Below are 576,716 nucleotides of genomic sequence, written 5' to 3' on the forward strand. Positions count from 1 at the left end.
CCTTCAGATCCCCTTAATTACTCTGCACCTCTTTTCAAGGAGGCTTGCACATAGAAATTTACAAAATGGGCTTCAGGAACCTGGAGCTTTACAAGCAGGTGATATTTTAAGCAATCACTTGATGGATACATTCATTCATCTAAATTTACCTGGTTGTAATGGTGGCTGCCCACTCAATTTCCCTTTAAAAATTCACAAATGCATGTGGCAATAATAGTAAGTCCACTGGCAGCTGATCTGTTTTTACAAAGTGAAGGAGTCGCCATCTAAAACCTATAAACTGTCACAGTCTGTCACCATTGCAAAGATGCGGCCATTACTTAAATTAGACTGTGAATGATTTTTTTTTTTCTCTGTGATGGCTTTTCGGATGGTGACAAGCCATAAGCCAGCCACGATAAACTGGCATTAAGTGTTCTCAACCCATTAGTCCTGCTCATAATTTGGTGCTTTTGGAAAGCATACAGATGATATGAAAAAGATTTTGTCTCTGCTTATGCCTCCCAGAAAAGAAATCCAAGGAGGGGGGAGGTATATCTCAGTGGTAGAGTGTATGCCTAGCATGCACAAGGTCCCAGGTTCAATCCCCAGTACCTCCATTAAAAATAAATTTTAAAAAAACCTAATTACTTCTTCCCCACCAATAAATGAATTAATTAAATTTTTTTTAAAAATCCAAGGAAATGTTTTGGACGCAACTACCTGAATATGAGCTGGGCATTATGGCTATTGCAGGTGGAAAAAAAATAAAAAGCCTTGCTCGTTGCCAGCTAGGGTACATCCTTGGGGAGAAATCTCTCTTTGAATCAAGCGAAAGTAATCTCTCACCTTTGTTTAATACTTGAGAGTTCATAAAGCCTTAAAGAGAAATCATTTCACTTAATTATTACAATACTATGCACAGATAGAGCACGTGGCCTCATCATTATTCTCACTTTACATATGAGGAAACTGAGGCTTCAGAAATTTTGGGCGACTCACGCAAGGTTACAACAGAGTCAGTAAATAACAGAACAGCCTGAACCTGATTTCTATCTTCAGAGCTCTTCTCCACTAAAGCCTGCTATTGAGCTCTTTTCATTTTATCTTCTCTTTTGCATAATGAATTCATTTTCGAGTGTTTCAAAGAGATGAGCAGTCAAGTTCAAGAGACAGAATCTTACTGCAATGGTTCTCACACTCCACAGGCTGCACATTAGAATTACCTGGGGAGCTTCTGAAAATCCCAAGCCACATCCCAACCCAAATAAATCAGAATGCCTGGGGGTGGGTCCAGATGTCAGCATTTTTTTTTTAAACTTCCAAGAGATTACAATGTGCAGCCAAGTGCACTGTTTCCAAAAATCACTGGGCTTTAGAATCTCCTGAGAAGCTTGCCAAACAACAAATAGTCCATCCTACCCTGGAAGGTGTGATTCATTAGACAGAAGTAGAATTCAAGTACCTGAATTTTTTTAAAAGCTCCTCCAGTGATGCTGATGCAGGTAAAGTTTGAGTATACTGCTTTAGGGGTTAAGATCATCTTTTGAGTTGGAAGGACCTGCACTTGACAGCTCTTGCCATTTACCAATTGTGTGACTCTAGATGAGTCAGTGAACCTCTCAAAGCTTCAGTTCCCTCATCTACAAAGAGGAGGTAATAGTACTACTTTCCTTTAACAGTTGTTTTGGTGAGTAAATTGAAATAATGCAGTGGTTGTCAAAGTGTGGTCCCCAGACCAACAGCATCAGCATCACCTGGGATACTGTCAGAAACAAAAAAGTTATCATCCCACCCACACCTGTTGAATCAGAAACTAAGAGTAGAGCTTTATCAGTATTTAACAAGAAGCCGCCAGGTGATTGTTATGCATGCTCAAGTCTGATCATTGACAGAACACATATAAAATGGCTAGCCCAGTGCCTAGTACACAGGAAGTGCTAAAAAAATATTAGATATTATCTTGTTATTGTTGTCAACCACATTTGCGTGAAAGGCTTCCAAACCATGGCAAAATAACTTCCAACATAACAGCTGGAAATGAGATTACAGCCAGCCAGAAACAGCAAGCTCAATGTCAAGATTACTACTACAATTATCAGGACAAATGGGCTTTGTCCTCATGAACCATTCAACATTTCCGGTGAATTGCGACTATTTGACTGTTTCATTTCTCTCTTTAAAAACCCATCAATTGTTTTAATTGCCATAGAACAGAGTTTAAAACTTGGCCTTTCCTTCCTCACCAAACTGTTGTGCCTAGCTCTCTCCCTCCATGTTCCTGACTTTTTGTCAGATTTTTAAGTCATGCTCCTGTCTACCTCCTGATTCCTGATAATTGCCCTACTAAGAATCGTTCTATCTCTAGAAAAGGAACGAATGAAAAATAAGTCAGAAATTAGTCCATTAATCAAAATAGGCCTACTGAGTTTCTACTGTGTGCCAACTGTATCCCCCATAAAGTGCTGGGGCTATGTGTGTTAGGAAAAAAGACCTTGTCTTTAACTGGAGTCTAATGAGGGGAAAGACAAGACAGCAAACAAATGGTCACAAATAATTAGATTGCTGTGTGGATAAAAAATCCTACAAAAAAGAAGTGCCAGGTGCTAAGGGACACAGGGATACATGACTGACATGGTCTACAGGGGCAGCAGATGCTGGTGGTGCACAGAAAGACCCCTGAAAAATGATGTTTAACTCAAGATTGAAGATATGACAAGAGCGTGGGGTGGGGACATTGCAGTCATCTCAGGTAGAGGGAATAACAAGGTCCAAAGGTGGAAAAGAGTATGGCCAGGACAAGTCAGAGCTGATAAGCACCTGAGAACTCTAGCCTCTGTCATCAACAGGTAACTGAGCATGACCCTATCGGCCTTCCCAGGACAGATCCTCCACCATACCCTCTGCTTTAGCTCCTCTAAGATGGACTTAGATCATAGTACCTGACAAATGTTTCCTGACTTTCTCAGATGCTAAAACCACCACCAAATGGAAGAAATTCACTGCCTGATGATCCTTAGCAAGTAGCCCCCAGACCTTCTGGTGCCTAAGGACTGATCACAAACAACCAATCAGAGAATTGTGCACAGATGATCACATAGCCTGGACGCCCCTCCCTCACTTTGACTTTTAAAATGTTTTGCTGAAACCCTTCGAGAAGTTGAGGGTTTGAACATCTGTTCTCCTTGCTTGGCCCTGCAATAAACATTTTTCTGCTCCAAACTCTGACATTTCAGTTTGTCTGGCCTCACTTTGTGTCGGGCACATGAACTTGAGTTCAGTAACAAACAGAATAAAATGTGGTGACTTAAATCAATAATAGCTTTATTCTCTTTATCTAAGAACCCAAGAAACTATTGTTAGCTGATATTGCTGACACATTGGGAAACAAGTGAATCAGCCAGGAATACAAATCTGAAGTCCTTGGAGTATTTTGGATTCCATTTAGACTCCAGCTCTCATCAAAAATTAGGCAGAATGTATGGTAAAGAAATGTGATGAAAACTTAAAAGAAATTATGTTACTTTTGCCTTCAGGAAAGAAAGATGAAAACCAATTCTATACTGGTCTTCTTTATTTGAAAGGCTTTTATATGTAAGATGATGATCCGCTTTTCTTCATCTCCACTAATAACAGAGGAAGAAGAAATGTGTTTAAAGAGCAGCGTTAAAAATACAGGTCTAATATATAAAACAATTTTTGTCAATAAAGAGAACTAGGTTCTTTAGCTCTCTTTACGAAGACTTAAGAAGTTTCCCTGAAGGCACTTCTAAATAGGCTAGATTTTCCTATGCCAGAGGTATTTCACCTAGAAGCAGAAGACTGAACTATGTAATTTCTTCAAGCAGCTTGCCATCCTATGAACTTCATTCCAAAGAAAGCAAAGATCAATGCAAAGAAATTGGAACAACAGCATCACCTAGCGGAAAGTGCAGTAATAACACTTAATATACCAATCTGCGATTGAGAAAATCCCTATGTACTTTGAACTTTAAAACTAATTAATTTTTTTAAACCTAGATGCAAACCTGTTTCAAGATTGTATTTTCCCATTCATTCTTCAGCTACATTTAACGGAAAAACAAGCCCCAAATCATCAGGCCAGCTGATGACTAAACCCTCCAGAGGGACTTAGATGATAACGTAAGTAGTTCGACAGTCACAGTTTAAAGGCTAAACCCAATGGAATGGGAATGTTTTAATTAAATTCTTAACAACCACACTCCTCATGCATGTCTTACATTTCCCAGATTTGAAGCCAAGCACAAACCTCTGTTGCTGAGATAAAGGGTGACTGCCAAGAAGTATCAGAAAGCTAAAGTGACAGGATATTTTTGGCTGCCTCCTACTAGTCCCTTTTGGTGATCCCTCTCAGACAACTTTTGGGAAACATACCTTTGTTTTAGGTCATCCTTTTCTCTCCAGCTTTGTCATTAATTAGAAAAAAACTCAGGTGCACAAGCTGCTATAGACTGAATATTTGTGTCCTGCCAAAATTCTTAGATTGAAACCTAATCCCCAATGTGATGGTATCTGGAGATAAAGCCGTTGGGATGTGATTAGGTCATGAGGGTGGAGCCCTCATTAATAAGATTAGTGGCTTATCACAGAGACCCCAGAGTTCCCTTGTCCCTTCTGCCAGGTGAGGACACAGGACTACTCATCTATGGGCCAGGAAGTGGGCACTCACCCGACAATGAACCTGCCAGCACCTTGATCTTGGGCCTCCCAGCCTCCACAACTGTGAGCAATAAACTTCTTTCCCCCCCCCAACATTTTCTAATGATACTGTTTAATTACCTTATCAAACACCAGTGCTACAAAATGTTAACATTTCTTCCATGTCATCCAGCCAGTCAGCCAACAGAGCACAATGCTAACCAAGCATGGTCTAATCTCAGGAATCCCACATCCAGAGCAAATTGGTCTTCTCTTTCTCTACATTGTTTCTCAAAGTAAAGCAAAACTTTTTTTCTACTTTACACTTACCTGTCCCTAGAAATCCCTAAACAGATTCAGGTTCCGTCAATTCACACAGCTTTCTTTTCAGTCACAAACATCTGGAATCAGGACAGATAAACCCGATTAATGGTCCATCTTGAATGTATGTACTCAGAATGTTTCCACAATTCCATTTCTCATCTGTAAGCTCATTAGAACATAATGCTGTAGCTCTGGCTCCTTCCTACAATGATCATCTTCTCTAGTCACAGCCAGAGGGTAAAGCTAGAGAAACAGATGAGGAGCAGAGCTGGAGAACATTAAGTCACTTCCTCTTCTTGACTCCTCCTAAGCCTCAGGACTGGACCACCGAGTGGTGGGGATGGCACGTGGGGGATACAGATCCCCATCCACGGCTGTTCTTAGCCTTTAATAGAAATCCATTAGAATGGAAGCTGATATTTCCATAATTCATTGTGCAGCTCCAAGGAAAAAAAAATTGCTAAGGACAATAAGACAGTTTAGATATGGGAATCCAGCAAGAAGTCAAGAGGAGCTCACGGTCACTCTCTGGCTTTATTTCAGGCTCTCCTCACATAGCTTTTGAACATTACAGATCATCAGAGACCAGGAGAATTACGTCTCTCTTCTTTCCTTATTCATCCCCCACACTTTTGACTCCCCATCTTTAAATATTCTTTGCTTTATGACTCATTCCTAAATTGCTTATCTCAGTAAATCCAGCGTGCGAAGCATTCTCAACATGAACAAATGCGCAAGACACCACACTGCAAGATTTTCCGAGACTCAGAGCTGACGTAATACAGACAAACCTGCGGATACTACTCGCTGACCCAAGCAAGTCTGCAGTAGCCTGGTAAAGTCACTGACAGGACAAGTTCTGCAGTCAGAATATGCAGCATATTCACCACTTACTAGCTGTGTAATTTTGTTTTCATTTGTAAAATTAAAGATAAAATTGCACTTTAGAAATAGTATAAAAATTAAATGAGATAATGTATATAAAATGCATTAACAGAGTTATCAATAGTGACGGTTGTTAGTAGTTATTATGGTTGTTATGTCAGAAACCTTTTATTCACTCTTTCAATTTTCATATCATTTAGAACTGATGAATTTATGCCATTTTCAAGAGGCCAGGTTGGCAAAACAGAAAGCTTTGCAGGGAGATGCTCTTAGTTAATCTCACTTATGATTTTTCTTATTTTCATGTTACTTTTTAATGTTTAATTGTTCATTGATCAGAGCATCCTTTGGTGTCTTCTCCTGGTTGTACAGTGGTCAGCCCCTACAAGGGCCGACTGTCACAACAGTGGAAGGGGCAGCCATTTGTAGAGACGGAACAAACTAGAAACATCCCATGTTTTACACCTGCATTTGATAAAGCTGCATTTACAGCTCATGGATTTCTTCACTTTCTATGATTTAGGGTATAAGATATATTTTCAAATTTTATTTCTGTGGCTGTCGATGTTAATTATCTGAGACAGCACAGTGGGTGGTGACGGGGCTGGGGACTGGGGAGGAAGGCATCCAGGGTGGAAAACACAGCTTTATAATTAGGAGGGGACACGACTACTTAGGCACAAATATCTCATGGTCTCTGTTATGCCCTCTTAATGTATGACAGTCAGTTTATAGACAATTTTAACCAAATCTGCATAACCTTTTATGTCTTTTCTGCCTTATGGCATGGGCAATTGAAGTAGTTGACTGTCAAGTATTCTCATAAACGCCATTGGCTGAAAGACAGGCAGAATTAAGAACAGCATCAAACTTCCTGAGAACATTGGGCATGCTGACTCAGCCCTTTGAACAGTGTCCTATCATATTCTTTAACCTGAATAAAGTGAGGATCTCACCAATTATCCATGAGCCAATAGTTAGTAACAGAACCATCCAAACTAAAAGAATCCTCCTTTCTTCTCCTTGGGCTTCTGGAGAGGATTCTTGCTTACTGGGTGGGGATGGGAAAAAACTAAAAGCAGCAGAGAAGCTGACGTGATCTATAAAATAAGAGAACTGAGAAGCTTCTCAGGATGAGTACTGGGGAAAGTTTTGGTAGACAGCTGAGCGTGACAGATTCCAGTTGTGACAATTAAAGAGGAGAGTCAAGAGAAGTTAAGAAGTGGAGCTGTGGTTTATAAACTGGATCTCTTTTTTTTTTCCCCTTGACATTTCGTTTACTTTGACGTGGAATCTGAAAGCTACAGGAAGGTTAGATTGGATTACACAGGGTTCTGGCTAATATTTGGGTTATACTGCCCAAAGTAGAAAATTATTACAATTTGAATGGAAGAATGACTTTGTATATATGAAACAAATTTTATCATTTTATCCATAGGACATATATTCTCTACTCTTTCCATGGAGGCAATGAACTAAATTAAAAAATTATTTTTCAGAGGCTGTAGGATTCAGGGGCTAAAACACATCTGAAATGCATGGAGCACAGAACTTCTGTAAAAAATAAATATATTTAATTTACATTGCTTGCCTACATAATTACAGGTATGTTTAATTTACTATATACTAGGAGATGTAGTCTAAGCATTATTTTACTGAATAATGAAGGAAATCCCAAATACAATATAATCTTTTAGGGCACAGATTTTAGGTAATAAAAAACAGTTGATTATTTTAAAATTCATTTTTCGTAGGTAGTTGATTGACTCAGAGCTTGAAACTTTCCACCAACCTTCCATCCCCTGGGGAGGGGGGCAGGGACTGGAGAATGAGTTAATGATCCTTCATGCCTATGCAATGAAGCCTCCATAAAAATCCCAAAGTTCAGAATTCAGAGAGCTTCTGGGTTTGGTGACACATGGAGGTTCTGGGTGGGTGGTGCTCTCCCCTCCACGTCCATTCCCACATACCTTGCCCTACAAGTCTCTTCTACCTGCCTGCTCATCTGTATCCTTTATCATATCCTTTTATAATAAACTGGGAAACACAAGTGTTTGCTTGAGTTCTATGAGCCATCCTAGCAAATTGTCGAGCCCACGGTCATGAAAGTCCCAGTTTACAGCCAGTCAGTGCAGATGACAGACTGGGACTTGCAACTGTAGTTGCAATTGAAGGGGAAGCAGTCTTGTAGGACTGAACCCTTAGCCCATGGGATCTGATGCTAATTCCAGGTAAGCAGTGCCAGAATGGAATTCAATTGCAGGATGCCCAGCTGGTTGTCACAGAATTGCCTGATGTGTGGAAAACCCACAAATCTGGCGTCAGAAGAGCTGGGGGTGTGGTAGTATCCTGAGAGTAAAGGAGGCACACAGGAGTGTTTTTCTTGCACAATTACACAGGGCCCTTTCTCTTTTTGCCAACTTTCATTCATTCATAAAATGGTAATATCACCCATGTGGCAGAAGTTGAGTAGACTCACAGGGCAACATTTAAATAAGTATTTATAGAAGTACCTTGGATGATATAAAAAATCTTATCTTAAAAGATGGAGATTTTTGAACAACTAGAATTTTAAAATGAAATTTTGTTAAATTAGAGGAAAGAATGTATCATTCTTCTACTTTCACCACTCCAACAAAGAAAGGCAATGCTGTAGAGAAAATGCAAGTCACTGTGTGCCAACTCCAAGAGTTAAGAGGGGGAAGATGATTTATTCATCGATTTTTTTTAAACAAGTCCTAACCATACAGTTTCGATTTGACTTGTACTACTTAGCAAAAAAAAAAAAAAAAAGACTGATTAAAAAAATATTTACTTGAGTCACTGGTTATGCGGTATTTTTTTAAAGCCAACTATGATATAAAGATAGATTATAGCAGTTAGACTAAAAAGCAAAACTAGAGTTCTCTTTCCATGTGCCTTAATTTATTTGAATTTTTGGAAAATCAGTTACCCCAGAAATCATACAGCTGAATGATGCCTTAGAGGCCTAGTTGAAGTCCATCATTTTACAGGTGAGAAAATTTAGCTCTAATGAACTTGCTCACTGGCCTCAGGTCAACAAGTACTAAGTGAAGGAGTCAGAGCTCAGCCTGATCCACATGTTGACAAACCCGTACACCCAACACTGGGTGATATATCCTCCTTGTCCACTCCACGCTCCCCTTGAAAAGCCACAGCAGGTTAAAGGTTCTGAGAAGCCCCACAGTGAAGAATCCCGTGTAATGTTGTGTAGTTTACTGTCTCCCAAACTTCTCTGGCCATAGAACCTCTTTACCCTTGAGCAGTTATAAATATTCTCCAGGAACAAATTTCAGAGAATCCTGAGATAGCCCAAATATCCCAGTACAGAGCCAAGAAAACTACATCTCACAGATGCCAGCAGCAATGCATGTGGTTATCCAGCCCCAAATCCAGTTCTTCTACATAACTTGCCACGGACACAAACACACTTGGGCTGGTGGTGACAACTCAGCTCAGTAAAGCGCCTACAAAAGCACAAAAGTTGATTCATGCTATCTGACTGTGCCTGTCACAGGAAAGGTAACGTGCACAGGGAAACAGTGCACAGCTGTCATGCCTTCAAACAGTCCTTCAAAAGAGGATCGGTGTGGTCTCTCAGGAAGTAGCGGTTTTTGTTTGTGACAGGGACTCTGACTTCAAGGCAGAGAACTCTGCTCTTAATAAGTCTTGCTGACTTCCTCCGGGCTCAGGAAGAGCAGAGGAACAGAAAAATACAACGGTAAGCAAGTTTATTTTCCAAATTTGCACTTGTATTCTGTCTTGCAATCCTTTCACAGGAACAGCATGCAACATGTATTCACTTGATGCTTTCCATGTCTGGGACAGTTTATCCAAAGGCATACATGGCTGATAACAAACTTAGCTTCAGGAGAAATGGAAGGAGATCAAGCAAATTAACTCATTCGGGTCACTGGTACATCCCTTCCTGTCTTGCTCTGTGACTTTAAATAAAAACTATTATAGTACTAATGAATGTTCTAATTACATAGCTTATTAACTTAGTAACTTATTAAACAGATGTATTAAACAGTGAACCGTGATTTCTCCCTTTAAGTACCAACTTACTACAGAAAGGCTAAATTTTATTTTATTTATTTATTATTGTATTATTTAATTACGGGGGGGAGGTAATTAGGTTTATTTTTAGAGGAGGTACTGGGGACTGAACCCAGGATCTCATGCATGCTAAGCATATACTCTACCACTTGAGCTATACCCTCCCTCCATGGCTAAATTTTAGACTAGAGGACTCTAAGTAATCGTTAGCTAGGCTAAATAAAACAAAGATGTATAAGGAAAAGTGAATATGCCCAAGTAATACCCTCATTTCATTCTGTAAAGCCCCCTGTGATGTCCCTGAACAAAGCATAAGATGTATGTTTAACTGAAATGATTATTTCTGAATAATATTATGTTCTATTGAAAATATCATTTGTGAGTGTACAAATCAACTCAGTTTGAGGAAGGAAGAAATATCAGACTACGTAAGAATTTTACTTTGCAAAAGAAAACTTGAATATTAGCAATGTCTGAGTATCTCTCAGGAAGAAAACAAAAAACAACAACAAAAAACCTTCCTTCTGTTCTCAAAAGCAGTAGTTATTACTAAGAAAATCAATCTGCCTAACATCAGATCTACACATTCTAGGGTTCTCTTCATATAATCAAAAAAAAAAAATCATCCAAAAGATGTCCCTTGCCTTAGTGAATTTCCCCTAGTTCAGGGTCTTGAAGGCTCAACAACTTGATTCTATCAGCACACAAATCCACAGATTCATTTCTCATGGGTGGACTCCCAAAAACTGAGTCCTGAGACTGATGTTTAAAAGTCAGAGAATTCCGAAGAGATATTTGTCCACCCGTGTTCCTAGCAGCACTGTAGCCAAAGGCAGAAGCAACCCAGGTAACCATTAACAGTTGAATGGGTAAACAAAGCACACATACATATAATGCAACGTTAGTCAACCTTAGAAAGGAAAGAAATTTTGGTTATGCTACAATATGGAAGATCCTCGAAGACATTATGCTACATGAAATAAGCCAGTTATAAAAACAAATACTGTCTGATTCCGCCTATATTGAAGTACTAAAGGAGTCAAATTCAGTAGAAAGGCAGTTGCCAGTGGCTGGGAAGAGGGAGAATGTGGAATCACTGTTTAAAAGGTACAGAGCTTCAGTTTTGCAAGATGAGAGGAGTTCCATGGATGGATGGTAGTGAGGGTTGCACAAGGAGAATACTTCGTGCTACTGAACTGTAAACTTAATGATTACAATGGTAAATGTTATGTGTATTTTACAATTTAAAAAACTCAGAATCGCTTTTTCAGCTTAATAGAAAAAACAGACTCGTAGAGACTTGAATATTTGCGCTTTTATAACTAGCCTAGCCCCCAGGACAGAAACGATAAATCATAAATGGAAGGCTGCTCTTAGAACATACATTCAAACAAGGGGAGTACAATGAACTGGATGTGCGGGGCCTCTGTCCAACATAGACACATCAGTCTCACAATAGAGACTGACTTGTCAGAGGAGCAAGAAAGCTTGGACTTGGAGGCCTCCCTGAATCTGTTTGAACAATGAGAACAACCTTGCCAGGGGTCTTGGCTAAGGTTCCCTTTGCTGGACTGCCAAAACCTGCCTGGTTTTCTCTCTTCTGTCTTTCCAAGGCCAATCAATCCTCTTCTGATTAATCATTCTTTTGCTATGCAAACATATTCAATTAGATCACAGTTGAGGCTTTCAGACCCAGAGGCTATTCTATCAAAAGTAACCTTACAGATGAGAGCAAAGTTGCTGATTTCACTTTAAAGAATTTTGTATTGCCTTTATATGAGGTTTTCAGAGATACCTCCTTGAAATGCCCAGGTATTGACATTTACAGACCTTACCCATGATAGTAAATAAAACAGTTCAAACCAAACTTTTTTTTTTTTTTGGCTTTATATTGTTATCTAGGAAGGCCAACACTTACTTTATTCTTCGGAATCACAAATTATGGTATGACGTGTTGATTGGAATTAGAGACACCTGAGACAAAACACGGCTTAGGGAAAAGGGGACCAGAGTAAGAAAACAGAAATTCAGCGTGAGATAACAGAAGGAAAAAGAGAAAATAACAGCATGTGTGCTATGAAGTACATGTGTATAGAACAGACAGTACTACTGAATGCCCAGTAGCTCCCAAATGTCACCAAAACAACCTGTTGATAAAACAGAACTGAGTTTATTATCACAATAAGGGAGACCAGCACTGCATAGATTTGGTTGTATCTCAGAAGCCAAGTTTAGTTTAAGGTGAGTATTTCGAAGTGAAGCTTGAGTCTGGGTCAAGATCATGATGTAATAGTTTAAGACTGGTGAAAGAGCAAGTGAGAATTTTGAGGTGAGAGATCCAAAGAGTCTCGGGGTGTAAATTGTCTATTGAAGTGTTTAAGAGCCTTTTGTGATGTTCCTGTAATGAACAATCATTTGTCTGGATAAGAGTCTCCCAGAATAGTAACATTATGCCAATAAAACACAATGCAATAGTAAAATCATGTTAATGTAGACCATAAGCTGTGTGGGATATGTGGTCTCAGTTCTCAGTATAATATGTACATGTATAATGTTTAATATGTAATATATTTTATCAACTGTTGTATTACACAGCTCCCAGGGAGCACCATTCATACTGTAGTCTTGTAAATAATGTTCCTGAATTAGGCAATGTAATAGCCCTATTACATTTGTAGCATATATTGTAATATATTTAAGGTGGAATGTAATATACTGTATATGATATAAATCATATATAGCACATAGTACATATTTATGTTAAAAGGTAAAGCACTAGAGTTCTTTGACAATTTACAAAGTGTCACTCTGTAATCACATTCTGATTTTTTTTTTTTTAATAAGAACTGTGAATTTGTCAGGTAAGAACTTACTCAAAGAAGCCACTAGGAGAGACATTTCTGAGGTCTCAACATCTGGCAAAGTACCTGACCCACATACTAAGCCACCAAGAAACATATGATGCTGAATCAAATTACACCTACCTCTCAATTTACCTAAAATCCATAAGCATGGATTTTTTTTTAAACAGGGTAATGGATGTTAGCTTTTTTAATATGCATAATCCCATCTGGCGGTGCTGAGATATCTGAAGTGTCAGCAGTGAAGTGTCACCTGGGATGACGAATGCTGTGACACTACACCCTGGCTTATAGTTGGGGTGTTCATCCCACAACACAGACCTCGTTGTGTCCTGAAGAGGACCAGACGAAGAGCAGGAAGAAAGGAGGGCTCCCAGACCACCCCCACCCCAGCCTCCAGGACAAGCAGCAGCCAGTGCAAAGCAGGATGGCTGGTTCAGGAAACAAGATGGAGCTTAACAATTTGAGCCGAGCAGAGGACAAGGCAGGAGCCCAAGCTAGACAGGTTACCAGGGATGCATTCAAGAAAGGCTGAATGTATCATCACAAAGACTGGAAAATTCTGGGAAGAAAGGAGAGCCTTTAAAGAGTTTTAAACTGAGGATAAACTTGGTGAGGTTTATGTTTCAGGAAGGTCGCTCTGCCTGAAGGGAGAGCAGTCCAGGCAAAAGATGGTAAAGCATATTTGGGCAGGTTCCCTTTGGCCCTCTGGTGCTTGCTGCACTCACCTTGAAGCAGGTGCAAAGCAAACCCGGTTCCATCATGCGGAGCACCAGGAAACTGACATAATACTGAAAGTCATGGGTAAATTGGAGGGAGACTAGGCTGCTGGAGCCACCAGCATTGGTCCCCAAAACCTCCACTCAACACCTCTTCTGTCTCTCTTTTCCTGGGCTTCCAGCTTTTCGCCTCTCCCAGGTCCTTCCCCTCTTTGACTCGCTCCACCCCATCTGGCTTGCAGTTCTCATTCAACAAAACAAACACCAAGCAGCTCAGTAACTGTGGCTTAGGAGCCCCTAGAAAAGGGGGCCGGTCTCAGTTTAACCCACCAGAGCAAAGAAATAAACTAAGGTACCTGCAATAGCGGTGGGGGCGTCGCTTCACGGAACCAGGTTCATTTGCCAGATGCGCAGCAAGCCAAACACTGAGACGCCGAGGTTTGCAGCAGACAAGGGGTTTTTCCACGAGATGGGAAAGCGAGATGTCAAAGCAGCCTCAAATCCACCTCCCAGAACCCGAGAAGCCAGAGGTACTTACGGGATAAAGCTGAGGCGTGGGGATCCTGGTGATTGGAAGATGAGGAAAAGATGGCGAACTCCTCATACTGCGCAGGCGCAGCTAAGCTACACGGAACACAGGGCGCACGCCCTGGGGGTGGAGTTTTGGGCCCTCTGACGTCAAAAGGTCATGGGTCATACACTTGGATTTACCCAATAGGAGGTTTGTTGGTCCCAGCCAGTCTTAACCAGCTGGAGCTCTAACCAGGCACAGCTGACTCCAAGTTCCTGAACAACCACTTGGGCAAAGGTCTTACTACTTGCTTGGAGGACAGGCAAGTTTTTGTATAAAAACAATTGAAGTGAGCTTGATCAGCGAGGGCAGGTTAAGTTCATTATTTATTAAACAAGTTACAGGTTAATGACTACCCTTGATTTCAGGTGGGAATGGACAATTATTTAGCAAACGAAACTAGCAGGTTTCAGTGACCAACTGTATCAGTCTAGGCTGACTTGCTTTTTCCCAAGGCCACAGCCATATACTAGGATTTTCTCTCTCTCTTTTTTTTTTTTTTGGTTTGGGGGATTGGCTGGGCCGACTAGATTTTGATGGCATTCACCTAACTGCAGTCTCTCAGTCCTTAATTTCTGTCCAGATGTATTAAATGGATTAGAGAAAAAAGCTTACTGGCCTTTAATGGCTCCCTTTTCTCTCTAGCAGAGTTGAAACTCCTTCACAAAGTCTACTACGAACTTCATGATACAGCCTGGGTTTGTCAGATGTCTCCCACCGCTCTCCTGTGGGAATACTAACTATACTTCGGGACTAGGAGTGAGCTATGATTTCAGAAATACACTATCCTCTCTCATTCATCTACTGCCGAGCACAAGCGGGCTCCACTTCTGCTGGCTCTTCTAGGCTCGGGGCAAGCCTCACTTCTCTGGTACTTGCCACACACTCCAAAGTGCTGCTCGCCCCTCCTGTCAGCTTGATGTGATGAGCCTGGTCTGGATTACTTCGCATACCTGTTAAAATAAACTCTCCCGTTTTCTAATTATCCCCTTGCCACTACACCACAAGCTCACTGAGGACAAGGACTGTATCTTCTCCACTTCTGAATACCTGGCATCTAGCTTGGCTTACAAAAACTATTTGTTGAATGAATAAATAAAAGTGGTGGAACCAAAACCTCCTACCTTAAATCCAGTACTTTTTTCAAAACATCATGGCTAGTAAGAGCGACACATCATGGTAGAAGACTAAATAATTCAGATGGCAGATTTCCTACTGGTAATCTAGCACAGGGAGGAGAGATGGTGATAAAATGGATAAATTAGCATTGATATTAAGAGACTACGCTACTTAAGCCTACACTGATTCCTCAGAATGTTTAACTACTACATGTTGGGCAAAATATTTAAAAGTTTTAGTCTTAAAGTTAGCAAGAAGATACAATATCCTTTTATTGAATTACAAACATGCTTGAAAATATTCTGAACATATGTATTTCATGTAAATACATTCACATCATATCCATCAATAAGTGCCCTTAATCCTTTAAAAACCGGGAGCTAACACGATTTTTAAACTTCGTATTTTCTTATCCTCTTTTTCTCCCTTGCTATCTATTACAGGGCATAAAAAAAACAAGAAGGGTATAATGCAAATCTGTCAGTGTGGTTGTCTTTTTCTATTTATCAGCAAAAGGCTCCACTGGGAAAGAAGTTGAAAACTGGTAACCGATGATGTATAAATTTTCTAAAAGTTATCTTTGTTGTCTCTGATTCAAAGAATTATCAGTGAGCAAATTTTAAGCAGCAACAATCCAACCCATGCATGCAGATTTTGTAAAGGACTCTAACCAAGACTTTCTTCTGTTTTACTACAAACAAAAGTAAAACCAGTAAGCCAAGGAAATTGTAGCAATGTATTTACTGGAAATGAACTAGACATTACATTAATCTGATGAAGATGTAACAATATATGAAGCATAATTGGTGCAACATTTAAAAGATCACAAAAGAAAAAGAAAAATCATTTTCAAAAGAAACACTGTATCCAAGACTACTTAAGCTCTGAACACCATAGTACAATTCATAACATTGACTTTGAACATCCAGAATAAAATTTACTTTAAACCGTACAACTGAAAGGAAACATTTCTTTTCCCAACTTGAAGAGTCCCTAGCTACCACCTGTGTATGACACACAGGTAATTTTCATCACCAAGCAGTAACCAGATAATATCTGCCATATTCCTCATAAAAAAAGAAACCTCCCCTACAAAAAAAAAAGAAATTGGAGGGAAATTCAAGCAACAAAACAGTTGGTAGCCCCAACTGAGCGGGGTAATTAGAATCAGCATTTTCTAGAACCTAGAAACTACATGGACTTTACTAATAAGACATTGTTTTCTTTTGAGAAACTGCCTGGATTCGAGGGTATGATGATTGGTAACGAGTCATTACAATTACACTAATGATGTAGAGGGGGTTTCAGATGTTTCTCATCTGCTAATCAAGGTTTTCGGAAACCTTCAGAGCTTTATTCCTCTACTGTATCATAAAACATTGTAGCTTGTGTATAACAAACTCCCTTTGAAGAAAAGTATCCCAGATAATCCATCTGCGATAATATGAGTCCTGCAAAATCCATCTGCGATAATATGAGTCCTGCAAAAAAGCAGTGATGAGAACTATTGTTTGGAAAGGCAAAAACGCTGCATTGACTTTCCAAGGCACTATCATACCGTCATCTCTGACATGGAGAAATTCCTTGTGTTCTTTAAAAATTTCCTGCCTTCCATACACCCAGCATGCATGATGTCCTCTAATAATCTATCTGCAGGCTGAGAAAGTTGGGGGTTCATAGGCAGAATTGTAGGCTTTAGAAGGGCTTTCCCCTTCCCTTCCAGTGAACTTCAACAGTTCGTTATAAACATTCCACAGTTCTCAGGAATTGTCACATGGGAGGGGAAGATGATTATGAGTTTATCAGACCTGCCAATTGGCAAAAAAAAAAAAAAAAGCTCAACACAGTACATCATCTTTCGAAAACCAATCATAATTGTATTTCCTTATCCATCATTTAAGGTAGAGAGAACTACAGTAAGAGCTCCCACATTTTGAAAGCAAATGGCAAATCCTTGTCACCGACTGAGGCACTAAGTCAAGGGATGTTCGTTCACAACTGTAGGAGTAATTTAAATGAAAAGGTAGAAAGTTGATCTAGACAATTTAGGTCCTAAATTATATTTTTTAGGACTGATATTTTTAGTTAAGTAACCCTGCTGGTCAAATTTGCTAGAAAATTAGTAACATTCTCTCGAGCTGGGTGGGCAGACTCTGCCACAATGTCTTGCCTTCTTACACACACCTAAAGTAATGCCTGTCCAGACTCAAAATGCATGTAGATGCAACATGCTAGTTGGCACAAAGCAGGCAGCAGGGGAAAGGCCCCTGCTTTCCTGAAAAACCCTGGAGCTTGACTGGCAGTCATTTTCCTCAAATCTATAATGTCAGTAGATTTTAAGACAGATACACATAAAGCTACACAAATGTTTCCACCTCCCCACCACTGAGTGAAACATGCTTTTCTTTGGAGAAAAAAATACATTCATTTTTTTCAAGTATATTTCAATATACAAAGATGTTCTAGCTTTGTTTCACTACAAAGACAAAATGATTTCACATGTGTCCAAGGGGAAATTCACTTTAAATTCCCTTTGGAGTGGATTTCATGAAGTTTTTGATTAAAAAAAAAATTGCTCTAAATATACACCTACTCCTTTTATCTGAAAGCATGAACTCTTTCTGTCCATTTTTATATATATGTACATAGCCAACAAGGACAGCAAAGAAAAAAAAGCCAGTCTACATATGTACAATGGTTAAGAACTGGCATGCTCTAAGGAGAGCAAGGACCCCCAGCTCTGACTGGGCTGAGAACCAACTCAGTGGTTCTGCCAGCTCTGGCGTCCATCGCTGGACCAGCAGCACGCAGGCTCCTCCCATCTGAAGCACCCTCAGAGCACTTCCTGCTGGGATGGTACATCTTCCGTTATGGCTTGTTTCCTGTCTTGGCTTTGTTGTTAGGGTTGCAGTTTAAGTCTCTCAGCAGTGGTTCACAATTGGCCAGAGCATCTGCTGGCAGCAGCCTCCGGATCTGCTCCACTGCCTTTTGATAAGCTGTTTTCTCCTGTTCCAGGGTCCGGATCAAAGACTTCATTTTGGTCTCTCTGGTTAAAAGATTTTCCAGGTTGGATTCCAAGGTCTGGATTTTAGCATGGGCTATCTGTTTGAGGCAAAAAACAAAATCCTCCAAATCAAAAATTTGAAGATTTTGGTTCTTCATCACAACAGCAGCCAGATCTTACATATATTAACTAATCATGTCTTATTACTTAATAAAATAGTATATGAAGCAAATACTTTGAAACCTTCCATGAAATGGGTATTTTTTTAGGTTTCTCAAAAATATAACTAGGGTACTAACAAAATACATCTCATTTCACTGAATACACCAAAAATGCAATATTAAATCAAATCCCACAGTGGTTGTGGGTCCTCACTCCATACACGGAGTATTCTCCTGTGGTGAACAGGATCTGACACAGAGAAAGAAGATTCCTGACACTGCCCTGAGATACTAAAAGAGGCTTTTTGCCCTCTGACTGGACATGAAAGGTTTTCTCTACACATACTTGGGATCCTGTCAGTTTTTAAGGGTGTAACGTGTGCCCACATAGAACCCAGAGATGATGACCACATTGAACTGCTAATGAAAAATTTGTAACCATTAATAAAAATCATTATAATATAAACCAGGTGCAAACCCACTTTCCCTAGTAAGGAAGTACTCTATTAATCACCACTGAAACATCCTGGTAGTAAGGGACAATACCCCAACTGTTTATTTTTCTTTCTGAAAATAGACAATGTTAGCTTTTTTTTTTTTTTTTGAATAGGAAAAGGCATAAAATTTTCTATGGGCCAGAGCCCATACAATGGAGAAAAGATAATCTCTTCAATAAGTGGTGCTGGGAAAACTGGACAGCTACAAGTAAAACAATGAAATTAGAACATTCTCTAACATCATATACAAAGATAAACTTAAAATGGATTAAAGACCTAAATCTAAGACCAGATACTCTAAAACTCTTAGGGGAAAACACAGGCAGAACACTCTTTGACATAAGTCTCAGCAATATTTTTTTGGATCCATCTTCTAACATAATGGAAATAAAAATAAAAATAAACAAATGGGACCTAATTAAACATAAAAGCTTTTGCACAGCAAAGGAGACCATGAACAAAATGAAAAGGCAACATACAAACTCGGAGAAAATATTTGCAAATGATGCTACAGACAACGGATTAATTTCCAAAATAAACAGACAGCTTATACAGCCTAATATTAAAAACAAACAAACAAGCAAACAACCCAATCAAAAAGTGGGCAAAAAGGCCTAAACAGACATTTCTCCAAAGAAGACATACAAATGGCCAACAGGCACATGAAAAGCTGTTCGATATCACTATTAGAGCAATGCAAAGTCTCCTTTTCTTTTCATTTCTGTGAGTTTTACTCTAGATGGTCACTGTCATCCGCAGTCAGGTTTCCACAAACAATTGCTAGCTGGTCTCCCTATCTTCTCTCCCCATCCTCATCTGTCCTCATCAAGGTTTCCAGATTGATCCAAAGTACAGTTCAAAACATGGAGAGATTTCCTTCTCAACATGATTAAAGCCATGTTCTGCTTGATGCTGAAAGTTATCTACAGTTCTTCTCCATCATGTTTGTCCTACCTCTCCCCAACATAAAGCTTCAACTGATGTTCAATTAAGCCTCCTCTGCTGCTCTGCCACAGCCTCCTTATTTATACAGCCCCCTCCTCCTCACTCATTTTTCCCACCACCCACTGGGAGTCCAGCTCAAGCCCCAAGTCCCCCAGAGTTTTCCCTATCTCCTATAGTCAATCCCTCCACCCTTGAAATTAAACCAAACATGTGCAATACTCAGTAAGTATTGAACTAGATTCTGTTTTTTCCCCCTGTAGTTTTCTTTCTCTTTTTTTTTTAAAGTGGGGGCAGGTAATTAGGCTTACTTATTTATTTATTTTTCGAGGAAGTACTGGGGATTGAACCCAGGACCTCATGCATGCTAAGCATGCATCCTACCACTTGAACTATACCCTCCCCTCTCCAGATTCTGCTTTGAATGGTCATTTCACTGTTTTTTGAGAGTACATTGTATCTCCCAACTGATATTTAAATTGACACGTGTATTTGCAGCCCCCAGAGCACTTGGATACCGTCTGATATCCAGGACCGCAGTCAGCAATGGTTCAATCCACGTCACAGCTCTTTCCTTCCTTCTGTGCAGGCAGGAGGCATCCAAGCATTTTTGGTTTTTTGTTTTGTTTTTGTCACATCGTTATCTCTTTACCTGTAATTTTTCTAGAAGGTCCATGTTTTGTCTTTTCAGCTGGCTATTGGCCCTCTCCAATTTCTCCAGAGGCTCACTATCCTCATATGAAGATTCCTGGAGCTCATCCTGCAGCACGTGATACTCCACCTCATAGGCGTGTAACTGTTTAGAAATATCCATCTCAAAAACCTGCCGCGAAAACACCAATGGTTAGTCTGACCTTCAGTATGTGAACCAAAATACAGTCTGTGTGTCTAGCATACTTCATGTGAATTTCCAAATACTCATCAGTGAGGAACGGTGGGACATACTGAAAGGCAGAATAATAAGGGTGATTATCAAAGGATAACAGATGATTTCTATACAACTGACGCATTCTCATGATGAGGCCAAGACACTAGAAAAAGTTAATGTTCAAAGGCATTTTGCAACCAAAATATTCATAATCTAGAAACGATCTCCCAAAACGTAGCATACCAAATAAACAACACTAGTTACTGAGTAACTCTTATCTGAGTTAGAGATAATCTTTGCTGATTAGTAAGAAAAGTTGCATAGGGTATTTCTATAATAATGAGACCAAAAGCCCTTCTAATTATTTGTCAGTGGGACAGGAAGGTCTTATACTAAGTATTTCCATCCATTTGCTCATCCATGTGAGCCTCTCAGGAGTCACTGATGTAGCCTACCATAGAGAGAATCTTCAAAATTGTATGCCCAGAGCACTGTGCAGAGATGGAGGGTTTAATCAGGGCTGCCTGTGCTCTTCCATATTGCCACCAAGTAAGAAGACAGCTTTCTTAGAAGTTAGAGGACAGGTAACCCCCTCCTTAGTCTAAACATGCGAGGGAACACGAGGCAGCCGCTATCACTTAAGCAATGGTACCTACACTAACACGGTAGGAAGAGAAGACGTCACAAAAAATCTCACTTGCTTATTTATCTTACTACTGTTAGATACCCAAACTTAAGAATTTACATGATATTTCGAGACAACCTGGCTATCCCACTCAAACTAGCATCATTTTTTCCCTACCTAGTGGATATGAACACAATGGACTACTACAGAAGCATTAAAAATGATGACATAGATCTGTATTTATTGGCATAGAAAAATGTCCAATACTCTACAAATATTCTAATACAAAACCATTACACAATAGCACATACAGTATGACTTCACTTAAGTAAAACTGTATCCATATTTATGTGTATATAATTAAAGAGAGATTGTAAAGGATGTTTAGAAGGTTTTAAATCTCAATGTGTTGAGATCTGTAGTTACTTTTACCTTCTTCTTTGTGCTGTTCTGCATTATTTGCATTTTTTACAGTGACCATAAATAAAACTCATCAAAGTCTCCTTTAATATCAACAGTCCATCCTTAGTTAATGGACTCTGTTTGTTAGAAAATTCTCTCTAATATCAAATCCAAATCTATCAGCCTATAAATTCTACCCATTAATCCTAGTAATAATCTCTAAAGCTAGTAAACTCCCCCAATAATTGTAGGAGAGAGGTGACTGGATTTCAAATCAGGTATCATTTCTCTCTAAACATATAATCTCTGACTGCTTGCCAGTCCAAAAAGATATTTCTAAAGAACTAGTAAACAAGTGAATATATAAGTAAAAGTTATATGTTTCAGTTTCCAGAGCATTGTAACAAATAAAAACTATACATAGATACTTACAGAATAATCTGCTTGTGATTTTGAATCCATGTACTGGAAAGAAAGTTTCTCATGTAACAATATCATTAATCTTCTTGTTATAGAGTGAATTTTAGTCTACAAATTCCTCAACTGAATTTGATTACATTTGGCCCTAAAAACAATATGTTATTCTCATTTTGTACAAGAGGAAGCTGTGACTCAGAGAGGTTGTGACTTGCCCAAAAAGTCACACAGCTAATAGACAGCTGGACACCAGCACAAATCTCAAACTGCCTTTCTCTTGCTCTAAACTCTGTCTTTTATCTGCTATCCCAAATGCCTCTAGGAAAGTGGTAAATTTTGTCAAATACTCATAAGACCTGACTGCTTTATCTGCAAATTTGGTCTTGTTTATTCATGTCATCTGAATAACAATATATACCTGCTACTTACCTGGTCCCGATGAAGAGCAAGGGACTAGATATATGATGTACTGATTACTCTTCATTTGCTTCCCAACTCCACTCTCTGCCCTCATCCATTCCACTCTTTCCTGGAAGGCAGACCCTGTGACCTGCATTCCCCACACCTTCCTTCCTGCTGGCTTCTGGTTGGGTATGGCTAGTGGGAAAGGTCATCAGGAGATCAAAAGGGGCAGGAGAAAGAGGCTGGGCACTTCTTCCCTGCTCCTTCCCTGTCTGGCTCACCAAGAGCACAAGGACCTCCAGAGAGCGTTCCTCCAGAGTCCCGGCACTCACTGGGCCTGGTACACCATCATATCCTCCTCCTCCTGACGCAGCTCCACCAGTATGAACAGTTTCCCTCTGTTACTAGTTCCTGGGCACCTGGACATCTGTGTCTGGTTCTCTTAACCCTGCCCACATCCCTACAAGTAGTACCTTCACTTGAAATCATTGCAGGTAGATTCTGTTCCTGCAAGGGACCTGGACTGCTACATCAATTCTCATTTAAACCTCACAAAACCTCTTGGATCAGTACTGTCCCATTTTGGAGGTGAGAATCCTGGGGTTCAGAAGACTAGGGTGATGTGTGCAAGCCAACGACTAATAAAAGAGCTAGAAGACTAATTCCAAACTCTAGACTCTTGTCACACATACTGCTTACATATTTGAAGACAGAATTAACAATATTACAAAGGTAAGCAAGGCTCATCTTATTTATTTATTAGATCTTTCTAACTCTGTCAGTTCTTTCTTCAGTCCTACTATTGGTCCTGAAAAACTCATATAGCACTGAACCACTCTGCCTGTGCAGAGCCACACAGATTGTGCTGTCATGATGAAGAAACTGCACAGTTGTCTCACTTCTAAATAAAATATATCGATCCAATAAAAAGAAAAACTTGTCAAGCAAAACTACATCTTTATGTTAAAACACTTAAAATTAGTAGAGAAACTATTGTATAATCTTGTATCTTATTATTACCATTTGACTCATACCTGGGTGATAATTTTTTCCATTTCAGATGTATTCATATCAGGTAGCATGTTTTTAAGGAATTCGACAATATTTTCAAAGTTTTCACATTCCATTATGAGTGATTCTTGGTTGCTCAGCAGGCTGAGGGCAACCTTAAATATAACTTCGGTTCCCTGGAGAAAAATAATATCTGGAAGAAGAGAGATAATTTTCATGATCAAAATTATGTATCTACTATGTAAAAAGCGTCCTCTTTGTGCTAGTGGTTTTTGTGTGTGTGTGGCTTTGTGTGTGTGTGTAGTTGTTGTTTTAATTACTGGACCATAACTACAGAATATTTTGTAAAAGAAAACTGGTCAAAATCACCTAGATTTGAAATTAATAATAATATGACTTAAAGAAATAAACAGACGCTTAAATATTCTTCTTACTTTTTCAGGAATCTCAGAAAAGACCAGGGTAAAAAGAAAAATAAAAGTATATCCGTTTGTCTATGTATTTATAATTTTTAATGGCAAATTTAATAGAAAGTAGGTATACTTCAAAAACACTTATTCAATTGATATTTAGATTTTTCTTCACAAGGGGAAAACAAAAACAAATCAATGTAACCATTTAGGACAATTTAAACTCTCATTACCATCATAAAAAAGTAAATGAACCAGTTAATATGTAATTAAACCTGTACTAAGGCAGGGAATTAAAAAAAAAAGTCTAAAAGAAAAGGACAATATATAACCTAAAACAGAGGTAAAGAAAAGCTACTCTAACTCTGAACTCTGCATCCTAAGAAATACCAACATGCAATAGTTTCGAAAAGTACTAAGCACTTTTGTATGAGAGTTCCTCTCAATGCATGCCACTCTGCAATCAACAATAAACAAAAGGGAGTTGTTAAAAATGGGGGAACTGTCAGTCACTTCAAACGTGGTCATTCTTGCTCCTGCATCTTTCCCCTTTCCTGACAGTCTCTGTTCTTCACTAAATACAAAGGAAAGGATGGAGCAGCTATCGTAGAGCTGACAGCATCATTCCTATCCCCCAGAGCAAAATACAGACGACTGTGGAGACTTTTCTGAATTCTGAGGTCACTGAGGTCTAAATGTTAGAACGAGCCTCCAGTAAAGTGCTGTTTAAAAAAACAAAACAGAACTGCTTTTTAAATTATGGATTTAGACAAACCTAACTAAAGACTTGGGAATAGATTTAGGGGCCCCCCCAAAGGGAGCATAAACCACGTCATACTCTCTTTTTATTCCTGGCGCCTAACACTGTGCACCAAGGCTGCAACTCAGCACCTTGCCCCGGGCCCAACCCCCCGCACCTCACGCTTTTCCCTGAGTCACCCTGTCTCAGAGATGGGGACCGCCACAGCACCAGCATGAAAGAGGGGTCACTTAAGCATTGAAACAGGGCTTTCAGTTACCTTATTAACAACAAGAAGTCACATTAAGAAATGCCATTAGAAATAACATTAAATATCAGGACTTCCTTTGACCCAGTCAGAGCACATGTTTCTCTGTGTTTTGAGTCCAGGTGGAGGAGGACAATAGGGAAGGAAGAAAACAACAAAAAAAGAAAAGACAGGGGTAGGAAAGATATGTATAAAAATCTGAAAAATTATAAAGTCCTTCATTCAGATTTTTTACAAATTATACTCTGAGTTTTAGGTGTAAGTGAAAATAAGATTACTCAAACACAGAGGCTCAGTTCTGCTCCTTTCCCTTTTAATTTCAATTTTAAGACCAATATGGTTTCAAATCACTCTCAGAAGAGAGCCAGGTGTATTTATCAAATTCCACCAGCAATCTGCTCTTCTGTGCAACGCCTGATAAAACAACGGGCGCCCCACCTGGCTAGAAGCACATCTCTTGGAATCAGTAACACTGTTCCACTTGGCCATTGCCATCTCTTACCAAAAACTCTGGCTACAAATCCTAGTGGAAACTGAGAGGCAAACAATGTGAGGAACCAGGGGGCAGCATAGAGACTGGGGCTGATTTCATTTTCTTCCAGATGATTGTAGAGATCTCTGTGGTAGTCATGAAGGAGCCTGGACAGCTGGTACATCTGAATCTAAAGTTAATTCAAAGAAGAAAAATAAAATATTGTGCATTTATCTGAGTGGACATAAAATATACTAACTTTCATTTTATTACTCTAATATTTAATAACAAATTCACATATATTCAGTAAATCAAAGTAGTAGTGTTTTATTTTTATTATTATGTTAAAGTTGATCCTGAAATCCAAGTTCATTTAACTGAAGGCAAGTCACTGTAAGTCTGTCTATGACAACTGAGCAAGATTCTCTCTCGTGGGTGTTTTGGTGTCACATATAACCCATGGAAATGGTCACTTTTCCTCGTGTAGGAAGGCCTTGCTTTTGGAATTTAATCAGAACTGTCCTGCCTGAGGACGCTCATGGAAAAGTCCATTCTGATTTCAGACCAATTCCAGAGAAGCTTCCATGCTAAAGAATCTACCACATTCAGTTCAGAAGCACAGCGCGTCTTCCCCCTGCTGGGCCCAGCAGCTGTTGGTGATGGAAGCCTCTGGCTTAGACCGGCAGGATACCTGCACTGCCGGGACACTGCTAGGACACTGCTAGGCTCAGCAGGTTATGGAGCCAGAAGCTTGAGCTGTGACGTCTAACATCCAAAGTAGTCCTGCAGCATATTTTTCTTGACAAAGGAGATTAAAGCAAAAAATACAGCTGGAATGCTTCTAGGATTGAAAGAAGGAATTATTTCACTTGGCTACTGAGTTGATTGCTCATATTTCAAAAAAAAAAAGAACAATATAGAGACAGCTTGTAACAACTTTGAAACTCTTACATCAGTGGTAGCTAAAAGTAAAGCAGTAGCAAATAATAAGCAAATTTGTGAATTGTGGATTAATTTAAATGTTTATCTTCACAGTCATGGATTGAGTATTGAGTCCTCGATCAGTTCTGTAAGCTTAATATTTTGGTGTAAAATATATACAATATTTTATAAAATCTAGCAAAACTTCTTTCTCTAGAAGATATCATCAAAATATCATCCTTAAATAGCTCTATAAAAATACATTAAAATAACCAATTATATTGGCAATTCAACAACTATTGTTTTCAGAACACAAAACTAAAAATCTAAGAACTAGACATAAACACAGCAAATTATTTGACCCTTACAGCACGTATCCGTGGAAACCAAGGTTCCATACAAATTGTAAAAGGAAAGAATTAAGGAGCCACAGAAGTCATAGCTATAAAACAAAGAAGCTTAGCTACAGTCAAACAAAGACGTTTAAAAAAATGAGATTATAACCTCATTAAGTCCTGTTGAAAAAAAATCATGTATTTCCCTTAGGCCATTTACAACTTAGAAACTGGACACACTGGGCCCTATCAATAAAATTGGTATTTTGCACAAAAATCAAAAAAGTCTAATTAGCAAAATAAAAAGAAAGTGGGGTAGGAAGGGACTGGGATTTCAAAATGTAGAACAGATAAACAAGATTGTACTCTGTGGCACAGGGAAATATATACAGGGTCTTCTGGTGGTTCACAGCAAAAGAGAATGTGACAATAAATGTATGTATGTTCATGTATAACTGAAAAATTGTGCTCTACACTGGATTTTGACATTGAACATTGTAAAATGACTATAACTCAATAAAAGAAATAAATAAATAAAATAGAAAAAAAAAAGTCTATCATCAAAAGCATCCTGTTCTTGCTAAGCTCTGATCGTAACACAAAGCAATACCTCAATGTTTAATTTTTTTAAAAGGACCTTACTTTTTCCTACATTCTAAACTAAGGGTTAAGAACACGTCTTCCTTCAAGGTATATTTACATTAAATTTCTTTTGAAAAGGACAAATGAAAACGCAATTCAGTCTCCCTTCAAAGAAAACTTTAATAATATGATACTTTTTGCTAGGACTAAATCATTCTCCCCTTCTACCTCATGGATAACATGGCAAATCCTCAGATGGAAGAGACAGAACTGGGAAAGGGAGACGCAGCGGGAGGGGAAGAGAAGATGGAAAAAAGCAGAGACCAGAGGCTTCAGACAAAAAAGATTTAATGCTTTACACTTTACACGGAGAACAGCAGACAAAAAACATGATGAGATGGAGTTAAAAGAGACTTCAATCCTCTCACTTTACAGATAAGGTAACTGAGGAAGATAGCCAGAAAGGCCCAAGCTGACACAGGCAGGTAATCAGAAATCCTATCACGTGATTGCAAGCCCACTGTTGCTTCCACTTTTGAAGGTCATACTGATTGGATAATAAATACTATCTGCTCCAGAAAGTAGTGTTGCATCTCACTTTATGGATCAAAAAGTTCTGCTCTCCCAGAATAAGGTCCCCAGTCTCGTGGCCTTTAAGAATGCTGCCACCAAAGATTTTAAAACATCTTCATTTTCATAATTATGGACATAAACTATTTCTTGGTAATTGCAAGATATATTAAATTAATGTATAAATCCAATTTAAATGAATTTTTATAAGGTTAAATTGATGAGGAATTTTTAAATTGAAAAATCACTGCATTTTCAAAGCCATAGCTGTATCTAAACTTTTTAATTACGAACCAAGGCCGTGTGCTACTCAGATACTCTCCGTTCTTTGAATTTTTAATGATAGCTCCCAAAGTGTTACTTCTGAAAATCAGAGCTATTTAATTCTTTACAAAGGCACCAAATGCTTCTGAACTAATATGCTACAGTAAACTGCTTAGAAATAAAGTAAAAAATAAAAACCTTCTATAGTCATTATTATTTCACTTGTGGAATGTTTATAGACCTATGAACAGTTATCAACTAGGAATCACTGTATTTGATACATGTATCCTGGTGAACACCCCCTCTTATGAACTCACAGCTGAAATCCAACACTGACGGCAAAGCCCTATCTCCCTGCCAAGAATTTCACCTTGAAGAAGTAATGAAAAAAATCCCTCTCCACTCATCCTCTCAAGAAAATACCATTTACTATAATATTCAGAAAGCGAAACAAAGTCTTTTTTTGCCCATGGGTTGTTAACTGAAGTATTAAATGTAAAAACTGATCACTGGGAACCAGGAAAAAGTATATTAGAAGTGTATTTTAAAATCATTTTAAAAATATTTTTGTTCTTATCTAAAGCATAATATTATGACTAACTGGGCACCATGCCTACCTCGTTTCAAAGGAGGAGAATCCTGACATTTTTCTCTTTAAAGTCTTCCTTTATATTTTTACAACTAAAAGCTTTAAATTGTAAGGTAGTGGTTGTTTATCATATCTACAGATAAACTTTAAACTTCTCATTAGAAACCAATACTTTAAGGAAAGTGAAGTTTAAACTAGAAACGAAATGTGTAAACAGAGAATCTGAAATAGGCTGAAGATGGCAAGGGTGGTGAATACTCCCTAGTTAACTAAAAAATCTTAACATTGCTTCTTCGAGCACACTAAGAAAAGTCAACTGAAAAAGCACCGCTGACTCTGAACACTTGTTTTTATAAGGGGCTGTCTGACAGTGATGGAAAGTTCAAGAAGAAGCATGATCAAGATATCTGCCATTTACGCACTCACAGTAAAAGAATAAAACATTTTATTTTCAGATTTCAAACAAAAGATCTACAATTCTTTTCAACTGACAAAATGAGGAATGTGAATAAAGATAACTTGATACTTTCTCTGGTAACTAGCATACTTAGGAAATACAGACCTGAGGACCCCCTAGAATTGCTTATTTATTTACGTGAGAAACTATGGAAAAGTTACCCTGCGTATGAATGTCATGCGCTTTAAGGTTTAGCAAAGTCGCAAATCCCACACTAAAACCATGAACTATAACAGGCCTCTACATCTATCCATGCTCAAAGACTTTCTTTTGATCTGAACTGTAATCTAGAAGCAGGCTCCTGCTAGGATCTCTGGGAAAATCTCCGTGTAGCGACATCATCTCACCTGTAGTGACATCATGTCGGGTCTGTACTGCTTGCGGAAGCCTAGGTCATACATGAGGAATTTCAGCATTTCAAAGGCTTGCTCTTCACTCATGTGTAGGAGCAGGACTCCGGCCACAAAGCTGATCCCTTGACAGTAACCCACTTCTTTGTCCAATAACGAGTAGGCTTTCAAGAGGTTAAAGAGGGACAGCTGCCCTGCCCCAAGCTGTGCTGAAAAGTAAGGATGAGTAGGAAAAGTCCTCCCTGCAGAGGAAAAGAAAAATATTTTTGAGATGCCCTGATGCTTTGGAGACCAGAGTGAAATTCCAAGTCAGTGATTTCCAGGAATAAACAAATGCTCTTTCCCGCACCGGTCAGAGTTGCCTGGAGTGCTCCTTTGACTGACAATCTCTCTCCCTCTCGTCAATCCCAAGCTACCTGCCAGACTACCGCCCCTTCTCCACATATATGACAGGGGAGCAAACATTTGGCGTTAACCAGCACTTCTTTTTAGAAAAAAAATATTCCACAAACAAATCAAAGACACATTCAGGAGTGATCCCAGGAAAATAGAATATAAAACTTACCCTGACTATAAGTCAAGGCAAATTCTAAGTTCACATAAAACCACCCTCTAACTGAAATCAGAATTCTACAAGAGGTATCATGTAACTTGAAAAGAAACCTTAGTGGTTCTTAGCAGATGTCTTCCTGCTTTTCTTGCAATATGACGTTGGAGGGACTTTGAGGGTTATTTTGTTTTACATTCAGCCTATCATTTAGAAAATGCTTCTTTTTCAAATATTCTTAGCTCTCTGTTTCTTTTTTTAATGGAGGTCCTGGAGATTGAACCCAGGACCTCATGCATGCTGTGCATGCTAAGCATGTGCTCTACTGCTGAGCTATACCCACCCCCCCCAGCTCCCTGTTTCTTAAACCACCTCCGTGAGCCACGTAGACCTTTTTTTTTTCAATAAATTCAAAAAGGACAAGGATAGTAAAGGGTCAAGATGATTTTAAATAAAGTTGCCACTGGGTATAAAATTGCCACAGAGACACTTAAGCAGGCAGACAAAATTAGTCCTGGATTATTAAAATGTTGGTACTAAACAATGAAATAAACCCATCTTCACCACCAAGGCTCCAGACAGTGATTCGGGACTTTCCTTGTGCCGTGAAAATGAAGGGGGTGTTAGCTTCCTTGTGAAATGATTACTCATGTCAGTTAGAATTTGTAAGAATGCCAGATTTTTAAATGTTTTCCACCACATATGCTTAAAAGTGGTTTTTTTTTTCCCCCAGAACTGATAAGATTAATTCTGCAGAGCCAGTAAGAGGAAGATAGAAGAAAATAAGAACACGCTGGGGAAACACAGATGGCCACAAGAAAAGTCAAATAAGCAGTTTTTTAAATGATCATTTTACTTTCTCCCTTAAAATGTTTGCTAAAGAAAACTATAAATATACTGTCCATCCAAGATGTTAATTCTGTCTAGCTCTATTTTTTCCTGACCAGCCTTTTCCGAAAATGTGAACTCCTCATCTCCTTCTCTTCACTAAGATATCTTGACTGGCCCTAACAGCAACACCCCAACTTCTCCCGTCACCCCTTCCAGTCACAGACCCACAGATCTGCGGGGATCCACGGGGGGTGCCAGTTCATTGTCCATTTAAGAGACAGCACTGAAATTCAGCAGCAAAGTCAGTTGTCTAAAACTACAGTTTAGTGGTAGAATCAGGACAAGAACTGGAGTTTTCAGTTTCTCTGTAAAATTACCCTTTGCAATTCTAGTTGGCTCAAGAAATACTGAGTGGGGCTCTTTCCCAACAAAAGCTGTTTGTCACCCAAACAGCACAGAGGTCAAAACTAGATCTTGGCCAGTGATTTTTATATGCCCTATATAATATAATGTGACCCTCAAGTACAAGGTAATCCCTTGTTCTCCCAGATGGGCTCAAATAATGTATCTGACCACCTTAAATATACCAACTTTTAGGACTACGGATGAAATAGTCAAATGTCAATGTATAATATTTAATCCAATAAATTAGTTATTTTAAACTAATAAAACATGATAGGCTGATTTAGAGAAAAATTAGAGACAATACAATTTTTAAAATCATAACCATTTTTATTTTCCTTATTTGAATCAAATTCAGTATTTAAAAAGATAGCAGATGGAGCCACTAGAAATCCATACAGCATTAGGACAGCTAGTTGTTCTTCTATCCTATAAGGACATGTTCATGATTTCCACAACATAATACCTGCTGTATTGTTTTTTAAAAGTGATATTAAAGCCTTGTTTTCAGCTGTATGTCCAAGAATACTTGGCAGACTTCTGTTAACTTTTCTGCTGCCCCTTTTAACCTATCCTAACCTATTTTAAGACCAGCATTGATTGAGATAATAATTGTCTATCACAAATAAAAGTCGGTTGTTCAAAAAAACAGGAACTAAGAACACTCGATAATATGACCTTTAAAATGATTCAAATACAAGATGACTGCCTTGGCAGAGGTCAAGTTTCAGGATGAAGACATCTTTTTATACTCAGGCATTTAGGGTATGCTCAATCAGATGTAAGGCCAATAACTCGCCCCTAGGAAAGGACAAAGTCAGCAACTCTGCAGACCAACAGATCTTCTTTATCAACACCAAAAACAAATTAAAAAAAAACTCCAAACGCAACAAAAGGACCTACTTGTTGACTTTTGTAAATTATAATCACTCATACCTAAATCCACGAGAATAGCGTGCTGCTGAGCGGTGAGCTGCTTTAAAAGCTCTTTATAGGAAACATCAGGGGGTTGCTGTTTATTTGGCAATCTGTGTCGAAGACGGTATTGTAAAGCTAGGAATTGCCAGATTTCTCCTCGTCGGCTTTTAGGAACACCTACCATCAAAGAGAGGAAAAAGCAAGGTCTTGAACACTGCAATGAAGTTGCGAGATCACAGCTGATTAGTCTTGTAATGCTTGAAAACGGGGGGCTACACTGCCCTGCGTGACATCCTACAATCACACAGTATGATGTGGTCCCAGAAGCCTATTTTGACAAGTTTAACCCTAGTGAAAGAAAACCCTCAAATAACAAGGATAACAGTGGCAATATTAACAACAGTAGCAGTCACTGGCTGAGAAGCGAATACAACATTTACTGAGGATGGCTAGCTTCTCGGCATCGTTATTATAGAAATTGCACCAGAACTGTTCCCATGTGCTCAAAAAACAACCTAATGAACCAGGCAATTACTATTATCTACACTTTGCAGATGGCGAAGCTGAGCCCAAGTCCTCACAGCTACTAAGTTGCAGGTTAGAATTAGAACTCCCACTTCTGAGGCCAAATTCTGAAATAATGAAACGTATTACTGCCTGTTTTCACCTTTTATTTGGTTGAAGCTGGTAACAAACGTTAAGGTTCATGCTCTAAAGATTTGTCACTAAAAAGTAACTTTGTAGAGAGAATTAATTAACATTCTTATATGATCCACAAAAGAATGCAATAATAATGAAAAAGAATATATATAACTGTATTACTATGCTGTACACCAGAAATTAACATGACATTGTAAATGGACTATACTTCAATTTAAAAAAATGAAATAATAAGAATGGTAAACACAAAAATGAAGGCAGAGCTCTAGAATATCATTCAGCTTTTGAGAAGAAAACATCTAAAATGCATAATGCTATATTCATATATAATGAGTCACTGACTCCAGCGTGCTTGAAAACCAAATGGTATTACAAGCAATTCAACGTATGCTAAAATTACGCTTTTTATGCCAAAGGACGTGAAGTAAAGCACCGGAAGGGACAGAATTCAATTCTATATAGTGCAGGCAATTTTGTTTCACTGTTACCAGTCCAAAAAGACTAGCTATGGAACAGGTTTCCGAGCTCTAGCTGGTTAGAGGAAGGTTTAATAGCACAAGTCTTTTTGGAATGCAATGCCACAGTTTGCATAAGATGAAAGTGTTATTGTCCAAAAGGTATAACTCAGGCTCAGTAACATGAATAATAAGGCCCTCCACAGGGAACACCTCCAAACTACCTGTTTTTTCAGTCCCATTACCTCCCATTCCCTGCCATACTAAGTATAACTTAAGTATCTACATATATTTAGTGTATAACCATAAGGGCTTATGGTTATTTTCACACGTCAGGGTTTCTTGTTTCAACTGTTGCCTTTATGGAATTGCAGGCTCTTCCAGTTGACTGGCTAGTGGATCTCCATTTGTCTTTTATGGATTAGTCCGAATGCCAGTCTTCTGCTGATATTCCCCGTAATATCTCTAGGAGTAAGTACTCCCTCTTCACATACTATGTGATTCATACTCCAAGATAACCATAGTGGATTACAGTTAGCACAATACTATATGTTTGTCTAGTTCCCCCACTTAGATGGTGAGCTTCTTTTTAACAGTAAGCATACTTTCATCTCTGTATGATGAAATCCAAGAATATACCTCGCTACTTACACATTTGTTGAATGAATGAATGATCTCAAATAAAATGTAATTTTTAGAGGGTAACTTTCATTAGCCCATTAAATGAGTCACTGACAACAGGAGTGGGCTATTTTATTACCCATCCAATAATAATTTTACAAAAAGTAATTCACTTCAGTTAAATCTTTACTGAGTATCCAACATGGAATAGAGCATAGAGGATGGCATTGAGGATGCCTCATCATAAACAAATAAACCCATTCTCAGGAACATTAGTCTCATCCATTCATTTATTCATTCAGTAAAAAACCTGTATAACATGCTACCTTATGGTGGTGGGGTGAGAAAAGCTAGACACATATACACATAAATACAAAATTACAAATTGCAATAAGTACCATTAAAGGGAAAGAATCATGAAAAAGAATAATAAGGGAAAACTAATTTATTTTGGGGGTGGGTGGATGCTAAGGAAACAGTATTTGTACTGAGAGCTGAGGGATAATAGGACTCTCCAGACTGGGAGTGCAGGCTGCAATCATCTAGGGAAGAGGGATGTATGAAAACCCTGAGGAGGACAGAGAAAGGCAGACAAAGGAAGAGCAGAAAAAAGATGAGGCAGAAATAAAGTGACGTGGGAAACGAGGAGAAGGTAGTGGGGATGGAAAAAGGAGGGTAGGGCGAGCTGCAGCAGCCATACAAGGTACAGTCTGTGCCACACTGCGACCTGGAGAAGTTCAGCATCCCAGGAGCACAGGCTACAAGGTAGGGAGAGAGAGGAAGGGGGATGAGAGATGCAAGAAGGAGAGATCACGGAGGGCCTTGGGCACAGTGCTAAGGAGTTTAAACTGTTCTATACAAAATGGGAAGATGAGTACCCCTAAAACATCTTTAAAAATCATACCAAAGAATGGAGTGATCTACATCTGACACACATTCTATTAGTCACTATTTTGTTTCCCAAATAATGCATTCAGTGTAAATCTTTGGGATTTCCATCTCTTTCAAGGAAAAAAGAACATGTATTAGGTTTGTAAATGGAGCATCTTACAGAATTAATCTTAATTTAAACTTAACTATGGAATAGTTTCACATTATCATAGGCTTTTATTTATTTATTTATTTATTTATTTATTTATTTATTATTTATTTATTTATTTATTTTAATTGAAGTTTAGTTGATTTACAATGCTGTGTTAGTTTCTTGTGTACAGCATAGTGAGTCAGTAACACACATATATATTCTTTTTCACTATAGGCTATTAAAAGATACTGAATGTAGTTCCCTGTGCTATACAGGACCTTGTTATTTATCTATTTGATGTATAGTAGTTTGTATCTGCAAACCCCAAACATCTAATTTATCCTTCTCCTACTCTTTCCCCTTTGGTAAACAAGTTTGTTTTGTAAGTCTGTGAGTCTGTTTCTGTTTTGTAAATAAGTTCATTTGTGTCATTTTTTAGATTCCACACATAAAATAATATCATATGATACCTGTCTCTGTCTGACTTACTTCATTTAGTATGATAATTTCTAGGTCCATTCATGTTGCTGAAAATGACATATCATAAGTTTTTTTTCTTTTTTTTAATTGAAGTATAGTCAGTTTACAATGTTGTGTCAATTTCTGGTGTACAGCATAATGTTTCAGTCATACATATACAGAAATATATTTGTTTTCATAATCTTCTTCATTATAGGTTAGTGCAAGATATTGAATAGTTTCCTGTGCTGTACAGTACAGACTTATTGTTTATCTATTTTATATATAGTAGTATCTGCAAATCTTGAACTCCTGCTTTATCCCTTCCCACTCCCTTTCCCCTCTGATAACTGTAAGTTTGTTTTGATTCATGATCAGGTTACTTTGGGTACTTTGGGATTTTTATTTTACACTCTGTTTATGCAAGTCATAGAGATTCTCATTTTAATGTATTTAATCTGAGTCACAGATATTGTATCTAAATAATTCACATATTAGTTTCAATTTTAAACTTAAGATATTTAAATCTCAGTCATTTTATGACAGAGCAGCAATGCAATAATATAAGGCTAAACAAAAGCAATTTTTCCAAAATAAATAAAAGAATAAATGGATGGTAAGAAAACTGATGGCTAATAATATAAATCTGTATAAACACATACATGTAGGTGAATATACATATATATATACATATACACATATATGTAAATAAACACTTCTGAGCAAGTGATGGCAATGAGTCAAGTTTAAAAGTCTGAGATATTTTTATGCATGCGATCAAAGATTTGTACTAATGCACATGCTGTTTTCTTGTTAAACGATAACACTGCTGATTGAAGAGGCAGGATACTGTAAGAAAGGTGCCTGCCATCTCCTCAGGGACAATATCTCCAACGAAGTCACTAAGTGAGGGCAGAAACAAATTACTTTCCTTTTTTTAAATAGGCAAAGCACAAAGAGAAAATTATGCCTGAGCTGCATGAATCAAAACATTTCTCAAGTTTTTCTAATAAAAAAGATCCAGAATACCTTCTCTAAGAGAAGTATGAATATCTTCCATATCGCATCTGATCTTGGCTCTGCAGTTTAATAACTTCTTATCCCAAGTGATTAAGACATCCTTCTGACAGACACCAACTTCTTCATAATCCAATTTAACTTTTCTGGACTGGAGTTCGTCTCTGCTTGCTAAGGAAGACAGAATTTACACAAGATCAGTATGTTTTTAAAACAGTGCTTTATTGCTTTTCTAAAATCATACCAGATGACTTTTAAGAATCAACCACTAACATTTTCTCAAAAAGAAACTTAAAAAAAAAACTGACAACATATGAAAGGTTCTCAAACTCAGAGTCATTTCATGTTAAAAAATAAACACACATACACAGAGAAATAACTTCTTAAGGAAGTTTTTACTCTATCTTACAGATAAAAAGTCGGCTAAGCATAAAAAACAAACCCCATGTTTTCTAGGCTAGAAATTTCAATTGTTTGGCAAATGTGATAGATAACCTCAGAAGTAACGGCTTGCATCATTTTAAACACCGTTAAAATGTTAGCATTTTATATGTGACATATGTGTGAAAACAATGCCTCATGCTAACCTTGATTTGAGAAATAGCTAATCATGATAACTTGATACATTTTATAATTATTTCCAGAGTTACCAACTCTGCCCTTAACAACACTAGGTTATATATACCTGCGTCCATTTTAAATAATCTTTAAGAGGAAAGTTCATTTTACTGAAGCTAACACTACTTTCATTTTTTAGAATAATACAGAACTCTCTCTCATTTGATGGTCTAAAATCTAAGCCCAGAGATCATTAAAAGAAATGCCTACAAATGCAAAAAAGCACTATCTACCCTTGGTCTTTATCTCAAAGAATTGATTCCAAATGGGGAGAAGGGAGGAAAAAAAAACATGTACGTGTATTTCTTCTCTTTCTTTAGGACTGCATTGAACAGGAGCCTCTCAGGGTAATCTATATCCATTCAAGCTCCGGTGCTCAAACACCTTACCTGCTGCAATACAAATCTTTGTCATGCATCCAAAGTCCTCGACAGCACAAAAACAACAGCAGAATGAGTATTACTCTTTACCTAGTGCTTGAAACCATTTCAAAAGAATTAAAATATCAGGGGTTGGGGAAGGGATAAATCGGGAGCTCGGATTTGCAGATACTAACTGCTATATATGTACTAGATAAACAACAAGGTCCTACTGCATAGCACAAGAAACTATATTCAGTACCTTGTAATGGCCTATAATAAAAAAGAATATGAAAAGGAATAGATACATAAATGTATAACTGAATCACTATGGTGTACACCAGAAATTAGCACAACATTGTAAATCGACTATATTTCAATCTAAGAACTTTGAAAATAATTAAAATGTCTATACTAGACTGCCATTACAGAAGAGCGATAAAAATTTCTACTTCAAAGTCCACATATAATCAAAAAATAAATCGCATTACAAAAAATTCCCCCGGATACCACTAGGTGGCTTTCTAACACAGTTCAGCTTTGCTTCTTGATATTTGCTTTATATTTCTCTATGATAATCAAATAATTTTTTAAAAAGGAGCTGTTTCATTAAAGCTAATAATAAATGCAATAATAAATGCAATCCTACATAAAATGATATTTTTCACAATGACAAGACTAGGCAAGAGCTTAAGCAATGGATAAGCACAAAGAAATGCTTATTCACTGGCTAAAATTTTTAATGGATTAAACTATTTTTTTGTCTTTGTTATTTAAGTACCAAAATAAATACAGAACTGATGAAGGTTTCTGATCATATTTTCTAAATGTCACCTCCTCTCTTATTCTGTCTTTCTATACAGTATAACTGACCCCAGAATGTACAGAATCATTTGTATTAAACACTCCATTTCCTTATACTAATACATATAGTTGAGAAATACTACAGAGTACTGGGAAAAAGCCCAAGAACTATGACAAATAAACTGGAGTTTTAATACTTGTTCTGCCAGTACATCACTGTTCGACCTTAGGTTAATTCCTTAGCCTCCCCAAGCCAGTCACTAAGTCCACCGCAGAACGAAGACTGGAGCAAAATAATCTCTAAGACCATTTCCAGTTCAAACAGTCTATGATTCTAAAGTTATCCCTTAATATTTAATATGATACTCTACTGTAATACTCCCAACTGTTAAAATAAATACATCTTAAATGTAATTTCATGCTTTAAATTAGTTTTTAGGAAATGATAACCAACTTTTTTCAACCTCTTTTTCTGTTTCTGAGTTAGTCCATGATGTAAGCAACTACATAAAAATATAAATTCAACTCTTTTCAAAATCTATGGATGCTTCAGTGGACATACCATTTATCACACCAAACTTTCAAAAGCTATGTCAATAATAATTCCATTTCAATTTAAAAGAAAAGATGATTTATTTCCTAGAGATATTTAAAAATCTCATGTAATTTTCATTATGCTAAGAATATAGGAAAAAAAGAAAGTAAACTGTGACCTTGAAATCTAAATATATCTTGTTAAGATTAAAAACTGAATTGAACAATAGATATAGTAACAGGAATCTTAAGATAGGTGATGAACATGGAAATGTGAATACGGTACTAAAAAAGCTCTTCTGGAAGACAACATAATAAAAGCAAGTGAGAGAAAAACCCAGATTATACAGTTGCCAATAATCTTAAAAGTCAAAGGGCCAACTCAAGCCAAATCATTTGTTTTATAAATGTGAAAAACAAGGCCCTTTTATGTTAAAGGATTTGCCCAAGGTAGTGGCATTAATACATTTTTTGGATTTGGGTACTGTCTGTACACCTCCCTGTGTGTGATTCTGTCAGTACTGGGGTAAATAACATCATTATTTCAAAGTCTGGAAAACACATTCTAAAGAATTTGGTATTCATTAACTTAGCAATAAAGCACTACAAATATAGCACAATAGTTATTATAAATTATCCACTTATGAATTTACTTTCAATATGATTATTTACATAGAAAATTTGTAAAACAGTGACAAAAGATAAAAACTTTGATTTGATAACCGGTAATTAGATTGTTGAATCAGATATGATATAATGTATTTGAAATAGGCATATTTCTCATACTATGAATACAACTAGCTGGAAATTTGAGAATCATATTCAAAAAGAAGAGAATCTGCTTTTTCATATTTAAGGTTTTTTTTAAAGTAATGCACAATGATATTAAATTTTCAGTCATATTAAACACATTAACTTCACATTACATATATTCTGTTACCTTCTATTATTCTATTATTCTATTATTCAATCACCCAAACATACTCTAAGGGCATCTGAGGTTTTAAATTATTAAACAGGAATGCAGATTTCTTAAGCTGACCTTTTCCATGTCATAACCACCTCACAAAATAGAAAGAAACAATTTTAATCAGTAGATATTCTAGTAAATATACATACAGTCCAAAAATGAATGAGTATGAGTGTGTGGAGGGGTAGGGAGTAGTTTTAACAAACTACACCTTTAGAGGATCATATCATATCTCATATCATATCATATCATATCATGTATCATATCATATCACTTAGCCCTGTTTGAATGGCTAACCTTCAAGTTTCTGGTTTTCTTTCTCCATTCGAAGTAACAGGATTTGTTGGTGTATAGCCTTTCTCCACAAACTCCTCAGTTCCTCCGACTTGTTTCTTTCTTCAACTTTTTCTAGGTCCTCCTCCCCAGACATAAATATCACCAGCGGGTCCTCCTCCATGGTTGGAGCCAGAGGGGACAGTGGCAGCAGCTCGCTCCTGTCCAGCCCATCTGCAGAGAAGAAAACAGTGAGAGGCATTCCGAAGCAGTAACCCAGGCCACAGACGTGCTCTCGAGGACTGACGTGCTTATCCTGTATTCCACCTTTAAAGCTTTTCACAAAGCTGCTCACCCAGGAACTGTGACTTTCTGGAACCGATGATTTAAGTAAATACTCAGGACTGAATTCCCCTTCCAGATTTCCCTCTCCGTGTAAAATGAAAGCATCTGTCATTTCGCCACTTCTTCTTTCTGCACAAAATGACCTACAAGATTGGTGTTCCAAAATGACCTGGCCTTTCCCCAGAGTTCGACACTTCTGCAACTGGTCTGTGTGTATCTTCTGATTGTGCAAAACAAAAAGATTACGTCGGTAGGTGTTAGTGATCGCCTCAGGTCTATGCCAACCATTAGAATCTGTCAAGAGCAAAGCAGCTGCGAGACTCTGGGCATGGCTTGGTTCACTTCTGTTCACTCCTGCAACACTATGACCCAGTGTCTGGAGCTCACTCGCTCTCTCTCTCCATTCCAGACCATCTTCTACACTGTGGCCAGTTATTTTCCTATTAACAAATATGGTTTTGTGTCTTAAAACACTTTAATGGTTGCATATATCCCAAAGAACAAAGCCAGACTCCTGGGAATAGCGTACAGATTGCTTCAGACTTTGGCCTCCAGTAACCTGTCCAACCTCTTGGCTCCATCTCCCATCCTCTGGTCGCCATCAGGTGAACTTCTCCTGACTCTCTGACCCACAGAGTTTCCTCCAATAACTCTAGAGCTTTTCTAGTCCCCCTTTCTGAAAGATGTTTCTCCCAGCAATGAGTTTAAATAAATATCTTATGTTTTTGGTAAAGCTTTCTCTGACCACTCCAGGCAGAGTTCATTTTATTTCTAGAAATGTTTTCTTGTTTCTCATTTCCCTTTATTCACTGGCCTCTGCCCTTATCCTTATCATTTACTTCCTTAATAAATAATTTTAAAAAATTCTACTCCACGGAGTTGAATACTTAGTACATTTAAGTTTTGGCTTCCTTGGTTTTAGAGTTGCCCTCTAAACACCACTCAGTTTTGATACGTAGGGCTCTGGTCATGTTTTCTTCCTTTGAGTTTCCAGGAATAGTTTTCAGTCTTCTAACTGAAATTTTTCATTTGTCCTCTAATTCTTCCTCCTTCCCTCCCTTCCTCTTGTCCTTCCTCCTGCCTTTCTTTCCTTCTTTCCTTTCTTTTTGCAGTGTAATCAGAGAACAATAGTATAAATAACCATGATTATCCGGAATTCATTTAAAAATTTTCATAACCAAGTACATAATTAATTTTTATGACTGGTCCATGTGTGTTAAAATCGAATGAATTTTCTCGATAGGTGGCAAGGTCCTGTGTAAGTATCAGATCAAGCTTGCTTTTAATTGTGCTTCTCAACGATTATTTATATTTGATTTCTCGATATTTAATTTTCAGAGAGGAATTATGTTAAAATCTCCCATGAGGACTATTTATTTGTTTGTTACTTCTCCCCTAAATTCTGTGTAGTGTTATTTTCTAGCTCTCAAAACTGTGTAATTCTGAGTGTTCTCATCATTATTAAATCTTTTTTATTTATTGTTACACTTACTTTGCCCCTTTGGGCATTTTGCTTAAATTTCTTACAGGTCTAATCTGTGAAGAGAACAGCCAGAGCTCTCTTTTGGTGGAAGTTTGCATAGTGTTATCTGTATCTGTTCCTTTATTGTTCAATATTTCTATGCTACTTTGTTTTATGTGTAACATTTGTAAAAAGATGTTGCTTTTCTAGTAAAGATCTATGTTCCTTTCTAGCACTACAGCTAGTTCCCAGTGCATTATGCTATAGGCCCCAAAACAGGTTTTAGAAACTCACTCACTCATTCATTCATTCATTCAACAAGCATTTATCTAATGTCCTGAATGTCTAATATGCGGAATGTCTAGTATGTTCTAATGATATCTAAGATGTGAACCACTATATCGAATATAAAAAGGGAAGTTATTTCTCTACTGTAATCACTTAAATCTCTCTGTACACAAAGCATCGCCCTCCATTCTCTAATTTATGACACTAGGAAGGGGCAATTGTTTAGTGAGTACCACACGGACCTTGCTGCTGCATTGCCGAGGGAGATTTGTTCATGGGAGAGGCAACCCTGAGGAAGATGCGCTGCCGCCAGGAAATTCGGCGAGGAGTCACAGGGGTTCCTCCAACGTTTAGGGACTCATTGCTGCAGGTAGATGAGGTCCTTTTTCTCCCCTCTCCATCACTGTAGAAAGCAAATAAATAGATGACTTGAAAGGGGAACTGTGCAACATGGTCCTTCACAACAAAATGGTAGCACAAGCCATTCACAAGTTCCACCACAGGCAAGCACAAGCCACAGGCAACATGGAGCGATGCATCAGGGGCACACTGGTTACCCAGGACACCACATCATGGCACAGATGCAGCCCAGTCATCAGAAGCTCACCTGTTTCTACTCATTCCATAGTAGCCAATCATTCCAAGTTCTAACCTGAGCAATACAAGTACTTCTACAGAGAAGCAAAGGTTGCTTAACTAATGAACTAACTCATGCTTTGCTTAAAGAAAACCTAAAATCAGCAGTATATTCTAAACCATGTAATTATTTCATAAAAGGCTCATTAAGAGCTTTTCTTGCAGCTTTTATAGGATGGGCTGACAAGACAGCATCTAGTTGCCTATAACTGTTACAATCTGTCTGCAAATCGTTAGCTACCAGTAACTGGGTCATGGCAGAAAGTAATCTGAACAAAAGCAGAACAGTCAACCTTGGGATTATTACTGGGTGATACATTAAGGAAAAAAGTGTGGCCAAGTAAGATTGGATACGTTACATTTAAAAATATTAAACAGATGTCTTTATAGCAGGACTTCTTAGAGAGTGTAATATGCTGGCACGCACTGTGACTCTCCAAAGAGAAAATATGTACAGTAAATTCCCTAACTTATATGATTTGACCCCAAAATCACCTTCCTTAACTTTTTCCTTGGTGGGGGGTGGGGGGGTTGGGAATGTCACATCTTTCTACATTAGTGCTTGTGAAACAACCATGCAGAAATGCCAGTCTGCTGTAAAAATTTCACCTTCTAGGAAAAAGCACTCTAAAGCATGCTGCAGCTTTCTGCAGTAACAGATCACTGTGACTTAAACTCACTTTGGAAACCAATTCTGTTAGCAACCAAAATAGCATGCAATAACTGTGACTGGTCATGGTGGGACTATTCTACTCTGTTAAGCTTTAAAGTCTCTGAGCTTTTCTGAGAAGATGATGACGATGACAATATTTACACGTGGTGATGATACTGACAAGTGAAGGTGCGGAACTTCTGATGTTGTCAAGAAGTGTTGGTAGTTAGGGCAGAAATGAAACTCAGCTAGAAAAGCCACAACCCTGCGCAGATACTCAGAGGAACTTACTAGTGCCGAGGCCATCACAAGTCAGAAGAGCAATTCAGCCCTCGTCTGCCATGTTTTTATTCACTTTGTGTATCCTTACCCACAGTTATCAGGTAACTCGGTTATTTCTCATCTTGATCTATCTTTCTGGAACTATTCCTTCTAGATTAGCTACATTAAGGTTAAGAAAAAGACATACCTTTGAGCTGCACCAAAGACAGCAAATGTCATGCTGTATTACGATACTTTACAAAGTAGCTGATACACACATCCTGAGATAGTCAAATCCACTTCGTTAACGAATCTTGGATAAAGTGATGACCCTCATATGTGTCCACAGTTCAAAACTCTCTGCAGTACTGAATGAATATGTCCCCCTTTACTTATACTTTGGAAAGCATTAACTCCAGCATTTCCCTTTCGGAAACTATGATCCAAATGTTCTACATATAATAGTTATATTGAAATAAACACTCTCAAAGTATCTTGCACCCTCATGTGTGTGACACTATCTCACTGGCAGTTACGGGCTAAATGCCCAGCTCCTGGGTGTATTTCTAGCTCCTAGTGTAGAACTGGCAAATAATAGTAAGCACTTAACAAATATCCACAGAATAAATTAATATTGTAAAAACATTAACTCAGAAGGTTAAATAAAATGGACAAAAAAATATTCACCAGGCTCACATGTCAGGAGTAAATAAAAGATCTACCTTCTTAAAACCCTTTCTTGGTAGTCAGGACTTTTTGAGTTTTTCTGGCAAAAGTTCTAATAGCTCCATTTCCCAAAAGCACAGACGAAGGGGTTGATGGCACAGGAAGATGCTGACAATGACAATACTGGTAAAAAACAACATAAGGCATCTTTTTTCCATATTAGTAACACACTTACATAAGGGCATCTAACAACTTAAGCCTAGAAAGCTAAATGAAATACTTACTTAAAAGTAATTATTTCAATGTCTTACCAGGTAAGTGCTCAATAAATAGTAGTTTCTCTTGACTTTTTCAGTAGCTCTAACAACAAAACTAGAATAAACCAAACCAAAGGGTTCTGAAACTTTTATATTTTAGTGCTGGAATTAAAATAGCTTTTCCAATTCCTTATTAATGACACATCAAATGTTTGGACAGTACTAAAAATAAAACTGAGAAGGACCCATATCATTTTCATTATTACCTGTAAGATACACAGTTTCTGGGGGAATAGGTTATAAAATTGGCGTGTAATGTACCCTTACGTTAGCCCACTTTTAGAGATTTGAAATTTTCATAACATCTAAAACCTGTAATCTAAATAAATTCCCAAATAACACAATTTTCCTCATATGTCTGGAATTTAATGGCCAGCTACAAGCCAAAAATTAGCCACCAAAATGTACGGTAATACTATACTAAAGGGAAGAACTTACATAACACCATTGATCCTTTACCATGTACTAGAAAACGACATCCTGAAAAAGCAGTTTGGTGGCCGAGATAAGGCAAAAGTTGCCCTTCTCCATTGAGTAAGAAAAGCATGTATTCAGAAGGCAGATAAGGGTTTCCACAGTGAGTGCATGTGTGCAGCTTAGAGCAGTTTTTTATTTACATTTAATTGGCAATCTGACAAGCCTAAGGCAGTAATTTTAAGAATCAAAACCATGTGCATCAAAATCCTTGCATCTCACTTTGGAAACTTCACTGGGATGAGGGGGGAAAGCTTTTGTTTTGACGTTTTGTCTTGTTTTGATTTTTGTTTTTCTTACCACAAACCTAGTTTTCACATTAACTTCTCCTTTAATTCATCTTACCAGGTAGACAAGCATAATGTCCACCTTTTGAGTAAAAGTAAAAACAAAACAGCATGGAGTATTTAACATAGAAATAATAAAGTTAACACAAGAAGATGTACTATGAGCCAGGCACTGTTTCAAGCATTTTACAAGTATGAACTTATTTCAACCTCACAGCAAACTTATGGGGTAAGTAGTGTTACTATTCTCATGTTTAATGAGAAAACCGTAGTAGAAAGAAACTAAGAGTAACTTGCCTACAGTCTCATGAGTAAGAGGAGGAGTCAGGATTCAAACTCAATCAGTCCAGAATCCAGACACTTTGGCACTTCAGTTTACCATGCCAATGTAAATACTCTGCATTCGTTCAGACAAAGCTCTATTGGTTCATAAAAATAAAGCTCTCAGGACTCCCAGCATCCCCTGTATTTCTGGTGAAAGAAAAATCAGTCTCTAATTAACATTAAATCTTCTGGTCAGTAATTATCTTCTCATTTTTTAATGGAGCAAGGTCATTTATTTCAGTAGAGAAATAACTTCAGAATAATATTACATTAGGTGTTCATTTACGTAAATGCCTCACTTTCTTTTCTTTGCTTTTGAAGTCATTGCATTCCAAAATATAAATACTTTACGTTTTTAAATAGGAGGATCAAATCAAAAACATTAACGTGGTGGAATATATACCAACATATACTGGTATATTAATTATCTTTACTTTTTTTAATGATGAAGCAAATAAGAGCCATTCCCTTATTTTTTCAAATAACCTTTTTTTCTCCTTCTTTTGTATTCTGGAATATCAATATGTGCATTATAAAACTGCTTCCCCAGAAGCAAACTGAGGAAAAGTATTCTGTGCCAGCATTACCTCTATCAAGAATTTTATTAAATTAAAAATCAATAACTAGGAAGGAAACACAATGTGGAAATGACCATCTCTTTTTGTATTGGTATATTCTCTATATACTTTCTATTAGCCTTTCAATTAATTAATACTTTCAATTAATCAAGAACCACAAACCATGAACACAAATGAGAGCTTTTTAAGAAGATAAAAAAAATCCTATTCTGTGTGTATCACAGTGTAAGCTGAGAGGCATTTCCAAGTTCTTCTGAACACAGAATAGATCAAAAGCCATGGATATGACATGAACCCTCCCACAGAGCTTCAAAATAACTTCTAAATACGTCCCTGAACAAGCAATTATAGCCTTCACCATATCAACTATTAAATTAACATTATACCTTCTTCTATTAACATGAATTTTTAATGCATACTTGCCTGCTTTAGTAACAATTAATTCCATTCAAAATAACACCAGATATGGTAGAGAATGAGGTGTTTTAGGGGCCATTCACAGGGACTCAACTTGAAGAAGGATGCAGTCATGTTTTATTTCCCACCAGGGCAACACACAGATATGCTTTTCACAAAGATAAACTCTGAGGCCAGGATCAGTTTTACCAGGTGTTGTTCAGCTGGGCAGCAAACTAACCCCCATCCTCCAACCCCTTTGCCCCCATCTAAAACTACCAGCATTGGGGGTTGGGGGCATAGCTGAGTGGTAGAGCTCCTGCTTGGCATGCAGGTGCAGGAGGGCCTGGGTTCAATCCCCAGTGCCTCCATTAAGGAGAAAAAAAAAGAATACTTATAAATAAATATATAAAGCTACCAGCATCATAAAGTCCAAATAAATGACTACACTGATTAAATCTATATCTAAACCTCAATGTATTACAACTCAAGATAGAAACAAAACTTGATTAATGTCATTGCAACATTTAACAGAAACGTGAAAAGGCTTTCTCTTTGTAAATGCCTCAAGAAAGGCTGCATGGACCAACCCAGTGGTGAAACCTGAGGGTTTTTCCAATGGGACCCATAGGACAATTTAACTCATAACTGTTTTAGGGGCACTAATAGTTTATCTAAGTCCTGGCTTCAGCTGGTACACATCTGTCATCTTATGGAAAATCTTTACTAGTTCAATAAAATTGAGAATGCACTATTCTAGTGGAAATCAATCTGTAGCATCTGAGCTGGGTCAAAAGAGAGTAATCAGTGGAACAATGTGTAAAACAAGAAAAGAATGAGAAGAACAAAGAATTTTATTCCCTACATTTCATACCGAAAGAAAAATGTTTTTAATTAAGTTCTCCACATTGCAATTTAAAATTTCTCTGGGTAGCTCATTTGTTTATTCACATACTTTTATAAGCTAAGATTATGAAAATGATACCAAGCAAGACATTAAACCTCCCTGGGGCTCAATCTCAAGCTAACCTATGTGTAAAATAAGGAAATGACAGGCCAGATGACCCCTACGGTAATACACAGACCTAATTCTATGCCTGTAGTAGAACCCAGAAGGACATACAGTACAGCCTAATGTTTCTGTTGGGTGTTTAAAAGCAGATAAGAAATACTATTGAAATGGTCTTACAGCAAGCCATAAAAAAAAAATAGGTCAATTTCAAGTCTCAGAAAAGTCACATTTTTATCTTACCAATGTTGCCAAAATAATTTTTTCTCTTTGAACATCTCCTTCTAGCCCAATCTTTAATACTGTGTTTTACCACACTAGAAAGAAATCTAAATGTCAGTGGTCCCAAACAGGAAGATGGAGATGTGTGTTTTCCATTGAGCTTGTGATGTGAGCAAAGCACAGAAACTAGAACAAAGAATAATCCTTCTCAATGAAGTTGTTCAGTAGTGCTTCTGGATATCTACCACAGAAAGCATGTGGGTCAAGAGGAAGAGATGTCCTCACAGAGGCGGTCAGACTTCCATAATAAGGAAGTAGGTGTTTTCCTGTGTCCAGCCCAGTGGGAGGTCTGAAAAGCCTCAGCAACGTCTCAAATTAACCGATGTGTCAGAAATTAACACGAACAGAAATAGACCAATAAGCCTTTTCAGCGAAAACCAGATTTGATTTTATGAGTATGTTTCTTTTAGGATTCTCATCTCTGCATTTCCTTGGGATTTGAAATAAACTCCTTAAATATACATATGTATCTTCAAACTAACAAATTCAGTTCTATTAGTTCAATTTTTACATTAGGCTTTGATCGAAGGCCACAGCATAGTTCTAAGGAAATGTCAACATGGAATAGAGTAGAAACAGGATTTCTGTTTGCAATCAATGTTTTATATGATCATTCATGACCTTCAGTTACACCAGGCTTCACATCTCCCTCACAGCACTGGAAGGATGGCATGCATTCAGGAGACAGCCAAAACTGACTTCTAAATTAATGGTGATAATCAGTTGGAGGAATTAATAAAATTTGTATATGAAAACATTCAGACCTCTAATCACCTTGATTCTGAAGCAGTGTCCTGTCTAGTACCACAGGGAAACAAGGATAGGCATTAGCACAGAGAAAGAGAGATGTTCCAAACCAGGATTTAGAATAAAAAGATATTCCCATAAGACATCAATTAAGCACAGATAATTTTGATAATGTCCCATAATGAGTCATTATACTATTTTTATCAGCAAATATGAGAGAACTAGAGAACCAAAACTGAACCACAAAGTTCTTCATCAGCAAAAATCTTATTCTCTCATTGAAAAGTCTTATAAGTAGAAGTAATGACTATAATTTACTTTTGACCAACAAATTTCAACATAAATAATTTTTTAAATGGCTTAAAAACTGAGAAGCAATAAGGAGGAAGAAAGATGTTTGTTTATAGAAGGATATATAATATTTGATAAATGGATGCTATATAAATATACATTCTTATCATACACAATTATATTTTAGTTACTAATCAGTGAAATAACATTAAATTTTTAAGAATTAATTTGAAATAAGGTAAAACAAAACAAATGCACATTCTCTTTCCTTTACTATGTCAATATTGTGCAAATGAACCCACTAATCAATAAACCATGATATTAAAAAGACCTTACTTTCTTTTCTCAGCTTGCTTACAAACAATAATATACATGTTTTTAATAATTCAGAATAGTGGTCCTGGAGAAGGATATCTAATCTGAATTTAAAATTTAAAATTAACATGCTTATTATATAATATTCATTAGCATACGTACTAACCTACCCTACACCTTACTTGACTATTAATATTTAGAGATCCACTGTATGCATCTAATAAGATACAAGGTACTCAAGTGACAAGAAAGTATATTTCATAGTATTATGGACCTCCTCTCATTATTCTGAATAGTTCCAGATATCATGGTAATTGTGTGTATATGATGTTTTCTCTGAAACCAGTGATAAGGAGAGATGTACAGTTCAGAAATTACTGGCTTAAAATCATACTCTTGAATAACCTCATTCTCAGGAAACACACACTAAAGTATTTAAAATAAAGATAGACATGGTGTCTGCAACCTGCTCACAATGGCTTAGAATAAAGAAATATATATGCATATGTATGCATGTATATAAATATAAACAGACAGAATGATAAAGCAAATGTGGTAAATATTAAAAACTGATGAATCTGGATAAAGGGTTAGCAGTTCTCCATAATATTTTTGCAACTTTCCTGTAAATTTGAAATTAGTACCAATTAAAAAAAAAATCCAAGATGGTAGCAAGTTTATGCCTAAGTGGCTTACTAATTGAAATAAATCCACTGAGTGAATTTTGTCCAACAATTTTACTACTGTGTAGATACTCATTAATAATGCACAGGTAGGTACCACTAAAGACATCTACAATAACATTCAGGGAGAGTACTCTTTCACAGCCAAAAAACTAGGAATGACCCACCCACATGTCCACCGGCAAATGAATGGATTGCGATAGATAAAATGGGATACTCTTCAACAATAAACACGAATGAACTGAAGAGCACATAAAAATAGAAATGAATCTCATAGACCTTAAGATTCAGTGAAAGAAGCCAGATATAAAAGAATTTATGATGTATCATTCCATTTGCAGAAAGTTCAAAATGAGGCAAAACTAAACTATGGTTATTTGAGGTCAGGATGAAGGGTACAGACTGGGCAGGAAAAGGAGAGGAGCTGCAGGGGTGCTGGTAGCATCCCATTTATTGACTGGGCGGGGGCAACGTGAGGGTGTTCACTCTGTGATAACCCACTGAGCTGTATGCCTATGATCAAGGTATTTTTTAATGAAAAAAAATTGTATCCTTTTGGCCTATTAGTTCTATGCTGTCAAATTACAAAACAGTGTAGAAAAAGTAAACACAAACATAGCACAAATTGCTCTCTGATTTTTAGAATTTCTCAGAGCCAAGAAAATATTATAAAGCACAGAAAACAGGATGGTGGTAAGAAGCCTACAAATGTAGAAGTTCTCCATATGTTTAAATATAGCATTTCAAATAAGAACTACAAAAAAGCTATTTTTTTTCCATGCAGAACTAAATATTTGTCCTCTGACTTCAATGTCCTTCCATTAGAATGAGGTATGAAGGGCTAAGAGAAGCTAAGTGTAAGAATAACTCATACAGCTAAGCAGAAACTACTGAAGATGAATTAAAACCTTCCATTAAAATCTGTAAATAATCTTTCTAAAAAGTCGCTGCTTTTTTACATGATAACCTATTCACAGCTAATCATTGCCCTTCTTAGTGGCTGTCCCTAATTGTCACCTTCAGGCATGGTTCTGTTCCTGGAAGGAAACAGGGATGCTCACTTTAACATACCAGCAAGAAAATGCACATGGATGTCACTGAAAGTGTTGAATTCTCATTGACAGATAGTACGACAGGCTAAGGCAAACTGACAGTTTTATATGTGTACCTTCTTGGTTCCCTAAATTCACTGCATATTTCAAATACATGATGTTATTTTCACAGCTAACTTCTTTTAAATCTTCTCCCATAAGGTTATCCCTGAAAAACTTATGAAAATTAATTCTTCATCAACTTTCTTCACCAGAAATTCAATGTTTCAACATAACTTTGCACTAATTCAGAGGAAAGTTCAGATTCGAAATTTTATTAATCCAATATTAATTAATCTTTCTTGGGGTGAAAAAAATTGACACACATGAACAAAAGATATTCAAAGATAATTCAAGGGTTATTCTAACTTAACTGGTTATTGCAGGTTACACCTAGATTTATATGTTAACTTTTTGGATTTCCTAAGTCTACAAGAAAAGAGGTCAGAAGAATATCCAAAAAGATTTTAGTGGCACACAGGCTAATTGATAGCAAGTATTACTTTCCTTGACTATAAGAATTGGCAATTACCAAACAAGAGAAACAACCCATATATTCATCAGCAAGAGAGTGAATAAACTGTGGTGTAGTAAATGGAATACTAGTGTGGGAGAGAAACAGCTCAGTGGTAGAGCACATGCTTAGCATGCATGAGGTCCTGGGTTCAATCCCCAGTTCCTCCAATAAATAAATAAATAAATAATTTTTTAGTTTAATGGAATACTATACAGCAATAAAAATGAGTGGCTCAAGCTACACATAAAAATAGGAATGAATCTCAAAAATTTCTAAGCCAACAACCCCTTTAGAAGAATTCTCAATTTAATCCACCACTTTCCAAAGGCTATAACATCTCTCTTAGAATTTGCATGATCAGTAAGATTTCATGACCTCAAAAAAAAAAACTTTAAAGGAAATTCTCAAAAAATTACTACATTCAATTTTGTGGAGCTGTAAGAGTAAAGAGCAAGACTTAAGAGGCTACGCATTTCCAATACTGGGGACAAAAACAAAGCAAAATCGAATGTCTACAAGAGTCAACAGATCCCTCATGCTGTCTGAAAGAGTTGCTGTCAACTTGTTCCTGTACCCACTATGCGACTTAATACTGAGATTCACAAAAGTCAGTCACTGAAAAATCAGAGAAATGTCTCGGAAATATTCTATACACTTAAAAATAAAGATATCATATCCACCACTTTACCACAGTTGTTTAAATTAGTGGCTTTTGGGTTCCATAAGACATGTTCAGAGAGGCTAAGAATAAAAGGCACGATCAAGGAGGTTTGCTTAGTACCTGTTAGCACTAGGTCTTGTTCCAAACAAAACAAGCTTAAGACGCTGGAGCCCAAGGCAAAGAAACACACAAACAGTACAAACAATACACTCCAAAAACATAATCATGTCATCAAAAAGCTTTGAAACACTGGTTTTAAAAAATTATCTTCAAATTAATCAGAACTGAAACCAATATATTAGAAACAGAAGAACAAGCACAACATACGGATGCATTATCGTCACTCTAAAATTAATTAGCCTTTTTTTTTTAGTAACATCATCAGTATATCACTGCAGAAAATGTTGCTTTGCAAACAGAGGACACTGATCTCACCTGATTTCATTTTCATACTGTGGGGACAGTCTACCTGAATTCTGGTAAAAGCTTTTCAGGAAAGAGGGGGCAGTGAAGGAAGGGGCAGAGAAGGAAGTGTGAAGACTTGGAAGACTGGAGGAAGAATTACTCTCCTTGTGCATGCGCCGAACTGAAGGAACAGTGCTGAGTACAGAAAATACAGCAAATTTGTCTTAATTTATATTTTGGCAGCATCTTCACTCACTATGCAATAGCATATACACAGGTTCTTGCTATTCATGTCATCAGGGCTGAATTTATATGGAAAAAAAATTTATATGCATGCAGTTCTCTATTAGACGACTAAGACTTGGTTCATTTTTAACACAAATGGAATTCTTCATCAATGCAGTGTTTCTAAGCATGTGTGTTTGTCTCTAAAAAGCACTTAACAATTCTAGGACAAAAAGTGTTTGCTTTTACATGCAAAAGATACTTCAAGGGGGAAAAGTAGGAAAGCACAAATAATCACAGGAAACAAGTTCCAGGAGGAAAAATTGATTGTCAGTAGTTCAAAGACTTCATAACTTTCAAGATATAAACCCTTCTAAAAATTTAAGAACAACAAGCTTGGTTGTTGGAAGTCATCGTAATACCTTTGGCTTAACAGATGTTAATGTCCGTGTTCTTTCCCGCAGCCTATAAAATTGTGCAGCCATAGTTTTAACTGAATCCCTAAATCTCCTACAAAGATTTTTTTTTCCAGAAGATTCTTTTCATAGTAAATTTTTACCATGATATAAATAGCATCTTTTCATACTGACAAAAATTCTTTGAGATATACGTTACAAAATGTGGAAAACAAAGGAAAAAAATAGAAGCACCATTTATAGTTTAAAATAATTAATGTTTTAAGTTCTTGAAAATAATTTTTCCTTGAAAAAAAGGAACTTAATGCCTTGGGTAAATATAAATGATCATTAAAAACCTTGATATATACATGGGTAATTAATCCTTTTTCATAAAAAAATTGAGGATAATTGGTTCTATTAATTTACTTTATTTTTATATATCCTAAATATCTTATTTTTTAATATCAAACCACTCAAAAAAACAATAAGGATTCAACTGTATCCTTAAAAGAAATGCTGGGAAATCTGGCAACAACTAATATAAAAATCAAACTTCTTTGTACTTAGAGTACTGTTTTTTTTTTTTTCTTCCCTCCTCTGACCAGGATTCCTAGCAGACTATTTCCTGTACCAAACTCATAGGTAAAGAAGAGAAACAAAACTAGCTCTAGGATATAAATTCCGATTTATGTTACACAGGAAGATGGATAATCATTTCTACAATTCCAAATTTACCCCTTTATTATCTCTTACCAAAGGCCAAATAAACTTGTTAAATTATTTTTAAAATACCATATAAGCTAGTGTCTAATGGACACTTCCTATCAATTATGGTATATGTATTCTTCTTTATAGATACCACTTTATTTTAGATAAAATTTTTAGCAATTTTCATATTTGGCTTTAATTTATTATGAAGTAAAATACAGCCAAATTGTATGTCATGTAGAAGGGCAAGTCACGTGATTTTTTCAACCCTTGTGTGTCACTGAAGGCTAACAGGAAGTTCTACTATGTTAGTTTCAAATTTTTAAACTGTTTCATCAAAGCCATCATCCAGGCCACATTGAGTAACATGCACTGTTGGCAGGTTTTTCAGACAAAACAACTGCCTGATACTTTGTTTTCTCCATTTTTCCAGAAAAAAAAAGTTTCCATCCAAAATGCATTAACTCTTCTCTTTGGGTGGGCCTTAAAAAGCTTTCCTGTTTCCCTTAGTGAACGAAGGTGCTTATCATTCAATTTATTTGTATGGTCTTTTTGAAAACTAAAGGTTGGCTACAGCATGAAGTCATGATAAACCTTGCCTCCACAGTGGTCAGAACAGAGTGACAGGAGAAGTCTGCCCCGCAGTCTGGAGAGAGGTCTGGACTCACCTGCACTGCTCGCTGGAGCTCTGTCTCAGAAGAGGGGAGCGGACCCCGTGAGCCTTCCCATCCTGCAGGTTCAGCTTTCTCTTTGTGCTTGAAGGTGGGTGGCTGAATGTGTGCGCCCGTCTTCGAAACTGCGGGGAGTCGGAGTCCACTTCAGGGAACGTGTGCCAAGCTGAAGACAGTGGGGAAGCCGGTGGGGTCCCCGGCGGAGAGTCTCCTGGTGAGTAGTCCTGAAACGCAAGAAGGGGGGCCTTTCTCTCCTACATGGACCATGGCAGACCTGCTCAAACACAGTGCTCAGAAGTGACAGGGTGCCTCTTCTTCCTGAGTCATGACAAACTGTCTTGGGGTTTTTAAAATTTTTACTCAATCCGTGCTGAAGGCTAATGAGTATCACCACAACCCATTTCTTCTGATAAGCAGCTGTAAGACAGCATCCGTAAAGACAGGCCAGAAAGTGAAAGGGACGATAAGAAAAGGTATTCCTTCCCCTAACCCGCTGCGGTAAAATGCTACAGAGCTACTGTACTTGTCTCACTGTTGCCAGAAAGATGAAAAGAGATCACGACCAAAGGTGGGTGGAGTCTGTAGTTACATATCTCCTGATTTCCGTGACATATCGCTTGCATGTTTCCTGTACTGTCAAAACAATATCACAGCGCTCCAGTGTCCAAGGCTCATGGCAAAGACTTCAGGAAAATAAAATAAAGCCTGTTAAGTGTCTGCCTTCACCGTGGATGTTTCTATCTAACTCCGTGTTCCCTGAGGTAAAAAAATTTTAACAGACATGAAAAACAGGAAATGAATGAAAAGTGAGCTATGCTGGAATGCCTCTCCTACTGCATGGGTAGGCATCATAAATCTTTCAATTTGGACAAGTATGCTGTTTATACTTTCCAGGACGGGCTTCACTCTTGAAAATGTTTAGCTTGATAAACACAGGGGAGGGCTGATGGCCTCAAAACTGGACGAAGTCCTCAATTCTACCAATAGAAAGTTTAGGGAAAATATTTGAATATTTTTCCATTAAAAACAAATAGGTTGCATTTGCCTCGGGTTACATGTTACAGGAAACAGGAAACCAAGCCTGCTGAGAATTGTCTATGAGATAAAGAAGAGACTAATATTGCAGTTAAAAGGGTTAAAAATGGTGGGGGTGGGGGTGGCGGGCAGGGGGAGGAGTAAGAGGAGGAAAGAACAAAAGGTAAAAAGATTGCTGTACAAGTGCAGCAATTACATGGCTCATTTTTCTATGACTTTGGATCAACAGTTGCTCAAATACTGTCCTCCAAAGTACACTCTCTACAAACAGTAAAAGGCCCGATGGAGCAGTTAGCCAGCAAGGGAGGTGTTCTGTCCCACCGAGAGAAAGCTTCAGTTCAATGAAGAACAACACGCTAATATCTAGAATTTTCTTTAAAATAATAAAGCCTCAAATATTTATTTTTTTCAAAGTCATAAAGGACTCATAACAAAATAACGAAGCACACCTGTTATCATCTTAGTGTTGGTTTTTGCCAAGTTGCAATTAGCAGTAAAAAAGGGAGCTGTGCTTAGTTACCTTCTCTGAAGCAAGACTGTTAGACCGTTCAAAGCTGTCCACACTTCCAAGCCGACCTCTCATTCTGTTCGCTCCCTGAGGGAAGAAAATAAAATTAAATCATTCATCCAGCTTGAAGTTTTACTTTCACACTATAAAATGCAGTTGCCTCTTTAGGTTAGCATTAAATCCACCCTCTTGGGGTTCATTCAGATTTCAAATTTATTGACAGCATTAACATGCCAGCACAGCAAACAGAACTATTCACACTCTATTCCGTTATTTCTAAACCAGCCGTTTGGTAACCAGATATTCAGACCAAGTTTTTTGAAGTGATTTATATTTCAAGGTTAAACATTATTCACCCGTAAGATCAGTGAGAGCCCCACGAACTTGATGTCGCCTACAGATAAACACAAACGTGGAAGGGGACAGCACAATGAAGCACAGCAGTTATAATGAAAATGGTTTAATCGACACAACCTCCCTACAGCCAAGATCACAACCGAGACCATAATTTATATGATAGGATCATATGAAATGCAGGTTAAAAAAAGAAAACTATATCCTAGAATGTATGGATTTAGCTGCATTCATTATTCCATAATGTAAAATTACTTCAATAAAGCACTTTTCTCCAGAAGACTAGATATCAGTCTGCTTCAATATTAGGAATTGGTTCTTAGTTTTCTTTTCACACAGTCCTTCGACATGGATTCCACAGATGATCTAAGAAAGAAACCAAGGAGATCATCTCAATCAGTTTCCTTCACTATAGGAAGAAACTGAAGTCAAGTGTTGAAGGAAAGCGTATGGAAAGGCAAGTTGGGGACCACATCACTTAGAAGGTCTTAAGAGACTAAATACAGACTAAGACATTCTACACAGCTCTTAAAGACATGGGAGAGACCTAAAAAGAATAACTAGAAATACAAGTCATGTCAGTGTGACAGTGACACTACACAATGAAAAACATACAGTATTTGTGTAGCCCTGTGAGGTTTTGAAGTGTCTCCTCAAACATCCTTGGGTTTAATTTTGGCAAAGGGGGAAAGAGGTTAAGTTTCATCTTCTTTTTTTTTAAATCAACTTCATTTTTAGTCAAAGTAATACCTACACAAAGTTTCAGAAGTCAAATTGTGCTACCAAGCTTATAATGATAAGTGGTACTCACCAGCCCCCTCTCTCACACACGGAATCCCATTTCCCAAAAGCAAACACTTGAAACTATGTCAATGCTTCTGCTACTCAGCTTGCATTACTATTCCTTAATCTTTCCATTTTAGGCATTATCTATTGACTTTACTCTGGATGACGACACTTTAGGATTCTTATTTCATTACCTACCCCCATACACACTTCTCTCCTCCCTCTTTTCTCAGCACAGTTATATCACAAGTTTCAGTTAAATCAATATTTTATGCTTAGATTTTTATGACCTTATAAATGCTGTTTGCACCTGAGCTACATTTTACAATTAATACAACTCATATCTGGTACAGTTTGTTTTTCATGAAGTTAACGGCTGTCCCAGCAATCACTAATTTGTTACAACTAATTTACTTATTTATCACCAATTTATTGCCAATAAATTTCAATATGATCAAACATCACATAATCCATCAATTACATTTCTTTCTTTTTGCTCTGAGCTGCCCATTTGGCAGACCTCTCTCTTCCTGTCCCAGTCTGGACTGGCAGCAATTTAGGCTTGCTAAACAGATGTTTCCAGTATTTTCCTTCACTATCGACCAATAAATTTTCTTTGATGCTATTTTATATTGGAATTTCTGTTTCCTTGAGGTCATGTCTTCCTCTTTTTTAGTGTACTTCCTTACTTTGGTGTAACATATGCTCCAGGTGTTTTCTGAGAAAGGAAGACTGGGAAGTAAGGTTTTTTTTTTAATTTACATTTCTGTCAATGTAATTGTTCCATCGCTTATATTTCATTAATAGTTTGGCTGAATATACAATTCTGGCTGGAAACTTTCCTTCAGAATACATTAGCATTGCTCAAGTGTCTTCTGGTTCAGAAGTCTAGTGTCATTGTGATCCTTGAACTGTACGTGTGACCTGATGTTTCTCTCTGGGGCAGAATCTAAGTGTACCCTTGGGTGCTCTGAAATTTCACAACCAAGTGCCTTGGCACGGCTTTCCTCAGTTCTCCTATTGAGCCCATGAAGTCTTGAAACCTGTCCTATCAGCTCTGAGAAACTTTGTAAATGATTTCTTTGAAAATTTCTGCATGCATTTTCTTTCTAGAACTCCTACCATTTGGCTTTTGGATCTCCAGACGGATCCTTTAACTTTTTACCTCATTCCCCTATTTTCCATTTCTTTGTCATTTTGCTTTACTTTCTGGAAGATTTTTTTCAACTCCAGTTTCCTAGCCTTTCTTCTTATGTCCACTATCAGAAAGTGTTAAGAGTTCTTTCCTGTCCTCATTTGGCTCTGTTATATTTATGCCATCCTATCTCATTACACAGAAGCAATATTTATTCTTATCTATGTGTATCAATTACAGTTTTCTATCTTTGGTTGCTCCCTAAATAACAACTATATCAATAATAAAATGAATAGCTGCATCTAACATTCCTGAATGCTTGCCACTGACAGAGACTACGTTGAGTATTTTACAGCGCATAACCTCATTTAATCCCCACAACAACGCTAATGAAGTAGGGGTCGTTATTTAGCTCAACTTTACAGAGAAGGAGACTGAAGCTCTGATAGATGAGGTTGCCAACGTTTATACAGTTTAAGGGCAGAGCAGCCATTTGAATTCAGGGAGCACAACTTTCAACTGAAGCTCTTGAGCTCTTACTCAGTACTCTCTCCTGAAGACAGAGCTCTCTGAAAAGTGGAATTACAAATAAAGCCAATTAGCCTACGATGGTTAAGTGTTATTTTGCAAATGCCCTAGAACTTGATGAAGGCTCTTTCAAGATCTTCAGCTCTACACTAAAACATGACCTACTTCCAACAATAAACCATACACATGGCTGATAAATTATTGGGTGAGTATGTGTGGACAAGAAAAAAAGGCCACGTTGCTTCCTGCTATTTTTTAACTGCTATTGACATGCCACCCTCACTGGTTATCTCAAACAGGTTATTTGGTCACAATAGAGAAAGTAGCTGGATGGGTATCAAACCATTTCCATCGTTAGAAAAGCAACATAAATCACACATTTTACTCATAGGCGTATTTTATCCATGAGTGTTTCTTACACACAAAGAAAAACAAACTTACTTTAAAATTATACTCTACCACAGTCATTAATTCACACATTTCAACAAGTGAGGACAATGGATATTATTCTGAAAAATATGTGAAATATGTGAAATGAGGACTGTTTCCCAATGATTCATCCTTTGTATTAGTAAATATTTCTCTTTTAGAAATATATACATATATTAATAAATATATTAGTAAATCATTCTCTTTTAGAAATGTATAAATATATTAATAAATATATTAGTAAATATTTCTCTTTTGGAAAACTTTAAGAAAAACAACAACCAACCAGAACACAAAACTCTTTCTTCCCGTCTTTGAACAGAGTTTTTTCTATATTTTTTGCTATATTATGATTTGGTAACGCATGTGTTGAGCCTTTTCCCTTGGACCCACTTTTTAATTGTTATTGAGCTGAGCTTTAAAGCATTTTAGAGATGTATCCTATTACATAAACAACTATAGTTACTTAAATAAAATATTTTGACATTTAAAAATAGCAGCAATTATAGCACCAAACTCTATGGCTGGAGTGTCAATTTTCTACTCTATCACTCAGGAAAAAAAAAAAACCTGGCAAGTTTTAGAAGGACACAAAACCCCTTTCCTATGTAACCTTTGATACAACATGGATAGCTGCCGACCTTCCCAACAAGTCCATTCTGCTGCATATGACGCAAGCAAGACCTGGTTAGGTCACATAATTTATGACCCTTGGCAGCACCCTGGGACACAAAAGCTACAGTATCCACCTTGACCAAAATAGATTGGCTGCAGCCTTGCTGAAAAGTCATCACAGCCATTCAAGGCTAATGTGAGCAGTACTTCAAAGCCGTGCAAGCACTGCACGATGCCAAGGTCCTAAGTGGGGACAAAGAGCGAACGACTCTGGAAGAACCCCTGCGTTCTTTTGTAAATGACAGAGCTTTCAGAGCTTACGGCTCTTATCGCCGTACATACCACCTCCTATCTACAGTGTGAAAGCTTCCTAACCTCCAGATATTTCATCTGCGCAGTAATGTGACGTAAGCAGGTATGAGGATGCCCGTTTCACAAAGGGGTAAATTGTGGCTTTAAAAAGGCAAATAATTTGTCCAAGATCATAAGTATAAAACCTGCTAGGGCCAGGTCTTGAATTCAGATCCCCTGACCACCTACTTAAATAATCCCTCTACTCAAATTCTCATTAAACACAATGAGATAGACAGAGAAAAGGAGGGAGAGAGGGAATAAGGGAGAAAGAATGAACATAACTAAGCTATAAATTTTGAAGAAAAAGAGTCAGGGAATTTTTATGAAAAGTTGCATTAACACACTTCTGAGAATATTAAAACAAATATATGTATGTATATGCATGACTGGGACATTGTGCTGTACACCAGAAACTGACACATTGTAATTGACTGTACTTCAATTAAAAAAAACACACACACACACACTTCTGACAGATCTTCCAAATGCTCTTTTCCTAGATTCTATTTTTAAGAAAATAATAGCACTGTCATATGACCATGCTTGCTGTAAGGCATTTGTTAGAATTAGAAGAATCTCAGTCACTAACAGAAATACCCATAAAAGTATTTTGAGTTACTACTTTATATAAAATAGATATACTGTCCTATTGTACAGCACAAGAAACTATACTCAGTATCTTGTAATAACTTATAATGAAAAAGATGAAAAGGAATAAATATATTTGTACAACTGACTCACTGTACACCAGAAACTAACACAACACTGTCAATCAACTATACTATAATAATTTCTTCTAGCACAGAAATAAAAATAAGAACACCAGACATCAGAAGTTACTACTGCCCAATGCACTACTACATTTGACTTTGTAATTAATAAGTATTAATTATATCCAGTCAATTTCCTGATCATGATCAAATTTTCAATGTATTAATTTATTTTTCATACCCAAATAGACTCATAGTTTCCTATTTTACGCAACAGGTTACAATCTATTGCTGTCATTTATTTTGATGCTCATCTTGTTTCAGATGGCACCCGTGGGAGCCCTTCAAGGTTTTTATGGCTTTATGACATGTTGCCATCTCTCTTTGAGCACTTCCTATTTAGAACACCAAGGTGCTCTGGACTTAACTTGTACTTTCCCTCTAGTCCTAAAACTAGCCATTTCTCCAAGAATCCTGGTTCCTTCTTGGAGAATGTATGTAGAAACCAAAATCTGAGTGCTAGTCACAAAATATGGGTCACCCAACCAGGCTTAGTTTATTATTTGATACACATAGAAAAGCTATCCCAGTTTCTATCAGTGGACCCAGTCAGGGAACATATGTATGTATTTACACACACAAAAGTATATCAATACATATATATACATGTATGTGTAACATTATATACCTAATTCTATTGCTTGAAAAAAATATATAATAAAACCAAGATTCCATGCTGCTATCTCTGAGCTGAATCCAACAACACAGAATGCATTCTAATTTCCTCTCTTTCCATATTTGAAATTTCCTTCTCCCAAAATCCCACTATCCTAAAACATTTACATATTCAATCACTTCCCTGTGTGTAACCCATCTCCAGGATTGCCACCTTCCACTCTCCTCACCTGACTCGGACTCCAACACCCACACCCATGGGTGCCATCCTCACCCTGCTCAGACTCGAACTCCTTGTACTGGGCACCCTGAATGCTTTCTCCCCTCTACCCCGACTCTGACACCCTGCACCGGGCCCATCCCTCTGCAGGATGCCCTTTTCACTCACTCACGCTCCACTTCCAGAAACCAGGCTGCCCCCAGAGGCTGACACCCTGCTTACTGCACTCTGGTTTCTACACACTGCACTGGGCCAACCATACTTGCAGCACCCATATGGGATGTCTCCCTGCACTAAGCTACCATGGCTCCCTTGCCTTACAGACCCAAGACATCTACCTTACTGTGTCTTGTCTAACAACAGCTTTAGAAGTGAACTGGACACGAAGAGGAAAATGAAGAGTTTGCTTACTTTTAAACAGAACACATAAATTCACTAAATGGAATATACACATTTCTGTTAACATATACTTACTATTTTCAGCACTCCCTATCAGCTCCTAAGAACAAGCAAAAGAAGGGCTTCTTTATAACTTTACGGGGCAAATGATAAAACGTTCTTACAGGATTGGGCATCAATATTGTTTCCCCTTTTCTATACAAATATCTCAACTATTAAATCTTTACTGCTCAAATTCAGGTATCAGAGGCACCAGAATAAATCTAGATCTGAGGATGAAGCTTATTTTCAGAGATTATTTTAAGTAAGTGTTAACTAACTTATTATAACTAACTAGTCATCTTAGTAGATTTTTTAAAGGAAATCTGGGATCCAGTTGAGAATGAAGCAAAATAGTAAAAAGACATAGACAAAAATACCTTAAAGAGCCTCAGTTTAATCTTACCCTTGAGAAGATATTTTCCAGGGAGCTAGTTAAGGATCTCTTAGCTTTATTTTTCAGAATGTCAAGTTTGAACCTTCCACTGCTTGTTGTATTTTCCGGGATTGTACTATTTGAAATAGTCTATAGAAAGAAAAACATAAATTTTAGTTTGGAAATACTCAAGGTTAAATGAGCCTTTAAAGACAGGCTTATGACTAAGCCATTAAAAAGCACAAGAACTCTTCTATAGCACTATTAAGAAGCAATAATTTAGGTTCCACATTGTGAACACACCGATTATAAGGAAAAGAGTTTAATTTTTAATATTATAAGTAATAAAAAAGACAGAGAAGAGCCTTTCCTTTCTGCTAATACATTCCTGCTACATTTAACAAAAATTAAACTTGAGATGTCAATTTTCACTGCTGTTATTTTGATTAACAATTATAACTAGCCCTTTCCAAGTTGCATATTTTACCCAAATTACCAAGAAAAACACAAGAAATAGGTTTCAAATAATAAAGTAGCTTTTGGATTCTGCTAATGCCTTTGTTACAATTCCAGTTTCACTTGTGAGTGGTTCATTTATCTTTTCAATCAACAAGTATTCCCTGAGAGTACTAAACTGTATGAGACCCGACAATGTGTGTACTGCATTAGGTTCTCTAAATATTTTATCCTGTATAGAGATAAAAAGCCACTGTGTATATGACATGGTTCTTAGTGCCAGAAAACTTCCAGAAGAGACCTTACCTTTTGCCTGGGGAGGAAACATATTCACATGTAGCAGTGACGCAAAGCAGCACATTAAGTATCAAAGATGGAACCATGTTTTTGTGGTTCTCTACGGTCAGGAAGAAAAGGATATACAGGATTCAGGCAGAAGAAAGGGGGTGAAGACTTTCCCAACACTGAGGAAAATTATAAAGACTGGAATGCTCACAGGACAGGGTGTCAGTGCAGGCATTTGACTAAAATAGAGGGAAGTAGTAGAAGGTAACCTGGGAAAGTGAAGCTGGAGATGAAACCTTGAATGGTCTTAAGTGCTGGGTAATTAGTAAGAACCACTGATCAGAATTGACAAGCAGAGGGGCATTACTGTGAAATTCATATTTGGAGAAGATTTATCTGAAAGGAATGTTCAAAAATCACCTGAAGGACTGGGAAATCAGAGACTGGAAGGCCAGACTGGAGGCTCTGGGACAGTCTACATAGGAGGCAATAAAGGTCTGTCCTTGAGCTGGCCCCATGGGATCATCTAAGGAGTTATGACGCCCATCAAAAAGGAAACAAAAGAATGGGTAGGGATGTAAGCTGGCCTGAGTTCAGGATGTGTATAAGGACTGGAGTGACTCATTATTCTAAGGCTTCAGGCTGAATGATGTGACTGAAAGAGGGAAACTGCACTGGCACTTAGCAGTTGACACAGCTGCCCAGTAAATACCGGGGGAATAATCAGAAGGAAGAAAGGAAAAGAGAAAGGGAAGGAAGAAGAGAGGGACAGGGAGGAAGTTAAGTACACTGGCAGGAAAGCAAACACAATTTGTTAAAATCTCCTCCTCTACAATCCTGAGTGACCTCCATAATATAGAAAATGCATATCACTACTCACATACCTCCTTTGGCCTTCTGGGCAACATCGCTACCATCATCAATGACTGATACAAGCAAACCCATTGACAGATCTTAGTCTTTATGTTTCTGGACCTTCCAATGTCACTGAACATTGTTGATCTTCTTTGAACTTTTCTCCTAACTTGGTCATCCACCATAAGAAGTCTTCCTACCTCATGATTCCCTTTCTGACTTTATCACTGGCTCTGTTTTAATTCACTCATTGCCTGAATTGTAGGTATTCCTCAGAATATCCCCCTCTGACTTCAAATCTGTGCCAAAGCTCATTGTCTTCCATATTTATGAGGTCAGGTCAAATTTTTCTATGAGCACCAAATTCATTTTTCTAATTAAATCTCACACACACTTCAAAAACTGAACTCATTTCTTATTTCCATCCCATGTCCCACTTTTGCCTTCTTTCTGTATTTCCTAGCTATTTCATCCTGTTTCCCCAAGTCTGAAACCTTGAAGTCTCTCCCAGCAAGTCCCTCTCCCTTCCTTTACGTACCTATCCTGTCAGTCACTGAGTCCTAAGCATCATGCCTCCCAAATGGCTCCTGACTCAGTCCCTTGCTCACATCTCCAGGGCTCCAGTTCAGCCTCTCTCTGAGCAAAATAAATTTTTCAGGGCAGAATCATTGAATCTATTTATGTACCAATACTATCTCTGTCTGGTACGTATTTATATCATTCTACCAATCACATCATATTTCCATATTTTAATTTATTTGATTACATGTTGGTTTCTCCTTCTAAACAGTTAGATGGCAGAAAAACACTGTTATCATTCATCACCATGCCTAGTACATAGTATGCACTTGATAAATGAATCACTTTTCAAATTTTCTATTCCAAAATTCTCTTAATTCAAGATTGTGACTTTCATCTTAGACACTGTCAACTCTCTCACCCACCAACCTGACCCACAAACTGACCATCACTGTGACAGCAGAATTCTCTTTTTTTAAAAATTGTTATTATATATATATGCTTTCTTTTCTTTTTTGTTTTTTTGTTGTTGTTGTTTTGTTTTGTTTTGTTTGTCAGGGGGAGGTAATTATGTTTATTCATTTACTTATTTTAAGGGAGGTTGTGGGGACTGAACCTAGGACTTCATGCATGCTAAGCACACACTCTACCACTGAACTATACCCTCCCCACTACTGAATTCTCTCCTTAAAGTACAAATCTGATTCTCTCACACTCTTACTTGAAATCCTTCAATGACAAAGTCAGGCCTAGCCCTTAAGTATCTTCATCATCTCACCACTGCCCAGCCTTCCAGCTTTATTTCCCCATCAATTCCTAAGTGAACCCTAAAAAACCAGTATGCCCTTGGAGGGCCTGCATGGACTATTTTTTCACTCACAATCACAAAGTTTAACTCTGCACTCAAGGTTCCTGTCTTAAAACATACTTCCTCAACTGTTCTGATTAGCAAACTTTATCTCCCCTAAAACTCCAGCCCCACCCCCGCCAAATCTCTTCCTCTTGAATTCTTTCATTCTTCCCTCTACCTTACTTTCCAATCCAGCTCCAAAGCAAACACGGAGCTACTTCTGTGTTCATACCACATTCTTTTAAAAAGCCATCCTGTTGCCTCTATTATATGAATCTATTTATGTATGCATTCCCTTTTGGGTTATTTCAGCTCTTCTCTGGGGACTGAACCACGCATGTCTCTTTTGTCACCATTATCACATAGCTTGCCTCATAGGAGGTCCTCTAAAGGTGCTTGTGAAACAAATAATTAAGGAATCACTAATTGCATGAAATGTGATTTGTCCTAAATAGAGTAAAACAAAGACACAACCTGAACTAGTGTAATTAAGAAGTAAATAGGTCATGATCTCCTTATATGTTGTTGCCACGGTCTTGCTCTATCTGCATGCAGCTGGGAACACATTCTAAATCACATGTACAAGAATATCATCCCTTAGTTGGCAGACAGGGTAGCCATTTCCATGACATTACTGCTTCTTTGCATGCTTGCTCTTTAATATTTGAGGCTGTGTAAGCTTTTAATGAAATAAGATGTTCATAAAAACTGAAATAAAATAATGAATATAACTAAAAATGTATGCTCATGCTAAATCATAAACATTTGATATTACTGTTTTTATACCAAAACCCACATATGTTTGTACATTTTAAAACCATCATTACTTTCTCCCAATGTGCAAACACTTGCTAAAATTCCCTTTAAGACTTCTAAAATGCTGGAGAGGAAAAAAAAAGACAATGAGGGCTTAGCCCTAACAGTGAGAACACGAAGGAAAGAAACTCCTTTCACACCTTCTGTGATATTTTCACTGAATATATATTTTTAAAGTAGATCAAGGAGAAAACATCTCACCGATTGGCCTTCCCCGATGTGAATGTGTGTCCTCTGCTTGGCTTCACACAGCTGCCTCAGATGCAAAATCACAAGTTCATTTTCCTCCTGGTCATTGATTGGCTTCATTTTCTGTTGAACAGATAAACCAAGAACACATCATGGCAAGACAGCTTCTACTGCTTTATTTTATTTGCAGTTTTATCTGTCTGGTAGACACACATAAATAAAGCTAGGCATTTAGCTGGTCTTGGAAGCACAAGTTACAGTGGCATTCAAGTTCCTATCAAATAGTACAACAGGATACATATCTTTAACTGCAGAGAGAGAAATGAAAAAGGAAACTCACAAAAACAGGAGCCACTTCTCACTCCTTAGATCTTGTTTGTGAGGACTACAAACAATGTTACCTGAACTCGTTCAAAGATGTCAGCTTGCTCATTATCTGTCAGTGATGACAGATGCCTCTGTATCACCAGCTTGGCTCTTGGCGGGTAGAGACCTAGGGGAGATGATGGGGAGTGGCATTAAACAGATTCAGCCCTGGAGATCAAGATGTATATATAGAGTGCACTGTGGCTTGTCCCTTCACCAGCAGGCTCCGAAGTTAAGTCTTCTCAAGGAGACGTTTTCCTGCCTACAACAAACCTTGAAACACTGCAAGGAAATGATTAAAACAAAATGGAAAACCTCCTCACCAAAATCAGTTGCCCTGGTCAGTGGTCCTGAGGTCAGACTTAACAAAAACTGTCTAGATCTTAAAAAAAAAAATCTAAAAAATTAAAACTTGATATATAAAAAAGAATAACTAATAATATTAAAAAGCATGAATATATGTATGTTACTATATGACTGAAGTATTGTGCTGTACACCAGAAATTGACACATTGTAAACTGACTATATTTCAATAACAATATTTTTTAAATAATAATAATAATAATTTTTAAAAAGCAGAGCTAGAGGTTAGACAGGAAGCTCTCCCCCTTCTGCAGGCCTTGGTAATAAAATTTCAAGCACAGCATGAGTATTTAGGGACATTTTTTAGTCCTATTATTTTACCAAGAAATTGTTTACCTCTTTGTATCATATTATTTATATATCTACTGCACTTCTACACATAATTTATAGTTAAGTCCTTGGGCAAATATTTTTTTCCAAGAAAACATTTTTGTTTTTATAAAATTTTTAAAAAGGGGAAATGTAATTCATATTTACAATAATTCACCTGACCATCCATTTTTCAGGAACAGATCTCCTTTACACAGTTAAGTGCCACTTGTAGTATTGCTACTGTAAGTGGATTAGAAAGAGGATATCTGGCTACATATAGTATTTAATGAATCTTATCGGTAGATCACTTTAAAATCCCTAGGAGAGATTCACCACAAAATATGTATTGTTTTAAAAGAACTCAAATTCATTTCTTGGTGGTTAGAGCATACACAGTGCCATCATGGGACCTGTTTTAAACCACTGTGCAGTAGACAATGGGAATTAGAAAGAAGAAAATCTTCTAAAAACTTCTCAGCTTTTCCTTTCTTTGTGCAATGTACAACAAAATGTTGTGAAAAATCTGTGATCATGTACAGGAATAGTGAGTGCTAAAATTCATTTTGATGGTGTGATGCCACTCAGCACCACAGCTTATTATTCACTGGCAAAGTCTCCTTCAGGGGCTCTTTAGGCAATACATTAGGAAACTGATTCATGTAATTGTTTTTGTTTTATGTTGTTTACTATTCCAGTATGTTACTGGCACGTGAAGGAGGATAAAAGATTAAAAAGGAGAGAAGTAATTTTATAATGAAAAATTCCTGAGACCACCTTGACCAGGTGACAAGCCAACAAGATGAGTAATAAAATCCTTATCGACACCACCAGCCCCATGAGGTGCACTGAAGCAGCACCATTTCTATGGAGCTTCTGCCTGGGAGGAGTGATGTCAGTCCAAATATGAGAAGACATCAGACAGGCCAAACTGCGGGACATTCAGCAAAATAACCAAGCAATTACTCATTGGGGACATCAAGGTCATGAAGGACAAGGAAAGACAGAGGAAGAGCTGCAGACTTCAGGGGCCAGATGACAACTACATACAACGGAGGATCCCGACTGGGGTCCTGGAACAAAAAAAGTATATGGGCAAAAAAAACTGATGAAGATCAAAAGAAGTATTTCGTTTGGATAATAATACTGTACCAACGCTAATTTCTGTTCTGATCATTGTACTGGGCTGTCTGAGATATTGACAGTGGAGGAGGGTTGGGGAAGGATATTTGGAAACCCCTTGCAACTTTTTTATAAGTCTTTAGACCAAATGAAAAAGTTTTTTTAAGAGAACTACAAGGTATTATTTTATATATTTTTCCAGATACAGCATCAAAGAATATGTGTTATTCAGCAAGTTATTTTTCAATCAATAACCTAATTTTAAGGTGTATCCATGTTGATTTACAGTTGAAATTCATTCCTATTCATTCCAATATATGAGCATACTCCAATTATGCTACGGATACATATTTAGGTTGTTTCCAACTTTCCATTATTTACAAATAATACAACCTTGAAAATGTCACCTTCTGAACCTATATGAGTTCCTCTTGTCAAAACATGGAACTTCCGGTTAACAATGTACGTGCAATTTTAAGTTAATGAGTTACTATTCATTGTCCCCCAGATGGTTATACCAATTTATACTCCCATCAGTGTCACATAAATGTATCAGTACCCCTACAATTTCTCCAAGAATTAATCTGATGAGTATCTTGATGTTGTTTTTATCTTCATGTCTCTGACATCTGGTGAGATTGAGTATCATCTCATTTTTATTATTTGATCTTTTAACTTTTTTTTCCAGAGGAGTGTTTTTAAATATGATTTATATTAAAATATATAACTTTCTACTGTTGGTTTTATCTTTTTCTTATAACAGTCCTGACAAATTCTAAACGGCAATCTGCTATCTCCTTTGCTGCTTATCACTTAACTTCCAAGTAAGCAGTTGTTGTTACGTAAAAATATTACTAAGTTTGTATGAAGTCAAATATGTCGGTGCTTTCTTTTGATAGTTTCTGCCTTTTTGTGTCCTAATAAAGGCTTTCTCGTTTAAGGACAAAATAACATTTTTATTTTCTTTTAATGATTTTAACTTCCAAGTAAGCAGTTGTTGTTACATAAAAATGTTACTAAGTTTGTATGAAGTCAAATATGTCGGTGCTTTCTTTTGATAGTTTCTGCCTTTTTGTGTCCTAATAAAGGCTTTCTCGTTTAAGGACAAAATAACATTTTTATTTTCTTTTAATGATTTTAGTATTTTGTTTGTTCACACTGAAGACTTTGCTCCATCTATAAGTAGAAGGAATCTCTGTCTCTTTGGATAGCAAACTGACACAATGCCATTTCCTGAGTCATTCAGCCTTTCCTCTACAGATTTTATATATATAAATCCTTTACTGTTCACCAAAGAATGTTCTATTTTCGTAAAGGTTTTATATATATATGTTTGAAAATAATGTGCATTCTGTAAAATGGTGATTATAAATTTTAAAATTTGAAAGTTACATTTAAACAGTCCTTGATCACACAGTTGAGTGGATATTCAACAAACACTGCTGTTCATCATCAATTTTCCCATGTGACTATGATGTGCCTGCCAATTGAACAACTTGGATTTGCAATGACTGGTCCATTTTCTGCTTTGTTCTGGAGTCTGCACCCTCCCCATCAACCAGAACACCTATGGTACTGAACTGCATTTACGTGCTCACTAGCCTGTCTTCCCCTCTAGACTATGAGCTTCCTGAAGGCACAGACCTCATCTCAATCATCTCTGTTTCCCACGTGTCCAGCAGACCCAGCCCATGGGAGACACTTAACAAATGCTTATTAAATTGTCTTCTCTGGCACTTTAAACCCTTTTCAACCTTTTTGGTTAATAAGAGACAAGGAGAAGAAAGAGAAAGTGAGTCAGTCACTGTCCCCTCATGCCCCTCCCCCTCCTCAAAACATATTTTCATAAAAACTTGCTTTATGATACCAGGCCTATGATCTGTGTGATTTTCAAATGTCCCTCAAAAGCAATGAAGTTTCATTTCTGTTGTAAATTTTAAGGGGGGAGAAAAGAAAAAGAACATATCCTCAAGTGAGAAGGTAATAAAAAGAAAGACTTAAATAAACAGTCAACGCTCTGGGATGGTTTTGCCTCTCTTCATTCACTCGACAAATATTTGGCCAGTTCCCACTGTGCACACAGCAGAGTCTGAAGAACTGTGGGAAATGTAAGTTCCTCCCTTGAGTCTGCCTTCAGAAAAAAAAAGTAAAAAACAAAAATAAAAAAGAGAGAAAGAGGGGGAAAAAGCCAAGCACCTTGGAGACACTGAGTACAAATTTGACTGGACATGAGAAATGATTTCGGGGGGCTCCTGTTTCACCTCGAAACAAAGAACCATTCAACGAGAGTAGCGACTTTCTCACTCAGCAAATGCCAAAGCAAACTCCTCTCTGCCAAGGCCAACTTATACTGTACCTTCGATCCTTTCACAGAGCTTATGCAAAGAGTGCATAGGGCAGGCCTCGCACAGCTTAATCTGGGTCTTGGCGTTCTGCAGGGCAGCGGCCGTACTGAAGGCCTGTTTCAGAGTCAGCATTACCTCATCAACCTGCAAGAAGAAACAGAATCCAGGTCTAGAGAAGTCTGCTTTCATAGTAACACACTAAAAACCCAACGGCAATGTGAGACTTTGTTGATGCTGACAAAATACTAAATAATATGTTGATGCCCACGGAGCTGGAAGAGAGAAAATATTATCTTGAAGTTAGATCTACAATTAGTTATACATAACACTGAGAATTAGATGAAATAAGACTCTCTGAATATATGTAATGCAATAATACTGATCTGTTACTTGAAGGCTATTTTTGAATTGCACGGAGTGCTATGCTATCACAGGTAAGTGAGAATCAGGTCCTTGTTTAATTAAAGTAGTATATCAGACAGACATCTCTTAGGAAGCTTTGTCTGCAAAACACAGGGGGCAACAAAATAAGTTTAACATTCACTTGTGTTAACAGGTATCCTGTTTACTTTATCCTTTTGGACCCTTTTTAGTGCAAAAACAAGCGAACACTTGTTTAACCAAAGTTCTAGGGGGAAATGAGTTCAGCAAATGAAATTGGAAGAATTCTATGCATTGGTCTTTTCTCTATGGCTTCTGCTTATCATCAGTTTGCATCTGATTTGTGACACTAAGAAGTTCTGACATGGTGCTGGCTAATAGCTGGGTCTCACCTCTGGGCCAGCATCTGGAAAACGGCCAGCTAGTTTCTTTCCTGCCCTTCCAATGAACTTAGTCAAGAAGTTGGAATCGAGCATTCTGGCTTCCTGGTTGCTTCTTTGAGGTCAACTAACAGCTCATCCTCCAAGCATTGCTAAGTCGACTTCAGGCCAGGTCTCCTTCTCTGTGATACAATCATCTGTGTAAAGAGTGGTTTTCCCAACCACTTGTGGACCTGAGATAAAAGTCCAAGGCCTGCATGGGGAGTTGTGCAGTACCAGGGCTGCATCCAAACTAGATTTCCTATTTCAAATCATTTACCATGCTTTGTAAATGATGTTTTATTTTGTTTTGTTGTGTTTTTATTAAGGTAACATTGGTTTAAAACTTCATATAAGTGTCATGTGTACAACATTCGATTCAACTTCTGTGTACATTAGAATGTGCTCAACACCAAAGTCTCCTTTTCATCCGTCACCATACAATTGACCCCCTTTACCCATTTTGCTCTCCCTCCCATCCCCCTCCCCTCTGGTAACCACCAATCTGTTCTCTGAATCTATGTGTTTGTTTTTGTTTTTTTATACTCTGCATATGAGTGAAATCATATGGTATTTGTCTTCCCCGTCTGACTTATCTCACTTAGCATAATACCCTCAAGGTCCATCCACGTTGTCACAAATGGCAAGATTTTATCTTTTTGTGGCTGAATAATATTCCAGTGTGTGTTTTTGTGGGTGTGTGTGTACGTACATACATCACATCTTTATCCATTCATCCGTCAACAGGCACTTATGCTGTTACTATATCTTGACTATTGTAAATAATGCTGCAGTGAACACTGGGAGTGCATTTATCTTTTCAAATTAGTATTTTTATTTTCTTTGGATTAAAAGGGGGGTTGCTGGATCATATGGGAGTTCTTTATTCTTAATTTTTTGAGGAATCTGCCTACTGTTTTCCATGGTGGCTGCACCAATTTACATTTCCATCAACATACATGGCCAACAGGCTCGTGAAAAGATGTTCAACATCACTAATAAGTAGGGAAATGTATATCAAAACTGTATCACCTCACACCTGTCTTACCAAAAAGACAAGAAATAACAAGTGTTGGAGAGGGTGTGGAGAAAAAAGAACCCTCGTACACATAAACCATGTTTTCAAAGACTCTTTCCCCTTCCCCTTTGGTCAGATTTAAGAAAAAAGATATTATTTAAAGGATTTTATCTACTTCTGCATTTGTGCCAATGAGAAGCCTGGAATAAAAAGAAACTTTATTCCACTGATATTACTAAAAGGAGAGCTCAAACACGAAGCAGCCAGTCACTACTCAGTCATGTTTTACTAAAATATTACCAACTGTTTAAAAGGCTTTTGAATAATTTCACATCACTCTATGAACAAAAAATAAATTATTCATAAAATAGTCTGTTCTTTCATAATAATTAAAAAATAAAGATTTCGAATTCATGGAAATGAAAGCGCTCCCTGTTTTAATGCCTTTGCATTTGCTTTTCATTTGCCTGTGATGTATTCAGAAGCAATTTCAATTACTTGTACAGATGTTTATTTCTGTTTTCTTGTTTCTCATTTACTGAAGGCACTGAAGGGGTTAGTCATCTGCTTCGCATCCATGTAGGCTTATTATTTGTTATTTAGTAATACCGTGCCATAAAAGGCCTCCAATGGAAATACTGAATTTTCATGTTTTCTCATCTACTTCCAGGTGAAACAGAGGCCATTTCAACGATGGCTGAAATGTGGTTACCAATTTCTCCCGGTGATAAATATTACTAAACACTTCATTTGCCTTCTAAAATGTTAAATGTTGTATTCTTTTAATCTATCATCTTTTTCTCCAGATGGCCTATACATTCTATGGTGGGATCAGAGCAACTAAAAGTTAAATTAGTGTACTATGAATAACTTAATTTTTTTAGTCTAGATAAAACAACAACAAAAAAATCCTAAGCAGTGTAACAGGTTAAAAGTAAAGGAATGGGCAAACATAAATCAATAATGTGGAAACAAAAAGAAAGTATTCTTAGCATGACCATCAGGCAAAATTAAATTTCCAGAGAGAAATACAAGATGGAACAAAGAAAGCTGATTTATGATGTTAAAGTGAAAATCCACCATGAAGATAATGCTCATGATCATTGATACACCAAACTTAGGTGGTTTTATAGCATTTTAGAATAAGAATCAATCAGAATAAGAATCTGAATGTGTAAGGACTTCAAAAGATTATCTAGTCTAATTCTCTGGGAAAATCTACCCTTGTTAAACCCATATAAATCCTAAGTCTTATTACCTAGATTTTTGGAGGGGTTTTTTGTTTCATTTTTTTGGTAATACTTTCCCTGGATACTACTGTCTGTATCTGAGGATCTGTGGAGTTCTATATTTTCTTTGTCGATGAACATTAGTCACTTCCATTTTTTCCCACACCTTTTAAACCAATTGTGGAGAAAGCAGAAATGGTACATTCCAGAAATCTCAAGGGTGGGTTAAACAGGGTTAAGCACCTGCCTCAGGCTGTTTTACAAAAGAAGGAAGGAAGAAGGATTGAGCATCCAAACTTCCAGTATCACCTTCCTGGGCTCATCTGAACTCTGCACTGTTCATCAATCCATAGCAATTGCTTCAGAGAAGCAACAGAAAATGCTAGTTGTGTATTCTTTGTACTCAGAGAAGATAAGTCATCAGGTGCGGTTTTGCAATATTTTGTCTTTCACAACTGCCAAGCCACATCAATCGTACCACTGCTTAGACCTATAACATTTGACTGTTCGTTTTATTCCATATGTCAGCTGCTTGAAACATCCTCCTTTAGACAGGAAATTGACATTTAATTTTTCCTCTGGCTTGCAGTTCTGATGTCTCACTAATCTGCTGAGATGCTTACTGATGAATTAGCGTAAACAGGATTTCAAAGAGTCTAGCACAGGCCCCGTTCTGAAGAATAATGGTGCAAAACTGATTCTGATACAGCTTCCATGTACTATGAAGACATCCTCAGCCAGTCTGCTCTGCTGCCTTAGTCACAGAGCTTCTGAAGCTGGAAAAATGCAGCATGTTCCCACAGTCTCTACTCTGACTCCTTGCTTCAAAACCTCATTCTACATGCATGAGGGTGAAATGAAAATACTGAAAACTACAAACAGAACAAAACTTGTAAAAGAGTTTGGAAATAAGAAGGTTTTACAGTTTTCCTTTTGGTGTAGGTTATCCAGTAATCAGAGATTAACCAGCACCTAGAAAATGATTGCCTGAAGCTAAGAGTAATGCAGTCCATCCCTCAGAATACACTAAGCAGGCACCTGCTATCCTAAAAAGGACTGGGGGGTATGACTACAGTAAGAATGGTCCTAACCTTGTAGGATTCACAACCCAGTGGAGTAGAAAGTTATATGAACAGATAAATAAGAGAAACGATTTGCAGGAACTGTTTAGAGACCTGTGGACAAGGTGGAGCAAGAGAACTGACAAGAAAGCTGCTAAAGGAGTCAATTCCGGGGGAGAGAAGCAAGATGGTGGAATAGAAGGACTCTTGTAGCTCACCCTCTCCCACAAATGCACCAAAACTCACATCTACAGACCCACTCAGTCAACCAGAGCAGCTGGCAAACTCTGAAAGAACATCACCCTCTTCAAAAGACAAAGACACCAAAAATCTGGTAGAAGAAAAGGAAAACAGAAAGGAGAAAAAACAAAACAGTGTGGGACCGGTCCCGCGGGGAGGGAGCGGCAAAGGAGGACTGACGCTCGTTTGCTGGGTCTCCCCCTCTCCAACCAAGAGGCCAGCGGGACAGAGGGGGAGCCTCTGAGGCTCAGATCTGCCCCGAGCACCCTTTGACTGACAGAACTAGATTAAATGGGCACAAAGGGTCACTGCAACAACCAAGCCAAGACGTGAGCCGGCAGCTGGGGCCGGGACAGGCTGCCCAAGCCAGGTGGAGGACTGGGGTGGCTGCACTGAGGCAGCCCCGGGGGACTGCAGGAGGCTGCGTGCTGTGGCTGGGAGGGGATACGGAGCAGAACCACCTCGGTCCCCCATATATTACAAAAAAAGCAAAGCAACACGGCTCATGTGCCCTGGGGGGAGGGGTGCCATAGCCTTTAACTCCTCAGACCCATGGCACCATTACTGGAGCTTCTTGTGAGAAGAGAGGCGGGGCTCAGCCACAGCAGCCATCTCCTCCTGTGTGCAGCACCCAGGCGGGAGCGGGGACGAGACCTGAATCCGCACCCAGGGGCTCTGCAACCTCCTAGGCAGGACTGACACTTGTTTACAGCCCGATGCAGATAGTATCTTTCTGCCCTGGCACTTCAGAGAACTCACGCCTCCAGGACAAGCAAGGAGCTAAGATTTGGCACAGAGCAGGGGCGGGGCTGTTCCATGGTCGTCCCCGAGCCTGCCTACAGAGCTCTGACCCGAGGCGGAGAGGGCAGCTGCACAGAACAGCCAAGCGACCGGCGCCGGGAGAGGGCTGGCAGCCACCCGCCTTCCTGGCAGGAATGCAGCACCTGACCACAGTGCTTGGAGGGGGCGCGATCCACCCACCTGCCTCACCGGAGTGTAGCATCTGACTGCAGCACTGGGAGGAGGAGTGACCCGCCTGCCCACCCATCACAGTGCCAGAGAGATATGAGCAATATGAAGAAGCAGAGGAACCAATCCCAGTTAAAAGATCAAGAGAAATACCCTGAAAGCACAGTCAAGGAAATAGACATTGATGGCCTACTAGATCAAGATTTCAAAAAAGGAGTCATCAAAATACTGAAGAAACTAAAAAAAATACTGTTTAGAGATATAAAATATGTCAAAAATGAAATAGAAGCTATAAAGAAGAGCCAGGTAGAATTAGTAAACTCATTTGCTGAGATGAGAGCTGACCTAAAGGCTAGGCAAAGCAGACTAGATAATACAGAGGGACGAATAAGTGACCTAGAAGACAGGACAACAGAAAGCACCCAATCAGAACAGCTGAGAGAAAAACAAATAAAAACCAATGAAACAATATAAGGGACTTATGGGATAATATAAAGAATGTCAATCTAAACATAATAGGGGTTCCAGAGGGAAGAAAGAACAAAGGGGATTGAAAAGGTCTTTGAAGAAATTATGACTGAAAACTTCCCAAACCTAAAGAAGGAATCAGATATCCACGTACAGGAGGCTCAGAGGGTCCCAAACAGGAAGAACCCAAACAGACCCACACCAAGACATATCATCATCAAGATGGCCAGAATCAAGGATAAAGAAATGATCCTAAAGGCAGCAAGAGAAAAACACAGAGTGAGTTACAAGGAAACCCCCATAAGGCTTTCAGCTGATTTCTCTACACAAACACTACAGGCCAGAAGAGAGTGGCAAGACATATTCAAAGTCCTGAATGAAAAAAGATGCGCCTAGGATACTCTATCCGGCAAGGCTATCCTTTAGAATAGAAGGAGAGATAAAGAACTTCACAGACAAGCAAAAACTAAAAGAGTTTAGCAACAGTAAACCCATGCTAAAAGAAATATCGACAGGTATACTCTAAATAGAAAAGAAGCAGGATGCTACAAAAATGAGAAACTTTTAACTGGAAAGGTGATAACTACCATTAATTACAAATAGAATAAACACAAAATTGTAAAAGAAGACATCTAAATCATTAAGAGTGGGAGAGGGAAGCAAGGAGAGCCACTTTGGAAAACAGTATGGAGATTCCTCAAAAGACTAGGAATAGACTTACCATAGGACCCAGGAATCCCACTCCTGGGCATATATCCAGAAGGAACCCTACTTCAAAATGACACCAGCACTTCCATGTTCATAGCAGCACTATTTACAATAGCCAAGACATGGAAACAGCCTAAATGTCCATTGACAGATGATTGGATAAAAAAGATGTGGTATATTTATACAATGGAATACTATTCAGCCACAAAAACCAACAACATAACGCCATTTGCAGCAACATGGATGTTCCTGGAGAATGTCATTCTAAGTGAAGTAGGCCATAAAGAGAAAGAACAATACCATATGAGATCACTCATATGAGGAATCTAAAAACAAAACAAAACATAAATACAAAACAGAAACAGACTCATAGACATAGAATACGAACTTGTGGTTGCCAAGGGGGCAGGGGGTGGGAAGGGACAGAATGGGATTTGAAAATGTAGAATAGATAAACAAAATTATACTGTATAGCACAGGGAAATATATACAAGATCTTTTGGTAGCTCACAGCGAAAAAAAAAAGTGATGATGAAGATACGTATGTTCATGTATAACTAAAAAATTGTGCTCTACACTGGAATTTGACACAACATTGTAAAATGAATATTACTCAATTAAAAAAAAAAGTTTAAAAAAAAAAGAGTCAATTCCTGCAAAAGAGCTTCAGAAAAGGCTTCACTAGGATAGGATCTTAAAGCACGGTCCTAAAAAAATACACTGTAAAAAGAAGGGATTTCAAGTCATAGCAGAGCAAAGCTGGACTTGCATCAAGGCCAATGAAGCAGCAGGAAAGATGTGAAAATAGATAAAGAGATACATGCAATCTTCTTGCACAGTCATTGGGTGGACCCTTGAGGTTGACACAGTTGCCTTCCCCACCTGACGGTGTAAGAGCAGTGAGTGCTGGCCTCCTCTGACAGGCGGCCAACAGTGACTTCAGAACTTCAGATGCACTTCTGTGAGCCCCGCCACTCACATCTCAGATCCTTGACCTCCTGTGTCCACTACACAAACCATTTGTGGCTTCAGCTGCAAGCCAAATAAAAGCAGCATCACACTAATCTTCACAGCAGCCTCTGCAGTCTGGCCTAGAGACGGCTTAGGACACAGAACAGCATATCACTTGTGAGGACGCAAAAGGATGAGCTTTTCCGTGGGGATGGAGAATGAGGAAGACTCTTCTGCCAAGCTAGACAATTGAGATTTTGCCCCTTAACAAGAAGGCATAAACTGTCTTTTAGTGAGAAATAAAACTAGAGCATAATGTAAAAAGTGGATAAGTGACAGATTAAACCAGTGGCAGGGAGACTGGTTAGGACATTAATGCAACAGTCTAACTAATGCAACAGTCCCAGTAAAGAAGATAAATGCCCAGAATTAGGTACCAGACAGAGATGGAAAAAGGAGAGATGGATTTAAGGACATTTCTTTTTCTTTGTCTTTTCTTTCTTTCTTTTTTTTTTTTTTTTTTGATTTATGGCAGGGTGTTTATTGTGGCAGGGTTTATGATAGCTCAAACATGAAAAGAATCTAAACAGCCAGCAACAGGAGATTTGGTGAAATAATGATGTAGCAGCTCTGTGAGGGAACTGTATAGGGCCGTTAAAATGGGGGCCCTCCTGATTGAATTACATCCCCTTTCCCCGACCTCTCCGTGGTAGCGTATGTGATCACTGCAGTTTCACATATACTTGCGTATTTCTTGGATGGCTTTCTGCATTTCCCACCTGATGCTAAGCCTCACGAGGGCCAGGATTCTGTCTCTTATTTTCAGTATCAAATGTAAGGGACCTTTCCATCTTTACGTTTATAGGATTCGGTGAACAACTGGATGTAAGTGGTACAAGAAAATGCATTACGGTGTCTAAAGTGGGAAGTTGGGTAAATGGAGCTGCCAAAACAAACTATGAAATATATGACAGGTTCTGGAAAGGTAGGAGAGTGGGGGATCTAGAACGTGGTGGAAGAATCAGCCTTAGACAGGAGGAGGAGGGGCAAGCCAGGCAGGGGATGGGTGTGGAGTGAGGCAAGGGTGGCAGATAACCCTATGCTATCATTTTCTACCTAACTCTTCCTTGGCTGGCATTTTCCAGGGTGGTATCTTTGGTTCTCTTTGGCTTTCTCTCTTTTTCTTCCCTCAGGTGCTCATTCACACCCATGCCTTCAACTATCCTTTACATAACAACTCTCCAATGTCTATCTCAACTTCTGAACTGAACTTATCATACAGAGGTCACCGGGACATCAACACGTGGATTTTTCACAGGTATGGCTAACTACCAAGAGTGAAAACAAAACTCAAATGGAACTCTCTCGAGTAAGAAACTGTTAGTGGTGGGCATGCTCTATTCCCTAGAAGAAAGGGCTGAGAAGCAGAGGGCACAGGTCAGAAAGCGTCTTTGCAGCAATCCATTCCCTTTCTTCTTTATTCCTCGACTCAGAGACCACACTAGGAATACAAAAGGAAAGAGTTAGCGGAAGGATGCCACGTGCATCGAGGCAACAATGAGCATGCTGCCTGGCTTATTCTGTACCGTCTAAGTGGTGTGTGTTTCCCTGGGGGAAATGGAAAGGAAGAAACAAAATCATTCTCTACCCTGTTAATATAAGCATGATCTACTTTGAGATGTTAGAGCAACTGAGAGCATAAGAGGTCTTCCTTATCTTCTTACGTGAGCAATGGACAAAGTAACAGTTCTTCTGTTATTAGTCTTTTCCCACCTTTTAAAAATATTCCTGGTAACATGACTTGTTAAACTCAAGAAAGTTAAAGGCTTAAAAATGACCATGACCACTTGTTTCTGTTTTTCTATTGAGGTGCTGCTTCAAAGGGTAGAGACGTATTTCTAGATGCGCTCTTCTCTTTCCACTGTTGGCTGTTCGGTGAGGCTTGGGTTCATCAGAAACACGTCTCCCAATAGCAGGAGGTGTGGGCTGGCGCTCGCAGACAGCAGTCACACCACTTACCAGAGATTCACTGGCACACTGGAACACGTAACAGATATACTGGCTCAGCCCAGGCTCCGGCGACTCCCGGCAGATAAAACCGAAGTGATCGACATGCTTTATACCCTAGAGAAGGAAGAAGAGCAGTGCTGATGGGATTACGTCCTTTTAACCAACACTGTGGAACCAGTACTGTGCTTTCACACTTGCATGAATTTCTCCTTCACTGCACTGTCACAGGGGACATCGTGTCAGGGCAGACTTCTACAGTGGCCTTCTGATACATAAAATAAAGAGTGAGACCAGCTCAGATTGTTTTGTTTCTGGCAAACACTCTGTGACTCAGAGCCACAGGAGGAAAAAAAATGATGGCATGAGCCACTGTCTTTTGTAATAAAACTGTGTTTGCAAGCCATGGAGTTTGCAATTTATTGGTCTTTAAACAGGCAGTCAGATGACTCATCATAAACCTTGTTCTTGTTTATATGAGGCTGAGAATCATAAAAAATGACACTGTTCTGATTAAATGGCATGCAATTCCCTACTGTGTGCATTAAAAGTACTAGAATATTTGTACTTCTATTTATAGACATTCGAGGAGCCACAATTGTTCGAAGACTAATGCATTAAAGAAATTACTGCAGGTGTCAACTATCCAAATTCACAAATCTACTTCCTGAATACAGGCTAAAAAACCTCAGCTGTACTTAATAAAACATTCTGAATCATCTAAGAATTTTAAGCAGCCTGAATACATACATATCATTTAGTAGACAGCACCTTGATATTTTAATAGCAAGCTCAGTACCTTGAAAAGCCAGGAAGATAAAAAATTTACAGTTGTTCTGCACTCACCTAAATCCCAGTGAAAAGAAAACTTTGGAGTCAGACAGATTTGTGCTTCAGTCTGGGTTCAACCAATCTATGGGGTATGAGAGACTGTGCTGCGTTGCTAAAAATTATCTCTGAGGCTCCATTTCTCGTTATAAAGTAATAGTCATGGCACCTCAGCTCAGAAATGTTTGAGATTTTTAGAATAGAAATATCTATTATAGTTCTTGGTATGTTTGATAAACAGAAACCACTATTCTTTGTAATAATAAGCTCAACCTGTCCAATGGATATGGAAAAAGGAAATTAACTCTGATAAAAAGAAAGAAGTCAATAAAGAGGAATGAGGTTACAATTCAGAAAGTGAAAAGTAAGCTCCATCTGACATAACTCATTCGGGATTAAAGAATTTCTTTTACTGGCTTAGTACTAAATGGGGAAAATCAATAGGACCTTGTTAGCTCAGTGAATTTTCAGGCAGTGGTAATGTTTCCAGTAAAAAGGACCACTCCTTTACTCCTCATGCTTGCCAGGGACACAGTCTTACTGATTTTGAAGAAAGAAACATTTGTCAGTGGAGGTGTGCAGTGTTAAGAGGTGCACCTGTTCCCAAATGCAGCCACCCTCTAGCAGCTCAACTCTGTGGAGGGAAGTCAAAAGAACAGAGCCACTTGGTGGGGAGCAGAGATAAACCCGGCAATTATTCTGACCAAAGGCCTCTGCACAAAATTTCCTCATATTTTTGTTTAATTCTTTTTCTGAACCAGAATGTGAGAAATACAAGCTTGCTGAAGGAAGGAAGGAAGGAAGGAAGGAAGGAAGGAAGGAAGGAAAGAAGGAAGGAAGGAAGGAAAGAAGGAAGGAAAGAAAGAAACAAACAAACAAGCAAAGAGAGAGAAACAAAGAAAAAGAAAGAAAGAAACAAGCAAAGAGAGAGAAACATAAGGAAGGAAGGAAGGAAGGAAGGAAGGAAGGAAGGAAGGAAGAAAGAAAGAAAGAAAGAAAGAAAGAAAGAAAGAGAAAGAAAGAGAGAAAGAAAGAGAAAGGAAGAGAGAAAGAAAGAAAGGAAAGAAAAGAAAAGAAAAGAAAAGAAAAGAAAAGGAAAGGAAAGGAAAGGAAAGAAAAGAAAGAAAAGAAAAGAAAAACCTCATTTGAACTGTCGGTTTTATATATTTGGTTTGGTTGGGATTTTTGGTTTGTTTTTGGGGTTTTTTCTCTTTTTCTTTTTTTTTCCCCATCCTTTTTTTTCCCCTTTGGATGTTCAATGGGCATTGTGAATTTCCTTACTGGGAAGCTCAGGGAGAGAGGGAGGGAGAGGTACAGCCTTTTCAGATGACACCTCTTCCTCTGAGGAACAGGAACTACGCTGGTTTGTACACCACTCTCTCCTCAGCACTTAGCAAAAGACCCAACTTGCAGAAATATTCATTCAACATTTACTGAACACCTGAGTGTTAAGCTCTGTCTTAACCCAGCTTATTCTGATGCCCTATAGAATAAGACAGCACAGAATAAGACACCTGCCCTCACAGAGCTTTTATGATCATACAAAGACACCCCCCCCGCAGGGAAACACGTAATTAAAAGAATGCTTAATAAATACCTTTTCAGTTAAATTGAGTAATCTTTCTACCAAATTTTTTGTCTTTTAAACAGGAATTTAGAAATTTTCAATATATTTTCCTATACTCAGATGCTGCCTCTCTAAAATTAGAGTATAAAAATTTTATCTTTACAACATAACTTTATGTCTCCATATAAAAGAACAAATATTAAAAAAAGTATTAGAAGTGAAACCACATTAGCTGAGGCCAAGGAGAATAAAGATACCTTGTAACAGCCTACAAATTAAAAAGAATATGCAAAGGAATATATATGTATAACTGAGTCACTATGCTGTACACCAGAAATCAACACAACATTGTAAACCAACTATACTTAAAAAATAAAGACATACAAAAGCTTGTCATTTTTGAAGGGAAGAATGTCTTAATATAATACTTATGGCATTGGTAACTTCAAAACTAAAAAAAAAAAAAAAAAAAAAAAAAAAAAAAGAAAGAAAAGGCAGTCTTGTTTTTTTCAACATTAAAACATAGGAAGGGGCCTTGGCAAGGTCCAGGTCCCTGACGGTACATCTAAGGCGCATCTGCTGGGAAAGAAGTTAATGCCTCTCTATTCCAGGGACCTCTCAGAGGCACCTCTGCCGTTCTAACCTCACTACATTCAGCTTTACATGCTCCCTCTATTCCAACATCTTCAGAAATTCTTGCTATGTTTACTCCACGTAACTAAAGTAGCTCTAACTTTGGGCTAGATATTTTAAATTATTATGATGGTGCTTAGGACATTACTTAACGTCTAGTGCCCTTGGACATATTGTACAGATTATTTTTAAAACTTTCAAACACACAATTTGACAATTAAAAATTTAAAAAAGGGGCAAAGATAGATATCAAAAACTTCTTTTCAAAATTTACATGAATAAACTTGAAAGTACTAGTTCTCCTTTTACTACCTACTAGGGTACAAAGAGCCAACATGACTCAGTGATACCCACAAGACACAGCGCCCAAGATTCTGAGAAACATCAACTAGGGAGATAATTTCAAAGGAACTCATCACCACGAAAATTCCTTCCACCTCTTTGATGAAGTGACGCTGTGAGACAGGATTGATGAAAACAGGACAAAGTAAATGATACCTGAGGGACCTGGACAGGATTTGGTTAACACCACAGACCCACATATATGAACACTCTTAGTTTAAGATAAATCTACTTTAAAAAAAAATGGTTTAAAGACTAAAACCTGTGGTTATTCTGTGGTTAATTCAGGAACAAGACTTAGTTGGTTTCTTCAAATACTATGATCTACTACAATACATACCTGGGAACAAGAAGAGATATCTTTAAAATTCTTCTCTAGCACAACTGATTTAGTGTCTGGACTGATAAGGTTAATCTCAAACCGCCCGACCTTCAAAATAAAAACAGTCCAAGTAATTTCAACTTACAAGAACCAAACACCCATCTTACTTTACAATTAAATACTTGACCAATAATATAGATTCAAATGCTGTCTCCCAGATACACATATTCACTTGTGTGCCAACATCCAATCCAATCAAAATTTCAACCCCAATTGACAGCTGTCTAAAAATATTCCTTCGTTTCATCTAGAAATCATGAAAATTAAGTTGCTCTCAATTTATAAGAAACCATTTTTTTCCAGATTAGAAATTACTCTTTCCCACCCCAAAAAGCAACCTTTCCTCATTTTGTGATTTCTATAAATATCAATTAACCAGTTACAATTTATAATCATATTTTCTCACAAATGATCAACAGAAAAGATATACTTGCAATTAAGCAGATAAATTTTTTAAATTTTTAAATAAATAACCATTTAGAAAAATTTAACAACATGGACTCTGGCTGGCTAAGAAAGAGAACAAATCAAAGCAAGAGAGGAAACTCAGTTATTACCAAAGAAAAGAGTACAGACACGTTAGATACATGCCTGGAGATATCAAGAACAAAACAAACAAAACAAAACAAAACAAAACCACCCATGAATTTCTGATAAAGCAACTATTACCCACTGGAACTGTCTATCATGGTACACTGTGGAATTTCCTTCTCAGGGACTCCTTGCAATAGGATAAAAGAACAGTTACTTCTTTTCTCAAGAAAACTCAAATCTGGGAGAACTCCAATTAATCCTCAAAGCTGAGGATTAATTAAAGAAACTACAGGTATTGTTAAGAATTAGGTTCTTTTAAGTGAAACTTGACATTTTCTATACCCTGTACAACTTCAAAAGCTACCTTTTAGAATTAAGAATTACCTTTTACACCTATAATATAGCTTGCACCCCAATTAATACCTGATTTAATTTAGTAACTGATCCAGTGAATTATGAAGCCGGTGATGTTTCTTTAACCTCTCTTCTGTGTGACAGAGAAAATAGGTCTATTCTCATCTGAAAATACAATTATGAGTCTCTGGACTTTTTTTTCCTCTCTAGAAAACTCTTTCTCCTCCATGACGATTCACACTCTCCTAGATTCACATCTCCAAACCCTTATAAAACTGGCTTTCTGCAGTCATTAAAAAAAAAAAAACCCAAAAACATAGATTTAAGAATCAGCCTAAGACAGATGCTGGTGATGCTAAGATGCGAGCCTTATTCTCCCCACGAATCTTCCATGACGTTCCTTTAAGTGCTTCTCTTCCTCTCCCTTCACTGCTCCCTTTTTTCTTACATTCCATGTCTGCCTCTCATCCCCCCACTACTTTCTTTTGTTTGCTCCCTCCTCCATCTGCCTTCTCTGTCTCCCAGAAGGTAAGACCTAAAAGTTGGATGCTTGGGAACTGAGGAACAAGGATGGGCCGGTAGCTTCCGTTTAGCAAAGGACGGCGAAACACCCCGCGAGCCCGCGGCCAGCGCAGCACCTGGAACAGCATGGTTCTGTTCTTCTCCGAGTCGGACGGCTGGACGTGGCTGGGCGCGCTGGCGTGCCGCCTCCGCGGCTGTGGTTTCTGGCTGTTCTCGTGAACTTTCCTTTGCAGGACGCCGGTGACGCTGCTGCACCGAGACCGGAACTCCTGCTGTTCATCAAAGCCGGAATCTTCCAAAATCCGCTCGGGGAAGCAGACTCGAGAGCTGGACGGCCCAGGCTGGCTGGGCGTGGGGGATAAGGCGGCGTGGGTGTCGGCGGCGCCATCCTCTTCCTCGGCCAGAACGTCCGCGGGGGACGGGGGCGCGCTGGCCTCCTCCGACAGCGCCGGCTCCTCGCCCTGGGCCTTCAGGCGCTGCTGCTCGTGCAGGCTGAACTGCTCGATGCAGTCGTCGATGAGGCTGGACGGCGCCTTCTTGTGGGTCACGGTCACCTTGCCGCAGTACAAGACTTCGAACTTCTGAGAGTTGTAAAAGGCGTCTTCGTTGTCTTTGCCAGGCTTGGCATCTTCCTTCATGGCAGCTTTCGATAACTGCCTTATGCTGCTGATAACATCGGGAACCTGGGAAAGAATTAAAAATCCTCACTTCAGTCAAGTATTTAGAGATAATTTATGTTTACCTAGATCTGTTATTATCACAGGGAATGCATGCTTATCCTAAATGATAAATTATATCATATCCTTTGAGTACTTTTAAAAGTTGACATCATAAATTTAAATTCCATCTTTAAGTCATTTATGTCCGATAGTGTAATTTAAGTTTATGCTTTATCTTATGTAGGGTCTGACAGCCAGTCTCTACTTTTTATACTTTTCCCATTTAAATCTATTCGTTTCCCAAAATCAAGAGGCCACTGCCAATCGTAGCATCTCCTTTAAGTACTTTAAAAAGTTATGAGTAAAAAGGCAAAAAAAAAGTTATTAAAATGAGTAAATAAAAGTAACACACCAATACCAACCATAACTGAAAAAAATAAAGTTATTATAAGACTCAGCTAACAACCAAAGTTCCAACAATGAGAATAAAATAAACTTTCTGGATAAAGAGATTAAAATCCAGACACCCCTCATCAGTAATAGTCATCATGGAAAATGTACACTAAAATCAGGGAGGCAGTGGGAGGAGGGTGTAGCTCAACGGTAGAGGGCATGCTTAGCATGCAGGAGGTCCTGGGTTCAAGCCCCACTACCTCCATTAAGACAATTTTTTTTTTAATTTTTAAAATAAAACTTCGAGAAGACACCATTACACACCTATTAGAATGGCTAACATGGAAAAGATCAAGTGCCTCCTGCGATGTGGAGCAACTGGAATGCTCAGACATTGTATGCAGAAATGTAAAATGGCACAGCCACTTTAGGAGTTTGGCAGCGGCTGAGGAGTTAAACATAGATCTTTCTCACGACCACAGACAGTCCACTCCTGGAGATTTAGCTAAAAGCCCTGAAAACATATGTCCACAGAAAGGCTTCTACATAAATATTCATAGATACCTTAGTCACAATACCCCAAAACTGGAAACAACCCAAATGTTCATCAACAAGTCAACACTCACTAATTACCAGGGAAATGCAAAGCAAAACCACAATGAGACATCTCCTTACACCTGCTGGAATGATTCTCATCAAAAAGACATCATCAAAAAGTACTGGGGAGGATATGGAGAAAAAGGAAACCCTTGTGCACTGTTAGTGGGTATGTAAATCAGTGCAGTCATTATGGAAAACAGTATGGAGGTTCCTAAAATAGTAAATTTAAAAAAAAAAAAAGAATTACCATATGATCCAGCAATTCCACTTCTGGGTCACTCTCTTGAAAAGATATCTGCACCCCTGTGTTCATTACAGCATTATTCACAATAGCCAAGACATGGAAACAACCTAAGTCAACCTAAGTGTCCGTGAAAAACTAAATGCAGACAGAAAATGTGATAAATGAAGTATATGGCCCTCTTCAATCTACTCTCCAAAGTGAAAATGATCCTCTTTAAACTTGTCATGTTGCTCACCTGCAAATCCTCCAAGCTCCCTTAAGACTAAAAGACAAAATCCCTACAATATTATACAGGGCCCTCACCCTCTCCATATGTCCTACGTATAGACTAAATGCACGCTGTAGCCACACATCCTCCACACAAACTTTAGACAGTCCACCGGGATTCACATCTTTTTGTCCTCAGCACATTTCCTCTGACCTTAGTCCTACCACCCTCCCTCTCTCACTCACTCTGCTCCAGCCATACTGGCCTCTGAGCTGTTCTCTGAACATGCTAGGTACACTCCTCCCCCAAGGTCTCTGAACTCCATGCTCCTTCCCCAGATAACTGCATGTTTCACTCGTCATTGCATTTAAATCCATGCTCTGATGTCCCCTTGTGAGGCAGCATCCATCCCCTATCCCAAAACCCCAAAACACACACACACACACAGAGTCAGAGCCAGCATTCCCCTGGAATTTTCCCCCATTTTATTACTCTCTGTAGCACTAATCTTTTAACATTCTGTATAATTTATTTGCTAGAATGTAAGCCCCAAAAGGTGGTGATACTGATATATTTCCCCCCATTTTTTCTTGTATCCCCAGAGTCTCGAATAAGACCTGGTACAAAGTGGAGCCTCAATATGTGTTATTGGGGAAAAAAATTTTTTGGGGGGTAACTTTTACCTTTGTGAAAGAGAGAGCATCTTATACACAAGGTTGCTTCACATTCAGACATATATATGGTATTTCTTCTTATCTTCTAGCATCAGTTCTAAAACCAGAATTCCTTCTCTTTCACATAATTATTTGGGATACACTGCCAGAGCATTCACAGTTAAAAGTCACAAGATTTTCAGCTTGCTAGTTGAGTATTTCCTATGAAAGAATAAAGTCCAAATGCTATAGTTTCACTGACTCACCCTGAACACTTGACATATCTCCAGGGAAGTCAGATGTTTTGTACTAACACATGATCAGCAACCTTAGTCCCCTGTCATTTGCTTTTTGCCTTCAGTTCTGACAAGGGCCAAAATTACAGAGCGTGAACTAGACCTTCAACCCAAAAAAAAGTACAGTGATTCTAGTGGGTGAGGAAAAGCCCTAAGACAGATGACTCCCTCCTTCTGCACTTAGTGTATTTCATTAAATACTTTTCATCTCATTTTGCAACCCTGGTGCTCCTAAATCTCCAAAGTGTCTCTCTGGAGTGTAGAATAAGACATATTATCTGCAGGATTTTTTTTTTGAACCTGCAGAATTTTGATGTGATCAGAAATATTTTAATGATTATTAGAGTTATATTCTATCAGACACCACAAATAAAGTCAATTTGACCTTAGTTGTATCATGTTTGTACTTTTTCTCTAACATTCTATTGAGAGCTGTTATGTGAAGAACGGATTAGTGGCTAAATTTCTATAGTCTCACAGGACACTTTCTTGTGGCCACAGGGAAAAGCTCAACACGTAAATATAATTCCTTTAATGACCCAGTTTATATAAGCAAAGCTCATCATCTTGACTAAACTGAGTCAGTAATTTAATCTTCCAATAATCTGAATTCTTAACTGTACCATAAAACACAGATTCTTTAATATCTTCTCTCAAATCATGACTAAATGCAGCTTTCAATGACCTCCGCTGGAAAGAGGCTTTAACCATGAAACTGATCTAACAAAACTTGGCTGTTTTTGCTTATCATTATTGTGAAAGATGCATATAAAAGTTAACATTATACAGCCCCTGCCTACACTTAGAGCCCATACCAGCAGGTACATACTGATAAAGAAAGGACAGGAAAAGATCCATAGTGTGGAAATGATTTATCAGAGAACCATTAAAATCTTCTATTGAGACATGTATTTAAGGGATTAATCAGAAGCAGCACAAGAGAAACACAAAATCTCCATCCAGTACTCACACATACACAGGATATTTTGGGGAAACAGTATTTTCCTATAGGACAGTGTTAACTAACATATTTATATGTGTATTTATACATGTTTTTGAGTGAACTTGATTCCTTGTATTTGTTGCATCTTTCAACATCTCTTTTTCTCCTCTGCCATGACACTATAAGCTCTTAAGTAAAGAACTGAGTTGGGGTGATTTTATGTCTGCTAGAGTTCTTCCATGTGACTACTGGGAAAGAATTCTGTGCTTGGAAGAAATTGAGTGACAGCTGTCAGCAAACAGAAGTATACAAATAGTGAACAATTACCTAGAACCCTGAGGAAAGTTCTCCAGGACTGAGATAGGTTTAGTGAATTCCTGTTGAAAACTCAAGAGATCTGGTACCCCCCAAAACAGACACTGTGGCTTTCCACTCTGCTCAGTGCTCACCTCAACTAGGCAGTAATGTGCGTGGCTGCAATGTCTCCAGATGCTACGAGATACCTCAAGCTACACACTCTGGGTGCTTCCTCTAGTTTTTCATACTCTCATTATCAGTAACACTGTTGCTCAGAATTTGCCTACATCTCAGAGTCTGATGAAGATTCGATACCAAGTCAAGGCAAAGGTTTTATAGTATGGCAGCACATGATTTTAACACAAAATAACAATAATGAAAAGGGAATTAATAATCCTTCTACCTAGGGATTAAGAGGCATATACTCTATGCCCAGATCTGTCAGGAATTTTTGCTCTTCTGCATCCAAGAGTTTCCTCACCAGTTAAGCAGGGGGCTAGATAGATAGTCAATAAGTCCTCACCTAAATCCAAATTTCTATGGGCTTATTTTTTGCAACAATGTCAATATAGGAGCAAGATAAAGTACATCAAAAGGAGATGGAAAGCATCACTATTATTAAGCCAGAAATATTGTAAGTCATTGACATTATTCATTGCCATTAACACATGGTAATCAATTCAACAAATGATAAAATGAATGGGGCCTTTTCCAAATGCCTTACATTTAGAAAAAGCACAGTGCCACCTTTAGCTAGTATTTTGTTTTTACACCATCAGTGGTCTCACTAAAAGAATTTGACTTCAAGGATCCAAATTCAGCCATTAAAGCAATTCCTCAGTCTAGAGAATAAAAAAAAAAAAAGCCACTAAATCTCTGGATGTCAGGCTGTTGTTTTTCATTCATTAAGTATCACAGTAAGTTATCATACTCCAAGAAATCCAGTGGTATTGTAAAAATCACACTTCACCTAACTTCAAAAGAAAACAAATTCTACAACTATCACACACTGATGTTTAAAGACCTAAGCAAACACAGGAGAAAAATCTGGATACTGAATAGCAGAAAGGAAAGATACCTTTGGTCAGGAAGCCAGCTGAAAATTGGAGTCGTTCTCCGAGAACACTGAATATGCCAAACTGATGTAATCCTTAGCAATAGCGCTTTGTCGCACTTAAGAAGTTCTCTTTCTTTCTAGATAAACCAGCAGTAATTTCGTTGTATTCATTCAAGTCCACATTATCACCATGCAGCCAATTATAAAACTTCCCGGGAATAACCGTTATTGCTTCAAAAGTAAAGTATTTCCTGACTCTGCAATCAGGAAACGCACTGATTGTTCAGGGCTAAAGGACAGACTTCAGCTTTCTTTAAAAAGAAGCGTTTTAAATTTGAGTACCAACTGTCTTTCTTATGCTGTTTAAATAATCACAAGGGTCCAAGGCTTATTAATTATGAAGGTAGGTGAAATTTAATCTATAATACAATGTCTTCCTTCCTCAAAGAGTTCACTGATAAACAGATGAACTTCAGCAAACACTTAAAAATGAACACAAGAATGAATGTGCAAATAAGCTTCTTAAAACATATTTAAAGCAAAAAAAGAAAACTGAGTAAATTCTTTCACAACTGATACGAGCTTAGCTGCCTGATTCATTATCAATCTTTTAATAATAACTACAGTAGGCACAGCAAGATTTCAAAGCACAAAAAAGAGGGAAAAGGTGTAAAAAGAAAAAAGTTGAGGAAAAATGCTAGGAAACATTTCAAGTAAACGGAAAAAAACCTGCCAAATGAGAAGAACTAATAATTTAAACTAGTCTCAATCAAAGAGAGACAGTAAAGAAATGTATTTGCTTTGGAAGTAATACATGCCATTAGGGGACAGGTAGATTTCCTTTTTAATTCTGTTCTACTTAAGAAGCTACTGAAATCAGTTTAGCATTTTGAGAAAAGACTAATTTGGTTATTAAATGTTATAAATTTCTGTTTGGCTTTTAAAACCTCATCTTCAACCGATGGAAAGTGATTTTGGAAGATATACACGAGCCATGAAGTAGTTCATTTACATCAAGGAAACACTAACCATTACCAGGCAACCCATGAAGATGTTCCAGCTCCAGTTACTCTAGAAGTTCGTTCAGCCTGGGTTGTCATTTTTAAGGTGAGGCTGTCTGACAATCTTAATAAGAAAGAAAACTGATTTTTAAACCATTTTAACTTTTATCCAAAAGAACTTCCGTGATTCTTGGCATTTGGTGGAATACATAAATTATTATTTTAAGTTAAGTTTTGCACAGTAGAAAAGAGGTCTAATTGTCACTAGGTCTAGAGTCACAATCTACTAGAGTAATGCAGTGGTTTTAAAATCACAGAATTTTAAAACTAAAGGCACTTGTATGGAATCACTCGTCCCCACTATCTTGTTTCACAGATGTGGAAACAAACAGTTTCCATCAAAAGTTAAACCAAGAAAGAAGAAAATAATGAGATTACAAGAAACGAGACTATTTGGAGCCAAAGAAAGCAAGAATATCTCTACGCCTTACACTGCAGTCTTACAAGTCACCCGGGTTTCAGTCTTGGGCTTCAGCCAAGACAGCTTCCTCTCAGACTAGGCTTTGGTTCTTAGATATTCTTAGCCACTTTGCTCCATACTCATTTTTGGCTCAGCGTTTCTCTAACTGCTGCTTTCCTGATGGCCTCTGAGTTCACTCAAACATCAGAGAGAGAAATTCCTCAGACTTTCTACCAAGATGCCCCCGGGCCCCCAATTCTGTCTCACTGCTCATGTCTTTGAATTCCTTCTCTTGAAAATATGACTTGTGCCTTTATGACTGTTCCAAATTTGAAAAAGTGATCAGATTTAAATATATGAGGGTAACACACAGGAAAATATCCAGGGGATCATGTGATTTTGATTGATTAAGAGAATGGAAGATACTCAATACTGGCTGAGTTTCATGCTACAAGGAAATAAGACAGAAAATGGGGTGGGTGAGAAGTTAGATGGCAAAGGATAGGCAAGGACAGTCCTTTTCAAATTCCCTTTCAAAAGGGAAATCATTATTTTGAAAGTGGGTTAGTCCACAGTGTGACCTATCAGAAAAGTACATAATATGCAGTCAGAGGTCTAGAGTTTAAAGCCCCTTTCTTGTATCTATGATTGTCTGTAGAAAAGACACCATATCCTTCTCAGCCTCTGGTTTTTCATTAATAAAATAGGAATTACAATGTTTATTTCAGAGGTAATCTGGGAAAATTCAATTAAATGTGCAAATGTGCCTGACATGGAGCTAGGACAGTGAAAGCATTCAACAACGTTTAATTAAATCTAAACTGTAAGTCTGATTTACAATAGCCAAGACATGGAAGCAGCCTAAATGTCCATCAGCAGATGACTGGATAAAGATGTGGTGTTATATATAATGGAATACTACTCAGCCATATAAAGAATGAAATAATGTCATTTGCAGCAACACAGATGAACCTAGAGACTATCACACCCAGTGAAGTAAGTCAGACAAAGGAAAATATCACATGATATAACTTATATATAGAATCTAAAAAAATGACACAAATGAATTTATTTACAAAATAGAAACAGACGCACAGACATAGAAAACAAACTTATGGTTATCAAAAGGGAGAGTGGGTGGGGGAGGGATAAATTAGGAGTTTGGGATTAGCAGATACAAACTATTAAATATAAAATAGATAAACAACAAGGACCTACTGTATAGCACAGGGATCTATACTCAATATCTTATAATAATCTATAATGAAAAAGATATACATATGTTTAAATGAATCACTATGCTGTGCACCAGAAACTAACACAATGTTGCAAATCAACTATACTTCAATAAAAAATTAATTAATTAATTAATTAATTAATTAAATGTAAGTCTGATCTGTAAGGAGATGGAGGAAGTGAGAAGTTGCTGCTAAACAAAAAATGTTGCCTTTGTGAAATTTAAATTGTAGTCGGGGGTATAGAATACATAAGTGAAATACAGATGATTGTAGATAATGAAAATTGCCAGTAAGAAAAATAATTCAGGGAGGGGGACAGGAAATTTGGAAGGGGTGTGGAATAGTTGCATTGTTAGAAAAAGGAGTCTCTATAAAATATTTGAGTAAAAACCTGAAGTCAGCAAGAAGGCGAGCCATACAGATATGGAGGGGAGGAACATTCCAGGCAGATAAAACACCAAGTATGATGGAGCAGAAATCTGCCTGGTGTGGTCAGGGAACAGTGAGGAGCCAGTGTGGCTGGATGTGAGAGAGTGAGCAGGAAGAGATGACTGAAGAGGCCACTGAGGGGAACAGAGGGCATCTAAATCATGCAGGGCCTTGAAAGGACTTTGGCTTTTACTCTTGGTGAGACAGAAAGCCACTGTAGAGTGCTGAGTCACTTGTTTGAAAGATCTCTTTGCCTGCTGCATGGAGAAGAGACGGCAAGGGTGAGGGGGCAGGAGTCTATTGCACCCAGGATGAGCCACTAGTGGTTCACACAAGAGCAACAGCAACGGAAGTGGTAAGAAGCTACAGGCTTCTGGATACAATTTTAAAGGGACAGTCAGCATGATCTGTTGATGGCTTGAAAAGTGGGCTATAAGGGAAGGAGAGGAGGCATGGATGAAGTTTATGGGTTTTGGCCAGAGCAACAAGAAAACTGGAGCTGCAGTCAAACAGGATGAGGCGAGGGGAGGGAGGTGGCTTAAGAGAGTAGGAGCTTAGTTTTGGACTCAATTTTAAGAAGCTTACAGACTTCCAAGGGGTGGTGTCAGCAGGCAGTTGAGTATATGTATCTAGAGTTCAGGGAATAGAAAAGAACTGAGAAAGAAAAGTTGGAAAGTATTAGCATATAAATGGCATTTAAAGCCATGAGATTAGAACAGTGCATTAAAAAAATGTGAGAACAGATGACATAGAGAGACAGAACAAGAAAGAGAGAAAGAGAGACAGCCAGAGAGAGAAACAGCTCCAGGAACCAAACCCTAGGCATACAAATGCCTACAGTCTGAGTGATGGAGAGATGTGAGCAAAAGAAATTAAACAAGAGCCAGGGGTAAAAACCAGAACAGAATAGTATCCGGAAGCCAAGTAGGAAAGGTTTCTAAGGAGGAGGAAGTAAGCACTATGAGGTCATGGGTGACTTTAACAAGAAAAGTTTTAGTGAGGCTTAGGGCAGAAGCCTTACTGGAGTAGGTTGAAAAGAAAATTTCAGGAAAAAGCCAAAACGTTAGGTCCAGACAACTCTATAGGGCCGAAGTTGGAGGTACAAATGAGTCACAAGTGGGTTATTTCATTTATGGGAAAAATGACAGCTTCCGATAGAGGATATCCAACAGTGAAGGGGAAGTTTATGGTGGAGAGAAAGAGAGTAGAATTGCTAGCAATGTCTTTAAGGAGGCAAGAGGGGACAGAATCAAGGGCATGATGGAAGAATTTGAACTGACCGGAGGCATGGACAGTTTATCTCAAAAGGTGCAGATGCAGGAAGACATAGTGGTGGGGGGGTTGGAGAATTTCTCCTCCGCCTGCTTTAATTGCCCAGTAAAATACAAAGCATGATCATCAGTTGAGGTGAGGATGGAGAAGAAGATCAAATCCAGTATCCATCAGAAAACATTAAATTTAATTCAAAGCTGACTGTTGGCAAAATTGTGAGGTGAAGTTGTCTTTAGAACCCTCAGGCTATCCTTTCTGCGCTCTAATGATGTGGAAATGTGACTGCCTACAACCTCTTCAGGGGGAAATTTGCATTTTAACCTAAGGTTAACTTAAAAACTCAAGTATCTTAGGCATCAACCAGTAATTAGAAGAGTGGCTTTGCACCCTGAAATGAAACAGTCTAAAAAAGAAAAATCACATGACACAGCAATAGAAAAATATAGGAAAAGCATTTGATAAAATCCAACACCCATTCATGATTAAAAACTCTCAGCAAACCAGGTATAGAGGATAATTTCTTTAACTATCTAGAAAAATCTATAGCTAACATCATACTTAATGATGAGAAACTCAAAGCTGTCCCACTAAGGTCAAGTACATGACAAGGATGTCTTCTCTCACCATTCTTTTTCAACAGCACACTAGAAGTTCTTGCTAATGCAATAAGGCAAGAAAAGGAAACAAAAAGTACACAAACTGGAAAGGAAGAAATAATACTGTCTTTGTTCTGAGATGACACAATTGTCTGTAAAAAATCTGAAATAACTGACAAAAGAAAACTCCTGAAATCAGTACGTGATTATAGCAAAGTTGCACAATGTAAGGTTAACAATACAAAAGTCATTAGCACTCCCCAAAAATGAAACACTTAGGTATAAATCTAGCAAAATAGGTACAAAATCTCTATGAGAAAAACTACAAAAACTAAATAAATGGAGAGACATTCCATGTTCATGAGACTTGATAATGTCCAGACATCAACTTGATCTATAAATTCAATACAACCTCAATTAAATCCCAGCAGGTTATTTTACAGATATTGACAAACATTCTAAGTTTATATGGAGAGGCAAACAACCCAGAATACTCAACACAATATTGAAGGAGAAGAACAAAGTGGGAGAACATAGTACTATAAAGCTATGGAAATCAAAACAGTGTGGTACTGGCCTTTAACGATTAATGAAACAGAATAGCCAGCCAAGAAATAGACCCCCATAAATAGTCAACTGGTCTTTGACAAAGGAGGATAGACAATACAATGGAGGAAGGATGGTCTCTTCAAATGGTTTCAGAACAACTTGACATCCACATGCAAAAAAAAAAAAAAAAATCTTGACACAGACCTTACACTTCTTATAAAAATTAACTCAAAATCTAGAAAACCCAGATGACCTTGGGTATGGTTATGCCTTTGTAGACAGAATGCCAAAGACATGATCTATGAAAGAAATAATTGATAAGCTGGACTTCATTCAAATTAAAAACTTCTGCCTACAAAAGACAATATCAAGAGAATTAGAGGACAAGGCACAGGCTGGGAGAAACATTTGCCAAAGACACATCTGGTAAAGGCTTGTTATCCAAAATATACAAAGGACTCTTAAAACCCAACAATAACAAAAAATCTGATTTAAACTTGTGCCAAAGACATTAACGGACACCTCCTGAAAGAAGACATTCAGATAGCAAAGAATCATATGAAAAGATGCTTCACATCACATGTCATCAGGGAAATGCAAATGAAAACGAGATACCACTACACGCCTATTAGAATGGCCAAAATCTGGAACACTGACAACACCAAATGGTGATGAGGATGTGGAACCACAGGAACTTTTTCATACATTGCTGGTGGGAATGCAAAATGGTTCAGTCACTTTGGAAGACAGTTTGGTGATCTCTTACAAAGCTGAACATACTCTTACCGTATGATCCAGCAATCTCGCTCCTAGGTATTTACACAAAGGAGTTGAAAACTTAACCCACACAAAAACTAGCACATGGATATTTTAAGCAGCTTTATTTATAATTACCAAAACTTGGAAGGAACCAAGATGTCCTTCAGTAGTGAACGAATAAACAGTCATACATCCAGACAATAGAATATTAAGCAAGTGCTAAAAAAGACATAAGCTATCAAGCCATGAAAAGACATGCAGGAGACTTAAATGCATATGACAAGTGAAAGAAGCCAATCTGAAAAGTCTACATATTCCATGATTCCAATTATAGGACACCTGGAAAAGGCAAAATTATGGGGATAATAAAAAGTTCAGTGGTTGCTGGGATGGGGATAATGGAGACACGGCACAGAGAATTTTAGGACAACGAAAATACTCTGCATAATATTATAATGATGTATATATCATTATAAATTGTGTCCAAATCCAAAATGTACAAACCAAAAAAAAAAAAAAATCCCTAAGTTAAACTAGAGATTTTAGCTGATGTGTCAATATAGGCTCATCCTTGGTAACAAATGCACAATTCCGGTGAGCGATGCTGATGACAGAGGAGTCTAAGCATGTGGTAAGGCAGAGGGCAAATCTCTGTACCATCCTCTCTACTTTGTTGTGGACCTCAAACCACTAAAAAAACAAAATCTTTTAAAAGTATAGTTCAATGCCGCTTGTATTTACTCCCACAAACACTAGAGGGAGCCTTCCCACATCAACCAGTTTACCTAAGCAAAAATAAAATATAAGTTACTGAAAAAATGCCATTGCTTATAAAATATCATTACCATTACTCCCATTTTAGTCTTATGACGTTTACCACTCTCAAGTAAATTAACTGGCATTTTAACTGATCAGACAAGTTTGGCAATAAAATGAGTAAGTTAATAAAATAGTTCGATTGAAAAAAAATTTATATTAACATCAGCACCTGATCACAATTAATCGTTAGATATTTTCAAACAGGACATAATAAACACCATAAGAAACATATGTCTTGGTCCTTTATTGTGATACAGTTAGTATAAACTCATCTAAACAAAATTCTAGGACTGGGCACTTCAGTAAGGAGTTTTAACTTTAGAAATGTCTCAACTCTTGAGAGGAGAACTTTTTGAGCAACGCTCGGTTGTGAAACGGCCCGGGCCTCGGGAAAAGAGGAAAGGGAGCGCAGGCTAAGCCCAGGGTGGGAGGTGATAAGCTCAAGCTGAGATCTGGCGATAAGGCTGTAATGTTACCAAAAAGAAAAGAAAAAAAAAATGCCCCAGGGTTTCTCAGAAACCTATTTTCGTCCTGGCCTTCCATATCACTTCAGATATTTATACCACCACAGCAGTGGTGAATGAGCACCTTGCCAATGAGAATAATCTGACATTCTTGAACTTTTATTCAGAGTCATCAGTTACTTGTAAACGTTATCATTAACCCCTCAATGAGCGAAAGTCTCCCCTTTCCAAAGAAAAATAGTCCTAACCGCCTGCTACCCTAGGATATATATATAAATATGTATATTTACGTATCTCTCCAAAATTAAAGCTGTAAGGAAAGTCAGTCACAAGTAACTAGATGCCTGATCTCTGACCTGACTTGCTTGTCCCACAGGCACAGGGAACGCGGGGACCCGGCATGGTGACTGCCCACACTGGTGCGCACTTCCACGCTGCCACCGCGCGCACAGTGGGGCAAACTCCGGAAAACAACACGACTCATACTGCAGTGTTGCTCCCAATGAAATGAAAAACTTATACAATGAAATTTTGCATCAGGACCTGCCTTTTGGACCCTTGTTCCTTCCTTTTGTTTGGGACTAGGGTGACCATTACCTAGAACAGTTTCTGATCAGAAAAGACTTTTTTTCAGAGCTGATACTGGCTGTTTAAAGATATTCTTCTTTGTTCATTAAATATCAAAGAAATCCCCCCTTCGCCGCCCCACTCCTTTTCTCTTAGGTGGTCTGGCTGAATGGAACCAAGGGAGAGTATGTTATGATTTAGATGATTCAAACAGTCCTATTTTCCTGAAATCTTGGATGGCACAAACCAATGAAAAGCTTGAGCCTTTCTCAGTCCTGGAGAAAGAACACATTTTGACCATGCACCTTGCAGACGTCTGACTGGAAACCAGATTAACAAATATTCCCACTCCCAAAGCAATAAAACTGCACCTTTTACGTTTCTGAAATGTCACCAGATTGCTTGAAAGCCACCTGTATGAGTGTACTGTGTCATTGCTAGCTTTTGCCCAGCACAAACCTAGCCCCATTCACCCTTGGACATGACCTGTGGACAGAGATCTCCTCTCTCCATCAATAGAACCCAGTCACATGACAACTTACCTTTCAAAATTTGTTAAGACTTCAAGTAAACTTTGGTAACTCAAAGCCTCACCCCCCAAAACATATTTTTACTCATCAAATTTCACATATGTCAAACATTTAACTACCAAATTTTAATTCCTTGAAGGAAACTCTCACTTTAGAATTTTTAAAAGAATGTGTGGCACTGAAATATTTTTCATAATAGAGTAGCCTTAATTTTCTAATACCCAATTGCTTCCTCACAGCTATATTAAAAGGATTAATAATTACAGCTATGCTTCAAGGCTGACATTATAATCAACTTGACTGAAGATAAACGAAATGAAGGAAATCTGTTCAGTGGCAAATAATAACTAGCCTGTACAGTGTGATAATGTGGCCAGAATTATTTTCATTAAAATTTTCCACGAGATCTAGCTGAGCTGCATCTTGCAAAAATTCACAACTTCAAAGTCAGAGAGCAAATTCGAAGCAAACTAGCAGCCCTTGTATGTTTCATACATGAACAGCTTTCAAGGAAGAATAAGATGATTCTTATCATAAATCATTTATGAAGGACTTATCAGCTGAAACAGGCAGTGTTTTATCTAAACAGCACCCACCTTAATTTGGAACAAATGGTTCGAGTGGACACTGCCCATTTTTGCACCCTCCTCCAGTTCCAATCTCTCTACCGCCCACAAAGTAGGCCACAATGGAGGTCATACCATCTCGATGGGACCTGTGACAGATATAGCCATGGACCTGGGACCCAAGTCAGGTCAACCTGAGTAGCTCCCTAATACTTTTCAAACTGAAGGCGAGACCCAGCTGTTTCCTGTTGGAGGTCTCAAGCTGTTGAGGAAGTCAGTCGGGTACAACAGATGGCCACATCCCTTCGCTGGAAAAAGCTAGTCTAGAGAAACACAAAATGAAACCTAGATGAAAATCAAAACTTGGAGAGAAAGAGTCCTGGGGTCTCCGGCTGAAAACATCCTTGAAGGTGTGACTAATGTGCTCTTGGTCTTCCTCTGTTCTGGGGGGAGTCATTCAGGATTCTTTCATAGGGGTGGGGGTTTTTACCCTTGCCTCTAAGAGTCCTGACTAGCATAAGTCTATGAGAATATATATTAATATAGATGTCAAAAGTCTGTTAATATTACATAGAACCTGTTGAACCCAGTTGTCGGGAGTGAGTTCATTTGCTATGACTGAAACCCAAAACAGTAACAGTGATTACACAAAATAGAAGTTTATTTCCCTCTCACACAAAAGTCCAGTTGGCAGTATAGGTCTGTGTTGGTGCTCCACTGTGTCATTAAATATCAAAGACTCTTGCTCCTTCTGTCTCCTATTTATGCCTGGGAGTCTCCACCCCATTGTCCAAAACAGTGGCAACTGTATTCCAGGCAGCAGGATGTGAAGAAAGAGTAAATAAGAGAATAAAAGAGCAAGAGGTATCCACACACACACACATATAAATAATGGGCTCTCTCTTTCTTGAGGAAGTTGCCCCCTTCAAAAGATCTATTTACACCCCACTGGCCAGAACTAGAGGAATTTCTAGCAGCAAGAGAAGCTAAGAAATGCAGTTCTGACTCTGGATGGCCCGCATACCTAGTTTAAAATTATATTACTAAAGAAGAAGGGAGAACAGAAATCGGGAACAATTTGCATTCTTGTAATTGTCAATGATTCATCAGGAAAAAAAGGCATCAGTCAGAGCTCTTCAAAAAAGAAAAGCTGAGGATAGGTATGTCGGGGTATTTATATCATGTTAATGGTTGTAAAAAGAAAGAACTTGTGTCAAAGCTGCAGAAATTTTTTTTTCAATTTTTTTTTTTGGTGGGGGGAGGTAATTAGGTTTATTTATTATTTACTCTTAGAGGAGGTACTGGGGATTGAACCCAGGACCTCATGTATGCTAAGCATGCACCCTACCACTTGAGCTATCCCCTCCCGTCTAAAAATACGTTCTTAAGATAAGACTGGACTCAGTGTTCCAAAAACTTTCCCAAACTGAAGAAGCAGAAAACCTTCGGACCGGCCCTTAACGTCAGTCACGGGATCACAGCTTCTCACTCAAAGATAACAAAGCAGTTGGGACGGCAATGCTGGCAAGCTACATCTACAGTTATCACTGAAATTTCTAAAATTTTTTTTCAAATAGAACTATGTTAGCTGTTGGTCCTTAAGTAAACTCTTACAGTTCTTAAGAGAGAGCAATGGAGCAGCAACCCACAAATAGCCACCTAAAATTTATTTCAACCTGTGATATGCCCCTGCTTGTATTATTCTGCTGTGGTCACAAAGCAATGAGACAAAAACAATTAATATAAAGTAAACTCTTAATTATGTTTCATCATGGGAAATACAGATTCAATTCATTCCAATGGGCCAAGCACAGAGAACACTGTCACCTTCTAAACCAGCACTTACCTCACTACAGGAATTTACTGAGCAGCTGAGAGTTAACTGTAGTTGTTTGTAAATTTTGATTTTAATCATTTGGGGTATGTTTTATATATATATATGTCTTTATATATAGTATATACTAGGGGCAATATAAATGTTTCTGTCTGATTTTTTTTATTGAAATTTAGTTGATTTACAATGCTGTGTTAGTTTCAGGGGTACAGCATAGTGATTCAGTGATTCAGAATATATATATATTCATATATATATATACACATTCTTTTCCATATTTTTTTTCACTACAGGCTATTACAAGATATTGAACATAGTTCCCTGTGCTCTACAGTAGGACCTTGTTGTTTATGTTATATATAGTAGTTTGTACCTGCTAATCCCAAACTCCTAGTTTATCCCTCCCCACTTCTCCCTTTCTGTCTGATTTAAGGTGTGAACGTCATACCTTCAATGTAACACGGGGGATCCCTGCTCCTAGCCAGCTGCCAAATAAACATCAAAAACGTTGCAGATAGAGTAAGAACCTTCAACTTCGAACAGAGTGACGCAGTGAAATGTCAAATCTGGGAAATCTGTTCATGAGTGCTGGAGTCCTGCAAGAAGAACCCCTGTACCCATCCGCTTACTTTTGTAGACTTTGTTCTTCAAAACCATGGAAGGAAAGGTCTGCTGTACAAATTACTCTGATTCTTTATTACAACCATGCTTGTTTCTAGAAGAAAATGTCTCAGCAGTTCTCTTTAATGTACTTTTCAAAAAGGCCCTTAAAGCCAATGGGAACAAAAAGGCCCAGTTTCAACAATTACATGATACAAATAAGTGTTATCCTATGGGCACCGCAACTGTAACCTCAAACTCGAATGAACAAAAACATTCACTTACTTTTGTACTATTTAAGTATGATTTCACTGATAAAGATCATTCAGAATTTGCAAAAATTTGAATTATAAAACTGTTTTAATGATATTCTATTATATCAAAAATATCTAAAGGTATCTATTAAACCACGCCTAAGAGAATTCTCTTGGGAACTTGTTAAAATGAATATATAAAGTAGCATGCAAAAATATGTTAATGATATGCAAATATACTTCTAATTGCTGGAAACTATTCAGTGCCTTAAGTTTCCCTTTTGAAATAAAAAAAATCTTGTGATTTGAGATTTTCATATTTTAAAGGTTCTAAGCTATCAGTCACGATTATGCTAATATGTTAAGGATACATTAATACTATGGTTAAATCTAGTATTTTGTTAGTGAAAATTCCATCCAAATGATTTTGCTCCTTATCTTTTGTTCAGCCTTAGGGTTGTTTTCCATATAATTCAACTTGTATCATAAACATTCATCAATAAATTGGCACAACATTGTAAACTGACTATAACTCAATAAAAAAATAAAAAATTAACATCCATCAATGTATTTTAAATTTTTATTTTACTGAAAATTGGTTAAATTACCAAAAATTCTTCAAATGCATATAAAGTCTATATTAATGATTAGAAACTGTTGTCAAATGATTAACACATGAAAAATGTTACAAAAATCACCTAGTCATTCTTACACTGCTTCCTCTCAATCCCTACAGTTTCATAAAACTCTGTATTTTGAAACAGGAAACAAATAAACAAACAAAAATCATAGAACTAATTACCACCACTGTACACCCCATGTCTGCCACAGTACCTAACAAAAGTTTAGTACTCATGAAATATTTGATAACTGAATGAATGCTTTCAGAATTCAACAGCCTCTTAGGTAATATGGAACCTCATATACCAAAATGTCTATTTGATGTACATCTATTACAAACATGATACCAAGATGTTGAGCAAAGAGTAAACACAAAAGCAATTTGATGGTTAACAGATAACAGAAGTCCTTGGGACCTTATATAGTCTCATTTCATAAAGTAACTCATCAGCTTCCAAGAGGGCTCTTTTATTCTCCTGGGTCAGACAGAATTCCCAGGTCTAGTTGATCCAGTAAACTAGATACACATTGACCATCATTGACAAAATTAATATATTTACATGAAACCTGGCGTTTAAGTGTTTCAGTTTTGTTTATCTGACTCTTCTATTAAAAGAAAGACCCTTTTTAACCTGAGATGTCTTTCTCTAAAATGGTAATGAACAAGATTCCTTAAGATTACATTTTTTGAGTCTTTAAAAAGATCGACTGAATTTATAAACAATCAATCCCTCATTTTCTTCACTCCACTTCCTCAGCATTTTATGTTCTTATACTTTATTCTTTTGAAGAAGGAAAAAAGCAAGTAAGCTCACACCTTCTTATTCTATATCATGGTTTCCATAACACCACCTCCTATAGGATTCCTGACAAAGTAAGCCTGGTGTAGTCAGTCTCCAAAGTTTCTGGTGTTACACCACTGGGAGAGTTTTCATTATCACCCTCTAAATAAATAGAAGAGAGTTTCTGTTTTGCAAAGAGGCCCTTACCTTTCCACTTTCTTTTACTTCAAAATACCTTCCCCGTAACACCAACTCTGCCTAATTGTGACTGGGTCACAAACTTTCCAATAAGCAGATGTGGGTTTTATTCTCGGCTCCATCACTGAATAGCTATGTGATTTTAGACACATTATTTAGCCTCTCTTAGCTTCAGTATCAACATCTATAAAAGAGATAGTATTCACAATCTATAAAAACTGTGAGAATAAAATGTATATAAAGTACTTAACATTGTGTCTGATGCAATAAGTTCTTAATAAATAGCAACTTTTCATCCTCTCCTCATCATCACATGAACCATTTGATGTATACTATGCGTCCAAGTCATTATGAGAAAATCATCACTTTCCCACAAACACTAGTCCTTCCTCATGAAGCCTATCGTCCAGTGGGTGAATGGGCTATAACTGCTACTTAATCATTTATTCTACCGTCTATAAATGACTGAACCCAATATTCACTTTCAGCCCCAGGATTCCTGGTTTGAAACAACTTGCAAAAGATAATACATGTTGCCTCTATCAGGTTGCAGGATTCCTCTAATTATTTAAATTTTCTATGTATTCTTAAAGAGTAATATACAAGTATTAGAATGTGCCCCATATTTTTGCTTCAACTTTGCCCAAATAAAAATCTGACTTGAAACCTCTGGTGATTCATGAAAATGAACTCTACAGCCCCCAGCTCTCTCCTCATTGCCCAAGTACTTTAAGGCTTTTGGCATCCCCAAATCTTTACCTTCTCTGCAAACTATCATCGTTTTAAGGCCAAGTCAAAAAACACTTATCAAATTCTTTCTCAGTGCAGCAAGAACATGAGAGCACCATGAGTTAGGAGTATTGCATGCAAACATGAAAAAGAAATGGTCCTTCTCTTCTGATAGCTCAAACTCTAAAATGAATACAAATACATACACACAAGGTAAAGCATAATAACACAATGATATCAGAGCTGTACAGCTGTATGTTTACAGTGTCAGTCTATCAATATGGATATGAAATTGATAGATAAAATACTAGCAAATGATACACTAGTATACTAACAGAATGTGGGGCCAAAGAATATTTGTAACAGAATAGAAAGACAATTGAACATTAGGAAACCTACAGATAGGTCAGTGAAGAAAAGTCATAGATCCTTGATAGATACAAAAAAGGTAAAAGTCAACATTTTATTCCTGTGTAAGACAGTTGAGTAGCTTGGAGTAAAAGGATATTTCCTTAAATAAAAAATACATAAATACTGAAATATGAGATATATTTCCATTAAAGTCAATAACAGAGAAGCATGTCCATTATCACCCTTAATTTTACATTGTTCAAAAAGTAGATATTGCAGTGAGTTAAGTGACAGAAATATATCAACACTGTACTCAAAATTAGGTGATGACCAGAAGATCCTTTTATGGAAACCATTTTTTTAAAAAGAGAATGTACTCAAATCCACAGAGGACCGTGGCTGAACATTCATCTAAGTAAATTTGTATACACACACAAAAAAATACTGAAAATTAGATGAAATTATCATTATTTACATATGATATGACTATCTAGGGACCTCCCCCAAAATTATCAAGTAAAAACTATTAGAACTATTAAAGTGCAAAGCACCTTAATAAATATACTCTAATTAATACTTTCTCCATACACTTCAACAAGCAGTTCCAAAATATAATGAAAGTCAAAATCTCATTTATAATTTCCTTTTTTTAAATGTGCAGAGTCTATGTGAAGAGCAGTAAAAAAAATTCTACCAAAAGACATAAGAAAAAATTTGAATAATTAAAAAGCTATGCATGATTTTTACTGGAAAGACTCATTGTTATTCTTCTCAAGTAAGTATTTGGAGATGATATATGAGAACCTAAGAAGCCATGGAAGGATCCCAATGTGTTTCTAAAAGATTTCCTGACAGTAGGCAGCCACTGCCGCAGTTCATGTAAAAATGAATCTTAAGAACAAGCCTACAGTACACTGCTGTCATTCACATTTTACAGAGGAGACACAGAGAGATTGAACACTTGTCTCAAACCATACAGTTAGTAAATACCAAACTAGAATATGACAAGTCATCAGTTATGAGAAATCTTCCAATCAGTGGGAAAAGATGAGATTAGTCAGCTCCTGAGTTGAGATGTGTTGGATGTGTTACAATACATAGCAGAGTTCAAGGAGTTAGTACAAAAACATAATATATCTCATTAACAAGTTTTATACTGATAACATGCTGAAATTACAGTATTTGGATACACTAGGTTAATTAAAGTATACTATTAAAGTTATTCACGTATTTCTTTTTTTTAAATTCCTTGTATCAGCAAATTTTTATTGAACAAATGTAATAAGCAAGGAACTACTCTTTTTTTAGATATATTAACATATAACGTTATGTTAGTTTCAGGCGTACCACATAGGATTTGGTATTTGTATATATTGTGAAATGATCACGACAATAAGTCTAGCTACCATCCATCACTGTACAAAAGTTACAAAATGTTTTTATCTTGTGATGTAAACTTTCAAGTTCTACCCTTTTAGCAACTTTCAATAATACAATACAGTATTATTAACTACAGTGTCCAAGCTAGACATTACATCCATATGACAGTTATTTTATAGCTGGAAGTTTGTAGTTTTTAACTTCCTTTTTATTTCTTTTAATGTGGTTACTAGCACTTTCTAAATGGCACACGTGGCTCACATTATATTTCAACTGGACAACCCTGCTTCAGAATTCCGTTCTCTATATACTCTTCAAGGGCAAGTTAATACTATGAACTCTATCAAAAGCCTATCCTGAATTCTTTAAATAGAAATTATCTCCCTCCCACCTGTGGCATACAGAAGGCACTCAATAAATATTTACTGAGTAAACTGCTGAAACATTTTGTTTTTAACCTCATGGTACTTACATTCTGACTTGCAAGTAATTTGTTCTCTTGCTTGTGTCTCCAACAAGCTTCTCAAATTCCTTGCTTAATACTCTCTCATCTCATCTGTCTCCTGGACACACAGTCTGCCAGCTTCCCTGAACTATTCTTTCTCATCTCTTGCTCTCCGGCTCTTAAACCATTTCTAAACTTACCTCCCGTGAGCTGACAGAATCCTCCCTGGATATCCCTGCAGCACTGCTTCAAATCAACTTGGCAGTAACTCCCCAGTTTCCTGAAAATTCTACTTCAATTTGGCAATATGAAAAGATGGAGTGGGGGACACTTAAAAAGACATGCTACTGTAAAAGATAAGATGAGCCCACATTTTTGAAATTCACTTATAATAAAATATTTCCTTACACAAATACCAGCTAAGTGATTTTCTTGATTGATCTATGAGTTTATGGGCTGAGTCAGGAAAAAAAAAATTTTGAGAGAGTTTATTCCTTCAACATTTCTGAAATAAACAAAAGTAATCATTAAGTTGTATTTTTTAAAAAAATCTCTCAAGTTATGGTATGATTCCTAGAACCTAAGGGAAAACATCTTTCAGAAACCTCCTTGCCTTTCTTAAATACGCCTAAAATCTTTGATGACCTGTAACTATTGGATAAACACATGTGCTCTCTTTTATTTTAGCCTAGCGAACAGAACGCGAAGTACACGAGAGCATCACTAATAAATCTGCCACGTGAACTGCCTCTTGGGCATAACGACCTCTCGGGCATATCAGCAGAGATAAGATGTCCTCAGAGAAGGGGAACCAGGGAGGTGAAGAACAAAGCCTTACTGCTCCTCAGCCTGGGAGGTCCTTTTGTCCACATTCTCCTCTGACAACACAATTCCATGTAGGAAAATTGTCCTCCAGAGCCTCTTCCAACTGGTACCTGACCCAAGAGCCCAGTAGCCTTCACACACCCCTCCAAATCGCCCACAGCACCCAGTGCTTCCCCCGAAGGGCACTTACACTATTTTTAGTTCCCAAAGGCATCTGCTCCACCGCTGCGTCTCATGCCTTCATCCCTCTCCCCAGCACAAGACCTAGCACACATGGCTCACACTCAGTACATGTTTGCAAAATAACTGAAAGAATGAATGAGCAAGCAAATAATCCAAGAGAAAATGGTGGTTCTGCTCGCCTCCCCAGATCAGAATACTAAACAGGTTCTTGCCTGAACCCAGAGTGTTTTCCTTTGGGAAAATAGTATTAATCAAAGTATGAATGCCACCTGAAAAGCAGGTGCCAGCTCTTAAAAAAAAAAAAGCAAAAAAAAAAGCTGATAAGAGGCTTTGCATGGCCGTCGCTAATGTAAATATAGAAACAGCGTGTAAATGAATAGTGGGGAAAGTTAGTTCTTTGTAAGTAATATTTGCTGTGGACTTATTTTGTGCACTTTCTAGAAAATAATAGCTGACACTTATCAGGTAATTGTTATGTGCCAGGCACTGTTCTAAATATTTTATATATTGCTTCTCCTTTAATCCTCACAATCATCCTTTGAGTTAATTCTATAATTATCCTCATTTTACTGATAAGAAACTGTCCTAGATTCTGCAGATTTACATAACCCACACGCTAAATCATGTTAACTGAATCAAGGGAATGAAGATGACAATTTCCAATCTTGAGAAAAGGATAAGACCAAAGATTGCTTGACTGTAACAGTAAGTAGACGTCAAACACTGGGTTTCTGTGACAGTGTCTGCTGATGACTGTGTACACCACAAAGTCACCGTGGCCTGCTATGATTTTAAACAATGCACAGCATTTTTATAAACATCATCAGTCTCATTCTCTCTTACAAGGCTTATTCACAAACAGTAGACAGGAAAGAAAAAGCACAGCAGAGTTGTTAATGTACAGCTGCATTATCAGATACCTCGGATCAGTATCTTCTGGCTCAAGCTACCAATAACGCCGTCTTAAACATGTAGATTCAAACTGCTTCATTAAAGTTTTGGGCAATAAACTTGGGCGACAAATCATAACTATGATTTAGAATGCCTGCAAAGAATGCATTACAATAACAGTTTTTATGAACATATGGCTTTTACTTTTTATATGGTTTCATGTTTTTATAAAAATGACACCTGCTGTAAAAATACAAAATATGGGTTTATAGAGCTTTGTTGTTTTTTTAAATGATACATGCTCATTGTGAACTAATAAAATAATAAAACATAAATAAGAAAATACTCATCCAGAGATTACCACTACTGAAATTTTAGTGAACACCCTCCAGATATATCTTATGCACATTATGTTTGTAAAGGAATAAAATTTTGAACAAATGAGGTCATCCTAAACACAAAATTTTGTGACCCTTTGTGCTTGAAAATGTAGCTTGCGCACTTTTCCATCTCAATAATCATGGATCTTTATCGTTTTTAAAGTGCTTTCTAGAACAGCAATTCTCATTCTTTAGATTGTTGAGAGACTTCAAAGAGCTTTTGTGTGTGTGGTTATGTCAATGAATATTTATCATTTTAGAAATTACAACTGAGAAAATGTTAAACATTTATTAATTTATTCATTTAAAATAGCAACAAATCATTGTGTATTAACATAAATAATACATTTTCATTAAAACTAATTTAATTTTTCAAAACAAAAATTAAGTGATAAGACTGATATTGTTTTACATTTTGCAAGTCTCGTTAACGTCTGACTTGATAGAAGGGAGCTGGATTCTTTTATCTGTGTCTGTATTCAATCTGCTGCGATATGTTGCCTGAGTTAAAGCATAGGAAGAGAGTCCAGCCTTCCAAAGCTATTCAAACAGGCTCCGATACCAGCTGTACAATTTATTGGCTGTGTGAACTTATACAAATGTATTATTAGCGTCTCTAAAACTTTTATCTTTTTTCATGTATAAAAAGGTTTAGTGAGACCTACTTCAAATGATTATTGTTAAGATTAAATGAGAGAATTCATATGCTTGGCATATAAATGCTCACTACATGGTAGCCATTGTTGCTCACCATCTATTCTGGGTTCAGATATTTTGAATTTTTTTTTAATCAACAGACAGATTACAATATTCCAGACTCTTCTTCTCATACTTAAGACAGGGAAACAATATGCTTATTTGAATCCTATCTTTACTACAACTAGAACCATATGACGTATGGCCAGAGTTAGAGATATTCCTCAAGGATGTACTGATGTGTTTTTCTTTTTTTTTTTTTAATTTTGGGGATTCATAACAACTTTATTGTCACTACCGCATTTGAGGTTACATAGGATAGCAGACATATGAACATTATCACTACTGCATGTTGTTCTGAGAGGATAAAAGGATTTTTTTCAATAAAGTATTATCAAAACTTTAGGTAAACATTAAATATCAGGAAACATTTTAATTCTAAGAGGCAATAATTTTCACTCCAATGTAAGCCTACTAACTCAAGCAAAATTCCATTTCTTGCTATCAAATGTCTATTTTCAGTTATTAAAAATTCATTATTAAATTAATCCAGAATTGCAATGGGAAGAGTCTGTGTACAGCATTAATTCATGGCTATTTGTCAATTACTGAGACTCTTCAGGATGTTTAGTGAACACTGAAACTTCTTGTTTTTTTTTTTTTAACATGTGAGTTCTTTTTTTTTAACATTTTTTATTGATTTATAATCATTTTACAATGTTGTGTCAAATTCCAGAGTTCAGCACAATTTTTCAGTCATTCATGGACATATACACACTCATTGTCACATTTTTTTCTCTGTGATTTATCATAACATTTTGTGTACATTTCCCTGTGCTATATAGTGTAATCTTGTTTATCTATTCTACAACTTTGAAATCCCAGTCTATCCCTTCCCACCCTGATGTGTTTTTCAAGGGATGAAGTGAAAGTTTAGGGATGCTGCACGTGAACTTCTAAGAGGTTAACAAAAAGACCAGAAAATTACAGCAGACCTCAAGGTATATGAGTCAGCAACTGTCAAAAGAGAAAATCTCATCTTTCTCTATTATTTGGTTTGTCAGAAGCATTGCATATGTACATGTATGTGTGTAGGTGGATAGATAGATAGATAGATAGATAGATAGACAGATAGATAGATAGATAGACAGATAGATAAAATACATATTATTTTTGGATAATATCCCCAAAAAAAGCTTTCAGATTCCTCTTTCCACATCTAATCACCTATCTGCATCTGTGCCTTTATTTCTGCCTTGTTTACTATACTGTAAATGCAAACATTACCCTACACACACACACACACACACACCTTGGACATCAGATGCCACCGTCTCTTGCTTACTGCTGAAAACCTTGTCTTTGACCCTCATCCTACTAACCTGGTCTCTGGACTGCTGCACTTACCTACCTTTTTCCTACAGCAATTAATATTTTCTTGATTTTTAATATTTATATAATAAAAAGTAAATAGGGCTTATTGCGTACTAGGCCCTGTTCCGTTCATTTTGACAAGAGCCTTTGCTGTACTCGATCCACCAGACGTTATACTACTCACCACCACCCACTTGGCTTGCTATGAACAGTTCAAGTCTACACAATATGGACTTTCCAATACTTTACAAAGTGCTTTTCAACGAATTTCAAGTTGACTTATAAAATTACCTTATGAAGACATCAAGACAAGTTTAATTAACTTAGAGAAGTAAATCCAAGTTCACTATCATCTCAGAGCTCAAATTCATATTGCCATATTATTTTCTTATTTATTAACCCAGATTAGCAGAACCACAGTTTAGATGCCATAGATTTTAGATCTTGCCAGGGCTCTTGTGAATTCTGGAAAATAAGTAACAGTATTAAACACAAGAGGTCATCCAAAGCTTTGAGATTCATGAAAAGAACAATGGTAATGTGGCTGTTTATTAAATCAATTTGTCAGATGTTTCAGCTGTGCTCGTTTAAAAAAATAAGAAAAACACAGAAAAGAATAAGAGAGCTCAGCAAGAACCACCTATACGCCAAATACTTGCTAGAATATACACCTTATTATTAAATAACATGAATAATTATATTTCATATTTCAAGTATAACAGAAGCCAGATTTGCCAGCCAATCTTTAAAAAAATTAAAAAGAATGTAGCTAGCTGTTTTGTTTGGTCCGTGTTTTATTTCTCAGGATAAGTCAAATCATATATGATCCTGCTGGTGACACTGAACCCTGGAAGCAATGCTACTTTCAATACACTAACATAGTGCAGACCCCTAGTTAAAGAGAAACAACAGTAGGAACGGGTCTGTATCTAATTTCATTCAACAAACAGCACTGAGCAGTTAATATGTGCTTGCTAGATTCGGCTAAGTGTACAGAGGGAAAAAAATCACCACATTCATAAAGATTGCATTCAAAAGGAAAAAGCTTTAAAAAAAATTTAGTACCTTTACTGGCAATGTCTTCCTGCTTTACAAGGACCTGCATCTTACCTTTCAATGAGCCCCACAAATTGTTGGCTGGTCCTGAACCTGGGGATTTTCCTGAGTTTCAAATACAATTTGTGTATTTTATTTTTAAAAATTGCATTCAGTTACAAACCAATGTTACCTCAACTTTTAAAAATAAATTTAAAAAGATGATCATCTTAGGAGAAAAAAAAAAGACTGCATTCAGTACAGAGGTTTCCAAGGACATAAGAAACCATTTACAGAGGAGAGGCAGTAAATACAGAGATTTTGCACATACACGTGTATGAATTAAAAAATGAATTTACCAAATTTTAATGTACTTTCTGCAAAAAATATTGCTGTTCTTTTAAGTATTAAAGTAATCCTATGAGGGAAGTTTAAAGACAAAGTAGAAGTTCTCTAAAATCCAAAGGGATGGGAACCTGGCAGGTACTTGAACTGGTTTGTGTCTACCTCGCAATGGGTAAGGTTAGGCTGTCTCTCCCCAGTGACTCCTCGCCAAAGAGGATGCAGCTCTTAACTCTGTGGAGTTTCTAAGGAATGATGTGTAAAAAGTTGACTCTGCACTAACGACCTCTTTCACATAATTTAAGTGAGTAGTGAAGTTCGCAAGTCATAATATAAAATGCATTCCTCCAACACTATAATAAGATATCTATGTACTGTCAAAGAATATTTATATAAAGAGTCCTTACATTATTTGATGAGTTACTAGAAACAGCAAATTTACAAACAGTTTATGAAGCTCACAATCCACTAGAGAAAAAAAAGGCACCTTGGTATGTACCATGTCTCTGGAACCAGTTAACTTATGCGTTCCTTCCACTTTAATTAGTTGCTCTGTTAAGCTTCCTCATTTATATACAGGATCAGATTGTTTTTGCAAACCCACTGGCTCCGGACTTTCCAACAGAGCACCTTGTTTGTCTCATGACCTGCTATGAATGTAGTTCCTGCTTTCAAGCAATGTTTTCCACAGTCATTTCACATGCTGCTAAGTTATGTAAAGGGTAAATGCTTAACCCAGTTTGCTTCATTAACAGTCACAAGCTTCAAATCTCACACCTCCACAGGTGTAGAAAAATTCGGTACAGACTCAGACAGTTCCATTCATTATACTAAAACAATAAAGTACATTTTTCTTCTGGGCATGAATGCTGTTAATGGAGTTTATATCTCAACCTTTTACCATCTCAACAGCTATGTTCAAACGGGAGATAACAGAATTGACCTGAGATTAGCACCACCACTCAGAGGTCTAAAATCTTTTCAGATCTTGTTGACAGTGTTTTTTAAAAAAAAGAAGCTCAAGTTCATCAGCAGAGACAGATTGTCTTGGAACAAGTTTTTAACAGTTTGACCTTATCTTACTAGGGAAAAAAGCAAAAAGAGCCTTAAATAAAAACTAAAAGGGGATACTTCAAACATTTTTGCATTTTTTACACATTTGTCATCAAATGTAATTAATTATCAATAAATAAACACAACAACTGCAGTCTGACTGCAGGCTCTACAATTCAAAAATATGAATATGAGAAAGAAAAAAATTAAACAATGATGAAATGGACAATCATAACAGAGATTTGGGGGTAAAAACAAAAACAAGTAATTACATCCCTTACATTATATTACAGCATAATTAGGAGACAATGTTCTGAATACTCAGGTATTTCTTTTCCTCCGATGCTTGAAAACAATATTCTGGTCACAGAATAGACATATTTTCAGATGAAAAAAGATTCAGAAGGTTGACATACACTCATTTTGGAGAAGTTATTTAAAAATATGCTTGAACAAGACAAAAGAGTACAATAAGAAACAGGAAGTCATGGCACCAAGGAAATAGTGAACCCAGTTTTGAAGGCTGGTCCACAGGCTTCAGTGCCATCCCTCCCAACTGAAACAGGGTAACAGAGGGCTCTAGCTGAGGAGTATCTAGTAAAGGAAGGGTTTCCAGATTGGGTAGACTGCTTAAGATGCTAGAAGAATTTAAGGATATGACTAAACAGAGAAGGCAAGAAAAAATTGGTAGAGACTCCAGGAAAAAAAAAAAAGCTGTAAAAACAAAAGACATGTAATAAGGGCACACTGACTCTGGTGAATATTCACAGTTACAACAGCATGAGTCATTACTAATGATCAAATTTTAAAACCAATCTAAAAATAAAGCATGAAATTAGGTATGGGCACATCATGATATAATAATATCAATTTTATCAACATAAAAAAAATACAGATACCAGAAACTAAAAAAATGAAAGTGGAAGAAAAGAGATTTAAAAAGGTGGTAGAATTGGCATAGAAAACTTAAGAAATACTGTTTAAAGAACACTAATTTGAAAAGACACATGCACCCTAATGTTCACAGCAGCACTATTTACAATAGCCAAGACATGGAAGCAACTTAAGTGCCCATCAACAGGTGACAAGATGAAGAAGATGTGGTATATACATACAATAGAATACTACTCAGCCATAAAAACAAACAAAATTTTGTCATTTGCAGCAACATGGATTGACTTGGAGGCTATTATATTATAAATGAAACAAGTCAGACAGAGAAAGACAAATACTGTATGTTATCACTGATATGTAGAATCTAAAAAATAACAACAAACTAGTGAATGTAATAAAAAAAGAAGCAGAGTCACAGATATAGAGGACAAACTAGTGGTTATCAGTGGGAGAGACGGGGAGGGGCAATATTGGGGTGAGGGAGTGGGAGGCACAAACTATTGGGTATAAGATAGGCTCAAGGATGTACTGTACAAAAACATGGGGAATGGAACTAATATTCTGTAATAACTATAAATGGAAAGTAACCTTTAAAAAGACTTAAATTTTTTTTTAATTTTGAAAAGAAGAAATGCTGTTTATGGCTGATAGAAGAGGAAATTGAAATAATGGGTAGAAAATCTGACAATAGCAAAAGAACAATTTTATTATGAGAAGAGGGCAGGGAGAGGTAGAGTGAGTCAGTCTACAGCTTTGACAAGACCACTTTCTTTTCCTTTTTTCTTTTTCTTTTGTTTTATTTTGGACCTGTTTTCTTTGAAATGTATCCATAAGTAAACCATGACCTTTCCCAGAAAACTCAGGCCAAGTGAATAATATTATGGTCTACCAAAGATACCTAAAGCAAAACCTAGGAACTATCCTAGTGCAGTGGATTTCAGATAGCTTCAAATTCTCTTGTCATTCTCCCACTGAAAAGTGAGGGCTATGCACCCCTCCTTGAATCAGGGCTTGCCCTTGACAAATAGAGTGTAACTGAAGTAACAGTCTGGGATTTCCAAGCCCCAGTACCAAGAAGGCCTGGCTGCCTCTGCTTTCTCTGCAAAAGAGCCAGCAGGTGTGTAAGAAGTCAGACCACCCTAAGATCACCACGCTGTGAGGAAGCCCAAACCAGCTGAGTAAAGAGGCCACAGGAGAAAAAGAGATACTGAACCAGGCTCCAGATGTTTGAAGCCACCATGACACTCCAGTCCCAACAGATACCATATAGAGTAGAAATAAACTATTCTCAGCATGGAGAAACCAAAATTGCAGGGCGGTGAGTAAAGAAATGTTGTTGTCATTTGAAGCCCCTAAGTGTGGGAGTCGTTTGTTATGCAATAAGCAGTGCAAAAGTCAGTATCTACAAACGAGGTGGTGCTGTAACAAAAACCTAAACAATGTGCGTTGGCTTTGGGAGTGGGCCCTGTGTGGAGACCTTGAGGAGACAGTTCATGGGAGCCAAAAGGGCACTGATGAAACTGCTACTGAAGGCTGGAGAAAAGGGAACAAGAGTTGTGGATGGGGAAAAGCAACAGTAAAACTGTTATCTACAGTAATGTGCACAACAGAAAGAGTATCCAATGAACCTGTGAACCAGGTTAAGGAGATTCTAGGCAAAAAGTTAAATGTGCAACTGGCTTTTTTTTTTTTTAAGCTGTCAGTGATAACGTACAAGAGAGGCAAGATAAGCTAAGAAGAAACTATTCAGTTTTCAAAGCAGAAATTAGAGGAAACATAAAGGATCCAGGACTTCACAGGTCCAACTGTAAAACTGCTTCGCATCTGCAGTCCTTCTCAGCAAAAGACTCTCAGAGTAAAAAAAAATAGCCTCACAGTCTCTGGGCAAAGCTCAAAATAGGGCTCTGCCAGTAAAAATGGTGGTAAGATAAATATCAAGAAAGTAAAGACTCTCTTTTAAAACCTCAAAGATCTGGGGCTCTGCTGCCTAGACTCTCTAAGCTAAACAATGGGGCTTCTAAGACTCTTAAAGTGTTGTCCCACAGCAACCTGACACCCAGCCCAAAGTAGAGAAGGGCCAACCCATCTGAAAAATATTTCAGGGTGTGACTTTTGTCCAACAGAGTAGACTATAATTTGATACACAGGAAGTCCTTAAAATGTTGGGAGCTACATACACCAGGTTGGACTGAAATGAAATGAGACATTCCAAAATGAAAAGAGGCTTCCTGACCCCAAACGTCTGCAGGCAGGAAGCAGACTGAAAAAGCTATTCAGTGCAAACACAGTTATTTCTCATTGGAAAGAAGGGATGGCACAGGGAGTGGAGCCAGGAACTACAGAAAACCGTTCCCAGAGAGAAACGGGCCCTAATGAAGGTATTCCCTGCCCCTAGGACAGGGGGAATTGGTTGGATTTCAGAACTGCTGTGGACCAGTTCCTAACAGACAGCTCCATAACCCACTCCCACACATTCACAGAGTATCTACTGTATTTATCTTGTCCCTATATTCCCATTTTATCTTGGAGGAGGAGACCAGATAACTTCTTAGTTCCCAGGTCTCTGCATCTGAGAAATCATACCCAACACATTTCAGCTGCAGCTAGACATGATTTTAACAAGTAAGATTCTGGTGTTTGAGTCTGAGCCTGATGCTGTGATAGAATGAGACTGACAGGCATCTCGGGAATGGATGAGGGAATTTTTCCTGTGACAGAACATAAATAATTTGTGGCCAGAAGGTAGCGTGTGGTAGATTAACTGTATGTTCATAAATTACCTGATGGGAGCTATTTCCCCATGTCTTAAATCTCGTCTGGAATTGTGACTGCTCTTACCAATAGAAGGCAGCAAAAATAATGTTCTAGGACTTCTGTACCCATGCAGCAAGAAGGCCCTCTGCTGCTGTTTTTGTACTCTGAGGAAAAATCAGTCACCATATAAGAAGTCAGACTCTTACGGACTGATGCATTCACGGCGAGGAAACTAAACCACAGAGAGGGACTCCTGGCCAGCCCCTAGATGACACAGCGATCCCACCAGACAGGGAAGAGCCATCTCGGAAATTCCAACTGTCAAGACACCACAGGGAGCAGGAAGCTGTCTTTACCAAGCCCTGCCCGAACTGCAGAATAGTGACCAATTAAACAAGAGCTATTGGTTTACACCATTAATTTGTAAGATAATCTGTTATGCACCCAAGAAAGTCAAAACACCTAATTTCTCCCTCTCCTTTCACTCCCATCTACCATGAATGTACCCCAAAAAAATCATTCATTTCTCTCTCTCTCCTTCCTTCGTACTGTTCTAACAAGTCCACCCTTCTGGTCACTCCACTTTTCAATTCAGTCTTGGTACTTTTTAAATGAACTACTCCAGCAACTTCCTAATATCCCTTCACCACTCACCACACCCCAGACATTAATCATTCTCCAAATTACAGTCAAACTTTCCTTTCTAGATGCAAATCTAATGTCATGCCCATGTTTAAATTCATCACGAGCTCTCCAGCACACACAGGAAATCCCTCAGCATGGCATACAAAGCCTTCCACAATTTGGCTTCTGATCCTCTTCAGCTCCACCCCCCGTCACCTTGGTAGTGCTGGACAAGAACTAGATGATCTCTCCTTCCTTATTCATCTGTACTCTGCTGTAATTCTCAAAATGCTTTTTAGAAATTAGAAAAGAAAGAAAACATGTTTCAAAGAGGAAGTTAACACGTACCATTCTTTCCCTGGCCCCAAGCCCTACCCTCTTGTCTCCTGGAGAGCTTGTTTCTAGGATCAGCTCTCCTTATCTGTTTTTAATTCCTCGCCTTTACTTTCTCTTCAGTCATTTTATCTTCACAAACCCCAAGCTTCCTCCTTGTGGCGGCTCCCATGATGGTGGGGTGAGCAGAGTCAGGGAGGGTGCCCGTGACTGTGGGTGAGTCACGTACTTCACCGGCGAGAACCACCTCTATAAATACTTTCAGTCATACATAATACTAAATGATCTTGGGATTAGGTAATTTTTCAATAGGTAAAAGTGACGTATAAACACAAAGAAGACAATAGTTTAACTTCAGAGGTGTAATCAATTCTTTTCTATCAAGAGTCACACATAAAATTTAAAAATACATTACTCTAGCAATAAGAAACTCTCTCCTAGGTGTAGGTAACAGCATTTGCAGATTAATCTACATTGTCTCACCCAGAAAATTCAGCACATTTTTCTTCCAGATTAAGGAAGATGTTTTTGGTTTGAATTTTTTATGGGTTTTTTTTTTAGCTCCTGTAAAATAAAGGCAACAAATTCAAACAAGTTTTAGAATGTGTCTGTCAAACTGGAAATCATAAGAAAACTACACTGTAAACTCCTTGAAGACAAAAACTTTTTCAGTCCTGGAGACTGGACTCCTTGTCAAATTAATGAGAAAAACCTGTCAACTTTTGCTCAAATGGACACTTCCAATAAAAATTCTATTTGTACCTCCTAAAACATGTAGATCTTGAGTGGTTCATCCTCCACCTATTATAAAGCTATTTAAATGAAGCTAATGTATATTGGTAGGATGTACAACAGTTGGCCAAGGGTGTCCCAAAGTCAAGGATGTGCATTACAGCAGAATCAAATATTCTTACTTACAACTTGGAGGGAAGAGATTAAATTTTAATAGAAAGCAATTTAAAACATTTCAATATTAAAATAAACAAGATATATTATGTAGTAGACTAAAATCTGCATTAATTCTTAATATATAGCAAGGCTCAGAATAATTTAGAGCTTGTGGCAGACAGAAGAGGTGTCAGACACCGTTCTCTCCGGATGTACTGCTTCAGTTGTGCTCTGCCCTTCAACTTGGGTTGAAAAATTCAAAAAGATTGACTAGATCATTTCACAGAGCATTTCACCATTCTCTCAATATAAGAAAGAGCCAGTTACATAATAATGACTCTGCTATATACTAAATACTTCCATTCTCAGGTAACAGCTTCAGAGAAGAGGATTAAATATTTAAAGGTGAACTTTCTAATCACATTCCCCATTTAAAAGGTCATTTGCCCACCTGTCTCCATATATTTAATTTGGTACTTAAAACTTTTACTTAAAAAACCATTTTCCATGTGATCTTCCACTCCTTAGCAAATACACACAAAGTATCATGAAACGATATTTTCATCTGAGATGAAAACATTTCTGATGAATTGTTTCATATATGCATTTTAATCCAGGTGAGCACAGAATAAAGAGTAAAGTTTACAAAGAATGTACAAGTGAGAGAGAGATAGGAAGCTTTTATATCTAAAAACATGCACTATGTTAGCACAAAAGCACAGAACTCACAGAGAGGTAAAGTTACACACACATAAGACATCTGAATTTCTGTCCCCAGCCAAAAATCAGGCCCCAAGTGAATCAGGTCCACAGTCCATTTTCACAGAATGTCTGGCATTTGCAGTCATGGGCAAAGAACATGCAGCCCCCACGCTCCAGGGCCCCCTCTCTTAAAGGCTGCTCCAGGCATTGCAGGTCCAAAATAAACCAAACCAGGAGACTGAACTGCCTTTCACACATGGGTGACGGACCTACTCCTGTAAGCGGCCAGGAACCACAGATCCAGGGTCAACGCATTTTTAATTCCTCCTCTTACACCATATCCTCAGCTTCACATCATCATACTATTTTTCAGGGAAAAGTTTGTGGGTTTTTTGGTGGGGAGAGAGTATTAAGATAGTCACTGGTTCTAATTTCATAGGTAGTAATAAAATCATTTGCTAACAACTGGTGTTCCATCATTACTAAATAAAATGTTTTTATTATAATCTCTATTATTTATATTGCTTAAAATACATTCTAAAATTTTTTGTGGAGAGAAGAGGCAAGATGGCGGAGTAAAAGGATGCTCGTAAGTCACCCTCTCCCACAAATACACCAAGACCCACATCTACAGACCCACTCAGCCAACCAGAGCACCTGCGGAACTCCAACAGATCATCGCCCTCTTCAAAAGATAAAGACGCCAAAAATCTGGTAGGAGAAAAGGAAAAAAGAAAGAACAAAAGGCAAAGCAGCGCAGGACGGGTCCCGCGGGGAGGGAGCGGCAAAGGAGGACTGGCGCTCGCTCGCTGGGTCTCCCCTCTCCAACTGAGAGGCCAGCGGGACGGAGGGGGAGCCGCCAAGGCTCGGATCTGTACAGAGCAGCCCTTGTCTGACAGAACTAAGTTAAACGGGCACAGAGCGTCCCACCCCCCCCCCCCCCCCCCGACGCCCAGCCTGAGACGCAGGCCGACAGCGGCGGGCAGGGCCAGGCTGCACAAGCCGGGCGGAGGACGGGGGCGGCTGCACAGAGGCAGCCCCGGGGGACTGCAAGGGGCTGGGCACGGTGGCTGTGGGTGTACAGGACAGAACAACCTGGGCCCTCCATAAAACAGCAAGGTTGATGTGCTCTCGGGGGAAGGGTGCATACCCCCATCTCTGAAAACCCGCGGAAACTTTTCAGGGGAAGAGGGGCGGGGCCCAGGCAGAGCCGCCATATTCTCCGGCGCTTAGCACCCAGGCGGGGGCGAAACCTGCATCCGAACCGAAGGGCTTAGCCTCAAAGGCCAGACTGAGACTCGCCTACAGCCCGGGGCAGATAGAATCCTTCCATTGTAGTCACTCAGAGAACTTGCTCCACAAAGACACACAAGGAGCTCGGTTTTGGCTCGGAGCAGGGACGAGGCTGCCCCTCGGTCTTTCCCAAGCCCACCCGCGGAGCGCGGGCGGAGCGCCGACCAGGGCGGAGCGCACAGCCGCACAGAGCAGCGGCGCTACCGGCAGCGCAGGCAGAGGGAGAGCGGCCCCCCGCCTTTCAGGCAGGAACACAGCCCCTGACCGAGGTGCTGGGAGGGGGCACGACCCGCCCTCCTGCCTGGCCAGTCTGCAACATTGACTGTGGCATCCGGAGGGGCAGTGACCCACCCGCCCACAGCAGAGGAGTGCTGCACGTGACCCCCTGTTAGTAGGAGGCGCGATCTGCTTGCCGACAGGTGCTGGGAGCAGCACAGAAGAGGGCACCAACTGAGGGCCTCTGAAAACAAGCTGAGCTTCCAAAACAGGACGAAGACAGAAGGACTTCACATTAAAAGCACACAGACTCCAGGAGAACACCGACAACCCTTTTTTTTAAATCTGTTTTTACCTGTTCTATTTTCAATTACTCTCTTAATTTTTACTTCTTAATTCATTTCTATTTCTCTTGGGTTTGGATGTCCTGTTATTGATTAGACACAGGTTTCAAATACATCTATTCATCTCTCCACCCCTTTTTTTTCCCAAAGGTTTTAAAAGGACGTCTCAACCCAATTAATACTCTGCTTCAACTCGCTCTTCTATTATTCATTATACACTGTTTTCAAACCCTCTTTCTCCCTTCTTTTAAAAATCTTTCTCTCTCTCTCTCTTATTTTTTTCTTTTTTTTTCCTAAGTTCTATTCCTGAATAGGCATTAGATAGATAAAATCCTTAAGATCCAAAATAGACAACTGATACTCCATAAACCCAGTGCCAGAGAGGTATGAGCAAGATGAAGAAGCAGAGAAACCTTTCCCAATTAAAAGAACAAGAGGAATCCCCTGAAAGAAAGATCAATGAAATAGACATCGATAGCCTACTAGATCAAGATTTCAAAAAGCAGTGATCAAATTGCTGAAGGAATTAAAAGAGATAGTGTTTAGAGATATAAAATATGTCAAAAATGAACTTGTAGCTATAAAGAAGAGCCAAGTAGAATGGGTAAACTCATTGACAGAGATGAGGAATGATCTAATAGCTGTGCAAAGCCGACTAGTTAATGCAGAGGAACGAATTAGCGATCTAGAAGACAGGGCAATAGAAAGCACCCATTCAGAAGAACTACAAGATAAGCAAATAAAAAAGAATGATAATAGCATAAGGGACCTATGGGATAATATAAAGCGTCCCAATCTTCGCATAATAGGGGTCCCAGAAGGGGAAGAAGGATCAAAGGGGATTGAAAAGGTTTTTGAAGAAATCATGACTGAAAACTTCCCAAACTTAAAGTAGGAATCAGATATCCAACTACAGGAAGCTCGGAGGGTCCCAAACAGGAAAAATCCAAATAGACTCACACCAAGACATATCATAATCAAGATGGCCAGAGTCAAGGATAAAGAAATGATTCTAAAGGCAGCAAGAGAAAAGCAAAGAGTAAGTTACAAGGGAACCCCCATAAGGCTCTCAGCTGATTTCTCTACACAAACACTACAGGCCAGAAGGGAGTGGGAAGATATATTCAAAGCCCTGAATGAAAAAAAGATGCAGCCTAGGATACTTTATCCAGCAAGGCTATCCTTTAGGATAGAAGGAGAAATAAAGAGTTTCACAGACAAAAAAAAGCTGCAGGAGTTTAGCAACACTAAACCCACGCTAAAAGAAATATTGAAAGGGCTATTCTAAATAGAAAAGCAGCAGGATGCTACAGAAATGAGAAACTCACAACTGGAAAGGTGATAACTCATGAATTACAAATAAAGAAAACATACAAATCACTGAGAGTGGGAGAGAGAGGCAGGGAAATATAGAATTTTTTTTCTTTCTTTTTTTAAATTTTTTTAACAATAGGATGGGTTTGATATCATGTTACTATCAGTTTAATAAAAACAGTTATACTAATGGGTTAATAGATTTACAAAAAAGGGTAACCACAAGTCAAAAATTTACAAGGGAGTCACAAAAATTGGATAAAATCCATGATAATACAAAGGAAAATTACCAAACCACAAAAGGAAGAAGAAAGGAACAAAGAGGATATACCAATTCAACTGCAAAGATAAGTTCAAAATGGCAAGAAACACACATCTATCATTAATTACTGTAAATGTTAATGGACTAAATGCTCCAGTCAAAAGACACAGAGTGGCAGACTGGATAATACAGCAAGAACCTTCAATATGCTGCATACAAGAGACCCACTTTAGGGAGAAGGACACATATAGATTGAGAGTGAAAGGATGGAAAAGGATATTCCATGCAAATGGAAAAGCCAAAAAAGCAGGTGTTGCAGTACTGATTTCAGACAAAATAGACTTTAAAACAAAGGCCATAAAGAAAGATAAAGAAGGACATTTTATAATGATTAAAGGAGTGATACAAGATGAAGATATTACACTCATTAATATATATGCACCCAATATAGGAGCACCTAAGTACATACAAGAATTACTAACAGAGGGGGATATTGATGGGAATACAATCATAGTTGGAGATTTTAACACTGCATTAACATCACTAGACAGATCTTCCAGACAGAAAATAAACAAGGCAACAGAGAAATTAAATACTACAATAGAAAAACTAGATTTGGTGGATATTTTCAGAGCATTACACCCCCCAAAATTAGGATATACATTCTTTTCAAGTGCACATGGAACATTTTCCAGGATCGATCATGTACTTGGGCACAGAAGAAACTTCAACAATTTTAAGAAGATAGAAATTATCTCAAGCATCTTTACTGACCACAATGCCATGAAACTGGACATCAACAACAGAGAAACAAAGGAGAAAAAAAGGAAAGCATGGAGATTAAGCAATATGTTATTGAACAAACAATGGATCAATGAGGAAATCAAAGCTGAAATTTAAAAATGCCTTGAGACAAATGATAATGAAAGCACAACCACTCAAAACCTATGGGACACAGCAAAGGCAGTGCTAAGAGGGAAGTTTATAGCGATACAGGCCTTCCTCAAAAAAGAAGAACAATCTCAAATAAACAAGTTAACCCACCACCTGAATCAATTAGAAAAAGAAGAACAAAAAGCCCCAAAAAGCAGCAGAAGGAAGGAAATAATAAAGATCAGAGAGGAATTAAATACAATAGAGATTAACAAGACCATAGAAAAAATCAACCGAACCAAAAGCTGGCTTTTTGAAAAAGTAAATAAAGTCAACAAACCTCTGGCCAAACTCACAAAGAAGAAAAAAGAGAGAGCACAAATTAGCAAAATAAGAAAGGAAAATGGAGAAATTACAACAAACAAAATAGAAACACAGAATATCATACGAGAATATTATGAAAAACTATATGGAACCAAACTGGATAACTTAGAGGAGATGGCAAGTTTCAGGAAACATACTGTCCACCAAAACTGAGTCAAGAAGAAACTGAACACTTGAACAATCCGATCACTAGAAAGGAAATAGAAATAGCAATTAAAACCCTCCCTACAAATAAAAGTCCAGGACCGGATGGCTTCCCCGGGGAATTCTACCAAACATACAAAGAAGAACTCATACCAGTCCTTCTCAAACTCTTCCAGACGATTGAAAAGGAGGGATTACTCCCAAACTCATTTTATGAAGCCACCATCACCCTGATACCAAAACCAGGCTAAGACACTACAAAAAAAGAGAATTATAGGCCAATATCACTGATGAACATAGACGCCAAAATCCTCACCAAAATTTTAGCAAATAGACTCCAACAACACATAAAAAAGATTATACATCATGACCAAGTGGGGTTCATCCCAGGGACACAAGGCTGTTCAACATATGCAAATCAATCAATGTAATACATCACATCAACAAGAGAAAGGACAAAAACCATATGATCATCTCAATCGATGCAGAAAAAGCATTTGATAAAATTCAACACCCATTTATGATAAAAACTCTCGCCAAAGTGGGTATAGAGGGAACATATCTCAACATCATAAAAGCTATATATGACAAACCTACAGCCAGCATAGTTCTCAACGGTGAAAAACTCAAAAGCTTCCCACTAAAATCTGGGACAAGACAAGGATGCCCACTATCACCACTCCTATTCAACATAGTCCTGGAAGTCCTAGCCACAGCAATCAGGCAAGAGAAAGAAATAAAAGGGATCCAAATTGGAAAAGAAGAGGTAAAAGTGTCATTATATGCTGATGACATGTTACTATATATAGAAAACCCTAAAAGGTCCACACAAAAGCTACTAGAGCTGATTGAAGAATTCAGCAAGGTAGCAGGTTACAAAATTAATGTTCAAAAATCAGTTGCATTTCTTTACACTAATGATAAATCAACAGAAAAAGAAAGTAAAGAAATAATCCCCTTTAAAATAGCACCCAATAATAAAATATCTGGGAGTAAATCTAACGAAGGAGGTGAAAGAATTATACACAGAAAACTATAAACCATTGATGAAGGAAATTAAAGAAGACTTTAAAAAATGGAAAGATATTCCATGCTCTTGGATTGGAAGAATCAATATTGTTAAAATGGTCACACTGCCCAAGGCAATCTACAGATATAACGCAACCCCTATCCAATTACCCAGGACATATTTCACAGAACTAGAACAAATCATAATAAAATTTATATGGAACCATCAAAGACCTAGAATTGCCAAAGCATTACTGAAGAGAAAGAAAGAGGCTGGAGGAATAACTCTCCCAGACTTCAGACAATACTATAGAGTTACAGTCATCAAGACAGCATGGTATTGGTACCAAAACAGACATATGGACCAATGGAACAGAATAGAGAGCCCAGAAATGAACCCACAAACTTTTGGTTAACTCATCTTCGACAAAGGAAGCGAGAATATACAATGGAATAAAGACAGTCTCTTCAGCAAATGTTGCTGGGAAAACTGGACAGCAGCATGTAAAACAATGAAGCTAGAACACTCCCTTACACCATGTACAAAAATCAACTCAAAATGGACTAAAGACTTAAACATAAGACAAGATACAATAAACCTCCTAGAGGAAAACATAGGCAAAACATTATCTGACATACATCTCAAAAATTTTCTCCTAGAAGAAATAAAAGCAAGAATAAACAAATGGGACCTAATGAAACTTACAAGCTTCTGCACAGCAAAGGAAACCAGAAGTAAAACAAGAAGAAAACCTACGGAATGGGAGAAAATTTTTGCAAGTGAAATCGACAAAGGCTTGATCTCCAAAATATATAAGCAGCCCATACGACTCAATAAGAAAAAAATAAACAACCCAATCCAAAAATGGGCAGAAGACCTAAACAAGGAATTCTCCAAGGAAGACATACAAATGATCAAAAAGCACATGAAAAAATGCTCAATATCACTAATTATCAGAGAAATGCAAATCAAAACTACAATGAGGTATCACCTCACACCAGTCAGAATGGCCGTCATTCAAAAATCCACAAATGACAAATGCTGGAGAGGCTGTGGAGAAAGGGGAACCCTCCTACACTGCTGGTGGGAATGCAGTTTGGTGCAGCCACTATGGAAACAGAGTGGAGAGTCCTCAAAAGGCTAGGAATAGACTTACCATATGACCCAGGAATCCCACTCCTGGGCTTGTATCCAGAAGGAAATCTACTTCAGGATGACACCTGCACCCCAATGTTCATAGCAGTACTATTTACAATAGCCAAAACATGGAAACAGCCTAAATGTCCATCAACAGGTGACTGGATAAAGAAGAGGTGGTATATTTATACAATGGGATACTACTCAGCCATAAAAACCGACAACATAATGCCATTTGCAGCAACATGGATGCTCCTGGAGAATGTCATTCTAAGTGAAGTAAGCCAGAAAGAGAAAGAAAAATACCATATGAGATCGCTCATATGTGGAATCTAAAAAACAAAAACAAAACAAACAAACAAACAAAAACAAAGCATAAATACAGGACAGAAATAGACTCATGGACAGAGAATACAGACTTGTGGTTACCAGGGGGGTAGAGGGTGGGAAGGGATAGACTGGGATTTCAAGATTTTAGAATAGATAAACAAGATTACACTGTATAGTACAGGGAAATATACACAAAATGTTATGATAAATCACAGAGAAAAAAATGTGACAATGAGTGTGTATATGTCCATGAATGACTGAAAAATTGTGCTGAACACTGGAATTTGACACAACATTGTAAAATGATTATAAATCAATAAAAAATGTTAAAAAAAACTTACTAATTTTGATCTGATAGATACCTTGATGAATAAAGACAAGTGTAAATAATTTTGTTAAACACTTCAACCCTTTCAAAATTCACATGCTGCTACAAAATAATGTATATACAAAGAAAATGTTACTACTTGATATTATTTGTTTTTCCTCTAGTTATATTGCAATATAATTGATATAAAATACTGTATTAGTTTTAGGTTTACCATATGGTGATTTGATTACTACTATTATTTCTAGATGTCTTAGGATATAAATTTCAATTACTTTTAAGTTTTATCATTAATACATATACTTTTTCCTCTTTCTCGGTGTACTATAGCATCATTATAAAAGAGTACTTATAAGGCCCAATATTTCATCTTTTTTTGTGCTTACTATTCAAGATTTTGGGTTTACTATTTAAACAGCTCAAACAAATTGATTAAAAAAAACACAGATTCAAATGGGACAAAGGATATGAATAGACAATTCTTTATCATTGAAGTATAGTTGATTTGCTGTATTAGTTTCAGGTATACAACACTGTGATTCAACATTTTTATATATTATACTCCATGTAAACTTATCATAAAATAATGGCTATATTTCCCTGTGCTGTGCCTATATCCTTATAGCTTATTTATTTTATACATAGTAGTTTATACCTCTTTATCCCCTACCCCTATCTTGCCTCTCGCCACCTTCTCTCTTCCACCTTCTCTCTTCCCACTGGTAACCACTAGTTTGTTCCCTCCATCTGTGAGTCTGTTTCTATTTTGTTATATTCATTCCTTTGCTTTATTTTTTAGATTCCACATGTAAGTGATATCATACAGTATTTGTCTTTCTCTGTCTGACTTATTTCATTTAGCATAATGCCTTCTAGGTCCATCCGTGTTGTCACAAATTGCAGGATTTTATTCTCTTTTATGAGTAGTATTCCACTGCATATACATATAATACAATAATACAACTTTATCCAGTCATCTGTGGATGGACACTGAGGTTGCTTCCATATCTAGGTGACTGTAAATAACGCTGCTATTAAGACTGAGGTGCATGTGTCTTTTTGAGTTAGTACTTTCGTTTTCCCCAGATATATACCCAACAGTGGAGTTGCTACATAATATGGTGATTTTATTTTTAGTTTTTTGAGAGACCTCCATAATGCTTCCCGTAGTGGCTGCACCAGTCTACATTCCAACCAACAGTGTACTAGGGTTCCCTTTTCTCCACATCCTTGCCAACATATGTTATTTGTAGACTTTTTGATGATAGCCATTCTGATAGAAGTGAGGTATCTCACTGTGGTGCTGATTTGCATTTCTCTGATGATTAGTGATGTTGAGCATCTTTTCATGTGCCTGTTGGCCATCTGTATGTCTTCTTTGGAGAACTGTCTATTCAAGTCTTCTGTCCACTTTTAATCATGAACAGATAATTCTTAAAAGAAGTAGTAAAACAAAGGTAAGGGAGAGATATTTAAATTGAAAAATAAAGAAATACAGATTAAATCAATAAGGTGCTAGTTTAGGAAAATATTATAAAATAAAAGATTAAACACAGTGCTGGAGAAGATCCACTGAAATAATGCATTGGTGGTATAACTGTAAATTAGAATAGACTTTCAGTAAAACAGCTGGGCAAAATATTTAGTACCTTCATACAACTTGACTTTTTAACTTTTTAACTCCACTTTAGGAGTCTATCACCACCACCCTAAATTAAATATAGAAATATTTCAGAAAATTATTAAATTCTTCTTAAAACATAAATTCTTTAAATATTTCTTTTTTAAAGATCCTTTTAAAACAGGGGTATAAATAAATGATATAGCTATTCATCAGAGTATTACTAATTATTAGAAATAATTTATGATACATATATCCCACATAACAGAAATTGATGAATTATAGCATGTTCATTCTGAAAAGTAATAAACAATCAATGTTTAGAAGACAACACAGTAAGAAAAAGCAGAATACAAAACTGTATACATGGTATTATTACAACATAAAAAAATTTGTTTTACTTTAGAATAGTTTTAGGCTTACAAAAAAGATTTCAAGGTATTATAAAGAGTTTCCATATAATTCAAACCCAGTTTCTCCCATGGTTAACATTTTCCTTTAGCATGGTGCACTTATCACAATTAACGAACCCACGATAATACATTATTATTAACTAAAGTCCACGCTTTATTCACGTCTTTAACTCTTTCCAAATGTCCTTTTCTGTTCCAGGATATCATCCATGACATTTAGTCATCATGTCTCCTTCAGCTCCCCTGGGCTGGGACAATATCCCAAACTTTTCTTGTTATTGAGGACTTTGATAGTTTTGAGGCATACTTAGGAAGGATTTTTGTAGAATGTTCCTTAATTAGGACTTTTATGATGCTCTCCTTATGATTCCGCATGGACTGATGGGTTTAGGGGGAAAGATCACAGAAGTAAAGTGCTATTTCTATCAATACATTTAATAGAAGGCATGGGAAAAAGAAATAGAGCAAAATGTTAGCAATAATTAACTTGAGTACTGAGGGTCTATGGGTAATTTTTTTATTTTCTCATTTACTTAAATAACATTTATTTCACTAAAACCATTTTTATGACTATAAAAAGGAAACACCTAAAGGGAAACCACGTAGTTAAAAATGGAACAATAGCAGAAATATGTCATCTGCTGCCCCTCCTCCCGTCCTCAAAAATGGGGTGGCTACACGTGTCTACCAGCTGCTGCTTCTCCTCCATGCCACCAGCAGCCGTGTAATTGATTTGACAGCTGTTGAATGACTTCTAGGTTCTGATGCATCTATTTAGGCTAAAGACAGAGAAGGGCAAACTATCTAGGGAGGATTGTCATTCTTCCTGACATCTTTCTTACCTACAGGCCAACATGTAATACCCTTGTGAACATGAAAAGGGAAAATTCAGCTCTCTAAATTTTCATCTATGTGGAGAGAAGATCATAAAGTATTAGGTGCAAATAATCAAGCTGCAGAACAGTATAAATAGTATGATACAATTTTTATAAAAAGATACAATATATACATCTCTAATCAATCATATATATACATTTTTTTAAGTCTAGAAGGATGTGTACCAGGCTTTAATTTCCTGAAGGAAAAGAGAATTAAAAGGGATGTTGCTTTTTGGTGTTTTTTTTTAACTTTTTATACATTTATATATTAAATAAACTTTACCATAAACATCTTTTATCATTATTTTAGAACACTTTAAAACATAGAAAAGCTTTGAGCCAAAAATTCACTTATTTAAAGAGCTAATTAACCACCATATACAAGATTAGGCACAGTTCCAAAGAGTAAACCAAAAGAAGGAAGTCCCAGTAAATTTTAAACATGACATACCAATTCTTCATATGACTTTTAAGAATCTAAATGTCATTTTTGTGTGTTTTATTCCTTTTTCAAACTGAAATTAACTGTAGCTGTCTAGATTCCTTGCACATCTCTGTCTCCCTCCAAATCCCAGTATTTTAAGAAGGATGTTCATGACAAGCAGTAACATCAGAGAGACAAGTTTCTCAGCCATAACTGAATTAGTTCACTTAGGCCATTCAAACAGCTGCAGTGTCTAAAAGCATCCAACTGAGGGGATATGCCCAACATGTTCCTTCACTCTTTAACAAGCTGATTTGATACACATATTTCAAGAAAATCCATGAAGAAACCTATTCAAGAGTCCAACTCAGAAATGTCACACTAATCATTTTCATAGCCACTCAGAGAGTGAATACTGTGTTCCTTATAATTTTATTATTTACATACCTTATTATTAAGTCCAAGATCATCGGACATCACCTGGATTTGAAAAATGGCAAAGGTATTCAAGTTTCTACCCAGCTTAACTTCGTTTGAGTAAAAGCATTGCAGGCCTTTGTTAAAACACAAATAAATATACTATCTTGAACAGATCTCATTTTATACCTTTATCCTTCACTTCTATCTCAACATAATTTTATTGAACTAAATCTAGCAAAACACAGAGTACTATGAAAATGAAACACTGGAAGGGAAGTACTGCCGAGGATGAGAGGACCAGAAAGGACTTGGCACATGACAGTGGCTGGCCCAAGACAACCCAGAAGCGTTTCAGGAGAGTGAAGGGCTGAGTAATATTCTGATATATATGAGAATATTATACACACACACACACACACACACCACAACTTCTTTATCCATTCACCTATCGATGGACATTTAAGTTGCTTCCATGTCTTAGCTATTGTAAATAGTGCTGCTATGAAAATTTTAGTGAATCTATCTTAGAATCAGAGTTTTCTCCAGATATATGCCCAGGAGTGGGACTGTGGAATCATATGGTAGCTCTATTCTTGGTTTTTCAAGGAACCTCCATACTAATCTCTATAGTGGCTGCACGAATTTACATTCCTGCCAACAGTGCAGGAGGGTTTCTTTTTCTCCATACCTTCTCCAGCATTTACTATCTGTAGACTTTTTAATGATGGCCATTCTGACTGGTGTGAGGTGATACCTCATTAGAGTTTTGATTTGCATTTCACTAATAATTAGCAATACTAAGCAACTTTTCTTGCACCTGTTGGCCATCTCTATGTCTTCCTGGGAGAAACATCTATTTAGGTCTTTTGCCCATTTTTTGATCAGGTTGTTTGTTTTGTTGTTGTTGTTGTTGTTGTTGCTGTCGTTGTTGTGTGTTAAGCTGTATGAACTGTTTGTTTATTTTGGAAATTAATCCTTTGTTGGCAGCATGGTTTGCAATATTTCCTCCCAGTCTGTGGATTGTCTTTTTGTTTTGTTTATGGTTTCCTTTGCTATGCAAAAGCATTTAAGTTTAATTAGGTCCCATTTGTTTATTTTTATTTTTATTTCCATTACTTTAGGAGACAGATCCAAAAAAAATGCTGCAGTTTTTGTCAAAGAGTGTTCTGCCTGTGTTTTCCTCTATGAGTTTTATAGTATCCAGACTTACATTTACTCTTTAATCTATTTGGAGTTTATTTTTGTATATTGCGTTAGAGAATGTTTAATTTCATTCTTTTACAAGTACCTGTCCAGATTTCTCAGCACCATTTATTGAAGAGACTGTCTCTTCTCCATTGTATATTCTTGCCTCCTTTGTCACAGGTTAATTATTCATAAGTGCATGCGTTTATTTCTGGACTTTCTATCCTGTTCCATTGATCTGTATGTTTGTTTTTGCACCACTCTCATACTGTTTTGATTACTATCTCTTTGTAGTATAATCTGAAATTAGGGAGTGTAATTCCTCCAGCTCTGTTCTTGTATCTCAAGATTGTTTTGGCTACTCATGGTCTTTTGTGTTTCCACACAAATTTAAAAAAATTTTGTTCTAGTTCAATGAAAAATGTCATTGGTAATTTGATAAGAGATTATACTGAATCTGTCTTCTCTTTTGACCTTTAATATTTAAGAGGTCATATCCAAAAACCATTGACTAATTCAAGGTCATGAAGATTTGTGCCCACATTTTCTTCAAAGGATTTTATAGGTTTAACTCTTCCATTTGATCTATGATCCACTTTATGTTGATTTGTGGAAATGGTGTGAAATAAGGTGCAAGTTCATCCTTTTCCTTATGGACATACCATCTTCCTAGCTCCATTTGCTGGAAAGATAATTACTTCCCCATTGAATTGTCTGGGAACCCTAGTCAAAAGTCAATTGACAATAAATGTAAGGGTTTATTTCTTAATTCCATAGAGCCACATGTCTATCTTTATGTGAGTACCATATTGATTATTGCAGTTTTGTGGTAAATTTTGAATTTGATAAGTGTGAGTCCTTCAACTTTGTGTGTGGACTTTTTTTTTAATGTTTTGAGTACTGTAGTCTCCTGAATTTTAGATCAGCTTGTCAATTTCTACTAAAAAAGCCAACTGGGATTCCAGTAGAGGTTGCACTGAATATGTAGGTCAACTTGAGGATACATTTTAACAATACGAATTCTTCCAATCCATGAACATAGATGGCTTGCTATTTATTAGACCTTCTTTATTGTTTTTCTAAGATATTTTGTAGTTTTTACTTCCCTCTCTCTCTCCCTCCCCTCCTCTCTCACATTCAAATGTATTAAAATACTACGTTTTCAGAGTTACTGATTGGTTATCAGTCTTAGCCTCAAGAAAACTTTTATTGAAGGTGATACTTTGAATACATAAATGTGTGTGCATATAATTATACCCATATGTGTGTTTTTTTAAGGCCAGAAGTGTACATACAGAATCTTGCCAATGTTCACAGCACAGTGATGGCTAGTTAGGAGCAATTTTTTTCCTCTTTGCTCAACTTGTTTTTAAATTTTTTTCTGTAATTAATGTGTACAATTTTTTTTCTAATTTTAATTTTTATTCATGTTTAAACAGTGTGTTTTCACTTCTGTCCAGGAAATTTGTCAACTGCCCCAACTTAAGACTAAAAAAATAATGACTAGGCTTACAATTATTTTGTGATTCCATTTCAGTAGTCTTAGCAAACATCTGATTCTTTTCCAGTGTGGATTTATTAAAAAATACTTATTAGGCCTTTTTTTTTCCTTCAAAATACTCTGGTTGATAGATTTCAAAGTATTTGGGGTCTTCTTGAATGAGTGTAGGTTACTCCCATTTGAAGTGCACATTTTGATTTAGGTTGATCCCTGGAAAGATTTCATAGTAAAATAAACAAAATCCTAAATACAACTTTAAGGAACAAAACTATAAATCTCTTTCATAAATTAATGTTCTGCTGCCTATGAGGACCTTCAAAGAGTTAAGAGTTCACGAATGTTCTCTGTAATCCCAGCTTCTCTTTAGCCATTTGTATAACTTCAATGAAAAAAATTTGCAGCCTCTTTTCTATTTATCTATAAAAGTTCTTTCTAATCTCAGGATGTTAAGACACTAGTGTCACGTTATTCTTATCCTGTTATTCCACCTCTGGCGGAAATAAATCTGAATGTAAAACTTTTAAATGTTCTGATCCACTTCACAGAAAGTACAAGAATTTACTCAGCTTCAGGATTTTAAAATTTGCTCACCAAATTCATGCTCATTTACTTTATCCAGATCTGCCACAGACCTAAAATTCAGTTGCCTATTTCTGTACAAAGGAAATAACAGCCCTCTCAGAAAACTGTTGTGAGGTTTAAACAAGCTGGTATACACAAAGTTCTCAACACAGTGCATACTCATGATATAATCACTCAGTAAATGGTAGCTCCAATTAGTACCATTTAATAATTTTCAAAGCTTTCTATGTGATCTCTCCCATTCATACGAAAAACTCCCTTTGCTTTCAGTCTGTCCTCCTCTATGGTCTGCCTAAGCCACACCCACCACAGTGTGTACAGTAATTCAGGTTTGGGCACACCTCAGTGTTATACACATCCTGGAACAAGGTGTCTTCTGTCTCCTTCTCCTCAGCTGACCCTTAACAACTGCAACCCATAACCCTAGTGAATTATGCCCCAAATAAACTAAGAGCCAATAAAGTCTAGATGTCAGAACTATAAATAAACTCCACACGTTCTACATTCGCTTAAGAAGATGGGTCATGGCACAGAGAAAAGAAGAACGCCACTGCATGAGGTGCAGATCTGTATTTGGTTATCAAAATATTAAACACCTCTTTTGTTTTTTTTTTCAAAGCTACCACGTGGAAATGAATAGTGAAATTAACTACCTCAGAAATACCGAAAGGGGAAATTCATAACCTACATTCTAAGCATAGACACAAAATATTTTAACCAATCTCAAATGCCAGACACTTCACAGAGACTGTGAATCCAAGTGTCAAAGGCTCTATCAGGCCAGAGAGATAAAGAAGACAAAAGTACCCTAGCCCCGAGCCACATATTGTACAACAGATGATTTAAATTTTCTTCTTCACAACTGTTCCTTTGCTTTACTGAGCCTACAAGGAAAGCATGTGGTAAATATGAAAATAATTCAAATTCCAACGCACATAATTAGAGTGAAGGATCACACACCATACCATTCTTTCCACTTTTACAATGTAATATAACAAAATGGAACTAGTTACCGCTTAGTATGAAATAGGACCCAATTAATATTATCAATGTTATAACTGATATAATCATATATCAATATGTGATTTATCAAGAGAATTCTCTGCCTCATGAGGCCTCTAAGACCCCTTACAAACCCCCAAACATCTAGGGGAAAGGACTTTTCCCAAAATGCTTCAGAGGCGGAGACTTCTGACCAAAGTGTTTTGAAAGAACATTCCTGGAATTGTTGTATAAACCTGTAGTGACAGCCCAACCACGGGATGCTTACAGTGTCTCCTAAGACCATTAGGGCTCAAAAAGCACCATTTCTATTTGCAGTATTAACTTTCCTTAATCCTATACATTTTCAGAAGGCTAAGGAGGAATCAGACAGCTTGCCTGGGTATATGCTCAGTTTTGGTGGGGTTTTTTTGTTGTTGTTGTTGTTGTTTTACATCAGATAGGGAGGATTCTACACCTAGATCAGTGGACAATGCAGATTAAGTTTTGGATGATGCCACTAAAATAGCTGACTTTATTAAAAAGAGACTAGTTCATTCTAGAAAGTTTCAATAAAGAACACCTAACTCTCCTTCGACATACATGCCCAGGGGCATGGCAGAAAAGAGTTCTCAATAAAGTGAACTAAGAGGTGAACGGCCTACAACGTCAGACTGCGAAGCCCAGACCAGACTACAGCCCATAAGCAGGAAGAGCCATCCACTGGAAGATTTTTAGATGTTGAAATGATGGATATACTTTCGAAATAGTCCTCTGACCAGGAGCTAGATCAATCAAAGACAGAGCATGTGTGTGTGTGTGTGTGTGTGTGTGTGTGTGTGTGTGTGTGAGAGAGAGAGAGAGAGAGAGAGAGAGAGTGTGTGTTGGGGAAGAGAAAATAGAGGAAGGTAAACTAGTTAAGATGCTATGTCAATAATGCAGATTTCGACTGGCTGATCCAACTTTGGACCGAGGATTTGTAAGTGGAAAGGAAGAAATGCATACAAAGACCATTCAGAGTCAAAATGTGAAGAATGTCTGAATACAGGGGTGCAAGGAAAGAAAATCAACAGTAAAGTATGAGGCTTGAGGAAAGGTCACCAAATTACTACCATTGATTTAAAGGGGGATGTCAGGAGAAATAATCATGACTTTAAGAGATGAACTGGCTTTAGACATACTGCATTTGGAGTAACATCAGACATCCAATCATAGACATTCACCGGCACCGGTAGCAGATATGTTACAGGGTCCCAATGACTACAGCATTGGTGAGAATGGGTAAGACTAGAAAAGGTATTAGGTTGATGGACTTTCCACTACAGGTGAGTAAGCTGTCTGCAAAAACAAGCCTATCAAGCCATTTTCACATAAGCATACCATTTGAGAGTACTTCTAACCTCACCATCGTTTACCTTAATGCTTTAAACTGTGTTTATGAACACATAATTACTAAGTAACAGACCACCAAGAGTGACTGGCAAACGGTGATGAAGTGTGTATCACATAAACACAAAAGTGGTTCTGCTGCTTGAATTTATTCTAGGCTTTGGCTTTTCAAATATTTTTGTTACATGGACTGACTTTTTCTTTCTGGTTATTTGTTGAGGAAGACCACACAATTTGTTTGGATCAAGGATATAAAGGCTGGGCTGTGTAGGGAGGAAAATTTCTTAGATTAAAAAGCTTTACTTGATCACCTCCTGATATGTTATGCTTTGGTACAAAAACCACCTGAACCAAAAAAATAATCTTAACTTCCATCCGTGTTGTTTCTGGCAACAACATGAAGCACTCCACCAGGGAATTAAAGAGAATGACAACTCACATAAATATCAAGTTCCTCCTCAACCAAGAAAAGCATAACTACTTTGTGAAATTCAAGGGTCAAGGGACTTAGTGATATGACTCACTAGGAATTCTGCAATATACTCTGATTTATAACTCAAATTAGGAAGCAACATTACTGGCAGGAGGCGAACTCATGAAGCAGCTTAACAAATATTTACTGAAAAACCTTGACCCACAAATCAAAGTGGCTACTCTTGGAAATAAATACTGTGGCATGTTCTCCCTCATTATCTCCTACAGTAAGAAGTAGAATTAGTACAGATAAAAGGGAACCACTGGTTCATGAGAAGTGACAAATACACAACACTAAAGAAAAATGTTAACAGTAAGGGAAGCTGGGCATGAGGTAGGTAGCAACTCTACACCATTTCTGCAACTTTTCTGTCAATCTAAAACTACTCTCAAATTTAAAATTTCTTTTTAAAAAAATCACTGTACTTTTTTTTTTGCTTTGTTATAAAGGGTCACATTTTGTTTACTCTCATAATCAAATATTCATTCGATACATATGTATTGAACAAATGCGTGCTCAGCTCTGTACAATTCACAAAGATGACTACGACCGGAGGACCAAGACATCATCTCCCTCTAATTTTCAAACTTTCAAGGAGCTTAATATCTAGGAAAGAAGAGTAAGACACAGGACACAGAGAGTGCAACACACAAAAGTCATTAAAGCAAAATTGTTCCCCTTCCCAAGCATCCCTGTAAACTATTCTGCCAGGTTGAATCTTCCCCCAGATTTAAAGCTAAGACAGGCCACACAGTTGTGTGCCAGGTGTTTTTGGATAATAAAAAGTCCCTAAAATAGTCTCAACTCAGTAATTAAATACCCAGTTCAGGTAAAAACCAAACTGGACTCCATACAAAAGTAGAGTGTCGCCCTCCCCTGGCTCAGGCGGGCTGCTTCTCTGTTCACTTAACCAGAGGTCTCCCTAGCACCTCCTACTGGCTGATGAGCAGTTGCTCTTGACCCCCTAGGGGGAGGTAACAGCCTTAACTGCTCTGCCAAATATCTGCCTGGGTTTGCCATTCATATGCCCAAAGCTGACAGCTCCACCCACAGGTCCTCTACTCTCTGCCCTTGGCTACATCAGCCGCCAGCTCCTTCCCCTTTAGATTTCTCTGGCATGGCTGATACATGGTCCCCTCTGTTCCCCAAGCTCCAGAGCACACTTTTCAGGCTGTCTTCTTTTTCTTTCCCTCCCTCCCTCTCTCTCACCTTTGTTCTCTCACAAGCACAAATGGACATGATAACTACAAATAACTCAAGGTACTTTCAAGTTTGAATGATCTTTACTGAAGGAAGTCCTTTACTATGCAACTGCTTTTACAATTCCCTCAGATCATTGCTTAAGAAAGTTTTGCTGGAGCTTATTTTGCTAGTTAAGTTCTGTCGCAATCTAAGAGGTGTTTTTAAGCAATCGTCTGGCCTCTTGACAATGCTGCCCTCTTCCCTCCCATTCCAGTGCTGGAGGAGAAAAAAAAGCTGTGGTAGTTTTTTGCAACATTCTTACACCCCAGTCCTTAAATCGCTACCTAAAAATGCATGTATCTAGTTAAAAGCACAGATTTTGTCAACATTTTCATCTCAGTAGAATATTACCAGCTTTCACAAAATACAGACTAAAAGAAGGCAAATATGTTAGTTCAGAGTAAGCAGACTCCGAAGTTCTACGGGAAAAGTTATTAAAAATAATATTAAATTGTTGCAGGAAAATGGGGCTCGAGAGGATAGCTGTGTCCCAGGTTTCAGGCAAGTCCTGGGGATGTGCCCCACCATGTGAGGGTCCTTGGCTTTGCATAGGAAAGAGTTCAAGAGCGAGCCAAAGTTAAGCGAAAGTAGACTTACTCAGGAAGATACACACTCCATTGACAGAGTGTGCACAGGCCATCTCAGAAGGCCGGAGAGAGAGAGAGAGGCCACGGGGTGTAGATTTATGGGTTCAGTAATTTCATATGTTAATCAATGGAAGGATTATTCCAGCTATCTTGGGGAAGGGGCTGGGATTTTCAGGAATTGGGCCACTGCCCACTTCTGACCTTTTATGATCATCCGTGGCACCTGTGGGAGTGCCATTCAGCATGCTAATATATTTCGATGAGCATATAATGAGGCTCAAGGTCTACTGGGAGTTGAATCTTTCGCCCTCTTGGACCTCAGGGTCTACTGAAAGTTGAATTTTCTACCATCTTGGGCTCAGTCGAGTTTTAACCAGTTTTTGTCCTATCTTCAATTGCTGTATCATTTCTTTAATGGTTGTGCCCTGCCCCCTTCCTTCCTGTCTCAAAATGAGGAAAAATGTTCTTCCAAATAGTCTAGTAGCTGTGTTTCTTACACTGCAACAGGAAATGAATGAGAACCACACGACAGTAAAAGGATTTATAACATTTACAGTCTGCGGAAAGAGGAGGCTGAAGTGGGCATCATACATTGATTGTGGTCTCTGAGCCATCACCACCTTATGTGTGGTGGTACATTTGGGACTCACAAATTTCATTAAATCCAAAAATGTTTCCTGAGTACTTCCCATGTACATGAAACCAGGCTACATGCTGTAGGGAATACAAAGATAAATTATAGGATATAGTGGCTCTCCTCAGGCGTGATGAGATACATACAAATAATCACAAAATACCAAATATGATAAGCATTAAAAGACCACTATGCCACTGGCGGAGATGACATTTTCTGGAAGGATCAGAAGATCTTATGCAGAAAGAGGCATTTGATCAGATTTTAAAGGGAAGAGCAGGATGTCACAGGGCAGACATGGGAAGAAAACTGCATTAACAAACACAAAGAAAGAGAAGAGGGGAAACTATATATGAAGAATGGCAAGCAACAAATTTTAGCAGAAAGAGGATTGAGACAGAGAAGGTCAAAGAGCCTGGATCTGGAAAATTCCTCAGGAAGGAGTGGGAGATGAGTGCTGGGCAGAGAAGCAGAAAACAACATGGGAAAGTGTCTTCTCGTATTTGAAAGATGCTTGAGCCCAGAGAAGTTCCAGTGATGAAGGCTGCCACTCCTCACCAGCCGTGGCTAGCCTTCTAACTCCATGGCCCTTGCACATTCAGAGAGTGGCAGAAGTAGTCGAATATATGGTATGTAAATCCTAAGTATGGAGTCAGCTTAAGTTTCCGATTTTAAAAGGTCTGAATTTCTTTTTAGGGTGCTGCTTTACTACAAAATACAAAATCTACACGTGTAGCCTTCCTTCTGTAGTTTGAAATGCCCCAAGTCTCAATGGGGATTTGGTGAGGCGAATAAGCAAGAAATGTGTAAGTGTCAAAAGCAACCTGCTATGCAGGTACTTCTGTTTTCAAGGTGAGCAGGAATCCTAACCAGACTGCTATTAAAGCTTCCTAGAACATAATCAGAAACAACAAAGGTTTCCAAATAACCCTACACAATTGGGCCGGTGAGATCCTTGTGAATCCTACCCAATAATAAGGTAGCAAGTTACATCCAACAGAGGATAAAGTAAGCAGAGGCCACGGGGACAAGGAAGAGAACCAGGAAACATAAAAGCAGGAAATCGTTCAGGAAGAAGGAGTGAACAACTCCCAGAGAAGAAACGCGGCACGTGTAAGAGTTGAACGAGGCCTCTGGAACATGGAACTTGAGTGAATCCAAAACTGCAAAGCAGTCATTAAAAGTAGGAAAGACTAAAGCAGATCTTAAATCGGGCTCAAGCAAAAGCCTGACCTTTGACATTCTGACAGTCAACAAATAAAATCCTCTCTCTTCATTCAAAATTTAGATGTTTACTTATTAACAGAAATCCGACCCACATGAAGAAGCCCATATCCCAAACGGAGCACCAAAGAAACCCTGGCAGCCCTGCCACACTGGCTTTCCAAGTTTCTTTCAGAGGAGTGATGAACCAGGGAACAACTGGGCGGCGCCACCACAGCATCCAAGATGCTTCTGCAAGTCTCACGATGGCGCAAAAGATGCCTCAGCACAGTGACCGTGAAACAAACCAACTGCCTCACAAAGTCTCTTCTGACCCCTTTTTTGGGCCACATATGGTCTCGCCGTTGGAATCACCGCTGTAATTGGTTGTGGTCTCTCTGACCCCACTTCCAGTCTCCCTAACTGTGGGATCTTATCCCCCAACTGAGTTCACAAAAGTCCTTGAGGAGGAGTTGGGTCCCACTCACCTTTGCAACCCCTGAGGGCCTGGTACAGAGTCCTCAGAATTTCTTGTTGAACTGGAAACCCGTTACTAAACTTTTCTTTGGAGCATATTTATACATGGTTTCCTGTTACAAAATGTTCAATAACAAAGACTGCAGAATAATTATTTTTGCTAGGAACAATTACACTTCAAAGACGCACTAATGGTTATTCCACTGGTTGTGTGTAGAGTCTTGGAAGAAAAACATGGTATGAATCAGCGTATCAGAGGCTAGACAAAGAGAACTTCTCTACTAAACCTTGTTTTCAATTAAACTATTTGGGGCTTTAAAAAGTATGCCTAATTTCTTTTAATATTAAAAGCAAGTAAAAAATTAAAAAAAACAAGTGAAAAAGGAAGTACTTTGAAAGTGACATTTTTAGCCAAAGAGAACCATATTCTAAATCTTAAATGATATGTTTGTTCTAAAGTTAATTATTGTGACTTAGCTTAATCACCGACATTGCGATGAATCAATCACTTACGTTCTTTGTTCTTCCATTTCATCAAATGTTCCACAAAGACATTTTCTACACCACCCCGACCCCCATCAACAGTTACACAGGGAATAAAGACCGTGCACTAAAATGCACATTTAGTGAACTAAACACTGTTTTCAGGCCACCTACTGTAATACACACAGACTTTATTTTAGGGAGTGAATAGGGGTTAATATTGCTGATCCACATTGTGAACTACTGAGCAAAGATGAGTCCATCTGTCCCCTGACCTCACGAAGGCCCCTGGGATGCTGTTTGAAAAACATAGTGCTAAGGAAAAAAATCAAAATAATTCAGGCCAGAACTCAGAAAGCCACTGCTTCTGGGACAGATACAGGATGATATTAGAGTGTCCTTTCTTTCCAAAATGAGAAATGTAACAAACAACCCCAGATACCATTTCATTTATCTCCATCTTAAAATATCCTTTGGTAAGCACATTACCTTTTTGTCAAGCAAAGATTCGTTAGTCATTTCAAATCAATTAATTTTGGATCAGAAAAAATCAGATGTTCATTTTAAAATATTGAGAATTTCTGAGTTTTTCATTATCACAAAAAGTCCTTTCAAAAATTCTTCTCAATATTTAAACCCATCTTTCTTAAAAACTGCTATACGTCTGTTACACATTTAAAGACTGTGAAAAGGACCTTTTCTGGCATTTATGTTAAAGGTAACATCAATGTAATGTCTTCTAATAAAAATAGTCACAAAAATACTTTTTTGTCTAATAAAAATAAGGATAGGGTATCCAGTGCATTTCTAAATGTCACAGAATAGGGGATCTTTACCTTGATAATTTGTCTATTCAAGCAAAATAGAAAATTAATCAAGTATCAGCTATTTGGGGATTTGAAAATGGATTTTTGCTTTAGTTTTCCACTAGTTTGTATGTTTAGCCACCATCTGCTTACCAGTTTTCCTTCAATTAACCTTGTAGATTTTATTCAAATTACACTTCAAATAATCAGGCCAATTTTAGAGCTGCATTTTCTACTAGTTAAGCTAAAAGACCCAGGTGAGCTGCATTCTCTACTAGTTAAGCTACAAGACCCAGTTGACAGAGAAAACATATTATAATGACATTATACCAGAGCTAATTTTGGAGGTGAAAGTTTCAAAAAGCAACAGCACTCCAAATTGGAAACCATGAACATTAGTCCAAAGTAATCATCACAAACTAGATCTAAATAAAGAGCTGGCACTTGTCCTCAGTCAAAAGAAATTTGCTGTAATTTTATTGTAGTATATCTATATTAATGTTTAATTTATATAGATATCTGTATGGTTTAATGTTTCTTCTCTTTTTAAAGCTAACTGGTAAGTTTCAGGGAAACAGCTCAGTAAATTTCCATATAATTGATTTCTAAAAGAAAGTTGCATAATACCATGTATATTTGCCCCCTGGCTATTACAGCAGTGAAAATACAGAGAAGCACTGTTTATAACAAGAGGTGGTTTGTTGCGACTAACAACCTGCCACAGAAGTTATAATATGAGAAAGAGAGAGAGTTTTCTTTTAAAACTGAAAATAAATAAATAAAAAAGGCAGTAAAAAAGCTGTAAAAGGAAAGCAGATTGGATAACCAAGTTGGAGGGGAAGCAAACACAAGCAGGTGAAGACATCAATCAATTCCAGACACTATTTACTCTACTGATTCTAGGTACTGATGGCTGGGGAAGGAAGACTTCTCTACACGACTGTAAAACTTTCATGATTAGAAACTTCACAGCTACTTCTTCTGTTTGGTCCCCATTCTAAGGCCTTTGTAATATAATTCCTTTTGGGGGTTTCTGTACTTTATTTTTATACCACAGGTTTTATCCTCTTTCAATAAAAATTAACTTTTAAAAATTATGTATGAGAATCGCTCCAAGAAAATAGTCACTTAACAAATTTTAAATCTTTTAATTATATTGGCTTTTTTGTAACTGCTTTTTAAAAATCATTTAAATGCTTAAGGCAAGTCATTTTTTCAAAACTAAGACAGTGACTGATCCCTATTTCTAAATGATTTCACAGGAAGCATGCATACAACCACTAACTGATGGGAGGCTAAACGTTTGTTACAATTGGCTACTTCCAACCTTATGTTTCTAGACATATTAGGCTACATGCATATAAGTCAAATAATTCTTTTCTTATTTACTTCAAGTTTAAATTCATTTCCCAGGAACACTGGTATGAGATTCCAGGAACTACTCAGCCACTGGCTCAACTTCGTACCTGATGGGCAAACGCCTACACAGTCTTGGAAACAGTCTTGCTCAATCCAAAGTCTGGTCATAACCAGAAAACTACATGAAAGGTTGAACATTCCAGAATCAAATATCTTTACACAAAAGTAGAAAAGGATGAATATCTGCAAGGCACTAACTTGGAGGTACTATGACTATCAACATTATTAAAATGGAATTTTCAGAGCAGCCCTTTAGCCTCACACTACTGTCACCCTACCTTGAAGCTTGTGGCTGGCTTCCGCTGTATTTTGACCGCACGAGGCACTTCCTCTTAGTCCTATATTCACTCTGTCGAATTCTTCATGAACATTGCTCTCCCTCTCTAGACTTGAGGATCTCATAGGGCTGGGATCACAGGTCCCACTCATCCTTGCATCCACTACAGCATTTACAACTGTGCTCTGTGTACTATGTAAGTGAAAAACCTTTGCATTTCTGTTCTCCTTTCTTCTGTGTTGCTTAGGGGAGCAAGAAGAAAATGCTTATTTTTCCCATAATAATTGACTTTGTGAACTATTAATCAGTGCACTTTGGGAAACATGCCCCGAACAGGTTAGCAACAGGAAGAAGGGCTGAAATAAGGAATAAACCACAAAAGCATGAACCATAAAAATAAAGCCAGGAAGCATGCATTTGATACTTGGTATCAAATAAAATAGAAGTTGGTTTTTAATACCTGGTATTTTCTATATGTATAAACACAGGGGATGTTAAAATGCAGGCTTTACTAATGGAGTGCTTCAGTATTGTGGAGTTTGTTTATTATAGTTTGGGAGGGCTTTTGGGGTGGGAAAGAAGGCAAGGAATAAAGCAAACAAAGGTCATACATTACAGTATAAATGTGTCATCTTGAGAGACAGAATTCAAACACATATCCATTTTGTACCATTCTGCACTAAGGCCTGATGTTAACTACCAAATCAGACTTTTACAGAGAAAAATGTGAAAATTTACCTGGGAAACTGTCATATGTTTTGCATACCCTTCCAGCACGTTTCTGCTCTAACCTTAATTTTTAAAATTGTATCTGTAATAATAAGTGTTGGAAAACTGATACAGTGTTTGCTGATCTGAATCTATGCTAGATTTTTCTAGAAAAAGAAGTCAAGAATTAATGTATAATAGCCTTGTTTGGCTCTTACAGATAAAAACAATACTTAGAAGTTAAATCACTCTATGTATAGAATCAGGGGCTGAACACAACAGAAGCAAAAATATAATAGACAAATGAGAAACAACTTTCTTCCAAAATAGTTTTGGAGACATAGTTCCCTGGATTAGCTCATTGGTCCATTTTGAAATGGAATCACACTGCATCTGAGGCAGTATTACCTCAGTCTCTGCCTTCTTGGAGCAAGGCTTGCCACAGGCATCCTCAGGGCAGATGGAGGGAGAGGTATTTAGAAGAAAAGAAGTTGTCACGAGACCCCCTTTATCACACATTTCCTATGGCTCTCATATTTCCAACCATTACAGGGTTGGTCTTCAGTGGCTAACTTTCAGAGAAGTAATGATGATGGGAGCCCCACTGCCTTAAACCCATGCATCCTGGAGATAAGAATAAATTAACTGTGGAAACTGCCACTGCTTAATCACTCGACTATCACAAAATCTCTCACACCACATGTCCAGATTACCATTACAGGGAGGCACAAGTGTTGACAAGCCTAGTTTGGTGTAAGAAGTTTTTTACTTTTTCATTCTTAAGCATCAGTGAGAAAGTAAAACCATCACACTATGTTTTTATACCATAAAATCACCTGTTAGAAAAAGAACGAAGCCTATAATGGACATCAGGACCCTAGTCATAGTTTGTGAGTCTCAAGAAATATCACAACAGCAATTTGCTCAAACTAGGCATTTTGTGCATTTGCATGTGTGTGGATGGCTGCTTAGATACAGGCATGACTATATAAATGCCTAAACATGGAGGAAAACAATGCAAAGAGGCATAAGACATGTGCTCATATTGACAGCCATGTCCACTATCAAAGGTCATGGATGGAAAAGAGCAGATATGCATGCATCTTTATATTATTTCACAGGTTTACCATTTGCCATCACAAAGAACAAAGAACACAAATAACAAATATTGGTGAGGATATGGAGAAAAGGGAACCCTGGTACACTGTTGGTGGGAATGTAAATTGGTGCAGCCACTATAAGAAACAGTATGGAGGTTTCTCAAAAAACTAAAAATAGAATGACCATATGAGGTAGCAATTCCACTCCTGGGTATATATCTGAAAAAAAAACAAAAGCACTAATTCAAAAAGATACATGTACCCCCAATGTTCATAGCAGCATTGTTTACAATAGCCAAGATATGGAAGCAATCTAAGTGTCCATCAACAGATGAATGGATAAAGAAGATGTGGTAACTATGTATTTTGCCATTTGCAGCAACATAGATGGAGTTGGTGAGCATTATGCTAAGTGAAATAAGTCAGACAGAGAAAGACAAATACCGTACGATACCACCCATGCGTGGAATCTAAAAACTACAACAAACTAGTGAATATAACAAAAAAGAAGCAGGTACAGAGAACAAACTAGTGATCACCAGTTGGGAGAGGGAAGGGAGGAGGGGCAAGATAGGGGTAAGGGATTAAGAGGTACAAGCTATTATGTATAAAACAAGCTACAAGGATCACAGGAAATATAGTCAATGTTTTATAATAACTATAAGTGGACTATAACCTTTAAAAATTGTGAATCACTATATTATACACCTGAAACTTATATGATATTGTACATCAACTATACTTCAATAAAAAAATTTAAAACAAAAAAGACAAATACCCTTGACTATCTAAATCCGTTCAGTTCCCGAGTGTGGATAAAGTATGTTAACTAGGGATACCTGTATTCCAGACTGCTGCAAAAAGACCCGTCCTCCACAAATGCCAGCTCTCCACTGGTAGGCTCCCTCTTACTACGGGCTGTAAATTTTGTTTTGTTTTTTCACCTTATGACCAATGAAGAATTGGTTCCACTTCACTGTGCCCAAGAATGTAGGCTGGTTTCTACAAAAACTGTACACAAAACATAAAATCTAGTATTTCTTTTTCTATTTCATGGCCAGTGCTCATTTTCCAATCCCATTTTTCATCTTAATAAGAAAAATATCATACATAATATATCAGAAGCTATAATAATGCAAAAATCAAGCAAACTGAAAAGTCTGGGGACAATTAAATTTTGATACATAATCTTAAGTATTACTTTTACTTAAATTATTTGCCTGGTGATTAAAAAATTCAGATCTCAAAACTGAGGTATTATGTGACTTTTCCAGGAGGGCCCACTAGCCATAATGATATTCATGGTTGTAAATTTTAATTAATAGTAACCTAACAGTATTATGAGCAACCTATAACATGAATTACTGTTTTATATCCTGAAGAGGAACTATTTGATAACCGGAAAGGATGGTCTCCAGAGAAGATATTCACCCCAAATGAGAAACTGAGAAAGTCTATTTTTTTTTTTTACAAACAAGCCTAAGAGAAAATACTAAATTGACTGGAGGAGTTACCAGATTTTTAAAAATTGAGTGCTTTTTAAAGGGATCAATAAATTAATGAATGAAGTGATCAAGGGACAGATTTCAGGAACAATACTTTTAAGGTGGAATAATGCAATTCTAAAGCTACAGCACAATTACAGATGCCACATCCTTCACCAGCTTATGACCACTATATCCTGGTCACTTCTTTCATTAGGTGACAATCTTAAAAGCCAGATGGAGGGGGGAGGTACTACATTACAGAGGGAAAACATTTTCACTACAAACCTCAAGACTGATGATGCCATCAACACTGCCCTCTAAAATTCCAATGTAAAAATGATTATACCATCCTTTTAAACAAAAGTCAATAAATCAAATTATCAATATTTATAGAAATTGGTTATTTAAAGAAGTCCTTTGTTACAATTCATTATGAAGTTTCAATTTCCTTCTATAAAATTAATCGCCTCCATTGTAGAGGGAACATCATTTATTGAAAGAAAAAACTCAAGCCAAGCAAGAATCCTGTGTTCTAATCTCGTCTATCACTAAAGCTGCTGTGTGATTTTCAGAATGATATTTAACTCTCAGACAAAAGCTATTTTCATATCTGTAAAATTGAGATAAAGACATTTGTCTTGACTATTTACCAGGCAGTTGTGATATTCACAACTCACAATGTGACATGATTTATACAAAAGTGCTTTAAAAATCATATCCAAATATATTAGCTACTACTTTAATTTTGTTCTAGAATTAAAGCAGATAAAGACAGGCTGTCAAAAAGAAATATTCCAATTTTAATGATGACTGGGTAAGCACTAAATTGTTAGCCCATGTCCATCCCCAAAGAAAATGGTGTAAGGATAGAGCAAACAAATTCAGGAATATCACATTGCACAGTAAGAATTCATACAGTCAGTAAAGTATCATGATCAGAAAGAATCAATACCTCATAACATTTTACATTGGATGTTTTAAGTCATCATTAATATTTCATATCTATGATATCCTTATGCTAAATAATTTTTTTCTTTTGGGTAACATACCAAATAGAGTTAAATGTTTTTAAATGTCTTCTCCTACTCTATAAAGGAAGTCCCTATGGAAATCAACAGTCCAGACAAGATAAAGCTAACTTCCTACTTCATAATCTCCATCACTGAAAGTAAATCTTATTTTCATCTAATCACAAGGAAGAGTCCAGTTCCATAGCTCAGTTAATACACCCAAGGTCCTAATGTTGAACAGAACCTCTGGAGTGTGTTTATAAAACAGAATGATCCAGCGCTGATCCAGCGCTGACCCAGCACCTTTGGAATCTTCTGGTCTGATCTTGCACATCTAATGCTTCAGGGACTGACAAATGTGGGGCTACCTACCAGGACTTCCATGCCTGTGCTTTTATATTTCTGTCAGATAATAAAATCCATACAATTTATTTTTTCCAAAAGAAATCCCTGGTACAATAAAATTAAAGGTAATAATGTAAAGGACCCCAAAATGCTTTTTAAATGTATTTATGGATAACTGCTCCCAAAAAGGAAAAAAGAAAATATCTGGAGCAAATTAGGAAAAATGGGGGTGGGGGGACCTTAAAACACTTTCTATAGACTGATATTGGTGCCCCCTCCAAATTCCTATGTTGAAACTTAATCCCGTATATGATGGTATTTGGGAGGTGATTAGGTCATGAGGGTGGAGCCCTCATGAATGCAATTAGTGCCCTTGGAGCCCCCAGAGAGGTCCCTCACCCCTTCTGACATGGGAAGTCATAGTAAGAAGACAGCCACCTACAAACCAGGAAACTGGCAGACAATGAATCTGCCACCACCTTGATCTTGGACTTACCAGCCTCCAGACTTCAAGAAAAAGATTTCTGTTGTTCATAAGCCACCTAGTCTATGGTGTGTTTGTTACAGCAGCTGAATGGACTAAGACAACTGTGCAATGCAAAGAGGAACTCAGACAAACCTTAGTCTGAGAACCCATAGGACTTCAGAGCATAGAGTACTCCTGAAGAACTCGAATAGAATGAGTAGATTTTTAGATTAATTTTGTAATTTATAAATATTCCCTGAAATACCCATATGGAAAAGGAAGAAAACTAAAGTTAATCCATGTAGAATGAGCAATACTGGTTAAAGGTGTCTCATGCTCAATCTCCAGACAAATTATTCACTATCATATTCAGTGAGCACCCTGGTGAACATGATAAAAGAAAATTATGACAAATGCACATGACAGTGGAGAATCCAAGTTTACAGGAAATGTTCTCACAGTATCTGCAGCTGTATCTCATCACAGATTTACTCTGTAACTGGAAATTACAAAATTTACTCTATAATCTGGATAAAAAGATGAAAAAAACCCACATCAAGTTGGATAGCATTCCTTTCTCACTGTGAAACACGTATGTCTTTAAAGGCTGAACATTCTCTCTTCTGTAAAATGGAGTTTAATTTAGCATTGTTTCATTGCTTTAAAATTTAAATATATGGGATTTTGTGCATTCTGAATTAAATAAACCATTTTTCAAAAGTCTGTATTGCTCCCTCACCTCACCCTAAGCACACGATCTAAAACCTCTTTTCTTTCTTAGAGCCCCAACTTCTTTCCAGATATAACCAAAGGGTCACCACCTTACTTTAGAAAGTAGAATGGGAAAACGGCATAGCTGGGAGAGAGGTCATCACAAGGGCTTCTCTTGTTAAGTACTGTTGTCTTACACTAGTTTATTGCCCCAGCTCATCATGAGACAGATGGAGAAATCACAACCTACCAAATGTTTCTTATACATACAGATGGCTGTTTCTGTTTTAGATCTTCCACCCCTTCATTTCCCATTTGATCTGCGTGGATGTGAACACATGCTCCCCTTGGGCTTTTTCCTGTGCAATGAGGGCCGCTCTGGCATAGCATCTCCCTCTCTCTCCACCCACATCACTCTCTCTGACTGCCTTTAATATGGCCAATGCAGCTCCATCCCTGGGTGTGTTTACTCCAACTCGCCTTCCCACACTACTCCCCACAATCCTGCCGCCATAACTGAGCAAATCCTTACTGATACTGATACTTATTCCAAAACAAGGTGAACCAAAACCTTGTGGCTTAAAATGAGCTGGACTCAAACTCAGCTCCTGGAGAACCCAAAAAGATGAACACCCACATCAAGTTTAAGCTAAGCTAATTCTGGGGGAGTTCCAGAGAGAATAAAAGGGAAATGAAGCCGTAATGGGCTCTACAGCAGATTTCCTAAATACTTCTTAATAATCAATGATAGAAGATGGCCTAGAAATTATGACTGATGGAATTTGCTAGTTGCTTTGTAGAAGCTAGTAATAATACGTACAAACTACTATGAGCAATCTGAGTGCTGGCTTAGTTTCCATGCAATTTTCAGTCTCAAGAACTTCGAGGAAACAGATGTCATAAGTCTATCAAGCATATGGGTTGTAGAATTATAGGAAGATTTTTGGTACGTTTTCTAAATTTTCTAAATGATCATCATTACTCTGATGTTCAAAGTTAGGCAACAACTGTAATGATAAAATTAAAGGAATTTTATGTTACATTTTTGTTATCAAAGATCTTTCCACAGATCTATTTGCATACAGTTAACAGTAAGCAAATCCTTGCCTTGTCATTCAGTGAATTAAACAAACAATTATGGAGTCTCTACAACGTGCCTGAATCTGTATTGGTACTAAGCATTCAGATTACTTATATTCTAGGAACAGAGTATAATAGAAAACACAGATCTGTGAAAATAGAAATTTCAAAATAATGTGTTAAGTATTAAGAAAGCAGTATTGAAAGGAACTCTGAAAAGAGAAAGGCAATTCAGTTCAGTCTAAGGGTTAAAAATGGACTTTTTAGAACTTAACTTGCTTGAAGCGAGCCTATTACATGAGTAAAATGCAGTGAACTAGAGTGGGAGAGAGAAAGATTCTAGGCAAATCCCATATTCCCTGGTGAAAAGTGGCAGAAACCCAACTCAAACTAGCAATAAGCAAACAGAGAAAATTGATTTTCTTTGTACAACCAGAAAGGGCCCGTGCGGAGTCGGCCTTAAGGACAGCTGAAACCGGGGAAACCTCCATCTCTCAGCACCCTTGGCTTCATTCCCTCTTGGCTACAGGGGCTCCTTCCAGCGCTGTCACAGAAGAGGATGGGCTCATGTGCGGAATATCCAGGGAAGAGCTCCACCTGGTCTGGCCCATCCCCACAGCAAGCACTGTGGCAGAGGTGTAAATATGCTCACCACCCAGAGAGGTTCCACTGCCCTGGGGCCGAGAGGGCAACCTCCACTAAGACCACGTGTTCCGAGGCATCGGTTTCCTGTAGCTGACCGCAGCCCTGAACAGACACAATAATGCCCCTGACACACTGGGAATGTCAACAACCACCCAGAGAAATGAAGCATCGTGAAGGAGGCAGAGAAGAGGATGACAGATGACAGAGGACAGAGTTATCAGCAATCTGCTAGCACCGTGTGGGAAGCTGAAGTCTGGCTGGGGAGGTGCAGGCCTTTATAGACACTTTTAGATAAAAATGAAAATGGCACTAAGGAAGCAATTCAAAAAGTGTTATTAATATATAAACTAACTATTTACAAGGAAAAAGGCAGAAAAAGGTGACTAATATATTTGAGTCTGATCTAATTTCTATATGCTCATAAACATACCATCTGGTTGGTCTTATCATCTTCCTTTTACAGATGAGTAAACCAAGAATGAAGACTTAGCCTGTAAAGGGGACACACAGAAAGGAGTGGAGGAAACAGTAAAAATCATGCCTGACTTACCAGAATGCATATAGTCTTTGCACACTGCCTTTCACAAGGATCAGCACAAATAACTGAAAAAAATACAGGACACTTAACACTTAACTGTCTCAAGTCTCATTTGCCATTCCATGCGTTCAGTAAATGTGAGCACCTTCTATGCGTGAGCTGCTCTCCCTTCATGCACAGTGACCCCCGTTTTGCCACCATTCACTGCGCCTGCGTCAGGGCTCAGTGGCATTCCTCAGCCTGTTCTCTCACACACGGTGAGCAACAGGAAGCTCCTCCTGTCCCCTTACCCAGGACACTCTCTGAACCATACTGCCCTATATCTAGTGCATTTAAGTATATGTGGAAGTGGGAATTTTCAAAAGAACTTGTAGATTCTTTGCACAATCTGTTCCCCTTTTGTCCAAGTATTTTCATCAAAGCATGAAGACAAAGACAGAATAAGTTGTAAACAAAAACAATCTACTTTCCCTTGTTAAGAAACAAAAATGCAAGATTTTTTCCCCTTTTACAAACATTGAGGTGGACAAGTGTAAGATAAAAGCAGTGAATGTTCTTTAATCCAGTAAATAAATTATCTGCAGGAGACATAAATCTTTCCTAATGTATTTGACTCACATAGTATACCATATATAAACAACATGCATATTATACTATATTGCATTGATTCATGCTACAAGGTAAAAAAGGCCTGCAAATTTGAAAAGTTTCAAACAGATCATTAAAATATTTCATATATAAGATTTTAAAACATTTTAATAATGCAGATTCAATCTAAGAAAGAATATAAGTTGTATATTTTTAAATTGATGGAATGAAAAAGTTCAGAGAATTTCACAGACCTAAAAATGGTTATTTTAATTAATTCTAGTTACATTTACCACATAAAGAGAAGGAGGGGAGAAAAGACACACACAATTACAACATCTAAAAAATATTCTGGTATCAGTGATATAATCAAAACACCTTCAAACAGAGACATAATGTGATTCCCTCATGATAACTTCAAAAGAAGATTTCATCAATAATAACTCTAACAGGGGTTTCTAATTTGATCTCTACAGCCTTTAAATCTAAGATTAAAATGCTAACACAAGCAGTAATCTCTATCACAAGGACATCATGCTGTTTCTATTGCTTACTTTAAAAAGTGTGAGATTAAATTAAGTATCTCAATGCAACTAGTTTAAACATGCCACAGAAAACAGTGATCATATCTTATTCCTTATGCATTTACCCATCTCTGTAGAGTGCCAGGATGATCTTCTACTTGGTTGGCATATCTGACATGCTCACTGGGGCTGACGCTTTGGTCAGACTGGTTGGGGCCAAAGAGGTATCACGTGTGATCAGGAGTCTACATGGCAAGGACTAAGAAAGCAGCCAACTCAATCATAAGGTTTTACATACAGGAAGATTGAGCAATTATGTAAATATTTGAGAACATGAACAGTTGAGGATAAGGAAAGACAGGTTTTTCACTGATGGGAGTAACAAAATGAGAGTCTAGAATAATCTATGCTGTTGGGTTGGAACTGGAAGTATCAGTGTTAACTCTATGGTTTTAATATCAATAAATATTTTAAATAATATTAAAAACTCATGGTTTTTAAGAAACAAGAGAAATATATAGGCACAGAAATAGATGTAGGTAAGTGTCTATGTCATGGTGTCCTCTCAAAATTCATATGTTGAATCCCTAACCCTCAAAGTGATGGTATTGGAAGATACGGCCTTTGGTAGGTGATTACGTTTAGATAAGATCATGATGGTGGAGACTTCATGATGGGATTAGTGCCCTTCTTTCTTTTTTTAAATTTGGGGGGGGTAGTTAGACTTACTTATTTATTTTTAGAGGAATTGAACCCAGGACCTCACGCATGCTAAGCACACACTCTACCACTTGAGTTATACCCTCCCCTCTTTCTCTCTTCCTCTCTTCCTCTCTCTCTCTCTTTCTCTCTCTCTCTCTCTCCCCTCTTTCTCTCTTTCTCTCTCTGTCTCTCTCTCTCTCTCTCCATCTACCACATGAGAATATAGCAAACCAGGAGGAGGGCTCTCACCAGATACTAAATTAACCAGCACCTTGATCTTAGATTTCCCAGTCTCCAGAACCCTGAGAAATAAATGTTTGTCATTTAAGCCATCTAGTCGGTGATATTTTTGTCAGAACAGGCCAAATGGACTATGACAACACTCATATGCATATATTTTATAGGACTATCTGCTGAGAGATCCGAGAAGCTATGATACCCAGGAGCAATAAGCACAATAAATGTCCAGGTCCTAGTTTCTAAACACCATTCTCCACCACAAGAATCTGGGGTTCCTTAAAGAAATGGCTGATTCCCAGGCTGGGGGAAGGTAAGTCAGCCTGAAACATGTTTTTATGTGAGAATGAAGTGCTCAAAGAATGATGGGGAGATGCAAAACGACACAGAAGCCAATGTGAAGGAGGCTGTAAAGACCAAATCTGAGACAAGCTGATGTCCAAAATACTAATACCAGTAAAGGATTATAGCCCACTGACCAAAACAGGAATCCATGAATTCACACTGGTAGAAAAATAGAAAAAAATTATAGCTAGCTAGCTAGCTCTCCTTTATATAGAATGCCAACTAATTACTGAAGATAAAATGGTGGAATAAAAAAATTACCATTTCACAACCATCACAATAGTAATGGATTCAGGTAAGAATCATCAATGAATGCTAATGGGTAAAAGTCTGAAAACTATCTCCTCACAAAACACTTATGATTAATTGTCAAGTACAAAATCCTTATTAACTTTACACTGGAAAATGTGGCAGACACCATCTCAACCAAGTGATAAAATTATCACCAACAATGGGACAAATCAGTATCTTGTGCCTCTGGATAGGATGAAGGACACACATCTGTGGTGTTCCTTCCAAAAATGCATAAATTGAATCTAATTATGAGGAAATACCAATCAAACTCAAATTCAAAGACATCCTACAGAGTAACTGGCCTCTTCAAAAAGTAAGTAACGCTCTTCAAAAATGTCAGCTTAATGAAAGAAAAGAAAAGACTAAGGAACTATTCCAATCGAAGGAGACTAGAGACACACTGAACATGGGTCCTGGACCAATGAAGGGTATTATGGAGATTACTGATGAAATTCGAATGAAGTCTGCAGATTAGATGGTAATAATAGATCAATGCTAATTCCCTGATTTTGATGGTAGCACTATTTAGGAAAAACACACAAGTATTAATTGGGAATTGGGGGATTACATTTGTAACATGCTCTCAAAAAGTTAAAAAAAAAACTCATATATTTAAAAATGTTTAAAGAGGGCATTATAAGGCAAATATGAGAAAATATTAACAAATGGGAAATCTCAGCAAAAGGAATACAAAAGTGGTTTTGTAATATTTTTCAATGATGCTGTAAGTCTCAAATTATTATTTCAAAACAAGTAAGTTTCTTTAAAAGTAGTTTTTTAAGAAATCTACTTCAGTTGGCTACAGGATACACATTCCTCAAGTCCAGCAAGAAAATTATTCCCTTGGGATAAATTTCTTGAAATTACATTCTCATTATAGACAATAAAAAAGTGGGGCTATTTCTAAACTTTCCACAAAACACCAACATAACAACTTTTCAGATTTGCTACATAAAATACAGCTAATGTCTTAAAATGTTCTCCAGTGGATGACAGACTCTCAGAGAACAGCTAACTCACCAGTAGCAGCTGATTCCTCTATAAAACTGAGCAGGCTGTTAGGTGTCCTGACCTCAGTGAGCAGTCGCTGCTGTTTGCTTTTGTGAACTATTTGAAGATAACCTTCACTCTTTCTGGTTGCCGGTAGAGGGCTGCCTAAAAGTCTCTACTTATATTAGAAATCATTAATAAACCTGTTTTTAAAAATCTTTTCTAGACAATTTTAGAGAAAATATTCCTGCAGTTATTGCAATTTGGGGAAAATGTTATTAGCCTAGAAGATACTTTTTAAAAAAAAGGTAAACTAATATGGCAAAAAGAAAGTCACACCCCAATTTTCCAATGTCATAAACTTCTTTTTGTCACTCTGCTTTATCCAGTAATTAAAACGATAGTGAATTGCTCTTTCAAAAGACAACTTCCACCTTCTGAATTTTCAGTCAGGCTTTTCTCTTGAGGTTGTGAATATTCCATTAATTAAAATTTCCCTAGGAACTACTGGAAACTTACAAATGGTAAAGAAAAGAGCAAATAAGCATCTCTATTAATCTGATCATGTTAAAAAAAATTCCAAGTAATATATTTCAACAATGCTTATGTTCAGTTTTCTCTAGAAACATGCCTTTGAATATTAGCTGCTCCTGAAATATTCACTTTAACAAAAGCTTTATAACTGCCTAAGATGGAAAAAAATGGAAGCATTTCATCCTAGATGTACAAAATAGGGAAAATCCAGTCAATGTCCTTCAAGGCACCTGTTGTTTTAGTAAGCATAGCCATCAAACGTGCAGCTGAATTCTGTAACAATGGTAGCCCTAAAAAGCAAGAACACAGAAGGGCATGTAACACTGACAATTCAAGTTACACCATTGGAAACTTTTACAATGTTAAGACTTCCATCCAGAAACATGGCTCCTCTCTTCACTCATTTTTTTGTAGCAGTTTAATATCAACCTCACCCACTACAAATACACAGTGGCTAATCCAATTCCCTTAGACTTTTATTTTAGAAAATGGAGAAATAGTTTCCTACAGCTATATGCCTAGAGAGTAAAAAGGGCATATGATGTAAGATAAAAATATTTATGGTTTGAGGTAATTTAAGTGGAAAATTCCATTTTTTTAGTACCAAAAGTTTAATACTCTGCAGCATTTTGTGCACCATATATTTTGAGAGCAGAGAGTTTTGCTGCTGCAGCAGTAGATAAGCTCAAGCAATATAACCATTAAGGCTTCTCTTTGAAAGTTCTATAAATATATTTCCCACAGGGAAAATCTCCAGAAAAATTGCCTTGTTCCTCACCCACGAGGTAATTCCAATTTCTTAATGGAAACTTTAAGTGAAATTTGCCGTATCTTAACATCTTTATGCTAAACTTTATATATAAATTTTAGTTCTTACAGTATCTTATGCTGATTTTTATTCATTTAAGGCCAAGTGTTGTGATAAAATTGATATTTTTTACTTCTAACAGTTCATATTTCATACTTCGTATCAGACTGAAGATGCTACTCATCACTGTATAAGTCTAATAGGTTTGACCTTTTAACCTTGTGTTCTTTCTCCAATGCAAATCATACTGCTCACGCAAAGATAATGCATTAATTATACAAAATAATAAGGTTGTCTAGTATGAAGAGTGGTTGGCAAAAATTAACCCACTGACTAAGTCTAAACTTTGGTATAAATAGACACATACTTCACTTGTGGTTGCATCCCTTAATCTATTCTTCTTTCTGTCAATTACTGTTTCTGCTTTGTTTCCTGTTGAAGAAAACAAGTAAGTCTTTAAGAGTTTAATCAGTATGGCAGGCAGAATAATTCCCCAACTCAAGGGTGTCTGTGTCCTATCCCCTAACACCTTAAGGTGGCAAAGGAACTTTGCAGGTATGCTAAGCTAAGAATCTTGAGATAGGGAGATTATCCTAGATTATCCCAGTGAACAATGCCATCACAAGGGTCCTTATAAGGGAAGGAGAGATGCAAAGGAGTCAGAGAAGGAGACAGAAGGGCGGAAACAGATGTCAGAGTGATGCAATTCCTGGAAGAGAGCCACAAGCCAAGGAATGCAGGCAGCCTCCAGAAGCTGGAAACGGCAAGGAACAGATCCTCCCCTCAAGAAAGAAAGCCGCCCTGCCAACACTTTAGTCTCTTAGACTTATTTCAGACTTCTGACTCCCAGAACTGTAAAAGAATCAATTTGTGTTGTTTTAAGGCTTTAAGTTTGTGATACTTCATAACAGCAACAATAGGAAAAGAGTACAGTCATTTTTATTAATTACTAGTATAAACTGTGCCTATGAAAATAAACTGGAGTATATGCAACAGTCAAAACTACTTGGAAAATAGTGTACTAAATATTAAAATTCATGTCTGACTTTAAATCATGTGGGACTCTGAGGACAGCACACAATCATTAGACAAGGATTTCTGGATCTACTATGTGTCAAACTCTGGTATTTAAAAGATGAGTAATATAAATATATCACAGCAGAAATCCTCATCTTCAAGTAGTTCCAAAGAGTCATACAAGCGAATGAACACCTACAATAAAGTGATAGGCACTTTAATTGGGAACAAGAGAAGGGCATTTCCATTGAGCGTGGAGGGCACACAAATGAAATGGCTGAGTCTTGAAGGAGGGATGGGTCCCTTGAGAAGTCTGAGGTCACATCACAAAGTGGGCAGCAAGCCATGCATAAAATTGGACTTCACCTTTCAAGTAATGAGAAACTAGACGGGGGCTTTAAGTAGTGGAGTGACTGACACAATAAAATTTTAGAAGAGAAAAAACACTGCATGTGTGTTTGAAGCCTGGCCTGAAAGCAAAGAAATATAAAGTGAAGCCTGAACCTATGTTTGTACCACCACATTTTAATACGAATTCACAAACATTCAGAGATCAGACAATCACCTTCTACCAACCAGGTGCTTTGCTAAATGCTAGATAATAAAGAAGAGAATGTCGTGATTTGTGCCTTGGAGATGTAAAAAAACTACGGCTTTGCACATACAAGATACAAAATGGATACAATGGAAGCAGCTATCTCTACTTTGGATCCTCATCTAGAAACCACACTTTCAAGGGTAGACATCAAATTAATAACACAAGAAACCACCAATTAATATGAAGAAACAATTATTACATGCATACTTTTCAAAAATGCAATCTAATTTATCTCAAAAATAAAAATACAGGTAACTGCATTCTTACTAAAAAAAAAAAAATTCAATAGCTCCCCCCTCTCCCACACACATCTTAAAAGCATTATATTTTTAATCTCCCTATTTCTTCTTTGTCACAGCTTAGGAAGGCCTATGTACCACATGCACAGACAGCATTCAACACTGACTTTGTTGGAAAATTACATAGTCATGACAATTTGAACTAATTTAAAATTGCAAACTTTAACAAGTTCAGTCCAAGAACAGGATGACAACTCTATGGGCTTCTCCAATCCTGCCAGTAAATGTTAATCACCGCATTCTCTCTGTTCCCACTGCAGGTTCCCCCTTGAATTACAGCAACCATCACAATCTGATCTGTGTTAAAGTTTATGTGTCTGTTCCACCCACAAGAAGACAAAGAGACTCTCTTACACATCTTTGAGTCTCACGATGTGGTACAGCAATACTCAATATTTAAGCTCAATCAATATGTCAAAGAGAACTGAGCTAAATGTAGTTGATGATTATTTGTATAATTTCCATTTGGGGGCTACTCAAATAATGATTTCAGAAAATACTCAGTGGAGGTGGGATAAATATAGCTCAGTTGTAGAGCGCAAGCTTAGTATGAATGAGGTCCTGGGTTCAATCCTCAGTACCTCCATCAAAAAAAAAAAAAAAAGAAAAAAAACCACTCAGATAATTTATAAACTTCATAATATATATACTGTATGTGCACATTTTTGTACTTCCTCAATTATATAATGAGTAACCTCAAAACAAAAATGGCAAGTCTCAAGGAGGAAGAAGTGGTATTTAGTTTTTGCCAAGTGCTATTTCACATTTAACCTGTTAAAACCTCAGTTTTTTCATCTGTGAAACAGGGCGAATAATAAAACTCATCCACAGAATCATCTCAGAACTAAATAAGATAAAATGCTCAGTAGAGAATCTAGGACATAATCAATGTTAATAAACATCAGTCATTGTGTTCATTATAATCAGTGCTATTATTATTAAGATCTTAATGACCATCAGCGATAAAATGCAGCGATGCTAGAATGTCCCAAAACAGCAGTGTAAAACCACTTATACTTGGTCCTGGAATATAATCTAAAATTAACATTTACATTTGAGTATGACTGATTTGGGGGGAAAAACAAAGAAAGGATAGTGAAAGGTGATGGAGGGGGAAAAAAAAGAAAAAGAAAACAGCACAGGCCCACTTTCCTGACAGTGCTGAGAACTGTTTTCTGGGCCCTGGTCTAGGCTAAAAACAGCACCCCCACCCAGCCTGATGAAGAACCACTGCAGATGAACTGCTATGAGTATCATTGCTCTGCTTATTTTATGAAGTTTATCATAGCTCCTCTGGGCTTATGTAAGTATCTAGTTACTTCAGCTTAGAGGCTCCTGGTTGAATGTGGGCGGATGGAAAAGGAATACAGCGGCCAGGGTATGTCACTGACAAATAACTATGTAACTATTTTGTTCCCTGTTGAGTTTAACCATCAAGAAATCAAAAGGCAAGGGTTATCATTAAAAGAACAGAAAAATTAGTACTGTAGACACAAAATCTGCTAGATTTGCCAGATGTCTGGTCTTTAACAAGGCGATGTTTGCACTTTGCAGATAAATTAATAAAATGTTTCAGTATTTTGGTTAGAATCATCTGAAAGTACTAAAGACAGCATTACACAAAACAAAAACATAATTATAGATAAGTCAAAGCACACTGCCAAGTGTGGGCAAGACCAGGTAAACGGTTGGAAAAGTTCTCACCACGTGTCCAGAGTACAGCTGGGTGTCCCTATCAGAGGACAAGAAAGCACCTAACAGACACTGCCTTCCAGCCACCTTTCTAAAGCTGAAGCCACAGGAGTTGTTCCACCTTCCCTGTTATTACATCAGTGATTCTCCACGGGAAGAATGCTCATCAGAACCCCACAGGAGGTTTTGTCCCTCAGCCAAGCAGAGATAAGATAAGCCCTCTTCTACCCTGTATCTGAGCACTGTTTTGCACTCACCAGGAAGCCCTGTCCTGACTCAGAATCATAGCCATCAGCAATCACAAAGACCAGGAAAAATGAAGCTAAAGGTACGACCCGTCTTCACCTGCCTCACCAAGCACTTCAGACCACCAACCACTCTGAAATCCAGGTAGTGGGAATTAGAAGAACGTAAAGACATGATAATGGATGGGGCAACTTTCGAAGTTTGCTTAAAGCATTTTATAAGCAGATAAACTAGGCAAAAAACAAACACCTGAAAAAAGCAGTAGCTGTTACAATAACAGAAAATAAAGGTGAAGTAACCACTGCTATTAGGGATTCATAAATGCTCAAGAAAACAAAATAACATTTAGTCATGGGGGAGAGGTGGGAAAATGTGGAGGCATAAATCAAATGGTGCTCCTTAGTAAGAAAAAAAATACTGGGATCATCAATTTACATAAGAGAATAATAAAGTGCTAAAGAACAGGGGGGAAAGTGCATCAAAAGTTAAATAATTTCACATTGTAAATAAAGAATCAATTTTGTTCATGTTTCATTTCTTTATTCTATTAAATACTTCGATGAAACATGGAATCTTGGGTTTAAATCAACTATGGTGTATACCTGAAACTAACATTGTAAATAAACTACACTTCAATAAAAATAAAAATAAAAATTTAAAAATAAAACAACTATGGTGTACTCCTCAGCTTTTCTATAAGCCACCTAAAGACTTATAACACAACTCAAAGGAGAAAAAAATAAATAAAATAAAATGCCCTTGGCTCTAGGGTTGATCATTTATCCCTGCAGTCTGTATGTTTGTTTATAAACTTAATCTCAAGTTTTCTGTTAGCACTGTTAATTATGGCTTACAGATTTTCACTTTATATTTCAGTATTGGAAGCAAATTATGTTAATGACAACCATTTATTAATTGCTTCCTATGAACCAGGAAATTTTCTAGGCCTTTTATGTACATGATCTCATTTAATTCTCACAAAATCTCTGTGAATAGATACAATCTTCTCTATTTTCCAAACAATACTTAAAAAGAAGTCACTTGCTCAAGGTCACTGACACTTAACCAGTGGAAGAGCTAAGTCCTGGCATCAAAGCTATGTGACCCCCAACGTCCATGCTTCTTCCTCATACTATATCAAAACTAGAATTTTCTAATGCTATTATGCAGACATCAAAGAATAGATAATGCTATTTCTCAATTTTACATCTTTACAGAATTTGATGAATCTACAGGTATATATTGTACGTCTCTGTGTCTCATCCAGCATACAGAACAATGTACGGCACTGTTCTGGAAAATGCTCGAGTTGTTACTGAATAATTAACATCTTCAAATGTACAGAACAGAACATTTCCTTGTCCACATGGTCCAATGGACTTCTTGTGGAAATCTGAATCTGAACTAGCCATGGACCTTGAGCACATTATTTCCTCATTTGTACCAAAAGGCATAATAACCTCTGTTGTATTTTTCTCAGAAACAACTGTAAGGATCCAATGAGACAATATATGCAGAACACTTTTGAAATTGTAAAGTCCTCTCTGAACATAAGCACTAAAACCAGCAGCCTCACAAGAGTCATTCACCCACTAATGATAGCGGGATAACTAATATTAGCACTACAGGATAGCACTACTATCCTGTAGTGCTAATATTCATTTCATATAATTTGTGATTTACAATTGGTACAAAAGCAAAGAAAGAAATTCTGGGTTGGCACCAACATGCAACATAGAAGGGCATACTAACTGATGATACAAAATTTTTCAGGCTTAAGTGGAATTTACCACTACCTCCCAGAAAGTATGACCAGATAAAAAGTTGACAAATATTGCTGCCTATCATATTTGTTTACTATCATATTTATAATCTAGTTCAATGACTGATAATTCAATAAGCCTAACTGAAAGCCTAGACACTTTTGTTTTTGAAAAGTTATTTCAGGTAATTCTGAGTCACACCTGCTTTGAGAACCACTTCAGTAGTCTCTCCTTTATAGAATTACTGTCCTTAATCAAGTCTAAGATGCCACAGTTTGTAAGACACATCCAGATTGCAGAAATATTAAAGTGGGGAGAACTTATGTATCTTAGAATTAATGAAATGTACTTAAATTGAAGACTGGTGCTTTATTTTAGGATAACCCAGAACACCAGAGGGCACTCATCTTAGTAGCACTGTGGCTATATTTATATAATCTGACTAGTCCATAGGTTTAAAAAAATCGCAAATACTCTTATTTTATTGTATTATCATAATCAGATTATGTTTATGTTGCTGTAACTATTTTTGCAGAAACACACTACAATACATTGATTGCACTGATACTAATTGTTGTCAAAATAAATTATCCTTTATAATATCAGGACCAGTTAGTTGGTCTCTGAAAGATTTTTCAATACTCAAATTGTTCTCGATTATGTAAACTTGAGTTACTTCAAACAATCACCTCAGTGATTGTTGCTTCATCTGTGAAGAGGAAGAATTGGGGTAGATTATTTCTAAAATTTCTTCTAGATTTAGAGTTCTATGTCTATGTCACTGTTCTTCAATTGTTTCTTACATGTAAACATGCCTCCAAACAATCAATTTTTCAAGGATGAAGACCTTACATAACTTTCTCCAGGGTGTACACACACACACACACACACACACACACACACACAAGTGCCTGGTACAATGTCAGGCTGGGTCCCTACCAGGCAAGCACTGCCCTTTTCTTCTCACACTATCTGCTCTGCCACTTGGGATCCTCTCCTCATGGGACATGGAAGTGCTTGTTCCTTCCTTCCTTTCCCAACCAGAATTTTCCAGAACTCTTGCTCACAGCCTCAGTGTTAAGACAACAAATGCAAACATCTGGTGCTAGTCCCTGATTCCTACTCTTCTAGCTCTTCCTACAATTTCATAATTTCCTGTAGTAAATCTCTTTTTCAATTCTGATTGAAGAAACCGGAGTGGTATCTGTTCCCTGCACTGACACCTAACTAATACAATATTCAATGTACATTATTTATGTATGCAAACAAAACAATGTGGAATGCATCAGAGTTGGTTTACTTGGAACCATCACAACGTCAGGACACCACTATATCACCCGGCATTTAGGAATATGCTATGTTAAAACTACACATGATTTATGACATGAATACACATGTTAATATTATATATGTGTTAATACTCCATAATATCAATGAACTGATGTCTAATTATAATCAGATAGTACAGAAAATTATATATATTTAGTTCAAATGTGTAAATACATATGCAGAACTCTTATCAAAGTTAGGAATTTCACAAGCTGTGGATATGAGTGTTATTTTCACATTTTAGGAGTCATAACTGAAGCAACTTGGACAAAAGTTCTCATAACCTGTTATATTTTCAAAGACTGGTTTAGTTTGTGTTTAAAGGGAAGGTAGTTTGATAAAGTTTATTAGTTACTAATCATGACCGGGGGAAGTGTTTTAGAGCCACTGGAGAAAACTGCCTGTTTATATTACCTGATTTTCTCATTACCAAAATATTTTGTTTCTTCTGGAAAAAGTGTACTCATTCCACATGCTTTGTGGTTTACATTTTAGCACTTCATTTATTCAGCCAAGAACCATAAATAAAATATTTATTTTAATTAATATGTTCTATATAAAGTATAAACTGCTTTTTAAAAGCTAGGAAATTGACCTAATAAATGAATTCAGTAAAGTTGCAGGAAACACAATGAGTTGCATTTATATACACTAACAGCAAACTTTCTGAGGGAGAAATGTTCACTCCACGCCAGGCCCTGTACTAGGTAGTGAGAATACAATGATTCAAATAGTCTCTGTAGAGGACATTCACATACTCTTAAAGCAACACCCCACAGCTCCTTCGATAATTGCAAAGGAGAGAAATTACCTGCAGATGGAAGGATCTGACAATACCACCTTAACCTAGTTATCAAGTGCAGCCTCATCGAAAACAGAACAAAAAACATTAAGTTCCTCTTGGTGCGATGAAATGGGAAGAACACAATCTCGTTCGTACAACATTCTTGTCATAATATTTAACCTGAGTCTAACAGGAAATACAATCAGATAAAACCAGACTGGGGGCATTGTACACGCTCCAAAATTATCAATATTGGGAAAGATAAAAGGCAGCAGGGGCTTTTCTAGATTAAAGGAGACGAAAAGGGCATGACAACCAATTGCAAGGAATGTTCCTTAATTGAAAAAAGGAAAACACCTATGAAGGACATTTCTGAGACAACTGGAAAAATGTGAATGTAGACTGTATACAGATGTCTTACTATGTCAACGTTACATGTCTTGGCTGTAATAATAATATGGTGGTTGTGGAATAATGAACAAAAATACCCTTACCTTTAAAAGATACATGCTGATGTACCATGTCTACAACTTACTTTCAAGTGGGTCAGCATTTAATAAAGGAGATAATACAAATGTCCCAAAATGTTAACCACCTGAGTCTACTCGAAGGGAATATTGTGTGCATGGTACTGTTTTTTCCCACATTTTATACACTTAAATTTTTTGAAATAAAGTTTGGGTAAAAAATACATAGAACTATATAGAACTATGTCCATCAATTTACAGCCTAATGTTACTATGTTATTATGGCCCTCAATTTCCTCTTCTAAAAAAATAAAGTTAACAATAAGAATTTTTTTTGTATTATATCAGAAAAAAAAGTGTGAATGATTATACATAGTGCTTACAAATATGCAATGAAACTGGAGCTCTCTTAAACTGCCAGTTGCACTGTAAATTAGTAAAACTTTAGCAAAAGCAACGTAAAAGTAGGTGTATAGAACCAATAAAATCTACCTCCATCCTTCCATACTTCCACTGCTGGTAATAAATTTAAATTTACCAAATATAAACAAGGAAATTTTTGCCTGTAAATATCCCCCAGTTAATTCCAGGTTTGCCACCCACCAAGTCCATTGGCTAAAAAAAGTAAGCTCTGTAACCATGTGCAATAGTTATGTAGTTCTGTGCACAATGAGATTTATACTTTGTATCATCTATGCCTCATTACATAAACATGTAAAAAATGACTTTAACCTTGAAACTATATTTTACTATTAACTGAAAACATACCCCTGGCCCAACCAGGCTCCCAATCCCTCCAGACCTGCTGACAGAGGTCTTAAGATCTGCTGCCAACCTCATGTTCTGCCTTTTTCTAGAAGAAAGAGAAAGGAAGGAAGGGAGGGAAGGAGGAAAGAAGGGAAGGAAGAAAGAGAAGAAGTATCTGGACTAATCTGACATCAAGCAAGTAAGGTCAACTGTGTGTGATTCTGCTATACCTAAAATTCCTATCATCACCTTATAGAATAATAGTGTGCCCTGAAGGTTATTTTATTTTATTGAAGGTTATTTCACAGAGTCATATTAAAAATGCTTTAGTATCCAACATAAAAATGTAGTTACACGATGTCATATCAAGCTCCAAATAAGAAATTTCATCCAGAACTGAATGTTATGAAAAACTACTTTCACTGAGAAGCTGGTATTCTCTGATTTTAGAGTACTTATCAGGTGTACCTTACTGCTCCGATGCAGGGAAGCACAAGAGTCAACGCTGACACTGAGTAAAAAGGACATTAGCACGTGTAGATTACATATTAGCTTACTTCTCCTTTCCTTGGTTCCAATCTTCCATTTCCATTTTATTAGTACTCTTTATTAGATGCTTCTTCCTAGCCCTTTTTAGGAAGAAGCCCAGTATGAATATATTCAGTAAATAAAACTGCAAAGTACAACAGCACGATGAAAATGTTTTGGAGACAGAGGTGATGTTTGCAAAACATTATGAATGTATGAAATTCTACTGAATTGTACATTCTATTTAAAATAGTTGACTTCATTTTCTATAAATTTTATCTCAGTAAAACGAGAGTACAGCGTGATCCCAGTAAGTAGCATACGGTTAGCAGCCAAATAATCATATTATATTCTTCCTGTTTTCACTGTGGTGTGTGGAGAGAAAACTAATCTGTCCTCTGCCATCTGTATTGCTTCTCCCTTCCTTCTAATCCTCTATGTTCTGGTATAAATTTCAACTGCTCAGTTTATGTTAAAAATCCTTAAACATTCTCTTACATCAGCAGTTTCTGAACCAGCCTGGTTTTTGGACTTAAGAGAATTATTTTTTTCCAAAGGGTATCTTTCATAGAATCCTGGTATGTAAATCAAATAAAATCAGCTCCCCTAATTGAAGGCATCTATTGAGGGTCGAAGAACTCCAGACACTAAAGCCCTGGGGGTCCTCCTCAGGTGTCCCCATCACCATCACAGGCCACAGAAAAAGCTGGAAGTAGACACTCACAAGGAGAAAAAAGACTTTCATATGACATTTCTAGATAACCACAACAAAAATGTTATCTATCTCCTGCCATCCAGATAATTATATCACGCCTCCGCTTCACCCACATAGGAGGGGCTGAAGTGTTTTAAGATACGATACAGTTTAACCTCCACCAGCTTCTCTGGTGAAAACTGCTTGTGGCAATTTGTAACAACTTTTATGGAATAGTTAGGCAATGGAATGTGGGTTAATATTTAACCATAAAAACTAATTGACAGGTTCTTAGAACACTATGAAACAAAGATGATTTTTCTATAAACCACTTAGTCATTTTTGCTGTTTTTACTGCTACAGTTAACAAAAGTTCCAACTGGAATTTCCTTATTTTTTAATTGTCATTTTAATTCAGCTTTGTCAGCTAGTGTGACAAGGTTTAGAAAAGTATGCTCATAGTTTTATCAAGATACGCTCATTTCAGATGTTCATAGTTTCTGAATACATGGAGCTTTCATATATCAATTAGGTTATTTTGGTCATAAACTCCAATGCAGTATCTTTGTCTTCTATGAAGGAAATACAAAAGCTAATCTGATTTCCCATTTCTGAGCAGACAATACCAAATTCTGAGAAACCCCAGACATTCTAAACTGATTACACAACACCTGTAATAAACAGTGAGTTTACATGGAAGAAAGGATAAACACAAACAGGTGCATGACTATTGTAAGCAATTTAAAAAAAATACAGTCAAATCTCAAGTAGTTTGTGCAGCAACAGCAATCAGGCGGAAAGCTACACAAACCTGGTCAAAATGTGGCATGGTACAGAAGAGATTTATTTAGTTAAAATGACATCCTGTATTTAAGAATTAATTTACAGATATCATCTAAAAATATAAAGCTAATTGAAGTAGAATAGTTTAAAACATCAGTCATAATTGATTTGCTTCACCGGAAATGGCCAAATGTCAAAACAGTTATATTATCAGTTTCTTGCCTAAACACTCCTTTCAAAATATACTACACATATGTAATACATGCTTTAGATATGCATTAAATATAATATGTATTATATTTCTATTTAATGTTATTTTTAAATTATATAAATATTAGCATATTCATATTTATTACAAATATATTTTTTATATTTTATGTATTATAAATATATTAAATTATAATACAATAACATTTATATAAGTATTAATATGTTTACATATTTAATATAACATATAAAACATATTACAATATAGATTTAATATATACATTACAAATAGGGAACAAGTTGGCAAAGACAGTCCTAGCTGTAGGCTTCTAAGTAGCAGGAAGAAATTATCTACTGATTCTTAAATATAGCACTTGATTAAAGGGCAAATGTGCACATTATAATCGTTATTATTTTACAGAGCACCTTTTATATGCAGACACTCTGTAAGGCACGTTGCTTTTTCTCTAATATATAGGTTCTATTAGCTCTATTATACAGACAAGAAAACTGAGGCTCAAACAAGTTAAGTGATTTGCTCAAGGCCACATAACTCATGACAGAGTAAAGTTCTGAAAATATGTTAAAGGAATGATATACAGTTCAGTTTTGCATATGCCTTATAAAATAAGACACACTATACTTTTCAGGGGGAATAGAAGGGTCTATAATAAGAATTTGGCTGGCTTCTAAACCCTTGGAATTTCCCAAGTGACAGGAGTATCCTTGTTATTCACAGTGGCCCCTCAGACCACACTTAATAGCATATGTTTCTAAGGTGACTCATGGCAAACCCCTTAGATAGTTCGCTATAAGAAGACTCACCAGAAGGATCAACCATGTAATTAGAGGGCGGGGCTTTGTGATAACAACCAGGAACAGGAGGAGACTGGAGACTGAGTTCAATGACATGCTCAATGATTCAATCATTCATGCCTATGCAGTGAAGAGTCAAGGAAATCTCTTGAGGCTGAGGTTTGATTAAGCTTCCCTGGTTGGCAATATTCTTTGTGTACTGTCACATATTGATGTTCCAGGAGGTAAACCAGAGCACTGAACACACATCAGAAAAAGGTAAAGTTACCAATTTTATCCTTTCCTTTTGTAATTTCCCGGGTCGGGGGCAGGGGGACAGATACACATGTATCTGTTAAAAACTCAAGAAATATCAAAGGTGCTATCAAAAGGCTGAGCACTAAAGGGCTTGACAATTCTTTCTGACATTATAAACTAAAGGCAGGGGCAGTATTAAAATTGGATATATGCATGGTCTCAGGAATTTTGGTATTACATTAAATGAAGTACCCCTCTAGAGGAAAGGTGGCAATTCTGACAGTACATAATAATGAAAAACAAGAGGAAAAAGGCATAAGAAACAAATGGCAACTATAGGCACTATGACATAGAGCAGCGGCTCAATACATACAGGTTTAATGAACCCATAAAATGACAATCATGAAAATATTGGCATTAGTAATTTGCAGTCTTCTCTACCAAAAAAAAAAAAAAGCAAAATTTCAGGAAAACTATCTTCAGATGCATTAAAACTCATCAGCTTATGCAAATTTTACTCTTCATATCGCCAATGTACCCAGCACAAATTAGCCACAGTAAATGACTTCCAAATTAATTAAATCTGATACGGTATTGCTTTATGAATAGTGTCAATCAGATCTTTGGGTAGAATGTTTTGTTTCCAAGCATCATTAAGCACTGAGATGCATACTTCGGCTTAAGCTGGTTACAAGATTTTCTTGGCTGAATATTCAAATCCAAATTCCCTAAAGATCTCTAACAGGCAATACATTTCATATATCATAGATCTATGTTTCAACACAATAATTAAATTTTGCAATTAAAACCCAAATTTGGATTTTTCACCAATTCATATCCCCCCAAATACTGCCAAATAATTGAGTTCCACTTAAACATATTTAAACCAAGTCATTCAATTTTGTTCCAAAATTATTACAAGTATAGTAATACATATGCTTATAATGGGGGGAAATTTTTCTATTTTAAAAGATGTTTATTTAATATTGTTGAACAAGAAAAATCACATGTGAATTCTGGTACTTGGAACTGCCAGCAATAAATAATGCAAAAATGAAAACAAAAGGAATATATTTTGTGAAATACAATTATTTCTACCAATGCATTGTAAAATAAATCTCAATTGTGATTTTTTTTTTAAAAAAAGCATATAGTCTACCATTCCAAAATGTACTTAAACTATTCATTTTATAGGGTCCTTTTCAGTTTTCTTTTAAATAAAAGGATTGATACACATGTTAGGACAGATGTTCTGTTTTAAATTCTTCTAAGACTTCTACAGCATATAAAAATATTATTTATGTGGAATTAAGGCTGCATGCAAAAATTGCTTCCAACTTTTAACTCAAAGATTTTAGGCAAAAGATACTATCATTTCCAAAATTAAACACAGATTTTATCTTGCTATATTTATTCAGCTTCTGCAGAAAACACAGAAGCTGCTAGACTTTATTAAGCAATAGGCAGTTTCAAGTTGGCAGACTGCATTTTACCAGAATTTATGGGGTGGAATCTGGCGTGTTAGTACAAGGCTGACTCCAGGTTCACACAGGCAAGACCTGACAAGAGCCTGCAAGTCCTCACTCCTTTTCCCAGGGTTTACAATGATTTGATCTAAAGATACATACATTTAAAAGATATATTTTGCTTTTGAAATACATTCTGTGAAGTATAATTACATTGAAAATGTACTCAAATATAACCTTTTACAGTTGTCAGAGTCCTCTATTTAATCTCAATATCACTTCCAAGTTGAAAATTAAGTACTCTCTAGGGAAAACGCAAACAAGAACACGTTTTTTTCCTAATTCAACGGATGGCTACTCAATCTACTTCTTGTTCTTTTCAGAAAATATAAATTGGTGAAAAATCCGAATGTAAGGGTTAAGCGTCTAATTTAGGGAAGTTAGAGAGAGTAAAGACTGTTTCTATGTCACTAATCAAAACGATCAAAATAAATGGTTTTCCTTCCTTCCTGTCCTAGCTTTCAAACTACATGGCTCACTGGAAACGGGAGAAGCTTTCTTAATCAACCTTCCTGTAAATGAGCTGATGAAGTAACTTGCTCTCACTGCCTGTGTAACACCCCCGTGTCCTGTGAGCCCATGGCTGCCTGCCTAGTAGGAGTTAGGGGCCCTCCCTCCACACAGGAAAGCTTACCCGGCCCTCTGGTTGAATCTTACCTGTTTGTCCCCAGTCCTGTTTGTCCTCACTCTACATAATTAAAAATAATGTAGACTGATAAAACATGAGCTCCACATTAGAAAAAAAATGCCTTACAGGAATATCACAAGTCACTAAAACAAAAAAAACTGTCGTCAAATCAAGTATAGAGGAAACAGCCATAAAGGAGAAACAAGAAAAACTGAAAAAATTTTAGGATGACTTGGCACTTAGACCAATTCACATGTATTTTTACATTGACTCCATGTTAAAGGAATCTTTAAAGTGTGATTTAGTCAAAATATAGAAGAGACTCCACTCCCACTAACATACCCATCTGCAGAGAAAGGGCCTCGGCCCTCAAAAGACTAGCAAATGGTTGACTTGACTTTTACTTGACAAGTTAAAAAAAAATACATATATATATATATATACACACATACACATATATGTACATATATTTTTTGCATGGAGAAATTTTCTACATCTTCATATGGATAGTAATCACATGAGATACATATTATACCTCCAATTAAGACTTAATTAACTGATTATTAATGAATACAGACAGACCTCAAGGGTTAACCAGTTTTTCAATCTTGGCACTATTGATATTTTGGACCTGATAATTCTTTGCTTGTGGGAGGAGGTCCTGTTCAGTGCAGAAGAGATGCCTGTAACACCCACAGTCCCAGTGTGACAAGCAAAAATGTCTCCAGATGTTGTCAAATATCCCCTGACGGGTGAAACCCACCCCCTTCCCCAGTTGGGAACCCCTAGGTTTAACTCCTGAACTAACTAGGAGAATATAGTAAACCTTTCTCATGACTTTTCAAAGTCTGGATCAGAGTGCAATCAGACGATGTCTTAGAAATTAAAACTAGAATCCTGGACCTACAAGGATAGAAGAATTTAAAAATCTTTCATTTGGCACAAGCAATATTCATCCAGGTCGCCTGACCGTAAGGTGTACTTGGGATGCTTATAAATACGAATTGCAAGGCGATTTCCCTAGAGAATAACAGTAGTTCTGAGGTGAGGCCTAAATTGTCTAACAAGCACCTCAGGTGATTTTTATAAACATACAAATAGGAAAACTGCGACCTAAGACCACAATACTTAACGTACACACCTTAGGTAGAAAATGTTTTGGCTATATTGCACGACAAAAATCCTGAACATTCTCACAAGCATAAAAAACAAAGCATTCTCTTTTTTAATCTCATGCTTAGAAAAAGAAAATAAAAGTAAAAGTCTACTAAAGTTGATACACTGGGCAGAGGTACTGGCTAATATTTTTAGAAAGACAGGCCAAACAAGTGGCCGTGGACTCCCCTGGGGGGCTGAGAAGACAGACACCACCTCTGGATTTTCAGACCTTGCCTTTTAAATCTAGGGCAGCAGAAAGAGAAAGCTCTAGGTACATTTAAACTAAGATCCTGTTTCCGATAAACCCTGTAGCCATACTTTTGCCTCAGGAGCCTCCCTACTTACCACCACCACTGCTCTGTCCCTTGTCAGAATCTGCCCCCACCGCAATTCCCCACTTTGCACACCACCTGCCCTAATTACAGCTCACTCATTCAGGACAACTGCTCCCATCAGCAGGCCCTTGGGCTGGTCACGCTCGCTCGGAGATGGGCTCCAGTCCCAGCAGGAAGTAGATCATTTTTTTTTCACCAGCCTGGGGCAAGCCTTGCTGAGCTTCAAGGTCGTCTTCTTCTCACTAGTTCCCTGTGTTCAGTTCTCAACTGTTCTTCCAAATTCTCTGCCTCTCTCTTCCCCCAACACTGACCTGTTCATTCCCAATTTCACCTGACCGCTAACCTAGCCCCTTGGCCTTTATTTCTCCAACTGGGTTTCTGATACATTGTCTGGCTTTGCTTTCTATGGTTCCCCCATAAAAGTGTGGGCTTTTTTCACTTCTTATTTTTAGCGAAGTATAGTTGATTTACAATAATGTGTTAGTTTCAGGTGTACAGGAAAGTGATTCAGCTTTACAAATACACATTTTTAAATTTTTTTCCATTATAGGTTATTGCAAGATATTGAATATAGTTCCCTGTGCTATACAGTAGGTCCTTGTTGTTTATCTATTTTATATAAGGTAGTATGTATCTGTTAACCCCATACTCCTAATTTATATCCCTCCCCTGGCTTTCATAACCATGTTTGTTTTCTATGTCTGTGAGTCTGTTTCTGTTTTATAAATACGTTCATTTGTACCATTTTTTAGATTTCACACATAAGTGAGATCATATAATATTTGTCCTTCTCTGCCTGACTTATTTCACTTAGTAAGTTATCATCACCTGATCATCTCTAGGTCCATCCACGTTGCTGCAAATGGCAGTATATCACCTTTTTATGTCCATAAAGGTGTGTTTTTATGCCTGGCCACTACAATTAAATCACAACTATAATAACAATCATCAGAATGGATTGCTATCATGTAACTGCTTCCTCTGTTGCAGGCATTATGCTAATGCTTTTTATGAATTATCTCACTTCTTTTTCATAATTCTATGAGACAGAGGCAAATATTATTCGCACTTTTACTTTGATGAAGCAGTTTGCTAGTTCTCCCAATTCCATGCATTCTCTGTGCTCTGGCACTGCCTTTTCCCTTGCTTTTCCTTCCCCAAAGTCCATGCATACAATCGATCGCACTTCCCTATGCCTCTCCTCTTCTGTATAAACGTAATATCTTTCACCCACTTCTTTATCGAGGACCAATATAACTTCTCTGTGTTCTTTTGCTTAAAGCAGTGGCAGTACCACCCACAGTCTTTGATTAGTTAACACTTTTCCTCTGTGTCTTTTCTCTTCCGAAAGCAATATAAACCTCTAAGGCCCTGGTCAACTGTCACACTTCTTACACTCCTGGACATACCACACAGTCCTACTCAGAAAGGAAACACTCAGAAATAACAACAAAAATATATTTTGCTGAAGTCATTTCAACAATACATATAATGAATGCTGAATACATATGAGTCATTGTACTGGACACTAAAGGCAGAATGATGGCGTTGTCTCTACCTTCAATGAGTTTGCAAACTAGCATTGGAGACAGGCTTGCAATGAACACTAAGAAAACGAGGCTGCTTCTGTAATAAAGGAGTATGCGAGCCAGAGAGGGCTTCCCCTGGGGGCTGCGGGTTGACATCAAAGATTTTACAGAGGAAATGACTTGAGCACACCACCAGGCAGGCGGGTAAGAGGACATTTCCAACAAAAAGACCAGCGTGTGAACACAAAGATGTGAAAGGCCAGGCAGGCATGAGGACTGGTGAGGAGCTCAGAGAGGCTGGGAGGCAGAGTGGGAGTACAGGGTGGGGGCAGGAGGAAGGGGCAGAACTGAAGGCATGTTAAGGAGTCTGGGTGTTTCTTGGAGTAACCGGATTGGGCATGAAAATGGAGAGAAACAAGAAGTGAAGTAAATGGATGAACCAAATTTACCCCATCAATGACTACGGTCTTACAGACTGGACATGAGGATTATGCAAGATTAAGCTGCACACATTCATAATGTGTTTCCAAGAGTAGTCAGTGTGATCTTTCATCATCATCTTCAATACCATCACGATGACTTAAGCCACTCGCTGACGAAAGAGCGCACCTAGAATTCCACCGTGTGTTTGGGGACCAGTGAGTGTCTGTCACACAAAAAGCAAACAGCAAGCAATCAGGAGGTCTTCATCAGTTTCCTGCTACTTTTTAAAAACTGTTTTACATCTCTTAGAATCTGTAATATATAACGGCCTAAAAGAAATGCGCGTGGTTGCTTAAAAGAAAAAAGGTGTAATAGTTCCTCACTACATTCCAGAAAGGACTCCTAGTGAAAGGCTGCCTGTGGATTTCAATTCATAGGCTCTCGAGCTCCCATTCCCACATGTAATGGGACTATGAATTTCTTTAATACTACAGCTCGAAAACATATACTATAATAAAATACATAAACAACAAGGACCTACTGTATATAGCACAGGGAACTATACTCAACTTCTTGTAATAACATATAATGGAAAAGAATCTAAAATATATATATATGTACGTATATGTACACCTGAATCACTTCACCGTACACCTGAAACTAACATTGCAAATCAACTACACTTAAATAGAAAATAAAATTTTTAAAAAATATAGCATATACTAGGTACTATAAATCTTGTAGCTCTACCAAGATATTCTTTCAATGTGGCATGAATACATTTGGGGGCAACTTGGAAATCACCAGAAGCCACTAAAAGACAAACTTGATTAAATCCATAAATGCCACATTGTTTACAGACATTTAAGAATGAGGGGAAAACAGCCATTAAAATTTCCTAATCACTGAGTCCTTCACTTGCTACTTCCAGATAGATGCATTGACTTGAAAAAGTCTCAAACGAATTAAGAGTCATATTTCGTTAAAGAACAAACATCTTAATTATTTGCTATTTCTCTCTAAACTCTAGGCCCAGGCCCTGAAATTTCTGCATTCCTGGAGACTAATGCAGATGTCACATCAGGGGATACAGAGTGGCCCAACAAATGTGTATTCTCAAAAGTGCTTCCCCACGTAATGAACACAAGCTTATGCTGCCATCCCTGCTTATCTGTTTCTGCAGAAATCACTTAAGCCTCGTATTCCCAGCAGCTAACTTGCTAATCTCACACTTGATTAGCCTCAACCAATATTTGTTAATGGCCACGGTGGAGCTGGTAGCAATGGTGGTGACAAGGAAATTAAAACACTCTTGACAACTACAAGATTTTCATGGCTTCCACTGTCTAACACGTAACCAAAAATCATTCTTTAAAAATCCTACACTGACACCATTACTGGTTTTGTTTTCCTCCAATGGACTAATGTTTAAATATGAAAACCAGGTCAATTACTGATAGCAAACTGAACCAAAGGAGCAAAGGCAAACATATCCAATGTTCTAAAGCTTAATAGGATACCTAAGATAACTACCTAAGTGTATATTACCCCAAAAATAAATAAGCAAAGAGAAAAGTGCTCTATTTACTTCTTGCTTTCCTCCTGGGGAAGCTAAAGCATGAATCTATCTCTTAGGAGGTAGAAGAGTTAACATGCTGCTTCCTTTCAGGACTAAATGTTCTCCTTCCACCACTTATAAACCTATTTAAGCAGAGGTTAGAGGGAAAGAAAATACGTAGCAAAGCAGAGCTAAAATTTCCCCCAAAATGCCTGGAGCATCATTTTCCAAAGCCAAGACAATCATTACCATCTTGGGCAAATTGCCTGGCTGCCAATGCAGCCCCAAATGACCACAAATAAAGCCTTGATTACATTAATTAGAGTAACTGCTTCCTGCAGAGCATCTCTTTATTTGGGGGCCCTGTCTCTGCCCTGGAGCTCATTCCCTCCCTGGCTCACCCCCATCCCAGACATCTCACTGCACCACCACTTATAACACAGCCCCAGTGTGTCCTTGACTCATGTCTTCTCCAAGCCCCTTCTCACCACCATCTGACAACAGATGTCATCTCCTGCCATTCTCCAGCTAGGCAGAGCATGGGTGATAATGTCCATACAATGACTAGAGAAAATCTCAGATTGGGGGCTGATCTGCCAGCTGACTTCTCAAGGAATTGCCCAGCTATTGCTATGTAAAGTGATACTGTTACTGCTGTTCAAGTAACAGATGTTCTAATACCCATCAATCAAACATCTAAGCATTTGGTAACTGTTAGTATACTCACAATTTTGCTAATATGCCAGCAGTCAGACATAGTATTTTGACTATCTCTATAGAGAGAAAGCATGCCATGATAATTTGACCAGAGGTAGTATCGAGAAGCAGTAGTGTCATGACAGCAACTGAGGACTTTTTTTCCTTCCCTTTCTTTTTTATTGACATACAGTCAATTGACAATGGTGTGTCAATTTCTGATTAGTAGCTGAGGTACTTTAGTAAGACTGTGCTGTGGCCACTCCTAAGATTCATGCTGTTTCCTGGGCTAAAGGTAACTGAAATTGGCTCCTGGAGCTGTAATCATAAACCCTGTACAGTTTTTTTTTAGATTCCACATAGAGGTGATATTATACGATATTTGTCGTTCTCTGCCTGGCTTACTTCACTTAGTATAATAATCTCTAGGTCCTTCCATGTTGCTGCAAATGGCATTATTTTATTTTTTTTATTGCTCAGTAATAAAAAGTGAGACAAATAAACTTATTTACAAAACAGAAACAGATTCATAGACAGAGAAAAAAAACTTATATTACCAAAGGGGAAAGAAGTGGAAAGGGATAAATTAGAAGTTTAGGATTAACAGATACAAACTACTATACATAAAATAGATAAACAAGGTCCTACTGTACAGCACAGGGAACTATATCCAATATCTTTAATAGCCTATAATGGAAAAGAACCTGAAGAATATATATATATGCGTATGCATAACTGAATCACTAGGCTGTACACCAGAAACTAACACATTGTAAATCAACTATGCTTCAATTAAAAAAAAAAAAAGGGACCTTGCATCCCCCTAGTGCAGTGGTTCCCCAAAGCCAGGCTGCATATAAGTGCCAAGCTGGCTGCATCCCAGCTCCCAGTTTTTAAATAGATTTCCAGGTCTTACCCTAGAGATTCTGTTGCACCATGCCTGGGGAGGGGCTCAAGAATCTAGTAGACCTGGTTCTTATGTGCAACTGGGTTGAAAACACCCACATATCACCCTCCCTACCCCTTGCTGAGATTCTGATTTTATTTGCCCCAATGTTGGTGAAAACGGTTGCCAGTGCTCTAGAACTCATAATTCCTGATGGAAGGATGTTATCTTCAGTCAGAAAAAGAAAAAGTGTGCAAATCACTGCTAATATCCAGCTGTCTCATTTTACAGATGAGAACTTCTTGATTTTGCCCCTAAAGCCTATTTCTCCCCTACTCTTCCAGCCAGCCTTCCTCTTATCTGTAAATGGTAACAAACTCACCAATTAGTTACACACACACACACACACACAAATCAGCAAACTTGGGAATCATCCTCAATTGTCTTCTCCACAATAAGCCTTCCTTGACTTACCTTACTTTTGACTACAAGTAGCAGAAAACTCAACAGCTCACAGAAGCTGAAAAAGCCTGCTGGGAGGTGGTAAGCAGGCTTGTCCCTCTCAGAGTTCCCGGACAGTTTTTCTCCAGAGTGCCCTCCTGTGTTTCATCATCACTCTGGTAGTGAAATAACTGTAACAGTTCCAGGCTTTAAATCTACACACAATAACCAAAGAGAAAACTTTCTTAGGAGCCCCAGGAAATTTCTCTCATCTTCCTTGGCCCAAACAGATACATTCCCTGGGACCACTGGATCTCCAGGCACAAATTGATAAACTGGCTTGGGCTTAGATTCCTGGACCAATCAAGGGCATTTCCCACCTGGGAGCTGGGGATGGGGGCCAGCCTTCTATATCATGTGGGCAGAGCGGCAGAGGAAGAGACAACTGAAGAACATTTTAAGATTTTATTAGGAAAAGAGAGTTGGAGAGTCTTCTCCACAACCCAATCTAGAAAGAGTTTCCTCCTTTTATTCTCTCATGGCGCCACATTCTTTTCCTTCATAGTTCCTCTCACCTCTGAAATCGGACACTTGCGGACATGCGCTAACTTGCGTGGCTAACATTTAGAGTACTTGTAGACGGCACCGTTCTAAATACACTCACTTAATCCTCACACAATGCTGTCATCCCCATATTACAGATGAGGAGACCAAGGCACAGAGAGATGCAGGAATTTCCCCAGGGCATCCGTAGTGGGGCTCTGAGTCCCAGTGATCAGAATCCCGAGCCCAGGCACTCAGCCACTACAATATACTATCCTTTTTACTCAGTTTTGTCCGGCTCCTTCACAAAACTCTAAGACACACGAAGCAGGGAATGTGTTTGTTTTATACATCTGAGACAGGTTGGGACCTGGGACCCTGGGCTGAATTGCTTACACTGGGATGGAACAACAGAATACAAAGAAACTATAAAGGACTAAAAATAACTGTGTGCATTGGCAGTTGGGGCCAGTTCTGAGCAATAAGATACAAAAAGACCAAAAACTCAACTGCCACTTCTGGGGTGTTGGGAGCAATGGCAGGGTGCCAGGAGCAGAAGCAGGATACTGCACATGATCCCAGCACATGGCACCAGCAAGGGGGTGGGCAGACCACCTAAGCCACCCCTCCAGCCCAACTTCTGGACCCACCCCTACCCTCACCCTTTTAAGGGACCAGCTCACCCCATCAGGAAGTGAGCAAGAAAACCTGTTACTTGTTTTCGCTAGCTCCTGCTGCAGCATGAGTCCCAGTGAAGCCTTGCGTGAATTTCTCGTCTGGCCTCTTAACAATTTCTATTGATTAAGGAGGCCAAGAACCCTGGTTGGTAACAGTATCAGGGCCCAGTATAGTGCCAAGCACCAAGGCCAAGCACAGTCAATTCACCTGATAACTGGACAAATGAACAGAGGGTTGAAAGAATGAGTGATGAATGAGCGAGGTAATGAACAAAGGAACAACTTGTAAAAACATGATCCAGATGAACAGTGTTCTAATTATGTATATAATTATACAATTAATTATATTACTTAATTAATTCATGGAAGAGTAGGCTCCAGAGCTTCAATTTCCTGTGTCCAGTCTGGCTTCTCTCACTGAAGGTCTGTTATCTCCAGTCCACACAGTCACCCCTGCAGTTTGACTTTCCTCCTTTGCAAAGCCATGAAACAGCAAATGAAAACTCCATCAGGGAACAGTCACTTCTTTTGAAACAGATCATAAGTGAACATGTCCAAAACAGAGAATACTAGGAGTGAAGGATGAGATCTTCCTGCATTATAAAAGCCTATCTGCATTAGACAAACAGACATATGTTCATTAAGAGTAAGACCCAAACTCTGAAAACACATACAAAGCCCTATGGAGTATTAGTTACTGAGGAAATTTAAACTTTTTTTTGAAATCAACAATTTTAGTAAACTAATCAAGGTCTCCACTCGATGTATGGAGAGCTAACTATCTGCAGAGCATTGGTTGCAATTCTCTTTCATGGTGGCAGCATGACTTAAAAATAAATCATCTAGAAAATGTAAGCAGCTAAGAAAAAATTACAGGGCATACATATGTCGGTTCCCACGGTCAATGTCTAGAATTCTGCTCTCAGAAGAAAATCATAGCAAAATCACAGCAAACAGTGTCTCCAGAGAAACCACTCGTTGGTGAATCACATACACACAACAGCTGTTAAGCTGCCTGGTTTCTACGTAAATGGGGTGATGTGAACAGGGTAACTCAAGCCCCCTGCTAACAAAGGCCAACTCTCGTATTCAGTAGGTACGTTACAGCTTGTCCTTCTACAGAAGAGACTTAAAAGTTTATCTCCCACTCCAGGAGCAAAAGAAAACAACCTCAGTAAAAGGCAAACTTGCTATTAAACTATTCGTATGTTTGCTTTTTGCGTTAATTAATATGCAGCCATATTAGCTGTTTTGAACAATGCACCATCAGCATTGTCTTCAAGCCAACCTTACCAATGGAAAGCAGATTTACAACGATCATTTCAATCATTAATAAAGGTAGATTATGAAACAGAGACGCTCATTAGAAAACACACACTGCTTCAACAGTGGAGCAAGAGGGAATCTGCTACCCCCACACAAGGGACCAAATGTTGAAGAAAATGTGGAGATGCTGTAGACATTATGCCTGAAGGCAATGAGAGAATAAGGAGAAGAGACAAGGGGCCTGTACTTATAAAGGCAAATGATTGTGGCACTGTTTAATTTGTCCTGGAAAAATAAGGTCATCTCTTTCCTTGCGTGATTTTTTTTCTTTAAAGTAGAACCCCAACCCATGGGAATACTGGTGAGCATGAATACTATCTTATGTATAGCATGGTACCTGCCCCAGTGGCCGCTGAAAACTAAAACTAATGTATCAACTGCTCTTATGATAGACATCAGATAAAAAGAATGTAAGGGAAGTAATTACTCTGTCACAACGGCATGCTATTTAAGCAAACAAAGAAACCCAGAATACAAATCGTACATCTTATTATCGGTCAACTGTTCACTGTGGACACTGACCATAGTTTTTTCTTTCCCATCCCTGGTCTCACCCTGGGGGATCTCCTCTCCATGCATTCATTTCCCTTTTTGATTAAAAAAAAAAACTGAAACACATCTTAGGCCTTCCCTGCTTTTTTTTTTTTTTTTTTTAGGATAGGCTTAAAAATCAGTGCCAAAAAAAAAAGGTCCATCTTAGATTTGGGAGTAAAAACTTACAGAAGCTATTCAAAGGATAGGCTTAAAAATCAGTGCCAAAAAAAAAAAGGTCCATCTTAGATTTGGGAGTAAAAACTTACAGAAGCTATTCAAAGGATTTTGTAAATCAACAGCCTTCCAAATGAGGTCATAGTTCCACAGAGAAGCCTAAGTAACAACTGAATTGAAACTAAAAAATATCCAGTTCTTGCAAGGATGTAGTCACAACACCACTCTTGCTGATCATCTTCCAGATGCCTGAATGCTTGATTCATATCATTCAAAGAAAAGGCCACGGAAACGCCTGTTCTTGGGTTGGCAGCTTCACTAAACTTCCTGTGTTTTGATTGGGAGGGAGGGGGAGTCAGTCTCAAATTAGTCTACAAAGTTTTTTTCAGAAACTACTTAATTCACATATTTTTAAATGTCTGCCTTATAACCCTTGTTAATACTGTAAGCATTTATGGTGTCTCTAAAATTATAAACATTTCTAACAGAAAGTAATATTGTGCAACCAGTATAATCAACACTTGTTAAAGTAAACAAAAGGTAACAAGAGAGCCTATGTATGTCATTGCCAGTAGACTTGAAACTCTCACCAGTGGACTTCAGTTCCTTGATGGCAGAGACCAATTCTTACTCCATTTACTTTGTTGGCAAGAACCCTTACTACAGAACTAGGTCCTTGGCATACAACCATGACCCGACAAGATCACTCGCCCTTTAGAGCTTACACTCTAGAGGTGGTGACAGCACCCACAGAAAGTGCTTAAAATATTAATTTTAAATGTGTAAGTGCCAAAAGGAAAACAAATAAATGGCTGAGACAGAAGTGAAAAATTGGGGTTCCTACCTGCTTTACTTTAGAGCATCACTGGAGGCCAATCTGAGGAAGAGACAGACGTGAGTTAAGCAAAGAACTGAAACCTGAGAAAATACTAATCTAGCAAAGGATAGGAACCACACATGCAAAGGTTTTGAAGTGCTCTGAGTCCGGCTTGGTTACAGATGGCTGAAACGTAGGGAGCATGCTGGAGGGAGCAGTCTACGATGAGACTGGGGAGACCTATGGGGCAGAGTCACACAGGATCACTTGAGAAGGAATTTGCATATTATTCTGACACTAAAAGAACATGCACCACTCCTACTGCTCCACTGAAGAAGTGATCACTAGGCAAACATCAGTAAAACAAGGAAAACAGCTAGGAGGAGTCTAGTAGTCCTAGCAAGAATGAGGGGAGTTAGACACAGGTGGTGGTAGTGTCTTGGAGAGACAGGAACATATTAAAAGCTAAGTTTTGGAGGCAGAATCAACCTGATGACTTCCTTCAAAGACAGCAATTAGGTAGTGAAAAGTAGGACTCAAATGTAATTCCTAGGTTATAAGCATCAGCAACTACATATTCAAGTACAGATGTCAAGTATGCATTTAGAGAATCTGAAAAAAAGCCGGTGCTCAGAGGGGACGGCTGACCTATAGAGATAAATCTGGGAGCCATCAGCAAAAATTTACAAAATGGGTTTTAGAAAGTGCGTGAGGTTTGGAAACCCAGAGCTGTTGCTACTTGCTGGCTTGTGTCCTAAGGAAAATTACAGACTTAGTTTTCTCATCTATAAAATGGGGATAAAGATACCTATTTGTAATAAGATTGTTTAGATCAGAGATCAGCGAACATTTTCTATGTAAGGCTAGAGAATAAAGATTGGAGGCTTGGTAGCCATAGGATCTCTGTCGAAAATACTCAACACCGCCACTGTAGCTTGAAAGCAGCCACAGACCACTGCATAGAATATGTAAACAGATGACTGGGGTCGTGTTCAAATAAAACTGCATTTACAAAACTAACAGCTATAGTTTGCCAGCCCCTGATCTAGAGCAGTGGTTGTCAAAGTGTTGTTCTGGACCAGCAGCATCAGCACCACCTGGTAGTTGTTAGACATGTAAGGTCTGGACCTCACCCCAGTCTTACTGAATCAGGAACTCTGGGGGTAGGGGTCCAGCAATCAGTATTAAAACAAACCCTCCAGGTGATGCATGCTAAAGTGTGAGACTCTCTGGTCAAAAAAATAAATAAATATGTATTGCTTAGAGCTATTACTATTAGGTAGAATCAAATACTGGATAATTGTGGTGGATCAAGCCAAAAAGATTAACAAACTCTGTTAAACTACAAAGTGGGCTTAGGTAAGAATAGTTAACAAACTAAAGATTGTTTTTATACACTCTTTACGCCAAAGAATGCCTGTACTTTCTCATATATTGAGATAGATTTTATTTACTCATGTTCACACCCCCCTTATTAAAATGAACAGCACAATTTCAAATATGTATCTTCAACCTAACTTCCAAAAGGAAGAAAGGTTTAATAGCATTAACTTCCAGATCCCTAATGACATATTAACTATTAGTTAATAGTCTATTGCTATAACTAACACACTTTGTTTACATGAACACAGAACAAGTAAATTTATCAAATGTCATTCATTATTTTAACAAAATAATTTGACCACTTGAATTTAGGATCAATGGGGGAAGTTAATATAAAGGCCTGTCAAGAAATAAGATATAATACCACCCACTTTCATATTGCTTTAACATTGTTATTAGAAACTAGACTTGTGTGCTTAGTATGCATGAGGTCCTGGGTTCAATCCCCAGTATCTCCATTAAACAAACAAACCAACCTAATTACCTCCACCCCACCAAAAAAATTAAATTAAAAATGAAAAGAAACTAGACAGAAATCCAGTTTCCAAGATCCAGCCTATTGAACCTACCTCAAGTTAGATAAAAGAATTATGGATGAATACAGAGGAGCCGTGCCCTCTACCAGCACTACCACCACTAGGCTATGCTCACATCAAAAAGCCTTTGCAGAATTCCATATGAAAACTAAAATAAAATCAGTACACAATGGTTAACAGCTTTGGAAGGAGCCAACAGGAAGTGGCAAGGACCAGACACCTGATCATCCCTCAGAAGAGAGAAGACCAGCTTCCAAAACTGGAAATAAATTCAATCAAGCAGGCAGTGTACAATATTTACAGAGTCAGGCAGTAGACACCAGGTGGTCTCAAAGTGAGCAACAGGATTAGGGAGATCCAACACAGAGAAATGGGGTCTCCCAACAGGTACAAGGAACATGTTGCTGGAAATCTAAGGAGAAGAAATATTTGAAGAACGAAGCAGTAAGGCCATCAGTTTAATTTCAAATAAACTCAGTAGAATCTCTGGACTGCCCAGCTAATGAGAATTAAATGGCCAAAACCAGGGCAAGAGGTAAATTGAAAAAGCGAGGAGCCATCTGAGACCTGAAAAAAGATTTGTTTATTGGTTCAAGCCCAAGTCATAAATGTATTTGTCCATATTATATAACCTATTACTGAAAATGTATAAGAAGATACAATTGTGAGACAGCATAGGAAACCATAAACAAAACAAAAAGACAACCTATAGACTGGGAGAGAATATTTGCAAATGATGCAACCAATAAGGAATTAATTTCCAAAATATACATACAGCTTATACAACTCAATAACAACAACAACAAAAAACCCAACCCAATTAAAAAATGAGCAGAAGGCCTACATAGGCATTTCTCCAAAGAAAACATATAAATGACCAACAGGCACATAAAAAGATGCTCAGCATCGGTCATTATTAGAGAAATGCAAATCAAAATGACAATAAGGTATCACCTCACACCTGTCAGAATGGTCATCATTTCAAAGTCTACAAATAATAAACGCTGGAGAGGGTGTGGAGAAAAGGGAATCATGCTAAATAGTTGGTGGGAATGTAAACTGATGCAGCCACTATGGAAAACAGTATGGAGGTTCCTTAAAAAACTAAAACTAGAGTTGCCATATGATTCAGTAATCCCACTCCTGGACGTATATCCAGAGAAAACTCTAACTTGAAAGGATACATGCACCACAGTGTTCATAGCAGCAGCATTTACAATAGCCAAGATATGGAAGCAACCTAAATGTCCATCAACAGATGATTGGATAAAGAAGACATGGTATACAAATATATATACAGTGGAATAGTACTCAGTAATAAAAAAAGAATGAAATAATTCCATTTGCAGCAACAGGGATGGACCTAGAGATTATCATTCTAAGTGAAGTAAGCCAGAAAAAGAAATACAAATACAATACAAATACAAGTATGATATCACTTATATGTGGAATCTAAAATATAATAAAAATGAGCTTATTTACAAAACAGAAACAGACTCACAGACATAAAAAACAAACTTATGAATACCAAAGGAGAAGATGGAAGAGAGATAAATTAGGACTTTGGGATTAGCAGATACAAACTACTATATATAAAATAAACAAGGTCCCACTGTATAGCATAGGGAACTATATTATATTAAATATCCTGTAATAAACCATAATGGGAAAGAATATGAAAAAGAATATATATGTGTGTATAACTGAATCATTTTGCTGCACACCAGAAACTAATACAACATTGTAAATAAACCATACTTCAATTTTTTAAAAAAAGATACAATTGTGAGATACAAAAGACTACTTGATTTGCTCAACAAGAAGCACTGTTTGACTTGGAATCTGAAACTGATGATGAACTACTCACAAGTTATATAATATTGATACCAAAAAATTCCATGCTTCCAATTTTAAGAATTTTAGAAATTCCTGCAAAAATTCACAACAGTTCCAAAGTGAAGACTATCCAACTAGTTAAGGGCATCTATAATATGAAAGAACTGAAGCAGCAAATTTAGGCTTCTATATTTAACCAGGAAGATCCCATTACTTGGAGATACTCTTTGCAACCCAACCTCTTACAAGAAATGAAACTTGAAAGGGATCAGTAACTTGAAAATGAATAACTCGAATATCATTTTCATGGGTCTGAAAAAACCTGTGCTAAGATTATCTGAAATTAAATCAACAAAAATTTTAATCTCATATTTTATTCCCTTTCTGTCATACAATCAGATGACTGGGGCCATATTAACACCTGAAAATTTAAGCCCAGAGTTTTCCAAATTTATGGTGGTTCAAAATACTTTTAAAGGCAAATTAACAGAGAAAACTATTAATTCGAAAAGACACATGCACTCCTATGTTCATAGCAGCACTATTTACAATAGCCAAGACATGGAAGCAACCTAAATGTCCATCGACAGATGAATGGATAAAGAAGATATGGGATGTGTGTGTGTGTGTGTGTGTGAGAGATAGAATACTACTCAGTCGTTAAAAAAGAATGAAATAATGTCATTTGCAGCAACATGGATGGACCTAGAGATTTTCATACTAAGTGAAGTAAGCCAGAAAGAGACATACAAATACTGTATGATATCACTTATATGTGGAATCTAAAATATGGTAAAAATGAGCTTATTTACAAAAGATAAACAGACTCACAGACATAGAAAACAAACTATAGTTACCAAAGGAAAAGGGGGACAGGGATAAATTAGCAGTTTGGGATTAGCAGATACAAACTACTATATGTAAAATAGATAAACAACAAGATCCAACACTGTAGCACAGGGAAACTACATTCAATATCTTGTAATAAACCATAATGGGAAAGAATGTGAAAAGGGGTATAACTGAATCACTTTGCAGTGCACCAGAAACTAACACAACATTGTAAATCAACTATACCACAATAAAAAATATTTTTAAGGTAAATTAAGATGTTAACATAATATTTTACTGTTGCTCTATTTAAATATGTTCCCAAAAATCTAAATATAAATGTAAATATTTATATCTCTAGCTTTTAAACAACTCTAAAACCAAAACCAATTTACAAAATAGCTACAAAGTATAAAACCAGCAACTGCCACACTGACAACCTAAATTCAGTGTGATGAAAGACACTATGACTATGGCACTGGATGCTTCAGCACAGGTGCAGCAGGCCAGTGTCACTGTGGACCCTGTCATTACTATATTTTTGAACCCTTTTTCCCTGTTTGAACTCCTGCAAAATTATACATCAGTCCATCAGGTCAGTGGGCTTTATCTAACCTTAAAATTGACATATTGTTTTCTCTACAGTATTTATATACTTCACAATTCAATAAAATATATTCAAATGCATGGTTGTACCTATTCATAAAAACATATCCTAGAGATTTCTTATTCTAAAGTAGTTATAAAGGTTGCAAACACTCTCATAGTTTACTTCCCCACCATTCCTAAGAACACTGTGTAAAAGATACACCAGAGTTCAGCTTCAACAGCCTAACAAATCATACAGACTTTTTACTTTCCATTAAAACAAAAATATATACTGGCAAACGTGCATTCAGCATTTCATTATTATTTTACAAATTTAATAAGTGTATTTAACTGTGGAGATTTTTAATATAAAAGTGGGGGGAAAGTGGACAAATACTGTATGATCTCACTTATACATGGAATCTAAAAAGTCAAACTAATAAATGTGGTGAGTATAATAGTGATCGCCAGGGCTGAGGGATGGGCGACATGGGGTGATGTTGGTCAAAGGGTACCAACTTTCAGTTACGCAGGATGAGGAAGTTCTGAAGATCTAACATACACAGAGCATGGTGACTATTGTTAATAATACAATAGTGTACACTTGAAATTTGCTAAAAGACTAGATCTTAAGTTTTCTCACTGTACACACACACAAACGACAACCACATGAGGTGATAGATACATTAATTAGCTTGATTGTGGTGATCCTTTCATTTGATATATATATCAAAACATCACATTGTACCTGTAAAAATATACATTTTTTGCTTGTTAATTATACCTCAATAAAACTGGAAAACAAAATAAAATAACTGTATTTTTTAAAGAATAGGAAAAAGTGATCGTATAAAACTTTATGACACTAACAACTGATCATTTCTCAACAACTGCATTCCAGAGTAGCAGATAAGAGAACTGCACAGACTAGACCTGCTTCTACTATTTCAAGACTTGTGTCCTTAGGAAAATAATTTAACCTTTCTATACCTCAGCTTTTTCATCTGTAAAATGAGAGGAAGACTGGTATAGATTTTACACAGTTACTGTGAAGATAAAATGTAATAACCTAAGAAAAGAGCAAAAGGCAGTACCATCACCTAACAAGAGCTCAATAAATGTTAGCTCTCAAGGAAAAGAATTAAAATGCTACTCAGACAGACATACTATGATGAACAGTAACACATTACAACCTTAAAGTAACAGGCTAATGTCATGAGTAGTTGTTATCTCCCAGTGAGTTATTAAATTTGTATTAATATTTTATGTAGATCATATTTCAAGCAAAATCCTTTTCCTAGACAATAATTCTGAATATACTACTAAATTAAATTATATCTGAATATACTACTAAATTAAATTTTATGTGTCCCTCATTTTACAAGAGGATACATCTAAGTAACAAAATATCTCAGTGGCTTTTGGGAGTCTTTTAGACTCCCCAAAGAAATGAGAGTCTAAAACCACCATCCAGGTGATTTTAACAAAACAAAGACTCTGAGATTTAGAAGGCAGACAGGGAGGGAAGGAGGGAAGGAAAGAAAGAAGGAAGAAATGTTTCCAATAAATATTCAAAGTGGCCAAAAATCTTACCAAACTGTCAACTCTCTATTTCTTTTTGCCTGTTTTCTTAATAGCCAATATATCAAACATGCTGAACGCAGTTATTTCTCTGGACGCAAATAACTAAAGCTGTAATTTTTGCAAAAACTTATCATAATTTAACATTAGACTATATTCCTAAAAAAACTGTTTATTCCACCTGCAGAACTTAAAACTTTGGCTTGAAAGGTAAAGTTGTCATTCAACTCATGGCTAGTCTTTTCATGCCTGGCAGAATAATGTCTAACTCGAGAAGATACGCAAAGCTATTAAGCTAGGAAATGAAAAGTTTTTAAAAATTCTTCTGTAGTCAGATATTATTCTTCCTCACACTTAACCCTGAACTTTAAGTCTGAGAAGGATGACAAAAATAACCAACGGAACTGGGGGGGAGGGTATAGCTCAGTGGCAGAGTGCCTGCTTAGTGTGCACAAGGTCCTGGGTTCAATCCCCAGTACCTCCATCAACAAATATATAAATAAATAAATAAACCTAATTACCTGCCCCCCCCAATAAAAATAAATTAAAAAAAAAAACCTAACAGAACAGAAGTGGTCATATACCCAACAAGATGAACAAAATATTGACAGCAGTGGTTCTCAAACTATGGTCCCCCAGGCCAATAGTCTTGAGCATCATCAGGAAACTTGACAGCATCAGCAACCGAGGATGGGACCCAGCGGTCTGTTCTAAAAAGCCCACCAGGTAATTCTGACACACACTGAAGTCTGAAAACCTCCGACTTATGATAAACAAACCCTCATACTGAACACCCTCATCTTTTTTATAATACTCCCTTCACAAGTGGGAGGCTCTGGACACACATTTTTACCTTTTCCCCAGATATTATAGTCAAGATTCTACCTCAGAGCCAGGGCAAATTAATCTCCACCTTAGATCAGGAAGGGAGAGAACTGAAAAAAACGACCACGGAAAACTGGAGAAGAGAGAGAGAGATGCACCTGTCCAGAACAGCACAAAGTACTAGGAAAGCAGAGAAATGCAAACACTTCCAGATTCAATTTCTCTAGTTTCTTTATTAGTATACTCTCAAAGCCACTGACCCTCAACTATGAAGATGAACTAAAAAGTGACCTTCTTGAAATATATCAACAAAAATTAAGTTGAAAATCGGTTATCTGAATAAAGTTCAGAAAATACTAAATATTTTAAGAGGAACAAAAAACCAGACTTAGAGAACTTGGAGCTGCAAAAAACTGGTGTAACGTCTCTTTGAAAGTACATTCTTGCAAGCTTCAAGAAATACATACATAAACAAAACCAGTGAAAATGACAACAATCATATTTTTGTGTTTTACATGATTACTCTTATAATTATGAAATAAAACTTTCATGCTGTTAAAAGTCTCATGCAAATGATAGTTAACACCTTTAATCTCTAACAATATTTATAAACATTAGCTTTTTATATATGGTAAAGTATACATAACATAGAACAATCTCTGCTTTTTAATAGGGAAATGGAGATAATAATGTACATATATAGCCTCTTTCTGAAAGTAAATAAAGATAAGAATTTGAAGAATATTAGCAACTTATCCAAGATCTTAGGTGGAGAATCAGATATTCTTGGGTCTCCAACCAGTTTTAAGTCTAGAATTCCATTTATGCCAGTGTGATTTTTTTAAAGGGTGTATATTTAAGCACTTTTACTATATTGTTCAAATATCCAAGTCTGGCTGAAATGTGCTAAGGCTGACATTCCTCCTGTGTAAGACTACACAGGCTTGGATAAATGGGTACCCATCTGTATTGGCCTATATTCGACCTGGAACTAGTTCATTTGCTCCCAACCCCCACCTCTCTTTGTACCTGGGAGAAACAGCTCTGCATCAGACCATTCTGGCTGAGCGCTCCTCCAGGTTGACTCAGGTTAACAGCCTTAGGTTGTCTCTCACCCACCAAGAAGGTGTGGAGCCAGAGGGCATATCACTATGGCAACCCCCACAACAGACCCGAGCTACTCAGACAGCAGTTCCCATCTCTGATGTCACATGTAGATCCACCGCCCAAAAGATGTCTAAGAAGATATTCTGCAAAACATTATCATTATATATATACATATATATAGAAACCACAATCCTCCACCTCGATGGTTGGCATGAACACAAACTCTGCCATTTAGCGATGGTCACTTATGTCCTGGTTTGCCCTAAAGGGTCCAGGTGTATACTTGTTATGCTTGTGATGCTTGTGTGATGTTAATGATGTTAAAAGGGGCGCCCCTTTCTCAATAAAAATTGTCCCTAGATTAAACAGTAAATTATATGCTCATCCTACTGACAGGCCTGTTTCGGAAAAGGGACAGGCATGAGAGACAAAGCAGGGGCAAGTTTACTTTGGGACCTTTGCAGGCCTTGGGCTCTAGGCTACCTCCATACTTTGTTCAGCGACTGTGGACAACACTGAGGAGACACTCAACAATAATCTTAAAGTCCAACTAAACAATTCTCTACTTCACATATAGAACTCAGGGGCAAAGCAAAGAGCAGGTCTTCCTTTTGAAGTCAAAGGTGCTCAGAACCATGCAGGGGTTCTGCTCTGCAAGAGGCATACTGCTGGATGGTAACAATGTGGTGAATTCCTCCCTTTAACAAGTTCAACTGCAGAATCATCACCTCTGGGAGTTTTACTTATAAATTTTTCCCCCCAGATCATCCTAACTCTCCCCACCATTTCAAAAGGAAATGTGACAAACAGCACACAGTATCTGATGACTACACGTGTCCACTGAACAAAAATTTATGCCCCAGATCAAAAGTGGCAGCCCTTAGATCTCTGAAGCCAACTCTCAGGTGTGTTTTGTTTAGCCCAGATACGATTCTTGAATGTTTAAGAGTTTTGTGAATACTTGAAAACGTGGACTCATACATAAAAATCCAGATTTCCATTTTCTCTTGAGAAACCAGAAGCTCCGACAAGCAGCACCTTGAGAAAGGACACCGCTGTCTAGTCCTCCTCCATCCTTACTCAACCCTCTTCCCAGCCCTTTGAGTTTGTAACCCCTGATTTATGGCTGGAGATAATCCTCAGGCAGACAACATCTGGCCTTTCAAACTAATGATCCTCTGCCAGGAACTCTCTAGGTTTGGAGCAAATAGAAGTCCATATCTTTAGATCAAAGACTCAACTGGGAAATGGCAATAAACAGGAAAAGTTTTTTTTTTCTTTTATCAAAAAGCCATATGGCTTCTACCGCTCCTATAGGACCAAAGAGGGGAAATAGGCCCAAGTGTGTTATTATTTGTAAAGTAATAGCACATTCAGCCTCTAAAGGCTAAACACAAAATGAAGGGAAATAACAGGGGATATTTTAATTGACCTTCCAATGAGTCCAGGAAAGACTCAACAACTACTGTTGAGAATTTAAGGTGCCATAACCCATAAACAAACTTTGACCATCACTGAAATTATCAACGATGGGTCATGTATCAAATCTGAAGAAAATGACCACCAAGTACCATGAAACTTTTCTTAAAGTCCTGGAAAAATGCAACTACTTCCATCTCACTGACAGAACCCCAAAAGCTTAATACAGTAAAGATGACGAAAACTTTCAGAAATAAAGAACATGTTGCACTCCAATTTCAACATAACTGAAAGCTAAAAATAAATTTTGAACAACTAAGTATAAAGTGAAACTCATCTGAATCATGGTTAGGATCCTGAGGCAATCTGTAACAAGGTTCTTTTTTTACCATAATGTAACAGCGGTCACATGTATTAAAATTGCTCTCTTCACACTGGGAATTCTGAGCCTTAGGATGTTAAACCAGTTTAAAAAGTAACTGATGAAATCTAAGACAATGAGCTTTTATTTTCTTCAACTCAGCTACAGAACCTTTGTGAAAAACTACTGGACAAACAGAAAGTCAATTACAGACACAAGAATTAATGAATGTTTTTAAATTAAAGCATTACTTACAGGATGTTTTTCTCATCTGACTATTTATTTCCCAGCTACTAAAGAAATCACCACAAAGTACAACTGAGACTTTATTTATATTTAGACAACACAATTTTCCCAAAGAATCCAAAGCACTTAACTCAAACCTTAAATATCTGTATCAAAAGCAGCATTTGAGGGCTTCTGATACGGTAAAAAAAAAAAAAAAAAAACTCCTTAAACATTTTGTTAAAGAGCGGGGGAAGAAGCTGTTTTCCAAGACACAATCACTGTGGTAAAGATTGTTTAGATCCCTCTCTCCGGAAGATTAAAGGGCCTCGTCCGTTTTGTTTTTTTTTTAAGGAAGTAAAAATACACTGTTTGGTAAGTGGTACCTCGATTTAGTAAACTCTGGAGAAACGATATTAGAAAAGAGATTTTTCACCTCTTCTATGACACTGATTTTAAAATCACTCAAGTAGGCATTGATTCTGTATCCAATTGTTTTAAAAAAGTGTTAAAAAAAAGTGCAAAAAAAAGTCTTCTTTCCTCTCAACATCTAAATGCAGATTCGTATTTTGCTGACAGTCTGACAACGTCTACGAACTTCTCCCTAAACCAGGCTCCGAAACAGCTTCCCAGATCCGAGACCTGTAGGTGCTGCTGTGACGGTCCAAATGGGCTAAGGTGCAGAACTCACCAAGACCGGGAGTGAGTGCGGGGCCTTTAGCAACCCACCCCTCTCCTGCGTTCCCTCTTAAACACACACAAGCACGCACGCACACACCCTGCCAAGGTTGGGCACGCCATCTCCAGTTACACCCCAGACATCGCCGTCCTCCGGGATGCGCGCTGCTCCCCGCATCCTCCTAGGGCGCACCAGCGACTCCACCATCCCGAAACCCCTCTCCCCCTGCCTCCCTCTCTCCCCGTCCCTGCGGCTCGTCAGCTCTTGCCGCCGCCCGGTCCGCCCCTGAAAGCAAGCTTGCAGACCCGGAGTCCGAGGAGAGAGGCCAGCTTGCGCTCAAGCACACCACGGGAAGGGTGCGCGCCAGCAGCCGGACCAGAGTCAGTCGGTCCATAACGTGGGGCCCCAGCGCCTGCAGCCCTGCCACTCCTCCAGGTTGCCTCGGAACCGCCCCACCCCGCGCCTCGGAACCGCGGTCTTGCCTGATTGGGGTCTGTGGCGCGGAAAACGTGGCAGGCCATCTGCGACTCGGGGTCGTCGGGCTGAGCCTTGATCAGGTAGGCAAAGTAGGTGAGGTCGTGGCTGTTGTGGATGAAGCGCGAGATGTGCTGAGCCTTGTGCTCGAAGATGAACACGGCCGGGTTGGGCTGCGCGGCCCCGTGGCCAAAGCCCCCAGCAGTCCCGGCGCCGGGCGCGGGGACACAGCGCAGGACGGGCGCGCTGAGCACCAGGAGCACCTCACGGGCCGCCGGCGCCCCGCAGCCGCCTGCCTCGGGCTTCTGGCTGCGCCGGCGGATCTCGGCCATGAGCCAGGGTAGCATGGGCAGCGTGGTCCTGCGGTCCAGGCACGAGCTCCCCACGTACCACAGCCGGAACCGCTTGTCGCCCGGCTTCCCTGGGCCGTGCTGCGCAGAGGCACTCTGCTCGGGCTCCAGGGGGTGCGGGAACGGCTCATCCTGAATGCAGCTGGGGGGCTCCATAACTCGCGCCTCACCAGGGCACGGAGGCGGCGAGGTAGGCGCGGCGCGCCCCCAGCTCCTGCGTTGAAGGCGCCGCGGAAACTGTGCCAACTGCCGCGCGGAACCCCTGCGCCCTCCTCGGCGCGACCCCGCACTCCGCGCTTCAGCGGCCCTGCCCCATGCGGCACTTCTCCGGGAGCGACGCGGAGGCTCGGGCAGCGGGCACGGGGGGAGCGCACGGTAGCCCGACTGGGAGGAGAGGGCGGGTTAAATCGTCATCCCCCTTGCTCCGGCTCGCGCCTGGGGCCGGGCTTCCCCCTTCCAAGGCCGCGGCTCCGCGGGTCAGAGCACAACGCCGAGGGCCGCCCGCTCAGGCGCTGCAGGACCGCTGCGGCCGCGGCGCTCGCCACGGGCGGGCGTTGGGAGGCTGGGCGGGGAATGGGCTGTGGGCGGGAGGGGGTGACTTGGGGAGGAGCCGACTCCTACCAGGGTGACCAGCTGTCACCTGGAAGGTCGGGGCCGCCGGGCTTCGGCGCAGTCAGTCCTCGGGGAAGGCCTGCGAGAACTATTCCGATGGAAAATGCAAAAACAAAACGTGGCCTCGTGGCGGCCGCTCCCCTCCCAGGTCGCCGCAGCCCAGCTCGCTGCTCCTCCTCCAACTGTTCCCGTCCCTCCCTCGCTCCTTCCTTCCTTCCAGGCTGCTTCTTCAATCGGCTGCCACCCCGCCTCCCGTCCGGCGGGCGGAGAGCGTCGCCTATAAAAGCTTATCTGTGAAGTCACCTCTTCGCCTTTCTCCGGCCCGGATACCAGACCGCCCATCCAATCAGCCCCTAGGACAGCAGTCCTGCTCCTGCTGCCGGTACTGCCCGGACCAACTCGGCCCCTGTCGAGCCGCCAAGATCTCCGTCTTCTTCTGGGCGTCTCTGCTGCCCCCTGGAGAGGTGGCCACTCTCAGTGGGGCGCTGGGATTTTTTTAAATTAATCATACTTAATTGGTTTCAGTTCCTTCTAAAGCCTGCATAATAATTTCTGAATCTTGTTTCCTAGCAATCTCAAAAAATACTCGAATTTTGAACCACGATATTACGATGAAAAATTTTTCCCATTTCAAAAGGAATATATAATATATTATGATTCTTTTATTAACACACATAGGGGCTTTGGTCATCTGAACAAAAAAATTTTTAAGGCTTTTTAGTATTTTGTTTTTCAAGGCATGCGAATACTTGTTACATGTTTGGTTTTGACCTCAAATCCTGGTCAGGTCTACTACCCTAGAAGGGATTTAATGGGCCCTCAGGATGCATTTTCCTTTTTCCAGTCTCAGGGACTTTTGGTAGATTGTCTCTTAGATGCCATACTCTTAAACCCCTGTAATGTGTGAGGATATTGCAGTATAAAGTATGATCCATCACTCCCTATTCAAACTTCTTTGTTGTTTAGGGCCAGGTAAATTGTCGAAATAAACTCCCCTACAGGTTATAGAGTATACACAAAACATGTCACAAAACATAGCTCTCCTCCTTGGTCTTGCAGAGGTATTCAAGTTCCAAAACATGTGCCCAACCATCTTCCATATCCAATTGTCCCTTAGTTTTTCCCAGTCTTCATCCAAAGCAGTCTCATGCCTACATTCTTCAGCAGCTACATCCAAGCAGTGCCTTCCACTGCCCCTCTAAAGTTGGAAGATTCTGACCCCAAGTCTTCACGTGGGTGCTCCAAAGTTCCAGAGAACAATCAGGTCACATAGGTAACAGCAAAATAGAAGGCCATGCTCAACATTTCAAAAACACCTGCAAAGTAACAAAAATAAATATGACCACTGAAACAACTTTTGATGAAGCCCATTTCCCTTATGAGAGTATTTCTCAAGTTATTTTTCAGGAACCAAATACATTTGGCAATCTAAACCCTTATCAAGGTCACCAACCACTGACCCTGAGGCTATTACATGGGTGAAAAAAACATACAAGAACAGAGTAGAGAAAATGACAAGCTGTTTCAGTTTTCCCCAGGTGTCAGCCCATCCTCACCAGCTGACCAGAATCCATCAGTGGCGAATGTCAACCCTCCTTTAGAACGATTTCCTTTCCTAGATCTGCCAATCCAGCTCCACCAACACCTCTGACATCTCCTAAATCTCCCTGGCCTTCTACTCCCCTTCAGGCACCACTCTGGCACTCTCTCATCAGCTTCCCCACTAGGATGCTGAAGATGATTCCAGGCTTTCTTCTCCGGGGTCTCTACCTGCGTTTTCATTTGGATGAGCATATTGTCCATCTTCCACAACTTGCTCTTGGTCCTCAGATAGGCTGCCCAGTGCTCTTCGTGCTCTCAAGTGAGAGTCACAATCTCTGCTTGCATCTCCTTATGCCTGGAAGCAGGAACTGCTCTAAATCTTCCTTGGACTCCAGCACTTCCACTTCCTCCAGTGCTAACACCTGGTCCAGGTCTAAGGGGGCATCTTTCCCGCCTCATCTTCAGAACCACAGTCACCTACCCCTGCCCCGGGACTGCTGATCAACAGTTACTGCTTGAGTCAGAGCGATCCACACCCTTGTCAGTAGTACTCCCAAACTGTCTTTTAAAATTTTTCCCTTTAAGCCTTTTTGCTTCACAACTGCTCTGGGAAGAGACGGCCTCACACGCAAACTGTGGAGCAACAAACAAGATCACAATAAAGTATTTTTAACTCCAATTGCACTTTGAAATAGAACATTGTATGAATCTTCCTAGCTTTTAGTGTCGCCAAATTCTTAAAATATGGAAAAATCACATTTTATTCATTGTATAAACTCAGTTCGGAGCTCGTGTAGGGATTTCTCACCATTTTATATGTAGTAATATATATTTACAAAGAACTCAAAAAACATTAGGGATAATTCAATCATTCTAATTTTAAAACAGAGAGGTATACTTTTTTTTTTTAGCAAATTAGATTTTCATTCTTTTTACTCTTCCTGAATTATAATTAAGAGTTAGATAAAAGGTAAGCAAAATAAATGGAAAATACATTGAAAGTTCCCAATTTTCTCCAAGGGCTTGCAGGAAAAGTGAAAACCAGGTTTCTCTCTCTTTGTCTCTTTTTTTCTTGTTGTTGTTTTTTGTTTGTTCTTTTGTTTATTTTAATGGTATTCTTACTTGTCACTTTCTATAAAGCCCTGGTCTAAGTAAGATTTTTTTTATGCTTTATGTAAGATCACTATGATCTATAGCCATTATTAATATGTTGAATTTTTGGTTGCACCCCCCTGGCTCTCTTGTAAATAGAATTTAAGCTCCAAGAGAAAGACATTATGAATTGGTTAGATTTACTTATTTGGTTTACTCACACCACCACACCTTTGTGCAAAGTAGAACCACGTCTTCAAGAAGCAGTGAAAAGTTCTTGGACTGTGACTGAAACCTCATAGAATCTTACCAGCATCTCTCTTATACAGATCCCATTTCCCTAGGCCATATCATCTGAGATCTACAAAAAAGAAAGAACAGAGGCCTGGGGAAAGTATGGAGCCTTGTGGGTTCTACCAAAGCAATCAGTTTGGGAGCTGGGATTCAACTGGAGCCCTAGCAGGCCATTTTCTACTGGTAAAGCAAAGCGAAGCAACAGACAACTTTCACTTACTGACAGAAAAACAGGAGCATGATCTTTAATTACATGACATTGTACGTGTGATTGCTTCCTGCCATGGAACGCCCTTAGCCCTCTCTTTTTTGTGGTGTTTATCTTACTATGCATTAGTGAACGTTATTACTCTTTACCAGTATCTGATCCTCTCCACTCAGAAGCTAGCTCTTCCCTGCTCCCTTAAAGTTAGACATGTCATCAGACTAGTTTTGGCAGTGACAAGTGAGCAGAAGTGACTTGGGTCACATTTTGAGTAGAAGCATTTAATTGCCAGCCCACTCTGGCTGTCCAGTCCCACTCTTCCCCTTCCGTGGTCACCATGGAAACATGTCTATATGGAGGTTCCTCATGATCAAAGCAGCCAGGAATGCTAAGCCAACACACAGAGGGCAGCTGTCCTGGAAGAATCCCACAGGCGCACAGCACACCTCTTATGAGTGGGAAATAAGCTTGTTTACTTTGTTAAGCCACTGAGATGTAATATATTTCATCTTACATAACTTGATTTGTTATCATTTATATAATTTGACTTATTACATGCATGAACTAAGTGATAAGCTAGTCGTTTCTTACCACCATTGTATCCCTTGAAGAACTTTAGAGAATTGCATGCATATAAAAAGTGTTCAATTATGTATTTGATCACTTGAATTTAGAAAAAGATGATAAAATATAATTAGAAATGTTTGGTGGCTATTACACAAAATATGAAGGTCTATGTGTTTCCTAAATGACTGGGCAATAAATCAACTTCTGACCCCTAGCCCTTCCACACGCAATACCAACCCCCACCACCAAAAAAGCCAAAGAATATGCTTATGAAAAATATTTCCAACAATCTATAAGAAGTATCTCCTGAATGGAAGCATTGTAGATACCACTACCTATGATATCCAAAAGTTATCTTTGGATATCTATATGAAAATATATGTATATAAATATATATATATTTTTTAAAGTGCTCTACTAATATCACAATCTAAATGAATAGTGTCAGCATTAATAGCAGTTGTAACATTCAGTCAAATCCTAGCTTAAAATTTTATACTATATGAGAAATACAAGGGCCTGAGGGAGTGTGGCGTCGTGAGACTGGAAGGGTTTGCTACAATCTCTTAGTTTCCTTGCTTCTAAGCCGAAGAGTGTGCTCTTTTTCTCTCTCTCTTTCTTGTGCTTCTCTCTCTCTCTTTTCTCTCTCTTCCATTCTGTGCCCTCTCCTAATGTCTACTTTTCTTCCCTCCTTAAAAATTTCTAAATGAATATATATTTCCTAAAGCTCAAAGCACAAATCTTTCTAGTCTTATGTTTGCTGCTCCTCCTTTCCCCACTCCCTCACCCAGACCACCTCTCCATTCCCAGATGTGTTACATGCTCATGTCTTTATGGAGCTTTGTAGGATTCCCTCCGCCCTTGCTCTTCTTCCGACTGCCCACAACTTGAATTTCCCCCATCCTTCACTACCGGAATCCTCATCCACAGTTCAAGAGCCAACTCAAGAGTCTTATCTTCTGTGAGATATTTCTTACTTCCCAGTCAGAGTCAGTGGCCCTCTCTTCACTGCTCTTTTTAAAAAAAAATACATTTCACTATGATAGCCCTTACTACATTTATAATTATTGAGTGGTTTGTCTGTGTCCCCCACCCCAAAGAGAGTATCTTGAGAGAAGGAATTATTTGTTTTGCACTGTATTTTTCTCCAGTAGAAAGCACAGTAGCTGACCTGAATAGGGTCTTAATAAATATTGAGTGAATGAATGAATTGAACTGAGTAAATGGCAAATGAGAATTTAAGAAACTAAAGATTAAGAGGAGATTTTAATACCACAGAGGTGATATACCAAATGATTTAACTAGCTAATTTCAGGTAAACATACTAAATATGTCCATAAGCTAATTATAAAAGACTAGAAAATAACAGAATACCTCTCCAACATCCAGATGGAGTTCTGACTGGAGATAGTAAACAGAACACAAGTGTTTGTGACTGAATAAAATTTGGAGATAACATCAGAGTTTATCTCTTATTGTTTCTTGTTCCCTGTGACCTTCCCCTAGCCCAGGCAGCAGGGCATTGCATCTTCACTGTTTCAGGGACGTGATGACACAGCAGAACACAGATAACAAAAGAGTCCATTCTTAGCTTTCGGGTTTCAAAAGGTAAGAACCTGGCAAAGGCAAAAGATCTGGAATGCTACATGCTCACAGTTTCTCTTGCTCTCAATACTAAAAAAAATTTCCCAAATTTGAGAAATAGAGATGAAGAGAGAGGGAATAAATAAAAGATAAGTACTAGAAAACCAAATATACAACATATGATTTTTAAACCAGTAGAATATTTATCTAGGAAGGAAAAGGGAATAAAAAGAAAAAAGATAAGAAAGGAAACAAAAATAAAGTGTGATAAATAGAAAACTTAAAACAGTATGGCTAAAGTATCTCCATACAGTAACTATAATAAATGTAAATTGGTCAATCTAACAGACCAAAAGATAAAGACTTAACAATCCAGGAATATGCTATTTACAGAATCATTTTTAAAATAAAATGATATAATAGAAACATTGAAAATAAATAGAAGAAACTATTTAAAGCATATATAAATGTAAAGAATTAGGGTCATGGTTTCAGTATCAGATTAAATAGAATTTAAGTGTAATGAAGGGAATCATGAAGAAATATTTGCCAGTATAAATATTAAGAAGATGATACTATTTTAAAATACATACACACTAGATAAACTGTCCCCAAATACATAAAACAGCAACTAAAAGATTGACAGGAAAGATAAATATTTGAGGACTTCAACAAATCATTCTCTGATACTATAAGATTAAATAAACTAAATAAAATCAAATTAATACATTTTGATAACCTGATTTACATGTTAAATATATAGAATGAATAAATGAATAGAGAATACAAAATTTTTATGGAGCACCTGTGAAGGAAGCTAAAAATGACTACACACTAGGTCATCCAGGAAACTCACAAATTCCAAAAAACTGCTATCATATAGAATATGTTTTCTGATTATTATTCAAGGTAAATTAGAAATCAAAAACATAGGTTTAAAAGTCCACATATCTGAAAAGTAAAAAACATATTGAATACTCCTAATTAAAAAGAAAATTGTAAAATTTTAAATATATGGAATTAAATTTAAAAAGGAATTGTACGTCAAAACTTGTGGAATACAGATAAATATGTGGATTAAAATACACTTATCAAAATGAAAAAGAAAGAATGAATGAACTAAGAATTCAACAAAAAAATAGAAAAAAAGTCATGGAAAACACTCAAAGAAATAGTAAGAAGTAATATAGTAAGTCTAGAAATCAGGAAAATAAAGAATGAGAAAACAAAGAAAGGAATAACAAGAATCTTTTCATATTTATTGATTTCTTTCTAAAGGATTTGGTGCTCATATTTTTTGCCTGTGTTTTTTAACAAGGATCAAATTACAGAATCTCTTATATTAAGAATTGTAACATTTTGTTCAACATACATTTTTCTATATTTTTCCTAGTCTACCATTATTGGTCATTAAAAAAGAAAGAATACAGATTTTTTCAAACATTCATGGAATATTCAAAGAAATTAACAACACTTTGTCTTTGACATTGTCTAACCTGTCATCACAAAAAGTGAAGTAACTCTTCACTTACTTCAGCCCACACTGCAAACACAGGTGCTAGTTCTTAACACTCTTGACAGATAAATGTATGGCAAGAATTATTAAAGTGTCTTATTTTTTAATTAGGAAACTGAGGCACAAAATAAGCAGGTTATGAAAGCAATGTTGTAGAAAAAGAATGGAATACATAGCAACTGATTGCTAATCAAATGCAAGGTGCTTGGCACACAAAAGGTGATTAATAAAAGTCTGGTGAATGAATGAGTTTCGAGCTCTCTTGAATGTCGAACAATAGAATCAGTTAGTTTCAGAAGTAAAACTTTTCTGCAGAGGGAACAAATTTTTTTCTACCATAAGGCTAATTGTACAATACCCATTTTCCTCCTACTGCAAAATTCAGAAGTGCCTCGAGTGGTCTGAGAAACTGTTGTCTATTTGAGGGGTGAAAGGAAACACAGGGTTAAAATGAGCATTTATTTAATGCACGCTTTTAGGCCAGACAGCTCCACATCAGCCAAGCATGTGAAGTCAACCACAAGTTATGGAATACTGTATGTTTGAATGAGGATATTAGTAGGGAAAGATTAAACATTTCCTGCACTGAACACTCCTTTATCATTTAGTGAAATTTCACATTTATGCTCTTCAGAATTATATGGATTTACATGGATACTATTAATTATTTTCTCTTGAACCTAATGAAAATCTTTGCAGCTGTAAGCAGTATTGATGCTGCAATAAAACTTTCCCCCTGCAAAAATGCTTCCTGTTTAATTACTATTTCTAATGGGCCCTAAAAAGCTTAAAAATAAATCTATTTTAAATCTGCCATGGACGAATTATTTCAACGTTTCCTTTCTGGTTTTAAAATGTACCATTCAATCCACTGACATAATAGAAATTAAAATGAACAAATATACATGTAGTATTTTTTAAACCAATAATTATTTCAAATAGGTAATACAAATAGAGAAGAGAGAGTTTAAAAGTTACAAAAAAGATAAATAAAGCAAACTAAGTCTCCCTTCCACTCCTTTCCCTAGATACCTATTTTCCTTCTGGAAACTGACACTTTTACAAGTTTATTATGCATGGATCTAAAAATGAAATAATAATAATGATAGCCACCATTTGTTGGATACTTACTCTGCACCAAGGATCCTCACAAAAACCATATGAGATCACACTATCATTACCCTCATTTTACAAATGAGAAAACTGAGTCATGCAAACAGTAAAAATCTTTTTTAGGATCACACTTTGTAGGTGGAAGAATTTTGGTTCAAACAAGGGCCTCTACTCATATTTGTACAGATTGCAGTCAGAGAGATACTAAGAAAATAGTTAAGAAGAAACATAGCTGGACTAGAGTAATAGTTACTAGCATAGCTGAGATTTGATAACACTTAACAATGATCCCTTTAAAGGGTCTTTAGCAATTAAGAATTACTTTATTTACTTATTAAATAATATTCACTGAAAAAACCTACTATGGTCCAGGCACTGGAAACATACTTACCATCCTCATGTGAGGAATACAGACAAGTGAAAAGCAGCTGCAATATGACACAGTATCCAGGACTGGGATGGTGCCTTAACAAAACTCTAAAATATGTGACATTGATTCCAGGACCATGTGGCAGATGAGAAGGAAACCGTTCATAGAGGCAGGAAGAAGAGCAAGAAAATGATTGCAAAAGACTGGGAAAACAGTGAGGAAACTGCTATAGAAGCTTAAAAAATAGTGAGCCATGTTATGGATGATAAAAGTATCACCTGCAGTAACTTGAAAGATGGTCCACCCTGTAACCTGATGGACTTTTGCATTTGAGCAGATTTCCAAGAAGAAAATTGAGAGTGTCAGCTAATTTATAGTAGCTGTAGTATAAGGAGCTTCCAAAACAAGATGGGCTCAGAAAATGACTAGCCAACTTGTAAGTAAAATTTAAAGAGATTACAGAGGAGCTAGAATTTGCTAGTCTGGCTTATAAAGTACCTCTTATTTCCAGTTTCTCAAGCAAATAAAAGATTCTCAAATTAAGACATGGCCTAAGGATAAAGGTCAAATCAAATTTATGGCTGTAAGACAATTTTCTAAGGCTTCTAAGGAATTTGAATTGGTGCTTTCTCAGCTGAAGAAAATGGCTTCTCAAAAGCTTAAAGATGTAGTTCTGCAGGAACCTGACCCCAAAGTAGCAGTAAATCAGTCTAAAAAGAGAAGACTGTCTTAAAACAACTGTGGCTTTGGCTTCAAGGGCATAGAGTGAACTTTTATCTGATACAGAGAAAGTCCTCAAAGTTCTTAAGGGAATTGTACTAGCAAAAGCTCTGCCAGCATGGACTAACAGGGACCATGGCCATTCAGATCGTAAAGAAGTTTCCGGGTTCCCAACTTTATACAGACAGGAACAGGTTAAGAAAGTTGCTCAAAGGGCATAAAGGGAGATGAATTAGAAGTAGGCATTTGGAATTTTAAGTGCCTGTGGGAAATCATAGAAATCAAACATGGTTCTGAAACTCAGGAGACAGATCTGGGCTAGAGATATAAATCTGAGAATCATTAGTGCACATGAAATACAAAATTATAAATCCAAATGTCCAGCTTTGGTTGAAATACAGGCAAGATCTTGAGACCCCACATCACAATGTTTGTTATTCAATGAGAATCCTTAATAGAAGTAGAAAATCATTGACACAAGTGTTTTTGAGGATGCAGAGCACTGGCTAGTTTCCAACACTATCATTTCAGTCCACTTCCCGGAAAGAAAAAAAAAATCACCCGAGATGGATTCAAATAAGACTTTAACGCAAAGAGTAACAAGGTGTGGGTGGAACTGAGGAGGATAGGGAATACTGAGGCATTGAAAGACTAGCAACAGTGGGGAACCATTATTACACCTAGGACTTAAAAATCAAGAGTAGAAAACAGTGTGAACAGAACCTAGTGGGAGGCAGTGCCCGGCAGTACCTACAGTTGGGGAGGAACACAGCTAGTGCCAGAGATACAGCACAGAGCAAAAGGGACAGGGGAGAAATGCCCTGACCTTGCCGTCCTCTTGTGGTACATCTCCTGCTGGTATACCTCCCACTGGACAAAACAAAGGAGCACAGGTGATGCAGTCCTTAGAGGACAGTTTTCCAGGGCATAAGACAAGGGAGAGAAGGGCAGAGAGTGTATGTATCTGGACAAGCAAATGGAGAATAACTAACAAGTTTTAGGTGAAGGAGAAGATTTAATATTTATAATTCAGATATCAAAAGAGCAGAAAGAAAAATGACTATAACAACAAAAAATGTTAAAAGAATGCCTAAAGAATATATAGCACTAGCCCAGTGGGGAGAAGGCCATGCTCAATTTATACATGCAGGTCCTATATCATAAACATGAACCACTGGGCAGTTTGCTGAGAAGGACAAACAGAACCTTTTCTGTGATATTCTACTTTTAATTACAAAAGTATTATCATCATCATCGCCGTTGTTGTCATCATCATCATCTCCTTTGAAACGTAACCTTAACTCAAGAAAATAGATAGTACAAAGTTTGTTTTTCATATTTGTTATGATACTTTATGAACTAAATTAGTATTGCATGAAATTGTATCTGTTAGAATGTTTTAAAAATTGACTTTACACATCTGCATTGTAATATATACCCAGCATTGTGTTGACTAAGATACTAACTACAAACCTAATAACTGTTCTGTCATTCCCCTGGTATTTAATTGGCATGAAATAGATTACTAACCAGGATTCATTAACACATTATTTTGGCTTTCTCCCTATAGATCTATTTAAACAAGACAGTCTTTGTGATCCCAACAACTTCAAGTCTAAACACAATGTCAAAGCATTTTTCTTACATGATAAAGATGATAATTTCAGTCTTAAGAGCTGATAACACCAACCACAGAGGGCTGACAATGAGAAGGAAAGGTGCCTAGGAAACCCTGAGGAATATCAAAATTTAAGGGAAACACAGACCAAAATAATGCAGGTGAAAAGATTGAGAAGGATGAACCAGAGGTATAGGAAGAATGTGGTGTCATGGAAACCCAGTGAAAAGAAAAGTGGCCCACATTTTAAAATGCTGCATTCAGATCAGATAAGCTGAGGACTGAAATGGTTCCATTCTGTATAGCCACATGCAGGTTATTGGCGACGATAGAGAAAGCATTTTTAGTAAGAGCAAAACCTAGAATGGGAGATGGAGACAAGAAAATACTAAGGATAAACAACATTTTAGAGATGCTTAGCTTTGAAGAAAAGAATAAAGGCTAAGAGCTGAAGAAGGGAATAGGGGCATGGGGGATTTTTTTTTCCGGTTGATTTGAGTTAGTTGGTTTTTAACTGGGAGAGACTATTGCGCAAGGTTAAATGCTATTGAGAAGAAACCAATGGAGTGAGAGAAGTTGAATCTACAAAAGAAAAAAGGGTTAAGCAATGAACAGAACATGGCATCTGTTACAAAGTAGACGCTTAGTATCTGTTAAATAAAGGTGAATTCCTTGAGAAGGCAGGTTTTTCAACGCAGAAACCAAGTGAAGGAATTGTCTGTAAACAGGAGGTGTGATATCTCTTCCATCACAAAGGCAATAAAGGAGGAAATGAGTGTGGACGCAGGTCATTTGGTAGACATGGAACTTGAGAAAGTTCCATCAGGTGATTTCTATTTTTTCTGTGAAATGAAAAATGAGATTACCTGAGAAAAATAAAAGAGGAGTAGTAGATTGGAAGGACTGAGAAGAATGAAAAAGGTTTATGATTTAGTTTCTTGTATACTGAAAGGATGCTCCAGAGAGAAGCCGCTTTAAGCAGCTGCCAGCTTCTGCAGTACTTGTGGTGGCTTGTGAAAGGGGTTCCCCAGCGTGCACTCCCTGTTCTGGGCCTCCGTGCTGAATCAGATGAATCAGATGAACACATCGTCACCTGGCACCTTTTCCTGCTCCTCCCTCCCTTGAAATTCTCAGTCACACTCTTCAATACTTGTTCTCTCCTTTGTTTTCCTGGCATTGTTCCACCAGATCTGATACATACTGATAGCTCCCTGGGAGTCCATGACCTTGGACAGTTCTGCCTCCTAACCTGGAAAATGTTCCATGGTTCCACTTGAAGACTTTTTTTTTTTTTGTAGCTTATTACAATTCTGAAATCTGCCTACCAAGATACTGACCTATCATCAAGGCATCTGCTAATCTTCAAAGGAGTAAACTGGGCATGAGGTCGAAGAAGGGGGTTAAGCCTAACTCATTATCTGCTCAGTCCCTTCACACAAAGGTTGAGTCATTTTTGGGCAGAGAAGCCAGGGCCATGGAATCTTCCCCTTAAGCCCCTTCTCTAGCCTGCCCAAGGGCTTAAGTTCCTCTACTTGCCCAGGTACCAGACAGTGGAAATGACTTCTCCCTTTGAGAGGAGATCTTGCTTAAAATCTTATCAATATGAACTTAGCCCATGGCCTCAACAAGGAAACTCTATTAGAATATAATACAGAAAGACTATCAGCCCTCAAAAGAGAAAATAGTCATAAGATAGGTGGTTTTGTTACAACCAGAGGAATCCCAAACACTGAACAGGATAAATAGAACAATCCAATGTAAAAATCGAACTGAAGAATGAGTAAACTACATGTTGATTGTTGTCATTACCTAACCAATAAGCAATGTGTATATAAAGTATTTCTGACAAACTCTAGGGAATTTAAGTCAGTTCTCAACAAAATTTCGGAGGATGCAACACAGATTCTTGAATAACATGTAGCTTCATAGAAAACTTAACCAAATAATTGACTATCTAGTAGTGAGATTATTTAATAGAAAACACTGAAAAAGGTGGTCTAGGAAATTTATTTTAAGCAAATGTGGATGGGGTAATGGAAGAAGCAAAAAATGATGGCTGAGAAGTTAACACTCTGAGAAGGAGTGGGACTACCTCTGGATTATTTAGTTACTAAATTTTCTCATCACTTTGCTCTAATGTATGTGAAAAAAGTTATTTAGACAAGGCAGTATTTTTTATTGTTATGCCTATAACTCTAGAGAAGAATTATTCATCTGTTTTGGATCATTAAACTCAGTCTATACCTTTGATTAAAATTCCACTCCTCTCTCAGCTACTCATTATGATATTCCCTGTTTTAAAGTAATTCTTCCTTGTTAAGTGATCCATTGCTTTCCTATTTATTAAAAAAAGAAAAGGCAGTGAGAGGCAGATCTCTGAAAGGGGCTTTTTTTTTTCTTTTTCTTGATACTTTGCAAAAACAACAGAAGTCCTGAAACAGGGAAGCTAGAATATCTATCTTCTTGGACCTCCCCTCTAATTAAAAGTGAAGGAAAATTTATTCCATTTTCAAAATAAGCAATAAAAAAATTTAGCCAAATTCATGCAAAAATTATTATCAGAAAAAAGAGGATAGGGGGCAGAATAAAATCTCCATAAACCATGAGAAAAAAACTTCAAAAAGACACATCAACAAAATGTGAAACTGAAAAATCAAGTATTTGAAAATAAGCTAAAAGAAATTAAGAAAAGTATAGAAGCTATGAAAGAATAACATAAATCATCATTAGAGAGACTCAAAAATAACAAAACCAGAATCTGGACTTATAAAGCAAGGAAGCCAAGGCCATCGCTGAGTTTCTCTCTGCCATTTCTGTCATCTGTCCGTTCAAACAACAACTTGAGCCTATTATTTTCCATCCTAACTCTGCCTTTGCCATGGCCCTCCACAATGCTGACATGTAGTAGCAGATTAAGCACATGATAGGTTTCATTGAACAAGAAGCCAATGAGAAAGCACAAGAAATAGAGGCAAAGGCAAGGAAAGGGTAAAGGTTAAGAAAAGTTATCTAGTGCAAACAAGACTGAAGATTATAGAATACTATGAAAAGAAAGAAATGCAGTTTGTGCAGCAGAAGAGAATGTTCAACTTGACAAATCAAGCAAATTCAAAAGTCCTCTGAGCCACGGAAAGATCATATTATAGACCTAAATGAAGCAAACAGATGGTAAAAGATACAAGCAGACACTGAGTGCTGCTGGAAGCACTGGTCCTCCAGGGTTCTTACTCAGGTTTGCTATCACCCCTATTACAGTAATCAAGACCTCCTCCTGGTAAAAACTGAAGTGCAGAAAGTGGTCCCTATATACAAAATTGCCTCCAAAAAAGATGCTGATGTTTAAATGGATCTGAAAGCCCACTTGTCTGAGTAAATAGCTGGAAGTGTTGAAATTCATGATGGAGATCAAAAAATAAAGGTTTACAACACCCTAAAAAAGCCAGCTAGATCTCACAGTTCAGGAATGATGCCAGAAGTACTGTGAGTCTTATTTGGTGTGGACACCAACAGAAAGGTTTTGGATTAAGCCTTTGGGAGGTGGAGCTTACTCCACTGCTCTACAACAATAGCATGAAAGCATCTGATATTTGAAAAAACAAAACTTTTTCAATATCACCTCCTCTTTGATGTTCTGGTATAGTTCTACATTTTTCAAGGGAATGCCTCTTTTATGGCTCTTGCCTTTGTTCTAATCATTAACATCAGGAGAAAGATTCACTTGAACAAATGGGAACATGCCTCTTAATTCTAGAACTTACACAATCTTCAGTGGTTTTGAGCATGAGGTAGAGGACATCAGATAATGGTTGTATGACCTTCCCCAGTCTTCTGTTCTCTCCACACCTCTAGATACCTAGCTTAGAGTTAAGTCTAGTTATCCAGTTAAACCTCTGCTCTTTTGATTTAATATTCATGTGGCGAGCATTCATTGTAGCAGTAGTAACTTCACTGTTCCCTATTTAGACCTAGGAGTATTCCTCGTAAGTATACATGCTTTATTTAGTAAACAGGAACAAAAAGTTTATGTGGAGGAAAAATAAGAGAACTTGGGAAATCATTTTTAAAATGTTAAGGAAGCATAAACAAGAAGAAACACAAGAACGAATAAAAACAACAAATAATGTCTTGACAGAAATAGAAGATTAAAAGGAGGAAACTGTTAAAATTCAAAAAGAAGTGAAGAAAGAGGTGAAAAGGATTTGACAGAAAGTGACAGGTAGAGAATTTAGTCAGAGAAGTTCCTACAGATATGTATTAGATGTATGCAAAGAAGAGAACCAAATCAATGGAACAGAACAAAAATGAAGAGCTATAATTCAAGAAAATTTTTCTGAAGTAAAAAACAAAACAAAACAACACAACTTGAGTACACCTATTGAAAAGCACACTATGTACCTGGAAAAACTGACCAAAATAACACCAAGACTCTTTCAGTAAAACTAATGAATTTTAAAGAAAAACTTTAAGTACTCATTTTGTACCTAGACCAAAAACCACAAATCATTTATAAGGGAAACGATATCAGGAAATTGTCATCAGATCTTTCCACAGCAACCCTTTATGGTTGAAGACAATGGAATAACACATGTAACACACTCAAGGCAAGATAATGTGACCTCAGGATTTTATACTCATGCAAACTGACATTTAAGTATAAAGACCACACAAAACCTTGAGATGTACAGAACCTCATGCATGCGCCCATACATGTATAGAATTCAAACTCCAACTCAAAGGGGATAATTACTACTCAATCATTGGTACTGGAGAATGTACACATAGTATTTTGGAGTCTTTCAATTTTTCAACAGACTATCAAAAAAGAAAATTTTGTGGAGACCAAAAGAGCACTTTGGCTGAACAATTAGATGTATGATCTCTTAGACTAAAGAAAACCACCTATTTATTTATTCAATATTCAGTTTTATTGTTTGAAGTTTTAACAATAAGCATATAATTCATAATAAGGCATTTTAAAAATATGATCACTTGATTTTATTATTTTGCAATTTTATTCATGTTTCACACATACTACAGCATAATTTCTGACCTCAGATGTACACCATTACTTGGGAGAGTTTCTTATTTATGTCTAGATTATTCATTCTGTTCATCTTAGCATATCTCTCTGTCTTACTGTCTATTTCTTTGCAAATATTTTAAATATTTCAGTCAAACTAATTTTTCCAAATGATTGCATGTGAAACTACTTGCGGAAATTTATTAACATTGAACAAGCATATTTTACTGCCTATTATGGAACAAGCTGCTTACCAGTTCATGTATCGCTCATCAAAATCTAAACAGCCCATCATCTGGCTCAAAGTGTACTTTAATTATGGTAGTATGTATGATTAGGTCAGCTGCTCTATGGTGTATCTTGGTCTATCTTGAAGTAAGAACAAATATATTTGTAAACTGAAAATGCTAATGTCTTTAGAGTTTTTAATAGAACATAGTAAATTGTCAGGATATAAAAAGCTATATGGAAACTTTCACTCAAATAAAAAAGACAATAGTATAATGAACCCAAATATACATATCACCCAACCCCAAAGACTATTAATAAATGACTAATCTTTCATCTACACCCCTAACCAATAATGATATTTCTTTAATAACACATCTTAAATGTTTATGAGTAGGAACAAACTCCCCAGCTGATTTATACTCACCCTATAGTTTGCAAACTACTCCCACAGAAGTTTATGCCCTCAAGGGCATGATCAGTTTCATCCACCTGTGTCCTTGGCTTTTGGTATATTCTTGCTACAGAGGAGACCCAAGTACATAAACAATGAATGATTAGATACCTACACTAGAAAGCAAGAGGTTTCTTTTCAGGCCCATTCGTGGGTGGCATTTTAAGCAAGCAACAAAAAATACCCTCTCCTTGTCCCCCAAACTAAGCTGCTGCTTCTATAGCGTGAAGGGGCTTGCACATGCTAGAAGGAGACATAAACTGTCTGCTTTTCTAGGATTTCCCATTTGCCCTACCGTTCCTTTGGAAACTCCTGTGGGCCAGAAAGTTATTATCTGTCTGAATTCCTCAAACTTGTTGCCTAAGTTTGACTCAGTATGGTTTAGAATCTGAAATCTGCCTACATCCTGCAGTTACGTTCCTGATAATAACAGTTCTTTAATAACACATCTTAAATATTCCTTTGCCCTTTCCCTTGGCACAGAAATGTGAAACACAGTAAGATACGTAAGTGCTTTTCTTTAACAAATGGTCTTCATATGCTGAAATAGTAACTAGCTAAAGATTAATAGCTACTTTTTCCTAGGGTACTTGTAATTCAAACGAGCATAAATCAGAGCGAAGTCAATCAAGCTGTGCAATCCATTATAGTCAGTATTTCTATGCGCTATGAAGTGGTGGTTAAATCAACAGCTTGAATATCCCCCTTATCAAATATCAGCTTAGTAAAATCAGCACACTCATTGGAGAATGATATGTGAAATAGTAAAATTCCATTTAATTGATGGCACACATGAGTTTTTTTATTCAAATGTGAAAACTTTTAATACTTAAATTCTTGATCAGTGACTTCTTGATCAGCATAGTAGAGTATAGGCTAAATTTATACTAGCATCATTCATTTCATGAGAATTAATACTAATATTAATAAACCAGCACAAAAGCAGGTAAATTATTTCCTTCAGAATTTTTAGATGTGCTTAGTTATCCCTGTGCAGAAAAGAGTTAACACAGCACCCCTGACTGCTTAGACGTAAAAAGGCCAGCTGACAAGGCAGGTCCTTGGTTGGCATCTGGGAACTTGGGTGTCAGGAGGGTTCCCACCATTGACTGAGAGGAGTGGTTCACTGTATCTAACTGTTTGTACAAGCAATGTAATTAATGCAACCCCTTGCATTCCTTCTGAAAGTTTGATATTCGGGTACATGCCAGGCAGGGATGCCTGTATGATAAGCTCCCAGTAAAAACCCAGGGTGTTGAGTCTCTAGGGAGCTTCCCTGGTTGGCAACATCTCACACGATTTGTCACAACTCGCTGGCTGAGGAATTCAGCACATCCTGAGTAGTGACTCCACTGGGAGAAGAATCTTGCAAGTCTGCATATGTTTACCCCAGATTTAGCCCCATGCGGCTTTTCTCTTTGCTGGTTATTGCTTTGTATCCTTTCCCTGTAATAAACTGTAGCCGTGAATATAACGATATGCTAAGTCCTATGAGCGCTCCTAATGAATTCCCAAAACTAAGGGTGGTCTTGAAAACCCCCAACACAATCCCCTAATCTACTTTTAAAAGAATCATTTAATTTGAGGATTAGTAATTTGCACCCCAACATAAGAAACTCCTTCACAATCCTTACTAATGAAAATGTAGGGATTTTCTAAGCACTGTAAATCAAGAAATCTGTAACATTTAATTGTAATTATAACTTATTATGCTTTGGGTTACAATGTAGGAATTAATGTTACGAACCAATGATGAGGAATTCTTTTCTAGTTGTCAGGATGTTGACCAAGATCACATCTGACCTACTGCAGAGCGCCCTTTGTATCATCAGGTACGACATGCAGGCAAAATTCAAATCTCTTTTGACTAAATTAGGCTTATCTTGAGCTATACATTTTACTTTTATCTTATCATGACTCTCATGAGTGGTTGAGGGTTTGTTGTTTTTTTTTTAACTTTAGAAAACTAACGGTCAATTGCAACCCAACCTAAATCACTGTACAGGATAGTATCCTATGTATATTTCTCTGCACTGAACTCACCTAGCTATACTATTTTCTTACTCATATTTTAATGTATCCTAATTTCCAGTTTTTTTCTAACTCCCTTATTGTATGAATTATTTCCAGACATTTCAAAACTTTTCAGCTAAGCCATACAGGAAGAAAAGGAATACTGAATCTGTAATGTATCCAAAGGAAGAACAGTGAAAAAAGGGCAAAAAAGGTTAATACTGGAAAACGAGAATTAATCACTGGGTCATCGAAGCACCTATAAGGGGGAGAGACTAGACTGACCATCTGGCAGATATACCTGGGCCTCCTGGACAGACAGACTTTACCGGTGAAGATGGGTGCACTGGGCTTGCATAATTCCCCTTTCTCTGATTTCATGTCTCAGCAACCTTTTGATTTTCATTTTTCAAGGGGTGTTAACGCTTTCAGTGTTCACTATGTTTTACGAATGGTGTTCAATTTTCACAGCCACCCCAGGAGTTGTTACCCCTATTTTACAGCTGAGAAAACAGCTGGCCATTTCTGCCTGGGGCTGCCCCTCTGGACTCCAAATACACAGGAACTCTTATTCCCACACATAGGAAACACTACACATTTGTTTTGAAGTTGTAATGTCTGAACTATGCGATGAACATGGGAGTAAAGATACCTCTTTGAATGAATTAATAGCAATGTATAAAACTGCTCACATCCCTTATTAAGTATTTAATTTGGAACAAGAAAACACAACCTTCGGTCAGTTGAAAATTTCATTGTAAAAAAGTTGTCTTACAATAAGTATCACCTACCTCTAGCATTTCAGAGTTTTAAAAACATTTGTTTTTCATTGCTTATTTAGTTCAATATAAATTTTAAAACCAATTTATATTGTAACAATCAATCAGTCTGTAATTATAAGCATTATAATATTACTAAAGTTTGTGGTATGAAAAATAACAATGAGATAGGTTAACACATAACGTTTTTATGTTTGGGAGATTCTTAAAGAATTTATATTATCAATTAAAAATGGTATTTTGTTTCATTTCAAATGTTATATTAGTATCTAATTTTAAAAGCCAGCAATTTTAATTGTGAAATAGTAAATTCTGCTCCTTAATGCCCATATAAGGACAAATAAAACAGAAAATTGACGAATTTTTAAAAATCTTTATCAAAGTGCAGGATCTCCATTTGATGCACAGTTGTCTCCATCATATCCAAATATAGATCCACGTAGTACAGCAACCTAGGAACCCAAAGTCAAAACACCTGCCCCCTGCACACCCAACACACACTGGTGGATCAGAGACAGGATAACACAGTAAGAATTCCATTTGGAAAAAGATGAATGGGAGACACAGCTGTCACTGGTCCACAGCAGTGATGAAATCCCAGGAAGGCATTGTGAAGACATCCTGCCCAAGGTCACATAACTGACTCAACGTGTTCGGTCTTCAAAATGGATAATAAATCCTCCACTCTATCACACAGTGCGATAGGCTGAGTAGCTGGTTTTTATTGTTATTAACTATTAAATATCTGACTTCTCCAATAGATTATAAGTCCTGTGAAAACTGTCTGTTCACAACCATATCCCAAGTGTTTATCAAAGTCTGACACATCAGAGATGTTTAATAAATATTTGTTGAATGAATGAATGATACAACAATTACAGTCCACTTAGCCACTCTATTTTCTAGTGTAAATTAGTAAGTAAGAATTCTGAGTTACATCCCAGTCTTCACTGAATTTGGTCAGCATGAATCATTCCTCCTGAGGCAAGATCACTGGACTGATTCAGTTTCTTGACCAACAAAAGTTAAGCCCTAAATGCTGGACTAGCAGACCCACCTACATCATCTAGCAAAATGCTGTGTGCCTTAGGCTGACTGCTTGTTTGTTTGCTTATTATTACTTCAGAAGCACAGAGTTGAATACCAGATTAATTGTTTAATAATAGTCCTTGGTTTGTGGCACATTTTCATCATTAGTCTAAAGTTTTTTGTTTGTTTTTTGGTTAATTGAGTATGGGGGATTGAACTCAGGACCTCGTGCATGCTAAGCATGTGCTCTAACACTGAGCTATACCCACCCTGCTCATCACTGGTCTAAACATAGGTCTCTTTTAATTTATTTTACATATTTATTTAATGACATAATACATACTATGGACTTATTTCCCAACCTGAAGAATTGGAACATTACCAGTAATTTACATCTACTATGGGGTCTACTTTTATCCTGCCTCTAACTTCTCCCTACCTTGTAGCCTAGAGGTAACCACTCATCTCAGTTTTGCTTTTCATTCCCTTTATTTTTACATTTTTACATACATATACATATATTCAACATTATGTTAATAAGATTAATTTATGGTGTTGTTTGAATTTTTAGCTTATTAATTTTCTATCAGCACAATAATCCACTGTGAAAACATACCACTATTTATTTATCAGTTCTCTTGTCCACGGCCATTTGGGTTATTGTCAGTTTTTTGCTATTGTGAATAGTTCACAAAGATAAAGAGTCCTAGCACTGGTAGTGCTGAGTCACAGATCCATAATTAACTTTACAAAGTAATCAAAATCATTTTCAAAAGTGACTGGATCAGTATATACTCCCTTCAGCAATATGTTAGTTCCCATTGGTATTATCTAACTTCTCGTTTTCCTCAAAATTATATTTTGACTTGCCTGAAAAATGCCGATTCTCTAAGGCAATGCCAAAATCTCTATGTTTGGATATATTTATCACATCACTTTGGAATGACCTGACAAAAAGGGAAAATGAGAAAGACTGCAATGCCAAATCATTTATTTCAGGTTTGTAGTAATGGATTTTACATTCACATTGGACTGTGTATAACATTTTTTAAATAAAATTATCACTGAGAGTTAAAGGAATCTTAGTGTATAATTTCTTCTTTTCCTAATTTTTTTTTCTTCTTTCTTAGGCTTGACTGGAGCCTCCAGGAAGTCTTTAGCAACCCATTTAGCATAACAATAGAACATTTAACTGGGGCACGAGGTGTCTTCTATACTCTTACGATGCTCCCTACATACCTTTATCTTAACACTTAGACCAGAAACTATCTGTCCGCCCAATATCTGTCCTTTCTTTCTTACAGTTATGGGATCTTTATTTAGGCAGAGGGTTTCTAAGCTAAAGAGTGGAAGTCCCAGCTTTCCTTGCAGGCAATTGTGGCCATATTATTGAGTATGGCCAACGGGAAGTGAACAGAAGTAATGAGAGCAACTATGGGTCCTGTCGTTAAAACATTGCTTCCAGTGGAATTTCAACGTGAAGACAGAAATTGGTGCAACCACCTTGAACTCATTAAGGAAGCTGTAATTACCAGCAGAGTTACAAGACAGACGTGCAGGCCCTTGATTTCTTCAAACAGAACTGCCAGCTTGGACATGATAAATAAATTTGTCTAATCTAAACCATTGTCCTTTTGAAATTCCGACTACAGCAGCTGGACTGACATCCCAATACATAATTTGTACCTAAAAGTGAGGTGCTACTGGAATAAAACCCATAACAGGAGGCACTGGCAGTCAGGAAATGGGTGGTGAGGATACTGTGGACTGGAACACTGGTGACTCTTATGCTGTGGCAAAACATTTGATAAAATTATCACCATATGATACTTAAGTTGCAGACCGCTTGCTTATAGAATCTATAGCTCTATGGCAGAGTTTCCCAACATATGTCCTACTGGTATTTTGGGTAGAACAATTTTTTGTTGCTCATGAATACCCTAGGCATTATAGGATGTACAGCTCCCCACCCATGAAATGCCTGTAATATGAACTGAAAATGATTTGGATTATCCTATATACTAGCCCCAGGCAGTATAACAATCAAGAACTTCTTTACACACTCTCTGATGCCCCTCATCGGAGCTGCTGCCTCCAGGTAAGAACCACTGCATTAGAGGAAGCAGCTAGAAAACAACATCAGAACATTCATGTGTTGGCTCCTTCTTGCCACTTTTGGCAAAGTTCTGCAAGAGAGAGAAACTCAGGCTAGGTTTACCTGCAGAGACGGAGAGAACTTCTCTTTGGAGGGGAGGTTCTGTCTGGCTGGATGCAGAAACTGGACGGGACTTTGGCGCTGTCTTGCTTGGGAAGGTTAAACACGTTCTGCAAGTAGAAAGAAGGATGTCTGCAGTTGGTGGATAAGGAGGAAGGAAGAAGACTAGCAGCGATGGCTGGTTTGCTTTAGAATTCCTTTTTTCCCTGTAGTATAGCAACAGAACTTTCAATTGGGCACATGGCTACTCTGCTACAGACATTTTTTAATCTTCTTTGGAGTTAGACATGGCCACATGAATAGGGCCTTCCAGTGGAATGTGAATAGAATGAGGTGTGTAATACCCAGGATCTAAGTTTATATGGAAAAGTATGCCCTTACTTCACCCTCCCTCTCCTCTGCTGGCTGATACGTAGGTGTGATGACAGAAACTGGAACAGCCATGTTGTCCACAAGATGGAAGCCACACGTGGAGGGTGGCTGGTCAACTACATAGGAGGAGCCTGAAGCCCTTGATGACTTACAGACAGCCACCAAATTAACTACCTTACTTAGTCCTCCTTATCAGGAAGACACAGGCACTCTCTTGCATCCAGGATCTCACATATATTATCTTGCCCTGTTTGTTAGCTGGTTCAATTGTAAACTGAAGTGATAATACACCATTAACTGAGTTCACATCAACATTCTCATTCATCCTAAGACATGAGCTGGGCTTTGCGGTCTGAACTGTCTCAGCAGCAGAACCTTTTCTTTTCCTTGATTTTTCGTCAGTTTTATTGAGATATAATTGACATATAACATTGTATTAGTTTAATGTGCACAACATAATGATTTGATTTATGTGTATAGTGGGGAATGATTACTGCAATAGTTAACATTCACTGCCTCACATAGTTACATTTTTTTTTCTTGTGGTAAGAATTTCTAAGATCTACTCTCAGTAACTTTCAAATATACAATACAGTATTGTTAACTATAGTTGCTGTGTTGTGCATCAGACTTCTAAGGGTTTTCTAAAAATTTTTTTTTCTTCCAGTTGATTGAGATGAAACTAACATACAGCACTGTATCAGTTTAAGGTATACAGCATAATGATTTGACTTACATATAGCATGAAAGACTTCTAAGTTTTTCATGATCTCAAAATCTACAATACAGAACACTCCTAGCTCCCAGATCTTGGTTTCTCATACTATTGTCTAATGAAAAGAATGAGGGCTCCTGGGAGAAATGACTGATTATAGGACTCAGGCTGGAAGCATACAAGATGAGCCTGGAGCATCTTGTAGTGTCCAGTGTCAGGAAGTTGTGCTCAAAAAAATTTTTTTTAAGGTAGGGGTGTCAAAGGGGCACAGGAGCCAAATGAAAGACCTCTCAAGTCAAAGTTGGAATGACTTGAGGAAAAACAGTAATCAATTGTAACCTCAAGTTTAAAATAAATATCCATGAGTTAATACTGATACAAATAAATAATTGAATAAATCAATAATGGGGAGAAGAGACGAATCTCTCTCACGGAAGAATTCCAAATAAAATATGTAGATGCTTCAACATAAAAGTCGGGGCACGTACTCCCACACTCCTTAAGTATGGGCTGCAGGTAGTGACTTCCTTCCAAAGAGTAAAGTATGGGAAGAAGGGAGAAATGAGTGAGTTTACAGTGGAGAATCCTGACAAACACTGCTTCTGCCAGCTGATCAACATCAGCAGTCAAACCATGTTGCTGGTATGCACCCTCGATAGGATGCAAAGAAAACGCACTTTCCATATGTGATACCCAAACTCCAGTTCAGAAAAAAATCAGACAGATCCCTATTAAAACATGTCCTACAACTTGCCTGACCAGTTTGAGTACTCCTCAAAACTGCCAAGGTCAACAAAGACAAGGGGAGTCTGAGAAACTGTTGCAGACAAGAGAAGCTTAAGGAGACATGATGACTAAATGTAGTATCACGTCCTAGATGGGATCCTGGAACAGAAGAAGGGTATTAGCTATAGACCAAGGAAACCTAATGTATCAGTATTGGCTCATCAGTTACAACAAATGCACCATAAGATGTTAATAGGGGAAACAGTGCAGAGTATATGGTAACTGTGTACTATCTTTGCAATTTTTCTATAAATCTAAAACTTTAAAAATCTCTCTAAATTAATGTGACTAACTTGCCTTCTTTACACATAAATCTGATATGTATATTGCCCTGTTTCAGTAATGAAATATATGAAAATATTTGGGTTTTGCTTGATGAGCTCAGGGGCAATCTATTTTTTTCAGAAACAAAACACTCATTAATATGTTTTCCAACTTGAAAATAAGTTATTTTCCAAAAGTTTACTTTTAAGTCAAATGTTTGAAACTTGAAACACTTTCCCACAGAAATGTTGTTACAGTGGTTTATTCCCAGGCCAGCCCAGTGAAGCTCATTAAATTCATAAGCAAAATAGACATTTTCAATGAAAATAATGTAAACTATACTGTGAAAAAAAAATCTGGCCTTTTAATTCAAAAGATAAATTTAAACATGCAATTTAAATTTATTCTAATCATATCTGTCACCCAGCATTTGAGCCAGGGGCTTGCTTTGGGCCTCTCCACATATCACCTTAAACCTTAAAATGAGGAGGGGGAGGAAGGTGGAGGGTGTTACACTCAGGTGGGTGGGAGATGGAGGGACCCTAAGCACAGTTCGGGAAGCCAAGTATGTAGTTTTAACCCAGATTGAGTGGGCAGGTGTCTACTCTGATTCTTGGTACACTGAAGTCGATACCCCACAAGACAAAGGAAGGATAGAAAGGGGACTTCGCCTTCTCAAAATCCTAGAATCTTGAATGTGCTACTATCTAGAGTGGGCAATCAAGTACGTCTATGGGCAGTTGATATGCATGAATCAGCTGATGAATTCTTTAGGCTGGTGGGATCTGAGGACACGGGTGCGCAGCAGCAGGCAGTGGACCTGGGGTCCTCACAGCAGTGTGCTACCCAGCAGGGGACACAGAGAGGAAGCTGATTCACACTGGAGACCTGTGGAAATGCTGACAGGGTGTGAAGAGGACATAAATTCCCAACATGGAGGATCTGAAGAGGAACCTTGCAGTGGTGCCAGCCAAAATGTTAGACCTAGCTGGGCTCAGGCACATTTCTATAGCACAGCGAGGCCTACGTCTGATGTAGTTCAGGTCTGTCTATTCTGGTTTTAGAAGGCACTTTGTAAATAATCCTGTTTCTGTACACTACACATTTGTTAAAATAGAAAACATTACACCATAAAAAGAACTGTAAGAACTTTTCAAAAGCATACTTAAAAACAAATATCTTTATCAAGTATTTTTAAAACCATGATACATATTTTTATAATGCATTATGGAGTTAAAAGAATTGTTTTTAACTGACACCCTCTTCAATGCTTATAACCTGGTAGACATCATCCCTTAATTTTCTTAATTTTCCATTGAGAATTCAAATATATATGACTGCATTTTTACAGTTTTGTAAAAGAACAAGATGTATTAATAATATATATTTTAATACATATTGATAACAGCAAGTGTATGACATGCTATAGCATAGACATGATGAATTTTATTCAACCATTTCTTTATTGACAAATATTCACTGCTTCCTTGATTTTGCTTTTTGCCACTGGAAATGCTACAACAAAAATCTTCATACGTTTTATCTTGTGTTACTCAAGTTTATGTTCACTTGCTGTTGTAACTAACACTCTAAAAATCTCACCAGCTTACCACAGTAAGTTTGTTTCTAGCTCACATCACTGACTGGTGCAAGTCAGGCTGTTATAGTAAAGAGTTTGCTTCCAACCGTGATTCAGGGATCCATCTTACGGTTTCACTCTTAGATTCCTTCATTTCCAGCAGCAAGGATAGGAGAGCTTGGAAGGCAAGGAAAGATTTATGACAAACTCCGGATGTGGCTTAGGACACCTTTGCCCAGATTCCACTGGCTACATACAACCCAATCAGGAGGTCCCAGCCTAACTGCAAAGGAGGCTGGGAAATGCAGTCTTCCTGAGTGCCCTAACAGGAAATTGGTGAACATTTAGCCAATTTTACAAAATATTTTTACATTTTGGTGGCTTTACTCCAAAGGTTCTATTTCTGGATTGAAATTTCTGGACTATGAAATTTCTGTATGACGTCTGTGTGTCTATTACTTTGCAAAAGGACCATAACTCCTACTTCTGTCAGCAGAGTAGGAATACTCAGCCCCATTCCTGCTTTCCTAAATCTCCCCTCCATAGGTGCTAAAAGACTAGAAACTCAATTGCCCAGATTCCTGTGTCAACAGGGTCCTGCTTTAACTTCCACCAATGATAAGAGGCACTCCTACTGAAATTAAGAAGGGTGAAGAAAGCAAGCAGCCTTTATTTCATTACACATGTTGACATAAGGCAGAAGTAGCATGGATAGTTGCTTCCAGGTGACAGTCTGCATTGTGCAGAGATGATTAGCAGGGGCTTCCCCTGAAATTCCTGGATTTTCTAAAAGCTAGCAATGGTTTCTCCTGATTTGTTCTCAGTCTGACGTTCAGTGAGCATCTCATTTCTTGCAAAAAATCTCTTCCTACTTGGAATATTTAAAGCAATTTGTTTTCCAGACCAAGAACTAATTTACACAACAACCTAGCATTTCTCTTTTGTTTTGGTTCATGGCCCATTTTTTTTCCGACATATAATTAAAAATTTTTTGTATTTCAGTTATATTTATGTTTCTTATTATAGCTATGGAGTTGCTGTCTTCCCAAGCCCGAGTTAACATAAATATTCTGTAAAACTTCAATTTTTATCTTTTATATTTAGGTCATTAGTCCGACTGGAATTTACCTTTGCATATGTTGTGAGTACTAGCATCATTTATTAAATCAATCCTGTTTTCTCACCCAACTAAAATACCATCTTTGTCTCAAACGTCTTGATCTATTTCTAGGCCACCTAGTCTATTCAGTGATCTGTCTGCTTACTCCTAACCAATGCCAAACAGTGTTGATTGTTGTGGCTTTATAAAATATTTTAATAACTAGTTTGTAAATCTAAATTTAACAGAGATCATCTAACACAGTATCTTGTGCTACCAGGTTAACTCAGTTGTACATAAACTCAGAATAAAACCTATTTTTCTGTCTTCGTGCATGCACTTGAACTTTCTACAAATATTAGTAAGAGAAATAGCTGAATTCTTGGCTAATATAAGGGAGCAATAGTCAATCCTAACCTGATTCCAAATGTTTGAGAAGCTGCCTCACTCTTCTCACTGATTGTTTTTACAACAAAAGACTGAATTTGTAAAGTCATGTTATCCTAATCAAATATTACTTTTGTCATTTATATATAAGACTATGTATAAAGAACTCAGTATAAGATTTTATTTATAAAATGGGTAACATTACCAGTAATTTTTAAAACTATTGATCTAATACTTAAACTTTTGTTGCTTTCTATATCATTCGTTTGCCTAATTTATTCTTTTATTAAGATATAATTCACATACCAGAGTTCACCCTTTGAAGTGTTCAATTCAGTGGCTCTTAGTACATTCACAAAGTTGTGTATCGATCACCACTTTGCAATACCTGTTTTTCTGATTTTTTATTATTAAAAAAATGAAAAACCAAAAGTATAATTTTCAGTCAATAAATATCATTGGATCCTTAGGTAGTTTTGGTGCAGAAAGTGAAGTCCATAATTTTAGAATGATGATAGCAATTCATCAATCAAGTAATCAGTTTTCACACAGTTTCAATAACTGCAGCAATTTCCTTGAACTGTCTGTAGAAATTCTGGAGAAAAAGGGGAAAAACAATATTAATTTTGTTTTAATGGAGAATATTTAGGTAGTTCTTTTAATTACATCTGACCAGCAGAGGCTCTAAAACATATTAAGTTTGCATTTTAAGGTCAGATCCTCAACTACTATTATTGGAAGGTTACCATAAGAAACAAACAAGTACAATTTGGAGCAAGCAAAAATACTATTGTAGAGTCGGACAATTAGTTCACAACTAAACTTTTTAAAAGCATACAACAAAGTTCTTTGAGATCACATCAGAAAGATTTCTTAAATACCCAGCACTGTCCTAGACAATGAAGTTTTTTTTTAACAGATTGGTTCCCAGGCTTCAAATCGTTTTTAATTTAGTGAAAATTCAGACTGTGTTTCAGAGTGACAGGGGCTGTGTTATCAGTTACAAGAGAGACTCAACACTGACAATAGCTTACATGGTAGAAGTTTATATCTCTTTCAATTAAAAAATTAGCTGGTATGGTGGTTCTCCTGTAGAAGTCATCTCGTTTTTTTAAGCCTCAGATAAAAGAGGGATAAAACAAATTCTGTTTTCCTTTCTTCTCTTTTACCTGCCGAGAAGTAGGAGACAAATTTGATACCCTCTTATAATTCACATCCTGGTATTTTCCTTTTTATTTGGATTTAATTCTCTATTTCACTACTTAGAAGAGTATCTGTATTTTGTTTTAATTTATATGTAAATCTGTTATAGAATAAAGCAGGAAGTAACTATTTCTATATAAAACATATACTGAGGGTCAAAACTGCAGCTACAAGATAGATATAAATTAGAAGCTCAAAGAATGTTCCTTGGCTCTCAGTCCTGTAATGTGACTAACAGACTCTGCCTGGTTAGCTTTAAGCTGTGTAAAAACTATATTTAAAAGAGTTGCCCCTCTTGTGATTTTTAGAGGTGAAATCAAGGAGCACAAATGCTACAAAGAAAAGTAAGAATTAGGCCAGGATTATGAATTTTAAAAGCCTGAAACTTACATCCTTTTTTGAAGTGTATTTGGTTTGTATATTCTGTTGAAAGCTATTCACATATCATAATATACTACATTTATTTCCTTTCAACCAAGTCCTAATTTCTCCCAAGACACTAATTAGCATTAATAATGTTAAATCTGTGACCCTTTCTTGTTCGAAAGCAGAAATACCTGCTTCAAAGGAAAGAAATCAAAAGAAAATCCTTAGAATATAATTTGTAAAATAAAACTATATTACAACCCATGAGTCCTACTTCTAGATATATATTCAAAGGAAACAAAATCACCACCTCAAAAAGGTATCTGCACTCCCATGTTCAACGGAGCATTACTCATAGTAGCCAAGGTATGGAAACAACCCAAGTGTCTGCTGACAAGAAGAGAGAAAGAAAATGTGGTGTGTATATATGCACAACAGAATACCATTCATCCTTAAAAAGGAAGGAAATCCTGTTATTTTTGACAATATTGATGAACCTGGAGGACATTATGTTAATTGAATAAGTCAGACACAAAACACAAATACTGCATGATCTCACTTACATGCAGAATCTAAAAAGTGGAATTCATGGCAATAGAGAGTAGATAGTGGCTACTAGGGCTGGGGGGTGGGGGAAATGAGGAGATGCTGGTCAAGAGGTACAAACTTTCAGTTTAAGATGAGTAAGTTCTGGAGACCTAATGTACAGTATGGTGACTAATAATAATGTAATAATGCAATACTTGAAATTTGCTAGAGAGATCTCAGGTGTTCTCAACACACACACTATGTGAAGTGATGGATATATTAATTAGCTTGACTGGTAATCCTTTCAGGTATACCGAAACAACACATCATATGCCTTGAATTTTAAACAATTTTTATTTGTCAATATACCTCAATAAAGCTGGGGGGGAAATGAAGTTTGTAAAAGAGATAAAAAACATCCGAAAGTGATATATGAGAGGCTTTCCTTAAAAAAGAAGCCTGGGACCAATGTATTTTTAGTTCTATAAGGAATTCTCATTATATTTCCATTTCATTCACTATGGTTGCTTTTTTTTTTTTTTTTTAAGAGTACTTGACTTTTCTTAAAGTAGTAACTGCTGTAAGGAAGGATTCCTATCCATTCACTCACCAAAGGGATCAAAGCAAACAAAAACTCTAGGTCAGTTAAATCAGCCCATGACAAAGAATTTCCCTGTATGTACATTTAAAAGAAAATCTGCAGAGAAAAAAATGTGACAATGAATATATATATGTTCATGTATAACTGAAAAATTGTGCTCTACACTGGAATTTGACACAACATTGCAAAATGATTATAAATCAATAAAAAATGTTTAAAAAAATAAATAAAATTAAAAAATAAAAGAAAATCTGATTTCTCATCTACCTCCTTTAATTCTTCCTTGCTTACAGAAGACGTAGAATGGTAATATATATATAACATGATTCTAAATATAAACTATTAAGTTACTCACATTCCTTACATATAAAATTAGTCATCAAATGGTCTGATTTGCATTCTATAAACATTATTAGTCAGAAAATTCAGGGTCAATACAATTCAAACGCAAGATTCATTTAGCTTAATCATTCTTGAATATTAAGCCTAAGAAGAATAAAAGAGTTAAATGCAAAGTAAATATCCTGCTAGAAAAGATACAGATTTCCTAAATATACTAAAGATGAGCACTGAGAAAGTGATCTAATATCACAGTATACAAATTCAGATTATACTGAAAATATTGAAAATAACTTATCAAATTCCCAAAGAAAACAAATCCGTATCTTTTGTATGTATTAACAAATGAAAAGCACATCAAAATACTTGCAAATAAAAAGTTAAGTTTTTCTCTGAAAAGAGATTTTATACATATATTTTTTAAGCAGCAATTACAGAGCAATGAACTAAAACTGAATGAGTTAAATTACAAACCTGAAACTGTGGAATTGTCATTTCAAAGGACTTTTTCTTTACTTGGCCTGACTCATCGGCCACTTTGAGCATCACTGCAACGTAAGGATATTTAAGTGACCTGCAACTGTCCGAGCTCACAGCCATACCCAGCTTCCACTGAAAGTCTAGAAGCTGTAATGAAACAATACAAAGCATCAGTTATAATATTTCCCTGAATGCAGATATTTATTCAATTTTACTGCTCTCATATTCAACTTTTAATTTCAATGCCAATCATAATAAAAGAAAATATCTTCATTTTAATATTGCTAGGGGGATACTCATCAAAGGAACACGGAGAGAGGTAATAAGGGCTATAAATAGAGTTGGAAAACAATATTGTCATAGTTACAAAAGGGGAAAACAAAACACCAAATCTCCACTGGATGTGTAACAGATAAGCATGGCAGTACTGGTTTTCCTTTCCTTTTGCTCCTGTACTTAAGGGGGTTCCAAATGTTTTGGACCATCTCTTATTTCACTTTTCTGTTCCTCTATTTCACAGCCCAAAAGTCCTAAAAAGGAAGATGAGTTATATACCGTCTTCATATTTGATTGCGGCACACATGGGAACCATTCCAGTTTCTTTCCTCACCACAGTCCTTGACCTGAAACCTCACACTAGCATAAATCCTGGTGATAGGTGGTTTTAGATTTCATCACAGTTGATGATGGCTACCTGTCAGGTGATGTGCTATGCAGTTTACATGTATTAAATGCCTCACTGAATCATCATAATATTATAGGCTATTATTTCCCATTTTGCAGATGACAAAACTGAATTTCAGAGCATTTATATAATACACACAGGGTCACACATTTCTGGACTCCTAACTGAAACCACAGTCTGTTTGACTCCAAAGATGACATGCTTATTGATTACTGGCTGCCTCAATACTTTTTAGCTAATTCTTTGCAATGACTGTTCAGTGTTGCTATGGCATAACAGGGCCGGATAAATGCAGCTCTTAATACTGACTTTAAAACATAAAAGACAATGAATGGAGGAATTTTGATTCTTGTTCCCAAAGCTTAGGTGGGTACAGAGTACATAGCAAGCACTCACAAAAAAGGACTTGTTTATTGACTAATATCTTTTGCTACCAAATTAATGCTTAGTGGGCAAATGGCTTTATTTATTAATAAAAAAATTTTAATGAATTGTCAGATCAGCATAAGGACTAAAACTTCCTCCTGTCTTCAGACTGGCTTTAGGCCAATCAGCTACAGCATGAAGGCTAGGCTGGTGCTAAAAAAAGCTTATCATCTTTAATAAGTAAAAAATCGCATAGATGCATTTTAAATGTTTCCCATACAAAGAAAAAAATCATACGCATACAATAAAAGAACTACAAATGGCTAATAAACATATGAAAGGGAAACAGGGAAATGCGAATCCAAACCACAATGAGATACTGCTATACACCTATCAAAATGTCAAAATTTTATTAGAATTCTTTTTTTTTTAATTTGTTGGTGAGGGGAGGTAACTAGGTTATTTTATTTTTAGAGGAGGTACTGAGGATTGAACCCAGGACCCTGTGCATGCTAAGCATGCACTCTACCACTGAGCTACACCCTCCCCACAAAATATCAAAATTTTAAATCTGAAAATTCCAAAACTGGCATGAAGGATGTGTCACAGTGCTGTTGATGGAAGTATACATTGGGCCAATCTTTTGGAAAATCGGCTTTACTTAGTAAAACTGAAGTTATGAATATCCTGTGATCCAGAGATTTAATTACTAGGGATAACTTAGAAAAACTTGTGCATATGTACACAGGATACTTATAGCAGAATGTGCCTAGCAGCTATATTCATAATAGCCCTAAACTGTAAACAGCCCAGATGTTCATCAGTAATAAAATGGATAAATGAGATTCTGTACAGCAATGAAAATGAATGAACTTCAGGTACACTTAAAACCAAAACTCTTGAAAGAAACAAGTTCAAAACTTATGAGTCCATTCACTTAAACTTGAGAAACAGGAAATACAATATTGTTTAGGGATGCATACACACATGCCAAACTATAAAGAATATGATTATTACAAAAGGATAATGGTTACCTCTAGGGAGGAGGGGAAGCAGAGGTTTGACTGGGGAGAGGCATGAGGTGGGCTTCTGGGGTACGGGTAATGCTCCGTTTCTTGAGTTTTGGTTGCAGTTACACAGATGTTCACTTATAAATTACTCTTTTTTGGGGGGGATAAGTATTTGAGGAGATGGAGGTTAACTAAATATATTGTGGTGACCATTCTGAAGTATATGTATGTCAAGTCATTATGCAGTTACATGTCAATTGTATCTCACCAAAATGGGAAAAAACTATTCATTATGCAGTCCATATGTTATACACATTTTGGTACATACGCTGTCTCGTATATAAAGCAGGTGAGGGGAGGATATAAATCCGTGAGTTCCATATTTCTGGTTGAAAGGAAACATTTACTACAGGGTAGTTGATCAAGAGAAAGTGTTAGAGGGAATAGAGCTCAGTTCTGAGGAATAACAGAACTGAAATTGACAGGGAAAAATGTGTCTTCTTTACATATTCCATACACACCTAGCAAAGAATAAAATGCTTAATAAATATTAAGCTGAACCAACTTGAGATGAAAACAGTCAATATCTGGCTAAGGGACAGAACATCTATCTGTCTTAAAGAGAAAGGCTCTTACAAGGAAGTATGGAAAATAAAGCTGACAAGAGGTCAAGAATCAAGAGGCTAATAATTTTTTTGCAAATTGTATGAGTCTTTCAGAGGTTTTCAATATACTCTCATTTACCGTTGACTCTTGAGCAATGTGTGTTTAAACTGCAGGGATCCACTTACACAAGGACACTTTTCAATAGTAAACACTACAGTACTACACAGTCTGCAGTTGGTTGAATCCATGTATGTGAGGAACCTAAAATAGGGAGAGTCAACTATGAATTATACATGGATAAATCCCTGTGTTGTTCAAGGGTCAACTGTACTTCATATTATTATGGAAAACACTAAGTCATTTAAACTTTTCCCTATAGCCAGTGGGTACTCCCTGAAAGTTTTGGAGTTCAGAGAATGGTATGATTTTTACCAATTTAAAAACATTCATCTGGTGGCAGAACATAACAATCCAGGAATGAGGTTTTAAGTGCCAGAACAAAGGTGGTGAAAGGCAAGATTAAGCCGATCCTCTAAAGAATGAATCATCAGGCTTTGACAATTGTCTTCAGAGTTAAGGTTGTTAACAAAGACAACTGTAAAATTTTGAGCCCAGATGACTGGGAAAATACTGATATCATCTATCAATCGGGACTTTATATATTTTAAGTCTAAAGGTATTAGCAAGCAGTGATAAGGAGTATCTAAATAGGAATGTTTACTAAGTGATTAAAAATCCAAGAACAGAGTTCAGAGATTTCATGACTAGAGATAAGTTTTTGTATCAGTTCAGTGAAAATATTCAAAAATTTAACTGAAAACTTCTTAAAACATATTAGCCTGTACAATTCCTTGATGCAGGAAGTTCCATTTTCAATGTCCACAGTAAAATGGTAGAGTAAAACATTGCTTATTTGATACTCAAAGTCTGAAATAAAACTCTGGATTACCTAGAACATTTCAAGCAGAAAAGCAAAGAAGGAACACAGTATGCTGGAATTCATTATATTCATTATGCCATTATAGTGGTGAAACTGGCAGTGGGGCAGTTAAGGAGAGTTGTCACTTACTGTGCAAAGTTAGTATTCATGGGGAAAAGAGAGCTGGGATTAGCTTTATGGGATGAGAATTTTTCCCAAATTCTAAGCTGAACATTTAAATGCAAATTAAAAGAAAATCTTCTAATAAGTGTGGTTGAGTCTGAAATAGGAATTAAATGAAATGAGTCTGAAACAGGAATTTTTTAAAAGAAAAAAACAACTACAAAAAATCAGAATAGAGCACACATCACTATGGAGAATATTAAGAATGAAGTAATGGAGCCTAAAAATTGTTGTTGGATGAAAATGATTTAAAAAGGTAAACATACAGAGAAAAAAAAAGCTAGTAGCAAAAAGAATATGAAAACTCCCAGAAGAAAAACGAATACAAAGGAGAAAAATAATCAGAAAGCAAACACAGGTGAAAAGGTAAACAAAGAAATTACCTGTAGTCTGTCACAATAAAAATTAGTTGATACAGAAGCTGAAGTTGTTAGTAACATAAAAACATCACTATAAAAACTACCTATAAAGAAAAAAATTTAAGGCCATTTTAATTTAAATTTAATTTTAATTTTTTAAAATCATAATATAGGAGAAAATTAGAAAAATAACTGTGTACAACTCTAGCATTCTAAAAATATGTACATATTCCTGAGTGCCCATTTCTAATTTCTAGTATTTGTATGTAATTTTTGTAGCTAGAGTCACAAAATACACTTTCATGTTCTCTCCTTTTTAAATGAAAGTTTTCAAATGGAAAGAATGTTAAGTGTTCTGCCCAGATTAATCTCTCTCAAAAGGGTTATGAGGAAAAGACTGATTAAACTCATCCAAGGATATAAAACTAGTAGAGCTGGTATTCAGATTCAAATTTGCCTGATTCCATTTTCCACGCCTTGAAATTTTCAGTATCCTGAGCTGAAATATGATTACCGCTCAGAATTAAACTAAATTCTAGTAGGTCAAGAAAGTAGACAGGTCTAGGATTAGGGGCAAGAATTTTTAGCGTCTTCTACATGCTAGACCTGAGCTGTCCAATACAGTACTCACTAGCCAAATGTGACTATTTAAGTTAACTTAAAATAAATAAAACTAAAAATTCAGTTTCTCAGTCTCACCAGCCAAGTGCTCAAGAACCACATATGGCTAGCGCTACCATATTGGATACGTCCAATGCAGAACATTGCCATCATCAGAAAGTTTTATCAGAGAGTGCTGTGCTATACGCTGTGCTAAGTACTTTATAAATGTAGAAATTGGCTATAGCATGAGTTATTAGCAAATTTCTACTTAAGAATTCATATTAGATCTCATAAGTGTACTACCTTTGCTAAGTCATCAGCCTTCCTCATCTTGTTTAAGGGCACCTTCATCCATACTTTGATTTCCTTCATAGCACTTATCAGTATTTAAAATTATCACGTCTACTTATTCATTACCTGAGTCCCCAAGGAAATACAAACTCCAAGAGAGCAGGGGCATTATCAGTCAGTTACTGCTGAATCTACTAGAATATTATCTGATACAAGGCGACGGCTCAAATGAGTTTTTACTGAACTAGTATGTTTAGAAGTTCTGGGGTATATGGTAACTGGTCTCCAAAGAGATCCTCCAACAACTAATTCTACCCATCTCTGTACATACATGTCACTCCTCACATCTAGAAGTGGAGCTTATTTCCCTCTGCATCAATCTGAGCTGTCCCTGTGACTGCCCTGACAAGTAGAATATGGCTGAAAAGGTGTTCTGGAATCTTTGAGCCCAAATCTTAGGAGAACTGGAAGCATCTGCTTCCTTCTTCATGGAACGCTGGCTCTTGGGACCCTCCCTCTTTGAATCCAGTCACCATCATGTGAGCAGCCATGTGAAGGAGAACCAACTGACTCCAATTATCAGGTCTAGCTGAGTCTTCACCCCAAGCCATCACAAGCACATGAGTGAGCCCTCTTCACTTCCAGCCCAATTAGGCTCTTAGATGACTTAAGCCCCAGCTGACATGATGCGGAGTAGAAACCACCATCCAGCTAAACCCAGTTAACCCACAGAATCAATGGGAGATAACTAAACAATAGTTTTAAGTCACTAAGTTTTGGGTGGTTTGTCATGTGACAACAGATAACTAAAGCAGGGCAAGCATAGCGAGCTGAAAACAGCTTTGTCAATAAACTTCATATATGATTTAACAAAAATAAGTTCTCAAACTATGTAATCTGACCTACATTAGTTTACAGAAATTTTAGCAAATACAAATAATCAAAAAATTTTCATTATTTGGTTAGTGTTAATTCCTCTAGTAAAAATAACACAGAAAAAGAAAGCCTTTCCCATTAAACACATTCACTACTAGTAAGTTCACACTCCAACTTCCCCACAACACAACACAAATACCACCCTCCCTCAAAAATGTATTTCATCCTCATTTTTTTTGACTCATGATCCCTATTCTCCAAGTGACTCAAGTCTGAAACTCTGGTCAACTTTGATTTTTCTATTTTACTCAAAACACATATGAATTGTGAAAGCAGTCATACATTTATGAATTACTACATAAACTATACAAAAATTTAAGTCACTATGTCTCACAAATGGGAAGAGGGAATTTGGCACTAGACATTATGTCAATAAAACAACTTTCTTTTGATTTATGCTGTAAAACTAGCAAGAAGGAAAGCAATAAATGTGACAATAGGAACAATCATCTATGATAAAGAGTCTTAATTAGACATTTACAAACATTGTGAATTGCTTCAAAACAATGAGCATCAGAATGCGAAGTAATGAACAATCTTTGACCTCTGGTGCTGGACAACATAGAACTATGGTTTGACAAATTTAACAAGCTCAGACTCTGAAGTCAGACCTGAGTTTGAATCTCAGCTCTGCTACCTTCTAACCACTGTGGTTTAGGACAAGTTACTATCTCTTTATGCCTCAATATTCAAAAAGTATTTACTAAATAAGACTGTTCTAGACATGGGGGATGTAGAAAAGAATAAAACAAAGCTCTTGACCTCAGGAACCTACATTCTGGTGGGGAAGACAAAAGAATAAACAAATAAATAGATAAAGAAATTGTAGTTTGTTAAAAAAATGCAGAGTAAGAGGACAGACCAGGAAGCTAAGAATCAGTTTTTGAAGGGACTTTAGGTCAAAGAAAGTATTTAAGACTTCTTTCTAATGTGAAAGGAATCTCTTAAAAAGCTTTAAGTGGGGAAATACGTGGTCTAACTTACATCGCAAGTATCCTCCTGGTTGCTGGATAGGGCATTAAGTTTAAGAAGGAAAAGGAGATCCAACTGGGAGCCTACTACAGTACCTAAGCAAGGGGATGGTGGCTTGGACTCAGGTGGCAGCAAGGTGAATCTAGAGAATATTTTTAATGGTAGAGAAAACAGTATGCTAGGGGATTGTATGAAGGTTGTGAACTCTCACTGGAGTTGTGGTCCCAGTTAACCCTGCTCATTCATATAATGGTGAGAAACATTTAAAGAAAAAGAGAAGGTATCATAGCTCAAGGATTTCAAACTAGTATTAGCCCTAAAAATTAGCTATATCTGGTACATATAAAAAGCTGCAAACAGAAATGATTTATAGCTAGGTCAAGGCTTTCCCCCTATAATACTGAATACATGTAATTTTTGTCTAGTAGTATTATACTAAAAAACACTTCATGAACTATAAATAAAAAATGTTCAATTCAGGAGTTCCTGGAGGTGAAACTCACAAAAGTGTGAGCCCCCATAATGATTAGGGAGGGTCCCTGAAATTTTAACTCTAATTGTCCACACTAAGTTACCAGCAATTTGTCAATTACAGTTTAGGTTTCCCTACCCCAGCACTCGTTTTCAGAGAGTTTTCTGTTAAGTTGTGATTCTCTGTATTTACCTGTCTTTCCAACTGGGGTGCAGTGCCCTGTGACCCCATCTCTCTGACGGATCCTAGAAGAGTTACTGATTTTTCTGTTTGTTCAGTTTTTACTTGCTTTTAAGACACTGATAATTTCTAAGCTCTTTACATGCTTAAATAGAAACTGGAAGTCTATCACTTTTTATAATTTCCTTCATAGAGGTGTTAAACATCTCTTGCTAGATTTATTGCAAAGTATTTTATAGTTTCTTTATTAATAATGTAAATTACTTCTTTAAAAAAATATTATTCAACTCTCTGTGTCTGAATTGTAGAAAAACAACTGAATTACTTTGCTAAACTCTCATATTAATTCTAACAGTCTGTAAATTATCTAGGTTTTTTCTATGCAAACAATTGTTTAACATGTGAATGACTGCACAGAATGGATACAGATTAGGGTGAATGAGACCCTAAAGATGTCCACATCCCTGAAACCTGTGACTATGTTATCTCACAGGACAAAACAGACTTTGTAGCTATGACTAAATTAAGGAACTTGATGTGGGGAGGTTTTTCTGGATTATCCAGTTGGGATTTAGAAGAGGGAAGCAGGAGGGTCAGAATCAGAGACAGTAATATGATGATGGTAGCAGAAAGAGACGTGATGACAGCAACAGAGGCTGGAATGTGCTTTGAAGATGAAGTACAGGTCACGGCCAAGGAATGCAGGCAGCCTCTAGAAGCTGAAAAAGACAAGGGAGCAGATTCTCCCCAAAAACCTCCAGAAGGAATACAGCCCCGCTGACACCTTGATTTCAGTCACAGAAGACTAATTTCGGACATATGACGTCCAAAACTGTAAGAATAAACTTGTATTGTTTTAAACACACTTTCCCCTACACCCTGCACAAAAAGTTTAATTTTTAAAAACCTGTAATCTAGCATAATACAGTGTCAGGATATCTTACTCAAATAAACATATGACTTAACGTAAGTAAATGGGTAAGATGACTTATGAGAGACTGAATCAAAGTTATTGAACAACTACTCTGAGCAAAGCCAGATAGGGGGTTGATTACTATCTCTCTGAGTTCCCCCTACTTCCCAGGAATCCTCAAAAACAGCAAGATCAGCTGGAGACATGTCAAAGAGTAGTCAATGGACATCTCTCAGCCCCTATGTTCTCATTATTTATCTCAACCCTTTCTAATACTTTGTGGTCCTGGGTAACTCCTGTCCTCAAAATATTCTAGTTTGAGTACTCTTCTTCTGGGAAGTGTTACAAGTCATTTGTCTAAAAATAGTTCAATAGCTGAAAAAAAAAACAAAAAAAACAAGAACATCTGAAACAAAGAAGCGGTCCTAAGATATACTTAGAAATTCAAATTCTTATTCCAAGCATAAAAAGTATACACATTGAAAGGTTGAAGAGGTAAACTCTGTATCTTCAAAATAACTGGTTTTTAAAGACTAAGAAAATGTCTGCAGTGCCATCTTTGTAAGTTTTAATAATTCCTCATCTCTACATATCACTTCCGAAAATACTGTGTACCTAGTGTCGAATCAACGGCGCTTAATCAAGTAAGAACAATACTGGGTCTGTACTCTTTGGCCTGGAGTGGGTAGGGGAGATTACATTACAATCGGAGTGGCTACCATCTCAGGAGCAACGCAGGCTGGAGGGATGAAAGGTACGGACTCGGGACACAAGCCCTGGACACCGTGGCATAGTCCTGCGGGTGCGAGAGGCGAGCGGAGGGCCAGGTGCTGCCGCCCTCCCCTTTCTCCCCCGAGGCCGGCTGAGGACAGGGCAAGGTGGCCACTCACTCACCTGGCTGGTGACCTGAAATAAAAGTAGAAAACAACATTTAGGGAACGCTCGTTCTCGATCCGGAGCCACGCTGCCCCACAACCTTCCAGGCCAGCTCTTACCTTGGATTTAGCATCCAGCAGCGGCTCACTAGACCCCTCCATAGCGGGGTCCACGGCCTCCCACCCGCCCACGAAGGCGGACGCTCCGGGGCCACAAACACTTCCGCTTCCGCTTCCCGCCCCTTGCGGCCCAGCGCACGCAGCCGACGTAGGGGCCCGGAACAAACATCTGTGTGAAACTCATCCTTAGTCTCAACTAAACATCAGGTTTTTTTGGAGCTGATCAGTAACGACAAAAAATAATACAGGGGGAAAGGTCCTAAAATTTGCCAGATACTTTTGAATGGAATAACCGATTAACTTTAGGGTGTCCCCTCCCCCTACTTACCCCGTAGACGTGGACTGTCCCAGTCTGACGCCCCCGCAGCGCCCTCTGCGCAAGCGCAGATTTGAGGCGGCGCCGACTTGCGTGCAGTAAGTGATACTAACCGAGTTTGAAAGCGGCTAGACCACCTTTCCCTATTCTCCGTAGAAGTTTGTCCTGCGAAGGAGATGCCTGTGGGACCTGTGGTTTTATAATTTGCTCCCGTCACTGGGATTCACTGCACTGGCCTAGCTGGGGGTGGGGTGGATGCTTTTTTCTATTCCGTCTGGCTCTGTTCTTTATCCCTACTGCCACGCCAGCCCTCAGCCTAACTGCAGCAATACCTTCCCATCTGGTTCTCCCATTTCCCTCCTACTCATCTCAAAATAATTTTACTTAATATCCAAAGCAGTTTTCCCCCCCAACTTTTATCATGAAAAACTTGAAATTTTTTTTCAAAAGAGTTGCAAAAATAGTTAAATGAACATCCCTATAGCCTGTATCTAGATACACCAACTTAACACTTAATATCCAAAGCAGTTTTCCCCGCCAACTTTTATCATGAAAAACTTGAAATTTTTTTCAAAAGAGTTGCAAAAATAGTTAAATGAACATCCCTATAGCCTGTATCTAGATACACCAACTTAACACTTTTACACATTTGCCTTAACTCTAGCTGCATACATAATAATGACACATCATTCCTAAATACTTGAGCATGTAACTCCTGAGAACAAGGGCATTCTCCTAAATAATCACAACTATCACATTCAGAAAAATTAATATTAGTAAAATACTATTATCTAACACATGGACCAAATTCATATTTCCTCAGTTATTAATATTCCTTAACAATATTCTTTAAAACTGTTCCCTACCCTACCCACTACTGGAATCTAATCAATAACCACTTGTTGAATTTAGTTACACTGTCCCCTTAGTCTCTAATCTAGAACCACGCGGGTAAAGTGTTGTTGGGACTACATTGCTCCCTCCCTGGAAGCTCTGGAGGAGAATTTGCTTTCAGGTTGCTGGCAGACTCAGTAAAATGCAGTTCCCATTTCTCTGCTGGCTTTTGGATGAGGGCTGTCAGCTTCTAGAGGTTATCTGCATTCCTTGGCTTGTGGCTACCTTCCACCATCTTCAAAGCCACTGATGCCTGACCAAGTCCTCCTCACACTTTGAATCACTCTCACCTCCCTTCTGCATCATGTCTCCTCTATCTTCTTTTACCACGCAAGCTTGAGAAAGTTCTCTGTTTTTAAGGTCTCAAATGATAAGGTTGAGCATACCAAGGAAATCCAGGATGACCTCCATATTTTACGGTCCATGACCTTGATTACATATGCGAAGTCCCTTCAGAACAGAACCTAGATTACCGCTTGACTCAATAACAGGGGATAATAATTTTGAAGAGCGGGGCATCTTTTAATATTCTGCCTACCACAAGTACCTCCATATGATTGTTCGAGAATTACATTAGGTAACGTATGTAAAGCCCTTAGAACTGTGTTTGGCATGTAGCACTCAGAATCTATGCCAGAAAATAGCCACGTCCTCAAAGTTATTGGACTTGATTAAAAGTACTAGTTAGCTTAAAAACATAGTCCCTGAATGAATTAAATTATTTCTTTCCTATGGAAGTCTGATGAAAAGATAGGACACTGGCCAGTGCACTCATTCTGTTTATCAGGGGATATTTCTCTGTAGTGCTTGGCTGCCATCAGATTGTGTTCCATGGAGGACTGTGCGCGCACACACACAGAAACACACACACACACTCTTATGCATACACACATATGTAAATCTTAACTATATAAAGGTGCTGCCAAAAGCTGAAAAGACGTATTAAAAATTAATTTTTGTGTTTGTCTGTATTTTTCATGCATTCTTTTAAATTTTTTTAAAATTTAAATTAGATGTGAATGTCCCTTCCCAAAGATCTTCTGATTCAATTTGGGGAGAGTAAAATGTCAGTAGTGTTTAGGCCAGTCTCTGCCAATTGTTACTCTTGTTCTTGGGCTTGTGACACGCCAGTAACACATGTGATCAACTGCTTATTTTTAAGACCTCTATCTTACAAAACATCAGACTTATGCAAGCTCAGACTTGGAAAAAACAGATTTTATAAATAGAGTCCAAAAAAGTGCTATATTAAGGATGCGTAGGCATCACTTTGGTTTTATTTTTATCTGATGTCATGTAAGTAGGGTATAGAAATCTGAACATGCTTTTGGAGCTCTTACAACAAACCTAGTACTGTCAGGTGTGTAGGAGGGGGACGTCCACAGAACTAGGGCATGAACTCTAATCTCACAAGAGTTACTTTCTATTGGAGAAAACAAAATTGGCACATGAAGCAAATAAGATTTCAATCTAGGCTTTTATTTTAGGGCCTTTTTCATGTCGTGTGATATAAATTCAACTCAAACTAGCCTGAGCAAAATAGCAGAAACGATCGTCTCACAGGGGTGGCCTCTGAAATGTAGAGGTTGAGCCAGCCTCAGTAATATCACAGAACCGTGAGATTTGAATAGCAAAAGGGCCCAATCTTTGTTGCTCAGTTGCGATTTGGCCTTCTGTGTGTTGGCTTCATTCTCTTAGTCTTCTTTATATGTTGTGGGGAGGGGTTTGTGCCTATGGACATATGACCACCAGCATCTCCAGGGTCACAGCCTATGGCTCATGACTGAAGGGGAAAGAGGAAGCTTCTCTTCCATCTCAAATCGCAGCAAAGGACTCTCATACACCACCCCATTGGCCCAATACTGGGTGTTGGGTGGTGCATTACAATTTTTTTCCTATTCCCCCTACTGTGGCCACAAGAGGTAGACTTTTGTGATTGGCAGAGTCACTAGCAGCAAAAGGGGTGAAAAGATGCAGCCTACGAGATATAGAAGTGAAGATAATGCAGCAAAATTTGGATGAAGAGATGCTGGGGAAACAAAAACAACAGATGTCCCTTAAACACATTTACGACACTATACTGCATTATATAATCAATAGGTGTAATAGGCAGAATAATGGTCTCCTACCAAAGACACCAAGGTCCAAATTCCCAGAATTTGTGAATATTATGTTACACGGCAAGGAGGTGTTAAGATTGCAGATGAATTTAAGTTTGCTAATCAGCAGACCTTAAAATAAGGAAATGTTCCTAGGTGACCCAGGTGCGTCCAGTGTAATCACAAGGTCCTAAACGTGGCAGAGGAATCAGTGTCAGGGAGAAAGTGAAATAATATGAGAAAGACTCAGTAGGCCATTGCTGGCTTTGAAGATGGAAGGAGGAGAACCAAGGAAGGCAAGTGGCCTCTAGAAGCTAGAAAAGAAAAGAAAAAAGATTCTTCCATATAGCTTCCAAAAGAAACACAAACGTACCAGCACCTTGATTTTAGCCCAGTGAGATGCATTTCAGACTCTGACTTTCAGGCTGTAAGATATTAAATTTGTGTTGTTTTAAGCCACTAAGGTTAAATGAGATCACATTTGTAAAGCACATGGCAAAGTTCCTGAACACAATAAGTACTCAATAAATACTAGACCCTACTCTCATCACCATGATATTCAATCCTCAAAAGAACCTACAAGTTATCCAGATCACACATTATCTCCACTTTGAAGTTGAGAAAATGGAAGTTCAGGAATGTTAAGCAGGATTACCTAGCTAATAGGTAAGACTTCAAATTCTGGTTTTAATTTAGTCTGCAATCTAATTTCAGAGAGATCCAGAGGGATTCAGAACTCCCAGTGTACCTGCTGAAATCCTTTTCCAGCTGCCTTGTGCTAACTGAATGTTCTATTTGTACTCCAGGCTCTTCAAGAATATAGGTGACTGTGTGTGTGTTTGTGTGTGTGTGTGTGTTATGATGGTGTTGGGGGGAGTGGATATGGTGGTCATCTATGGGCAGCATAAGCAAAAATGCAGAACTGGAATGAAGCATGGTCACTGATCCTGGAATCATAGAGATGTTAGAACTTAAAGCAGAGGACACAAATTCTTAGCTTTGGGGCCAAATCTGGCCTACCTACCCACATATTTAAAACAAAACCAACACAGAAAATAAAACAAACTATACTGGAAATGGAATGCATATAGGTAGGTTTTACATGTTCCATTTTGTCACCGTCCCACCTTCTTCTGGCCAATTCATACATTCACCTGCAACCTGCAAGGCATAGTTTTTAACCTTTGGCTTAATGGGACCTTATAGACTCCCATTAAAAAAATGAGATGTAAGTAGGTTAAGTGCCTGGCTATAGAAACACAACAATATTATGGAAGTCACGATTTCTGATCGAGGCAGGGACAGTTTTTAATCCATACTATGGACAGATGAGGGCCACTTATATAAGGTTTTGATAAGCTGTGCAAAAAGGCTATGTTTTAGGATTTTTTTTTGCTAGTGTGACACAGGCTAAAGGCAGATGACAGGGTACATATACATACAGCATGAAGCCAGCTTAACACACTCCTTTTAAGATAAATAATATAAAATAGAGAGTAATAATGGTGGTGTGCCATGAATGAGTTACAGGCGTGTAGAGAAATTTATCCCCAGCCAGAGGGAAAGCTGGGTGGGGCCTCATCCTAGATTTTCCTTGGACTGGTTATGATTGTGATGACAACCTGATTTGATTGTCAGATGTTATATAAATACCAAATGTTGGGAAGAGGGTATAGCTTGGTGGTAGAGAGCATGCTTAGGATGCATGAGGTCCTGGGTTCAATCCCCCGTACCTCCACTGAAAACAAGTAAACCTAATTACCTTCCCCCCCAAAAAAGACCAAAAAAAGAATAAACTCATATTTTTTTCATTTGACTTCTCAGAATCATACAGCACATTGCATCACATGGCTCCTTACAGTGGCAGGGAGCCAGGCAGCAGGTGTTACTCAGTCGTTTTTGCAAGTGTGTGCATGAACTTGGTCATAGCTGTTCAACACTTCTTTTGAGTTATAGGTATTCTTGGCTGTATACGTACATACTATGTTTAAATGCCATTTGAAATGTCTTTCAAAAAGATTATGCTGTGATTTGGCATAACAAAAAGTTACCAGGAGTGGAAATAAGCCTGGAAAGGGAACAGCAGATTGTAAACTTGTATCAGTAAGGTAAATACGGGTTATTGAGGAATGACCAAGATTCCACATGTTCTTACAAATCAACCATATAATAGACTTGAGTAACTACAACAAAAGTGTTGCTTACTTCAGTTCAAGGTTGGAGAAGTTGCCAGGTACCTCAGAATAATAAACAATAGTAACCTTGTAAGAGCAGTTTGAGTCGCAAGTACCTTTCTTAAGACATCAAACATCAATTTATCAAAAAACTTCCTGATGTTTTTGAATAGAAGCTGCTGAATTTTTAACAGTTGCTGAAAAAAAAAAAGACCTATGAGTTTAGTCATGAAGGAAATGACATTTTTTGGAGGTACAGGCACACCTTTTTATTTGGTTATTAGAATTTGGGGTAGGTGTATCAATTAGCTGACTACTTTGAACTTGATTACTAAAACTTTTGGCAGACAGAATAATTAGCTGTTGCTGTGTACAAAAAGCCCCTCCACCAAGTCCCAATGTCATAGGACAAGCAAACATTTATTTAGCTCATGTGTCTTGGAGGTTAGCAGTGGTTTGGCCAACGGTTGCTGGGCTCAGCTGAGGTGGTTCTGCTGTGCTCCAGGTGTCTCTTAGTCTCTTGTTGGGACCAGCAGGCTTGTCCAAGCACATTCTCCTCAAAGTCATGCTAGAATTACAAACAGCAAGCAGAAGCTATGAAGGCCTGAACTTGGAACTGGCATGTTATTTCTGCCCCATTTTATTGACCAAAACAAGTCACATGGTGAACTCAATGTTAAGGAGTGGGGAAACAGAGAGTTGATTCTCATTATAAAGTTAACCATGAACACAGAATTAGTAAATACTGAACCATTGCTCCTAGGGGAAACAGGTTAGCTTCCTGTGAGCCTCTAGTTACATTTTCATCAACAGATAAATACATTTTTATGTGTATTTTTGTTTAAAGATTCCACATGTAATATATATTGTTGATTTATTAACACTGATCCCAGGGCTAACAGTAGTATAACTTATGCCTGAAGGAAGGTATCTAACACATATATTTTCTCTATAAGGCACATAACAGCCTTCTTGTGCTTAAGAACACAAAATAGGACATGAGCACAATGCTTGGGGCTGTTTTATACAGTGAAATCACCAACAAAAAAGCATAAAAAATGTAAAAAGAAATGTGGTACTAAATAGACTACAGAAAAGACAAGTTTCCAATATAAGACCTGCAACAAGAAGGCAGAGCACTGTCTTGCTTGACCTCAGCTGAGAACTCAAATTTTTTTGCCACTCTACGCATGCCTGTGAATGACCTTGAAAGTTACATGAGTACTGATTTCGGGGTTACAAATAAATGTTACTTAGCAAGTAGGTAAATTTGAAATGCCAAATCCATGAATAATGAGGATTGACACTGCTTTGCCCCTTAGTAGAAAAAACTTCAATGTTATATGGCAAAGGAAGAATTTAATAGGGGCCAATAATGCAGACTCTTGGGCCCCATCTTAGACTTACTGAATCAAAATCTGCATTTCGGATTCCCCAGGTATTTGTATGCATGTTCAAGTTTGAGAAGTACTGTCCTCGATACCATGTAGGGTACATGCATACCAGAGGCTGGAAGTTAAACCCTGCTAACATCAGAGGTCAAATGCATTAATAAAGGTCTGGGAAATAATAGGACAGCCTCTCTAAGGTGAAAGATAAGCTATTGCACCTTGCAATTCCTGTTAACAGGGAAGAGGCAGAGCACTTTGTGGGCCTCTGGCTTTTGAAGGCAGCATACACCACATTTGGGAATACAGCTGTGACACATTTATTGGGTGATCTGGACAGCTGCCAGTTTGAGTGGGTCCCTGGGCAAGAGAGTGCCCTGTAGCAAGTCCATGCTAGAATGCAAGCTGCCTTCTATATGGTCCCATGCCACAGCAGATCCAATGTTGTTAGAGATGTCCCTGCTATGTGGAGTCCTAGACAAGCCCTAACAGGAGAGTCACAGTGCAGGACCTCCGGGTTCTGGAGCAACGCCATTCCTTTGACAGCAAGTCATTTGGAAAACTGCCCCTAGCATGCCACTAAGAGTCTGGCTCTGAAACTCAAGTGGTTATGCAACAATGGCTGCCCAAGATGATCTGGACATTTCAGATTTACCAACTCACAGTGGGGTGGGTATAGCAACAATCTATCAGATGGTTAAGGTGAAAGAGGAGCCAATCGATTGGAAATCCCTTGGAATTTGAAGACGAGTAGCCAGAAGAATATGAGTGGAAGAGCTGGTTCCTCCAAGAAAAGTAAGCTCTGTATAATTATTGTTTTCTAACTCTGTAACTGCTCCTCTCCACGCATGCTCTCTTTTGGGTGCAGAGCAGTAACACGCACCCTACCCCGGGGTCAAATCTCTGGAGTCATCATTGACAATGTGGGCTCCTCAGAGGGATACCCCCTTTAAACACCGTCTCTTTAATCTGTGCCTGCCCCCACCCCCACCCCCGTCTCCATGGCTAATACCGTAATTAAGTCTCATCATTTCATTCTGGCAAATTTTCTTCATCATTGACAAATGGTGTTTCTGCATATCTGATTATTTCTTTCATGCCTCAAATATTTATTGAGAATCTACTGGGTTAGGCCTTGGGGAAACAATGTGAAGAATTAGAAAAAGACGTTGCTGCAGGCCTCATGGAATTCGCAGTCTGGTGGAGGAAAGAGATGAAAATCCTGCTTCCAATCCTTCAGGGGTTCCCTGCTGTTTTCGGAATGAAGCCCAGATGTCTTGACCGATTTGTCTCTCTTATCTCTCCAGCATCACCTCCAAACACTGCCCTTCTGTCTTGCAGGCTCTGCAGCCACAGTGCCCCCGTTCCCTTCTTCAAAGCACCCTCCTTTCTGCCTGGCTAGCATCTGCTCTTTTAAGGGCTCACTCCAGCTGTCCACCTACTCCAGGAAGCCTTCTGGCCACTCCTTTCCCCTTTAGCTGTCCTTCTCTGCATTTCCATTACACCTCATGTTACCACTATAAGTATTACACTTTATTGTGATTCTTCTTCTTTTGTACACTTCTGCTACCCTACGGTGGGCTCAGCTTGGTGTACCCAACACTTAGAACAGCGTTTGATTCAAAATAGTTACTTGACGTATTTCATCAAACAGAACTGCAACACCAGACAAGGCCAACACATCACTTCCGCACCTGGCAAAGGAACTTCTTGGCACGACTCCGGTGTCCTCGGGCTTGGGGCGGAGGAGCCTCCGGATGGGCTGCGACCCTGATCCCTTCCTCAAGGAATAGGACTCGACGGTGCGCCCCCTAGCGTCTCCGGCGGATGCTGCAGGAATGGGAGGGCAGCAGCGAGCACGCTGTCCCAGACTCGCGCTTGGCGCATGCGTGGCAGAGGAGCGCTTGCTCGGCTCGGAAGAGTCCAAGCGTGAGGGGAGAGAGCCATGGATCCAGATTCTTTTCCCTTCTGCAATAGGAAGCTGGCCCCATTCTTTTTCTATCCGATTGTATCTTCACGTAAAGCGTGAAACTTTACGTGTGGTTTGGCAGGGAGCGAGGATGGAGCTAGAGTGCTGTTAAACTTTTCTCGGTCTCTTGGCGCCCCTCCCTGGGGGACAGGGTTGGACGGTCCCAGGTCAAGGCGCGCGGGGGCGGAAGCGGCGGCGGCTGCTGCGGCGGCTGTCAGAGCTGGAGAGGGGCCGGGCGGAGCGGCCATGGAGGGTCAGCGCTGGCTGCCGCTGGAGGCCAACCCCGAGGTGAGCGCTGCTCGGATCTCGGCCTGAGGCCGCGGGCAGGGGCGGAGAGGGCCGGGCTGTCGCAGCCAGTCCCGGGCAGTTTGTCGCTAAAGCGTGTTCTCTGTTTCGTTTTCAGGTCACCAACCAGGTGAGTGAGATGCCTTGTCGCTCGAGACCCGGGAGTCCTACTTGGCCGCCTACACCTCTGCAGTCCCCGGGAGTCTGGGATTTAACTCCGTGAGGGCCCCTCTTGCTCTGCTTCAGGCGGGCGTGCCCTTTTTATGGCCGTCTCCCTCCTACCTGGGTCCTGGAGATGCTCCAGGTGCCTCAGCCCCTCCTCTGGTTCCATTCCCCCGTCATCTCGTTTCCTGGGGTTTTGGGCTCTGAGGTTTGAGGGACGTTCACCCTGTATTTCTATTCCTTTTTATGTTTTGCCTCTTGCTAGTGCCGAATCCATAATTGTCCCACCCCTGTGTCTTACGGGTTACTAATTTGTCTACAGTACCTGACTCTAAGCTTTGTAAACTCGCCCACCCAGTCCTTGTAATTTCGTCCACCGCCTGCACCATGAAATCATCTTATAATCATCTTCTCTTGCCCCATCAAATCTCTTCTCTTCGCCGCCACGCCCCCTTTCTCTTCCAGTTCCTTAAAATTGGAATTTAGTTGCTTTTATACCATAGGAAAGGTCAGTTCCCACGCTGTCCTTTGCCACCTATAACCCTTTAAGTTCGTCTGGTTGTTGAAGGTTTGGGGAGGGAAGAGGGAACATTTCCCAGCCATTCGATTAAAAGGACAGTAAGTGATACCGGGTGTAAACTTTTTATTTGCCCAAGTGTATTTTGTGTTAGTCTATTTTTTTATTCTCAACAGCTGGTTTGCCTTTTTTTTTTTTTACCGCCATCTCAGTTTATCATATGGTACACTACTACCCTCCCAATCTTCTCATCACCAAGGAATAATGATTTATCATGTCCTTCATTGATTTTTGGTTTTAAAAGCTAGTGGAAAATTCCTTATATAAAGAAAATAGATAGGAATGCTTTATCTTGATGTTGTCGGCAAACCCTTCAATTTCTTATTCAGGTTTATTATATACTTTTGAGATGACAGTTATTCCCTCAACTCTTGTCTCTTTAATAATCTAGAAGTGTGCAAAGTTTGAAACCCAGCATATTTTTATATTATTCTTAAGGTGGCATTTTCTATCAATGTTAATTTTCTGTTAATTTACTCCCTTTGACATTTACAGTTTATTTTTTTCCCCCTAAAACATTTTAACACCTTTGTAAAGAGAAAATCTTCAGGGTAAAGAAGTCAGCATTTGGAACTTCTTATTTAGTGCCACAGGAAAGAAGCATACTTCTCTCAGACCTAATCCAAAATTTTTTTATACCTTTGGGAAAAACCAGTTTACCATGTGTCTGGACTCTGTTCTTCCATTGAACTATGTGCCTGTTTTGATTACTGTAATCTTACTGTAAGTCTTGAAATTAGAATAGTATGAATCTTCAAACTTTATTCCTTTTCAAATAATTTTAGGCTATTTTAGTTTCTTTGCCTTTCCATGTAAATTTTAGAATCAGCTTGTCAATTTGTACAACAAATTCTGCTGCAATTTTGATGGTGAATGTGTGACTAAGTTTATAGATATATTTTGGGGAAAATTAACATCTTAACAATATTGAATCTTGCAATCCATGAATATGGTGTATCTCATTTACTTGGATTTTCTTTGATTTCTTTCAACAGTAGTCTGTCATTTTATCATGTTGATCTTACACATTTTTTGTTTATATCTAAATATTTGATGATTTGTGGTGCTTTTGTAAATGATACTATTTTAAATTTTTAATTTCTGGTTGTCCATTGCTACATATAGAAATATAATTTATTTTTAAATGTTAACTTTTATCCTGCTGCTGTGATAAACTCAGTTATTCTAGTGGCTGTTTTTGGTAGCTGCTTTGGGATTTTCTGTATAGACAGTCATATTCTTTGTGGATAGACTGTTCCATTTGTCCCATTTCAATCTGTATGCTTTTTATTTATTTTTCTTATTGCACTGGTTAGGACCTTTGATACAAAATTAAATAGGAGAGGGAGAGAGAAGATAACTTTGTCTTATTCCAGATCTTAGAAGGGAAACATGATCTTTCATCATTAGGTATGTTAGTTGTAGGGTTTGGGTAGATGCTTTTTGTCAGATTAAAGAAGTTCCCTTCTTTTCCGAATTTGTTGAAAGTTTTTGTCATGAATCAATGTTGAATTTTCTTAAGTGACTTTTCTGCATCATTTAAGAAGAAGTAATACCAACCTTACATAAACATAGGAGAGGGGATGCTTCTCAACTCACTTTATGGCCAGCATTACCAGTCAAGCCATAATAAAACAAACTGCAGACTAATATCCTTCGTGGACATGGATTTTAAAATCCTCAGCAAAATAATAACAAAGAAAATGCAGCAATAAATTAAAAAGGATAATATACCGTGACTAAGAGCAGTTTATCCTGGTATTGTTAAGCTGGATCACCATTCAAAAGTCAGTCACTGTAATTAACCACATCAACAGACTAAAGAACAACTGTTTTTAGATGGTTTTCTTATTTATTTTAACAAGATATGTTTGTATTATTGGAAATTTATATTCTGTGATTCAGCTGCTGTTGGACTTTGTTCCTAAGTAATGTTGGTAGATTATAAAACACAATCACTTATTCACATCAGTTGTATCAATTAAATAATATTTGGGGAGCAGCTTTTGTGATATCAGGTATCTGAGCAAGAGCTGGTTATATTTGGTGATGAAAACATTCATGGTTTTCTACTTTTCAATCCAGTGGGACGATAGACAACAAACAAGTAAGCAAACAAGTAGTTAGCAAATTGTTATAAATACGTGCAATGGAGAAAAATTAATAGTACTGTGATGAAGACCATCAGGGAAAGCATACGAAGTTGGATGGTGACAGGAGGCCATTCTGAGGTGACGTATACAGAAGAGATATTATTAGTATATGATTGTACACTATTTCTGGCACACTTTGGTGAGGTTAAGTTTGTTTTAAATTTACTTATTAAAGAAGTAATGTGCTTTTAGTGGGAAAATGGACACGTATCTAAGAAGTGATTAGTTCTAAACAAACTTTTTGTACTTGCTAATTCTCTTTGTATTAGTGGCAGAACTGAGACTAGAAAATGAATAGAAATTTAATTAACTCACTTAGAATTTGGAAAACTAATAAATTAAGCCACAGATAAACCCCAACAACAATGTTCATCTCCACCCTTTCTTATTTCCTCAATTTAATGGAATGGTAGGTAGGCCTTTTACTTATCTTGATTTCACTCCATTACTATTTGGTGGTTGCATGCGTTTTTGTTACACTCAGTATGAACAAACCCTGTGTGATACTCTAATGATGCCTAGTTTGTGTAAGAGTGATTAACACATGTTTACTATATGGAGATCATTATTAACTGTTAGACATTAACTAGTAGCCGTGTCAGTAGATGTGGTAATTTTGTTGGCTAATATGCCATCAGTCCCTTCTAAGTATATTTTGTCTTGCTGTAGGTAGGACTTAACCCAGAATAAAATCAATTAAATGATAGAAAACATTATTTTTAAAATTTAAGCTCTATTTCATTTACATATGTATTTAAGGAGGTAATAGCAGATTGTAGCTGATGGGAAGTTACAGATAATTAAGCATCAGGAATTATAACTTTTTTAAAAAGGACATTTTGTGATATGGGCAATCAGCATTTCTTTTTATGGTTATACTAGATTTTCATCTTGACTGTGTTTTATGATTTGACTATAGCACAGCCACATTATATAATTTTAAACATTGTTGTGTTTTAGAACCACTGATGTTTGATAGGGAAATTCCCTAGAAATATTCCTAATTGTGAATTTTATTGAAGAGGCAGAATGTTTTCTGGCATAATGTATCATGTCCAAAGGAAAATCAATCTATTTTAGTATAAGTTTTCTGTTTAGCTTCAGTGCTCAGTGTTGGAAAAAGAATTAGAAGTCATCTGCTGAATTATTGCCACAAACATACAAACTTTCAGTAATGAGTGTTTTCCGTCTTGGGAAGAACATGCTGATTACCCTGTCCTCTAGCTGCCATCTCCTGTTTCCCTTCTTTGTAAATTTTCCACAAAGAATTGTCCATAGAAGCTCGTGCTACTTTCTTATCTCCAGGTTTTTTTCTATATTCACTCCTATCTAGTTTGCTTCTATCCTCACCGTTTCATTGTAATTACTTTTCTCAAGTTTACTAATCACTACTTTGCCAGACCCAGTGTTCACTTTTCTGTCACCAAATTTCTTGACCATTCAGCAACATTGGATAGAGTAGCCCACTCCATCCCTCTTGAAACGTTTTGTTTCTTGGCTTCTGGTTTTTCTCCTGTTTCTCTGACTGCATCCTAGATTTGCCTTTGCTAATGATCTCCCTTCTGATTTCTAAGGCATTCCTCACAGCTTTGTCCTAGACTGCTGGTCTTTCTGTGTATAACCTCTCTCTAGTGATGTTTTTGGTTGTATAGCATTAATACTGCCACATAGTTGATCATGTGTTCCTCCAATTCCTGACTTCTGTACAAAATTGGAAACTAGTATATTCAGCTACCTCTTTGATATCCCCGTTTGGATGTCTTATAGATTTCTCAAACTTAACATGGCTGAGAAGGAAATCTGGATTTATATCCTCTCAGCTCTCCTCCAAACCCACTTCCTCAGTCTTTTAAGGGTACCGCCATTTATCCAAAGCCCAAGACGATGTCATTGAGTCTTCTTCACAGCAGTGCTAATTTGGAGAGACCATTCTTGTACTGATTTAATTTCTTGGCTCTCAGTCTCTGCTCTGAGTCCATGGGCAGTTACCTAACCTCTTGGTACCTCAGTTTCTTAGTTTCTTATACCCTCACCTAATCTTGTAATTGTTGTAAGGATGAAGTAGATTACTGCATGTAAAGTATGTAGCACGATGTCTGGAACAAAGTATGCACTCTGTAAACTTAGCTATTTTTAGTATTCTTTTCTTTCCCTAACCTCTCAGATCCAGTAGATCTGTAACTTTGGTAGACCCTTCTTTCAGAATCTATCCTCAGTCTGGCCATTCTGTTCATTTCCATGATGACATCCCAGTCCACCATCATCCTCAGTTTGGACAACTGCAGTTGCTTCCTAACTAGTTTTTCTGCTTCTCCCTTTACCTCCCTAAAATCTGTTCTCAATGTACACACCAAGGTGGTTTTCTAAAAATGCAAATCATATCCTGTGTATCCCTGCTTAAAGCACTCAGAACACAAAATGGCCTTCCACTGCTTGTCCTTAGAAAGCAGTTCAAGCTGCTAACCATGGCCTGACCAGGAGGTGCTGCCTACCTCTCTCCCGCTGGTGCTGGGCTGCAGTCTTTGAATGCCAAACGTGTTCCTGTGTCAGTTTTGTGCTTATCTTTTGCTTGAATCATTCTGATCTGGGTTGTTTCATGGCTGATTTCTCTCTTGTCATTTGTGTCTTAAAGTTACCTCCTCAGTGAATCTTTCCTTGATTAGTTGGCTAAATCCACTCTTGCCCCCTCCACCTGCCCCAGATCTGCACTAACATCATGTCTTGTTTTATTTTGTCATAATACTTAACCACCTTGTGAAATTATCTTGTTTATGTGTTTACTTGTTTATTGTGTGTTTCCTACTATGAGAATATAAGTTCTGTGAGAGCAAGGACATGTCTGAAGTACTCGAAATGGTGCCTGGCCCATAGAGGGTTCTCAACAAATAGTTTTTGAATGGAGAAATGAATAATCTGGAGTCAGAGGTTGCATCCAATGCACTTAATAGATATTAATTGAACACCTTTATGTTAGTCTTATTTGATTGGCAGTGTGAGTAAAAAGTTAGGGAAAAGTATGATCCCAGTTAAATTTTAATCATTTATATATTTAATCTGCTTTTTGATCATTAATTGTGTTCTCAGTTTGATACTAATCACTCTCACTATACTTACTGCCTTTGGAGCTTGGTGATTTTTATACTCTTAAGCTTTAGCTGACATGGAGTAAGTTCACAGCTTCAGGGTAACTTACCAATTTTGTGCAGACTGTTTTTTCACTACAATGTTTACCTGTTACTTGTTTGCAGCACAGCTGTGAAAATTACCCTTTATGTGTACATTTTGTTTTATAATTTTGTAGCAATACGACTTTTTGTGGGGTACATAAAATGAACAAATAAATTGAAATCCTTTTATCAGGGTTTATGATACTTTTCCTTGGCAGTGTGCTTTTTTGGGCTGTCAGTCCTGTGCAGGCAGTATTTAGAGCTGATTAAATAAACATGTGGTTTTAGATTAGAAGCCAAGTGTTTCTGTCCTACCTCTTTAACTTGGCACAGATAAAAACAAGTATATATTAAACATTTGTTATAAACATCGCTTAACAGACATATATAGGCATACAGATTATCCGTTAAAATAGAGGTGTAATCTTTAGTTCAGTTCAACAAATATAACTTGAGTGTCTATGGTTTGACTAGGCAGTGGGATTAAAAAAATGAATAAGATACAATTCCTTCCCTTGACTTTGCAGTCAGTTTTAATCCTTTTTGTTTCTAGATAGAATTAAATATTGAGGAGGGCTAAGACTAAGAATTTTGGAGAAAGTGAAGAAAGAAGGGGGAGATAATTTGGAATATTTTATTGAACTTTATTAAGTCTCGAATCATGAATAGGATTCAGATGAAGAATGGGTATTAAATAAAGAAGTCTTGATTTCTGTGGCCCCAGACTGTTGTAGAGCATGTGACTTGATGAACCTAAAATATGTTGAGTACATTCTGTTAAGAGAAGTTTTTAAATTCAGTATATTTCTTATTAGACATATCTAGGACTTTGTTTTCGACCACTCATATTAAGTAGAGTTTCTTCTACAAGCAGAGAAATGGAGGCATGTGGAGAGTGGCCCTTTAAACAGGAAGGTCTTGTCTTATACAAGCTGACTGTGAGATGAATAACCCTGTTTACATAATAGGGCATGATTTCCATTGGTTTTGCAAGGTTTCATTTGATGATCTAAGTACATGTGATCATTGTTCATGGAGAAATACCGAAGGCATTTTTTATTTTTAAATTTCAGATAATGTTAGACTGGTAGATACTATAATGTACTCTTGACGTAAGGTATAATGATGCATTTTTAATATGATTTTTTATTTCCTTTGCTCCTTTTTTTTCTATCATATAAAACACATTTTGTGATAGTGCACTTTTTAAAATTATCAGCTTCATTCAGTACAGACATTTTTTAAGAGTTTATTGTGAAATTGATGTCATTCTCATTATTATGTTTTTTTTCTTTTTCTCTCTGCAGTAGATTAGAGTCTGCTGTTACTTTACTGTGAATTCTTAAGAATTTTGAAAAATCACTAGTTCTTTGTTTCAGTTGTTTTGCCAGATGTAAGAGAGACATTGAAGTTGTGTAGGTTTCATTGTGTACTAGAAGTTACTTATAACAAGCAATTTTCTAGTGTTGACACAAGTCATTTGGACTTTTTTGGCCTTAAATACTCTTTGCTCATTGATATAACTTGTCTCTCTCTATCAATCATCTACCTTTAAACCTTCAGGCGTTGCTTTTGATAAGTAGGATAAATTATGTTGGTCTACTACTAAAGTAGTTCTTTATACACTGGAACTTATGTGCATTTCCTTAAAAATCAAATGTTGGAAATGAGTTTAGCATATCAAGCAAGCCAACTTGTATATGTTTGGTGAAGTTCTGACTAATTATGTCTAACATCAAAGTAATGGATTTTGAAAAAAGGAGTTTTGCTTAATATGTTATAAATTTTAAGTGTTTGTTAGCTAATATAAATAAATTGCCGTCTCTTTGCACCTTCTTCATGGAAAACTTGCTTTACTTCCTTCTTATAGAATATCAGTAATATTTCTACCTTCCTTTTTTTATGAATCAGATGCACAGTACATACACTTTGATTATTTCCCAGTTAACACTACCAATTTTCTTCCCTTTTACAGTTTCTCAAACAATTAGGTCTACATCCTAACTGGCAATTTGTTGATGTATATGGAATGGATCCTGAACTCCTTAGCATGGTGCCAAGACCGGTGTGTGCAGTGCTGCTTCTCTTCCCTATTACAGAAAAGGTAATTGTTGAGTAAGATACAGTTTCCCGTAAACGCACAGTTCTCTTTCAATGTTGAATGAAAAATATACTATAAGAACAAACAACTCCCTTCTTGCATAAAATGAGGAAATCTAGGCAGTGGGGACATCTTAAAAATCTACTTTTATTAAATACATGTATTTAGATTTTAATTTATAGATTTGACAGTGAAGCCCTGAGTTAGTCTTTTAAACTTGGGTAGTTTTCTTTGTTTTATGAAATGTGGTTAGTTTGCCTCAGCTGTTTCAATGTGACATTTATCACATTTTGATGTACATACTTTAGAAGTGTTAAGCACTAGGATAGTCTTAAATCTATTTTAAAAAATACATGAATAAAGAATATCTATTTACAATTTCAACATATAAAGTGTGCACATTTTTTCAATATATATGAAAAGAAATCTTTGTTTTAAGGAGGTGTGGGTTACATTATTTTCAGAATATAGTTGATTTGGATGGGAATCATTAGGTTTAAATACAGTTTAATTGGCAGATTTAGTATGTGTTGGGGATTTTAAATAGCTGTTCTTAGATCTCAATATCTAAATTCAAATCTCTGTGTTTCAAGCTTTTCTTCTACAATGATGTCATGTAGATATATGTATTATGGAGCCAGAACTTTTAAGTTCATTTTAAAACAGCTTTGGTCTGTATCCTTCTGATTTTTATTTTTAAACTTAGAAATAATAGGATGAACTCAGCATTGTAAAAAATGAAGTAAATGGGAAGATGAGAAAGAAATGAGTAAGTATTTATACTTACTTATATGAGTAGAGAATATAGTGGCATCTGCCCCTTTTTGGTATTTTACAGTTTGGTAGGTCCCTATTTCAACTCATAAGTGACATAGTTAAGTCACTCAAAGGATATCTAGTGGATGTTTTAGGAGGTATAAAGTGTTTTAGTCTTTTACTTCTAATTTAGAAACTGATTATGTAGTTACGAATGACTTCAGCATACTGATAGCAGAAGAAGTGTCATGGATACCTCATTATCCTTTAGATAAAGTCAATTACAGTGTCTTAAATGTGCTTTGTTGTAGTGCTTACCACCTAATGACATAGGTGAAGAGACTGTAAATTTATTTCTCTCTGATATTTTTGTTGTCTCTTGACCACGTGTTTTCACTGTGGTCTGACACAATTACTTTTTTTTTTTCCTGTACTTGTTCTGTATCATTTTAGGATTATTTTCTAAACATTAAACCTTGAGAAGTTATCAATCTCATTTTGCTTTGTCACCAAGGAATACTGATACTAAACAACAACAACAAACTAAACTGTATGAACATTTCAGCATAAGACATTACCATATTGAACCTTTCAGTTTTTATCAGTTGAAGTTATAAAATGAATTAATGGTTCAGAATTTATTCTAAAAATATTATTTAAAAATTTGACTTAAACATTTCCATAAAAATTATTTTTTAAGGCATAGATATATTTGTTGCTAAAAGCAGTTTGTTAATTATGGGTTTTCAATAGACATCATTTGTTTTATTGCAGGGATCAGCCAACTTTTTATGTGAAGGGTCAGCTAGTAAATATTTTCAACTTTGCAGGCCTTATAGTCTCTTATAATTATTCAACTTTGCCTTTTAGTATGAAAACATTCATAGAAAATACAGAAATAAAACTTTACTTATGAAAACAGGCAGTGGGCCAGATTTGGCCTGTTGGCTGTAGTTTGCTGATTCCTTAGTCTGTTGGAATCTGAAAATGATAGGAAAACAATAAACATAACAATAAAATCATCTTTCTACCCTCTTTTTTCTCCCCACTCATTTTTTAACCTCATTGTTTTTAAACTCTTTTTGCAATTGGGAAAATGAGGCACAGAGACATTTAAGTAACTTACCAAAGTCACACAGCTAATAATGGCAGAGCTAGGTTGTGGGTTCAGGCTGTCAGATGTAGAGCCCACACTTTTGACACTCATTCTTGTACCATATTATATTTATAAGCAGTTATAGATAATGGTGGATGTAATGAATATTGTGTGCTCATTAAATATAGTGTGAATTTTATTAATGTGATTTAACAATATAGAAATGTGACAAATAGAAAGTAAAAATCCTTTAATCTCTCATCCAGGGATAACCTGTTTTTTTTTTTGTATCCTTTCAGTCTCTTCAGTGCCTATATAAAGTAAATATTTTGAAAACATAAATGAGAATCAGATTAATGTATACTGATCTATATAACCCCTTTGTAATCATGGACAGATTTCTAAGTCAGAATATATAAATCTATTTTATTCTTTTTAAAATGGTTTAAAGTATTCCATTAGGATATGCCTTGTTAACCAAATCCTCATTAATGGATATTTAGAATTTTTCCAGTTTTACATTTAAGTCCTTTTTAATGTATTATTTTCACATCTAGACTATTGACTTTTTTAAAATAGTATGAAGTATTCAGAACAGAAGAAGAGGAAAAGATAAAATCTCAGGGACAAGATGTTACATCATCAGTATATTTCATGAAGCAAACAATCAGCAATGCCTGTGGAACAATCGGACTAATCCATGCCATTGCCAACAACAAAGACAAGATGCACTTTGGTAAATAATCTTCCATTACTGCTGTTTTTTCCCCCCTTAAGTTATAAGCTAACTTACTGAGCAGTAGGTGGTGCTCTAGTTCTTTCTTTCAAAGCATTAAATAAAGCTTTTCTTCCCTTCCTTGTATAATAAGACTGCATATACTATTAGAAGAAATATTAATCCTTCTCATTCTTTTCTGTTGTGGATAAACAGAGGTTTAACAGACAAATAACTTAAGCCCTATCATTTATCCCAGTATTCTTATATTCCTAACTTAATCAGTGAAAGGGTTTTACCTAAAAAATAGCTAGGATACTTCTAGAATTTTCATGTATCAGTCTCTTTGAGCAATCAAACCTTTCCAATTTTATCATCTTTAATATTCTCAGAATCTGGATCAACCTTGAAAAAGTTCCTGGAGGAGTCTGCATCAATGAGCCCTGAGGAACGAGCCAGATACCTGGAGAACTATGACGTCGGTACCTTTTTCTGTCTTGATCTCATATGAGTGCAGACTTCTGTGGGACTGTAGGTTCTGTTTGGGGATTTATCTTGAAACCATAGTTTTAAGCAATTATGGATTTTGTTGTATCCATTAAAAAAGGCCTTTTATACTTTTCAGGTAACATTATCTGAGATATCCATAAATGTTGATAAATTGCCACTTGTTTTCTACGTCCAGAGCTGAACGAGAGGGAAAAAAGCAGTTAAATTTACAGACTTGTATCTTATGATTCAATACTCCTTACCATTCTGTCCCTATAATACATACTTGGCAATACCTTATGTGTCTTTCACTGGGAATTTGGAACAAAGCTGAAGACCAATGGAAAAAACAAAGGTTTAAAGGGAGACGTTAGAACAATCTCTAGCTATTTTACCAGTGTAATAGTATTTTTGCATGTGTGAAGACATAGGCCACGTAGTCTAGTTTTAAATGATTGTACCATTTCATAGAATTGTTTTAGATTGGTATTTAAGTTTTATTATTTTTGAGATCTGTTTTTCTTGTGAAGCCTTTTCACCTTTTAATGACAGTAAATAAATTGTAAATTCTTTGACATTAGAAGGAGTGTAGTGTACAAATTATTTGGCTAGAACAATGTGTTATGCAGAGTTCGTGCCCAAGAAATTCATTGATTTGATTATGTTGTTTTAGCATTCTAATATATTTTGATTATTTTAAACTGCTTTTTCTTTAAAGAACCTCCAGATCTCATAAAACATCTTTAGTTTATATAAAAATAAAAACAATATAAAAGTCACCAATAATCCCACCAATGAGAGATAGCCATCCTTAATATTTTTATAGGGAGTATATATGTGTATACACAATTTTTTAAAACAAAAATTGATCACAGTGTAATTTTGTTTTATAACTTGCTTTTTTCACTTAACTTATCACAAACGTATTACATACCAGTAAGTATATATTTGACATCATCATTTAATGGCTGCCTAGCTTTCCATTGTGTAGTATTTTATTTAACCAATAAATTATTGTCAGAAATTTAGTATTTTTCTCTTTTTCACCATTTAAAAAATACTACAAGGTGTATCATTATAGCTAAATCTTTACAAATGTCCTTAATTATATATAATTATGTACAGTTATATGTAAATATATAAATTCCTAGAAGAGAAATTGCTGGATCAAACAGTTTGCATGTTTTTAAAGCTTTGATAGTTACTGCCAAATTGCCATTCATAAAAGTTGTACTCTCACCTGTAATTTACTTCTTTGCCCATTTCTCTTCATCTTTGCTAATAGTGGGAATTATAAGAGCTTTTTTTTTTCTTTTTTAATTCAGGAACCCAAAATCTTTAGCTTCTGGTAAAAATGCATGCTTTTTGCTCCACATTTCTAAACTGCTGACTGAAGCTGCATGATTAAGCATAAATACAGCCAGAGCTGCAGAATAGCATGTAACCTGGAGAAACAGATGAGCTAAGCTTCTTCAGTCTCTATCTGTGAGATGCTTACTTTATTCTAGTCTCAGTTGAATAAAGTGTTCAGTGTTAGTTCTAACAATTAAATAAGGGAAACGACTCCCCCTTGCACCTGGCAATCACAAATAAGCAGATACTTCGTTTCCTAATTCTCCAGAGATGTGTGGGTTGGAAAGCACAGCAGTTCATTTGGTTACTCAGAAATCATTCTGAAATGGCGTTAAATTGTTCCAAAAATTTCCTCCAATTTGTTGTTTCTTAACAAGACTCGAGATGTTAAAATTTAGTATGAATTGTTTTTATTTAAATAGTTGGAGATAGTCTTTTTCCCCCTGTTAATCCCTTGTATTCTTATTCCAGGCTATTCGAGTTACCCATGAGACCAGTGCCCATGAAGGTCAGACTGAGGTATTTCACATTTTTCAAAACTTTTCTTGTCATGTGTAAATTTAACCATAGTGTTATTGTATGAGGTATGGTTTTAGAAAATTACTTGCACTGTTTTTTCCCCTTTGAGGGAGTTTGCTTATGTAAAAGTAGTCATGAAGTAGCCCAAGGAAGTGTTTTGACAGACTGCTAACATGCAGTTTGGTAACAGCCATCTCAGTTTGCCTAATCATTTAGATGGTCTAGATTACAGATTGTGTGCTGTTTGATTTGGGTAACAGGTGCTCTGTGTCTTCCCCATCAGGTTCCTTTGACTTGCAAGTATTTTGAGAAAAATACCTACCTTGTAGTAGAGGTAGATAGCCTGTATGGTTTTCAGGGGTCTTTATCATGCTCGGCTTCTAGCATGCAATGAAAATAATAGCATTTGCCGTATAGGATTGCTGTGAAGATTAATGAGTTAATCATATAAAGTGCTTAGAATAGTGCCTGGCATTTAATGGGCTTTCAATAAATATTAGGTGGTAGTTTTATTTTCCAGGGCATTCAGAAAAATGAATGTGAATGGCAGAGGACGGAGCTGAAGCAATAGGGTGAAGCCAGATCAAGGGGCAGCTTGGATTTTATAAACAATGGGAGCCACCAAAGATGGTGTGTTTAGTGTTCAGCATAATTGAATTTGAAGTGAGTTCATGAGTCACCTCTGTAGAGGTTGGCTCTGGAGTCCAAAGCTCCAGGGAGATATCTGGAGTCTTTGGTTGGATAGCAGTTAGAACCTTAAGAATTCTACAGAGGAAGAAGCATGATGAGCTGCAGTAGATCCCTGGGGCATGTAGGTGTTAAAGGAGAGGGCAGAGGAAGACGAGCCAGGAATAACAGTGTCCTAACAACCAACATCATTGATTCTCTCTGTCAGAACATTTTCATGGGAATGGAGTAGGCAGGAGCCTTATTGCAGGCAGAGATTTGTAGACTAAATAAGAAATCAGTAAGTTGAGCCACCGGAACACAGTAAGTAGTCTCTTTAGAAGACTGGCCATAACATGCAGCCCCAGAGAGTAATTGTTTACTTACTTATTTTTCCCCATCCCACCCCACCGTGATTGCTCAGGCTTTAGCTAATCCAGAAAGCTGTGCAGTAACTGCACCTCACTTATGCTTCATTAACCTATACTGAAAGTTACTGGGAAGATAAAAGAACAACAATGGGATATGAGGAAATTAAATTATGTGTTTTAAAAATTGTGAACAAATAATCAGTGATATAATAATGGAAGCAGTCTGCAAGTCAAATGTCAAGGTAAGGATAAAAAAATCTGAAAGTATCTTATTTGCCGTCACTGTGATTTTACAAGAAGTAAATGAATGATGCTTATCTAAAAAGCAATTTCTACAGTTGTGATTTGGCCATATTAATTTAGGAGACAACCCAAATAGGGGGTAGAGATCTCCTGATGATTTATTGTTTATTTAACTTTTTACAAAAAGAATACATTTACTATACTACTCAGGACTGTCTGTACAAATTTATAGTAATAATGAAAAATAATAGAGACTGGCATGATTGTTTTACTTACATTTTTAAATAAACATGGCAGTATGAAAATACAGCAAAAAATGTTTCTAGTATTTATGTTTATTTCAAGTCTTTTTTTTAGCTTATTTTAAAAATGATTGAGATCAAACAATTTTGTGGGATTTTTCTTTTCTTAACGTTTTGTTGTGAGCATTTTCTTATTTCATCAAAACCTCTTCATAAATAATCCTTCATGGCTGTATACTTTTATGTAAATGAACCATTATTTACTTTCTAATTTTCTTAACTTTTGATGTTTAGGTTGTTTTCAGTTTTTTTAGTTAAAAATATAACTTTGGTGCTGTCTTTGCTTAGTCACTTATTGATTCCAGTTTCTTTGTTTATGATAGTTTCCATACATAGAATTACCTTGAATCAGAGGGATGAACATTTTTATGTTCTTGTTACATAGAATGAAATTATTATCTTTCTTTCATTTAACCAACCAAGTAACCTGTTTGAGCACCTACTATGCCAGATACTGTGCTGGGAGATGTATACACAGAGATGAATAAGGTGCAATTTGTGTCTTCAGGGGGTCTCATACATCAGTGGAGATAGCCTCACGAATAGCTCTTGCCAGTGTTGAATTCTGTTTTTAAATATTGGCTCGTTTGATAGACGGAAATAATGTGTTGATTGCTAATGACCATTTGAAGATCTTTTGTAAACGTTTATGAAATGAATTTAAATCATGAAATTAAATTGTAATTAATTTACAATGAAATATGTAATCTCTATTGTAGTTAGTGTTGTCCTGTAAGAGAAGGTTTGACCATTGGGTAAGCAATGGGTAAATTCTGATTTTAAGTATGTGTTCATGTATATATATTCACAATTTAAGATAAATCAGATGTTTAAGTGTGTATTTAGTTGGCTTTTCTGGCCCGATCTGTGCAGACTGTCAGCAGGGGGAAAAAGTGTCAGGTTTCATCTTCATTTGATGTATAAAAGCATAGTTTGCATGGCATTTTACTCAAGTACTGTTTTCAGTTGTATTGATTATGTTAGAATTACAGGGAGTTAAGATGCTCACATTTGTTTTCCGTCTTTAGGGATTTATTTTCTTTTTTCCTTGACTTTGAAAAAGCTGAAGATACTAGGAAGAAACTTGGTTCTTATATAATGTATGTTTTAGGTTCCTGATTATCTTGGGAGACTCAGATGGGAACAGTAAATGGAACTCTGGTGGAAAGTATCATGTACCTTAAGTTGTTTAGTTTTGTAAAGAAATCAGAAGTTGCACCTTTCTAATCTTTCTTTTTTCTTTTTTCGTTTATTTTCCATACCTCATTTTCTTTATTGCATTGCAACAAGATATAAAGTACATCTTTTGAGGGATAACTTCATTTTATTTTATTCTTAAAATTGAGAAGTGATCTGGAACTTCTGTCTAGCTCCTTATACTTTTGCCTGTCTCCCTTCTTTCGTTGTCATCATTTTTTCTGTATATCATTCCCTGAACAGAGGCCAGTTTAGAGAGTATGTGTGGAGTTGAATGGGGGAGCTCAGTTTGAAGGAGGGAGTGCAAGTTAGGATTAGTCATAGTTGGGGAGATAGTATTGAAATGGTTCTTTTTTGTTTCCTCTGTTTTCAAGCAGTGACATTGTGTCTCCATCCATGTAATCAACTGTTCTTTATCTAATATCACTTGAAAATAAATGATGTATAAATGGGTTAAATTAGTTGTTGAAAGGGTAAGACTGTAGCTACTACTCTGTCCAATTTACACTTTTCATCCCTTTCTTAGGTTAACAAGTATTTTGGACTAAACAGATCAAAATAGTCTTTTTTTTCATTTTTATTCTTTCTTCTTCATTGTCTCCTTCTTTTCTTCAATATCAGGGTTTTGGAAAATAACTACTATTATTTTAGAGTAAATTCTTATATTGAATTCATCAGTTTACTCTTCCAGGCCTGCCTATATGTGACTCTTCTATCTAAAAATGTCTTCAGCAATAAAAATAGAATTGAGGTTGTATGGGGGATGGTGGATTTTTCTGTTTGTTTTGTTTTAAACCACAATTTTCCAAAACAAAGTGTTATGTTAAGGTTTAAGTTTTTTTTTTTTCATTTATAGTAAATAAGAATCTTATTTGCACTACTCTCAAATTGTAAAAAATAGAATTTTGGGGGCTTAGTTTGGCCAGCTTAACAATGGTAAGCTTGAATTTAATGTCATATGTAGAGATATAGATCATTATAGTGATTTCTGACACGGAGAATTATAAATGGAAGGGAGAAAATAACAGTTATTAAACCAGTAAGGGAAAAAGTCTTTAAAGAATATTTAGAAATCTGTGGGCATCTTGATTTATTAGGTGAGCAAAGTGAAGAAATTTGCCATTTTCCATGGAATATGTAGTGGTATTTTGTGTATTTTGATATCTAGCCCATGTTTCACTTTTTCTTTGCCAACTGAACATGGATACTTTGTAGGAAAGTTTGCATCTTTTGCATGTATCTGGTTTTACTTTTCTATTTTAAATTTGGACCTCAAATTTAGTGTAATTCAATGTGTTATACTGAAATCTAGTCAAATCTCCAGAGGTCCATTTAGAATTAATTTGTAATTTTGATTTTAAACTTTTGAAGTTTTATATATGTGTACATGCCCTCATGCATGTATGCACCATTTATAATCTTATTTTCATAGCTTTTGGCAACCCTAGAGATGTTCCTAAGTTTATTCCTTTCAATATGCCAATTTTTAGACTCAGTGATATCTCTAAAGTTTGAAAGGACATGTCTTCTAGAAATAATGTAAATTTAATTGTTATGATTAAGTACATAGTTTATCAACAGGTCAATAAGAGAAATGATTTTGTAGGTATTCAAGCCAAAAGATTCTCACCATGAGATACCTGGGGTTGCAGGAAACATTGGGAATCATTTTTGGGTGCTACAGTGTCAGTCATGACTATTCTCAAGTGTCATTTATGGGTGAATGCAATGGAGATTGAAGTGCTTGTCAGTTTCCAAGTATTCTCATCTTCTTAACTCTTTTAGAAGTATGTCTCTCATCTTAGTATAATGATAGTTATAATTTACTGAATGCATCTTATGTGGTAGGCATTATACTAAGCACTGTATGTATCCGACTCTAATCTTCTCAATTCCTTAAGATAGATATTACCCCATTTTACAGACTGGAGGACTAAGAAGTTTCTAACTTGTCCCAGCTCATACAGCTAGTAAGTACTGCCTGTGCTCGTAAGGCAATAAAATTTAAAGATAAATCAAAATTACTAAGACAAACAAAAATGAAGTGATGTTTTTAAGATTTAAAAATTTTTTGTCCTAAAAGCAAAGTTAGATATAGGTAATAATTAAGCAAATATGTAATAAATTGTAAATGACTATTCAGAGTTGTGCTGAATACTTTGCCCTTTGTTGCCCTATATCTGAGTTAGTTCTTACACCGTAGTAGGTTTTTCCTTATGTTAAACATAAAATCTTACCCACAAACCAAACATAGTCTTTTGCTAATTATGTTATCTATATTTTGGGAAAACAGTAATTATTTTAAGTATCTACCAGCTAATAATCTCTTTGTATTTAGGAAATTACTTGGTTATAATGATTTTTTTTTCTTAATAATAGGATGCCCATTTAAATGAGGAAACGTTTTGGGTGTAACCCAAAATCTACTTACTTTATTTTAACATTTTAGAATAACTTAGGTTTAAGCACTTGGAAAAAACTACCAAACACTTGATTTCTTAATAGAGAAGTACTGTTTGACCCTGTGCCCCCTTTGTTAAAAGGTCTTCCTTCACCATTTCACTTTAGCTTTTACAGCATTTCTAATTCTTTGGTTATTATTAAATAGTTTAAAGAGTAATCTCTTCATTTTTTCATACACACAGAGGCATGTATATTAACTTGAAGGAAAAGTAATTTGGCTTTTTAGATATTCTTTGCACCTTTTTATTAAAGGTTTGAATCTTTTTTTAAGCTTTCATGGCATTTCTAATTTTGTAGTTATTATTAAACAGTTTAAAGAGTTGTTAAATTGTTTTTTTCATATACAAAGTGACATGCACATTAACTGTGAAGGAAAAGTAATTTGGCCTTTTAGGACCCCAGCATTTTGGATTTTTCTAAACTAGTTATAAGTTTGAAAAATAGATTTGAATTGTTGATTGTTTGGGGAATAAGGGTAGAGATCATAATGTGTTTGCCTCTGTGAATTAGTTAGTTGACAGTTGATGGGAAGGTGGCTTTGTGTGTAATGAAAACACTGAAATTGGAGCCAGAAGTCATGGGTTCTGCCTCTGGCTTTGAGAGTCACTGGTTAAATAGTTTGGGGCAAGTCAACTAAGTCCTTGTACCTCTAAAAATCCTAACACTGTCATGATGCTTATGGACTGTATCCACATAGCTCATTCTATATTTTTTTTAAGCTCTGAGAAGATGTAAGTCAGAATCAGAATGCTTAAAAATCTCGAAGTGAGTGTCTATACCGAATTCCTTCATGCAAATATAATATATTGAACTCCTTAAAGTTCTTTCTGAAGAGCAAAACATTTAATTCCTAGGGTTTCTAAAAAGCCTATTCTGAGTTTTTCCGAACTGTAATGAAGAGACAGGTTTATACTGCCTGTGAAGTGGTGTATATGTGGTCACATTATACTGTTACAATACCACACACTAAGCAGCAGGGGCACAGATTTAGTATTAATGTCCTGACAGACATTGATATTATTAATAATTCTAATGAAATACATAATTTTTAACAATTTTAGATTTCTCCACCAGAACTGAAAACTGAGGAAGTGAGTTCTTCATTCAGATGTTCCAGAAAGTGAGCTTTTTATTAAGATCTTCTGAAAAACTCAAGAATAAACTGTGATACTTGATCTTTTCCAATTAGTATGAAAAGCAATGTGGATGTTTAGTCTCAGGATTCAGCTCACAGTTTAAATTTTCATATTTGAAAGAAAGCAAGGCTAGCTTAGTTACTTAGGTAATTGCATTAACAGCTAATATTAGGAAAATTTAAAACTTTGTGTATGTGTCTTTAACCTTTGTAATTCTAAGAGAAAGCACAGGAATTTTTAAATTCCATAATAGCACACTTCATATCAAAGTCCTTTCATTTCTTAAAATGATTTGAAAGTCTTTTTCTGAATTATCATATAAACTTTTATTGGAATTTTAAAAATTTATGATGTACACAATAATGCCTATAGTATGAATTTAATTATCTTTACAAATTATACTGTTGGAGAAAATATGTATAGTGTTCATTTAGCATTAGGAGGTAGAAATAAATATGACTAGATTAAAACCTTAGAATTACTGGTTTTAATGTTTAACATTTCAACATATTCATTTATTTACAAAAAACAATATTTAGAATGTTGGGTTACTTAGGCAAAAAGATAGTGGAGGAAAGCTCTTCCTGCCTAAGAGCAAGGAAAGTTATGAGGTAGTTACAAGTAAGTTAGTTATAATTCAGTAATGTACCATCTCATATTTGATGTTGTAGAAAAATTGCCAGATAGAAACAGATGCGTACCTACACAAACCATGATGTATGGAACTCACTCAGCAGAGTGTGCTTTTGAACATATTCTTTTTTTTTTTTCCATTCCCTCTTATATATGGAAAACATGATGAGCAAAAAGAGGATCACTCATAGATAATCTGGTAGTGTTTGAGCAAAAATGATATCTTCATCTTTAAATAGAAATGTTCATAATTTCTACCTTATTAGAATCGTTGTGAGAATGCATAGCATCTATCATTTAGAACATTTGCTGTGTGATAGTAAGCACTCAGTGTTAGCTTTTATTATTGTTGACTGATGAGCATACAAAGATACCTGTGTGAATATATTTATTACACCTTTGTTTATAACTGTAGAAAACTAGAAATAAGGTAAAGATACAGTAGTGTTTTTATGGTATTTCTATTTGAGGAATAATATGTTGTAGTGAAAAATAATGTAGATACACACGTATTGAGGTGGATAGATGCGCAAAGTATATGAAAAGTGAAAAAAGCAATGTGAAGAATATGATTTTTTTATAAATAACAATTTTATAAATAAAAATTTTAACAAATTGCTAAAGGCCAAGTATAGGCTAGCATACTATAGAATCCCTGAAAGCATCCCCAAAGGGGAGCTCACATCCACTCTCCACAGACCTCACTGGGTATTTATGAGCTAAACTAGGGACGAGGCAAGAGAGAGCCCTAAGGTACAGGCCTGAGGGAAGGAAGCAGCTTTTACTTTGGGAAAGGTCTGGATTCTTCTCCCCTGTGGAATAAAACCTAATGATACTGAGACAGAAAACCTTCCCTGGAGAAGGGAACAGAAACTATCCCTTCGGGGAGGGCGGGGAATTCCTATGATAGAAATCAATGGAGGGAGGGAAGGAAAGATCCTTTAGGAGGTCTTGTCCTTGTTATCTAGGTACAGACAGCCTACCTGTGATGGAGGCTGAACCAGCTCCACAAAGAATGCCTCCACCTTCCCACCCTTAGACCAGCAAGCACCAAAAACAAGTGTCAGAAGTATGGAGTGGGCTGAGATCATGAAGAGAGACTGTCTCTGAGGCATAGACTCTGAGAAAAATCCTAAAGCTCTGGGTGGAACAAGGACATTGAAATAGAAGGCACTCAACAACCCAGCTCCTCCCCGCAGCACACGGTAATGCCAGACGAACTTTAAGCTGGGGATTTGCTGAGGGTAACCATACAAAAACAAAACCAAACAGCACAGCTCCTAACTAGACTGACTCAACTGTACACCCTAAAGTCCTAGCAGAAGAGGAGGCGTGCCCATTCCCAGGTGTAGTTTTTATCTCTGCATGCTTCTCCACACGCTGTATGGCTTTTAACCAAAAATCATAAGACAAAGAAGAAAAGAAGAATAACATACTATCACAAGACAAAGTAATCAATAGAATCAGACTCAGATATGATCCAGATGTTGGAACTGTCAGATGCACTTTAAAATAACTAGGGGTGGGTATAGCTCAGTGGTAGAGCACATGCTTAGCATGTATGAGGTCCTGGGTTCAGTATGGCCAGAGGAAAAAGACACAATAGATATAAAGGAACAAAGATAAGAATTATGCCAGACTTCTCATCAGAAATTATGCAAGCCAGAATAATGGAATCATATTTTTAAAATGCTGAAAGAATTCGATGGAACAAAAATGCCATTCAAAAATAAAGGAGGAAGTATTTTAGATAAGCAAAAACTGAGAGAATTCATTACAAGCTTACCTGCACTACAACTTGAATCTACACAAAGAATTGGAGAGCACTGGAAATGGAACAAGTGAAGGTAAATATAAAATAAATATTTTTTTAAATTGTTCTAAAAGATGATTAAGTGTCTTAAGTGAAAATAATAACTGTGTATTATAACTTTATAGCACATATGAAAATAAAATAGATGACAATAGTGTAGCAGATGGGAGGAAGAAAGTGGGATAATACTGCTATTCTTAACACTACATATGAAGTGATGTAATATTATTTGAAGGAACACTGTGAGTAAAGATAAAAATTGTAAATCCTAGGGCAATTACTGAAAAAGGTAAAAAGAAATATTAACAATTAGATAAAACAGAATCACTAAAATAACCCCCCAAAAGGCAGAAAAGGAACAAAGAACAGGTGTAAGATGATAAGTTTTAATATAACCACATTCATAGTTAAATGAAACTAGTAATATGCAAATGGTCTAAATATAAACACAGATTGAAAGAAAGATGATCACATTGGTTAAAAAAGCAAGACTCAATTATATATTCTCCAAGAGAAAGTCACTTTAAATATAAAGACATGGAAAGATTGAGATTAAAAGAATGGGAAAAGGTATACAATGCAAGTAACAACAAAAAAAGCTGGGATAACTATATCAACATTAGATGAAGTAGACTACAGAATAAGGAATATTACCAGTGATCAAGAAGGACATTATAATAGAATAAGTAGGACAATTCACCAAGAACACATAATACACATATAACATAAAGTTTGTGTATGTGGTTAAAAACAAAGCCTTTAAAAATATAAGGCAAACACTGATAAAACTGAAGGGAGTAATAGACAAATTCACAATTATAGTTGGGAGATTTCAGCACTCCTCTCAGTAATTGGTAGAACAAGTAGAGAAAGGGAATAAGAACGTAAAAGACCTGAACAACATAATCTACTTGGCCCTGTTAACATTCATGGAAAACTCCATCCAGCAACAGCTGAGTGTTATTTTTAAGTGCTCATGGATAGGCCATATCCTGGATCAGAAAATAAATCTTAACAACTCTTTAAAAAATTTAAATTACATGAAGAATGTTTTCTAACTGTAATAGAATTAAATTAGAAACCAGAAAAAATTATCTGGAAATTTTCCATGTATGTAGAAATTAAACAACACACTTCTAAATAGGTCGCGGATCAAAGAGGAAGTTACAAAGGAAATTAGGAAACATTTTGAGCATTAATTTTGCTTTCTAAAAAAAGGCTTGGATATTAGAAAACATTTTGAATTGAATGAAAAAATTTAAATATATCAAAATTTACAAGTTATAGCTAAAGCTGGTATTAGAGAAAAATCTAACATGAAATGCTTATAGCAGAAAAGAAAAGGCAGGGATTAGAGAAAAATTTATAGCACTAAATGCTTATGGTAGAAAATAATAAAAGCTTCATGTCAGAGATCTAAGTTTTTATATTAAGGTAGCAAAAAAACAAATTAAACCCAAAGCAAGCAGAAGAAATAATTAAAAAGTAAAAATCAGTGAAATTCATTATTCTAGAGGTCCCACAGCCAATGCAGTAAGGTAAGAAAAAAGAAATAGAGGGCATATTGGTTGGAAGGAAGAAGTATAAATGTCTGTATTTAAAGAAAGTATGGGTTTTTAATGTAGAAAACTGTTATTTAAAAAAGGGGGGAAAGAGACTGTGTGGTAATGTCATGAAAGACAAAGGCTGTTGAAAATGCTGCAGGTTAAAGGATACAAATCAATTCAATATCTGCTCCCAGATTTGAACCTGAGGGGAAATACTACAAAGGACATGAATGGATCAACTGACAAAATTAAAATGTGGATGGAAGGTTAGACCAAAGAATTATATCTATGTAAAATTGCCAAGATGATAACTGTCATTACGTTAGAGAATTTTCTTAGGCTTAGGAATTATTGAAGCATTTAAGGGTAAAGGACCATGATATATATCTCGAGAGAGATGTATGTAACTCACCCACAAATGGTTCAGGAAAAAAAGCTATGTAGAGAGAGAGTGTAAGTACAGATGATAAAGCAAATTGGGGTAAAATGTCATAGGTAAATCTGGGTGTTTCCTGTACTATTTTTATTTTTGTAGCTCTCTGTAAATTTAAAAAATTTTCTTTTTTTCATTTTTATTGAAGTATAGTCCATTTACAATGTTATGTCAATTTCTGGTATACGGCACAATGCTTCAGTCATACATGAACATACATAGATTTGTTTTCATATTATTTTTCACCATAGATTACTACAAGATATTGAATATAGTTCCCTGTGCTATACAGTATGAACTTATTTATTAAAATTTTTTTAAATGTTTCAAAATACATTCTTCAAAAGTGGCAAAAGAAGAGAGTGGCAGAAGTCAGAAAGCCCTCTTCTCACAGTGAGCAACAGTCAGGGATGAGGTCATGTCTACCTTCAGAACAAAGAGCAGGTTTGCTTACTGCTTGTTGTAAGACATCAGTTTCCCCAAGTGCAGTCTACCTACCTCTCCTGTACAGCAGCCCCTTCTGTGTGCAGCCATCCATCTGGGCCCTCTGTGTCGCCCTGTGTGAACCGACACAAACATAGTGATGATGGCGCTCCTTGCTGTGCTATGAGGAAAGTCCTTTTTCTCTGACCCGGGAGTCTCCTGTCTTCTGCCAGTGCCCATGAAAAAGTAACAGGATAACTTCTTAGACTGAGAGGGTAAAATCACATCCCAGACCTGACAGTCTAGTCCTCTCAACATGTACTCCCCGTACCTATTTCTTTTCCTCACACAGAATTATTGGTGAGGAATACCTTTCCCATTTTGCCTGCCCAAACCCTGTGCATTCTTTCAGTGTGTCTGTTTAGTTCTACTTCTGGTTTAGTAATCTCTCTCTCTCCCCAGATGCTTAGAAAATTTTCATTTTCTCCACTACTCAGTCACTTCTCCCTCCCTCTCTTCCTTTACTGCATTTCTTTCTCCTCTTCATCTGTTTCCCTATTTTTCTTCGCCATTCTTTCCTCTCTTTCTCTTACTTAAATGTAGTCAGGTTGAATATGACAAATTTCTATTAGACTGTGTCTGTGAGAGCAGACACTTTATTATACATACCTTTGTTTCCGTATAGAGCCAAGTATAGGATTTATTTATGTATTTCTAGTTAATTGATTCTAATTATAAGCAACTAAAGTGTTCATAAACATGTTTTTAAAACACTCTTCACAACGATAACTTTATTTTAGGTTACTGTATTGTTCATATAGATCAAAAGTATTAAGTAGGATCATAGAATTTTCAGGGTTGAATGAGTCTTAGGAATTATTTAGGGAAATCTTCATTTTCCTAAAGAGAATAGTTAGTGAAATCCATTATCACTAAAGACTTGTATCACTATTCCTATGGCTGCTGCTTACTATCGTTATAAGTGATTATAATTTTGTCATACTGCTTTAAATTGAATTTCATGCACTGATGTTATTCATTGGAGGTGACAGTTACAAAATTATCATTGGGATTACCATTAATAAGTTTGTTATTATTAGCATGTGCGTATCTTGGAGAACTGCTGGGTTCAATTCACCCTTTATGGTATAATAGTGTTTGAAAGGGTGACTCAAAATATCTAATTTTAAGAAGATTACTCCTCTCTTTATTGGAATCTAGTCCAATAAATTAATATAAACATCTTTTTCTTGGCCACTTAAGCTATACACCATAGTGCTTAAGATCCCTGGAGTCTAGAACCAGATTTCCTGTGTTTGAATCCCAGCTTTGCCACTTGCTGGGTTCTGTTACTTAACCTCTTTGTGCTCGGACTCCTCATTTGTAAAGTGAGAATAATTACAGTAACTGTCACATGGGGTAACTGTCACTGGGAGATGAAATGAATTGATAAATATAAAGTGCTTAAAAGAGTGCCTGGCACGAAATAAGTGATACATATTTTAACATTTTTTTTTTGCTCTAAGATGGTTAATAGGCCATGATAGTTTCCATTTAACTTGTCAGCCTAAGTGAGAGGATAGTTTATGCGCAACATCAGCTTCTGAGGCATTTATTTCACTCCTCTATATTTTAAAGTGGTTTTTTATTCCTTAGAGCTTACTCTTTCTAAGGAATTCTTTTACCGATGCCTGTCACCATACGTTTTCTTTTATACATAGTTCTTTGGGTGTTTTGTATGTGTTACACATTTTTTGTGTGTGTGTTCTTTAAAAAAAAAACAGTTTGATCTAATAATTCTGCTTTCGTGGCTTTCAAATAATCAATTCCATGAGTCTGTGCTATGCAAATGAGGATACGTAAATATTTTAGATGTTCACTTACAGAAGCTCTGGAATGTAACCTGATATCTTGGTTATATGCTTCCACTTTATGTGCCTTTAACTGATACTCATGTACAATCCTTTTCTAGATTATGGTTGATTAAAAGTACTAGGCCGTATAAATCCAAGTGTGACCATACGTTGCTTTTAAGAATAAATGATCGCCCAGTAACGTGGTCTAAGTAAAATGTTCTCTTTTTCAATTATGTAGTCCTCCTCGCCATCCTCATCACAGCCTCATTCTAGCCACTGCAGAACGAAGGCCTCATCATTGTGTCACCATGCATCCCTGCCCTGGGTCAAACGTAACCATGTAGGCCCTGCAAAGGCTACCAGTCCATCTCTCCGTCTTCGTCGCTGGCGACCCTTCTTACGCCTACCATCTTTGGGTCTCCATTCTGTTGTAAGTGTAGTCAATCTTCCATCTCTTCTTCCAGTGACAAGGGCAGTCCATTTTTTTCCCTTAAACTTCTTCAGTCTTCACAGTGCTTTTCTCTTGGTTCATCAGTCATTAGCTTGTTCTCCCCCAGTAAGATTGCAAGCATACCTCTGTGCTTTGCAGTCCAGCTTGACTTTCACCAGTGCCTTGGTGAACATCCATCTTTCCACCCCATATCTGGCCGACATAAGGGTCCCTGCCTCTTGGTGAGTGCTGACCGACATTCATGATAACGTTTAAGTTCCTGTCAGTTGTTAAAGTGACTATGTATTCTCTTACCTTTCATCTTTCCAGTTTCATTTAGTTGACTCAGGTCAACAAATGCTGTGTACCTTCTGAGTTCTTTGCCATCTCTTTTTTTTTTTTTTCATGTTTCTGAACATGACATTAGTCTCTTGTCATGCTTGGGGTTACTTTACTTACTCTGTCCTTAATCTAATCCCTCATGGTGTAGGGTGTTTCATCTAAACTATTTTATTCCCTGAGGTGGCTCAGGTACTTGGTTTAATCTTGATCCAATCTTCCCTGCCTATTCAGTTTCTAAAGATCTTTTCCAAGTAGGAGGTGAAGATTTTGCCCTTGTGAATTGATATAGGCTTCCCATAAATTTTATAATTTCTCCTTCCTAGGTTGGTAATATTAGCAGACTGTTAAAAAGTACATTTGTTCTTGTAATCTTGCTATATTATCTTAAATGTTGAGACTGATGATGGAATTCTAACAATGCTCATAAATTGAAATAAAATGCAGGATTAGGCAACTACAACTCTTGTCTTTCTGATGTTTTAGAAAATGAGTGACAATGCCTGTAATTTGGCAGAGCCTACCTAGAAGTGCTACATCTGAAAGATTTGGTGTATGCCATACATTTATAAGAAACTTCACACTTCAGTAAATCATGGTGACTTTTGAAGCCAGAGGAAGTCTGATTACACATACTTTAATGCTTAAACAAAATTAAAAGTTGATGTCAAACATTCTTTCCTTCCCCTTATTTACTGTCCTGGAGCCGTACTCAAACTATTAAGTGGAGTTGTGGCACTTTTCCTTAAACATCTGCTTTCACCAAATATCAGTATGGTCATCAACAAACTGGTGTCTCTCTATTTGATTATCCTCATTGGGTCACAGCATGTATTTGTCATTTTTATTTATTTATCCATTGGATATTTATTGCTTCCCTACTGTGCCATAGAGTAAAACTCTCATTTTGTAAATTCTGACTTGGGCACAATTGATTCCAAATAGGAATAAGTTCCTTTGTACTGAAAAAATATTCTAAATATAAATGAACATGTCATAAAAATTGGCATTCCCAATTTTGTATGTTTTTATGTAATGTTGATCTTTGCTGCATATAAATTCCATTGCTTTATAGGTTCATAAATGTTTTAATAGCCTTGTGGTTAAGAACATGGATTCTAGAATGACACTGCCTGGATTGGAAACCAGATTCTATCACTTACTAGCTGTGTGACCTAGAGCATGTTAACAACACTTCTGTGCCTCAGTTTTCTTGAGAGTACAATGGCTATAGCTATATAATCTACCTTGTAGGGTTTATATGCCAATTAGTTGGTCAGCTCTTATAAAGCACTTAGAACAGTGCCTGGTATATAGTAAGTGCCACAATTATAAATTTAAGATATATTTTTTTGTAATTTGAAATTTCTACTTAGTATTTAATTAATTTCTATCTAGTTGATTTGTCATATCACTTGTTAATTCTTTGAGGTAGTAAGAACTGTTGTGTCCTAAATTAGGAAACTTTGTAAAAATAACATAAAAATATGGGCAAAAATTTTCTAATCTGTAGCTTCTGGTTTTTGCCTTTTGTTATTAATTGGTTAATTTTTTTTTGAAACAGAAGACTTTTTGGAATTTGCTTTTTATTTATTGTTCTTGTTTTTAGTGCAATAATGTTTAAGCGATTGGATAATTATAGATTGCAGACTCTGACTAGTTGAGTTGACCAAAGAAAAAGACTTGTAACATGTACTGAAGCTTTGTGGAAAGAAGTTTTGAGTATTTCTTATCTTTTATAATAGCTTGAAGGCTTTTCATGCCTTCTTTAGAGTTTTGTAGTTTTAGTATGCACTTTTGGATAAAAGCTACAATGATCCACAATTTTGAGTAACTAGATTTAGTGATTTCTGTCATGTGATAATGTAGTATTAATAGTGTAATAGTGCATAATATTTATATGATACCAGTTTATAAAATAGTTTCAAGCATTTTATTTAAATCTCAAAACGGATAAGAAACCCATGCTCACCGGGGTTGGGTACATATTCAGATCTCTTGATTCCAGTTTTATTACTTTTATCTCTAGTGCAGTTACATTTACTGACAAAACATGAAAAATAGAAGCTATAAAATGTATTATTCTTAAGAGATTGTGTTAAGATAAGTAATTTAAAAAACATAATAGGTCAAAAGATTGAAAATACTTGATATCCTATTGAAGAACTGTGTTTTAAAATGAATAAATCAAGCCCCTTTCCTAGTTGAGTAAAGAATTCCTTCCAGTATTTTTGTTATAGAATTGAAGTTATAATTTGTAGAATTGCCTAGATTTAGCTTTGAAAATGGAGTTCTCTTCTGGTCATTGGTAAAACGAGGGTATTGGATTGAGTGATCACTAAAATTTGTGATTCTCTGACCAGGAAAATAAGGGAACTCATCACTGTCTTTAAGTGTTTGAAGAAATATCACGTTGAAGAGGGATTAGACTTTTTTAAAGATGATGGAAAATATTGGGACACATTTTTTGCCTTGGTACGAGGGATAATTTTAACAAAACTGTCAAAATGTAATGGACTTCCTGAAAACCTGGTGACAGTTCCCTGTTGTTGGAGCCACCACTAGATGGGGTTCCAGTAGAGAGGAGACTAGAATTGGAGCAGCTGTAAAACCACATGACTTTGATTCCTGCCAACTATGGAATTCTTTAGTTCTAGGCTGAATTTAGGAAGAACTAGTCTACCACAACAACTTATGTTTCTCCCATTCGTAATTTGAGGGAAATAATCTCTGAAGAATGATGTGAGATTAGGTGAGTCACTATCGGTAAATGTTTTGGAAGCATCCAGTTAAGCCAAGAGAGCAATGTTTATTCTGTGTCTCTCAATTTCTGCATCTGAAAACTTCATATTCCTTAAAACTTAAAATTATGCAATTGCTTGAAGGTGAAAAAATAATTTTAGAGTTAAGATACTGTTGTGTTACTGGATAATAAATAATATGAGACATAATTTGATGTATGCCTCTTTAAAACTTTTTACCTCTAAAATTTGTCCTTGCATTTAACAGTAATTATATTTCATTTAAAACCCTTTAGATTTGCTATATAGCTAACAGATACTAGTATTGACTGTGTAGTCACTGTGTATTGTAGACAGTGCCCCTTAATCATGTACTGACTTTGCATAAGTTGTTTGAACGTCTAAGGAATGGAGCACATATTGCTCGTGCAAGTTGAATGTGGTAAGCTGAAAAAAACCTAGGTATAGTTTTAATTTCAAATAGTTCACTAAGAAAGCAAGAGAAAAATCGTAGGCTAAGTTAATTTTACTTTAATTTGCTTTTGCTCCCCTTTTCTCCTTTCATCTTTTGGGCTGTTTTCCTGCTTCTATTCATTTTTAAACTTTTTGAATCTAGGATTAATAAAAATACTTCTTTTATTCTAAAACTATTGCTTTGCTCAAAAAATGAGATCATCAAGTTTAAATCATTAAGAGAATTACTCAGTTTCTTGATGTCTTAAAATTTAATTTGAAAAGAATTTCTTTAATTCTGTTTATGCTATTGTTAAATTTCTAAAAACGTTATTATTTCAAATTTCAAAAATTAGATTAGTTCATGCATTCATTTCCTTTGGCAAGTATGCATTGTGCATCTACTGTGTAACAGGTGTTGAGCTAGGTGCTGGGGCTTCCCAGGTGAACACAATTTTAGGTTTTTAGATCAGTTGAGATTAAGAAAGATGCACTTTGAGTCAGTGTTTTCTTTGTTGATGGGTGAGCACATTGTTATAAATGTAAGCTTGTTTACTCTTTATCCGTCATATCAAAGATTAAGCCTTGAATTATAATGGGTAAATGTTTCTCATGTCATTTAAAATTATTTGTATGTATTTACATGTACTTGATTGATTAACATATATAATATGTATTTTCCCCTCCTATTCCAGGCACCAAATATAGATGAAAAAGTAGATCTTCATTTTATTGCGTTAGTTCATGTAGATGGGCACCTCTATGAATTAGGTAAGAAATACTTTAATTTATTCTGGGGAGAGAAATAGTAAATGGGAAAGACTATTTATGATAAACGTGACTGTTGATATTGATTGTATTTCCTTAATTAACTGATTACCTTATGACATTGAGTTGGAAAAATAAAAATATTTTTGGTGTTCAGGTAACTTATAATTCAAGGATGTTTGCATACCACTTTTGCATTTTAGCAAAGCAGGAAAGTAGAAATCATTACAGGAAACTCTTGTATATCATTTCAGCAGTCTTTACTAAATTTTTGAGTTGGTTATTATCAGCGTCTTGGATGGACCGTTTTGATCCTGGAGCTAGTTTTAAAACATAGTATAATATTCATAATGACTGGTTTTTGTATTCTGTAATGAGTAGCGCTAGTTTTCAGGCTTTTGTTCTATCCCTTTGTATCACATCTGATTTTTAGAAAGACCTTACAGGAGTCTATGTTTTCTGGCAACAGTTCCCTAAGGCATCTGTCAAAGTACCCATGATTAATTACTTGGTATTTTGGCCTATACCTGCACTTACATTTTAAAAAGTTTAACTATTGGTGGATTACTTCAGGGACTATTTGGAGGAGAGCCTGATCATTTTAATTGATTCATTCAGACAGAATAAACTTGTTAATGATTCTTTCATAATCAGTAGATAGTACTTATAAGGCCTCCTTGTCCTTCTCCACGAGACCTTCTTGGATTAAAAAAGGCCAAATAAAGAAACAGAAAAGTGATATCCTTTTCAGTTTCTAGATACCATGATTTTTAGTTCTCTTTCTTCTCATTTGCTGTTAAATATTAACTTTACACTTTCATTTTCCTAACTGAAAGACAAGAGTTCTGAAAGGACTCTCACTGTGACTGTAAATGTGGTCCATAAAATTTAGATGGATTTTATATTTGGAATATGACAACAGAATAATACACTTTATTTTTAAAAAGTAGCTCCATTAAAAGGGACCAGGAAAGGAAAGAACATAGTATTTAAGAAGTATACAAGCCTGTGGGTTGTCTACAATAGTAGAGTGATTTGAGTAGGAATCAAACTAAAATGAAGTCATTGTTACGGGAATACGCAACAGACCCTGCAGAGCAGTTTGGAAGGGTGCTTTGTTAACTCAGTCTCTAAAATCTAGATAGAGATAAGGTGTAAAGGGACTGGGGATTCCAAATGCCTGACTGATTGCTGGAAGCTAGTTTCTGCCCTGGATTTTGAAAAATAAAGAATAACTAGTAGAATTAGAAGCACAGGGAGTGCTGAGACTTACCAGACACATTCTCTTGGCTTCAAGAAAGTAGATTTAGGAAAGGCCAGAGAAACAATGAACGTGATCCATAACCAGAGACTGTAAAAGTAATGGTGACTTTCAGAATGAGAGACTTAATAATAGAACAAACAATCACATCTAAACAACATGCAGGAGGAAAAAATCTCTGACCATCTGATTAGGAAGGAACGAGTTGTCTAAAAACCTCAGTTTGACTCCTCAGCGAGCTCTCTGAGCTCAGAGGCTCAAAGGGCAGTAGAGGGAAAGACATATATCGAGGGTAAGCTACATAGGAAGCACTGGTTCTCTTTTGTAGCATGCAAGGTCAGCACAAAAGAATTTAAAATCGGTTTGAAGTAAGAGCATCAGAGAAGAAAGGCAGAACTACTGAGGTCTTGTGTAGTTCAAGTATTCTTTAGCAGGAAGACTGATCAATATGGCTGATGGAGAGTTAGAGCCCTTTGGGGATTGCATTCTTTAAATGAGCTTAAAGCATTTCACAGTTCTAAAGAATAGCCTTGATCTTTGAGATGTCCTCGAGGACAGGGGCAAATGAAGATGGGCAGTTGCTGACTCATTGGAAGAGAAACCTGCAGTAGCCCTGATGCGGATTCCTAGTAAATTTAAAAGGAATGTTGAGCAAGAGGAGTGTTGAGTTAGTGAATAGGAAACAGTGGTTAAAAGAACAGCATATGGTTTTTAAGAAAAAATCATTTCTAAGTAACCTTATTTTTAAAACAAGGCTGTATGATTGTGGACGTGGTGCAAGTTAATTTCTGCAGGACAATTATTTAACAAAGGGTAGTGATAGTCTTTAATGTATTCATTCCGTACCTAATAGTAAGGTTAGTGGTGAAGGGACTGAGTTATTCATCTGTTATCACCCCTTGTCCTTAGGGCGTCATGTAGTTCCTGGCATATGTCCTTTTGATTTGTCCATGTCATTCTCTGAGTACTTTCTTTCTAGTAGAACATTCCCTGGCTCAACTATTATTTTCCATGCACCAGCTCTGTGTTTAGCCACTTCTCCAAGGAGCCCTGGTTCCTTTTATTGGAAAAGGATGATTAGAACCAAGATCTGGGTGCTAGATGTACTCATTGCTACTAAGATGCCATTACTAATAAGAAAACGAATATGTGTATGTATATGTATGACTGGGACATTGTGCTGTACACCAGAAATGAACACACTGTAACTGTACTTCAGTGAAAAAAAAAATATAAATAAAAATAAATTTAACACAAAAGAAGAAAAAGATACCATTACTTTTAGGCCCTCTCAAAGGACAGAGCTAGGAAATATTTATATACTTTGTATTTGTAGGCACATGTATGTGAATATGGGTATGTATGCACATATATCTGTTTCTCTGTATATTAGAAAGTATTTATTTAGAGCAACATTTCTAATTCTAATCTAATATTACACAATTTATTGTAGTGTTCTCCATGTTTGTGACTTCCTTTTCTGAACATGAGAAATCTAGATCTCATTATCCTTCGTTTATTTCTGATTTACCCATTCCCCTGGTATATAAACAAGCTCTTGGCCACTGCAGCGTAACGCGCAGTTCCAGATGCACAGCTTCCCGCCCCCATCTGGCACACTGATCCTGGCCTGGCCCAGGCAGAGAGCAACAGGTCTCCAAAGTGTGTAGCTGCCTTCTTCCTGGTATTGTGCACGTTCCGGCTGCCTCAGCCTCCTTGAACTCTGCTCTCTTTCTCCTCGGCCTCCTAAGTGAGACTGCGGGAGGCTGCCGGGGCTCTGCTTTCCTGCGCTGGCAGATAACTGCCGTTACGGTTAGGCTTACCTAACACTTCTGGGCTACCTCTTTCCCGGTGTCTAAAAACAACTGTTTCAGATAGTTTGTCCAACTCTTTAGTTGTTTCCAGTGGAAGGACTAGTCCAGAATATTATTTCATCCTGGCTGGAGGTAGAGGTTACCTAAGTATTACTCCTTGGCTTCTCACAATGAAGATAAGAATGTAGCTTTCTTTTGTCACCCTCTTTACTTACTTTTCCTTCCCAGTCACAAAACACACACTTTACATTTTTCTGTTCTTCCAGTATTGTTATAGTTAATATTCTTAGGACTACAGAAGTATTATTCTCAGATGAGCCATAATTAAATGTACTTTTTAACTTTTAAATTTCTCCAGATTTAATAATTGCCCTGTTTTGCTTTTTGGTTTGTTTAGTTAACTTTCACTCATATTTTTCTTTAAAAGTAGTATCCTTTAGTCCAAGTGTATCGCTATGTATGTGTATTGATTCAAACGTTTTTATTATGTTTAGAAGCCATGAAATTATAGAGGGGATTGTGTTTTAGGGCTTGAACTTGAAGTGCCGCTTATAAAACATCTGAAATTATAGACTTGGATACAGAGTATCAGTTAACTTTGGCTTAGCATGAGTTTACATAATTCTGGACTTTTTCATTTTTTTCATAGTATTGAAAAAGTACTAGTTTATTCAAAGTGATTATAATTATTTTTGGTGGTCAGCAAAATAATCCTAGGCTATTTAGATTGTTGCTCTCTACCCCTGCCTTGGGGCATAATTGGCAGTCGTAATGTACAAACCTTGTGGTGGCTCCCTTTCATTGGTATAAACATGTCAGTCTTAGGAGCCTTCTGATTTTGCTTTTAAAGTAAAGAAAAATTTTTTATATTTCTGTGTGTTGTAACTTTTAAAAAACTGACTTACTAATTTTGTGTATTCTTTTTAGGACATTAAAGCCAATAGTATTTACTTCTAATAAATTCTGTTAATGAAGATAATTTAGGCTTTCAAACTTGGAAGCAAGATTCTAATAACTTTCAGTGTTAAAAATATAGGTCACACACTTAAAATGATTGTTTTAGGATATATTATATGATCTTTTACTTTTGCCTCACTGTGGGAGAGGAGAATGGAAGTTGCAAGTACATTATCCTGTCATTTTAATTAAGGGAAACTAGAGAGACATGACCACTAAGTAGAATATGTGATTCTTGATTAGACCCCACATAAAACAAAAACCATGGCTAAGGATACTTCTGGGGTCAGCTGGAAAATCTGCACATTAATGTTAATTGTTGATATGTTGAAAGAAAGAAAAAAGAGGAGAGGAAAGGAAAGGAAAAAGGAAAAAAAAAAAGAAAAAAGGGCATTCAGCTAACCATTCAACTGTTTGTCTATTTTCCACAGATGGACGGAAACCATTTCCAATTAACCACGGGGAAACTAGTGATGAAACTTTATTAGAGGTAATAATAAAACTTGCTGGCCCACCTTTAAGTATCATTAATGCTCTTGTTAGCTTTAAAACATCTGTAAAGATAACTGGTATACCATTTCTCTGTATTTCTCCTTGTCCTTGTTCTCTTGAGAAAATCCAAAAAGAAAAACTGATTTAGTCTTAAAAATCTACAGCAGATAAAGAGGTCTGCAGAGCTCTTTGTGTGAACAAGTATCAAATTTGGAAAAGAAGAGAATAGAATTGAAAGAGTTGCATATCTTACTCATATTTCATTAACCTTAAGATATCATTTGTATCTTGATCCTGATTTTAGAGATTTTGAAACTTATGAATAAATTTTGTGGTTTGGAATCAATGAAATATGTAATTTTCAGCTTAGAAGTTTCTCAGAAGCATTTTGAGAAAGAACGCATCCTATATCTTATACTTTTGTACTAAGCAAATTAGGCCACCAACCATGCACTCTTCTGGTGTCCTTTATTTTTCATTTGAGAAAAGAAGTCTTTGGTATAAAATTGGTATGAATTAGGAAAATATCAAATATTTATTTATCATTTGTAAGTAAAACACATGTTTATAATCTAAAAGATGTTATATGTTTTTTTCCCTGTAGGATGCCATAGAAGTTTGCAAGAAGTTCATGGAACGTGACCCTGATGAGCTGAGGTTCAATGCCATTGCTCTTTCTGCAGCATAGCTTGTCCAGAAGGGAAACACCAAATACTGTATTATTTACAACAAAGTTCAACTTCTTCTCCCATACACTAACTCAAAAATTTTGATATTTTCATTAACTTGACTGATTAAACTTTATGTGAATTAAACTTTGACTTAATCTGTGTTTTATGTTATTTTTGCCCCAAATTAAAGCTGCAGTTCTTTTCTCGACTTTCTTTCTTGTGAAGGATTTATGTTATTGGATGATTAGCAATATCTCATTCTCTTTGAACTTCATGGGAGATTTTGTACTGGGACACAGGCATAATTTCCTTATATCATATATGTTAATGTATTTATTTAGCAAACATTTGTTTAGCATCTGCTTTTCATGAGCTGAATGGATACTTTTCTAGGTGCTGGAGTCCAGCAGTGAACACTATGGACAAGTTCCATAGTCTTGGAGCTATGTTCTTGTGAGAATAGACAAATAATAAGGATGTTAATAAGATACATACCAATAATAGCTGCTATGCAGAAAATTAAAGTCGGATTTGTGTTAGAGTGATTGAGTGGATACTTTAGATTTTTGTGGTTAGGGAAGGCTTCTGTGAAGGTAACTTTGAAGTTGAGCTCTGAATAAAAGTAGCCAGTCATATAAAGTTGGTGGGGAAGAGCAGAGGGAATAATAATGCAGAGTCCCTAAAGTAGGCAAGTCTCCCTGTGTTGTAGAACCAGAAAAAAGATTCATATGAGCAGTGCATTGAAAATAATGGGGAAAATATCAAGAGAGAAGTTCAGAGGAGGGGCTTACTGATACAGGAACATAGGAAAGCGCAATTGCATTTATTGCAGGTGTGATGGTAAGCCATTGGAGGATTTTAAGCAGGAGATTGTTCTGATTTGGCTTATAATTTTGGATCACTGACTATTCTGTGGATAATGTATTGGGGAGGGGGATAAGGATGGAGGTAAGAAGACATGAGGAGCCCACTGCTTGAGGTCAGTGAGAGGTGGGATGGATAGGGTCTTAGAATTAGTAATTTAGATTGAGATGTGTGAGTGAATTTGGGTTGTATTCTGAGGAAGAAAAGGCTTGAGTCTTAAAGGATAGGTAGAGGGCAGTGGGAAGGTGGAAGAATATTTGCAGAGTTAGGTTAAAACACAGGGCTGGTATGATGGCAATATCCCTTATCTTTTTAGGAGAATATTGGTTACATAGTTAAACATTTATTGAAACTCACTGAATTGTTACGTTGTTGTATTTTACTTCAAAAAAGAAAAGAAAAAAAAGAGCAGGGATGGGTTGGAATGAGTTTAGCAGTTAGAAGAAAGACCAGATTTATCCAGAATGAAGTTCTGAACCCATAAAATTGAATGTAGATGTTTATACATGCTTCACTGAGTTAGGGTAGATGCCTGAGGCAGTAACTTAAGGGATGTTTTAGGAAAAGTAATAAGGCAGTGGCTTGCTGAATGGATCTGTTACTAAGTACCTGGGAACTTGTTAGAAATGAAGAATTTCCGACCCCACCCTAGACCTACTAAATCAACGTGCATTTTCAACAAGATCCCTGAGTGACTCATACTAAGTTTGGGAAGCACTGGCTTAGAGAAAATAAACTATAATGGTGTAGATCACTTTGGACCAGTCTTTTAAATTTACTGCCCATGTATGGTGAAGAGGGCCTGAATGAACTGTTGGCAACAGGGATGAAAAAATAATCTGAAACAATTCTATAAACTAATAGTGTTTAAAGATGGTGCTTTTATCGTGACAGTAACAACCACCAAGTGTTCTATTCGTCTGTTAGAGTGTTTGCATTTTGTACTCACATCTATCTTGTGTATTGTCTTTAATATTTTAAATATTCCTAAGCAGTGTTCTGCCTGTTGTCTTGTTGGAGTTCTTCTGTGTAATTTCTTAATAGATCCCTGATCAATGACATATTACCAAGAATTGACCTAGTTTATCAAAATTCACTAGGAGGAAAACTAACTCTTTAAAGAACCTTTATTTTTTATTGAGGTATAGTTGATTTACAGTATTAGTTTCAGGTATATAACAGTGAGTCAAAATTTTTATAGTTTATACTCTATAATTATAAAATATTGGCTATATTTCATGTGCTGCACCATATATCCTTGTAGTTTATTTATTTTACACATAGTAGTTTGTACCTCTTAATCCCCTATCTTCCCTCTTCCCCACTGGTAACCTCTAGTTCTCTGTATCTCTGAGTCTGTTTCTGTTATATTCATTCCTTTGTTTTAGTTTTTCAGATTCCACATATAAGTAATAATATACAGTATTTGTCTTTTTCTGACTTATTTCACTAAGCATAATACCCTCTAGGTCAATCTATGTTGTTGCAAATAGTGAAATTTCACTCTTTATGGCTGAATAGTATTCCATTGTATATACACCACATCTTTATCCATTCATCTGTTGATGTACACTTAGGTTGCTAACGTATGTTGACAATTGTAAATAATGCTACTATGAACATTGGAGTGCATTTATCTTTTGAATTAGTGTTTTTATCTTCAACTATTCACCCAGGAGTGGAATTGCTGGATCATATAGTAGTTTTATTTTTAGTTTTTTGAGGAACTTGTATACTATTTACCACAATGTCTCCATCAATTTACATTTCTACCAACAGTGTACAAAGGTTCCCTTTTCTTCACATCCTCACCAACATTGGTTATTTGTGGTCTTTTTGATGATAGCCAATCTGACAGGCATAAGATGATATCTCATTGTGGTTTTGATTTGCATTTCTCTGATGTTGAGCAATGTTGAGCATCTTTTCATGTGCTTGTTGGCCATTTATACATCAAGTTGTGGGTCATTTCTGTATATTGCCATTAATGATCATAATATATTTGTGGGGAATGGGACTAAAATGATACTTTAGACGCTTTTGCTTGGTGAACTTTTGAGAATTGACTAAACATCACCTTTCACCAGGTATAATGATTTGCTTTAAATTATTGAAACAGAGGAGCATTTATGAACTCTATAATATTTAACCACAAATATTTTCTGTGTTCATTTGTGACTAAAATAGAAGTTACCTGTATTCTATGGTAAACTTTAATATACCTTAAATGAAAACCAATTCTGTATAGAAATTGTTCAAACAAATCTGCTTTAAATTTAGTTTCCATCTTAGATTTGTATACAGTGCTTATTAGGTAAGATTTATAATTGGGTTATGTATAACATACAACCTGCTTATTTCATTTAGAGAAAATAATGTGGTTTAAGAGAGATTTTTAATCATTAATGCTTATCTGCTACTATAGCTTTCAAAAGAAGCATCCATAGACTTCAGATTCCTATACTGAGGCTTGTAAGAAAATTGCAAAGAGGCATATTTTCATCACTTTTTAAAAACTTCTATTTATAGAAATGTAAACTTTACATATATGTATATAGGTATGTATATACTCACATGTGCAAATATATGTGCATGTATGTGTGTATACATTATCTGAAAACTAACAAGTATATATATGTATAGGCATATGTATATACATGCCTATGTATGCATATATGTGTATATGCATATATGTACATGTATATATATGCACTCACATTCATAACTTGAATAGGAAAGTAACTTTGATCTAAATTCTCATATTATTAAAATTCTTGACTGAAGTTAAAGCAAAACCACTTTGAAAAGTGTATAATCATTGCAAAAGTTTCTAGAGCTAATTTAGATGGATTTGTATACACATAAAGTTTAATAATGTTTTAATCTTACAAAATTCACTGGTAAGATCTTAAAATGAGGTTCCTTGTGCTTTCAACAGAATTACTACTCCAAAAAAGTGTGGAATATCCTGAGTTTTCAGATAACAGAAAATAAGTTTTGTCATTTCCTTTGTTTCTTTTGATTTCAAAATTTGACCCTTTAAGAACATAAACTACTGTGATGTAGAAAATTCAGTGTCATAAGGGCTTTTTTTTTTTTTTTTGGTGCCAGATGTGCCAATAGATGAGACCAATCCTCCATGCCTTAGTTTCACATAAATTCTTGTTTTGCTTTTCAATAAAAGTTATTCTAAACCTTCCTCTTGACTCCTTTGTTTAGGATAGTGGTTCTGAACGTGTCTGTTGCTTCCACCTACTTGATAGAGAGTCTCCAGTGTGACATTACTATGTTCCATGCCTAGATTTTATATGGGAGGCTATGCAGACAGACAACAAAGGCTATAGATTATGAACATCAACTTATTGTCTAATTGATAGGGTAGTAGGGAATCCCTGGTTCAGAGGCATTAAGTGTACATAATCTATACTAAAAGCTATTTTGCAAAATGAATTATTTAAAATAATTGAAAATGAGTGGACATATATAGTAAAGTCTTTCTAATCTATGAGACAGATAAGAGCATAAATTGAATCAAAATAAAAATCCACATGGTCAAGAATAAATCCCAAATGATATGAATGGCACATTCTAGTTCATTCAAAACCATGCTTTTTATCAACGTGTAAACATAGTTGGTATTTAAATAACAGATATGTTCAATGATGTGTCCTATAAGAGCTAAAAGATAAGATCTCTGTCCTGCACATGTTCTGTGAGGACAAGATGAAAACAAATTGCTTGAGGCTTTATTTGTATCTAAACATGAAAGACTTGAAGCACATGCAAAGGTTATAAATTTAGACTATTATTTTATGTCATAAAACTTGTCTGCTGAAAAGTTACATTGCCTTCTGAGAGTTTAACCACTTATGGTAGAAGATGACAGAAGGTTGTATTTGAGTTTTCCTTGGGACTCAGCAGTAGAAAGCTATTTTTCTCTATTCTACCCTGAATACTAAGTATTTGAAGGCAGAAGTTCCTCCACCACTGTAGAAGTATACATAGTTGATAATGGTGGATAGTTAATGTGAGTGTTACACTGTGTGTGTGTGTGTGTGTGTGTGTGTGTGTGTATTTTTTTTTTCCCTCCATTGAGACCAAAGCATGATATTTCATGGTCTGGGTATAATTTAAAAGATGCATTCCTATGGAGAACTGATTTATAAACAAAATGCACATGCCTTGAATATTTCTTCATTTTACTATGATAATATTTGCTCTCATAGCCATATTCTGGTATGGCTTAATAATCAGGCACATATGAAGTATTCAAGATAAGAGTACAGTAGTACTGATTTTATTTTTGAAAGTTTAGAAAATATGGCTTGTTGGCAAAATAAGCACAGAAAGAATGTTTAAGGCCAGTTACTCACCTTACTGTTTTAGTTTTTACCATGTTTTTTTCCATTTTCAAAAGACATGTATTTCATTTGCTACAAGCATTCCAGTGGAAGCTCTTAGTTTTCCAAGGCTATGAGCCATCTATTATTTCTTAACTGTGCATGGAATACCTTGAGAAAAGTGACTGCTTAACTAAATTAATAAAATATAGGAGGAAAATACTAAGGCTAATTTATTCATATTCCTTCAATATTAATTCTATAGTTGATAGCTACATAGATATTAAGGATTTATGGAGCAACTCACCTGATTTTAAAATGGGATCCATTTATTCTCAGACTTTTCCATCTCAGGAGCACCTTATCATTCTTAAGAATTATTGAGGAGCCCAGAGAGCTTTTATAGGTTGTATCTGTTGATCTGGAAGTATTAGAAATTGAAACAAATTTTAAGAAAATTTATGGATTTATTTAAAAATAAAAATAAACCCATTAGAAGTTAACATAGATAACGTTTTTATTAAATAACTATTTAAAAAGTTAGTGAGGTGAGTAGCATTATTTTACATTTTTGCAAAGTGTCTTTAATATCAGACTTATGGAAGACAGCTGGAGTTTCCTATCTGCAAATGAAAAATGCTTACTGAAATTGGCAATTTTAGGGAATCATTTCATACTTGAATGAGCATAGGAGATCCTAGATCTCATTAAAATGCAGGTTCTGATTCAGCCACGAGATGTGGGGCCTGAAATCGTGCATGTCCAAAAGGCACCCAGGCTGCTGGTCTAAGCACCTCATTTTGAGCAGGGAGATTCTAGGACCCAGCTGAAGGAGTGAACCTTGGAGGAGGAGTAGATACCTTTTTCGTTGAATTTGAGATCCTGGCGGATGGAACTTTTTAAGAGAATTTTTTTCCTCTAATATCCAATTAGTACCCTTTCCCTTTCTAAGTTCCCTTTCTAGTAATTTAGAATATCAGTGTTCTCACAATGCTTAATAGCGTGATACTGAGGTTATGGCATAAAATACAGTGGTTCAACTCTTTTTTTTAAAAGACATTATTAGAATCTCTAACAATTACCTAAATGTCATTGCTTTGTGAACAGAGCTCAGACTTTGGTACTAGACACGGTTAGATTCTTGGCTGTGACTCTGAGTGGTCTGGGGAAAACTATTAACAACTTGAATAAAAGTACTCTCATCTAGATTTTTTGGGAGTAAGAATTATAAATGTAGTACATAAAAGTCAGCACACACAGAAAGTGGTGGCTATTATTATTACAATCACTCCATGAGTGCAATGAGCTACATTGAATGTAATATCAAAGTTTGTTTCATGGATTATCAGATTCATCTAATTTTTAAAAAGAATTTAAATAAGAAGGTGGAATGAACAGATCACACTTTGTTTCCATGCAAGAGAACTGTGCATATTTCTTCTGTAACTTGGAAATGGTTTAACTTTAAAAAATCTCAAAATAGCTCAAGTTAGCAGACATGCAATTTTAGCAAGGATGATTGGAATTTTGGCCTTTCCTGTAATATTACTACACCCAAGCTTACTGCTCATTAAAAAACATTTTTATCTGAGTCTTTTACTCTTGGGGGCCAAGAATACTGTTTTTCTTTTTGACAGTTATGCTTACAAAATGTAAATCACCCTGAGCAATTATTTAAACCTTTCAAGTTATTATTACTATTCACTAGTCATTTACACCCACTTGAATTCTGACAAAGTTCAAGATAGCGACAAAACAAGGGTCAGATATATTCAATATAAGGTTATGGTGTAAACCTATTTTAATTTTTATTACGGCTGATATGAAGAAAATTAGAATATACAATAGTTCTACTTTTTAGAGGTGGACTGCCTATGCTGAGAACTGACCTCTGAGCTCTGGGAATTTCAAGGCAACTGATGAGTGCCTTTGCGTACGCGTGGGCTGGCTGTATCTCAGGGAGGGCTACGGCAGCACAGAAAGTAATAGTTCTTTGACTACTTCTAGATTGTTGCTTTGAAAGCACTAAGGCAGAATGTCTGCATTTGGCTTTCTTCAGGAACACATGCAGATGGAAAAGGAAAGTTAACAAGTGAATACTGCAGTTGAGATGAAATTCAGTCAATTTTGCAGAATAACCCCAGGAACATTTAACCTGAACTTTGTCAGTATGCACAATATCGCAAATATTTAGCTCTCTCTTACCAGTTTAATAATCATTGTTGACCTCTTGCACTGATAGAATATGCCCGGATGGTGGAAGATATTAACATATCATAAGGCATGTAGTTTGTAGTTTGCTCTCACATATGAGTTGATGAAGGCAAGAACGAATGTCAACCAAGCTACTCAAAGCCAGTTTCAGTTTAGGTTTGTGAGCCCACTGTTATTAAGATTCCGCTGGACTTCGCTTTGAAAGGTTTTCCTCATTCTTTTTCTAAATCTTGCAATTGTCTGTAAGTGCTACCTTCGTAATTCATGCTCCTACTCTAATCATGCTTTTAAGAGCTTTAAGAGTAATAAGGCCAGGGATCCTTTCAAAAGGACGAGACTAGAAATGGATGCTTATGGTGGGTGTCATGTTGATTTATGACCACTGTCCTAGCCTGACATTAGATCTATTCAACAGAGATGGCAATGAACATAGAGGATACTGATGCCTGATTTTTGAAAAACAGTTTTGTGCAAGAAGATTTTATTTTCTCCCTCTGTATTGGCTGAATATGTCAGGATACCAATTAAGAGCAGATATGAAAATTAATTAACTGCTGCTCTTTTGATTTAGCATCCAATAAATTGTTGTCTGGCCATGAGGGCTAAAAGAACAAAGCACCTCTTTGGTAAAGAATTTTTCTGGCATGAAATATTACTGTAAATATTATTTTGTTGCACAGCTTAAAATGAAAGGTTAATTTTATAGTGCAATTATTTTGAGAACAATATGAAATTTCTACAAGCCACTAGAAGAGCAAAAATAATCTGAAGTGTCTCTAAAATTTGAATTAAATTCAGAATATTCTTAGTATTTTATCGAGTACATATTTGTATTTGAATTTGGGGGACCAACATTTATGTCTTTGTATCTCTGCTGGCTAGCATGATGCCTTGAAAACTCAATAAATATTTGTTGTTGCTCAATAAATATTTGTTGATTAGTTAATTTTCAGTTTTCCCCATGTTAATGTTTTAGCTTTCCTAGTCATGAATTTTTATGCAGATATTAAAAATAGGAGATTAAAAGAAATTCTAGGACTATTCCTATTAAGGTAAGAATTCTCTAATTTCTAAGGCAACCAGATAGTTCAAAGCATTTTTTGAATAATTAAATTGGTAATTTATTGTAGATGTTGCCACATGAAATTTTTCTTTCAAATTGGTGAAAATTTTGGCTATTGAAGTTTACCTATTTAGACTTGTTTTTATATGCTATAGGAAAATAGCAATTATTGAAAATTTGGCTATGATGTAATTAGTATCAAGATTTTGGAAAGTGAAGTGTTGGGTAAGCAACTGTCTTCCAACCTATTCCGTTACTAGGAGAATTAAGTCAGTCCATAAATGCAGATGATACCCCAGTGTCTCTTGGGTATTCCTAAATCTCTGATCTTGTGGCATTATGTCTCCTTTAATTTTCAAATAGAATGCTTTGAGTGACCATCCCAGCTTCCACAGATATTTCCAGGGATTCTTGAGTGTGCTTATCTCCAACCTTCTCTGGTTCAATTGTGTGCTTCTGCTCAATTCTCAATTTCTGTTTCCATCTCTCATCTGTGGTAGACATTGACCTTTCCCAGGGAGAACTTTGCCTCATGCTGGACATTACCATGCCCTCCAAGGCACCACTAACATAAACCTGTGTATCCAGCTTTACTGAAGGTCTCCATACTTCAGGAGAAGATTAACTATTTCAGGAATCTAAGGCGAAAGAGAGAAACCCTTTGCAGGTATATCCAGCTTCCTAGCCTTTCTGCCCTACATCAAGGTCTACCCTGTTCTCATTTGTTGGAGAAAAACACCTTTCATAAGTATTTCACAGGGCCCACCTCCATCCTACTCTAAGAATATTCCACTCGTTAACTATAGGAGTTGGTTTCCCTCTAGGGTCCATTAGGCACAAGAATGCACACAGGAGTACATATTCCAAGGTTTGAGTTCTGGTGACAGTGGTGAGATGATCATGAATACTTATAGCAGGACAATACAGGATGGCTGTTGGCAAAACAAATGCTTTCTAAGTTGAGGTCCCCGGGCCAATAGGAAGTAAACATGGCCTCTCTTACTCTTCCTGATGTCTCTCAATTCCCTCTTGGTGCCTTTTGGGTAAAGCACACACTCACACAAGATCTCCCAAGGTCAAGCAATTGTTCTCAGGGATTGGACAATCTAAGTGCATATTAAGGGAAGGGAGCACATCTCTAAAGCCAATACATCTTGCAAAGAATTTTTCCTGACTGTAGAAACAGCCTTTTACATGTTACACAGCAAAGTTTCAGGCCTTTCCCTCCCATATTCTTCTGATTATCTAGACCATGCCCAGAGTTCTGTCTCTGCAGAAATAAAATGGAGCCCATTTTAATACGTCTTCAAACAACAGAGCCATATAGCCCTGAGCAATTTAGCTATTGAAAGATCCAGCAGAAGAAGGGATAATGTGTATAATCTGTGGGGATGAGAGTGTGTGTGCAGCCGCGATCCATATCAAACTCTTAGGCAGGGCTTCCCCCTCCCCGCCCCCGAATTAGTTGTCTTAGTACGCAGAAATGGAGCAGTAGATTGATGTCTTCTCTCCCAGTCCCAAGAAAATGCCAATGGCATGGATTTTTAAAAAAATTTTATTTTGGTTACATAGGATTGTACAAGTAGTTTGGCCTGACTAGTGTATTTCTGTCCACAGGAGTTTGTAATAGACTCATGGACTGACCATTCCTAGTCCAAGAACTCCTGGTGGACTGAAGATTTACTTCAGAGACCATCTGGTTTTGTTTATGGTCCTTGTGAGCATTCTAAACTGATCCATACATTCAAGGAAATCCTTTTGCCATGTTTTACAAAGAATCTTCTGACAGAGCTGGGTCCAAAGTTGGCCTCTCCTGTGGGTTACTTCCAATCCTTGAGGGAACACCTGACTCTCCTTTGAGCAGACCGAGATCTCATGGCTGTGCTGGAACTGTCAATAGCCAAGGCCTTCATTTCATAGCTCTTTGTAAGGTCTCTTCACTCTGCGTGAAGATGAGAGGAAGGTGTGTTAACAATCACTGTGACCTTGCCACCAAGGCCCAGACTTGTACCAGGGGTAAACCTAGGAGTTCAAGTTGGACCTCTTGTTTGTTTCCCAGGCCAGTCCATTTTGCTGTTTTCAAATCCTTTCTTTTTTGAAGCTAATATATTATCGATATCTACCCAGTATTCACAGAATAGGGAGAATTAAGGGGCTATTTTAAAATTATAGTTTGAATTTTTAAGTTTCCTATAATGGATGACTGTTTTCCTCTCGGGGTCAGTTTCAAAATATAAGCAAAAAAATGTCTCTTACAAGTCTAAATGAATAATACAGTCAGTGTTGTGCTTAATTTTTCCCCTGCCTTTTTAGCAGAACAAGTTGAATAGGCAGTAAGATTGTTGCTCTTTTCAAGTAAACTTAAGGAGAGTTCAGGTGGAACTTCAGTACCAAAATATGAAAACATGAAGAAAAAAATGTTTTAGTGAAAACAGGGCTTGACTATTTTTATCTTTGATTATCATTACTAAAGCTATCCTTTCAGGGAAAATACAGAGTTCATTTTACCCATTTCACTGGGTTGCAGAAAGAGACGTTTAGTAAACATTCTCTCCTTCTTCCTTCCCAGAAGCCCCAATAGTTTATTTTAAAGCTAATTCTAGGGTAAGTCCTTTTGATCTTACTGCTATCACTTAGAGGATTATAATGTGGTTTTGCAAATCTGGCCAGGATGTAGGACCTTAACAAAAAAAAAAAAGAAAAAAAGAGAGAGAGAGAGAGAAGCCTCAGATTCTATGTTAAATAATTTGAGTTCAATGATAGGAAACTCATACATGTTTAAAAAACAAAACAAAAAAATCCCCAAACCCTTAAGATCTTTATAGTAGGAAGAAAATAACCAACCGCTCTTCAAATTATGGGGTTGGTCCCACATTTTGAAAGTTACCATCTCTGCTGGTCTCTTAATGAGCTGTCTGTGCACACAGTGGGGAGGTCATTGAGAACCAAGGGCTTCTCGGTTATCCCATCTGGGTTTGCCGTCCAGCAGAGTCTGAAGACACATTTAGGACCGCTGCCTTCATTCACTAAGCAAAGCACTCATCACCATCATCTTAAGGCTGTACTGAAAACTTCCTCAAGGTTTGCCTGCCTTTTCGAGGAGTGATAGTATGGCCTCACCTTGTGATTTCCCTGCTTCTGCTTCTTGCAGATCTGCATTCCTCCCTCTTACCTTCATTTCTGAACCATTATCTCTAACATTGTGGCTACCTTTTTCTCACTGGCTTCCATTTCCAAATGTAGAACTGAACCTACTTTTGTGAATATCATTATATAAGTACTGACAACATCATAGTCTAATTACTAACACTGAAGGATGTATTTTTGTGGATAGAGATGGGATAATTAGGACTTTATCATTATATAGGTATATTCTTTTTCTGTTTATGTGAACTTTTATTTATTTTTTCCAGCTTTATTGAGATATAATTGACATGTAACACTGTGTAAGCCTAAAGAGTACAACGTGATGATTTGATACACATGTAATTGTGAAATGATTACCACATAAGGTTAGTTAACACCTCATTACCTGACATAATTACCATTTCTTCTGTTTTTGTGTGGTTATAACACTTAAGTTAAACTCTTAGTAACTTTCAAGTATATAATGAAGTATTGTTAACTAGAATTACCAAGCTGTACATTAGCTCTCCAGAACTTATTTATCTAAAACCTGGAAGTGTGTACCCTTTGACCAATATCTGTCCATTTCCACCAGCCCCTGGTCCCTGGCAATCACCATTCCAGTCTCTATTTCTATGAGTTTGGCTTTTTAGGGTTATGTACATATTTTTTCTTTATTCATTTATCCATCAGTGGATACTTCAGTTGTTTCCACATCTTGGTTATTGTGAATAATGCTGCAGTGAACATGGGGTTGCAGATAACCTCTTCAAAATAGTGATTTCATTTCCTTCAAATTCAGAAGTGGAATTACTGGATTGTATGGTAGCTCTATTTTTAATTTTCTGAGGAGCCACTATACAATTTTCCAGAGTAGCTGAACCAATTTACATTTCCACCAACAGTGCACAGGCTTCCCTTTCCCCCACATCCCTGCCAACACTTATCTCTTGTCTTATTGATAATAGCCATTCTATCAGGTGTAGGGTGATATCTCACTGTGGTTTCAACATGCATTTCCCCAGTGATTAGTGATGTTGAGCATTTTCTTTTCATGTGTCTGTTGGCCATCTGTACATCTTCTTTAGAAAAATGTCTATTCAAGAACTTTACCCATTTTTTAAATCAGGTTTTTGTGTGTGTGCTGTTGAGTTGTATGATTCCCTTATATATTTTAGATGTTAACTTCTTATTAGATAGATGGTTTGCAAATAATTTTTCCCATCCTGTAGATTACCTTTTCATTTTGTTGATTGTTTCCTTTGCTGTGTGGAAGCTTTTTAGTTTGATGTAGTCCCACTTGTTTATTTTTGCTTTTGTTGCCTGTGCTTTTGATGTCATCCAAAAAAGTCATTGCCAAGACCAATGTCAAAAGGAGCTTTTCTCCTATTTTTTCTTCTTGGAGTTTTACGGTTTCAGGTATTACATCTTAATTTTTGTGAATGGTGTAAAATAGGCATCCAATTTCATTCTTTTGCATGTGAGTATCTAGCTTTCCCAACACCATTTATTGGAGAAATTATTATTGAAGAAACTATCTTTTTCCAATGAGGATCCTTGGCTTCCTTGTCAAATATTAGTTGACTATATACTTGTGAGTTTATTTCTGGGCTTTTGATTCTCTTCCATTGGGCTATGTGTCTGTTTTTAATGCTCATTCATACTGTTTTTACTGCTATAGCTTTGTAATAAAATTTGAAATCAGGAAGTGTGCTGCTTCCAGCTTTGCTCTTCTTTCTCAAGATTGCTTTCACTACCCAGGGTCTTTTGTGATCCCATACAAATTTTAGGATTGTTTTTTATATTTTTGTGAAAAATGCCTTTGGAATTTTAATAGGGATTGCATTGACTCTACAGGTAACTTTGGGTAATAGGGACGTTTTAACAATATTAATTATTCTAATCCATGAAACACAGGATATCTTTTTTAGTATTTGTGTCTTTTTCAATTTCTTTTCAGTCTCTTCTAATTTTCAGTGTAGAGATCTTTCACCTCCTTGGTTAAATCTAAATATTTTACTGTTTTATAAATAGACTTATTTTCTTTCTTTTTCAGACAGTTTGTTGTTAGTGTACAGAAATATAACTGATTTTTGTATGGTGATTTTGTATCCTCAACTTTACTGAATTCTTTTATTAGTTCTAAGATTTTTGGTGGATTCTTCATAATTTTCTCGATGTAAGATGATATCTGGGGAGGGTATAGCTCAGTGGTAGAGTGAATACCTAGCATGCAGGAGGTCCTGGGTTCAATCCCCAGTACGCTATTTAAATAAATAAATAGATAAATAAATAAACCTAATTACCTCCCTCTCCCCCCAAAAATTAAAAAAAAGATAATACCTGCAAACAGAGCAAATTTTTATTATATTTAATATATTTTTCTCATCTACCTTCTAGGAGTGATTCTTCCTGTTAATAAAGGTGTTTTATAAACATGAGAAATATACCTACAATCCAGATATTGGCTATATGAACCCATAAGGGTTGTAATTTTAAGGAACCATATCCAACCACAATGCAAAATTCAGTTCTTTTAATAGAAGAATTTCCACTGTACCTGTTTCTTCTTACAATTCTTTCCAGCCACCAGGTCCCTTCTTTCGTATCATCTTTGCCCCAGGCATCATTCAGCCCAGTTCTCTCCTGCCCCTTCCTCTTTCCTAACACAGAATAACCTCCTTCCTCCAATTCACCTGACTCCTCTCTACTCTACCCCACCCACTAGCTTCAAGAAACTTGAGTCTGAGTTATACTTCTACTGTATCAAAGCACAGCCAGTCTCTTCCCATACAGCAGTGGTTCTCAACAGGGGGTGATCTGGCCCCCAGGGGACATTTGGCAACGTCTGTAGACATTTTTGGTTTCACATCTACAGGGGTGCTGCTAGTGAGTGGAGGCCAGTGATGCTGCTAAGCATCCTGCAATGCTCAAGACAATCGCCTGGGACAAAGGATTATCAGCCCAAATTGTCTGTAGTACTTCTGTTGAGAAACCCTGCTGTAAAGAAATTCTTGTATTAGCTTCAGTAATCATTGGTTTTTTCCTACTCTGCTCCTGTCAGTGTTTTATTACTTCTGTGCATCAAGAGTTATATATTTCATACAAACATGGACTCTAATCAATAAGCAATGTTGAACACCACTGAACCAGGCACTCCTAAGTTGCTCCTTAGATTAGACAGTATAATACTTTGTGATTGAAGGGGCTATGATTACATAAAGAAGAGATACCTAATATAGCCCAGGATGATCTGCAAAGATTTTCTGAAGGATTCTAAGAAGGAAGAGGCCTGAATTGAGCCTGGAAGGATAAGTAGAAGAAAACCAGGCAAAGAAAGGGAGAGAAGCACATTTCTCACAAAGGGTAAAACATGGGTCAAGACACATGGTTAGAGAGGGCAGTGGCCAGTTCTGAAGGATGTCACTTTATGTGCTGGCAACCATTAGATGGTCCTTAAGCTGGCAACTGGGAGTCCCTGAAGGAGCTGTTAATTGGAAGGATGTGTTGGTAGCATGGTAAGATTTACACCTTAGAAGGGTCATACAATTTCTGAAATCTAGCTGAGAACTAAGGAGGGCCTGAAGTGGGGATGGAAAAGAGAGGCCAATTGGAATGAAATTGAGGAGACCAAAAGGACAGGACTGGGAACAGGGTGGACATGGAGGTAAGAGATGAGGAAGTTTAGTTATGACCCTCAGACTTTAGATGTGGTATCATTTACAAGTCAGGCAAGGAATGAAGAGGTAGAAGTTTGTGGGCTGAGATAGAAAGTCAGATTTGGACATATCTTTGTGTCATACAAATGTTTCCATTTATAAAAGTAATATACATGTCTCTTGCAAAAAAATTGTAAAAGAGAAGTATGAAATCTCTTTTCAGAAATAGCCAGTATTACCTTTTGGGTGGAGTTTGTTCCAAATTGTTCTATGTGGAAAAATTACACATTTTAAAAATACAATCACAAATCTAGGTGCTTTAGAGATTGCTTTGTTTTTTACTTTGCAATATACTATTAAACATCTCTCTGTGTCATTGAATATCCTTTATTTTGAATGATTGCACAATATCTCACTCTTTGGAAGAATCATAATTTACTCCACCACCCCTATTGTTTAGATTGCTTTGAGAGTCTCATTTCGTAACAAATCACACTTAATGCCATTACAGGTTGAGTCCTCCAGAAGCTGACAGAAATGCCATTTGAAGCATAAGATATTTCTTAGGGATTGACCCCTGGGAACCAAAGAGGGAAAGAGCAAGAATGGGCCAGGAGGAAGATGAACTGTGACACTGAACTGTGACACAGGCTCACAACCTCAACAGACCTCATGTCTACAGAAAGGGCCCACAGAGTTGTCCTGAATTGGGTGGAAATGACTGGGCTTTTATAACCCCAAGTCACTCAATCAGCACACAAGGCTGCTCTGGTAGGGGACTGACCTCAGGTGAGGCTGCGTTCTGCAGCCAGGCAGACGTCTAAAGGGAAGTCTGGCTAGCGCATCTCTGTGTCCACCGGAGATGCTCATTTTCTGCATGTATCTTTACTCATATCCTTGGGACAAATTCCCAAAGATAGAATTACTGCAGTAGACCACAAGCATTTTAAAAACTTTTAGTATTTATTGTCAAATGATCTTCCAGGAGGATTGTGCTACTTTCCCCTACTAACTGTTCATTCCATCACTAACGTAAAAGAACATGATGATTGTACTATTTTATGCTTTTAAATATTAAAAGGTATGAAAAATTCTTTCAGAAAATACAGAATATTTGTGATGTTTTATCACTGTAAGTTTCATTTTAAACTCCTAAGGCAGGTTACCTTTCTGCATAGAGCTGTATAAATCTTTCTAGAGGGATAAAACACTCTAATGACTGATGGTAGTAGGCAAAGAATCGGATTTAGGTCTTCTGAGTTGCAAATTTGCAACACTAAAGTGACAGAAGTGGCTGGTGCCTGAGCTGACTTGAAACAGAATTTGCAATGCCGAACAGCTCTTTCTGTGTGTTTGAGCACATAAATGAAATTCCCATTTATTAGGAGAAAATCCATATTTGACACATGACTGTTAGAGAGAGACTAATGGGAAATAAACATCATTTCTTAAGTGCCTACTCCATGCCAGGCAATGCCCTGGGCTTTAGCAGACACCATCATATTTAATTCTCACAAGAATCCTTTCAAATAATAATCACTACATTTTTCAGATGAGGAAATTGAAGCTGAGAGATTTTGGTAACTTGGGAATCTTAATCATATACATTCCCAGCCCTGTGTGCTCCTTGCCATTCTGGGCTGCTGCCCCCAAAGCTGTAAGTCAACTTACATAGCAATGGCTTTAAATAGTTTATAGTTTATATACATAATAACTGTAGTAATAGTAACTCTCACGAAGCTTACAGAATGTCTGTCCTTCTACTGGGTTGGAAGTCCATAGGATTCACTGTCTAAAATTAAAAAAATTTTTGTATCACTTATGATAGCTAGCACCTTTCACACAGAGGGTGCTCACTAAATAGTTAATAAATAGGTCTTGAATAGCTGGAAAGAAATTTTGTCTTAGTTTCTTTTATCCTTCCATCCTCATTTTGGCTTTGTCCTGATCATAGGTGTAGCCAGGAGGCAGAGATGGTCCAGTCAATGGTTTCCCACTTTAGCAAGAGCAGTTATGAGCTCTTTTAAATAGACTCACTGATGACAAACAATGCCAGTGAAAAAAGAGTTGAATGAAAATAAATGTAACAAATTAAACACCATCCTCTAGAAGTCACCTCAATCTGGAAGGAAGCCAGTGAAGTCTTTATTTGGAAGTGTAAATAAGTTTAATCCAGCCTTTAGATCTAACTTCCAGGTAACAGAAAATACTGAGGGGAGAGAAATTTGTTGAATCACCACGAAGAAGCCATAAGACAAATGTAGAAAGCTGCCTGGTTTCTTTAATAAGACAATGTCATTCCAAAAAAATTAAAATAAATTTAAAAAAAGTGGGAGTGGGAGAGGAGGAGGCTATTTTATGCTAAAAAAAGATAGAGGTAATCAAAAACAATGTGTGGTCAGTTTTTCTGGTCTAAGTCAGCTGTAAAAGACATTTTGGGATCCACTAGAGGAATCTGAGTCTGAACTGGGCATAAATTAATATTAAGTAATTATGATTAGTTTTAGTGAAAATGATAATATGGTTGTGTTCTTTATTATAATAAATGTTCTTTAAAGAACGAGATGTATATTATTTAGCGGTGAAATAAAGTATCTATTGTTAAGCAGGAAATATAATATGAATCTCTTCAGCAGAAAAGGTGGTGATGTAAATAAAGCAAAAAGTTTTAGCTATTGACTCATTATACTGGTCTCCCTGCTCTTTGATGTTGTCTTTCACCATAAAGAGTAAATAATCAACTAGGGAAAAAAAAATAAGGGATTACTTTTTTTACAGGAGTAAGAACCGAACTTTATCTTCCTGCAATGGTGACGCCATCAGCGTGTGGCCGGGATGGGGCTTCTGGAGCGTCGAGCGAGGTTCCAGGGAGCCGAGATAGGTGGGCAGGTTCCTTTCCGAAGACCTGATCTGTGTATGAAAAGAACCCTCGTAAAACAACCCAGGAGCCTCCGACCCTCCAGTCCCGCGCACCTACCCCAGGCCCCCTACGAATGAGGAATAACCTGTTACTTTACTGCCCTCTGAGTGTTCCCAAAATCCGCAGGGTGGCGAGTTTGACGCGCAGGATGAGGGCGGGAGAAAGCGAGGACCCTTCGCTGAAAGACGGGGCTGGAATGGAGGTATCTTCCACCTACCCACCTGAAAGCGGGAGGCGAGGGGCCGGCCCAGGTTGGGGGAAATGAGCGGCACGTGCCAAGGCCACTACCCCCACCTGCCGCCAGGAGGGCCGGGGCTGCGGCGCGGGGCGGAGAGCTGGGGGTGGAGACGGCCGCGCACCTGGCGGCAGGCGGGCGCGCAGCGGGCCAAGGGGCTGGGGCGGAGCGGGAGCTGCGCGCCGCGAGGTCGGGCGGCAGGTGAGGGCGGCGAGCCGGGCCGCGCTCCACCGCGGGGGACGTTTCTTGGCCCGGAAAGGTGCAATTGTGTGCAGCTATTTCTGGTATGTCAAGCGGGCCAGGCCACCGCGAGCCGGGGGATGGCGGGGCGCGGCTTCCCGGGGCCCCGGGAGAGGGAAGGTGGCCAGAAGGGCGGAGGAGGGAAGGATGCGGGCAGGATGCGGGCGCTGGGGCGCATCCCCTCGGAGGCGGGGCGGCGGTCCGGCTGGCAGCGCGGGAGCGGGAGCGGGAGCGGGAGCGTGGCCCGGGCCCCGGCCTCCTGGCGGACGGTGGCATCCCCTGGCCCAGACTGTCTGACCACAAAGGCGGCTGCGGCCGGGAGCCCTGGGGAGCAGGGGTAGGGGGCGGGGGACGGAAGCGTCAACTCGGCGGCCCGGGGTGGGCGGCGGGGGAGGGTCGGGGCGGGGCGTTTCGGGAGGGCGGCGGCCGCCGCTGCGACTTTTGAAGTCCAAACAGTCGTCGGGGCTGGTGCCGCGCGCCGCCTCTGGTCGCCCTCTCCACCTCCCGCGCTCTGCCGGGCTGCCGGTGTCCCCGAGGACCCGAGGGCTTTTTCGGGAGTTTAGAGAAAGCTACGTCTTTAAGTTCTTTTGGGTTCGAAACTTTACAGAACTACTGAGCGCAACAAAGGGAAAGAGAACCCGGGCGTCTCGCAGCTGAGGAGAGGCAGGGGCGGCGGGCCGGACGCGCGCGGGACCCCAGACTCTCCACGCACCCACCACGTCTCTGTCTCTCCCCGTTTCCCTCCTAGTTCTGGAAGGGATGGAGGAGGCGGAGGCCGACTGCGCCCTAGCGTTCGCCGAGGCCCAGAGATGGGTGGAGGTGAGTGCCTTTACTTCTCTCCTTTCCGCACGAGTAGGCGGCCCCAGGGCCGCTCCCGCCACTCTGCTTTCAGCCGCCTCCCTCGACCTTCGCGGGCGCAGCGCGTCGGGTTGGTTTGCGCGTGCAGTTTGAGGGACTTAACAAGTTCTGAGCCTCCTATCATTTAATGTCCAGCGAAGCTTCGCGCTGCCCTCCCCACGACGGTTTCGCTGGCTCTCCCAGAACTCCTCTTTCAGGGCAGAATGGAGAGCTTGGCCTTCCGGCTTTACAGACCGCGCATCCCTGTGGACCAGCCCACGTCCGCACCAGGACGCCCAGAATGTCTCAGCAGGGCAGAGGCGGCCCAGGGTCCTGGGGTGCGTTTCTTTGGGTGTGGCTAGAAATGGAGATGCCTAAAACACACCTGCACGGGCGTGTATTAAGTGTATGCTGTGTGGTAGGGCGGATGGAAGAGGTTAGACACCTGTGGCGCACCTGGAGAGATACTTTCTCAGAGGCAGCATCCGGAGCCCAGGGGGTGGGAGTCAGGGCAGATACTTTTTCCAAAGTAAACTTTGATGAGATAAGACTAAGCTGTCCTAGGATCACTCATTCAAGGGCTGTTACTTTCCCAGCTGTGCCTCAGAGAGGAGATCTTCCATTCTTCTCTTTCCCATTAAAAAGGAGATGGTGTCTTGGAAGTTCTTCATCAACGCCTTAGGGTTACGTTTAGCCGTAGAAGATTAACACCAGGACTTCAAGCCGTTATTCCACTGGATGAAAAGAACGACTTTTATTATGCTTTAAGATAAATTTTCTTGTTTTAATAAATATTAGTAAATATTCCTGATTTGATTGGACAATCCAAAGTGGAAAAATGAAACTTGACCCTTATGAAATGAAAAGTGACTTTTAAAATGATGCTAAAGAAGCCTTCTGAGCATATGAGAGGCAGGAACCATTGCTTGTTAACAAAGTATTGCCTTTACCAGCTCTTCAGTCATGTAGGTGTTATTGATGCCACATGCTGGTTTATTCAACGTATGTAAAAATTCAAATTTGGATTAAAGATTATTCCAGGGGGAAAAACAACATATTCAAGAACCCCAAAGCAAACAGTATTTTAAAATAATTCATTTCTTCTTAAAGAAATAAATGCATATATGCGGGAAAAAGAGAGTACACTTTCAATGTTACATTTCTCACACTAAAGGAAATTGGATTTATCACTACCCTCTAGGTAGTGAGGGGGTAGGTCTAAGAAATCAGCTTTGGTGTCTTTTTATACTGAAACTTTGAGCTGGTTTGAAGGTGACTTAGAAAGGTGTGAGGGGAGGGGAGAGGGAGGTTGGTAGGAGAATAAACACTGTATTCTGAATTGAAATGAGAGTGGAAAAATTCCAGCAATGTAGTTAAGAGAAATAACTTCCCCCATTCACAAACTTTGAAAAGTCAAGGCTTCCAAAGGTAATTTTCCATTAGCAGTGTGTGTTCTGCATAATTCTAGAAAAGAAATTAAACTTGCCCTTCTGTGTTTGTGTTGGGGATGGAGAGAGGGAGGAGGGAAGAAATACCGGGACCCTTTTTCAGTCAGACAGGGCTCCTGTGTGGAGTTTGTATCTACATGTTCTGTATTTGCTTCAGGAAATCTGTGATTATGGCTGACTTCACATCCTTTCTTTTTTTAGTACACAGATTTAAAAAATCTAAACATTCCTCATCTGTGATAGCTTACTTATAAGTGGGTGAGATTTCTGTGAGAAATTTGTATCTACTAAACTCTGAGAATGTGTGTTGTGATAAAAGACATCACAGTGTGCGGTAAATGCCTGACTTCCCCTCCCATCCCACTCCGTCCAAGTGTTTATCAGCAATGATTTGGCAACTCTGTAAAGTGTCTTGTTCATCATTAGCAGAAAGTTGAATCTTTCTAAAGGCTTTGCCATATTTTAATATAGCTAACTCTTATGAAATTAAAATTAAGTGACTTATCCAGGTGCCCCCAGAATAAAAAAAATGAAGTGACTTTTTTCCTAGTGCCACAGGGAGCGAGGCAGTACATTCACTGATGATATGTGAATAATTTACATATTCATGTATACTTTTGGTGTACTCGGGACATTGAAGTGACAATGTTGTATTCGCTGTTGGGTTTATTTTATTTCTCCAGTGAGTGTCCAAATTTATCTGTCCTCAGCTTTGCCTTTACAACCAAAGCACAGATTCAAAAATACTGTTCTTACCAAAAGAAGCAGAGTGAACAACTCTCTCATCGCCACAACCTCTTAACTCTGAGAGCCCCTAATTTGAAGATAAAATATTGATTACAAGGGGGTATTTTATAAAGTATTTTGGAAATTGAGGAAGATTATAGTGTAAATCTTTCTCCTGCTTACCAATGTTCTTGCTTCATTTTTCCATTTTTATCATACTTTCCTCTGCATGCATTGAACCACAAGTGAGTTAGTTATATATATGTACTTATCTATATGCATATAATACACACATATAAACATATGTATTAGTATATTATTCACATGCATTTATGTATAAGCATATAATATAGGTATATAAACATATGTGTGTTAGTATATACCGTAATATACATTTATATGTATTATATGTAATATACATATAATACAATTTGCTACCTTTATTCTCAGTTGCAGCTTTGACTAGCCCAAGGTAAAAAAAAACTCCAATAACCTTGTAAAACTGAAAAATGACCAGAGTCCACGTTGATATGTCCTTGCCATTTCCAGTCTCCATCAGCAGTTTTTAAATAGCTAATGTCTTTTTCCCACAACCAAAGTTGAAGTCTTACTTGTTTTATTTTTCGGAGGAGGAGAAGAAAGGGTGAAGTGAGGACCAGTACTTGTCGTTCTGCCAATTATGGTCATTTTATGACTCTTCTTGTGTATTTCAAGTTTTACTTAGAAATTTAAGTGTGTGTGTATATATATTTCTCCTTAGTTTCTTATTTGAAATCAAAACAAATGTAGGAATGTGACCTTTTAAGGTAATTCAACATAGTGATATTGGATTATTATCTGGTTGGAAATGTGGTTTGGAATATTAATAATGTAGCAAGCTGGTTTATGATTAAACACTGGTTTAAAACCAAATAATGTAATGGTTTGAAGGCAAAGGGAGAGGGGAAGCTTGTTTCTAGCAAGGTCATGGAGTAGGAGATGAAGTGGTAGCAAATGCAGCCTGGATGCTCTGATTTTAGTCCTTTTATGCAGCACCTTTTAATTTTCTGTACCTAATAGTTGTCTCTGTTTCTGTGTTTAGGGGCATTTAAAAGCCTTGTCATAACAAAATACCAGTGAGATTGGGAAACTAGGTATCTTGCTTATTGCATTGGTTGGTCACCCATTTCCAGTTTGTGAGTTAATGTGCCTATCCAGGTTCAAGTTTGAACATGGTAGTAATTTTCATGACTGGAACAGAACAGACTAACGATTCGCCACCTTCCTGTTATCTCTGGGTTCGATATTTCATTATCACTGTCACCTTGTAGAAGGACCTAAGGGATGCCAACTTGAACTCATTGCCAAGCCTGGAACCAGAATATGGGTCCCTCCCAGTTACTTCCAGCCAGTCTTTTTCTCTACCTGCCTCGTTTTTATCCTTCAGGGTTGTATGCTGATCACTTTTGTTTGCCTTTAGTCCTAAATTTTTAAAGAATTGCACTCTGTGGGTCCCCTATTAATATTTGAAATTTTTTTCTAAGTGATTTCCCTCTTTCTGTATAAACTGCATCCCTTCTATTGGTGGCTTCCAACCTTTGGTCTGGTGCGAAAGTGTTTGCCCGGTGTAATCCTCAGTGCATAGCAGTGCTGTCTGTACACTAATGTTCTCCTCAATGTGAACTGTTACTTTTCTGTATGTAGAGGACTGTAGACATTCACTTGGAAATGCTACTGAGTTCATAGAAGCATTTCTGGTAATTAAATATAATTTCAGTTAACAGATGTTAAACTCCAAAAGACTGTGATGGTAAAAATTTGCTTAAACTTTTAAATGTTAGAAAGCAATTCTTATCCTGGCTCTGGCAAGTAAAATTAGTTTTTCAAAATATTAACCTCATTTTGTTTTTTGTTTTCTGAGGAATCATGAAAAGATTTTTAAAGTCCTCATTTACATTAAGCTGTGAAGCATGGCATTCACAGCCGTTTACAGTCTGATCTCTGTCTAAAAATCTACCTTTATTTTTGATCATCTTCTCCATTACTGTTTGCATAGTTGCCAGATAGCATGGATATTAAGAGCACACCTTTGTCATTACATCCCCAGAACTTATTTACCTTATAACTGGGAGTTTGTACCACCATCATCCAATTCACAATGACTATAATTAACACCACTGTAAAGTGTATTTGAACTTGCTGAGAGAGTTAAATTTTGAAAGTTCTCATCATATGGAAAAAAAAATTTTTGTAACATATGAGAAGATGGATGTTAACTAAACTTACTGTGACAGTCATTTCACAGTATATGTCAAATCGTTAGGTGGTACACCCTTAACTTGTACAAAGCTGTATGTCAATTAAATCCCGTAAAACTGAAAAGAAAAAAAAGCACAATTTTGGAATTCAATCGTTGTTCAAGTTCTGGCTCAGTTACTCGAATCCTGTAGGCCTCAGTTTTCTTCTTTGAACCTCCCATGGTGGTTGTGCCCATTGAATCGGTGGCGGACTTAGTGCTCCTCAGTCCTTTCTTATGTTCCCCCACACACAGGATGCCGTCTCCTCACCTCCAGGCTGTTGTGCCTGGAATGCTCATTATTTCTTGTTTACTTTAAATACCCATTACGCCTTCTCATTATTCCTTCCTTGAGCTCTACAGTCAGCCTTTATGTGAAGTCTTTTTGGAACCATCAGGCCTCCACCCACACGCTTCTCCCTCTCCTTTGTTTCTTGTGTGGATTTCTCTCCTTTTGCGCTCTGTGGTATATATAGTTACATCCATTTTCCACATTAGACTTGGAGCTGCCTGAGGGCAGGATCAATATCTTATCTTTTGCTTGAGGATTTAGTACAGGGGCAGGTAAACTTGTTGCATGTAAGTACAATTTTAAGGCGGTAGCTTTAGCAAAGCCTGAGGACCTGGACTCATGCCTTCTCCCAGTGGAAACGTCCAAAGCTGAGCTTGTTGCCTGGGCAACTGGTTGGGACCAACTACAAGATGTGCCTTGGTCAGGGTGCCAGCGTGCACTTGCCTGTTTGCTCAGTATTTCCTCCTCTGCCCCAGCCCTGTTCCTGAGTGCTGTCACTCCACTCCTGCCTTCTAATTAATGGCTTCTCTCAGGGGGACTTACATTCAGTTACTTTGTTGTCTGAAAAAATGCATATTATGCGTCTCCTCTGTCCCAGGCACTTGCTGGGCTTACGGATTCTTTTGTCAAATTCTTAAGTCTCTTTCTAGGACCTCCAGAGGAGCGGACATACAAGCAGACCCTGCAGCACCATCCGATAATCACTGTGATGGAATTTTGCACAATGTGTAGTGATGGCATTTAGGAAGCAGCCTGAGCTCACAGCCTTTGAGTTGAGGCTGGAGAGGGGCTAACACATTTACCCACTGGGCTGGAGCGTTATAACTTGATAATTTGTTGGGAGATCTTGAAGTTGCATACCGCACAACTTTCTGGAGTTGCTCAGAGTAGTTTATGTTTATTTAGGTAATGGTTGCATGCAGTGAAATGCATATATTTTAAGTGTAGAGTTGCAGGAATACCTTTTATCAAATGTATAGACCCGCATATCCAGCACCCCAATCAAGATATTGAATATTTTTGTCACTCAAGAAAGTTTCCTTCCAGAAGGACACTTTAGTCTTTACTCCTCCACTCTTCTGATTTCTAGTATTATAGATTTCTTCAGGGCAGTTTTGAACAGTCCAGTTGTGTCTTGATGTCAATTCTTTTTTCTTTATGCAGCATTTCACTATTTCTTGAACACGTCATCTTTGTTTAGCAAAGAAAGAAAGGATCCTAGGACCGGAGGAGTGGCAAGAGATGAGGGCGTTCACAAAATTCTCTTGGGAAGGAATGGATTCACACAGATAGGAACCAGGGCAGAGCTGCTGTTAGAGCAGCTTGACTCCAGGAAGTGGAAGCAGATATGGCAAGGTATTTCCTGAGGAACTGGGAGGATGCTAGCCCAGCGTCAGTCATTCTGGATCCCCCAATGTGCTGGCACACTGAAAGCTAGACATGTGCCTCTTCTTAAGGTGGGGAAGAATAACCAAGAACTTGTACCTTTAGTAAAACAGTGTCCTTGAACCAGCTAGAGAAATGCACTCCCTGGGCTAGAGGAAATGAATGATTTTTTTGGTTCTTAATACCCATCTCTAAGTTACACTCTGAAAGCTTTGTGCTCATTTGTAGCCATGAGCATAGGTTGGGGACCCCAGCCTTTCCATATTCTGACCAGAATTGGAAATTGTCGTTTGCATTCTCCTTCTCAATAAATAGATGAAAGATGTATGTTCTGCTTTTTCTCAGATCACTCATGATGTTAAACATTTATCTAACGGATGACTCACTGGTTTCCGCCAGTGAGGGAGGGTGAAGCTGAAACGGGGAGGGTCCTGCCTCCTCTAAATGAGGTCATAAAAGGCTCAGAGGGCCCCTGGCCTGGTGAGGTGAGTCTCCAAGGTCATGGGCATGGTAGGGCCATTGAGGAAGTGTCTCCTGGGTTGTCTTGCTTCGCTTCTGGGTTATTTGGGATAGACTGGCTGAGCTCTCAACATCATCAGGAGATGAAGAATGGAACAGTTGGCCACTGTGAGGGAGCTGAGCCCCTGGGTGTTGCTTCAGCCATTTGTAAAGCACAGAAATTCTTAAAGCTGCTCCAACGCTGAGAGAGGAGTAATGTCCTGAGTGTGTATGATTCGTTCAGCCTGTTTGGTCTTGTCCTCCTGTGCGGACTCTGGATGCCAAGAGTGCTTTAGGTGGTCAGGGATTTCTCCTGAGACTGACTCCTTTTATCTCCTCCTTGCTTTTTAAACTACTCCTCAACATAACAGCATTTGTGTTTTAGAAAAGCACGAGTTTTGAGAACGTTAGTTAAGAAAAACAAAGCAACATCAACAAACCTGCCTGACTCTTTTAGTTTGGAGAAGACAGACTAGAAGTGAACGCTTTCATCTGTTACCATCTGCAGATTGACTTGTCTACGTCGTCCCCGTGTCCTGCTGCCCCTGACAGAAAGTTCTCAAGTGCTTGTTGAACAAACAAATGTTTTGTGTCCAATCAAAAGGTTGGCCGATTTAATTGATGTCTCTACATCTCCTTAAACCTGTGAACTGTCAAAAATATAATTGAGCCTGGGGAAATGATAAATTATGTGTACCTGTGTTTGCTCTTTCCAAAGGTAATTGTTGGGTATGTTTCTTTAAATACACTTCTGATGTACTCAAGGCTCTTAATAAGGATAATAGCTGTCCTGTATGCACAGCTTTGAGGACAGGGGTTTAACGCACTCACTCTGCCACTTTGCTTTTGAGGGATGGGCATTAGCGAATTTTACAGGTGACTCGCCACACAGCCACAAAAACAGCCTTTTGAAAGGTTTTAAAATCCTCCCTGATAGGCTTCTCGAAGACAGATTCTAATTCCCAGGTACAGGTGCTCGTTTTGGTGCTAAAGTACATTTAGATGGTGGTGTCACATCTGCCTTTCAGTACGTGGGGGATGGTCATAAGGAGAGACATTTTAGAAAAGTCTTCTGTGGGTTCAGAGGGCAGAACTGGTAATAACTGGGCACAATGAGACTTTTGGCACAAGTATTTTGAAGAGCCTTCTATGGATCAAGGGCTGCCCTACACCAGGATGGGCTGTCTTGAAGGATGAGTTACCTCCTAGGGAAGGTTTTGCAAGAGTAGGTGAGTACTGGACAATTAAAACAACTAGTATTTTTTTTTAACCATGTGCAAGACATGTGGCTAGAACATTATACCCACGTGCCCTTACAATGAAGGCCTATTATTACCCAAGGATTTTTTTTTTTTCAGATGAGGAAAAAGAAGGGTGAGGGGGAAAATAATGTGCTCAAGGAAACACTAGAACCAGTAGGTGGCGGTTAGGGATTTGAACCCAGGCAGTGTGACTCTACAGCCTGCCTTCTGAATCAGCACCCTCTACTGCTCGAGACGGACACTGGTCAGTAAATCATGGTGAAGGATTTATAAATTGGGGGGAAAACAGGCTCTCAGTCTTCATTCCAGCTAAAACTGTAAGATTAGCTATTTTCTGTTCATGACAAGTCCTGCACACACAACAGGTTCTGTCTTGTGATTAGTGCCTAGAAAGTTCAAGATAACCAATTACTATGTAGACAACAGAATTGCTGATGGACACTCTTGAGCAATTGCCGACCATGTTCTGGTGTATCTTAGTGCTCAGTAAACCCTACAAAGTGTTATGTGATAACACTGAGTTATTCTTTGAGCTAGTGTAAGAGATATATTGTATTTAACTACTTTCTTCTCTAAACAATTTATAAAAGTCTCAATTTGTTTTCCTCTCATGTGACCTAATTTTCAGGAGTCTATGCCATCCCAGAGATTGTACAGACTTACTGTATAGTGCTTCAAAATAGATGTCATATTTTTGATGAGGGTACTTTCTAGTTAGTGTTTTAGACTTGTAAGTATCAAAGCAAAGATCACGATCAAAGGTTTTGCCTTCTTGACTAGATTGAAATTTGACCTAGCTGTCTGAGCTGGAAAGGAAATACCTGATTTATCTTATTATACCCCCATTTCTTGAGTGTTGTCTAATCATTTTGGATCTTTACCCTATTGCCTGAAGGAAATATTGTCAATTTATCAGTAGCATCAGACATAGTTGGTGACCCTTTCCCTCCTGAAATATTTCCTTCAGTTGCCCTCTGGGTTTTTCTCCAATTTTACTTGATATTTCTGACTGTCCTTTGCTGAATCCTAATTATTTTCATGAGTAAATGTTAGAGTGTCCCAGGGCTCATTCATCTTTCAGCTCTTCTCTGTCTACAACCTCTCCTTTGTGGATATTATCAGATCTGTAGTTCTGCACACCTTCTGTAGGCTGATAACGTCCGTACTTATATTCCTGACCAAACTTTGTCTCTGAGACCCTCCCCCTCTTCTCATATATTTATGTGTATACTCTCTCGCTCGCTCTCTCTCTCGATTTCCAATTGTAGGTCAAATCGGCCCATCACACTTTGTTCAAAATGAAACTCTTAATCCCTCTCTCTCCCTACCACCTACTTACTCATCCCCTTGATGTTTCCCATTTTAGGAAATGGCACCCTGTTTGCCCACCTGCTCAGTTTCCCAACTTTGCAGTCATTATTGATTCTTGCTTTTATCACACCCCTCATCCAGTTATTGATTCTTGCTTTTATCACACCCCTCATCCAGTCTGTCAAGAAATCCAGGTGGCTATCTCTTCAGATACATCCAGAATCTGACCACCTGGTACCATATCCATCATTGCCTCCCTGCTTCCAAAGTAACAGCCAGCTTACTCTTTAAAAGATGTGACCCCGAGATTGCACATTCGCCTCTATCCTCTCCCCTTGCTGCCCCCCACAATGGCTACCCATTACATTGTGAATACAATCTGAATTTTTAACCCACGGTCTTTAGGGCCCCACACGATCTATTCCTTGCTTGCCTCTCTCACCTCTGCTACACGCTTCATCTTGCTTGCCGTGTTCCAGCCATACTGACTTCCTGCTTTTCCTCAAATGTGCAAAGGAGGTTTTATTTTAGGGCATTTGCATTGCTGTTCCTTCTGTGTGAATATATTTCCCTCACCTATTCAGGTCTCAGCTTAAATGATACCTCTTCCTCTCCTCCCCCCAATAAAATAATCATCCCTGTGACTCCGTACTCTTACATTTCACAGCACTTGTCATCACTTGCTGTTGTGTGTTATATGCCTTCTGATTCGGCTGTTACACCCACAAGAATATGAGTGTCTTATATGCAAGGGCTTGATTCGTTTTCAAGCCTTGACTTGTGCCAGGTTTTTAGTAGGCACTCAATAAATATTCGTTGGATAAATAAATGGATGAATGAATAAATGTCTTTTAATTGCCTATATTTGATGGCGTTTTGATATGACTGACTTTCTGGCTGTGCTTCACTCAACAGGACAAGTTGGTTTTGTTGTATTAGGTTTGCTTTGTTTTGTCTTTCTCCTTCAAGTTCAGTTCTGGTTTGAGCAAGTTCAAAGCAGGGTTTTAAAAAAGCAAGTTTAAACCATGAGAAATTGACTTTGTTCAACCAATTATAAAGATGCCCAAAGGTAAGTAGGTCTCACAAGACAGTAAACATCCCAGAAAATTTGAAGAGGATCCTCCTTAGCTGAAGATCTTGCCCCGACAGCAGTGCATCATCATGAAACTCTGGGTATTAGCCACGAAAAATGTCATACAGCTCACTGACTGGCATCCTCCTGCCTGAGCGTGGACTATTCCCAGGGACTAACACAGACAGAGAAGCAGAAAATAGCTCTACCTTGTTTAGCAACAAAAGAAAGCAATTAAAAATTTGAGGACAAGAACACTTCTCCTTTCTGTGCCAGCTCAGATGTCAAAGTCTACTTCATGCTCCCAGAGTGCTGCACTTTATAGCAGTTTTTTTTTTTTCCAGGAATCATTCTGAAATGGCACACAAAACCGAGGGTTGCAAGCTTTCAAAAGAGCTTTGTTCAGAAATGTGGGGAAAAGGAAAGTTGAAACTTTTTGTCTGTTTTGATGCAAACTGACTTTCTCTTAATGTGTTTAAAACAATTTATTCCTCCTAGCTGTCATATGAATTGAGTGATAGTGTTCTTTTTAGAAATATGATTTTTTAGTATGTAAGTTTCAGGCGTTCAGCATTAGAATTCGACATCTGTATACACTACAAAGTGATCACCACCCCAAATCTAGTTACGATCCATTAAATAGAATTTTTTTTTACAGATGAGGAAAGAGTGGCTCAGAGATGTTAAGTTTCTTTTCCAACACTGCTGATGCTGATAGAACCAGTGTTTGAACTTAGATTTTTCCAACAGAAAAACTCAAGCTCTCAATCATTTCATTCACCTTCCTCTGTAGTTGTACCTGCTGTATTGGCACGTACATGCTCTGATGTACTGTTCCCCACGTCTGCCTCTGTCTTCTTTGTTTTTTCTTATTTCACAATTAAAAAGTATAAGAAAGTGCTAAGGCTTAATATAAATGCAGTGTAAATTCACACTAAGATGTAGGTAGATAGCGTCAAATAACTTCATGCCGTTGGGGTGGGACAGCTTAGAGACAGTGTGTGTGTCGTGGGGAAGGGGATGATGGGGGCACTCTCTTTGGTGGTTCATTCTGGGACTCGTCCTGATATGGAAGAGACAGTCACAGAGCAGCATGGGAATCACCATGAACAAGCTGGACAGCGTACCTCCAGGGAGATGGGAAAAGCATTTAGAAGCTATTAAAGAAGGTCCTTTTTGAGCTGGACCAGAAAGACAATGGGCAGAACTCAACGTGCAGGGCAGTTGAGTTGCGTAGAGCTGGTGCTAGTGTGAGTAAGGGCCTCTTGGATTATTCTGTTGTCAGGACAGTGAAGCTAGTAGTCTGTTTAGTGTGGAAGGTGCTTATTTGAAGGTAGTGAGAATTTCAAGCCCAAATTGTGGATAAATTAATTTTTTCTATAAATGCCACATCAGGTGATGTTGGAACCCTTGGGACAGAATGGGACATTGGAGGGGAAAGACCATGTAACCTGGAAGATCAAAGCCTGAGCCTTGGGAGTAAATGTCTTCTGTGAAGAGGAAAGAGAGGCTGTGGTCAAAAACCTAGTCAGAAAACCAGGGGTGGGTTAGGGATCCTAAGGGAGGTTTTAGTTCCTTGACAGATAGAAAGGAAGAGGATTATCAACAGTGTTCAGGGCTAAAAAAAAAAAGTGATCAAGGGAAGAGAAAATGGAACAAGGCCATCAAATTTGGCAAGAGAACAATCTCTCACTTGTTGAAAGTACAGCTTTGGAGTGTTAGTGTGGGAGCCAAATGAAACTCCAGGAAATCCCTTTGGAAAGTCTTAGCATAGGGGCAGGCGTGCCGTGAGAGAAAAGGTAGGAAGAGCTTTCCAAATCTGTATTCTCCTTGTTTGTGTTAACACTACCAGCTCAGCCCCCAGCTTACCTGTACTAGAGGTACGGACTCTCCATGCTTAAGGGAAGTACGTTCTCAGACCGCAGTTCTGATGGAATCACTGTGGTCTGCTACGTGAAGTACTGAAGTCGAAGCACGCTGCTGCTCTGTTTCAGAAATCTCTGACCTGGATGTGCTAACAATCATCTGGAAACCATTGTAATCTTCTGAATTTATTTCCTCTTTCCTAAACAGGGGAGCTGTCTCTCTTGTCCCCAGGATTTTTAGCTGATTATAGTTTGGTGAAGTGACTTTGTTTGTAGTATTTAGAATAAATATGTATTAATCGTTTTGATCTCGTGACTCAAAGAAGCTTAAAGTCATATTAATCTGAGAACAGATGGTAAGAGGAGAGGAAATAAAATTTTTCTGACTTTTGATACACACAGTCACCATGAAAATATACAATTTCGGCACATTGTGTCTGTTTCTTTGCTGTGTCCTAGCGTGGCGGACTGGGAAGAGCAGCAGAGTTTGGGGTCATACTGCATAGATGTAGCTCGTACAGGGCAGGTCCCAGAGTGAGATGTGGGAATAGACAAGACACGGAGCATCCCTAAGCCTAAATTCCTATGACTGTAAAGTGAGGATTGCAAGGTAGTGATAAGGTTTAGAGAAAAATGTGGAAAATGTGTAGATAATGAACAAATGGTAAGTGCCCATGTTATTATTATCCTGCTTGCCTCTGTGTATAGTCAGAAAACAGATGATTAAAGGGCTTTTTTGTTTATCTTCCTTAGAATGGCTAATTCTAAGAGTGTGCGTGTCTGTGTGTGTGTGTGTGTGTGTGTGTGAAGCCCACAATGCACTTAGATAACCTGCTGTTTATTCTAACCTCTGATTTTCAAATATGGGTCTTAATATTCCATCCCTTCTATCTTGTTTGAAAGCTGTAATAAAAGTCCTGTCATCTGTAAGAACTTGAGGTTAGAATGAACAAATGCCTTACGAGTAATGAATTCTGTTTCTTGATGGTGCTTCTGTCATCTTCTCTCTCGGGACCCTCATGTTCGTTTGAACACTTCTTTGCTATTGATTTCTCTTCTGTCAGTGGACTTACAGTATAAATCTAAGGCTAGTGACTTGCCCGAGACCTTTTAAGTTGAAGGAACCTAATTCCATATTTATTGTGCTGTTGAAAACATTGCCATATGTTCTGGCCTCCTTGCTCCCTTCCCTTCAGCTACCATCTATTTGAAGTTTCAGATCAGAGAGTAGCACATGTAGATTACATGCGTTAAGCTTCCTTTCATATAAATTGTTTTTTCAAGTCTCTATACATTACTGTTATTTCAATTATTCTTTGTTCTTCATGCATCTTTTTTTTATCCTGTAAGTTACTTTTCATGTCGTGTGTGTCTGTCTCTGAGTCATCTCATTAATTTCGTTTTTCTGCTGTGTTCAATTTAGAAGAGCCAATTGTAAGATCTTTCCAAGAAGGACATCTTGTGATGTCTTCCTAAAAATGGGCCTAATGAGCTATTTTAGAAAAGAGAAGCTATAATTTTATAGTTTTCATGAAGAAAGGAAATGCATTTTTAGGTGTTTTATTCAAAGGATAACGTTTATACAGCTGCCAGTTTTTAAGCCAGTCTGCAAACATTTTTAGACTTGGAAAATGCTTGTAAATCCTGAAAGGTATATAACTTGCCAAATAGCTGATACTTTTGAATTTTGGCCTTGGTTCTGGTAAAAGAATGTGGTTGACAACCACACTGCAATTTACAGTAATCCTTTTTGTATAAGGAAATGAATCTACTTGGCTTAATAAACTCCAGATGAATTTCTGGCTCCTTAATTATACCAAGTCATTTAAAATTAAGGTTTCATTATTCAGTTTGATTACAGTCGCTCTCTCTGTGCTTGTAATGGCCAATGTGATGTTAACATCCTTTGTCGAACTGAAACATTTTGGGGAAAAAATGCATTTGGGTGGATCATTTTGGAGCACAAGTATATGATGTGCCTTAAGGAGATCAAGTTGAAGACCCATCAGAAGTTCTGCTAGTGTCATAAAAATTTTCTTGGAAGCCCATCTAAATATTTCTACTTAACTTTTTATTGATCACACTTATCTGCAAAAGAGTCTGAAAAATGTTTTTGGCAGGCCGCATCACTGCTTCCAGCGATACAGGGGTTCTGTTACTAAGGAAGAGGTTGACAACGTTGGGTTGACAATGAAATCTCTGCCACACTTATTTTCTGATTGTTCCTTTCTTAAATCATTTTGCTTTGTTATGATTGCAATCTAGTGTCTTAGCTTTCTGAGGATATTACAGTTTTTTCCTCCCTACTCTCTGCATTGTCTGTTTCTTCCAAGTTCCTTTTCTGTTTTTTCCCTTTCGACTTTGGTCACTTCTAAATTGAAAGTTTCTCTTAAACCTCTGATGGTCATTGTCCAACTGCTCTCCAGATTTTCTGCCAATTTCTGTGTATAAATCCATGTTCCTTATGAACCTCTCTACCCGAAGGGCCTGTTGCTTCCAGATCTGAGTCTTTTCTGGGGGAACCTGCCTGCCTGCCTTGGTTCCACAGTATGCCTTTGTGTGCCCCGAAGTTGAAACATCCTCCGTTCTGTTTACTCAGTTACCACTCCTCCATCTACTTTCTGTTTCCACATACTCGTTCAAAGTTTTCTTCTTCAGTTATCTCTTTTCGGATTCTCTTTGTTTTTGTGGGTTAATGTCTTAAATTTCTGTGCTATCATTTTGGTGAGGTTTTGGGAGGCAGTGGACAAAAATGTATAGCCAGTTCATTGGGTTCAACTAGAAGTCCTGTGTGTGTGTGTGTGTGTGTGTGTGTGTGTATAAGAGAGAGAATAAAAGTGTAGAAAAACGTGGGTTGAATGAAGATGACAATTATTGCCTAGGTGAATTTCACACTAGTAAAATAAATGCCACCTTATTTAAATTTTTAAAAAATCCTATCTTATTGTTAGATTGAATTGAGAGGACTTGTATAAGTCTTAAATCTCTACACTGTAATGAGGCAACATTTAAATTACATATATAGTGAATGCAGGATGAGCAGAAGATGAGCATAAGAAAGATAAACTAAAGCCACAGATGAGCTGCAGTTTCTGCCACATGTTCCAGTACCTGTGCTAGTAATGGGGCATAAACTTCATCTTTCTAGCAGTCGATTCAGAGACAGAATCACAGCCTCCTCCATGCCTTTCACAGCCTGGCTTCTACGCATACTCTTTCACTCACCTGGAGGGCAGGATATGGGGGGAGGGAGGGAACAGTGCCTGGCATGTAAAAGATATTCAATAAATCAGAGTTTCTTTTCTTAAACCTCTGAAAAAAACTTGTCCCTTCAAGGGAAAAAAGGAAGTTGACATATGTTGAGTACTTAGGTTCTGGTCCCTTCAAACAACTGCATTCTACAAATAAGAGAACCGAAGAAGATCAGACAGCCTCAGTAACCTGCCTGAGGGAAAGCAAACGGTCCCCCTAGATCCTGGCTTCAGTCCTGCTGTCCTTTCCGGGGCATCACAGTTGCTTCCAATGATTCTCCTTTTGTGAATGTTTCCCTAGATGAGAATGATACTTCCCTTGTTATAATTAGTTACCTGTCTTTGCTATAAGCTGTTTCTTTTTTTTAGTTAATAAAGATTTAATATTTTATTTTATTTTCTGTGGTTTTTTTGAGATATAATTAACGTATAACTGTGTCAAAGTGCACAGTACAGTGATTTGATATGTGTGTATTTTATGAAATGACCACCACAGGAAGTTTTGTTAACATCCATCACCTCACATGTTTACACATTATTTTATCTTGTGATGAGAACTTTTAAGGTCTACTCTCTTAGCAACTTCCAGAGATACGATACAGTGTTGTTAATTATAGTCACCATGCTGTACGCCATGCTATAAGCTTCTTGAGAGCAGTTGCCAAACCACCTAGGACCGGGCACAGTGCCTAGACCCTTAACGATGGCTCAGTAGAGTTTTCCTGAAAGAAAAAGTGTTGAACAAATTTAGTGCTTTGCGCATAATACTGGTACTATAAATTCTTACTGAGTGGGACCTGAGGCTTCATGACTGAGAGATGTAGCTTCTGGAGGAAAGAAGTGCTGAGTAAGAGAAGGAAAGCCATCAGGACAACTGGAAACAGTCTGTAATGGTGCTGGTATTTTGTGGTTAAGGGGAGTGTACTCCAAGCCTCTGAGGATGAGCCCAGTGAATCGTTTTCTGTTATTCTAGCGAATTTAGACCTGTAATTCTGGCACCATTGGTCAAATAGATAGTTCACAACTTGACGAGGAATATTAGAGATGTTTATATCATACTCAGATAAAACTTAGTTCTAGTTTTTACTAATCACATAATGTGTAGTGACCTTAAAGTTAGCAAATAAATAAATAAAGTTCATTTTCTTGCTTTTCTTTTTCTTTGCAATGATGTTGGATCTCTCTGTGGGGAATGTAATGAAGTCATAAGACAACACTGAATCTAGGTTTTTTTTTTCCCCCAATATGGAAAGTACCCCTTTCTCATTTTCATCATTACTACACTATCCTCTACCCTTTCCCCAAATAAGAAATCTGGGATACAATATAAGTATTCTAACAGGAAACCGATCAGAACTCACGTGATTCAAATGAAGAGACGTTAAAGAAGACATTACAATTGTGTCAGAAGAGGTAAGGGAGCCAACAAGAGATACCAAGGCACAGAACGTAGCAACAGTGGGAAGTCATCTTCCCAGGTGGTTGAGAAGGTTAGAGAAGGAAATACTGTTGCCAAAATGAGTAAAACAAACCTGGGGTCATTGAGGAGGGCCGGCAGATTTGGGGTTTAGTTGTGAAGTTTCTTGTGAGGCCACAGGAGGAAATAGGGAAGAAATATCCTGATTTTTTCGTTGTTCATTGTCACCATCTGATACATCCTGTTGGCCAAAGCCAGTCAGAGGCCAATTGGCAAACAGCCAAGATGATGCAGCCCTCAGGAGGCCAGGAATAGGAGTTGTAATCAGATCTGGGGGAAGCTACAGAATAGATTGGGGTGGGGATGTGAGCAAAAACCTAACCAGCATAGATTACGTTTATCACCCCCCCCCACCTTCCCAACTTTAGGTCTGGACTGAGAATTTTCCTCAGGATTTTCATCTTAAGAATCTTTATTGAACTTTACTGTATATCCCAGTCTCATTGCTCAGGATCTTGGTCTGCCATGGTTTCTTCCTCTTTTCATTTTTTGTCTCAAAACCCTCTGATGCACGCTGGGTTGTACTTATTTCTCAGATATTTTTCTTAGATCTTATTTTCCGTCAGAAAGTTTCTGAATCTTTGCATATCTGGAAATATCTTTCTGTCACCTGGTAGACGAATGGTTGCTTGTCTGGCTGGAGTTTATTTTATTTTATTGTTTTTAGGAGATTTTATACAAAAAAGTTTTTTTAACCAAAGTACAGTTACAGTGTGTCAATTTCTGGTGTACAGTACAATGTCCCAGTCATTCATATACATGCATATATTCAAGGCTGGAGTTTTAGATCACAGACCTTGTCCCTCTAAAGTCTGCAGAGGTGTTCCACAGTCCTCTCAGTTCCAGTGTTGTTGGTGACAAGTCTGTAACTTGCTCTTCTTGTCTAGTAGCTTGTTACATTTTTTCTTGTAGTATTTTGATCAAAAATATCATTTTATTCAGCTCAGTGGAATTTTGTTCTGTGTTTAATTATCACTCCCATCTTTATGTACCTCCTTTAGTTGGTTTGTAGGTCTCCAACCTCTCTCCTAATAGTCTTACAATCTCTATTTGTAGTTTTGCTCCATGGTTGGTATTTCCTTGAGGCTTTTCATTTTGAATGATGCTTCAATTCATGTGATACTGTTTTTAGTTCATGAATTATAAGTTTTTTAGGTTACAAAGAGGATTATTATTATTTTTTGGTATTGACTTGAATCTCCTGAAGTGCCTGTTTTTTGCTCAAGGTGTCACCCGAGTCCCCCAGTAGCTCTGTGTCTTAGGAGTTGGGAAGATTTTTCTTGCTTGTTCTTCCTTTGGCTGCTGGAGCCCCTCAGGTATGTAGTTGTCTTGCCTTATCTCCTTGTTGCAGTTCAGGTGCAGCTTCCAGGCTACCTTGTATGTCGGAGGCTCACTGGTTTCTGTCCACGTGGCAGGCAGTGAGTCTGCTGGAGGTTCCTTTCTCTATCTTGGGACACCAGCAGGAAACTTCTGTGCTCCTAGGTGTCTTTATGCTCTTCTGTCCTGGCATGATGGGGTCACATCCCTACCTGCTCTCCTCCTGGGACCTGTGGAACCTGGTGCTGTTCTCTTAGGGATACAGGTCTGTCTGGGGTCTCTTCTTCCTGGAGGCCGCTCTGGTCAGAGCCTTACTCTGGGGCTCTTCCACTGTTGGTCCCCCAATTTTCTCATGCTGAAGGGGAGACAGTCCTGCAACAACTCCTTATTTACTCTTTGGGGGCCTGATACCTGGCCTGGAACTGTGTGTCCAGGGGAGATGTGTGGCTTGGACTTGAAGTTGGGAGAGGAAAAAGGCTGTATTTAATATGCTACAACCTCCAGTGTATTTTAAAAATGCTTTAGTAGATGCACTATTTTTGTTTTAAATGGAAATATAGTTGATTTACATATAGATGCACTATTAATGTTTATCATGTTTTTGAACATCTGTTCAGCAATTCAGAGTGGTTATTCACCTTTACAATATATTTAAATGTTTTTTTTTAACTTCAGCATTGTTTAATGCATAAAGATGTTTTTACATTTCAAAATCCAGACTGTAACATTTTCTCTTAAATTTTGACTCTGGAGTAAATGCAGGCATATTTTGTATACTAATGGTTGTCAATAGTTATGGTTTCAGAGATGCCATGTTTAGCCTGTGGTTAGTAGACTATAGAATGTCTATAGTTAGAGCCAGTGGAGAGAAATCCTAGCCAACAAGTTGTGTTTGGATGTAAAATGTGTGGCTCTTGGAAGGGTTACATCAATTCTGTCGGCTATGAAAAAGCTTAGCTCAGGACTGGCCCACGGGCAGCCTCTCTAAGGACTGCCCTGTGAAGAAGATTAAACTTTAGGATCTTTGCCTTCTTTTCCCTTTCCTTCTTGAGTCAACAGTCCAAGGATGAGCCAGGCACCCCTCTTTTATATTACATGGCTCTGTGTTACCTTTGGGCCAAACTGATAGTCTTATTCTTCTGGGTGTGAGTTTGCCCCCCAGGTGACACTGGAGCATGTCTGGAGTTTTGGTTGTCACACTTGGGGTGGGAGGTGCTGCTGACTTCTAGTGGGTCGAGGTTAGGGATACTGCTACCCATCCTCCAACGCACAGGTCAGCCCCGTTACCAAGGGTTTACCTGGCCCCCAACGCCAATAGTGTGAAAGTTAAATCCTGTTCCTGGGTCTAGACTTTTCCCCCAAATGCTTTTCTGGCACAATGTAATTCACAAAAATTATAATTACACTTAGTACTTGAAAAGTTACACTTTGCAGTTATTTTTCTTGTTTCTTTTCCTGCAGAGAGCTGTGTGTCTGGAAGTTAGGGTTGTGATAGCTTTATCACAAATTGAGCAGTGCGTACAGCTAACAACTTGATATTCTGGGCGCTGTTGGGGGAACATAATGAGGACTGTGTGGTCTCCTTCTAAGGATTAATTCATGAAGTGCGGCAATGCAATGTATCTTAATCATAAAATACAGTTTTAAATAGTGTAATTACCTAGATACATTCTCCAAGGGTCAGAGAAACAAGTGATGCTGGCTTACGTTAGGAATTCTACCTGATTTCTTAGCTGTGTCCTCTTGTGTAAACCCAAATCACTGTTGATTGCCCAGCAGTTCTCCTGGTCAGGTAAATGGGAAATATCAGGGTAGGGAATCACATGCATTGGTGATAGATGGATTACACCAAAGAAATATATGAGAGAGATTTGATATGATTGTTTCAGATAACTCTTTTATCCCCTTTTGTGAGAAAAACGCCAACTTGTCCCCTGATGATTTCAAATAGTATTGGTAGGCAGGTATAATTTTATATATTTTTAAAAAAGAAAATTCAATATCCAATTCATAGGAGTTCATCATTGGGGATAGAAATTATTACTTAAGTTTTTGTCACCCACAAGGAACTTTGATTATTAAGTGTCATTTAAAAATAAGCTTTAGTCAGCTTCAGCTTTGTTTTAGTTTTTTTGTGGTCATTATATTTTGTTTCTTTAGTACATTTTCCTGTCCTGTTTCGGACCTCAGGTCTAGAGAGTTGGAGTCATGTCACTTTTGAGTTCATGGTATGTGAGCACAGTTCACTTGAGCTTCTTTATTCCCAATCCTTTTTTGCATGTAGGTAACCACTCTGATGTGTTTCATTGATCTATAAACTCTTGTAAATGTTTTTATAAGATAGATGGTGCTTTTCTCTATGTGTATGTATTATGTGTTTTAAATTTACATGTTTAGATCCCATTCTGTTTCTTTGTTTCACTGAACTTTGTGGTTGAAGATTTAACCATATACAAAAGCAGTGTTGTGATAAACATCCTCACACTTGTCAACCTGGACAATGATACATACTCGGGGGTGAGACGGCTGGACCATAGGATGTACACACCTTTATTTTCACCATTAACTATTTGCCGGATTGCCCTCCAAGAGGCTCCCACAGCTACACAGTTGCTAGAACTGAACGAGAAGGAGAACTTCTCTTTTCTTACCTCCTGTCCTCACTGTTAGGGGTTGAATTGCCTCCCCAAAAAGATAGGTTGAGGTTTTAACCCCAACTATTCCAGAATGTGGCCTTATTTGGAAGTAGTCTTTACAGTGGTAACAAAGTTAAAATGAGGTCATTAGGTTGAGCCCTAATCCAATATGTTGGGTATCCTTTGAAAAAATGGTCAATTTGGACGCCGAGACAGACACACACAGAGGGAAGACAGCCATGCGAAGACACATGGTTGGAGTGATGAGTCCACAGCTAAGGACACCAAAGACTGCCAGGAAACCACCAGAGACTAGGAAAAGGCAAGGGGGGATCCTTTCCCTGCAGGTTTCCGGGGGGAATCCCTGCCAACACCTTGACTGCAGACTTTTAGATTTTAGGATTGTGAAACAATGAATTTCTGTTGTTCTAAGCCATTCAATTTATGGTACTTTGTTATAGCAGCCTTGGCAAACTAATGCACTCACTGTCGCTGATATTGTCCACTTGGTAATTTTTTCCAGTCTCATGAGTGTGAAGTGGTATCTTGTGTGTGTGGGTGTTTTTGGGTGACACCAGCAGTCAGTTTAATGCTCCAGCAGAGCAATACCTGAACCATAGTTCTGAGCGTCCTGGACTACAGTCTTTGAAGAAAACAAGAACTCGCAGGTTTTGTGATCCAGATCCCTGCTGAGTAGAAGAGAGGAAAAATACTGACCTATACAGTGAGTCAGATTCTCTTCGAGGGTGACACCGAAGTTCGCAAAGACTGCCCTGTGTTGTTTTCATGTGCATTTCTCTGGTTAAAGGCAAGGTCGAGCATCTCTACATACACCTCTTGGGTTTCAAGCGTCTTCTCTAAGGCCTTCAGCTATCTACTTCTTTTGTTCTATGATATCCTTTCTTGAACAGCAATTCTTTTTTTTTTTTTTAATTATTGAAGTATAGTCAGGTACAGTGTCTCAGTGTCCCAGTCGTACATATCCATACATAGATTCGTTTTCATAGTCTTTTTCATGAAAGGTTATTACAAGATATTGAATATAGTTTCCTGTGCCATATAGAAGAAATTTGTTTTTTATCTATTTTTATATAGAGAGTAGTTAATATTTGCAAATCTCAAACTCCCAAATTTGTCTCTTTCCACCTCCTTTCCCCCCAGTAACCATGAGATTGTTTACTATGTCTGTGAGTTGAACAGAGATTCTTTGCTTTTGATGTCATTATTTGTTCATTCCTGGTTAAGAATTTTGTGTTTCCTTCTTCTATATATCCTTCTGTTATCTTTATAAGTTTATGTTCACATTTGGGTAATTAATCCATTTGGATTTTGTGTTTGTACACGGCATGAGGTAGCCAACTGGGAAAGCACAGTTTTTTTCCCCCAGTTTTCCTAGCACCATATACAGATCTTCTTCAACTTAGGTTAGGATTACTGCCTGACAAACCCATCCTAATTTAAAAATATCTTGAATTGAAAATGTTTTTAATACGCCTGACTTATGGAACATCAGAGCATAGCCTAGCCTACCTTAAACGTGCTCAGAACTCTGAAACATTAGTCTCCAGTTGGGCAACATCATCTAACACAAAGCTTATGGTATAACAAAGTGTTGAATATCTCATGTAACTTATTGAGTATGGCACTCACAGTGAGAACCAGAATGGTTGTCTGGGTATAGAATGGTGGTAAGGGCACTGGTTGTCTACCCTCGTGGCTGACAGGGAGCTATGGCTTGTTACCCCTGCCCAGACTCAAGAGAGAGTATTGTACGCATAACATTAGGCTGGGAAAAGATCAAAATTCAAGGTACAATTTCTATTGAATGTGTATCACTTTCTCACCATCAGAAAGCTGAAAACTCATACGTCGAAACATCGTAAGTTGGGGACTGTCTGTGCTGAATAATCTATTTCCTCCTGCTTCACTGCTCCCTTGAGCACTTACCAAGGTCCACATGCACAGCTCTGCTTTTGAGTTCTCTGTTACTGGTCTGTCACTGCACTGGTGTAATTGCTTTCTATTCACTCTGAGCTCTGTCAGATATTAGGTAGTGTGGACCTTTTCTTTCTGCAGTTTTTCAAAATTGTTTTAGCTATTTGTAGACTTGTATTTTTCCATATAAACTTTGGAGTTAGAGAGTTTGTGAGATAATCCAGGTAGCATTTTTTTGAAACCGCTTGAATTTCGAGATTGATTTTTGGGGAATTGGCATCTTTACAATGTTTTATCCTATCTGTAAACAAGGTATAATTATTTTTCAAGTCTTCTTTCATATTCCTTTAATATGTTTAAAAATGATGGGTGATATTCTTGCTTATCAGGTGAAATCTAGGAACTTCATAGTTTTGTTGCTGCTCTGAATGATTTCTTACTCAATTATATCTTCTAACTGGTTAGTGTAGAAAAATGCTAGTGAGAAGTTTACGTTCAGTTTGGGAACTCAACTCTTCATTAGTTCTAAGGGTTGTTTGATTTGTCTCTGTAGATAACCAAGTCATCTCCAGATAATGACAACTTCATTGCTTTTCTTCGAGTCTCTCTCTCTCTCTCTCTCTTTTTTTTTAAAAACTACACTGGTCAGGATTATGTACGTCTTTTACTTGTTCCTATATTAATAGGAATGCATCAAGATTTCTCTTTTCTACTATTCTATAAATTACAGTTTTGGGTTACAGATCATTAAAAAAGACAATTTATGGGCACTTCTATTCCTGGCTTTTTTAAGATTTATTATAATCAGATGTTGAACTTCATCACATAAAAATTTTTGGTGTCTTTTTAGTTATGTGAGTTTTTTCCTTCAATCCATTCATGTGGTGAAATGTACTGACAGAAGTTCTAATATTAAGCTACCTTTGCTTTCTTGCCATAAACCCTTTGTGATGACAATTAAAAAATATTCTGTTAGCTTTTACTGCTTGATATTTTTCTAAGATTTTTTTTCTCATTTATATTCTCAAGTGAATTAACCCTCGTTTTTTTGGTGGGGGTATGTGTTAGATTTGAAATAGATATTTTTTAGCCTTACAAAAATTAGTTGTGTTGTTTCCTTTCTTATTCTGTCATGTGTACAAACATTTAAGAATGGGCACATTTTGGGGAAGGACTGATTAAAAGTTGATTTCTTCTTGCATTTATTTTGGCATTTCATATGATTCCCCTTTTTTTTTTTTAAAGTCAAATCCTACCCCACAGTCTAGAGGTACGTGTATCTTATTGATGATGGTTGCAGATAACCAGTTTTGGTTTTATTTGCTTCTGTTTTTGGTAGGTGTGCAGGCAGGGAATGAGGTTTCCATTTCATTGTTTCTGCCCTTCCTTTAATATCAGTCTTCCTGTGTTTTGGTTTTACTCTTGCTTTTCCAGCTTCTTAAATTGCCAACCCATGGGACGCCGTGCCTTCACTTATGGCCCTGGGGGACCCAGTGCGTCTTGCCCTTCCTCTAGTCTCGGGGATTGGCCACTGCTTGTGCTTTTCTTCAGCTCCCTCTGCTTGCCAGTGGGCTTGCGGCACCTTGGTCTCTGGAAGTTGCAGAGTTGGCCCAGGCTGTGCCATGGGTAGAACATACATACCTTTGTTTCCTAAATATGCTCCATTAGTTTGTCACGGTTTCTGCCCTTAAAAACCCATTCTCTGGAGGTTTTGATATTTTATTTCTGAGTCCCCCTTTGAGTAGAAGAAGAGAAGCCTTTTCCCTCATCAAGAGTTTCTGGTGGGGAGCAGGGTTGGCTGGTAACAGGTTTTCTTTTCCAGCAGTAATTCTTCCTTCTACATATTATGCTACGACTTTATTTTAACCTCTGGTATAGATAGCCATCTCTTTGAGTTTATTTATTTTATCTCTTTAATGGAGGTACTGGGGATTGAACCCAGGACCTTGCTCATGCTATGCACACTGGTTGCCACTGAACTATGCCCCCACACCCCCATCTCTTTTAAAATAGGGATTTTTGCTTGGCTTCCTCTCCCGTCCTAATGGGGGAGCACTTGAACGGCTGAGAGGGCTCTGTATTTTCATCTTTGTGCTTCCCATACATATACAGTATGTGCCCAAAAGGGTTGAGGTGTATTGAATTAAATATCGTCACATACTAATTTTAGACAGAAAGGTAGCTGCTTGACTTTGGTTGGCCAAGAATAAAAACTCACATACATGAACATGCTTTTTTAAACTGCTCAATGAGACCATGAATGAGTGACTGAAATCTCTGTGCTTTAGTTTTCTTACTGCAAAATGGTAGTAAAACCTGCTTCATGGGGTTCTGGGGATGAGATGAGATAAGTAAAAAGCTGTTTCAACTGGAGCAACTAAGGAATGTGAAGATGTGGACACCAGAAGTAAGGAAAAGGGCCAAATTCCAGAAAAGGTAACTAAGACACTGGGAGCACACAAAGGAATAAACAGTGACTCGGAACCAGACTTGACTTCCAACTGCTGCCACCTGTTTCTAGTTTGCCTTCCTCCATTTGCTGGCAGAGTGTAGGAGGCATGAATGATGTCCCCGTGCCAGCCTGTCACGTTCAGAGTGCATCTGTGCTCTCCTTCTAGGCTTTATTTTTATTTTATAGTTTAGCAGCTTTATTGAGGTATAACTTACGTTCCATAAAAATCCTGTGCTTTGTTAAAAATTCTTAAGCATCCCCTCTACCCCGTGGCATCGCCATAATTACGTAGGGTTACCTCTATAGTTGAACAATCTTTTTCTTCCCCTAATGCGTTTGCTTTACTGCTGCCAGCAATTGTAAATTACAAATGTTTTGTATATGGAATTTAGAATTTCCAGTTCTTATTTATCTGACGGTTTAAATTTTCTTCTTTGGATTTTCAGATTCTTTTTTACTTGTCATTTTAATATTAAGTAAAAAGTAACACAGTTTAACTGAATGGGTACTCATGCCTGACCCTGACTCACCCTTAATCATGTGTTGAACTAAATTTCTTAATGTTCCCAGCGTTCTTCTCTGTGGTACTCATGGAATTTTTAGAAGCTGATAATTTCACAAGGACTATAATTTTCAGCTGCTTATTTTGCTTTCTCATTTACCTTTACATTCCTGAGGTATTAGACCGCTTTTGAAAATGATCCCATGAAGGCCCCCTTGAAAGAGGACTGTGTGAGCGAAGATGTTGATTTAAGTGTCCCAGATTCACATCTCTCATCTCGATGCTAGTGCTTTGAGGCTTACCAAGTACTTTCCTGTATGTTCTTATCTGATCTTTCCAGAACCCCTCTCTGCTATGATTGGCAGATGAAATTCCCATTTTACAGATGAGGAAACTGAGGCTCACTTAGAAACTTATACACTGCTTCCAAGTAGTGGAGTTGAGGGCCTCTGACTTTAATCTTAATATCATTTACAGATTGAGTATATTTTCCTGCAGATTATTCCAGTTGTTAATAAAAAGTAGAAGTCAAGTTTTTAAATATTCAATTTTAACTTAGTATTTGTTGATTTCCTGGTATGTGCATAGGAGAAAGAAGAGAAATACATCCCTGAGAGGAAAGCAGCTGGGTTTGGGGAATAGAACCAAGCCCTGCCCCTGGTCACAAAGAAGGGAACCTCTCATTAATTCCATTAATTAGCCCACCAACCTTTTTTTTCTTTTTCTTTGTGTATTTTCTGAGTTCGATTAATGCTGAGAGTTTAAATGAGTACTTGCAGTATCCTTTAGCTAAATAATATCTTGCAAGGGACCAATGCACTAAGTTTTTCAGTTACTTTTGATTCTGATGATAACTGAGATGACTTGATATATAGGGGATACGAATATTGATTACGAATGAGCTCCTCTTTGTTACTGTGTATATCATTCACTTGATCATAGCAGATGTTATAAATGTGTTTTGTGAAGTGTAAGACTTTTATAAGGATTTTCTCTGAAATAATCTATATTTTAAATTTAGATTTGTAAAATATTTAGTCATACTTTTTCCCCCAAAGTTCAGGCACAATTTTTAACTTTTTATATTACATGCTTCTTTAATCCAATATAACTTTAGAGTTTTGAATAAAAGTTTTAAAGTTTTAATATGTTTTGAACTATCAGTTTAAGAAATGCGAATTTAAAACAGTGTACATAATAATGCTGAAGTTACTAAAATAAAATGCTGATATTTTTATTTACCTCCTTGGTTAATGTTTTGGTGAGGCTAGTCCTACTAGTTTTAGCATAGGTGGGGTCAGATACTAATAGTAAGATAAAACGGATTCAGATTTACCTTTAATTATCCTTAAGCTAATCATTTACAAATTGTTATACTGAGGCACACAGGAAAAGACATTGCATCCTGTTTAAGGGGAAAAACAACAGCAATTCTTCTTCCTTGAGGTATAATGAAAATTCATTGCACTACAAGTTTAATTACTGCTTGTTTTGTTTTTAAGAACCAAAGTAGGATTTCCAGATGTTTAAAAAAAAATCTTTTAAGTTTCAAAATCTTGGGAAGCATCAATACTAATGGTGAATACTAGTACATTTTAATTTTGGTCTTTAGTTCTGGTAACGTTATGTCAGATGTTTAAGATGTAAAAACTTCCGTATCACTTCTCATAAAACTGGAAACATTTACATGAATATGATTTTTTGTATAAAATAAATCAAGTACCGTAATGACTAGGGACAAATTAATATCTTTGTCTTCATGTATTCAGCCTAGAACTTAACGTTTACCAAATGAAAAGTTTGATCTTCTTTTTACTAACTCTGCGTAGTACATGTGGAATCCAAAGACAAGGTTGATTTTAATTTAGATAACTTCTGGTCCTTGAAAGGATATTTCTAAATATCTTTGTAAAGCAACAATAGATACATGTGTTTCTGCTCATAATTTTTGGGAAAAATGTGTGTTTCATGGTTGAGGTTGATTGCTGAAAAATACTCTTTTCAATTAGAAAAAGCATATATGTGCCTCATTTCTGTTTAGTTATTATGAAAATCTGAAAGTAATTCTTCTTGAATTAGACACATGGATAGATTAAAATGTGGTTTATCTGCTTTGAACACATGTATCTTTTTTTCAGGAATGACTATTTTCTAGACTTTTTTAAAACTAATCTTCTTTCCAGAAATTCCGTTAACATTCTTCCCTGTGCTGAGATTCTTTTCTCAGTGCTTTTTTTCCTTCTCTCTTTCTCTCTTTTCTTCTTTTGTGATATCTTCTCTCTGCTCTCCAGTGGTGACTCTGATTTTTTTCTTGGTGTTTATATTTGGTAAATGAGATTTTGGGATAGAGAAAGGTGAATGTAAGAAGTCTGTCAATAAATTCTTAAATGCTGTTTTTTAAACTAAAAAGTTGCTTCGATTTAAATTTTACTATTCAGGTTGGCTACGAGAACATAGGAGCATGACCTCTTCTCAAGCTGGACTTCTATTTTTTTTTTTTTCCAAAGTAGAGTTAATTTACAGTGTTGTTGGTTCTTGTGTACAGCATAGCGATTCAGTCACATATATATATACACACACATATTCTTTTTCATTATTACAGGGTATTCAGTATAGTTCCCTGTGCTATACAGTAGGACCTTGTTGTTTATCTGTTTTGTATGTCGTAGTTCATGTCTGCTAATCCCAAACTCCTAATTTATCCCTTCCCCTTTCCCCTTTGATAACCATAAGTTTGTTTTCTATGTCTGTGAGTGTGTTTCTGGTTTGTAATTAAGTTCATTTGTATAATTTTTCTAGATTCCATTTGTAAGTAATCGTATGATATTTGTATTTGTCTGACTTACTTCACTTAGTATGATAATCTCTAGGTCCACCCATGTTGCTGCAAATGGCGTTATTTCATTATTTTTTATGGCTGAGCAGTATTGCATTATGTATACACACACACACGACTTCTTTATCCAATCATCTGTCGATAGACATTAAGGTTGCTTCCATGTCCTGGCTATTATAAGTAGTTCTGCTGTGAACATTAGAGTGCATGCATCTTTTTGAATTGGGGTTTTCTACAGATATATGCCCAGGAATGGGCTTGCTGGATCATATGGTAACTCTATTTTTAGTTTTGAAAAATTTTTATACTGTTTTCCATATGGCTGCACCAAATTACATTCTCACCAGCACTGTAGGAGGGTTCCCTTTTCTTCACATCCTCTCCATCAAGCTAGAATTCTTGCTCACTATATAACTAGAAAGGAACATTTTTGTAGTCCTTTAATTCCACTTTAATATATCCAGACAATTAGACATATGTTATGTGAATTATGTTTTTCTTGATGTCACCACCCACTTTTTTTTTTTTTACACATTCTGCATTCATAGTACAGAATCAGTGTAAGATTATATTTCTGTAGCCAACATGGTAAGTCTTATTTATATAATCGTTCCTTGGGGCCCTAGAGTTGGTAAGAATACACTTTCTGTTACCTAGCTTAAATTAGCATAATGGCAGGAGGGTCAGATGTGTATATAGAATCAATTGTTTTTAGTATTGTTTGTTTTTGAGGAAATAAAATGGCTACTCTGAATTGTATTACATGCTTTGTAGTAGTTTAACATTTTCTTCCATGCTCTCATCCTTGGGTAGAATACCCTATTAGATTGTTTTTAGTAATTTCTTTAGAAATTTAAAGCTTTCAGAAAACTTTGAAATTTTTTGATTGAGGTAAATTTAAGCAATTAAATTTCAGAAACAAATAGGTTCTGATAGTTTCCTTTTTTCCATAGTATAGTAATTGTTCTTTATATATTCTAGATATTTAGAAGTAGCCATTTGCATATTTTATAAACTATGGGAAAAGATTAGATTCACATTTGGATTCTTACTTTGTAAGTTAATAAAATTTTAGTCTGAGTGGAGTAATTAACTTGATAGAATTCTAATTCAGGGGCAGTTTGTATCTACTTGGCCTACATTTTATATGTTCTGTAACGATTCAATGTTGGAGGCTAATGTAGTTAATATAGTAGGGATTTCTATAAGCCTTGATAGTTGCTCAACTAAATGTTGTATTCCTATATAAGATACTATTTTCTGGGCTATGGAAAGAAAATTGTGAGAGAATATTTAGATGAAATATCATAAAATATTAGGATTTTTTTCCCAATAATTTTTGGTGCAAGAATATTCTAGTGTGCTTTCAATTTCATTTGGGGTCAAAGAAAACTTAATTTATTTATTGGAAAATTTTTTGATTATTGGTATTGATAGAAACCGTGCTTACAACTTACACTGAAATACCTTTTAAAAATTGACAATAAACTGGTTTCTATTTAGAAGATGGATATTACTGTGACTGTTGAATTTTGTAATGCAATCTTTTTTTTTTTTTTGGAAATGAGATTTTCCAATGTCTTAATTCTTTGTGTCAGGATTTAGAACCTTTAAAAAGTGGAAATCTTCCTAAAGTGTTCTCATTTCTTCTCCGTTATTTCTAGGATAAGGTGTTTAATATTGTTGATCACCTGGAAGTGGGTAGAGTTGCTGGTCCTAAGGCCGTTCCAGCCTTCCCGCAGGGATGGGAAGGCAGCACACTGGTCCTTTCAGTGTCTTCTCAGATTCATGTGCATTCAGTAAATAGTCCTAGGGTGTTAAGAGAAGACTTGTGTGTAGGCCATTTAACTTACCCGCCTGGGTAGTGTAGCCCTCTGCGTCTGTTCTCCTTAGCAAACAGGTGTGTGATACAGACTGCTTCCTGGGCCCATGGTACCCACATTGCCCATGCTAAGTCCCTTATGTAAAGCAGCCTGGTACAGTCACTTTGGTCCATATGTGCAGGTTTCACATCAGCAGTTTTGGAGGTGCTGACTGTGTGTCACTCTGCTGCTGGTCCCCCCTGTTTATATACAGTTAAGTCAACTGTAATTCGTAAGGGAACGTTGCTACAGAAACTAAGCTAGTGGTCAGTAGTTCTTAACCTGGGATCTGTTGTCCCAGTTGATCCAGGATTAAGTTTAAGGGTCCAGGGGTTTTCTGAACCATCTGTGGGGGGGAGGTGTGTATGTGTGTGTGTGTACATGATTTTTCTGAGGAGAGGGTTCATAGCATTCATCAGATTTCCAAGAAGGGTTATGACTTACAAATGGTTAAATATTGAAATAGTTAGTATCAAATTGAAGTTCAGGAAAATGACTGAAAAGTATCTGTTTTATCTTCAAATTTGGAGCTCACTTGTGGCTTAAAGCAATTTCAGAGTGAAGTGGAAGACACACTGGAGTTTACTGAGAAGTGCGTTGGAGATGCCAAGGTAAGGCCTGGGAGTGTAGAATTCTCTCACAGGAAGTCTGGCTGATAAGGTGCGGGGAGATCACATGATAGAGGCAATGAGATTAAGAAAAGTGTAGCGATGCCCTGCCTGGCCTCATGTGTCGCAGGCCCCTTGCCACATGATCCCCTTCGTGCTTATGTCCTAAGATCTTTAGTTTGTGAAAAGTGCTCTGCTGTAGGACTCTCGAGACTGCTTGCGTGGGCTGGCATGTGTGCGTTCGTAGCTTCTGATCCCAGGGAGGTTAGGAGCTCCGTGACAGCAAGGATCCATTTTTTTCCCTTTAGTTCGAGGGTTCTTTCCTCGAATGCCACTTTCGCTGTACTTTGCATAAGGTAAAGGCTTCCTGTCACTGGTGGAGTTTTCAGGATACAGGATAGGGCCATGATCTGGTGGAAACAGTGGTCCCACTGCCAAGGTTGTAGAGACCATCTCTGGTGCACGGTTTCCCTTTCAGCTCTCCCCGGGTGCTCTCAGGTCCCTGGGGCGATTCCAGGTTGCTGTGCACTGTGGGCTTGACTTCCTAAGGTGTACCCTCCCGTAAGCCTTTAGAATAGGGAAAGGCCCTCGAATCTTTGTCCAGGAGAAGTAGGGGAGTGTGGAAATATTTACCCCCTGGCCACACTCCACCCCCTCAACCTTGGGCCCCTTTTCGTAATAAGAGAGAGGTGGGATTAGATAGAAAGACACTAGGCTGAATGAGAAAAGGAAGTGGAGATGGTGTGGCTTTTTGAACTCATCCTGCCGTCCTTCAATAAAAGAGCAGAGCAACTGCTGTGGCTCCTCTAATCGCTGCTTTTATTTTCAGCCACTGAGAAGCAGAATAACCTTCCTGCTTCCCAGTGTCCCCTCCTCACCCAACAGCTCCCTTAACACACAGTCTTCGTGCTCCTTCCAGTCCTAATGAAGCTGTCAGGTGTCACTGTGCTTCTCACATCAGATAATGGTGAAAATACTTGACCAAAGATTAAATGAGAGCTAATTCTCCATCAACATTTGATTCCTGTTCTAGGAGCTTATTAAGAAATGAATGTGTAGTTGGCTAACTTTGCAGTAAAGACATTTGGACCCCACCCGTCTCATGCTTTTTGCCGAAGAGTAAAATATATCAAGTCAGCTCTGAAGTTCCATTTCCATAGCCACCCTCTGCCTTCCTCCCCTCTGTGAAAGCTGTGCATCACCTCGAGTTGTCACTGCCTGGTGGGGAAGTGCAGGCCCCCCGCGCACAGTAAGTGGGAAAAATATTCACGTGGCTTCTGAAAAGTCTGAATGCTTTGGATAATCTGCATATTCCGTACACTTTTAAAAGTGCAAATGGAAACATAACATACACACTATTCTGTTCCATGATTTTGGTACGTAACAATATAGCTTGACTACCCTTACGTATTGGCACAGAAAGGGCTTTAAAATTTTTTGATATCTGAAAAATCTAATATTTGTGATGATTGTATTTCATTGAATGGATGAACTAGAATTTACCCAACCTGTCCTCTTTTGATAGGTATTTTATCTTTTTCTGATGTTTATAATGATAAGCAATGCTCAGTGAGTGACACTGGGCATACGTCATCTCGCATGTGTGCGGTTATAACCGTAGGATGATTCCCAGCAGCTGAATTGTTGGTTTTCCTCTCTAGAGGGGCTGCCAGTTTAATACTCCCACGAGCCCCTCAAGAGGGGGTCTGTCACCCGTGTTCTTAGTCTGTTAGTCAGAAAGATGAAGATGTTATCTTGTAGTTTTAATTTTGTATTAATCTGATTAAGTGAGATTGAACATCTCTTTACATGTTTAAAACCAGTTTGTGTCTTTTCTGTTAAATCTTTATCTTTCTCTCTCCTTTTTGTAAAAGCTCTTCTTTTATTAGGGAAATTGGCTCTTTGTCTAGGATGTGAATTGCAAATATTTTTATTTTTGTGTGTGTTGGTTTGTTTTGACTTTGTTTTTCTATGAGGAGACTGTATTTGTATGTAGTTGAGTTTATTAGTCTTTTCTTTTGTGGTTTCTGGGTTTTGTGTCCTAGAGACCTTTCTCATTCCTAGAGAACAAAAACCTCCCAGTTTCTTCAGGTTATTTTGTAGGTTCACCTTTTATACTTTAAAGTCCTTGATCTCCCTGGGACTCGCTTACTCTAAGGCATGAGCTATGCCTCTATCTTTATTTTTCCATCAGATGCATACCCAGGTGAATTTACCTCTTTTTTTTTTTTTTAAATGTGATCTACCTATGCCACATACTACGAGTTGTCTATCTGATATACATTCTTCTCTCGTCACCTTTGAACCCTGACATTTATGAGAATGTCAGTAAATCCAGATGAAAAGACTTGTCTTCTCAGACTCCCTGGTGCTGAGTGTGGCCATGTGTCACAGATGACCATGGGGCGGGGCTTCCAGGAGAGCTATTGCCGTGGTGGTGAAGTGGGACAGACTGAAAGCATAACCCCTTATTCTTACCCTTTCCCTCTTTTCCTGCCTGGATGAGGGTATAAGGAGCAGATGTCCAGCATTTGTGGGCCATCAGGGAAATTACTGTAGATTACACTCTAAGGAATATTGCAGTGGATACCATGAACTTCACAGGAAAATGTAACTGAAATAAAACGCCTGTGGAAAAAATTCCAATCTCTGGCAGCAGAGGTCAGAGTGCTTCTGTGTGTGTGTGTGTGTGTGTGTGTGTGTGTGTGGGCAAACTCAAAGCAGAAGCTGAAATGCAATGGAAGCATGCAACTAAACAGCAGGACTGAATTCTTAGTTTTTATTCCTAACGTGTTGGCCTTCCACAAGTTGGACATGAGAGCTGGGGTGTACACAGAACTACCCTGAAATACGAAGGCATCTCGAACCACATATGCTGGTTTTTTTTTACTGGGTTTAGCCTGGCTTTTGAAAGGCAGAGGAAACCTCCAAGGAGGGGATCCACTTGGTTTCAGCTCACAGACAATATTCTGATGAGAGTAATGAAATAAATAGTATCTGATCTTTAAAAAAATAGAGCTTGAATTATAAAGGAAATACAAGTAATAGTTCATTGAAATTATTGCATTGAATCTGCCGGCAACAGCAAATAGTTGTGGTGAGCACATGTTTTCAGAGTCAGCTTCAGCTCCCTCTCCCTGCTATTTATAATTTTATCTTCAGGTTAGATTATAACAGAAGACTGTTCAAACATGTTTATATCCTGTACTTCCTTTCAGTATGAAATCTTTTGTAAACCAGAGTTAAGTCAGGCTCTATGGTTGTAAAACAAGTACTTTTATGAAACAATATTTAAATAAACTTGTTTAGGAAATTTGGTTTTTCTTTTTCCTTGGGTTGATAAACACTTTTCCCTCCCTCCTAATCTTAGCAGTCTTTTTTTTAAGTTCCAAAAATAAACTTAAACACTCTGTTGGAATATGTTCTCTCCTCTAAGGTACTGATGGAAGTCTGAACCAACAAGATAACTCCTAAACCATCTTTGTTGCTGGAGGCAAGCTCAGGAGGTGGTGGGTGAGCCTTCTGAGAGAGAGCTCTGTATCTAAATGTTACCCGGCCATTCATTGCTGGAATGCTGTTCTTTACACAGACAAAGAATGAGTTATTCACTTAGCTGAGGAAGGTGGTCAATGAGACACGATGCTTGTAACACATAAAACTGAAGAACATTTTATAAATTGGCCTCCCTATTCGTAAATTTCTCCTCCTTATAAAACACACACACAGTAGGATGTCATTTACACAGTGCCTCTTAGAAGAAGCAAAGTAATAAAATACGTGGGAAAATTTAGAGAGTTTTCACTAAACCTGCACATGGTTATGGAAGATTGCACATACAAGACCAAGTTACCCGTAAGTATATATGCACTGTTAGATGTTTAGGCATGTTCCTGTTAAGAGCATCCTTAGCATCCTACCTGGAGCAGAGTGGACCGTCACTTAATGGTAATGGAATGTGTGAATAAAACTATGCTGCTGAGTACAGCATATTGGTTTTTACGTACGTGACTTTCTCCGGACTGAATATTTGACTGGCTTGATGAAATAGAGACTCACTGATCCCAGTGATTGCCAGTGGAATTTTAGTTAACAAAAAGAGGTTTTTCAGAGCTTGCCCTTCTGCATCGAAGTTGTACACAAAGAAGCCGAGCGCTAGAAGCCGGCTTCTTTACATTGCTGTGAATACCTTCTCAGTGTCTTTTGACTGCAGGGGGAGAATGAACCTTCGAGACTGTGTAGCAGGTAACGTAACACCAGGGCGGGGAGCAAGAATTTGTGAGGTGCTGATTCTCTTTTGAATTCCGTGAATGTCCCTCTCTTTGTATCAATCCACACCTGAAGATTAGGTTTGTTCTGCCCTGGATAAAACATTCCTTATTTAATGCATTCCGCAGCAGCTACCAATTGAATGTGAAATTTAAACCTTGTTTCACTAGCTGACAAAGAGGAGAAGACATTGCATTATTAAAACTCTTAGCCACTAAGAAGGGTGTTAGGTAATAAGCTGAAGCTCACCCTTCATTGTTTTAAAAACAAAAATAACTATTCAGGGGGTAATACTTGTCTGTAACAAGGTGGCAATTCTTTGATGATTGTCCATAAGGCCTTTTTAAAGGGCTTTTTACCTATAAAATGTTTAAAATTGTTAACTGGAATTATTACTTTAAGTCTATAATTGAAGCTATGAAGCTAATATGAAAACTATGAAGTTTTACTTTTGGATCAAATCCTAATCTTTCAGCTTTTATTTTTGTGCCCAAGATAAGAGCAACTTATCTTTCTTTTTTAGAAAAAGCTTTTAAGATCTTACTTATAGTATAGAATAAGCCCAAGTATTTCCGCCCTGCCCCAGATTTGTTTTTCATAATTTTGTTTAATTCAGAAGTGACGTGGCTAATCATATATACATTAAACACTAACAAAGACCGGCATATTTGGAGTGATGACGTGACTGCTGGTGGGAAACGAAGACCTCGGAAAATCCTCTCTACAAAAGTCTACTTTCATACTTTTGACTAATTAGAGATTCATTTACTTATTGAGTTTTTTTTTTTTAACTGCAATTATTTTCTGGGAGAATTAACCATTTTCATTCAGTTTCAAGTATCTGCAATCAGATTTTGGCTACATTGTGGATGTGTTTTGCATTGATGTTTACAAGCTAATTTATGTTTAGGTATTCTTTCACTCAATAAATACTTGAGTACCTACTATGGGCAAGTGACTTTTGTAGGTTTTGGGAATATATTAATGAAGAAACCAGACAGACATACAGAATAGCTATAAGTGTTAAGTTTATTACATAATTCAGCCAGATTTACTGAATTTACTGAAACTCTTATAGTGGAAATTAGCTAGATTTCTTGTGGGTCCTAATAGAAGTCTGTGCATTTATCCCTGCAACCTTATTTTTTGAGCAATATTTTCTAACGGGGCTCTGCAAAGCAGAGCTCCCTGATGACCTTTGGAAGATGGGGTGGGGATGGGATTTGCAGTCTCTTCAGTGATGTTCAGAATCTTCTCCCCCACCCACCTTTTTATTAGACCAACTCTACTCCTATCTGTTTACGCATGAGAATTAAGCATTATATATCTTTAGAAAGAAATATTCTACTGTAAGTTACAAATGGAGTGGGCGAGTGTTAGAAAATGGATAATTTTTTTGTTTGTTTGTTTGAAATTTGCCTTAGATACGGTGGTTTAGATACTCTGTGGTTAACTTTGCTGTCATATTGTAATGTGTTCATCTGTGAATTTAATTTCTTTCTTGTCTTTCCAGCTTGGTAAAACTGTTAAGGATACTAAACGGATGATTATCTGAAAGCCATAGCTCTCTTACTTGAAAGTTTGGGAAAGACCGTCTATCGCACCTGGCATTTGATCATGTTTATTCTGCTCACTCCCGCTGGTGGTAAAGCCCTCCTTCCCTCTCTTCACAGCTGTTTCTGTCTTGGTAACTAACTGGGTTTTGCCTGAAGTAGCTAGAGTTGCTGAGTCTTGTAGAGGAGCAAGACATATTCAGATGAAGAAATGGTGGGAGGGTATTTGTATCAGCTTTTGATCATGCTGTGTAACAACCTCAAAGTGTAGTCTTTGGACCACCTGCATCAAAATAACCTAGAGTGCTTCTTAAAGCTGCAGATTCCCAGCTTCCACCTTGGATGCACTGAATCAAGTTTGAAAATCACTGTCTCAAACCTCTTTTAATGTCAGCTCAGGCAGTGGCAACATTGCTGATAGCTGTTTCACATCATTGTCTCATTATTTTTTATTGAGGTATAATTTACAGTGAATTGAGTTCTGACAAATGCACACAGTTGTGTGACTGCCACATCAATCAAGATACAGTAGTTTCATCACCCTCCAGATTTCCTCAGGCACCTTCTGTAGCCAACCCTTTCCTCCTCACCCCTGCCCCTGGCAACTGCTGATCTGCTTTCTGTCCTTGCAGGTCCTTGTGGTTTTGTCATTTTGAGAATGTCGTATAAATGGAATCATACTGTTTGTAACCTTTCAAGTCTGGCTTCTTTCACTTAGTGTAATGCGCTTGAGACTTGGTGATGTCATTTATATCATGACTTCATTCCTTTTCATAGCTGAGTCGTATTCCTGGAATGGATGTACTGCAGTTTATTGATTCCCATTTGAAGGATATTGGTTTGTTTGTAGTATTTGACAGTTATGAAGCCACTGTGACCATTCTTGACAAGCTTTCTGTTTCACTTGAGTAAATGTTGAGGAGTGGAATTGATGGGTCTTATTGTAAGTGTACGTTTAACTTTACCAGAAATTGACAAACTATTTTCCGCATTGAGTCTTTCTTTTTGTTACACTAATGATGTTGAGCATTTTTTGTGGGCTTCTTTGCCATCTGTATGTCTTCTTTGATGAAGTGTTGGTTCAGATTATTTGCTCATCTTTCAAACCAGGTTATTTGTTTTCTGGAGTTCTGTATTCTAGATTCAAACCCTTTATCAGTCGTACTTCGCAAACATTTCTCCCAGTGGTTTGATTCTTTTCCAGTGTCTCTCAAAGAGTAGAAGTTGTGTCCAGCACTGCTTATTGTCATCCTTATTTAATGCGATCACATACTTCTTTTTCTCTTAAGGATGCTGTCCAGCTGTGCTATTCTTCTTCAGTATCGTTAAACCCGCAAACAGTATCAGGTATATCCATTGGCAGTATGGAGTAGTGGAAAAGGATATTTGTTATGTATCCAAATTTTGTCACTTTGAAATTTCATAGTCTTTTTTTTTTTTTAAATTTTACCATGGAAGGCAGAAAGTCTTCTGGGAAAGGCATAGGAATCGGCCAATCTTTTTATGAAAATGTAGTTTAGTAAGAGAAAGAAGTAAAGGCTTAGCAATTCTGTGACCTAGTTAGAGAGTGGCAGAGCCCAAATTGGACAGCAGGTGTCTGACCCAGAACTTGTGCTTGTTACTTACTATATACTGTCCATTCTTCACTAACCATTTTGCTTTTGTCTCTTTCAGCGAACAGCCTAGTTTTTTCATCTTATACATAGTGATTTGCAAGTTTACAAAGAGCTTGGGTTGTCAACTATTAGGTAATCCCAAGATTAAGGCCCTTTCAAGGTTTGATCATTTATGATACTGTGATTTATTGGATAAATTCTGGTAAATTCCACCTATCTTTAGCTATTTGTAAATCATTGTGTAGAAGCAGTGATATTGGAAATTTTAAGCCTGTTTTCTGTAATTTTCCAGTCCTTCATCCCACAGACAATTTCCCCAGACCTTGTTAGATTATAAGAAAAGGTTTTACCTCTGAGTTTCCTTTCGTTTAGCTCTTGCGTGGAATTTGCCTCTATTTCCTTCTGCACAGGCTCAGTAAACATCCTGTACAACTTGGAGGAACCCGGACTGGCAGTTTCTGTGAACCCTGCTGGTCACACATCTTTGAGTGTTCTTTTCCCTTTCTGGGGAGAGTTGACTTCAGTTTGTGTGAAGTGGAGGGAAACTAAAGCCTCATCCCACACTGTTGTCTTCCGAAAGAATGCCAGAGAAAGAGACCAGTTAAAAGATGGTAGCCTGGCAGTGGGTTTTAATCTTCTCCCCTGCCTGTCCTGGGGGCCTCCAGGCCCTTCAGGGAGAGGAAGCAGCAGGGCCCATGGGATATTTACTTGGATCTGTCCTGTGGAAATGAGCTCAGTCCTCAGCTCTTCATGGCCTGTACCAAAACAGCTTGTGAAGAGCATGTCAAAGGAAAAGCCATGCTTCCCGGGTCACCTTTGAACGCATAGCTGTGTGAGGCCCGCGGTGTTGGCTGACAGATCCAAACATTCAAGAATGAGAGAAGCTGGAGTGAGCTCTTAGGAGCCTGGATGTAGAGGGAATATCTGTGGTTTGTGTCAAATAACAACAAATAATACAATTTAGTAACAAGTTTGATGTCCTTTATTCAAGGGCAGTGTATCCATGGTGTGGGGGAGCAAGTGCCTTACAAGGAGTGGGGCTCTGTTCCTGAGGGACGTGGGGCAAGAGCCAGTTTAGAGAGAGCTGCAAGCAGCAATGCGGAAAACGGCATGATTGGCCAGCAGGTCAGGGATTTCCTGGGAAGGCTGACAGGTCCTGTTTTCTAGGGTAAGCTGAGCTCGCTACAGCCGACTTGGAGGATTGTGATTGTGGTATCTTAGGTGTTCCTGGCATTGTTTCCTGCAAATGCAGACTGACTTGGGGTTAGATTTGTGGTGGGGGCCGGGCCACTGGGGTGGCCTCCGTCTTGTGGGTCCTGATACAGGAATTAACTTTATCAGCCATAATCACATAAATGAAATCAGGGGTGAGAAACAGGGAGAAAGGAGGCTCCGTCAATTCAAGATTTCCCTCTCACCTCCTTTTACCCACAGTGGGGGATAAAATCCATGGAACCTGGCTTTGTGGGAGGGGGTCTTAGACATGACAGACTGATGGAGTGTGTGCTTAGGGTCTAGGTGAAGTTTGTAGAAATATCTGAAAACGAATCCTTATAGTGTAAGAACTGGAGGGACATGTAGGAGAAAGCAGGCGCCTGTGCACTTGGTCATCCTGTGGGGGCTGGGGGACCCCCTCCAGGTTCTGCTGTTCCCTCTGTTCTGGACTTACCGTCAGTGACTTTCCAGGATGTTTCTGTAAAGTGATTACCGGTTGCGTGGGAGGGCTAAACCTGGACTGTATGAGGATTTGTTTTATCAGAAATGTTTGGCTCTCATGTTATATCAAAGCCTTAAGTGTGTAATAAAATTCGGGTAAGTTTAGAACGAAAAGGCTTTGGAAAGTTCTAGAAAACAGTACAGTTGGGATGATTAGGAAGAAAGCCCTGATAGGGGATAGCGCCTCGAGGCCACCAGAGGGCAGTATTCATTCAACAACTATTTACTGAAGTCCGTATTTCAGAAGCTACTGTGGACTGTGGGAAAAGGATGCAGCCCCTGGGTTGAAGACAACTTTGTACTGATTTTGTTCCTGACCCATCCCCGTTTTCTCTACCTGGATAACACAGATAAATAGTCATTTTTTTGTCTCTCCATCTTTTCCTTTCTCCCCAAGCAGAGTTATTCCACAGCATTCAGTACATAATATCTCTATATAGCACTTATATTTTTCTTGTTTTATTTAAATCCTTTATTTGAAGAAACATAAAAATTAATTGCTTTTACTGTGTGGCTTTGAAGTATTAACTCCCCCTCCCCAAAAGAGATTTAATCATTACTTTTATAACATTAAAGTAATTAAAGTCATTTACAAAGACTATCAATTGAGGCTCATTCAATTATGACTAATCCATTATAAACAAATAACAATCTTAAAAATGAAATTTTAGAATAAGTACTGTTTGACGGAGTTAAAATAGAGGAAGCTCATTGGCTGTGCTATACTGGACGGATGAAAACTGAAATGGATTTTACATTGTAGGGATGTATATGTTAAAATCCTATCATTCTCTTCACATGCATGCTTGCTTTTTTTATACAAATAACAGAAAGCTTCAACAACAAGGTCCTACTGTATAGCACAGAGGACTGTACTTAATATCTTGTGTAACCTATAGTGAAAAAGAATATATATGTATAACTGAATCACTATGCTGTACACCAGAAACTAACACAGCATTGTAAATCAACTATCCTTCAATTAAAAAAAAGAAAACTTCATTTCATTCATTTTATTAATGTAAACTCCTTTGAAAAACATTGAAAAGATTCCATAAATTAACTCTCCAATTTAATGCTTATTTTTTATGCTTCTGTCCATTTCCTGACACTTCTAGCATAAGCAGGGACATCTTCCCAGTAAATTGAGCCCTTGGAGCTCACACATGCAGTGAAGGACACTGGCCAAGTGACATGTATCTCATACTGTTTTGGTTTTCTGTCTGTTCTTTGTTTCAACCCACCCAGACAAGTTTATTCTTTTCTCAAACAGCCCGTGAATTTTCAGCATCCTTTTTGGCTTTTACAAAGTTGGTGCTGGCAACGGCTCTGACCATTTTTATACCAAGCTCTGGGGTAGCCACTCGGTTTCCAAGTACCCCAGGCTTTTCCATATTCCACTCATCCATAGCCTGGTCTGTACTCCTAAAGGCCTAATTTATCTTTTTTTTTCTTTTCTTTTTCTCAAATCTATCACTGACTCCAAAATATTGAATATGTCCTTTCCACTAGGCCTTCTTTAAAGATTGTCCCCTACAAGATGCCCCTTCATTCTTCAACTTACCTTTTCTGGAGAGTTTCTCTCCACACCTCTTTCCCTTCCCAATCTTGAGGTTGGGGTTTTACGTTTGGAATGATTTTTATGCAATTCTTGAAACTGATCCCCCATAATTAAGGAAATTCCAGAAGGGCACACTTCACATGCATTTACATGTGACTCTGTTTCAGTTTTTGGTCCATCTGAAGGGAAATCGGAGATTTGTTTTTCTAATTATCTGATCTTTCCCTTCCTGTGAGTTCAGGCTTCATCTTCAGAGTTCAGCACAGTGTCACTTAACTGAGGCCTGCAGGAAGCAGCCCACTCCCCCTCTTCTTAAAATCCAAGTCTTCACGCGAGTAGCTCTAGAAAGCTGTGCCTTCTCCGGCCTGGCTGCACACCTGGAAGTCTGCGGGCTCTGCTGGGGGACCTCACTCCCCTTTCAGTGTGGGAAGAATTCCCTCCTCGGCACAGGTCTCAGTGGTCAGGTCCCAGGTGGCATTTCCAGCCTATTGGCTTTTCCATGAACTGTAGGTGTTTCCAGGATACAGCGATTTTAAATGGTCCATCTTCTCAATGGGGAGCATTCTGACCTCCTCACTTAGGTTGGGGTGGAACAGAGAAACCCTTTCCCACCAAACAACTGGGAAGGCGCTGACCTGTCCCTTCCAAGGAAAGTGTGGGCCTGTCCGGGTTCTTCTTTGGCCCAGTCCACCCATGCTGGGCCTCCTGGCAGGCCCTATGGAAGTGTCACCAGGAGCCCGAGCCCATATTTAATTTGATACTTAATTTTGTATTCTGTCCTATATTTGAAGCCTTTCTAGGGCATGCTGTTTTGTGAATGTTTCTGTCTATTCCAGCATTTTGGCCCTAATGTATTTGAATGAATAAATGAAAGCACTTAATAACTTGTCAGTGAAAACAGTTGGCAAACTTTTTCTATGAAGGGTCAGATAGTAAATATTTTAGGTTTGTAGGCCATAGGTTTCTGTTAGGACTACTCAACTTTCTGCTCGTTGTAGTGAGAAATCTTGTTGCAGCTGATAGAAGTCTATGTTCCAATAAAACTTTATTTATAAAAACAGGTGGTAGGCCTGGGTTTGGCCCACAGGTCTTAGTTTACCCATACCTGGTTTAAGATGTGGTTTTCAATAAGTTAGGTTTGTAAGTTATTTAGTCTACCATACTGTTTTAACATAGTGCTAAGCAGATGCATAAAGTACATTGATTTTGTTGGATGACCTTTGATGTACTTTGAACGTACTTTTTTGAATGAGGAACAGTTGTTTCCAATGGCCGAATAATAATTATAATGCTTCAACGAAGTTTTCAGAGGATATGTAAGGGATCGTCTATATGTTGTGTTTGTAAGTATTTAATTTAAATTACACTTAACAACTGGAGATTTGATTTTAGTAAATGAAAAGTTTTGATAAGTCTGTTTGGCATGTACTCTTTAAGAAAAACTGGAAAGTTTTTCTAAGCCAAACTGTGACTGAGAAGAATATTTTTAAAAAGCTTTAAAAAAGTAGTTTTGCTTCAGGTAATGTGAATATAGACAGAATCTCTCTCTGTTTATAGACCAGTGACCTAATGTTTGAAGTATTATTCATCCCATCAATCTTCTGGGTGTGTGTTGAATAGAGGGTGTTTGTTCAGTGTAGTTTCAAAATGCAGGATGGTTTATCATAAGAAAAAATTGCAGGATTTGTCTGGTCTTGGCCTGACTTAGTGTCACAAATTACTTTCTGTTAAATGTGAAACGGGAATGTTCAGCATCACATCGAGGTCATCCCTGCAGCCAGTGAACCTCATGTGTCCTTCCTGGCAGCCTTTGTACCATCCAAGGTGGAGGAGTTTCCGTCATGGTGCCCAACGCTTGGCTTCTTGGCCTAGTGCCCTGCTTCCTCCCAGACCTTTCCATTCTGTCCCCTGGAACAATTCTACAGTGAGCACCCCAACTTTTACCCCTTCTCTAAATGTTCCCTTTACCTCTTTGCCATAAGGGAGACCCAGTCCTCTTTTTCTCCTGTCGCCTTCCGCAGTGGAGTTTGCCATCCACCACCTCCTGCATTATCTCGGGGCTCGAAGAAGTGGCCACTGCCAGATAGCAGGACATGTTCACACAGGAATATCTATGGCTTACACCAGTTGGTTAGACTGTCCAGTATCCCTCCTCTGCATTATTTGCTGACCTCGGACCTCTCACTTGCGCTTCTTAACTCAGCGAAGACTTGAGCTCTTGGCTCACTGCTTCCCTCCGTCCCTAACCCTGCCATCATCCTGAGTAATATAGGGTAGACTGGGAGGTCCCGTCCAGTTCTCTCACCTCCCAATCCAGGACTTTCCTTTCTACTCCAGCCACTTTCTTTGACATCCTAATCCTGAATTTAGCTATTTCCTGGGAGGCCTTCACTTCTGCATTGTTAAATCCCAACACCTGACTCTACAGCTTGCCTGGCATCTTACCTTGCGGCATCAGCTAAACCTGCTTAGTCAAAACCTCTTCACTTTCTTCCTTCTTACCAACTGCCTGTCTTTACTTCTCTCTCCTGCTTAGTGTAGCCTGCATGGTCTCGTACTGAGCCAATTTCTTGACAGCGTGTTCAGACTTGCTCTACTGACCTCTCCCATCTACCGGGGAGAACCTAACTGTTGACAGTCTGCTCAGGTAGTCTCCATCTGCACGAACTCCAGATTGCCCAGACTCTAGTTTTGTAGAGTGGGTCACAACAGATCCCAACTAGTTTCAGAATCATTAGTCCACTCAGTGTCTCTTGATTGAGAGGTAGTTTGCCCATGACCTGCAGGAGTGCTCCAGGAACTCCCTCAAGGAACTTCGGAATTCCCTGAATTCTTCTCAAGTTACCTTGGGATCCCGCACAAGTGCATACAGCTCCCCAGTTTCCTTCAGGGTTCTCGAGTCAAGTTTTAGCTCTTTCAACCTGTAATTTTACTTCATACCATTTATCTTATGGCCATGCCTTCTCAAACAGTGTTTTCCTGGAGAATAACCTCTCCAGGAGGTTTAAGTCATTTCATCAAGGCTTTTGTAGATGGCAGATAAGACCCGTGACCTTCAGGCTCATTTTGACTTTGGCTTTTGACTGGGTGCAGTTCAGAAGCATCTTGGCTTGCTGAGACACGCTAGAGTTCATAAGGCACTGTGCACGCTCTTGTGTAAGTGAGTCTCCTCATTCTGAGGGCTAGGAGCACGTTGTAGGAGCTGTAACTTTGCTTGAGGTCTCATGTTGAGATGCGTGTGGAAGTGTATGGTTCTCCCTAATCCACAATTGCTGTCATTTTGAGTCCAGTGTGTGGGGAGCTGTGTGACCCCACCTTTTGACATAATGCAATGGACACAGTGGCCTGGAGCATCAGCTTAGGGTTCAAAAAAGTGACATAAACAGTGTTCGTGACATAAACAATGATCATTCTCATCAGTGAAAACACCTATTAAAAAACCACATTTTGAAAAAATATTACAAATATAAAGGAGTAAATAATGCAGGCGATTTTAAGTCTTTTTGTTCTGCACTGACATTTGTTCTATTATTGGCCTGTTTCTGGAACATGGGCTTTCATTGTGTGGCCATTAAGGAATTCATCAAAATTTCATATCGCCTGTGTGGGTCTCCATTGTCCTCGCTGCCATCTGGCTGGGCTTTGGGCCGGGGTGATAATTATTTCATGCGGCACTGCCGGCCCGGCTCCCTGCTGTTAGCAAGTCTGTTTTCCTTCTCCTCCAGCTTTTCCATCTTCTGACTCCATTCTGTTCCAGGATGTGGGGTCATTGTCATTATTCTCGGTTAGGGGAAGCAAGAATTAGTTAACTCTGGTTTTCAGCTTTTCTGTTTCCCCTCAAGACATCAGTTGGGGCTCACATTGCTGCCAGAAGCCCTCGGAGTGTCTCCCCCAGTGTCGGTTCCATCCGTCTGACCTGGGATTCTTGTTTCTGCATCGTGGCGTCTCCCAGAGGAGAAGCCTCGAACTGGGGTGGAGAGAATGACATGGATTTGGAAGGGCAGGAAGGTTCATGCTCATGTTTTGAGTCTGGGTGGCTGGGAGAAAGCTGGTATCATGATTTCAGCAGAGAAGTGAGGTGTGGCAGTTCAGCCTTGGGTGAGAGGGTGAGGTCTTGTCTCACATTCGGCTTCGTGGTGATGGAAGAGGTGCCCAAGGGGAAACGCTCAACCCGGACGTGTCAGTGTGAGGCCGGAGGGGCACTTCGGGGAAAGGACTAGGGCTGTACACCTAGGGGTACCTGCTTGGGGTTTGTACTTGAAAGAGCAAAGTTTAGAAGGTGGAGGAAGAGCACCGGCCTGGTGAACCGAAGAATTTGGAGGGAGTGGTTGGCAAGTCAAGCTTCTCAGTTTCGAGGAGGGTGAAGTCATCCTCTGGGGAGGCTTTCCAGATGACCCCGTGCTCTCCTGCCTCCCACACGCTCTGTCACGCCCAGCTGCCCTCTGCCCTGGACCCTTCTCGGGTTTTGCCTGAACATTCAGGCATTTGGTTTTGCTTGACCATTCAGGCAAATTGTCAACTCGTTATGCTTGGTGGTCTGCCCATGTTGTCTCCCTTTTGAAGTGTGGTTCTAGGCCCGGAGAGCAGAATCCATGTACAAGCTAGGCTTCACAGAACCCAGATATGTGAGCTCCCTGCTGCTCTAGTGGATGGGAGAGCAATCATCCAGAGTATTGAGAGGAATCTGAGAAATCTCACTCACGTGTTAAGTCTCTGAGCATTTTCTATATCAGCACTTCACTTTCTGCAAAAATGCCAATCATTCATTCCATTTTGGAATTTTTTTTATGGTAGAGAGTTGATCTATTTAGTGGGTCCCGAGTCTACAATGAAACAGATTTTATATTGTGCAGATTTTTCTACAGAAAGTCTCAAAATCTATTGTGTGTTCCAAAATCAGTTTTGTAAAAACACACCAGAAGCTTGTAGAATTAATAAAGGAGACAGATTATTGATCTTATATTACTTAATTTTGTTTCAGCTTTATTGAAGTATCATCGACAGATTATAAGATATTTCCCTTTTTAGTTTTCACCAAGGGTAGCTTGGTGTTAAGTTTTTAAGTTATTTTGTTGATTAAAAAAATGTGCTTGGATCTAGCCATTAAAAATGGAGGACAGTAATCTTTGGACTGCAGTTTATACCTTGGCAGTACCATGAATTCGCCAGCAGGTGGTAGCAGAGAACAGGAACTGATTTCCTCCTTGGTTTCCTTAGCTTTCCAATAAAGAGCCAAAGAAAGCATTTAGAGGTTGTGGGTCGTAGTGACGATTTAGTCCAAATTCTTTTTCTTATAAGGAAATCAAGACTCACAAGAGCTTTGGATACCCAACACTAAAGCCGTGTTTATCAGAGACTGTTTTTACCAAGACTCAGTAAGGCTGCTTCTGGGAAAAATGGACTTCTAGGTATCCATCCAGGCTGTTTGAATCAGGATTGCTTAGAGAATGGCCCCTGTATTGTTTTACAAGCATCACAAGTGATTCTTTTACATGCAAAATTCTGAGTCAACAAGTGGGACTCCTTCCTACAGGGCAGGATTTCCTTATGCTGGGCCCTGAGGATACAATGAAAAAATCCCATGTTTTCTAAATGACATGCCTGCGGGGTGAGCCAGGTGGTGACTGTGAGTGGAGGGAACGGTGGGTGCAACAGATGGAAGCGTAGCGGGCCCTGCTGCTGTCTGGAGAGTGTGTTCTCTGCGGCCGCCCACCATTAACTCAGGGCACCCAGTTGTGGCTATGAGATAATGCATGCCCAGTGTTGGCAGACTGTTTCTTTTTTTAAAGAGAAGCTACTAATCCAGATCTTTGCTTCCTATTTTCCCGACTTCAACATTCTGTGTGGGCCAAACCAAACATGTGCACAGGTTGGAGTCAGCCTGTCGGCTGTGATGTCTCCTTTAGGCCCTGGGGCCAGTAGGGGGGCCCTGAAGGCAAATACACATTTGCTGGGCAGTGATGTGAGCATCACGGTCCCCGAGGAGTCGAAGATGCGGTGGGGGCCGAGGGAGCCCTCAACACTGCGTCCATCCGGGAGGTCAGGTAGACCTCCTGATGTTGAGTTCTCAAGGTCAGTGATTTTTTTGGGGGGGTGGGGAACAACCTCATTCATTTGTATGGGCGGAGTCTTCCCTCTGTATCTTAGCAGGGAACATTCATATCAACTTTTTTGTCTTATACCAGAATGTAGTTGTCTCTTGGTACCTGCAGGGGATTAGTTCCAGGACCCCTTAGGGATCCCTGAATCCAGGGCTGCTCTAGTCCCCCATATACCGTGGGTTCCACATTCCCAACCCTCAGGCGCAGATGGCCAACTATAGTGTTAAAATTTTTATTCTCAGCGCTTCAACTTTTACAGTCTTTAAACAGATGATTCCAAAACAAAGAAGTAAAATTATTACTCAGTCAAGGATATTTGGAACTAATCATCAGACGTGTTAGGGAGCCATCAGCAATATCTGCCTTTGAGATAAACAAGCTGGAAACTTTATCAAGCCCCTTGAAATAATCTAGGAGAAGCTTTGTTCCTACAAGTTGGCTAAGGAAAACTGATTTCTTAACAATTCTGTATGGGGACAGTAATTAATTCACAGTGGGAGTTAATGTGGAGATGCTGCAAGCCTGTTTGCTGTGGCCCTTTCTGTCACACCTTCATGTGTTTTCTGCTTTGAAACCATATATAAAAGGCCATGAATGCATTTAGGAAAACTTAGGGTTGTGGAATTATTTAGATATAATGCAAAGATGAAGCATTTAAAAATAGAAAGATAGATGCAAATGTATGAAAGGAAATACCATAATTAAAACATTTCTGTATGTGAGGTAGTGGGCTGGAGATTTCAACTTGCAAATTTAGACCTCTTCCTATGAAATTATATATAACTTTTTTTTGGAAGATAGGCATTTAGGGAGATAGTAAACCAAATTACTTTAATGGTTTAACTTATATTGAACTACTTTTGTGTATGGGGTATGAGATGGTATGGAAGGCCTTTTAAAAAGTCATCTTTATTGAACTTACATAAAATGCACAAAACTTTAAGTGTACAATTCATTGGCTTTTTAAGGACATATTTATTGAGTTATAATTCACATACCACACAATTCACTCTTTTGAAGTGGACAGTTCATTGGGTTTTAGTATATTTGCAGAGTTGTGCAACCATCACCACTGCCTAATTTCAGAACATTTTTATCACCCCAAAAGAAACTCTGTACCCATTAGCACTCACTCCCCATTCTTCCTTTCCCCTAACCCCTGACAACCACTAACATACTCTCTATTTCTATGAATTTGCCTACTCTGGGCATGTGCCATAAATGGAATCATACAATATGTGATCTTTTGTGTCTGGCTCCTTTCACATAGCCTCATGTTTTCAAGGTTTGTCCATGATGTAGATGTATCAGCACTTAATTCCATTTTATGGCTGAATGATATTCCATTGTATGATTATACCCTATTCTGTTTATTCATTCAGCAGTTGATGGATTGATGGGCTGTTTTCATTTTTTGGCTAATATGAAAATAATAGTGCTATGCATTCATTATTAGCAGCACTATTTACAAGAGCCAAGACATGGAAACAACCAAAATGTCCATTGACAAATGACTGGATAAAGAAGTTGTGGTATATTTATACACTGGAATACTACTCAGCCATAAAAAATAAAGTAATGCCATTTGTAGCAACATGGATGTACCTGGAGATCATCATTCTAAATGAAGTAAGCCAGAAAGAGAAAGAAAAGTGCCATATGGTATCACTCATATGTGGACTCTATAAAAAAAAAAGGATACAAGTGAACTTATCTACAAAACAGACTCATAGTCATAGAAAACAAACTTTCGGTTTACTTATGGGTAATTGGGGTGGGAAGAGGTAAATAGGGAGTTAGAGATTTGCAGACACTAACTACTATATATAAAATATATCTATATATCTGTGTGTGTGTGTATATATATATATATATATATATATACACAAAGTTATACTGTATAGTACAGGAAACTGTATTCAATATCTTGTAGTAACCTATAATGAAAAAGAATATGAAAAGGAATATATGTATATGTATGTATGACTGAAACATTATGCTGTACAGCAGAAATTGACACAACGTTGTAGACTGACTATACATCAATTAAAAAAATGAAAAAAAAAAAAGGGAATCATTTAGGCAACTCCTGTGTCACAGGTCACCTTAACTCCATCCCTCAATGCCAAACTTACACTGGGGAGTAGAGTGTATGCTAGGTCCCAGGGGTGTAACTATCAATTTGAAGTTCATATAAAATAAGTAGTGACTCTCACCTGGAATAGAGACACACTGTTTCCCAAAATGAATGTTTCCCACAGTGATGACTCTCATGGTAATTCACTGCGAGATAAGCAGGTAATTGCTGAGACTTGCTGTGTGTGAGACATTTCTGCACAAAACAATGATGTCTCTTGACTCTTGAGAACCCATGATTATATTAAGCATTTGGACTCTATTTAAAATATCCTGATAATGGATATACACATCTCCATGTGCCTTGTATGCTGTTTATTTAAAGACTCCTTGATCTAGGAGGGAAAAAATCACTTATGCACTAGACTAGGCTTTTGGTAGGCTTTTTTTCCCTTGCAGTGTTTCCCCTATTGTCTGAAACAGCGTAAGTTGGAATATGAACCGGTACTCATAGACAAAATGCACTTTATTCTTTAGGAGTAGTTTTTGTGATTGTTAACAGAACAAAGCAGAGCTGTAAAACTTGAGCACGTTTTTCTGTGTGATTTTTTTGTGAATTTAACTAGCTGCTAATAGGGCTCAGGTTGTCTTGGATTTCATATCTAGATGAAACCTGGCACAGAAATCGTCAGCCCTGGAGCAAATCTTCCTTTCTTCTCTTGGTTTTATTTAGTCCTTTCCATCTGTTTTCCATTTGTGGCTTATTAATAGTTGTGGTTTAGCAAAAATAATTTGAGACTGTAAGCTCAAAGTTGGTAATGGTATGGGGACGTGGCCATTCTCCTGGACCAGAAATTGTGTTTAAACTCATTTTTTTTTGCCCCCCAAATCTGAGGGTAGCTGGCATTTGACCTAATGATGATTGAGTGAGAATTTTGAGTGTTTATAAATACAGTTGGTGTTTAATTATCCAGGAACACACGAGGAGCTGTGCACTTTGCTGTCTGTCTTCCCTTCCTGGCTGTGTGTAGACTGTGGTCCTTCCCAAGAGAAGGAGGAACAGGAGGTGTAATTTACACTAGCCACTGAGACCAAGGGCTTACAGTGGGCAGTGGGGCAGAAGATGTTTAGATTTTTGACCACTATGAGACTTTGGATTCCATATAGAATTCTGTGATCGGTGCAACTCTGATACCACTATCTTGGAAGACTTGTGAGTTGGCTTTGGTTTTGCTATCAAGTGATGTTAGCATTGGCAAAAACAGCCCTGGTATACCCTGGAATATTATGTAGTGCAATGCCAAATCTTAACAAGAGAGGCCAGTGACTTGAGAATTATGTCACTTAAAGCAATGTTATTTGCTGAATATACAAGTTAACCAAGCACATGTTGTAATTCAGAGGGTTAACCACATTTTAGAGAACTGCCTAGGCTTAAAATGCCGTTTTGACCACATATTTCAAAACAGGGTTAGACTTTTAAAGAAATTATTTCCAAGAATTGCTTCATCTTTTTGTGTTCCTAGGGCCAAGCACCATGCCAGTTATGTGCATAGCAGTTGTCATTACATGATTTTTGGATGAATGAATAACTAAATACTTTCCTAATATCTCAGTTAAGATTAAGAAAGATAATTTAAACGGAAAGTTGAATTTTAATAAATTCTTTAGTCTGGAGAAAAATTTATGTAGAAAATCAGTGTTGCAAAGCTCTTGACTTTGATATTTTCATCTAAGAATATTTCCTTTTAAAAATGTGTGCCACTAGAGTGACATGTTGTCACGGACTCTCTTGTGTGTGTGTTTTTGAGCTATCAACAAAGCTAGGATGAATAATTTTGGGGACTGAGGCAAGTTCTTCCTCTAAAACACAACCAATCCCCATCTGCCACCAGTACACCTGAAATTTAACCATCAGTTTTGCTTTTCTTGTTTTTTTTGGTCTTGTTCTTGCCTTGCTTAAACTCTTTGTAGTGCAAATATTCACAGGAAGAGTAATTAGATTTAGCATGAGTGACTAGTATGTGTAAGCCTTATCTCAACCAATGAGAAGGTGAGTAAGGCAGTCCAGCCCTTGAGAGATTGCAGAGTAGGCTGGGGTGGCTGGGGCTGGAGCTTCCTAATTACATTGTGCATTTCACTCGGCTCCTTCATAGGCACTCTCATTAGATGTTCACTGCCTGTTATGTAGGGACTGACCTAGATCTCAACTCAAGCAACCGTATTGTAACTTAGTTTCCTCATATCAAGATGGAGTAAGAGCATCTACCATATAGAGTTGCTGGGAAGACTGTGGAAGATCGTGCACAAAGTAAACAGAAAAAGTGTTGGCTGCTGCTTTTATAACTGAGGGGACTGAAGCCTGGAGAAATTAGGAGACTTTAATCTTTGTTATACAAAGAAGTCCAAGACTCCCATCTCAGCTTCTCTGACTTCAAATTTTTATCAGGGTAGCTTAAAAAGGACAGAGCCTTTTCTTTGGGGAAGAACTGACTTCTCTAAAATTGTGAATTACCTTTTCAATAATTTTACTCTGGGCCAGGAAAAAGCTAGGAGGTAGACATTCTTTTCTTCTATTTAAATGATGTTTAGTTTTCACCTAATATTCTTGACTATGTGCCATAATCCTTGCATTTGTAGATTTTAAGCATGGGACCAATGAGGTTGGCAAAGTTCCTGAATGACAAATAATGATACATATGTCTCATGGAATTCATTATAAAAATTGGACCTGTTGGGTGGAGTCATGGGTGTCATATAATGATTGCTTCAAAAATGAAGTTTAATAGAAGAAAAGGAGAGGAGGGTGTTTTTAAATTCTTTGACAGCTTTTTAGAGACTGAAAACACAGCAGCTCCTTAGTGTGTGCTGGCCTGGGGCTTCTGTCTGTGGAAGCCACACCCTATAAGGGCTCTCTCATTGGAAGGTGGACACTAGGTTATGTCCCCCAATGGAAAAATTAAGGCAGCTCTATCTTTTATGAGTTGTTTCATGGTGTGGTTCTTGTGTTGCACAGTGGCTTCTGATGGTAAAGATTTCTTAGGCTTTTGGTTTTTCTTTTTTCTTTTTTTTGCATTGCTTATGTTGAAGTGATTGGCATGATGGTGATCGTATGTGTGTATCTTAAATCTCATGATCTGGTGACCAACCGATCAATTTAGGAACCTAATTTGGAGTCAACTATGAGCCCAGTTGAGTCTCATAGCCTCATTTTCTGTCAGCAAACATCCCTTCCCCTCTTTTGAAACATGCTCAAATGGGCACTGTGTTTTTGCTCTGCTATTCACACAAAAACATGGTCGAGACTGCTTTGGGGATTCTGAACGTCTTTTAAGTGGCTGCTTTAAAGGAATTGAAAATTTTAAACGAGGTGAGTGCCTGCTATTTGGCATTAGTGAATATTTTGCTGATAACCAGTCTGGTATGAAGTTCTTTGAGAAGCTCCCCAAATGTTTGGGATTTAAGACATGTGGATTACGTGGTCAGAATTGGAACTGAGAGGTGAAGTTTCAGAGAAACTTGTTACTGATATTGGTGGGAAATCTCATCCAGCAAGAGGATTAAAATAAAACTATAAACGAAACAGTAAAGTGTTTGAAGATAATTCTCATTGGTTTATTAAATTAATATATTTTGCCTGAAAAGAAATTGCTTTTTTGAAATTTGGGAACTTGGCACTTATTGTAGGTATATTTGGCTGGTAGATACTTTGTTCCATAACATATGCCTTTTCAAAACTTGGTATCAAGGACTTCTCTGGAGGCTACAGGTGGTAAGACAGGTTTGGCAGCTTTGTTTGTGCAGAGAGCGCTTTTGGCACGATGCTCCGCCCTTAACATGCTTGGGGAGAGTAATTAAACTTCACAGGGAGCATCTCGTCCAAGAGCCTCGCACTTGGCCGTTTCGCTTCTTAGTGTCTTTCCAACAGGATATAATATGTAGTCTTTTTTTTTTAATGGAGGGGTAAATATTTTCACATATCATTTGTGTGCTGTGAAGTAGATATGGCAAATACTTCTTTTCTGTTAAAAATTAGGGGATAGACGGGGAAGGGTACAGCTCAGTGATAGAGTGCATGCTTGGATTCAATTCCCAAGACCTCTGTTTAAAAAAAAAAAAAATATATATATATATATATAAATAAATAAACCTAAATTACACCCCACCCTAGGCATTAAAAAAAAGTGAGGGGATGAAACAGTACTTATCAGAAGCGTGTAGAGTGAGATGGGTCCAGGATTAAACCCCAGATGAAATTTGATGTAGGTCTTAGGATATTTCAGGTGGAAATGATTTAATTTAACTGCGTTAGGAAACTATGGAAAGGGACAAGGAAGAGGGAAGAGAACAAGTTTTTGTAAAAGGCAAGGTGTGGCTGTTTGACTCCATAGTGATTACTCCTGTTTGTGTTGACAGTTGATAACTTGGTGGGAAACACGTGGTCTCTGTTTAGTTCCTGTGACTCACAGCCTCATTACGTAAAATGTATCACACCTCAAATAGCTTGCTAATGAGTGTGGCTCAAAATAATTGAAGAATGCAGTGAGTAATTGTTAGATTAGAGCTATTAGACAAACAATAGCTCTTTAGAAATTCTGGAATTTCTTTTAGCATACTAGATTCTTAAAATACAGATGGGCTCACATTTTAAAGCATGATTTCATTTTTTGAAACAAACTGCCTTCACTGTATTTTGAGGTCCTTTATAGATCTCTATTATGATTGTTTTTTTTTTAAATCGTTTCCAGGATATAGAAGGTAGTCGAGTGGAGTTTTATAGTGTGGTAACTCAGTTTCTTCCTTTTAAGTAAAGGGTGTTACTTCTGGCAACAGGGACTTTCTCTTTGCTAGGATGAAACTTATAATATTCATTCTACAGATGGATAGTAACAGCTAATTGTAGGAGCTAACATTTGTGAAGGCTTTTCCTCCATCAGGCTATGCTGAGGGCTTCATATTCAGGATCCCATTTAATTCTCTGTGCAGCCCCGGGAGATATGTACTTTGTATCTCCATCGAACCTGTGAGAAAAGGAAGACGTTCGGCACCCTGTCCAAGGTTACAGGTAGGAAATGGCAGAGTGGAGATTCACGGCCCTGGCCTCACCTGATCGTGGGAGGTGCCCTGCTGTGTGTTTCTTAAGGTACATGCCCCAGGTAGCTGCTGTAGACCGAAAACCCCTGCTATGAATTTATGCTTTCTTCTTCGTTTAAAACTCGTGGAAAAGCTTTTTGTGTGTTTAAATTTCTTAGGTGGGTTCTTAGGTGAGTTTGTATTTATATGGATATATAAACTGCTAATTAAAAATTTTAGTTTACAATGATCAGATGTTTTTCGTTATTGAAGTAGCTGGTATATACAGGATGAGCATTTTGTAATGCTCATGAAAATGTCAAGAGAAACACTTAAATCATTTACAGAGTTTTCATTTTATTAATATTTAGAGTGCCATTCTCTCTCTCTCTCACACTCACACACACACATTCATTATGTGTTAAGACACAAATCTCTTTTAATCAGGAAAATTGAGAAAAAGTTAATTGAACATTTTTTAAATTTACTGAGTTACCTTTTATACCCTTAACAGTGGAGGATTATTTTTGAATTCATGGCATCGTCCATGGTAAAATACACTAATTAAGATTTAAAAAAAATCTAAATGCAGATGGAAGACAGCTTCATTTTTTTTTAAGTTTAGAAACGCTATCTGATGTAATTGAGAGTACTCTTATTGAGTACTTGTGAAATGCTGTAAGTTTTTGGTATCTGTTGCATCTGGATGGTTCTGGAACTTTCTACAAAGTTAAACTCCCTGAGCCTCAACTTTCTTACTAGTGAAAGGGGAACAGTAAGGATTATTAAACTTAAGGACTGTGTGTATTTCATAGATAATGAGAAAAAAACACCTACCTGGAAACTGATGTCTTTTTCTTCTTTTATCCTTTAAATGTAGGCAATACAGGAAATTGACCCAAATCTGATGGATTCTGACCTGTTTTGAATGTTTCTTTGAAAATATAAATTAATTAGTATCTGTTGTACGAGAAACACCTATGGTTGTTACAGAATATACCTAAGCAAAAAAAAAAAAATTAAAATGAGCTTTAATTCTACCATTTAGAAATAATTACTGTTAATATATCCTATATTTATTTATATAATGCATCCTTATAGAGTTATAGGAATTGGGATCATATTCCATGTACTGTTTTGTAAATTGCTTTATAATTAATATATTAAGTGTTCTTTACAAGTGATAAATCTACTTTTATGACATGAACTTAAATTTGATGTAGTTTTCTGTTTTATAGTTATATCATAATGTATCCAATTTCTTATTGTTGGGCATTTGGGATGTTTATAGTTGTGGCCATTATACATAATGCTGTGGAGCAGTTCTTCTATTGATGTCTCTGTGTTCTTGTCCTGTTGCCTTGGTATAAATTCTTAGATCTGCACATTGTGTGCCCAAGAGTAAGTGTGTTGAAGACTTCAGACGCATATCACAATAATTGCCTTCTCAAATGCTGGTGTCATTTTATATTATCTTCAATAGTGTACAGAGATGCCAGAGTCCCATGTCCTCAAATGTAGACTATTATTTAAGAATCAGCTTAGTTTTTACATTCTGTCTTTGTAAGTACTGTATAAATGAACTCTGGTCTTATTATTTAGATTTTGGTAAGTGTATATGAACATCAATATTTTGTACATATATACTTTATTAAAGTAAGAGTACAGTAATATTTTGACATGTGGAAGGAGGTAGTCTGAAATCTGCTGCATACTGGGATTTTTGCCTTTTTGTAGTCTTTTTGGAGAAATGAACCATTCTGGTTAGTTGGGTTTTCTGAATGTCTCTGTATATTCCATTATTTCTACTTTTAATTAGTATTCTGAGTCTAACTCAGCTTTGTCTATGTGGTGCAGAGGATTTCCTTTGAGAATTAATTATTGCAGTGTGTTGTCAGGGTGTTACTGGGAGGTCAATGCATGTAAAGAGGTCAAGCATATACTGCTGTGAGCCACCCTGAGACGCTGGATTGCACATTATAGGCTAATAAGTAGGTGATATTTACTCTATTTCAGATGAGTAGTCTGAGGTTCATGGAGGTTATTTAACTTGCTTAAGATAACACAGCTATTGGATAAGGAAAGTGGGATTTGAATATGCTTTGGTCTGACTTGAGTCCTTTCTCTTTCCATTTCATTGCTTACTACGCTGCCCTCTGGAAGGCCCATCCCATGCTGTTGACTGTCACTCTTCACTGGTCCCCGTATGTCTGTAAGGCACAATCCTTCATTCTTCTAACTCGCTTCTTCTGTTCTACCTTGATTTGGGAACATAATCTCCAGACTGTTTCTGTGGTGGATAATTAAGTGTTGGTGGCTCTGAGGGGCTTTCCCATGACTAGAGAGAATGGACTCGACAGCTGCTTTGAATGGCCCTGGGACTTTTTCATGCTTTTTCAGCCTTGGATAGGCGTTCTCAGATAAATGAGATGTTACTCTATTTTCACTAGTTGGGAATCAGCGCTTACCTTGAGTTTGTCTTGCATCTATTTGGGGAAAATTGAAGAGTTTGTGCTGCCCTTGTTCCCTGGGATAATCCACGGGCCACTCAACGTTATCCTCGAAGGAATGTGCCATTCCATTTGTGTATGTTTTGCTTATGTGGCTGTGAGCGCCTTGCATTTTTTTTTTTTTTTAGATTTCCATCCAGTATCCAGGTAAGTACATGTAATGGAGACACTTAGCAAATGTTTAATTCATGCAGCGATGTAGCCCTTTTGTAGATTAATGCCCTGTGTAGGAAAGAATGTTACTTCTTTGTGTATTTGAGTGTATCCCCTCCTGACCCAGCTCCTGTCCATATTTATAGAACCAGCTTATGAGAAACTAACTTGAAAAATGCCCATTGTTTTGTCAGTTAACCATTATTATGTGAAGGTGTGGCACTGCTGGGAACTGGGGAAAGAAGCAGAGCACGTATAGGGACTCTTGGTGGACCACAGAGCTTGCAGCAGTGAGCAGGGACAACAGGAGCTCTGAAGCTCACCAAGGATTTAAGATTAGTGATTTCCCAATTGTGTTTCCAAGATCGAATGTCTTCCTGCAGTGGCAGGTGGAGCAAGGACTCTGCTCACAGGTGGTGGGTCCATCCTTAGGACTGGTGTTGTCACGAAGCACCTGCCGCACCCTTGGCTGGGGACCCTGTCCCAGGGTGTTCTTGGAGCAGCTTTTCCCCACTAGGGCCTCCATTTTTCTCTGCTACTATTTTCCCTATGGAATCCCCTTTCCTCCCAACCACTCCACCTCGAAAGACAGAATCCGTAGACACTTTTCTAGCATTTCAGTAAGAACCTTGGTGGTGGTACCTGTAGGTGTTCTGTTCATATGTAAGTGCCTTAAGTGGGGAATTGTCTGGTTAAAATATGTCCCATCTTCCCTCTCTGTCTTTTGTCTATGTCAGGATTTAATAGTTTTCTCCCTAGAATATCTCAGTAAATAGCTCTTTACACAAATCAGGGCCATTTCATGAATACCTTTAAGGAGAGTCATGTCCTTTGCTATTTGCTTTGTAATGAAACTTGAGGAATTTAAGGATGGAGTTGAAATTAATGATGTGGTATATAGTTGGTATTTCAAGTTTATATCTTAATCTGGTTTTATTTACTCTTGGTAGAGTAGATTGCCCATAGTGGGTTTTTTTTTAATAGAAAATTTGCTAGAAATTAAGCTTCTAACTTTTATCAACCATAAAATGGTTACATTATAGAAAACACTCGTTTTTGGGTTTTTTTGTTTATATTTGTTCATACTAAGATGGTTAACCTTTCTCTTTGTAACACAGAACCGCACATAGAATTTCCTATATGGAACAACTTTTGGTGATAATATGCACATTCTTGAAGTGTGACATTAGGTGCATATTAATTAATCTCACGCTGAATTTGACTTGTGTATTACCCCTCATTAGGAGAAAATTAATACCCAAATCTGTCTTTCAGGCAGTAACACAGAAGAATTTTGAAACGAAGGATTTTCGAGCCTCTCTAGAGAATGGTGTTCTGTTGTGTGAGTAAGTATTTAAAACATTTTAAAATAATTCAGAAGGGAAGTGTGTGGGGGTGTGTGCATGTGTGCACACGTGCATGTTATGAGGCGTCTTCATTTCTGCCTCCATGGACACCATAGTCACAGATATGTTTTCTCGGTAACAAGTGAGATTTGATCCCTGCAAACTGACACCCCTACAGCACCAGACAGTAGGAGGGGGTTATCAGTGTCTGTATCTAAAGATAGCATTGGTGAAATATATATTATTTTAAATTAGTAAATAAGAAAGATACTATTATTGCTTGAAGGGCCAGTAGGGGCGGGTGTTTGAGGGGAAAGCCTTATCACACGGCACGAGCTATCACTTACTGTGAATATTCTAATGTATAGAATTGTCTGGTTTAGAAGTTAATATCAAATTTTTTCATTCATCAATAAATAATGATGACTGTAGAACAAATTTAGGCTGTTGCAAATTTTTCTTTTAAACTTTCAGTGGGATCATTCCATTACCACAATCGATTTGAGTCATGGGCCAGCTATTTATTCAATTAATATATTATTGAGAATCACATCACAGGCTTTGGTTATCATAAATGAAATAGGCTGGTGCCATGACTGATGGTGTGAAGCCTACAGTGTATGTTTAGTGTAATGCTTTGTTGCCTAGGGGATGCAGAGTACGGGTAGCCAGGTGGTGACCTTTGGGGGCGAGGGGCAGGAGGGCCTGTGGAATGTAAGGATGAAGTCCTGGGTGAGGTTGCAGACTGCAGACTTGAGCAAATAAATTACAAGAATGTACTTGAGTATGCACCCACATTTTTGAAAGCTCTGAAGTATTCTAATCTGGACACTTATCACATTAATATTTATGGAATCTGTCCATAAGCAAGTGTGTACTCATACTTTGATGATTTTGATTATCCTTTCATAGGAAGGTTGTTTGCAGCAAAGATCAAGAGTCAGAGGGCTTAGGTTTGATTCCTTGCTCCATTACTTTTGGGCAGTTGAGCAAGTGACTTAACATCTGAGCCTTATTTTCTAATCTGTAAAGTGGAGATCAGGGTATCTGCTCTGCCTAATTCACCAGGTTGCAAAGTTCCATAATACATATATTAAGGTTTTTTCAACTATCAAACTTTGCATAAATACAAATTGTTGCTAGGAAGATGACCATGAAGATAATAGCCTGAATCTCTTCAGCTCTGTTGGTAGGTATTCAAACTTCTTTGTCTTAGAGCAGTATTATTAAGTTGAACCATGTGAAGTGTTGATACTCAACCATCCGTGACCTACAGAAATGTCAACTTCAAGTGATTCTGCCTAGTATGTAGTAGGGCAGGCATATGCATAAGGGCCACAAGTGAAGTTTAAGGGATTTTTCTTTTTCTTTTCTGATGCCACATTCAGAATTTGTTGCCAAATAGTGTTTAATCTTAGTAGGCCATGTGGTCAGCTCAATTGGTCACTACAGGAAATTACTTTATCTTGTTTTGCAAACTATGATTTATATGTTCTAACGTGTTCAGAAGATGGAGGGAAAAAAAAATGACTGTTAGATGCTTGTGATCTGAAATCAGCCTTAGCTGTGAGTACAGACTAGAAGTTTTCAGCAAAATAACTTTGATGTCAATTGTAAGCTCCAAAAGTCAGGATTGGAGTTTATGTGAGTTTATGTAGGAAGTGTGCCTATGAAGCACAGAGTTGTTTTTAGACATATGAGAGCATCCAACCCAAACAGGTGATCTTTTCAAAGAAATCACTTTGTGGTTATATACTTCAGTGATGAACTATTACTCAAAACATTGTTAGGGATCCCCTTTTGGGGGCCTCGCCTCCATAAGTAGGTCATTAAACATAATTGATAGTGACACTTAGCGTTTTATTCAAAATGCAGTTTTTGCACCAGCCTAGGGTGTGGCTAATTAGAGGTAATTTCCAAGAACTATATCCAACCTGAATAATGGACGAGCATATTGTTACCGGTGAGGATATTCAGAGATGATAAAAAAAAAAAAGGCAGTACTGTTAGATTAAACATCTAATTGCTACCTTAATGGTCACAGCAGACATTTGGATGCACATTTAGAGATATATTGGTTTAAAAAAAAGTCATTTTAATTCACAGCTTCCAAAAGCTCATTCTTAGATTGTTTCCTAACTAAATAACGCCAATTGGGGTTTTGTGAATTACCAGGTAAGTCTAATCAATCTATTTAGTACCCAGTATTCTGTAAATGAGTGTTTCCCAAAAGTAGTGCAAGTAAATATTAAGCCATGGTGACCACTAATTGTAGTTTACGATGGAACCCCAAAATACTGCATGATGTTTGTATTAAAAAAACTTTCTCTTAATGGCGAGTCATCTTATTTATAGTCACTGGTTAATTAAGTCATTTTAATCTAAAACATGTACTGTTGGAAGAAAAGTCCAGGTGACTATATCCTGTATAAATTTATAACTGAGGAAAAGCCAAGCTGGTTGGTTACAAAATGGTTAAACATCATTGTTCGGCCACGTCTGCCTGAGTCATTAAAATGTCTAAGAGGAAAGCAAATTCTGCTGTTTGGAAGCCTGATATTGTAAGCCCTGGCTTTTAAATTAATGGTGAATATAGTGAGCAGTCTGTCTTTGAGAACATTTTACCTATCAGGGAGCTCAAGTTTTAGCTGAAATATAATTAGGATATTTTAAAAAAATCTGAATTCATTTTCTTACAGGAAAAGGCTGACTTCTGTGGGGTTCACTGCCAAAAAAATTACTGATTCTGGTGAAATATAGGATCTGCTTGTTGCCTTTTAAAAATCTCTAGTCATCCTACTTCATTATCACCGTTAAAGAAATTTCTTATTTTATCTAGTAATTTCAGCAGTCTTTTGTGCTTTAGTAGTAGTTTATCCTCTTTGAACTGGCATTCTGGCGTATCAAAGTCAAGAGTTGGAGGAAATGAGCTCATTATAGCTTTCCCCAAACTGGCCGAGTAGTGACATTTCAGAGAGTTTAAATTGGGCATACACTCTGCACTGAGGTTTCCAATAAGATATACATCTGAGTAATGAAGGTAGTTATTGCCTTTTAATCTGATTGACTATTGAAATTAGTATCTTCTGTAAATCATTTTAGTATCATTTAGTTTGACTGATTGTGGGATCCAATGAGTTGAGAGCTAAAGAATACTTGCCTGGTTAAAGTCTGTTCTAGTAATTATTTTATTGTGTACCTTACACACATGATCTCTCTTGGCTTTATTAAGCAGGGAAATGGGAGCAAAATCTAATCTGGAGGTTTTTCTAATTTGTAAAAGGATTGACAAGAGTCTGTAAGGTGGTGTCAGCTCCTTGTTACAACTCACTCATCTGTTGCCTGTCTTCAGCGTTTACGAGTGCTCGTGAGGCCCACCTTAATAGGTATTTTTAAGAATATGAGGTTTCCCACTACATGAATATCCCCAATCCTCTCTTGCTCTGTGGTTCTGCAGAATTGTTTCTCTTCTCTGAACACATTTAGTTGGGGCATATCCAGCTAGTGATATGAGTTAGTAATTTCACAGTTACTCATCTTAACGATAGCAATCTTGAAACTATGCAAATGAAAACATTCTTTATTATCTTTATGAAGTAAGAAGATGTATTTGAAGGTAATCTTATTGGGTGTGTCTCTGGTTAGCCAGTCTGTACTTCCCATCCTGGAATAGTGCCTAAGTCTTTGCTCTGTCCCATGCAAGTCAGCCATGCAGCAGAAGTTTATGCCTTGTTGAACTCATGGCTCACATTACTGAGGAAAACCTTCTCACATTGTCACCAGGCTTTCCTTTCCATGGCTTGCAGCTTGGAAAAAGTGGAGCAAATGTTCACCTATTGGTTTGAGAAATCCTGTGTCTATTTATATCCGCTATGTGAATACTATGCTGTCTACCCTAAGAGTACCATCACATTTTTCTTAAAAATGCACTCGATAGAAGAAGAAAAAATTATTAAAAAATACTCCTGTTAGATTACAATGGGATACTCAGGTGACTGTTTTAACAGATCAGATAAGATAGAGGCCCTTGCTGCTTCTCATTCATGCCAGAGAGCTCTGTCCTTTGTTAGAGTTGGAGACCTTCACACATTGAGTGACAGTGACATCAGTGGGTTCTTGGGGCTTCTGTGCAGGGCTCCATGTGAAGCTCAGAGCCCTTCTGTGATGTGGAAGTTTGAACTTTGAACTCTCCATATTATTTGATAACCCAGTAACTGCAGGCAAAGATGCAAGTGTTCAAGTTCATAAAGATAATTAAAAATTTTTGAACTGCTGTCTCTTCATGGCAGTGGTTTATGGTTGCCATCTGTATGCTCTTTTTTTAAGCTTCACAGTCAATTTTTAAAAATAATTTTATTTCCACATATAGCAAAACACCATTTTTTTTTAAAAAAAGTAGCATATCAAGTTGAAGGTCAGCTTGGCAAACACCAGTTTAAAAATTCACTTCTATAATGGTAATCGTATTGTATAGATACACTGAAAATTTGGGAGAAGCTTTTTTTTTTAATTGTGTTTTCAAACTTGAATGTAGAAAGCTTCAATCTTGTTTCATGAACTTGCATGTTCCTGCTACAGGGCTTTCTCATCCTAAATATAAATTACTAAGTCAGTTATACTTCAGTTAAAAAATTCAAGAAGCAAAACCTTACCATATACCAGAATATCACCTAGATTAAAATAATAAGCTGAAAAAATAAAATGGAAGAAATAAAAAAAAGCTTTGAAGGCAGTTTAAAATTGTAAGCTTTTAAGGAATAGGGAAAAAACCCCGGAAACAATAGATTAGAATCTATATAAAATTGATACTCTGGCAAATAACATTCTGAGAAAAGTATTTTAAGCAAAAATGACTTAAATATTGTCTAGAATTCAAATAAACTGGTAAGATGCACATTTGAAAACCTCAGTAGAGAAATGAACAAAGGATGTGACCAAATACTTCACAGATGAATAAATTCTACTGGAAATAAATAGTAAAATCTCCAGCTTCATTAGTAAGAAATAATTATGCTAAAGTCAGATACTATTTTTTTAATTGAAACTAGTAAATAATTTAAAATCTTAAAAAATGATGGCCATATTGTGGCAGATTGGTTTTTAACATTCTTAAAATGACCAATTGAATATAAAATGGTACAGTTCGGAAAAGGAATTTGGCAATATCTATCAAGTAATTATATGCTAGTTTATTTATTAATATAAACATATATTTATTCATAAAATTATGACTTTTCCCAATAATCCTTTTTTGGGGGGCAGAATCTAAGAAAAAACCACAAAATGGGGGGAAAGATATACATCAAACCTCCTTATAGTGGAAAATATCAAAAACAGCTTAAGTATCTAAAGTGTGAATACATAAACATTGGTAAAATTTTTTCCATCCCTTAAGAGCCGTGCTTATAAAGGCTGCAACACTGGGGTAGATCATGCAGTGGGTAGCTGACAGGCAGAGCGAAACAGTGGTGCTGCTGTATCATGCCAGGAGGTGGGCTCAGGAATACTGCCTGCTGGGGCAAAAGTAAATTGGTTCGTATCTCCAGACAAGTACCAAGAGCTTGATTGACACTGATGGTTTTATTTCTAGAAATAGTATATATGAAATGGTAAGGAGCATGGACAAAGATAGACATACAGACATGCAGCAAAGCATTTGTACAGTGGCAAGAATTGGAAAGAACCTAAGTTCAACTGCGAGAATCCTCTCATTTATATGAAGGGATGGAGCAGAATTTAGCGATGTGACTTCATAGTAAGAGCGGAGCTGGGACAGGAAGCTGAAGTCCTCCTGCTCAACGCCTTTTGCTGTTGACGTGGTATTGGAGAATGTCCTGTTACTCAGCAAGATCTGGTAGTGCTCTGACTATTGAGGTTGCCTAGAAAAGGGGAATCTGCTGTCAGACTGCTCTAGAGCTTAGCTAGACTCACTTCAGGATGCTTCAGGCATAACAATGAGTCTGAGAAGAAAGTCCTGTCTTCACGAAGTGATAATGATCAGTTGTCTTGATACTGACTTGTTGCTGCTCCACACTCTCCCATCTTAGCGTGTCTTGTTAACCATTTATCTGTGTTGTATTCTAATTCAGCAGTATTCAAAATTACTACCACAGGAATTCTAGAAATTAAATATGTATTAATTCTGCTACCAGTCTGAAAATACTAAAGTGATAGTAAAATTTTGTATTGAATGATTTTAAACTTTAAACTGTAAATTACATATGCTTACTGCTTTACCCATGGACGTGTGATGGGTACCATATTGATCACTATTCAATGTGGTTTTTATTTTTAAAATATTACAACTTATGAATTAAGCTGGAGATAATTAATTAAAAATCTCAGTAAGGGATTTACTTAAGATAACCATTCCAAATTAATATCTCTGATAGAGAGTTTACTCTCTTCATCCACATTTGACAATTAGGAGAGAACACTAATGTTTAACTTGTCTGGCAACAGGAAAAAAACAACAAAGGGAGATACCCTCTTTAGGAAAAGCAAAACATCACTGCCAGCATTTGCATGAAACCAAAGTTTCTTCTAAATTTATTTCTACAAAGAAGATAGAGATTTTGAATCTTTCACAGAAGAATTCCTACATTAAAAGTTTGACAGTGGATTTTATAAAATATTTGACATGCCAGGTCCCTCGGTACTGTGAAGAGATGTGTTTGAAATGAGAGAACATCCTTGCACTTAGCATCTTCACCACCTGATTGCTCTGTGGCTGATCCCAGCACACAGTGCTTTCTCTTTGGTAAGTGTTCACGTGTTTGTTGAGCTAAGTCTGCATCGAGAAGAAACCCAGGCAAATGATTAAGTGCCCAATAATAGATAAAACAAGGCATTTTGCATTAATTTGCAAGGAACTGCACAATATCTTTATTATATCTCTTAAGTAAATATTTAGTTACTGATAGGAAAAGCTTGAATAATGTGGGGATATATATTTAGAAAATGTAGTCGACAGAGAGATATTAGAAATATGTACGTGTGAATGACTAGTTAAATATTTCGTAGGTTAAAAAGTTCACCCTCAGTGTATTGATAATGTTCTCAGATCTCAGTCTTTCTGGTCCATTTGGAAAAATCTTTGGAAATGGGAAGTTGAATGAAAGATGTCTGAATTTTCTCTCTCTGCTGAAGAGCTTTCTGATCAAGGGGAAATGATGGTTGGCATTTGGGACTAGTTCCTGGAGATCAAGAGACAGGCATCACGTTCTGGTTCTCACTGAAACCTTTTATAAGCGAGCTGGACGCCATACTGAGCTCTCTGTGCGGTTTTCTTGGCTTGTCACCTGTCAGTCATGTTTAAAGTCAGGTCACATTCACTGGGGACGAGGTTTCTGAACAGAGGCAACTTCCTAGTGTCTGTTGTGTAACTCAGTTCCCTTGGAGGGAGGGAACAATACATTTTGGGGAGGAGAAGAAAAGGAAGTAGATAATAATTGGAGGAATGAGCTGAAGGAAAGAGGTCACAGGCCTAGTGGTGGGAGTGCAGACGGCGGGTGTTCCCTCTTCTGGTTTTCGTCTTACCAAGACAGCACATGTCTGACGTGCTGGCAGAGCACATAGCCAGGTTTATGCCGTGGCCCGAGGGATGGGGGTTCGAAGTATGATTCTACCTAGGGTTAGGGGGATGGGCCATGGGGATGAAGGCAGTTAAAGTGGTCCCTTGGCTGCCTCTGGGTCCTTGTGTACAGAGGTATCTGGAAGGTTATCATGTTATATGGTTGTTGAATAAAGCCAGTGACCTGAAGTCAGTGCTGCCTTTAGGAACTCCACATGTGTAATTGAAGATCAATTGCTCCACAAAGACGTTCTATTTGTCAAAGAGAGCAGTGTCTCTCTCGTGTGGCTCTTGTGTTTTATTTTATTTGACATAAGATTATGTCCTGTTCCTTTAGGTAGACTTAAATTTCACAGAAGTTTCGATTTTATAAAACCTATTTTTCTCCCTAGTTGAAATATCCTAAGAGTTTGTTCTTTAATTGTATATGAAAATAATTACTCATGATTCATAGTTGTATTGGATGTTCACTGTTTGCCAAAACTGTAGGTACGTTTTCTCCATATTCTAGAGCTTAGAATGGATACCATTTTAACAATTGACAACCTAAAACAGCATTTTCCTCTCACGTGACTTGGCTTTTTGGAGGGCAGTTTGCATGTTATCCAGAGTGTTGTTTTAACCTTGTGGTTATTTCTGTGTTTGTACACATATGAGGAGGCTTGGGTTCGGAGGACACCAACTCACTGTGTATGCTGCTTCTAAATAGTAGATCTAGAATGTTCTGAGGGAGGTGTCCATTAACCTCATAATTATTGGGGACATCATTTATCTGTGCTGTTTCCTTTGCCTCAATCCCTTGCTTCCTTTGGCTGACTTAATTGAGAGTAGGCTATGCTATTATCCACGCCAGAAACTGTATTAAAAAAAAATTCTCCTGAAATTACGAATGCTGTAATACAGAAATGACAAGTGAAGTAAACAGGTGAATTGAATGATCTCGCCAAAGTCACCAGTGACTCAAATGGGTGGAGGAGGAATTTATGACATTGTTCCTTTAGTAAGGAACAACTGATGTCAGACTTCCGTGACATTTTATTAAGTTGCTCCAGCCCAGCTTGGTGTCTGACTTTCTGTCACAGAAAGATGACATTTTAAGGTCCAAGTTCCTATAGGGAAGTCGCAGCCAAGCTAGTGGTCAACAGCTGCTACGAATTATGTTTCTGCTAAGTAATGTTTCGGTTATTAGTTCTATGCGTTGCAAGAGTGCCGCCGATAGTGGAATTCAAGGAACACTTGCTTAATAGAGAACAACAGAAGAATGAAATTAAAACTGCCATTTCTTAAAAATCTTCTCTTCTAGCTCCTCAGATAGTGGTGAAAGAAAAATATTGTGGCCGTGAAGGGAGAAAGCCTGCCTTCCTACGTGGTTTCCAGTGGCACAAAAAAGAAATTAGGACTCAGAAGAGGAGTAGTTCTAGGAAATGCATGCAGTCAAGGAGCGGTTTTATCATCTACATCAAGTTGTCTAGAGATCTTTGTGTGAAGAAACTATGAAAACAGAAAAACATCTTTTGTTCACCAGGCTAAATCTTCATAAGCCACTGTTTTGTAATTTTGAATCCTGTTGAACAACATTCTGAAGGATATTAAATTGAGACTTTTGTCTTTTTTTATTTTTAGCACACTCAAGTGTATATATAAATCTCTGGAATGTTGAAGGAGTGACATTCCACAAGTGTCAGATTTTTTTTTTCTGTTGCCCATTGTGAAGAGACCAGTGAATTAAGAATGTTTGACTCTTTCTCCAATATTTTCTTTCCTTTTGGAGCTCTGTTACAGGGTAAAGAATTGTTTTTTGTGGAAACATTATTGAATAGGAAAATTCATGTTTCAAATTGTTGTTTTCTGGCAGTGATTAATGATTAATTAGCCAGACTAGAATTGATAGCATTAAATTTCTGCGTGGCTTGGCGCTGTTATCAGTGCACGGCAACAGCAGCAAAAAAAAATAGAATTCACAATAATCTAGGATCTAGAACCAAAAATTGTACTCTGAGTTGCAAGTGTCAAAGCTGGGTTCTAAAAGTGTTTAAGAGTCTAGAGATTTACAGATATCTTTGTAGATTCTGTAATAGCAGCATAAATTTGTTCAATGTTGGATTTTGAGGTAACTGTTAGCCTATTTTGGGGAGTTCTGGTACATTTAATTTTTACTGAGGCATTCTGCGGTGATAACAAAGCAATCAGTCATAGACTTGAATGAGTACCAATGGGAACTAGTTGCTCATTTGGATGAGTTCCACTGCATGCCTTTAATCTGGCAAAAAATAGGGTTTGAAGCTGCCTTTAAAACATAGATCAATTTGAGGGAAAAAAAATCAATGAAAATGATTAATAGAAAAAAATATTCTTTGGTCCTAGGGATCTAAATTTTAATGAAAGAGATTCTAAAACTGACTGTTGAAACAGAGTCAAATATTACCTTTCCTTAACAAATGTGGAACTATTTTTAAAGACATAGCTTTGAATGTAAAATTGCATCTATATGTTCCAAGAGGTCCATTCACCATTGTTCCCAGTGCTGTTCTCTGTTTCTTGACTTATTTTCTTGGTGGTTTGCTTTTTGTTGGGCTCTTGGACCTGAAACGAATATTGGGGATGGATTAGTGACATTTGTGATTTTTGAGGATGTTAAAAAGAACACTAAGATTGGCCTTCTTATAACCGCATGTGTTATTTATTTACTTTCAGTTTGATTAATAAGCTTAAACCTGGTGTCATTAAGAAGATCAATAGACTGTCCACACCGATAGCAGGCTTGGTAAGTAATAAATTACCTTCAAAACTAGATTTCTCCGTTTCTGAAGTGTCAAAAGCTTCTTTCATCTGGAATTATCATAGAAATTAGGTCTTTTGTTCAAGCAAAGTGTGTTTGGTGATCCCCTCCTTATACCTGTAGTTCCTGGAGGCTTTATTCTGTTTATTTTTCTGTTTGTTTTGCTTTTTGTGCCCTCAGACTTCATATATCTGCTTTCTTGGCCTATTTCTTCCACAAATTGTGTTTATTTAGGATCCTATTCTCTCTGAAGCTCGGCCCTACACACACTGCTTGCTAGTTGACCACAGTTTAGGGAAACTGTCCAATGTTCATGAGATGTTATGTTTCAGTTGCTTCATGCTTCTATGTTCCCCTCACTCAGCATGCAGACCTTGGAGTGTATTTACAACATACTTAAGACCTGTCAGCTCTTCTGGTTTCCTACCAACATCCTGTGTGATGTTGGGCAAGTCACTGTCTTCCTCTTTACCTCAGTAATATTATCCATATGATGGTTGTGGGGGATTCTCCAGATTCCTTCTGACTTTAAATTCAAAATTGTGTGTGTGAAAAATACCCTATACTTTCATTATATAGATACTCTGGTGGGTCAAGACCTTTGACAGACCAATAATAAGGTGGGACTATGTGTTTGGAAATAAGTAATTTATAATTAAGTACAAATGATAGATATTTTTCCAAATGTTAGCAATCCCTAAGGATCAAGGTTGATGATAGGGGTCAGTTAAAAAATTAATTTTCCAAAACACTCAAGTTTGAGACAGTTATTAACTGGGATGTAAATAAAATGTATGTTATCCTTGAGATAGTCAAGCTGCTTATAATACATTCGGGAACCTGATTAAAAGTAGCAGTACTAAAATTTCTGGGTTTGCAGCTGACATGAAGATCTTATCAAAATTTTGACAGGAATAAGTTGGTTGCAGAGTGTTTACTATTAGAAATATCTGTGTAGGAGAGAAGAAGAGAATTTTTACAGTTTTTTCCTTTTATTTTTCTTTAAAAGCTCAGAAAATTACAATTTTCTTTTGAAATATAGAATGCAGTTGACTCTTAAACAGTATGAGGGTTAGGATTGCTGACCCCCCCATGCAGCTGAAAATCTCTGTATAACTTTTGAGTCCCCCAAAACTTAGCTGCTAACAGCATACTGTTGACCAGAAACCTTACTGATAACATAAATATTTGATTAACACATTTTGTATGTTATATGTATTATGTACTATATTCTTACAATAAAGTAAGTTAGAAGAAAATGTTAAGACAATCATAAGGATGAAAAATTACACTTACAGTATGGTACTGTATTTATCAATACCATGAGTTTACATCATCTGTTTACAAGATGAATCATCTGTCAGTACCTACACCGATATTGTCTTATATGATACAAAATAGTATAGATGTTACACATATTACTAACACTGGACATCGAAATGAACAAAATAATGTGAAGAAGAAATTCATATTGGTTTAGAGGTATAACGATTCATTCTTTTTTTTAAAGTTTTAAAATTAAATTAAATTAAATTAATTTTTTTGGTGTAATTAATTTTATTTATACAATTCATTCTTTGATAACAAAGAAACAGCAATATGATTGCTTCACGGTAGCTGAGCGTGTATGCTAATGAATGAATCATTATACGATTTTTATGGCATACAGTGTTACAGCTGTAATCATAATACAGTATTAGAAACGTTGTTACATTAAAAATACACTTACCTGTGTTGACAGGCTGATATGCAGTTTCTTCAGCGAATGGGGCACAGTGTACTTGAAAACAAAGTTATAAAACACAGTAAGAAAACTAATACGTTATTAATTTATATTAAATATCACTTACCTTATACCTATCTTAGGACAGTATCTACATATATTTTATGCATTCCTGATATACCTAACTTGTTCTTAATTTTTTTGAAATTTCTAGGCTACATAGTTTGTGAGTTTTTTCAAATTGTCAAAAATCTCCAAAATTTTTTCCAATATATTTCTTGAAAAAAAATCCATGTATAAGTGGGCCTGTGCAGTTTAAACCTATGTTGTTCAAGGGTCAACAGAGCACTTGGACTCAATGTTAATTCCTTCCATTCTTATCCTGTTGCTTCTATTTCTATTATGAGTAAGCAGCTGACGTGATATTTTTATTGGTCTCAAATTTGGTTTGATTAAAAATCTTTCATATATATTCATATATTACAATATACATATATGTGTGATTTATTTCTAGTGATATATAACAAGTTAGAGGTGTTATTTAAGCAGTAAAATTGAAGAAGTTTGGTTTCTGAAGTCTCTCTAGGAAGAAACATTCAGTTTAATGAAGTAAAAAAGTTTTATATGAAAATAACTTTTATGAAGTAATTTCTGTGAGAATTAAAAGTTTGAATTGTATTGAAAGTACTTTCTGTCTTTTCAAATGGCTTGAGTTATTCTCAGATAGTTTAATGCTTAGATTTTAAATTGTCGTTTCTTGGATCAATTACATGCATTTAAAATAAAACTAGCCTTTGATTCCAAACACTCTGCATATTTGGAACACTTAAATTGTGCTGGTTTATTGTTGTTGGCCACAAGAGGTTTTATTTAATCTTCTGATTCTACGATTAGATGAAAGCACAAATGTATTTTATATTTAAGTCCAAAGGTCTCTCCAAGTATTTCTATTTCAAGCATCAGAAATTCTATCTAGTTTGGACTTTATCCCTAGAAACTAAAATGAAATGTATTTCTGGTATATTAAATAGGATAATTTCCCAAATACGGGACATTGAGCATTTTCAGTTGGGCGTAGGATCAGGATGGTGACCAGAGCCACAGACCTGGACCTGGGCTGAGCAGTCAGGTCAGAAGTCATTATCATGCCTCATGGTAACTTCATCTGACTTCTTCTTCTCATGTTTATGTATCAGGATGGTTTTTATATCAAAACTTCTTAAAGCCTCAGTTTCAAGTATAGATTAGAGTTTCTGCATCTACCTAGTAGGGTTGTTATGAGGATGGAAAGGAATGATATGTAGATAGTCTGACATACAGATGTTCAGTGAATATTCTTTTGTATCACATGTATTCTTTTAACAAATGATTCTATTAACAAATAATTTTTCTGATTTATAGGGATCTATTGGAGGAGAAAAGACAGATATAAATAAGGACCTTATTGTCAACGACTTTATGTTCTAGTAGGGGAGTGGGGATTGGGCAGATAAATTAACAAATGAGCAAGAAAGTACCAGATAATAAACATGCTGCAGAGAATTACAGTAGACTGACGTTTGTTGAGCACCCATGAGCAGCCGTCGTAGGACTGTGAAGATTGACCTCTAAGAAGTCCTCAAAAGCCATGTGCCGGAAGCTTTAGTTTTTAACATTTATAGAAAAAGATATAAAACTTGAGCCAGGCTCTGCATACTAGTAATTTCTGTGTTGACAGCACCTAACATAGTGACTGGAACATATAGGAGATCAACAATTTTTTTTGAATGAATGAACAGGATTTCCATTGTGAAAATATTAGGCTTAGAATTAGGCCTTTGATAGGTTATAGGTTAAGTTGTGTCCCCCCCCCCCGAAAAAATATACAAGCAGACCTTGTTTTATTGTGCTTAGCTTTACTGCACTTTGCAGATACTGCACTTTTTAACAAATTGAAGGTTTGTGGCAACCCTGTGTCGAGTAAGTTTTATCAGTGCCATTTTTTTCTAACAGCCGTTGCTCACTCCATGTGTCTGCATCATATTTGGGTAGTTCTCTTAGTATTTCATACCTTTTCATTATTATTTTCTCTGTTCTGGTGATCTGTGATCAGAGATCTTTGATGTTACTGCTGTGACTCTCTGAAGGCTCGGATGATGGCTAGTTAGCATGTTTCAGCAATAAGGTATTTGTTAATTAAGGCATGCATGTTGTTTTTATTAGACATAATGTTATCGCACACTTAATAGACTCTAGCATAGTGTAAACATAACTTTTATATGCACTGGGAAACAAAAAAGTTTGTGTGACTTGCTTTATTGTGATGCTTGCTTTATTGTGGTGGTCTGGAGATCAACTCACAGTATCTCTGAGGTCTGCCTGTATATTGAAGTCCTAAACTGCAGTGCCGCAGAATGTGACCTTTTGGGAATAGGGTTGTCATATGGAGTACGGGAACAGAAGTCATAATGGAGTAGAGTAGGCAACCTAATCTAATCTAATTGGTGTCCTTATATGAAGACGGCCATATGAAGGCAGATACACACAGGAAGAAAGCCATGTGATGACTGAGGGTTGGAGTGGGGCACATACAAGCCAAGGAACACCACAGATTGCCAGCAAAGCACCAGGGGCCGAAAGAGGCAGGGCAGGGTTCTTTTACAGGTTTCATGGGAGCATGGCCTTGTGGACACCTTGATTTTGGGCTTCTAGTCTCCAGAACTGTGGGACAATAAGCCACTTGGTTTGTGGTACTTTGTTATGGCAGTCCTGGGAAACACATACAGATACGTAAATGTTTTAGTTAATACTTGCTTTTTAAAAGACTTTTAATTTTGAAATATAGATTCACAGGAAGTTGCAAGAAAACAGTACAAGGAGGTCCTCTGGGCATTTCACTCAGGTTCCCCCATGGTAACATCTTGCATAACCCCGTTCAATATTAAAACCAGGAATTCACACTGGTACATTCAAAGATTTTAATCAGATTTACCCATTTTGCATGCAGTTAATACTTTTTTAGTAGCAAAGAGCAAAGATGCTTTCGAGCTAATGAGATGAAGAGTGTTTTATTGTAAGGATTTTCCTGAGGACTCTCATTAACCTAGTGCTCAGGCATAAACGTGGCAGATGAATTCCTCACAATTACTTTTTCCTGCCTCATTTCTAGCAAGAAATGGCATCCCTTAATTGAGTTTCCTAACAGAGGAATCCGAATGGATCAGATTACCTTTTCTTTCCAGGCAACAGATACCACAGGTCAGCTGCCAGCTGGGAGATGAGTTCCTTGAGGGAGAAAATGGTCCTGGCTAAGTGGGCTGTGGTCAGGAGTATTGATTTCCTTTGGCTTGTTCTGTCCACGTGTGTGGTTTGAAGTGGTTTCCATGAATGAGGTTTGTGTGGGGCAGACACACCAAAATCAGTCAAACACAGAGACGATTACACGATTTCTGTGTAAGGGTTTGGTAAGCTATGTGAGTTTAGTGCTCCAAGCCCCCTCTTCCATTACTCCTTTCTAACTCTCTTTCCTTCATCTATGACTTTCATCCATTCCATGTCAGCTACCATGTGTATTTAGCCTTGAAGCCAAAGCAGTGGATTTACCCATGGCAGATGGAGCTGCGTGAAACACATGGAACATCCTCTGAGCAATGACAACACTCAGAGGGGGATGTTAAGATGATTTAGAAATATATTGAATGCTTTGCTTGAAACATTCACATGATTATATGATTATTTTTTCTTTAGGAAGGCAGTAACCACATTCTCATAGATCTTCTAGAGATACGGCTTTTTTCATTTGGCTGAGTTTTGTAAAGAAATACGTTTTCCCTTATCTTTTAAATTCTCTTTGTTCTTTACAACGCCGTGCAAAAAAATTCTAACCCAAGAGTTTGAGTCTTTTAAAAACTTAGCTGGTGTTAAACGTGGGTATGTTCAAATCATTGAAGCTCAAAACCAAAACTCTTATTTGGGAATTAAAAAAACTACCTCCGAACAAAACCCTGAGAAATAGGCAAGATATTCTGATGGTGAAAAGAGCCATTGAGCCAGAATAATATTTACCATCTGATGCGTTAGTGTGCATTTAATACAGTATGCGTAGAAAACATCAAGGAAGTTAATAACTGTAAGGCTGACAGTCATCTTGGACCCCTAATGATTTAATTGATTTTCTAAAGCCAGGTTTCTCAACCTTGGCACTATTAACTATTGGCATTTGGGGCCGGATAATTCATTGTCATTGTGTGGGTGGGGTCTGTCTTGTGCTTTGTAGAATGTTTAGCAGCCCCCCTGCTTCTACTCACTAGATGCCAGTTGTACCACGCCCTCCATCTCCTACTTGTGACAACTGAAAATGTCTCCTGACATGGCCAATGAGTAAAATCAGGCCTGGCTGAGAACCACTGAACTAAAGGATCAAGAAAGTAAACACTACCCTTTTTACATAGTCTGGTTTGCTGACCAAGTAGAGATTTGATTGCCCTGCTCATACTTGCTGTGTCAATTGCAATTTCCCTTTGAAAAGCAATGGTATTCCAGAAAATCTACTTTGAACCATTTGTCTGTTTGAATGTTTGTGTCTATCAGTCGGCTCAGTAGAAAAATCCTCAGTAAATCCACACTCGCATAAGGTATGGTCTGAATTTGAACATCTTTGCTCTAAAGAGTTACTCTTTGAGATTCCTTCAAGAGTGGAACGTGCAAGGTGTGCCGATAGTGGCTGGGAAGGTTGTCTCCTCGTTCAGGAATGCAGGGAACAGGTAAAGATGCCAGCTAGTTTAGGCTGTGTCATTTTCCTCTGCCTTCATAATGGTTAATTCAAGAAATAAGGCAAGTCTGTGGGTCTTTTTTCACTGCCCTTTTTCAGAAGGTCACTAGTGGTCAGTGTTCTTGTATCTCTGTAAAATCATTTCTGATTCATTCTTCACTCACCTATACACTTGGGTGTCAGCGAAGTAGTGCAACCTAGTCCGTGGCAAGGTCACTGTTGAAACATCTAGTTGTTCCCTTCTAGCTGTAATAGAAAATTCACCTAAGGAATCAACTATAAAATCTGAATATTCTTACCCAGGTTATCATATGCTTTTAAAAAAATTACTCTTAAGCAGTAACTTTATTTATCCCTTTAAAATAATTTTTATAAAATAAATGCGTGGATAGGAGAACAAAGAGGTTGAGAGAGGGGAGGTTTGTGAGACACTGAGCTTGTGAGCTCTTTGTCCAAATAAAACCAAAATGTGGGACCTCAAGGCAGAGTGTTTTCAGGGAGGGAAAAAAGCCTACTTCTGTTTCCACTCCTTTCTCATCCAAGTTGAAATAATATAAGAAATACAAATATAATTACTATTTTATTCAAGAGCGGCACTTTTCTGGGTAAGAGGCAGGAATAAATTTTATATGGTTGAAGAGAAAATACTTAAGGAATATTCGACTGTGACTTGGATGAGTAGCCAATATAAGTATATGCCTTGCTTAAAAGAGTGGTGACTGAGGGTTGCTCTGTGCTGGGTCAAACCCAATGTATGTCTCAGAGGGAATATCTCTCTAGTTGGTAATAAGCAAGATTCATTTGTGAAAATATTTGGGTATTGGCATATGCAGAACACTAATAACAGGCGACAGCATGGGAAGAGAGGGGAAGATGGTGTTGCAGAGCTAGTTTAAAATAACCACTTAGTGGTAAGATCAGAAGTGTCTGTTCTGGTCTTGGATTTTATTGCTGATTTTGTAGATTTGTTGAAGGCGATCTTCCATCTAGCAACACTGGGAGAGGCTTCCACTAAGCAAATTCTTCTTGGTTCACTCATCCTTGCCAATTTGTTTGTTTAGCCAAAAAGAGCAGCATTTATACTGGGCTGAGTCTGGCTGCCATCATCCCCATCCTTAAATGGATGGGGGTCAACACTGAGGTCCCTTCCTACAACCTAACTTTTGTCTCAGCTCTTATTTAGTTTCCACATTCTTCATTTCCTTACAGTTGGTAAATTGCGAAGGCTAGATATGTCTATAAATTACCATTTCTCACCTACTACTGTATTGAAACAATTTCATATACGTTGGATCAGACCTTGGAGCTTCACTGAGTTAAAAGATTTTTTTCTTCTCTTTCATTTCCTAGTAGGGATAGTGAATTTAAACTGTATCAATAAACTTGATTAAAATTGCACAATTATGGTCTCATGATTTAAACTACATTAAAGAAATGTTTTTATTTCAAAGAGAGGGCGAGTCACTGTTACAAGCTATGTAATTATGCCTCAAACACTAAAATTTAAGCTATTCTTATTTTTCTGGTCTCCCAACCTCTTTATTTTCTTTGAAAACAAAACAGCAATAACAAAATCAAGGAGTACTTTTCCTGATTTAATAAAGATGTAGGAGAGTACTATAGTGTTGCTATTTTTTGAATGTATTATTACACTTGTATGAGAAATCATAGTATAAAAGTTAGCCATTTACTAAAAATAAGATCGCTTTATGCATTGAAAATGACATTTTCCCTGGTTGTAGTTTAAATAATTTTTTTCTAATGTATATTTTACTGGAATTTCTGTGGCTCACTATCTGTATTTTGAAATGTTTTGGGGTTATCGAGTAATCAAGTCTGAGGAAATAGACTGTAGGGGATATACACTGGTTGTCTTCAAGGTAGCCAATACTAGATATTAAATATCTAAATGCCTTAACACCTCCATGTGAATGGCACATGAATAAGTCAATGACGATTGAGTTATTTGTAAGGTATTTTCAGATTTCCTCAAGAGTCTCCTTGTCATACTACTTCTCTGCAACTCCAAATTAAAGATAAGCATCACCGAGTAGAAACTTAGAAACTTAGCGTCAACGTTGAAGTTGGTTCCCATGCTCTTGTAACGATGCAGCACCGTAAATCAGGAAACTCCTGTTTTCTTAGCCATAATCTCTTAGTCATGACGTTGGCACAAGTTTAGGAACACTTCCCTAGAGATCCAAAACTTACTCATTTTTAAATCTAAGATGAACATTTATATGCCAACTGTCAGCCTCAGGGGCAACTTTTTTCAAAACATTAATGACTTAGAATTCCTAAAGCAACACTATAATTAACTTGCAGCATTAAAAAAAATTGATACAGAGTAAAATTATGTCATATATGACAGTTTTATTCAGGTACAAAAACACCTCGAACATCTCTCTTTTGACACCTTTTTAATGTAGAAATTGGAAAGGGAAGAGCAGATAAGTTTAATAAGAAAGAGAACCCAGATGTAAGACTGGTATCAGGGCATTGGTCACTTTGTTTTAGGCCCATGACTATCCCTCCTTTCCTAAAAATTCTTACTGAACACCTACTCTGTGCCAGGTACTGTTCTGGGAATTTGAGATACAGCCACAAACAAGGCAGAGATAGTTCTTCCCTAATGGGACATAGTAAGCCCATAATAACCTGTCAGGTGCCAATAATTACCATGATGGATATGTAATACCTTGTCAATTACCATGATTATGCTGAAAATAAAGGATGAATGGGTAGAGAATGATTGAGTGCATGTGTGAGAAAAATTTCAGAGAAGGTGCTCAGGGACATCTTATTTCAGGAGCTGAACTTTGATGAGGGACCTGAATGAAGTCAGGGAGTGGGAAGATACGGGGATGGGTGGGAGTTTTCCAGACAGAAGGGAAAGAGTGGGGCATCAAGGCAGGATCAAGCTGGCCTATTATAGAGGACTCTGGGTCTGAGGCAGAGAGGTCGGCCAGCAGGGTTGTTAAGGCCTTGTGGGCTTTGGTGAGTAGGCTGCCTTCACTCTTAAGTGTGATGAGAAGCCCTGGGGTGCTTTTGAGAGCAATTTAATTTGTTGTTAGAAATCACTGGTTGTCTGTGGTAAAGGGTGCAGCTACCATGGATACACTAAAACCCACTGAATTATGCACTTTGGGTGATTTGTAAAATATGAGAATTATATCTGAATAAAACCTAAAAATGAAAAAGATCATGAGTTGGTGTGTGAAGAATAGATTGAAGGAAATTAAGAAGAGAAGCAGAAAAAGCCAGGTAAGGAGCTGTTCAGTAACTGTGATTAATTTTACGTGTCAACTCGACTGGGCCACAGGATGTCCAGATATTTGGTCAGATGTTATTCCATCATTCTGGGTGTGTCTGTGACATGTTCTGGATGAGAGCACCACTTGAATTGGTAGACTGAGTAAAGCCAGTTGCCCTTCCTAACGAGAGTGGGCCTCATCTGATTCATGGAGGGCCTGCCTAGAAGCAAAAGTCCAGCCCTTCTGTGAGTCAGAGGAAGTTACTCTTGCCTGAGTACACGAGCTAGGATGTTGGTCTTTTCCTACCTCTGGACGGACTTGAACTGGAACATTGGCTTTTCTTGGTTTTCAAGCCTGCTGGCTTTTGAACTGGAACTCGCACCACCTCACTGACTCTCCTGGTTCTCAGGCCTCTGTCCATGGACTAGCACTACCCCGTCAGCTCTCCTGGGCGTCCAGCCTGGAGATGGGCAGGTTGTGGGACTTCTCAGCCTCCATAATCGTATGAGCCAATTCCTTACAATAAGTCTCTCTCTCTCTTTCTGTATTCTGTTGGTTCTGCTTCTCTGGAGAACTCTGACTAATACAGCAGTCTGGGCAAGAGAGGATGGTGGTAATACTGGGAATGGTGAGACGTGATCAGAGTTTTCAAATATTTTGTTGGACAGAGTGTGTAGGACTTACTTATGGGTTGACAGAGAAGCCAGGATTTTTGTATCTGTAGTTTCTTGAGAAGATACAAATACAGAATCAATAGAGAATCTGTGGAGGATGAGGCAATTTGCCTAAGTTGGCAGATTGGTAAATGTCAAAAAAAAAAAGTGACCAATGATGATTCAGATGTTGTTCCCTGGCAGCATCATGGAAAAGATGTTTAAAGGGATGGTTTGTGATTAGTTAATAAGAAGGAAAATAATCATTAGAAGCCAGCCTTGCCCATGACAGGCAAATGTCTCTAAAGCAGCGGATCACTGGGCTGGTCCCACGGGGGGTTCAGGAGACCTGCTAGAGGTCATGAAATGGCCCATGATGGGTTTTGTTTGACTTAAACAATTTTTGCTTGTTTTTAAAATTTGAGCCAATATTTACATACTGTCAAATTTTAGACAAAATCCTCATCTCTGGCTTCTCAGTGAATCTGGTAACAGGCCTGCATTCCTTGAAGGCCACCACTGTATGGTGTGTCCTGTTCAGGATGGGGGTCTCTGGTTTCTTTGTTCTCTTTTGTCATCTCAACACTGTGGCCATTTTATTAATGTACATTTTATTTATTCATATTATCAGCCTTCTCCTTTTAGGCATCCACCTTAATTCCTGCAAAGTGTCTATTGTTGTGGCCTTGGTATCGCTGAGATGGAAAAGTGGACCAGATAATAAAGTCTGGAGGTAAAATCAAATAGTTGAGTTAAAATGCTCAGTTTTAAGGACCAGAATGTAAATCCATGTAAACTTGGAGAGAGGTTTCTGGCAGTTTGCCTTAGGGCTTATGCTTGCCCTATTTTTATTTTAAGAAAAAAGATGGGGTGAAAACATGGGAAATGTGCTTAGTCCAGCTTATAGATATTAGAACAATCAAAACCTGGAATTAAAAATGATCTGATAGGCCTCGGTCTTCAAAAGGATATTTATCAGGAATGCATTTCAACTGCATTTTAGTTGGAAAAAAATCACATGAATCCAGTGATTGTATATTGTCTACAAAGTAAATCATGCATTTATGCCTTTATCCATGACACCTCACTAATAGGATCACATGGTTTCCAATTCATATTCTTTCTATCCGCCTTATTTTTATTCCAGATTTGAAATCTGGAATCTAGCCTCCTGGTCTGTTAAAACTTATAGGTCATCTTGTGAACTGTGATGTCATTGTCAGCCTTGGCTACTGCCATCACACGTGATCTCAGTCAGCCAACAGTGTAATATAGGTGGCACAATGCAAAGTACTCATGGTCTGTAACATGAGAAGTTGGATAAATTCTCTCCATTTGCTGACCTTTACTATGTGCTAGGAAGTGTGCTATTTCCTTACTCCATCCCCACAGTCATTCCGTTATCCTCATTTTACAGGATGACCGTTATTATTGACCTTTTCTGTGCTGGCACTTTGTGCTGATTAACCACACCTGGAGTCCTGTTTTGAGTCACAGATGCTTCTCTCTGAGAAGGGAGGATGTAACACACAGGAACCTGTCTTTCAGGAGGTATGATAGTTGTAGGCAGAACAGCTCTCAAAGGTGTTTGCACTCAAATCCATTGAACCTGTGAGTATGTTGCAAGGCGAGGACACATTAGGTTTCAGGTGGAATTATGATTGCTAATCAGTTGATCTTGAGGAGGGGGAGGAGCCTGGATTAGTCAGCTGGACCCAGAAGAATCACAAAGGTCCTGACAAGTGGAAGAGGGAGTGAGAACCAGAGAGATGGTCGTGGGAGGAACACTCAGCCCAAGGCTGCTGGTTTTGAAGATGGAGGAACGGGACCTCAGAAAGGAAAAGGAAATGGATTTTCTCCCAGAGCCTCCAGAAGGAATGTAGCAGTGCCAACACCTTGACTTTAGCCCAGCAAGACTGATTTTGAACTTCTAACCTACAGAACTGTAGAACAGTAAACTTATCTTGTTTTAAGCCATTAAGTTGTGGTAATTTGTTACAGCAGCAATGGGAAATTAATACAGTGCATGGACCTGAACTGTTTGGTTTGAATCCCAGCTCCCCCACTTACTGTATGACCTTAGGCAAGTCATATCCTTCTTACACTTCAGTTTCCCCATGTGTAAAATGGGAATAACAAGACTTTATAAGCGTCTTTTCATGAGTTGAGGATTTTGGGAAAATCAGCTGTTATTAAAATTGGAGGGCCAGTGGGATAATATGAGAATTGAAAAAAATGTGTCACATGAGGGGCCAGGGATGTGGAGGAAACCAGGGATCTTTAAAGAGATGTGAGGTGGGGGGAACACGTGGATTGTGTGAGGCAGGAGAGCTCTCTTAAGTAGCTCAGAGGCTCTCCTGTGGGAGAAAGACAAGATGTATTTCGCATTAGCAAACAGAGTTAGGATCAGTATTTTACAATTACAGTGAGGGAGTCTTTGGACTTTTTTTTGACATGGAAATGACTAAAAGTGAGTCAGCCTCATAAAGCAGGGAGTCCCTGGGGCTGGAAAGGCTTAAATGAGGGCAGACACATCACCTGTGAAAGATTCTCTCAAGGGGGGTGGGGGCCGCTGTGCTGATGAGCATGAATTCCCAGCAGCCTCTAAAAGTTTACTGAGTAGTTCTCCTTCATTAGACATGTTTTTATTGATTCATAAAATAGGCATTTTAGCATCATTACGACACGTTTCTTTAAGCAATTCCTTGTTCTACTTTGGAACATACAACATGGATAATTCGAGGACAGAACATTGATTTTATTCCCATCTTGTCCCCCGACCCTCCACATCTGGCAACCGCCAAAATCTGTTCTTTGACATGACTTCTGAAGCATCTACGTCAGCATTTTTTTTTCTTTAACAGAGGAGGTAAGTGTTAGAATTACTTCATTTTTGCTGTAAAGTTTAGTTTGAACGATATGCAAGACTGTACCTTAATTCATGCTGCAGTTTGACAAAGCCAGTTACTGCTCCTGTGTAGTTAATTGTAACCGAGTTGACCAGGCATTTCAATAACTTTTTCTGCCTTTTACCAGAGCACTCAGCCCTCCCCCTCCCCCCATTTCTTTGACCTGTTGCTGCCCTAACTTGCCAGCTCTCCGTTTTGTCTCTCTCGGTCTGGTCTTTGCTCCTGCTCTGTGGAGCAGTGCTGGGGAAAAATCACATTGCCAGGATGCTGGCGTAGTTGTCACGTATAATCCCCCGGACCCTCAGTGTCACTGGGCACTTCCTTCTAAGTGTTCCTGGTGGGTTCCTGTTCCCATTTCCACACGTGTCAAAATGTGGCTGCTCTCCTTGTCTTCGGTACCTTTCTTAGCAGCAAATGATGGAGCCTGTTTTCTTCTGGGGAGAAATAGGGACCCAAGGAAAACTTAGAGACCGGCTGTTCATTTTCTTCACAAGTAACTATGGGAGCTGGATCTGTGTTTACCTGCATGTTATAGTCATGAATTGTTGGCGTGCTGCTTCAGAGCTTTTGTTTTATTAGCTAAGCCATAAAATAGAGGATGAATTCTCCCAAATAACTTTTAAAAAAAATTAGTGCCAGCTGATCAAAATTGTGACTAAACTGCTTTCTTAACGGAAACTATACTTAAAATGCAGATTTGGAGATATTGTTGTCACTCTGCTGTTTGGGAGTTGCTTTCGAAAAATTTTGATTGATCCCAATTAGTGTATCATAAGGACGGAATTCAGGTACTTTTGGTGATGATCTGATGGGGGAGCTCTGTCATCCTTAGGTGACTCACGTTCACCTGGGAGAAACATGGCTTTAAATCATACTTGGAAATAGTTTCCTCATTTTGTTATTTACTAGAAAACTTGTCTACAAAGACTCTAATCACCTGGAAGAGTATCTTAGAATGTGGATTCTGATTCAGTAGCCCCGGGGTGGAGCTACAGTATCTGCATTTCTGACAGGCCTGTCAGATGGTGTGTGGACCGCACATTGAGTAGCAAGAGGCTAAGCCAGCAGTTCTTTAATTTGTGCATCAGCATTACCCAAGGGGTGACTCTGTGTGCCCCTTTGGTGAGTCTGACGTGGCTAACTGGAGACCGTTATTCTAAAGTGTGGACTTCAGTTCAGTTTCTCTGCCTCCAGCAATGATTACAACCTCTTGAGTACTGGCACATAACTGCTAACTTTTTGGCACTGTCAATTCCAGAAGTAGAGAGAGGCTTTGGTACCATGTTGTTAAAAAAAAAAAAAAAGAAGAAGAAATCGAGGTTGCCAAGTCTCTTGGCCTCAGGATGAATTGATCAGCACCACCATATGCTCAGGTTTGGAGGAACTGGATAACATGCTCTTTAAAAAAATTTTTTTTTAATTGAAAAATCTTGCTTAAAGTAGGCCTAGAACTTTACTGGGAATAATAGGTCAGACTGAGCACGGGAGGAGCTCTTGGTTCATTGATGGGAAACACTTCCAAGTGACACCATTCTGGGAGCTTCGGTTTAAGGTGTTGCATGTATGCGCCTCAGGTCACAGCCCTGAGCACAGCTTCACTCTTTTTTAGAACTAGTTAGGATTTTGATCTTATCAGGGCTTCTGAAATCTCGTATTAATCTTGTCTTTACTTAAAGAACCCATTTTTGTTTATGACAGTTATTGACCCCGTACACTTAGGAAATTTTTTTTTTTGAAGTATAGTTGATTTACAATGTTACTTTCTGATGTGCAGCATAGTGATTGTTATACATATATATGTATATATATATAGTACCTATATACATATACATATGTATATGTGTGTGTGTATATATATATATATATAGTACCTAATTAACTAGGTGGTGTAGCTGAAATGATTTCCAGGTGGAGTGTTAAGGCACTGCCTGGCCTCTTGGTGACTACAGTGAAATGTGAGAGATAAAGTCAAGGGCAGGCTGAGAAACACAAGGGGGCACGGGAATTGCAGGTTTTGAGAGTTACCAGCCTCTTTAAGTTAATAAATGTTGAGTTTTTCCAGAAAAAATGGAGAGAATTGAGAAATGGTTTCAGGCAAAGACCAAATTCAAAGCACTGGCAGGAAAATAAGGTGGTTTAAAGATGAAGCTGAGGGGGTGGCTGTAAAATCCTTAAGATCTTAGATCCAAAGCAGTGCCTTGGAAATCTGTCCAGTCTAGCAGTAGGGTTTCTAAGGAGCTTAAGGTGTTATCGCTCTGTCATCTCAGCCGACCGAAGTAGAGAAGGGCTTGTCTTGAAGGGATTTGTGGTTGTGGCTTTTGTCTAATGAAGTCCAATAAGATTCACAGAAGACATATAGTACTTTTGAGGGAGTGGTATTTGCAGAAACTTTGTAAACTTAGACTGAAAGGGACAAAGGATTACAAAATAAAAAAGACTTTTAGTCCTCCAAACTTCCACAGACAGGAAGCAGACTGAGAAGGCTACACTCCTGCAAACACAAGCTACTTTTCCAGGAAATGGAAAGATCATTTTTAAAGTGGAACCAAGAGTCCAGAGGGTGAAGCAAAAAGCTGTAAAGGAAGTGTTCTCTGACCTTGAATCCTAATGAAGGACCTACTAATCTATGCTTTGCAGAATTTCAGAATTTTTGTGGACGAGTGTTTCTTTGATTTCTCCACACATAGAGCTGGAGTATGTCAAGCCATTACCCGACACCATTGTGTGTTGGGTGTGTGTGGGGCAGGTAACTTGTTGCTTTAGTTCACTGACATTTGAGTTGAGAGGAACTGTATCCAGGGGCTGTCCTGAATGACACCTGAGGTGCCCTGCCACATGGATCTGGTTTGATTTCGATGATGAGATTCTGAACTTGGAGCTCACCTTGTTAAGGGATGAGAATTTTTAGTGCCTCGAGAGGGGTTTGATGTATTTGCATGTGGGAGGGACATGAATCTTGGGGCCCAGAAAGTAAACTGTGCTACCAAATCTGCAAAATGGTCTCCAATGAATCTCACCACCTGCTGTTTATGCCCTTGTGTAGTCCTTCCTACACTGAATGCAGCTGACCTTTGTAACCAGGATGCTGAGGAAATAATGAAATGTGACTTGAAAATCTAGGTCATGAGACACTTCAGCTTCCGTCTTGCTTTCTCTTGAGTCACTTGTCAACCAACTCTATGGAGATGTCCATTTGGTGAAGAACTGAGGCTTCTTGCCAACAATCAGCCTTGATTTGACAGCTGTGAATAAGCCACCTTAGAAGTGGCTCCTTCAAGCCCCAGGAAGGTCTTGACTGTAGTTCCATCTGACATCTTGTCTCCAACCTGATGAAAGACCTCTAAGCTAGAGCCATCCAACTTGGGTCATTCCCCAATTCCTGACCTTTAGAAACTGTGTGAAAATTGTGTCTATGGTTTTAAGCTACAAAGTTTTGGATAACTTGCTGTGAAACAGTAGATGATCAATAGAGATACCACAATGGGATAAAATCAATCTGGGAATCTTGGTAAATGTTCATAGCTTCCTCATCTTGCCTCAGTTGTTAGCAAGTACCATTCCTGATTCATTAATCTCTCATTTACCCTGGCCCCCTCCACCCGACACCTGTTGACTGCCATTATAATTGATTCAGGCCTAAGGGGTGGAGGAGGGATTGGTGAGAATATGAATCTTCAGAAAACATCATTTTCTGTTTATATAGTGTCTGGTTTTATTCAGGTCTTAGACAAATTTAAAACTAAAAGGAGCTGTTCCAGATCTTCAGGGATCATCATTTTTTGTTTGTTTTTTTGTGAAGCTTATTTTGGTTCTCGAAGTGTAGGAATTGCAGATGTTTAGTGCCAGCTTTTGATTTGAAGATTTTTATGTAAATTGGGCTGTGAAATATTTGTGTGCAGGGCTGGGCTTCCCTCCTCTGATAGAGAGGTGTTTGTCCCTTGTAATGGGTTACAGATCCACAAACCACCCATTTCACAGATGAGGCAAATGAGGCCAGAAAGGTTGACTAATGTTTCCAAAGCCACACAGTTGGTCAGTGGTAGAGCTAACTTGGAGTCCTGGCTACCAGGTGAATGAAATAAAATTCATTTTAAGTTTGTTCTTTGTTTTCACTTTTATTTATCTTTACTAGTTTCAGGTGAAAATGATTCCATTAAATGAGGACTAAATTGTTCACTTTTAATATGTTGAGCTGGTTATGGCTTCTTGGCATTTCAACAGATGAAAATTTTATTTAATAATTTTCTTGGACAGCTGCATGTAAATCAATGAAGCTAGAACATTCCCTTATACCATACATAAACTCAAAATGGATCAAAGACTTAAACATAAGACAAGATACAATAAACCTCCTAGAAGAAAACATAAGCAAAACATTATCTCACATACATCTCAAAAATGTTCTCTTAGGGCAGTCTACTCAAGCAATAGAAATGAAAGCAAGAATAAATAAGTGGAAACTAATTAAACTTACAAGCTTTTGCACAGGAAAGGAAACCATAAGCAATACAAAATGACCACCTATGGAATGGGAGAAAATTTTTGTAAATGATGAAACTGACAAAGGCTTGATCTCCAGAATATATAAGCAGCTCATTTAACTTAATAAGAAAAAAACAAACAACCCTATCCAAAGATGGGCAGAAGACCTAAACAAGCAATTCTCCAAGGAAGAAATACAAATGATCAATAGGCACATGAAAAAATGCTCCATAGCACTAATTATCAGAGAAATGCAAATCAAAACAACAATGAGGTATCACCTCACACCAGTCAAAATGGCCATCATTCAAAAGTCCACAAATGACAAATGCTGGAGAGGCTATGGAGAAAAGGGAACCCTCCCAAACTGCTGGTGGGAATGCAGTTTGGTGCAGCCACTATGGAAAACAGTATGGAGATTCCTCAAAAGACTAGGAATAGACTTACCATATGACCCAGTCATCCCACTCCTGGGCATATATCCAGAAGGAACCCTACTTCAGGATGACATCTGCACCCCAATGTTCACAGTAGCATTATTTACAATAGCCAAGACATGGAAACACTTGTATATATTTCCCTGTGCTATACAGTATAATCTTGTTTATCTATTCTATATGTAACTGTCAGTATCTACAAATTTTGAACTCCCAGTCTGTCCCTTCCCACCCCCCTCCCCACAGCAGGTCTTGTGGTAGCTCACAGTGAAAAAGAATACGTCAATGAATATATGTATGTTCATGTATAACTGAAAAATTTAGTTCTACACTGGAAATTGACACAACATTGTAAACTGACTATAACTCATAAAATAAAATTAAAAGAAAAAGGAAGGTTAAAGATGTGTGAAACCATAAACTTAACATGAATACACTTCGCTGCGTTTGTATTGTGTATTGAGATCAACACAAAAGGAAAGAGGGAAGGAAAAAATGACCATTAGACCCTAATGGAGAGAATCACATTTTTGTTACAAACCTCTCCTCTGATGCAACCCCTCCCCCAACACTGACAAGATACCTGCCCTATCCGGGATGTCAGTTGCTGTCTAGGTTCCAGGTGGAATGTTGGTGTGTTCCCCAGAGCTTCTTGTGGCTGGTGAATCCACGGTAACGGGGCAGAGCCCTGTGGTGGATCAGTGCCATGGAGGGGCTGCCATCCTCTGTGTAGCTTGGCTTAGGGCTCTTCTTTGGGAAGCTGAGTGAGGCCGTGGTGTTGCTGCTGCTCAAAGGCCTGAGTTCACGGTTCACTTTCCAGAACCTAGAAGGGCAGATAGTGGCATGTCTGCCTGTCATCAGCATATTGGTGGAAGTCTCAGGTACTTTCAGACTTGCTCAGTCTTGTAGAAGTCAACTATATGGGAGACACAAAGAGAAGATGGCAAAAACACTGGCTGCACTGATTGAGGAGAAATGCCAACTCATTGATGAGATTTGTGGTGCTAAAAAGGAGAATGCTGGCATGGAGACATCTGTAGAGAATTCCAGGCTTGACAGAGATTCATGAAATATACTTAGCCTCGCTGATACTGGCAGAAAAATGAGGATCAACGAGCTTTTGAGGAAGGAACTCCATTCTCTGGTCCAAGAACTGGTCCAAGATTCCTACAGTCTAAAGAAGAAGAGATGGCAGAGATGCTAAAAGTGCTCAAGTTCCTGGAAGAGGTCATCAGAATCCACACGTCCCAAGGGGCATTTTCAAACCATTCAGGAGACCGAGCACCAAGACCTGTTAATCCTTTTCCCAGGGTTGGGTCTAGGTATCAAGGACTTGCTTTTCCCTCCCCTCCACTCAGGCATCCATTTCAAAGGATCAACACCTGAGCTGCATTGAAGCCAGTAGAAGCAGGGCCAGCCTCTCCTTTAATCAGAGTTCCTCCAACTTCTCATTCTGTGCACAAGAGTGAACTCCTCCGTGGTCAACTTCTCTCATCCAAAATATACTGGAATTCTTAGATCACACCACGAAATGATGACCTTTCTCTATATTCTGCAAATGCCTGGGTTATGTCTTCTTAGTGGTGAAAGGAATATGGTAAGTGAGGGGAATCTTTTACTTAGTTTGAATATTCATTAGGCCCTATTTCTCAAGACGGTATTGGAAACTTATAAATCAGTTATAGAAGTGAACTATAAAAATTGCTATGGACCTATTTTTTGTGAACCTTCGTTTCCCTTCAGTAAAATCCTGGGCATAGGATATCTTGTTGGTGCAGAATTTGTAGGGTTAAATTAATTTTTCCAACATGTTTGTAGCATTAAAAATTCTCATTGTTGAAAAAAAAATAATTTCCTATCTCTCCTTAGGCAAGTCTCTGCCTAGGCCCTTTGAAATTACAAAAAAAAAAAAAAAAATTACCGGCGGGCTCAAGTCCAGCAAGCATGATTTAGGTTACAATTCTGTTCTTGGTGCAACCTGTTCCTGCGACATAGGCCATGTGTGACTTTGTTCATGACGTTTGTCTGTTTTTAAACCTGAGCATCATTGAACTGTTAAGAAGATTCTTTTTAGTATGAAGGTTTTATTTAAAACTAGAATTTAATCATATTCATTGTCTTTTGTCCTTTGTGTTCAGTGAAATGTAGTCACTTTAGATTTTAAGTGGTTTCTGTCTAAATACTTGGGTGGGTTTGAGGTGTGTGTGACTTTATCTCTCCTTATCAGTCTGTACGTATTTGTCAACTGGATGAATGCTATTATATTTTTATAAGATGTGTGAAGAATTATTTGGGTTGTCTGCTCAGTAGGTTTACTTTTAATTTAATTTATGTTTTATAACATTTTAAATGTTCAGAACCAAACTGATTTTGTGGGAAGGCTCCTGAGGGATTATTTTTCCTTTCTTGGAGTGAGATTTGCTTCCTGTAGGATTTGGGGTACTTGTACGCCAAATCATTTCTTCTTGTTGGGTCAGTTTTAGAATCATTCATTTGAATCATCTGGTAGTTAGATAACATAGGTTTTAGAAATTACGTGAGCTTAAGAAAATGATCACTTTTGCCCCTCCTGGAATCTTGCCGATACATTACTGCTTCCCGTTTTTCCACAAAGTCAGATTGAATGCCTTCCATTGAGCTGTTCAACTTTTGACTTAAGTTCCTTTAATCTTTGACCTCTCATTTAAAATGAATCATGGATTGCAGCTTTCGGCTAGGCGGTTCACACTGCCTTTTACTGCCGGTACACCAGAGTAACTTCCTACCTCTTCAGATAGACTTAAAAAAAAAAGTCCCTGAGTTCCTTAGCAGTATTGCTTTTCTCTGCCATATGTTTGCTTCCCCTTTCCCTAAGCCCCCTTCCTCTCCAAGAATCTAAGCTGTTGAATTTCGCCTCTTCATTTCCCTTTGTTTCCCTTCCTGTCATTCCCCCACAGCTCTGCTATCCCACCCTGCCTTTTCTTCCTGTGGGGATGAGCTTTCCAACACGGGAAAGAGTAACTGCCTTTCTCCAAGTGACAGGTCATCTTCTGGTCCCTCACAGCCAGCTGGTAGGGAGGGAGGTGAGGTTTCAGGGGCCCTAAGGCTCACATCCCAGATGTGGCGTTGCCAGGTGTGAGTGGACCCGCCCATCCTGGCATGCCTGGAGGCCATTCCCTTACCAGAGAACTCTCACAAAGAAAAGGTGGAGAATCACAGGCATCTGCACAAGCTCAGCCCCATAAAGGGTTTTCTTTTTTAAGGGAAGTAAAGAGCGAAGCTCCAGCTCATTTTGTTCACCCGATGTCCCTATTGTAGTCAGTGTTTGTGTAGCAATTTACGTGAATGAAAAGCATGGGTTTGTGAATGGAGGATTTGGTTTTTGAAACTAGATAGGAGGGCACCGTAGATTTCAGGTTGTGGAGGCAGCTCCCGAGGCAGGTGCAGGCCGGGCATGAGTAATGGACCGCAACTAAACCCTGCCATTCAGCCAATGAGCCCTGGGCTTCCCCCGGGTTCCATAGTGTGCTTTCCCTGTCTGTCAAGAGCCGGCCCAGCAACCAACCCCGGATTCCAGGTGTGGTATTCCACAGGCGTTCTGTAATTTGTAATCATAGAAACAGAATGTTCCTCCTCTTATTTCTTCTCTGCCAACAGTTTCTGGGTGGGTGAATGTCAGTAGCTGGAGTTATTTTTAAAGAGGAGAGGTGAGGCTTGTCGTGCGAAGCTGGGAAGAGGGCGTTTGTTTGCAGAGCAGAGCTGACATCAAAGTGTAGATGACTGCTCAGTGGCCAGGCACTTGTCCTATAACAGGTAATGTTTAACGTGCCAGTCACAAAGATCACAGAAACGGCATATGCCCAGCATAAGAGAGCACTTCTGTTTATGCTCTGGGAGACGGAAAGGCTACACATGCCCACGTATTCTTATTTTTTTTGAATACATGAATGCATTGGTCTTGCTGCCTCCTTTCTTTTTCTTTCTTTTTTTTTTGGCTGGCTGTAATTGGACTTTGAAGCTGGGAAGTTATATCATAAAAATTTGTAACCTTTGTCTGAGAGAGAGCTAGGCTAAGCAATCACTTTCCACTTCTCTTCACAGGATAATATAAACGTTTTTTTGAAAGCTTGTGAACAGATTGGATTGAAAGAAGCCCAGCTTTTCCATCCTGGGGATCTACAGGATTTATCAAATCGAGTCACTGTCAAGTAAGTTTCACTGGTTTCTATATATATTTTAAACTTAGGGCTTGTAGCTTAAGTGTAAAGAATTCCTGAGAGATCATGATTACTGAAGGATCGTTCCTCTGTCTTCCTGTGTTCACATTCCAGAACAGCATTTAAGAAAAGAGCTTAGGGACTGAGTATGAAGCTATCTATAATCGAGACCATGATGTTATTATTTTAAATCTCTGTACTAACTGAAATAGTAGTTTATATTTTAATGCTAGTCCAACATGGTAGTGTTTGGTTGCTAATGGTGAGGCTATGTGATAGCTTACAGAGTAAAAAGAATTGTTTGAGATTAAGGCATAATTTGCTCACATAAAAATGAGAGTGGGACAGTGATAAAAGAGACTTAATATTTGGAAGGCAGCCGTGCCTGGGACCAGCATTAACACTAATGACCTTGGTCAGTCGTCACTGATTTTGAAAAATGAACTGTTTTTCACTATTTTAATGATATGGATGAGAAAGTGAAAGTGAGGAGGGCTTGAAAACATGCAAACAGGTGTTTGTGTGTGTTTTAGATGGAAAATGGTGTTTGTATGTTAGTATATATGGTTTCAGAAAATCTGGTTTTAAACTCTTGTGAGATTTTTTTTTTCTTATAAATTGAATTCGCTGTCAGTGAATCATAATAAACCCATGCTGCCAGATAAATGTGACAGGAAAATGATTTAATTTTGTAATAATGGCTTTCCCCTTATCATGGCTCTTAAACCTAATTAGCATTTTTTCAAGAGGAAAAATAAACATCTTATTTTAGCTATAGAAATAATAGAAATGGAAAAATTAGCTTTTGCCAATTCAAAGACTTAATTTGAATGGTTAATATCCCTGTTGTAATTGCTTTAATAGCTGTTAAAAAGTTGACTATAAAATCTTAAATAGGGCCAATTTTTTTTCTAAAGAAGAGTAACCCTGTTTATAAACATCTTTTATAGTATACATTGTCTCTTAGGAGTATAACCTAAAAACCTGGGTAGGGTTTACCTTTTAAAAGCAACTATATGTTTTCAAATGAACATTTTGAACCTATATGCGTCTGGTTCTTTTGAATAAGGGGTTTCTGAACTACATAGCAGAGATATGTTCCTAGCAGGGACGAGTCAATCAGCATTTCTGATTAATTGGAAGACAGTTGAGAGATCCTAGGTTTCATCACCAAAATGGCATGTTTACTTCTGCAGTGTTTGAGGTCATGTTTAATTTCCATGAAAAATATCTATATGGATGAATTTATTTTATTTTTTCTAATCAGCATTCTCTCATAAGATCTATCTGATGGGCAAAGAAATTTTTGACTTTGAAAGTGTTTTTCTTAAGTTGTTGCTGTCCATTCAGAATAAACGTCTTTTCCCCCTGGAATCATACTGTTTTGAAACTCTGAAGCCGATGTTTGAGTAGGCTGTGGACTAAGTAAAACATATTTGTTGGCGTCTAATTCCAAGAGCACTCTGAGCAAAACTTGCCTGGAGCCTGTTTCACGAGACATTGCATCTGAAGTGCTAAGGAAAAATCAGTATCTGGGCTCAGCCTTCAATGAAATTAATTACTGACAAACTGAAACCAGGAGGTCACGTAGTTACGGCGGTGGTAGGAAGTATGCAGAACAACTTGTTTCAGTGGAAACCACAAGTGCATAAAAGCGAGGTGTGTCCACATAGTACTAGTGAGAATGCCGCAGTGAGGACCTCAGCTTTCTTAAGAGCGTCGATTGCCCGTGACAGTTCCATCCTGTTGGACCAAAGAGCGCAGGGGTTGACCGTGGGAAGGAAGGGCAGGGTTGAGACACAAAGAAGCTAGCAAATGGCTCATTTAAACATGTTGGCCTGAGCTCTTATGCCCAGAGATAGCATTTTTATAAAAGGAGGCGTGTGTGAAGGAGAGCAAATAATTGCTTATGAAATCGTAATGTGTTTCTTTTTAGTTTCTGTTCTTATGTAATGTGGAGACTCCTGTAGGTCAAAGATCTTGTCTTATCCTTATTGTAGATTAAAGGACTTGGTGTTGATTAGACCTGTGGTTCTCAACTGGGAGCATTTTTATGCCCCCCAGGGGTCATCTGGCAACGTCTGGACACGGTTTTGGTTGTTATAGCTGGGATGGGGGCGCTACTGCCATCCAGAGGGTCAGAGTTGCTGCTAAATACCCTTCACTTAACAGGACAGCCCCTGTAGCAGAGAATGGCTGACCGCAAATACCAACAGTGCTCAGGCTGAGAGGCCCTGACGTAGAGTCTTTTAAGTTTCCACTCTGCCAGCAAGGTAACCATGGGGAAAGTAGGATACTGGCCCCCAAACTTTCACACTCAGCTGAAATATAAACTTTTACCTGCTAGTATAATAACTTACGGGGCAGTATAGCTCAGTGATAGATCGTGTGCTTACCATGCACGAAGTCCTGGGTTCAATCCCCAGTGCCTCTATTAAAACAAACCAAACGTATAATAACTTATGTATTTCTGTGTTAGTATATTTGTTCATTTAAAGGAGAGGCTCATTGTAATTGGAGTGTGCAGTAATGTGTGAGTACTTAGGCATTATCCTGCCCGTCTGTATGCATTAAAATTAGCAAAAATGTGGGAAACTATTTATAACTTTAAATGCTCTATCAAAATTCAACCCCTTAGACTGCAGTAACTGTTCACAGACCTGTTGTTGGTCTTGCTGCAAGTGTAATCTAAGATATATGTTTGCAGGACATACTGAGAGCCAACAGGAAAGGACAGTTCATACCTACATGTTGGCAAATGGGAAATATTTCTTTGTCAGTGGACAGCAAGGATGAAAAGCATAGAAGGCACACAGCCTCGGAGAGTTGTGTGTATGTGAGCATGAGGGGCAATTAATTTAAAGACCCATTGCTGTTGACTCGCTTCAATAATGCAGACCCTAACTACAAATCTTATTTTCCAACAATTTGAGATTTACTATTTTAATGTGTAATAATTTTCGCTAGTCAAACACAGCTAGGATACTGTTTATATTTCTGTAATTATACATATTAATTTTCTAACTGAATTATTTTACTTCTTGCAGGAAGTAACAGTTTGAATTTTTCCAAATACGTTTGAATTATTCCATTTATTTCGGGGCTACATATACGCAAAAGTCAATTGAGACTCTTATCCATTCAAGTTAGCAATGTCGAAATTAAAGAGTCTATCTTTATTAGTTTTCTTCCCCAAAGGGGAAGGAAGCAAATTGGTGACTTAGCCTCCATGAATGGTAGATTGAGGCTGAACCTATCCTAGATGAGACGTTTACTGAGGTCATGAAATTTAGCTTCTGCACCGATGATTAATTGCATCCTATTATTAGCCATTTACCAAATATCCATACTGAGCTTAGAAACACACACAGTCCACAGAGACAAGGGCAGCGTGACTCCCTCTGCACACCTACTTTCTTTCTATGAAAGGCCTGTGGGAGAGCAAGCATAGTGATGGCACACCAGGCCATGCCCTTGGGAGGGCTCCCGTAGCAAGCGCCATGGTCTTCGTGGTGGCATCTGGGTGTTAAGAGGCACAGTCACTCGCTGTGGACAGCAACTCAACAGAGTAGCCCAGACGTCCTGTATTGGAGGGATTGAAGTTGGCAGAAAGGTAGGGTTGAACATTAAAGGTTTTAATTTTATTTCTAGCAGTTTGACTCAAACTAAGTCCTGTACTTAAAACATTGCTCTAAGCAAATTATATATTGAAATTTTTAAGCCGAGAATTTGAACAGATTATAAACATGTTTTTTTCTCTCCACCCCCTTACCACTTCAATCCAGTTTTTCGCACTTCCTTAGATACATTCTGTTCATAATACAATTCCAGGATGGCATTGCTTTTGAATACAGTATTTCAGTCATGCAAAACAAAAGTGTGTTTTAGTACACATTTACTTTTTCATTATTTAGGATATTTGGTATACAACGTGACTTGAAATGCTATTGACTGAATTTTTTTTTTTAAAGTTCTATTTATCAAATGGAGGGTAGAGAAATCAAAAATCTGTTATTTTTACACGTGCTAGTTGCCAAAGGAACAGTAGTGGGAAGCAAAATTAGCGTTAACATATTTCCCTTGTGAAAATAAAGGCGGCTCAAAATGATATTTTAAGGATTTAACTGTTCTCTAGAGCTTCAAAAGGGTTCTTGGTTTTGCAGCAATACTGTAAAGTCATGTCTTAGGAAGCAGGTCCCCAGCTGGCGTTCTTTTACAGTCTGCCAAATTGGACGTGAGAGATGAGTATGTATGTGTATTTATTTTAGGTTTTTATTCATGTAAGTAAAAATATACCTACTTTGAATTGTATAATTTTCAACTTTTTCTGATTTAAACCTGGTTTTTTTTTAGATGTGTCTTTCAAATGTATTTCTTAATATCGTAATCAGTTTTAAAAAAAGGAAAAACAAACTTAATGGTATCCAAACTTGGATCTGTAACTTGAGCACGGTGACTTCCACCTGTCAATTCATGATACTATTTAAAAATGTTCCCTCCCTTCCTACCAAGTAATTAGAATAGAATAAAACAGAGAGGAAGTTAACTGCCCTGCATCCATCTTTTTCCCATTCAGTCATTCTCTGGTGTTAAGTAGTTACTGAAAGGGGAACATTAATTGTTCAGGGTTGCCAAGGCCCTGTTTAAGGCCAGCAGCAAAAATCTATGGCCACATTTTCGAACAGTCTCTAATTGCAAAGTTTGAACATCTAAGAGTCTGTTTAGCTGCAGAGAAAGGTTGTGAGATACGAGTCTGCTGGGACAAACTAGAATAACTGAAGTTTTGTCTGGTACGTGTTTCTAGTTCTTAATTGATTTGTTGGACAAATCAACAAGTTTCTGGATGCCATCTCTCCTCCCTCAGCTCCCTAACTCCCTCATATCCAAAAAACCATGGGGCCTGATTCTGTCTCGGCTTGCTAGGTGAGACTTCGTATGGTAGACTTTTATGGCCAAGATCTTTATCTTCAAAAGCAACCTGTTCTAAATTCATTGTTCCAAAGAATCTCAGTGGCGCACCTGGTTAGCGACTGTCCTGAGTCATGGGAGGGTGGTAGCACTTGCTTCCCTGATCAGATAGCATTTGTTTTATAACAGGGTCCTTCAAAGAGCTAAACCAAAGAGAGAGCTATTTTTGTGGAAGAGATTCTTTTTTCACATAATTATCTTTTGGGCTGCCTGTGTGGAATTAATCAAACTTTTACAATCACATACATATAATATCCGTAGTCCTATCAGTCATTTTTGAAAATGAGAGATTCATTAGTGACTAGAGGTATTAAGCATTGCTTTTTTATCTGCTATATTCTGGTCTGATTTAGCTGATTATTTGAAAAAAAAAACTGATTATTTGAGTGAAGGATATAGGTGTGAGGTGTGTGAGCTCACATCTATTTCTGGAGCTACAGGGTAGAAAGTGGCATTTTTTTTTCTTTTCTTTTCTGGGGGAGGTAATTAGGTTTTTAAATTATTATTATTATTATTATTATTATTATTATTATTATTATTATTATTATTATTATTTTCTTTTTAGAGGATTAAACCCAAGACCTCATGCATGCTAAGCTTGTGCTCTACTGCTTGAGCAATAGAAAGTGGCATTTAATCCAGTAAGGGGAAATTTTGGTTTCAGAAAAGTCAATTGCTTCCCAGTTGATTCAGCATCTTCTCTGTGGCCTATACTTTACAGACATAGATGGAGTCCTGCCCTTAGCGGGGTTCACATTATAATGGAGGAAATGTCCTCATGAGTTCAGTTAGAAGACATTGTGTTAAACACACAGGGTTCTCTGGGAATACAGAGATGAACAGTCATTTCAGCTTTTTATTTGGGAAACACTTCTAATCAGAGGTGACACTAATTTCTCATCCGGGCTTTCAAAGCATTTCTTGTTTCCACCTGTATCTAATTTTTATCTAGACTTGAAACTTTTTGAGGGCAGAGATAATGTGTTACTCCCTTTGTCTCCTTAATTCCTGATACCTTGTTTTAAATGTTTATTTGAAAGTCAGATTTTAATTACAAAGACTTCCTGGAAATCGTAAAACCAGGCTTTGAAGATGGAAACTGATTTCTCTTTGCCAGGTCTTCGTCTCTTTCTTTATCTTTCAGAATGCCAAGAAGATCTGGTAAAGCGGTCACTGAACTTTAGTTCTGTATTGCCTTTCACATATCATTCCAGAATATGACAGCATAATCTAAAATTTATACAGTTTAAAAGAAGAATGTGTGTTTCTGCTCAGTTGCATGAGTGAACCTAGAATTGGACTTTTGGACCATGTGCCTTCCAAAGTAGTTGGTGGAAGTTTTAATTCTTATGCTGATGTGCAGATGGTAAATACTGATACTGTTTTTAACTGACGTTTGAGAGGTGTTCCGTGCTTACATTCATATGAAGTTTTTAGACACATTTTAATGTTTTCATGTCATCACCAATCTAAATGTATGCTTAAGACTTGGGTGGAAAAATATAGTAGTTATATAGGTAGTTGGAATTTCTTGTAGAAGCTCAAGGAGAAGGAATAGCAATTTTTAAAAGCAGGGACCAATAGTGGAGGTAGTTTTGCCAACACCTTGACAGTAAGCCTTGTTTCCTCCACAGTCAGGCAATCTGCCTTGGTACCTCTTACCTTTTGCCTAGCTTAGTGCCAAAGTCAATTTAAAAAAATTCACAAGTTACCTTTGACTGTGGCATGTTAAAAGCCATTTGAAGAACAGGAGCACACAGAAACGGGTAGATTTCTTAACAGTTCATTTGAACTGTTCCAAGTGTACACCAGGCTGAGTTTCTTAGGCATCTTTACCCAGGATGCAACAGAAATTCAGTCGATGTGCATTAACTGTCATGAACAGATAATCCTCTTAGAGAGAGCAGGGATTTAGGTGTCCCCAGATGTGGGTGTAATCCCAGCCCATTCAATTGCCTGGTGGCTGAATTACCTTAGCCAGGTTATTTTTCCTTCCTGTGATTACATTGCTTCTCAGTGAACAAGAGAGATGAAATTGCTGCTGTCTTAGAGCTTAGCAAAAATATCATTTAGGGGAGAGTCCTACCCACAAGGATGTTGTAAGGATTTACATAAAGTCATGTATGTAGTGCATAGTACTTGACATATAGTAGTGCTCAATAAATGGTATTAAATTATCGATTGTGATCATTTTTATAATTTGAATTCTTGACCCTATGGAGATATGTATACCCTGTAGAGAATGTGGAGGAAAAAACCTGGCCCCTGACTACTTAAATTGTGATGATTAATTGTAAACTCTTTATTTATTTTTAATAAGAATTTAGGCCTTTTTGGATTTATGTCTTCTTCCAATTAGGAAGCAGGTATTAAAATAGATGTTTTTATGATGTTTATGTTTAGTCAACTTTATCTGTTTTTCTATTTTGTTGGAATAGCAAGGCTAGAAACCAGAGAACAGACAGCTAAGTTAGCTGCTCTTGCCCCGTGTATGTGAGACCAATACAATTTTATTACATCATTGAGACTTCAGTTTTCAGTATATTTTCTGAAATATTATAAATATTTTAGTTTGATTTGGATTTATTTCCTTAAAAAGTTTTTATTTCCATACATAAAAAACAAAAAAAAATCAAAGCCACAAGCAATCCTACAACACAGATCCAAATCCCAGCTTTTCTTTATTTATTGGTTTATTTCTAGCATCCCTCCTGAATTTGGGAGGCAAGATGAGGGGCCATCACTTTTTCTTACGAGCTTACCATTGCTTCAGACACTACTGATCAAATGTACACAGTAAGCTTAAGAAATCATGTTCCAAAAGTGTTACTGAGAAACCTTTAGTTTTAAGGGTAGTACACTTGCTGTATAAATTTAAGTACACTTGTGATATTAAATGTATATGTTAATGTAATAAAATTCCATTAAAAAAGAAATAGATTAAAAACATACTTTGAATGAACACGTCAGGTAAGCCAGTTTTTCTTAAAAAAGGAAGAAGTGGGAGATCTGAGTGACCTGGGAGAAGCAGCTGTTTTGAGTTAAGCTCTGTTTGCATTAACCACTATCAGTTTAACAAGAGCTTGCTCTGTGTAGTTTCAGCAATTTGGGGAGAAATCCCTAAATATCAAGTATCACTGTTATTACATTTCACCATTTCATTACATTTTAATAACATTGATGGCTTCTAGACTTTCTTGAAATGCGTTTGTTCTGTATATTTTTTTCTTTTTCCATTACTGAGATACAGAAATAATCTTCGAAAGAGTCAGTATCTGGGTAGACAATTTGGCTGACATGTTATCAGACTTCTTTTGACTTAATATTGAGAAGGAAGAATCTTTACTAGGTAGGTAGCTGCTGCTCTATTTTGTGTATAGTGTGTATTCATATCAAAAATGTTGTGCAGTAGAGCACACACACCAAGGATATGTGAAAATTTGTGTAAGGCTTCAAAGAGTTAGGCACCAGATCCTGAGGGTCCTTAGATCCTTGTTTATTTTGATGAAGAATTCATTTCACCAGAAGGGCTTTGTCCCTGTCTTGGAGGAGAAGTAGGACTAGTATGCTGACTGAATGTAGGTGTCCAGAGTATGCCAATCCCAGGTTAAAGAATAGAGCTCTATGTCATTTCTTGTATTTCCCATTCTCTTTTTCATTCTGCTAACATGAAAGAGGCAGGGGAAAAAGAAATCCCCTACAGACTGATATCCATTGATGCTGGAGTTGGCGATGACTGCCGCAAGGGTAGCCAGAGGCAGCACGGTCCCGTGGGCTGCAGAGGGTGGATGGCAGGTATGTGAGGCTTAGCCTAGGGGCAGAGTTCTCTCACCTGTAGAGCTTTTTATCTTGTAGCTTGTCAACCGCATCCATTGGATATTTGGTATGCGCTGCATACAGACCCTGAATCCTGTGTGTGTAGAAGAGACACACGACCTACTCCTCTTCTACCTTGATCTTAAAACCCTAAGTGGAGAAGATGAAAAAGCATTCTTCAGTCTTAATGCTTTCGTCTCTTGAGCACTGCAATGATTTGTAGTTGACAACTCTAAGGGAATGATGGATTTGGAGTGATGAATGGCAACTAGGTGAGGGCACCATTGTACTAGAGTGTCCAGAATATTTCAGAAATACTTGGTTAGGTTTCAACAAACTGGATGATACGAGCCGTCTGTCAGGTGTTTTACCTTAGTTATTTCTAACCTAGTAACAGCCCAGCCAGCTATTTCCATTTTGCTTCCTATGACTGAAATGAAGGGAGTCAGAGAGAAGAGAAACTTGCTTAGCTCTCTGACCTTGGGCAAATAAGAGAGCTAGGATTTAGATTCAGGGGGTGTCTTAGTCTGCAGAGCTTGGGCTGCTTCCACTGTGTTGTCTAAATAGCCCTGAACAGCCTTTAAAAACTTGCTGGTATTCTTTCTAGTGCTATGGGACTGAAATTGTCTGAGCTGCTTTTCAACCAGGCCAGCTGTATAACACATGGATTTGTGTGTATGATTGATATTATCTCATTTGACACATAGCAAATATCTTTATGTTATAATTTAAATTTTTTTCTAGTTTGTGAGCTAAGTAACTTCATGTAGATAAAATAGTACAACATGCCATCAAATCTAGATCAGTGATTGTAAGAGCTCCCAATTTTAGGAATGTTAAATGGACACATGTGTGCTTAAAATAGAAGAACTATGCTACATGTGTGGTCTTTTCACCCTGGGTAGTACAGAAATAACAGAGGGTTTGGATTTTGTTGATATGCACACATAAATGCCTTTATAGGTTTTATGATTTCACACAAATATTTATGAGTGTTCGATCGTATTTGCCACGATAATGGAACATTCTTGTTAAAGGTTGTGGATTGTAAAGCCTTACTAATCTAAATTACTCAAGATCATACTACAACACTTTGACCTTTATAGCACTGGCATGGGACCTGTCTTTAAAAATAGAACTGGTAAGAAATTTTTCTAAATAAATTATTTATTTACCAGTTTTTGATACTTTATTTTACTTGTTAAAACCAAGCTAAACCATGACTACCTCCTCCGAACATCCTTGGTTGGGAATAAGTGCTTATAAATTATATATATAATATTATAAATATAAATGTATATAAATAATATTTTCATTACAGTTTAGGTCACTGTATATTAAATCTTATATAAAACCCTAATGATTAATAATTTGAAGTCCTGCTTGAAAGCTCAAGCTATAAGCAAAAAGATAAATTACAGTCATATTACCAAGCATATTGAAGAGGAAGAATTACTTCAGTATACTGCCTGAAGTCCAGCTATCAGTGTAGCTACTGGAGAGTTTGAAACAGGTGGTAAACATAGAGCACCAAGTGTAACAATAAATAGCGCAGTCTAATTCCAGTCAGATGAAACTCCTGGCGGATCAGATAGTGACTCAGAGAAGCAAAGTCCAAGAAATGACTTAAGCACAGCGACACTTGGAGAATTCCTTTACTAAGACTTAACAGCAAATGGACTGATCACTTCTGCCACGTCATTAGAAGTGATTTCTTGCTAGTTGTTAAATGTAAACCTTTCATTACAGGAAGAAGTATTTACTAAACTTTTATTTTGTGAATGTGATGCTTTAGAAGGCTAAAGATACATGAAACTAATAGTAGCCCTTGATACAGACATAGAAGAATACAAACAAGGAAAGTTTTCCTTTTAAAAAAGTAATGGGTTGGGGTAGCTACAGTATAGAAAACACTTGTTTTAAGGCTATTGACTATGTAAAAGGAGGAAAAATACCCCTTTTGAGAGAGGGAGTGGAGGAGACTGGAAAGAAACTATTGTTTGAATGCTTTGCTTAATGCCTTCTGTAATCTTATGACCTCTTTATAAGAAAGGGTGGATGCCTGAGTTTACAGATAGGGAAACTGAGAGGTTTGGTGACTCGCTCAGGGTCATGTGCTTAGTGCAAGTGGGAACCCTCGTTATGGCTCCAAACCCAATTTCTTTCCATTATAACAATTCTGCCTCTAAGAGTGTTCTAAAAAAAAGATAGGAAGATCATACAAAGGAAATTTTAACATGTTAATGTGTATTATCTGTCAGACAGGAGCTCCATGAAGTTGGTTGGGTAGGAAGGAAGTTCTGGAGATAGAAATTTGTAATATTTTGAAATTACAGGTGAGAAATTACCCAGACTTTATTGAGAGTCAGCGTGCTTAAAACAAGAGCTTCTCAAACTTGAATGTGCATATAAAACAGCTTGGGATCTGGTTCAAATGCAGGTTCTGATTTTCATTAGGTCTGGGTAGGGCTGATTTTCATTAGGTCTGTATTTCTAGCAAGCTCCCCAGCCATGCCAATGAGGCCCACACTCTGAGTAACAGGGATTTAGGCAGTAAATGATAGAGTGAGGATTTAACAAAGATATTGAGGGAGATGTAAGGCTTGAGTGTGGATCTGGAAGCTGGGTAGGATTCGAGTGAGGTGGGTGACCATTGCAGGAAGAATGGTACATCCAAAGGCGTAGAGGGGAGAAGTTTTAATCATCTTACAGAGCCCTTTAGATGCAAAGCAATGACTAAAGTTAAATAAGATCTTAACTCTTGAGGCCTACACTTATCTGGGGGAGAGGTGGGAGCGTAAGGCATGAGTTTCTAGTCTAGCCTGGCAGATTGGAGGCAGGATGGTGGTAGGTGGGGACCAGCTTGAGTGGCACCTCGAGTATCCTGGCTAGGGGAGTTTGAGCTATCTCTTAGGTGGTGGGATTATTACCAAAAGCTTGGTGCAGAAGGTTATAATGTTAAAAGCAGAGATTTAGAAAGATGGGGTAATGACGTATGAAATGGATTGACTGAGAAATAGCTTGGAGGCTGGAGGAGATGTTAGGAAAGTGTTGCAGTTCATGGGTGTTTTGATAAGGATGCCAACTACTGAACGCAGTCGTTGTGAAAATGTAAATGAGAAGATATTTGAAGCAGACCTGATGGGAATTGATTAGAGTGAAGGAGCAAGAAGGACCAGCTTTCGAGTTTGTGCATCTATTAGCAGAAACAGAAATGGGAACTAACTTGGGGGCAAGATGGAAATGAGATTTTAACACATTGCTTTGGACTTGACAGTAGAGCATCCAAATGGAAATGTTGGAATTGTCAATGCATATAATCAAATTATGGTCTTTTTCACTCCTTTTAAATTCCAACAAAAAGAGGGAATATTTATTTAAGCCCAAAATCCGTTTTCTATAGTGCCTTCTGGAAATGTTTGGCTGGATTTCTTGTCCGAGGAACTGCTTTGCTTTGGAGTAACTCTAGGGCGAATGTCATGGCCTCGAGGGAAACATCATGGGCTTGCCCTCTGGTGTTTATTTAAATCAGTTTAGAGAATCCAACATGTCCTAGCCTTGGGGTCCAGCCTTAAATACCTCTGTGTGGTAGCCACAATCCAGGCCAGTGCTTGCTGTACCTAACCTCCCTCATTTGCTTTGTGTATTCCCCTACAGCATGAGCAAAAGTTGTCGCTTGCTTCTTTCCCTTGCCAACATCTTTTAAATCTAAATTCTGCATCTCTTGTAAACAACTATTCCAGACAAGAATACACGTAATCCCCCAAAGAATAGACCATTTCAGGCACATTGCATCCGAATTCATACAACAAAATGTACTTACTCGCCCTGTGTTTTCCTCCCGCCCATGCAAACCCCACTCCCAGATAACAGCACTGAAAAACAAGCCCACAGAGTCTGCAAAACATCTGATTCAGCTTGATGGAATTTTATAACCCCGAACTGCTTCCACGTCTATCCATCAACGTTGGAAAAATAGCAGCATTTTACGGCATGTGTAACACCAAGAAATTTGATTCAATAACTGGTTGGATGAATGAATGAGTTAACACATCTATTGAGTTCCTACTATGTGCATGGCAGCACCATTCCAGGAATTGGGATTCAGTTTCATGGTGAAAAGGGCAAAGTCTTGCCATTCTTAGGCATACATTCTAATAGGGAGGACAGTAATGATTAAACATAGAAGATAATGGGAGGCGGTGATAGGACTATGAAACAAAATAAATCAGGGTGTGGAGAAGGTTCTTTTTGATATGGTATTTTAAGCCTATTTTTAGATAAAATTATATGTTCAATAGATTTTGAAGGTACTACTAAAACTAGCTTTTGGGATTAGTGTTACATTCTGTTAGTATCATAAAGAGTTTTGGTAAACTGATCTGAAACACGTTCACTGACGTGAAGCTTCGATGTGTTTTAAAGTGCCGAGTCTGAAAGGAGGCACGTTAACCTCTGAAGGTTGGGGTGCATCTGTGTGTGTGTGTGCACGAGGCCTCCCTCTTCTGCACATGTCCCCCACCTGGCAGGCTGCTGGCCGGCAGGGCTTGTGGCTTTGCATTTAGAGTTCACCCTCACAAATGAATCGAGTTTTTGTTTTAAGGTTTTTACATGGTTTGAATTCAGGGAAGCTTGCTTTAGCCAGATAATTAAATGCTTACGGTATTTTGACTTGATTTTTGTTAAGAGATTACATATTTTGTCTATACTGTCCTCAGATGTCGTCTGTATCCTTGGACCATATATTTCCACTCAGGAGCCCAGCATGGCTGCCACGTACACAAAGGTCAAGTCCAAGTACACTTGAGACTTTTATGGAGTTCTGCTTTCTAATCACTTGTTGCTTATTTCTTTGCATTTTTATGGCCTTTCCACACAAGCTTTGTCAACCAGTTAGGCCAGCGTCCTCCCCTGGACAGCCATTCTCGCAGGCCAGGCTCCATCATGCCTCATCCAGGAAGTCCTCCCTCATTAGGAGAGGGAGCTGGATGCCTGGTTATTAGTCAGGTCAGTCAGTGCTTACTGTGATCTCTGGCCAGTTCCCTTACCCTCTCTGCCCTTCCATTTCTTTACCTATATCATAGAGGGCAACACTAGTACCTGTTGCCCAAGTATCACTGTGAGTTTTACGTGAGTTATTACAGTAAAGAGCTTAGATGCCTGACCCATAACGCATATTCCTTATATGTTAGCTATTAACTGCTATTGATACTTCATGATAAAATTTTAGGCTATTTGTTCTCTGCACATCATGCTGGATATAATCAACATGATAGCTTATTTCTTACTTTATTTTTTTCACCTTTATGGTAGATTTTTTAACTCATAACTCTTAATCTATCCGGAACTAGATGGAATTATAAAGTATTGGGTGATTGATAAAATATTGGGTGATTGATTGTCAGATGAGAGCAGGAACACTGTGGAAGGAGCAGTGGACACTTAGTGATGGTTCTTGTCTACTTCCAGGACGTGTGTGAGAGGAGGGGCTGGACCCCAGGTGCTGAGAGAAAGTACTGCTGAATTGCTGCCTTTTTTCTTTCTTTTTTTCATTCTCTTAGGTATGAGTTAATTTATGGATTTTCTCATACTAATCTCCTTTTTATTGTGGTAAGAACACTTAACATGAGATCTACCCTCTTGACAAATGATTAAGGGCACAATACAGTGTTAGCTGTAGGCACAGTGTTGTACAGTGGATCTCTAGAACTTATCCATCTCTTACAGCTGATACCACATACCCACTGAACAGCAGTTCCCCATTTCCCCTTGCCCTAGTCCCTGACAGCTACCATTCTATTATCTGTTTCTAAGAGTTGGACTATTTTGGACACCTCATTTAAGAGGACTCATGCAGTATTTGTCCTTCTGTGACTGGCTTGGCTCGCTTAGCATCATGTCCTCCAGGTTCATCCGTGTTGTTGCATATGGCAGGATTTCCACTTTGGAGTGTACATCCAGGAGGATTGAAATCAGGATCTTGAAGAGCTCTCTGCACTCCCATGTTCATTGCAGCATTATTCACGATAGACAAGATATGAAAACAACCTAAATGTCCTTCGATGGATGAATAAAGAAAATGTGATACATACATACAGTGTACAATATCATTCAGTTCTGTATGTTTTCCTCAGTTTGAAACCTTAGCCTCCAATTCCCAGTAACATCTTAACAAGATGCATAAATGACTTTCTGTTTAAAAATTCTGGGTGGGTCTTAAGAAAAGACTGTAAGGATGTGTTTCTTGAATGAACTAAGCAATATGATTTTATCCTTGGGATAATAAGGCAGATGAGAAAATACAGGATCTGGCCATAGAGGAGCTGGTGGTGGGCGGAAAGAGCAGTATATATGGAGAAAGGAAAAGTGTGGCAGAGGGACTGGAGTGACTCCTTTGCTGGGAGAGAATGGGGTGACCCATGTGACACTCCTATAGACTCAATCTGTGCAACATGAAATAATAGGAAAGGAAGGACCTCTAAATACTCTTACCCGTATGTGTGAAGAGGATAGGTTTTTTTTTTTCTTTTTTGTTCTTTGATATTTGGAGTCAATGGAAAAGTATCTACCAATTTAAATCTTAAGAAATTAAAGATTTAGGGAAAACTAATGATCTCTCCATAATCTTTGCTTGTATTGTTTGTTTTATGAGGGGGAGGTAATTAGGTTTATTCATTGATTTCCACTTGGAGGAGGTACTGGGGATTGAACCTCTTGGATGTTGAGAATGTGCTCTACCTCTTGAGCTATACCATTCCCCCTCCATAATCTTTGGATATTTTGTTTACTATGATAACAACGATGAGCATTTGGATCTATTTTATATAAACATAATATTCAACAGTGTTCTAAGACGAAAGCAAAAATAATTGAATAGCCCACTAACAATTTATTCTTGCTTTAATCTTCTGTTAGGAGTGATTGTTTTTGCTATTTCCTTAAAGACTTATAAGTGGATAATTTGTCCTCTTAATTTTAGTAACAGTTGTATTAAAGAAAACTATGGAAGTAGGAAAGGCATTATCTTACTAAGAAGTTAGTAGTAAATCATCCTGTCTAAAAGTGTCAAGTCTTATTTGTTCATTCATAAAACAGAATGATGGGGTTGGGAAGAAATAATCTTAGGTAAACTTTTGCACTTCTAAATACTCATTTCTCTCTCAAATTGAGAAGTCTCTCAGATTTCTCTCCCTCAAGTTCATGATTTTCTTCCTCCTCTCTCCCTCCTAAGTAAATAATTTGGCAATCTGATGTTTGACCCCTTTTATGTTGTTCTGTTGAAAGTTTAAGAAGAAATTAGGGGTTACATCATTTGAAAGCTTTTTTTTTATGTCTGAGAATTGCTTTTAAGGGAATGACTTTGAAAACTTATTAATTTTCTGCTATCAATTACCTCATTTGTGATTATAAAAGAATTTTTAATTTCACAAGCCTTTTAAAAGTTGACATACAATTACGAGGAGGTAAATACTATATTCAAAAAGTTGTCAGCCTTCAACTCTGGAGCACATTATCCCACAGTTATAATCAAGGGAGTACATGGGAACATTTATTTATATTAGTTTAAAATGCTTAGTCATGTCATCCAGTTGATGTGAGTGTTCACTGTTTATTTGCACTTACCAGAAGACTCTAGGGAGGCTCTATGTTGCCTTTCCTATCAACTTAAAAATTGTAGTGAGAATATTTAATTTGAGAAACATACTGTTAGGGAGTATTCCTTTATAAGAGGTAAAAATCAGACAGTCAGTGTTGGAAGGTACTAAAAGCACAATTTCATCAATGCAGTCCTTGCACAGAAGAGGACAAATGTGATCCAGAAGAGATCAGGGGGCTATTACAAGGCCACTCAGTGAGTGAAGGCAGGAGTCCTGACTTCAGTCCAATCTCCTGGTTGGGATGTAGTTATTTCCCCTCTGTCTCACTCCCAGCTTAACCAGAGCAGCAAAAGACTTGAACAAGAGGAATACTTAATTTTACTTAGCTTTGATCTTTTCTTATTTCAGTGAGTGACTGTCTATATAGTATTGGTACTTTATCCACATTTTAGTTTTTTATTCTATTGCAGATTTAGTAGCTTGAATGTTCAAGTTACCAAAGGGCTCGATCTTATTTTCAGAGGTAACAACCTTGACCTGCTTTAATCCACAGACCAGAATATGTTCACATTATTTTAAATCTTAGAACCTAAAGAAGGAAGTTTACCAATGGCAGTTTAATGTGTCTGTGCAGTCACTGTCCACTTTTCGTTATCCATGTTTTGTACCTGTTCTCAACAAGCTGGTCTGTGCTGGTGTTTGTGCATGGTGCCTTGCAACTCTGTTTCAACACAACGATTTTTATGGAAGCAATTTTGGTATTATAGTTTTGTGGGGAGGAGTTTCTAATAAGGTGGCCTTAGATTCATGCTCTTTTAATTTTTCACCACATTCAGATGAGTTAGTCCAATGTCATTTAATCCAGACTTTCTTCTTAACAAGGGAAAACAAATTGGAGATTAGATAATACAAAAATATGACCAGACCGGTTTCTCACCTGTTATCCTTCATCAGAGACATAGAACAGGAATGTGTGATTTTATGGGGAAATTATAAAATGATTGCAACCAAATTGACTTATTTTAACCTTCTGAGTAGCATTCATTCCTTTAAAGCTGATAGTGGTTAAGTTTTCAGAAAACTTCCAGAGAAATCACTTTTGTGCTTCTTGAAACATCTTGTTCTGTGGACTCGGTGCATGTTTTTCATGCTTAGGTATTCTCTTCTGGATCTCATGGAATGTTGGTTCTTATGGAGTGTTAAGCAATGAACTCAGTGACTTTCCCTGTTCTTTAGATCCCCAAACCAGGACGTCCTAAGAGCCAGTTGAGTGTGCAGCAACAGCAACAAATCGAGTGCATTCTTGCGGTGCTCTCTTACACACACCCAAGCCTGGTGAAGCACGCTGAGGTTTTCCGGTCAACACTTGGAAATTGTTGGCGGCAGTTCTAGGCTTTTCACTTTAACTCTGGGTTTCTTTGTGCTTCTTATTGTTTGTTTTAAGTTCTGGTTGGGTAAGTCTAGAGGAATTATGTTTCAGTCTAACTTCCTTTTAAAGTGAAGTAGCTAAACTAGTTGAAGCTGTAGTTTCAGTTAAGCTGTCATTTTAATATTAGTTATTTCTAGGGCAGTGGCTCTCGGTCATTTGCATGCATCAGAATCACCCGGAGGACTCACCTAAGACACAGATGACTGGACTCCTAACCCCAGAGTTGCTGATTCAGTAGGAATGGAGCAGGGTCTGAGGATTTCTGATTCTAACAAGTTCCATGGTACTGTAGCTCCTGATGATCTGGAGACCATGGTTTAAGAACCTCTTCTAGGGGATAAATCAATGGGAACTACTCAGAGACCAGGTATATGACATTATTATCCTAAGGATATTTTTACTTCATCTTATAAAGATATTCAACAAAACTCTCAGTACAGCTGACCTTTGAACACCATGAGTTTAAACTGTGAGGGTCCACTTACATGTGGACTTTTTTTCAGTAAGTAAATATGTACTACAGTACTACATGTGCAGTGTTGTTCAAGGGTTAACTGTGTGTAAAATGTTTGTGAGAAGAAAAGGAGATTAGTCTTCGAAGTTCCTTTGGAAGCAGTGAGACAGATACACGAAGTGTATTAACATAGTAACAGGTAGAAGTGGATGAATAGCTCTATATTTGTATGAGCTATTTGGTCTCGAAGTGATGGTGTTTCAGGGACATGGCATTATGCTTTGGGAGTTTCCTGAAAGTTGACTTTTAAGAGTTAAAGGTGTGACAGATTCTGGGCGTTTTAGGCTGAAGGAATGAAATATTTGGCTCTGGTGTGAGAGTAAACAGGTCTTGTTGTGTTAGACTTGTTTGATTAAAGTCAGAATAGAATGGGATGCAACAGGAAATAGCTGAAAGATGGAAATGGGGATGTAACCAAAATTAAATTCAAAATTCAAGCCTGGGAAGCTCTGTAATTTAGTGGGGATGAGAGGGAGCAAATGGAAAGGTCCAAATGGCCCCTTAAAAATGACTCTAGATAATTGGTAGCACAGATTTTTAGAAGAGGCTGAAGATTAATCTCTTCTTTCTAGTACTATTTTAGTGCCTTTATTTTAAGTACTTAGCCGGAGATGAACAGCGTTCTGTCTCTGAATTCATGGAACACAGTCCAGTGAGAGGGACTGGTCAGACATCCACGATACATCATAACATAATGGAATGCTTTAAAAGCAGTCTGTGCTGGGCGTCCATGGACTTGCATGAGAGAGGCTCCTGGAAGACAGAAAGGCTTCAGAGGCTGGTGATATCTGAATTGAATCTGAAAGGACAAACAATTCAAAAGAGGGGGAGAACAGTCAAGAACTTTAAGGAAGAGAAAACCTCCTATTATCTCTTATCTGGCGGTGGGAGAGATCAGGGTGCTGAGAGAGTTCTGGGGGCTGTTTTACAGAAAGGTGGTCGAGTTTATGAGGTAACCACGAGTGGGCAGATCATCACTGTGAATGCCATGTTTTGAACTTTACTCGAGGGAAATAAACCATAATAAATAGATTTTCAAGTAGGAGACATGGAGGGGATTCCAGTTTATTAGGAAGTCTCTGTGGAGAAGAGGAGCAGTGGGGAAAGTCTGAAGACAGGAGATACATCTGAGAAGGAAGAGATGAATTCCAGAGAGGTATAGAATTGCTGGGGTTTGGTTGGTGGGGAAGTGAGAGTTTGAGGGAGAGGAAGTTATTTGGTTTAGACTTAGCTTTCTGGCTCTGAAACGGGGGCCCCTTCACCAGGGCAGAGCATGTGGAAGGAGGAACAGGCTTGGGGATGAGAGTAGGCATGCACTAAAGAAGACTTCATAAATTTGAATTCTGAGCTGGGATAACGATCATGGGAATATAAAGGGAATATCTGAGAAAAATTGCCTGAGACGTATTAGTTGAGTTTGGTTTGGACTAAATATGGTGAAGAGGAGAGAGAAGAAGAAAAAACTCATTAGATTCTTTTGTCTTGGAAGTTTCAGAAAGGTATTCACAAATAAAATGGAAAAATTGAAATTGATTGCAGTAAATGTAAACCACTCTGAAGGACATCTGGATGGGATGTGTATTGAACTTGAAAGTTAATTGGGAAGGTCGGGTTATATTAATCTGAATTTGAAAGGCAATTATGTTGTTCCTTTGAAGCATGACCAGTCTTTCTCAATGAATTATACAGGGTGATTGGTGATACTTCGATAATGTTCTGAAATTTGAAGTGTTATATGCAAGGCTAAATAGGAAGTGGCAATGGTATATGTAAGTGGAAAATTTAAAATAATGCATGGTGTTAATTTTCTAATGAAGGACAGGTAGCTTTATACAAACTGTAAGGAAGATAAATCATAATGTTCTTAGTTTAATATTTTATCTTTCTTGGACAATTAGTTCCTCAGACTTCATTCACTTCTATTCATGAGATAGATTGGTTTTAGTTTCAGCTAATTTTAGGTCCATGGAACCTTGAGTATACTCTATTAAGAGGAATCAGTTAAATCCTTAGATCCTCTAAAACAGTGGTTCTCAATTGTGGGCAGTTTTGCCCCCCAGGCCATATTTGGTAATGACTGGAGACATTTCTGATTGTACTGCTTAAGGTGAGGAGAGTGGTATCCAGTGAATAAGGCAGGAGTGCTGCTTAACATCCTACAGTGCACAGGATAATCCCCCACAACAAGGAATTAGAAGGTTCAAAATAATAACATTGCCAAAGTCAAGAAACCCTGTTCTAAATTTGTATTGCCTCTATGAACTTTTGAATCAGATAAAATTATGAAAAACTGTTTTTTGAAATCTCAGAAATGCTCCAATAAACACTAGTAGTAAGAGAGGCTTACCTAGAACAGGGAAAACTTAGGACTAAAATGATTTATGATAAACTTGGACTAGGGATTTTTTTTTTTTTGAGGGGAGCATGGTACTGATTTTTCCCATGTTGGATACAAAAATTTTGAAACAAGTCTTGCTTATAGGACAGGGAGAATAATGAACTTATAAGCAATTTGGAGACTTTTGAATATGTAGCATGAATAAATAATTTGGTGTGCATGACTTTGACAATGTGAAGTTTGTACCGTACACACATAGCACATTTAATATCAACTACAACTAAGGATTTGGTTTAATGATACAATAACTTACTAATAACAATTTACACCCTATGCTTTGCAGAGAACTTTCATGTTCATCAGAAAGGGAATAAGTATCTACATGCAAGGCACTTTAAATATATTTTGTTTATTTTCACAAACCTAGAAGTTGATACAGTTTTCTCCTTTTTTTTTTTTTTTTTTGAAGAAATGTACCTTCGGGAAACTAACCAAAAGATTTTCCCATTTCATCTTGTTTGTGTTTAACTTATAGTCTTATTATTTATATTTGATGGGTACTTGTCTTATAGAAACCATACTCACAAAAGCTTACTAGTGCTAAGTACGAGGAATCTCAGCTTCCCAGTTCTCTCACTATGAGAATTATTGTGATGTATTTCATTTACTTAGAAGGAAGTCTTTTTAAAAATGCTTTGGCAATTTTCCATCTGCGGAATCCCATAATGAGTTGTATGTGCAAGACAGTGGAATATATATCTAATTTTGCCAGAAAAAGTGATAATGGGGAGCTTCTACCTTTTTCTTTGGGAGACAGACTTAGGTGGGAACTTATTGTTGCCCTAGATAGATTTTGAGCCAACACTTTGAGAGAATATTGAGACATATTTCAGGATATTATAAAGAGAATTATTTTTCAGGATTAAGAAAGAAGGAAGCTATTAAAAATAAGTTAAGGTGGAAAGGGTTACTACACTAATACTAAAACAGGGTGTTAGTCTGTGGAAAGTATGGATCACATCAAATCTTAATAGTTCTGTGACCTTGGGAAAGTTTTTAAGCTTTTGGAGTCCAAGTTTCCTAATCTATAAATCATTAGATTGTTGAGCAGATTAAAGGAAATAATGCAACATGGTCAACATAGTGATTAATATAAAGTGCTTAATAAAGGCAATTATTGTTAATATAGATGATATAATTAAACATAAAGTGCACTTAAACAGAACACAATTGGAAAATACTTTGTTAATACCAATGTCCCTTAACATTTTAATAATATTTAATAACTCCAAAAAATAAGAAAAAGTGTATTTTTTAAAGTAAAAGTAAAATGGATCTCTTATTAGAGGACTTACTTATCAGAACTTCATTTACTATTATGTGTGTTTAAGAAGAAAATATGGAGTACTTTGCAAAAAGTTTTGACCTTACTTCCCATTCAAACGACCGATTTCTCATATTTCATGATACACAGTTAGAGAAACACTGACTTGGAAAGTTTCTCACCTGGCACGTTATTGTTCCAATATCATGATGCTAAAGACTAGAAGAGTTATTACGGACAGTCGAATTTCTTACTGACCTTGCTGAGCATGGGCTCCAAAGTCTGGAAGGGCACCTGAGATGTCGAGCCCAATATTTTCCTAAACTGCTGATTTTAGAAGCATCAGTGGTTTTGACAAGATTTTTGTTGATGCTTATACTTCATTCTTTTTCCTCCTTTGAAAAGAAGTAGTCATTTAGTACTTGGGGGTAGTACTTGTGTAAGACAATATAAGGGTTAAGAAAATAATACAACAGTAATTGCATGCACACTGCATGCTTCTTCTGTCTGCTTTGCTGGTTTCTCCTCTGCTCCTTAGTCCTCCTGTGTTGGGTTTCCCAGGCCTCCATCCCTAGACCTCTTCTCTAGCTACTCATTTTCTAGGTGACCTCATTGCTGCTTTCCGACTTCACACTTCATCTCTATACGGACAACTCCCCAGATTATATCTCCAACCCAGATTTCTAGCTTGAACACCCTACTCGTATGTCTAATTACCAGTTACTTCACACTTCTACTTTGTCTATTAAGTGCCTCAAACTTCTCATGTCTAAAACCAAAACCTACTGTCCCCATTGCTGCTGCTGCCTGGATTGATGCCTATAGCAGTGAAATGATGGGGAAGCCTGTCACTGGTCCCCCTCCAGCCTTTCCCCAGTGCATTCGCTATAACTGAATGTCATAACTCCATTTAGTACACAGAGCGTACATCATGGCTACTAAATTCTGTATTCAGAAACTGGCTGTTTCTGGGTTACAGTCTAACAGGGGATAGGCATGTGTGAGTCTCAGCTGTGAAGTCAGTTTTATGTAATAGCAAACATACAAAAAAGTATGTTACAGAAAGAGCATGTGGTTGAGAGAGTTAGAAACAAAACCCACCTTTCATCTCCAGCAACAGCATTCTTCAGTTTCGTTATTTAAGTGAAACTGTGTGCCAGTGTCTTTGAATGCATTTTTTTTCCTTTCTCTTTACGTGAAACTTGGCTATTCTTAGTACTATGTGGGAGGGGTGTGAAATTTAATAACAAATTATTTTTAATGAGAGGATACTTACTCATTTGTCTTGTTTGAAATAAGCACTATGTTGCTAGGGCAAAAACTGTTGAATTTCCAAGAGTTTTTTCTCACATAGGTAAGTACAGAAACCATTAAGTTTATCTCTTTGTGCTCACTAATTATCTCCAGATACAGTGTTATTTTCTCAAGTGCCATTTTTAGTTTCCCCAATCAGGTAGAGCTGCGTTTTGTAGCGATGGCAGATTAAAAGCTATGAGTCACAAGTGTCTAACATTACTGGCAGATTGTCAAATAGGAATACAGTTTCATTTTTTAGGGATGAAGGTGGGAAGAAAGGAAGAATTTCAACTTCATCTTTTCAACTGCAGCTTACTTTTTGAGAGAAGGAAAAAATAAGTGCAGTATTTCAGAAATTCATCTTTAACTTTTATTCCCACATGTCTTCTTCCTTCTATTTAACAGTCATTTGAGAAAGATTTGCTTTTTGTTTCCTTCAAAAATAATGCAGTGGATGAGCTTCCATTATAAAAATATCTGTTAACAGAAAAAGGAGCCATTACCTGATAGAGTCATAAATTCCTTTTTTGGAATAAAAACAGGCCCTTCCCTCAGAGACAGTAGCGTTAGAATTTATTTTCTCGCTATGCTGCTTAAAATTTCACTCAGTATTCTGAGCAACCCTAAGAATTCCTCCTCTCTCCCACTTGGAGGCAGACTGTCTCATTCCTTACATAAAATGATGCCGCTGTGTCGTGAGAAGGACATCTGCTTTGAACCGTCTCAGCCGTCTGCCCCGGCTGCACACAGGCCTCCTCCCTAAACCCATACACATCCGACAGATTGAAAGCAGATACAGTCCACACACTTTTTTCTACTTGGGACTGCTTATGAAATCATGATTCAAGACCTCATTTCTTGACTTTTTTTAAAGTTGTGAACAGGTGGCCAGACTTCATAAGCAACAACTGGAGGGCAGAAATTACTTAGTGGCTTGGAGAAGGATCGAGTATCCAGTGAGCCCAGTTTCTCCCAAGTGGGGACATCCAGGTCAGCTGGAGCCGCCCAGGGCAGGGCAGGGCAGGGTGAGAACTGGCCCCCAAGGGTTGGGTCCACGACTTACTCTGGGAAGTGGCCTCAGGAAGCAGATGCCTGGGGACATAATCACCCAGTGAGCCGCAGTTGTTCTGAGGAAACTTACTCTGCACCAAGAAAAGGAGATGATGGGGACTGTAGGATGAGGGGTAGAAAGAAGGATGCATGTGTGGGCCAGGGAGGAGACTGGGTTAGGTGGGAAGTTACACTTGCCTCTCGTATTGAATTCCAGATTCTGTGTAGCCAGAGAAGAATGGGGTTGTTGATAGGAAACAACATTTCCTGTTGGGATGTGGGAAGTCTTTCCCCGTGGTACCTGGGGCAAAGATGCTCCCACTTTGTCAGATTCCAGCATGAGTTTTTAATCACGTTTCCTTGTATGATGGTTCAGTAAGACAAGTGTATTTTTGATCTTCACTGAGGTTGGTTTGGGCAGGATGAGGGCTGGGATTTGGGGAGGAAAGATGATTTTGGAGCATGGAGAATTCAGTGCTTGGGGATTATGATTTTGGGACAGAACATGACAAGATTGAGCCTCGCAGTGCTGCCAGTGAGGAAGTTGGTACCTTGAGGAAAAGGTGTATCAAGATTGGGAAGAAGAACATAAACAGAGAAGTGGGATTTGGTTTCAGAGTCTATGAAGCTTTATTTTATTTGGGGGGAAATTTTCCTCTGTCTCTTTGTTCTGGGTCTGCTGGACTGGCTCTGGGAGTGGCTTTAGGTAACTTCCATATGAACATTTGAAAGCTTGGTGGCTCTGAGCCAGGCCTATGGTTGACTATGGGAGACGATTCTGAGTCAGGTGTGGGGTTCCAGGTCTCCGCAGTCCACCAGAGGAGACTCTGAGGAAGGCTGACTTGGGTGCACACGGGTGGGCCCAGGGCTCGCTCTTCGGATAAACTAAACAGAAGATACTTGGAAATATTTCTCAAGCCCTAGAACAAGCGGGCTGCACCAAACTATGGTAAAATTAGAATCTCATCCTTTAACACTCTGTTCCCAAACTGTGCTATCAGACATAGGGAGCTAGATTTTTGACCACATTTTTTTCCCCTCAGATTTGGAGCTTTTAGAAAATTGAAGGGTGTTGGCCAAGGCAGTCCCTGGTAGATAAAGAACGGGTGAGGAGGGCTGGCTCGGCCCCAACATGGATGGTTGGCCAACAACAGTAATACCACACTCGTTTGCTTTGCCCTTTGCTTGACCTTATTCTAGAAATAATTTCTCTTTCAAAGCCTCCCATAGAAAGAGGAAAAGGAAAGCATAACATGAAAGAATGTTTTTACCTTGCTTCAGAGAAATGCCTCTTCTAGGGGGAAAACGTTGTGTGTGGGGAAACTTGACTGTCCTCCAGCCACTCCCCTTCCACCATATGGGGTGGTTGGGATGGATAATCAGAGGATAGTCTTGAAATGTCTCCTTTACTTGATCTGCTTCGGTTAAGTACTTTTCAAATGTCGGTTTTAAGCCCAGTGAGACTGGTATGTTGTTTCCAGGTGAGACTATGGAGACAGAATTAAATAACACAACCGAGATCTCACAGCTAGTAAAGTGGAGCCAGGATTCACACCCAGCAGGTCTGACCCCAGAGCCTGGCCTCTTAGCTGAGATGCCACCTCAATGAAGAACCTGGCATGGATCTCCTGAAGAGGCCAGAACATCTGTATGGATTTTCTTTCCCTGATTCTTTGATTGGAGATGGTGCTTTTGATGGATGATTTGTACTAGTATTTTAAAATAGCTTTGAGTAAAGATAGGGGGAATCAGACCTAGAGCTTCCTGGTTCTTCGTATACCTTAAAGCTGTTAGGATGAGGTGGTTACAGGTAGATCTTGTTGATTGGTGGACTTACTTGAGGGTTTGTGGCTCTTTTTTTTTTTACCTGACTTCTGGCAGAAAGTTTAGAGCTCTGTGATGAGTACATATCTTCTGGCCCTTTGTCAGGTAGTGAAGAAATTACCTGAGCTATTCCATTAACAGGGAGGAAGATGATAACTGTGTCATACTTGCTATTTCTTGAATATTACACACAATACTTAAATTAGTGTATAATACACCGAGAAGGCTAGCAACATCTTCAACATGGTCATTTTTTCAGACTGTTATTGTTTCATCTCTGTCCCTTTTTACGATAAATTTGGGTTTCAACAAAGATTTCGATTCCTTGGCCTTTGTCTTTCAGGGCTCTACTGGGAAGCTTTTTCATCACAGAGACTAGCGCTTAATCTTTGTACTCAGCACTGTGAAGCTGGCCTTTGTTTTTGAATCTGTGCCTTTTTTTGGGTTATTGATCTATAATTACAAAGAATTCCCTTAAAAAAAGAATTACCCTTTATTGCAATTTTAAAGAAAATAGCCTTAAAAAGCGGTTCAGCTATGAGTATCAATACAATTCAAGTCAAAATTGGGTGTTGTAAGTTAAGCTCATGGAGTTTAACTGTTCTTTGACATAATGTGAATATTTATCAGGTGTCTCCTGAGCTTTTGTCATTTCTGCTTTTCTCTTGCTAACTTACATTTCTGTAAGCTAAATAAATGTATTCAGATCAATACTGGAGAGCCTCTGTGTACCATGCACTGTGCTAGGCATTTTTAATAAAATATTTTTTATGCCTTCCAGGTGGTAAACTCTGTCTTAGGACGCTTAGGAAACAAAACCACAAACATTTCTTTTGGATTATGGAGAAGAGGCAGATAGTAAATGAATGCATGCAGTAGATGGTTATAAATACAAAAATAAAGCAGGGATGAGAGATGGGAAGTGTCAGACAGGCTGGTCGCAATTTTAAATAGTGATACTCAGCTTTACCAGGAAGCCTTTGTGGGTAGCTCGGTAAGTAAGATGGGCGTTCCCTTGTATAACTTTCAGTCACTGCTGCTTGATGCGCACTTACCATGAGGCCAGGGACTCTGCTAAGTCCTGTGTACTTCTCTCATAATGTACTAATCTAGGGGACAGCATTCTGGTTCCTCCAGAAGGAAACTGAAACTCTGAGAGTTAAGTAACTTGATGAGATGAACCAACGGGACCCACGTTTGACCCAAAGACCCTGCTCTTATACATGGAATTAGACCATATCAACTCTTAAAATATTTGTTATAAGGGAATTAGACAGCTTTCTGGATAGGACTGTCTTATTTTTGGGTCTGAGGGGTTGGGCAGTATCTCTGGTGGCTCATGGAGAGTCAAGTGAACTCCCCCTCCGCCCTCACACTTGTTCTGTTTGAAAGGCCATAGGGTTGTGCCTGCAGCCACAGCAGGCGAAGAAGCCGCCGGTTACTGACTTCCCTGCGGTGGCATGTGTTTGTTGTGTGTCAGAAGTTGGCCTCTGTTGACTCCAGCAAATCATTGACTACTTGAATTCCTGGCATTACATTTCAGTGATAGAACAGCAATTTGGCTGGCCCGTGTGTCACTGTATTCAAGAGCATGTTATAAATGCTCATATTCGGAAGGGAATGTAAAATGAGAGAAAGGTTATAGTGCCAAGGTCACTGCTTTATGAGTGTTAATTACAAAATAAGGCTTGTCTTGTATTTATAGTTATTGCTATATCATAATAAAAAGTGAATGGATGTGTTGGATTAGAAACCTTTTAGAGAGGGCTGTGGAAAGGAGGTCAGGGGGTTCAAGTGAGCTCTGTTGTTCCTTCTGCTGTCAGTGTGCTTATGAAAAAAGTGGGGTGCTTTGCACTGAATGTTCATAATACTGTGATTGTCAGCCTAGTATGTCTTTTGCATTGAGGACTGATGGTTCTTTTGTGCTTTGGTTAGTAGCCGAGGTGTGTATGTTGGTCATTAATATAAACAGAGGCTATATATTTTTATAACTCCATTATTTATATTGTCAGCTTCTAGACATCCTCCTTACTTCTAAAATTAAATGCTGATTTTTTTTTAAAAAAATCTCTTTTTACTCAAGAGATAAGCTATGATATAGGCAATAGGGCTGTGAAATTTATTTGCCTTTTTTGACGTGTAATATACATATAGAAAATGAAACATACTAGAAATATATAATTCACAGAGTTTAGACTTGGAACACACTTGTGTAGCCAACTTCCAGATCAACATATAAGAAATCATCGGCGCCCTAGAAGCCCCTCACCTTTTTCCAGTCACGTCCATCCTCCCCGACAAGGGTAACCGCTGTCCTGACTTCTGACATCACACATTTGGGAAGCCTGTTTTTGTGCTTGACATGGATGAATGGCATAGTCTGTACTCTGCCTGCCTTCTTTTGCTTCCCCTTGTTTGTGAGATTGAACCGTGTGGTTGCAGGTTGTTTGTTCTGATTGCTATGGAATATTTCATTGTGCGGATATTCTGTAATTGACCCATTCTGCTGTGAAAGACAGAGGTATAGCTCCTGTTTATTTTATTGCAAATGGTGCTTCTATAAAGGTGCTCCTGTACGACTTGGAGAACATCTGTAAGCATTTCTGTTGGGTGTGTATCTAGGAATGGAATTCTAGGTCATAGACTCAGCGTGTGTTCAGCTTGAACAGACGCTACCAGATGTGTTCAAGTAGCTGTGCCGATTTACCTTTCCACAGTCATGTGGGAGCTTTGTTTTTGTTATGCTATTTCAGGAGCAGGTGGGAGGCGTGTACTGTTCATTTCAGTTCATGTTTGTTTTAGGGGGAGGAATGGTCATAGTGGTCTTCATAGATTCTTTGAAAACTAAGTTAAATATGTGTCTCTGTGTGCTCGTTCTCTCCCCCTTTCCTTTGTCTCCCTGTGTACGTATGCTATGTGTGTGTGTTCTGTATGTCTGACACACGTACAATATGTGAGTGTCTATTTTGCCTTATACACATACTGCCTATGACTCTCAGACTGGAAAGCGGTGTTAAGAGTTCATCTAGCTCAGGCTCCTCCATCTCTCTGAAGCACCGCGGATCTGGCTTACGTCTCTGATGGAAAGTACCATTGGTTTAGGGTGACCCATCTGTTTGTTAATTAACTCATATTTTTTCATCTTCAACATTATGGTGACGTCTGCCTCTAAATTTTCCTACAAAACCCATGACCCTTTATCAGGTGAGGGGAAAAACACTTGATTCTTGTAATAGAGCGAAATCTCCTAGGCAGAGATTCCTGGCTATTTTTTAAACCCCACTTTTCAACATCAGCAGGGGGTGGGTCTCTGAGCAGTTTTGTCTGGGAAACTTGAGTTAAAAACCTCTGTGCATAATGGAAAAGAAAACTTGGTGCAAGATTACTTTCTTCCCTCTCTTTAAGATTTTTCACTCCTGTTTCCTGTTGTTTTTTTTTTCCTGCCATGAGCACATATTGGTTCCCCCCCCTTTTGATTGGGTTTAAACATTGTTTAAAATGAAAATACAAAAATGTAAATAATGCATTTTAAAAATCAGACTGTAATGAATAGAATAATGAAGAAAGACAACTTTGTTTTTTTATAGAAAGCAGACCATTCTATTGCATGAAACCAGTGAATATAGAAAAGTCCTTTTGATGGATAATACACTGCCTAAGGTTTTTGAACTTCCAGGTGGTATTAATATTCATAGGACTTTAGAGTAAAAATGAGTTTTTTCTAGTTAATAATTAACAATGTGAGGTTCATAGATATTACTTAATAGGCATTTTCTTTTTTCTTTACAGGCAAGAAGAGACTGACAGGAGAGTGAAAAATGTAAGATGTATTTAATGGAACATTATAAATGGGTTTTTACTTACATGTTTTGTAATAAGGTAGTGGGATCTAAAATTACCTGATATATTCTCTATCCTTTTACTAATGGAACTTTTGCTAGGAACAGACACTAAATATGTTTAAATATGATTGAAACATGTATTTTCTGACCTCATAAGAAGGTAGGTTAAATCTAGGGACTGGATCCTTATATGTCAGTAACATGGTAAAGGCAAATGAACACACGGCAGGATTTTTAGGAGAGTAAGTCAGAAACTACCAAGTGAGAATTTAAGGAAAAACACTAAGTATTTAAGCACTCTGGATAATTGCTTAACACAGACTTTTATCTATAATATTCTGCATATTAGAGGAATTTCTTAAAATGTGACAGCTTTATTGAAAAACATGAGGTTGATATCCTTATTAAGGAAGCTGAGACTTACTGATTCTAAGTGTGTAGTCTGTAAGTTTGTTGAAAAAAATATTGCCTTAAAAGTATGATTTATGTTTTTCCCTTTTAAATGTTTTTCTTCTTCATATGTGCTAGTAGAAAGTGCAAATACCTGTCGGACTCTAGGCTTTTGGTCTGAGGATGTGCTCAGAGATGGAAATGTAAGAAGACTTAACAATTTTAATGACACTTCTCCTCATAATTTAAAAGAAAATCTTTTCAACCACAGATAGATATGCTCACTTTGATCTAGAGTGCTCACCTGAGTTGTAGTTTGCCATTAGGCACTGAATAGACTGATCTTGTTGATTTATGGATTTTTTTTTAACAGGTTTTGATAACTTTGTACTGGCTGGGAAGAAAAGCGCAAAGTAACCCCTACTATAATGGTCCCTGTCTTAATTTGAAAGCATTTGAGAATCTTTTAGGACAAGCTCTGACTAAGGTAAGGAAATGATTGTCTGTATGAGACAACTACTGTAACTAATGTTTCCCCCCAGCGTCCCCTTCCACGTGCCCTCTGCCTTCCACTTCTCTCTGTCACAAATGTGGTGGCTCCCATTGGGTTGGGCGGGGAGGATTTACTCGTTGGCTGGCTTCGTGTGCCACCACGAAGGAGTAAGTGAATCTATTTCAAAGCAGTTTCCAGAGTATATGATATGCGTATAGGAATTTATTTCTTAATTTTAGAATCCTTATTTACTTTCTTTCTTAGACACTTTATATAACCTAACTGTTTCTATATTCATTATGAACTCAACTTGTCATAGAGAGCTGCTTTAGGGCTATTCAAATGTGTGGAAGTTACTCAATTTCTTAATAATATCTTGTCATGGGCCATTATATCTCTATGCTCTCACTAGTATCCCCACAATTCTACCATACTATTTCTGTTTCCTAAAGAGTAGTAAATGCTGTGATGTAAAATGTGATAGAGTTTTAAAGTTTGACTATTCTGTTTTAAACACACTCTATATCTTGGAATCAGTGTCGCAACGTTCGAATGCTTAGAGACTGAAAAGAGTCGAGTGCCAGGGCTGACCGTAGCCAGCCAAATCTTCATTTGTAAGATTCAGATGGGAAAATTAACTTCTCTATGGGGGTACTTATGCAAGGGAAATTTGCAGTGCTCAGAAGAAAATGTGTTGTCAAAATAATATGTTACTATCTAATTAACAGTAGTTGCTCCATGGGTTTTTATGATGGTTAAATGATGCTGTATCAGGAAGGCATTTACCATTTGTCTCTGGCATATTTTAAGGATGTAACAAATATTAGTTACTATGACTGGAAGATAGAAGTTTTAGGCCAGGATGAAAATGATCACCTTGCCCTTTAACTACCCCATCCTTAAATAATCTTGCCTGAGCCCAGCCACGTACCTGAGATAAAGATGGGATTATAGAGTCTAGAAGGTTAAGGAATTCCCTCCAGGTTTTTATTTTTGAATTGGAATGAGTCGATAGTGCCCTGTTTAAATTCCTTAAAAGAGTTCATTCAGGTAATAGTTGAGATAGTATTGTGTGCAAGCATTATACTAAGTGTTGGGGAAACACTCGCACAAAGCAAGTGGCCCAACCTCACAGCAGGTTATCCGACGTGGACAGATGAGGGTCAGTGCAGTGGAGGAGGGCGTAGCCCTGACAGACTGGTGTGGAGGGGCTTCGAGCAGGAACAGAGCTTTGCCTTCCTGGTACGTCAGCTAAGAACACACCCATGTAAAAATAACATGGGACTTGGGCTCCTGCATTAGTGTTCTCTTTGCAGCCTTTGGTTCTTTTTATGGCAGTGTGACTCAGGTCCAATAATCCTAGTAGAGTGTTTGTGCTGGGAATGCCTTAGTGAAAGCTTTTTCCTGTCACCAGAGTTGAAACCAGGTAAAAAATAATTTTTGATAGGTAAAACCATAGCTGTGGTTCCATTCTGTTATTGCAGAGGGTGGAGGGCCCTGAGAAGTGTGTGAATATATGAGGTGTTGGGCACCTGTTCTTTTGAAATCAAAATCATCATGTGCAGTGTACATCGCTCCCTTAACTAGGTAATGCTTATTGGCCAATCCAAAATACAAATTAAGAAAAAATATTGCAGGAAGCTGTTGAACCTGAGTCATCCAATAAGTTGTAGATGACTCATTTTAGGTGACTTGTCAGCTAAATGACAAGCAGTGACCCTTGGTGAGGGTGGGTGTGGGGACCAGGAAACAGGGCCAAACTCAAGTTCTTCTATAACTGTGGTGGCACGTCATCTGTAACTTTAACATTTATGAGGTCAAAAATCATCTCCTGTGAGTTAAAAGGCTTCAACAGGATGTGTCCAAGAACCTTGATGAATCTAAAGATTTACTTAAAACTTTAAAATCTTTATGTATTTTGAGAAGTATTTTGGTGGTCCTAGTGCCGGCCCCATCTTCCCCATCTGCTTGCAAATAGGGTACAAGGTAGACACTTGCTTTTTCTTGACAGGATGTCAACTCTGTTCCAGGGCATGCAGCATCTGAAATATATGAAATCGCACATAAATCTACCAGACTTTATTGGCACTTAAACACTTGTCAAACAATTCAACCACAAATTGGCATCGAGTCTTAACCAAAAGTATGCCTGAGACAGCTGCTAATTATTTATTGTAAACATTCATTTCTCTACTTTTTCATATGTTGAGAATGTTCATAATTAAAAATTGAAAATCCAACAAACAGCCAGCTATGTACCATTGGATTTAATTACTAAACATGTCCCATATTGACTGTTTGTGTATCTATCCGTGATTTTACATAGTCATTTTAAGGTAAACTGCACATAACTCACCCCTAAATACTCAGCAGATGTCTCTTAACAGTTAAGAATATTCTTCCATGTCTGTACAGTATCTACTGTACTTAAGAACATTGATGAGTATTCCCCATTATTTAATATCCAGGTCATAGTCAGAACGTCCAAATTGTCTCCCAGCTTTTTTTGAAGCTTTTTATCTGAATAATGATTTGTTGAAGGTTCATGTATTACATTTGGTTGTTAAAGAACCAGGAATTCCTATCTCTGTAGGTATATTCATCTGGAAGTAACATTTCTGATTTTTACTATAGTGACAAAATTACCTTCATCATTACAGAGTTTCTAGCTATTCATTGATTACTATGTATTAGGACTATGCTAAGGGCTTTATAAATTTTACTTAAATGCTTATTTTAAGAAGTCTAGTTGTATTTTGCTACTAACTTTCCTAGAGAAATGTTAGTTAAAATGCTTCTTTTAGTAAGTTCTGTATGATTTACAAACCTATAGTTAATAACATTGACTATAGTTCTATGTTACTCTTACATGAGTCAAACAAATACTTTATTTAGATCCAGAGGAGATGTTTTATATGTCAACAAACAAGTCTGCTTTCCATGGTTCAGATCTAGGTTTCAAAATCTGTGAAAATGAATGAATCTGTAAAGTGTGTACCTGCTTTCTTCCCACTCTCTCTTTTAAAACTTTTCTTTTGTTAAAGGAACTTCTTATTTTTTGTTTGTTTAGTAGAAATGACCCCTAATATTTCCTGGACATAGGCTGAATATAACCTTATTAACTTATTTCCTTTTGGATATCAGAATTAAAGTTGGTTTTCTCTTTGACTCCTTTCATGTTTATTGCCAAAAACTGATTTTAGCATTTGAATATTATTCTTTTTCATAGATTTTCTTTTATTAAAATATTCCCCCTTATTTTTAAATAGACTATATTCCTTTATTAAATAATATTGAATACCTCCCTATCGTTACATGAGTGGCAAGTATTAGTTATGGGAAAACTTTATGGATTTATATTCTGCTTTTTATCAGATTTTGTTCTGAAGTTTAACAAGGAAATCTCATTGCCTCACTTGTCAAATATGGTGCAACTTGAGCTATGCAAGCAAGTAATAACTGATTGCATTTTGGAAGTTTATGCTATCTTACTATTCTTTACACAATTTTTTTAGGCCCTTGAAGACTCCAGCTGCCTGAAAAGGAGTGGCAGGGATAGTGGTTACAGTGATATCTGGTGTGCTGAGCGTGGAGAATTCCCTGCTCCTCCAGGCAACCATAAGAGAGAAGATTCATTTGAAAGCTTGGACTCTCTGGGGTCCAGGTCACTCACAAGCTGCTCCTCTGATACCACGTTGAGGGGGCCGCGTGAAGGTGGGTTGCATTTTAGACTGTCAGTTTATTTGTATTTTTGCATATTGAGAGAAATTTGGGAATGGGAGAGAGGACAAAAATGGAGTGAAAACTATAGAGGCAAAAATTTCACCAAGAAGAAGATTTTCATAGGTACTGAAATATAATTAGGGGTATCTTTTCTTTCCTTCCTTCTTTCCTTCCTTCCTTCCTTCCCTGTCTTTCTCTCTTATTTCCTCCTCACTATATTGCCACTAGAGGGGTGATAGTTTCATTTAGTTTCACTTAAAAAAAAAATCTCTGTTCTTAGAGAAGTCTGGGGAGGAAACAATTAACTGTGACCTATTTTATCAGTGATAATCTATCCTAATTCTTGTCTCTCTAGATTTAGGTTTAATAATCTGTGCGTCTGAGGCCTAATATGCAGTATATTCTAACCATAAAAAAGAAAGTAAATGGGATTGTATAAAAGTCTATTCTAGTTCCTGAATGATTTTCTTCTTTCCCTTGCTTTTCTGCAAAAGATAAAAAGCTGCTAAGAAAAACCAGGAAAAATATTTTTATTTTTAAATTTTTTATTGAAGTATGGGTGATTTACACTCTTGTGTTAGTTTCTGGTGCACAGTATAGTGATTCAGTCATACATTTACATATTCTTTTTCATTACAGTTTATTGCAGGGTATTGAATATAGTTCCCTGAGCTATACATTAGGACCTTGTTGTTTATCTGTTTTGTATATAGTAGTTTATATCTGCTAATTCCAAACTCCTAATTTATCCCTTCCCTCTTCTCCTTTCCTCTTTGGTAACCATTGGTTTGTTTTCCATGTCTGTCAATTTCTTTGTTTTGTAAATAAATTCATTTGAATCTTTTTTTTACATTCTGCATATAAGTGATATCATATGATATTTGTCTTTGTCTGACTGACCACACTTACTAGGAAAAATATTTTTATAATTACCTCTATCCAAAAGAAGAAATGATTGATATCTGTCGTGATAGAGTGTTATGCTAAACTTTGCTAGATAAGTAACAAGACTAGCGTTGTGTCAGAAAACATCTTTTGCTTCAGTAGGCTCAGAGTAAACCCAGGATGTCGTGTGAAAGCAACACGTGAGTGAATGTCATTCTGTTGTGAGAAGGAGCATTCTTTCAAAATCCCAATATCATGGTCAAATCTGTTATTGAAATGCAAGTCTTCTTCCTGTGGCTACTGAATGGGGTCAGAGATTTCTGACTGTATACCTCGCAGTTCAGATTTGACAAGATTGAAACCACAAGTGAAGTTTCTTGAAATATTTCTGTCCTTCCACCATCAACGCGAAAAAATGGAGCGTTCTGTTTGTGAGTTTGTGCTGGATTATTAGAGATTTTACGTTGCTTATTTTGATTTTTTTAAATTTTTAAATGTTTTATCTAAAGTTTTTAGTGTGAAAAACTTTCAAACATCAGCAAAGTTGGAAGAATTTTAGTGAATACTCATGTACCCGCCACCTAGTTCCACCATGACATTTTGCCATGCTTGCTTTATCACATACCTAACTCTTTCTCTATGCGTTAATTATCCATCTTATTTTTTGAGTCACTTCAGAGTACTTTACACTTGTCCTAAATGCTTCAGCTTGCAATCATTAGCTAGAATTCAACCTTTATTTGCTGTTGATCTTTTAATGTAAATTTACAAAGGAAAGCAATGTTACAATGAGTTTCTTCTTCAAAAATAAAACTAAAGCCAAATCCTTTACCTTTCAGAGTAGTAGAAGCATTTAAAAATTTAAAAAGTGAATGGCTATTTAAGAGTGACCCTTTGTAATTACTGCTGGATTTGTTGGTTGTTTGCTATCTAGGTGTAACATTTTCATAGCCTAGATGACTATTATGATAGTTTTAAGGAAATGAGTCTGAGTTTATAATTCATCTGGATGATTAAAAGCTGTAAAAACAGAGGCTGAAATTCTCAACCCACTATATTACTTTGTCCTGACTGAAGAACCTAACACGTGCAATGTTTAAATTTGTATCTGGCCAACAACAAATAAAAGGGACACACACTGAAGGCATGTGGGAATATACAGACTCCAGTCAGTTCAAATGCAGTGGTCCAGTGGTGTGAATTGAAATCCTCTCCACAGATACTTGTTGAGCTGGGTGTCGGGTCCTTGTGATGAAAAGCATAGGGTCACGCTGCTTCCTGATCTTGGGAAAGGAGTTGTAGTCCTTGTTTGAAGAGTGTGGAAGTGAAGACCTAGAAGGAAAAAAAAAAAAAAAACAAAAAAAACAAAGAAAACCCTGGGGGCCACCAGCATGAGAAAACTTTTTTTGTGATCAGTATGTTGAAGGTCTGCTGCCTACCAGGTTGTAGTCCTGAATTGATGATCAGTATAATATTGAGGATAAGATATTCTATTTAGGTTAACAGAATTGCAAATCAAATTCCTTAGTTTTATAGGAAGCCTCTGTCAACTGAAAAAAAAAAAGCATAACCTAAAAGTTGAGAATTATGTTTTATTTGACAGACTTGGTGAGAACTTAGCCCGGAAGACAGCTTCTCAGATAGCTCTGAGGGACTGCTCCGAAGAGGTGAGGAAGGAAACAGGATATATAGGAGTTTTGAAAAACAAAAAACAAAAACCAGGTAGTTGGAACATCAAAAGATTACTGTTAAAGAAAAACCGGCTATCTCAAGTTAATGAATTTAGTGCTTCTCTATGTATGGGAAGATGCAAGAGTCTGGGCTCATTGAAATCATTTCTTTGATCTGCACCTTAACTATCTGGGGCCATATCCTGCTCTTCCCCATCCTGAGTTCCCTCAGGCTGCACAGTTGGAGAGGTTGTGGTGGCTGATGGCTCGATGGCTGCAACATCCTTTTACTGATACAGCAGGTGACATTTTTCATCCACACCTGTTACCATATCAAGAATATTTGCCTACTCTGCAGGATACTGGAGTGCACTCACAAATTAAAAAAACATTAGCTTAAAAAAATTTCAACATCCAAAAATCTTTGTATTTAAAATTTCACATGTACAAAATTTTGGCAAGAATCCTTGACGTCTCTCTCTTATATCCAAAAAGTGTACTTATTTAGGAGGCAGTAAAAATAAAGTGGATTGACTATTAATCCTCCCAGTCATGGCTCCTTATACTCCCTCCCTTTTTGCCTTGACTTTTCCTTCCCTGTTCTGGTCTCCAGAGCTCATGGCTGTGTGTTAAACTACTTCTGGTAGGCTACTCTCAGTGGTACTGACTGTGGATTCCTGCCACGCAGATGGGAGGAGACAAGATGGGCTTTTGCTCTGGTTTACCCTGCGGGTGTTCTGCTGGGAGCCCCCGGCTCTCGGGTACTCAGGTGCTGGGCACAGCTGGCCTCTGAGAGCTCTGGTGGAAACATGTGCAAACTTCCTTTACAAATATGCAAGGGCAAGAAGAAAAGGGCAAGAAAGGAGAAGACTCAGCTGGTATCTGTGCTAGTGTTTTATTCCCTCTTTTCTTCCTGTGGTCTTTAAAAGAACAGACTGACTTTTTTTTTTTTTGAGAACAGATTAGTGTTTGTATCTATGTGACCTTGAGGTGTATCAAAGTGTATTCTTTTAAAATTTTTTGTAAATGATGTTGAATCAAAATACAGGGTTCCCAGTATTTCCATGACCACTGTTGGAAAATGCCTTGAGTTCTGTGCTCTCATTTAGGCGTAAGACTTTACATCCCTTGGGGACTTTAGAAATCATGCAGTCCAACCGCATATCGAATGTGTGATCCTTCCTCACAGGGGTTTCACAAGGATCTATCAAACTTCTTTGTGCTCTTGTGCTTTTTGCATCTCTTTCTTCATCTTCCCTTGTCTGTCACCTCACAGAAATTTTACAGGACTACATGCTTTCTTTTAAATGACTGAGTTTCCCTCAGATTACTTTTAGATCTCATTTTAGGCGTCTTTGACTCAATTGCTGGATTTTATTCACATATATTCCATCAAGAAATGTTATTTAAAAAATCACAAGGGCAAGGAAGATTGGAGAAGAAAAGCGGTCCAGCCATAAATGGGACTTTCTCTGCTTAGAACGTGCAACAGTGAAAGAAAGTCCTGCCTGAGCCTCCAGTATGCAAAGCAAGTTCCTCCTAATGGATCTTATCACAACTTCATGACAAATGTCTAAAAATATTCCATGCAGTTAGCAGCAGAGCACTGGGTTTCCAAGGGGAGGACAAAGCAGGCGGGCTGTGTGGGTTTCGGTTAGACGAATAATCTGGAGAGCATAGCAAATGCTTGTGCTTTTTTATTTGTTAAATAGGTTGTGAAAGTGACACAGATTCTGAATCTACATTCAAAATGCAGGATCACAATAAAGATGACATGTCCTATCGAAGGATTTCAGCTATTGAACCGAAGTCTGCTTTACCATTCAATCGCTTTTTACCCAACAAGAGCAGACAGCCGTCCTATGTGCCGGCGCCCTTGAGGAAGAAAAGGCTGGACAAAAACGAGGATAACAGAAGAAGCTGGGCAAGCCCAGCCTACACAGACGCAGACGGAACGTTTCCAAGGTACTGGGATGCGAGCTGACGATTGAGTTTTAAAATCCAGTATGCTTTGTGAATTTGCTGGGGTATTTAAATTTGGTGAAAGGAATGGCCCTTAGAATGCATTTCATAGATAACGTAAAACTTCGTTAATGAAAACGTTTCTTTCTCTTACCTGTATTTTTAGTCATCCATCTCTTGAAGAGATTTCTTCCCTTTAGAATGTCAGCATATGATTTGCCGGTTCTTTTTTTAGATGCATGCCTTAGCTCACTGGTTATCTTTCAGCTTCCTGGATGACTTACATTGTTCGTTGTGAGCTCTGCTGTGTCGCTTTCTTCCATTTTTTTTTCCCCTGTGTTGATTGAGCTCAGCGGGCACAAAAAGAATCCTTTAATTTCCCATCAAATCAGCAGAGCAGAGCGTGATTTTTCAAATCCAGCTTCCTATCAGAAGGAGGTCTACGGTTCTGAAAGTGGATCGGACTCCGAGGAGGAACGAAGGTTGCCTGATGTAGTTTTGGATGACTTAGCCAACCGTAGATTCCAAGTGAGAAAGCGGCCTGAGGGTTTCATCTCGAAAACCACGTCTCCTAAGTCTTGTTCTCACATCTTTTCTCCTGCTGACCCATTAGCCACTGGGCTATACAGATTGACGAGGTCAGAAAAATTTCTCCTGGATCGGAATGTCGATTATGCTATTGATGTTTGATACATAAAGTAACACCCCAGATTGTTTGCAATTTGTCTCTCTCTCTTTTAACACGTTTTATAATTGTCTTTGGCCCTTCTGTATTGAGCTGTTCTCTAATTAAAATGAGATGCTGTTATAATGCCTTAACTTTGTTGTAGGAGCTGGAGTGATGAGAATGGGAACTAATTGGCTGCATCCACAGTGGTGTAAACTTTGTGAGACAGAAAGCATGCCTCTTGTGTTCTGTGTCACAAATTGCTCACGCAGAATCTTAACTGGTTGGATATTTTGAACAGTAACAAGAGGAGAGCTTGGGGAAAAAACGTGGAGAACTGGTCAACAGCACAAGACACTTCAAACTCCTCTTGTTACTTGGAAGAGGAAGAAGAAAAGACAAGCACACGCAACACTGTAAAGGATGACCTTTATGTGCGAAAGCTAAGTCCAATCCTGCCAAGCCCAGGGAATGCTTTTGATCAGTTTCTTCCCAAATGCTGGATCCCAGAAGATGTGAACTGGAAACGAATAAAAAGGGAAACTTATAAACCCTGGTATAAAGAATTTCAGGGATTCAGGTTTGTCTCTGTGCATGTTTCTTTTATCCCAGTGTCCACTCAGTACCCCGGCGGGGTACATTCTCTGTGTGCTTTTTATGAGCGAGGTTAATTTCCTTCCAACCTCTATAGACCTGCTAACTGAAAAAAAAAATGCTGTTTAAATTTAAACTTTGGGATCTGGATCCTAAAAAGTCCTCTTCTCTGCACAGTCATAGCTTGACCTTGTTTTTAGTTACATTGTTCTCCAATCCTTTGTTTTCTTTCCTCTTTCCTTTCTCTGCTTCACTCCACGGTAGAAGGAGTTCAGGCTCTGAGGATGAGGATTCAGGCTCTGACAGAAGCCCCGTCGTTTTTAGTAGAATACAAAACGCAGATCCCAGGCTAGACAGCAACTGTCAAAGATGTTCACTCTTGCTGGAACTGGCTATCAAACGGGCCAGAAACTCCCGGGACACCCATGCAGCCGGGAGAACCAGTGGTGCTGCGGATGAGCCCAGGTGCACCTGTCTGCATGAGCCCGCCTGCCGGGGGTCTGGCCTGTGACACCTGTGCCAAGTTCTGCTACCACATTAACCTCTGATGATGATGCGCTGAATCAGGAGCCCTCACTCACTTAATATTATAAAAGCATAATGTGTAACATAATGCTTTCTGCGCAGGAGTATGAGCTCGCAAAGCTAGGGGATGAAATATTCTTCAGCACAAGTGTGTACCAGAGAGTGTATAATTATGGGTGGCATAGTTAGTCCTTTTGGAAAACCATTTTTAAAAGGCTTTTTAGAAAGTTGGCCTAATTTTGCAGTTGTGCTGTGTGTGGAGCTATGGAGAAAGGAAATAACTTGGAGACAGACACCGGGACAGGCAAGATGGGTGGGAAATGCAAAGAAAAGATTAATCAGAGGCTTTTAGAGAGCTTCAGAGCATTGATTTAATTTCTGTGGACTACCTGTGCCTGTTGCGTAAAGCGCTCCTTGCTCAGCTCTTGGAACTTTCCGAGAACATTGCTGCTTCTCAGGGCAAGGGGTTTGGTCATTGTTGCCAGTGGAATGAGGAAGGGGTGAAGGGAACACTGTGTATCAGGGAGTTGGACTCTCTTCATGTTCTGGCTCCATCACTTGGCCTCAGTGGTGCCCGCCTTTCCTGAGAAGTACACTCCACTCTTATTTCTGTAAATGGTAAAAGGAGAGTCACGGGTGATGGCGTTAAACGCTAGTCTTTTCCTCCCAGCAAGAGTCCCTCCCATGGCACCCTAAAAGAGTTCACCCACAGTGACTGGCTGCCTAATTACCTTTTCTCCCCAAACTTAATAAGATTCTCCCTTCCTTTCTCTTTTCTATGCTTCAGTCAGTTTCTATTGCTTCAGGCCCTCCAGACATACTCTGATGACATCCTGTCTTCTGAAACAAATGTCAAAACTGATCCCACTGCTGGCCCAAGGCTCATAACACGCAGAAAGAACCTCTCTTACGCACCAGGGTATAGACCAGAAGACCTCGAGATGGCAGCCCTGGATCCTGACTTAGAGAATGATGATTTCTTTGTCAGAAAGACTGGGGCTTTCCATGCAAATCCGTGTGTGGTCCGGGCGTTTGAAGACTTGAGAAGACTCTCTGAGCAAGATGATCCTGTCGAGCGAGATATAATTCTGCAGTGTCGGGAAGGTGAACTTGTACTTCCAGACCTAGAAAAAGATGATATGATTGTTCGCCGCATTCCAGCACAGAAGAAAGAGGTGCCTCTGTCGGGGGCCCCGGATAGATACCAGCCAGTCCCGTTCCCTGACCCCTGGACTCTGCCTCCGGAAATTCAAGCAAAATTTCTCTGTGTCCTTGAAAGGACATGCCCACCCAAAGAAAAAAGTAGTAGCTGTAGACTGTTAGTTCCTTCATGTAGGCAGGAAAAAGATGACATGTTGGCTCGGAAGATCCAGTCTTGGAAGCTGGGAACAACTGTGCCTCCCATCAGTTTCATGCCTGGTCCCTGCAGTGCGGCGGACTTACAGAAGTGGGAGGCCATCCGGGAGGCCAGCAGGCTTAGGCACAAGAAGCGGCTGATGGTTGAGAGGTCAGAGTGTGTTTCTGCAAGGATGTGGCTTGTAATGGATGATCTTGTGTGACTTTCCTTGTGTGAGTAAGTGGCTTCGTCTTGCCCAACCCTGCATGTCATGAGCCGTTTTGAAGCTTCCTGTAAAAAAAATTGATTTTGCTTTGAGAAACCTTTCATCATTTCATGGAAAAAGTGCAATTCCATATTTGCACATCTCAAAATCATCTATCTGAGATCCGTTTAAGAAGGTGTCTACACAAACTTTGCCTTTGGCCTTGAGGAAGACTATGATACTATTCTGCCGTATGATGTTTCATGGAAATGATTTTCACTTACATTTACAGACTTTTATTCTCCTGTCCAGGCATTTCTGAAACAGTCTGGTTGTAGTTTGGTTTCATGTGTTTCTCATATTTCAAAGTATATGATTTTTGGGTAAAAATTTCCCTTAAAATATGGCATTGCAAGTTTCATTTAACTTGGTTTTGATTTTTTATTTTGACCTAGGTTTCTTGACTATCAATGTGTAGCTTTTAAAATTTATGGTTTAAAGTTCAGTGCAAATTTTATTAAAATGCATGGATGTTATTTGCTGTCTGTTGCACTTTACATATGTGTAATTATGGCCATTTGATAATGAGCCTGCATTTATGTGTAATGCAATTTGCCTTTTAATGGGTGTTTAGTTTGTTGAACTTGGGGATGGACAAATATTAGGTTAAATAAAATTAGTAGATTTAAATCTAACTTCTTATTAGTTCCTGGCAACAGGAAGCTTTTAAAAAATGGACTTGTTGATTCAGGGGAAATCAGGAAATCCTTAATCTGAACTCCTTGAGATGTGAGATCAATGAGAATTTGAGATAATCGAGAATGTGACTGAAGAGGCAACCTTCTTTGAGATTTGTCCATCTCTAGTTCGACTCTTAATGATGTTGAACATTTAGAAACTAACGCAACAAGAAAAAAAATGACTTTTAATTTTTGGTTTTCTGATTTCTTAGACTCTTTCAAAAGATTTATGGTGAGAATGGGTAAGTTTTCTGGTTCACAGTAAAAAACAAAAAATCTCTGCCTATTGTTTGTCCTTGGTGTAATACGTCGTTGCACTTCTGTCCTGGCATGTCACTAAATGGGGATGCTCTGTGCTGTGCATGAGACTTAAAAAATGGGAAACTTTTCTTAATTCTTCAGCCTAATGGTTATATTTCTGTGTCTGAGTGCCTATTGCATGAAGTGCTATATGACAGCAGTAGTTTGTTTTATTAGAAGTTGAAAATTCAGGTCCTTTTATTTTTTTTTTAAGGAGTTGATTAAAAGAAAAGCACTTGCCCAAGATTAGGTGTATTTATTTTGGTATCTGATGGCTGCATAGACCCAAACTCTCATTTCTGGTTGTCAGAGCCCAAATAACTATGTTTTAGAAAATCTATGAAAAAGAGTATTAGCATTTACTTTGAGGCTGGGATACATGCAGTTGACATTATCCATATACTCTTAGCTCAAGGGGTGCTTTGTTAGTTGGGATGGTGAGTAGTGTTAGTCTTTCCTTAGAATTTGGAAACATTTTCAAGATTCCTGGTTAGGGTGAAAATCTGTGATTTGGCTGCGTTGAAGAGCGGAACTGGCCTTCCAAAACTGCGAAAGTTAAAGTCTTGGTAGTTCCCAATCTTTCTGCAAGGACTGTATTTATATCTCATTTCCAGTTTCTGTCTACAGTTGGCCCTTCGTGTCATAGATAGACGTCCTAGAACCAAGGGACGACTGTGCTGTCGTTTAACTCTAGTCACCTGGTAGACAGAAAATATTATAAAAGTAACTTTCTGAAAATATTTTCCATTTCTAGATTAATAGGGTGAAAGTAAAAACTTCTTTTACTTATATCACACACTCACTGTATGTAGACTCATTAATTCTTAGTGGAGACTAACCAGGTGGCTACATCTTAATATTTCATATCAAACTTTCTGTAACTTTGTGAATCTAACTGCTAATAGCTTTTTAGCAAGAAGACAATTTAAGTATGTTGAGTATTCTAATCCGCCTAAGCCTTAGTAGCTAAGTATCTTCCCCTCCTGGGATTTATTTCATCTCTCAGGTTCTCTAATTTTGATAGCTTTGGATAATTTTGATAGTTTGGAGATCTTGGAAGTTACTAAAATTACTATTTAAAGCAATGTAGCCGCTGTCAATGTCAAAGATGTAATTGAGCGATGGGCAACTAATTGCAAGTACTTCTCAGCCACTGATTAAAAAAATCAGACTCCCAGCAGGCTTTCAGTGTGCTGCATACGCAAAGGCACATTATCTCCTATCTGGTTCCTCATGTGTGCTTACAGCATTTCTGTCAGGGAGGGCGAACAAGGCAATTTTTAGCATGACACTTAAGCATCTGCTAATCTCAGTTCATCGTGGGAAAACTGTTTTCACTTGATGAAAAATCTTTGCAGCTTCAAGTATTTTGAATGATAACTTTCAGGGGAATTTTCCTTGGTAAATAAGGCTTTATGACATAAGCAGGTTGTTTTTCTTAACGGGTGTACAAGTACACTGAGCACAAATACTTGATGGGAATGTAAACACGTACAGCTATTTCAGTGACTGTCCGTGTTTCCCCTTAGGGACACAGTGTATCACTGGGTTAAGGAAGGGAGAAATGAAATGCCAAAGCTCAGCAAGCTAAGGATTTTTCTGGGCTATTGCCGGGAGCAGCAAATGCCTTCTGGAGACTATTTCAGGATTGCTGCTTGTATAGTATACTATTTATTTTAAAGGCTGTTCACTATGCAGTTTACTGCTAAGGTAACACAAATAGAGCAAGGTTGTTTGTAAACTGAGGCTGATGAATAATACATGACTTGTCAAATGATAGAAAGTAATGCAGATGGGCCTTCCAAAACTCAAGTGCATTTTAGACCACTTGCAATTAAAATCTATTGTATAGGATTAAAAAAAATATTCTATCAGTTACCAATGATCTGCAATGAAAACAAAAAATAAATTGAAATTGGATTGAGTATAGACTTTTAATCTAGAACTTGTTTCATATCTATAAACATGTTTGTAAATGTTTACAAACATGAAACAAGTGGTATTTCTAGGTGATATTTCTCCAGACATGTACTTTGTCAAGCTTGGAATACTTACCTGGAAAAATCATTATTGCTCAACATCCTGTGATTGAAAAATAATTGCCTGTAACACGAATGCTTTCTTTTTGGTAAGAACCAGGTTAAAGAGAAATGTGCGCTACCTTTTGAAGGCTTAGTTAGATTGTTAATTTCTTGCTGGCTTTTTACTTGGCATTTAACACCTGTCACTTTATTTTCAGTAAGACGCTTTGTGTATGCAGTCATGCATATGACACTTTGCAGTCATTTTCTCACATGTGCTTTCGTGTTGCATGATCATCTTACAGTCCCATGACATTTGAAAATCTGGTTATGATGCCTCTTTGCAGAGTCTGTTAATGACAAAGAAATTTGTAACGGTATCTAGCTTCAATTTTGTAATATGATTAAGCCATTGAGTCTACTGCCAGTATCAACAGGAAATGAACACTGATTCAAGTTGAAGTTGTAATTGAAGATAATCAAGACACGTATATTTTACCTATGGGTTTTGACTAAAAAAAATTCTGTAGAACTATAAGGACACATAAGACAAGAAAAAGGAAGGAAAAACGAAGTTGATGTGAGTTAATTCTCTGAGGATTTCACCCCCAGGGGGCATTTAGCAGTGTCCCAGACATTTTTGATTGTCACTGTAGGTGGATTGAGGTGAGGATTGCTTCTGTCATTTAGTGCATCGGTAGCCAAAGATAGTGCTAAATGTCCTACAGTACACAGGACAGCCCCCTAAAACAAATAATTTTCTGGCCCAAAAATGTCAATTGTGCTGCTGCAGAGAAAATCTGATTTAGACCATAAACCTATAAACAAAAAGTCTCTTATGTTGTCTTATCATTCTAACTTACGGTGACTCTAAAGCCTCCTTACCCAGGTTTTATTATTGATTGCTCTTCAGAGAATTCCTACAACACTTATGAAAATATGTTTAGAGGTGGGTGCATAAACAGGTCTATTCATATCTTCCTTTGAAAGTTAAGGACCCCAAACTTAGTATCATGGAATTTCTATTTGCCAGATAAGGTTATCAGTGATTTTATAGTTAGGAAATTTTGCTGCATGTTGGTCCTTTTTTGATCCTTTACTGCTTAGATATTCACTTATAAGTTTCCTGAGATTGAGTTCTAAAATAACACCATCATAACACTCATCCCAGCATTGTGGGAAAAGAAAATAAGATTTTAGTCATCTTGTTTTACAGATCTGTGCCTTTTTTCTTAAACTTCCCTTTCTTTCTCTCTTCACCCTAACTGCCATTAAAAAAAAGTTTTATTCAACTGAAAATACAACGTGTTAGACCTGTATTTTTTGGGAAAAATCCAAGTGCAGTTCTAGAATTGGAGCCTTTCCAAATAAGGAAACATAAAGGTGGTAAACAAATGAATTGTGAGAGAATTCTGCTTTGCCAGGGAAGAGTCATTCATTCCACAAAACACCTGAGGTGTGGAGCCCTGTATGGTTTTCCCAAACAGTCTTCCGGGGACCGTCTCTGGTGGTTATCTCAGTTTGGTGAGGTAGGCAGGTAGGTATCACGTGCATTTTAGAAACAGACGTTGAAGTTTTCCCAGGGACGTGCAGCTGGTGGGATGGTGGAATCGGCCTAGGGCTTCATGCATAGACTGCTTGCAGTGTTGTCAGCACACAGTAAGCCCTCAGAAGTTAAATAATCGTTCTGTCAACTGTGATAAGGAAGGAAAGAATTCTTCATGATCTGGCAGGAAGACTCCTCCACTCAGAAGGGTCTAGATTTTATCAGTTGGCCTGGGGTGACCTCTCTTAATTTGAAACTGCTTTGGGAGTCATTTTCCAGGAGATCCCACACAATCATATTTGCATTAATGAAAGTAGTTGGTGTATCCACCAGATTGTTACTGAAAAGCAGTCAGCATAAGCTGACCCAGTTCTAACCATCCCTCCCTTGCTTAGCAGACAAGGAACCGAGGCTGAGAAAAGTTCAGTGATGTTCGGTGGGGGTGAAGATCGGTGCTGCTGCCGGGTCCCACCTCCTGTCTCATGCTGGTGCCTGGCTCAGCCTGTACGGAATGTGCCCAGGCTTTCTGTAGATAACTTTGTATGTCCCAGGGAACACAGAGGGCTCACGCTCCTACCTTATGCAGGCGCTTGGCTACCCCGGCTGGTATTCGGCTCACTTTGTTCATCTTGAGGGACCTGCTGTGTGTCAGGCTCTGTGCTGTGAGCTCCCCAGAGGCTGATGCAGCCTTTGCCCATGGGGACCATGTTTTCCGAAAAGACACAAGCCAAGGTTTCATAGTGCAAGAGGGTGAGGGCAAAAAGGGTCTGGGCCAGATGAGACTGTCCAGCCTTCCCCCAACCATAAGATTATTTAAAACCCTTAACCTTCCCAATTTTGTTCTGGAATTTATGCAACCTCATTTGTTGAGTGCCCAGATTCCCCTCATACTTTGATCCTGGAAAAATTTTCTTTTTGGTGAATCTGTTATAATATTAACTGATATTGCCTTATTCTTTGCAGTTATGACCTAAGTAAATTTATATTCTCAAATCAGTTTTTTATATAGTCTTACGTGGTCAAGTATATATATGATGTTAATAGCTCAGTATATAATTTCATATATACTCATATATGTAATTCCTTAATATTCTTTAATAAATCTTATTAAGCTTTCTTTATAAAGCTTTGGAGCAAGAGCCACAATTTCTTGCAAAATTAGAGACATTTTATGGTTAGTTTATTTTGCTCAAATAAATATGATGAGACATACTTGATTCTTAGCACAGGTGTTAAATGAATGTGTCCTGTATGCCTTGTGCTGTGTTAATGTGTTTTCCTCCCAAGCAGTGTGTGAACTTGTGAGGGAGGTAAGCTAAACACACACACATGTGTGCCCACTACATATGACATAATGCTGAGCATTAAGAAGCACAAGAAAGGTACAGCTAAAGCATCATTTTTTGCAGGAAGACTTTATCAAAGCAGGAGAATATTATTGAGATCATTTATGAGCACCTGCCAGGGGCTGGGAACTCTTTTAGGCACAGGTGATACAGCAGCAAAGAAATCAGACAACAGTCCTGCTTTATAATCTTACAGCGCAAGACAGGTGATGTGTAAATAAACATCCATTTCAGATGGTAATAAATGCTATGGAGAAAAAGAGGGATAATGTGAATCAGGAGAGGTGCATTACTTACTCTTGTACGGTGGTCAGGGACGGGAACCCGGGGGTAAACTTTAAACAGCTGACTGGAAGAGAGAGATCATGTGGATGTTCGGGTGAAGAGCATTCCAGGCAGATTGAAGAGCAAGGGGAGAAACAAGAAGCTGGGCCTGAGCAAGGAAACCAGGTGGCTGGAACGGAATGTGTGAAGGGGAGCAGGGTGGGGGACATGTGCAGATAGGTAGGCGAGGGGCAAGGTAATGTTGGACCTTGTAGGTCTTGGAAGAACCTGTGTTTAACTCAGGTGAGATGGGAACAAACTGTTGGGTGCTGGATGGAGGCATGCCATGATCTGAGTGCAGTTTTGGAAAGATCCTTCTGGCTGCTGTGTTGAGTATACACTGAGTATGTGTTGAGTATACATTGTGTATACATTGAGTATACAGTACACATTGTTGGGCAGGAAGAGATGGAAGCAGGGATACCAGTTATTTTAGTAGCCCAGGCAGAAGATAGGATGGCTTGGTTCCGGGTGGTAATGGGGGAGGTGGTGAGAAGTGATTGCATCCTAGGTATATTTTAGATGGTAGAGGACAGGATTTCCTGGTGAGATCAGTTTTGATGTATGAGAGAATGAGGACTCTGGGGTGACTCAAAGATTTCTGGCCTATAATCCAGAAGGATGGAGTTGATTTTTACTGAGATGAGGAATGTGGGAGATGAGTGGATTACAGGGTGAACAGTCAAGTCTGCTCTGACAAGTTAAGTCTGAGTTGCCCCATTAGACTTCCAAGGGGAGAATGAACAGGAAGTTGTATACATCAACCACACTTGAGTCTAGCAGGGATTTGAGAAATGAGTGGCATTTAAAATGGCGTCTGTATTGGTGAGGGGCTTTTAAATTGGAGGGGACAGTTCAGGAAAGACCTTCACTGGATCTGGTGGCTGGGTGATAAGAAGCTTTTTAAAAGTCCAGGTAAGAGTTGACTATGCTCTGATCTAGGGTGTTGGCAATAGAGATGGGAAGAAAAAGACACTGAATAAGAGAACTTGATAACTAATTGAAAACAGGGAGAAGGGAAAGACACAGAGGTGAAAAATGGTTCTTTGGTGTCAAATCTGGATGATTGGAGGCCAGGTTAACACTGTTAACAAGAGGAAAGGCAACTTTGGAGAAAAATTGAGTTTGCCTATGTCAACGATAACCATGTGTTTACTGAGTTACCACTTACAAAATCCTTTCTAGATATTATTTAATTGGCCCTTTTACAGTTGATGTGCCTAAGGGATATCCACGCAGAGATGTTTATTCAACAAGCAGTTGGAATTGAGTCAGAGAGACTGGTCCCAGGCTGTAGATATGGGAGAGGTTTGCACGGAGATTGTAATTGAACTCCTGAGCTAGCTAAAAGCAAGTGTGTTACTTGAAAAATGTGGTGATGGCAAAATCTTGGGGGAAGGCAAAGTTTAACGGCCCACAAAGGAGATGTGGAGTCACTTAAATAACTGAACGTGGAGTCAGTAGCAATGAACAAAATCAGAAGTCTATTCTGAAAGATGGGTGGGAGAGAACATTTTGGGCAGCTCTCATTTGAAAGCTCTATGTCTCTTCTCTCAATCCCACCTGCTGTTCAGTGTTCAGATCTGACCCCTCTCTTTCCTGGAGGCCTCCCTCAGCCTCCCCTTCTCCAGTGTACTTCCCGTGCCCTTCTAAGTGCATGTACACAGCACGTGTGCATCGTGTCCGGCACCCCACTCCACTCAAACTACTCTAGTTTAAGCTCAGTACATCCTCATGGTAGGGGTCACCCATGGAAGACATGAAAACTACCTTAATAAAAAAGGGGACTATAATGGAGGTTATATTGTAACCCGCTGTTAGAAACTACCTATGGTGCTTTGAGAACAAGCCCACTGAAGTGGTGAGGCAGGTCTGAACAGAATCTCTGAGAAGCAGCAGCACATTTATTCACGGTATCGAACTTGAGGAGAAAATATCAAGTAATCATTAAATTATTTAATAAGTGCTCAGAAAAGGCCGCCAAGCCTTAAAAGATTATCTCTGGAGGAGATAGAAAAATAAAGACAAGTGATTCTAAGGCCAAATAGTTATTTTTTTTCTAAAGTAATCTTTTACTGCATGGACCACTGTAAACATGAGGACTGGATTATATTTCCTGACTTGTTCAGCATTCATTTTAGCCATTTTGTGAAAGAATTCACGCTTGAGTGCTGGGCTCTTGTTTCTGTGTTTTGGAAAAACACCATTTATCTCTGTAGTGCTATTTCTGTGATATTATCACTAAAGCATCTAGGTAGTACCACAGAAATTTAGATGGAATTTCCAACTATAAGCCCAACCTTCCAGTTTTAACCTTAAATCCAGTCACGTGAACCTTGGTTACCATGGGTATTTTTGTCGTAGGAGTAAGTCCATGAGTGATGTCAGCGCGGAGGACATTCAGAACTTGCGTCAGCTGCATTACGAGGAGATGCAGAAAATAAAGTCACAATTAAAAGAGCAAGATCAGAAATGGCAGGATGTGAGTATATTTCCTCCTGGGAGACGGGGAGGCAGGGAGGATGTGTTCGTTTGACTCTTCCTTACTTCTCTAAAAACAAAGTCGGTTTTCTCAGAGATGGTTTTCCCTGCTATTCCAGATTTCAGTTCTGTAGGAAAGGTGATCAACTTCCTTGGAAAATGATTTTTAACCCTTTTTGGTCTATCACTGTTGCCTGTCTTAAAGGCCACTGTGAAAAATAGAGACTGTTTATCTTCTAATATATTTTGTGAGTTATCAAAAATGAGAAGCTGCTTCCTGGCAGTATAGGTAACTTGTCTACTTGCTTTGGTGGTTGAATTTGGGGCATGACTGTTCCTGATGCTTGTGAAAAGGGAGACTTTGCTCAAGGTTTAGGGCAGACGGGGTCCAGCACAGACTCTAGGCAACAGCGGGGAGAGATGAAAGGGTTTTTAGAGTTAATAGAGGAGGCTTGGGGAGAAATATGAACTATAACTCAGTAATATTTTGGTTGAAAAAGCAATTATCTCATGTGAATCAAAATTAGGTGTTTTCACAGAGCTGACATGTATCTAGATGTCTATTTGGATAAAGACTTAATCTTTAGTTTTGTCCCTGGTGGAAGGAAGCGCTATCTTTTTTGAAAAAAGGGGTTAGTTGTTATAATTGCAGTTGTTTACAAAGAAGTGTAAGGAAATACAATAGGTAAGCTATACAGAGCAGACCCAAAGAATTCTGAGGACAACTTGATGGTAAGAAAGTTGAGTGGAATCTTGAACAAAACAAGTAAATCTTAATTTTCAGAGGAATTAAAGACTAAGAAATGAAGATGAACCCTCTGCCTTGGCTGTGTTTCTAAATTCGAGTGTCTCTTTTACTTGGAAGCTCAATTTGATTGTCAAAAAACAAAAATTCAAAGTCAGTTTGCCAAAATACATGGTGACTAGGTATGAAAAGAAGAGGTATTAGGGGATTATCCATTAGGTTAAGTCAGATGAAACTTCACAGTGGTTCTCCTATAGGACTAAAATGTGCACTGATTTGTTCTTTCTGGAAATAGTTCATGTTGGTTTCAGGCTGTTCTTTAAAGCAGGAATGGTCCTGTCTGTTCCCCCAAAGTAGAAATCAAGCCTAATTTATGTGCCCCAGGGGTGAGGTGCCCCTTTAGTTTGAGATCTTGCTTAGGCTTCTGTTTGGGCTGGGGTGCCCCTAGCAGTTCTTGGCATGCTATTTCTTCGTTTTGGTGACATAGGAACAGTTGGTACCATCCAGACTGTCTCAACCCCTTGGGTGTCAGAACGAGCTTAAGCTCTTAGGGCTAATTTTGAAGGTGAGTTAGGTTCGTTGTCCCGGGGTCACCCAGCTTGGTGAGACTCAAGTTCCTGGGGATATGGGAAGCAGATGTCCACTTGATTCCTGTGTGATCTTCCTCATTGCCCTGTCCTTATGTGGAGGTGACCCATTTTGAAACCACACATTGAGTCTGGCTCCCCCATTTGAGCCTTTCCAAACCTGGCCCTCCCCTGCCTAACATGAAGTTGACTACTTTCTCTTTTGGACCCCCACTCTCTCATGCAATCCTACAACACTCATTTTTGCGCTTTTAACTACACGTCTGTCTTTCCGCTCTGTACTGAGAGCTCCTTGAGGGGAAGCACCTCTTATTCATCTGTGTGTTTATGGGCCCCTTTCCTCAAAGCAGGGCTTGAACTCAGTATTTGTTAAACAAAAGACCGGGTGTGCTTCTATGCTTAGCCATTTTACAGTCATGTTTCTGTTCCAGTTTGACTGGTGAAACATCATGTCACATAAGAGCCAGATGATTAGAGTGAGATGGAAATGAATTTGAAACAGTTCCTGATCTTTCTGAGCTGGCATCTAATTACAAGCGTTTAGCACCCTTTGTGAAATGGGCAAGGAGGCAGGCACTTTCTGGGAAGACAAAAATGGGATCTATCTTATTAGGTCAGGGTTTCTAGACAGACGCAGGAGATAAAGGCTTGGTACAGAGACGCTGGCTATAAAAAGCAAAATTAGGGCACCTTGGCATCAAGTTGGAGTGCATGGTTTCAGCGATGTAATGGGATCCTCTGGCGGGCTCTCACTGCCGGGAAGGGTGTGTAGAAATTCAGGTGTGCCTGTGTTGATGTGATTTGCTTCTGTTAGGACCTTGCAAAATGGAAAGATCGTCGAAAAAGCTACACTTCAGATCTGCAGAAGAAAAAAGAAGAGAGGGAAGAGATTGAGAAGCTGGCGCTTGAGAAGTCTGAGAGAAAATCTAAGACATTTAACGAAATGCTGCAGGACAGGTAATGAGGCTGAATGCATCTCAGGATCAGAGATACGAGTGTTAGAAATAGATATTTTGTGTAAGTGTAGTGAGATATACATGTGCACCGATTTTAAACTGTCATCAGAAATGCATGAAACTTCAAGCATTTTACTCTGTAGTGAAAAGGCTAAGTATTGCTGTAATAAATAGTGACTTAAGTTAACAGAAGGAATGAGTGCTTAAAATTGGTGTACATTATTTCCTCATTTTACATTGTATATTCATGTGCAGAATTGGGTGATGTTGGCTATATTTGCAGAAAATAAACAACTTTTTCTCCTTTTAAAGTAAGTTGAGAAATAGAATGGTCAAATAAAACCAGCTCCCACTCCTAAATAAATTGTGAAAAATATAGCAAAGTTCTTTTTTGTGTTTTAGTGGTGCAATTAACATTGTATTTTTAAAGGAAGACTATATAAACATCAGTATGAGGGTTTATTTTTTGCATTGCAACATAACAAGATAAAGGTCCAATTTAAACTTGCCTGTAGAGCAGTTACTGTGTGAAACCTTGAGACGTTTACAGGTCAGGGAGAAGGCAAATATGCTTTAAGAATACTGTCAAAAAGGAAATGTGCTGGTAGGTGAAATTAAACAAAGCTCCTTTGTGCCCTAGATGCCAATGGTAAACACAGTTTCATTCACTTAAGTGCAGCAGAGTTGGCTTGAGAGGTACTCCTTACTAAATGGTAGCCCCGAGACTGTTTTGTCAGCCTCTCTATAATTTATAGAAATGATGACTTTTAATCTGCAATAATTGCCCATGCAAATTCTACCAAGCTATATGAAATCATACACTAACTTGATCTTAATGGAAGTCTGAGTCTTGTGTGGTCTTCTGTTTTTACTAAACTTTTATTATAAATTGTATCCAGGAAAACTCTAAACACTGTTAAGAAATCCATATATTTGGAGGGTTCAAGTTAATTGTCAGTTATCTTTATAGAACATTAATTTTGGAGGAATTATAAACTTGTGGGTGAAACTTTAAATAATCCTTTCTTAAAATTTTCTTTTTTTTCCTGTATATATATTTTGTATTGAAGTATAGTCAGTTTACACTACTGCATCAGTTTCTGGTGTACAGCATAATGCCTCGGTCATACATGAACATGCATATATTCGTTTTCACCGTAAGTTACTACAAGATATTGAATATAGTTCCCCACACTACACGGCATGAACTTGTTTACCTATTTTATATATATTAGTTAGTTAGTATCTGCAAATCTCAAAAATCTCTTTACAATGTCAAATACTTCAGGGGTATTTTTTTAGCCTCTTTAAGAAAAAAAAGTCAAGCTCTTAATCTTTTTTCTGTAGCATTAAAAATTTGCATGTACTTATTTTCATTTTCTGTTAATATTGTATTATTATATGAAGTCGGCAGTCTTTTCATTCCCATCCACTTTTTTATGTTAATGACCAAAGTAACATCTGTCTCTCCATCTCTGTGTGTCAAATGCATAACTTTGTGGTTGTGGTGTTTCTTTCTGCTAAGGGAGTACCAAAGTCAGATGCCTACAGCTACATCAAGGAGGAGATTGTATTCTTCTGATGACGTATTCACTGAAGAAAAGCTTCCCCCTACACTGACTATGTCAGAAGCAAGTTACCAGAGTGAGAAGGTAGAAGAGAAGGGGACAACTTGTCCTGCAGAAATTCCTAAACAAGATTCTACAACTTTTGCCAAAAGGGAGGATGCTGTAACAGCTGAAATTCAGCTTCCTTCTAAAAGCCTCCGGGAGGAACACCACCCAGCCTCTTTGTCTTCTCAGCATTCACTGAATATACAAGTGGAGTCGAATCGAGTTTCAGCTTCTCTCCCCAGAAGTTACCAGAGATCTGATACGGCCAGGTTAACATCTGTGGTCACACCGAGACCTTTTGGCTCTCAGTCAAGGGGAATCTCATCACTCCCGAGATCCTACACGGTAAATGTGCTCCCAGTTCACTTAGCCTGTTCTGCAGAGCAGAATACTGGTGAACTTGTGCAGAGGTTTGAGTGCTAATGCTTGATGTGTAAAATGTACCTAATTTATATATAAAGCAGTTTTATTTTAGCCAGTGTAGATTCAGTAGATATTTAATGCTTAAAATATAGCAATGATGCAGAATTGATTAAACTTTAATTCAATGAAAGTAGAGCCAATACATTTAAAAAGAAAAACCCATTCTAAGGCAGAGCATTTATTCTTTAGTGTCATATTTTCTCAGATATATCTTTTGTAAATTATTAGGTTGCACAGTATGAAGTTGCCAGTAGTCAGTTCTTTTTGACCTGCTAACAGCAACTTCATGTGGCTTAACCTAAATATTTTCAGGTGATTGTGTACAAATTTCTATTTTTCCTGATTTCCCACTTCAGTAGAACTTGATATCTTTGTAGTTATTAAAATGTATCTTATGGTTCAAAAATACATATTTTAAAGAATATGGAATATGAAATCACTTGCCCTGAGAATGAAGCAGTACCACACACCTGAAAGTGAGTGTATTAATTTGAACTATGTGAAAGGAAGCAGTACAGTCTGAGAACATCAGTGTTCAAATTCCTTCTACTTCTGCCAGGGTGGAATCCTGAAACTCTAAAACAAGAAAAATTCTATTACAAAAAATTCAAGGTGAAGGAAGCCCACTTAAAGTAGCCAGAAAAAAACCCTGACCATTATATTAAGTAAATATAGACATATTTGACAACATAAAAATCAAATTTATACAGTAGACACCATTAACTAGTCAAAAGACAATTTATATAGGCTCAGAAAAATATCAGTAAAATGTATTTTATATATAGGGTTAATATCCCTAAGACTTAAAATGCTCCTGCAATGGATAAGGAAAAAATATATAGTAGAAAAATGGATATAGAAATGAATAGCCAGTTCAAGGGAGAGGAAGTTTTAATGGTTGGTAACATAAAGCACTGTAGAAGCATATTCAGTCTTATTAGAGCAAGAAGGAGGTGGACAGCTTTTCCTCCATCTGATTGACGAAGATTTAAAACCTTCCAAAACGTCTAGTGTTGGCAAGGATGCAGAGAAATAGACATTCTTATACGTTACTTTGGGGGTGCGTTGCTACATTCAGAAAAAGATATATAAATGTATATATAAACATATTTTATATTGCATATATAAAATATTCCTTGGTCCAGCAAGTCTACTTTTGGGAATCTGTGCTCTAAAAAAGAACATTCTGGTTATAAAGATATGTGAATTATTTTCAGAAAATTTTAAGCAACACTGAATGCATATCAAATGAATAAATTATAGCTATACATACTGTGAAGTATTCAACAATTGAACTAGTTTAGATTTCTGTCTGTTGGCCAGGAGTGATGTAAACAAGCAAAGGTCAATAAGTAGGTCCTTTTATAACATAAACACTTTTGTAAAAATGACGAACCCTCCCACTACCTACGTGCACATCTGTTAGTAAGAACGTGCTCCAGGCTTTTAGTCATGGTCACTTTGCTGTGCGAGGTATATGTTCCTTTCATAACTTTAAAATATTAATTGAATGCACACACTTTTAAAACAGAGATCTAACAGAATACCAAGTTTAAAGTGATGTTTCCTGTTTAGATGGATGATGGTTGGAAGTATAATGGAGACGTAGAAGGCGTTAAGAGAACCCAAAGCAATTTGGTTAGCACCTCTCTGCAAAAACCGGACAAAAGCCAGCTGGCGCCCAGCTCATCCAGCGAAGGACAGGCAGCAGCCTCCCGAGAAGGTGTGATGAGGTTGCCCTCTCCTACACCCCCCGTCTCATCTCCTTCCCAGGACCACGCTGCTGCTTCTAAAGACACATTATCTTCAACATCCAGTCCTGATTTAATGTCTGAGCTTGGAGAAGGGAGAAGCTCCCCACTGTCAGAGGTCTCAAGACCACAGGTGAGTTTGGGAAGGCTTTTTATCAACCTCTGCTCAGAAACATAAATATTTAAATCTGGAAGCCACGTTTCTCACCTCCACGTATTACAGTCTGGGCTGATAATGTAGAAAATGATACTGTAGTTTATTTTTTAACCGATCTTGGAGGAAGTAGGTCTCTTGCAACTCTGAGTCTATGGGTCCAGATTACCTTTGTGATATGGGCGGATGGAGACTTTTTTGGACCCGTCTCCTTGGGGCTCAGATGGATTTTCCCTCTATGCCCCATTTCAGCAGCTGTTGCCTTGCACTGCGAGTGCTTAGCGGTCCGGGTGCAGGTGCAGGGCTCACTTGGGAGGTTTTCGATGCAGATCTAGTAGACAGATGGGTAATAAAAGCTCCTTCTCAGGGAAGTGAACTGACCCCAAGGAGAACGTGGTGCACATGCGAGGTACTGGCCTCTAGGCATGTGGCATTTCTAGGTTACCATATGAACCTCCTCGTGACTTTAAATACGAGTTTATACTTTGGAAAGCTCAGAATTGTGTAGGGGGGATATTGAGGCTTAGTGACAGTATGACAGTTGCATTACTTAACATTTGGAGTCCAAACAAAATATACCATCAGGTGAAAAATGACTCAGGGTACTTGTAGTTTTCCTACTTAAGAATCCCATAGCTGACTTTCAGAGAATCATTAGAAAATGAATGTTTTTATGGTATGTTTTACGTGTAGGCTAAAACGTCGTTGGTTGTCTACAGAACAGAAAGAAAGCTTTTCTCTTTCGGAAAAAAAAAACTTCATTAAACAATTTGATAGTTATTGGGACCCTTGAGCATGGAGATGCTTCTGTGGTTCTGTGGCGTAGTCTAGCGTTCTCTGCTGCCTTTCTAGGGTGTTTTTCCCCCCCAGGGCACAACATCAAGCATGTAACCTGGCCTCAGTTATATTAATGAAATACCTTTCTGTGAAATATGATATAGCAGATTTTAGTATCATTAGTTTTTGTTAGTACAGGAAAGCTTAACAAGTTAGAGTAAGCTTTTTTCCTTCATGGCTATACAGTACTCTGTGCTTGGGAAAATCTGGAAATGCAGGAACATATACATAACAAAAATGACTTGGTAACCCCATCATTTAGAGATATCCTTTCACATGTAGGTATATTTCTTCCAGTTTTCCCATGCATATTTACAAACATCTAAAACCAATTTCATCAGATTGCTAAAATCATTATTTTGTAAGTTATTTTTCTAACTTCAATTTTAAAGAATTGGAAAACATGTAATTAGCATCGTAAGTCTCAGTGGATGAGAACAATAGCCTATTTTAGACTTGGGGAACATAAGGTAACAGCGGATGAATAATAAAAAGGGAAGCAAGGTGTCTTTTGTTTTATGGATGTGCCTTTTTGCCTTCACCTTTTCAAATAGCAAATCCCACAAAACAGCCAATTAATGTATTGTGCGAGGTGGTGGAAACTCCCTCAGGGTGGCAGTTGACTAACTGCATCCGTGGGATTAAGAGGAAGAAGCTAAGTGTGGGTGTGGGTTTGTTCCAGGTGAGAGCAGTTCAGGGGAACCTGCGTTAACGCGGCCTGGTTTCAGGTTTCATCCTTAACAGATTTAGCTCTTTAGTCACCCAACTTGAAATGGAATGCTACCAAGCAAAATTAGCCTTAATCTAGTAAGTAGAGCAACCAGAATTCTTGAACAAATGTATTTATCCTCTGGTGACTTGCCTGCCCCTGAGATGCTTGGCGTGTCCACTTCTGTCCTCTGAGGAAAGTAGCTTATGTGACGTTGCCCTGCTCTGGTCCCTGGAAGGAGCTTGTTGACTTGGGAAAAGGGCTGTGAACCAATATGTCAAAGGCATATGCAACATTCCTCCAAACTATCTGATTCTAGGAGTTCAGAGAACAGAAAAATGAAATAGTGTGGGGCTGGAAGTCTAGATGAAGCACAGTTGGTTTACAGTGTTACACTAGCTGCAGGTGGATGTCCCGGAAACTGTAAAAGACTGTCCTTCAGGCCGTCTTTCTTACCTCTCAATGTTCGCTGGAATGTCTCTTCGTTCCTTCCTGCAGCCTCCCTTAATGTTACCCTTTTCTGCCCCCACTTCTGCTACCCTAATTCCGTCCCTTTCTCCATCCATGCAAACACTTTGTAAATAGTCACATGTCTCTATGCCTTCTACACAAGGCTGGCACCAGATTAATTTGCATGGTGCCAGGCTGTACTCGGTAATTTCTCTGCTTCAAAGCCCTCTGGGCACGCTGTGGTCTGTTCACTGAAGTTCAAAGCACTCGGGGGGACACTGAGGCCCCTGCTGACTGGTCCCAGACTCCCTTTGTAGTGCTGTAACAGCTAATGTTTACTGAGCCAGGCTGTGCAGGGCATTACCTTAGTTAATCCTCACAGTGACCCTCTAATCGCTGTTTGGTGGCCGTGAAAACTAAGACATGGCGTGGTCGTGTTACTTGTCCAAGGCCACACAGGGTGTACTGAGTGGTAGAGTCAGGATTTGAACTCAGGCAGTCTGACTCAAGGTTCCCCACACGGCTCTGTGTTGTGAGAAAGAGAAGGAAGCAGGTGACATCTAGCCACAGGGGACCGCTTGCTTCTTCTGGAACATACCATATACTTTCCCGAGCACATCAGATACATATTTGTTCTCATTTGTTACTGTATTTAAAAATGTTCATTTCACCCATCTCTGTATTTTGAACTCTTCCTGTTCTTTCAAAGCCCAGGAGAGTCACTTCGTTTGTGAGTCAGGACATCTCCTCCCCCTTGTCGGAACTGAACTTTTCACCCTGAACAGGAGTTTCATTCACTGAATTCTTCCTTGTTCCATAGATTCATTTCTCATTCACTGGTATTTATACCCTCCATAGCCTTTACCATAGTTAGCACTCAGGTGTTACCTGGCTTGAATTACATTCAGGGCCCTGATGACTAGACTCAAGTATGAACTTTATTCATCAGGTAATTTAGGATCTTTAGTGTGGGAATTTTAAGATTAAGGGGGGTTTTGGGAATGTAAGCACTCTGATGTTATATAGAATTATTTTTAAGAAGTAAAACCTGGGGACAGAGATGGCTGGGAGCCTATCACACAGTCCTGGTAATAAGGGAGTTCATGACGTAAAGGAGCGAAGACTGAATGAAGGAAGAACTTAAATGACCTCATTTAAAACCTGCCCAGGAATTTCTTTCCCATCCGCATTACTGATCTTCAGTTTTCTCTCCAGTCCCTTTTCTCCCATACTTCTGTCATGGTATTGCTTCTTTCCCTGACTGCTTTGCCAATCCAGGGCAGTCCTGGGGGTGACCCTGAGCAGGAGGGGACAGTGTGGCTCCCAGAGTCCTCCATCCTTCTCCAGCTGCCTCGCAGATGTGTTTTATTCCTCCAAATTGATCTTGCCTACAGATTTTTGTTTTCTGCCTTGTCAGAACCCTCTGCTTTCAAATCTCATCCCAGTCCACATTTCAGGACCTTTGACCCAGATTTTTAAAGCCGTGCCAGAAGTAGGATGACAGGTGGAAGGAAGGAAGCTTGTTACAGGTCCACATCCTGGTGCCCAAGCCTCTGATGGTGCCCCTTTCAGTAGTGCCCAGGGTCTGCCTTGTCACAGCTTCCCCCTGTGCACTTCACCTGCGTGTCACCATCGCTAGACCTTCTCTCTCCAAAGGTCGCGAGCAAGACTGTCGTGCTGACTTTTAGTGCTGTGCCTGGATCTGAAGTGTTTGTTGAACGCTGACCAGGTTCTGCTGGCTTTAGAGCTAAGTGTGTGAACGTTTAACAGGCTTTTCTGTAGTTGATGTGGAAATTGCTAACCCAGCATATATTACCATGTATAATGTTTCCATGGGAAAAAGAAGATGAATACTGGGCATCAACCATGTGCTTTGGCACCTTTTAAATGTTTCATTTAATCCTCTCAATACCCTAGCAAGGTGGGTGGTATTTTCCTCCCATTTACCAGGGAAGTACTGGAGATTTGAAAGTTATGCAATATGCCCCTAGCTAGTTAAATGCTTAGGTCACAGTTGAAATTTCTCTGACCCTATTTTTTTTAAAATATAAGATGCTTAAATTTGAGAACTGCCTTATATCAAGTTAAAACACCAAATGTTGACTTATTTTAACTTTGCCATGTCTCTAGAATTTTGGAGCCAATTTGGACTGAAATATCTTCTGGTTCATAAAGGGAAAATCACTCTTAAAATTAATTTGAGGAAAGGTAGCTATTTATTGAAACGTACCAGAACTGAATCTAATTGTGAAATGTAGACTTTGAAATCTACCCAGTAGGCAATAAGTCACTACCATCAATTTAAAAACTGGGTGTAATTATTAGATTCGGCATTTTCTGTAACTAAAGTTCTGGCAGCTGTGTAGAAAGAAGCTGGAGGGAAGGAAGGGCTGGAGGTGGGAGGGCCAATTAGGAGGTGCCCCGCAGCAATTTACAGGGGAAACCAGGACCAGAATGAAGGTGAGAACCTGAAGAAGGATGGAAGGGTGGAATGGCTCAAGACGGATTTATGGATTGTGGACTTGCCAGCACTTTATTAAGTGCATGTGTGTGGTGCATGGGGGACCATTGTGTGGAGGTGGGTTGGGGAGCAGTTAGTGGAGGGAAGGAGGAAGAGACCCAGAAAGAACCTGATGTTTCTAACTTGGGCATCTGGTTAGGTAGCGATATGATGAACCAATATATGAAAAGCAAGCGGTGGAAGAGCAGGTTTGGGGAGGTAAATACCAAATTCAGTTTTGAATATGTTGGGCTTAGATAGTAGTCGAAGACAGTGCATGGGGTTTACTTAGGAAAGCATGTAGTCCAGAAGGTGGGGTGTAGTCCAGAAGGAGGAACAACAACAAAAAGGAAATAGAAAGAAGAACACACTACTGAAACTGAGATGTGGCCTGCGAGATGGGGGGAAAAGGCAAGAGAAAGTGGAATGAGGGGTGACTTAGAAGACTGTCTAAGAAGCAAGAACAGTTGGTAGTGCCTGATGGGATGAAGACCAACAGTGGATTTGGAAGGTAAGAGAGAAGCTTGGGAATGGGTTGAATCAAGTGACAGAGCTGAAAACACCACCTGCTTCCTTGGGATGCGTGATGGTGAAGCGGGGAGGGCGGGTGTAGAAGTGTCTTCGGTAAAGGAGTGATCTGAGGGCTGCTCGCTTTCTTCTCATCCCACTAAGACCCTTAAAAAAAGACACTAAGAACCAGTGTGCAAAAGTCAAAAGTTGTATAGTTCCTCTGATATTTATGACTTTACAGCCTGCATCGACTTTTCTTTACTTGATTTGATCAAGATAAGTAGGCTTAAGTAGGGGAAAACATCGGAGGAGAATCGACATCTGACTGGTTAGCACACCAGGCTAAGCCTGTTCTTCGTTCCCATCTGTGGGGACGTGAGAATCTTAATTCCCCAGATCTCACAAAAATAAATCTTCTCATTGCTGTACCCAGTTACCACGTTTTTGTTTAAAAACCTCAGCTTGAAGTGTACACTTCTGTTCAAAATTGTGTCCAGTTGGAGGGAAGTTATTTTTACTTTTGATGCTGATGTGCTGGTAACTATATTTTATCTTTCCCAGTGTGGACAACTGAAACCACTTGAGACGTTCTTTGTCAGTCATCAAGACTCTAGATATCCCCGCATAATTTATGTTCTTGGTTCCATCTAGTTCAAAGGGAAGTTCCCACAATATTGTCTTCTGAAGCATGGATCCTTTGTGGAATATTCACATGGCATATGTCTTGCAGAGGGAAATAAGGAAGTAGAAATCCTAAGTGAAGTCATCATTGAATAGTTTATGCTTGACTGTAATTATAGACACATTCACCTGCAGATGGTCTCAGGGACAAACTAGCCCAAGAACCCTGGATTCCACAGAGACGCCTGAGGGGCTGTCATGGGGGAAGCCATCTAAAAGGGGCCTCTGGGGTGCTTTCCCTAAGGCTACAGCACCCACTTGAATCCTTTCTGTATGTTGGTGTAGGAGGGAGATGGTCACTATAAGGTTTTCATTTGAAAATAGGCTTTTGAAAAACAGAAAGCTTTCAAGTCAGTGTCATTGTGAGGGAAGATTCTGCCAGACTCAGTGACCTGCCTGAGGCTGCCTGGCTGTTGGCAGAATTGCTCACGCGGTTGCTCTCCTTTCCTGTGTGCATCCCCAGGACCCACATAGACTTCCAGGCTGTAGCCACTGAGAGGCTGACCTCCTCGATTAACTGTTTCTGAGAGGTGCGTCTCTGCCCTTTTATTATGCCCCAGCAGAGATTTATCTCCAGGGTGAGAGCAGCCCTTGGGAGGACAGGTCTTCTGGTCTAATACAATTGTGAGACTCCTGCATCCGTGGCTTCGGCTCGTTGGCGTTTATCCTATGTTTGGTGGAAAAGGATAATGTTCGCTGGCTGTTTCCCACAAAGTATTCTTTATTGTAGTTTGGAACTGTTTATTACAACTCCATCCTGTCTCTTATTCTTCAAGATAAAAAACCTCAATTAATGTCTGGGAGCATCTACCCCATCATTTGTCTCTGTGCCCTTATATAGCAATTGATTCTGCACTCTAGTTGGCTTTAGGTCAGAATTCTTTGGGGGGTGGGGTGGGGTAAGAGTGGTGAAGATGACTGCTTATTTTCATTGAGTCATCTCTAATTTAAGTGTGTGGTGGTTTTGGTTAAGGAGTAGAACTAGCCTGTAATTTTTTCTATTCATAGCATTTTACTGTGTTCTAGAGACTGGTGTGCATCAGGCTGATTATTGATGAGTGTTCTCACTGTTTGTCTCTGGGTTCCCATATTTAAACAGTTTTACATGCTTTTTGATGAAAACATTTCTATATTATTAGCTATAAATGTTTTTTCCCTAAAAGAATTCCATACCCACTCTTGAAGAGTTGATAATTATTGCTTGAGAGCAAGGACCAGGCCTCTTTTATCCTTCTTTCCCAAGTGTTTTATTCAGAATAGATGCACAATAGGTGTATGTTGAATAAATGAGTGAGTGTTGTTACAGCGCTTACCGCCTGTGTCCACATAACACAGTCAATTCTTGATCCTGTCCTCAGTGCCTTCCTTGTCTTCCTTCTAACTCTTATGTAATATCACAGTTTTTCTCAGCATATAGTCACTTGGATTTTAAATTTATTTTAGAGATGGAAAACTTTAAGTATAACTCTTTATGAATTGCCCAGTCAGTCCTAGGTTTGGGTTTAACTGCTGAATTAAAATGGAGAAATTGTAGGTCTTTTTTTTTTTTTCCAGAAAATCAAGTGGCTATGGGAAGAACTTTTCTTTTTCAACAGTTATGTCTAAATTCCTGATAATTATGAATCAAAGAACTAGAAACACTAATATAGGAAACACATGCTAAAATTTATGTCTGCTGTTTACCCAAAACAAAAAATGTAAATAATGAAAGATAATTAAATTTTTCACATCGTGCACTGTAAAACATGAGACACTTGTTTGGGAAAACAGCTTAAGGTAGTCCGTGAAACTGAGGATTTGTTGCTGTGTGCTGTATACAGTGATGGAGATGGAAATAGAGTTGTAGCTGTCATCTGTCCAGGAGGCTGTTGTTCTTGAGCTTGTGGGCTGATGTTACTTCAAGGAGCTTGTGGCGTCTTGATTGGAGCGTTCTTGGCATCTTACTGGTGGTTCCTCAGGGATGAGCTAGTTGAACATTTTGCAGCAGATGTAGCAGCTCTGCCTTGACCACTAAATCTTCATGCAGCAGCAGGGCAAGCAGAAATGCCTTGACAGAATTTCAGATGCCCGTAAAGGGGCAGTATCAGCTCTTTTGTGTCCATGAACCCCTCAAAAATTATTTACCTAAATAAGTTCAACGTTAGAGGTAGTTTTTAAAAGTACGGTGGCATTTTAAAAATACATGATTTAACTGATTTTTGCATTTTCAAAAATGCCATTTAATTGAAATATTTTTGAGATACAATATGTAAATTTAAAATATACAATGTTAATTTGATACATTTATATTGTAATATTGCTACTGTAGTGATAATGTCTCTCACTTTATGTAATTATCTGTTCTTTTTAGTGGTTGGAATAATTTCTAGTCTCAGCAAGTTTGATTACAATAGGACATTGTTGATATTCACAAGACTGTGCATTGATTGGATCCCTAGGGCTTATTTGCTATTCACTGCAAGTTTGTATCCTTAAACAATGTTTTCCTATACGTTCACCCCCATCCCCTGGTAACCACCACTGTACTCCCTGTTTTATGAGTTTGGCTTTAAGATTTCACATTAAGTGATATCACACAGTACTCGTCTTTTCTCTGTCTGACTTACCTCACTTAGCACAGTGTGCTCAAGGTCTATCCATGTTGTCACAAATGGCGGGATGTCATTTTTCTCATGGCTGAATAATATTCTATCATGTGTATATATACAACAGATCTTCTCACTCATCTTCATTCCTGGGTAATAACAAATGGTCTGTAAATTAGACCCAGTGGTATGGTGGGCAAAGGTCTAAGCTTTATCAATATTAACCAACTGATGTATAGTGTTAATGTGAAGAAATATATCTACGGATATGAAGGCTTCCCATATTTTAGCAGCAGAATAATAAAGTCGGTGATATTTACATAAATAAAGGTGTTACCAAACCCAAGGGGAAAAGAAAAGCTTCTGGTTTATCGTGCAATAATTCAAGTGCCCCTTGCATGCAGCCTCCCTCCTTTCACGGATAGACTTTCCTCCACGTGGGTGCCAGGGACACTTGATCCCACCGTTTCATGTTTGTTTTCAGGATCAGTTCAGTGATATGAGAATCAGCATAAACCAGACGCCCGGGAACAGTCTTGACTTTGGGTTTACAGTAAAATGGGCTTATTCCGGGATCTTCGTAGCATCAGTCGAAGCAGGTAAATCATAGATTCAGCTCTGCTGAAGTTTCTTTCCCTTTGTTGTCCTGTGCTGTTCAACCCCACCCCACCCCCACAACCGCAGGAATTCGTCTGTTTGATAGAGGAGAAAACACGTGAAAAACGCAGCAGTAAAGCAGGGCAGTGCATCCTCTTCCCAGAGACTAGTAGTTGGGGTTAAAAGTACATACTGTTTGTTCTCCTTGCCTAATTAATTTCAGTTTTGAAGAGTCTTAATTTTGTGACTTTTGCAGAATTCATTTATCAACAGTTTAGACTTAATATTTGGAAATACTAACAAACAATACTTAACTGGAGATTCAGAAAGAACTTTCCCTGACCATCTGTGTCTGTAGTAGGTAGAGAGGTGCTATATATAATCAGTGTTTTCTGAGCATCCCAATATATCTATTGCCCGTGGACTCCTCAGGATGCTTTGGGACTTTTACAAAATTATCGCCTCTCCCTCACCAAGGGTTATACCAGATCAAACCCAGGAACTCCTAGCAAAATATTACAAGGCCTAAAATTAAAATGTATTCATGAGGAGTTCCTCATTTACATACTTTAACTTTATAAAAATGCGTTCTAACTCTGGTTATTCCTTTGAAATATCAGAACTGCTTTAATTAGATAATGGTAAGTAGTGGTTTTAAGCTGTTTTAAGTGGCCCTGTTTTCTTCTCCGAATGCATTTGGATTAGGAAGCTCAATTAAAGTACAATATATATTTCACATCTTTAACTTAAAAATAATTTTAAATTATCTTCTTAGGAGGTTAATAAAGAAATTTTAGTGAACACATGGGTTTATCATTTCTCCTTTAAATGTTAAGGAAGATACATGCTACACATGGATTTTTTTGTGGGGGGGGGGAGGTAATTAGGTTTATTTACTTATTTATTTTTAATGGAGGTACTGGGGATTGAACCCAGGACCCTGTGCATACTAGACACACACACTACCACTGAGCTGTACCCCCACCCCCAGAAGATACATGCTATAGAATTAAAAAAAAAAAAAGCCTCCTTTGGTTGCTTTGTAATGTTGTAGCTACTCAAATATTTGATAACTTTTAGAAAGTTTGTGACTCTTCTCCACCTGAAAAAATAGGAGAAATGATTAAGAAGTCATTTTTGCCTTAATTTAAATAACAATGCCTGGTAGAACATGGATTTTTTTAAATCAGTGATTTAATTTATTTTGCTTTATTTAGGTAGCCCAGCAGAATTTTCTCAGCTACAGGTAGATGATGAAATTATTGCTGTCAACAACACCAAGTTTTCATATAAGGACACAAAAGAGTGGGAGGAAACCATGGCTAAAGCGCAGGAAACTGGAAACCTAGTAATGGATATCAGGCGCCATGGAAAGTCTGGTGAGCTAGTTCATACCACTGTGTTTGGCTTTCTAAATTGGGAACTGGTCTTTGGCAAGTAGTCATAACAGCTTGCTTCAATAATTTTTTTTTCTTTTCATTTTACTTTTTTTATTTTTTTGGCTTAAAGATGTTTTGTGGTTATGTTGAGACAAATCTTGAATGACGCTTCCTTGGATATTCTGTCTGAAAACGTTTGGCTAGCAAATTTACTGAATTCTGCATTATTTATTGACTGATTTATATGCTGGACTGGCTGTGAATGCAGATATCAACCAAAGGCTCTTGTCATTGTACCTGGATTTGGGAGTCATATAATAATGTTGAATATTAAGAATTGCACTATGGTTTCACTTTCTCTGCAGCACCTTGGCTGTAACTGGTGTAAGAGAGGACACAGTAGGTCAGTATCCTGGCTGTTCCTTCCGAAGGAACTTCCGATATGCATTTCACCATTGTGCTTCTTAATTGTTGAGGTTACATGGGGTGGGGCGTTAAGCCTCCCCAGACCTACCAATTTACGATATCAAAATACAATATCCAGTCCTGGCTTACAGAAGGAGTCAGCAAATTTGCCCATCTTTTCATTATTAACATACTCTAATCCTGCGTTTTTGGAAGGTGGTCTGTTGATAAAAGCCCTAAACTCTTCATTTCTTTCACACGCTGTCTGATTTATTAGTCTTGTGTATGTGTATTTTGTATATGTACATTCAGTAACTTTGTTCTTTCCACCTCAACTTTTCTGTATACTCATTTCTTGATCTTCATGTGACAATCAGACTGGGGCACAGATCAACCTTCCCTGCCATTTACACGGCATAAAACCCTCAATCTCACCAGTATGGCTACCAAAATTATAGGTTCACCTGAAACAAAGTGGATTGATGCAACTTCCGGAATTTACAGCTCAGACAAATCTTCAGATCTATCAATGACAACTGATTTCTCAGAAAGCCTTTGGCATTCTGTAAGTATTTTGAGAAGTGAGAGTATTTGGGTACAGCAAAGCAACTTCAGGGAGTGTGTGTGTGTAGGGGGGATTTAGTTTGTTTGAACAATTTTGATGCTACTTTAAAAACAGATAATTGAATAAGGTAATTTATAGTAAAATATATTTTTGAAAAATCATAAGGCATTACTCATTAATACTTTAGAGTGATGGTGAGTTATATAATGGTAAAATCAAAAGATCCGATAGTGTTTTTTTTGCAAGTGTTCCTTACCAGTCTTTCATCATTATACCCATCTCTCAGATCTTTGTGGATGAGAAGTAGTAATTATGTAAAATTATACACTATAACTTTTCTATGCTTTCTTTACTCTTCGCTGGTGAAATAAGTATAGTAATTGTGTGCAATTTAAAGCCACATGAAGGGGTTTTGGTTCTTGTGAAGGTGAGTTTGATGGTTAGACTTACATATGTGGTTGAGATAGTTTACATTAATTGATAAAAATAATTATGTAGACATTAAGTATCAAAGCAATCATTAAACTTATATATTTAAATAAATGTTTATATTGATTCTCTACATACGATTGTTATCTTGAGATCCTCTCTTTTATCCAATAAGGAAATGCTGCTACAATGTAAGAAAAGTTTAAATGTTAGAGGGTCCTATGTGACTGTTTTGCTTACTCATAAATATAAGCCAAATGGACTAATGATTATTTGGCCCATCATGTTTCTTGGAAAATTACTGACTGATTAAACTTACAGCCATCCATGCTTGCAGGTGGTCATTAATCCTTCCTCCAGTATTAAAGAACAATGAAAAAAATAGTTTCTATTATTTGTAAAAGGCTGTCAGGAATATATTAGTATCCTGAAAACCTCATCTTGTTAAAAGATATTTTTGCCAAGGGAAGATGCATTATTAAGCTCAAAGTCCAAAGGGAGAGAATGCTGTTAACTGTCATTTTTATCCTCTCCAGAAAACTGAATCCAAGGAAATCAATGGCGTTCCTGAGGAAAGCAATACTTTTGAATCAAAAGGTAAACAGTGCCACTAGAACTTGCATTTATAATATAGAAGTCACAGTACTCAAGTTCTGCTGTTGTAAAAATTAATAGCTATGAGTGAAAGCAAAACTGATCCACTGCAAGTGGAAACTAAAAGGTTAGCACGCAGATCCAATTGCAGCCAGGTGGAAGGGCGTTCAGTTCCAGTGTTGCATAGTCCAGGAACTGCAAACAAAGCTTTGGCAGTGTGTCCAGGAGCTCTGAGTGCTTGTGTGTCTAAGCCAAATAATAAAGACTGGTTTTCCTGAGGCCATGAGCCTTCTTGCTGTGGTGTGCTGGCAAAGGGAATCTTAGTTCAATACAAAACAACGAATTAGGTTTCCTTTTCCCCTTTATTATGAAAGGGACAAGCTTGGAAGCAGCTTGTAAGAGGGAACTGTCAATGACAATAACAGTTGTTGTAAAAGTACCCATTTGTAATAAAAAAGCAGACATACCATCTAGGGAAGCTTTGTGTTACGGAGTTATCCCTCTCTTTCTCCTTCTGGCCCTCTTTAAATGATTTAGCTACCACGCACTACATGCTTTTCCTGAGGCATACAAAATAAATAAGGAAGATCTGGTCCACACAGGCAGGGAAAGAGACCCAAAGAAGAAGAAACATCTCTCAGCGTGAAACGAGGCTGCCAGGCACAGGGCTGGGTTTTCACGGCAGATTGATGGCTTTGAATCTGCATTTGCCAGTTCTCAGTAATACCTTACATCAAAGTCAAACCGAGTGTATACATTTCCCCTCCTTTATGGATTACTTAACTTTGTATTTAATTTCTGATAGAGGGGACTATGTTTTAACTGTTGGACATAGCATTCTTTATCAAAAGAGTTTTTAAAAGTGAACATGACTTATTTTTCCCTCATGAGTTTTTTTTTTAATGATTAAGACTCATCATATACCTAGGTATAACATTGCATTATTTCAACTCATTAATAGCCATGAGAGTGAACAGTTTTGTCGAGGTTAACATGGTCTAACACTGACTTTTGTCAGCAAGAAGGATATTAAATTATTTCCAAGGTCTTTTTTTGTGTATATATATATATATATATAAAAATTGAAGTATAGTCAATTTACAATGTTATATCAATTTCTGGTGCACAGCACAATGCTTCAGTCATACATGAACATACATACTCGTTTTCATATTCTTTCTCATCATAAGTTGCTACAAGATATTGAATATAGTTCCCTGTGCTATTCAGTATGAACTTGTTGTTTATCTCATGATGTTTTAATCTAAGACATGCAGGTCCTGTTCTGCCAGTGACTCAGGCAGAGCCCCCGTTAGTAACTATAGGGCAAGACACAGGCTCTGTCATTTGAGGGTTTTGTTTAGATAAATAAATACCAATTAGTATCAAATAATAATTGCATTTACATTTTATGAATAAACGGAAGTATAATAATCATTTGCCATAATCCTGAGACAGATCTGTAGAAGTCAGAATATTTTCTTTTTCTTTTTTATCTGATTGAACTCTATTTGCTTTATTTAAAATTAGTGGCTGAAAGATCTTGGAAACTAGGGCAAAATAGTCTAGTTAGAAGAAAGTTTTAATTTTAGCATTTTTAAATCATTTTCTGGGTATTATTTATTTTCTTATCCTCTTCCCCATTATTTTTTAGTTCCTTTTTCACTTATGAACTCTTAGTTACAAACATTTCTTAGTTACAGGCTCTTAGTTACAAACAATTCTTCTTGGACTAAAAGAGAATTTGAATTGATTAACCTGAGCAAAAAAAATTTAATTTCTGTTTCCCCAAAGCTGTGTGATCTAGGTATTTCAGCTTCTATAAAACTATGATGCTATCTGCTAAAATTTATTAATCAAAATATTAGTTCCTTTTACTAATTGGAACGTAGTATAGATTACTAAAATTGTGTGTGTCTTTGTGCATTGAAATAATCCCTATCTTCTATGGCTATTCGTTTTGTCATTTTAAAAATAATATTGCTATAGATTGGAAAGATGTATTGAGTATCATTTAGTTTTCCAGTGGTGAGAGATTAAAATGAATGACATAGTATTGATAATTTTTTTTTTTGTATTTTTCAACTAGCATCTGAACCTATTTCTTTGAAAAACTTAAAAAGGCGATCACAATTTTTTGAACAAGGTAAATTACTGAGCTAAGAATTCATGGTCTTTCATGGATTTGCTCCCACTCTCCAGTCTTTCCTCATAGTCTGTGGTGCTGGGCGCTGAGCCTCTTCAGCTGGGCTGTCATTACAACCGGGCAACGTAACCCATCTCCCTTCTTTCCCTAGGGTCATCAGGCTTTTCTTACAGTTCATGGGTCTACCTCTGTGGTAATGGGTCTTTGCGTGCCTTTGTATACCTCTGAAGTTTTTCTTTTTTTTTTTAATTAAACAAAATTGAGATGCTGTTTAAACACACACTTTTTGCCACTGGGTGACAGTAAGAAATGAGGAATTTCATTTATGCCTTACTGCTTCCTACAGATTGCGTAAGATTAGATTACACCAACATACAATTGGCCAGCTTGTAAAGAGTCAAATTTCTGGTTATGGAAAATGCTCTTAGTAAAGAGCAGAGTTGTTTATTGCTATTGGGATGATGGCTTTGGAGTGTTAACAGGACCTCTCTGCTGACTTTGAAGTCAATTAAAAGTAAATTTTGGCCGCACCTGTGAACAAGCGCGTTTTGCGAGCCTCTGTGTTGGTGTAGTTGGGCAGCGCTGCTTTTTGGTGTGCTGTGTGCACGTGGCATTTTATCCTCGTTCACGTTTGTCTAATACTCTGTCTCGTGAATGCAGTTCACCCTCTGTGTTTCGCAATCAAGAACTTAAAAGTAATAGCCAACATTTGAGATGCAGTGGCACGGGCAGTGGGGAGTGTGCTGCTGGTGTCTCAAATGTTAACTGTTCCTTACTTTTAAGATTATCAGAAATATTTACAAACTTGCTTTATAACATGATACTTACTGGATTCATGTATTTTGTGTTACTCTCCTTATAGTCTTCTTGTGGTGAGTTAAGATCTCTTTTTGACCATAAATAGAAAGAGCATGTGCAAGGATCTATTTGTGCCTTAGTATTTGTGATATTTTTTGGTTAAACAACTGTTCTTCTGTGGTCATTTAATTGAAACAGTACAATACTCTTAGCTCAAATTGGCTAAAATAAAGCAATTCCTTTTCTTTCTCCATCTTAATTTTCACTTACTTCTCTTCAACAGGCTATTTTAGGGAAGAATATTTTCCTAAATCTCAAAGCAGTTTTCTTAAAAATATGTGTAAGTGAAAAATTTGTCTGATAGCTGAGGTTTCAGGAAAATTAAAAAATACTGAATGTTAGTGTATTTTATGACATTTATTTTACATGTTTATAATCATTGTCCTACATGCAAACACACACAATTATGTAGACCCCCTAAGAATAAAAAAATAACACTCTGCCCATAAGTTTACACAGGAAGTCTGAATATTTGTGTTTCAAATAATAGAGGAGAGGAAAATGCTCCTTGAACATGATGGTGGGTGGCTTGTTTCAGAAAAGTAGCTCATTGGCCCTAAGACCTGAAAAAAATGTGTATTTGCAGGGGTCACAAGGTAACTGAGTAGCAGCAAGGGAAAAACTGGGTTTGGTAGATACTGTGACATTTATAATTCTGTTTTTTCCTTCTATTAGGCCAAGCTTTGAGAATACTATACACTTGATTAATAAAAGAACCCTGAGACCCCTTAGAAATACACCAGTGATCTAGCTGAGCATGTAGAGCTGGGGTGTAACTTCAGTATCTCTTTTTACTCTTTTTACTGACTTTGAATTTGGAAGATACATAGCAAACAGATGGAACTAAGGAGAGAAACTGACTGTTGTTTGAAAAAAGTATTTTCACCTAGTATACTGGCATGGAAATAGGTAGTGACACAACTTTCTGAAAAGGATGATTTCATAGAAACAAAGACTTACTGTATTTTTTTTTCTCTCTTTGCCCACGTGCTACAGGAAGCTCCGATTCCGTGGTGCCTGATGTAAGTCCTACTCATTTGGTGTTTGAATAAACCAGGAGGCCTCGGTGGGGCTGAATTAGCACACAGTAGCTTTGCTTACCATTGTTTTAAGCTACATAAGAGTTTCTCCAGGAGTAAGCTTTCCGAGATGCAGAGAGCTATTTTGAAATATGAAGCCAACTCTTGGTACAGTGTAGGTCAAGGGTGACGTGAATAATGTATGTGTGCAAAGGTGCTCCAGCCAGTGGTTTAATGAAGTAACATGTTCTCTGTTTGCATCTCTTCTCTTATAACCCGGCAGCTTCCAGTCCCAACCATCAGCGCCCCGAGTCGCCGGGCGTGGGATCAAGAGGAGGAGCGGAGGAGGCAGGAGAGGTGGCAGAAGGAACAGGACCGCCTGCTGCAGGTAGAGCAGGACAGGATGGTTCGGCAGGAACTGGGTTGGCTTTGACTGCGTCTCCTGCTGTGTCAGCCTGCATTGAGAAAGCAACTTAAAAAATTAAAAAGCCAATAACCTCATGATTAACAAATCTTTTGATATGGAGCACATCTTGTATGAAACGATGACTTTGCCGTCTTGAAGATTTCCAGAGTCCTCCATTTAAAATCCTTTATTAGCCTGTGCAGATTGGTTGAGTGTGTGGTGCTCTAGTTTTGTGGATTTTCTTATGCAGGAGAGGTGTGTGGATTTGTAAGCACTTCCACCTGCGTAAACTCTACACGAGGTCCGTTGTAGAGGAATTCAGTGCCCCTTACAGTTAGCTAGGGGTGTCGGTGAATTACAGCCATGGTAAAGGGTTGGATGTGGGTTCAATTCTGAGTGCCTGCCCTTTCTAAGCCTGCATTTTAGCTCAGAATAAGCTATTTTCTACTTCCGGGATGCCAATCTGATTGGGTAAACCAATATCCCTCTCTTTAAAGATAGGGGTAAAGGGTAGAGCTAGCAGAAATGTGAATGGGAGATTAACATCATTAACCTATTAATTAATTAATTAACTTGCCGTCTCGTCTTATAGGAAAAATATCAACGTGAACAGGAGAAACTAAGGGAAGAGTGGCAGAGGGCTAAGCAGGAGGCTGAGAGAGAGAATTCCAAGTACTTGAATGAGGTAGTACTGGACCACACCCTGTTCTCCCTTCTCTGCCTCGTTGGTGAAATTGGCTGTACAATGGGAGCTACTCCGTTTCACTTGGCTTTTGTCACACAATCACCTATGTAGCGCTTTGAAAATACCAGGCTCTGGTTTGTCAGAATTTTGCTTTGATGTTTCCTCCTAGTTTCTCTGCAGTATCACTAAATAATTCTGTCAGTGGGCCCTAAGTGCATCTTCCTGTTCTGTGCTACGGCTCCACCAGCCACGGGTGGCTTTGTTAGCAATAATACCATTATCATTATTTCAAATGCAATCCTGGGCCAACAACAATAAGTATCATTTAAAACCGAACCTAGACATCGCTCTAGGAAATTAGAGAAGTGCACAGATTTAGATGGGTTTCTCTTCTCCCTGGTCCCATAGGAACTGATGGTCCTGAACTCCAACAGCCTGTCTCTCTCCACCCGGGACCCTGCCCTCGCCATCCGGGGTGAAGAGTCCAAGGCTCCCGACACGGAGGGAACCCGGGCAGAGGAGGAGACGAGGCAGCAGCAGCACGAGGAAGGCCTGGATGAGGACCAGAGCAGGAAGCTGCTGGAACAGCTCACTCTTGAGAGAGAGAGGAAGCTGAAGGAGCAGCGGTACCAGGAAGAGCAGGAGCAGAAGCGGCGTCAGGCAGAGGCCGAGGCCGACGAGCAGAAGCGCCAGGCAGAGAGAGAGAGGGAAACTTCCATCAAAATATACCAGTACAGAAGGTCTGTCCCCACGGCCGAAGGGCGGGTGGGGTTTTCCAGTTGGTGTGGCTTCGCTGTATCCATTCCCCACGTCCGAGGTACTGGATTTGTCCTGCCGCTTCCCACCGCCCTCGCTTTACACAGAGGAACACGAGCTGAGTGAAGCCACCCCGCTGTCAGTCTGATCCTGTCACCTTACTCCTCTGCTCAGTTTCCATATGGCTCCCTGTCGTGTTAGAACACCATCCAAAGCCCCCACCACAGCTGGAAGGCTTGTATGAGCTGGGTCTCGGCCTTCTGGTCTACCCGGCTTCCGACCACTCTTCTCACTTGGTCACTTACAGTCCCACTGGCCTCCTTTTCCTTCCATGAAAATGTCCAACTTACTCTGCCCCAGGACTTTTGCATTTTCTACTCCCTGTGCCCAGAGAAGTCTTCCCTCACATATTTGTATGTCTTACTCATTTTCTTTAAGTCTCTGCTCAGGCTTCTTATGTCACTTGCTCAGACTTTCCAGAATACCTTATCCGAAATACTTGCCTCTTCCCCACTCCTTCTCTCAGTATATATTTCCCTGCTTTTTATTTGCATTTCTTTTCTTTTTCTTTATTTTTTTTTTGAAGAGGGAGGTAATTAGGTTCATTCATTTATTTTTTTAGAGGAGGTACTGGGTATTGAACCCAGGACCTTGTGCATGCTAAGCATGTGCTCTGCCACTTGAGCTATACCCTCCCCATTATGCATTTATTTTCTTATCTGTTAACCTGCCTGTTGCACTAAAATGTATTATGAGGAAAATAAGTTTGTTTACTTCAGAAGCCCAGCCCTTGGACAGTACTGGAACAGTACAGCACTCAGTGTGTATTTGTGAATGAATGAACTGCAAATGTCTGTTGGTGGTGGTAGGTCTGTTTTCTGCAGGGGTTGATTGAAATACTTCTCTATGTTTAGTTTTTAACTCAGACTATTCTCATAAAGAGAGTAGAATAACATTATTTTGATATTGATTTCTTAAACTCAGGGCATTAAAGTCTAATATTTTGACCATAAACTCTTTTTTCATCTTTTAGGCCTATTGATTCCTATGATGTACCAAACAGAGAGGAAGAATCTTCAGGGCTGCTTCCCAGTGACAGGTGTGTGGAGCATTTAATTGTAATTCGCCTGGAGTAGTTGGCTTCAGATGAGTATTTAAGGGCTTGCCTGGGTGTTCTGTGGGACTACTTTAGCTCTTTTGTGGGATACAAAGAGTTCCTGCTGGTTGAACTTTGTTATCAATTGGCTTTTTCTGTGTGACCAACTACACCTAAACTTTGTGACTTGACTTATAATTTTGTGGGTCAGCATTTTCGACTAAACTCAATTGGTGGTTCTTTCAGTTGATTGGGTTCCCAGTACATCTACCACCAGTGTCCTAAGCAGTTCTGCTTTGGGGAGTTGACTGGCTGTCAGCTGGGCCAATGAGAGCAATAGGCCATGTGTCTTTCAACATCCAGCAAGCCAGTGCAGTCTTCTCCACATGGTGGCTGGACAGAGAAAAGAGAGAGAATTAAACAGAAGAAGTGTGCAAGGCACCTTGCAGTCTGAGGTCTGAACTGGCACACACACCACTGCTTCTGCCACATTCTGTTATCTCAAGTCACAAGATTAGCCCAAGTTCACAGAGAGGAGGAAAACCTCTACCCCTTTATGGGAAAAGTCACAGAGCAAGGGCATGGACACAGAAGGGTTGTGTTCATTTCTGTCATCTACCTTAAGGTTTATTTTAAAGAAATTATAAGCAATGGCATAAACTTACCAAAAGTTACAGGTGGACATCCGAAATGAGAATAGTCTTTCTCTTAGTTTGATTAGGACTACTGGTCAGTTTCAGAGAATGAAGATAGAATTTCAGATACCTGAAAAGTTACACATGTACTAAAATATCCTAAAACATTCAATTTAATGCTTTAAAGTAATTTTTAAAATGCTCTGCATGTTCAAAATCACTAGGGACTTTGGGCCTTCTGAACAGTGTGTCTATATATACATCCAGTGTCTGACCATTAATTCATGTTTTCACAGCTAAAATTTCTTCTTTAGGAAGTTTGCCTTACAGATAAGGAAAGATTTATTTCTATAGGCCATCAGGGTGTCTGACTAGGGCTCAGAGTAGACAGGGAAAAGAACAGGAATGTACATACAGCTAGTAATGGGCTGACATTAAGCTAGAAAAAAATTCTAGTGATGGATGACCTTATTTATAATGAATGTTTCTGGGTAACTGTAGATCATTAAAATGTGTATAGCTTTTTTTTTTAAAGCTATGGGTTTATTTATATATTCAAATAAGCTTTTTAGCTCATTACTTTGAGAAAACTATTAGATTATGGAGAAGGGAAACTTAAGGAATCCTGGAAAATATGAAACACTTCCAGGCAATTGTGATAAAGCATGCACTAGAGGCATTAAGGAGTGCAGTTGGACATCATGTGTTAAAAGTATTCCCTTCTACATTAATACACATGAAACCTTCATGACTATTGTGATACATTGTATATTACATATAATTATATGTTATATTGATACATTATGTCTGTTGTCTGCATATATGCACATGTGTGGTAATGCATATTATGTATTATTATTCATTATTACTACTATGTGTAGTTATTGTGCCTAGGAGGGTGAGAGTGAGATCAGCAAGTGTTGACAGATAGACCTAAGGTCTATCATTACGAAGTCAGCCCTTTTCAGAAGCTGCCTGTGTCTGTGTGCTCCAGTACTTCTTTGGAATGCTGGGATAGCATTTGGGGAGTGGCTGTTTCAGAGCAAAAGCCCCATAGGTTGACTTCTTGACCCTCGAGCAGCAGCATGAAGGAAGTGTTGACAGTCTGATGTGAGGTGATCAGATGACAGAGGCTTCGTACAGCCTGGTGAGGAGATTGAGATCTGAAATAGAAGAGAGTGAAAGCATTCAAGTTGTTTAAAAATCATAGACTTTAACCAGGATCAGACTGGAGAGGATTTTCACATGTTTCTGTTTCTACCATCAAGCTCTTTTCTCTTTAGATATATCACTATTTTCTGCTAGTTTGTACAACATGAAAAATTCCTTGGTATGAAAAGAACTTTAGCTTTCAACAGGCATGTGAAATAAATCAACTGCTTTAAACAGTAATCTTTTTGGTGTTCTTACTTAATAAATATGAAAAGGGTATTCTTAATGTGATGTATGCAATATGTTCTGTGTTTTAGGAATAAATCCAGATCCACTACTGAGCTGGATGATTACCCCACAAATAAAAATGGTAAATGTGATTTTTTTTTTCAAAACCCTGCACGGTTGCTTAGTTATGCTATCGCACACTATGATCAGTATTTTTAAGGTCAAGATATTTCAGGTTCATTAAGATCACGTAATTAAAATACTACGGATTTTTAGCATTTGCACAAGAACAAAATTATCTTGTGCTTGTTTTGGCTTTACTTTATGGTGAAGGGAGTGCTGAGAGATTAAAATGGTTTTAAGAAGCTAAGAAAATATGTGGAGATTTTGCAAAGTGATGCTGATACCGTTTAGAGTTTACTGCTGGAGTTCGTCTTGCTGCCAAAGAATTGGGACAGAGAAGTTTTCTGCAGAGTATTAGGGAAATTGTATATAAATCTGAAATGGCATATAAACCCGAAACTGTATGTTTAAATGAGTTGCCAAAGAACTCAGAATGGTAATGGTTTTATTAAACTTGGGAAAAACAATTTGGAACCTGGTATTTTTAGTATAACTTGTATTTACAGGGATGTGTAACTGAGAGAGGAGAAGTAATCAAAACCACCATTTCCAGCAGGGTTTGCATACCAGGTTTGAGGAAGTAGGGTGCTGGTCAGTGACGCAGGTGAGGATAGAGGTAAACTTGGTGGACGTGCCCATTTAAGTGGATGGCTGCTCCCCTGCTCTGGCCTGTCACTTCCGTGTGGGAAGATGCAGACCTGTGATTGCTAGCTCTTTCTGTTGTAACATAGAAGTTAAAAAAAAAAAGTCTGGATTTTTATATTGTCTTTTGAGTGTTTGAAAAGGAATTAAAAAAATTTTTATAACCCTCTGTGAGCCAAACAATATCCACAGGCCCCAGTGTCCTGAGGGCAGCTAGTTTATAACCTCCGGCTGAAACCTGTAGAATTTATAGTTCCTTATAGGTTTTCTGACCACCCCTTTCCCTTAACTCATAGGACCTTCCATTATCTGGCCCTAGTTTAACTTTTCAGCCTATTTTGCTGTTTTCCCCATTAGGAACCCTTAACTGTAACCAAATTGTTCTCTCTCTCAGTTCCCAACTTACCAGATGCTCTCTGATCTGGTTCCTCTGGTCTTACCTGTTTGGATTTCCAGTTTTTCCTCTCCTGAACTTGTCCCTAAGCTATCATTAAAATGAAAGTTTAAGTACTTAAACCTGCCATGAAACCTTTTTAACCTGCAGTGATCATATTCTCTCTTGAACTTAAACATGTGACCTGTTTGTAATAGCAAATGTAACTTTCTGAAATAGTCTTGTTAATATTTGTGGCTTACATTATTAATCTGCTTATTTTTGCACATCTGTTTCTTCCCCTTTACTAACTGTAAGCTCCTGAATAGCAGACACTAGACTTTATCAAACGTTTTCTTGAAAAACACCTGGGTATGCCAATAAGGCATCTTTAAAATAGAAGACATTCAGAATCTGACCAAATTGATAAGCTATGTGTAATACAGGAGTGTAAACATAGGTGTGTATAATAAACCTTTGGTGGCCTTGTTCATTGCTTACTAGAAGATACACTAAGGCAGAATAAATTTTGAAAGAGTAACAATAGCAGTGAACCCTGAGAGTGAAAGAAAATAAATCCTTAGATAAAATTAATCTAACCCTAATTAAGATGGGGAGGATATTTCGCAGTTATGGATGTTTTACCAAAATCAGAAATTAATCATTAAAAAAATCTAAGGAGACAAAGCCTTCAGGACAAAACCTGACTTAACTGTTATTCATAAATTCAACATTCAAATTATAGCTCTGTCAGTTTCTTAGAGGAGACATAAGTCTGATACTACTCCTTGGTTATCATTCGGATTACTTGGCTATTTTTCAATTTCACAAAAGCCATTCTGGTGATGGAACATGCTCTCATTCCTATGATTTGGTCATGACTTATTCTGTGACTTAAAATCATGAAGACTCAAGTCATGCCAGCTGGAGATGCATGTGCTTATGTCTTCTGTCTCTCCCCAGGGGGAAAGTATGTGTTTTGAAAGAACAGAGCTCCCTGTTCCCTTGCAGAGTTGTCACAGCAGGCATTTCAGTGAGAATGTGCTTGGTTGATTTTAATTTAGGAAATAAGGACATAGTGGAAGAGAAACTAATTCTAGATGAGCATTTTGTAATTTAATACTGGTGATGTCGAGGCTGGCTGTTTCTTTTTCAGGCGACCTCCTCGGTATCCCAGAGTGGGCCCCCTAGTACGCCTCTGGGTGTGGAATTGGAGTTTCCAGGGCTGGGAGCCCATTACTTTATGGTCCTCGGCAGCAGTCTCATTGAGAACTGATGACATGCACAATGTCAAACTTTTTGCTCCACTGTATTTGGAGATTTACCCACTATTCCTTTTTTATATGCTAATCCTGCAGTTTTTCTATGTTTTTAATCTAGGAAGCAATAGATATGTGGACCGAATTGGGAGCAGTAGCTCATCACAGAAGAGCTCCAAGAAGGAGCAAGTTCCATCAGGAGCAGAGTTGGAGAGACAACAGATCCTTCAAGAAATGAGGAAGAGAACATCCCTTTACGATGACAACAGCTGGATCCGACAGCGCAGTTCCAGCGTCAATAAGGAGCCTATCTGTCTGCCTGGAATTATGAGAAGGTGTGTGACGTCCTCGGAATTATTTCCTGTTCTTTGCTGTGGGGCAGGTATTTAACTTCTAGACGTGCTGGCTCCTTTGGACAGAAGAGCTGTCACCATTTCTTCTCTTGTGTAAGATTTAGTGGAGAAAGAGGAGAGCAGGTGTCACTGGGCGTGTCCTGGAGTGCATTGATTAGCTGCCAGACACACGCCAGTCGCTCTGCCCACATCATCTCACTTAATCCGGGAAAAATGACTTGAGGCAGGGACAGTAATTCTGTTTTTCTTTATGAAGAAACTGGGGCTCGAGCAAGGAACGCATTGACAAAACCACATGGCTAAGAGGTTGCGAAGCTGGATGTGGAACTCTGAAGGGAGGGGGTGGGGTTCAGGCACTTTAATAATTTGTGTAGCTCTCGGTGCTTTCTTGGATGCTGAACTTAAAAATTAAACCTCTGTTTATAAAGAGATAACAGATTGGAATCATGACAAAGTGTGGACATCTAATTTCTGTAACTATAAGGAAAATATATGGATATAAATTAAACAGAGGTGAGGGTTTGAACTAGACAGATGCATCTTGGTGAATGAATACTGGAGCTACTTTTATTTAGTGTTTCCACAGCTGACAAAGTGAGGAACAGATAGTTCATAGAAAAAGGAACAAAGTCAATAAGCATGTATCAGATCAACACTACTCCTAAAACAATGATATACCTGGTTTACAGGATTTGTAGAGAATTAAATGGTTGATTAAATCTAGCGTTGACAATTGTATAAGGAAATAGGGGTTCTTTTTCCCATCTGGATGGGAACACATTTTTTGTTTTGATTTTGGTTTTTGTAGTATTTATTAAGCAGAAATTTTTGTCTATACCCTGTGAGCAATTTAGTTTCTGGCACTTTATCTTCTGGGTATATTTGGATAAGTATGAACAGATATCTCAAAGGATATACACGATAGCAAAAAAGAGAACAATCAGAATATCTACTGATAAGAGTGTACTTAGTGCTCATTAAGTAAGCAGCAGCTCACTGAAAAACGGAATGCTACGCAGATGTTAAGGAATGGAAGAGACATTGCTGCATAGTATACCCCCTCAACATGAGTAGGTTAAAATAACAATTCATTACTCCTACAATTTTGAGTGATGGCTGGGCAGTTCTTTGCCTGGTATTGGTTAGGGCATATTTAGAGCTGAGGTTGGCAAATTTTTTGTGGGTGCAGGATCAGACTGTAAGTAGTTTAGGTTTTGAAGGCCACATATGTCTCTGTCATGTATTTTTCTGTTGTTATTTTTTTATGACTTAAAGTATAAAATGCCCTTAGCTCATGTGTTGTGTGTATCCTGGCAGAGGGCTGGTGTAGATGCTCCACTGGGAGCTCAGTTAGGGCTGCTGGTTGGGAACGTAAGCCCCTCCACACAGCTGCTCAGGCTCCCTCATGACATGGCACCTGGACTCGGAGGAAACCTTGCAAGAGGATCAGCCCTAATGTGCAAGTGTTTATTAAACCTCCACTTGTGTCACGTTTGCTAATGTCCCATTGACCAACATGTTGCCTGGCCAAGCCCACAATCAGTGGGCCACACACAGGTATGGATACCAGGAAGATGATCCACTGGGGGCCACCAAAGTACCATCTGTCACCTGCACTGACATGAAGACAGTTCTAAGAAAACACATATTACGTGGAATAGAGCAAGTTTATGAAGAATCTGTGTTGTGGAATAATCCCCTTTGTTCAAGAAAAACACACGAACATGTTATGTATGTATATTATGACACGGCTATACTTATTTAAATTTGTATGTATATGCAAATATGTGCTTGCATATGTGAGAAAAAGTCTAGAAGGATACACAGTTACCAGTGGCTACTCGGGGGACTGGGGCAGGTAAATTGTAAATGAGAGGTGGGGGAACCTTACTCCTCCTTCAGATACCCTGCTGTATTGCTTGGCTTTTTCTCATCATGATGATATAGTACTTTTATAATTTGAAAAGAAACATGTATTTCAAACTTGGTATAAGAGATAAGTTTAAAAAGTAATAACAAAATTGACTAGGAAAAAAAACCCGTAATTGGGAGTCAAACTTTGCAGATCAGAATTAATGTTAAGCACATAACTTCATTTAAGAGAGATTTTCCAGAGTTGTATTTAAATCAATTAGTGAGCTAAATGCTATGTTACATGCATATTCAATTTAAGAGAAGTGGCTGGAGAATGCTTCTCTATTGTGGATATTAAACGGTTATTTCATTTCCCAGTTTAGGGCAGAGAGTGGATGAGGGCTGCGCAGTAGGAATGACCAGGGTTACCTTGGGATCAGGGAGACTTTGGTTTGAGAGCCAATACCACCACTGACCAGCTCTTTTCACTAGCTAGTAAAACTGGGCAAGGGACCTTCTGTGAGACCAAAAAAAAAAAAAAAAATCATGTACTGTTGTATAGATTAAATACACTTAATATTTTTGTGACAGTGTTTTAATACCTGACATATGTAAGTGACTAAAAAGGTGTTTTTTTGGTTGGGTTTTAAAAAATTAAGATTGATGTCTAAACAGTTGAAGATTTAACAGATGTGTGTATGTCTTCTTTATCCTAATATTTTGTCTTAAAATATTTTTCTTAGTATTTTTCTTTCTACTTTGGCATTCTTTTTTTTTTTCTGAGCAGCAAGTACATGAAAATAAAAATAAAGGAAGGATAACTGAGTATGAAACATCACGATGCCTCTGATGAAAGGCAACGTTAGTGGTTAAAGGTAATTTTATATGTAACTGGACTTGTTAGATTCATACCTGCTCATAAAGTACATAACATGGATATTTTAATGACTGTCGCAGTGTTAAATAGATGTCTAATTGAATGTGTTTTATAACGTTGATGAATCCTTTCTATGTTTCAGAGGTGAATCTCTGGATAACCTGGATTCCCCAAAAGCTAGTTCTTGGAGACAGCCTTCAGGGGTCTACGCCTCTTCCTCTGTCCAAGACTTCAGTCGTCCCCCACCACAGCTGGTGTCCACATCCAACCGTGCCTACATGCGGAACCCATCCTCCGGCGTACCTCCTCCTGCAGCTGGCTCCGTGAAGACCGCCCCACCTACCCCGACACCGCGCAGCCATTCCCCTGCGGCTCCACAGCCACGCGGCAGGTGAGGCCCTTTGGGTTTTCGCACTTCTTTCCTTAGTCTCGGGGTACTTTTTCATTCAGAATTTCCCAAAATCTTGTCCCAGCTTTCCAATGAAAAAGAAAAACAAGCCTTTTTTGAATGTGTCAAGTTCAGTGTTCCTTTATCAAATCAATGAAGAAGGCTTCTTTAATATCACCCCATGCCAACCCAAGAGCATTTATAGATGTCGCCTGAAGCCACTGGAGGCCTTAGAAATGTTTAGAAATGTTTAGATCATTGCCACTGTCTTGTTTGCTTGTGCCTGGGGCCAGTGTCTTAGATGCAGACGTACCTGAATAGTTCTCACTGGGGAATCATAAAAATACACAGTGGCTCATGAATGTATAACAAATTTATGAGTAAAAGCCATATTAGAAAAGGTCTGACAGCTTTAATGAGACTATGTTATAACTCATTTTATAGGAACTGAGCATAGAAGGAAAACCTTATCACCAAGCTCCATCATCTGTGGAACTTTTAAGGAGGCAGATTAAAAAACAAAACAAAAAAAATCTTAAGCCAGATAATGCTTTGGGGGGTTTTTGAATTCCAAAACCATTGTTTGTCTCTTACCTGATTTGCTGACACCTTGGTCAGACAACCTCACCTGAGTTCTGCAGGTCATCTGCTGCAGGAACGCTAAGCGTTACAGTGAATGATCGTGACACTTGCCTTTTGGTTTGGACTAAAGCTCAGATGATCAACGTGTGCAGAGCTTTAGATCTCTGTGGCTTCTCCACAGATCGGTGATGCCTCCCGACGCCACATACAGCAGTGTTTCTGCTGAGACCTGAAGGGACTTCTGTTGGCATATCCTGTCTTTGGTCACCAATGAAATCCTGCAAAGTGGAAACACAATGATTAATATTGGGATTTTTTTTTTTTAGCTATCAATTAAAGGATTTTGTTACATGAAGATATTTTATATCCAGCTAAAATGTTACTGTGTCAAGATATATAGAACATGTATCAGGGGGTTTGAATTAGGAGAAGGGATGGGGACTTAGGGTAAATTTGGAGGGAAGATGAGGGCCATAGAGATGGGAGAGGGGAGGGAGGAGAGAGAACCTATTCCCTTACTGAGAACCCAACCCTCAGAAAGCAGAAAGAAGGGGCTGGGGGCTTTTCTGCCCTGAAAAGTTCTCTGTCTAGAGCGCATGGTGCCCATGAGACACCTATGCCCTTTTCAGTGTCACTGAAGTGCTGTGCCAGTCCTGTGGCTGCAAAGATAAGAAGTAGCCTTCACCTTTCCGCCTGGGAGAGGAGATAAGACTTGTAAGCAAAGGAAAGGAGAAACTCACCTTCCCAGTCTCAACGGTAGCTGTCAAGCAGGCAGCTTTCATTTCGTTCTACACAGAGGCAGTCCTGCAAGCCAGAGGCACAGTCTGGGAAGCACTGATAACTTCTGCTTAACTAGAATATCTGGTAAATGAGAAAATAAGGTTGAGACAGTAGGTTGAACAGACTTGCAGTGCCTCTTGGAAGAGGTTGGGGCTGCTGTTCTGATGGGCAGGACGACACGATTCAGGTTGAGCTTTGGTGGGTTTACCTGGCAAGAAGGTGTCGGCTGGATGAGAGGAGAGGGAGGTTTGCTGAGTACAGGTGTGGTCCGAGGGGGACAGTGTCATGAAGTGCAGGGGGGACTGATGCCGCCGGAACTGTTCACATGTGTGAACAGGTGTCGAGGGTTCCAGAGCCATCACAGAGATCCTTCGAGGCCCAGTATAACTGGGGCATGCTTCAGTTGGCTGGTGGACGTTTTCCTCCCACAGACACATAAAGACTTTCTGGAGAACCATGATCCATGTTAACACCAGATTGTGATTTTTAAATAAGAACCTTGAGCTGCGCCGATGAAAGCCTCCTGTCCTTGTCCCGTGTCTAGGTCGGTCAGTGGGAAGCGCGTGTGTTCCTACTGCGATAACATTCTGGGCAGAGGAGCCGCCATGATCATCGAGTCCCTGGGTCTTTGTTATCATTTACATTGTTTTAAGGTGAGACCGAGCCGCACAGCCTGCAGGCCCCGCACCGCTTGGCTGGGAGAGCGCATGGCTTCTTGGCGAGCGCTGGGTGTGGACATGCCACTAACAAGCTAGGCGCTGGCTGTGTCGGTCTGTGCTGCACCTGGAATCACACACTGCCTGTTTCTGCCACTGTGTTCTCCAACCTTGAACCTGGTTTCAAAAATTAAGCCTGGAAGCACTGTGCACTTCCTATCTCATTTGCTAAGATTCTGTAAGTAAAATTTATGGTGCATAAATGCTTTCTCTAAGATGCCATCATAGGCATATTTAAAATGTAGCTCACCAAGGTGATTAACAGCATGGGGATGGGCAATTATAAGTGTCCAAAAGTCTAGCTATGAATAGGGAGAGCAGGGAAGGGAAAATTTTGCAAATGCTTTTTCAGTTGCACAGCCTGCTTGCACCTGAGGGGTTCTTGCACATAAGAAAGAAGTAAAGCTATCTAGTGAGCTTATTTTGCAGTATCTGTCTTTAGAAACACATCTGTTTATTGAACTTGTGTTGGGCTGGTCCAGTTGTTGATCCCAGAGTCTTGCGGACCTCAGCTTGTTTAAGCTTGTGTGTCTCTGGCTTGGGTTGTTCCCAGGCAGAGCAAATTACTGTTTGAGCACATGGAATCAAACTCCCTGGCCTCGAAGGGAAAGCGCACGTGTGAACATTTGCCACATCAGCGCTGTGGGGATGCCCAGCCCAGACGGAGAGCCAGAAACCCAGTCTTCCTGCCCTCCCTCCCTCCCGCCCTCCGTCTGCTGCTTGCTTCCTGGGGCGCTTTGTCCTCTGCCAGTTTCCTGGGAGAAAGGAAGACTCAATTTCTTTAAGCCAATCAACGAATCATTTCTACTTTCCTGGTATATTTAGAATGAAATCTTGGCTCTGAGAATTGGCTTTATGAATTCTTTAATGTCTCATCTAGCAGGCTTCATTTTAATCTAATTATCCTTTGGCCTTTTTTTTTTTTTTAAATATCTTTGCTGAAATATATCTAAGAGCTTAGAGGCTGCATTTTGCTCAGTTTTTTTTTTCTCCCTTCTGCGAGTGCCCCAAGCTTTCTTGAGCTAAGTATGGATGTTTCCTTTTCTTGTTTCTGTTCTTTTGTCTCCCAGTGCACGGCCTGTGAGCGGGACCTCGGAGGCTCTTCCTCAGGAGCCGAAGTCAGAATCCGAAACAGCCAGCTGTACTGCAATGACTGCTATCTCAGATTCAAATGTAAGAGAGCAAATCAGGGAGAAAATTTCTTGCCTTTTACGGAGACCGCGGGCTCCCATGCATTTCCTTGAGCCTGCGACCCTCTCCCCTTCAAGCTCCCTGCCCTAGAAGTCCAGGTTTTAGGAACCTCAGTGTGTCCCCTTCACAGAGGGTCCAGTGAGTGGGTCAGTGCTCAGGGTTCCAGCCACATGAGAGAGGGGTTGTGGGGACAAGGAACTGGAGAGTCAGGACAGTGCGCGGTGCTGTCTGCTCAGGGTCTGGAGAAACTTCTAGTGACTCAAAGAGACCAATAAACTGAGATAGACCATTCAAATGAATCTTCTATATAGACTCTAATCTGTTTCTTGGCTAAGGATTGGCCCCTCATCATTAGCTGATTTCTGTTATTTACCATTGGGCTTTGATTATATGATTTAGAATATGACCAACTTTGAAAACAGTGGTTTAAAAAGATAATAGTCAGTTTATGCTTTGTTGCTATATAAAACAGACCACCAATATATATAATATTCTAAAAAGGAGAGCATTAATTCTGATTCAGTGTTTCAGTGTTTCAGTGTCATTTTTGGAAAAATTTAGTTTTTTGAAGACTTCACATGCTACTTTGTGTCTAAGCATGTTTTCATCTAAGTATGTTATAAAACATAGGCTGCATATTGTTCATAGCTACATAAAGAAAACCATTACTCCTTTTTATATTTTGATCCTTGATGCTGGTAACATATGTTTCTTCCTTATTGTGAAAGGGTGTTTGTTACAAGTGGTATCAGCAAAACCATATGCTTTTGAGCTCTGAGGTATTTGTATGGCCTTCATGTGAAGAGTGCTTTGGAAGTGGCTTAAGCCCAGTCAACTCTCTTTTATCTGTCGGCGTGTTTTGAGCCTCCTTACCCCAGTGGTCAAGTGCCTTCCTGGATTCCACCACGGAGGTTGGAGAGTGCCAAGGCTGGGCATGGAGCAGGGGTGCGGGGAGCGTGTGTATGTGTGTGGGCCTTTCTCTCAAGTCAACATTCCAAAGCCAAATAGAATTGATTTTTGGAATCATCATAGAGAAATCTGCCCATGCCTTTTCTCTCCTCCAGTACAAATAACAGAGAGTTGAGTGTAACTTGTTTCTATATCAGCAGTTCATTTTTCTCTCCATTTTTTTTTTGCAAATGAGGACTTCCAGAAACCGGGAGGCTGTGATTTTTTGCCTTGCTTTAGCCTAAGTGAGTAACAAGGTTACTCTCTACCTTGTGGGGTTGTTCTCTGCGTGGTGACTGCTACCTATCGCAGGTGGCAATATTGCAGTGTTTCTGTATCTAAGCACTTTTCTTTCTTCTCTCCTTGCCTGATCAGCTGGACGGCCAACCGCCATGTGATGTAAGCCTCCACACGAAAGCACTGTTGCAGATAGAAGAAGAGGTGGTTGCTGCTGATTTAGATCTATAAATGTCTATTGTATGTCCTTTTGCTTTTTTTTTTTTCATTAAGAAATAACACTTTTCCTGGCCTCTTTAGAGTACCTCAGAGCATTATACTCTTTCTTGGTAGAACCTGTATTTTTGTTGTTTATTTATAAGAAGGTAATTATGTATGTGTGTGTGTGTGTGTTGGGGGAAGTACAGTATTTCCTTTCTGAATTCAGCATCCTCAAAGCACCAGGGAAAAAAATAAGAACATCAAAATATTTTTGAGGCCGATAATGATCTAATTTGACTTTCTAGTGGTGTTCTGAAGAGGGTTATTTTATTGTTTTTTTTTATCGGTTCTGAAACATTATTTGAAATAGTTAATATAAATATGTCACTGCATTTGCTCTGTTTATTGTCATGTATGCTAAATTAATGCAGGACCATGTGGAAAATTTCACTGAGATCCATCCCCAAATTTGCTTTCTGTATCCTTCTTTTCATCTATGTAATATTGCAATTATAATTTTTTTTTAACTTACCTAACATTTTACTTGCTTGATGAGGGGAGCTCTGTTTTCTTCACCAGAATTGTCGCTAAGCAGTTCCCAGTAGAAAGTTGCTTCTTTTCATTCATGGAAGATCATCATGGTTTGTATGCCAGAGGCTTTCTCCAGAAACTAGTGAACCTTTCTGTTCAACTGCATTTGTAAATAAACTTGCTGATGCATTCAAGGAGTGGTTCCTTTTCTTCTGTGTGTCTGTCTGACTGTCCTTCCAACCTTTTTAATCATGTTTCAGTGTGTGACTTTTCTGGATATTATATTTTATTTAGCATCTTTCCTGCGGTACAAGTTGACATACAGTAAACTGCACATATTTAAACTATACAATGACAAGATGTGACATATAATATACATATACATATATATATATGAAATCCAGGAAAGTATCACTGTAATCATGATACTGTTTTTCTGGGAAAATTTTAACAAGGAACTTCATTTTTATTTTTGCTGGAAAGTTGTTTTTGAATGCAATGAATTTTTATGGTAAGAGGTAAAGTGAATGGTAAATTGTTGGATGATGTGCATAGAATCTTTACATATTCTTTTGTTTCTTCAGTGATAAAAGGAGACTATAACAGTAAGTTTAGAAAATCTATAGGGCAAAAAAATATATACTCTAATGTTTTAGAAATCTGGAGTGAGTGTGCAAGAATATAAAACTTTCTGTGTTTTGAGCAAAAACATAAAGTGCTTGGATCCTTTATAATAATGAAACTGGAGTAGAGAATTTCAGGATATGAAAACCATACTGGAATAGGTTAGAAATATATGAAGTTCCAATTAAAAATTTAGTTCCCATTTTTATTTATTTATTTTACTGAAGTTTAGTTGATTTACAATGTTGTGTTAGTGTCTGGTGTACAGCACAGTGATTCAGTTATACGTATATTTATATTCTTTTTCATTATAGTTTATTATAAGCTAGTGAACATACTCCCCTGTGCTGTACAGTAGGTCCTTGTTATCTATTCTGTATATGGTAGTTTGCATCTGCTAATCCCAAACTCCCAATGTATCCCTCCCCCATCTTGTTTTTATTTTTGTTCAGTATTCTTTATTTCTGATTATTAAGGTAATGTGTGTTTTTTGATGAAAATTTATCAAGTGCCTACAGCATAAGGAGTAGAATTCTCAATTCCAGACTTCAAAGACAAAAGCTATGTTTGCACTCATTCCATACATAGTTCCTGTGTTCCTACTTAACACTGGATTGTAAATTTTTCCATGTTCTTAAAATCATTTCTATTTATTTTTATTACTGGTTGCATAGTGCTCCATTGTTTTGTTCTATTAATACTTAGTTGATAATTTTTCTACTATGTATATCTCAATTGTTTCTAATATTTAGCATTTTAATATATAGAATATAGTTTTATATATATATATTTCTAATATGAATTATGATGGACTCCCCATGATCATATCTATTTCTTTATATTTATTTTCATAGGCATGCGATGATTGGCTCAGGATTAATCATTTTAAGGCTCTCATGATACATATTGCCAAATTGGTTTCCAGAAAGATGCTACCAGCTTAGACAAGCTTCAGGTCTGTCCCCGTGGCTGTCTGCCCGCCACCTTACCACGTTCAGCTCCTCAGGACAACACTAAACTTTGACTCTTCCCTTTCTCTCATGCTACATCCAATCCATCACCAAATTCTGTTGCTTCACCTTCGCGATACATTGACACGCTATATAATCTGCCAGTGCCTCATTCTCACCACATTATGGTGTTGGTGGATTGACCACCTCAGATACTCAGTTGAGGGGGCTTTCATGCATACAGTTCCTAACCCAGTTTCCGGTGCCTAGCAGCCTCTCACTGTCCTGATGTTTCTGTCTGTTTACCCAGAGGGATGGACTGAAGGAGGGCTTGGAAAGCCACCCCCAGGGCATGTTCTGTATTAGGGGTATAAATTCCCCGTGATATGTTAGGAGCCAGAACTGCGCTGCCCAGTGTGTTATGAGTTCCCTTGACCCACGTGGTGCTTCCCTTTCACCACCTGCCCTGTAGTTTCTGGGGGACCCTCAGAAGGTCATGGACAGAAAGGTGCTGGGGTTGGAGTACACGGGCTGCTTCCAGGGGCAGAGCCAGCCAACTGGGTGGCAGTTCGGTTCTGCTGAGTTCTGGTACACAGACTTTGGGTCTCTCAGCTGAGGTCCAAGCCATGGTCACGCTGCCTTATTTCACGCTACAGACAAGCTTTGTTTCATAAATATAATCCATAGTTCAATGTCAGAGTAGCTGATTGAAATTCCACACACTCCCCACACCACCAGAGTCTAGTGTTGCCAGCGTTCGATCTCTGTCTTAAGGATTTTCATCACTTTCAATGTCTTCATGTATCCTTTGTGGGAAGCAGGGAGAGGCCAAGTCAGAAATTGCTGTCTAGATGCCAGATTAAGACATAAGGAAGTTCTACATTTAAAAATTTCATAAATATTCTTGAAAACTTCCTCTTTATATCCTTGACTTAAAGAGGCAGTCGGTACAGATGTATTCTCTAGCCACTGATTTCTTTGGTCTACACATTGAGGTATGTGTGTGTATGCATATGTGTGTGTATGGTGAGGAATAATCCTCTCTTTCCTCAGAGTGCTGGGTCCACTGGGAACCTTTACAAGAGGCAGGGATAAAAAATAGCAGCTTCATTTCTGCTGGCAAACACCCTACTTCCTCCTACTCAAATTGAGCTTAACCACTGAGTAGCCAAGAGAAGAGCTCTTTGTCCTCTATGTTTGTGGGAGAACCATACAGAGGGGAGAGGATGGTGCATGGCCTGTGGGCAAGCAGTCAAAAGCCAAGGTCAAAGAAGGCAAATTCTAACATTCAGTCTGTCCCAAAGATGTAGTATTTCTCACTCTTCCCCCCGATGGGGAGGAGTGAGTGAGCGGAGTAGAGAGAAGGGATGATTTCTTCAACATTTTTGAGAAATCAAATGGTTTTATTTTCTGGGTAGGCATGACAGAAGAGAAGGGGAGAGGATGGTTTTACCCTCTATAGCCATGAAAACCTGGGGCCTCTGCAGTGCTGAATTCAGCGTGAAAATTAAATTTGTCCTGTTCAAGAATGTAATCTTGGCATTCTACTTAATTTTCATTTATATCATGGAATGCGAACTAGCCAAAAAAAAAGAGGAAAGAAAGAAACTAGCTAGATGCCAGTGAACAGGCATGGAATCCTAAGTTCTGCCTGACAGAGCTGAGAGACATATCTAATAGGGTATGTCAGGGTCGGGGTTTTATTTGTCTCTTTCAGCACTCGAACCTCAATCCTTGCAATCCGGAAGAGGCATTAAAAGGACTATGCCAAGGCAAGTTCCAGTTTATGCCAGTGAAAATGGCATTTAAAAGAAACCTAATGTGTGTTTAAAATTCACGTGTATAGGACAGGTAGAAAGCGTTCAGATTCTTGTCATGAAACATGCAGAGAGTGTATCTGATGAATGCACTCACGGAGGGAAAGGCACACGTGCCTGGCAGAAAAGACCAGGGCTATGAGAGAATGCAGCATGTGGGAATCCACGAGACATTTACACGAAGGGAACTGAAGCAACTTCACAGCAGAGTTGGTATTTGAACTGCATCTTGAAGGGCAGATGCAATCTTAGCAGATGGAGCGTGCAGAAGGAACAAAATACCACTTCTGAGTTGGGATCAACCCACTACCCACCGAAATGCCTCCCTTACTTTATAGGAGAAAGAAATGTCCTTTAGAGTTTGTTCATTTGCATGATCAAATTGACTTAAACGTAAGCCTGTTTCCTCACCTGAGAGAAAGTCAAGAGGGTCAGTTCATCCTGCAGTTTAGTAGTGTCACCCAAGACCCACACTGTTCATCTCCGGCTGTCTGGCCCTCCCAGCGCTGGCTGATCCTAAGGCCTGGTTACGGCCATGGTTGCAAGAGGGCTGACGGGCTCCAGGCTTTTTGTTCATGTTCCCTGGGAAGACAGACTGATCCTTCACTGCCCTTCAGTACGTAGGGGGAACTTTACAGAAGCCTTGTCTTCTCATTGGTCCTGCCTGCGTTTTTTTTTTGCCCATCTTTGAACCAAGGGGCCTCCTTAAGTGAAGCTCAACTTCCCAGTCATGCTCTTGCTAACTAATGGGGGTTTGGTGGAGTAAACATTGGGGTACCAAGCACAAAATGTTGGGTTGACACCCCAACATTTACCACAGTTATCAGTCTTCATGAATTCTCTTAAAAATTGAGTATTTGCATTATGTAAGACCCTGACTTTCAAAATTAAAACCTTGTAAGTCAGCAAGTTTCTTAAGGAACAATATAGGGAGAACAGGGGAGGGCCAAGAATATTTCCTTCGAATATTCCTTCGAATATTTCCAACCTACCAAGGATGATGTGAGGTAGTGCTCACATGTGAAAGTCTGATCTGTTCAAGCAAATATAAAAGATCAGCTCATGGTGGTGATGAGGTGAAAAAACTGGTAACCTGCATAATTTTTTTTTACAGTGATTTTTTGAGGGGAGGGAGGTCATTAGGTTTATTTATTTATTCTACTTGTTTCTTTGTTAACAGAGGTACAGGAGCTTGAACCCAGGGCCTCGTTTAGCATGCACTTTACCACTGAGCTACACCCTCCCTCGGGTAACCTGGATAATTTTTGAATACTTCTGAATACTTTGTGAATATAAGGTGTGAAAAATAGTCTCGTACTTTTTCGGGTTTCTTATATAAAAATTTATGAAAAGAAATCATGGGTTAAATGCTAATTTTATGATTAAATTTTAAACTTAAGGTTGTGGATTTTAAGTACTGTAATCCCATGATATTTGTTTAACATGTGTAGTTGACCCAGTAACTCCCTTGATGATTCTGTTTGATGATTTGGTGTGAAGCTCTTTAAAGCTTACTATAAAGAGCCTCCAAGCGCTTCATAGACAGTATTTCTCAACACCAATTTTATAACACAGTCCTGTGAAAGATGATCAAAACTCCTTGCTGTTAAAATTAGATTGGAAAAAAATAAGATTCATTTGAAATTCCATGGGTGAGACGGATCAGACTCAGGAAAAGGAGGCAGCAGTGCTTTTGAGGTTACACTCAGGCTTTCAACTTACATATTTTTGTATGCTGCTTGCCTTTAAAATCTGTTTATTTGTGGTGGGGCTAGAGCTTTATTGGATCCATAGTGAATTCAGTGTCACAGACCTGTGTGGCAGGCATCGATCTCCTGTTGCCTTTTCAGGCTAAACAAAGAGTTCCTCTTACATTTGTCAGAAGCTCACTTGCCCTGTCACCCTGTTCTACAGCAGCAGGACAATGTCTATCAAAGACAAGAGGGCTCCCGGGTCAAGCCTGCAAGTCCTGAGTGTTCTTAAATTCGTGTCTACGTCCAAATCAGACTAGCTCCCTGGGGTCTCAGTCGTAAACCGCTGAGTGTGTGTCAGTGGACATCCGGATGTATGGTGAGGTCTAGGCTGTCCGTGTTGCCTTCATTCTGAACACATTTAAGTTCTAGCGTCACGAGCATGGCTCACAGCCGGAGGCCAGATGCAAGTGGAGAGAGCATGCCTCTCCCACAACCTGAGTTCACCTTGATAGGTGTTTACCGAGTATTCACTGTGTGCCCGGTTTACTAGCGACACGACAGCAAGTGTGGCATTTTCTTTCTATAAAATAACTGAATTCATCTGTGAGAAGGAACGTTTTTATAATTAGGATTACTTACAATTTTATAATTGAAATTAATATCTACTTAGACCCCCTCCATTCCATCTAAAGGCAGAAAACTCTAGTCTTGTCCATTTCTTCTCCCTGCTTTTTCAGATATCAGTCCAGTCCCCCCATGGCTGGTCTCTGATCTTGGCCTTGTTGACACAGTGACAGAGTCGTGACCCTGTGGTGGGCCTGGGGAAGCACCTGTTCTCACTGGCCTCCATGCCCACGGCCACTGCAGCACCTCTGTCCTGTCTGCTCTTTCTGGTTGGCTTGCCCTTCATGATGGGCACCTGATCCACCGGGGCATCCACTTCCCCATCTGATCGATGGCTGGAAGGCCTGTGCAGCCCAGCCCACCCGCATTCAGCATCAGCACCCGTCCCTTCATCTGAAACAGGCAACGCCTTTGGGTCAGCAGGCCTGCACCATCAGCTGAAGGTCCTCTCTACCCCTCGGTCCTGAATCACATCTGCAGAGTCTCTTTCTTACAGAATGTTACAAACTCACAGCTTCCAGGGATTAGGATGGGGGCACTACCCGGCATACCGCAGTCACATTGATACTCACCTATCAACTAAACCCAGAAATTAATATCCCCCCTCATGTGTCTGTTTATTTAAAGAGAGTTCATTAGGAAGATGCTAACTAAAAATACTGGGTTTTTTCTCTCAAGTTTTATTTATAAACATGTGCTCATCATTAAAAGATGTAATAAAATGGCATCTGTCATCTCAGTGCACTTAATTTTCAGCGAGACAGTGGTGGTTCCAACAACCTCTGCATTGCCTGGTTTGCCTCATTTCTTTGGGCACCATCTCCAAAATGAGGGGCAGGAGAATCCCTTGTGTTGTAGAAATAATATATTAGAGCATTTACTTTTATGTGTTTTCGTGTTTGAAAAGGAAAATTTTAAGCAAGCATTTCTAGTATTTTCTAGAAGGGACGCACATGCCTGTCCTTGTGGCTGTTAGGGGCACGTAGCACAGAGAACACGCAGTGTAGCATGGGGCATCTTGAGGGCTGACTGAAGGGCCATCCCACACTATGGCGGGGTTGACAACGGCGCCCTCATTTGGCATGCTGTGATGTGTTACAGTTTCCTTGTGTCATCACTCTGCAAGTGAGATTTTTAAAAAGTATGCATGAGAAGAACCTCTACAGTTTGTTCAGTGATGTTTTAAACTCAATAAGATTTAATCTCTCCTTTATGTACCATATACAATAATAAATGTTTACAAGCATCTTTTGAGCTTACACGACATAATAGCAGATGCATATAAAGGCAAGTCCCCTTGCTCTTCCTACTGAGGCTGAAATGGCTGAAATAATATACTGAAAAGAACATGCAAACTGCCATAAGCATATTCTTTCATCAGCAAATTTCGGCACTGAAAAAGCACAGAAAGCATCACTGAAGTCAAGAAGGAACAAGGACGATGGGGTGGGATTGGTGTGGCTCAGTGGTAGACCGCTCGCGGGAGGTCCTCTACCCAATACAGGTGTCTCCACCAAATCTCAGCCTATGGTATTTCCTAAATTCTGTTTCAGTGATGACATACAGAAAGGACTATGAGCCATCAAGAATATTTTAGAAGACATATTCAACAGTAAATTACTTCTTTATTAAAAACAATAATTTATGGTAAAACTGGGTACATTTACCCATTGATGGAATGGCTATTTTGGAATAGAAAAAAAGATTGCAGAATAAAGTCTCATATATTCTCATTATTACCATACTATTTTTACTGCATCATTTATTGCAAGTTTTAGTCTCAAAGAAACTGTAGTCAGAAATTAGCAAATGTGGTTCATTTTATAGAAGAAGGATCTTTTTTTTTTCAGCTTTACTAAGGTATAATTGACAAATAAAATGGCCAAATATTTGAAGCATACAGTGGGATGATTTGATACACATATGCATTATGAAAGGATTTCCCTCATGGAGTCAGTGAACACATCCATCACCCCACATATTTTTCCTTTTGGTATGTGTATAAGAACATTTAAGTTCTACTCCCTCAGCAAATTTCAGTCATACAATATGGTATTATCAACACAGTCAGCATATTATACATTAGATCCTCAGACCTTATTCATCTGATAACTGGAAGTTTATACCCTTTTCCAGACTCTCCCTACTTCCCCATCCAAAGCCCCTGGCAGCCACTTTTCTACTCTCTAAAAACAGGATCTTTAACCAGAATAAAATAACATTTTGTAATGAGATAGGGAATGACCACGCAAGTATTTTCTTTGCTACACTTGATGGCAACAATGTTTGATGGCTTTGTTTTCATCATGTTGTTTGGCAGTAGTTGAAGATATTCAGCATTTTTTCATTTGCAAAAAAAAAAAAAAAAGTCTTCCGAATTTGTTGACCTTTTCCCTGGTAAGTGGCTGCCCGTAATTTTCCTAGTAGGTATTTAAAATACAAAAACAAACTTTATAATCTTTTCTAAAAATTAATTTTATTTTTTATTTTATTTATTTATTTTGGAGGGGGTAGGTAATTAGGTTTTGTTTATTTATTTTAATGGAGATACGGGGGATTGAACCCAGGACCTCGTGCATGCTAAGCATGCACTCTACCACTCAGCTATTCTCTCCCTGCCCTTAATAAGCTTGTGCAATAAAGGTGATAATTTTAAAGTTAGTAAGAAAATATATAACTCCTTTTAAAAGAAACATATGCTATAAGAGAATAGTTTGAAAATCAATGTGTAGAATATTTCCATTGTCATATGGTTTTGTTGCAAAAAGCCCTGTAAATATTTCACATATAACAATTCTCATTAGAAACTAATATGTTTTCATCGGAAACTAAGATGTTTAACAATATTTTCAAATGATATATTTTAGCAGAATTTGAACCAGTGTGTTTAAATATACATAAAAGGAAGAGTCAGTGACGGTCATAGGATGGAACTTAACTAGTTCATCTTTAACGAAACTTCTGCCTAAAATGGTAGGTGGCATTGAGCAGTGAGAAGTGGCTTAGTCAGTTACTAACCATGAGTCAGTAAACCAGATAAGGACAGACTCCTGCCACCTGGCCCTTTGTGCCAGCCCTGCAAACCAAGGATGCCCGTACACTAGTCCACAACCAAGTCTTCCAATTTTTTATCACCATGATATTTTGTAAAATCAGAATATTTAATCAATATTGTGTTCACAAAAATATCTAGAAAAGTAAACATTTTGAGGGAGGAAAGTTTTTTTAATACCAATTAAATAGTTTAAAATACTGCTTTCATATTTATTTTTACCTTCCATTTTAGCATATTTTATTGTACACATTCTATTATAGTGCTCATATATGATTTATATGTAAATATTAATATTGGGACCTATGTGATTCTCTTTTAATTATTTTCTAAGCTGAGGTGTTGTATTATTTTAAAAGTTGGGATTAAAAATGTTTACATTGATGGACGTGTTTCAGACCAGAACTGGAACTTGAGTCTTGTTCTGTTTGGGGTTTTCCCACCTTAAATCTTTTAAAATGTGTTTTTAAAATTTCTCTAGGTGAAGGGGATTGCACTAAAACACATTTACATCTGTTGGAGGATTGGAGCATTAGCAGTGGGACTCACTCTGTTGTTTGGGTATAATACACCTGGGGTAGAAACTTGAACTTTCAGAGACACAAACCTCCATGTAAAAAGCCGAGGTGATCAGATAAAGTACTTGGTCTCACCCTGAATTTTCCATTTTTCCATTAAGAGCTGTATTTGTTTGTTCCTCAATGTTTTGATGGTTGGATCCAAATTTTCTAAGTATTTTGCATCACCTTCATGGCGATTAGCATTTAGAATGAGGGGCAGGATGGTTAAGACAACAGTGTTGAGTCACAGGGTCCGTGGCTCCTCGGCTTACTAGACGTATAACCTTGAGTAACTTTCCCGCTCTGTGCCTCACTTTTCTGAAGTGTAAAATGAAAATAAATAATGTGAGGATTACTAATAGCCCATATCTCATGAGCTCCTTGGGACCAAGAACAGTCATTAATCAATTTATGTAAAGCTCTTAGAAAAGTGGTTGATAAAATAGAAATAAACAATGCACGTTAACTCTTAGCTGAATGGCAGATGCTGAGTGTTGGAAGAAAAAATAAGTAAGCAATCTTCTAAAAACTTTATTTCATCTTTTGAGATGATAATCAACAATAAATAATAACAGAGGGTGCAACTACATTCCTAATTCTGCGTTTCTTTCCAACTTCGTACTTGTGGGTGCCCTTTATGTATTTCTAACACTAGGTGGCAGTGTTGGCACAAGATGGGGGGAAAAAATCCACCAGGTTCCACCAGGTTGTTTGGGTTTTTTTCCCCTTTCCCCTTCCGGTTTGATAACTTTCTTGGTAGGTTTTGAATCACCGATCGGTCCAGTATTAGTAGTCTGGGCACACCCCAGCGCCGAGTCCTACAGGAGAGCGGCTGAAGGGTTAACAGGAAATGTCAATGATCAATGCAAGTAAGGAGCAAAACCCGGCTGTTGCAACCTGGAGAAGAGAGGTCCTTATTTCTCTATCGGGTCTTTACACCCTGTTTTAAACTACCCCCCCCCCCCCCCCCCCGCCAGGAATAGACTCAGGAACGCTTTAACTCACTAAGCAGTGGTCTAGAAAGTCCGTGCCCGTCCTGGAGGGCGCTGCCAGCTTGGAGAGGCGGTCCTGTCCCAGGAATCCGCTTCCTCAGCTAATGAGCCACCTACACTCTGCGGTGGAGATTCTGCTGCAGCCCTTACCGACTCTGGGAGAGGCCAGTGATTGCCAGGACTTTGGGGTCTTGACTTTAAAAACCACTAGTTTTTAAAATACATTTAAAAAATTGTTTTAAGGTTTTATTTTTTTTAAACCAGGAGAGCTTCTCTGATAAAGATGAGGGTAGATTATCATCTGTTAAAATGAAAAATGCAACTGACACGCCTGCGCAAAGGCAGAAAGATGACGAATCCTCCTGCTACTCTCCTGAATTGGGTTTTAGTGTTAATTGAGCCCGAAGAATTTCCATTAGGGGGATGAACTCTTCAGTGAATTTGGGCATATTTCTGTCTATCTCTGTCTCTTTCTTTAAATCTACACACACACACACACACACACACACACACACACATTTTTGTTCATTCAACCCACAAATATGTCTTGAGTGCCCACAGTGAGCTAGGCACTGATCTCAACAATGCAGATAAAGCAGTGAAGGAAACACACAGGTTGCCCTTCCTATGGAACTTATGGTGACGACACACAAATGTGGCAGGTAGTAAGTGCTGTGATGGTGGTGAAAAGGGACAGAGAGATGGGATATGAAGGGGATTCTATTTTAGATACGGTGGAGAGGAAAGGATTCTTGAGTGTGGTGACGTCTGAGCAGACATCTGAATGACTACAGATTGCCCGTGTCTCCCCCAAATTCATATGTTAAATTGTAGTGCCCAACGTGACGGTATTTGGAAATGGAGCCTTTGGGGGGTAATTAGGTCATGAGAGTGGAGCCTTCCATGAATGGGATTAGTGCCCTATAGAAGAGACTCCGCAGAGACTCCTTGTCCCTTTCACCATGTGAGGACACAGTGAGAAGACGTCCATCAAAGATCCAGGAATGTCCTCACCAGACACCGAATCTACTGCTGCCTTGATGTTGGACCTCCCAGCTTCCAGAACGATGAGCAATAAGTTTCTGTTGTTTATAAGCCACCAGCCCATGTATTCTGTTACAGCAGCCCCGGGCAGACTAAGGCATGGATGAAGTGAGGGAGTGAAACAGGCAACTTTCTAGGGTAAGGATATTTCAGAGGCGAGGGCATATAAATGGGGCCTGAAGCTGATGAAAAATAGTCACCCTCTTTAAGAGAGAATACAGAATTACATATAGAAGTGAATATGTAAAATAAAAAATCCAGAGAAATTATGAAATTGTAAAAGCTGACAAACTGCAAGCATCAAAGCCCCATAAAGGCGTTTATATTCCTTAACCACTCAATACACCGATGAAATAATTTTTTCCTATAGTTTTGTCTACACACTTTTGATTGCTTCTTCATAGGACTCTGATGGTGTAATACATTTTTATGGCGATAATAGGTAATTTAATCTTTCCTCTAGCATGGTTGAGCAAAATATTACTGACAGTTTATAAACTTCTTTTAGCTTCATATTTCATTTTGGTTATGCATGTAAATTTCCAAGATTCTTAAAATTGGAAAACATCTCAAAAGTTTCTTTCAAATATGATCTGTAAGATCTGGAGGAATTTTCCACAGAGAATATTCTGACCTTCACTTCCAAACTTGTTTTTTTCCTACTACTGAAAACTTTCAAAACTAGGTGCTGTGGAACCACATTCCTGTCTCATTTGACTTCTGCCCTCATCTTCACATCAGGACACTGTAGTGCAGGTCAGCCTGGAGGAGGGCAGGCATTTCCTAGAAGCCCTTCCTGAATCAAGACAGCTGCAACACACAGAAGTGATTGCAAGGCACATGGACACACCTCACACGGATGACACATCTTTGAATTTACTTCCCCTTATCCAGACCCCAAAATGCCCACGGCCACGCCACTGCCTTCTGACAAGAGGGGCAATGTATCAGAGGGAAAACAGGACAGAGGTCTTAACTGATTGTGGTTAAACTATTTTTCTTTTGCAGGCTTTACAAACCTTATAACTACACTGACACACTACTGTACAAGTAAAGGGCCTGATCCTTACCCTTGATAAACTCCATGGAAAAGCCACGTCTGAAAGAATGGGAAGACAGCGCTGCCTTAGTGTTAGATCACTGAAGGGAAAAGAGGTCCAGGAGTGTCGGATTTGTTTGTGAGAATAACTTAATACAACTGAGTTCCCAGACACAACCAACAGGCCACGGCAGACAGATTTTGCATTTTGTACAAATGTTTCACCAACAGGAGTGACATGAGACCATGGGATGAACATGGTAGCCTCTGGGATGGTGACTATTGGATATACAGTGGTGGAGGGTGAACAGGAGGTGGGGTTATGTAGTTTCCCTGTTACCAGTCATTTTAATTTTGCACTATTTTAAAATATGTAAATCCCATCTATACAGTATGCTGATTGCATGTGAAATTTTAGGCTAAAATAAGCTTCCAGAAGAATTTCTCCCTTGCAGTGATCTGCTGTAGGGACAGCAACCATATTTTCAGAGTGAGGGTTTCCTCAATGCAGGAAATTGAAGGCAATGTATTCAGACTAAAGGTTCCATCCTGTAATGGCCTACGACCCTTTGTCTAGCAGTGTGACACTCCTGACAACACTGGAGCTGATGGCCTTTCTTTATAGTTTTATTTATTCACACAATCATGCATTTGTATGGGTAAGCAATACAGCACAGCGGGTAGGTGTGCAGATTTTCAGTGCTAGAAGTCATGCAGTTGTCACGACCTGAGTTAATTTTGGGGTTTAGTCATTGCTTGGCACAAAGCAAGTGTGTAGCGCACGTCAGCCACTTGACTGACTTCTCCAGGTTCGCCCACTCAGGCCCTACCCTTTGCCTCATCAGTCCTCACTGATTATAGACCAGTTATTGGCATTCAGGGTGCCCTTCTGGAACAGGCCAGAAGGCCCGACTCATCAGGACGGGACCTGCCACCAGGCCTCATCAGGGCCACGGTCTACCTGGTCATGTCTGTTACAAGTGTCCTACAACAGAAACTTTTCCCTCCATATACAATCATATAAAATTCAGCTGTTCAGGTTGAACCAGGGATGGGGCACAGAAGCCCATTATTTGCCCTATATTATTACTATCTTCCTGCACAGAAGCCCATTATTTGCCCTATATTATTACTATCTTCCTTTTCCAGAGTCCTGACACACTTCCCAAACCGTGTTGTTTCATAGAACACCATTTGGAAACCCTAGAAATCAGCAAATTCTCTTTCCTAAATTTCAAAAGAAGAGGCAGATATTTTTCTAAATACAGCCATGACTCTTTGTCATGTTAATGGGGCCAGGCTTACTGTGGGCTCTTTATTCACCCATCAATCCACAGAATCATTATCTTGTGTGCCAACCACACTTCTAACCAAACTGTCAAGTGGACCGACTTGAGTTTCTTTTCTGGTTCCTGCTCTGGGTATTTTATGGTTTGGGGGGGCGGTGGACAATGACAGGAAGAAAACTGAGGGCTGTCGGTTTTCATTTTAGATTCAACGAACGTTTACTGAACACCCAGACATGCCATAAACTCTCATTATTAACCTGTAACCAGTGAGAATATTTTCAGATGAATAAAGTGAGATTTGGAGGGGTTCAGAGCCTCCCTCACCTCAGAAACATAATGACTTAGTGACATTTCTTAAAAGGTTGTAGATTTTATACTCACCTTCTAGTGTGATGGGAAAATGCTAACAACTTGTATTTATGAGAATCTCTATTATGTGCGAAATACTCTGACTCTTGAAAATATTGGCATGTGGGGCTCAAATATAGTTCCTTCCCTACCAATTATTTGTCTCAAATGAGGCTTAGATTTGTTTAAGACCACAGAGCAAGAAGAGACTCAGTCAGGATTCCAACCAGTTCATCTGGCTACAAGCCCAGTGCGCCATCCTTGACCCCCGATCACCCAGGCAGGAGGCTTCTATCCTTTCTGTTCTCCTCTGGCCAGTTTGCAGGTGGAAAGTGTTTTGGTGACTCCTAAATCAGGGTTTTCATAGCATGTGTAGACTTGGCTGCTTCTGCCCCTGGGAGCCCAACCCCATTTGAAGCATGGTAGGCTTCCTTTTGTTTTCCAACAACCACCGTGCCTGAGCCCATGGAAGGTTAGCCAGGTGGCCGGAGGGCCTCCCCAAACTCCTTTATGACCAAAGGAAGCTTGCCTTGTTGTTTAAGAGAAGTGAGGCAAAGGGAGACCAGTATCTTGTATTCATTAAATGTCCAGCCTATACTTCCCTCAGCCCTCTCCAGCCCAGTGGTAGATAGGAGAAAAAAACAAAACAAAACAAAACGTGGAGAGCAGTGATGAGACCTGGATTCCAGTTCTGCCTTTTAATACCTTGTGACCTTCGGGTGGTCCCTTTACCTCTCCAAATTCTGGGTTCTAGTCAATAAAATGAGCTGTTTTGCCTCACACTGAAAGTGGGCTTGTCTCACCACTAGGGGGCAGGCAAATACAACCCCTGAGGTGCCTACACACAGGAGTAAACAATGAGAAGTCCTAATACAAAAGTTTAAAGTTTTTAAAATAAAATAAAATACTAAACGGGGTTTCTGGTACGGTCTTTGATGACTCTCAGCTATAGGTGACACCTTGCATCGCTGTTTGGGTTCAGCTGCCTTTGTTGCACGTCACAATAATGGCTGGTATTCACAGAGTGCTTTCTGTGTGCAGGGCACTGTGTCATGCATGTTGCCTGTGATCCACACAAGGAACTTTGCAAGGTGGGCATTATTCATGATTTACCCGGAAGGACCCTGGAACTCAGCAAGGTTATAGCTTGCCCAAGATCGCACAGCTGGCAACTGGCATAGCTAGGATTCAAACGGAGGTCTCACTGCCCCTCAGGCCAACCCTGCTTCTATTCCCACAGTTCCCTCCTCCCACAGCTGCTTGAGCGGTGCACGTGCCCCTCCGTCTGTCCCCGCAGTCACCCAGAGGCACGGTGATGGTGTGGAAACACTTCCCTCTTTGTGTGAGTGAGTCTGATTTCATAAAACCATAGAGATGGTTAGCATGTAAAAGATTTAGTCGTGACATTATTTCTGGAGCATCGCTGGATTCACCTATTCAGCCTCCAAAGGTCCCGCGGAGCCCGGAGGCCCACACCCCACATTCCGACATGACCTGCTGCTTCCTGGAGGCTCTCCTGTCCTGTCCTCTCTCCACGTGGGGCCAAAGGGGAGGGGACAGCCTGTTGCTCTGTGCTTTCTCTGCTGGGAGCCTACAGCTGCAAATGCTGCAGGATTCGTTATGGAATCTCCCGTCAGCCACCACTGTTCTCCGTCTACCCTTCCCTGAGCTCACCTTAGCTCAGGGCCTGCTCCTTCCAACCACATAAATCACTGGGTGGTTCCTAACAATACCCAGTATTTGAAATATCGTCTCTCTTATTTGCCACATATCAGGATTTTTTTTTTTATTTCTAACATCAAGTTGAAAATGTCTCCTTTGAAATACTTTCCTTGAATATCACTACTGAACTCTGAATATGCCTTTGCTTTCAGTTTCTGTCTTATTAAGTTTGTCACCCCTTATATTGCTGCTCAGATCTCCCCGTTCGTGTGTTTGTAGAATATTCCTAACTGGACTATAAATTCCTTGAAACCACTGGAATTTGATTTCTCCCAGGATTGAATTGAATGTTAATAATAATAATAAGTACCCACTGAGCTGCATTCCATTTCTGATCCTCATTTGCGACGCAGGGATCAGATCGGGTGCACCATTTCAGTAGCGCAGGGGCTGGTCAGTATGCCTGCTGGGGGATATTTAGCACCAACAATGGTCCCAATTCCATGTTTTGTGCTTGAAGGTGTGGTCTGGTATCATTACTCAAAAGCCCAGTGAGTAGATACCATGATCATTCTTGGCTAGCAAATGACATCTCTAATGGTCAGGAGCCTTGCCCAGAGGCAGAGGGCTGACCAGGGTAGGATTTGCATCCAAGCAGTCTGACTCCAGAGCTGCTGCCTTATTCTGTTCTATCTGCCTTATATCCAGACCCTGGTACTGTTTGGCCTTGTGGCTTCAGAGTTGGGGTGTGGGAGGGAGGACGGGAACAATGATGGTGAGAATGATGAAGGTGAAACAGGGAAACTGGTAGAAGTCTTCTTCCATGGTGTGACTCTCCCTGCAATCCTGAACATCGTGAAGAAATTCTACTAAAATACACGAAATGTTTGAGACCAGAGTTTTTGCAGAAAGTCTGGGGAGAGGCATACTAGCTTGAGAAGAATCGGAAATCATGGTGAGAATGCTGATTTTATCTAGATCTCTAAAAGAAGTGGGCACTTCAGCTAACGTCTGAACGGACGTTACTTTTTTGGCCTTTAGTCTCTAAAACCAAACCAAAACAAACAACAAAAAGTATCGCCTTGAACTAAAATGACTCAACCAGAGGACGTGTCTCTGCCAAGTAAAAGTAAGTTCCCAGCTGAGGATCACCAGGCTGCCATGATCTCACCAAGCCCTCTCTCGATTTCCTCACTGCTGCAGGGTCCCTGTGGGGACAGCCTTGGGAGTGCAGCCAAGGGGGAAAAGCAAAGGCCCCTTTACCCTTTCTTTTGTTTCTCTGCCTGTTATAGCCGCAGCAGAACAGCGAGCCCACCACACAATGTGGCCCCAGGTCCCTTACTCACTGGTTAGTATGGGTGTGAACATGGAAGATACTGAACAACTGGACTGGCCCAGGCAGTGACCCTCAGAACAGATGATAATTATAAACAACTCATGTAGACAGGAAGTGTCAATTAAATGTTGGGTATGATTGGTCCAAGCACTTGCTTTCCTGTTTCTCTGACTGCTAGCAAACAAGGACGAGGTGGCAAAATTAACTGTTGCCTGGACTTGAGGTAGCAGAGAAGACTGGGAATGGCTGTCACCATTGACAAGTCTGGTGGGCACTCAGGAAAATACGAGGGGGTAATGACATTATATGTGGCATCCCAAGACGGAAGGTCAGCTGGCTGGTTACTGGAATTACCTTGTGGGTTAAAAAAGTTAAAGATCCTAAGCTTTGCCTAAGACATATTGGCTTTTTAGTCACAGGGCATAAGAAGCTACACTCTTAAAATAAAACTCCCTGGGTGACTTTAATAATCAGTTTGATAAATAACTTATTGGAGTGAATATTCCATTACTGTCTTTTACTTTTTTGTGAGACTTCTCCCTAATTTCCTGGTTGAGACCCAGGACTCTTTCTCTGGTTACAAAGGTCAATTATCTGAGCAAAGTGACATATGGAGAGGGCATGCAGGAGGATTTATGCCACCCTTGTGTGTATGTGTGTCTGGGTTGCATATAATGCATCTGAAGTATGACTTTATAAGTAAGCCCAACAAAGATGTGATATTTTAAGCCTTGGTTTCATTCTGTGTAAAATGATAACGATTCTAATAAAAATGATGTATGTAATACATCATTATATATTTATATATAATATTTATATATAATATATAATATTTATAATATATATAATATTTACATATAATATTTATATATACTAAAAATGATGATCCATATAAACCATCTCAATAGTGTTAATGGTGCATTGCTGCCAAGTTCATGGCTGTTGTAGGTAGACTTCTGCCTAATCCCATGATCAGCCTTAGGATTTTCTTTTTCTTCTAGGTTAAGAGAGTTGTGATTTATTCTCTTCCTTAACTTTTAGTCTGTTATAGGCTTCTGAACGATAGAAAAAGACCAGAACAATTCTCTTAATGACAATTGCCCTTTCCCCAGGTTTTCTAATGTAGGCCAGCAGTTTTTGAATCAATAGATTGGCCAATGAGAAGTCTATGCCAAACTCAGCATTGTGCCTATAAGTTTGCGCAGGGATTATTTCAGTAAACTCTGGGAAATAAAACTCTTTCTGCAGAACAATCAATCATACTTATCTGGCTTGAAGCCAGTCTGAAACAAAGGACTATCTCATTGGTTACAGTACTGTTTCTAAACTAAGTGATGCAGAATGTTCTTTATTGTCAGAAAGTGATAAAAATAGAGGATTAGATACTCATTGTGTTTATCAGAGACTCCAAAGTAGAGAGAAACCAGTGATGGAGCGTCTGTGATCACTATAAAAATAAACTCAAAATAAATTAAAAAATTTCAGAGCTGCAACTCCCAATCAGGTGTCTCTAAACTAATGAATGGAGAAAACAGACTTGTAATGAAAAAAAATTAATTCTAGTAAAATATTAATTCTAATAAAAAGCATAGGTCCACTAATAAAATTCTAAAGCATAGGTCTACTAATAAAATTCTAAAAAAAATTAATTCTAATAAAAAGCATAGGTCTACTATAAAAACACGAAATAATAAATTATTTAATAGATATTCATTGGTAAACAAATCTTTTAAAGAATGGGCACATGAAGGTAAGATGGAAATAGTAAAATGTAGAAAGAATGAAAATGGTGAACAGTTTCCTTCAAGGTGTTCATTATTCAAAAAGAAATTGGGTTCCTTGTATCCAATTGTATTTTATAACATAAATATGAGCCTATCACTTAGGATGGTGGATCCCAATTTTTTAAATGCCTCAAACTTCATTTTGTTTCCCCAGTACACTCAACACAATAGTATTCGCACATCTATCATAGAGTAATTGTGGCAATGCATAATTTCAAGACCTATTAATCTAACAGAACTTCAGATAAGTGGTATTTCATAAATCAGAGCAGCACACATACTCTATATAAGATTAGAAGTAGTAGCAGCTATGTGTGTAAGAGATTTATACAATCTACCAACACTGTTTGAGGGTACACACTTCGAAAACATAGATTCTTCCACCCTCTTTGTATTACCTCTCCAAATCTCCAGGTGCTCCATGGCCCACACATTTGGGATCACTACTTCACAGAGTGAACGCAGGAATAGTGGATGGTTTATTAAACTCTCCCTGAGATGCACTGTCTCAAAAGCCTCTTGCCTGAAACATGTTCTTTCCTACTTATGTCTGTGTCGACCAGCGTTTACATCTGGTGGAGCCCATCTTGCTGACTACCATCCTTGGCAATTTTAGCCTGCATCTCAACAATGTGATGGGGGACTAGGAAAAGAGATCCAGGGGAGAGTGGCCAGTTTCTAGTGCTGGGTTGGGACTTGGGGTTAATCATTTTGACTCCCTTTTTATGTGTGACATAAAGACTCCAGTACTCCTGTTATTAACCCAGCTCACAGGGGACGGAGAGGAATAAAGTTAATAAGAAGGAACAATCTGAAAGCTTTGGCTGGAAGGTACTATTTAAGCCACTGGAGAAAACTGCCCAATTACGGACAAGGAAATAGCACTGATGTGAACTGGTGGGTTTTTTCCCACTTATGTAAATTACTGGTAAGAGGTCTAGAACATACAATTTTCCCACATGTATTTTATTCTTTCACTAGTAGATAGAAATAAAGACAACCAGCCTGCAAGAGAACTTTGGGAGCAGTGGGGCTGAAATGGCTATTCTTGATTCCCCTTCCCTGTAGCCAGCCTGCCCTTCAGTTCATGCCCTGGGGACCGGGTGACCCCCCCACAGCCGTGCAGCGCCTAACAGTCAGTGGAGGGTAAAGGTTCTTTGGAAGCTGTTTAGATGAATACATAATAACTTTTCATACATTCAAAATACTGTTTTTCCCCTGGATTCACAAGGGAGCAACACTAATCATGGCAATATTAAGTACTGTAATGAACCACAGGGTAGCAGCTGGGCCCTGGGGTAAACGGGTTTTGTACTATTGATTTACTTATTTGATTTCCTTGTAAAACGTCCATGACCTGAACCACGGCTGCAGAATATAAACACAGGTTTTCAATCCAAGCTGCACATGAAGATTTTTTTCTTTAAGAGAATCTGAGTGTTCTCTGGATGGAGAAAGGAAGGCTGGTTAGTGTGCTGGGCCCTGGAAACCAGTGTTTCGCAGTGTAAGTGGGTTTGCAGGGATGAATCCTCTACAGAGAGTGCCACAACTTCTATCAAGACACCACCAATATGATTTCATTTCCAGAAGCTTCTATCTAGAGTTCAACATTTGCCTAGCATTCTGCTGTATATTGTTGTGAGGAGACTGAGATATGATTTCTTGTCTTCAAAGAAACACACCGTAATTATAACATTCATATAATTCCTTAGAGTTCACAGAAAACGTATAAACATAATAAGATGCAAACTTAAATGCCTCAGAGGCCAGGCAGATAGTGTTAATGTGAGGTGCTACCTGTTATAAGACATTAGTGGGTGATGGGGACTGTGGCCAACCAGGATACGCACTACCCTCTTAAGTTCAAATTCACATTTAAAAAAACTGCTGTGCTATTCAAATGAAACATCTGCATAGGCTGCATTTACTCTGTTGACTTCTTTTCAGAGACACACAATCTCATTTGAGCGTTAGCAACTGTTCAAAGTTGACTTTATTGACATCATTTGGCAAATGAGGGGACAGAGGCTCAGTGAGGTAAAAGTCTTGGACAAAGTAACTTAGTAACAAGGAAAGTTAAGGATAAGAAACTGAAGTTCTATAGATCTAAGTGTAGTTATTTTTAATAAAAAAACAGCCGAGCAAGAAGGGGCAGAGATAGCTAATTATTTTGGGATTTACTCACTCTTCTCATATCTAACTCATCATCCAAGGACTCATCCACTGATTTGGGTGGCCCTCTCCCGTATTTTTATACAATATTACAGAACACAGTATGTGTATGTAATAGCCTATAGTTGACATGCCTCTGGTATGTCAGAAGTCTCTGGGCTGCCTTCAGTACATTGATCTGCTCTCCAAAGACAAGAAGAAGTTGCTGAGGAAAATAGCCTGATGCAAAAGGATGCTGCTGTCTTCTTAGCAGACTGGTCTCTCCAGGGTGGACCTCACACAGAGCTGCAGACATTATAGCTGTCCATGTAGGATGCCTCAGAGCATGGGTACAAATCAGAAACTTGGAGTGCTGTCCTTAGGCCAAATTCAGATGGCAAAATATGGCATTCAGAGTCAGAAAGAGTTGACATCTTGTCTTGTCCTAGGTGACCAGGGCAATCGAATTAAGTCTTCAGTATCAATTCTGTTGTTTGAAAGTAGAGGAAACAATTATTGCCAGGGCTGCATAAGTGAATGTGTTTAGAACAGGAGTTGGGCAGTTGGGACTGAATAGTAGGTGTGCAGTAAATGCTGGTTCTCCTCTCTCCCTCTTTCTTTCCCCAGGCTTCATGCTCAGTGGAGGAGGCTTGTGGCCATGCTGATAAAATGAGAAATTGGGAGAGGATGTGCTTTGGGAGCTGGAAGACCATAATCCTCATTGTCACAAACCATACAGTGCTCACAGGGATTATCTGCCTTGGGATGTTCCAAATACTTTGTCACTCTTAAGGGACAGTGAATAGGAAGTAAGTTATGGAAAATGAAGTGAAATTTCTGGAAACTGCTGGCATAACAGCTCTGAAGGGGTCAGATGCAGATTAGCATAATTTTTATTACATGCTCTATTTTTATCCTGTGAGATACTTATTTGAATTTCATTGCGCCCATTGTGCGGCTTTTGTTCTGAGGCTGTGAGTTTAATTATTTAGTTATTTATGAGTGCATCTGGGCATAAATGCCACAGTTTTATTTCAGTGACAAATTTATGGTCAGTGAATTTTGGTAATTAATGAATAAATTATTTCTCCTTCATAAATGCCTCTGCAATTTGTGATTTCCATAACAATTTATAATACTTAAGAACAGTTCTTTATTAGTTGAAAAAGCCAGTGCTAATGGAATCGGGAAAGGGGTGATTTTGAATTGCTTTAATTAACTGTGTTAATTAATATCCAACACATGTAAGATATTGAATTGGCTTTGGTTGGCTCGATTAGAATTTAGTTGCCTAAAATCTGTCTAATATATAAATGTTCTTTGTTAAAGGAAATTCTAATTCTTTTGTGAAGTAATGGCAGGAAGAAAGGGATTTCCTCTTTTGTAATCCTCGATTCCTGGTACATCCTTGAATCCTTGAAATTTGCCAAAAAATAAAAGAAATCAGCACATGCAAACAAATCCACATACTGGCTTTCTAAAAAAGAAATCCTTAAAGCCACTTTGTGATGTGATTTGAAGGAATTAAGGAAGCTTAAGACTAATTGTGTGTTTCAAATCTTTTTCAAGCAGAATCCATACAAACAAAGAAATTTAAATAAAACCTATTCTCCACAAATCACTGCACTGTGTGGACTGGGGCAAAGACGACGACGACGAAGAATCCCCACTCCTATGGGTGCACAGTTGAGTGAAGATGGAAGACAGACAATTATTCAAATGAGGGGTTGGGAAGAGTGTTCGGAGGAGCAGGAGATGTGGAGTACAGGTTCTGTGCAGGAGCGATGGAGCACAGCAGACTGTTTCCTTGAGGATAGTGAAAACACCTTATTTTTAGATCCTCCTAGGCTTAGCATATGTTTTCTCAATACAAAACATCAAGAATCAGTCTTGATTTTTCTTTTTCCTCACACTCCTATCCACTTCATCAACAATTCCCATCAGCTTCATTTTCAAAATATGTGTTGAATCTGCATACTTCTTATCACTTCTACTAAGACCACACAGTCCAAACCCCTGTCCAGACTCCCTGTTTCCATCTCAACTCTCTCCAGTATTCTCCAGCCAGCAGCCAGAGCGTTTCCTTCTCTGACCCAGTCATATCAGCCTTCTTGTTTCTCTGACATGCGGACTCTTACTCCTGACCCAGGGCCTTTGCACTTGCTGTTCTCTCTGCCTGAATAATTTCCCTTCAGATATTCTCAGTCCTCAATTACTACATCATTCAGGTTTCTGCTCAAATGTTACCTCCTCAGAGAGACTTGCCTGACTACTCTATTGGAAACAACCTCTTCCCATGTTCTGATCTGATTTTTTAAAAATCGTAGTACCTGTATCAGTCAGGGTTTAAGCAGAGAAATCATACACGTATAAATATATACATATATAGATGGCACCTGCATCTGTTGCTGGAATTTAGTGTCTGCAGGGAGGAGAAGATGGATGTAGAGTGGGGAGATCAAGGGTTGGCTGGAACCCCCAATCATGAGTTGGAACCCCATGAAGATGGACTGAAAACCAGTGTCCATTTTTTCTGCCTCTGGCCTTGCTGACAGGGTATCCTGCAGAAGACAAGGCACCTTATCAGGGAGATAAAAACACACACCTGGCCCAGGAGTCAATGACTACACAAAGGCTGCCGCTTTCCTCCCATCAATCTTTCTGTGGTCTAACTGGAAAGCTACAAAAAATGGAATTCCAGAAAATGTAGTTTAGTCCTGCCAAATCAATACATTACAAAGCCATCATTGTATCTATAGTAACTAACATTGTGCTATACATTTATTTGTTCCATGAAAGCAGATTTTTTTGTTTTTGTTCTCAACAGAGCAGTTTCAGATATGTGGTTTATAACAGATTATAACAAAATCTTCCTAGGTTGTTACCTAATTTCCAAACATCTCCTCCATCAGCCTGTTGCTGTTGCCTAAAATACTACTACTGATTGTTATTAAGAATTTGTCACTAACTTGACAATGCAAGAATGGCCTCCTGATTCAACTGACTAATGTGACAGTTTTGTGTTAAGTCATGTTAAAAGTAATTGCACTTTATTTACTTTTGTTGTCCCTTTTCAATTTCCCTACTTTCTTTGAAGTATAGTCAGTTTACAGTATTGTGTTAGTTTCTGGTGTACAGCATAGTAATTTGGTTATATGTACATTATTTTTCATATTCTTTTTCAGTATAGGTTATTACAAGATACTGAATATAATTCCCCGTGCTATGCAGTATAAACGTCTATTTTATATATAGTAATACCTGCAAATCCCAAACTCCTAGTTTATCCTTCCCCTCCACCTCTGGCAATCATAAGTTCATTTTCTATGTCTGTGAGTTTATTTCTGTTTTGTAAATAAGTTCATTTGTATCATACTTTAGATGCCACATATAAGTGATATCATATGATATTTGTCTTTCTTTTGTCTGACTTACTTCACTTACTATGACAATCACCAGGTTGCTGCAAAAAATCATCCATGTTGCTGCAGATGGCATTATTTTATCATTTTTTATGGCTGAGTAGTATTCTATCACATACATATACATACACCACAATTTCTTTATCCAATCATCTGTCATGGACACTTAAGTAGCTTCCATGTCTTGGCTGTTACAAATAATGCTGCTATGAACATTGGGGTGCAAGGATCTTTTAGAATTAAGAGTTTTCTCAGAATATATGTCCAGGAGTGGGATTGCTAGATCCTATGGTAAGTCTAGTTTTAGTTTTTTAAGGAACCTCCATACTGTCTTCCATAGTGGGTACACCAATTTACATTCTCATCAGTCTAGGAGGGTTCCTTTTTCTCCACACCGTCTCCAGCATTTATTATTTGTGGAGTTTTACATTTTAGCCTGTAATTGCACTTAAAACCATGCGGCGATATTGCGCGCTCCCGGACCAGCCTGAGCCACCTGGATGAACGCTCATGGTCCACGGGGCCTGCTTTTCTCCTTCTGCCCATGGCCCCTCGCTTCCCCTCCCTGTCTGTAGATGGTGTACAAGGTGGGGTGCTGAACCCGGCCCCGTCGGTTTCCCACCCCCTGCTCACGCATTGGCGGGGGTCAGGGTCCTGGGACGCAGCGGACACACTCTCCGCTCGCCTCCCGGGCGTCTGCCTCCCAGGAGCAGCCCTCCCCCGGCGGGGGCGGGGAGTGCGTCCCGCCGCAGAGCCACGCGCCCCCGTGCGTGCGTGAGCGTGTCTCGCCCGGCCCTCGGCGTTGGTGCCCCAGGAGCGCTGCAGGTCGTCCCTCAAGTACTTGAGGCGAGCGGTGGCATAGTAACCTGTCCCCTGCGAGCCCCTCGGGTGCCCACTGCGGTGGCGCATGCAGAGGGCAGCACTCTTGGGGGTCTAGACCGTAAGTGAGGCACGGCCGACCCCCTGGTAGGCTAGGTGCCGCCTCGTCGTGGCCGTCCTCACTGCGAGCCGCGGGGAGCGGAGTTGTTGGGCGCACGCCGTGGGCTTCCCCCTTTAGCCGGGGTTGCAGGCGGGCGTGTGAGGAGCGTGGCTAGCTGGGCGGTGTGACAAGGGGCTGGGCGGCGTTTTCAACAAACCTCCTCAAGAGGAACGTGAGGCCTTCCCGGCCTTGACCACGCACGCGCACGTTGGCCACATGGGTCCCGCTGCCGCAGACCCAGCCCCGCGCAGCCGAGAACCAGCACCGCTCGGAGTACATCTGTGGGCCTGATGGGGAGACGATGGATGGGCGACGACGCACCCTCGGAGAGAATGCCTTTCCTAGTGATCTGAGAAGGAGCCTTAGGGTACGTGAACCCCAGCCGCCGCCCCCATAAAGGGCACGGTAGCTGCCGGTGCCACTGTCACGGCGCATGGGCAGAACCCCTCATCTTCGCTTTAGGAGTGCACCGGCCCCATAGTGGGGCCCAGCGCCACTCTTTAAAATAAAACAAAAAAAGTCATTGCGTTTTAAGAATAAAGGAGTCTGCAAGCCTGTCCACTCTTCACCCTGCCTCGTTGACTTAGGTTGGACCTGTGGCATGAGAGAGACGTAAACTTTGTTAAGTCACTGCGAATGTGGGACTTTTGGTTATATAAGCCAGTGTTACTTATTGTGTAAGAAAAGCGAGTACAGGGGCTCAAGCTAAATTCTCTTGGAAGCATCAGTGCTGCTGCTGGGTTTTCTGCCTGTTCTCTCCTTTTACTTTCTGTACCAGAACTCAAAGGTGTCCACTTGCCTAGTGATAATCAGACCTTAGACGCCAGAACCAAGAGCCAAAGCACCAGCTCCCTGAGTCGAGGTCAAGAACAGCTTGTAGTCGGCATTTGTGTCTATTTGGGTCCTTAAAAAAAATAGCATGCCTTTGGTGGGAGAGAGGTTTGTAAATTCAGAGAGGTTTGGTATTGACCGGAAAAAAGAGGGGAGAACTGAGATGGCAAATCACATCAGGTAAGATTTCATATCTTGTATTGAACTGTGCTGGTGGGTGAAAAACTGGTGGGAAAGGAGAGAATTTTTGTACTTTTGGAAAAGAAATGCCACAATAAATGTGGATAAAATGAGGGGACCCTGAGAGGCGAGCACAGACAATGTAAGAGTTAACTTGTGAGGTGAAAGATCAAAAGCAGTGAATGCAGAGAAAGGGATAGACGAAGACATGCTTTGAAGGCAATAAAACAAAAGTTGGTGATAAACTTTAAAGATGGGAGGGAGATGAGTTAAAGGTAACTTAAAAATTTCAAGGCTTGACGATTTGAGAAAATAAATGGTAGTGCCATTAGGCAGTGACAGCAAGTATTTGGGGGAGGCATAATTGTTTTTTATTGACGTTTAGTTGACATACAGTATTGGTTTCAGGTGTACAACATAGTGATTCATTACATCTCCATGACTTCTTTATTGTATGAAATGAAAGCGTGTACTTCTAAATACTTTTCACCTCCTTTGTCCATCCCTTCAATCCCTTTTCCTCTGGTAACCACCAGTTTGTTCTCTATATCTATGACCCTGTGTCTGTTTTATTTGTTTTTTAGATTCCACATATAAGTGAAATCATATGGTATTTGTCTTTCTCTCTGATTTATTTCACTTAGCATAATAATTTCTAGATGCATCTATGTTGTTGCAAATGGCAAGATCTCATTATTTTTAGTGACTCAGTAATATTCTGTTGCATATATTTATCATATCTCCCTTATCCATTAGTCTATCATTGGAAACTTAGGTTACTCCCATATCTTGGTTATTGTGAATAATGTTGCAGTGAACATATGGGTGCATATATCTTTACAAATTAGAATTTTTGTTTCCTTCAAGGAAATACCCAAGAGTAGAATTGCTGGATTGTATGGTAGTTCTACTTTTAATTTTTTGAGGAACCACCATACTGTCTTCCTTAGTGGCTAGATTAATTTATAATCCCACCAACAGTGCATGAGGGCTCCCCTTTCTTTACAACCTCACCAACATTTTTGTTGTCTTTTGATGATGGCAGTTCTGACCTGTGTGCAGTGATATCTCATTGTGATGTTGGAGAATTTCCCTCATGATTAGTGAGGTTGGAGCATCTTTTCATGTGCCTGTTGATCATGTATATTCTTCGTTGTAAAATGTATTCAGGTCCTCTGCCCATTTTTGAATAGTATTGTTTGTTTTTTGGATGTTGGGTTTTGTGAATTCTTCATATATTTTGGGTATTAACCCCTTACAGAAAATATGGTTTACACATATTTTCTCCCATTCAATAGGTTGCCTTTTCATTTTGTTGGTGGCTTCCCTTGCTGTGCAAAAGGCTTTTAGTTTGATATAGTCTAATTTGTTTATTTTGCTTTAATTTCCCTTGCCTAAGGAGACAGATATAAAAAGCTACTGCTAAGACTAATGTCAAAGAGTGTACTTCCTATATTTTCTTCTAGAAGTTTTTTGGTTTCAGGCATTACATTTAAATCTTTAATCCAGTTTGAGTTTATTTTTTTTTACATAGTATGAGAAAATGGTAGTGTTTCATTCTTTTGCATGTAGCTGTCCAGGTTTCCCAACATCATTTATTTAATGAGATCTTTTCCCTGTTGTATATTCTTGCCTCTTTGTCATAGATTATTTGACTATATAAGCATGGGTTTATTTCTGAGCTCTCTGTTCTATTCCATTGACCTATGAGTATTTTTTTCTGCTAGTACCATATTGTTTTTTTAATTTTTATTTTTATTGAAGTATAATTGCTTTACAATGTGTTAGTTTCAGGTGTACAGCAAAGTGATTCAGTTATACATAATACATATACATATATATATTCTTTTTCAGATTCTTTTCCATTATAGGTTATTACAAGATGTTAAATATAGTTCCTGGTGCTATACAGTAGATCCTTGTTACATATTTATATATGTCTAAATCTATTTTATATATAGTAGTGTGTATATGTTAATCCCAAACTCCTAATTTTTCCCTCCCACCACCTCTTTCCCCTTTGGTAACTATAGTTTGTTTTCTATATCTGAGTCTATTTCTGTTTGTAAATAAGTTCATTTGTACCATTTTTTTTTTAGATTCAACATGTAAGTGAAATCATATGATATTTGTCTTTCTCTGACTTACTTCACTTAGTATGATAATCTCTAGGTCCATCCATGTTGCTGCAGATGACATTATTTCATTCTTTTTTATGGCTGAGTAATGTTCCATTGTATACATACCACATCTTCTTTATCCATTCATATATCAATGGACATTTCATACTGTTTTGATTGCTATATCTTTGTAGTATAGTCTGAAGTCAGGGAGCCTGATTGCTTCAGCTTGTTCTTCTTTCTCAAGCTTGTTTCCCTATTTAAGGTCTTCTGGATTTCCATACAAATTTAGCAATTTTTTGTTCTAGTTCTGTTAAAATGCCATTGGTAGTTTGATAGGGATTGCATTGAATATGTAGATTGCCTTGGGTAGTATGGTCATTTTAGCAATATTGAGTCTTCCAATCCAAGAACACAGTATATCTTTCCATCTGTTTGTGTCATCTTCAATTTCTTTCATCAGTGCCTTATAATTTTCTGAATACAGGTCTTTTAGCTCCTTAGGTAGGTTTATTTCTAGATATTTTCTTCTTTTTGGTGCTATGATAAAAGGGATTGTTTCCTTGATTTCTCTTTCTCATTATTTGTTGTTAGTGTATAGAAATGCAACAGATTTCTGTATATTAATTTTGTATCCCGAAACCTTACAAATTCATTGATGAGATCTAGTAGTTTTCTGGTGGCATCTTTAGGATTTTCTATGTATAGTATCATGTCATCTGCAAACAGTGACAGCTTTATTTCTTCGTTTCCAATCTGAATTCCTTTTATTTCTTTTTCTTGTCTGATTGCTGTGGCTAGGACTGCCAATGCTATGTTGAATAAAAGTAATGGCACATAGATATTTACTAGTGTTATAGTCTCTTGTTGGATTGATCTGTTTATCATTGTGTAATGCCATTCTTTATTTCTTGTTGCAGTCTTTGTTTTAAAGTGTTTCATCTGATATAAATGTTGCTACTTCAGTTTTCTTTCTGTTTCCATTTGCATAGAATATCTTTTTCCATCCTTTCACTTTCAGTCTGTGTGTCTTTAGCTCTGAAGTGAGTCTTTTGTAGGCAGCATATGTATATGGGTCTTGTTTTTTTTTTTTTAATTAAAAACATTTTTTTACTCCATTCTGCCATCCTATGTCTTTTGCTTGAACATTTAGTCCATTGACATTTAAAGTAATTCTTGATAGGTATGTACTTATTGCCATTTTGTTAATTGTTTTCTGGTTGATTTTGAAGTTCTTCTCTGTTTCTTTTTCTGTTGTCCTCCTTCTTTTTGATTTGATGACTGTCTTTAGTGTTATGTTTGGATTCCTTTTGGTTTAGTTTTTTATTTTTTTTGAATCTATTAAGAGTTTTTGGTTTCTGGCTACCATGAGATTCATATATAATGACCTAAATATATAGTCATGTATTTTAAGTTGATCTCATAAATTCAAATGCATTTTAAAGACTCTGTATTTTTTTACCCCCCCATTTTATGTTTTTGACATCATATTATATATCTTTTTATTTTGTATATTTAACTTATATTTCTTTTAATATTCCTACTAGGTTAATAAGTGGTTAATCCACTGCATTTATTGTCTGTTTGCCCTTACAATGAGAGTTTTCCTTTCCTTTCATAATTTCCTTATTTCTACTGCAAGTTTGATGCCAGGTGGGGCTGGACCTCTACCTGGCTGACTGTGTGGACTGGTGACATGTGACTTTTGTGGGCTTGCTGGTGGGTATTGCAGGACCCTGGCATTGCTGGCTTGGAAGCTTGGTGGTTCCTTATTGTCGTGGGTGTACTGGTGGGTGGGGCAGGCACTGAGTGCAGCTGATTGTGATGCTCTGTAGTGCATGACTGCTCTGGGCATTCTGGTGAGTGGGGTAGGCCCCTGGTGTGAGCTGCACGGACATCCTGGCTGTGTATGACTTCTGTGAGTGAACTGGACATTCTGGTGGGTGGGGCCGGCCCCTGATGCTTAACAGGTTAGATGGAGGATTCCAAAATGGTGCCCACTAGTGCTGCTGTCAGAAAGGTAGAACAAGATCCCCCAAATGGCTGCTGCCAGCATCTCAATCCTTGGGGGGAGTCCAGTTGCCTCCTGCCTCTCTGGGAGGCTCTCTAGGTTCAGCAAATGGGCCTGACCCAGGTGCCTTTCAAACTGCAGCCTCTGAGCTGGGTCTCAGATCATGTAAGATTTTGTGCGTACACTTTTAAGAGCAGTGTATTGATTTCCTACAGTCCTTAAGCTTTTCTAAATCAATGGCCTACTGGTTTTTAAAGCCAGACATTTTGTGGCCTCATTTTCCCTGTGCAGGATCCCCAGGCCAGGGAGCCCTGTGTGGGAATCAGACTCTTGGCTTTTTTGGGAGAACTCCACAATTGTGATTTTTCTCCCACTTGTGGGTCACCCTGCTAGGGGTGTGGATCCTGGCTAGACCACGTTTCTGCCTCTCCTGCCCATTTTGTTGTTGCTCTTTCTTCATATCTTTAGTTGTGGAAAATCTTTACCGCTAGTCTTTAGGTCACTGTGAGAGATAGATAGTTGTTCTGTAAGCAGTTGTAATTTTGGTGTGTCTGTGGAAAGAGGTGAGCTCAGAATCTTCTACTCCACCATCCTGTTCCAGATCCCAGGAGAAGAATTTTTGTTGGAAAAGTGATGATTTTTGTTTTGTATAGGTAGAGTTTCAATGACTTTGAGACATCCGGAAATGTCCAGTAAGCAGTTGATAAAGTACTTTCTAATCAAGCTGACTTTTCTTTTTCTTTCAAGTATAGTAATTGAAAGAAATTCTGATTATTGGAATCCTTTTTTTTTTTTGGCAAAACTGAAGTTAAAGTAATACTTTCCACAAGCATTTGATATATATCTTATGATGGTGACAGTGCTTAATACCTTCAACAATTTGCTGCTGTCTCTTGTTCTGTTCTCTTTCCCACCACAATAATTAAGGAGTCTTTACTTTGCTCACACTTATAATATATTTATAAAGCATGGCCCTGGTGCTCTTTCATGCCCTTGCTAGTTGCAATTTATTTTGCGACTTGGCCTTTTTGACTTGGCCTCTGCATGTGTCAAATTGTCTTATACATGTCCTTGATCTTTTGCCCTGCTAACATTTTGCATATGATTACATTTCAGAGTTTGGAGTCTTCAATCATGCAGTAAACAGTGATGCTGCATTAATTTTAAATTCAAGAGATTGAAAAAGAGGTCAGCTTGGAGGTAGAGATTGACTGAATTTCTGTAGGAGGCAGAGCACCTTAAAAGCCTGCATTTCAGCCAGATGATTTGTGAGTGACCCTTGTGGCTGATATTCAGAAAGAAATGATTGCTTTGGAGGTGACAGCCAAGTTAGTGCATCACTGCTGGTCAGTTTCTCATCATCTTTGGAGAATAAAGCTAGAGAATATTAAGGACTCTTCGGACCAGAAAAACCTGGGAGTTTAGGTCCCCATTGGATCTCCAGGTTCTACTGGGAGAAAGTCTGCAATGAGGAGCTGTCAGCACTTCTTTACCTCCCTACACATAGCAGAAACATTTGGAAACAACTCTGTCTTCTTCCTGAACCTGTCATACAATCAGTTTCACTGGCCACATTGCTCAATGCTTTCTTTTCTTTAATGGCTCTCACATACACAGTGCAGATCCAACAGTGTCATCTGTCACTGAGTATGGTGATTGTCAAGGAAGGGGGCAAATGTCTCTTTGGTGGGTGTTTTGATGTGCTTATTCAAATATGCCCTCTGTCCACTGATGCTTGTAGAGTGACCTCTTGCTGTCTCAAAGGCTGGTCCCTTTATTTTCACATGGGAGGCAGAAGTGTGTTCTTCCTCCCACCGTGTCCCCATTTCAAATCTTGTCAAAGCAGACGTTGAGATGAGTATTTTCCCTTTTCTCCCTTCTCAGACCAATTCTGCAAATTAGTAATATTATTGCCATGGATTGTATACATGAAAAAAACAGAGAGATAAAATGGTGATTAGTACTAATGATCATAGGATAAAATAATATATGTCTGCTGTATGACCTGAGCTGTGCACAAAAGCACAGTAATACTATTCAGATTATCTCAGTGGGCAGAGGGCATATCAGAATAAATCTGGGGACTCTTCTTCAAATATACCCACCTAGGACATATTTCCTCCATGACAAGCAATGACAGATGATACAGCTAGAAATGCACTGTGTATGTGACCGGCATAGAGGAGAAAAGAAGTTGAGCCCCAAATCCTGTGTGATTGATTAGAATAAGATAAGAAAATCATTGTTCAAGTTGAAGCCTTTATTAATAACAGATCAGAAGCTGCATATTAAAATCAGTCAAACATACTCCTAGAATTCAACATTTCTGAATATATGCATTTAGAGTTAGATTAGACTTCTTTACTCCCTAGGTTTAGTAAGATTAGAAAATGATGTTGCAGTTTTGCATGTTTAGATGAGAAGGGATACTTACCAGGTAGCTCAAAATCCTCATTTCACGGGGGAGAGTTCTGAGGCCTAGAGAAACAGTGATTGTCCCGGGTCAGTGTGATATAATGGCAGAAATTTAGCTTTTGTAGACACAAGGGTCTGAGTTTGATTTCTTGACTTGCCATTTGACCTTGAGCAAGTTTCTTAACTGCATAGTCTTAGTTCCCTGATTTGCAAAATCAAGATGTTAATCCCTGTCATTCAAGTCTATTGGGGAAAATAAATATGCTAAAATCTCCAAAATAACGTCAGGCATGTAGTAGGCACTGAACAAATGGGAGCTGCTAGTATTATATATGCTGAGAGAAGGCAGATTTGGGAATAGAATCTGTATCCTCATTCTAGCATACAGCTTTTGTTTCTCTACCTTGTATAATTCATAAGTCAAGTTTCTATCAACGAAAATTAGCATTTTTGGAGATTTTGCAAATACTTTCACATCTGCTACTCATGATTAAATGGAGGGGTCAGTATTATAATCCAACTGTAATGGTAGGGGACATTTACTTTGAGAGGTTAAATGACTTGCTCAATAAGGAATAGAGTTGGGACTGAGTCCAACCTCAGGGCTACCCTTGCCCTGAACCACTCCAGATTTATTCCTTTACAGTCAATGTTTTATGGGTCAGCATTTCCTCTGTTCCCTAATTAAAGTACAGTATTGGTGCTCCACACACAGACTCTATTTCTTATCCCACATATATAAATTTTTTGAATGGTAATGTAACTGGTATATTGAATTAGTCGAACACTATAGGGTGCAAGTAGAAAACCAGTTTATTTCATTATCTCCAACATTGTGGATATTTCACCTCTGTAACTAGGTTAAAATCTCAGCCAGCTGCTGATGTCTCCAGGCAATTTTAGATTATAAAATGTCATTGGCCCTTCCAGCCATGATGGTAACTGGTACTTGACTAGCTCTTCCATTGTACACAACTGTAAATGTATAAATATATATGCAGCGACTGTTTTCAAGTGATGGACAACAGGGAACAATGGCTGTAATCCACAAGAGAAGGAAAACACATAATCCTCATGATTACCCTCAATTTCTGACTGAAGGCACCTTCAGACCCTGGCATAGGAATTTGGAACCCTGGCAAAGTATGACAGTCACACTGAACTGAGGAGCCCGAATTTGGGACTGCTGAGGCTGGAACTTGTAGAAATGGTTACCTAAAAGGAGACAGCTGCTCAGAAAAGAAGCTTCAGAATCTGCATAGGTGTCCCCTTGAATCTTTAGGTAAATACTAAGCTGTATGTATAGAGAGAGAATTTGCAAAGCCCGACAGCCAGCAGCCACTAAGCAAACTATGGGCTGAGCTGAGATTTTGGGGATCACAGAGTTCAGGGTGGCATTAGTATTCTGACCAACCAAAATAGTGAGAACTTGCTGAAACTCCAGGTATTTAGTTGAAACCCCAGAAGGGCCACAACTCAGATGCTGGGCTGCTCTGGCTTTAAAGAAAGAAGTAGGAAAATGTGCCCTGTACCAGTATAAAAAAAATCAATGGAAACATACCCAGAAATGACAGAGATGTTGGAATTAGCAGAAAGAACTAAAACAGTTATTATAAATATATTCAATTATTTAAAGGAAAATAGTGTTATTTAATGAACAGATGGGTAATCTCAATAGAGAAATTAGAATTATAAAACAAGAGTCAAATGGACAAATTAGAACTGAAAAAAATATGAAATGAAAAATTCATTGGATGAGCTTAAGAGAAGATTGAACACTTTAGGAGAAAATATGAGTAAACTATCCAAATTGAATTAGAGGAAAAGAGCCTGAAAAAACAAAGTGTCAGAAATCTGTGGAGCAATATTAATTTGTCTAACTTATGTGTAATTGGAGTTCCCAGAAGAAGGAAGAGTGAGATTGAAGCAGAAAAACAAGGATTAAATAATAAGCAAAATTTAAAATTTGATCTTTAAATTTTGGAACAGGGCAAGGATGTTCACTCTTAAACTTCTTTTCAACATTGTATTGGATGTATTAGAATTAATAAGTGAATTTAGAGAGGTTGCAGGATTCGAGGTCAATATACAAAAATAGTTGCATCTCTATACACAAGGAAGAAACAATTGGAAAATTAAAGGTCAATTACATTGTCAGTAATATCAAAAATATAAAATACAGAAGAATAAATTTAATGAAAGAAGTGTAAGACCTCTAAACAAAATACAAAAAAAAATTGCAAAAGGGAATAAAAGACCTAAATACATTGAAAAATATACCATTTGTGGATTGTAAGATTTCATGTTGTTAAAAAATCAACTCTTCCCAAATTGTTCTATAGATTCATACCAGTTGAAATCCAAGCAGTTTTTAAAAATAGAAACTGACAAACTGATTTATATGAAAGTGCAAAGGACTTAGAATAGCCAATTTTATTTTAATAAAAATAGCCATTTTATTTTAAAAATAAAGAACTTACAGTACTTAATTTCAAGACTTACCTTAAATTATTATAATCAGATATTATTATTGATGTAAGGATAGACAAATAGATCAATAAAATGGAATAAAAGAGTCCATAAATAGACTCACACATATATGATGTTATTGTTTTAAAGATGACTATGAAATCTTAGATACATCTCCCACCAGAATGTGGGGTTCACTTGAATCTGTATGGTACTGCATCTGTCTTGACCAAAAGAATATGATGGAAATGACACTGTATAATTTCTGAGAGTAGGTCATAAAAGACAACACACCTTCTGCTGGGTTCTCCTGGGACACTCCTTCTGTGGGAAACCAGTCATTATGTAAGAAGTTTGACTACCCTGTTGCTTCCATGCTGGAGAGGTCGTGTGTAAATATTTTGGTTGACACTGTCAGCTGAGCTCCCGGCAGCCAGCCAGCACACCAGTCATGTAAATGAACCATATTTGATACTGAGCCTAATTGAGCCTTCAGATTCCTGCAGTCCCATGTAGTGTCTAAATGTATCTGCATGAGAAACTCCAGGAATAAACTGTCCAGCAGAGCCTTTCTTGGATCCATGACCCATAAATTAGCAAAGTAAAAGCCTTGTTCTAAGCCAGTAGTTTCTGTGGTAATTTGTTATGCAGCAAAAGTAGCTGCGTACTTTAATGGGCAAATGAGAGTCTTTTCAAGAAATGGTATAAGGACAACTGGATATCTGCATGGAAAAAAAAGGAACTTCAGTCCATACTTTGCACTGTATATAAAGCAGTAGCTCAAATTGGAGGATAGACTCAAATGTAAAAAGAAAGTATATAGGTCTTCTAGATAAAACACATCAGACTGTATTTACATAATGGGATATTCTCAGCAATAAGGAAGAAAAATAACCTACTGATACATGCAACATCATGAATGTATCTCAAAAACATTTTTCTGAGCAAAATAAGCCAGACATGGAAGAGTACATGTTATATGAACACATTTATATGAGGTTCTAGAACCAGCAAAACTAATCTATGGTAATACTGAACAGTCGTTGCCTCTGTGCAGATGAAATTCTGTCACTGGTTCCTTCTGTTTATGGCAGGATCCCCAACACTGATTAGTTTTCTTTCAGCTGCTTTTGTGGCTTCCACAGAAATATTTCTGCTGGGGCTCTCTAGTTGTAATTGTCGTCATTTGAGTCTCAGCCCCTGCATATCCAGTGGCCCATCCCATGCTAATTCTCTCTTTTAGGGTTCCATCAGGGGATCTTCTGAGCTGAGTTAACTTTAAGGCAGCTCCAGGTCAGCTTTCTTCCCCATATAGTCTACATCTCATCACTGAAAATGCTCACAAATTCTTGCCCCATCAAGAATTGCCATTTGTTTCCTGTGTAGGGTTTTTCCTTGGAGTCATGGATTTCAGCTTCTTGCCTCAGACTTTTTCAGGCATGATTCGGATACCAGCCTTGGACCCCAGATAAGCCAGGCAGTCAAGGTCAAACGCTCTTAGCTGTTCACTAGATGCTTCCCTTACTTGTGCTCTTCTACCTCTCTAGCATGGAAAGAGAAAAATATTACAGTCTTCCAGAACTGGCTGCAGTAATTTTGCTTTGTAATCCCTTTAAACTTTAATCCTTTTACCCTCAGGAGGGTTGGTAAGTGAACCATGCCAATTCTGATGTCTTATCATTTGCTTTGCAAGTTCTGCAGAGGTGGTCTTGCCCTGCACTTTGTAATATAAGGGTTCATAGTACCTGTTGTTTGCTTTCTTCAATTTTAGACTGAGGCAGAAATAGTCCAATTTTAACATCTTGTTACAGAAAGGGGGCATTGCAGTGCCCTGGGGACTGACCTTTAGCTGACATTCTTGGCTTTCCAAAGCAGAGCACCTTTTACTAAATTATTGGCTGCAGAAAATCTGTCAGAAGATTCAGCGTGCCCACAATTAACATTAATGTCAAGTGTGACAGCTATTTTTGTGATGCTTTCAGCAGTGAAAATTCTCATCTCACTAGCCTTCCTGTCACTCACAAATGAAAAAAGGCTGACAGTCAGTGTCAGCTAATTCTTCTGCCCTGTTGAATGATTCTGTCCTCACTTTATAATTTTATTTTTAAATAAAAATCAATATATTTAATACTATCATGACATATGTCATAGTCTCATTGCTATTAAAAAAGAAAGCTTTATTTTTGTGTTTTAGCTTTATTGAGGTATGATTGATATACCAAAAAATCCACACATTTAATGTATACATCTTGATGAATTTGGATAGATGCATGCATGTGCAATATCATCACCAAAGCCAAGGTACTGAACATAACCTTCACTTCCAAAAATGTCCTGTGTTTGTGTGTGTATGTATGTGTGTGTGTGTTGTGATAAGAACAGTTAACATGAAAACTATCTTCATATTTAATGGCGCATAAATCGTGATTGTTAACTGTAGATACTGTTGTTGTACAGAAGATCTCTAGAACATATTCACTTTGCATAACTGAAACTTCATACACATTAATCAATGATTTCCCATTTCCTCGGCAACCGTCATTCTATTCTCTACTTCTACGAGTTAAAATGTATGGCAATTGCTATTGGGTCTGCAGTATTTGTTATAATGACATATATGGGGGACTGAAGTAACATAACTTCCTTGTTAACAAGTTATGCCAAAGAAGATAACATAGTCATCTTGATAGAAATAGCAAGCAGTCTGTAAAGCAAGCCAGAACCCAAGAGTGTGTAGTGACTACTATGGTTTTCTTGATGAACAACGGATTTTCTGCTGGGATGTTGAATTTCCTTTTTCTCTCTATCTTTTGATTGCTCTCTAAATGTCATTTTGAGTTGCAAAATTGGTTCTTTCATAAGAATATCCGGTGCCTTCCATTTAATGTTGGCATTTCCCTCTCCTCCTTTTGGCTTATCCAAAAGCAACAAGAAAAGAATGAGAAATGGAAACATGATATCTCTCTTACATATGTCTTAAATAAAAGTGAAAGCTAGCATACATTTGGAACAACAGAGTAGGTGAAGGAATATAACAATGGTGGTGCTCAGAGGGATGGGAGGAATTTGATGTCCCTCTGGATAGATCCCAGAAATCAGTGTGCTTTTCTAAGGTAGGACCTCACTTAGAGGTGCAAGACTAAGATCCTTGCCAGGAAATTGGGAACAAGCTTTACTGGTTGGTGTGGAAGTATTCCCCCTGCTTAGTTTTGTTCTCAGAAATGAAGAAGGGGGCAAAACAAGAAATTCCATAGGGAATACAGCTTGCAGGAAGTCTCTCCTTGTGGTGATGGGTGGCACTGCAGGGGTCTTTACATTATCAACATCCCTACAACTGTCTCTACAGCTAGGGAAAAGTAAATTCTCAAAGATCCTATGGATTCTACTATGGAACACTAGGAGACATGGCCTGGCTCCTGCCCCACCTGATCCTCATTCATATAATTAGTTCTTGAAAAATTTACCTCATTCAAATGCTAAAAAATTAAAAAATCAGCATATATATATATATATATATATATATGAAGACTTCATATATATATATATGAAGTCATTACTAGAAAAGAGAAGAACAGGAAATGAGAAATGAATTGCTGATAAAAGAATACTCACTAGAAATAAATTACAGGGGAAAATTGTAACCACGTATTTCACCATTCATGAAAAATGTCACAAGGCAATTGCTCTAATATAGAGAAGAGACAAAGCAGAAATATAAGAGGTCAAGGAGAGATGGTTAGAAAGTATGAGGAGATGAACTGTGAGATAGCAGATTTCAGGAAAGAGTCAAAGCAAAAAAGAAATAGAATATAAATCAAACTACTCTAGAACTAAAGGCAAAGCTATTAGCAGCCCAACAGAGCCTGGACAATGATGAAAATACAGTAAGAGGCCTGATAAAAATGAGCACATTGAAGTGGAAGCAAAGAGTTTAAAAGGTTAGTGAAAAAATAATAGACAGAAGTGATATGCATCGCTGATATTCTAAGGAGGAAAAATGGAGATAATTATTCAGAAAAATACCAAGAATATTTTGGGGATAAAAGAAGAATCTACAGTTTAAAAGGTCATGCTATGTTCCAGAAACATTTAACCTAGAATGATAAATACAAATGCCAAGTAAAAGAAAAATTTCAGTTGAAAAAAAAAAAAACAGTCCAAGTTCAGAGTTTTTTACAGAAAATAGTGGTTAGCATTTAAAAATTTCATACCCAGCTAAAATATTATTCCTGTATTAAGACAACAGACATTTTTGAGCATGTTAGAATGCAGGGGATTCTGATTCCATGTATCATTTCAAAAATGACTTAAGGCTAAACTTCAGCCAATCAGGAGATAAGTGGTAAATATGGAAAAATGTGGTATATATGGAATCTGTATAATTGCACAAAAAATAAATATGAAGAATATGGCTCTAGAACACCACAAATCTTGTAAACCCTGACAAATACTGGAAAGAGATAATGAGAGAGAAGAATGGTTTATTATATTATTTGGCTGGTTTTCTCCCCTTTTACATTGAAATGTTTAAAGATATTATGTAAAGCTGATAAAATAACTGGTAGAGGCACACAAAGGGGTAGGTGGCAGTGGGGTGATCTCTTCATATAAGAAAGAATATGTTATCACTGATCTTGTATTATTGGAGCATTGTGGTAATAATGACCAGACTGACTTCCAGTTGGTTTTATTATTGTTTTAAAATTTTCTCAAGAACAATACATGTCTTTATTGCTAGCACCTGGGGTGGGCTGCTCCTATGGACTTGGTAAACAAACACTAAAAAGATAATATCATCAGCTAAATGGGGCAGCAGAATAGAGGGAGGAGAAGAGAAAGCAAAATACATGTGCTAATTTCTCTTTGGTCAAAGTGGAGTTAATGGATACAGCAAAAAATATGCCTCTGTGACTTTGTGTAGGCAAGGATTTATTAAGGACCCACAGCACAAACCATAAAGGAATGATTTATAACCTATGATAATTTGAAAAGCTTCTATTTTTCCAAAGAAACAAAGGATTAAATGTATTGTGCAACTCTTCCAAATCTTCAGAGAGAAATCGGATAAGAAACAAAATGGAAAAAAAAAAAGCCTCATAAGGAAAGATTAAAAAAAATTAAATATAAGACACTTTTTCTCTTAAGAAAATGAGAAGTCTTCTCCATATAGCCTCCTTACCCATTTTTCTTATTTTGCTCTTTTTTTCCCTGCATGTCTTCTATGCAGAAGCCATGAAAAATATGCGTTTCTCTCTTGGAATGGCTTGTGGTGGGGGTGGGAGGTGAGGGTTGTGCTGGCACTAGAGCAGAGAAACAAAGGCTGTTATAACCATAACTGTTATCAAACCATTGTCAATTGACTATTATGTTGCCAACTTTTAATTATTCCTGGAAGTTGATCAAGGCTTAGAACAAATGCCTGACTGTAAATGCCACTGAGCTGAGAGTCGCATGTGGTGTGGCAAGTGCATAGGCTCTGGAGAATGGTATTTCTGGATTTAAGATGGAGTTTTGCCATTTACTCTGTGGCTTTGACACATCTCCAGGCTAGCTTCCTCACTTAGAATACTGGAATCATGCACACCTGGCAAAATTGTGCAGATAATAAAAGGTAACTTTTATTGAGCACTTACTGTGTGCCCATTTCTTTCTAATCATCTTACATTGTGTTAACTCATTGAATGTTCACAAAAATTGATGAGGTAGGTGCTGTTATTATTCCCATTTTACAGATAAAGAAACTGAGGCACAGGGAAAATGAATTTACTTATGCAAATCCACACAACTAGCTAATCGGACGACTGGGATTATGAAGCCAGGAAAACTGATTCTAAAGCCTGTGTTCTTAACCGCTTTACTCTATTGTTTGTTTAAATTCAGGATTAGAGATAAAAGATGTCACATGTCTTACAGTAACTGGTAGGTGTCAGAGAATAAAACTTCCTCAGATGAACTGGCCTCACTGGTGTTTCAAGTCGAGGCGTGGAGAGGTCAGGTACACTATTGAGGTGAAATTTCAGGAAGAATGAAGAAACAAGAGGTGACGGACATTCCAGATAAGTAGTCATTCACCTTTGCAAACAGGAACAAGGAGTAGATGGTTTGAAACAGGTGTCCCTGGCAACTGCAGTATCATTCCCAAAGAAAAGTAGTCAATCTAGGCGGAAAAAAGCTTCCAGGAAGGGAGCTTGTGATGTCCTGGGGAATAACTTTGAAGCCCTTTTGTGGGGCACTGAACAGAGTGAAGGGCTTCTATAACTTTCCCTTCTGAAACGCAAAAGATGCATAGTTTCACCTATGATGAATCTAACAGCCATTGCTCTCAATAAGAGGATTTCACTACTTTATCAGTGATCTGAGTAGTTGGGTTTCTTTGCTTCAATAAGAAGAGTGGGGGTAAACACACAAGCTCACGCTCATGTGCACACACTCACATGGCTACACACACACACACCCCCCACAACTTTTTTAGGTTTGGGCCCCAAACTCCATCAATCTAGTCAATGGGCTTCAGTGAGGTGAAAACCCTATTGATCTATCCATGTTGAATCTTCATTCTCTCTATGTGAACTCTGCCTTTCAAAGAAAGATTGCAAAATTCTGCAAGTATCATTGAAGCTGACTTGAGATGGAAAGCAAATGTTCTGAAGAAACGAAGTTGCCTAAGCACATGGAAAGGCCTATTTTGGGATTTGGAGATGGAGGCCTCTCATCTCCGCCTTTTGCTGGAGTTCGGAGCCCAGGCTCCGGCTGGCAGCACAGCCTGTCTGGCTGTGGGCAGAGAGCAGACCCATGGCCTTCCTGTGGCTCCGTTTCTTCCAAGCTTCCCAGGAGGAAAAGAACCTTCTTCAGTACTGGAAAAGCTGAGCTCCTGAGCTCGCCTCAGTCACTGCCGCCATCCACCATCACATGACCAGCCTCATTGCAGTTATGACTCTGCATTTTCGAAGTCCCAGTAATTTATTCATGTTGCTCAAGCACTACTGTGTCCCTACGTGGTAACATCAGTTGTCATACTGTTTGCCAATATATTTAATCCCCAGTCCAGCTGCCGTGCTGAACTGGGGAAACAGATGCATTCATAATGCCTGCTTTCTGTTGGCGAGGCTCTTTGCTCTTTGCCTCCCATGGAGTCTGACCTGGCAGGTGTGCAAGGCCTGAGGAGCCAAAGGAAAACCTCAGGGTCCCTTCTCCAGCTGGCTCCCCAGATGGTGCAGGCGGACGGTGTGTAGAGCCACTACTGAGCGCTAAGGAGGGCAGGATTAGCACCACCTCCATGGCCCCTGTGCCTCTGTTCTTCCCAGGACAATGTGTATGAGATGAATTGTTCAAAACTGTCCTCGTTTCCAGAGCCTGTGGGGAGCTGCTGCCCTTCTTTGTAATTACCCTTCACACCATTGCACTATTTAGCAGGGCCGATTGGTTCTTTGGATGAAATTAGATTCTGAATTTAAAGCCACGTAGGCATGAAATTATGTTTTAACTGGGCCATGGGATTGCAGATAGTCCCTGCTACCTCTGCACATCAGGCCTCCATAGGAAGATGCTGTTGATCATCCTGTGTTCTTGCTGGAGTCTGAGTTAGAACAAGCTGTGAGGGATAAGGCCATGTGGGTAAAACTTCATAAGATGATGCCAGTGGGTATCGCTTGAGCTTGAATGGTTCCAAATGTTTCTCAGCAGTGGGCAGTATTTCGTTTTCAAGTGACAGTGAATGTATTGTATGCTTGGGTGACACAGATGTGACCTGTTTTGTAATAGTTGTGATACAAAAAAATAGAAATGAAGAAAATTAAATTAAGTTAATTTAAAAAATCAATCAGATGAGACTGGGTGTGGTCAGGGTGGTATATACTGCATGATTCCACTTATATGATGTGTCTAAAATAGTCAGATTCATAGATTCACAGGGTAGAGTGGTGGTGCCAGAAGCTGATGGGGGAAGGAGAAACAGGGAGTTGCTAATCAAAGGGCATAAAGTTTCAATCCAGTAAGATGCATAAACTCTAGAAATCTGCTGTACAACACTGTGCCTATAGTTAACCATACTGTATTGGGCACTTAAAAATTTAAGAGGGCAAATTTCATGTGTTCTTACCACAATAAAATAGAATAGAACATAACAAAATAAAATTAAATAAAATTAACCCATCTAGGAAAAGTGCCAGAGGAACATTTAAGAGAGAGGACATGAGATCAAAGATGACTTTTTTTTTTTTCCTGAAAGTGTTGGCCCTGCTGCTTTTTGGTGGCTGAGGCCCGGATGGCAGGGCTCCATGGGGACACTCTGCTTGTCCTGTGTTGGTGCAAGAGAGGTACGGACAGTGGTGTCCTTTTCACCATTGTTTCCTCCTTATCTCGAGGCGCTCAGTGGGTATTTGTTGAAAGAACCCATCAGCAGAATTGCCCTCTGCTGAAGATAAACAGCAGTGGATTATCGTCCCTCAAAGATCCACAGGACCCTGATGGATTTCTGAGTCAGAAGGGGGTCAGTGCTCTTTGTGTTGGGGAGAAGCAATGGCAGTAACCCACGGATTTTCTGACTCTCTACATGTGTATATAGAAGTTGGACTGACCTCTTACCCTTAGACTGCCCAGAGTTCTTAGTCTACTCCAGAAGAGGGGAGAACCCTAAGAAGACACCATCTTTGCTGATGAGAAGAGGCTTGAGCCAGCTTTGGTATGAGCTATTAATAGCAGAGACCCTCCCATATTTATACCCTTCTCTGCAGCAGCTCACAATATTCATATGTTGAAATCAGCCCATGAACTCAGTACTCTGAGTCAAGGCTTATACAAAGATGTTGACTTAGTGATAAGGGGTTGGGATTAAGAAGCAGAATTCTTAACATGGACGCATAGGATGAGAACCATCTGGGACCTAGATAAGAGTTCAGCCTAAAGCAGATTAAAATTTTCTTAAAAAATTATCTTTAATTTCATAATAAAGAGAAATTATTGACTAATACCAATTTTTCCATGCCTTGTGTTATCCTTATTTTATAACTATGAGTAGTAAAATATACGTATCAAAGATGTAAACTCAGTTATTCTCAAGTCAACTTGAGAACTCCTGAGAGTTAAAGAAACCCTCTAGATTTTGTTACAGATGCAGACATCGGAGTCTCATGGGAGCCCACAAGGTTCTGAGTGTGCTTAACTAGGTCAGCTGGTCTTCTCCGTATAGAATTTTGTCCTGATAGGTTAGGGTAGGTAGGCCATTGCTCCTTCACTGGGGGTATGATTTTGAAGGGGAGTTGGTGGAACCATTTCCCCATGGCCTCTTTCACTCTGTAATTTGATCTGGAAGGAGTCAGTTGATACCAACAACAATAACGGCACTTGGCATTTATTGAGTACCCACTATGTTTGGGGGCACTATTAAGTAGTTTATGTATATTGCCACATTTTAAATCTTTAGTACAACCCTATGAGTTTAATAGTACAATGTTTGTTAGATGCTTGGGAAAACTGAGGAATAGAGAGATTAATAAACTTGCCCATAGCTAGTCAGAGACAGGCTCTGCTGTGGAGGTGTGGCTGGGAGGGGTGCAGGGACCCCAGCCCAGGAGGTAGAGGAACCAGAGACAGACTCTGTAGACCTCAGCGGCTCTGAGCCTGCCATGACTGTGAGCCACAGATGGGTCTTTCCTGGCACTGTTTGTGTGTGTATGTGTGCATGTGTGTGTGTGTGTAATACCTGGTGGTTATTTTAAGCAGATTTGAGTCAGTTGAGGATTCATTGTGAAGGCCAAATGGAGTGATGCACAAGTGGAAATAAAGGACTCGTGGGTAGTTTCCCATCTAGTGTGACAACTATGAGACAAAAGTGATCCATGCTGCCCACTGGAATGCCAGACTAACAGTCTACTAACAATCTGATAATAATATATGGCATTTGCTTTGCAAAGTAGCTCTTTTCCAAAATGATTCCCTGAGACCAACAGTATAGCAGTCTTCCTTTAATTCCGCACGGGGAAAGCATGTCCTTAAAATAAGACTCTTCTGAAGTCAAGGACTAGGGGTTGAAGTGGCTACTGGCTTCACTTGCACTTTAGCCAAGCTGCCTAGGGTTTATCCCATAGTGGTGGTTTTTTTATACATCTTCTTTAATTCCACTGGGAAGTGGAAAATGGGAGAATAGTGAGAGATATACAAAGCAGAAATAATCCCTGTTTTACAAATAATATTATAGTGGCTCAATTTCTTTTCAGCCTCATAGAAGCAAATCAATGTATACCGAAGATAGTCTGGGTTAAAAAAAAAAAGTTAACAAGATAAGGAGAATTTTATTAGCCAGAATTTCTTTTGGGGAGAGCACTTTGTTGTGTGGGTGGAGAAATTCAATAAATTGCTTGGGCTGGAGGGTGATTCCCCAAGTGCAGGCCCAGAAAGGAAAAGGTAGTCTCATAACCACATATCAGATGAGAAAGGAAAGTTGCCTGCAAAACAGGGGTGGGGCAGAGGGAAGACTCAGAGCTGGGAGTTCCAGGGGAGGTTTGGGGGAAAGTAAAATGCGCTCCGTGAATTTTCAAGTTGACTTTCATCTGTGCTCTAGTTAACTCTCCTCAGCTTCTGCCCTTGGACTCCCAACAATAATCTTCAGTGAAATAGACTTTACTCACTTCTCTTTTTACAGGAGTGTAAGTGGATTCTTTTTGAGGATATTTGAGGAGATGCCTTTCCGTGTTTGGATCAAAGCTGAGTCGAAGGTGGGGATATACTGGGGCAGCTGACATCTGCGTTACAGCATGAGAAGAATAACTTACATGAAACAGTGCCCTTCATATTTTTGTAATTTAGAATACTGCACTTTGTATTTAGAGTCTTTAACTTCATCTTGCCTCGCTTATGATTCCTCCTGTTCCTGTTTGTGTGGTATCTTGTGTGGCTCCCTCCAGGAAGGCTAAGCTGGTTGATTACCTGTTGGCAGATAATACCATTTGTGGGTAATCTCTTGCTCACTCTACTGAGTTGTATGTTTTGTGAAATTTTTCAAAGCACAATCCATGACTTGGCAAGCTATCAAAACAGTCCCCTATAGTGTGGAGACACCATTCCTAGAGAATTAGTTCTGCATAGAATTAGTTCTGAGTTGCAAAAATGAAATCACAGGACAGAATGAATTGTTCATGGTGAGTGAAAAGAAAGGCAGAGGCAGCTGGAAATGAAGAGCTATTCGCCCTGCCTGTAAGGAAGCACTAAAGAGACTTGTGAAGATAATATCCTTAACATTTATAGAGCTCTTCATGTTTTTAAAGTGCTTCCTGGTAATTAAGAGTCGTTAATCAGATATTAGCTGCAGGTCATTCAGTGAATTAGCTGTTGATTTAGACTGAAAGCTGTGCATAATTTGGGGGACTAGGAACAAACATGATTCATTTTATATTTCTCAAAAATTTTGACTTTCTTGGGTTCACTGAGAGTTACTGTGTGTGTGTTCCAATTATGGATACCGATACGTATTTGTTATTGTATGAATTCACATTTATTTAGGCTACTCATTTACAGTTTATTAGTTTGATGTTTATAACATGTATGGAGATAAAACTATGTAGCTAAACCCCAGGTTGTTAGAGCTGTCACAGTGGAAGTCATCTCTGAATGCCCTCCCCGGCACAGGGGGACATGCTGGCATCGAGCAGTCAGTAAAAACGCACAACAGAATCTCTTTCCTTCTCCAGATTGAACATTGCCATCTTGGATGCACCAAGTGATTGTAAGGAAATCAGGAATAAATAACAGTTTTCCATGTAAGTGGATGACTTATCTAATTGGCTATTTCTATAAGTCATAACTAGTTTATCTTTGATCTAACCTGAACGTAAATTATACATACTCATATAAGACTGAAGTTTACTTGCCACATTTATGTCTAAGTATCAAGAAATGCTTATTTCCCACTAGTATTTCTTCATACCTCTTCTTCTACCAATAATCACAAATAATCAAGGTCTGAGGGAAGCCAGAGATTTTGGACTTGAGTTTTTGAGGATTTAATGGAGACTCTTTTGGCTTTGATGCTTGAATTTATTAATATCACTGTGATTCTCACTGATTTGCTTACAAAGGTTATTAAACTGTGGCTGTTTCTCCCAGCAGAGCCTCTACATATCCCTCCTCCGTATGTTCCGGTGCAGCCTCTGCAGCCAGGTGGCCTGGGTTTGAATCCTGATTCTCCTACTCACTAGCTGTGGGACCTTGGGTAAGTTTCTCTGCCCCCCTGACACTCAGTTTACTCATCTGTAAAATAAGGAATAATCTGTCTCCTGCCCTCAGTGGTTAGGAGGATTAAATATTTATACAGTGTCTGGTGCATTTATAACACAGATTTTCTTTGACTTAAGATGAGGTTATATCCAAATACACCCAAGGTAAGTTGAAAATGCCGTATGTTAGAAACTCGTTTACACACCTAACTTACTGAACATCAGAGTTTAGCCTCATCTGCCTTAATTGTGCTCAGAATACGTACATTAGCCTGCAGTTGGGCAAAATTATCTAATATAGAGCCTATTTTATAATAAGGTGTTGAATATCTTGTGTAATTTATTGAATATTTTATTGAGAGTGGAGACCAGAATGCTCTCCGGGTACAGGGTGTTTGTAAGCGTATCGGTTGTTTACTCTTGTGATCACATGGCTGACTAGGAGCCACGGCTCTTTGCCGCTGCCCAGCATCACGATGGAGCATCATACTGCATCTCTCTGCATCATCTTTTTGATTGGGAAAAGATCAAGATTCAAAATTTGAAGTACGGCATCTACTGAATGCATATTCTTTTCACACCAAAGTTGAAAAATCAGTAAGGTGAACTGTCATAATTCAGAGACTGTCCGTATTACATTAAGTATCTGGTTAAATCTGTTAAAAATTTCACATTTAAAAATACTTTGCCGAGTCGAATATAGAAGATACTGTGTTAATGTTTGCTAAACTATTTCAAATAGTTTGCAAATAATGGGTTTAGATTTCTTCACTTAGCAAAAAAAAAAAAAAATTATACTTTGCTGCCGGTAAACTTTAAGGAACAAAAAAGTTGGCTAAATTTGCACTACAAACAACTGCTCTCTTTGCAAATGCCAGGGATGTGAGGGTGGGGCAAAGGATATTTGATGGTAGCTCTGAATGCTGTGGGTGAGACAGCAAGAAACTGAAAACCTGGTTTAGCTGTAGTTTCTCACCGAGATTGTTGATTGGTGAGTTTGAGGCAGGGAGCTGGGGAGGTCTTGGCAAAGCTTACTTTACTTCAGCTTTATTCACACCCTATCTCAGTGCTTTCCAGGTTAAGGAAAGGTCATAAAGCAAGCCAGAATCCAGAAGAAGAAAATTTGAATAGGGGAGTGATTTGTTCCAGGAATGTTCCAAAAGTTCTCCAATGGAACCAATTTCATTAGGTAAAAATTATTTTAATGTTACACAGCAAACTTTCAGAAGGGTGAGTTTTGTCCACAAAACAAAACACCCAGGCCATTAAGATTGCATTATAGAACATTTTTGCTCGGGAATCAAAAGATCAGAACACTAGTAGGATCATAGGAATGAGGTCAGGAACTGAAATCGCACCATGGATGCTCAGCCCCGAGTCCGTTATAGAAGCAGTTGGCCTGATCTGTATTGCATAAGCAAATACAGATCTGATGTTTCTTCCCAAGATTGACTCCATGTTCTCTTTTTTTTTTTTTTCTCATACATTGATTCAGGTTAGGAGGAGGATTAAGTTTGGGTAGGCTAAATTACAGTTCAATAACGGTTGACCTGCCAGCCCTGCCTTGTCTCTGAGGGGGTCCTGGGTGAGTGGGAGATTATTCCCCCTTCACGTCTCACTGGTATCACATCTCTGCCTTCTATTCGTGTGGCATCCTGGAGTCCAGCATCCTCCTATCCCCCCAGGTCAAAAGGCTTTTGCTTCTTTTATGCCTCCCTCGCCCCTCCCCCTCCCCTAGCAGCAGACTCCTAGTGCTTGTTAGTCAGTGCAAGGTTCAGGGTGGGGACAGGAAGAACCCCCCCCCCCGCCCCCCCGCCCAGGGATGAGTGGAGTGACTTTTGCCTCTCTCTCTTCCTGTCCCTAAAAACAGCAGATTTTACCTGGGCCCTGGGGATGGGAGGTTTTCCTGACCCTCCCCATGCCCTTTCAAGCTTTTGTTCTAAAACGGTTCCTGGTAGTACACATTTAGCTTTTGAGAATTCATTAAAATTTTAACTGCATTTTCCTTACCCGATTTCATGGTGGCTAACTCTTCCTCCCAGGCTCTGCTAACGGTGAAAGAGTCATGCGTCCCTTCCTCCCTGGAGGAGCTGCTCACCTTTTGTATTTCACTTGGTGCCTTGTAACCCCAGCTCTCTGATGGCCTTAAGATAATTTGTGATTTTGCAGACCATCAGACTTTTTCTTGTGATTAGAGTGGAAAGAGGTTTTCTCATAGCTTTATGCATTTTTAAACAGAAGCTGAGTTAATATTTGAGCCTTCATCACCCTGTAATCTTCTATGCTTCTATAGCCTAGACAGAGGAGGGGGGAAGGGAAGAGTCCCTGAGATTCAGGGGGATGAGCTGTGTTTGACCTAGCCAGAGGAGCCTGCTCCTTTGAGATGAACCACAAGGAGACGGATAGCATCTCATTGACGATGCAGAGAGCTGGCGACCCAGTATGTCCCATGAGCTCCCATGTGTTGAAAAATTTCTCCTTAGCTAAGCCTTTCATGTGGGGTTAATCACAATCCTTCTGTTCTACTGCCAAGGCCACTTCACTTTGGTCCCCAAATGCTTTTCTCAACATTTCCCACCAGGCTTAGCTGTACTTTGTGCTCCAGCCACATGGGTTGACAGACCTCTGAGTGGAGTTGGTCTTCCTTGGTTGGAATCCAGAGTAGACCACTTTTTAGCTCTGTGACTTGGGGCTAGCTGCTTAACCGCTCCATGGCTCAGCTTCTTTATTGATAAAATAGAGAAAATAGTAACTCCTACTTACATCTTAGGTTTGTTATGAGGTCCCCAGCCAGGTCTGGACTATTCCTAGTCCTCTGAGAAGCTCATCTGCAAAAGTAGACGATATAAAACACTAATGTTCAGCTCAGGTTTGAATTAGTATCACATTTTCCCTTTGCCATCCCTAAGGTTAGTTTTTGTGAGCCTGTAAGAAATGGGCTCTGCCCTAGGGCGGAAGGTGAAGACTCCCAGTTTAATGAGTTTGAAGACGTATTCCATCACTCCCAATTCTTCTCTTCTCTCATTATCTTCTTTAGCTTGTAATCTTGCTAGTGCCAGTAAGAGTCTGTTAAGGTTAAACGATGATTGACTTAAGGTCCTGTGTATCTATGCAGTTTTGAAAAACAAGTTAGTTCTCTGGCTAGTATCAGTTGTAAGAGCCAGTCATTTGTCCATAAACATTTATTGAGTGCCTACTTTGTGTCAGGAATTGTTCTAGCCAGATATTATCATGGGGGTCTAAAACTTTTGCTTTATGAATTACTCAAAAGGGAGAACAGATTCCAGAAGACTACAGAGTTCACTGGCACATAGAGAAAGCTATCAGCATCGAATCACATTATTGTATTATTCTATGATAATTCTAGTCATAATAGGAATCATCACACCTGATTTTGATGATTTTGGTACTTTTCATGTTAGCATTGGAGTTGAGGGAAAGATTGAAAAAAAGCCTTCTGAGATGACTTACTAAACCTAAATTATATTCTCATTCCTGTTTTATGTCAGTTATAATCATTTTTTTCACTTGAATGCCTCCAGATAGTTCTATCATATTTCTGGAGAATTACAAACTGCAGAATTACAGCTAAATCTTTATTGTCAGAATTCTTGGTTAGTTAAATGTTCTGGTTAATTGAGTTCTCTTGTTATAATGAAAGATTAAGTTGATAATGCTAGTCTCAAACTTTCTCCTGAAAATCACTGTCTTATTTTTCTTCCCTAATATAAGTGGTTGAAATTGGTTTTGGGGGGTTATTTTATTTTATATTTTACTTTATATTATCTTGTTATGTTTTGAACATTGTGGCTAACTTAGTGTCTCATGGCCATACTTAAACATTTCAGGTATCAAATTAGAGCACTGAAAATTGAGACAAATTATGGATTGAATATAACAGAGACTTCTGGATATACCTGAGGAAAAAAGAGTCAGTGTGATTTAGTGGGACATATATCAAATTTGGGGTCTGAAAGAACTAAATATAAATTTTTGCTCATCATTTACCATTTGTGTAAGTCTGGGGACGTTTACTTACTGTTCCGAAGTGGCTTCAGTTTGTTTCATCTTAAAATACAAATAAGAGTACCACAAGTGGGTGGAAAAAAAATACAAGGACAGTAGGAATAGACATTTTAACATTTTTTTTAGACAGAAATAAGATAGAGGAGAATAATTGATGGAGAAGGGTAGAAAAAGCCACACCCTTAAATGTATACAGGAAAATACATTTTTAAAAGAAATGAAATTTTGCTCTCCCAAATTTAGAGAGGTTTGGGATTTGGAAACTGGGAAAGGAGAGATTACATGGCTAAAAACAGGGGATCTGGCTGAAAAATCAGAAGAGTCATCCTCTCTCACTCCTCTCCCCTTACCTAGGCAATCAGAACAGCACCAGTTTTCTACTTGGTTAAGGAGAGCAGCAGTTACTTCCCTGGGAAATTTGGATTGCAGAAGTAGGGGGCATGGAGATTCGGCAGGGAAGAACATAGGGCATGGGACTAAAACAGGAGAAATTAACTGGAAGTCTGTGTCTGCTGCCTTCCTTTCTTCCTGGAGGACCCACATTTAAAATACCAGCAGTGAGGCCACCATGCATGTTGACCTGTGTGCGCACTGTTCAATGCTAGGAGCCGCATTCACATTACAGCGCTGTATGCTTATTATGACGGTTTTCAGTAGATGATATAAAAGTGACTTCTTTTACTAAATCAGGTTACTATGAGAATTTTCCAATAATGGGTATACATTTTTTTGAGGAAGGTGGGCCTTTTGCTAAATCACAAAATGCACTCAATGGTCTGGTGACCATTATCAGTCACCAGTTGCCTCTGAAATCCCCCTACCTCCACTGTATGAGGCAGATAGAAAATTGGAAAGTTCTTCTCTACGACTGCATGGTCCCAAGGTGGAAAGTAAACAAAGTCTTTACAAAATGTCATTAGGTATTCCCCTATAAAATAGGTACCCCTTACCTTATTATCCTAAAATGAAGCTCTGCTCAAATGCATAGAGCTTCCAAACCCTTCCAAGTGTTATACGTGAACACTTGATGATCATGACATATTTGTAGAATACTTCAGATGCAAAAGAGAGGTATAAGTAAGCAAATGGAGAAAAACAAATGCACATCAATCACAGATAATGCAAGGAACAGACGAGAAAGGGAACCACAGCAATAATCACAAAACTCAAAATAGAGAGAGATGAGAAATATACCTACCCAATATGAACAGACTGAATAGAAAATGATTAATACAATTAAAAGGAAATATTAGAAATCAAAAATAGAAGTTTCAGAAGGGTTATAAAGTAAGTCAACCCAATTTCTTAGAAAGTAGAGCACAAAGGAAGAAGAGAAAGATAAAATAGCTATGAGACTGAATCTAAGAGGTCTAAACACTCTAGGCAAAGGAGCTCCAGAAAGAGAAAGAAGAGAAAATAAAGGGACGGACATTTTAGACAAATGACAGAAGAAAAATTTTGAGCCCTCAAGGGGACCAAAAGGGGCCAAACAAGAATCTCTAACAATAATTTAAAAGTATATTATGGAGCTTATTGGAATTTTAAAGCACTGGTGATGAAGATAAAACATGAAATCTTTTGTGAAGGTAAAGCAGTTGAATATAAAAGACAGAATTAGAATACATGAGATATTTCAGCAGTTACAACTACATGCTATAGTATAGTGGAACAAAACATTCACAGTTAGAAAGGAAATAATTTTCCACTTAGAATTATCCCACTAACCAAGCAATTAATATATAAGGTGTAAGAGAGACTGTAGATATTTTCAGGGAGGAAAATATTCAAATTTAAAGTCCAGCTACTCTTTCTTAGGAAACAATTTGGGGGTGTGCTCGAGAAAAATAAGAGAATAAAGCAAGAAAGAGGAAGAGAAAGGATTCAGAAAACAAACCCAGGAAGGTGACAAAAGAAAGCCCTTGGAAAGCAACTGTGCATCAACCTAGGGACCCAAAGTCTCGATTGGAACAAAAGGATAGAGAATTTTAGGAAGTGAATTTCTGAGGAAAAAGGATAGTTAGTAGAACAGCGGATGTGTTCCCGTGGTTGGATAGAATGAAAAACATGTGTTCAAAAAGGGTAGGGGAGGGAGAAAAGAAAGCTCAGAAAAAAGAAAGGCAATTAGAAACTCCAGAAAAAACAAAACCCAGAAAACTCTATAAGATGTGCAAAATATTCACACTACGTTGCTTGATAGTTAGTGAGAAGTATTTGCACAGTTATAATGGCCGCTTACTGAATTAACTAAAGTAATATGACATAGCAATTTTATAGGTTGGGAACACAAGGTAAGAGGTGGTTGTAAGAGAACTAATCCCTATCAGTCGTAACCAGAGTCGATGTCTGACGATATCTAAAACTGATAATCAAAAAAATAGTAATATAAGCCTATTATTTTAAAATGTGAAAGTAACTTACAGAAAAAATTGCTTTTGGCCAGCACACTTGACAGTTAGGGAAGATGAGACTGTAAATATTGTTTTTCATTTTAAATTCAATACTATGTAATCTCTCCTGTGTGCATGAATATGGTTGATAGAATTATTTTGAAAAACCATTAGGGACAGACATAATTTCTATGTAGGAGAGTTTCATCATTGTTTAAAATTATATGATATAATTGGGGCATATTAATATGCTTGTGGGTATGTACATATGTGTTCATATGATTTTATGGTCTTTGATGAAAATATGGAAAAATATATACTAGGTTCTTAATATGAAATATGCTAGGAATGAGAAGTAAACCATGTGAAGAGAAGGAATAAAAAAGGAGAAAACAGTATTTGTTTAATAAATTCTATCCTTTAAATTACAGAACTTCAAAAAATGGTAAACCCCCTGTAATTTCTTAGAAAAATCAAATGATTTAGAGAAATTGTAACCTTTTTGTATGTACTTTGCTGAAATACATTTAGTTTCCTCTAATTGGCATTATGCACCAATCTTTTTGTGCACATTTCAAAAGTTAGCAGACTTCCATTATTCTATACAGAGAATAAAGATTAACTGTATTGTTCTATTTCTGATTTCATTCAAACTGATCACAGTTATTTTATGCAACCAAATTCATGTTATTATTATTCAGAGGTTTGAGGAAAAAAAGTAAAGCCAATGTATTCATACTATCTGAAAGAGTTCTTAAAAGGAATTTTACTTGTTGGGAAATGTGAAGAGTTAGAGATATGCTCCTGTCTTTATTCTCTTTTTTGCAGAAAGTAGAATTAGAAAATGAGCTTTTTCTCCTAGAAATTTTCTCAGTACCAATTTCTCTACCATGTGATTTTTTTTCATGATTAAGTCAGAATTGCTTGAAAACAACATTTATCTAGTACCTACATTTCTTAGATGCTTCCTGTGTGGTGTATTATTATCTCCCTTTTTATGAGAAAGTTGTGGCAAAGAAATGGTTAGTAGTTTGCCTAAGGTCAAAGCAGTAATCATGTCAAATTAAGAATCGAAAAAAAAAACTGTGCTCTTTTTCCTGCCCTGTACTGCAGTGAAGGGCTACATATAAAGATAGAATTAATTATCCCAGACAATTATTTTTTCTGAGAGTGTGTTGGAGGACAGCATGTAGAGGCTGTGACTGCTGGTTTATCTGCAAGTTGGACCAGGGCAACTGGAGGGTCCTCACCCCATCCTCTGTCCTTGGAATGTATGCTCCACCCACTGTTCCCATGCCAGAAGTCACTTCAAAGATGCAATGTGTTGTTGAGACCATCTGGATGGTCTACCCCACTGAACCCAGTTAGAGCCTCTATAAAAATCCTTAAGATTCTGAGGGGCGCATGGGGATTTCTACTCGTCTTACAGCTGCCTGAGACAAGTCTCATAAGTTCTCTTGCTTGTTAAAACTGCCACCTACCAATCTGGAGTGATCTGTCTCTTTCTGGAGTGATCTGTCTCTTTCTACTGTCTCTCTCTTCTGTCTCTTCTTGTTCGGGTTGTATGGGGACCAGTTTCAGATTTTACCCATGAAGTTCCTAAGATTTCAAACCATAGACAGAGAGCATTTCCTCCTCAAACTTAATTCCTGATCCTTTCTCATACACCATGCACTTATGAATATATCCAGTGCCACTGCGGAGGGACCAGCCTCTAGAGGTATTATGGGTGGGAGACAGCTGGCCTTGCCTAATGACTTTAGACCCTTTGGATGTCCTTAGCTGAGCTTATCGTGAGGGAGATGGATTATAAAAAGTTCCTGGCACTGCTTTGTTTGCCAAGATGGGGCAATTTGCCAAAAACAGAAAACATACTTTAAGGCCATGTTGAAACAGCAGCAGAAGCAATAAAATTAGCCTCTAATGGCTAGCACTGCAGCCAGGGGTAGGGTGGGGACATGAACTTTCCTGAGATAGAGCATGTTCATTGTGCTTGTTTTTAAATCTTTATTCAGCTCAGCCCTGTGCTGGGCACGTAGTAGATTTCTTGGTTGACATAGTATGTACTCAGCAAGCACATGTTGCTTGACTGATGCACAGAAGAGCTGTCTTACTTTGTCACAATAAAGAAAACAACCATAGGCTTTGAAAATAAAGATCACAGACTAAGCTAGTAGCTGTCATTTATGGAGACCTCCCCATGGGCCTGCCACCATGCTAAGGGTTTTACATGGGATGATTCACTACTCTCAGAAGAACCTGTGAAGGTGGATATTATTATTACCTCCTTTTTTAGTATGAGGTGTCAATGATGGAGCCAGGATATGGAGCTAGTGTTCTGGTGAGGTCTGGAAGACAGTGGACTGAAAAAGAGGTAAAGCATTCTCATCCTCCTCCTTGTTACCTCACTCCAGCTTTCTTCATCCTGAAGATGAGGGCCCCCATTCCCAGAGCAGTGGTGGAAGACTCAGCGCATTTACACATCACTGAGATTTCCCTTCATAGAGAAGTGTATGTAAAAGAGAATTGATGTCTTTTGCTGGCTGAGTCATAATTAATTTCTATGCCATGTTCCCCATTTATTTTTATTTTTATTTTTTTAATTTTTTTAACATTTTTTATTGATTTATAATCATTTTACAATGTTGTGTCAAATTCCAGTGTTCAGCACAATTTTTCAGTCATTCATGGACATATACACACTCATTGTCACATTTTTTTTTCTGTGAGTTATCATAACATTTTGTGTATATTTCCCTGTGCTATACAGTGTAATCTTGTTTATCTGTTCTACAATTTTGAAATCCCAGTCTATCCCTTCCCACCCTCCACCCCATGTTCCCCATTTTTAATGGCTAAAAAATCATACTTTTACTGCTTCCTCTGTCTGACCATCATTCATTACAACTGTCGTTAGCCTGACAAATCACCTGGTACTTATCCTAAATCATCTTCTCATTTAATTTCATCCCCTTTGTTACTCTTAATCCTTTCTGAATAATATCACACTCTTTCTGGATTTCTGGACTGATACAGACTTCTCAGTCTTTCCCTGTGGATTTTGCTCATCCTACATACTTTTTTTCACTTTTGCTAGATTTCCTTATTAATCAGGTCTAAATTTCACATCCTGAAATTTATAATGAGTGATTTCCAATGTTTAACTTAATTATGGTTAGGAACTTTCCAGAACCAAATGCAGTATTCTCCAGGGTTGTACAGAATGGGGTTGGAGAAAAAGCCTAAGAGTGCACCCTTCACTTCTGTCTTCTTCCTTAGGGACTGTTGTGGGTGAAAAGCTGTGTTGATGTCCTAACCCCTGGTATCTTATTTGGCAATAGGGTCTTTGCAGATGTAATTGAGTTCAGATGATGTCATACTGGAGTAGGATAGGCTCTTAATCCAGAGTGACTGGTGTCATAGTATGAAGGAGGATACCCAGAGGAAAACACAGAGGGAGAATGGCCTGTGATGACAGATAGATGTAGTGATATATCCACAAGCCAAGGAACAGCAGGGATAGCTGGGGACCCCAGAAGCGAAGAGGAAGACAAAGGACAGACTCAGCCCCCTAGAGGCCTGTTGATTTCAGAATTCTAATCCCTGGACCTGTCAGATAATAAGTTTCTGTTATTTTAAGCCACGCAATTTGTGGCAATTTGTTATGGCAGCCAAGGAAACAAATAGAGGGACTCAACCATTTCCTGATTTATCACCGTTGTCACCTCAGTTGTAATCTTGTCAATATACCGGCACCCAGTATGTTCCTGACGGTGGGTTAAGGGTAAGCATAATGTTATACCTGATTCGATCCTCACAGCCACTCTGAGATTTTAGCAGTATTTTTCCTGATGTGTATACACTGAAAGACTGAGAACTGGTGAGGTTGAATCTATTCCAGTAGGAGGTGGACCTTGATATGAATTCAAATGGATTTGTCTCCAAAACCGGTACCACTATGCTATTCTGCCCTCCACTGAAGCAGTGTGACTATTTTTCTTTGTTTCTCTCCCCTCACTGATTTAACATTTTGAAGATTATACTCCCTGTGTAGTATTCTGACTTCATTTTTTAACAAGATGAAATCATTGTTTTCCTTTCTCTGTTCTCCATTACATTTTCAGCACGTCTGGCACCCTCTGCTCTCATCATTACCACTCCATTCCCTTCTTTAGATAGATTTTGGTCACTAGTAATGTTACAGAATCAGATCATAAGAAACCTTATTATTTGTTTATGTCTCTAAAGAAGAGTACAGATCAAAACAACTTGTTTGAAGTTAGTTATTCAAGGAAATGTGTGTCTAGCTATTAGGAAATAAGTATGCTGTGTCTGCCTTTTCTTTAGATTATAAATCAGTTAAAAATTATCCTTGGCTGTACCAAGGAGCAGTAGTCAAAGATTCCTTGGCTTTATGCTCTAAGACAGTGTTTCGAAAATCTTCTAAAGTTACTTTTGGCGTGATTGAGAGAAAAGTCTGGAGAGGAGGGGCCCCAGAAACTATTTTCCCTTTCATTTGGTTACGTGATTTACATTTAAAGACTTTATATATAAAGTTTCATATAAAAAATCTTATAGCTTGTCTTATTATCTATACAGCACTTTCGTATATATACATATGTTTTTTTCATTTGATTCTCAACAACACTCTTGAGATACAGGCAAGACAGATACTATTATTCTGATTTATTCTGATTTTAGAGATGAGAAAATACACTTGTAGAGATGACATGTTTTGCTTAAGGTCATATAGGCAGTAAATGAAAGTGGTATTAGACCGTAGTATTATGTTTTCTAACATTCAGCTAAACTTTCATAAATCAGTAAAATTTAATAATAAAAATTAACATTTATATTATGTATTTGATCTCATAATCCTCACAACCACATTATAAAGTAGATTTCTAAAATTGCTATTTCACAAACCCTTGGCCAGAGACTTAAAAAAAGAAGCTTAAGAGGGCTTAGTAAATTGCCCAAGGTCCCATGGAGTGTAATGGTACAAAGGACTTGAACCTATCACAGAACACTCATTCTTACAAAAATGGGTTTTATTGCACATCTTCCCCAAAGCAAGCATTTGTTGATGAGGAGGTAAGACCATAAGTGCTAGTTACTACATGATGATACACTGGGACAGTCAATTTCAACCTGGAATCAAAACTGGGATTTCAGTTAGGCAACTGAATGGGTAGTGTAATTCAAATTAAAAGGCCTATATTTCTTTGACATTGAAACTTCAGTTGGGTCCAAATTCTCTTGCTTCCTAACTCATAATCAGTTAAAAATCTCTATTGTGACATAACATTTAAAGAATTTACTTGACTTTGAAAATGTGCACTCATAGGCTTTCTTCCCCTTTTAGCATTAGACTTGAAAAGTTGAAATCCGTGAGTGATGACGGCTCTGTACTGTTAGGTGACAGCTTTCAGAATCTGACAGACAATCCAGTTGGTCTAACAGTGATCAGACTGTTGAGAAGTTAAAACTGCCTTCAAATCGCAATGAGATCTGATGTGGAAGTTTGAAAAAAAATAGTCTGTGCATTTTTTCCTTTGCACTTTATTGTTACATGTATGACCACATTTCTTTCTACAGTTAAATCTTAAAGATAAACATTATTCCTTTTCAGAAAGCAAGGCTGGGTTAGGAACTTTATCTGGGTGTTTTATATTGAGCATATTTCTCTGAACTCATTAAAATAAATAGAAGCCTCTTATTTAAGAGAGATGCTTGACAAAAAATCTTTGCACATTCAACCGTTGATTTATTGAACTCTCGTTATAAAACTTAGATTGGAGGATATTGGAAGATTTCCTGTAAATCATTCATTGAATGACTTTAAAGTAAATTTAATTCTCAGCAATACTGAGGTCCTTTATTTGGAATGAAGAAAGACAAACAATTCACCGAGAACTGTTTGTGTCCAAATATCAGTGTATCTGAATTATGTTGACTTTCACTTGTACGATCTAATGAAATATTCAGAGTGAGTTTTCATTTTTCAGAGACAACTAATCTTAAGTAATTTATTCATTTATAGAATCAGGCAAGCGTTAAACTACTTCCAAGGATATTGATAAAAATCTGTTTTCTTCTCCTCAATTTTGACATATATTAAAACCCAAACTGCATTCAACATTGGAATAAGTGATTAGACTAATTTGTACTACGTGTAGTTAAGAAGCCTAATGTTGACAATGAGATATATAAACTTTTATATATATAATTTATTCTTTAAAATTTTAATGACTTAACGTTTAGAATGTTTGGTGATTTATATTGGGTTGTCCCAGGAACCTACCCTCGACATATAGTGGACTGATTGGACATGCTTTATAGGTTCTCCCTTCTTTTCTATTTAGAGAAGACCTTTCAATGTTTCTTTTATGATAGGTTTAGTATTGCTGTATTCTTTTAGTTTTTGCTTGTGATGCTTTAGTGCTTTGTTTCTGACAGTCATCTTCAGTATAATCAGTTGCAGTGTTACGGCACCTGCTCATACTGAAGAGCTTATTAACCATCACTGCATAGTGATGGATTTTCTGTCTGTGTTTTGATTCAGTCTATTTGTGGATAGAAGGCCAGTTTAAATGAAGAGACATACCTTTGTATTTTATTAGTGATAGTCCACAGTTGAAGAAAAACAAAAAAAGATGTCATTTTGTTTGTGACAACAAAACTGGACCCATATTCTGACATTTCCTTGGGACCCCTTTTTTGGTGTGTAATTTTCCTAGTTTTTCTTTCTGTTCTATAATTTTTTAGGTCAATTTTTATGTACAGCTAATCCAATTTAGCTGTTTAGCTGTCACCATTTAGAGTTTAGTTTCCTTATCTAACATGGGAATCTTTGGTTTTCCAGGATTATTCCTAAGATTCAAATGATATGCAGGGACCTTAGTATTCTCCAGTTAAGAATTAGGAGAAAAATAATTTGGAACTTTTGCCAAGGCTCTAGATTACCTAGGTTTGGACACTTCTATGCAATACCAGGGATGCTTTTTAGGGACTTTAAGTGCTCACCCTAAAACGAGTTACTGCCATGCAGGTGGTACTCACTAGAGATTCTAGGCTTCATCGTGATATTGATTTGAGTTTGTGTGTTAGTTGTATGACCTTGGGCAAGGTGACTGCTTTTCCTTTTAAGCCTCAGTTTCCTTTTTAATAAAGTATAAACAACAGTAGTAATAAAAACACTGTATTTGTTTCATAAAGATGTCATGAGAATGAAATGATCTAACAATATACCTTAATATAGTAGGTGCTCAAGAAAATGTACCTTTGTTATTCTTCTATTAGCTAAAGGGGCAGAGAGGATAGTAGGACGACGGAAGATACCAGCTAAAATTGTATTCATCCTTTACTGAGGACAGTTGAACATACATTCATAGACAAGGGCAGAGAGGAAATATAGCCAAATATAGTAATTTATAGGTGGTAGAATTGAAGTCATGTTTTGTTTCTCCTTTATACTTTTCTGTATTTCCTGCATTTTATATCATAAATATGTTACTTTTTCAATCCTAGAATTTGTTCTTAAAAAACAATTTAAAACTATGTTGCCCATTGTAATTTCTTCCTTCTGCTGCACAGCTCCAGTGACCTTTGAATTGAGTCCCTTAGAGAGATTTTGCAGGATGGTAGTTGCCATTAGTACTGCAATAGGGTTCGAGATATGAGCTACCCTCAGGAGGTTAGAAACAGCATAGGAATGAGACAAACCTGGACTTGAGTCCAAGCTGTGCAGTCTTGGGAATGTCACTTCATCTCTCTGAGTCTGTTTTCTGACTTGTAAAGTAAGAGTGACAATGTCTCCTTTGCAAGGTGGTCATGAGGGTTAAATCAAGTGAGAGCGCCAACGTAGTGCACTTGACACAGCCCAAGCCATAAAGGTATTCACATAATAGTGGCTATTATTATTTACTGCAAGACTGTTGAAGGTCAACTTCCTCTTTTTTGTGACGAAGCAACAGAAATACATGGAAGTTACATGCCTTTTCTGATATCTTCCAGGTAGCAAGTGACAGAACTTGGACTAGAAATCAGGTTTGCTAACAACAGTACATAGTTCTTTCCCCTAGACAGGTGTTCTCAAAGTTTCTGTTGTTGAGCGCAATCTTCACAACTTTTCCCAAAGCCACATAACACCTAGCTATTATTTTTCTTACCATTTTTCTTTATATTTACTCTTTTTCACCCAAGTAAATTTGTTTAGAAATTGTTTGTCATTATTCTAAACATAAATTCAGTACTACTTTCAGTATCATAAACAAAAGGCAGTTGCAAAATAAATTCAGTGACACAAACCAATTTTATTATATTTTAGCTAGATACTGTTAGAAGCAAGTTAAATGCCAGAAAGATAATAGCTTGGGAGAGAAGTTTAAGGAGACTGGAGCACTTCATGACGTCAAGCAATTGGTGTCCTGATAGTAGGAAATGGGAAAGCAGAAAGATGTTGTGGTCCATAGCTGTAATAAGAGACTGGCCATCTGCATTCTGGGTTTCAGAACAAATCAGAGTGGGTGATGATAAGGTACAAAGACTGATCATGGCTGAGTGCTTAACCTGAGTAGGACATCATTTCTGTTTCCGAAAAGTCTGAAACCATCCAGAATGTGACTCAGATTTTCTAAAAGGATCTTATTTGTGTAAGAACCTGCCTGGTTTACCTACCTTATTCCTCAGCTATCCACCCCACTCCCATGTTGTCTGTCACTTCCCAGAATGGTTTTGTATCAGCTGTTGCTGTTACTCTTATGGTAATGAATTGAATATGAGTTTTGCAGGAAGGAGACAATCCATTTTCAGTGACAGGTTGTAGTGAACTGAGAGGGTTACACTATCAGATGCACTTCTGGTGGGAGTGATGGGAGTGCAACATATACGTCAGTCAAATAATCAAAACTGGCCTTTTGCATGCTGGTTAGGTATGTAAGTAACGTGACCACATGCAGAACAGATGGTATAAAGCATGTTGGCAAGAATCCCTTCTCATCAGAGGTTAAGTCTTCAGAGTTTTCTTCTGCCATGTGTGAGTAATTGTTCTCTGTCTCAGTCAATATATTAGGAAAGTAGTTAGTGAAGTACTCACATGGGGATAGCTCTGCATTTCTAGAAATGAGAAAGAAGTAAAAGAAATCATCCATACAACTAAGAAACTAGCAGGGAAAGCCCTCTCCTTCAATTTAAAAATCCTTCTTTTCTAATCCTTTCACTTCAGTTCTCTTCCTCATTTTCCCTTTATAATCTCTTTATATTTTTCTCTCTGATAGAGTATCCTTTAATTTTTTAAGTACCTTAGCTCTGGCCCCTTCTAACTTCATCTTATTACTGTCTGAGAAAGTTCTATGAAGGAGAAATTTCCACTTTAGGGAAAAAAGGCTTAAGGAGATTATAATCAAAGCCCATGAAATATATGAAGAGGGTAAAGATAAAACAGGTCATCCTCAAGTTCTAATACACCAGGAATAAGGTTTTTCTGTGAAGCTTAAAAATAGTAGATATGAGATGAAAAAACCCCAGATGATTGACATTTAAGGGATCTATCCTGAGATTTTTCAAGAGTCTCTCAAATTATACATTTCAATGAAGTAAAAGTTTCTCACATAAAATGCAAGAAAAGTACTTAAGTATATGGGTATTTTCTTTAGAGTCTTTTTTTTTATTTTTGAAAATTCTTTTTTTTTAAAGTTTTTTTGGGGGGAGATAATTAGATTTATTTATTTATTTACTTTTTTTAGAAGAGGTACTGAGGATTGACACTAGGACCTTGTGCATACTAAGCACGTGCTCCACCACTTTGAGCTATACCCTCCCTCTACTTCTTTAGACTCTTAATGAGTCCTTACATTATGAACTAATGCCAAGCTCTCTAAAAGTGGAAAGTTGGTTGACTAATGATGTGAGGATGAGCAGTTTGATAGATAGACAGTTTGGTAAGTAAGTGACAAAGCTATACAAGCATTTCTGTGAGGCACTTGGTGGTAAATGCATTGGTGAAGCTACTCAATTTGCAGTTTTATCTCTTACTTGATAGGTAGTTTTCCCACTGGTTGGAACAGTAGCCAAAACATCATGAATTGCTTTCTGCCCATTTCTCTACAGATGTATCATGGATTTATTCACTTTATAGCCATGAGTACTGCTGAACTAGTCATTCTTTAATTTATTTCAGAATTCTATATTCTGTAATGAGCTAGATTGAAATTATGAGACATCACTTTCTTAATAAAATTCTATTAACAGCACTATCATTTGCCTTTCTTTTCAGAACTACTTTTTCTCAAGGAAATAAATCTGTGTGTGTGTGTGTGTTTAAGTAACACCCAGAATTACTATTCTGTTGCTTTTAGTAAATTGTCCAAACCACATGTTTGTGTCTTCTGAATCTGAAAGAAATTGGTGACCAGATGAATCTGAATTTTTCCACAGAAATGCAGATTTATTTGCAGATGATGTAATAGTATACTTGAAAAATTCTAGAGAATCAAGGAAAATCTAACTCAAACAATAAAAGAATCCAGCATATGCTGCAAGAGAACAAATATTTTTGCCTTTATTGAAAGTTAAAAGACAATATGGTCAGCTCAGATACTATTCTCTTTAATTGTGAAATCTTCTTTGGGATACTTGTTTTTTTAATGAAATGATTTTAAAAATAAACAGTATTTTAAATATTTAAAAAAAGAATTCAGCATAGTAGCAAGATATAAAATTACTATGCAAAATCAGTAGCAGACGTGTGCACCAATAATAACTAGGTAGAAGTTAAAATGGAAGAGAAAAATCTCATTTACAGTAGTGACAAAAAGGTATCATATATAAGAAAAAACTTAGTAAGTGTTCACAGCCTCTAGGAAATACTCCTGAAAAATTCAAAAATATGCTTGAATAAATGGAAAGATACCCTTTGTCCTTGGTTAGCATGTCTCAGTATTATTAAAGATGTCAGTTCTTTCTAAGATTATATAAATTTTATGTAATCTCAATAAAAATGCCAACAAGATTTTTTTTCTGGAGCTGATCATGTTGATACTAAAGTTCACTTAAAAAGTAACTTGCAAGAATAGCTAGGAAGACATTGAAAATCAAGATATATAATTAAATGTGTGTGGTATTGGTGCGTAAATAGACCATTGGAATGTAAATTCCAGAAATAGAACCAACTTTGTGTGGAAATTAGCTGTCTGCAAAAGTGATGTATTAAATCACTGGTGCAAAGATGAACTTCAAAAAATAAATGGTGTTAAGACGAATAACTTTTTGAAAAAGTATAAATTTAAATCTATTTCTTGTACACTATACAGAATTAAAATCAAAACATGGAGGAAGTGGTAAATTTGAAAAAATTATTTTGAAACCATTATATTAAAAGATTGAGTCAAACAAAAATTATCAATGAATGTTAAGGCTAGGCAGGAAGGTTCAAGGAGGAGCAAGATATTTGCATCATCTCTGTCGTCTCCTCACACATTGCTTAGCTGCGGCTGTGCTGTGCAGAAACTGGACAGCACCGTGACCTGGTGATCAAAAGTAACAAAGCTGATTGGTGGTAATTGGATGTCTTGTGCCTCCAGATCATTTACCCTGAGAACGACAAACATCACCTAAATGGTGTTCAACCCAGAGATGCTCAGTTAACTCAGATGGAAATATTAGCAGGGAAACCCCAGTTGAGTGACCCTATGTCGTACTTGTATTCTTCAAAGATGTCCATGTCATGTAAGACAAAGAAAGGCTAGGGAAATTTTATGGATTGAAAGAAGCTAAACAGTCACGATAACTGATTAGATACATGAACCTGGACTAGATCCTGTACTGGAGGAAAGAAAAAATTCTATAAAGTACACTATTGGGTCAATGGATAAAATTGGAGTAGGGGGTGTGTATTAGATAAAAGTCCTGTATCAATGTGAAATTTCCTGAATTTGATAATCACACTATGAACATGTAGGTTAATTTTTTTTATTTTTAAGAAATACATGTTTAGATATGAAAGGTGAAAAGAGTCATAATGTATGCACTGCTTTCAAGTGGTTTAGAAAAAGTAAATTATGCACGTATCTATGTTTATACATCTATCTATCATATATCTGCCTATCTAGAATGATAAAGAAAATGTGTCAAAATGTTGAATTTGGTGAATCAGGATAAAAGTTAAACAAGAGTTCTTTTTACTAGTTTTGTAACTTTTGGGTAAATTTGAAATTATGTCAAAACAAAAAGTTAAAACACACATATTAAATTCAAAAGAGTTTATTCCGTGGCTATCCTGTCGTGCTCTACCCAAGAGAGAAAATAAAAAGGAAAAGGTAAGAAATCTCCATCCTGTGAATATATGTTGGGGTTTTAGGAGAGAGCAGAGGTAAATGTGTGTCATGGCTGTCCTTCAGAATGTCCTTGGAACACCAAATCCAATTAAAATGACAAAATGAATAAAAAAAGACAATGATACAAAAATGAGAAGGGAGAAGAAAGCACAGTATTAGGATCTGGAGGTTAGAAAGCATATGGTGGAGTAGTAACAGACTCAGTAGACTAGAGAAAGCTACCAGTGAGGGAAACTAAGTGCATGTAGATTCATGCAGCAGAACCCCAGAACGTCCCTGAAGGTGAGAGTCTTGGGGGCATGGATAGGAAGGGGCTGAGTATAGAAAGATTGGTTACAGGTCTGCACAGGAAGCACTTTAGAGCCCCAGAGGCCCTATTTCACTCCACAGTGCTGGCTTACTGCTTCCCCCTTCCCCAAGCAGGAGACTGGTTGTTTGCTCTGTAAAGGGGCTGAGTCAGAGAAACTCAGGGCTCAGGGACTCCATGCACAGCTGGGCTTTGGGTAGTCACACTGACAGCAAGGGGAGCGCTGAATGTCTGTGCACTGAATTGTAATAGCATCATCCAACTTACTCCACTTGCCTCTGAGAAATCAGGCAGCCAAGTTAATGTCGTTAAGGCAGAGCATTAGGATTTTCCACTGGGGAAGCTGACCAGCTCAAGAAGAAAGACTTAAAGGTTCTGAACATTAAATATTTTCAGGAAATGGTTCAGCCCAGTAATGCTGAAATGAAGGCTGCCAGTTGACAAGCCCTGACTACACAAAGGATAAGGCAAAACAAGCAAAATAAGGAATTCAGAGATAAAAGAAACAATGCACAAAGCTAAAGAAAACCTCAGAAAAATATTCTTAATATCTTCATAAAGACAAAAGAAGGTATCTCCGTAGAATAAGAACTGGGTGCAGTAAAAAAGGAACAGAAATAAATGGCTCTTGGAAACAAAATACATAGCAATTAAAAGTTCAAGAAAAGTTCGAAAGACATAGCTGATAAAATTTCCCAGAAAGGTAGACTAAGAAAACAGAGGTGGAAAATAAGAAATAAAAGATTAAAGGATTAAGGGACCAAGTATCCAAACAAGAATTTCAGAAAGAAAGAGGAGGAAATAAGGGAGAAAATCATCAAAGAAATATTCTCAAAACTTTTCCCAGAACCAAAAGACATGAGTTTCTAAGGCTGAGAAAGTCATTTGAATGCCCAGTGAATGCCCCCTTTCAAAAACAGGGGAAAAATACATGCACATTACTATGAAGTTTCAGAACACGTTGACTAAAGGAAAGCTCATAAATGTTTCTAAATTAAAAAGGAATATGTTCAAAGGGTGTAACTGAAAATCACTGGATTTCTGAATAGTATCACTGGCAAGTAGAAGGCAATGAAGACAGACAAGTTCTTTGTTGTAAAAATGGGCATAAAATGGTGGTGTTTTGAGAATGAAATGAGAAAACATGTAAAATGTTAGCATACCTGGCATTACATTGGTTATTATTAGTAGATGGTGAATAACTTGAAGTCAAGACTCATACCTGATTCAACCCAGGGTCTTGCACGTGCCAAGCAGCTTGCAAGGCTGGGTATGTATTAGTACTCACTATGTGTTTGCTGCATCCAGAAGGCAGCATGCAATTACAATGACATGACTGATGGCCGTAGGGAATTCCCAGAAAGGTGTGAACATGCTCCTTCCTGGTTTCCTCTGGTAGACTAAAGCTCGCTGGGCTGGAGCTCTGTTTTGTGCTCAGTCCTTGCAGAAATGTTCCATCATAGCCTCTGGTCAAAAGAGTAGTGGGAGCTGGCTTGGGAACCCCCTATTTGTGGAGCTTGCATGCTGATGGGGCTGACCTACATAGAGCGTGTCCAGTTTGAGGCTTTGTGGCTCCTGGAAGAAAAGTATATGTACCCTCACAGAGCAAATAGACATAAGGAACAAATTATTTATATGGATAATTAAAAATGACCCTTCCTTCCACTCAGTATACACACAGGATGATTAGTATTTAGTATCTTTCTGGTGCTTCTAGTCAACATAAAAAGGGAGGAAAAAGCAATAAGCTATATATATTAGAAAGGAAGAGATGACTTTTTTTTATTACATATGATGTGAAAATTAACTATTTTTAATAAGTTAATAAAATAACTTTTATTACAGATGGCATGAAAACCCATTATAAATAAAAAGATTCTAGTAAATATAAGATTAATAAATAAAGGCCAGCAGCATTGCCTTATAACCTTACATTATACTTGTTAGAAAATACAATAAAAAATTCTAACCTCAATAGAAGAATGCTTGTAATATGGAAATAATAATAAAGGATAAAATCCAGGAGCCTTTCAATTTGATGTCAGCTTTCTCCTTTAATTTTAAACCAGAGAGGCCCCTTGCTGCATGCAGCTTGGTGGTACCAAGGCTGGGTAGCTCTCAAAATCCCACCTCAGTGGGCATGCTCAGAGAGACAGCAAGCTGAGTGGTGAGAACATGCTCTGGAGGGAGGCTGCCTAGATTTGATGTAATAGGTATATTGCTGGCAAGCTCTGCTCCTAATGGTCTCAACAGTTAAATGTGGTTAGTAACTACCTTTATCTAATAAGATTGTTGTGAAGTATTAAATAAGTTAGTGCACATAAAGCCCTTAAAACTGTGTGACACATCATGATTGCCACAAAAATATAAGCTCCCGTTAGTGTATTCTGCATATCCTGCTTGACATCATCTACTGTGTGTTCCTACAGAACTTAGTCCCACTTAAGGCACTCCCTCAGCAATTATAATGAGGTTAATCTCATCACCATTTGCTTCCAAAGTGTTAACAGGGGGAAGATAGATGGCTGCACAGCAAAGATGGGTCAGACTAAGTTTCAAGAGATTTAGGCATTGTCTCCTAAATGTGCAGTTCGTCTTCCTACCTCACAAACTATTGGGAAGAAAACTATAAAACCTCCTTGATGGTTTTATAAAACTATGAAAACTTCCTAATGGTGAGATGTGCCACATGCCAGATGAGAAGATTCAATATCAGAGATGTCAGTTCTTCCCAAACTAATTCATACATTTAATTCCAGTGTGATAAATGCTCCCTGCCCTTTTTTGCTAACTTAGCAAGCTGATTTTAATTTTTGATTGGAAGACTAAATGCACCAGGAAAACAAACAAAAATTAAAAATACAGGAAGAATAATGATGTTGTTTGCTTTATTATAAATCAAATCAAACAACAAAGCTCTAGTAATGGAAGCAGTCTAATGCTGGTACAGGACTAGATAGTTTATATCTGCACTATCCAGTATGGTAGCCAGTAGCCACATGTGGCCATTTACATTTAAATTAATTAAAACTGAATAAGATGAAAAATTCAGTTTCTAGTCATAGCACATTTCAGGTGCTCAATACTACATGTGACTACTCCATTAACAGCTTAGATGTAGGACATCTCCATCATCAGAAATGTTCTGTTAGACAGTACAACTGTAAAACGGATAAATGACAATCCAATGTAGGATAAACGTGGAAAATCAAATAAATGGGTAAAAATGGACTTTAAAAAATAATTGTGGGCAATTATTTATAGTTTTGGAAAAAAATTCAAATGATTTCACCACTTCACAGTATAAGCATAAATTACTAATAGTTTAATGTCATGAAGATGCAGGTAAAAAAATTAGTATTAGAAGGACAAGAGGATGTTTAAAAAGTTCATAATTGAAAACAAATCTTAAAGAATAACAAAATATTCTGAAGCATAAAGAAAAATAAAACAAGTTTATAGTAAAAAAGAAAACTTTTATATAAAAAATATAAAAAATAAATAATAGGTGACAACTGGGAAAACTTTGAAACCCAATTGATAATGAAGGACTTTTTAAAGAACTCTTGGAGATTAATTTTTAAAAAAACAAAATTTAATATAAAAATGAGTAAAGTACATTAAAAGTCAATTCGAAGAAGAAAGAATGCCATGACCACTCAACATGTGACTAGATGGTCAATTTCTTAATTTCTCTATTAAAAAGTGCAAATCAAAAACATCATTGAGATATGATTTTCTACCTGTTATACTGTCAAAGTTTATGAAAGAGTAGACACAAGGCTTTCTTCACACTGTTGAATGGAACAGGGATGGGCATTAGATGTTTGGCAAGAAATGTGGCAAATGTATAAAAATTTAAAATAGGCCAGCCTGTTGACCCAGAAATTTACCTTCACAAAAGTTGTACTCGGATGTAAAATATTAATTACAAGACTATTTATAATTCACTCCAAATGAGAACTATAAGTATCTATTACTAGGGAATTGGTTAAATTAAGTTATACATATGCATATGCACATACATACAGGTATATATGTATATATACGTACCTATGTACCTATACAACAAAAATACTACACAGCCATGAATAGAACGAGGTAGCTCTGTATGTTCCTGTATGTAGAAATGCCCTCTATGTACTTAGATGAAAGAGTATTACATATAAATAAATATTATACATTTTACAAATTTATACTATAAATAGTTTAGTTACAAATTGTGAATAAAATAATGAATATTATAGAGTATTAGGCGAATTTTGTTAAAATATATGATTGTTTACACACACACACTCTCACACACTGTCTGTCCCAAACGTGTATATTTTTTATATGTTTAGAAACAAATCTGGAACACTTAAAACCAAACTGTTTATAACATGCTGTTTAAAAATAAAAATACTCATGTAATAAACTAAGAGAGTAGAGTTATTAGATGCAAAGAAAATATTCTGGCTAGCATGGGAAAGAGAGTGTAAAAATTTTCAGAAAATAATTTACTCTGGTCAGACTGAAGTGAGTATTAGATAGTAGATAGACTAAATACTATGAAAGTCCGCAAAGAGGCTCTATTAATTCTAACTTGAGGGAGACAGGAGAGGGGAAGGGGTCACAGAGGATATCTGAGTTGGTCTTGAAACAAAGAATAGGATTTTGTCTTTTCTCCCTTTTCATATCAAAGAACCAAGGCACTGGAGGATTTGCGAAAGCACTCAGTTCAATGCCTGACATGTAGACTGTTCAAGAAAAAAAGAGGGGCATTGTAAATTGGTGTAACAAAATTTGCAAGACAGAGTGTGTGAACACTATGGTTTGCTTGGGGGAAGTGTAATTGGGTGCCTGGTGCTTAGGATTTGTGTGAAAGGCTGGGAGGCAGAGAGGATGGAGAGGAGAAAGGACATTAGCAAGGTGTTGGAAGAGAGCTTGGGATGAAATTACACAGAGCATTATGTTGCTCCTCATGAGTTCAGACTGTATCCACTAAGCAGTGAAGAGCTAGTCAAGGGCTTTAAAGAGTGATGAAGTAAGAGCAAGCATATATTCTGGAAAGACAACTTTGGTGGCAGGATGAAGAATAATTCGGAGAAGGAGGAGACTGCAAACTCCTTAGGCTGTTATTGTGAGTGTTCCTACCAGGCATGATGTGATCCAGGACAAGGGTAGTGACCGTGGAATGTCAAGGAGAGATCAGACACTACCTATAGAGGTAATGTCTGCAGAAGCTGTACATGTATTCCAGCCTCCTCATAGGATGGCTTGGCTACTCCCCCAGTATTTCTCACCATCCTTGCCTGTCATGGCTTTCATCTGTCGCCCTTCTGCCAGGTTTCTCTTTTATGAGCTGCCTGCCGACTACTGAGGCAACAGTGGCTTTTTGAAATACCAGAAGTCTTGGAAACACTATTGAATTAAACATTAATTAATTGTGAGACGCCCCTCCTAAAACATTTAGATCCTTTTTAGCCTTTTTAAATTTTTATTTTGTCTTATTTTCCTTTTAGAGAAAATGTAGAGTACAAATAACACTGTAATTGTAAAGTGTATGAAACAATTTACCTGATAGTTTGGGGCAGGTTTAAAGTTAATTTAATAGAAATTCATTGCTGTGCAACTTTGATCAGGATTGTTCTTCCCTTTTTAAATAAAGGAAACAAAAGACTACAGACAAAGGTACCAAAGACTAAGTGACTGACCAGCTCCTTCTAGGTAGCGCTGCTCCAGGAATCCCATGGTTCCTTGAAATCGTTTGTGTTGTCTCATAAACTTTGTTGCGGAGCAATCTGGCTAGGATGCTTTTTTTCCCCCTAAAGATGAATGTACCTTGGAAGAGAAATTGAAGGTTGCCTGTCTGTTGGGTCATTTTCCTGTCTGGAAACCGCCAGATCTTAAGCCCTTTAATAAAAAACCACTGTGGTGATAGTTTCCAGCTTCCACTGTAGTGACTGCTCCCCACAGTTACTGTGTTTATAGAGAGATTTCCTTGCACACAGCACTGGGCTAGGTGCTGGGTGAGAAAAGCCAGGAGACCTAAGACTCAGTCTGTGTCCTCATGGAGCTTGCAGGTTAGACAACGAAACGAGACCAGCAAATGAAAACCAGGTAATTCAAAGTGAAGCTGTCAGAGGACGGGCTCTCCATACTTTTTTCACAGGACTGAAGAAATCACATAGTCTTCAGTCTACATTTGGTTTTCACAATGGATTGCTCAGCCAGTGTGAAACTGACCCTGGGCTGGAACTGCTGAACGAGAGAATGTCTTGCATGGTCCAAAGGTGCATTAATCTGAAGGCATTCAAAGACAGAAAGATTGATACAGCCCAAGAAGCTTTCAATGCAGAAGTGGCACTGAAGGGTGGGTGTGTCTGAATAGGCAGGAGCTGAGGAACTTTACATCCTCTTTCCATTCAGGTCTGGGAATACACATGCTGATGTGATGCTATTCAGGTCCTTGAAACAAAGCAAAATTCTGATTGCAGCAAAATACTTCAATAATATCTGTCAACAAACATATACTAAAAAACTGCTCCGTGACAACTGCTGAGCCAAGCAGAAGGGCGACAGAGATGTGAAAGACATGACACCTTCCCTGGAAAAGTCTTCTTCACTGAAGATGGAGAAAGATCTGATTTAGCATCTTTATATTTCCTGTATCTATTGGAAGACAATATCCCGTACATCTGGCCAAAGATCAATCTCTAGCAGGCTGTTTTCTCTATCCAGGTGGAACTGGAGCAAAACACTGAATCTCAGTTAACCAATCATTCAAGATGGTTAATCACTCCATGCTCATGTTACCCCTCTGGGTCTCCTTGAAAGGTCTTCTTGAACTTGGGCAATGGCATTCAGGCTTTTATTTTGCTGACTTTAGTGACTCTGGACTTGATACCTAGTTTCTAAGAATGCTCATTTTTCTTCTTTATGAAACCTAATCCTCCCAAATTCCACTAAAGATGATGATTTTTTTTTTAAAAAAATGCAGTAATCATTAAGCCTGAAGAATAATGGTTGGAATATTTATCGATGCTTTGAATGACTTACATTTTTAAAAAGTACTCCAATGGAAGAAATACTTAAATTCATTTGAATGCTTAATATTTACATGTTTCAGGGGATTCAGTTGCTATCATATTTCTACAGTTAGAGTAATGAAAAAACGTATTGTTACAAAGGTTTGTTTAATTTCTGTCCATAATTCATCCATGCTGTAATTCTAAAGTCATTTTCATCATCTTCCCTCTATGCTGTTACCCAAGACTATTTCTTCTCCTGCTTCCTACCGCATCTCTGCTCAAGGGATTAAATACTTTCCCTCTAATCAGGAACAATCTGAACACTGGGGGCCTCTTTGGCTCCTCCCCTTCTTTTAACTCCAAGTCTGGTCATTGGTCAAATCATATCTTACCATGTTGCTTCCCCCACACCTGTTCCCTTCTATTATCTCAGTAATGAAACCCACTTGTTAACTGGCTGTGCAGCTGTGCACAACAAAGACTACATCTCCCAAGATTTCCTTACAGCTTCGTGTGTTTCTGTGTTATATTTCTGACAAATGAGATATTAGTGGAAGTGCTATGCAGCAACTTCTAGGAAGCTTCTTAAAAGAAAATGTAAGTACCTTTTGCCACATTTTTTTTCTCCTTTCCTACTATGTGCTCCTGGCTGGAGCCAAAGCAGCCATTTTGAAATATGAGGCAACCTCCTAAGGACAGTGGAGCAGCAAGACAGGAGAGTGGTGGCCTTCCAGTGGGAGGCTGCCCTCCTAGCCCTGGACTATTTAACTCTGAGTTTCTTTCACATGAGAGAAAAATACATTTCTGTCTTTTTAAGAAAACACTGTTTTGGGTTCTGTCTTATAAATCAAGTCTAATCCTGATGAACATACTCCCTTACGCTTCTGTCCTGTGCTTGCCGCTCTCACTACTCGTTAACAGTCTCCCAGGAGGCTGAACGACAATATGATGTAAGCAGTGTAGTGGAAGGCTTAGCAGCATGGGCTTTGGAACAATCCTTGTTTTATTCTTCACTCTGTATCTAGCTTTATCCCTTTGTGTCTCAGTTTCCTCATTGTTAAAGGGGGACCTCCTAAGTTTATTGACAGGAATGAAGGAGATAACGCCTATGGAGGACTCATATGCATAGTCTGGCAGTAAGTGTTCACGAAGAGTAGCTTTGCTTGATGTTATCGTCTTGTTTAGTTGGACCAGCTAGAGAGACTTAGAACAAATGCACTGGACACGATATACTGATTCAGTGATTTACTAAATAGTAACCTGCCATTTGTACTCTTCTTAGTGCAGTCATTTTTATAATACCAAAATTTTGTATTTGGAATATTTATATTCACACTTAAGGTACCTAAGTGTATAGACCACATTAAATCGCCTGGAGGATTATTCTGCTTTTTGCCCTGGATTGTCATTATGCAAACAAAAGCCTGTGAAACAGAATGTTGCCTATTCAGACATTTCACATTAAAATTCAGACATTCAGTCAAGCACTTATGCCAAATCTCACACTCCACTTTTTTTCAAGAATTCTTTAAAAACAAACAAACAAGTAAACAAAAAGGATATAATACATTCATACCAATAGTGTTCATTATGGAGATGAAATCTGCAACATTTTTCAGCTCTTATTCTTTACAGCAAAATGTTTTTCATTTTGAAATCAGCTTTCACTCAGTACTGCAATTACTGGTGGCTAGTCTGTAACTGTGACCTAACAACTCAAGTGGATTTCTGCATTACTCTAGTCCAAGTTTTCTTCTCTCCTTTTCTCATGTCACTTCCTAAATCCTCCTAGATTTATATGGTTGTACAGAACTTGATCAAGTCACTCACTTGCTCCAAAGCTTTGGTTCACGTAACTCTTTTCTCCTTGGCTGTCTTTCTATTATATTTTTATTCATCCAGACGAATACCACCAGCTCCATGAAACTTGATAGCTGCAGCCAGAAGTGGTATTTTGCTCTTCTGTTTTCCCTTATCAAAAGGGGAAAATCCCAAATCGTATAACCTTTAGAATTATTGTATTTTGCCTCAGATTATTCAACTTTCTTATTCATGATTGCCATAACTGGACAGGAGTGGGCTAGGCTCCCTGTGGCTTCTGCTATTTTGAATGTTTTTTTTTTCCCCCTCAAGGAGTTTAGGAAACCAGGACCCAAGGATATGAGCAGAGGTAAAATTCATGAACGGCAGAATTAGAGAAGGCAGAGAAAAGAATTGAAATTGGAGTTGACCCAAAGTTTAGATCTTATTGGATTAATAACCAACTGAGTCAGAATCAAATAAAGCTGAAGAAAATTGATAGTGGGTCTTGGGAAATCATTTTGATTTCTAGCCAAAGTTCCCGGCTTTCTGTTACAGGCTGGAAGTACCAGGGGAAGGTGGATGCTGGAGTTGCTGGATGGGAGAAGTAGAAATAGAAATCCAGTAGGACCAATTAGCTCTGTATTTTTTAATTAACTTAAAAGGTATTTTTCCATTTTTTTTTTAAAAAGCAGAGTGGGTGGTATGACATTATTAGATGGAGAGGCAGATGGTATCACTAATTTGGATTTTCTCCCATATAGTGCCTCTTGGCTCTGCTTTTTGGATTATGGATCATATTCTGTATGTGTTGAGTGGCCAGCAGCCTCTTCAGGCAATGACAAGGGAGAAATGAGCTCCCCAGTGAGCTAGAAGTGGAAGCCCTTGTTGCTATGGGATGTTGGAAATATGCAGAATTAGCATCCTGAAAGTGGGATTTGAGCCAAGCTAATTATTACTATTTCTGCTAACTACAAATTCTGGATGTCCTTGCGAAGTTTTACTGTGTATTAAGTTGGGGAATTTTCATGGGCCATGGGGTGGGTTTCTAGTGAACGCAAGGCTGAAGGCTCCTTGGTGGTTTTTGTGAGTGGACATCTTACCTCCTGGGAGCTTGTGTTTTCTCCATTGATGTTGCAGTCCCCTAAAGCTCCTGGATTGTAGTGGTAATGGTCTGTGTGTGTTTAACTCTTTCAACAGAGGACTCAAAGCAGTTTGGATTCTCTCCTCATAGTTCTTCCTTATCTCTCACTGAGACTCTTGTAATAGTCTCCTAATTGATATGCTTCTAGCTCCAGCCTTCCATCCCTGCCATGCTTCAGCTGCACTGCTGGGAAATCTTTGTGAAACAAAGAAACAATGGTTCTTCATTGTCTAAAGTGACCTGACCATGTATCTAAAGAAGTCAGTCACGTTCATAAAGATATGACATTCACTTACATGCCCTGTTAAAAGCAGTCTTTTATTGTGAAGACTGAGTAGGAAAGATAGGCTGTAGATTATGCCAGTTAAGAATAAGGCCAAAATGTCTTGGTGGAAGGCATGGCCCTCCACACCCTGGCTCGTCACTATACCTCTTGCCTTATACCCTCCTACCTTTTTGCTGTTCTCATGTTCTTCCACATGTAGTTTACTTACACTCCAGATTGTCTCTTGTCCATGTGCCTTGCTCAGGTTACTGCCTCTGCCTGAAAAGTCCTCTTAAATCCACCTGATTGAAAAACTTATCCCTCCAAACTCAGTCCAAGTATTATGTTTTTAATGATGAATTTTCAAGGTCTTTTAAATGAATGAATTAGCCATTCTCTTCTCTCTGCTTTAATATTCCATGCATATATTTATTTTTTATCATAACATGCATTTTAATGCAAATGTTTTAGTATAATTATGTTTATTAGGTAAATAAACTCTGTTATGATTATTGTCTTATATGGATAATATTCATTTAATTTATCCAACTTTTACCTTTTTCTAAAGCTGCTTTTCCTTTCTCCTAGCATGTCCAGTCTTCCATTTGGGATCATTTTCCTTCTGCTTGAAAAACTGCCCTTGCTGTATATTCTGTAGTATGGCCCATTGGTGATAAATCCTTAGTTTATATTTCTCTGAAAATTAAAAAATTTGTCTTTATTCATTTATTTTTTTGTGTGTATGGAAGTTCATGTTGTTTTACTCCTTTGTGGCTTCTACTGGTTTTGTTTAGAAGTCAACCCTTAGGGGTGAATTGCTGCTGCTTTTGTGGTTATTTGTCAGTTTTTCCTGTGGTGGTTTTTAAAGTTTCCTTTTTATCTTTGGATTATAAGAGTTTGCACTGAAGTGTCCTTCTCTCTGTATTGATACAGTTTGTGGTGTGTAAGTTTTCTTGAAATTGTGGTTTGATTTTTTTTTATTGTACCTTTCCAATTTTTCCTCTTCTCATTCCTTTAATGAGAGTTCAATGCATATATGGTATACTTTCACGCTGTAACATTTATGTCTCTTACATTATTTTTCTATTCTTTTTTCTCAGTGTTTCAAACTATGCATTTTTCTGAGCTATTTTCTACTTTGCTGTTCTCCTTTCAACTGTGTCTAATCTGATGTGAAACTTATTAACTATTATTATTGTTCTTTAAATGCTAGCATTTCTATTTGGGTTTTATTTATTATTGACACTTTACTACAAAAAGTCCTTAGTCTTGTTTTTTATCTTCATGACTGTGATAACTATATTTAAAGTCTTCTTTAAACAGTTTTTATTGGTTATAGTCATTTTACAGTGTTGTGTCAAATTCCAGTTTAGAGCACAATTTTTCAGCTATACATGAACATACATTGTATATTTAAAGTCTTTATGTGACAGCTCCATTATCTGGATATTCTGTGTGTTTGCTCCTATTGTCTGTTTGTGTCTCTGTGGTTTACAGTAACATTGCTTTGTTTGCACATGGGCCAGACTACTTTATATTGAATAATGGATGCTGTATCTAAATTTTTAAACTTGATTTTGAAATCTAGGATAATGTCATCATCTGCTAGAAATAGTTCACTTTTTTTTTTTTTGAAAGGACGATTTAGCAACCATACTCTCAGCCCCTCTGCTAAAACTGGTAGATACCCGTGGTGGAAATGTCATCTCAAATACGAGGCTTGACAGCCTGGGCTTATTTCTTCTGCCAGACAGTCTTAACTGACTTAGTACTCTGATACCTTCAAGCATTTTTTTTTTTGTCCAGAATTTCTGGTTATACTCAGTCAGAGGGTTGGTCTACCATGACTAGACGTAGAAGAATGATTAATTAATTTTAATACACTGGGAAAATTGCACTGTATCTTAAAAGTGAGGAACACAATTTCTCTTGTTATTGGTGAAGAGGGAACATGAGGAAACACTTGTGAATTATTCCTAGCTCCACTCCTAATCAAATTATTTACCAAAAATTTATAGACATGTACCAGTAATTTTGATTATTACATCGATGGGATGTGTGCATGAATATGAGTTATTATATGTCCCCACTCTCTTAAGTCCTTTCTCTTGATGTATATGTTTTTCCTGAGAAAACTATATCTTGAATCCCAACTATAATAAAAAAGTTTTTGCTGATTTATTAATGACATTTCTCTCTCAAAATAAAACTTGGGAATGAAAAAGTTCTCTGTAGGCAGTGTTAGTAACTAGAAGTGAAGGAGGGGGCTTTGGCTGAGATTCATATAGGCACATAAAGTTAGCGTTGCACTCTTTCTAGGGCTCCTATGTCTACTTTGGGAAGACAAACCATTTAAAAGGCAAGAAATTCTTGGAGAAAAGACTCTAACATTTCCCTGATTTTCTAGGGCCCTGGCCCGCACCAAAGCCATATAGTAAGGAGAGGCAGCATAGTTCCTGGGAGAAAAACGATATGAGTGTACGAAGAAACATAATAGAGTTGGCCAGAAACAACATGATTCCAATTGTGGTACAAGGCTACACTTGACCGCGAGCTGGTGTAGCTCTCCCAGATTGCTGTCCCCGCTGATAGGAATGATAAAGAGGATTCTAGCAGACAGACATTCATGTTTCTTTGCTGTTGAATATTCCCTTTTGAAGGCTGAACATTTGAAGAAGGTAAAAACTGGAGATGTGACAGCAAGATGGTGGAAAGCCCAAGGCATTAGCACTGGAGAGTGAAGATCATTCACTCCCTGAAGGACATCAGTGGTTCTACATAGAATGTAGAGTCTGATAGAGAAAGACATTGCACAAGACTTGAGATAAGTAGAGCAGTGGTTTGACAATGGAACAGAAACACAGGGAGAATTTTAGTCAAAAGAGAAGGACTGTAGAGCCATCGTTTAGGGACTTGCATTCTGTGTGAGATGGTGCTCTTCCCACCTGTTGGGGACTGTTATGAAGTAAATATTTGTGTCCCTCCAAATTCAAATGTTGAAACCCTACCCACCATTGTGATGGTGTTAGGAGGTGAGGCCATTGTGAAATAATTAGGATTAGATGAGGTTGTGAGGATGGAGCCCTCAAGAATGGGATTAGTGCCCTTATAAAAGCCATGAGAGAGCTTGCTTCCTGTCTCTGCCATGTGAGGATACAATCAGACGTCAGAAGTCTGCAGCCTAGAAGAGAACCCTCACCAGAACCCGGCCACAGTGCACTCTGATTTTGGACTTCCAGTCTTCAGAATTGTGAGAAATAAATTCCTGTTTTATGTAAGCCACCTAGACTGTGATGTTCTGTTGCAGCAGCCAAAATGAAGACAGGCACTCTGCTCTGTTTTACTGTGTGACATTAAAAAAAATGGGGGGAAACAATTTATTTACTTAAAATGGAAGTGTTCTTCATGCAGCTTTAAAGACTATTGGAGGCCTTTAATTAGGATCTTTCAGGGGGCAGAACATGAGGGATATTTGTGTTACACAGGTAGGTAGCCCTGAGACACTCAGATCCAGGGGAGGATAACCTTAGGAAAATCAGAACTTCCTGCAAACCAAGTAAGTGGTGGTTCAGAATACCTCTGAACTCTGACCAGTGAAGCTTGAGCCCTTTGTAGCTTAACGAGAGTATTGAAAACATGTTTATCCTGTTGAAAAACACTTCAACTTTTGCTCTAGCAAATACACTGAATATAGACAATTCACTGCAAATTTTGATCTTTCATCTAAAACTTACTTCTTTAATTTCCATGAGTTACTGTTTATTAGAAGAGTTGATTGGCATTGAGGATTTTCTCAAAGATAGGTAGATATTTTTACTACTTAGATGCTATTTCTTATGAGCAAAATGTGTATTGGTAAATATTATTTTATAAACTGAGAAATGTATTTAGTCGTTTTTCTAACAAATTTCACAGGTGTTTATGTGTTCATTCTGTTTTCCTAGTGAGTCTGAGTTCACATTAAGTGACCAAATACCACTGGAATGGCTTATCTGCAGAGTCAAGGGACTGGGGTCCATTCTAGAAATTGTCTTCCTGTGATATAGGAAAAGAACTGTTTGGTTTTCCTGCTCTCATAACAGCGATGGAGAGAAAATGTTCATATTGGACACTACACAATTACCGTCAATTTTCAGGTAAAATTGGTGATTTCTCTTCTTTTACACTCAGAAAGAAACTATGTTTTTACTGATAACCTAGAATGGTGAAACATGTGCCTGAATATATAGGGTCTTAACCCTAGGGACAGAGAAGTCAGACAATGATACAATCATGGCAGGTTTAGGTCAAAATGAGTTCATTAAGATGTTGACAGCTTTCTGGGGCCATGGTACTCAAGGTACGAAGAACAGTAGGATGAGAAGCTGACAGGAGAAGGACTAGAGAAGGGTCATGTGGGTTCTTATGGGGCTCTGGATTTAGGCATATCTGGGCTGTAAGCATGCTGCTGCTCCTTATCTTTGCAAAATTTTAAAGTTCTGTGAGCCTTAGTTCCTTCATTTGCAAAATTGGAATAATACTAAGACTTTCTTTGTGTTACATTAAATAATATATAATAAATGCTTGATTTATTATCTTACACATATGAAACATTCATATAATAATAATAAAAACAATGATAATAGTAAAAAATTACTATTATTAACATAGAGACTTTCCTAAAATTTGACTTTATAAGAGAGAAAGTCAAATGTCAATCATTTTTAAATACTTCAAGATGAAGAGTAGGGAGAAAGTAGAAATTCTGGATTATGAGAACAATACTTCAATATTTACTAGCTAATCTATGAGAAATAGTATATCAGAATATTTTGGCAGGATTTTGAGTTAAAGCTATAGAGTCTGTGAACTTTTACTTCTTGCAGATAATTAGTGTCCTGGGAGGAAGATTACAGTGATATAGAAAAAAAAAAAGAAAGACTGTTGCCAAGAGGCACCTAAGGATGTGCAAAATTATTCTACTGTTCCAAATCAGAAATGGAGGATGTAAGAAATGACCTCTAGCAAAGAGAGATGGTCTGAAAGTTCATTATGAAAGGACAAAATTTCCCCAAAGCAGCTAAGGAGCAACATTTCTTGAAGATATTTTTTTCTTGATGCAACTGTATTTGTAAATGCAAGTAGTTTTCTATTTTACACAAACTGAGCAAAAAAAAAAGTGTAAATGTGTCTAACAACAACCATTTGAATTATTTAGTTAGACCCTCAATGCAGAACAAGACATAGCATCTGCTCTGAGGGAGCACATAGAACAGAAGTCATTTTGCACCCAACAGGGCATTGCTGTGGAGCTATATTTATTTGATAAAGCCATAAATGAAACCAGACTTAGAAATGCCATTTCCATGCTTGGAAATACAGTCTAACTTCATACTAATTTGAAAGGTTATCTGTTATCTGTTCTCTGATTTGGAAGTTTGTCAAAACAATGCAGTTCTGATCTGATCATGTATTAGGGGTATAAGAACATCCATCTGTAACAGTTTTTATTATTTTCATTGTATGACATGGAATAAAATATCTGACAACAGAAGATACCATATAGGTATGTGGCCATTTTGCTTTAAAAGACCATCTGCCTACCTCTGTACAACATAGTTGAAGAAGCATAAAATGAAGACCCAAATCCCTTTATACTCTTGAAGACCAGATGCCTTATGACATGACTGATGGTGGGGTGCAGTCCACCCCAGTGCCCATCCAGCGGGTAGACACTAGGTAACAGGCAAAAGAACCATCTGTCAGGAATCTGAAACACCATAGCGTTTTAGAATTTCATCATTAAAATTCAGCACGAAACTGAAAATTTTAGATTAGTAATTTTATGAGCGACCTTAGAAACACAATGACACTGTAGTACAGGCAACATGTAGCTGATTGGTATATTACACTGGGTGTGGCCAGCTCTTTAAAAATGTTATGTGCTTGAATTTTGGAATAAGCTCAATGCTTCTTTCCTTGGGAAATCATGAACTTAGTGTTAAACATAAGCAGTGGACCAAGAACTCAAGAGTAAACTGTTGTAACCCTACATTTGGATAGGGAGCACTCTGTAAACCTGGACAATACATTCAAACTGCATTGGGAAAAGGAGCTGTTCCAAAGCACTTCCTCCCAAGGCAGAAGAGTTTTATAATGCTTGACAGGACATTGATTACAATGAAAATTAACAATAATGATTCTTTTTTCAGAGTCGAACCTCTCGCTTGAGATGAACCTCTCGCTTTTCCCTAAGTATTTTAATATGTTGTCCGATTAGAAAGCGTATGAGGACTGAGCCTCTCTGATTCTCATTTTTGGCTCAGAGTCTTGGCTGGCTGTTGGGACAATCTGTTATTGCTGGCTATTGCTCTGGGTGTGAGTTAATGCCAGCCATTCAGATGCTCACCAAAATCTGTATTTGCATGGAATGGTGGTTTTCTGCTTCCAAGTGATCAGCTTGCCATTCTTTGCAGCATAAGCAAAAAAGACTCCCCTGCTGCCCCTTGGCCTTGGTGGAGTTTTGGGTCCACAGCTCATATTCTGTGCTTCCTCAAGCTCGTTAGTCAGTTTACGACCATCTGTCTTTGTACCATTAACCCACTCGATTGGACACCATGCTGTTGTTTTCTGTATCTGTTCTGGTGAATTATGTGCATCCTGAGGCATTCCACTGCTGTGCTGTTCTAATGACAGCTTCCTCAGAAGGGATCTGGGTGGAGACTTCCTCTGTGAGCATCTCAAGCTACAGCAGATTTTGGCCTTCTGGGAAGCCAAAGAGAGGGTCTGATCAGGGCAATCCTTGATTGTGCTGTAAGAACAGTGAGACGATGGAAAAATGGCCTCTTTACTGGCTAGTGGATAAGACCAGAATAGAGGAAAGCATAAGAGAAAATCAAATGGAGACAAGCAATTTTCCAGGCTTGTTGGAAAACAGTAGCACAAAAGGGAAAGGTGACATGCAAACCATGAGCAGGAGTGAGGGTTCTTGCTTCTCCTTTTCTCTGACTTGTTCCGTCCATGCCATGTCATGGATCGACTCCCTAAGTTCTGCTCATGCTGCTTGGGCATGACAGAGACAAACAGATAAAACCAGCCAGTGATTCCCTGGAAAACCTTATCCAACCCGGGAAGCAGAGTAGTGCCCATCGAAAGGAGAGAGGGCAGGTCTCTGGGTGCAGAGATAAAATAGACTTTTCTCTTGGCTCTCCAGAATTCTATTGCAGAATTTTAAGAAATTCTGGGAGGTGAGAGTACCTCAAGATATTGCTTGTTGTCTCAAGAAAGAAAGTGACAGTGGTTGTATGTGAAGCAAGGAAGAGATCTAGCCTCTCTCCCATTTATTTATTCAACTTTTATCATAAGTTTATTATTTAATTACTATTAAGTTTAATTATAAGTTTATAATTATTTTATACCATGGGTTTTAATCCAATTTTATCATTATCGATTTTATTGCTCATTAAAAAAATTTTGGTCATTAGAAGCCCCTTCAGGTTGCTTCTTGCATCTAGGCTTATGTTTTACCCATCCCGGTCCTGGAACTTACTACTTCTTTTTTGTTTTTTTTAGTTGACGTATAGTCATTTACAATGTTGTGTTAGTTTCTGGTGTGCAACATAGTAATTCAGTTATACATATATATTATTTTTCATTATGTTATTACAGGCTATTGAATATAGTTTCCTGTGCTATACAGTAGGACCTTGTTGCTTATCTGTATTGTATATGGTAGTTTGTATCTGCTAATCCCAAACTCTTCTAATTTATGCCTTCTTTAAGGGGTCCCGATCTCCTTTGCTGGAGAATGATGTTTAGAAACCAGCCAATCTTGGAGTTAGGTGTACTAACAGCTGTTTGGGTATCATTACTTCTAGGCCTTTTCAGTGGACAAAACTAGGAAATATGTATGTGTATATTCATTCATGTATCCATGTGAGCTATATTTATTTCGTATCTACCTATATAAATATTGAAATTCATAAGTGTATACTGATACCTCTCATTTCAATCTAACACAGTAAGATGCTGCTCCCCTTTTATTATTTGTAACTTTCTCCCAGACAGTAAGAAACTTGGCTTCAACCACTGACAATATATTTATCTATTTGTTCAGTCCTAGCATACATATAAGGTGGTTTCAGAATGGCTAACTCATGCCTCTGTGAGAAACACTGACTAGATTGCAGTATTTATATATAGGTCTTTTTGTCTTTAAGATCTAGGCTTATTTCGATAATACATTTTATTTCCACGCAAATTTAGTTTTCAAGGTGACCTTCTCTAGCATCAGCTATAATGAGATAATTATCACTCCAATAGATTTTTTTGTGGTATAGGTTATTACTGGAACACAGCAATGTGTAAACTGTCTGCTGATAACAAAGATGCTTGTAATCTGAAAGAAAAAAAATTTACCTAAGTTTGCTTGTTTCATAATTAGAAGTAGACACTTTGGTTTAACTTCACGGTTTTTCCTACTATCAGCTCAAAAATTAATATTTCTATGAAGTCTCAGAGCAACAGATTAAGTTGGAAGGGGAAGCCTGTTCTATCATAGACATTTTAGATCTCAATTATAGACTTAGTAAATCAAAATGACCCATACATTCACTGCAACTGCAGTTTTGAACAGAACTCAGCTCCTTGGGAAAACTTCAAAATAGTGGATATTAATATATTATATCTCTATATGTCTATATTTTATCTCTTTATCTATATTATGTGATATCTGCCTCTAAGTTATTTGTGCCATTTGTAATCTCTAAGACCAATCCTTTCCCAAGCTCTTAGTAAGTGGCAATTTTTTCAAGTCCTGAAGATACCCAGGCAATTCTTATCATTCTGTCAGAAAATTAAAATAAGAACATAGCTTCATACTTTTTAATATAGCAAACATTAAATAGTGACAGTGAATAAAGGTAACTCATTCCTTCAATGCATATTGACTGAGTTCCTACTATATGCTAGGTGCTAAGAAAACAGTTGTAATTAAAACAAAGAAAAATCTCCACCTTCATGGAACTCATATTCCAATAGGGAAAAGGTGGACAATAGACAAAAAGGTATGTTGTATAGTATTGGAAAATGGTAAATGTTATGGAGAGAAGAAAGCAGGGAAGGTGGGTAAGGAGCATTATGACCTGAGATGGGTTATAAATTTAATTTGGATGTCAGGGAAGGTATTGTTGAAGACGTGACAGTTGGGCAAAACTTTGAAGGTGGGGAAGGAAGACTCTGTGGGGACAACCAACATAAAGACTTCAAAGCATGTCTCAAGGAGCAGCATAGAGGTCAGGATGGCTGAAGCAGAATGAACTAGGGGAGTTTAAGAGATGAGGATAGAAAAGTAGGGAGGTAAGGGTTCAGGGCAAACAGGGAAAAGCAAGCTGAGGGTGGAGTCTTGAGGCTGACATGAGGTCTATAGCTTTTATTTTATTCACAAACGCAAGCCTCCAGTGGTTATTGATCAGATGCGAGATGTGATCAAGATCTTGTTATTGCCAACTAAATACATGGAAACTCAATTCCATGTATCCAACTCTCTGACTACTGCCTCTTATCTTTCCAGTCTGCTTCCTCCAGATACCCAACTTCAGTGATTCTTCAGTCTGACCTGGACCTCAAGTCCATTGATCTCAGCCCTTTTCTCTTGTCCCTTATTCCCTGATGTTCTCTCCCTACTTCGTCGCCTGGTGAGGTCCTATTGTCGGTCACATCATTCCATTGACTACACCCAAAAGTTCTTTGCCCTTCTTTCTTTTCTTTGTAATTGCTTGGCAAAATCATAATCCTGGTTAAATTCAACTCCTCACACTCCACACCTGAACTGGTACAGCTAAATGTGGCAGGAGGATAAAGCACATCTTTGTAAACTGCTCTTACCTTGTCTCTGAACCTCAAATGCACGCTCAGTGTCTCCATGCAATCCTATGAGGCCTTATAGTCTCATGAGTCATCATTCCTGCTCCTGCCATCCTAGATGATTTATCACCTTGTTGTCCTGCCTCAAACCTGCAACATATTTTCTCCATCTTTCTCTCCTTGCTTCCTGTCTTACTAAAATAATTAGAAAATCAGAAGACCCTCCACAGACTCCATCCATCTACCTGACATCAGTATCTGCCACAATATATTGGCTTTCTTGACTACAACCAGAGATACATATTCATGCTCCTATCTAAAGCCTATCCCTCCACCATGTGCACCAGATGCATTTTTTTTATCATCTACTCAAGCACTTCACTTCTTCCATTTCAAAGAATCATTTCTTTCTCTCTCTTCTGGAACACACTCGTTTATATGTGGTGGTTTCCCTCCTTAAAAACAACAGCAGCAGCAGCAAAAACATCTTCCTTCAATACTTGTTTCATCACCAGTCCATTCCTTTGCTCTGCTTTACAGCAAAATTCTGCAAAAATACTACCTTTGCTCATTGATTCTCTCTTACCTTACCTCAGTCAGGGTCTCATCTTGACCTCACTACTAAAATTGTTCCTGTCAAGTTCTTAAGGTCACCTTATTAATTCCCCTGCTCAATTCCTAGCCTCATATTACTTGACCTGTCATCAGTATTTGTTGACATTTGATCACTCACTCCTTTCCCCACCTGGCTTCCAGAACACCAAACTCACCTGATTTTCTTTTTACCTTACGTATGGCTCCTTCTCAGGCTCTTCTGCTGGTTCCCTTACTATTCCCTGTACCCTAATAATGGAGCCCTTCAAGCCTTAGTTCATGGTTCTCTGCTTTATTGACATTCATGTTCTTGGATCTTGTCCAGTCTCATGGTTTTGAATACTCTCTATATGTCAACAACTCCCAAAGATATCTCTCTAACATAGACCTCTTTCTCACATCTCACTTCCATCCATTAGAATATTATTTTGACTTTATCTTGAAAAGATACTCATTATATTCAGAATCTGATCACTCATCACCACCTCTAGTCCCATTGCCCTGGTCTGTAGCCACCATTATCTCTCACTGAATTATTACAGTAGCCTCATAATTGGTCTTTCTGAGTCAGTCCCCCTGTACATTTCGTCAACACAGTGGGGAGTGAACAAAATGGGAATAGACTCTCTGGATCACAAGGATGAAAGCAGGGAAACCTAAAGAGAGGCTAGATAGCAGTAGAGGTGGTGAGAACGAGTCAGATTCTGGATACGTTTTGAAGGTAAGTCTAGTAAGATTTGCTGATGAGATAAAAAGAGGATCAAGAATGCCTTTAAGGTTTTTGGCCTGAGTAACTGAAAGCATGGAGTTGTGGTAAAAGAGGTAGGATCTTACATTGCTTATGACTCTTAAATTTTGCAGTCTTTCTTGAGAAGCAAGGTAGCAAGCCTTTAAATATTCATACTTTTTGAACCACTGGTCCTATTTTGATTTTTTTTAATAAAAGGAAAAGGCTCTGTTTATAAACATGATCATTATAATATTGTTACAACAATACAAGAATAACATGGAAATATATACCATTTAACATTAAATGAAAACATGAAATGATTTGTTGACTATGATTAGGGCAATGTAAAATGTTTATTAAAGTGGTTAAGTCAATATCAGAATTTGCAAAAATAAAACCAATTAATTATGCTGGATCAGTGAGAAAGGAGTTATTCATTTATAAGTGAAAATATTCCTGAATGTTTAAAAATATTGTTTATATTTATTAAAGGGAAACATGTTAGAGATATAACTAAGTATCATCTCTTTATTTTAGACAATAGATCTATCCTTCTATAAAATTCTTCCTATAGGGCATGTGCTTTTGTCAAGTGATGAAATGTTTAACTTTCTGTTACCTAGATTTACAGACATTTTTAATGGCTGTTTATAAAGCCCCCCCACTCCCACCGACTTTTAACTTAAGGTTTCTGTTTTATCCTGACAGTCTTATGGATGCAAAATCAAGGGATTTGATTTCAAGGCCCAGCTCTGTCACTCACTGTGTGATTTTGGTTGAGGCAAGTCAGGTTTTTCATTTACAAACAGGAGATATCAATCTCTCTTCCATCTACTTTATAGGGTAGTTGTGAAGATCAAATGAGATGACATATCTGAAAATGCCTTAAAAATGGGAAATCACTGCAGAAATATGAGGGATCAGGGTAATTTAGGTTGCGATTACTTCTGCTTCCTTCTGAAGATTTTATCCTTAGGTCTTAATCATCATCTTCTGATCCCAAAATTGATCCTTCCCTTTGAATGCTAGTCAGTTATCTTTAAAGAACTAAGCCATAATAGAAACATATCTTTTCAAAATAATAAGATTGTAGGATGCTAAGAAATCACGTGATTGTCTCACAAAGTTTAGTAAAAGAAGAGAAACAATAGGCATAATTCACTGTATGATTTTATGTACATTCTAAGTATACTCTTAACTTGGAAAGAAAACAGATAGCAAGTCACCTTGTCTTTTTAAAAATAGATCCTTCTGAGCAGGTAAAATATGAAATTAATTAATTAAGAAAAGATTAAATAATCCATCTGGCCAGCAGTATCTCTGAAGGTGTCCCATGTACAGTATTTCAGAGAGTGCAGAATAGAATCTTCTCATTTAGTACCAACACTTTCTTGAAGGGGAAGACTCATGAAGAGAGTAATCATGATAGCAACTGAAGAATGAAGAAAATGCTAGTTAAAATTTAAAAATTTTAAATGTTGAAATTATGGCTTTCCTAAGAGAAACAGATTCATGTAGCACATGTCCAGCAATCACAGACAAAGGGCAAAATAAAAGGGTTTATTGGTCTGCAATAAATCTTTGCATTCTCTCCAAAGCTGCATATCCATAATGGGTGATATAATTCACCAGGATAAAAATAGAATGCATTGTAAATCGAGAGAAGCCAATTATTATTTTCGAAAGAACAACAGAAATTTGCCCAAAGTTTATAGCTACTGCTGCAAAAGCTATGCAATAAAAGCAGTGTGATTATACAGTAGTTTAGCTAAAAGGAAATCATGTAATGCCAGAGTAAATGGACAGAAGCAAACTGCAAAGTGTATCGTTGTTCATGAAAATGGGAATCAGTTTTGGCCGAGATCCAAACTGAACTAAATGTATTTAAAAAAAAGGGGGAGAAAGTCATGCTTTAAGGTGGTTTCCTTCACTCCTGACTGCAGCCCTTATTCCTTCTTAATTGTGTGTGTCCAGCTTTCTCCACAAGGTCTTCTGAGTAGAAGCACACTGAATATGTCTGCTGAGAAAGTAGGTGACTTAACTGTTTTGAATCTCAATTCTGTCACCTATGAAATGAGAAAGTAGGAGATATCTAAAGTGCTTTCCTAGGTAAACAACAAGGTCCTACTGTATAGCACAGGGAACCATATTCAATAATTTATAATAACCTATAATGAAAAAGAATATATATATATATATATGTAACTGAATTACTAGAAACTGTGCACGACATTGTAAATCAATTATACAGTAAGACATAAAGTCTCTCCCAACTCTTAAAAAATAATACTCTCTTATTTCTAATTCTTTTGTCATCCAGCCTTACACGCCAGTTTCAGAAAGGTTGACTTTGGGGGTTTTTGTCATAGATTTCTTAGTTGATTGTTCTCGAGGACTGTGTATCACCTTTTGATATTTTAGTTCTCTTCTTTATTTTCTCTTGTGTTGGCTTCTCCACGCCCTTTATCCCATGTTTTCTTGTCTTGGCCTAATCCCTCATTTTGTTGGAACATATTCTCCAGGAGGTCCTAATTAAAAAAAAAAAAATGGGAGGTGAATATTGAGTTCCTGCATATCTGAAAATGACTTTGTTTTTTCCTCACTCTTAATGGATTGATTGGTTTCAGAATTCTAGGTCGAAATGCATTTGTACCTCAGAATTTTGAAAGCATTTCTCTATGGTCCTTTAGGGCCCAAGTTGCTGCTGACACACCAAATGCCATTCTGATTCTTGTATCTTTGCATGTGAGCAGTGTTCTCTCTGAGAGCTTTAAGATTTTCCTCTTTATTCCCAGAGTACTGAAAAATGTGCTGTGGGGTGTTTTAAAACATTTATTTATATATTTTTATTGTGCCTGTTGAACTGGATGTTCATTCTTGTCCGTTCTTAGAAATTTGTCCTTTTATTATGTTCTTTACAACTTTCTCCCCACTGTTCTCTCTGATCTCTCTTTTTGGAACACTTACCAATTTGATGTTAGACCTCCTGGACTGATTTTCTAGTTTTCCTATATTTTGTCTCCCATTTTCCTTCTCTGTTTCTTTGTTTTAGTTTCTTGGATGTTCTCTTCAACTTTATTTCCTAATCATGCCATTGAGTTCTTTATTTCTGTCATCACATTGTTCACATCCAAGAGTCCTTTTCTGTTCCCTGAAAGTTCTCTTTTGAACTGTCTTGTGCTTTTTTTTTTTCCCCTATTGGATGCACTGTATCTTTTTACCTTTCCAAAGGGTTCAGTTTAATTTTTTGCACGCTAAATTTTTTTTTCTTTGACTTTTCCATATGTTTGAGTTCCTTATAGCTCTTACAGTAGTCTCCCCTTATCCTCGGGGATACCTTCCAAGACCCCTAGTAGGTGCCTGAAGCCTCAGATAGTACTGAATCCTATATATACCATGTTTTGCTTGTAAATATATGCCTATGATAAAGTTTAATTTGTAAGTTAGGCATCGGGGGAGAATATAGCCCAGTGGTTAGAGTACATGCTTATCATGTACAAGACCCTAGGTTCAATCCCAGGACCTCCATTAAAATAATTAACTAAATAAATAAACCTAATTACCTTCTCCCCCCCAAAAAAACCCCCAAAAGGCTATATACTTATGTATGTGTGTGTGTATGTGTGTGTGTGTGTATATGGCAGAGTAAGAGATTAACAACAGTAAATAATAATAAAATAGAGCAGTTGCAGTAATGTACTGTAATAGAAGTTGTATGGGTGATTTTTATTCTCTCTCTCTTGAAAAATATCTTAATGTTTTGCACTCACCCTTGTCATGATAAAATGCCTATGTGATGAGATGAAGTGAAGTGAATGGCATAGGCACTGTGACGTGGAGTTAGGCTACTGTTGACTTTCTGATGGTACATCAGAGAGAGAGTCATCTGCTTCGAGTGACCCTGGATCATCCAGCCATCACGGTGTCGATGGTTAGATATCAGGAGGAGACAACTTTATGGTCAGGCATCCTGGGCAGATTGGAGCAGGACAGCATGTGGTTTCATCATGCTCCTCAGAATAGAGAGCAATGTAAAACTTACAAATTGTTTGTTTCTGGATTTTTCCATTCAGTATTTTCAGACAGCAGTTGACCACTGGTAACTGAACCTGGGAAAAGTGAAACCGCAGATAAGGGGGGACTACTGTAGTTTTCTTGGTCCTTCTCATTCATATTGGAGCCTTGCCTAAAATGTCCAGTGAACCTTAGATGTCCATTCATATTTCAGATGGAGGTCTTAAAAGCTGATTGGAAACTTTGAATTTTGGTAGGATTTATTGAAAGTTGTTTTGTGGTTGCTTCAAACCTGAATATTCCGCTGAGGAATCCACAATTGTTAGTACATATGAGGACCCTCCCTTGACTTGCGGCCAGTTTCCTCAGGAAGAATCTCTGCAGCTTCTGACTGGCATGGGTCAGAGTACATGGGGGTAAGCTTGGTTGTCACATGGCCCTCAGAGCTGAGTCAGAAGAAGGAGGTTGTGGTGGTGGAAGGGGGTCTCATTGTTCTATTACATTTAAGATTGGCATCCCACCCTAGTACTCCTGGTGTGCCTCTTTCCTGAATCCCTAGTGTTGACCCACAGTCTCTGCCTTAATGTAAGAGGGATGCAGCCACACTGTGGGGCTCTGGGAGTCTAATTACTCATTATAGGCTTTCAATAAACTCTTCTGTTTCAATCTCTATTGCATATCCACCTTCAGAAGTGTCTTTGGGCTCCAGTTCCTAAATCCATCCAATGTTCTATGGCATTAATTTTCTTGATAATTCATCAGCTTTGCTAGGTCATATATTTTTCAGTTTTCCTAATATCATTGACATCACTTTACTTCTGTCATTTATGTTGTTCTTTCTGTGTTTAGTTTGTTTTCCCCTTTTGTGTCATTTTAGTAGAGTGTATTTTGGGGCAGTAGGGTAAATCTGTATGTTTTCTCTTTCATATTGAAGCATAAATTATAGTTAGCAAATTCTAGATGATAAAACAAACCAACCAACCCTCCTCATATTTTAGTAATGTACCCAATAGAAGCTGATTTTTCTCTCATGTAAGTGCCCAAGTGAGTGTTCCTGATCCTTGCATATCTTTCCTCCATGTGATAATACAGGGACCCAGATGCCTTTCTTATTATGGTTCCTCTGTCCCCTGGGAACTCCTCATCTTTGTATGAAGCTGACTGAAGCAAAAGAAAGCATTAAGAATACATAGTTGTTTCTTCAAAACCTTGGCCTGAAAGTCAC

General features: G+C 38.2%; 4 protein-coding genes, 3 long non-coding RNA genes, 1 other non-coding gene and 1 pseudogene across 31 annotated transcripts; 4 read left to right on the top strand and 5 right to left on the bottom strand.

Moving 5' to 3' along the window:
* Positions 1-14,252: 14,252 nt before the first annotated feature.
* LOC140685523 (uncharacterized) lies at positions 14,253-15,201 on the top strand. Its single transcript, XR_012058775.1, has 2 exons — positions 14,253-14,340; positions 14,727-15,201. It is a non-coding gene; the product is annotated as an uncharacterized lncRNA (long non-coding RNA).
* Positions 15,202-15,923: 722 nt separating this feature from the next.
* TBC1D4 (TBC1 domain family member 4) lies at positions 15,924-224,698 on the bottom strand. 9 transcript variants are annotated; one of them, XM_072976393.1, is made up of 22 exons: positions 224,560-224,698; positions 222,799-222,944; positions 219,055-219,161; positions 195,739-198,008; positions 86,033-86,599; positions 84,465-84,554; positions 80,767-80,871; positions 71,315-71,447; positions 67,199-67,290; positions 66,810-66,920; positions 62,858-62,977; positions 56,220-56,294; positions 54,662-54,888; positions 42,313-42,473; positions 40,000-40,209; positions 36,430-36,588; positions 32,200-32,358; positions 29,481-29,725; positions 25,446-25,605; positions 23,550-23,719; positions 20,454-20,624; positions 15,924-18,299 (listed from the first exon to the last, which is right to left on the bottom strand). In XM_072976393.1, the coding sequence occupies exons 4-22, from the start codon at positions 196,234-196,236 to the stop codon at positions 18,066-18,068; spliced, it is 3,687 nt and encodes a 1,228-aa protein (XP_072832494.1). In that variant the 5' UTR covers positions 196,237-198,008; positions 219,055-219,161; positions 222,799-222,944; positions 224,560-224,698; the 3' UTR covers positions 15,924-18,065. The 9 variants fall into 9 exon arrangements, with proteins under 9 accessions (XP_072832494.1, XP_072832495.1, XP_072832496.1 ...); XM_072976394.1 differs by lacking the exon at positions 222,799-222,944 and having other exon boundaries at positions 224,560-224,691; XM_072976395.1 differs by lacking the exons at positions 219,055-219,161; positions 222,799-222,944; positions 224,560-224,698 and adding an exon at positions 212,989-213,075.
* Positions 46,955-47,032, top strand: TRNAA-GGC (transfer RNA alanine (anticodon GGC)). Its single transcript is given in 2 exon segments — positions 46,955-46,990; positions 46,997-47,032. It is a non-coding gene; the product is annotated as a tRNA-Ala (tRNA).
* Positions 197,335-219,495, bottom strand: LOC116283156 (uncharacterized; annotated as a pseudogene).
* Positions 224,641-237,375, bottom strand: COMMD6 (COMM domain containing 6). Of its 9 annotated transcripts, none has more exons than XR_004192766.2 (5): positions 237,261-237,375; positions 237,160-237,171; positions 227,765-227,917; positions 225,288-225,422; positions 224,641-224,848 (listed from the first exon to the last, which is right to left on the bottom strand). XR_004192766.2 is itself a non-coding variant. In XM_072976404.1 (5 exons), the coding sequence occupies exons 1-4, from the start codon at positions 237,300-237,302 to the stop codon at positions 226,171-226,173; spliced, it is 246 nt and encodes an 81-aa protein (XP_072832505.1). In that variant the 5' UTR covers positions 237,303-237,375; the 3' UTR covers positions 224,641-224,848; positions 226,133-226,170. The 9 variants fall into 9 exon arrangements, 8 of the variants coding, with proteins under 8 accessions (XP_072832505.1, XP_072832503.1, XP_015099944.1 ...); XM_072976404.1 differs by lacking the exon at positions 225,288-225,422 and adding an exon at positions 226,133-226,209; XM_072976402.1 differs by lacking the exon at positions 225,288-225,422 and adding an exon at positions 226,133-226,212.
* Positions 237,376-242,997: 5,622 nt separating this feature from the next.
* Positions 242,998-246,009, bottom strand: LOC140701152 (uncharacterized). Its single transcript, XR_012080057.1, has 2 exons — positions 245,826-246,009; positions 242,998-243,311 (listed from the first exon to the last, which is right to left on the bottom strand). It is a non-coding gene; the product is annotated as an uncharacterized lncRNA (long non-coding RNA).
* A 34-nt stretch (positions 246,010-246,043) lies between these two features.
* On the top strand, positions 246,044-282,632 carry UCHL3 (ubiquitin C-terminal hydrolase L3). Of its 2 annotated transcripts, XM_006210291.3 has the most exons (9): positions 246,044-246,388; positions 246,504-246,515; positions 254,420-254,548; positions 256,977-257,133; positions 257,505-257,590; positions 259,426-259,473; positions 277,215-277,290; positions 281,751-281,809; positions 282,416-282,632. In XM_006210291.3, exons 1-9 carry the CDS (start codon positions 246,347-246,349, stop codon positions 282,497-282,499), a joined length of 693 nt encoding a protein of 230 aa, XP_006210353.1. In that variant the 5' UTR covers positions 246,044-246,346; the 3' UTR covers positions 282,500-282,632. The 2 variants fall into 2 exon arrangements, with proteins under 2 accessions (XP_006210353.1, XP_072832464.1); XM_072976363.1 differs by lacking the exons at positions 246,044-246,388; positions 246,504-246,515 and adding an exon at positions 272,795-272,986 and having other exon boundaries at positions 254,423-254,548.
* Positions 282,633-299,998: 17,366 nt separating this feature from the next.
* LOC116283213 (uncharacterized) lies at positions 299,999-300,959 on the bottom strand. Its single transcript, XR_004192765.2, has 2 exons — positions 300,754-300,959; positions 299,999-300,658 (listed from the first exon to the last, which is right to left on the bottom strand). It is a non-coding gene; the product is annotated as an uncharacterized lncRNA (long non-coding RNA).
* A 97-nt stretch (positions 300,960-301,056) lies between these two features.
* On the top strand, positions 301,057-483,625 carry LMO7 (LIM domain 7). Of its 7 annotated transcripts, XM_015244437.3 has the most exons (31): positions 301,892-301,962; positions 360,892-360,962; positions 371,230-371,299; positions 393,603-393,709; positions 423,665-423,695; positions 424,481-424,594; positions 428,116-428,314; positions 432,591-432,843; positions 433,809-434,087; positions 435,414-436,133; positions 437,120-437,149; positions 444,809-444,926; positions 447,072-447,214; positions 448,739-449,171; positions 450,825-451,133; positions 459,911-460,025; positions 461,241-461,402; positions 462,266-462,372; positions 463,338-463,398; positions 465,485-465,541; positions 467,396-467,421; positions 467,702-467,806; positions 468,417-468,509; positions 468,918-469,249; positions 470,299-470,364; positions 472,466-472,518; positions 474,895-475,108; positions 478,000-478,248; positions 480,152-480,260; positions 481,394-481,496; positions 482,838-483,625. In XM_015244437.3, the coding sequence occupies exons 1-31, from the start codon at positions 301,903-301,905 to the stop codon at positions 482,858-482,860; spliced, it is 4,812 nt and encodes a 1,603-aa protein (XP_015099923.1). In that variant the 5' UTR covers positions 301,892-301,902; the 3' UTR covers positions 482,861-483,625. The 7 variants fall into 7 exon arrangements, with proteins under 7 accessions (XP_072832466.1, XP_072832465.1, XP_015099923.1 ...); XM_072976365.1 differs by lacking the exons at positions 433,809-434,087; positions 435,414-436,133 and adding an exon at positions 301,057-301,187 and having other exon boundaries at positions 462,185-462,372; XM_072976364.1 differs by lacking the exons at positions 433,809-434,087; positions 435,414-436,133 and adding an exon at positions 301,070-301,187 and having other exon boundaries at positions 301,751-301,962; positions 462,185-462,372.
* Positions 483,626-576,716: the final 93,091 nt, after the last annotated feature.

The sequence above is a fragment of the Vicugna pacos genome, chromosome 14, assembly GCF_048564905.1.
Source record: "Vicugna pacos chromosome 14, VicPac4, whole genome shotgun sequence".
Classification (NCBI taxonomy): Eukaryota; Metazoa; Chordata; class Mammalia; order Artiodactyla; family Camelidae; genus Vicugna; species Vicugna pacos.

What these genes read in the sequence shown, in the direction of transcription:
- TBC1D4 (XM_072976393.1), bottom strand. Translation starts at nt 196,236, where the DNA reads ATGGAGCCCCCCAGCTGCATTCAGGATGAGCCGTTCCCGCACCCCCTG. An exon ending in GCTCTGTGAAAGGATCGAAG is followed by an intron (nt 67,291 to 71,314) that starts GTACAGTATAAG and finishes CATCTCCCCTAG; the next exon opens with GTCTCTACCCGCCAAGAGCC. An exon ending in CGCTATTCTCGTGGATTTAG is followed by an intron (nt 29,726 to 32,199) that starts GTATGAGTGATT and finishes TTTCCTCTGCAG; the next exon opens with GGAGGACTTTTCCTACTCAT.
- COMMD6 (XM_015244458.3), bottom strand. Translation starts at nt 237,302, where the DNA reads ATGGAGGGGTCTAGTGAGCCGCTGCTGGATGCTAAATCCAAG. An exon ending in TGACAATTCCACAGTTTCAG is followed by an intron (nt 224,849 to 227,764) that starts GTTTGTAATTTA and finishes CTTTTTCTCCAG; the next exon opens with AATTTCTACAGACAGTTCAA.
- UCHL3 (XM_072976363.1), top strand. Translation starts at nt 254,474, where the DNA reads ATGGATCCTGAACTCCTTAGCATGGTGCCAAGACCGGTGTGTGCAGTG. An exon ending in GATACCTGGAGAACTATGAC is followed by an intron (nt 257,591 to 259,425) that starts GTCGGTACCTTT and finishes TTCTTATTCCAG; the next exon opens with GCTATTCGAGTTACCCATGA. An exon ending in TGGGCACCTCTATGAATTAG is followed by an intron (nt 277,291 to 281,750) that starts GTAAGAAATACT and finishes TATTTTCCACAG; the next exon opens with ATGGACGGAAACCATTTCCA.
- LMO7 (XM_015244437.3), top strand. Translation starts at nt 301,903, where the DNA reads ATGGAGGAGGCGGAGGCCGACTGCGCCCTAGCGTTCGCCGAGGCCCAG. An exon ending in AAAGAATTTCAGGGATTCAG is followed by an intron (nt 434,088 to 435,413) that starts GTTTGTCTCTGT and finishes TCTATGCTTCAG; the next exon opens with TCAGTTTCTATTGCTTCAGG. An exon ending in CCGATTCCGTGGTGCCTGAT is followed by an intron (nt 467,422 to 467,701) that starts GTAAGTCCTACT and finishes ATAACCCGGCAG; the next exon opens with CTTCCAGTCCCAACCATCAG.